A 576,716-nucleotide genomic window follows, 5' to 3' on the forward strand; every position below is an offset into this window, starting at 1 on the left:
TTGCAGAATACTGCAGTATATTGTAGTGACTATATAATGAGCATTCAAAGGTGATTATCAAAGTGGAAGACAGAAATGCCTGGCGTGCTCTGGTCCATGGGGTCACAAAGAGACGGACACGACTAAACGACTAAACAACAACAACTATATGTAAAATTTAGTTTATTTGGTCTACAGATCAAATACAGTATGTGGTCCTTAAGACAACTACAGCAGAGAAAAAGCACAAGACATGTGAAAACAAATTGAGCCTTTTAAAATAAAAGTATAACAATATCCATTATCAGATATATTCACTCCTTCATGCCACAGGCACCAAAATGTCTTAGACTGAACAAGTTTCCAGAGTGTGTTTTTTTTAAACTGCTATCCAAAATAACCATCAGGAACCAGCCAGATCTGATTGTTCCTTCTGGAGTTTTACACACAATGTATATTTCATTCTTTAGAGTGGAGCACCACTGTGTGGCCTTTGTGAAATGAAAATGAATTCTGTATAACTTGAAGGCATGTCCACATTTCCATTCTCTACTGCACAGGTTCCCCATCCATCTGCCACACTCTCCGTCCTTCTGGGAATGGGGGGGGGGGGCGTAGTTATGCTTGTAGGTGTCCTGGGACCCATCCTTCAACTTTAAATTTTTTAAGCTGAAAGTTTTACAGTGAATTGAGGGAAATAAGAAAACAAAAGGAGAAGAAACAAAAGAAAACAGGATAACAACACGAGCACCAAGGAGGAGTTAAGAGACAGGGGGAAATGGGCTAACCGAAAAACCATTATATGGGCAAATGCACACTCCCAGGCAAATCACCATGTAATTGGTTCTGAAACCTTACCACATTACTGCTGGTGAGTGAAAAGTCAGATTTTAGCCATGCAAAAACAGGCATCACATCCAGTCAGTGTAAGCATCATATGCTTCATCCGGGGGGGGGGGGTGAGGGTGGAAGTGAAAAATGAGGCAGTGGGTGTCCTTTTGGGGCCCCTTCCACAAATGCTTTCACCACTCCGAGTTAAGGAAGGAGAGGGCAATGTGTTTGGGGGTTGGAAAGGAGTTATGGGCTGACAACATCTTTCTGAGGCCTCAAATTGCCTTAGGAATTATTTTCCCAGTTTTCCTGTCTTCCTATCAGCTTCTCTGTGTGAACCAGCTGCAGTCTCCCAGGTAACATAGACGCTGTTAGGCAGTTGAATGTGCATGCGTACTCCATCCATTTCCTTCCCTCCCACTCACCCCTTCCACGTGGCCCTGGGCACTGGCAGTCCCTGCTACGCCACTGGTTTAACTATACACTGTGTGAAGAAGGCCTACCTTTTGTTTTTCCTGCAACTTCATTCACCTTCATTTGATGACGCCACTGGGTTCCACCATCTCCCCAAGGAACTCCGTCTGGCATCAACCTTGCCACCTTTTAGGTGCCAGGCAAAGATGTTTCTGTTCTCCCAGGGTTTGGGATCTTAAGGTGGAAGTGACCTTTGACCAGTTTTGCTGTTTATCTTTAAGGGTGATGCGGCATGGAATCTCCCATGTTATTATTGGATAAACACTATGTTTTATAGTTCTATCTATTTTATTATATGTTTATATTTTAGAAAGTTACTTTGCATTGTACGTATTTTTGTAAGTTGCTTTGAGATTGATTTAATTGATGAACAGATTTAGAAAAATAATAATAGCAGCAGTATTTCCAGGGGGAAGAATATTCTCTATCCACATTTGTATTCCTTTCTTTATCGAGTGCAATGGAATAGCAGATTGTCCACCAGGTGGCACCAAAGGTCAATTTAGCTCACTGTAATCTGTGGCCTGGGACAATCGGGGAAGAAGGAATTGGCAACAGCAACCAGAACCAGAATCTTACTTTTGATGATACGTGCAGCACACAACCTTGTTATTACCAACACACTCTTTTGACAGAAAAATAAATTTAAAACTTCATGGAGGCATAGAATCATAGAATCATAGAATCATAGAGTTGGAAGAGACCACAAGGGCCATCGAGTCCAACCCCCTGCCAAGCAGGAAACACCATCAGAGCACTCCTGACATATGGTTGTCAAGCCTCTGCTTAAAGACCTCCAAAGAAGGAGACTCCACCACACTCCTTGGCAGCAAATTCCACTGTCAAACAGCTCTTACTGTCAGGAAGTTCTTCCTAATGTTTAGGTGGAATCTTCTTTCTTGTAGTTTGGATCCATTGCTCCGTGTCCGCTTCTCTGGAGCAGCAGAAAACAACCTTTCTCCCTCCTCTATGTGACATCCTTTTATATATTTGAACATGGCTATCATATCACCCCTTAACCTCCTCTTCTCCAGGCTAAACATGCCCAGCTCCCTTAGCCCTTCCTCATAAGGCATCGTTTCCAGGCCTTTGACCATTTTGGTTGCCCTCCTCTGGACACGTTCCAGTTTCTCAGTGTCCTTCTTGAACTGTGGTGCCCAGAACTGGACACAGTACTCCAGGTGAGGTCTGACCAGAGCAGAATACAGTGGCACTATTACTTCCCTTGATCTAGATGCTATACTCCTATTGATGCAGCCCAGAATTGCATTGGCTTTTTTAGCTGCCGCGTCACACTGTTGGCTCATGTCAAGTTTGTGGTCAACCAAGACTCCTAGATCCTTTTCACATGTACTGCTCTCAAGCCAGGTGTCACCCATCTTGTATTTGTGCCTCTCATTTTTTTTGCCCAAGTGCAATACTTTACATTTCTCCCTGTTAAAATTCATCTTGTTTGTTTTGGCCCAGTTCTCTAATCTGTCAAGGTCGTTTTGAAGTGTGATCCTGTCCTCTGGGGTGTTAGCCACCCCTCCCAGTTTGGTGTCATCTGCAAATTTGATCAGGATGCCCTTGAGTCCATCATCCAAGTCGTTGATAAAGATGTTGAATAAGACTGGGCCCAAGACAGAACCCTGTGGCACCCCACTAGTCACTCTTCGACCAGGATGAAGAGGAAGCATCCTCGGTCCAACCACTGGCACCTCTTAGACTATGTAATTGTCCGTGCTAAAGATTGCCGTGATGTGCACCTTACCAGAGCTATGACAAGCACCGACAACTGCTGGGCAGATCACCAACTAATACTCTCCACGATGGCTATCAAGATTATACCTCAATGCAGGCTTCAAGGAAGGAAACCAAGGCGCAAAAACCAAGGCTTCAAGGACCAAAAACCAAAGTTCAAAATGAGCACTCAAGCCCTTCAAGATCCGATTAAACGGGACTGCTTCCAAACGACTCTTAAGGACCATCTGTTTCAGAATTCCCTGGTAACATCTAGGAACACTGGACCAAGCTAAAAATATCCATTATTGCAGCCTGTGAACAAATTATTGGATACCAAACCAAGAAACACCAGGACTGGTTTGAAGAGAATGACAGTGAGATTGAACGCATGATTGACAAGGAAAGGAAGACCTTTCAGATCTGGCAAAGAGGTAGAAACTGCACCACTAAGAAAAAAACCTATGCCAACGCTAAGGCTGAGGTTCAAAGAAGAACCAGAGAACTAAAAAATACCTGGTGGATAAAAAAAGCTCAAGAGATCTAGCACTTAGCCGACACTCATGATGCACAGAGTTTCTTTAAAGCCACAAAGACCATCTATGGGCCAATAAATCATGACATATGCCCCCCTACGCTCAGCAGACGGTACCACACTTCTAAAAGATAAAAAAGCTATTGCACTGCACTGGAAAGAACATTACCAACATCTCCTTAACCGCAACTCCCCTGTAGCTGCTAAGGTCCTCTCTCAAATTCCACAAAACCAAGTTAGAGATCACCTTGCCATATCTCCAAATCTGGGAGAGCTGTGTACAGCTACTAACCAAATGAAAAACAACAAAGCCAGCGGACCTGATGGGATACCTGCAGAAATCTTCAAAATGGGTGGAATCGAAAAAATCCCGGAGAGAGAATAGATCCCAGCAGACTTTAGAGATGCCAAAATCATCAATCTCTTTTAAAAAGGTGACAGAACTGATTGCGGAAACTATCAAGGCATCTCTCTATTAGCTGCGGCCGGCAAAATTCTTGCAAGGATCTTAGCAAACCGTCTCGTAACAATTTCCAAGGTCACCCTTCCTGAATCCCAAAATGGTTTTTGACCTTCTAGGGGACAGCGGACATGATTTTCACTGCTTGACAGCTTCAAGAAAAATGCAGAGAGCAAAACCAACCCCTGTATATGGTGTTTATTAACCTGACTAAGGCTTTCGACACCGTAAATCGTAATGCCCTGTGGACTGTCCTTCTGAAAATTGGCTGCCCAGATAAATTTGTAAACATAATTCGGCTCCTCCATGATAATATGACAGCAACAATCACAGATAACAATGGCTCTCAAATTGAACAGGTGGGATCAGGTGCTAAACAGGGTTGTGTTATTGCCCCACCTCTATTCATTACTTTCATTGCCATGATCCTACACTTTGTCGAAGGGAAACTCCCCACCGGAGTAGAAATCATGTACCGAACAGATGGAAAGCTCTTCAATCTGCGCAGGCTGAAAGCAAAGAGTAAGGTTACCGTAACTTCCGTCATAGAGCTTCAGTATGCTGATGACAATGTAGTGTGTGCACCCTCAGAGGATGACCTCCAAACCATCCTAAATATCTTTGCAGAAGCTTACGAAAAGCTTGACCTATCACTCAACATCCAAAAAACCAAAGTTGGCTGCACCAACAAGTACAAAATAACCCCTCTGCAGTGCCACAAATCCAACTCAATGGTGTAACACTGGAAAATGTTAATCACTTCTCCTACCTAGGCCATTATCTTTCCACAAGGGTCAACATTGATGCCGAAATCCAGCATCGCCTGAGCTCTGCGAGTGCGGCTTTCTCCCAATTGAAGTGCAGAGTGTTTGAGGACTGGAACATTCGCAGGGAAACCAAAATGCTTGTTTCCAAAGCTACCAACCTTACTGTATGCTTGTGAAACATGGACCACTTATCGATGCCATCTCCAACTCCTCGAAAGATTCCATCAACAGTGTCTCTGAAAATTTGTACACATCACTTGGGAAGACAGGCAAACCAATACCAGTGTACTGGAAGAAGCAAAGATCACCAGTGTTGAAGCAATGATTCTTCAACATCAACTTCGTTGGACTGGTCATGTTGTGCGGATGCCTGATTATAGTCTTCCAAAGCAACTACTCTATTCTGAACTTAAAAATGGAAAGCGTAATGCTGGTGGTCAACAAAAGAGGTTTAACGACTTTCTCAAGGCAAATCTTTAAAAATGTAGTACAAACACCAACAATTGGGAAACACTTGCCTGCGAGCGCTCCAATTGGAGAACAGCCTTGACCAAAGGTGTCATGGGCTTTGAAGACACTCAAGCTCAGGGCACAAGGGAGAAACATGCTAGGAGGAAGGCATGCTTGGCAAAGCCACACCGTGATCAACTCCCATCCGCAAACCAATGTCCCCACTGTGGGAGGACGTGTGAATCCAGAATTGGCCTCCTGAGTCACTTACAGACTCGTTGTTAAAACCGTGTTTATGGAAGACAATCTTACTCAGCTACGAGGGATCGCCAAAGAAGACTTTTCTGTAAAATGAATAAAGCCAAGAAAGATTCACATCCTTCTTTAAAAACATACTGAGCTGGATACAAGAAGATACTTGCACAAACAACATTTTTGATAGTGCAAGGAGAACCAGTGACTTACAATTATGCCCCCTCTATTTGCAGACCCCCTGCCCTGATCTTACCACACCATTTATTCCCAATGATAACTCAGAGGAGAACAGGAGGCTGCAAGAGGGAGGGCAGAGCAAGGGAGTAAAATGCTGCTCACACTTATTAGGATCCAGCCCATGACCTCTAGGACTGGCCACAGGCCGTCAGGCACCTTTCAAAAAGGGGCTTGTCAATATTAATTGACTGCCCCTTTCTCCTCAGCAGGGACGCAGGTGGCGCTGTGGGTTAAAGCCTCAGCGCCTAGGACTTGCCGATCGAAAGGTCGGCGGTTCGAATCCCTGTGGTGGGGTGCGCTCCCGCTGCTTGGTCCCAGCGCCTGCCAACCTAGCAGTTCGAAAGCACCTCCGGGTGCAAGTAGATAAATAGGGACCGCTTACCAGCGGGAAGGTAAACGGTGTTTCCGTGTGCGGCTCTGGCTCGCCAGAGCAGCGATGTCACGCTGGCCACGTGACCCGGAAGTGTCTCCGGACAGCGCTGGCCCCTGGCCTCTTGAGTGAGATGGGCGCACAACCCCAGAGTCTGTCAAGACTGGCCCGTACGGGCAGGGGTACCTTTACCTTTTACTTCTCCTCAGCAGTTAAAAGGTTGGAATGTGAACATTTTGGCTCCAATCCTACATACATTTAGGGTGACATCCTACATTGTGTATGGCACAGGGATAGCACCCAAAAGTGCAGGTTCTATTATCACATATTCAGTATGATGCCATATTACTCTGTACAGCCAGGCTCCCCATCGCCACGTGCCTTTGGGTTAGACTGTGGAAGGAGAGAGAGGTGAGGAAATGAAGACTGTGATACAAAAAACCAAAGGATGGAGTACCCTATGCAGTTTGAGGGTGAGCTTGACACTTTTGACGACACCCCCATATTCTCAACAAGACAGGTGCCACCATGGAACCCAGTGCAAGTCTGGCTGAGACCACGAAAGGTCAGATTAACACTAGATGTCACTATACCCTAATTTTACAACTACTACTATTTGCACACACTGTATCTTTTTGGGTCACTTTGCATGATATAGCAGTAAAGACACCCAGCTGCAGAATTCACACATATTGCAGCAGGTGGGAAAGCTTTATATTAATACATAATACTTGAGATCACTCCCCTTCAAAATACTGACAGTAGATGGCCTGATCCTGTCCCCAGCTGCTCTTTGTACACATTTTAAAGGAGCAAGCTGAATTGCAACGCATTTGTCCTTTTCCGCCTAAGTATCAGCATCTCTTGCTTTCCTGGATGAACATGAGAACATAAGGATGTAAAAAGAGCCCACTGGATCCAGCCCATCTAGTCCAGCATCCTGGTCTCCTGGTGGCCAGCCAGGTGCCTACGGGAAACCAGTGAGCAGGATTCGAGCCCAAGAGCATTTTGTGGTTTCCAGCAAGTGGTATTCAGAAGCATCACTGCTTCTAACTGTGGAGGCAGAGAAGAGCCAATAAGGTTAGCAGCCCTCAATAGCCCTCTCCTGCATGAATTTGTCTACTATTTTAAAGTCATCCAAGGAAGTGGCCATCACTGCTTCCTGTGGGAACGAGTTCTCTAGTTCTACTATGTGCTGAATGAATCTCACTGCTTGGTCTTTATACTCTCCAGGTTCCACCATTATGTCATGTAGTCAATGTGAGCACCCTGTGCCATTCCATCCTGGGGCCCAAGGAAACACTTGGGACAGCCCAGGGCTGGCCAACCTATGAGACAAGGTGAGGCAGCCATCTCAGGCAGCAGGGTCCATCTGGCGCTCCTCAGCAGCCACCCCCCCCCCGCCCAAATGCCTCCTCCACAGCAGTCTCTTGGCAGATAGGAGCCAAAGCTGGTCTCCTCCTACCCTTGTTTCCAATGTGAATCTTTATCCCCTTGTTCCTGGTGTGGATCTTCACTCACCCCTTCCTCCCTTGGTTTGCCTCAGGTGCAACAATTTATTGGGCCAGCCCTTGCACATGGCTTAGCAGCAGAGATATCTTGACAGCTGCGTCTTGCAGCTTTCAACCCCGTTCTGAAGCTGCTTCCTGCACAGCCGAACAGCTTTTGTTCCAACAGAGAAACTTTAATCTCTCTGCTGAAAATGTCCAGGCCCTCAGGCGTGGCAGCTCTTGCTCAGTCACACCTGCACGGTGCCTCCGACAGGTAAACCGAAAGCTGGTCTACTTACTACCCATTCTGCCACTACCCTGTAAAAAGAAGCATTTGCTTAGCTCATTCCTTTTTAAATTATTTTGCATTTCCACAGTGTATCTGGCACCCTCACAAATGCTATTTTGATAAGGACAGGGTAGAATCCAAACCAATGGATTCAAATGGCAAGAAAGAAGATTCCAGCTAAAGTTTAGGAAGAATCTTCTGGTGATGAGAGGGGAATGGACTCCCTCGGAAGGTGGTGGTCTCTTCTTCCTTGGAGGTTTTTAAGCAGAGGTTGGATGGTCATCTGCCAGGGATGCTTTAGTTGTGATTACTGCATTTCAGGGGGTTGGGCTAGATGACCCTCGGGATCCCTGCCCATAAACATTAGGGGAAATTGTGCATGAAAAATCATATATTTGGTGAAAATAACACCTAACAGTACATATTTTTGTGAAAGTAACCTATAAGAATGCATTGTACTCCTAACATGAATGTTAGGAGAAACATTCTAAGCAGTAACTGGGAGACCAAGAGGTTGGCACATTCGCCCTTTCCTACGCACAAGGTTCAAGGCTGTTGCCTAAATCATCCACCTCCCTTCTGTTAGCATTAAGAGGCTTTGCTAACAGGTTTGGAATGGGAAAGAAAGTCTCAATGATTATGTCAAGAAAGGAATGGCATTGCCAGCTGTAAAAGAAGAACAAAAAGAGGCTTGTCGTGGCACCATCCCACAATCCAATCCAACTGAGCTTTCTAAAAGGATTATGGTGTAGGACATTGTACAAGGCATGAGACACAATTATCCATGAGCCACAGTGAAAGCACAATAAAAAAGGAGATCCTGCAGAACTCGATAGGAAGGGCTGGCTGCTGTAAGTGGCACTGGACAACTCTAAATACACATGGCTCCTTTGATAGCCTAATTGTGCAATGGACATTCTCACCTTACCTCTTTGAATTGCTGAAAGCAGGGGGAGGGGTTGAATAATTCATCATCACCACCCTGTTTGCAAGTGAAGATACAAGAAAAAGGAGATGGACTATCACTATGTTTAAAAAAAAAAGGTATAGAAAAGAAGAATTTTAGCAGAAAGAGTAACCCAAGACACAGTTCCCACAGAGGCAGAACTAGGCTTTATTTCACCCGGCTCAAAGACCCAGTTTGGCACACATACACCCCGTGCATTTGTGCGCACACACACACAGGCTGGGAGCCTCAGTGGCGCCCCTCTGGAGGCTTCTTCCGGGGCAAAATACCAGGCTAGCCCTCACCTCCTATAGCTACCGTTCTAGTTCCCATTCCTTCTGTTTTGCAGCAATTCAAGCTAAGTGAGATTATGATGCTGGGTGCAAATGTTTCCACCATTGTGCTTATTTCCTTCCTACTTTTAGAAAGACATCTTTTCATATAATCCTTTTAATTGGAGTGACCAGGGATTGAATCCGGAACCTTCTGGAGTCAATGCAGGTGTTCTCCTACCAAGACCCATCACAAAGCAGTAATGTGCATTAAAACGTCAATGAAAGATTAAAGCGTATTATGCATCAGTGCATCACTTGATATTGTAATGCTTTGTAAAAAAAGGGGGGGGGATCCTAGATGTGAAAGCACTAAGCAAAAGAAACAGCTAAAACAAGAAAGAGGGTCTTCTTTCTCTCTCTTTTTTTGAAACTGGCTCTCTCTCGCTCTGGTGAATCTGAGGCTGGAGGAGGAATTCAATACAAACCTACCAATCCACTTTCTGAAACAATATGTGAACTGAAGCACAGCCGCACTTCTCCTGTATTTTACAATAAGGTTCTCCTGCTAAGGAAAGTGTAACCAACAACTGATTGATTGTTTTGGCAGGCATAAAATGCAAGAACATATCAGCTGGCAAATAACAGCCACTACGCATCATCTGTGAAATGCTGTTGGATACAAAATATAGTCAAATATTAAATACCATGCTGTCAGATCCATTGCATTCCAGCTATCAAATCCTGGCAAATAATATCAAATATTGACATCAGGATTTCTCAAAATGTCAAGTAACTGGAGAATATCCAGCGAAATATTCAAAGGATTACTGACATCAGCGTTCAAAGGAGAGTGCAGGGAGGCAAATTAATTTAGTTGCTATGAAGTTCTAAACACTCTGGAATACAGATTAGTTACATGCCAATTTTGCTTCTGAGGTTTATTGAACATTAGGTCATTTGAATGGAAGTACAAGTTCGGCTAATCAACTAGCAGTAATCTGTACATTCTTACATGACAGCTCCTTTAATTTTTAATCTCATCACTCTCCTGTTTTGATCAGAACCTGCCTAAAAGAGATTCCCACTGTCATGCGCAGAGATAGAGCATTAGCTGATGAACAAGAAGAACACAGGAAGCTGCCAGATACCAGACCAGAAAACTGGTCCATACAGTCTAGCATTGTCCGCTCTGACGGGCAACAGCTCTCCAGGATCTCAGGCAGGGAAAGAGGCTTCCCCTCACTGTTCCTAGATCCCATTTCAAATGAAGATGCTGCCAAGGGGCTCCCGCAGGGGCTGCACCGCTGAGCCATGGTCCCTCCTGGCCATTCATTCCTTCAAAGCATTTGTTGCCCTCCTTTCCTCAGCAGGGCTCAAGGTAGCTCAGGAGAATGACATTAAAACAATACAATGACAAGTAAGTAGCAGGAAGAAAAAGTGTCTTAAGACCAATGTCATAAAGATAGCTTCCAGCAGGTGGAAAGCAAGTCATCCAAACTACTTATGGCACATAAGTCAGGCAAAACCTGACTTTCTGCAGGCAAATAGCATGAATAATATTAAGCTGCCACAAGATACATAAATATGGTTCTAGCTATTATAGTATGGTGGCACTAAGAACGTTGATGGAGAGATGTGGCTGAGGGGGGCGGGGGGGGGGATCTCCATGGATGAGGTTCCTGTAAGAGAGAGATGTCTGAAGCAGCTCTTGCCCGTCCTCCTTGGTCTCCCAGTGGAGTCCTATGCATCATGGATGACGATGCTGTGACCTTCAAGACTCCAACCCCCATCAGCCATAGGCAGCACAGCCATGGCCAGAGAGGATGGGAGTTGTAGTCCAGCCATATCTGTAGGGCCATAAGTTTGTCTTCCCCACTATTTGTTCATTCATTCATTTCAGATGTTATAAACTGATTTAAGATTTGTGGTCAAAAACAGAATATAAAGCATAATACAAATAAATAAATAAATAAATAAATAAATATAATAAATAAAAATAGAATGTTGACTTTTGTTTTAATGAGTTTCAGCTTATAGTTGATTTTAATTATTTTTTGAAAGTTTCACATAGTTATCCATATTTTTATGGATAATTTCACCGTTTTATTCTTTTGAGGGCTTCTGTTAGCTTTTTTAACAATCAAGATGCATATAATTTTTATTAAATAATTTAAATTAAAACAAAAAATAAAATAAAATAATTCAGGACGGCTTGGGGAAAAGGAAACCTTTCAACAAATGTCAAGAACATAACCATACTGGGACTTGCTTGACTTGTAAGAGAGGAGATTTCCAAGAAGCTGTCTCATAATGTGGCAAGCACATGCCTGAGAGCGCCTGGCTGCAGGGGCACATGCCGCACCATCCGGAGATCTTCACCCATTGATCTCAATGGCCGGTGTGGATGCTGGAGGGGAGGCAGGTTTTTCACACGTTTGCATTACAATCCTATGAATGTCCACTCTGAAGGATGCTCCATGGACTTCAATGGTGCTTACTCTCAGATTATCAAGTGTGAGATGACTGCCATACTGCCATCCTCTGCATTTGTGTCCCCATCTCCCTTCTCCAAAAAAACCACCCAGAGAGTGGCAAAGCAGTTGAGCTTCAGGCACTCAGGATCAGAAGAGCCTTTGGCTTTAGATCAAGAGATCGCTTGGTGAATAATCTGACCTTAAAAACACACCTGCCGTCCACAATAAGGTTACCAGATTTTTTCCCCCAATGAATCCGGGGACACTTTTCAACTTCCTACTAAATAGATGGATTTTGTCAGGGGACTGATATGTAAATCCGTGGACTGTCCCTGGGAAATGGGGACGTCTGGTAACCTTAATCTACAAGAAAATGCAACACTTCCAACTATGCTACAAACAAAGCCCAAGAAGATGCGCAAGGTTGTCTGAATATGGACAAACATGGAGAGAGAGGAGAAAGATAAAGAGGAAAGGTTGTCTTTGTCTCTGTGACAAGTCCCCTGGCATGGCAAACAATATATTTTAAAACCAAACATTCATTCTCCCCATGCACATACTTTGCTGGTGGGCTTTTTAGTTTAGTTTTGATTTTGAGAAATCAGCACGTAGAAATGGCGCATAAAGACAAAGGAAACCCTCTCCAGGTGGGCATCATTCCTACCTTGCACTGCCCAGACACGCAGACGGAGGTTGCATTTTGGTCACACGGCGTCCCGTCAATGACCTTCTCCGCTTGTCTCACGTAGAACCGATAACCTACTGCTCGACAATTAAGTTCGCATTTCTGACTGCCCTTAACTGAAAGAAAGAGAGAGCGAGAAGGCCATGAGTATGGATAGGGCTTGGTTATACCACCACAGCACAAACAGAAAGCTTGAGTGGAAAGAAGCTAATGGCGGGCTGGAGCTCCCCAACCCAGCCTTCACTACTTCTGCCACGGGTGCGCTTGGGGACACCGTTGGCCCTGGGTTCTATAGGCAAGAAGGCCCCTCTCCCCGCATGGGCTTCCCGCCTAGGGATGGAGGAGAAAATTCATGGGGTCACATTTTAATGCATGCTCACCAGATTTTCACTTCCCAAACAATACAGCTCCACCAACTGCCCTCAGCCCCAGCCAGCAAGGCCAATTGTCAGGGGTGATGGGGGCCATCATAGAGCAATGTCTGGATGGCCAGAGATTTCCCACTCTTGCAGCGCATGAAGCATTACAAAGCTCTTCTTTGAAATTCACCCTTCTTTGAATTTTGCAATACAGTTATCAAGCCAAAGAATTGAAAATATCCTGGAAGAAGTGGCAGGAGAGAGTGAGAAGGGCAGGCAAAGCCCACGTCCACCATCACTGGACCACCCACTACCAACTGCCCAGAGGGAAGGATTCCAAGGGAAAGGGAGGCAGTCAAAGTTGGCCCAGACCTCTGCTCTTGCTCTAGCTGGGCTCATGACGTTTTGTTTCCTTGTGTTTTCACATATTCTTTAATGCACATGTGTATTTTGCAAGTTTGAGGGTGCCAGTCAAAAGGCAGGATAGGAAGAGCTTTTGACATGGATGTTAGCTGCAGAGAGGATTTCAATGACCCTGCAATGGAAAAGCTTGTAAAATGTGTATCTGATTGTATGGTATAAGACAGGGCTGTCCAACTTCCAAGAGACTGTGATCTACAACCACCACACACAAAAAACTGGCAGTGATCTACCCACTCCATTGACCAGAGTTGTTGAGCCTTTAGGGAAGCCAAAGTTGTTGCGGAGGATCCAGCGACTGACCACAATTGACCAGGGGCATCCCGGAATCGACTGGTAAATCATGATCGACAGCCCTGGTATAAGACTTACAGACTTTAGCTATGATGGCAGGACACACACACACACACACACACACACACACTGCATGTTTCAAGGGTGATGAGAGGCTCCAGAACATGTTTATTGTTGGGATACTGCCAGGGAGACGGAGGCATCAGGCAGGCCTCCAAGTCGCCTCCAGACGATCACCGGTCTCCCATAGAACAGCATCAGGCAATTAGCGACACGAGCCTCAGAGACATTTCAAGACTCGTGCACACCCTTTTCAGCAGTCTCCACAATGGAAGATTCAGACAGGAGAGCATATTTACAGCTTTATTCAACGTAGATCAGAACAAAGGAAAAACATGACAAAGGAAAAACATGTTTTCCATATCCAGGAAAAGAGCCAGAAACAAAAGCTATATACAAAACAGAAGTTCCCAGCGAGTGCTGGGAGTAAACAGGCATGTGACACACAACAATCATGCCTGACTCTTTTAAGGTGGAACGGAACTATATTCTAACATCTATGTCATCTGGTGGGACATTATTTCCTATGCTTCAGACTTTAGATGCTCAACGTTCACCACCCATGCCAGCCTGGGAAATATTGATGCCTTTATTCATATTGGTGTGTCACCATGTTTTCCTCTTATTTATTTGTTTGCTTTGTATATGCTTTGATGTAACACCCTGCTACCCCACTTTAGGGCTGCTAATAATGTTGATAAAGGTACCCCACAAAAAGCAGTGTTTAATCTAATCAACCAACCATGCTTATTTCTGTGCAATGAAATACTATGCCTACTAATTTCTGCAGATAACAGTGCTATTCAAAATGCACTGGAACAGGCCAAGTCTTCCCTCTTCCCTCCCCCCACCAGAAAAATGGCATCTTCAGGTACAGATGCATCCCATCCTCCTTTGCTCCTGGCCACCCAGTGACTTTGTATCAGGATCTGGCAACACTTAAGAGATAAATGCTCACTCAGGTGCCTCTCCACCTGTACTGTTTGAGGTGGGCAAGCACAGGACAGGGGCAGATTATCCTGATCTACATACAAGCAGCTGCAAAGTCTGAACTGGGGGGGGGGGGGTCCAGTCCCCTTTCTCCCACTCCCCATCTCCTGCAACACACACTTGAAAAGAAAAAGTAGTAGATTCATGTTTTCCCAGGATCACTTCCTGCAGCACCAGTAATCCCTCTCGGCATTTGATGGGGCCATTACTGATTGCTAGCTCAGGAGATCACAGAACTAACAGGGAAAGCAGAGAAATCTGGTCCTCCTCAGAGCTTGCTCAGAAGAAGCTGGGTTACATTTTGTCCAAATCCCCTTCACAGTTCTGTATGGTGGCCAAAGTCTTAACGATGCGAGAAAATAAATGGGAGGTGAGTAGGAGAGGTGATGCAATTATTATTAAATTGCAACTTTTAAAAAGTGTTTCCACATCACCACCAGAAAATATCTGCAGCCTGTTCTTTTTCACATAATGTTGCTATTAACAGTTTTGGTGAGTTTTAACAGGAGACTGATCAAAGTATTGCAATGCAATTTGGAACAAATAGCAAAGCAGTATTTTGTGCACATGAATACACTTTTTCCCATGCTTTTCAATGTGTTCATTAGCAAAAGACACATTTTACATGCATCTTTTATGTAAAATACATATTTTTCTATGTCCATTTTGATGGAAGTTTGGGCGCAATTCAGCTTGCTGAGTGGGGTTGCATGGGTTAAGACAGATGGAGTGGGGGGTTCTCTGACTGTCCCTATAAATTTATCTTTGTGCTGACTACCTCTTCAATGTTTAGAGTAATAAATCCTAGGATGCATGCTGTTTACCACTTCCTACTCCTCAGACACTTTCTCTGGACCCCGAGGTGAGAGGACATGTTAAGTCTATCTTCTGAAAGCAAAGGAACAAGTATGGCCTCTTTGTTCCTCCAACTAGATAGTTAGCTAGGACTATGGAAACTTTCATATCAGGTATCTACTTCATTTATTATTTATTATTTTTACACCAAGTGTCAAACTGAATACTTTTCAACTAAAGGTGTGGTCCAAGCAAGGATTTAGTTCACTAAAGATAACTTCTGCTGCAGCACGGAAACTCTCTATACTAATACTTTTTGTGGACCAAAAATGCATTTGAAAATCTGGAAAAGTGCACAATCGAACTGAATGGCTTCAATTCAATGTGCACGCAAGTCTGGGGTGTGTTGAATTGGGTTGGTCCCCAGTGAACCACCAAGGTAAACCACAAAATCTGGAACACAGGCTTCCATAAGGATTAAGTAATTCACTTATTGCTCCATCTGCACAAGCTTCCATGAAGAAAGAAAGAAAGAAAGAAAGAAAGAAAGAAAGAAAGAAAGAAAAGCTTTAAATTTCATTTTTCTAACAACTGAATCCTCCTTGAAAGGGCCGGCTTAGCATTTGCAATGTGCAGAAATCAGTTCACTATTTACTGTATTTTGTGACACTCCTGCTGATCTGGTACAGGAGCTTTTCTGAATTAGTGGAATCATTGAGAAAGTTGCAGGAAAGGCACTTCCAGGGAAGTTAATGGAGTTTTGAATCAAAATGGCTTAAATTTGATTAAAAGCAGCATTAAAATAATTTTCTTCTTAGGATTTCACAAAAGAATTGCAAGGGGGAGGTCATGGAAAAACAGTTACAAAGCTTCAGCTTTCATTGTTATTATTTGTAAATATGGGAGAAAAAAGTTCAGGTGATATTAACAAAAATATGTCTTCCACCCTGACTTGAACATATATAAAGGTAAAGGTACCCCTGCCCGTACGGGCCAGTCTTGACAGACTCTGGGGTTGTGCGCCCATCTCACTTAAGAGGCCAGGGGCCAGCGCTGTCCGGAGACACTTCCGGGTCACGTGGCCAGCGTGACATCGCTGCTCTGGCCAGAGCCAGAGCCGCACACGGAAACGCCGTTTACCTTCCCGCTGGTAAGCGGTCCCTATTTATCTACTTGCACCCGGAGGTGCTTTCGAACTGCTAGGTTGGCAGGCGCTGGGACCGAGCAGCGGGAGCGCACCCCGCCGCAGGGATTCGAACCGCCGACCTTTCGATTGGCAAGCCCTAGGCGCTGAGGCTTTAACCCACAGCGCCACCTGCGTCCCTGAACATATATAGGCAGTCCCTATATTCAAACAGATATCTAAACAAGACTGATGATTGTCACTGTGTTTAAAGGGCTTAAAGTGCTTAAATGGTGCACTTTTGTTGTCCATCTGCCCCATAATGCACACAAATATGAGCTGCTGTGGTTCATTTCTGAGCCGAGGAACAAATTACAAGCGGCTTCTTGAAATACCCTCTTCCAATGTCATTAATAAAAATGGAAGCTCTGGCAGATGTCTCCTCCGAGGCCCTTCAGCTGACAGAGCACAGGGGAGAGACCAGCTACAGTGAATGAGGGGAGAACTCTAGGTATGCCTCAGTTCACAGGGAGAAGGACAACTGAAAAGCCTCTCTCGAAAATGAGAATAAGCCACTGAGCAAAGCCAGCCTTGGTGGACTGCCAGTGCTTGCTCAGTTCTAAGCACAGCAAAAACCAGTTGCCGGCCCAAGCTGCAAAGCACTGATAGCCATGTTATCAAGCCTGCTTGCGCCCTGATCCAATTGTCAACTTGCAAAATAATTTGTTTTGCTTGGATTACAAACATTATTATTTTTTGCCTTTTCTTAGCCAAGCAGCTTGTAACATAGTAGCTATTGTGGGTAATTAGAAACTTCCTTCTCCTTTGGCTCAGGGCTTTCTTTGCTTCCTGCTGGGCTGGAAATGAAAGCCTTATGACAGCAGGGCTAAACAAGGAGGGGGAGCTGGGACGGATGCCCTCCCACCCCCCACCCACAGAAACACTTTGTCCTGAAAGCGCCAGACTAGCTCAGCAGGGGCCTTGTCAAAACAGCACTGGTGTCATTTCCATGGAGTCATAGCTGTTGAGGACCCAACCTTCTCCCTTGAGCCCCGCCTCCCTTTCCCCAGCCACCTTCCTCTCTTGACCATTTTTATGGACTGTAACCTCCTTCAAGCAGGGACCCATTCTCTCAATCCTTATAAAGTGCCATGGACATGGATGACACAATCTAAACAAAAAATAAAAACAAACAACAGATAAAAGGATAAAACATATTTTTTTATTTTTAATTAAATTTGTATACCACCATCCATTGATCTCAGTGCAGTTTACAATAAAAATGTGAGATAAAAACAAATAAAACATAACAAAAACAAGAACAAAAAACCCCACAAACCAATATCCCCTCCACCCCCTCACACAAAGAGATTTCAAAGGGTACAGGATGTTAATCAGCCAAAGGCCTGGGAGAAGAGGAACGTTTTGCCTGGCACCTAAAAACATACAATGAAGGTGCCAGCCAAACCTCCCTGGGGAGAGCATTCCACAAGCAGAAAAGGCCTGCTCTCATGTTGCCACCCTCCAGACAATATAATAGTTAAAAGGTAATTGAACTATAACAGGATTAAAATTATGTCAAAACTAATCTGTTAAAATGCAGAAACGTCACAGCGCTATTAAAAACACTTTTGTTAAAAAAAAATCCAGTTCCCGAAGACCTCTTGGAATAGAACAGTCTTCACCTGCTGGCAGATGGACAGCAAGGAGGGAGCCAGTCGAGTCTCTCTAGGGAGGGCGTTCCAGAGTCTGGGAGCAACCACCAAGAAAGCCCTTTCCCACATCCCAACTTTCTCCCAATAAATGTGTTTTGTATTTCTCAAGCATTTTCTCCTCATCTGATGCATTTTTGTACATTATTCTCACTAGTATATTCATTTTGATGCACATTTCCCACTAATATATACATTTTTGTAAATATTGCTGGGAGAACATCATCACAAAATTTGGATGTGTGAATTTGAAGAATCTGAAGAAGTGTGCATGCACACGAAAGCTCATACCAATAACAAACTTAGTTGGTCTCTAAGGAAGGATTTTTTTTGTTTTGACTACGGCAGACCAACATGGCTACCTACCTGAATTTTGAAGGATGGCCATGTTTCTATTCATCTTGTTTTAGAAAGCACAAATTTGATCAATTCTTCTTTTAATGTGAACTGAATTGAATTTCTCCCCCTTCCCAACCCAGAGCAACCTATGAGATCCCTAAGGCATAAGTGGGGGAATCCAGCAATGTGCAAACTCAGGAGCAGAATCAAACACAATCCCCACCTGGATCAGGACAGGACAGATGGGGCGATTTGCTCTCCATGCCATCCCTAGTATATAAATGCTGTAATGATCTCAGGCAGGCGAGCAACCCCCAATTAAGAAGTAATGACTCTCTGGCAGTTTTATGTATGTTTATTTACCAACCCCCCCCCCCCAAAAAAAAACAAGAAAAACACACATCCAGAGCATGGCTTCTCACCTGCTCGCATTGACAATAGTTGGTGAGTCTGAAGCTTCACTCCTCCCACAGCAGGAAGGATACCAAATTCCCGCCGTTCCCCTCTTGCCTTTTCGTTGTCCTTTGATCTAGAACGACCACCCTCCTCACTTTCACTTAACTCAGTCTCAGTCCTCTGCTTATCTGCTGATTGCCTAGCAATGCTCTGGCTGCCTCCTAAGTCTCCCGCTTCTTGAGAGCTAACAGGGAAGGGGAGGTCAAACTGCTCCTTCTTGGCTCTGTTAGTCAGCTCTCATCTACAGAGTCTCTCTCTCTCTCTCAGCTCAATTTCTGAGTCTAATTCTTCCCTGCGCTCTGGTGAGCTTCGTTCCTGACAAATGCCTTTAAAAGATAAATAACCTCAATCAATTTTATATAAATGTGGCAGTTCACCAGCTGCGGGCAGCCACACAATCCTGACTCATACCACCTCCGGAATCTTAATTAAGCAGATAGATAATTTTTTTCCCATATTTCTTTAAAGATTGTTTTTGCCACACATTAAGCACAACAGTCTGCTCCCAGGACCTCATTTTTGACCTGAGAGATTCTTCAGCCATTTTCTACAGTGGAGGAAAGAAACAGGAATCCAGACAAAACACATGGCAGTGTTCCAACCACCCTCTCCGAAAGTTGCCTTAGTTAGTTAATTATGTACAGTTACTGCTCTTTCTTTGTTTTAATGTGTGTGTGTGTGGAGAGAGAGAGAGAGAGAGAGAGAGAACAGAACTCTCTCCCATGCAATGGGGTTATGGTGTGGTGGAAATCACCAATGAGAAAGAACAACTTAGTTCTTTGTGGTAGAGCAGGAGACCGAGAAAGATGACTGCATCAAGGAAGGCTCACAACCAACCATTACAGTGCCAAGTGCTTCTCAGGGTTCCAGCCAGTCATGCCCTTCCCCACTGCTCTCCATTGTACCACTTCACCCCATGTTTTCTACCCCTCCCTCAACCGTCAGCCAGCATTCCATGCCTACTGAACATGCTCCGTCCCCAATGGCCTCTTTGGGCCTTCCCTGCCCTTAGGGTTCTTTCCCCGAAACTATTCCCCCAAGCCAGCTGATTCCCGCCCCCCATCTTGTGTTTGGTTCTTGGTAAAGATGAGGAAGAGAGAGTTTATAAGTAGGTGCCAAAAAGTCAGGAGGCCTGATAGTGGGGGGCTCTGAAGGACAGACAAGGAGAGCTGTGAGAAAGTACACAGAATGACTTCTCTCCCAGTCTTGTCTAGACTCTTAGAGCTGGAAGGGACCCCAAGGGTCATCTAGTCCAATCCTCTGCCTAGTTCTGGGCACCACATTTTAAGACAGAGATTATTATTAATTATTACAATTATTACTATTATTATATTTGTATACTGCCCTATACCTGCAGGTCTCGGGTTGGATCACAGGATATTGGCACACTGGAGCATATTGAGAAGGGGAAACTAGGAAGACTAGGCTGGTAAAGGGTCTGAAAACCAAATCCGTGAGGGAGCTCTCAGAAGAGCTGGATATGCTTAGCCCAGACAAGATTAACGGGTGACATAGTAGATGAAAAGACCAGCATTCCCATTAGCTTGCATTTTTCAGCTTCATTATCGGGTTTATACTTAACAGCATTTACAAACAACACGATAAAATACAATGTAATGAAAACCAACTAGTTAAAAACCAATAATTAAATGAGCAATTAAAATACAGTTTGCCCTGGCAGCAGACCAGCCTCGCCTGCACCTTAGTTTCCAAAAGCCCGTCTGAAGAGGAAGGTCTTAGCTTCCTGGCACAAGGAGAGCAAGGAAGAAGGTGGTCTGGCTCTCTCACAGGTCAGCACCAGCTCTGCTTCTGATGTTGATGGAACCAAGAGAATCTTCGCTGCACAGCTAGGAGGGTGCATATGGGGAGATAGGATTTTTCAGGTACCATGGGCCCAAGCCATGTCATAACCCACACTTTGAATAGTGCCCAGAAACAGACTGGTAACCAGTGAAGTTGTTTTAACAAGGGAGTTACATGCTCCCTGTAACTGACCCCAGTCAGCAGTCTGGCCACAACATTTTGGGTCAGCAGAAGCTTCCACACACTTTTTAAAGGCAGCCCCACATACAGTATGTTAGTGTAGCCCAGCTGGGATGTAACCAAGGCATGTGTCACCATGGCCAGATGCGACATTTCAAGCAAGGGGTGAAGCTGGGAGGTGGGCAAGTGTGGTGCTTTTCTTTCTATAAACATTTCTCCAGCCCTCTGCCACCTCCTTGACTTCCTGACCTGAAGAAGCCTCATGGAAGGAGGCTTAAGCAGGCAGTGTGCCCGTTACTGGCGAGATGTTTCACAAAATGAAAGATTTACACACATACCCCCACCTTGAAAGTAAGTGCATCAAAAACCCTGCAACCTACCCACAAAAATGTATTTTCTCTTCCCGCTGCAGGAGAGCAAGGTCTTTGGTAATTTCCATCAATATCTGAAGCTGTTTAGAAAATAACTGGAAGTTCCCAGCTGGACCACCATTTTAAAGAAGCATATTTGAGAAGGCAAAGGCATCACCCTCGTGGTTCATCCTATCTATGCAGCAAGGGGTTACAGTTTACATTTGCTTTAAAATAAAACAAGCAAACAAGCAAGCAAACACATTCTTTCTTTTCTCTTACGCAATCTGTTTGCATGTCTTAAGAAAAATGTGTTCACCCAAGGGAAGAGAAAAGAGGTAAAAAGTGGCTTTTTAAACTTTTAAATGCAATAGAATTTGGAAGGGCAGCAATGAACTGATTATACTCTGGGCACCTTCACCAAATCAATCAGCATCTAAGTCACAAAGAAAAGGCAATCCAATAGGCAGACTTGAAAAGGGGAACTGCAACTTGTAAAGTCCCTCTTTAAAAATGGGGAGAGGAGAGGATTTGTATTCCACAGGCTCTATGAAGAACCCTATGAGATCACCTCTATTGTGAGAGTCAGGATATGTTGCTGGTTCCCAGAAACCAGAGCCAAACAGCACTTGATGGCTCTTGCCTTCCTAAACCGAATGTCCACAGCAAGATTACTGTAAGTTGCGAGTTACTGAACCAGGTTCGTTTTTCATCTTCCCAACCCAATTTTTGAAGCTACGTCTCTGTTCAGTTCTGCAGGCCTGCTTTGCACCCATTTGCACATTTACCCTCATGTCCACACCTCCCCTCCCTCTCCTTTTGTGCAACCCCCCCCCCCTTGCACAGAGACCACCCCCATGGAAACTGCCTACATCTTCCTCCTCCCCCACATTGCAACTACTAAGGACCCTTTTCACCTTCTGCCTCCTAGTCTCCAGACTCCTTTCAAGCCCCTGCTTTCATATTCAGAACCATTCCCATGCTGCCTCCTTCTCCCTCTTTGCAACCCCCCTTTGCACCCGTCACTTCCTTGTCTCCTCCACTCTCCTGCTTACTTTCATCCTCTCTCCCTTGCACACAGACCAACCCCATCTCCATGCCTCTCTCCTATTCCACATCCTCCTTCATGGACACCCCTCATGTCACTGGATCTGTAAGGTGCCCAGAATCTTAACAGCATGTCTGTCCACTTGTTCAGTCTGAGAAAGTTTAGTTCAGCTGCTGATGGTTGTAAATGTATGGCTATTTGCTTCTCCTAAATTACTACATCAAATTGGGAACTTCATGTTGAAGACAGCACATGGTATCAAGAGTGAAATACATTGTAGGAAGGTGCTGTGGAATATTTGGGGGCTCTGCATCCTATATCTTTTTCATGTGAAGCAACTGAGAAATGGAACAGGGAGAAGTTTAATAGTCAGGGCTCACCCACCCACCCACTTTTAGTGTCCATCCTTTCTTGCTATACTAAAACAATGGCAGAAGATTGAGTAAAGTGTTTTGTTAGCTTTATGATGTTAGCATCTTGGTTGTACCCATCTCTGTTATTTCTCCTTGTTGAAACTGGTTTGTTTGTTTGTTTGTTTGTTTGTTTGTTTGTTTGTTTGTTTTGGAAAAACCCTGTGTTCCATTCTTGCTTGGTTCCATTCTGGGCAACTGAATGGCATCGCTCCATCATTCAACCATCACTTCTTCCATTAACATACCAATTCTTGAGAATTGTATTTCTCCACTGGGTAACCCTATTAAAAGTTTGTGGGAATGACCCTGATGGAATGCCATTTGTTTACTCCAAGAAACTGTTCTGCTTCAAGAGTGTTCCACTAATAAAATGTACACATTAACCTCGCCACCCCCCCCAAAAAACCCTAGATGTTCAAACCAGTCACATAACTAAGCTTGAATATTTCACTGGAATAACTTGTTTAACTCTATTTTTATTACATTATGTTGAGATATTTTCTCCTTATTAGGCCTCAAGATGAATCTTATCTGCTTAGAGAACAACATTTGTAATGAGTGGTTCTGCTCCTTGGTTTCATTTCATTTTTCTTCTGGCAAACGTTGCCGTATGGTTTTCCTTGCATTAAGTGGTTGCTGAGTGTTCATATGTCAAACGTCCATAATAAACTGTTTAAAGCCTTGACATAATCAGAAGATAAGCACTGGCTATTTAGAAGGTAGCTTACTGATCAAGCAGAACCCTTATCATTTTCCATTGTCTAAAATCTGTTTTCCTCTACAGTCAACTTCTGTAAAACAGTGGCATTCAGCCCTGTTCTGTGAGAGTAATAAAGTACACAGTTCTCTCTCTCTCTCTCTCTCTCTCTCTCATTCTCTCTCTCTCTCTCTATATATATATATAAAGTGAAAATTCTAGAGACACAGTAATATAAAATCTCTTTTTCCATGCCATGATCAAAAAGGGGAAAAGAGAGGACCCAAATAATTACCGCCCAGTCAGTCTGACATCAATACCAGGGAAGATTCTGGAGCAGATCATTAAGCAAACAGTCTGTGAGCACCTAGAAAGGAATGCTGTGATCACCAATAGTCAGCATGGATTTCTGAAAAATAAGTCATGTCATGTCATGTCGTTTTTTGACAGAATTACAAGCCTGGTAGATGAAGGGAACGCAGTGGATGTAGCCTACCTTGATTTCAGCAAGGCATTTGACAAGGTGCCCCATGATATTCTTGTAAAGAAGCTGGTAAAATGTGGACTTGACTATGCTACCACTCAGTGGATTTGTAACTGGCTGACTGACCGAAGACAAAGGGTGCTCATCAATGGTTCCTCTTCATCCTGGAGAAGAGTGACTAGTGGGGTGCCACAGGGTTCTGTCTTGGGCCCGCTCTTATTCAACATCTTTATCAATGACTTGGATGATGGACTCAAGGGCATCCTGATCAAATTTGCAGATGACACCAAACTGGGAGGGGTGGCTAACACCCCAGAGGACAGGATCACACTTCAAAACGACCTTGACAGATTAGAGAACTGGGCCAAAACAAACAAGATGAATTTTAATAGGGAGAGATGTAAAATATTGCACTTGGGCAAAAAAAAAATGAGAGGCACAAATACAAGATGGGTGACACCTGGCTTGAGAGCAGTACATGTGAAAAGGATCTAGGAGTCTTGGTTGACCACAAACTTGACATGAGCCAACAGTGTGACGCAGCAGCTAAAAAAGCCAATGCAATTCTGGGCTGCATCAATAGGAGTATAGCATCTAGATCAAGGGAAGTAATAGTGCCACTGTATTCTGCTCTGGTCAGACCTCACCTGGAGTACTGTGTCCAGTTCTGGGCACCACAGTTCAAGAAGGACAATGACAAACTGGAACGTGTCCAGAGGAGGGCAACCAAAATGGTCAAAGGCCTGGAAACGATGCCTTATGAGGAACGGCTAAGGGAGCTGGGCATGTTTAGCCTGGAGAAGAGGAGGTTAAGGGGTGATATGATAGCCATGTTCAAATATATAAAAGGATGTCACATAGAGGAGGGAGAAAGGTTGTTTTCTGCTGCTCCAGAGAAGCGGACACGGAGCAATGGATCCAAACTACAAGAAAGAAGATTCCACCTAAACATTAGGAAGAACTTCCTGACAGTAAGAGCTGTTTGACAGTGGAATTTGCTGCCAAGGAGTGTGGTGGAGTCTCCTTCTTTGGAGGTCTTTAAGCAGAGGCTTGACAACCATATGTCAGGAGTGCTCTGATGGTGTTTCCTGCTTGGCAGGGGGTTGGACTCGATGGCCCTTGTGGACTCTTCCAACTCTATGATTCTATGATCACAGCTCAAAAGATTTCACACATAGGAGTATGTCCCCATAGAGCACTCTTTGGCCACATTCGCATCATATACCGTATTTTTCGCTCTATAAGATGTACCCGACCATAAGATGCACCAAGTTTTTAGAGGAGGAAAACAAGAAAAAAAATATTCTGAATCAAATGTTGTTGTAGCGGCTATCCCTGAAGCCAGAACAGCAAGAGGGATTGCTGTGCAGCAACCCCTCTTGCTGTTCTGGTTTCAGCGATAGCTGCGCAGCCTTCATTCGCTCCATAAGATGCACAAACATTTCCCCTTACTTTTTAGGAGGTAAAAAAGTGAGTCTTATAGAGCGAAAAATACGGTACTTTAAGCAATCATGCTTTCCCAAAAAAATTATGGGAAGTGTAATTTATGAAGGGTGCTGAGAGTTGTTAGGAGACTGCTATTCCCCTCCCAGAGCCAGAATTCTCAGTGTGTTTTAACAATCCATCTCTTTTCATAGGCAACTCTGGCAACTGAGGACTCCAGCAACACTCGGCACCTTTAACAAACTACGGTCCCAGAATGCCTTGGGGGAGAAGCCATGACTATCTGAAGTGTTTTAATAGCTTTCAATGAATGGTGTGAGCGTGGCCATGGTCTCCCCCTTTCCCTTGACCCTTTTTGAGTAAAGAATGCCACTGATATTGGGTGACGTATTTGTCATTTGAATCACAGAATTGAAGGGGTCCCTTGAAGGCCGCACAGTCCAACCGATGCTTCTCCTGCCTCTGCTCCAACTCCTCCACACAAGGCGATCCCACCACCCCTCCGGCTTACGGGTTCCACTTCCAAACTGCTCTTTCTGGGGTTGTGTAATTGCTCCAGCAAGATGCCAAGCTGAATTGCACCAAATGGACTCACAGCGAACTCAGGCTGTCAAGGAGGGGGGCAGGGTGGATGGGAGCAAGGAGAGGAAGAAGAAGTAAATGGCGATACCTTTCTCTCCCCCCCCCAAAAAAAAAACCCCTGCATGTTTAAAATCCCGATTAAACTCGTGGTCAGGAGCAAGGAAGAGGAGAAGAGGCAAGCAGGCTGCCTGTGTCTCCTCTCCACCCAGCACCCATCCCAGCAGAGAGGGTGGGAATGGAAGGGCAGTGCAGCTCTGTAAGGGGGCTGGTTCTCAAAGAGGCAATGATCTCTCAGGAAGTAAAGGATGAAGGGGACTGTTCTCATGAGGAGCACCCCAGGCAGAACATTGCTTTTTGAGCGCTGCTCATGGAAGGGTACAGCTAATCTTGCAAAATCTGTGCACCCCTAACAGACACAGGAGAGCACATTTGCATAATCCTCCATGATCAATGTAGTTCACACTCTTCCTCCTTTGGTTGAAAGTAATCAAAATAAATGGTATTAAAAGTAACAGATACACAAATAAATGTCAGTTCTTTAAAGATGTTACGTTAAATTAATCAAGCTGCTCCCTGGAAGAACAGTTTTAGGATGAAAGAGCAAGGACACTTGGGAAATATAAATGCTAAATTCTTTTGCAAATATTTTAGATATCTGGGATGCCGCCAATGAGCCAATGAGCCTGGTTTTAGAAAGTTGAGGAGATGTGGGGTAGAGAAGTCTGGTGATACATTTTGCAAACCCTGAGAGAGATGCTGATAATATCATTATAAAGGCGCAATAAAATGAGACCTCTATAAACACGGACGCCTGTTTCTGATAATGGCATGACATAAAGCTATGAATATGTTTTCAAAGCATGATGCCCTTGTTGGCTGGTATCTGTATTCCATGCCATTAGCTCAACAAGGGGCTCATTAGATGTCCTCTTGTGCCATGTTTCTAGGCAGAGTTTTGTGCTTAAAGCTCCATGTCCCAGCACTTTCTTTTCTCCCAGCACTTTCCCCACAAAAACCTACTCCTTACTGCTGAAAACCATTCCATGGAAAACTCAAATTGCTGTTTCCTCCAATTCAGCATTAATAAGTGGGTTTTCCTGGGGGAACTGGCAAGGCAGAAAGAAAGGGCTCAGCCTCAGAGCTTTAAACCACGGGTCAAAGGTAAGTGTGGCTGAGCCCTCAGTTCACTCTCGGCAGCACCAACCAGGGCTTCTAACAGGCACTGTACGGAAGCAAGCCCTGCCTCACAAACCCCTGCTAGGCAGGTTCCCCTGGGGCTTTCTCATCCCTCTTTGACAGGAGAAGGCCTGAGCGGCTCTCATGAGGTGATCTGGATTCAACCTCAAGCCATAGTCCTAACTGACAGAGCACCCCAACACAACAGACCAGCTAACACTCTATTGCAGGGCTCTTCTCACTGGCAGTCCCAAATGTCCTTCCCTCAATATTTCTGGAGGGAATATAACTTTAAAATACCCTACCACGAGCGCAAGTGCCCTTGCAACTCTGCAGAGGTGATTTAACCATCAGTCCCTCTTCCCAGCTCTGAAAGGGGAATGGGGGCCTCCTAACAACTCTCAGCACCCTTAACAAACTATAGCTTTCACAAAACTGCTTAAAGAGATATCATAGTGTTTTGAATATACAGCACAAATGTGGCCTAAGAGAGGCAGGTTAGGTAAAGGAAAAGGAGCAGGACCTCTAGCACAAAACCTTAGCAAGAACAGATTTTGCTTTGAGAGGAATCATCCACAAGGTGTCTCCACTGCTCCACACTGAGGCAATGACAAGGCAGATACAAATTCCCTAAGTTTCCTTGTAATTTTCTATATTTGCATAACTTTCTTTGCCCAATAGTTTACGGAAAGGAAAAGCTTCAATATGGAACTAACCATCTTGTTGTTGTTGTTGTTGTCGTCATTTATAAGCCACCCACCTGACTGGGTTGCCCCAGCCACTCTGGGCAGCTCCCAACAGAATCTTAAAAACACAACAAAACATCAAACATTTAAAAACTTCCCTGAACAGAGCTGCCTTCAGATATCTTCTAAAAGTCAGATAGTTGTTTATTTCCTTGACATCTGATGGGAGGGTGTTGCACAGGGCGGGCGCCACTACTCTGCCTGGTTCTCTATAAACTCTCTTCTCACAGTGAGGGAACTGCCAGAAGGCCCTCAGAGGAGGACCTCAGTGTCCGGGCTGGACAATGGAGGTGGAGACGCTCCTTCAGGTCCGAAGCCATTCAGGGCTTTAAAGGTCAACACCAAAACTGATTTGTGTCTGGAAATGTACTGGGAGCCAGTGGACATCCTTTAGGACCAGTGATATAGGTCCCAACAGCAGCTCCCAGTCACCAGTCTAGCTGCCGCATGTATGTTTCTCAAGATACTAGCTCCTCATGGTGCATATGCTGAACAACTAGCTCTGATGAAGAGTCCAGGCCAGAGCACCTGCCATTTAATTAGAAAGCATCCACATCTATTGAGGAAAAACACATTTTGCCCATGTTGTCCATAATGAGAGCAATAAAACTATAGCTCAAACACATCTTACACAAAATACAACATAAATGCCTTAGACCAGCAGTCCCTTCACAAATTGCTACTTAATGGATCATCAGTCTCTCTGTGTATTATTTATTAAAGTATTTTTGGATCCTGCCTTTTAAAAACAGTTGCAACAAGAAGTGAGCCAGTCACTTATGGAACAGTTGTCTATCTGAAGAAATTGTTCTATCGTCTCTCTGTCTATCTATCTATCTATCTATCTATCTATCTACTATCTATCTATCTATCTATCTATCTATCTATCATCTATTTATTTAACTTGCTGTGCTGATTTTATCCTTTTTAGAACTTGTGTTTGTATACTTGCTTCTGTTTTTATCTTGTATGACACTCTGATGACTTGAAGGCTATGAAACAATCTTTGTTTGTTAAACCAAACCAAGTCCTCTCAGAAATTTAAAACAGATTAACTGCAATTAAAAAAACAACTTTTAAACAACAGAATACACATTAATAAACCAAACAAAAAAACTTAAGTCATCAGCAAAGATTAAAAGGCATTATCAAAATGTCGTTAAAAGGGAGGAATGAATTAAACTGTTTTTTCCTGACATCTAAAACTTGTAAAAGTGGATAAATGACAAACATCCTGAGAGCTCTGCTCTCTGAAGATTTCTCGTCAAGTTGCATTTTGGTCCTCCTGCCAGACACTTTAACTAGCACCTGGGAAACCCATGCCGTCCAACCGTCCCTAGTTTCTGGTCCCTGGTCAATCCTTTCTTAAAATGTTGTTACTGTGAGCTGCTAATCATTCATCAGTGTTCAGCTACCTCCTCCTCCCCAGTCTCTCTAGATGTTACATATCTGAGAGATGAGGAATAAATTTTGCCTCAAATGCACAGTTATGAACACCAAAAAGCACCATAGTTTGATGTCCCATGCAGTGCAGAGGCTCATGTATGTACTGAGCTCATGATAACAGATTGTAATCTGATTAATGGGGCGGGGGCTGCCAAGCATATCTTCAGCTGAAATCATCCTTCTGGCTTTCAAATCAATGGAAGAAAAGCTATTGCAAAATAAATGAGTACACCATAAACCAGGTGGCAGAGAGTCTTCAGGAATGCATATGGGGGGGGGGTCCTTCAGGGTTTTACAAGCATGTAAAGTGACCACCTGCCCTTCTTTACAGAGGAGAGTCTTGTTGAAGGGCAGTTGGCATTCTTTCCTTTGAAGAGCAGAGGCCTTGACACTGACTTTCAACTGTTTGCACCTGGGGAGAAGACTGAGAAGCACACCTGTTTGCATCAGGGGTTGCCAACGTGGAGCCCTGTGGATGCTGTGGAGTAGAGCTCCCATCAGCCCCAGGCAGTGTGGCAAGAGGCAGGAATTATGGGAGTTGAAGTCCACAACATCTGGAGAGCACCTTGTTGGCAACCCCTGAATTAGATTATAGTAATTCTTTCTAAATTTCTTCTAGATGCATAAATTAGCATATGCAAAACAGTAGCATCTTCTGACCTCTTTTTCAATGTGTCAGTGAGCATTCTTACAAGCTTCCCCTGTGCTCATGTGTGACATCTTGAGAAGGATACGGAAACATGTAATTGCAATAAGAAAAGACCCAGAAACAAAAGGAGGAGGAGGAGGAAGTAAATCATATAAAATAAAGGCCTTTGAGGATAATTTGATAAAAACTACTGAAAATCTGGCAAAAAGCATACCAAAAATATTAGAAAGAATTTCTGAATACAGGAAGGTGGCAGGATTTAAAATAAATTTAAATAAAACTATACTGTTGGCAAAAAATATGTATGCATACACAAGAGAAAGAAGAACTGCAAATAATTTCAGGTCTGATAATAGTTAATGAGGTCAAATACTTGGGAATCTGTTTACAAATAAAAACAGCAATCCTTTTAATGCTAATTATATAAAGATGTGTAAAGAAATCAAAAAGGATTTAAAAATATGGAACTGGCTGAACCTGTCGCTCTGGGAGAAAGTATCTGCAGTAAAAATGAGTGTGCTCCCTAAGATGATGTTTACATTTCAGTAACTGGGGGGGGGGGGGCAGAATGTTTCAAGTCTTGGCAGAAAGACTTATCAAGGTTTCTTTGGCAGTATAAAAAACCTAGAATAAAACACAAATTATTAATCGACAGCAAGAACAGAGGGGGACTCACACTGCCAGACCTGAAACTTTATTACAAATTGGCCTGCTTATGTTGGGTAAAGGATTGGATGACACTGCAGACTCAGATTTACTAGATTTGGAAAGTTTTGATAGCCGTTTTGGGTGGCATGCATACCTGGGATATGAGAAAGTTAAAATTCATAGAGGCTTCCTGAAACATGTTATAAAGAAACCACTATATAAGGTATGGGAAAAATATAAAGATATATTGGAACCCAAAACTCCCTGGTGGCTATCCCCTTTGGAGGCCATAGCAGTGAAAAGAATAAATATGGGGGGGGGGGGACGGGACTGGGCCACTTATTAGAAGAAGAAAATAACAAATTTAAAGTGGGGGGGGGGGAGATTGAGGAAATAAAACATCACCTAACAGGATAGCTTCAATATTATCAACTAAACAAGGTGTTTAAGATAGACAAGAAAAATGGTTTTGCAATGGAAAAAGACAAAGAATTACTACCGTGCAAGTAGATTAATAGGTACCGCTCCGGCAGGAAGGTAAACAGCATTTCCATGCGCTGCTCTGGTTCGCCATGCTGGCCACATGACCCAGAAAAACTGTCTGTGGGGTGGACAACTGCCAGCTCCCTTGGCCTGTAAAACGAGATGAGCGCCACAACCCCAGAGTCGTTCTTGACTGGACTTAACTGTCAGGGGTCCCTTTACCTTTACCTTTAACAAAAGAGTAATATCTAGAATGTATAGGCTTCTTCTAGAATGGTAGGTGAAAGATGAAGAGGTTAAAGAAGTAATGATTGAGTGGATGAAAGATTTCGATAAAAATATCCAACTATCGGCATGGGAAAGATTATGGAATAAAGAATGGCAATTTACGCCCTGTTATACACTAAAGGAAAATCTTTTGAAGATGTTTTGCAGGTTGTATATAACTCCCAGCAAACTATCCAAAATGTATAAAATGAGATCTAATACGTGCTGGAAGTGTAAACAGGCAGAAGGGACACTGTTTCATATATGGTGGGATTGCAAAAATATTAAGAATTTTTTGGATATTACCATATATATGGGGAATTGAAAAATATGTTTAAGTAAACTTTCATAAAGAAACCAGAAGCCTTCCTCTTAGGCATTTTAGATTAAGATATTCCAAATGAAAAAAGAGAATATTCTTATATGCTACAACAGCAGCAAGAATATTAATTGCCAGAAATTGGAAAGGAGAGTTAATGCCAACAAAAGAGGAATGGCAGGATAAATTATTTGAATATCTCGAACTGGCAAAAATGATGGAGACAATTAGGAAACAGCCAAACCAAAAGTTCAAAAAAGAGTGGGAAATTTATAAAGAATATTTTAAACAGCAGTGCCCTCAAGTTAAAACCCATGCTTTGATTAATTTTCGCAAACCACAATTTGGATTATAAGAATAGTATTCAGATAACAAAAGAAATGGCAAAATGGTTAAAGAAGCAGTTTAACAAATAGATAAGACAGACCCACTTTAAGGAAGACGGAAGTCTATTGGGGAAGATAAGGTATTGGGAATTAAGAACATGGTGACATAAGTTCTTTTGTAGGAACGTATGGATTTATGGGTGGATGGATGTTTTTGTTTTTGTTTTTGATCATTTTTGTTAATTTCTTGTGTGTGTTTGTTAAGTAAGAAAACTAATAAAAAGCATTTTTTTAAAAAAAGGAAACATGTTTTTCAACCCTACCTCTGTTGTGGTGTCATGGTATGGCTTTTGGAGAGGGTCTGCCACTCATGTTTGTCCACAGAAGATTCCAGATTCAAGCCCTGGCATCTCTGGATCAAAGCCTCTCTGGTAGCATCTATAGCTTTCCTCTAATGTTGCTCCTTAACACCTTGGATTCAGTGTTCAAAACTCTCATTGTTCTAGGCGCATTGTTTTGGGACAGGGAATTTCATTAGTGCAAGCTCTGGGCACAGTACTGAACCTAAGATTTCAGATTAAAACTGCAGAGTGGAAGGAAAGGAGGACCTTTTTCTGCCTCCCCACTTCCAGCTACTCTCTGGAGAAGAGACCCTCAAAGATGGCTAGATCTGATGAAGTGAACATGTGTGATGTTGAGCTTTTTTTAGGATTGAAGTTGATTGAACTTACATTTACACTTAGGTGTTGAGGAGACAGAAAAAACAGTGACTGCGGTAAAACTTCAAAGAAACAAGCTTCTCATTTGCTGGGCTGCTTCAACTCCCGAGACTCTGCAGCAGCCTTTGTCAACCTGGTGCCCCAGATGATGCAGCAGCAACAAGAGCTGCAAGCAGTGCAAATGTAGGCTTTCAGAAATCCATGGGACTTCATGTTCAGGAAGATGGAGTTCTGAAACAAAGACTGTTATCCCAGCATTATCCATCCACCCATCTTTCCATTTTTGTCCCACCTGTCTCCAAGGAGTTCCAGGCAATCTACGTGGTTCTTCTCCCCTGCCCTCACTTTAACTCTCACAACAGCCCTGTGAGGTGGGTTAGGCTGAGGAAAAGTGACTTCCGGCCACAGCAGTGACTTTTGAGGAAGAGTGGCAGTTTGAAGCTGGTTCTCCCCCAGGCCTCTAACCACTACATCACAGTGGCTTTCAAACTTCTGAAAGGAAGGAAGATATGAGTAGGTGTGTGTTATGTGTGTGAACATTTGAATACTATAAATATGCACAGATTGGTCGACCCAAGGAGTGACGCAAGGGAGAGCTCCGTGAGGAGCCCGCAACACCATTTCCCTGGTGAAGAGAAATGGCTTTGGTGGAGCGTTGGCTCCTGGGCAGAGCAAGGTCCAAACTCACAAATTGAACTGTTTGAAAATTGAAATATTTTTTGGTTTCTACAAATTCCTGGGCAACACCAGGCACTCCCCACTAGTAACAAAATAAATGTAATTCCCCATTGGAGAAAAGAGTCACGAGTGTCAAAATGTCATCATGACTTAATGGTGTTTTCATCTTCCATAGGGTTGTAAAATGCTCCTGATCCATCAGGGCATTCACTCTGCAAAAGATGAGGATTCAAGGTTTCAGACTCGCTCCATTAAACTTCTGCCGCCACCTGGCAGAAATCATCTGGGTAGCATGATACCAAAACTTTAATCTATATCTGGAATTTGGCACTCCACTCCTTGCCTAGTGAATGACATGGGTAGCAGGCAATAGGAAGAGACAAAAGACGATGGAGAATTGCATGGAAACTCTTCCCTAGGTACATGGTGCCAAGGGGGCCTCAATTTACTTTCCATTGCAATTTTTAATCTTCCCTGAAAGATCAGCAGATTATGAGCATTTTCTTTTCTCAGCACAATCACTTAGGGCACAGCTTCACAATGACACTGTGTGCCACATCACAAAAAAACAAGAAGGGGGGAGGTGAGGAAGAAGAAAGGAACATCAAGTTTCAGTTCGTACAACTCAAAGCAACATTCCAAGCAATGAAACCCAGCCAGATGGGTGGGGTACAAATAATAAATTATTATTATTATTATTCAAGAAGAATATACAGTGTATGTTCACAAAGTCAAGTGAACATATACAAGTTTCAATTCAGCCGAAACAGGATGGGGAGGTGGGAATGACTCTGCAAGGCAACAGCACAGAAAGCAATCTTTGTCATTAGCATAAAAAACTGAATAATATGTTAAAATATCAATGAATTCATAAAATGCCTTCAAAGCAGATGGCTATAAAGCATAGGCACAAGGCCACCTTTTGTATACCTCTTTTGTGCTACTCAGTTGTTGTCCCAGATTATTCATGAGGCTAGCCATTAAATGACATAATGGATGCTTTTTAAAAAGTAAAGAAATATCCAACTTTTTAAATTCTTGCTAGGCTCCAATTTGGTACAGTTATATTGTGCTGGGTGCAATATGCCTGTAAGACAATGGCATTTCCACAGGCCCTGAGCACTATTAACAGGTGGAATTATTGTTAACATGAGATGGAGGATCTAAAAAACTACAGACTATGAAAACCAAACCAAAAAAGCATGCCCTGTCCCAGTGAGCTTAAAATATAATTAACTCAAAAGCTAAAAAGGAAGTACAGGAAGGTGCCTTATACTGGCTCAGACCAGTTGCCCATCTAGGCTTTAACTGTCTTCTCAATTAATGGCTCCCATGAAGAGGCCTGAGTCCCTGACCCATCAAGAAGGAGATGAGATGCCTAGGGCTCAGTTTGGGTATTTCTGCAGCAAAGGAGAAGAAAGTGTTAAAAAACAATAATAACATCAACCAGGCAGAATAAAGGGCATTTTAAAAGAGATGGAAAGGATCAAATGGGTATCAACAAGTGAAGAATCCCACCTATAACCATTGATAAGAGGAAAGCAGGAAGTCACGAAACAGGAAGTGTAAGAAGGGGTTTAGAAAGCAACAAAGACCAAAAAAATGCAAAGTGGGAAGATGTAGAGAAATGAGAGATGAAAGATAAGCAGGAGCAAAGGATTGACTGCATTTGAAAGTAACAGATTCTTAAACTGGAATGTGAAAAGGAAGAGATAGCTAGCACAGGGATACCAAAAGCAGGGAAACCCAATCATCTCTTTGTGTGTCCTAGAAGGTGGGGAGGATGCGAAGTGACAGGATGAAAGAGAGAGAGAACCAGCATGTGACACAATTCTACTCAGATGCAAGCCCCAGTGAGTTCCATGGGCTTTACTCCCAGGTAAGGGAAGCATGGGATTGCAGCCTTAAGGGAGGAACAGGAGACCAGGTAAGAGAGCACTGTAACAGCATGTGTTAATTTAATGCATGTATTTGCCACCATCAATGCACAATATAAATCCTCAGGGTAGCTGAGAATAAACCAACCAGAACACTATCAGCTCAGTGGCATTGTTATTTTATTTCATCTTTGCATGCTCAAAGCACTTTACATACATAACGAATTTTACAGCAACCCAGGAAGGAAGGTCACTTATTGATTATTGATTATCTTCATGCTCTCAGGTGAGAACTTCCACAAAATTGCAGGGCATTCCTAACCGCTAGCTGTGTTCCCATTCATTGCATAGCTATAGAGTGCAGGGGGGTTGTGCTCTGGAAATGGGGCAAACGGGGAAGGATATCCTTCTTCCTTCCCACCCTCCTGAACCCCCCCCCCAAGCCATAGAGCACAAGGTCACCCAGTGCATATCGTGGCTGAGTGGGGATTTGAACGAGGCTTTCACAACCTGTATTTAAAGTGCTAGAATGCGCAGTCATGGCTTCCCCAAAGAATTCTAGGAGCTATGGTTTGTTAAGGATGATGAGAGTTGTTAGGATACCCCTATTCCCCTCAAGAGCTACAGTTCCCAGAGTTTCCTAGGAAAATTGATTGATTGTTAAACCTTTATGGGAAATGTGCCTCTGGGAAGGGAATAAGGGTCTGACCCTAACAACTCCCAGCACCCTTAGCAAACTACAGTTTCCAGGATCTGTGTGTGTGGCATGACTGTTTAAAGTGGTCTCGCATGTTTAAAATGTATGTGGTGTGAGGGTGGCCTAGGTCTTAGTCCATCACTCTCATCATCACACCCCACTGGATTGTCAAAAGCATGTGTTGTGAGCTGCCTTGAGGGTCAAAATATTCTAAACAAATAATCCGCCAGAGGGATAATTTGATGATAAATGGCATGTCTAATGACAGCTTTTAAATGTGGCCAGCTGCATCTTTTGCAGTCCGTCTTCATGCAACAATTTAACATGTAGCACTTAAAACTATCTTTACCACACCACACAAGGCAATAGGTAGGCAACCAAGTTGCTGAAAGATCATTAATAAAAGTTAAATTGCCTGACTATAATTGCCAACTCTCCACTTGAACGTTCCCCTCAGGCACCGCTGTGGCATATTAATCTTATAATGGAGTTGTTACAAGGTTTTGGCATTTTCTGGCTCACTGTTCCCAAACAATTAACAGGGTGTGTGTTTTTCTCTGTGTGTGCTGGCTTGGGTGATTTTAAAAATTATTTTAATCAGTCTGACCTTTGAGGCCCATAAGAAAATGCCCCTTTGTTTATAATGAGATAACCAAAACCAGGGTTTTTTAAAAAGGCACAGGCCTGCTGCTGTGCCAAGGAAAAAGCTAATTCTTCAAAAGTTTTGTTTCTGCTGCCACATGAAGCTTACTGATCTTGGGCAATCATGGATCACATGAAAATATATGAGGAGGCGGGGTACTCTTTGGGAGCTAGAGGAAAGAGGGCAGCGAGATAGCAGAATTCTTTTCAAATTGGGACTGAGGGCTGTGGAAGCCAGTCTGGAGACAAAGTTATTGTTGCTCCAAAGATTTATTGGTAGCTTTTCTGTGAGGTTGGGAAGAAGAGAGACTTTGACACTACTGGGTTGGTGCGCCAACGAAGAGGCTGTAGCCACAGAGGCTGGTCTGTCAGGGTGACTGGAACACTGTTCCGCCAGCCTCACCTGCCTGCCTTCCAACTCACAGCTCAACCAGGGGGTGGAACTACCTGCCAGCCATCTGCACCTTAGTCTCCGGGTTGCTTTTGTAGAACACAGCTGCAAGGAGGAGGAAAAGGACAGGGACAAAACCAGAACAGGTTGGTTCCATCTGGTACCGCCTCCAGTTGGCCTCCCTTTCTTCTGCCCTGCACACCAGCCACCACAAGGCCCAAGGTAACTTCAGGAAGAATATAGGGCTATTAAGAATCCACAGATGACAGATTCCAAAGCAGACTCACCTGATTTGATCTGGGTGGGAAATGACCCACATTGGATCATGAGACTGCTACAGAATCTGAGGTCCTGCAAGTCCCTTTAGCAAGGCATCCAAAGGTCACAGAGCTGCCTCTTTCTGGTCACATTTTTTATTCCATTTTATGAACCCTTGGACATTCAGTTGCCTACAGCCTAGAGCTACTACAGAGGACTCCTTGCTGCCACTAGAGGGAACCCCCACCCCTACCGAGAGCATAGATAGATAGATAGATAAGTAAAGGTAAAGGTACCCCTGCCCGTACGGGCCAGTCTTGACTCTGGGGTTGTGCGCCCATCTCACTTAAGAGGCCAGGGGCCAGCGCTGTCTGGAGACACTTCCGGGTCACGTGGCCAGCGTGACATCGCTGCTCTGGCCAGAGCCAGAGCCGCACACGGAAACGCCGTTTACCTTCCCGCTGGTAAGCGGTCCCTATTTATCTACTTGCACCCGGGGGTGCTTTTGAACTGCTAGGTTGGCAGGCGCTGGGACCGAGCAGCGGGAGCGCACCCCGCCGCAGGGATTCGAACCGCCGACCTTTCAAGCCCTAGGCGCTGAGGCTTTAACCCACAGCGCCACCTGCGTCCCTAGATAGATAGATAGATGATAGTTTATTTACATTTATTTATTTATTTATTTATTTATTTATTTATTTATTTTCCCACCTTAAGATCTCAGAGCAGTTCACACAATAACAACCAGATGTTCCATTGCTCACAGTGGGAATTCTATGGAAAAAACTGGGATGGACATAACTTAAATGGGCCTGCCCACCCCTCTTGGAAGTGCCATCCTCACAACTGAGTAGTCATCAATAGTATTAGGAAGAGCTAATACCCAGTGTTAGGTGTAGGCACTGACATGGTACTATCCTCTTAATCACGACCTAGGATACATCGTTTTACAAATAGTGTGTGTGTGTGTGTGTGTGTGTGTGTGTGTGTTTGTTGCAGGAGGAGCCTGAGTCAAGAAATAAAGGTTCTGGGGCCATCTTCTGGGAACCCTGGTTCAAGAAACCCTGGTGTTTTACGAGCGAGATCTTCCAGCCAGTCCAGAAAGAGTACCTGGGTGCTCTCATGGATGTTACAACCCCCAAAACTCTTGAAGGTCAATTCTATATATGTGGAAAAGTGGAGGGGAAATGGTGACTTTACCGGTTGCCAAAATTCCAAGAGGAGAAAGAGAAAGAAGCAGGGGGAGATCTTTGGAGAACTCCTATTGCGAAAAAAATAATGCACTCCAAGCTGTAAGCTATAAATTGTTCCTTTTTTCACCAAAGAGCAGCTTTCACAAAACCTGCTGTTATCTATTATGCACTCTGCATTGTAACCATTCCTCATTGGCTCAGGCCCTCGAAAACACAAACACATACACACACACACACAGAGAGAGAGAGAGAGAGAGAGAGAGAGAGAGAGCTCCCTCCAGCCATCTCTCCTGAATTACCAACTATTATTTTGCACACACACAAAAAAAGAGTCAGACAGTAAATGAACTTAAAAGTCACTTGCTGAACTTGATGCCCTTAATATTTAAGGATATGAAGAGGACCAGACCTAAAAAGCAAGTTAGAATCATAGAATAGAATCATAGAATCATAGAATCATAGAGTTGGAAGAGACCACAAGGGCCATCGAGTCCAACCCCCTGCCAAGCAGGAAACACCATCAGAGCACTCCTGACATATGGTTGTCAAGCCTCTGCTTAAAGACCTCCAAAGAAGGAGACTCCACCACACTCCTTGGCAGCAAATTCCACTGTCAAACAGCTCTTACTGTCAGGAAGTTCTTCCTAATGTTTAGGTGGAATCTTCTTTCTTGTAGTTTGGATCCATTGCTCCGTGTCCGCTTCTCTGGAGCAGCAGAAAACAACCTTTCTCCCTCCTCTATGTGACATCCTTTTATATATTTGAACATGGCTATCATATCACCCCTTAACCTCCTCTTCTCCAGGCTAAACATGCCCAGCTCCCTTAGCCCTTCCTCATAAGGCATCGTTTCCAGGCCTTTGACCATTTTGGTTGCCCTCCTCTGGACACGTTCCAGTTTCTCAGTGTCCTTCTTGAACTGTGGTGCCCAGAACTGGACACAGTACTCCAGGTGAGGTCTGACCAGAGCAGAATACAGTGGCACTATTACTTCCCTTGATCTAGATGCTATACTCCTATTGATGCAGCCCAGAATTGCATTGGCTTTTTTAGCTGCCGCGTCACACTGTTGGCTCATGTCAAGTTTGTGGTCAACCAAGACTCCTAGATCCTTTTCACATGTACTGCTCTCAAGCCAGGTGTCACCCATCTTGTTTGTTTTGGCCCAGTTCTCTAATCTGTCAAGGTCGTTTTGAAGTGTGATCCTGTCCTCTGGGGTGTTAGCCACCCCTCCCAGTTTGGTGTCATCTGCAAATTTGATCAGGATGCCCTTGAGTCCATCATCCAAGTCGTTGATAAAGATGTTGAATAAGAGCGGGCCCAAGACAGAACCCTGTGGCACCCCACTAGTCACTCTTCTCCAGGATGAAGAGGAACCATTGATGAGCACCCTTTGGCTTCGGTCAGTCAGCCAGTTACAAATCCACTGAGTGGTAGCATAGTCAAGACTGCATTTTACCAGCTTCTTTAGAAGAATATCATGGGGCACCTTGTCAAATGCCTTGCTGAAATCAAGGTAGGCTACATCCACTGCGTTCCCTTCATCTACCAGGCTTGTAATTCTGTCAAAAAACGAGATCAGGTTAGTCTGACATGACTTATTTTTCAGAAATCCATGCTGACTATTGGTGATCACAGTATTCCTTTCTAGGTGCTCACAGACTGTTTGCTTAATGATCTGCTCCAGAATCTTCCTGGTATTGATGTCAGACTGACTGGGCGGTAATTATTTGGGTCCTCTCTTTTCCCCTTTTTGAAAATAGGGACAACATTTGCCCTCCTCCAGTCTGCCGGGACTTCGCCTGTTCTCCAGGAATTCTCAAAGATGACTGCCAGTGGTTCTGAGATCACATCTGCCAGTTCTTTTAATACTCTTGGATGCAGTTCATCTGGCCCTGGAGACTTGAATACATCTAGACTAGCCAAGTATTCTTGTACTATCTCCTTAGTTATTCTGGGCTGTGTTTCCTCTGCTGAATCATTTGCTCCAAATTCTTCAGGTCGGGCATTGTTTTCTTTATCGGAGAAGACTGAGGCAAAGAAGGCATTGAGGAGTTCAGCCCTTTCTGTGTCCCCTGTTTGCATTTCACCATCTTCTCCTCTGAGTGACCCCACTGTTTCTTTGTTCTTCCTTTTGCTACGAGCATACCCATAAAAGCTTTTTGTTGCTTTTAACCTCTCTAGCAAGCCTGAGTTCATTCTGTGCTTTAGCTTTTCTGACTTTGTGTCTACACGTGCTGGTTTCCCCCTTTTCCATTTTTTGTACACATCCTTTTTTAATCTTAACTCGGTTAAAAGTTCTTTAGATAGCCACCCTGGCTTCTTTAGGCACCTTCCATGTTTCTGTCTCATTGGTATTGCCTGAAGTTGTGCTTTTACTATCTCCCTCTTAACAAACTCCCAGCCATCATGAACTCCCTTTCCTTTTAGTATTACTGTCCATGGGATCTCACCCAGCACTTCCCTAAGTTTCATGAAGTCGGCTTTCTTAAAGTCAAGAAATTGAGTCCTAGTATGCTTGGCTGCTCCTTTCCGCTGTATAGTAAACTTCAGAAGAGCATGATCACTCGCGCCTAATGATCCTTCCACTTCTACCCCACTAACCAGGTCATCAACATTGGTTAGGACCAGATCTAAAATGGCTGTTCCTCTTGTTGCTTCTCCCCCTTTCTGGACAATGAAGTTGTCTGCAAGGCCAGTGAGGAATCTGTTTGACCTTATGCTCTTGGCTGAGTTTGACATCCAACAAATATCCGGGTAATTGAAGTCCCCCATTACTACTATCTCCCTTCCTTTTGGATGCTTGGCCATCTGTTCCAGGAAGGCATCATCTATGTCCTCCGTTTGGCTTGGGGATCTATAGTAAACTCCCACAATGAGGTCACTGTTATTCTTCTCTCCCTTAATTTTGACCCAAATGCTCTCACTTTGGCTTTGAGGTTTTAAATCTTGGATCTCTTCACAGGTATACACATCCCTGACATATAATGCCACTCCTCCTCCTTTCTTGCCTGGTCTGTTTCTCTGAAATAGATTGTATCCCTCCATTATTACATTCCAATCGTGGGACTTATCCCACCAGGTTTCAGTGATGCCTATTATGTCATCTTTAGTTTGCTGTACCAAGAGCTCAAGCTCATCTTGTTTACTACCCATGCTTTGCGCATTAGTGTACAGACATTGAAGTCCATTAATCATTCCCCCGTGTCTCTTATTGAAGGATTTTTTCCTCCCACCACTAGGTCTGCGTGCTGTTTGCTCCATTTGGTCTATGACATTTGGATGATCATCTTCATCAATTGATAGACTCCTAGCTTCAGGAGCACTGTCTCCCTCCCCCACATTAGTCAGTTTAAAGCCCTCCTGATGAGGTTTCTGAGATTTTTGGCAAAAACATTCCTCCCAACCGTTGTGAGGTGCAGCCCATCGCTTGCCAGAAGTCCATCTTCAAGAAACTGCAGTCTGTGATCTAAGAATCCAAACCGTTCCTGTTTACACCATTTGCGAAGCCAGATGTTCACTTCCACTATTTTTCCCTCTCTCCCTGGGCCACGTCGTTCAACTGGGAGGACAGGTGAGATGACAATTTGTGCATTTAATTGCTTCAATTTCCTGCCCAGAGCCTCGTAGTCTCTTTTGATCTTCTGGAGGCTATTGCTTGCAGTGTCATTGGTTCCCACATGAACCAAGAGGAAGGGGTATTTGTCAGTGGGTTTTATGATTCCTTGCAGTCGTTCAGTTACATCTTGGATCTTAGCCCCGGGGAGACAGCACACTTCCCGAGACATCTTGTCAGGCCCACAGATCACTGCTTCTGTTCCCCTCAGTAGGGAATCCCCTATCACCACTACACGCCTCCTCTTAGGTCTGGTCGGGGTTCTTCCGTGAGCTGTCCGTTCCAAGGTCGCCTGCACATTCCCTGAGGACTGACTTTGCTGCTTGTCTTCATATACCTGATTGACTGTAATGAGGGAGAGATCCTCAAATGGAGTCTGCCCTTCGTCTTCCATGCTAGGGGAGAGGACCTCAAAGCGATTGTGTATTTCTAAACAATCAGAGCGAACCCTGGGCCTCCTACTTCTTTGAGTCACGTTTCTCCATATATCTGGCTCCTGTGTTGGTGAACTAGCCTCCTTCTCAGGGGAGTCCCCTGTCTCCTCCTTGGTGGAGACGGTGTGCTCTGTTGCTTCCAAGAAGAGCTCCAGCTCTCTAATTCTTTGGAGCATAGCTACACATTCCTCCAGTTGCTGGACTTTGTCTTCTAAGAGGGCAATCAACATGCAATTGCTGCAGGTTAGGAAGAGGTGTTTTCTTAGAGACCATTCAATGTGTCCAGGCAGGAGAAAAAACATTAAATACTAAGGATCAAATTAATATCTGTGGGTTTCAAGTCCCAAAGAGAAAAACAAACATGCACAGCTACAGATATATGTCCTGAATAAAGCAACAGGTTTCTGAACTGTTATATTGCAGATCCATAATAAAAATAAAACCTAGCAACCTTTTGTGCTGGATGTTGTACAATCAGTTACAGCATCCTGTGTGTGTTTACATGGAAATAATTCCTCTGTGTCCAGGTAATATTTGTTTTATGACATATTGATCCTGCCTATTCTCCAAGCACCTCAAAGGAACAATATACAGTGTGTCTCCCCATTTTACCCTCAGAGGGAGGTCAGGCTGAGAGATAGAGACTTGCGCAAGGTCTCTCAACGAGCTGCATGACCAGGTAGGGATTTAAAACCTGAGTTTCCTCAGTCCTCATCCTGCTCTCCCACACACGCCTAGACTGCAATCCTATACTTACCCAGAATTTAGTGGGGTTTACTTCCAAAGAGGCATGCCAAGAATAAGCACTAAGTTATGGAGCTAGTTGGTTGGAGCTAGTTGGTTGCACTGTTAAACTACAGTTGAGTTGAAGTCCACTCACCCCTCTTGGTGTGATGGCGTTGCAGGACGGTAGAGGCTTCACTGGGGCCCTGACAAGAGAACTGGAACAGTGGTGCCCTTCCTGGTAGGCAGTGGGCGATTAAGCCCCCTCCGCCTATCAGGAACTGGCTGTGCCAGGGGGCGGAACCGACAGAGCAGGTAGGCTTCCCTTGGATCCGCCCCTTGCCCATTTAAGCAGCCTGCACCTGTTTGTTCCTTCGCTGGGTTTTTTCCCTGCCCACCCACCCTCGGTTTAAGCTGATAGTCAATGACTTTGCTGTGGCTATGGTGGTCGCCGTTCTTTAAGGGATCGGGTAGGAATTTGCCCTCTGGGCTAATTGGCACCAAACCGGTGGTTTTGCCTACCTCATAGCAATCATCACAACTGGTTGGGCATTAGGGCAATCCTTCGTTTTGGAGGGAGGGGAGTTTGTAGTCTCCGCCTGCCCCTCCAAATACTGGGGTATCGCATTAAAGGGATCTAGGGGGAGTGGCCATGTCTGTGTGCCCGGGCGGGGCCAGGGCCGAAGGCTGGGGTGATATAAGTCTTAGGAACCCACACCTGGATTGAACACATATCAATTGCCCCATGCCCAAGCCAAATCTCGTTCATCTGTATTCAATAAAGTTGTGGCCTGTTATGACCCAAAAAACCCAGCCTCAATGGTCTCTTATTTGCATGGGTTGGGGTATAGGGAACCCGATGCCTGGTCCTGCAACTCTAGAAACTCACAAATAAATGAAAGAACATTGTTTATTCATCATTCTAGCTAAAGTCCAAACTGGGCATGAATGCAGTGAACATCTACATGGGGGGGGGCGCTAATCTCAGCCACGCAGGGCCCTCATAATAAACATAAAAATATTAAACATAATAAAATATTAAACTTTTTTATTAAAAAAAACAACTTCCCTATACAGTGCTGCCTTCGGACGACTTCTAAAGTCGGTATAGTTTCTTATCTCCTTGGCTCAGGGGTCAGATAACTCCATAACTGCAATATGGATGGAGTGCAACTGTTTGCTCTTCCAAGCAATAGCCCAGCACCAGTTGAAATAGGAAGCAAGTGAGCATTTATGCATTCATTAGATTTTTATATTAGATTTCCATGCTGCTCTGCCCCCTTCCACACACAGAGAGAGGAACAACAAACCATCTAGCCAGATGGCCCACACTTTGGTGAGGCGGAATAATCATCAGCAGCCCAGCACTGCGCATGGCAGGCCCCTTGCCCTGGAAGGTGGGGGGTGCAGTTTCTGTGGGGAAGCAAATCAGATATAAACCAAGATGTCCTAAGTGAAATCTTGCAATGAAAAGCAGAGCACAATGACTAACAGTGATTGTGCTTGAATACTGAATTAAAGCCATACTCCTGCCCTGATCCAGAAACCACAGTGATGTTTTAAAAATGAGAATAGCATCAAATCAAATCCACCAGATTTTCTTTTTCTTTGTACAGTTTGGAGAACATAGATTACTATGATGATCCCAAACATCATTTAATATTTATGTTTAAGGTTATCCAAATTTACCAATAAATATCCTAAATATTGGATTATTCTGAAAGAACATTCACACACAATCATAAAATTGTTGACTATACTCAGAAATATGTCCTGCTTAGTTCAATAAGTTATACTGCCATTCTATACCCAATTATGTGGAAGTAATGAACTCAGTAGGTTTTTCATCAAAGTAGACATGCACAGAATTGAGCTGTTTGAGTTCAATATTAAATATATTTATTTAGAAGTGCCACTGAACTCTATGATGCTTAGTCACACATATGCACTGGACTTTGAGTTTCATTGTATCCAAGAAATAAGATTGCATGCTGCTTTACTCATTCAATCCAATCATGTGTGACTTACCCTCATGTATCTGTGCATAGGACTGCAATCCTATGCCTAAATCTCACTGACCTCATTATTGCTTACTTCTGAGTAGACAATGATAGGATCGCACCAGTCAAACTGCATTTAGGCAGACTTGAACTCACAATGGTGCAAACATAAATTAATAGCGTTATTCATCCAGGTAGCACTCCCAAACGTAAAAGTCACATTCATTATATGGAGCAATTAAGAAACCAATTAAAGCAAAGGTTCCCAAATTCATTTGACCTACCACCAGTGCTGTTTTTGTAGAAAGAGAGGTGCCGGAACTCATCATGAACACCCCCCTTGTTCTCTCAGAATGGCAAAGGTGCCCACCTGAGAGCTGCTGGAACTGAGTTCCGGTGACTTACAGCTAAAAAAAAGCCCTGCCTACCACCCCCTTTTCAGAAAAAAAATATTCAGTGCCTCCCCCCAGAAATCTACCTTCTTTAAGTGAACAGTGGTGGGTTTGGCACCGCAACACGCCTGCCATTGGCCAAATAGGCAGACAAGCTGCAATTTACTTCCCAAACCTGGGTGAAGCCGAAAAGGGTCCACCAAAGCCCAGGAAAACCCCTTGCCTCCAACACGGATACAGGGAAGGCATTGTTGATGTCCTGCAATGGCACCCAGCCTGGCAGGAAGCGTCATTACACAACAGATGAAACATGCACAAACAGTTTTTCAAAATTCTCTTCTCTTCTTTCTTTATGCTTTCACCACCCCCTTATTTTTATTCAATGCCCCCAACTGCACTGCACCCAAGGCTACAGCCGCCCCCCTGGATCATTCCAGTGCCGCCGCCCACCCCCCAGGGTGGTATCGGCCATATTGGGAAACTCTGAATTAAAGCATCAGCTCCTCAGTGCTGTCTTAAAAGGACCTCTCTGCACACAAAAAGTTGCCAGCGTCGTTTCCTTTCTGTAAGGCAGAAATCCCATCAGTCAGTTCTTCCTGCAGCTGTTCAGGCAGAGAGAAAAAGCAAGCCTGAAGTTTCAAGCATTATCAGTGTGCAATCTGACCTTCCTTCAAATTGGAGTTTATCCAGTGTTCCTAACAACGCCCCAAGGGCAACTAAACCAGGAATGACTTTTTAAGCAATCATCCAACAATAGATTCAACATGTTTCAAATATCTTCTCTTATTTCCCAAACATTAATAGACAGTATTTTCATTCTGATAAGCATCTAGGCAAGTCACAAGAAAAACAAAGAAACAAACAACAACAACATCCAGGAATCATACCACTAGCATTTTGCTAGTCCTTGTCCTTTGCATGACAGTTACAAAAAGTATGAGAAATAATTAAGATAGCTTCAAAGACTGGGGTACACCAGCCTCTTCCCTCTCCTGAAAATGGAGGGACTTAAAGGATTTAGAGAGGAGCTGCTCTCTTTTTAGTTTGGCAAAAGCAGATGACCTCTTGGTGTTGGCCAGCTACTGACCACCATTGTTTCCCAAGAATATCCCAGATATAGTGTTGTTTTGGAGCATTTAGGTGGGGAATCATAGAATCATAGAATCATAGAGTTGGAAGAGACCACAAGGGCCATCGAGTCCAACCCCCTGCCAAGCAGGAAACACCATCAGAGCACTCCTGACATATGGTTGTCAAGCCTCTGCTTAAAGACCTCCAAAGAAGGAGACTCCACCACACTCCTTGGCAGCAAATTCCACATTCTTCTCTTATCCCCCACTTTGGAGCTGAGAAACCATCTCTATATATCCTTTCTGCTAAAGAGAAGAATTGGGAGGGAGGATGACACGTCTGAAGTGGCTGTTTAGTTGCCAGAACACTTAATCTAGCCACCACCCTAAATTTTAAAGGGGGCCCCTGGATAATGCCTTGAGGACTTCCCATTAAACTGTCTGTAACAAGCTGGAAACCACTACAGATTCCTGCTTCCTATGACAATTCTTGCCAATGATGGGTTCAAGATATGTGCAACAGTTCCACAGTGTGTGTGTGTGTGTGTGTGTGTGTGTGTGCGTGCGCATACACATTATTAAAAAGAAATAAAACTGCATATCATCAATTCCTCCCAAAGAAAGCCTCAGTCTGCAAAAGAATTTGATCATTCCCATTTCAGCAACAGGGAATTTCAGCATTTCAGAACTATCACCCCGGAATTTCCCTCAACTTTCACTGAAAGAAGGTCTACACTGATACTGGTTTCAAAATTGCCAGGGACTCCAAGACCTACAACATCATTACTCTCTACCATAATCCAAAACATTAAATTTCAGCAACTTGTTGCTGTTTTCTTTTTTAAAAAAATAACAGCAGCAACAACAACATTGAGCATCTGTTTATATTTAGGACAGTCATTTTACTGTATTCAAAGGCAGCAAAAAGAAAGGGTTGGAACTAATGTTTCTCTGCTCTCTCTCCCACTGAAGAAAAATTAAGGAATGAACAGAAAAATGTATGCTTAATGTAAGGAATCAAAGAGCAATTTACAGTGAAAAAATCACATCATCTGCATCAAAATATTAGGGATGGTAAGAGGAGGATGTTTGCTGTATGAAATTCAGAATACTCTTTATCTAGTTTATCAGTGCTCAAATGTATTATGAACTGAGACATTTACACCACAAGTAAATGAAGGATCCTCGGCATACATCCAAAATGTCCTTTAATTTAGGTCAATTGACTTTGCCTATACTATGGGAACTTTGGGTTGGGAACTTGCCCAGATCTTGTTCAGAAAAGCTTAGGGACTGCCCAGTTCCTGCCCCCCCCCCCAGCTTGGGAGCATCCCTGTGTTTGCCCAGTAGTCTTTCCCTGGAGGTGTAGATTAAGGCTTTGGGGAGATTTCCTTAGATCTGTTTGAGCTCACATTGGTATCCAGAAAGGACGCACACACAGAGGCTAAATTTTAAAGCAAACCAATGAAATGCAAATAACAAATAAATAATGCAAAGTTTTATGGGTATAAAACTTTCAGGAGGGAATTGCAGTCTTCTGTATCCGCATGTATATTCCAAAGATGCTCCTGTTCTACTGTCCCAATACTTCTGTGTGTGCAAAGTGTTTTATATCCTTATAACAACCCTGAATGTGTAGACTACTATTTTTATTCCCATATTGCCTGGGGGGTGGGGCTGAGGCTAAGAGGAAGTGGCTTCCCCCAGGCTATCAAAGGAGGTCACAGTTCAGTGATGGAGCACGTGGTTGACATATGCTCCCCAGTTCAATTCCCAGTACCTCCCGTATGAAGGATCATCTAGCATGGTGGGAAAGGCCTCTGCCTGTGAGGCTGCAGGACCAGAGTTCCTCGATTTTGACGACTTCAATCTGACTCTGTATATTGAATGGAAAAGGCAAGATTCTGGACAGAGAAGTTGATCTGGCAAGCTTGTGCATAAGATGCTTGGAAGACGCTTCAGGAGTTGGAGGCAACCTCTACTTCCTCCAGACAGATACAGAAGAAACACACAAGGCTCCCCTGGGTGCATCCATCAGGCTAACAGGGTGTGTGTGTGTGTGTGTGTGTGTTAATAAGAGTTAATAACACGCTAATAAGCCTCTCTCCTTCAGCCCCCTCACTGGGTAACAGTTCCTTGATATACCTGCTGTGAACATTTGGACAAGGGCACTTGCATATAAGGGAGCACCCCACTGAAATTCCTGTGCACACGCTTGGTTCACTATCCAGAACCACATGTGCAAGATCCCATGCTGAAATCCAGCTTTTACATCCACATTTAACTTTGATCCTCTGCATCAGACCTCCTCAGCCTGATGCCCTCCAGATGTTTAGGACTACAGCTCCCATCAGTCCCAGACAGCATGTCTAATGGTCAGTGACAGTGAGGATTGTGGTCCACTATGCCTGCTCCAGATTGGGAAAGGTTGTGATTCACTGAAACCCAAGAAAGTCAGAGTTTGCAATATGCATGCAGAGAGAACAAACCATTTAACTGCTACTTTATTGGTAGTCCTGCCCATTAATAATAATAATAATAATAAATTTTATTTATATCCCGCCCTCCCCAGCCGAAGCCGGGCTCAGGGCGGCTAACAACATTAAAACAGTGTGACATTATAAAACATTACAAAAATGAATTAAAATCAAAATTGATGGCAACCATAAACTAAAGCTTTGTAAAGATTGCCAGAGGAGGGGGTCAGGCTGCGCCCTGACCAAATGCCAGGTGGAACAGCTCTGTCTTGCAGGCCCTGCGGAAAGATGTCAAGTCCTGCAGGGCCCTTGTCTCTTGTGACAGAGCGTTCCACCAGGTTGGAGCCGCAGCCGAAAAAGCCCTGGCTCTAGTTGAGGCCAGCCTAACTAGTTGAGGCCAGTCCATGACTCCTAATATAGTCAAGAGTTTTTTTCTGTTTAATTTGCATCTCCTGCTTATACTCACATGTAAAATATAGGATTCAATGGACCTTTTAAGAGATTAAGTAATGATTTTAACATGTCCTTCAAAACTTTAAAGTTCTTTGTTGGAAACTGCATGTTTGCTATTCAAACATAGAAGGCTAATAAAGTTCTTCATGAAATTACTTTAACAGGTAAACTACTTGTTCAATTTGCAGTAGGAAAAGTTTATTTAATTAATTTCTGTCTGAATGTTCTGGTATTCGAAGGACGATACCCAATGGATTGGGCTAAGAAAACAGAGGATACTGCCCATTGTTTAAAACCAGCTGGGAACAAACAGCATGGATGGTGGGGCTGTGGCTGTACAAAGAGAAAAAAGTTTAATCTTTGTTTAGTTTAAATGTTTTTTAAAAAGCTGATGATGAAGGACCCTGGAATGGGTTTTTAATTGCTATTGCTTTTTTATCTGCATGGGATTTATGCTGGCCTGTGTTAACAGCATTGTTAAAACTGCCAATGTCATAATGCCGTTATACAAATGCAACTGCATTTGGAAGACTGTGTGCAGTTCTGGTCTCCTCACATCCAAAGGGACACTGCAGAGCTGGGAAATGTTCAGAAAAGAGCAACCAAAATGATGAAGGGGACGGAGGGAGCCTCCCCTAGGAGAAGAGCTTGCAGCATTCAGGACTTTTTTGTTCACAGAAAAGGACAGGAAGAGGTGACAGGATAAAAGTTTATACATTTATACATGGCATGGATAAAGTGGATAGAGAAAAGCCCTCCCCCCTCTCTCATAATTCCATATCCTCCAAGTGTCCTGATTTTCCAGGGACAGTCCCGCAATTTGATCCTGGAATTTCCCTATTTCTTCCTCTAGTGCTTGAAATCCTCTGAACTGTTATTCTGGAGTACTGTAGATTGAATCCAGCAGATTTAATGGGAATCCAGAAGATTAGAAATTAATCACATCCATTAGAAATTAATCATCATTAGCAAGGTAGGGTTTAAAAACCTGGGAAATTTGCTTTAGTTTCTTTTTCCCATTCTAGGAAGGAACATATGAAACGGCCTTAATCCAAGGTAGACCATGATTAGTTCATCTAGCTCAGTACTGCCCTCTGGTAACAGCTAGCATTGCAGACAGGATAACCTTGGGTTTGTTAAAGACTGCAAAAGCACCATCCTCTGTAGATTCACTCTGAGGCAAGTCCCCTTCTGTTCAACGCAGCTGATTCTCAGGTAATTGCAGATCGGATTGTGCTGTAATACCTGGGAGTAAGCTTCAGTGAACTTAATCGGACTTACTTCTGAGTAAGCATAGGATTGGTCTGTAGGAGTATTATTAAAAAATAATTTCTTTCTATAGTAACCAAACTGCCGTGTGCATTCCATGGTATAAACAGAATCCCTTTCCCTGAAGCCACAGTTTATTTTGGCAATTAATATTATATATGTTTATACATTCAGTGTTCTCCAAAAGCTTGATCAGCTGTTCCTTAAGTGTAAGCATAATTGCAGATTTCCAGTATCAAATCAAGGCTATATAAGCAGCTAATAAGGGATTTATAGCAGTGTTTATAACGTATCACCTGTATCATTAGGTAGCAAGGACTATGGTTCCAATGTAGTACTGACACCCATAATTTGAGAGGACTTCCCCTTCAGAAAACCAGAGGCCAATAGGGCTGGACATGATTACACTCTTGCCAAAATGTCAACAAATGAGCATGAACTGCTGAGCTTTTTAATCTAATTAAACTGGCTGTTAGTGCTACTGATATATCAAAAAATGCGCTGACAGCAATCTCAATGACTGACTGGAGGAGGGCCGGGGTGAACAACGAGAGGGTAGGAGGAGAACGAGACTGGAGTATCCTGGAAAAAGTCTTGGTTGGCTAGAACCCTGAAGAGTCGGAGCATTCCAGATTGCAACATTTTCTTGCATATTATATTGTAATAGATTGTTAGTGTTAGTTTTTTTTAGGTTTAGTAAATATTAGCTTTTGATTAGAACTTGTATGTTATTACTGGACTATGTTATAAGACAGTCTCAATGTCAGTGTAAGGTGGCTTACAGATAAAAATAAGATCTAAAAAGGGGAAATTGTTAACAAGCAATTAAACACTGATAGAATTAAAACCACACACACAATTTCTTAAACCTATACAAATAATTACAATAAAAACAGAACAGCTGTTTTCATATTTGAAACAGCCCTTTCAAATATTGCTTTTTGTGCATTATCAGCTTTTCTTCCTATGACTGGGGGTGAGTGCTGGTGGGTGGGTATAAATGTGCTGAAATACACTTGTGTTCATCGTATTTATGCAATAACTGCACCTTTGCATTCCACGTCAATTGCAACTACCCAGCAGGTTGCCTTGGTGTCAGAATGCGCAGAGACGAAAAGTCCAAGATGTCAGATGGGCTAGACCCACAGAGCTCACACTAATCTGTAACAAATTTGAGGCACATCTGAATTGCTTGCATTCAGGCTTCTCTCACTTCTATGGAATTTACTTCCCTCACAGGGCTTTTGATACCAAAATAGATTTGCCGGCAGTTGTCTGGGCTGTGGCAAGGTTATCAGGGGAGCCCCAACTTTTCAAAGCAGCATATTTATGTGGTTGTAAGCTGTTTTAAACTGTTTTTAATGTCGTGTTTTAATGTTGTAACCTGCCCTGAGTCCTTAGGGTGAAGGGTGAGTAATAAAATAGGAGTGGGGGAGAGAGAGACGCTGGCGCGACATCTCAAACAGAAAGGTTCAAAACCAAGAGAAAGTCAAAGCTGCATCATTGAGCATATGCTTGGGAGGCAGAACTGTGGCCTTGCATCAGCAGATCCAATACAAGTTTTGCTTTAGCTCTTCCCTCAAAAAATAGTTTGTACAAGCTTGTGCTATCAATGGGATACCATGGCAAAGTAGTTCCCTGGGCAGCAAGTGTGAGTTTGAAGGGGCCCCCCCCCAGGTGGTGTTGGGGGTGTGCCAGGGGGAAGACTTCAGCCTAGATTTCTGCCTGGCTCTATATTTCTCTGTGTATAGTCCGGAATTAGGGGTGGGAGCAGTTGCCCCTTCCCAAGCGTGGGGAGAGGCCAACCACCTGGGGCCGTGCCAGGGCCTCAGGAGACAGAGGGAGTCCCAGGTGAGGAGTCAGATCCCAGGGAGGTTCCAGTGGTGTAGCCCCCCAACGCCTCCCTGCACATCACCCAGATGCTTGGCTCCTGCATCACCTGTCCCTGCCTCTCATCCTCACACTGCTGGAGGCAGCCCATAACCCATCCTCCCAGAAAGAGCCCGCTGCTCAGTCTGATTCAGAGCTGCCACCACCTCCATTATTTAGGTCATGGAGATGCCAGAGCAACCCAAAAAACAGTCCCACTTGCCACACTGAAGTTGTGCCCACCCCTTTCCCATATAAGGGACCCAAGCGGGGTGTCACTTGTTGGCTCAGCGTCTTCGCTTGCCTAGCCATGCAGAGCACCTGCTGAGCCTCTGAACCCCTGCATGAAAGACAGAATCATTCAATGACAGAATGGAAGAGACTCTGGGGGACATCAAGTCCAACCCCCTGCTATACAAGAATCCCAACTAAATCATACATACCAAATGGCCATCTCTGCTTATAAACCTCTAAGGAAAGAGAAAACACTGCCTCACATGCACCTGTTCCACTGTTGAACAGATCTTACTGTCAGAAAGTTCTTTCTGATGTTTAATTGGAATCTCCTTTTTTGAAGCCATTGGTACAGGTCTTAGCCTCCAGAGCAGGAGAAAACAAGCTTGCAGGGAGCAAGAAATTCCATGGGACAAGTCTTTAAATATTCAAGATGGCTCTCATATCTCCTCTCAATCCCCTCTTTTCCAGGTTAGACATACCCAGCTCCTTCAACCGTTCCTCATCGGGCTTGGTTTCCAGACCCTCTATTATCTCAGTTGCCCTCCTCTGCACACATTCCAGCTTGTCAACATCCTACTTAATTTGTGGCATCCAGAACTGGACACAGGATTCCAGGTGTGGTCTGACCAAGGGAAAATAGAGCGGTACAATAACTTTCCTTGATCTGGACACTAGACTTCTGTTGAAGTAGTCTAGAACAGAATTAGCTTTTTTTTTGCTGCTGCTGCATCACACTGTAGACTCATGCTAAGCTTGAAGTCTTCTAAGATCCTAGATCCTTTTCACATGTACTACTGTCAAGCCAGGTGCCCCCCATCTTAAATTTGTGCAGCTGATTCTCCCTGCCTATGTAAGTGTGGAACTTGACATTTGCCCCTATTGAAATTCATTTTGTTAGTTTGGGCCCCGTTCTCCAACCTGTTAAGGTCATCTTGAATCCAATAAAGCTTGCAGTAGAAAGAGATCCAAGTCTGAGTCCTCCCTCTAGAGTCAGGATACCATTCCCAGTCAGGATACCATTCCCAGTCACCTGCCAGTCCAGCTGCCTTCTGTACATGGAATTTGAGGGTGCAGGCTCCTTCTTGGCCTTCACCTACAACAGAAACATGTTTAGGGCCGGCCTCATTGATACTGATGTTTAGATTGCAAACCCCTTGGGACAGGGACCAGCCAAACCTGTCACTTGTTAGTGCTAGATACAGAAATGCAATAGTGATGGTGGTAGTATTAGGAGAAGCCTAAAACAGAAGCACATAGAGAGTAGCCAAAGATGTGCATCTGTAAGATCAACCACAGAATAAAAAAAGGCTGCATCATAGCCAAGATTCGCACATCTGGCAATCATGTTTGGCCCTTTGTACATCCCAAAAGAGGCCCATCTCCAACAATTTCCTGGCCATTTCTCTCCAACGGGTTCCTTAAAAGCACAAGGAGTAAAATGTAACCCTAGAAGAGGCCTTGAGAAGAATGTGGCTTTAAGTAAACACTTGCAGAGTCAGAGAGACCACAAATAAGAGCAAATATTGACACGGAAATAAAAAAAAGAGATGAATAACTGGAAGAATTGTATTTGTAGCCAAGAAAGCAGAGAGGGAGGAACCATCTAGAGTTTGCACTGCAGAGACACCATAAACTTTGCCCTGCCAGCGCTACTATCTACATGACAAGCATCAACACATAACCTGAATTTTTTGCATTCTTCTTCCACCCTGAAACACACACACACACACACACACACACACACACACACACACACCAGCAGATTTCCAAACCATGACTTTATACAAGCAAAACAGTACTTCAGTTTCTAATGTACTACAGAGGCAGAGGGAAGTAGCAACCATTTCTCTGGGTATCTAGTTTCTATAGTTTCAAACTTATTATTCAGACTTATTACTTGCCCTAAGGACCAAGCTGCACTTTTTAAAAGATGAGACGCAGTGGGGAGACCAGATCAGACAATGGTTGCAGCATTGGCAGGGCCAGAATCAGAGGTCAGGATCACTGGCCATTTGCTGAGGGCTGCACCCCAAAAGGAGGCTCGCTGCAAAGCCCTGGGAACCTTCTGGCTGGGTGAGGATGGGGGCAGAAATTAGATGCAGTTCAAATGGGAATGCAAACCTACGGTACCTAATCTGCACTTCCCAAAAACACAACCCGAACAACAGGCATCCTTCACACTCTTCTGAATTTTGCTGAGAACAATATGTACAAAAATGACTATATGACGGGAAAGTGTACATAACAGTGCATATATATACTTGTGAAAATAACATACAGGAATGCATTCAGCTAGGAGAAATTGCTTGCAAAAATATGTCTGTGAGGCAAACATGCATACAAAAGTTTTTACACAAGAATATTGGAATAAAATGAATGAGGACCTTCCAAAAAATATTGAAAACTGATCTGGACACGTGAAAAACTGAATGCAGGATTGGAAAAGTGGAGAACTGAAATGGCCAGGTCCACCCATTCCTAGCTGCTTCTCTTCCTTTCTTTTGGTGCCTGTTCACCTGGCACCTCCACACATCCCACCCCCCAAGCCGCCGTCACCACCGCCTTCTCTCTCTCAGTAGTGATGCTGATTGGGCACAAAGGAATAAGGCAACTGAGTGGGCATGAGCAAAAGTGGGCAAGGAGCAAACGCAGGTCTCACTATGAACATTTTTTGTTTTCCAATAGTTGAAATGCTGAAACAGTGAAGATAATGCATAGCCTAAATTTTGGCCAAAGTATTGGTGCATAAATGCAAAGTGAGTTTGTCCCCTTTCAGGGCACCCTTTGGAAAGCCCCTTGCAACAGTATTTGAAATGTTCTCTCCACTTCTGCATGTGGATCTTCCAATTCCAGTCTCCAGGGCTGCATTTTGCAAAGCATTTATTTTTAACCTAACTATCCACCACCCAGTATCATGACTAGTTTGGTCCCAGCACTGAAATTTCAGAGAGAGCTTCGTTTGCCTCAGCTGTGCTTTCAGATGAGACAGCCCCAGTAACAATAACACCAGTAAAACGTTAATTTAAACAAGTGAAATACAGAAGAATAAATAAGGAAAGACGTTTATCCAGTGGGTGGGTTTGTTTATCTCCCATAACAGCCCACCCACAACGCAGTGGAGTGACAAAATGCATCTTGGTGATTAAAAGAATGAAATAAAATTGAACCTAAAATAGCTAAACCCAAAATGTCAGTAACTGGAAGGAAGTTTATTTCTGCAGCTTGACACACCGAACTATTCCAAAATGTTTTTCTGCATTCCAGAGCAATGCTTCCACTTACCATTTTTAACTCCCTGGTTCTGCTCCTGGATTTACTGCCTCTGTGTTGAATACTTCAGTTCAGCAGCACCCACAAATATCACTGTTCAGACCTTATGACTAGAATGCACAGAGTGGGATTTCACCTGACGGCCCTACTTCCTGCTATCTGTATATTCAGCATAATTTCACCATACAGGCTGTTAACAGATGGGGAATCCTGTAATAACAGGGACTCCACGATGCGTCTAAAGCCTTCGCAACAGCAGTGAGGAACCTCAGACCAAATGAGCCATAGGCCAAATAGAACACTCCAGGCCAAATGAGCTTCAGACCAAATGCACCACCCCAAGCCTTACAATGCACTTCGTCAGATCCTTCCTAGCTTCCACCCCTTCTCCCTAGAACAGACCCCTCACCAGGACTGGCACCAACGATTTTAATGTCAACTTGCTCTTAATATTTGATTTTATAGGTACTTTAATGAATATTTTATATAGCTTTGTGTAATCTGCTTAGATGGTGGCAGGGGGGGGGGGGTTGGTTGGCTAAGTTATATATAGTAAAGTAAAGGTACCCCTGCCCGTACGGGCCAGTCTTGACAGACTCTAGGGTTGTGCGCCCATCTCACTTAAGAGGCCGGGAGCCAGCGCTGTCCGCAGACACTTCCGGGTCACGTGGCCAGCGTGACAAACCTGCTCTGGTGAACCAGCACCAGAGCACACACGGAAACGCCGTTTACCTTCCCGCTATAAAGCAGTACCTATTTATCTACTTGCACTTTAAGGGTGCTTTTGAACTGCTAGGTGGGCAGGAGCTGGGACCGAACGACGGGAGCTCACCCCGCCGCGGGGATTCGAACCGCCGACCATGCGATCGGCAAGTCCTAGGTGCTGAGGTTTTACTGACAGCGCCACCCACATCCCACCCCAGTTATATATAAATCTCGTTAAATATATAAATCAGAAATTTAGAGCCTAGGAGGCTGCCTTATACCAACATGGGCTGACTGTCTTGCTCAATGCACTGACTGGAAGTGGTCCTCCGGAAGTCTGCTTCAGAGACATCTCAAAGATGCCAGGGGAGGGACACAGAATCACCAGTGTGCAAACAGGGGCTCTATTGCTGAGCTACAGCCTCTCCAAGCAGACAAAAGCAGCATCCCTCTCACATAGGAAACATTTGGGGGTTGAGCCAAATGGAATTATAGACTTCCACTCCCTGGTGCCAGTAAATCAACTAGAGGAAGATAGGGGAGAAGAAAATTATGCCAAGCAATACAATGAATTACTGTGTGTGCTTTAATGAGTGCTTTGGAAGGTGGCAGCTATTAAAAAGTAATCTCCACTGATCTTTTATTCAAAAGAACTGAACACAAACTTAACACTTTCTTTTTTCCTTTTGAGATGGTGGTTTAATCAGCTTGGATTCTAGCTCCCATTCTTCTGAAATTATTGCCAGGTTACATAAAGAAACTGCTGGAAACATCTGAGGTCCAGGAAGCCCAATATCAGATTATTTACAATATTGTCAGTAGCCCCAGTACTGAGGAGTCTGCTAAGTCCTGAAGCTACTACATCCTTCTGCCCAACATCTCAGCTTTTTTCTCCCACACCCACCTTGGCTCAATCCACAACGTTGTCGTTTATGTGATTAACATGAATACTTTTAGCGGCTTTGCAAATAAGGCTGCTTTCTTTATATGTGACAAGCGGGTCGCAGTCAGATAATAAGTAGGAGAGTTGCTTCTGGGTTAGCGCCTCTGGCAATGGCGGAATTTCTCTGATCGGGAGGAATTTACTCCGTGGAAACAGGGTCTGGCCGCCATGGCGAAGGCGGAGACCCACTAAAAATCACAGACGGGAGAAGCCTGTGAACCTGGGATTCGGCTGGCACCTTTTGCGCCTCCCCTACTCATGGGGAGACCCGGTTTCGGGGATCCGGAGTGACGTGGGGTGAGCGGGACGGTGCTTCGAATTGATTGCTTCTTTCACGGAGTAAAGCCGCATTGCTGTTGCCGGAGAGCGCTGACTTTTTCCTGTGGACAATTCGATTTTAAACAACTACCCGTGAGTAGAACGGAAATTTGGATCTATAAATGTCTTAATTTGGCACCGAAACGGGAAGGTTTTAAAGAGGAAGTCTGCCTTCCCCTTTTGTAAATAGATTGAAGCAAAGACGCTGCAAGCTAAGGTCTTGGAAAGTCTTCTGCAAAGGATTAAACTTCCATCGATTAAAACTATTAAACCCCCCTTGGAAGCAGGAGAAGAGGGGGGGAATTTTGGGTCGCGCAAGCCTGCAGGAGAGAGTGTTGAAAATTAAATCACCACTGCTCTGAACCTGGAAAGGGTTCTGCCAGTAAGATTGACATTTTGAAGTTCATTGGCTGTGAATAGAATGTATCTTGACAGTTAGCTAAATAAGAGAAATATATTGTTTCCATTGTCCTCTTCTGCGTTTAAAAAGGAGGAAAAGTAACTGAAAATTGAAACTATATTTACTGTTTGAACTGTGCTTAAAAGGATTGACACAAATAGAAACTTTCCCTCTAGAGGGAGCTTTTGAAACAGTTATAAGAGCTGAGCTGGGGGAACCAGCTGCAAGATAAGAGACTGTGAGAATCAGGGATTGACCTTGGACTATTTGAGAATGTCGACAGAAGAAGCTTTAGTGATTGCATTATGCAAGATAAGTCACTCATTGGAACAACTCCACAAGAAGACAGATGTCATGACTACTAAAATTGATAACTTGGGACAAAAAGTGGCTATCAATACAGAAATTACTCAGGATCTGATACAGGAATCTACTTTGACAGGGCAAATTGTTGAGAAGGCAAAGGAGAAAGTTGCTGTTGTTGAACCTAAAGTAATACAAGTGGGAGTCCCAGACTTACAGAGGCAAATTGAGGACTATAAGTTGAGGCCTTTTATGATTGATTTTAGAAAAAGTCAGATTTTGAGGATCGGAGCCCTGCCTGGACTGGAGAAGGAAAGTTGGACAGATCCCTTCATGCAGGGATTTACTGACTTTTGGGATTTGGACTTGGGTTGTGAGGAGATTGGAGCTGTGGGGGCCTTTGGATTTGGAGGAATTTTGAAACATGTCCTGAAATACCTTATGGATTTTAGATTTAACCATGGAGATTTGGTTGACCTGTCGAGAAGGAATAAAAGCATTGCTAGGGTGGAGCTTCCCCGAGATCTGCTATTCAGTATCAAATGAAGGAAAATAAGAACAAGATCAGTAGAAGACAAAGTAAAGTGCATGTATAAATATGAAGAAGACCTACAGAAGGGACTTGGAAAAGAGTTAAGAGCCTCGGACAGAAGATCACCAGGTTGATGGACTATTTGGAATTGACAAATGACTGGCAGTATCCGAGACCAGGGAGAAGAGATGGTGGAAGAAGATTGGAAAAAGCTTTAAAGTTTATTTTCAGAAATAGAAATATTGTAAAATTACTGAGTGTTAGAAAAATGTTGGAATGAAATCTTATGGCTTTAGTAGAAATGTTATAAGGAGTTAAGCATAAATAAGCATTATAGTATTAATGGAAAATAAGGGTAAAAATAAGTTAAGATATTTATATGACAGAAAATAGAGAAAGATGGAAAGGAATTGCTAAAACAATTAATAGAAGTGGAATACAAAAAGGGAGGTGAGAGGAGGTCGATGAAACAAGGGTATGAAAGATAGACTACTGAAATGGTACAATGTATGTTTTTAAATTGTTTTTGTTTTGTTTTGTTTAGGTTAATGTTGTGTTTTGTATTGTTTATATATTGTATTGTATTGTTTTTTCCTTTTCTTGTTGTTTTTCTTTTTGTCTTTTTTCTTCTCTTTCCTTTTTGTAAGTTTTAAAAGTAATAAATATTATTTAAAAAAAAAATAAGTAGGAGAGTCAATGAGCACAAGAATATAAGAAGAGCCAAAGGCCCATCTAGTCCAGCATTCTGGGCTCGACCCTGTGTCCCATGGGAAGCCCAAAGGCAAGCCCTGAGCATAATAATAATAATAATAATAATAATAATAATAATAATAATTTATTATTTGTACCCCGCCCATCTGGCTGGGTTTCCCCAACCACTCTGGGCGGCTTCCAACAAAAATTAAAAATACATTATAATGTCACACATTAAAGACTTCCCTAAACAGGGCTGCCTTCAGATGTCTTCTAAATGTCAGGTAGTTGTACTCCCCGCTTGTGATTCTCAGCAACTGGATTCAGAGGCATACTGTATCCGATAGTGGAAGCAGAACATAGCCATCCTGGCCAATAGTCATTGATAGCCTTATCCTCCACAAATTTGTTAGTCTTTCAAAGCATAATGTTCAGAACATGAGAAGTAACAGTTCTACTATTTTCTGTTCTGTTCAGGTCACCTCTGGAAGCAAGGACATTGGAACTTGTCCAGAGGAGGACACTTAGGATGCTGAGGGTATCTGGAAACCAAGTCCTAGGAGAAATGACTGGAAAAAAGCTTGGTATGTTTTGCCTGGAGACATGACAGCTGTTTTCAAATATCCGAAAAGCTGTCTGATCAAAGATGGAGTAGGATGGCATTCAGTTGCCCCAGAGAGCACGACTAGAATCAGTGGGTGGAAATTGCAAGGAAGCAGATTTCATCTGAATATCGGAAGAAACTTCTAATTGTAAGAGCCATTTAACAGTAGAACTGTCTGCCTCAGGATGCCGTGGGCTCATTTCATTGGAGGTATTTAAGCAGAAGCTGAAGGGCCCACACTGAGCAAGGAGTTGGGCTAGATGACCCCCAAGGTCACAGCACGCTCACATGAAAGGCAATGTGTCTGTTTGCTTTTGGATGTGCTCTTATTTCTCAAGCAGCAGTGACTGCTCCTACCAGCAGCGGCAAGTTGTGCCCAACATCGTAAGGGCCCGTCGTGTGTGCATGATGTCCCACGCAGAACACCCTCTCCCCATCTGCCTGTGATCCTGATGGAAATCACCCTACCCTGCAACTAGAAATAGGAGAAATGCTGCTCTTGACAGTATGGGGGATCCCCCCCCCGGCATGCTAATTGTCAAGATCATGGCCAAAGAGGGAAGGATTAATCCTTCTTTTCCCATGTACTACAATGTGGATGGAAAAATTGGGCTCCCATGCCTAAGATTTAAAAAAATTAATCCCCCAAAGTGAGGAGGAGCCAAAGCTTTAGCCCCATAGAATCAGACAGATTATGGGAGAATGAACAAAGGCAAGCAGGTGTTCTCTGGCCAACAGCGTAATGCTTTGGTTTGGAAGGCAGTGGAGCAGTAGAAGACGAGTCAAGTTTGCACAGCAAATTAGATATCTCATGTCATCATTTGAATCCAACATAACTGCAACCACCCACTACCAGGAACTCAACAAAGCCTTCCCATATCTGCCATCAAAAGAGGCAGTTTCGTTATTTGTTTCCCTCACTGAAAAACATGGGTGGGTGCCCCTACCCATAAGAACACAGGAAGCTGCCTTGTACTAAGCCAGACCCACTGGTCCCCACTGGTTCATATAGCTCAGCACTGTCTTCACGGACCGGCCGCAACTCTGCAGGGTTTCAGACACCAAGTCTCTCCAATCCCTAACCTGGAGGTGCTGGGGACTGAGCCTGCGGCCTTCTGCATGCAAGGCAGATGCAGCCCTTCCCCAGTCAATCTACTGGGCTCTCCAACCCACCAGCATTTCAATGCCACAGGGTGGGCTGCTGGCCAGTGAGCCATTTAGCAACCTTGGATTAAACACTTGGAATTCCTCCACAGATGCCTCATGGACTAGCCTTGTTTAGCTGGAGAGCATCTTAGCGTATTTGCAGTATTGCAATTTATATGCACAGAGCTGCCTCCTTATCAGCAATAACGACACAAATAAATAGAGAGGGTGAAGGGAAACATTCTATATAAAATTTCCAACTCCAATGATGTCACCAGCTTAAAAAAAAGAAATCCTGGCCCAGTGAAAATTGCAGGCCCCAGTCTTTGAGGTCTGTTTTTATACTTGATACCTAAAGAGGCGGCCCAAGCATAGCCAAACAGTTTCTTGTGATCCTTTTCCAGAGCTGTCACATTATTGTTTCACCAGCAATTACATTACAAAAAGATTCTCATAACTTTCCCCCGCTTCTCAAACCCTTTGCATCCTCCTGTCCCACGCAAAAAATGGGCAAAAAAGTGTATGTATGTCCCACAAAGGGCCGGGATAGGCATTTCCATTATTTGCCCCTGGATCTAATCTGGAAAGCAGATTACACAATTAATAAAGCAACAAGCCATTGCAAATGTAGGATTCATAAGACTCTTGGCTCACTTATTTTATTCATTTTTAAACGTTCTTAGCAGGAGTGGCTTAGTAACCTTTCCTAGTATCCAGACGCAGTCTCGAATATTATTTATCATATCCTGAGATGAATCACATCACAATCCTAAACTGAAGATATGATGGCTGAGGATTTGACAGAATGTAACACAGGTAGAGCGAGAAGATATGCCAGTGGGACTCCTCAGAGATGCCAGCAGAACAAGGTGAAATGAGTTGGATGTGACACGGAGACACGGAGCTGTCACAAATCTATCCCTGAGACAAAGAGCATCTATCACATTGATGTCAATGGGAGAAGAGAATTTAAAACAGCTGCCCCTTCAGTTTCAGGGGGGAGTGGATGGATACTAGCATGGAATTAAGAGACAGTGTATTTTCAAGAGGGGTTTTTGAAAGGAAATGGAGACTGGCCCCCATCCCCACCCCATCTCAGAATGAAGCAACATGTTGCCATGGTGTGTTTCCAGAGGCTTTTGGGGGAATCAAAATGGTGTCAAAATTACCAACAAGGGGGTGATGAATAAAGATTCTATCCATGTTTCAGCTCCCCCCCCCCTTTGACCACTAATATCCCCCCCACAAACTGAGCCAACAGCTCAAAACCACAAACCTTCAGTCCTAAGCAAAACCTTTTCATTGCATTGGTGCAAATCTGCCAAAGCGTTGCACATCAGAAGCATGCTAGTTCATAAATTATTTTTATTAGATATTTGTTTGTTTTGCTTTTCTTTTTACAGCTTCTCGGCTTTGGGAAGGACGCAGCAGGGCTCCAGCATCCTGCTAGAGACCTGGCGCCTCCTTCTCAAAGCCCAGGAAACTTCTGCCTGGCTTAGGAAGGGAGGAGCATTACTTGTGTGTACAGCATCAGAACATGGCAACGTCATGTGTGCAACATGCCCCCCATCACCCTTGCAAGCTGGCGCCTCTGGCCCTAACTGTTCCCCTACGAAAAATTTCGTCGCACGCCACTGCCCACCTCTCCTCCAATCAAAAGCACAGGGCTGCTTCACTTAAAACATTAAAGTGTCGTTAAAACAGCTATCTAAAATAAACATAACCATAAAATCACTACATTGCACTAGAAGTACAGCTGCCCAATCTACCCCCCCCCCCCCCGGCCAGGCACAGATCTTGGACCTTCTCTTCCCCTGACAGAGTTACAGGTCCCAGAGTTCCCAGTGAAGAGAGATTCACAGCTAAACCACTTTGGAAATTGCAACTCTGTGAGGACTAGAGGTTCCCTGACAAGTCTCAGCACCCTTAAACTACAGCTCCCATAATTCTCTTCATGCTTTAAATGTATGGCAAGAATGTGGCCCTATGGTTGACCACAGCCCTAAATTCCCCTCTTTGCATTAGCGCACTCGTGCATCAGGTCTGTACACACAGCACTATAATTTAATAGATCCCAGTTCTTAAAGCATCCCTAAGTAGAATTTGCTCAACCAATGTATCATACATTTATGCATATTCAGTCACTCCATATGCATATTCAGTCGAGATAGCTTTATAAGATGCACAGTTCTCTAACCAGTTTCTTCATTTCAACAAGAAATTGCACGAAGTGCTCCCACCCATCACAGGAAAACCAAGCCATGATCCACAGAAAGTTAAAATAACTTCAGCTTATAGTTTCAGAGGGAAATACACACCTGGCTTTTCCTTTTTAAAAAAACAATTTCTCCAGAACGAAATGGCAGAAAGCTCAAAAGATTCACAATACATGGCTGGTTTCTGCACAGATCAGTGAAAACATCTGGAAAATAGAGGAGAGAGGAGGGGACCTAAGTACTCTAGTTGTTTTACCATATGCTAGCATTAACATTTGAGAATTCCTAACAAACAAGGAAGCGATTAAGCCAAAGATGATCTACATGTGTTCTATTCTCACTGTTGAATCCATGGAATCCATTTCAATAAAATTATCCTCTCTACAGCAAAAATGTTCACAAAAGTCACATTACACAGCAGTGCCTTGCTCTGAATGAGCTCTGTTTACCAGTAGTGAGAGCACCCCGTAGCCAAATCTGGGTGCATAATGATATCATAGTTCCAAAGAAGGAGAACTCCTCTGAACAAAGAAAGATGGGGCTGGAGCAAGGAGGAAAATGAGAAGCTGCCTTAAAGGTAAAGGTAAAGGTACCCCTGCCCGTACGGGCCAGTCTTGACAGACTCTGGGGTTGTGCGCCCATCTCACTTAAGAGGCCAGGGGCCAGCGCTGTCCGGAGACACTTCCGGGTCACGTGGCCAGCGTGACATCGCTGCTCTGGCCAGAGCCAGAGCCGCACACGGAAACGCCGTTTACCTTCCCGCTGGTAAGCGGTCCCTATTTATCTACTTGCACCCGGAGGTGCTTTCGAACTGCTAGGTTGGCAGGCGCTGGGACCGAGCAGCGGGAGCGCACCCCGCCGCAGGGATTCGAACCGCCGACCTTTCGATCGGCAAGTCCTAGGCGCTGAGGCTTTAACCCACAGCGCCACCTGCGTCCCTCCAAGCTGCCTTACTCCAGGCCAAAAGATTTCTCCAAAGGACTACTATGATTTATTTCAAACTGGCAGTGAGTGGCATTTTAGTCTCTGGCAGAAGTCACCGACCCACCACCTGCTACCTGACTTTTTTTTAAGGAAGAGAAAAGAAAAATTGAACTTGAAACCTTTTACATGCAGCACTGGCACACCACAGGGATGTGTGCTAAGTCCCTAGCTGTATTCATTGTATACATACGATTGTGTATCATCTGACCCGTCTACTGCAGTTATTAAGTTTGCAGATGACACCACCAAAGTGGGTTTAATAACAGGTGGAGATGAATCAGTGTATAGAGGGGAGGTCCAAAAAAATCTACATGGTGCCTAGGGAACAACTTGCACCTTAATATCAGCAAGACAAAGGAGATGGTGTTGGACTTTTGGAGGAAGAGAGGAGAACTAGCCCTGCTGTACATCGGGGAGGGCTGTGTGTCTCTTCCTTTAAATTCCTAGGAGTTTATATCAGTGAACACCTTACTTGGAAAATCAATACAACCCAGATGGTTAAAAAAGCCCAAGAGAGACTCCATCTCCTCAGAGTATTGCGAAAGAACGATGTCAATCAACATTTGATGATCTCCTTCAACCAGTCCACAATAGAAAGTGTCCTTTCCTACTGCATCATGGTGTGGTGCCTATAGAGGGTGGTGAATGCAGCACAATATATTATGGGCTGTCCTGTGAACCCGCTGGTTGACATCGCGGAAGAACGTTGCCTCAGGAGAGTGAGGAAAATTCTCAGGGATGATTCACACCCTAGCCGGCACTTTCTTGATCTCCTGCCCTCAGGCAGAAGATACAGAAGCATGATTAGTCGCACCAACAGGGTAAAAAACAGCTTCTATCCGTGGGCTGTTAGGCTGCTGAATGAAAAGATAACAACAGGGCAACTGACTTTTGGGTTTGGTGGGCGTGCGTCAGTAAACGAGCGGAATTAAGGCTAAGAGAGCTGAGTTGGGGGGTGCTCGTGAAATCTCACTGTATACAAGTTGTACAAGTGGCAATAAAGTATTTTAATTTCAATTTCAATGTGCTCTGCCTCTTACCTGTGGCCTCTTCCTTACCAGATTCTGGGGCCATTCAGTGAAAATTAAGGACAGACCAAAGAAGGTACACACAGCACAGAGCTAAACTATGAAATTCACTTCCATGAGGTGTAATAATGGCAACCAACTTGGATGACTTTAAAAGGGGATTAAACAAACCCATGGCTGATAAGGCTATCTGTGGCTGCATATCCATTTTCACATATTGTCAGCCACCTTGAAGGCCTGTTATCAGGCAGGTAGGCAGGATATAAATGTTATCTTTATACCAGCAAATAAATAAGTACGGTAAATGAAAGCCTCTGCTCCAATTTCAGATACGGAAAGTGAAGACGTTTCTTGAACATATTGGGTGGGGCCATCACCTCTCCACAGCCACAAAAACCCACACTCACACAAACGATCAGAAAGGAGTCCCTTCAGAGCATCACTTGAAAGGGAGGCCACGCTTCATCGGGGGATGGGAGAGAGAAAGTCTTCACGGCATGAGCCCTCCCTGTTTTGACTCAGCCCTCATGACCTGCACCCTTGATCCTTCATCATCAAACTTCTCACTGTTTGTCCGCCGTCAATGTTTCTTCTGTAAGACATTCACTCACTTGCAATAATTGCCTAGTTGTTTTGTGAAATGCGACTGTCTGTCAGGCAGTGACTTGGCCTCAAGAGGCTTTTGCCTCTACTAGGCTTTTAAAGCCGAGAACTTGGCTTCTAATGCCCAGGGGCAGCAAAGGGCAGAGGATCTGCATTACAGATTTTTGTTGGGTTCTTAAGTATGAGGCTCTGAAAAAGCTGGTTCCAAGAGCTCAATGGAACAGGTTGTTAAGGCTTAAAAACCAGTCTATTGTTTCTATTTTTATAAAGTGATTCGATAGTGTGAAGAGGTGTGCCAGTAAATCTTGGCAGCAGAATAGAGGCAGAGTTAAATTACTTCAAAGAAATAGGGACTGACTCTCTCCTCCTCCTCTCACCTCACTGTGTCCCGACAAATCCCCTCACAGCACAAAATTAATGGATACGTCATTCACATGTTGATGTGCTTCAGGAAAATAGATTGTTTTCCTCCATTTGCCTTGATCTTATCCTTGAAACAAGACCCGTCTCTTATTTTATGTTTCCAACAACTATTTAGCCAACAGCCTCACACATGCAGAATCTCCCAGTCCCTTTCTGCTCTCTCTATGGCATCCATTTTGAGATGCCTCTAAGGCAGGGATGGGAAGCCGGCGGCTCTCTGACCACATATGGTGGAAAGTGGAGGGGCGTATTTAGAATTAGGAGCTTTAGACTCTGGTGCCACCAATCTCTGTCCCAGACATCATTGGCCTTCAACTGGCAAGTTGGAGCACTGCCACCCATCCTAAATTAAGGGAATTGAGTCTGTTTAACCTGGAGAAGAGAAAACTGAGAGGTGTTACAATAGCAATCTTTAAATATCTGATAAGCTGTCACATGGAAGATGGAGCAAGCTTGTTTTCTGCAGCTACATTAACTGATTGTGGTTACATAAATGATGGAGATATTTAAAATATTATGTTTCCTTCAACTTATGAAATGCATGAAGTATGGGGGTTATTTAGAAGGATTTAGATTGGATACGAAGCTGGTACAATCCAGCACAAGTTAAGCACTTTCAAGCCCCATTGATTCCAGTGGGAAAGATTCAAGCATGTGCCTCAAGCTCTTGTTTAAATTAATGAAACATAAGAGTAACTGACTTTGGTTGAACTGTGACCTGTGTGGTTCTGATTAAAGCAGAATCAAAATCTTGAGGAGGCGCCTGAATGTGAAAACAGAGGAAGAGATGGTTGGGTGCCCAGCAGAAGACCATCCCAGCGAAAGAGATCCAGAACTGTGACCTGTGTGGTTCTGATTAAAGCAGAATCAAAATCTTGAGGAGGCGCCTGAATGTGAAACAGAGGAAGAGATGGTTGGGTGCCCAGCAGAAGACCATCCCCGCGAAAGAGATCCAGAAGGGAAAAGGGGCACAGGTGGGCAACAGGAAAAAGTAAAAATAAAGTGTACTAATTGGCATTCGTATAGAGAAAGGTCTGAGAAGGATCATACAGAACATAGCTGGGGAATCAGTGGCCCTCTAGAGGTTCTAACTCCCACCAGCACCAGCCAACTAATTACAGAATCAACAGAGTAAAGGATGTGATGGTAAAATTTCTGTGTTGAAACCCTAATATAGGACAAGCAAAGATTCAAGCCTTTGCAGGTTATTTTTACTGAGTATAAAGTGAGAGGCATCTAAAGAAACTGGTTTGGCTGCCTAAGAAGCTTACAGATGGGCTGAGATTTAAAAGCAGAAATGGAAGAAGGGGCAAATCATGAAAGAAGAGTATAAACAAGTAGCCAATACTTGCAGAGCTGAGGCTTGCAAGAAAGAGTAAATATAACAATAATAAAAATTGGCTATCTTTGAAGCAAGAGGAAGAAGGAGGAAGCAGTATCTCTGTGTGGAGAAAACTGATAAGTGCTATTGGGTGGAACTTCTCAACACCTGCTTCACTCAAAAGGAAAACAGTGCCCATAAGAAAATTGGTTTTCAGGTGGAGAAATCAAAATTGGAAACAGAATTGTTAGATCCTAAAACTAAGAACTTGTCAAGAATGTATAACTTGCTGTTGAAATGGAATACTCAGGATGAAATGGTGAAATCTGCTATGATAAAATGGGCACAAGATGTTGGACATAACATTATGATAGCTGACTGGGAACAGTTATGGACCACAGGTATCAAGTTTACGGCATATAATGCCTTAAGAGAGAATATAATGAAAATAATATACAGGTGGTACATAACACCAGTCGAGCTTGCAAAAATCTATCATTTGCTCGATAATAAATGTTGGAAATGTAAAGAGACTGAAGGTACATTCTTTCACCTTTGGTGGACGTGCCCAAGGATTAAGACCTTCTGGGAGATGATCTATAATGAAATCAAAAAGGTATTTAAATATACCTTTCAGAAGAAACCAGAGGCCTTTCTCCTGGGCATGGTCGGCCAATTGATGCCAAAGAAGGACAGAACTTTTTTTATGTATGCAACAACAGCAGCAAGAATACTCATCGCAAAGTATTGGAAGACACAAGATTTACCCACCCGGGAAGAATGGCAGATGAAGTTGATGGACTATATGGAACTGGCGGAAATGACTGGCAGAATCTGATACCAAGGTGAAGAGTTGGTGGAAGAAGATTGGAAAAAATTTAAAGTTTATTTACAGAAACATTGTAAAATTAAGGAATGTTAGAAGGATGTTGGAATGAAGTAATGTGGTTTTAGCAGAAATGATATAAAGGATTAGGTAAAAATTGATTTTTTAATTGGTGAAAGACAAGAATGTAAAATTACAGTATATTAAGATAAATTATTAGGATAAAAACAAAGCTGGAAAGGATTTGCTGAAATATCTAATATAATAATAATAATTTATTATTTGTACCCCGCCCATCTGGCTGGGTTTCCCCAGCCACTCTGGGCGGCTTCCATAAAAACCAAAAATACACTAAAATATCACATTTTAAAAACTTCCCTGAACTTAAGATGTCTTCTGAATGTCAGGTAGTTATTTATCGCTTTGACATCTGATGGGAGGGCGTTCCACAGGGCAGGCGCCACTACCGAGAAGGCCTTCTGCCTGGTTCCCTGCAGCTTTGCTTCTCGCAATGAGGGAACCGCCAGAAGGCCCTCGGCGCTGGACCTCAGCGTCCGGGCAGAACGATGGGGGTGGAGACACTCCTTCAGGTATACTGGGCCGAGGGCTTTAAAGGTCAACACCAGCACTTTGAATTGTGCTCGGAAACGTACTGGGAGCCAATGTAGGTCTTTCAAGACCGGTGTTATGTGGTCTCAGTGGCCGCTCCCAGTCCCCAGTCTAGCTGCCGCATTCTGGATTAGTTGTAGTTTCCGAGTCACCTTCAAAGGTAGCCCCACGTAGAGCGCATTGCAGTAGTCCAAGCGGGAGATAACTAGAGCATGCACCACTCTGGCGAGACAGTCCGCGGGCAGGTAGGGTCTCAGCCTGCGTACCAGGTGGAGTTGGTAGACAGCTGCCCTGGATACAGAATTGACCTGCGCCTCCATGGACAGCTGTGAGTCCAAAATGACTCCCAGGCTGCGCACCTGGTCCTTCAGGGGCCCAGTTACCCTATTCAGGACCGGGGAGTCCTCCACACCAGCCCGCCCCCTGTCCCCCCAAAACAGTACTTCTGTCTTGTCAGGATTCAACCTCAATCCTTTAGCTGCCATCCATCCTCCAACCGCCTCCAGGCACTCACACAGGACCTTCACCGCCTTCACTGGTTCTGATTTGAAAGAGAGGTAGAGCTGGGTATCATCTGCATATTGATGGACACCCAGTCCAAACCCCCTGATGATCTCTCCCAGCGGCTTCATATAGATGTTAAAAAGCATGGGGGAGAGGACGGAACCCTGAGGCACCCCACAAGTGAGGGCCCAGGGGTCTGAACACTCATCCCCCACCACCACTTTCTGGACATGGCCCAGGAGGAAGGAGCGAAACCACTGTATAACAGTGCCCCCAGCTCCCAGCCCCTCTAGACGGTCCAGAAGGATGTTATGGTCAATTGTATGTTATGGTCGATTGTATCAAAGGCCGCTGAGAGATCCAGCAGAACTAGGAAACAACTAATTGAACTAGAATACAAAAAAGGGAGGTGTGAGGAGGTCAAGGAAATAAGCAAAGGAAAGAAAGTTATGTAAAGGTTTGAGTTGTTGTTTTTTCTAACTGTTTGTATTTTTTCTGTATTTTTTATTTTTTTGTTTTTTTCTAATTTTCTCTTTGTAATTCTTAAAATTTGAATAAATATTATTTTTTTTAAAAAAAGGAAAACAGTGCCCAACTGCATCCAACTTGCAGATGTAATCTCAGAGCCTCTGTCTATAATCTTTTAGAATTCTTAGAGAACAGAGGAGGTCCCTGAAGATTGGAGGTAACACAATGACCCTGCCAATTCTATGATTCTATGATTATTATTGTAAAATATGTACAGTGGTGCCTCGCAAGACGAAATTAATCCGTTCCATGAGGCTCTTCGTGTAGCGGTTTTTTCGTCTTGCGAAGCAAGCCCATTGACAGCTTAACGGATTAGCGCTATTAGCGGTTTAGAGGCTGTTAGCGATCAGCTGTTAAGCGGCTTATCAGCGGATCAGCTGATAAGCGGCTTAGCGGCTTAGGAAAGGGGGGGAGGGGAAAAAAACCCACAGGAACTCGCAAGACATTTTCGTCTTGCGAAGCAAGCCCATAGGGAAATTCGTTTTGCGAAGCGCCTCCAAAACGGAAAACCCTTTCGTCTAGCGGGTTTTCCGTCTTGCGAGGCGTTCGTCTTGTGGGGCACCACTGTAATCTATTGTTTGATATTTTTAAACAATCAAACAGTATATAAATTTAATAAAAATGGTAGATAGATAAATAAATACTTGCAATAACAAATAACATTTTTTTAAACAACATTTGAAGTGAAGAAGAGAAGAGAAATCAGTAAGGATATTACAAATATGTGATATTATAGAAATATTGATCTACCGTAGGTTCATTGCGATGATGCATGTGAATTGCTAACGATTTAAATACTGCTTGCAATTATCCATACATCTGTAAAGGTGGTCATGCCAAAGTCCTGATTTTATGGATGAAACTTATTTCAAGATGAACAATACACTCAGAGCACGACTGCTGATATTTCAGTTTATACACACAGATGCAATGGCTGCACAAAGCAGTGGAGAATTTAAACAGGACTGGCGAATCAAATACACTCGGAGTCGAGAGTGGATTTCATGCTCTTTATTCAGCTCATAGTGGTGAGGAGGAATGGAAGTTCCCACCAAATGTCTGCCTTACATACATTATTTACACAATGGGCCGCACGTGATTGGCTAATTCCGGGAGTCTACTGTAGGCCAACCAGGTTGCGGATTCCCTTCCACCTGGAGCTGGATTGGGTGGCTCCTGTGGACTGCTGCATTCTGAATCCTATTGTTCTAGGACCAATCGGACTGCTGCCTTTTGGATCCTATTCAACACAGTACATAACAAAGCAATATTTTTTTCTCATGTAAAACAGGAACAGCTTGTAAACCTCACTAATGGGCTTGCTACAGTTCACTAGCATATTGGGGGTAGGGACAGAACACCCTGGGCGACACCTTTTGGAGGGTTGCCCCAGAGCCCTGCTCACCTACCAGCAGCCGAGAGGGAAGGGGAGTGCACATCCGCCAGCTGGCCGCAGTTCCAATCCCAGGAGCGGAAGCAGCGGAGAAGCCGCGGCAGCATTGCTGCCCCTCTCTGACGCTGGGATAATGATGATTATAACAGCAACAACAACAATTTATTATTTATACCCTTTCATCTGGCTGGGTTTCCCCAGCCACGCTGGGCAGCTCCCAACAAATTAAAAACAGAATAAAACATCAAACATTAAAAACTTCCCTAAACAGGGCTGCCTTCAGATGTCTTCTAAAAGTCAGATAGTGATTTATTTCCTTGACATCTGATGGGAGGGCGTTCCACAGGGCAGGCGCCACTACCAAGAAGGCCGTCTGCCTGGTTCCCTGTAACATCACTTCTCGCAGGGAGGGAATCACCAGAAGGTCCTCGGAGCTGGACCTCAGTGTCGGGGCTGAACAATGAGGATGGAAGACTTCCGGGTTGGCGCCTCCGGCAATGGCAGAGCTCCTCCGATCGGGAGGAACTTACTCCATGAAAAACAGGGTCTGACCGCCACGGCAAAGGCGGAGACCCATTGAAATCACAAGCGGGAGAAGCTTGTGAACCTGGGATTCGGCTGGCACCTTTTGCGCCTCCCCTACTCGCGGGGAAACCCTGTTTTGGGGATCCGGAGCGATGTGGGGTGAGTGGCGTGGTGCTTTGAATCGACTGCTTCTTTCATGGAGTGAAGCCGCATTGCTATTGCTGGAGAGCGCTGACTTTTTCCTGTGGACAATTGGATTTTAAACAACTACCCGTGAGTAGAACGGAAAATTGGATCTTTAAATACCTTAATTTTGCGCCAAAGCGGGAAGGTCATAAACAGGAAGTCTGCCTTCCGCTTTTGTAAATAGACTGAAGCAAAGACGTTACAAGCTAAAGTCTTTGAAAGCTTTTGACAAAGGATTAAATCTCCATCGGTTAAAAATACAAAACCCCCCTTGGAAGCAGGTGAAGAGGGGGGGAAATTTTGAACTTAGTAAGCCTGCAGGTGTGAGGGGAAAATCAAAGCACCACAGCTCTGAACCTGGGAACGGCTGCCAGATGACGCTTGGCGAAAGTTTACTGACAGAACGGATTTGACAGCTAGCTAAAATAAGAGCAAAATACTGTTTCCATTGTCCTCTTCTGCATTTAAAATGGAGAAAAAGTAACTGAAAATCGAAACAATGATTATTGCCTGAGCTGTGCTTGAAAGAACTGATACAAGTGGAGACTGTTTCCCTCTAGAGGGAGCTTTTGAAACTGCTATAGGAGTGTAACTGGAAGATCTCCAGCTGCAAGATAAGGATTCTGAGAACCAGAGATTGACCTTGGACCATTCAAAATGTTGATAGGAGAAGTTATTGTGACTGCATTATGTAAGATAAACTATTCGCTGGAAGAGCTTCATAAAAAGATGGATGACATGACTTTTAAAATTGATGATGTGGAACAGAAAGTGACTAATTTGAGACAAAAAGCGAGTACCAACATAGAAATAATTCAGGACCTGGCACAGGAACCTACTTTGGCAGAACAAATGGTGGAGGAAAAGAAGAAAGTTATTTTTGAACCTAAAATAACACAAGCGGGATCCTTAGTTTTACAGAAGCAAATTGAGGACTATAAATTGAGGCCTTTTATGATTGAATCTAGAAAAAGTCAGATTTCGAGGATTGGACCCCGGTTTGGACTGAAGAAGGAAAGTTGGAAAGATCCCTCTATCCAGGGATTAATTGACTTTTGGGACATGGACTTGGATTTGGAGGAGATTGAAGTTTTGGGGGCCTTTGGATTTGAAAGAATCTTGAAATACGTCCTGAAACACTTTATAGACCCTAGCTTCAACTATGGAAATCTGGCTGAACTGTCCAGAAGAATAAAAACATTGTTAGGATGGAGTTTTCTCGAGATTTGCTCTCTAGCATTAAAGAATATGAAGAAGATCTGCAGAAGGGACCTGGAAAAGAGTTAAGAGCCTCGGACATAAGATCTCCAGGTTGATGGACTATATGGGATTGACGGAAAGGACTGGCAGAATCCGAAACCAGGGAGAGGAGTTGATGGAAGAAGATTGGAAAATTTAAAGTTTATATATAGAAATATCCCAAAATTAATGAGTGATAGAAAAATGATGGATTGATATTTTATGGATTTAGCAGAAATGTTATTAGGAGTTAAGTATATATAAGTATTTTAGTTTTGATGTTAAAACAAGGTTAAAAAAATATGTTATTTATAATATGATAGAGAATAGAGAAAGATGGAAAGGATTTGCTGAAATAACTAGTAGAAGTGGAATACAAAAAGGGAGGTGAGAGGTGGTCGAGGAAACAAGGGAATGAAAGAGTATCGAAAAGGGGGGATGTATTTTTTAAAAAAAATGTTTTTGTTTTGTTTTGTTTAGGGTTAGGGTCAGGGAGTGGGTTTTGTTTAGTTTAGTTCAATGGGTTTAGGTTGTGTTTTGTACTGTTTATATATTGTATTGTATTGTCTTTTTTGTCTTTTTTTCTCTCTTTTGTTTTTTCTCTTCTGTCTTTTTTCCTTTTAAAAGTAATACATATTATTTAAAAAAAAAAAAGAACAATGAGGATGGAGACGCTCCTTCAGGTATACTGGGCCGATGTTCGGAAACGTACTGGAACCCAATGTAGGTCTTTCAAGATTGGTGTTACATTGTCTTGGCGGCCACTCCCAGTCACCAGATTCTGGATTAGTTGTAGCTGCCGCATTCTGGATTAGTTGTAGTTTCCGAGTTACCTTCAAAGGCAGCCCCACATAGAGTGCGTTGCAGTAGTCCAAGCGGGAGATAACCAGTGCATGCACCATTCTGGCGAGACAGTCTGTGGGCAGGGAGGGTCTCAGCCTGCGTACCAGATGGAGCTGGTAGACAGCTGCCCTGGACACAGAATTGACATGTGCCTCCATGGACAGCTGAGAGTCCAAAATGACTCCCAGGCTGCGCACCTAGTCCTTCAGGGGCACAGTTACCCCATTCAGGACCAGAGAGTCCTCCATACCTGCCTACCCCCTGTCCCTCAAGAACAGTACTTCTGTCTTGTCAGGATTCAACCTCAAACCTGCGGAGGCAGTTTCCTCTCGTGGAACCCCAATGCTTCAAGTCGGCCACAGCACAGAAGTGGTGAGCTCCCGTGCACCACCCAGCTGCGCCCCCAGCCCCAAGCAGCGACCACAGACACTACGCCTCTGCTGCAGTTCAAAAGCTGGCTGCGCCCACAACATTATCACTGCTCAACATGCCTCAGCGTGGAAAAGTGAAAGCACTTTGGGACTGCTAAAAATTGCTTTAGACTTGGATTTCAGTTTGAACTTTTGGTTGCCTTCACTGGAGAATTCTGGTCAGACAGAGCACTTAGTTACACATTAAATACAAGAGCTGCAGCCCCATTCTCAGGGAGGCATTTTCCCCACATTGGGGGATTGGCTGGAGAATTTCTTAGTTAGCAATTTAGTTTTAGCAGTGGAACTGCAGCAGTCTGAGGCTTCTCCTTTTTAAATGTTTAACTGTTCAGATCTTATGTAAACATATTTCTTCCCACAACTTTTCAAAGTACCATTCTTGATCCATAAGTTTTCAAACTGGACCAACCCTACTGTTAGGTAAAGCGAAGTGATTGCCTAAGGGGGCAGGTGCAGGTGGGTGGCAACACCAGCATCCATCACTGCCCTGCTTCCCAATCAGGATAGGACGAGGCTTCAAAAGGAATTCCTTATGAGCAAAAGCAACTAAATGTGGAACACAGCGTATACTTTACCTCATAGTAAATATTTATCCCTTGCCCCACAGTAGTTCTTTGTGTTTTGGGGACCTACACGCATCTCTTGCCATATGGGAAGTGCAGGTAGGTAGAAGAAGCATAACCTATTTGATTCTGTTATCTACTAATCAGAAGTAACACATTCCTTTAAAGCCAATTCTGTTCAGAGATACTAAACCCTCTGAGACTTGGTGGGTTGGGGAGAGACGCTATTCACTGCTCCACCTTAGGTAGCAAAATGTCTTAGGCCAATCCAGCTTTCAGATCATAAGTGCTTCTAAATATCAGCTCTCAATCAGAAGCTGTTGTTTGCGTCTCCACTTGCTTACAAGTCTCATGTATCACACAACACAATGATATAACTGACAGCATCTGGATCCGTTCAGCTAAGTCCTCATTTTCAACCGGCATGAAGTCAGACCTCCAGTATTTCATGGCTGGTTAGCGAAACTTTAAAACTTTATCCCTCCCTTTACATAAACCTACAAATCCCTTACAGAGATTAATGATAATTGGCTGTGCTAATGCATGCCTACATTGCTCTACTGGCAAAAGGCGCTCATTCAGAGCTGGCAAAGTTTGTTTCAAAAGAGGAAGAAAGTGAAGGCATTGTATGGGAAGAGGCAGGGATAGTGTTGACAGGTGGCTGAACTCTTGGATCACAAGTGCCTGAAGTACTTTACGGTGACATTTCTCAGGACCTTCTCCATTAGCTCTGGGATATCGCAAAGAGGTTTTTGTTACTGTCATTGGTGCCATTATCCTAAGTGTTGACAGAGGAAGCTTACTGTATACAAGGAAAGCATGAACAAAGCAGGAGGACGGGCATTGTGGCAGGATTTCTTAACTGGAGCTGCAGAAGGGCTGTGTTCCCTAGGTTTGCACACCTGGTTTGCACACAAGAGGAACCAAGTTTAGTCGCCAGCACCTCCATGCAGGGAAGACTAATCTGAAACCATGAAGAACCACTGCCAGTCCATGTAGACATTACATCACTAGATGCATGGACTCAGCATAAAGTAGCATCTTGTGTTCCTCTCTTTTTCTTGTGGGATAGGACTCTGGTTCAGTGGCAGAGCACATAGTTCAATCCCTAGCATTTCCAGGTACGAATGAGGAAAAACTGTAACCCTGGAGAACCACCACCACTCACATAACTGAGCTTCGCAGACTTGTATTCCTAAATGTGGACCACCCATTTGAGACTAACAAATCACAGAAGTTTGTGGTTTATCAGTCTCTCAGAACTAGCCATTCCTCCAAGAGAAGAGGTAGAAGAGCTTGACATTGTGCCCCTTGGCATCATCCATGTCCTGTTCTTGTCATCTCCCACATAACTTTTCCATTGTTATTTATATATCTGTTCAATTTGTATGCCACCCTTCATCCGTAGAAGTCAGGGCAGTTCACAGCATAAACATTACTTGCCCAATGCTATGGCATAAAAAGATTCCTGATAGATCAAACCAACAGTTCCAGTGAGACAGTGGTCATAACTAACTTTATCTGGATCACGGCCACAGAAGGTAGGACAACCAATAGGCCATAGCAGCTCAATGGAATCTCCATGTTCAAATACAGTATACAGCAGGGTATACACAAACAACAAGGGACAGTTATCAGCTTCATGACGTGCTTGGGGGGGGGGGTCTTTCCAGAAACATCTACTGCCCCACTTTTGGAATCAGAATGCTACACTCCAGAAAGTCAGTCTTGTATTATTACTCACAGCCAGCTCTTATCTGCAAGGCTCAAGTATCTTGCTTTGCTGTATGGAAGAATCAAAGCCAGTAAGCCTGTTAATTTTAATTGATTTCATTTGGTTGCTTCAGCTTTGCAGATGGTATCCCGAGCCACATACTCAAGAATCCCAGATGACAGAAATTGTCTAGGCCTTTGACATCCCATATGTGACATATTTTCCAGAATTATGGAATTAGGAGGAAGTCTGATGTGGCTTAGCATCTTTGCAGTGGGAATATATACAAATGCCTTCACTAGTCACATTTTCCCTTTCACATTCTCAAATTGATCTGCACCTCTGCTTTCCTGTGGCAATGTTCCTGATGACAAAGATAAACTTTAACAAAATGCAAAAGCAAAACAACAAAACAAAGAACAGCACAATGGTCATGCAAAGTGAAGTGACAATCTTTTCTCCAAGGTTTTGTTTTTTTTAACTTAGCTAAAAATTAAATATGCTGCTTTAATGTGTACTCATTGCTAGTAGATTCTTGTGTAATCATCTTGGTGACTGGGAGCAGAAAACACCCCACCTGCTTACCGTATATAGAGACTGGAACGGGTGTACATTGGTGGAGAGGGATGGTTTAATCACTGGCTTTTCACCAACGAGGTATTGCAGATTGCCAATAAAGAGGAGCCCTTTCTATCATGCCTCAAATTAGTGCATTAAATAGTGCATTCCATTCACTTTAATGTTCCCCCTCAGCTATTTTGGAAGGAAGATTTAATGGCATTCCACAAGTGAATCAGTTGCAAAGTTTGTATTTCATGCTACAAAGATTTATATGGTTCTGAAGGGAGTCAAGGCATTCTCTTATCTGGCTCTGGTATCTTTTCTTAATAGAAAATGGAAGTTCAGATTTTATAAGGAATACTGCAATCCAGGCAAGGTTCAGAACATTACAATTCCATTTAATTAAATGACAGAGTTGATTCAGAAACTGCCAGACTGAAAATACACACTTCTCAAAATGGTAGGATCCAGTTCTGGTTATTTAGAAGCTGCCCCAAGGGGACACTGCATATTTCACTAACAACACTGTATTTACAGGTGTTATTTACCATTTCCAAGACAAATGCAGGCACAGCAGATGGCCAGGAAACAGAGGAATTGATTAAGCACCAGGTTCAGGAATTGCCTCATATTTTAAAAGGAGTCTCCCCCACCATGCAAAAAGTTGCAAACTCCCATCTGTTTTCCCTGATGCATCATTCACAAACCAAGAATTAATGCAGCTAAAAGGAGAGGCATGGTTTTCAATAAATAATCATTTGCTTCTTTTGTAGTTGACTAGATTTTGCTTTTGCTGCATTATTTATTACAGCATTGGAAACAATATTATTACTAGCCCATAGCTCTAGATTTAGGCAGTGAAGCTATAATAGCTATATAGTGCCTACAGTCTTTACACAATGAACTTATTGTACCCATTTAGCCAATGCAGCTTAGAATCATAGAATCATAGAGTTGGAAGAGACCACAAGGGCCATCGAGTCCAACCCCCTGCCTTAAAATTCCTGGGAAATGCAGTTTGACAGTGCTAAGAATTTCCTACTGGACATTTCTAAGAACATAAGGAGAGCCCTACGGGATCAGACAAAAGGCCTGCCTGGTTCAGCATCCTTTCTCTCACTGGCCACCCAGCTGCCTCAGAAAGACCCACAGCCAGGATGGCAACAATCCTCTCTACTGTTGTTCTCCAGCAAGTGGCATTCAGAACCACAGGCTGCATTTGATCCTGGTGGCAATATAGTCATCATGACTAGCAGCCCCAGCGTTTCTGACTTTGTGTAATTTATTTTTAAAACCACCCAAACTAGTGGCCAACACTATAACTTAAAAAAAAAAACTAATTCCTTTACTTACAATGGGAAGAGATTATTAGTTTGGAACATGGGGTAGATGAGGCACCACAGGAAAAACATGGAACACTCAGGAGGTGATGGCGATCCAAGATGGAAAGAGACTAACTGGGCAATCACCACTGGGCTTGTTATTTGGACCAGTGGACGCATTTTCAATTTTTCTCATGAAAAGCAGCCCATCAGCTATTTTACCAAAGACTACTTGCTTCCCAGCCATCCAGCCACACTTGGAGCAGGTGATGAAGAATTGGCAGCCATTAGTGCGGAGGCCACTCTTTGCCATGGACAGCAGGCAAATAGTGTTTCAGCTTGAAGTTTTCATCTGTGAAGGGACCCCGGTAGACGCTCGCCACTCCGGTGCCATCTCCATTTACAAAATCGCCTCCATGAAGTCCTTTATGACCCTGTGAAAAGTGCTGCCTTTGCAGCCAATAGGAACACCATCTTTCCTGAATTCACCTGTGCAAAACTGCCTTGATATCAGGAGTTCCCCCACCAAAGAAAGAAAGAAAGAAAGAAAGAAAGAAAGAAAGAAAGAAAGAAAGCTATCAGCCATGTGGGTCCAGAACAGCTTCCCACACACATATGGGCCAAGAGGCATCGCTCTAGGCCTGCAACTCACTTGTGACCCACTGCCATCATCCGCCAACACTATGACTTGTGGCAGCGAACTCAGCATGTTAGCAATGAGCTCTGTGAAGAAGTACATCCTTTTTCTGTCCTGAATCTCTGAGGAATTACAATGTCTCCTGTTGGAACTTAAAACTTTCTCAACCACCCAGCTCCTTTTGGTTTTAGTTTTCCCGCTGCCTTATCTGAGTTTTCAACAGTACTTCATGCAAAAGTGAGAACAACAAAACTGGTTTATGTCATCCTTCTGCAACTGGAAACAATTAAAATGGAAGCTTAAAAAACAGATAATCCCTTCCCTACAAAATGAAACAGGAATAACAAAACTAGCAGGTGGAGTCAGAAAGTGAAGGGGATCTATCGCCATGAGAAAGAGAGCCATAAAGCAGCTGGTACAGTGGAAGTAATAATTTACAGCTGGAAGAAAAGCAGAACAGCTGGATTACTTCTTGAGATAAGCATGCAGATTGTCAAAACATCTGCCAGGCAACCAATTCAAATTAGTTTACTCAAGGTAAATTGCAACTAACGAGATCATTCTTGACTTTGGCTGCAACAGTAAGTAACTGGGATGTTGACATTTTTGCGTAAGTCAGAAAATTAGTATTGATTGCTCCCAAAATGAACATTTGTGGAAGGCATGATCTGGAAGGCCAAGACAACATCGGCTTTTGCTTCAGAGATGGCCCCATCCGAGCCAAGAATTTACAGGCCCACGGGAAGCATCCATCATGGATTACCTTACTGTGTCTTCTCTGCAGATGTGAAGACTTAAACATGCAACAAAGCCAACACACTAGGCCATCCGCAAACATGTCTGCTGCTTCCCGTTCTGAAGAATGAGTGTCTGCGGGTTCAACTGACATCATTTATTCAAATCTGGGCAAAACTTTAAAAGGCATATTTTGCCCTGGGCCTCAGGAAATAACATCGCTCACCCCTCATTCCTCCAATGCAACCTTTCCATCCTACAGTGTCCCACAGTATTCACAATTCATTTGGGGAGAACCCCCTAAATCCTAGAAATTAAGAAATGGTAGGATTTTGATTATTCGGGATGTGAATGGAGAAGTAGAAGAATTCCTGAGCTAACCTATGCAGAACAGCCAGGCCAAGCTAGAGTCATTCAGAAACAATACAGGGTCCTTGAGGCCATTGGCAATGCAAGAAAACAGTCCTTGCCCACCCCTCCTGCCCTGAGGTATGAACAGGGACTGGGGGTTTGGAAGGTTGCCAGGGTAACTGGGTGTGAGGTGACAGGAAAAGAGAGTCTTTAGCAAGGTGTGCTGGGAAGAAAGGGAGAAGAAAGACTGAGGTCCATCTTGGGCAGGCTGGCTGAAGGCTGGCCGGGAGAGATGCTTCTATGCATAAGATTTGCATATGTTGATTTATATGTATAGATATAAATTTAGAAACAATTTCTATGATTTAAACAGAAATACATCTCACCATAATGACAAAGGCTGTAACCAACTGAGTTCTGTGCCAGCTCAGTTTGCTATCCAGTGCTGTTGATGGGCAGGGGCGGAGCTACCTGCCCCGGCATCCATAAAGCAGGACATATGGCCACACAATGCACAATGGTATCATGGAAGGAAAGACCCTGTTATATCAATTCTCTCTCATGTCAAAAAATCCCCAACCATCAATACAAAAAAAACACACAGAAAACTAGAGGTTCTATCCAATGTTAGCTCTACTCAGAGTGAACTCCTTGAAATTAATGCACATAATTAACTTAGGTCCATGAATTTCAGCAGATGTACTCGGAGTGGACGTACGCCCCATTCACACCATTTTAAGCATTGTGATACTACTTCAAGAAGGCTTGACTTTCCCCAAAGAATTCTGGGAGTTACAGTTTATCAAGAGTTGTTAGGAAACCATTCCCGTCTTGGAGCTACAGTTCCCAGACAGGCTTAACAGTCAATCCCACTTCACAAGGAACTCTGTGATATGCAGGTTGCTTTTCTCTCTGCAGGGAGGAAGATGCAGACAACTATAGCATTTCCCCCCCAAGGGAAGGTAGTAATTTTGGTTTGGGCAGGGGGAACAGCCAGAGGGCATGGCATTAGCCTGCACCTCTCTGCACCCCACCACCTGACACAACACACTGTTCCACCGTTTAAACTCTGTGCGAGAGAGAGAGAGAGAGAGAGAGAGAGAGAGAGAGAGAGAGGTACAGATACAGATCCTGGTTTGAATACAACTACTGTATAAAGAAATCAAATAAAATGGGGAAAATTTGTGTTTGAGAATGCAGCACTTTTTCAGATGCAACTCCATATTGTAACTGTACTTACCCGTGATGTACAATGTAAGGTTGCACTGCTGTTACTGTTTTTCCTTTTTAAATTGTTTAAAAAACACACTTTAAAATCAATAAAATATTATACCTCAAAAGTGTGTGCATGTGTTTTAACATCTAGTTTAGTCGTGTCTGGTTTCAGCCTTTTGTCAGGGCTCCAAAGCAGAATGCTTCTGGCCCTCCCTTGAGCCTGTTATCTGCAGCAAGGTCTGGGAATCCCAGTATTAGGGCTAGGAATCCTTTCTCAGGATGATGTCATTGACCATATTTTTGCTGAGCTAGCTAAGGGAAGGGATCAAAGTGTTAGGGAAGGGCTGTAGCTCAATGGTAGAGTATCTGCTTTGCATGCAGAAGGTCCCTGGTTCAGTCCGTAACACCTGCAGGTAGGGAAGACTACAGCCTGAAACCCTGCAGAGCTGCTGCCAGTCAGTGTCAAAGATACTAAGCTAGACAAGCCAATGATCTGACACATGATAAGGCAGCTTCCAATGTGTGCCAAGTCAGTGCCCTTGAGAAAGCTGGGAGGCAGTGATGGCCACCAACTTAGATGGCTTTAAAAGAGGACTGAAAAGGTTCATGGAGGAGAAGGCTATCAAGGGCTGCTAGTCATGATGGCGATGCTCTGCCTCCATGCTCAGAGGCAGCAAACGCTTAGGAATAGCAGTTGCTGGAAAGCACAGGAAGGAAGAGCACTGTTGCCGTGGGATCCTGCTTGTAGGCTACTCACAGGAATCTGGCTGGCCACTGCGGAACAGGATGCTGGACTAGGTGGGCCACTGGCCTGATCCAGGAGGTTCTTTTTATGTTCTTAAAGCTCCTTGACGTCATGAAGAGGCAATCAGCCCAGCCCACTTTGTGCATGCATTGCTCTGCTTGATCCCAGCACCATTGCTACTCTACTGCAGCATTTTTGTTGTGGGACCGATACCAGGCAGAGCAGTGAGCAAGGAGTGGTCAAGTGTGGTTGCCACGCAATGAGCCCACCCAACACCTCCTAAGCTAACCTACTGCTCTCCCGTGTGGCAGAAGACTCAGTCCATCCAGCTTCTGGGGAGGCTACATCTTGTCCTTCACCTTGGGCAGGAAAAGGTCTTGCACTGGCCAGGCAATGGAACTCATGCAGCCAAATGTCCTGAGAAGGAAGCGGGGAGCAGCTATGCCCCAAAGCTTCAATACATCTTTCATTAAGGGGCACAAAGAAAATCATCTCATAATATAATTTTCATTGTTATCAACTTGTACAAGGTGGCAGAGTCAGCCAGCCCCACAGAACTGCCGCCTAAGGCAAAGATCAAGATAATGCCATCCCACATTCCACCAACAGAATCCCACTGGACTGGTACCAGTGGCGCCTGCCCTGTGGAATGCCCTCCCATCAGATGTCAAGGCAATAAGCAACTATCTTACTTTTAAAAGACATCTGAAGGCAGCCCTGTTTAGGGAAGTTTTTAATGTTTAATGCTGTATTGTGTTTTTAATATTTTAATATTTTAAAAGTTGGTTGGAAACCCAGCCAGTTGGGAGGGGTATAAATAATAAATTATTATTATAATCACCATAATCGTTCTTCTGTGCTTGCAAGCTAACTTAGGGAACAGTGAGGGGCCTGCTACCACCCCGGCATCTGCTTCACCCCGTCTAACAGTAGGGCTGGCGCTGTTAAAACATCTGCGCTAACTGCCCATCTACTACCAAGACAGGTTCAAGGTCCTTGAATTAATTTCGAAAGCCCTGAACAACTTAGGTCCAGGGTGCCTCAGGGATTGTCTGAACCTTTCTATCATAGCTCAATCACTCATTCTGCTTCAGTCTCTTCAGCCATATTATTCTCCTCTCTCATTAGCAAAGTGTGAGGTTCCACTACGCCAGCATCCTTCACTGTAGATTCTAAATTGATAGGGTTCTTCATTCCTGAAATATGGCCCCTTTTAATAAATACAAAAGTTTGTATTGGAGCAATAGCAGATAAAACATGGGTTAAAACTGTAGCTGCACCACAGCAAATGAGGGAGAATAAAACTGCATGCCTTACATGGTCACACAGAGATAATTTAGAGGCGGGGAAGGTGGTAAAATTATTTTGAACTCCATCGTTAGGGCTTGGCTGTAAATTGGGTGAGGTGCCCTTCCAAGAGTTCCAGTTCAAACAAGAGGTGTAAAATCCAACCCTTCCTATAAAGGATTGCGTTGTTCAGGAGAGTGAAACAGAAATGGTAGAAGCTATACATTGAAGCCTGCAAGCTTTCTTTCCTGGCACCATAGAGAATGAGTCATGGCTGGTGAATTGTGGGAAGGAGGAGGTCCCCAAAGTAGCACACACAGTGTTATTGCTTCAAGGAGCAGCAGCAGACTCTGCCCACAGTATGGAACCAATTACCATCTCTGTGCAATTACAACATGGCCTAGACGAGCGTTCCCTGGGGCCATCTTGCTCAGCAAAGAAGTTGGCATGCTCACTCACTGTTCCCATGTGCGTACACACAGGCCGTTGAAATACACAGTTGTGAAAATGACTACTTCCCTTAGGCTGCAATCCTAAACCCACTTAAATTGGGGAGTAAATCCCATTGATCTCAGTGGAATTTACTTCCAAGGAGACATGTATAGGGTTACCCTGCAAGACTGCTATGTCCCCTTCTATAACACGTGTGACAGAATTTTGATAATCCCACCAAGAGGAACTGTTAAAGCTAATTTTTAATAATCTTGTGGCATTATCATCATATGCTATCATTATGACAGCTTTGTGTCCTATTCAATCCTGATAGTTTGGGGCAGGGCTCACCAGAACTAGGGTTGCCAAAATTGTTGAAAACTCCAAAGAAATGTAATTTTTTGATTGACTTGCCTAAAATTCAGGACAAAGCGCCACCTTTCGGAAATTCCTCCCAGACATCAATTCCACCTCTGAAATCCCAGTAATGTCAGGCAAAATCAGGACATATGGCAGCCCTACCAGAACTCAGCTCTGGCCCCTCTCAGGTGGGTGCCATTGCCATTCTAAGAGAACAAGGGAGGCAAGTTCACTGGTCAGTTCCGCCACCTCTTTTTTTTAGAAAAATAGCAATGGTTTGGGGGAAGGTTTGGGAAATAACAGCCAAGTTTCTGCAACATGCACTGAGGATTTGTGAATGTTACACAACATTAACTTGAGTGTTAGATGCAGATTTTGCTGAGTGACTTTTTTGTACTGATCCTTAATGGAATATATGGCAATAACAGTTTGAGAACTGACTGCATGAACAACACAGCAAAATTATCAGTTGTGACACAAAGGCCAGGATAAAAAGAAAGGTTCCCACATTGCTTGAATGTGGCCAGTGTGGAGGCCAACCAAACTTTATTCAGGAGGGAGCTCCATAATCTGGGGGACACCACCAAGAATGCCCTGCCCTGCTTCACCAGCCAACTAGCAGTAACTACTGTTGGGACAAACAGGGCATTCCTGGCTGATCTTAACAGTCAGTTGGGGCAATACCCGAGAATGCTCTCCTTAATGTCTTTTAATCCCAAAAATTAGCACCTTGAATTGGACCTCTCAGCTCACTAGCAGCCAGTGTGGAGATTGAAGATCAGGGTAATATGATCCCCACCCCTCGCCATCTGTGAATAACTGAGAAGCGGCATTCTGCACCAGCTGCGGATTCCAGGCTGTCTTCAAGGCTACCCCCACATGGAGTGCAACTGTAGTAGTCTATACAGGAGGCAATTAGTGCCTTTGATCTGAACCAGTAGAATTCTTCTTACGAAAGTATGCGCATGTAGGCTCTCTCTTCAGACATTCAAACCAATATGTATACGTCAAGGGTAGAACATGCTGCCAGCATGCTGCTCCCCACCCCAAAGATGTGCTAGTTTTACACATGTCAAAGTTTCACACAGATCACAGGTGTGACCCACAATGTCCTCCATGTCCTTAAAAGCCCTGACTTGGCACTTGGGTGATTTATGAAAGAGGTCCAGCGGACTGAGAGAACTTGATGGGATGCATTGTTTTCCTCCCTGCCTGAGGTTGACAGATCACAATGGGCCATGCTGTTTTTCTTAAACACATTTCAGCTGTGTTTATAAGAGGACAGGAAGAGAGGCCTTAACAATATGGAAGCATCCTTACATTCAGAAGGGCAATATATATATATTAATCAGGGTTAGGAGCAAATATTTGACAAAAATCCATAGCTGATCTGTTCTCTCTCTGTGTGTGTTCTCTGAAAGCACAGAGGAAGGGGGCCTCTCCTGATCTGGTCTGCTGGTAAGAGGAAAAGTACCATAACTTCCTGCCAATAATAAGAGAGGTAGTTGATTTGTATTTCTTGTCAGCAGGTATCTAATATTAACCTGCAAGTGTTTTTACACATCCTTGGAGGAAACTCTATAAGAATATATTACTGCAGGGGCTTCAGAAATGTACACTCAAGCCCTGCCAATGCTTTGCAAAGAGAAAATAATCAACATCTATATCGTACCTTTTAATTAAATCTGTTTCTAAGCAAATAGGTCAGCCATGAGGCTTTAAAAGCAATCTGAGTCTCAAACACACTGACTTCCAACATTTATTCCTCAAACAGACTGTATTGCATAGCACAGTTTGATTGCACTTTTTGTACAGCGCCTTAAAAAATTGATTTTATAAGGCATTAAATAAATAAATAAATAAACAAACAAACAAACAAACTGATTGTAAAAATGCAGGGACAATATACCTAGCACCTGTTTCACAACTGAGAGTAGTCAATCAGCCAAATCATTGCACACTAGGTTACCAGTATTTGTATCAAAAGAATCATGGAGTTGGGAGGGATCTTATAGGCCATCTTGTCAAAGGTCCCATTTGCACCATACATTTAAAGCACCATGATACCACTTTAAAAAGTTGTGGCTTACCCCAAAGAATCCTGGGAGCTGTAGTTTGTTAAGAGTTCTGGAAGCTGTTTGGAGACCCCTGTTCCCAGGGCCAGCCCATGCATGAGCAGAAGGAGGCAGCTGCCACAGGCAGGGGTATTCAGAGGCTGCCTCTGCCAGAGTGATCCCCCACCACTGCTGGAGAAGTAGCCGTGGCAGCTTCCAGGTTCCAGTGAGATCCTGCAAGTGCCCACAAGATCGCGCAGAGGCCTCACGAGATCTCGCCAGAAGCTGCAGCCGCCTGACCCTGGTAAGCAAGGCTTGGTCAGGGGTGGCAAGGGGGCAGGCAGCACGCACCCAGGGTGGCTCGTTCCCATTTCACCTCACATGGCGAAACAGGATGCCCCCCCCCCCCGCTTGGCTACACTTCTTAGAATGGTTCAACCCCCCTTCCCAGAGCAATCTGGAAACTGTAACTCTGTGATGGGAATGGAGAACTCCTAAAAAGCTCTCAGCTCCCAGAACAAACTACTGTTCCCTGTATTCTTTGGGAGTGCTAAAGTGGTATGAAATGGATGGCTGGGCTTTGGCTCCCCTCCCTGCTTCATGCAGGAAGCCCAGAGCTGGCGTATCCATATCAGATGGTTGCCCAGCTTCTGCTTGAAGGTCTCCAACAAAGAGAGCCCACCATGACCCCTCCAGGATCCCACTGCCAAAGTGATTGTACTGTTGAGACATTTCTCCTGACATTCAGCTGAAATCTCTCCTCCAGTTACTTAAGCCCATCAGATCCAAACTATTGTCATCGGGCAACAGAGAATACGTCTCTTGGCTCTTTCATGAAATAGCCCCTCAATATATTTGAATAGTGATGGGGTGAACACCCTGCATTTGGGCTCAGAAATCCAAAGAGGTCCTATTTTAAGGAGTGACCTCTAAAATATCACACCCATGCTAATCCACTGCACTAAAAAATACCCCAAATGAAGAGTCCTGTTAATCTTGAAGATTAACACATTTGGTGTGGCAGAAGGTTTCATGGGCCTATAAATCAATAAGGACCATGTCAGAATATGTATTTAGGAAGTACAAGAGCTGGTGTTCAACTAAGTTCTGCTCCATTCATTAGTCCAGGTCAGTTTGCATCCAGTTCCTTAGGTAGCCCTATTCAGCAGCTTCAGCCCTTGAAGGTGTCTTGTTGCAGGATGGTGACAGGGATGGGGAACCTCAGGTCTAGGGACCAAATTCAAGCCTCCAGGCTCCTCTGTCCAACCCTCACGACTCCCCCCAGACCACACCTGCTTTCCTCAGGACACACCAATTGCCAGCCTGCTTTGTGCTCTCCTCCCAGTGTGCTTCTGGATGGGATGTGTCCTTAAAGTGTTTCGATACCTCTCCCTTTCCTTGATGGAGAAATTTATATGGTGGAAGGGATGTAAAGCAAGACGCCACAGACTTTTGAGGTGGTGGTATGGCAGCCTGCTGGTATTCATGGTTTCCATTGTTTTGTTTGAACTATTTATTCTGCTTTTATCTTGTGTTTTTATCTTGAGAACCTCCCTGAGAGGTTTTGGTGAAGGGTGGTATATAAATATTATAATAACAACAACAACAACACCAAAAAACCCACATCAGTTGAATATTGTGTGGCAGGACAGTGAAAGCCACACCATGTTGCCCAAAGGTAGAAACTTCCCTTACCTTCCGCAAAAGGTTCCCACTCATAGAATCTTCCCATAAAAGGCTTGTTATTGTAGGAGGAGCACTGCAACTCTCTGATGTTTCTGTTCTCAGGACACGCCTGTCAAATAAGGAAGAATTAGATCAGAAACATGTGCAATTGACATGACTGCTGACATTCTCTCATGCATTAATGATAGATCACATCTGGAAGTATGATCTCCAACAGAGGTGTAATCAATTATTTGTGAGATATCAATTTTGGTGCATCAGAGCCAGGGCTTCTTATACATATGGAAATTACAAACAGGCTACGCTAGTATTATGGGAAGGTTTGCCTATTTATTGGCTTTCAAAAACGTTCTCAGTGTTATTATTGTTATGTGTTTTTATTTATATGGAAAAATCAGTAAAAACATTTTTTTTAATATGTTGGATTTCAAACGTACATATTCAGGAAAAAAACATAATATCTCTTATATGTTTGCATGCAACTCAGTTAAGACAAAGGCAAGTCAAAGAAAATGCATAGTAAGATATGCCACAATATATTTAAGTTATGTACAGATTATGGGGCAATTTATTACAGGTCTTGGTGGCTACTGTGGATTTCTGTGTCTCCCCCCCACCCCCACCTGCAGTTTCTTACTGTCTTGGAAAGCTGTAGTCAGAGGCAAAGGGGTGGTTCGAAGTGGGGTGCTGCTTAACCCTTTCTACTCCTGCTATTTGTTTGTTAAGCCCGCCCACCAGCAGCAGCCATTTTCCCACTTGTAGGTGAAAAGTATTTGACCCTCAGCACATCTCTCAGTCTACCGCTTCTCTTTGAAGTAATTTACTAAAATGCATTTTGAAAACTACCTCTGCAGACCTGTCCATTGTTTGGAGCTTTTTGGCCAAGTGCCCTGAAAATGCCACCACTCTCCCAGACACTTGTGAGTTCAGACTGGTTGGATACCTGCAAATGAGCACAGCTGTTCCAGACCTGTGCTGAGATGTCACACATTTGGAAAAGGAGCCACGTGGGTCACTTTCTAGCCAAAACAACCTCAAAAAGCAATTAGAGCCCTAAGTCCTTGCATGGTCTAGCTTGCATGGCCCTCTAGAATCTGGCAAAAAACGCTCCCACCCCCACCCCACCCCCAGCCACTCTAGCTTTCCTGGATTTCCCCAGGTCAGGCATGGGTTTGCTGGCTTAACACTCATTAGGATTTTTGGAAACTAAATGCAAGGAGTGAAAGGGAGGAAAAAACCAGCTGATGTATCACTCGAGAAAAGTCCATCCTTCTGTGGAAATTATAAATTGGGTGAGGGGGAGGTCTTAGTCTTACTCTTATATTTTCCCCAATAATTTTGCTCAGCTACAACCTGCAGCTGACCAGCTGCATCCTGGCTCATGGAGGACCCCAGTATAAACTAGGTATGGGGGAGGGATTTGATTTGTTTGTACTTTAATAGGAAACTACCCAATTTGCACTTCTTGAACCAGTATGCAAACTGAAACACATCTACCCTTTCATTGCACTTTGCTGAAATTTGCAGTGCAGTTCTCCCAACCAAACTATGTGGACACAAATACATATATTCATGAAAGCAGCAGGCACAAAGGTATTATACTGGGAGGGGGGAGGCCATCTCGGTCAGCTCAGTCAGGGGAGCTGCTGGGCAACAGAGCGGTCGATAGACCAGCAGCATCCCCAACCTGTCCTTGTAGCCTAACATGAGGTGCAGACCTTTGAGGCCCTGAGTTGAATGGGATCCAGAATGCAGCAGTCTGGTCCTAGAACAATAGGATTCAGAATGCAGCAGTCTGATTGGTCCACAGGAGCCACCCAATCCAGCTCCAGGTGGAAGAGAATCCGCAACCTGATTGGCCTACAGGAAAATCCTGGAATTAGCCAATCACGTGGGGCCCATTGTGTAAATAATGTATATAAGGCAGACATTCGGTGGGAACTTCCATTCCTCCTCACCACTATAAGCTGAATAAAGAGCATGAAATGCACTCTCGACACCGAGTATATTTCACCAAGGTAAGAGGTTTTCTGGCAAAGGAAATGGTGCTTTGTGGGCAACAGCACACTGCCAGCACCTGTCAAACCCCAGCCTAGCCTGGTGCTTTACAGAGTAGCCAGGTGGGCACAGCTGTTCAGCAACTCAGACAAATAAATTGTCCATTTCAAAAGCCTCCCTTTTTGCAAGGTTTTGACGCAGCCTCTTTCTCTCAAGGCATCTGCTACCTTTCTATGCTCATAAGATATATTGAGAGATTGTCATTTCCTTCACTGCTTCTTCAAAAACGGATAAAGAAAAACCCTTGGGTCAACCTCATCCAGCCTTGCTGATTGGTATGTGTTAAAAGTTTTCCCAGGTAACTACCTCCAGCCATTACTTTGCTGTTAACCTCCTAGGGTCACCCTCCCCACCACGACTATCACCTGTGAGTTACTGTACATTAAGTTACCAGAATTTCTCAGAGCTAAAACACACTGGACAGAACTGGACTGCTGGCTGTGCTGCAACAATGCAATTAATGCCTAGGAACAAAAGATGGACCTTCGATTCCAACCAGTCAGGAAGGATTGCTGCACACCTGAATTCACCCGACCCATGTGACTTGGATCACTGGAATGAGGCTTTCCACAGGTGCTTGTAGCAGCTGGTAGCTGCTATGCTCATCTAAGCATTGTTGGGATGAATCCATGGGACACAGAACCCCAAATCTCTTCCTAAATGCCCCAAGTGTTTCAAGTAATAAATTTTGAGGCGGGGGACTCTGATCCTCAAGAGGACCTTGATAAGATGGTGTTGTTTAATAAATATAGATATATCTACACACACACTTTTCTTTCTGTTTTTTTTATATCTTGAAATACATTTTTTATATCTTGAAATACAAAGCCTGAGGAATGGAAAAGGATGAGGGGCTAAATTGCTGGCCCTTGGAAGAATGGAAGAAAACCAGTTGGCAGGGGTAAGATGGAGAGATTCCTCTGCTCCCTTCTCAGATGCTCTGGGCATAGGGATTAATCTGGAGTTTGTATCGCTGCCAGGAAGTCTGGGAAATAGAATTCTTAATGTGCCCTGAATCATTTCATTCACTCCATTTTCCAGGCTCTTTGGGAGCTACGAATTCACACAAATGTGTAGGACTTCCTTCATTCCAGTTCTCCCTCCTAACAACCTTACCCCAACTTAAGAATGGTACATTTTAGGAAAAACAGGGGTCACTGGAGCCAGGTTGACCCCACTCCCAAGCCAGGAGGCTTTTGGTTCCTTGTTTTTCAAACAGCCTATGCCACATGATGTCACAATAGTGAAATGATAGAGAAGCAACCATGACTAGCAACCCAAAAAGGATGCTTGGGAAAGGCTTAAATGAAGCTTGATGGAAATCACCTACATCAGGGATGGGGAACCTGCACCCAAACTCTTGACGGAAGGCGCTGGCACTAATTGCGCCCCCACAAGGGATGGGAGTTGGCCCCCCCAATCCCATATCGTCCCGACCCAAAGGACCTCTGTCTTTGAAGGATTTAACTTCAACCGGCTCCCATGTTCCAGACATCTGATTAGTGTGTCTGGGGCCGAGCCGGGATGACTGTCCATCAACAGATAGAGTTGGGTGTCATCAGCATACTGATGGCAACCCAAACCAAAATTCCAGACAAGCTTGGCGAGGGAGCGCATAAAGATGTTGAAAAGCATTGGGGAGAGAATTGCGCCCTGCGGTACTCCACACACCAAGGAGTAGCGTGATGACAGCTCCCACCCCCATCCCCAGCGCCACCCTCTGTCCCCGACCAGAAAGGAACGAGCGAAGCCATTGAAGGACTGTGCCCCAAATCCCCACGTCGGCGAGGCGGTGGTCTAAAAGTTCGTGATCGACCATGTCAAAGGCTGCTGACATATCTAAGAGAATCAACAGCCCCAACCCGCCTCGATCCAGCTGCCTACGGAAATCGTCTGCTAGGGCGACCAGAGCTATCTCGGTCCCATGACCAGAGCGTAAGCTGAACTGGAATGGATCTAGAGCCGATGTATCATCCAGAAATCCACCCACTAGTTCAGCAACCGCTCTCTCAGTCACCTTACCCAGGATCGGAAGATTCGAAACTGGGCATTAATTGGATAGATCTAAAGGATCTAATGATGTTTTCTTTAAGAGCGGACGCACCACTGCCTCCTTCAGTTCCCCTGGGAATGTCCCGGTGCCAAGGGACAAATTGATGATCTCACTGAGGGGGGCCCGCACCTCATCTGATCATGCTCTAATCAGCCAGGACAGGCACGGGTCGAGAGGACAGGTGGTGGGCTTTCCGACATGGAGGAGTCTGTCCACATCGGCTGAGAGTATCCTGTCAAAGTGGTCCAGTAGTGGACCTAAGGACAGTCAAGGGGCCTCCAGTTCCATTATTGTATCCAAATTAGTAGGGATGTCACGGCTGAGCATCAGGACCTTCTCTGCAAAAAAAGCTCACAAATGCCTCACAGCTATGTGCCTGATTCATATTTAAATTTGGCTGTCCCTCTAGGGACATTGGAGAGCTCATTATACTAAAAAGTTGCGCTGGGAGAGAGGTAGCGGATGCAATGGAGGCTGAGAAGTAGGATTTCTTAGCAGCCTTCATGGCCATCTCATAGATTTTCATAAACACTCTATAAGATGTTCTTGAGGCTCTGTCGCAGGCATCCTGCCATACTCGTTCTAGCCGTCTGAGGTCCCACTTCATTTTCCAGAGCTCCTCGGTAAACCAGGGGGCCCAGTTTCTGCAGGGTCACAGAGGGCGCATAGGTGCGATCTCATCGATGGCCGCCAAGAGCCGGGTATTCCAACCCTCAACAAGCTCAGTCAATGAGTCACCAGGGGGAGCAGGATCCATCAGCCTCCACGGGTGAGCCCAAATAGGTTTGTCACCTAAGCAGGGTAGGGGCAGGAAGCCAATCCTGGCTTTCAGAACATAATGATCAGACCATGGCACCTCCATAGTGGGGGACATGATCACATCTATGCCTGCGCCGAAGATCAGGTCCAGCGTGTGGCCTGTTGGATGTGTAGGGCCCAAAACAAACTGGGAGAGCCCTAGTGTCACCATGAAAGACACCAGATCCAGAACCTGCAAGGAGGGGGAGGCTTCAGCATGGGCATTGAAGTCCCCCAATACCAGTAGAGTGGGGAACTCCAAGGCCCAGCCGGTCACCACCTCCAGCAGGTCTGACAAGGTGGCTGTTGGTGCACTAGGTGGCCAGTACACCAGCCAGGCAGCCAAGCTCTCCTCGGAACCCCACACCAGGCCACCACATTCAATGCCGGGGATCGATGGCAATGGCAGAGCCCTGATAGAACAATCTTCCCAGATTAACAATGCCACCCCTCCCCCCTGCCCTTAGTATGCGACTGGTGGAGGACAGAGAAACCCAGAGGCGCCATCTCTCATAAGGTAACTATTTCCCTTTGTGCACCCAGGTCTCCGTCACACAAGCCAGGTCGACCCCCTGCGAGGTAAAGAAATCTTGCAGGGTGGCGGTTTTGTTGCCTATAGAGCTGGCATTGCACAACACCAGTGAGGGAGGTGGGTAGTCCTTGCTCACCCTACCTTTGTCCCTCAGGGTGGGGCGCAGACTGGAAGGGGGTGAGCATATCCATATCTCATACCCCTTTGCCTATAAGATCTGCCCCCACCGCCATACCTCCCTTGCCCTTCCATGGTAGTAATTCCAAGCTCCATGCTTGCCTCCTTTGATAGCATTAGTGTTATTATTAGAGCCTTGTAAGCTGTGGTGGTGAGTATAGGGCCCACCCCCAGGTCCAAGATGGGAAATGGGCTTCAAGGGGGAGCAGTCCTCCCCAATACTCACAGGCAGATCAGCAGCAGCAATCCCCTGAGGCCTTTTTTACACACATACACACACGCAAAAGAGAACTCCACATATATATGGAGTTCTCTTTTGCTGCATCTGTATCTCTTTTGCAGAAGCAGTGACTATTTCCAGAAAAGAGGCAGCCTCAGATGGCCCATTTAACATCACAATTCAGATCCAGGACTATGAAATAAATCAGAGGAGAAGGGTCATGCAAATTCACACCCAGGCTGACCCCCTTCTTAAGTATTCTCCCCAATTAAAATTGCTATGCACACATCAAGCACAGGCAGCTGAACTTGGCCAATCTTCCCAGATCCTCGAAGGCCAATAACAGAAAGCAAATCAGAGGGAATAAATTTGGAAAACAGGAAAAAATGTTCCTGTCATCATTTTTCCAAGTTTCTCTTGGAGCTCAGTTCACAGTGAGATGCAGAAGCAATGACGTCTTTGTCTTGACTATCCCATGGATCTTCTCTGAATGATCCCAGTCAGGCATCAACTTGAGGCCACTGCTATTTCGAGCAAATCCTCTAACTACTTTTACAAACCCATCCAAATATCCCTTGCTTAGAAAGTCATATTTATAGAAAATGTGTGTAATGCAAGAGGCACTTGGTTAAAGGGAATGAAAAGTTATTTCCATTTGACAAAAACTGGCTGATGGTTTGCAGGCTGTCCAAGCTCTAATCACCGTCTGGCTCCTCCATTGGCTGCACCAGGCAAAGGTGCTTAAAAATCAGCATTCCCTAACCAAGTGCCCTACAGATGTTTCTGAACTACCAGTTCCATCATCGCTGACCATTGGCCATGTTGTCTCGGGCTGATACGAGCTGAAGCCCATCAACATCCAGAGGGCACCAAATTTAAACAGGCTGATGTAGTGCCATTCCATTTATTCTGGGAAAATAAATATGGTGGCCCCCAAACAAGAGTGTGCCCTAGCAGCCCCCCCCCCAAAAAAATGGGCAACATACCACCACAAAATATGAAAGAGGAGGCCATTTCACCTCCTCCAGTCCAGGTGTGGATTGGTTTTGCAGCTGACCTGAGAAAATTGAGTGGCATTGTGGAATAATGATCATGTTCCAAGAAACCATTTTGGACTTCAGTAGAGTGAGGATCAAAGCTTTGGGGGTGCAACCAATTTTAAGCAAGGTTTAAACTCCTGTATAATCTTATTTCATTAACAAAATTTGTATGCCACACCATTGTAACTGTGAGAATAGAAAATAGAGTGTGTCGAATTCAGTAATTTGTACATGGGGATGTGGGTGTATGAATGCCACGTCGGCTAGGTAGAATAGGGAAGTAATAGGTAGAATAGGGAAGTAATGAGTAATTCCATAAAAGGGCAGAGTTAGAATAGAGAGTGTAGATTGGCTATTGTATTAGTGCGGTGTCTAATGATGCTAGGTAGATTGTAAGCCAAGCCTCTAACGAGGGGCGGCAGCTATAGGGTATAAATGTTTGTGCTGGAGTATGCTCGGGGCTCTTCGCACCAATTCGGAGCGGAGGGCCCGCCTTTGCAAACGCGTACCAATAAAGAGGAAATCTAGATTCCTGACTTGGTGTCTCCTTGTCCAGTTGTTGAATCCACGTAAGTAATATATAACAATTTTGGCGCCCCACGTGGGGCCCTCGACGATCTGCGTATCGGGGTATTGGAAGGGGATCAGCCGGCACTCCGGTATTTTCGGAGAGATCCGCTATTCAGACCCCGGTAGCGACGGATCCCGAGGGCTTAAAGAACGGAACACCAACTCAGAAAGCCGAACAGGATAGTGTTGGGAAGTGTTGCAGTCAGGGACTGCATCGCCCTGCAGGGACGCCTGCCAGTTTACCAGCCGACCGAGAAGGAGGCGCTAGACTGAGAGGGGTGAGTATATAAAGGAATCCCGGGAAGGGATGGGTGTATGAGTGGTCTCAGTGCGAAAGAGAGGTTCCAAACGGACGCGTGAGTGTGGACTGGGGACCAGGACCCAGCGAGAGGATTAGCTTGCGGTTCCGTATTCCCGCGAGGGGAGCGGCCAGGCGATTCCGCGTGATTGTGTGGATGAGAGTTACAAGCCGAGACATATTTAATTAAAGAATGGGCAAGGGACAGAGTAAATGCAGAAGGGGGCCAAGGATTGAGGACAGGGATCCGATAGATCCAAATAGTCCCCTGGGACAAGTCCTACTAGAATGGGACGAAAAGGAGATCAAGCCCTATAGCCAAGGATTACTGAAGACAGTAATGATTAAACTATGCAGGGTAACCTGGCCAGGATACCCCATAGGTCCGGAAGGAGAGGCTCGGTGGAGGCCGGATGGGGAAACAGATCCATATTGGATAAAACAGATGAAATTGTATCTGTTAAAGACCAAGAGAGAAAAAGAAAAACCTTACATAGACGTTTGGTCCCGTGTAACATTCTTTGGACCAGATCCCCCGCCTTTTAAACAATTTCCCTTAAAAGAAAAAAAGGTGGAATCAGATGAGGAGGATCGGATTAGATGGGAGGAGATTAAGAAAACTTTAATAGCCAGCCCCGCTCTGGCTTTGCCAAATTTGCAATTACCCTTCCACTTATATGTAACAGTGGCTGCCCAGACGGCAGTAGGAGTTCTGGCTCAAAAGAGGGGAGGGCGATATCAGCCAGTGGCCTATCTAAGTTCTACCTTGGAACCAGTGGTCAGAGGGTGGCCAGCGTGTATTCAAGCCGTGGCCGCTGCGGCAGAGCTCGTTTTAGAAAGTCGAAAATTGACTTTTGGAGGGGCTCTGATAGTGCACAGTCCTCACCAGATCGGCGCAGTAATGACAGGGGCTGCGCCCGCCTGGATGACAGACAGGCGTTTGGTACAATATGAAGGTATACTCAGGACAGGTTCTGATATAACTATTGGAACCGACAGAAATTTAAACCCAGCAGAGTTTCTGAGGGGCGAGCGACAGGAATGGGAACCTGGGGAACATGATTGTCTCAAAGACATAGAATTGATGGCCAAGGTCCGGGAAGATTTGAGGGAAGAGCCTCTGAATGAGGGTGAAAGATGGTTTGTAGATGGATCAAGCTATGTTAAGGAGGGGAGGAGAAGATCGGGATATGCGATAGTGCAAGAAGATGGAGAAACCATAGAAAGTGGTGCACTCCCTAGCACTTGGTCGGCCCAGAAATGTGAGGTAATGGCATTAGCCCGGGCATTGGAATTAGCCAGGGGGTTGGATGTGACGATTTGGACGGATTCAAGATATGCATGGGGAGTGGTACATACTTTTGGAAGGACATGGAAAGAGAGGGGATTTATAAAGGCAGATGGAAAGCAAATAGAACATGTAGCTTTGCTTGAACGATTATTGGAAGCTTTGATGGGGCCGCATAAGATCAGTATTGTACATATTCTGGCCCATACCAAAGGACATAGCCCAGAGCAACGAGGAAATGCATGGGCGGATCACCGAGCGCGGGAAGCGGCGGAGGGTGAAATAAAAAAGGAAATAATTAGGCAATGCACCTTGCGAGTGCCTGTAGTAGAGAACCAGGACCTGGAACACCTGATATTTAGTCCAAAAGAGAAGGAATATATGGAAAAAGAAGGATGGAAGAAAAAGGGAAATAATTGGGAGACTCCTGAAGGACAGACAGTGCTCCCAAAATTGGTTATGTTAAATTTATTGGAGAAAGTGCATGAGGGAAGTCATTTCGGTACAGAGGGGATGATAAATTTGATAAAACCATTATATTGGAGTAAGGATATGTGGCCAATGGCGCACGCCATCGCATGGAAATGCCTATTGTGTCAAAAAGTCAATAAGGCTCGGGCCAAGAAAGTAGAGAGAGGAGGAAGACCCTTAGCGGTATGGCCATTTCAAAGAGTGCAGGTGGATTTTACCGAATTGCCAAAAAGAGGGGGGCAAAAATATCTGTTGGTTTTTAAAGATCATCTGACCGGGTGGGTTGAGGCTTTCCCTAGCAGGAGAGCAACAGCCCAAGTGGTCAGCAAAGCCATTTTAGAACACCTTCTCCCTCGCTACGGGATAATAGAAGCAATAGATTCTGATAGAGGGACACATTTTATACAAAAAGCCATGTAAGAGGTGATGAAAGCAATAGGAATCAAATGGGACCTTCATACACCGTGGCACCCTGAGAGCAGTGGGAAAGTGGAACGGGCAAATGGAGAGATAAAGAAACATCTAACTAAATTGTATTTGGAAAATGGGCTACCTTGGACGAAAAACCTCCCGCTGGCGTTGTTAAGAATGAGGGTGGCCCCACGAAAAGACACGGGTCTATCGCCTTTTGAAATGATGATGGGTCATCCCTACTTGGCGGTTGTAGGAACTCCTCAGGTGGAATTTAGGGATCAATTCATCAGAAAATATCTGCATACACTGTCCCAGTCTTTATTGTCTTTTCATAGGCAAGGCATATTAGCACAGCGGCCCCCGCTATTGGAGCAACAGCACACTTTTCAGCCTGGAGATTTGGTCCTGATAAAAGCGTGGCGGACGGAGAAGCTCAGCCCGACTTGGGAAGGCCCATACCAGGTCCTGCTCACAACTGAATCAGCAGTACGGACCAGAGAGCATGGATGGACCCATTATCATCGGGTGAAAAGAGCTCCAACGGAGGATTGGGCGGTGACAACCAGTCCGGATAATCCGCTAAAAATAAGACTTACCAAATCAGGAACCAAGGATAAACAAGCATCACAAGAGTGATGTGTTTTTATTGTGATTGTAAATGTTTATTTGAATGCTGTTGCTGTAGTCATTGCGAGGGGTGTGTGCTATGTGTACATTGCACAGAAAAGTGTAATCTTATATGCATTGAGGAGATTATACTAGAGTTCTGTGAGGTAGAAGAGGGAGGACGGATAACGTGCCTATTAAAAGAAACCCCAACGGTGAAGCAAGCATTAGCCCGTCTAGATCCCGAATATGAAAATTAATTGGCAGATTCTGGGTATAATGATAGGATGCATAGTCATAGGGGGAGAATATAAGGACTCAGGTTCATGTACCGAGTGTATTAAAATCACGAGAACTGGGAGGAAAATTACACAAACATTGATGTATTATAATGTAGCCCCGGAATGCATCCAATATATAGAGCCTTGCATCCACAACCAGACCCAATATTATAGATGTAAAGTAAAGGGAAACAAAACGGAGTGTTATGAACCCCTGGCAGTAGGACCTATCACCTCTAGCATATATGTATATGGATATAAGGGAGGAACTGCCAGCAAAAGGACAGATAGAGAAAAAATGTTTTCCATGGCTCAGACTCGACAGGGGTACATAGCACATAATACAACAAGAGGATGAAGGAGAAAATGTGGCTCATGAACTTTTATGTGAATTCGAGACAAGATACAAAAAGAGGGGGGATTGTGAGAATAGAAAATAGAGTGTGTCGAATTCAGTAATTTGTACATGGGGATGTGGGTGTATGAATGCCACGTCGGCTAGGTAGAATAGGGAAGTAATAGGTAGAATAGGGAAGTAATGAGTAATTCCATAAAAGGGCAGAGTTAGAATAGAGAGTGTAGATTGGCTATTGTATTAGTGCGGTGTCTAATGATGCTAGGTAGATTGTAAGCCAAGCCTCTAACGAGGGGCGGCAGCTATAGGGTATAAATGTTTGTGCTGGAGTATGCTCGGGGCTCTTCGCACCAATTCGGAGCGGAGGGCCCGCCTTTGCAAACGCGTACCAATAAAGAGGAAATCTAGATTCCTGACTTGGTGTCTCCTTGTCCAATTGTTGAATCCACGTAAGTAATATATAACATAACAAAACCTCTAAGCACTCTACAATATTGAAATTATTAATTTTTAAAAAAGTAAAAAATATTAAACAGCATTTAAAAAAATTAAATTACTAAAAAGAATTGAATTAGGAATACTTACTCATGATTGTGGTTCCACCCTCAAAAATGCAACCCAAGCCTGCCCAGAGTTTTCTCTGGGTGGTAACAAGAAGTGCTTATCTTGAGAAAAATTATAATATAAACAAAGGAGGCAAGTGACATGAGGAGAAGAGGAGGAGGATTACACATTCCTTGGCTGAGAAGCTTCGGAGACTCCAAAGCCAGGGACACAGGGAGTTGGCAAGAAGGATCTTGTTGACTTCTTCCTACCTGCAGATAAATCAAGGTCTGGCTTGTTTGGTGACGACGAGAACTACTGTTCCCTCAGCAAGGTCATCAACCTGCAACATGAATGCTACAGAAATGTAAGGAATTTGCGGCTCACTCTCCTGTCATGAGGAGGATAGGCCTGAAAAGTAGAAGCATATGAAGGGGCCCCATGGTTCATCTAGTCCAACCCCAGCAATGCAGGAATCTCGGCTAAAGCATCCATGACAGAAGGTCATCCAGCCTCTCCTTTAAAACCTCTAAGAAAGGAGAGTCCACAACCTCCTGAGGGAGACCGTTCCACTGTTGAACAGCTCTTACTGTCAGAAAGTTCTTCCTGGTGTTTATTTGAAATCTCCTTTTTGTAACTTGAAGCCATGGATTCAAGTCCTACCCCCGGAGCAGGAGAAAACAAGCTTGTTCCTTCTTCCATGTGACAGCCCTTCAGATATTGGAAGATGGCTCCCATATCTCCTCTCAGTCTCCTCTTTTCCAGGCTAAACATACCCAGTTCCTTCAACCATTCCTCATAGATGCCATTGGACTACAACTTCCACCACCTCTGACCATTAGCCACATAGGCTGGGATGGATGGGAGTTGCAGTCTAGCAACATACAATGAGCCAGGTGGCTGTTGAGGGGAAACACCTCTACCTGAGGCCTGGAGAAAGAGAGCTGCCACCAGTCAGCAAAGACCGTACTTTTGCAAAGCACTCTCTATAGGGGCGGCCCTTGAGTCCAGTCCAGGAGCTACAGCTAGTGCAGAAGGCTGCAGCTAAACTGCCGGTGGGGGCAGATGACTGATGGCATGGGAGTCCCATGGGACACCTTTGCTAAAATATCTGCACTCGCAGCTCATATGCTACTGGGCAAGGCTCAAGGCTCTTATGTTATGTTAACATACAACACCCTGAATAACTCAGGTCTGGGGTGCCTTAAGAAACATCTGTCTTAGCCTGATCACTGAGATCATGCAAAGGAGCATTGCTATTTGTCCCCCATGTTACAGAAGCAGTGAAAGCAGATATCTGGAAAACATTCACTATTTGCATTCTGGACGAGTAGAAAGAGTAGCTTTGACTCTTAAAAATTCCTACAAGGACAGTAATGGGGGGGCGGAGGGGGGGGCATCCTGCCAGTAGAAATTTGGTCTGTCCTTCTGTCTGACACACTCTTTTTCTATGTCCAAAAAGCCTCCTCCCACCATGGGAGGAGCATTCAAATAAGCCGTCCCCTGCCTGACACCTGAAATTGTCCAGACTTGTCCCACTTAGTTCTCCTGCAGAGGTGGGGAACTGGCATCCCTCCAGATGCTGTTTGACTCCATCTCCCATCAGCTCCAACCTGAACAGCCAACAGCCAACAGCCAAAATGGTGGGAGCTGCAGACCAGCAACATCTGGGCGGCCACAGGTCCTCACCGTTCTGCTGTTTCTATTAAAAGCCTCTCAGAAAAACTTTTCCTTAAAGATCAGCATTTTGGCATGAGAGATACGCAGTCCTGCTGACTGATATTTCTAATCATAGGCTCCTCTAATGACCCTCCCCCCCCCTTCTGAAAGCCGCATACTGTATATTAATTTGGCACAGACACATATACCCCATTTAAACTTCATTGTCCATTGCATGCCAGCCGTGCAGGACCTAGGGGCTTGTATTCACTGACCACCAGGCAAGGGTTCAGAAAAGACATTTTTCCCCTTCCATGAAAGGGAAAGTAGCATCTTCCAAGGACAAATACTAGCAACACAATAATTGTTGTTGTCCCTCAAGCAAAATCACACTTCCTCCCCAAGCCTGTGGGGCCCATTCAGCCTTGACTCCCAGCCTGTGCTGAAGACGGAGCCACCCTGACCAATGGAGGGAAAGCCTGCCTTGCTATCAGGATTCTTTCAAAGCCACAACTGGGAAGGAAGCATTGGGCAGGGATAAAGAACTGTAACAGGAGGAAAAAGTCCTTGGAAAGGAAGCCACTGGATTCAAACTCCGCTTCTGAGCCACTTAAGAACTGAACCACTTTACTACTTTCCACCCACGTTTATTATTGAAACTCATCTTACAGTATTCATTACTACCTATTTATGGTCTTCTGATTGATTCAGAATGCTAGATGCCACTGTTATGTACTTTGTGAAACCAAAGGACACTGCAGCCTCAAGGGAGGGCTGGGCTTGTTTTTATGCCCAGAAAGCAGACCTGAGTAAAGCCTTTGGCAGAAGTCTGCCTCAGCCCCCTCCCCAGCGCAGCCATGCCCCCAAGCAGACTAGTGATTGGCCCAAACTGTCGACAGACATGGGACCCCAAAACCAGGAGCCAGGAAGCAGCAGGTGGTGGCTGGGCCACAAACACTGTGCCACCCCCAAAGAAGTGTTGAACAGTCATTCCCCATGATGGCAGTTATGGGATTGTTGTCTATCACAATGGTGTATGTTTTGACTCAACCGAGTGGGAAGTGACAGAGACAAGATGTTTGTGTTCCTGTGTTCCGTGAAGTGGGACTATTGTCCTTTGTTCTTTCTCTTTGCTGTCTGATGCTAGAGAGAGAGGGAGCCATGTTGCAGTGCTCCGTGTGTGTTTATATGTAAATACAGTAGATTAGCCCAAATGCTGAGTTGCTGAGTTCTGTTACGCAAGCTGTGAAGACACTGCGGATCCCTAAGTGTGCCGATGTCTGTTGGCATCAGCCCCTGTGATGTTTGGGCAGAAGAAAGCTTTTGAATCTCCCGAATGAACGACCAGGAGGGAGAGAACATGCCAGTCAGGCATGTGTCTCTGCCAGGGTCCTACTCGAGAGTAGGACAAGCTCCTGACAAGAAGATGGCCAGATATTGCCCCAGTCAAGGTGCCTTTTTTGTTATTTTTAATATGTTCTTACCCACTCTGAGCACAGTTTCTGCAATGGAAGGGTGGGGAGGTAAATATTCTTTGTAATATTCTCAGTGCTCACCACTGAAAACATCTTCTCTTGAAAGCAGTCCACATGCAACTTTAATGCCCCTACAACAGGCACTGATCTCAGTGCATGGAGCACTTGCACACTGCTGCTATGCAACTATAAAGAAACTGCAAAGCACATTCTTCATGCGTTTGGCACACCACACATGGAGCTTGGCCAACAAAGTTGGCTAAGACATTTACCACTGATCCAGTGCACTATTTCTAAGCCACAAATCGTTCATTTTCCTTGCAAAATCAAATCCCACAGTCTCAGCCAGCCTGCCTAAGCAGTTTTACAGAAATCACTCACAAGCTAGCAGCAACACTCAAATCTATTTTTTTAGGCTTGCAGCAGGAGTGTGAAGCTTCCAAGTCGTGGAAGCTGAAGTTTGGTTTTCCAACAACCAGGATCAGCTCGTGTCCTCTTCCATCTGTGCTAATTTAATGGGAAGAGCACCTGTTTCCTCATGAGTGTTGCCAGACGCTAGTGTGAACCAAATCAGGGCCGACCAAGTGTACGCAAGACGCAAGATTGCAGGGCAAGATACACAGTACCAGAGCCATAGCGTGGTGATCTTGCGCCTCTGGCAGAACCGTCCAGATTGCGCCCTCTAGCCATGAACATATTAGCTGTTCTTTCCGCCTCTCCTCCAACCCCCCCCCCCCTTCAATTCCTCGCACACTTCAGCTTGTAATGAATTATTTCACAGAAAATCCAATATTAAATTTATAATTTCTTAATAAAAGGTTTCAGCAAAGAAAATGACATTATGATGTGAGTTGACAGGTTTTTTAAATGTAATTCAGTTGTAAAACAATACACAGATAGGCCTAAATGAAACAAACAAACAATATCATAGTGATTTGGTCCACAATGATAACTTTACATTATACAATATGATGTAAAATGGCATTACTTTCACAATATCTGTGTTATTTGGTTGATATAGAGTAAGAAAACTTATTATTATTCACAAGTCACAAGTTACAAGTTCTTATTCACAAGAGTTGTCATTTTTTTAAAAAAAAGTCAAGTTAGGCCAACTCTGACTTTAAGTAGCAATCTCCTCAATGAAGTCTGATGTGGTTACAACTTTATTTTTTTCACTTTAACCAAAGAAAACTTGTTTTGGCAATGATCCACTCAGGTCACAGCAGGATTCAGCTACTGATGCTATGTACTGGAGCTGAGAGGAGGACATTTGTCAGTGTGCTATGTGATTGCTATCAAGTTGGTTGGGTTTTTTGTGTTCTTCCATTTAGTGAGCTTGTAAAACGTAATAAAATTAAAGAAATGGCACAAAGAGTTGACTGGTCACCCAGAAAGCCATGTGAAATAGTACTATTAAGTAAACAAGGCTACAGTTATAAAGAAATCAGAAGAAAAATTGGTGGAAACTTAACCAAAGGTGGCATTTCTAATTTTTTGAAGACGTATCAGGAGACTCAGCCATTACAAAATCAGGAAGGCAGGAAAAGGTGCACAGCAGCAAGTGATGATAGAAGAAATGAGAGACTGTGCCTATGTGACAGAAGAAAATCATCTGGGTGTATACAAGATGACATGGTGCAATGTAATGTGAAGTTGAGTGCAAGGACTGTTCAACACAGACTGCAGGAATATTGTCTAAATGCTAGAATTCCAAGGAAAAGGTCATTGTTATCTCTCAAACAAAGGTTCAAAAGAAGAAATTGGGCATGTTAACTGGACAGCGGAACAATGGGACAGTGCTATTTGGAGTGATGAGACCCAAATCTCCTTGCTTGGTAGCGATGGCATGAAATACGTGAGGAGAAGAATTGGAGAAGATTTACATCCTACTTGCATTACATCTACCGTGAAACACTCAGTTAGCGTTATGATCTGGGGTTGTAGGACAGCAAAAGGTGTGGGCAGAATTTGCGTCATTAATGGGAATGTAAATTACATTATGTTGCAAGCCATCCTGTAAGGGCTTTGTTCTAAAAACAAGATGCAAATATTTTAAAACAAAGAAACAGGTAAACCTGGAAATACATCAGTGGTGGTAGTCATGAGCAAAAGTCATTTACATTTTTAAAAAGGGATAACCTTTTGCACACACAAGAACATCAATAAAACTTTCTGCTCCCTGCTGCACAACATTTCATTACCACATAGATCATCCAACAGCATGCACATTTTTTTACTTTTGAGCAAGGGGTGGGGGGTTTTATGGCATTTGCTTGACTCCAATAATAGACCATTCCCCCAGCAAAAAAGGGGGGGTCTTCCTAAAACCTGCATGCAATTAAAGCAACACAGAGGTTTTCTAACTGAAGTTTCTGCAAATGGAGGGTATTCACGCAACACATCTTATATGAACTGACAAAAGAACCGAAGACGGCTTGGAATGCGTTATCACACTTTCTAAGTGTACATTTCTGCAGTCAGAAAAATGGCTGGTGCTCAGATCTGCAGGGAATTATTAAAGACACATTAAAATATATAAGGAATGCAGCAATCTGGCTTCAGATAAGATATGAGCAGATCCACATGCTCGCTCTCAACCCCACATGGAAGACACATTGGATTGGGGACAATCAATACAAACTAGAATTTGCCACAAGAAGAAAATGGCTCCTGCAAAAAAAGCTCAGCAGTAGAGCATCTGCTGTGCCTGCAGAAGGGGACCCAGGTTCAACCCCTGGCACAGCTGGAGAGACTCGGACTGAAACTTCTGGAGATCCACCAGGTGGATGTGCAGAATAGCTAAGGGCTTTGGGGAGATGATTTATTATGTGTTGGAAAATATATTTAAGGTAACTCTCCCCCAAATACCAGAAGCTTTCTTACTGTGGATAACTGGAGCAGATAACCCCCCCCCCAAAGAAACAGAGAACTCTGTTTCTTTACACAACAATTGCAGCACCAATATTATACACACAAAAATGGCAAAATGAGGTTGTACCTACCAAAGAAGAATGGCAGCTGAAATTGATAGAATATGTAGAATTGGCAATTTTGACATGTAAAATTAGAGATCAGAAAGAGACTGATTTTAAAGAAGATTGGAAAATGTTTACAGAATACTTAAAAACTCAGTGCACATATGTTAAAATGCAAATAGGATTGCAGTAAGAACAGCAGTGGGGGTGAACTTTTTGCTTTTCTTTCGTGATAAGGTGAAGGTATATAATATGCAGCATAAATTGAAATTTTGGGGGAACCATGGAGGGAGGGAGGGGAAATCAAAGGTGGAATAATTGATTGCTAAATTTGGAATGTTGTTGAATTGTTGTTATTATTATTATTGTTGAATAAAATTATATAAAAAGGGCAATACTGAACTAGATGGACCAATGGTGTAAGTCAGGCTTCCTCAACCTCAGCCCTCCAGATGTTTTTGGCCTACAACTCCCATGATCCCTAGCTAGCAGGACCATGTCGGGGATGATGGGAATTGTAGTCTCAAAACGTCTGGAGGGCAGAGGTTGAGGTAGCCTGGTGTAAGTCATAGAAGGCAGCTAAGCTCCTAAAAGAGCACTGAACATAGAAGGCTGGCTCAGACCACGTCAGACCACTGGTCCATCCAGGGCTCCCCACACCAGGGTAGCCAACATCCAAATGCTGCTGGACTATAACTCCCATCATCCCGCATCCAATAATCTATAATAATATGCGGAGGGTTACCTACACTGTCTGGCAGCATTTTCCAGAGTTTCAGGGAGGGCTCTTTCGCTAACTGATCCCTTAGCTGGAGATGTAAGCGCCTGAGCCTGGGGCCTTCTGCATACAAGCAAGGTGTCCTACTAGAGTTACGGCCCTTAAGTTCCAATTAGAGGCCCAGGAGTTTTATCTCACTTCTAAACCGGACCTTTCAGCCTTCTCTTCACATCTTCCCTACTCCCTTCCTCTGCTCTTCCATATCCCTGGGCAAGAGCTTGAGGCGGAAGGGAACTGTGTACACCACCTTAAACTCCTTTGAAGAAAAGTGGATTATTAGATAGATAGATAGATAGATAGATGACTGACAATGATGATGGAGGAGAATCTCGTCCATTTACTACAGAGATATAGATTCACTGCATCAGCATGTAATTCAAATGCAAGCAAAAGGTAAGGCAAACATCTCCACTCTACAAAATAAAACTGCCATCTGATCCCTCTCTCTCTGTTTCTGTGGCAGCTTGGAAGAGAGTTCCACTCCACCACTTTATTCCCTACAATCACAAAGCTCACTAGGGAAAAAATCTTAGAACTCTCCCACGAAAGATCCCAGATGCAATGTGTGCAAATAGCCTCTTATACGCAACATGGATTAGAGCCATTTAGAGGGAATGATTTGTAATTGAAAACCCCTGACTTTGCAAAAGGGCTAGAGAAAGAGGAAGAGGAGGAGTGCCAGAATGCTGACCTGGCCATGAAACTGAAGTTCCTTCACCATATAAGCAGAGGAAAGATTGCGTAAATGATATGTGCATTGAGTTTAAATGACTTTAATCAAGGATGCTAGAGAAATATTTTTGGGCACACCAAATATGAATGCCAAGTGCATCCATACAGTTTGCAAAAGAGAGAGAGAAAATCTTGAAGACATGAAGCAATTTAGATAAAATCCACAGGTGGGGAGGCTGTCAGGCCTGGCAACAAATGGTTCAAAAAGCTAAATGTGTCTGCATTAGCTGAGTGGTAGGCGAGGAAGACGTGGACTAGGCTATAGGTATGAATACCAAGAAAGGGTGAGATGTTACGGATGGAGGAGGGAATTATACCTAGGAGAAATGAGAATAATGAAGTGAAAAACTGAGACACACACAAAAAGAGAGAGAAACTTGGGGTGAAAACTAGGAAAAATGTCTGGGATTTCAATGGAGTTGGTTGGGGGATTCTGAAAAGGGGAGGGGGAAGGATGGAATTTGATCTAGTCACACTTCATTGAGTTTTTAAAAGAACAGACTCTTTGGAGTGCCGTTAGTTTTTAATTTTCATTTCAGGGCAAAGAGAGTGGGGAGGGACACCAGCTGTTAGAGGCAGACATTTGCCACGTTTCAATAGAAACACCTCCCTTTCGGCTAAGGGGGAAACTAAAGGGAAACTTACAACTGGTCATATTTTGAGAACCCGATAGGGACACATTGCACACTTTTGTTTTTTAGGCATAAGGGTTGAACCTGCATGTCTATACAAATCAATACACTCTACATTATTTCAGATGGCGTGGCATTTTATTTTATCCTTGTGAAATTTTGTTTTTATGTGAAATTCTGAGAATGCCTTTTTGGTGTTGTTGATTAAGCAAGCAGCTTCTCAGGTGCAAGGCTGGAAAGGAAGTAGGCAGCATGATGGTGTTCTGGTTCTTCACAGACTATGGGGAATAGGAAGGGAAGCCTTATCAGTACACTATTATTCCTCATAGAGTCTTACTCTTTATTATTTAGAGCACAGTAGTACATCCCTTCTAGAAGTCTGTTCGACTTCTGAAACATTTGACTTCCAAAGCGTGGCTTCTGATTGGCTGCAGGAAGCTCCTGCAGCCAGTCGGAAGCTGTGGAAGCCCCGTCGGACGTTCGGCTTCTGAAAGAATGTTTGAAAACCAGAACACTCACTTCTGGTTTTCGATCGTTCGGGAGCCGGAACATTTGGGAGCTCCTGAGGTGTTCGGGAACCGAGGTAGGACTGTATTTTAAATAAAATAAATAAAAACTATTCCATTTTGCCAAACCTCTGATCCATGCGTTGAATTCACAGCATATTGATCTCTCACTCACTCTCCGAAAGAGATTGTAGTGCATACATTAGTGCAGAGATTCAGGCTCTGGCCTAAGTCCCAACCAAAGTTGTTGGATCTAACTGCCATTAAAATGAATGGAACTTAGGCTGGCCACAAAGATTTCTGAGCACTGGGACCACTATATCCACATTGAAGCCCCATGTTTTCTGGGAAACACTAGAGCAGGGGTCGGCAACGTGCAGCCCAAGGTCCGGATGCGGCCCATGAAGACCGTTTTACTGGCCCATGAGCTGAACCAAGCCGCCCGCTCGGCGAGTCCCCAACATGCTGTGCTAAACTGGCGCAGCACGGCGCGGGGACTTGCCGAGCTGTGCTGCAAATCGTGTCTATGCATGCGCAGATACCAGAAATCGCAACTGCGCATGTCCAGATGCCGGAAATCGTTCTGCGCAGGTGCGATTTTCGGCATCTGGGCATGCGCAGAAGCGATTTTCGGCGCTGCAGACATGAGCAGACACGATTTCCAGCATCGTGCTGTGCCAGTCCAACCCACGGACAATCTCTGTGGGAGTGATCCAGCCCATGGCCGGTAAACCTTGGGATCACTAAATGAAATAGATAGATCAACATCTTATCTCATACTTAGCTATGCAATTCACTCATTCTGCCTTTATCCCTTGCCTTGCCTTGCCTATCGATCACTCAGATCTATTTAGGAGTCTTGGTTAACCACAAACTTGACATGAGCCAACAGTGTGACGCGGCAGCTAAAAAAGCCAATGCAATTCTGGGCTGCATCAATAGGAGTATAGCATCTAGATCAAGGGAAGTAATAGTGCCACTGTATTCTGCTCTGGTCAGACCTCACCTGGAGTACTGTGTCCAGTTCTGGGCACCACAGTTCAAGAAGGACACTGACAAACTGGAACGTGTCCAGAGGAGGGTAACCAAAATGGTCAAAGGCCTGGAAACGATGCCTTATGAGGAACGGCTAAGGGAGCTGGGCATGTTTAGCCTGGAGAAGAGGAGGTTAAGGGATGATATGATAGCCATGTTCAAATATATAAAAGGATGTCACATAGAGGAGGGAGAAAGGTTGTTTTCTGCTGCTCCAGAGAAGCGGACACGGAGCAATGGTTCCAAACTACAAGAAAGAAGATTCCACCTAAACATTAGGAAGAACTTCCTGACAGTAAGAGCTGTTCGACAGTGGAATTTGCTGCCAAGGAGTGTGGTGGAGTCTCCTTCTTTGGAGGTCTTTAAGCAGAGGCTTGACAACCATATGTCAGGAGTGCTCTGATGGTGTTTCCTGCTTGGCAGGGGGTTGGACTCGATGGCCCTTGTGGTCTCTTCCAACTCTATGATTCTATGATTTATTATTATAATATAATATTGTTATTAATGATAATAATACTGATTTTTAAAGATATGAATTGCATTTATATCCCACCTTTCCCTCCTAGGACCTCAAGGTCATATACATGGCTCTACCCCTCCTCACTTAATACCACAACAACCCTGTGGGGTGGCTGAGAGGCAGCAACTGACCCTAGGCCCCCCAGTGGGTGGGGATTTAAATGGTGGTCTCCCAGGTCCTAGTGCAACTACTCTAACCACTACATCACATAGATTCTCATGGCAGCATTCTGTGCATTAAAGAGTCTGGCAGGAACAGGAACCTGAGTTCAAGTTCTTCATCTGGCAGTGAGTTCCAGGACGCTTCACTCCCATGAACATATTCCAAGCTGTATATCTGACTGCTGGCCACACAGTGAACCCAAGGCTCCCATTTCTTTCCCCAGCACAGATGACGGCTTACGTTAGCTGAGATGTTAGCTGAGATGGCTTTAAAAGGGAACCAGGCAAATTAGGAGGACAGACCTTGCAGAGGAGACTGTTCCATTAGGGCAGATGCAGCCCTGTTCCACCCACTGCAGCCCACCTTCTGTCCTGAACCTTCACTGGATGCCCCTGCGTTTTAGTATTATGAGAGATCCACTTTGTCCACATCAGGCATAGTTTTATATAGCTCTGCAACTCCCACAGAATCATAGAATAATACAGCTGGAAGGGACCCTGAGAGTCATCTAGTCCAACCCCCGCAATGCAGGAATCACAACACTGATGACTGGCCATGCTGGCTGGGTCCAGCAGAGCCCCAGGTTCTCCATCTCTGCTCTAGATGTCTTCACATTCTGCTTCTAGGCCTTCCAGAAGCATCCAACTAGCCACAGCTGTATAAACAGGAGAGTGGATTAAGTGGACCCAGCAGGGCTCTTCCCACACAAGCCTGAGAAAGCCCCGCACGAGTCTTGGGTGCTGCGCAAGTGCACTTACACTGCTCATTACAGAGAAGGAAATGCTTCCCCTCTTGAGACCCATCTTTGCCTCTGGCAAGCCTCAACACTTTCCCTCTAAGTTAGCGACTTTTTTATATATAAAAAAGTTTTGTTTGTTTTAATTATCCTCTTCCCTTCTTGTTTCAAATCCTATCGTGTCATGTTTGTAGGTTCTAAGCAATCAGCAAGGACTTACTTGCCCTGGTTTTTCTTTGTAAATTGTACAACACCTAGCACAACTTCAAGCACTTGATCAAAAACACTACAAAATAAGACTTTCTTAACCAACCACCAGTCTCTATTTATTATTAATCACACAAGCTGAAAAATGTAAGCTCAAACTTCACATGCACCAAAGTGTCAGTCACAAGAAAGCAAGTTCTGCCTTAAATGAAAAAACAATAAAAATGTAACGATGAGGAAATGACCTAATGGACCAAAGCAGATTGACTTAATTTGTTATTAATTAATTGCCCCAAGCAGAATCCATAGGGGGAAACGACCCAACACTAGGATTCCAAATAACAGTTCTTTCCCCTTGATAAATTATATTAACCTCATGGAATGTTCCAAATAAAAGAAAAAACTTAGTGTTCTCTGGATGCCAGCGGGGGGCCTCAAAACATTACAGCTAATAAATTAAATTACTGCCCAATTGTATGAACTGGGAGGTCATGTACTATATGGAGAAACACTATAGATTTCCCAGCATCTAAAGCTTGCTCATTTTCCTAGCTTTCTGATTTGGCTTTTGGGAAGTTCCTCTAGGGCTGGCTTCACCATCCTGATGCCCCCCAAAAGTTCTGAACTACAGCTCCCATCAGCCACAGGGAGCAGAGCCAAGCTGCCTAGGGCTGATGGGAGTTGTGGTCCAAAACATCTGGAGTGTGTCAGGCTGGCAAAGTCTGATCAATTGTATTGGTGGGGCAGAAACCAGAAGAATCTAGGAAGAGCCCTGCTGGATGAGGTCAATGGCCCATCGAGTCCAGCATCCCACTCTCACTCTCAAGAAGGATCTTGACTGGCTGGGAGAGATACCTTGGAGTCCAGGGCTGCCCTGCTGTGCGGAACAAGCCCTTCTTGAGATGACCATGTTGTAAGATCCAGACTCTCTCCATCCAAATTCAGGCGAATAAATCATATTTCCTAAAGCTTCAACAGCCCCTGCCGTGTCTTGATTCTCAAAGGCACACAGCCCCTGGGTGAGTGCCTGGACCCCCCTGGAATCTTGCTGCAGCTCAGCAGAGAGCAGGGGTGGCACCCAACTTTTGTAATGAAATTATGTGGGTGGTTCTCACCCAGCCAAGAAATTACTACATTCTTTCAGTAGCTCTTAACAGTCCAATGAATCCCACAAAGATCCTAAAAGCAAAAGCAAAGGGAGCACCACTTACATTTGTGTTGCAGAGTTTGTGCTGCTTATAGGCTCCAGTGCACACGATGGCCGAGGTCCTCTGAGTGGGAGTCTGGCTTTGAACTGCCCTGTGAGCAACAGGAACATGAGAGACCAGCTCTGTGCCATGGAACAAACTCTGAGATGCTGGAAAGGCTTGCAAGTGGGGCCCAGCCTGGGGGTAAACAGAGTCACTTGAAACCTGAGTCCTGGGTGGGGGCCTGGAGTCCTCTTGGTATAAGTTTCCATGGCGAGGCGAAGGGTTAAAAGGGTGAGCAAAAGGGCTCTGAACCGCTGCGGCCCATTGCTGGCTGGCTGCATTCCGGGTTGACTGCCGCTGCCTGCGTGGCTTGTTGGGCTCCTGCCCCGTGTCAGTCTGCAGAGGTAGGATATAGGGCACTTTTCCATAGCCATACTTCCCAGGTCCAATGGGGCTTTTATTTCTGCCTCTGAAGACAAGAGGGGCAGGGTATGAACATGAACAGGTTAGCTCAGCAACAATTGAAAACAAGCATGAATTTATGGATAGTTTCAAGGAGAAGTCCAGGTTAGGGGGATGTCCTAGCATCCTAGCAGGATGTCCTGAGGTTGCCAGCCCTGCTCACTCGCCCAGGTCATTGGCTCAACTCAAAGTGGTGCACCACAGAGGTTTCTGGAAGTCCCATCATCCCCAACTGCTGCACATGTGGGCTGTGTCCGATGGAAACTGTAGTCTGGCAACATCTGGAGGGTACCATTTTGGCTGCCCCCAGCTTTGCTGGTGGAAGCAGCTGCCTATGGGAAGGCATCCACCATCTGGCCTTGTTCAAGGTGCTTGTGAGTAACTCTGTGTTGGGTATTCCAGGGTACTGTGGGGATCAAAATGGCTGGTAGCTTCCCACTGCAAGGAATCAGGTAGGTGGCCAGAAGATTTGCAGAAGAAGGGGGTTTTAGCCTAGGCTCTTGGGTCCAGCACCTGCCCCAGGAGAGCAAATGTTGCCGTCTCTCCAGTGCATTTTGAAACCTTTTAACAGCCTAGATGTCCAAGAAAGGACCAGTGCCCAAAACCCTTCCTGCCTCCACCACTGTTACATATCCCTGAAGACTTTGCTTCAACCATGGGACATTGTATTGCTTTAGGTTGCAATAAATTTCCTCCATGTCAACGGCGGCAGCCAACATGGAGGCCTCCAGATGTTGCTCCAGTTTCCAGCATCGCTGACCTACTGGCCATGCTGTGGAGGACACCATGTGAGCTACTCCTGATTTAGAAGTCAAGAGGCTTTCGTTCTGCATGAAGATATATTTGGAGGGGAAACACTGTTGTACTACCATAAAATAAATAAACAGCAAATCCTACACACTGCTTGATTTCAGCAAAACCTCTAAGTGGTTTACAAGAAATATTAAAATTATCAGCAAAAACAGATTTTAAAAAGTAATTAAAAACATTTAAAATTCAGTTCATAAAAACTTAAAAGCAGCCTGCTGCATCAGGCCAGTGGCCCCTCTAGTCCAGCATCCTGTTCTCACAATGGCCAACAGATGCCTGTGGGAAACCAGCAAGCAGGATCCAAACTCAAGGGCACTCACTTGTCATTCAGCTGGTTTTCAGAATCATTGTTACCTCTGGTTCCCTCCAACTTCCAGTTCTTCAGACTGGAGCAACAAAGAACAAGCAGAGGCTCCATGTTCACAGAAGGGATTATGCAAAGGTTGTGTATGTGATTGTAACACGTAGCTCAGGGGTAGAGCATTTGCCTTGCAAGCAGAAGGTCCCAAGTTCAGTCCCCAGCATCTCTAGGTGGGGCTGGGACAAACGCCTACCTGAGCCCCTGGAGAGCTGCTGCCAGTCAGTGTATGCAGTACTGAGCAAGATGGACCAATGGTCTGGCTCGGTATAAGGGAGCTTCCTATGTTCCTCTTTCACCAGGACTTACTTGACAAATTCTGCTCACTCAGCATACAAAAGGGGTTCAATGGGTAATTAACCCAGCTACTCCCCAAAACCAGCAATTTAAATCCCGCCTTGAAATTGAATGGGAGCCAGAGGAGCTGTCATAGCACAGGTGAAACAAGCGCAAACTTCTTATCCCACAATGCAGCAGAGCTCTTTTTATGCCCTGGGAGGAAACATGCACTTGGAGATGATGCCACCATGGAGCCAAACATGCCTTCTCTCCTGATGCAAGCAGGGTCTTAAGGACTTGAGAGTGCCTCAGCTAGGGTCTCCCTTGTTCAGAGCCAGCCCCCAACCCCAACTCCCTAAAGCAACACCTTCTTCAGCTAAAACAAAAGCATGGGACAAACATTTCTGATATGCATTTTCAGTAGGAAAGGCAAGCTCCAAGCCTCAGTTCAGAGGCTCTTCCCAAATTCCTTGTCCCGGGAGTGTTTCTTTTCTTACTCACCCTCTCCCATTGCCAGTCAGGGTGCTTGTTACACTGACGTCTTTGAGATCATTTACATAACCTTCCAGCATTTGGGGTTTATGATCCATTTCCACCCTTTAAGCATGTATGAACCAGAGTGTTGTTCACCAACCCTAAGAGAAACTGTCACTCAGGACTTGTTCACATGGCTTCGTTTGTTCTTTTGAACAAACTGCAGCAGAGGCACCTTTTTCAATTTTCTGTCATGACATATGGAAGTGCCCTGGGCTTGAAAGAGAGGGAGTTAAAATGACAAGGCAAAAATGGGGAATGATGAAAGAAAGAAAATGGCAACCTATGTGGATCAATGGTTCCCAAACCTTGGGGAGGGGGCCCTGCCTATAAAGTCATCCCCAGCGCCCCTCCCCCAATAAAAAGCATAATTCAGAATAGTGGTTTGCATGACCCTCTAAGGAAGATAATAACACAATAAAGTTCAAAAGAGTAACAATGAATTGCCCATTTATTCAAAAACCAGTTAAAACTATTTAGTTTAATTCATTCAACAAAATGTATGAACTTAATCTAGTGACACCATCTTTTTAAGTCTGGTAGTCAACTGCACAATACTGCCACCTGCTTGGCCCTTCCTGGTACCCCCCCCCCCGGGGGGGGGGCAGTACTGTCCTGTTGGGCTGCTCAGATAGCACACAACCCTTTCACTGGCTGCAAATGAGCGAATTCTTTCGGCAGCTGGATACTTGTGAGTCATGGCCCCACTCCCTGCTTTGTGATGAAATAAGACACATGGACACAAGTTAATGGGCTAAAAAAGGCCACAACTTTATTGGTTACAGAATGTGAGTGGTATTGGCTTAGGCATTGGATCCGAACCAACTATACTTGACTCCTGCCCGCTCTGCAGGGAGTCACACGAGGGTTAACAGCCTGTAGGGGGAGCTTGTTGGTGCAAATCAACTGGAAGCTTTCCCCTAGAGTCACCAGCGGGTCGTGCCATGGTCCTAGCCACCACCTGGGCATCAGACAGGAACCACAACCACCGGATTCCTTTAACGGAACACCCTTCAAAGGGAGGGGTAGGTGATGGCCACAACCTCGCCTCCGACACAACACATTTTTCAATGCCTAACCACCAAACCTTACAATGTTGTGACGATTTGCTACCAGGTAGGCAAAAAACCGAATGGCTGGTGCCAATCTGCCAAGTGGGGGAAAAAATCCTACCAGGCCCCTTGAACAGGAGACCAACCAAGGTCCATAGCAAGGTTAGGTGCAGAAGCGAAACCTAGAGGGAGGGAGGGCAGATGATCTGAGGAAGCCGGAAGAAAACAAGGATGAGCTTGTGGGCCCATGGCCGTTTAAATGCAGCTAAACCACGCCCCCCCCCAGCCAGCCAGATTGCAGAGTGATGCAGGGGGGGCCGGCCACGCCCCCCTGCGAGTGTGGGAAGCAATTTCCGCTCACAACCCCTCCCCTCTGGGAAGAGGAGAGGCTTTCCTGGAAGTTCTCAGACTTCCATTTGGTTTGCAGCCAGCCACCATTTTGTTTTGCCCAGAAATAACAACGAATTCATCTGAGCTGAAATCTTAACTCCAGGGAGGGGGGACTGGAAGCCCTCTAGATGCCACTGGACTGTTATGAGAGGTTTCTGTATCCAACCAAGTGCCATCCAGAAGAAAATCAGAGAAAACAAAATGGAGCAAATTAGGAAAGAGATAAGTACAAATGAGAAAGAACTGTCAAAAAAAAACCATAAACGAGACCACAAAACAAAATATCAAAATGTTGCAAACCAAATTCTCCATATTTTTAAACCATGAAATTGAACATAAATTAAAATGGTTAAAACAAAAGAGTTTCAAATTTGCTAACAAACTGGGTAGAATGCTGGCTTGGCAGTTAAAAAAGAAACAAAAAGAAAAGATAGGAAAACTCATAAAAGGAAGGAAAACAATTGATGAACCTGAGGAAATAAGCAAAAGTTTTACAAAATATTTTAAAGATCTCTACCAAGCAAGAAAGGAAGATGATGAGAAAATAGAAAAATACTTCAGTTAAAGTAAATTTCCAAAAATCACAAATGATAAAATTGAATATTTAAACTCTCCCATAAAAATGATGGAAATTCACCAAGCAATTACAAAGGCAAATCTAGAAAATCTCCCAGAACGGACAGACTCTTGGCAATTTACTAAAAGAAGTTGGAAAATGTGCTTTCATCACCACTTAAGACATAAGATACTAAAGGAGGGGCTGATACCAGAGTCATGGCAAGAAGCATTCATAACGTTGATCCCAAACAAGGGAACGGATTTGACATCAATCAAAAACTATAGACCTATATCACTCTTGTACAATGATTATAAACACTTTGCAGATGTGGTGGCAAACAGCTTAAAGAAAATATTGAAAGACCAATAAATGAAGACCAAGCCAGGTCTCTACTGGGTAAACAAATGAGCAACAACATGAGAATGGTGATCGATATTCTAGACTATTTAGAGATGAGACCCGGCAAGCAAGCAGCATTGATGTTTTTAGATGCTGAAAAAGCATTTGACAATGTTTTATGGAAATTTATGGAAAGAACTATAGAATCAATGGGGTTAGGGGAAATATTCAGAAGGGGAATAAGGCAATTTATAAGAACCAAAAAGCTAAATTGATTATAAATAATGAATTATCAGAAAGCTTCAAAATAAGGAAAAGAACCAGACAAGGTTGCCCACTCTCTCCATTATTGTTTACCACGGTTCTGGAATCACTGGTGACAATAAGAATGGACTCAGAAATAAAAGGAATCACACTAGGAAATAAATCCTTTAAGTTAAAAGCCTTTGGGAACGTTCTTATTATAACAACAGAAAATCCATTAGAAAGCGTACCAAAAACTCTGGAAAGAATGTATGAATTCGGTCAGATGTCAGGATTTAAATTGAACAAAAGCAAAATGAAATTGTTGGTAAAAAAAATATGTGGGGCCAAGAAAAGCAGGAATTACAAACAAAGTCTGGTTTGATGCTAACGGAAAAAACAGAATACCTAGGAATTTGGGTTTCAGCAAAAAACATCAATTTATTTAATGATAACTATAATAAGATATGGAAAGAGATAAAAAAGATTTGGAAGTTTGGAACAGATTAAACCTGTCACTTTGGGAGAGAATCTCAACAATTAAGATGAATGTGCTTCCAAAAATGTTGTTTACATTTCAGATGATACCAAATTGGGGGTGGGGAGGATGACTGGGTGCTTTAGGAATTGGCAGAAGCAGTTAGGAACAGAACAATTGGCTGGAACAGATTAAACCTGTCACTTTGGGGGAGAATCTCAACAAAACCCACTAAGTTTTGTTGCAGAAATAGGTGAAAGCCACATTTCCTTCGTCAGAAAAGCATCTGAAAACAAAGGTGTGTCTTTAATTCTCTAAAGGAGCACAAATCCTAGCCTGGAACCCCCTGGAATCTTGCTACCGCTTGGCTGAGAGTGGCGCCTGGCTTTCATAATAGTATGCTACAGGATGAACAAAACATATTTATTTTTAAATACCTGGCAAACATTTATTTTATATATTAATGATGATAGCAATTTCCAATTGCCTCCTGTGAAATATGCTAAGAGTCATTTATCAGCTTTAAGCGAGTTGATCATAACGCCTTGAGGACAATATCCTGATAATTATATATAAAACAATTTTTTAAAATGTTAACTACATCACAGCACTAATAGTAATATTTTTTTTCCAGAGAATGTGGCTGAAACAACCCACTTTATATTTCGTGTGTGTGTTTTCATTTTCATTCAGTTCATTCTCTTAGCTTTTTCTTGTTCCTTTGTGTTATTTTATGTGCATGTTCTTGCTTAAATGAATAAAAAGATTTTTTAAAAAGTTTTTAAAAACAGTACATCAACTCAGGCAAATTTTAAAGTAGGGCATTAGCTTTGAAGCAATCATTAGAAGGCAAGCTTCTGTTTAACATATCACATGTTTAAAGAGGAGAATGTCATGACATTCAACATCTCCTGAGGCTTTCAGGTTTACTGGACTTATCTAAAGTGGAGGACTATCTCGCTGATAAAATGCAAGGCTGCTGGTATCTTTCCTCTAAGAACCACTTTTGTCCTGCAGTTTAGTTTATTTATTTTCCAATGCTTGATCTCTCAGAGGAGGTGTAACCAGCTGGAAGCAATGAGAACCACCATGATCACCAGAAACCAGATTAAGGCCACGTTCACACCATACATTTAAAGCACCAGGATACATTTTTTTAAAACTGTCAAAGCTTCCCTCAAAGAATTCTGGGACCTGTAGTTTGTTAAGGGTGCTGTGAGTTGTTAGGAGATACCTCCCTCTCCCGTTCCCTCAAAGAGCCACAAGGCCAAGAAACATAAAATCACAGCTGCAGAGTTGGGAAGACCCAACTAGCCCAACTCGTGACGAGGATCTGATTGGCCACTCTGGAACCACTCTGGAAATAGGGACAATGAATGGGGGTCACTTTTGGCAATGGGATATTTCCCATTAGCCACCTCCCCTAGCTCAGATTCCAAACTTTCATTTCTCTTTTTTAAAAGTCTCTATATAAAGCAACAATTATGGTGCTGGAGGAGACTCTTGAGAGTCCCATGGACTGCAAGAAGATCAAACCGATCCATTCTTAAGGAAATCAGCCCTGAGTGCTCACTGGAAGGACAGATCCTGAAGCTGAGGCTGCAATACTTTGGCCACCTCATGAGAAGAGAAGACTCCCTGGAAAAGACCCTGATGTTGGGAAAGATGGAGGGCACAAGGAGAAGGGGACGACAGAGGACGAGATGGTGGGACAGTGTTCTTGAAGCTACCAGCATGAGTTTGACCAAACTGCGGGAGGCAGTGGAAGACAGAAGTGCCTGGCGTGCTCTGATCCAGGGAGTCACGAAGAGTTGGACACGACTGAACGACTAAACAGCAACAACAAATATAAAGCAACCCAAGACATTTTACTGTCTAAGATGAAAGAATAGATCCCTAGCCACCTGAAAGGGACCAAGCAGGCAACTGCATCTTTCTTCAACACCGGTGACAGAGCCACATCTTTTACAGCACCAGAGGGCAGCTCTGTCCTCCAGCTCCACATACACCCAGCCTTTGCTTCCTCATTCAGCCTCTTCTCCAACCTGCTGCCCACCAGAAGTTTTGAATTACAGCTCCCATCAGCCCTAGTCAGAACAGCCCATCACAGTAAGGACTCAGACCTTATTTCATGTTGGGAAAGATTCTAAGTGGGTTGTTTTAGTTTTTAAAATATTTGCACATTTCCCTGCCTGTCCTCATGCAAATGCAGCCCGTTATCTCCTTATTGCCGGTGGGATTGCAATCCATCACCACCCCTAGTAAATTAGGTTCACAGGTGGGAGATACTTGTTGGTCCAGATCTGTCACTTCCCTCAGCCAACAGAGATGGCCTAGCAAAACAACATGCAAAGACCACGACTGGATGTCCCAGGAGCATGCTAACCTGTGCTCCGAAGGCTTGGGGATAGCTGCCTGAAGCCTTCTGAGCACAGCACAAGTTCCTGCTGCACTCCAGAGGCTTCAGGTTCCTTTTCTGAAGCCGGGAGAGTCTTGCTCCGAAGGCTTCAGGCGGCTATCCCTGAAGCCTGGAGAGCGAGAGGGGTCGGTGCGCACCGACCCCTCTCGCTCTCCAGGCTTCGCGTTGCTGTTGCTGAAGCCAAGGAGCCTGCATTCACTCCATAGGACGCACACACGCTGTGACTCGTTTGCAAGGCATTTTGAGGATAAGATCACTTGCATCCACCAAGACCTTGACTCTGCTGTTATAGCAGATGAATCTCATGGGGTGTCCAGAGCACAGTCTAGTGCTGTTGTGCTGGATGAGTTTCAGTTGGTAAGGCTGAAGGATGTGGCCAAGGTGCTCGGATCAGTCAGAGCGACCACTTGCACTCTAGACCCTTGTCCCTCCTGGCTGATAAAAACCAGCAGAGAGGGAACAGCTGGCTGGGTCAGGGAGGTGATCAGTGCCTCTTTACAAGAGGGGGTGGTCCCTGCCTGTTTGAAGAAGGCAGTGGTAAAACCACTCCTTAAGAAACCTCACCTGGATTCAGAAAAACTAACTACTGGCCAGTTGCTAATCTCCCTTTCCTGGGCAAGGTTCTGGAGCGAGTGGTTTCAGACCACATCCACACACTTTTGGAAGAAACTGATTTTCTGAATCCATTTCAATCGGGGTTTAGGCCCGGTTTTGGCACAGAAACTGCTTTGGTTGCCCTGTTATCTGGAGGTTTGGAGTACGTTGTCAGCAGTATGCTGATGACACTCAGCTCTATTTCTCCTTGACACCTGCCGGTGAGGCAGTGGAAGTGCTGGACCAGTCTTGGTAGTGGACTGGATGAGAGCCAAGAAACAGAAGCCCAATCCAGATAAGACTGAGGCTCTGTTGGTGGGGGGTTCCCTAGACCAGATGGGTGGGAGGTCGCCTGCTCTTGATGGGGTTACGTTTCCTCTGAAGGAGCAGGTTCATAGCCTGGGGGTCCTCCTGGATCCTTTGCTGTCGCTCAAGGCTCAGGTGGCCTCACTGGCCCAGAGTGCCTTCCATCAGCTTCAGCCAGTGGCCCATCTACATCCCTATCTGGACAGGGAGAGCTAACTACTGTTGTCTATGCTCTGGTAACCTCAAGGTTAGATTACTGCAGTGTGTTGTATGTAGGGCTGCCTCTGAAGACGGTTCGGAAACTTCAGCTAGTGCAGAATTCAGCGGCCAGGTTGCTCACCGGAGCAAGACGGTTTGAGCATATTACATCGATCCTGGTCCGACTGCACTGGCTACCGATTAGTTTCCGGGTGTCATGGACATGACTGACTACAACCAGGAGGAGCAGGCTTAAGGGGGGGGGGCAGCCAGGCAGAAGTGGAAGAGGGAGACATGCCTTTTTCTCAGACAGTTGAAAGCCGTGGGCTAAAAAACCCCTTCTCAGAAAGGAATGCGCCTTATCAAGGTAGTGAGAGCGGGCTGGAAGAAAGCCAACTCTCTGCTTGGAGGGGGGATTCTTTCTCAGAGGAAGGGGAGGCAGCTAACCCTGTGAGCGCAAGGTCTTGACGAATGGCAAGGGTCAGAGACATGTGTCGACCCCAGAAGCGGAAGGGCAGGAGATTCCGTGTTTCCTGCTTGGGGAGGGACTCAAGTTCAGACGTTTCAATGGAACTATGATATACAGTCGCTAGAGAACGCAGCTCCGAGAATAATTGGCTGTAGACAATAAATCTTCTTGTAATTACTACCACTGCTTGCTGTTTCTCTATGCCGGCAGCCTGCCTACTCCTGATACCAGGCCCAATTAAAAATGATGGTTTTGACCTATAAAGTCTTAAACGGCTCAGGACCACAATACCTCAAGGACCGCTTCTTTACATATGAACCTACCCGGACTCTGAGATCATCTTCTGAGGCCTTTCTTTGTGTGCCTCAGAGACTATGGGAACAATTATGGAAAGTAAATATAAGGTTTACAGCATGCTACACGCTAAGAGTAGGGACACGGGTGGCGCTGTGTGTTAAACCACAGAGCCTAGGACTTGCCGATCAGAAGGTCGGCGGTTTGAATCCTCGTGACGGGGTGAGCTCCCGTTGCTCAGTCCCTGCTCCTGCCAACCTAGCAGTTCGAAAGCACGTCAAACTGCAAGTAGATAAATAGGTACCGCTCCAGTGGGAGGTAAATGGTGTTTCCGTGCGCTGCTCTGGTTCACCAGAAGTGGCTTAGTCATGCTGGCCACATGACCCGGAAGCTGTACGCCCTTGGCCAATAAAGCGAGATGAGCGCCGCAACCCCAGAGTCGGCCACGACTGGACCTAAAGGTCAGGGGTCCCTTTACCTTTACCTTTACCCGCTAAGAGTAAGCTTCACAAAGATGATGCACAGGTGGTATTTGATGCTCAATACTAGCAAAAATGTCAAAATCAACAAAGGGCAACTGTAGGAAATGCAAGGTAGCAGAGGGAACTTTTTACCACAAGTGGTGGTCATGCAGCATAATTAAAATTTATTAGGAAATTATCCATAATAAACTTCTTCTCTTTTTTTGAAGAAAAAAAATCCTTTTCTAAAAATCCAGAAGCATTTTTGCTGGGGTTAATAACAGCAGAAGTTACTAAAAAAGGACTCTGTTCCTATATGCAGCAACTGCCGTACATGTGTCATTAGCGCAAAAATGGAAAAGAGGTAAGGTACCAAGAAAGGAAGAATGGCATATTAAACTATTAGAATATGCAGAGCTAGCAGGGATGACCACTAATAATAATAATAATAATAATAATAATAATTTATTATTTATACCCCGCCCATCTGGCTGGGTTTCCCCAGCCACTCTGGGCGGCTTCCAACAGAGATGAAAAATACACTAAAATATCACATATTAAAAACTTCCCTGAAGAGGGCTGCCTTCAGATGTTTTCTGAATGTCAGGTAGTTGTCCATCGCCTTGACATCCGATGGGAGGGCATTCCACAGGGCGGGCGCCACCACCGAGAAGGCCCTCTGCCTGGTTCCCTGCAACTTGGCCTCTCGCAGTGAGGGAACCGCCAGAAGGCCCTCGGAGCTGGACCTCAGTGTCCGGGCAGACCGATGGGGGAGGAGACGCTCCTTCAGATATACTGGACCGAGGCCATTTAGGGCTTTAAAGGTCAGCACCAACACTTTGAATTGTGCTCGGAAACATACTGGGAGCCAATGTAGGTCTTTCAAGACCGGTGTTATATGGTCTCGGCGGCTGCTCCCAGTCACCAGTCTAGCTGCCGCATTCTGGATTAGTTGTAGTTTCCGAGTCACCTTCAAAGGTAGCCCCACGTAGAGCGCATTGCAGTAGTCCAAGCGGGAGATAACCAGAGCATGCACCACTAGCATAAGAAATCAAAATGATAAAAGATATAAGGAGGACTGGATATTTTGCACTGAACATATGAGGAAGTTTTATAAGCCGAGTGGGAAGCCTGCCAGCAGGACCTGAGACAAGAGCAGCTCTCTCCCCTCCGGGGGTTCCCAGGATCCGGCCTTCACAAGCAGGGCTGCCTCCGACGTGGAGGCAAAGCCTGGGCACTGAAAGCTGCCTCCTCCTCCACGATCCTGTCCCTTTCTCTGTTAAGGCCACCCAGCTTGGTGTCTGCCACGGCCTCCTGTGGGAGCCAGTTCCATCACTGAACTATGCCCAGCAGGACCAAGTCCTTTCTTTTTTCTGTCCCTGAGTGTGAGAGTTACGAGGGAGAGAAAAACTTCTCCCCACCCACCTTCTCCATGCACTGCATGATTTAATTCACTTTGGTCTTAGGGCTATAAAGGGAGGAGGATTAAAAATTGCGGGAAGTTCAGAGATAAATACTGTTAAAAGTAAGGAGTTAAGCTTTGTTTATTGTCTCATTTATTTCCAGTCTTTTCTCCAAGGAGCTCAAGGCAGCATACCTGGCCCCCTCTCCTCTTATTTTAACCTCACAACTTCACCGCCTCTATTGCATCTGCGGAAAACAGCAGCAGGAGACTTTTTCAGGTGGTTCACAATTTAGCGGAACCACCTGCAACATCGGGGCCCAGTATGGGCCACATGATCTCCTGCAAGGATTTTGCAAAGTTTTTTTGCAGATAAAGTCGCTCAGATTCAGAAGGAGGTAGACTCCACCGTGGGAGCAGAGCCGGGGCGGGAGAGTGCTAGAGTCCTGTCTAGTCAAGTTGCAAGGGATCAGTTCCAATCTGTTACCCTCGAGGATGTGGACCAGCTGCTTGGACAAGTGAAACCAACCACTTGTCTCCTTGATCCTTGCCCATCCTGGCTTATAAAAGCTAGCCGGGAAGGACTGGGCGATGGGCTTCGTGGGGTGGTGAATGCTTCCCTCCGTGAGGGAGCTTTCCAGACCCACTGAAAGAGGCGGTTATTAAACCGCTTCTTAAAAAACTATCTTTAGATGCGGCCACAATGGCCAACTATCGCCCAGTCTCAAATCTTCCATTCTTGGGCAAGGTGATTGAGCGAGTGGTTGCTGAACAACTCCAGGCGCGCTTGGAAGAAGCAGACCATTTGGATCCCTTCCAGTTGGGATTCAGGCCTCATCATGGGACTGAAACTGCCTTGGTCGCACTGGTTGATGATCTCCAGCGGGCTAGGGACAAAGGTGAGAGCTGTTTCCTAGTTCTGCTGGATCTCTCAGCGGCGTTTGATACCATCGACCATAACATCCTTCTGGACCATCTAGAGGGGCTGGGAGCTGGGGGCACTGTCATACAGTGGTTCCGCTCCTTCCTCCTGGGCCATGTTCAGAAAGTGGTAGGGGGGATGAGTGTTCAGACCCCTGGGCTCTCACTTGTGGGGTGCCTCAGGGTTCTGTCCTCTCCCCCGTGCTTTTCAACATCTACATGCAGCCGCTGGGAGAGATCATCAGGGGGTTTCGGCTGGGTGTTCATCAGTATGCGGATGATACCCAGCTCTACCTCTCTTTCAAATCAGAACCAGTGAAGGCGGTGAAGGTCCTGTGTGAGTGTCTGGAGGCGGTTGGAGGATGGATGGCGGCTAACAGATTGAGGTTGAATCCTGACAAGACAGAAGTACTGTTTTGGGGGGACAGGAGGCGGGCAGGTGTGGAGGACTCCCTGGTCCTGAATGGGGTAACTGGGCCCCTGAAGGACCAGGTGCGCAGCCTGGGAGCCATTCTGGACTCACAGCTGTCCATAGAGGTGCAGGTCAATTCTGTTTCCAGGGCAGCTGTCTACTAGCTCCATCTGGTAAGCAGGTTGAGACCCTATCTGCCTGCAGACTGCCTCGCCAGAGTGGTGCATGCTCTGGTTATCTCCCGTTTGGACTACTGCAATGCGCTCTACATTGGGCTACCTTTGAAGGTGACCCGGAAACTACAACTAATCCAGAATGCGGCAGCTAGACTGGTGACTGGGAGTGGCCACCGAGACCACATAACACCGGTTTTGAAAGACCTACATTGGCTCCCAGTACGTTTCCGAGCACAATTCAAAGTGTTGGTGCTGACCTTTAAAGCCCTAAACGGCCTCGGTCCAGTATATCTGAAGGAGCGTCCATCGTTCTGCCCGGACACTGTGGTCCAGCACCAAGGGCCTTCTGGCAGTTCCCCCACTGCGAGAAGCCAAGTTACAGAGAACCAGGCAGAGGGCCTTCTCGGTGGTGGTGCCCTCCCTGTGGAACACCCTCCCACCAGATGTCAAAGAGAACAACAACTACCAGACTTTTAGAAGACATCTGAAGGCATTCCTGTTTAGGGAAGCTTTTAATGTTTGATGTATTACAGTATTTTAATATTTTTTTGGAAGCCACCCATAGTTGCTGGGGAAGCCCAGTCAGATGGGCGGGGTATAAATAAATTATTATTATTATTATTATTATTATTATTATTATTATTAATGACAGCACATTCTTCCTTCCTAGAACAGAAACATTTCCAGGGCAAGACAAGACTGTCTTAGTTAAGCACGAAGGATGAGGGGCAGTAGCAGACCTGGTGGCTGGTGGTGTTACACATATAGCATTTCTATACCAGTTTTACTATCTTGGCATCCCACAAAGAAGCCAGGCAAGTACTGGCTGTTTGCAAACACAACATCAAAATAAGAGTATCCATTGATTTTTCTCACGCCAGGTAATCCCAGCATTCTTTCACAATCAAAGTATAAATGGTAGAGATACATTTGAAACAAATTGGATGCTACTCAATCAGTCTGCACTCAACCCTCCCATCTTATTTCAAGATCTTTTAAAATAAGAAAACAACATGTTAGTGCCTCAAAAAACAATTTTTAAAGCTGCTCCAAGGATGGAGTGAGGCGTTTTCCTGATCACACTGGCATTATGCAATCAGTGCTATGTACAACAGGAATCTTGGCGATCCAGTTCTCTTCTGACTTAAATCTGGGTGAGAAACTTACCACTTACACAGAGTGGAGGGTCCCAAGCTAACCAGAATTCTGTTAAGAAATCCCTTGTCTAACATTTTTGAGAGACTGAGTTTTGAAATGTAAGGCAATTTTTCCTCTGCCAGAAGATTTTAATGTTCCAATAAAGAATTGATTTGCTTAGCATACTTTCCCTTTTTTATGAGCGGTAGCCTCCTCAAATTTTAGTAGTTCTTTCCCTCTACAGTAGAAACTCCTAAAGGTCAAAAGAAAAGAAAAGTTCAGTCACATGGCTTGTGCCCAGCTTCCTTGATTCGAGGTTTGTTGGAAAAACTCCCAGGTGTGCATGTCCCAGCCCTTGGATCCACCGCTATGTGGTAGTTGTGGTAGCACCACAGCTGTGAGACTCCCTTCCCGTGGAAGCTCGGCTGGTCCAACCTTGTTTAACTTTTCTGAGACATGTCAGGGTCTTGGTATCACACCCAGCTGATTCTCTGAGGCTTTATGCTGCTGCACTTATGTTTGAGATGTCTTTCTGGGCTTTTAATATAGCTAAATTTTAAAAAACATGGTTACTTTAGTGCCTCATCCCTGCATACCTGAAGGAGCATCTCCACCCCCATTGTTCAGCTCCGGGGTCCAGCTCCGAGGGCCTTCTGGCAGTTCCCACCCTGCGAGAAGTGAGGTTACAGGGAACCAGCTTACAGGGAACCAGGGCTTTCTCGGTAGTGGCACCCTCCCTGTGGAACTCCCTCCTGTCAGATGTCAAGGAAATAAACAACTATCTGACTTTTAGAAGACATCTGAAGGCAGCCCTGTATGAGGAAGTTTTTAATGTTTAATGTTTTATTGTGTTTTTAATATTCTGTTGTGAGCCACCTAGAGTGGCCAGGGCAATCCAGTCAGATAGGTGGCATCTAAATATGAGGATGTTTTCATCAATCAAGCCATCTTAGTGAGGGGTCCAAGCTCACAATTAAGAATGAAAAACACAGAAAATTGTTCTCAAAAGATGCCAGCTAAGAATATTTATCACAGCTCAATGTGTCATGGTTCCTTTTCATGAGGAATCCCAACCTTTTAAATTCCAGAGAATAGCTGAAGCCAGCTTGCACAAATACTGCTTTGTGTTTCACACCAAGAGGTCTCACACTTTCATGGTCCCATCCCAGATGGGGAGCAGCATTTGTGAAAGCTGCTTCAGCAATTCTTCAGAACCTGAATTTGGGCTCAACCACCACTTTTGCTTGACCCATATTTTGATGGTTAGTATGTACTGTATGCTGGTCCAAGAGCTTTTCTTGTTGTTCTGGGACTATGCAATCTTACCCCCTGAATCAGAGAGAGAGATTCACTTGCAATAATTCAATAAAAGCCACATTGTCACTAAGAGAGTTTGTGTACTGGTCCAGTAAACGCTTCCGCTGCGCAACCAGCAACAGTTCTCTTTGCAGAGCATTGATTAAGTCCAGTGCAGAGATTCTTGTTGCAGTACAAGCTTCAGAGTCTCAGCAGCAAGGAAATAACGACACAGGGAAGCCTGCCTTTCCAAAGACAGGTTTATTGCAGAAAGATAACAGAAACACCTCCGGAGCTTTCAGACATTTTTGCTTCACGCCCCACAGGCAGAGAAAACAAACACTCTTTATATACTGAGCAACTTAACAACTTAACGAGCTTGACTACTTAAAGTCACATAACATTGCTAACTTGCCAGCGTCTTAGGTTTCACACCCTAACACCCCCTCTCGCTGGCAATACAAAAACAAAATTACTTCAGACCCATTTCTTCACAAAAGTTTTCATGCCGCTGAAACCCAAGAGGTTTTGTAAAACCATCAGCTTGATTTTCATGACTGGGACAGTAATTTAATTCAACAATTCCTGCTTTTACCGTTTGACAAACATTTTGAAAGCGGATATCCAAATGTTTTGTACGACCTTTAAACTGCCCATTTTGTGCTAACTTAAGACACGGTTGATTATCACCCCATACAGTGATTGGAGTCATGGCCTTTTCATACATCTCTTGTGCCAAGCATTTGTAAAATTCTAGATCTCTACATAACTCAGATAAGGCACAGAACTCAGCTTCTGTTGACGACAAAGCAATCAGGTTCTGTTTCTTGGATCTCCACCCAATCAGAGAGTTACCAAATTTTATTACACAGCCAGACACTGATTTTCTATCCTTTAAATTTCCCCAATCACTATCTGCCCAACAAGTAATCTGTGCTTGTCCTTCAGAAGATAATTCAAGGCAAAAATCTTTAGTGTATTGTAAATATCTTAACACTCTTTGAATTCCTTTCCATGCATTTACACTAGGTTTTGAAGCTTCTCTGCTGAGTAAGTTAACAGCGTAAGCAATGTCTGGTCTACTCCATTGCGAAAGATGAAGTAAGCTTCCCAGTGCTGACTGAAAGATTTCAGCACGCTTGAATTCAGCACTATCCTTGAACTCATTGTCTTTTACAAAACCCATTTCCATTGGTGTTCTAACACCTGCACACTCCGTCATGCCAAACTTTTTCAACATTTGCAATATCTTGCCTTTTTGATTCAGTATAAAACTGCCATTTTTGGTCCTATCTATCTGAACACCAAGATAGACCTTTACATCACCAAGATTCTTAACTTTGAAGTGTTTATTTAACTCTTTGCCTAGTTTTTTTACTTGTTCTTGTGTCTTTGAAGTATAAATCAGGTCATCTACATAAACAAGCAAAGATTCTTGAGCATCTCCTGAACCTCTGAAATATAAGCAATTGTCAGCCTTGCTCCTGCTAAAACCAATGCCTACCAAAACGTCATTCAAACACTCATTCCAATTATGAGCAGATTGCTTGAGTCCATAAATAGATTTATGTAGTTTCCATACCTGATTTGATTTACCAACTTTCAATCCTGGCGGTAGCTCCATATAGAGCTCTTCAGCCAAGTCTGAATGAAGATAAGCTGTAGAGACATCAAATTGATTCACTTTGAACCCTTTCTGAGCAGCAACTGCTAATAGTGCCCGAAGGGTTTCACTCCTTGAAGTGGGTGCATAGACTTCGGAATAATGTAACCCCTTTCTTTGACAAAACAAAAAAAAATTCCTTCCAGTAGCACCTTAAAGACCAACGGAGTCTTTAAGGTGTTGGTCTTTAAGGTGCTACTGGAAGGAATTTTTTTTTGTTTTGACTATGGCAGACCAACACGGCTACCTATCTGTAACCCTTTCTTTGAGTAAAACCTCGAGCTACAAGCCTTGCTTTGTACTCTGGTTTCCCCATCGCTGTTGTCTTTATCCTGTACACCCACCTACAACTTACTGCCTTGGTACCTTCTGGCAGTTTGGTGATGGAAAACACACCCAGTTCTTTCATAGAATTCAACTCCTTTTGCATGGCTTCACGCCACCTACTGGCCTCCTCCTGGGGTAATTGCTCAACCTCTTCAAAACTTTCAGGTTCGCAATTTGCCAAACCAGCCCAAACACTAATAGCTTGGTACCTTTCAGGAGGTATACCTTTGTTGGCACGCTTGGAACGCCTTAACAGTTCCTGCGATGTTCCTTCAGTTTCCCCCTCTGACCAAGAATCACTAGTCGTCACCTGTTTGTCACTAGTAGTTGAAGAACTTTCTGATTCTGACTTTACACGTCTCTCTTGCTGTACGGGTGAACTTTTAGAGCTAGAAGATTCTGACTTTACAGACTTGGGTGAACTAGGCGATTTCTCACCCTCGTCCTCAGACTCAAATTCCTCAGCCTGTTCTGGAACTAATACCTGCCCTGGGGCCTGAGTTTCATTAGTACTGTTCACCACATCAAATAGTATGTCAGGATTTCCATGAATTTTATTCCAACCATCCTGTTCACAAAATTCCGCACTTCTGCTGATTGTGATTTTTGTTTGATTGCCTTCTACATTCACAAATCTCCAACCTTTTGTGTTGGCTTGATAACCACAGAAAAGCATTTCTTTAGATCTAGGATCGCCTTTCCTACATTGTGCCCTAGGCACCAGCACATAAGCACGACATCCAAAAACTCTTAGATGATCAATTTTTGGTTTTTTCCCAAATAGCATGAAGTAAGGAGTGTTGCCTACTGTGCTATTGTACACTCTGTTAAAAGTATAATTCGCATACAGTGCAGCCTCAGCCCAAAACCGCTGTGGAAGTCCAGAATCAAACAGCAAAGCAGCAATGGCTTCCTGTAATGTTCGAAATTTTCTTTCGGCAACTGCATTCTCCTGTGGTGAATAGGGATTGGTAAGTCTATGAACTATACCTTTCCTTTTTAACCACGTCTCCAGCATGTGGTTCACATATTCCCCACCACGATCTGATTGTATTTTACGCACCCTGGTGTCAAATTTACATTCGACTTCTTCAATCCAATCCATCAGGATGGAAGCTGCTTGTGATTTTTCTTTCAGAAAGAAAACCCAACTAGCCCTTGAAAAATCATCCACCAAAATTTGCATAAATCTCGCACCTCCAAGCGATTTGACTGGCATAGGGCCACACACGTCTGTGTGCACAAGTTCAAAGGGTTTCTTGCTTACTCTATCAGATCTAGGATAATTACATGTCTTAACCTTAGCATGTTTACAAGCACAACAATCCAGAAAATTTGGACAGGGTTTAATGTTACACTCCTCAGCTAAATCTGGCATCTTGCTTACATACTTAAAGCATATATGAGCTAACCTTCTGTGTAGCAGATGTGCACAACCTGTATGAGGAGCCTTATTTACACACTTAGCTTGCGCTTCACCTGTTGAACATCTACCTGCTGCTAACTGCTCTTCATCCAAAACAAAAAGCCCATCCTCACAGGGAATTTTAACTAGCTCCTTCCCCTGTTTCGAAATGGTGCACACATCTTTTTCAAACTCAACCTTAAAACCACTTTTTACCAGGCATGACACACTCAAAAGTCCATTCTTCATTCCTGGAAGAACGAAAACAGGAAGGTTAGTTTGCAAACAATTAACATAAATTGTGCCTTTAAGGTTCATTTCTCGTTTACTATTGTCTGCTATAGTCACAGTTTTTGCAACTGGCAATGTCTTGCAGTTCATCAAGCTGCCACTAGATGTCGCTGGAACTAAACTGTGACTTGCTCCACTGTCAATAATCCACTTCAAGGTTTGTTGGCTCCTTTTAGGACTCTGTTGTGCTGCCATTGCAGATAGTCCCTTATCAGCACCTGCTCCCCCTCTGGATCGTTGATTCTTGTAGTTCTCACTTCGTCTTCCCCTGTAGCTCTGGAAACTGACCTTGGACTGTTGAAATTCCTGTTGCTTTTCTGGACACTTTGCTATCAAATGAAACCTGCTGCCACATTGAAAACATGACTTGCTGGCCATAGCAGACACTTGTGAGGCTTCCTTACAGCTCTGCCTGCTAGTTCCCCCACGCTCTATGGTGGCTCTAAGGTGAATTCGCCTAAGAGCTTCCCAAATTTCAAATGCAGACCTTAAATTTTCCACATGAGGTAATTGGGAATCGTCTATTGATACCATCAACATGCATCTAGCTTTAGTGTCCATTTTATCATGTTCCCTGTTCTGAGCATGTGCAGCAGCCTGTTGCTCTGCCGTGGCATCTGCTGCAACTGCCACAAACGGCTTTCGCCTCTGGACATAGTCAGCCCACACTTCTTTGGCTTCTAACCAGACTTGAGCCCTCTTAGACCACTGCACGTAATTAGCAGAGTTCAACTTTGTAAAGGGAACCTGGAAATTTTCCACTGCCATTCTTGGGGTCGGCTGCTACTCCCTCTGTGTGCCCTTGCTTCTCTTTCCCCTTGGGATTTGTTTTACTCACTTTTCAGACGCCTCCAGCCTCCTCTGAAGCCTTTTAAACTTTTTTCTCCGTCTCTTCACTAGCAACCTACCACCGTCCTCTGTTTTTATTAACAAAACAAAAACACAACGGGAGGTCAAGCTAGCCTTTTGCAGCTTAATGAAGCTGTAAATCTTCACTTACGCAGCTCTCTCAACTTTCTGCAGCCTCTCAGTTCCTTTAAGAGCTGGATTTACGACCAAGCCGGTCTTCTCTCATCCGAAAGCTGCTTTCACTTTCTCTGCACACAATACAGCTGTAGAAACGTAGAAAACCCATAACCTAAGAGAGTTTGTGTACTGGTCCAGTAAACGCTTCCGCTGCGCAACCAGCAACAGTTCTCTTTGCAGAGCATTGATTAAGTCCAGTGCAGAGATTCTTGTTGCAGTACAAGCTTCAGAGTCTCAGCAGCAAGGAAATAACGACACAGGGAAGCCTGTCTTTCCAAAGACAGGTTTATTGCAGAAAGATAACAGAAACACCTCCGGAGCTTTCAGACATTTTTGCTTCACGCCCCACAGGCAGAGAAAACAAACACTCTTTATATACTGAGCAACTTAACAACTTAACGAGCTTGACTACTTAAAGTCACATAACATTGCTAACTTGCCAGCGTCTTAGGTTTCACACCCTAACAGTCACAATACCAAATTACAATACAATTTAAAAAGCCGATTATTCAAATACCAAATTAAACCATTTTAGGTGACTTCCCATGTGCTGGATTTCAGGGTGCTAAATTCTTATTTCTTCCTGCTTCCATAATCTTGATTCATCCAATTACAACAGTTCTGATCTTGCTTCTTTGTTTAACAGCCACTGATTTCTTGACTTCCGTTCATGATTGCATATTTAATTAATTTTATTTCTCCAAGAGGAGTTTGTATCCTATAAATTTCCTGTGTGATGTTTTGTTTCTTCATTCTTTGTGTTGTAATCCAGTCAAAGACAGCATCTCTGCTTCCTCTTTTTCGCTTTCTCTCTGCTCTGCTCTCAAGGGCTATAATTTCAGCTGCATCATTCACCATCTTTGTTTGTCAAAGACCACGAAGACTGGCATCCTGCCATAGCCCCAGGCAGGTCTTCAACTTATCTTTCTCATCCAACACTCAGTCGCTAATGATCTGGCATCCCGCCAGAGCTATGGTAGATCTTCAAAGACCATAGTCCTAACTGCGATTCAGTGGAAGATCGGTGCTTTAAATCATATCAACATTCTCACACAGTTCTGTTTTCGTAAAAATCCATAATTATTATCTTGTTCTTGTTAATTTCCTCTTGCCTTTTGTCAATCCATTAGCACTTGAGGTGGTTGCCGAACCGTTAAAGCAGCAAACATAGTATATATAAAGAAAGGGTAAAGGCTCTCCCCCCCAACATACCACACTTTGTTATGAAGAAAATCTTCTCTCCAGTTCAAAATGTTGCTGCTCAGTGGCTGATTTATCATTTATCAGTTTATCTTGTTCCATTAGTCCAGCACACACCTGTAAATTAGATCCGATTCATCCTGATAAACAAAAGAACCTCTGCCCATAATGGCTACGTTGGAGGGATAAAAAGGTAAAGGTACCCCTGCCCGTACGGGCCAGTCTTGACAGACTCTGGGGTTGTGCGCCCATCTCACTTAAGAGGCCAGGGGCCAGCGCTGTCCGGAGACACTTCCGGGTCACGTGGCCAGCATGACATCGCTGCTCTGGCAAGCCAGAGCCGCACACGGAAACGCCGTTTACCTTCCCGCTGGTAAGCGGTCCCTATTTATCTACTTGCACCCGGAGGTGCTTTCAAACTGCTAGGTTGGCAGGCGCTGGGACCGAGCAGCGGGAGCGCACCCCGCCGCAGGGATTCGAACCGCCGACCTTTCGATCGGCAAGTCCTAGGCACTGAGGCTTTAACCCACAGCGCCACCTGTGTCCCGTGAGTTGGAGGAGGGATACTGATAAGCAAAGTGCTTGCACTCAGTGCCTCCTGCCTCTGGAAATGAGAGCCGGGTATCAGGGCCGGCGGGAGGGAGCTTGCAAGGACCATTATACTCAAATCATCCTTGTTTATGCTCCACAAACGATCTCTGCTAATGTGGGAGCTGCCTCCATTATGGCAGAAAGCATCAGAAGCCATCCCCTGAATCAGATCTAATCAGATCTTAACAGATGTACAGAAAATCCAAAGAGAGATTTAGCTCAGCCAAGCTTCAATTCAGCAGGTAAGAAACTGCCCCCTCAAAAACTATTAGAGCCCTGGTGGGAAGCTGGTTAACAACCAAATGAGTGAATAATAGCAAACAAACAGACAACCCACTCAGCAATCTTTGGAAAAGGCCCTGCTTATTTCTTCTTATTTTAGTTATTAATGCATTTTCTTCCTGGTTTAGAAGCAATGATAAAAGTTCCAATCCAGCTGCTGAAAGCTTGGCTAGCAGGGCCAGCTGAAACATTTCTGCAGTGTGGTACTCTGGAGCCTCCTGCGTCTCCCCATCACAGCCACTGATGGCTTCTAAAGGATCCTAGAACAATTGGAGATCTCAATAAATTTAATCCCCACATTCCCCTTCCTCATTCATCTCCACTGCCTCCAGCAGACTCAAATAAAACACCTTTTATTGCCTTGATCAGTGTCTCTCCCTCCCAGATTTCCAGCAGAGTTCAAGTGTCTCATAAAGGTAAAGGTAAAGGTACCCCTGCCCGTACGGGCCAGTCTTGACAGACTCTGGGGTTGTGCGCCCATCTCACTTAAGAGGCCAGGGGCCAGCGCTGTCCGGAGACACTTCCGGGTCACGTGGCCAGCGTGACATCGCCGCTCTGGCGAGCCAGAGCCGCACACGGAAACGCCGTTTACCTTCCCGCTGGTAAGCGGTCCCTATTTATCTACTTGCACCCGGAGGTGCTTTCAAACTGCTAGGTTGGCAGGCGCTGGGACCGAGCAGCGGGAGCGCACCCCGCCGCAGGGATTCGAACCGCTGACCTTTCGATCGGCAAGTCCTAGGCGCTGAGGCTTTAACCCACAGCGCCACCTGCGTCCCTCAAGTGTCTCATACTTTACTGCTTATCATTCTTTTTTTTACAAGATGCTGCCTTCTGTAATTTCAGACGTTTCCTTCTTTTAAAATCTCGAATCACAACTCAAAACATGCATCACAATGAATAAAACTCCAAGACACTGCAGATTAGTTTTTGTTTTTTGTATTTTTAAGACTCTTGGTTGGAGTTGAGTTTAAGGTTCTCCATTACCTCAACCCAAGGGACGAATTTAGACTTTGCATTTCAAGTAGCATTTAAAATGGTTCACTGTGTATGTGTGTGTGTGTGTGTGTGTGTGTGAACAACACGGGCACTGGGCTTATGTTCACTAGTTTGATGCACATCATATGAACCTATTGACACTATCAAGATCAACTGCACAATCAGATTCTCAGGTCCCATGGGCCTTAAAAGGTTAAAAGGAGCACCTTGAATTGAGCCCCAAAGTAGAGCTCATTAAAAAAAAGTCCCATTTTTTAAAAAAATCAAAGACAGGGTTCAGTTCAAAAAACAAGTAAATGCTTCAATAAAACAAGAGGATGCACATTGGCATAATGTCTTCTGTCACGGTGTCCCGTTGTGCCAGAAGCGGTTTAGTCATGCTGGCCACATGACCCGGAAAGCTGTCTGTGGACAAACGCCGGCTCCCTCGGCCTGAAAGCAGAGGTGAGTGCCACATTCCATAGTCAACTGGACTTAACCATCAAGGGGTCCTTTACCTTCACCTTTACCTGTGCTAAATGATACGCAAAGTGCAAGTGCAAATTTAGGTGAGGCTTTCTCATATACTCAAGTTGTCCTGTGAAACCAGGGTTCAATCCCCACTCCGCCATGAAGCTGAATGGGTGGCCCTGGGCCAGTCACTGCCTTTCTGCCTAACCTACCTCACAGGGTAGTTGTGGGGATTGAATGAGGAGGGGGAGAACCATGTAAGCCACCTTGAGTTCCTTGGAGTAAGAAAGGTGGGATATAAATGCAAAGAAGAAAGAAAGGAGGAGGAGGAGGAGGAGGAGGAGGAGGAGAGGAAGAAGAAGAAGAAGAACTGTAGGGGCAACAGGACACTTTTACACATATGGTGGGACTGTGATGTGGTAAACATTTCCCAGCAACTATTACCTGATTCCTTGGTAGTGCTGTCACTTACTGAAACCACCCCCCTCCATGCACCATAAACATTTGGAGGTTGCCCAGAGCTAGGGAACCACAGAGGTGACCCTCTAAATAACACTGGTGGTCAAGGGTTTGGGAAGTTGCCCTTTCTGAACATCCAACATGCCACTACAGAATCATAACAGGCACAGCCAAACTGGATAAATTTGTCAAAATTTGGTTTCCCCTTGTAAGCTTTATTAATAAGGTCCAATGCAAATTATGATTGTCTCCAGCAAAACACACCTCGAAATGGAGTGCCTATTTCATGGAAGGGCTGAAAAAGTCCAGTTCTTATTGAATTATAGCTGGCATTGTTTCTTTTTACAATCTTTGTTTGCAATCACAGATCCTGTGTTTCTTGTTATACCATTTTTGTTTCTGGTTGTTTTTTTAAAAAAGTTTCTTTTTTAAAAAAAGAGAGAGAAATGAGTTCTATAAACTAAATAGAAACAGATCTTAAGCAGAAACAGAATTAAATAGAGATGCAGGTAATCTGGTAGCCTCTCTGCCTGCTTAGTCTGCTGTTCAGGTGCTGAGCAGAGATAAGCCACTTCAAGGCCCCTCCTGATTTCTCTTCTTAGGGTCCTTTATCTTTCAGCTGGACGCAACCCACCTAGCCGGCAAACAGAGGAACATCCTCTGTGAAGAAGGGCCACATGGTCATCCGACCCAGCCCTTGGCCAGTGTGAGGTGGCAGCTGCTGGAGAGAGCAGCTTCAGGCGCCACAAGACCAGCCTGCTGCCTCGGGTGCAGGAGAGGACATTGTCCCATCTCCAGTTTCTAAATTGTTTCATTTTATTGAAATCAAGCCTAAAACAAAATCATCAAATAAAGCAGCTATGAAATATTGAAGCAGACACAAAGAGGTCAGAGACATCAGTAATACATTCCAGACGTTTGGTATAATAGAAACTATAACTATAACTATAAAAATAAAAACTTAGTATTAAATAGAAACTTATTTTCTAGGGGGGGGTGAGCTGCATTTCCAACAAACCTTAGTTTGTGAAGCCCTACAAATATTCCTATTTTATTGTATTGTATTGGGGGGGGTTGATCTTTTATGTTCCACATTATTAACGTAAACAATAAAATAAAATCAAACAAAAAGAAACTTGTCCCTACTTTTTTGACCTCTAGAGATTCTCAGTTTACATGTCTATTTTCCTAGTAAGGCTGCTTCCCATATCTTCGTGTAACAGTAGGGAATAACCATAGCTGTCAACTTTTCCCTTTTCTTGCGAGGAATCCTATTCAGAATAAGGGAATTTCCGTTTAAAAAAGGAAAACATTGACAGCTATGGGGAATATCTGCTCCAGCTAGATCCCTCCAAAATCTGGCTATCATGACTCTGACCACAATGTACATCTTGATAATCAACTCCTTACAGCCTTATCATTTATCATTCTCATCAAACACTCTGTTCCAGTGCTGAAGCAACTACAAATTTCTCCTGTCCTCTTTTAAAGCCACCCAAGTTGGTGGCCATCCCTGCCTGCTGAAGTATGCGCTGTGCCAAGAAGTCCTTTCTTTTATCTGCCCTGAAGACTCATTTTCTGTATGTGGAAAGGGAAGGTGCCATCTTGTTCCTCTGACAGCAAAATGTCCTGGGCCAGTCCTGCCATGACTCAACCCCTGAGTTGGCTGGTATCCTTCTCCACTTTTTGTTTTTTTCTCAGCATTCTCTAAAAATAAATCCACTGTCCGTTGCTCGGCCATTGCTCTAGTCTAGTTGATACTTGGAGGGTTACTTTAATCGGGGGCAGGCTTGGGGCTGTCCAAGTGCTGTGCACCCACTGTGTGCTGAGCTGAGGGGGTGCCATCTCAAAGCCCTGTAGGCAAGTTGCCAGCCTTTGGGAAGGTGGCATGTGGCTCTGACAGGATTCCAGAGTCCTCCTTCGCTTTCCCAGCTTTGAGAAGGAGGGGGAAGGCTCCACGACCCTGCCAGAGCCTTCACGCCTCCTTCCCAAAGCCAGGTGCCTCCTCCCCCATCTTTGGGAAGTCAACTTGAGGGTTGGGGGGACCCAAATTTTGGCCTCACACAGGGCGCCACAGCACCCAAGTCCACCCCTGTTTTAATGAAATCTGGCAAACAGCTGGTGCTTGGAGGGTGATGCTGGAAGAGTGCAAAGCCATCTTCTCACACAGGGGAAAAAGAGCATGATCTGAACAGCCAGGTGAATTTATTGCCTCATCTGAAGCAAAGCTGGCCATATATCACCTTTCGGTAGCATATCACTGCCACCAGGTGTACAGATTAACATTCCAAGAGTTCCCATTTCACTGTGATGCTCTTAAAGCAAATGAAGTGTTTAAGGTTCAAATGCAACCCATTCTAAACAGACAGCCAACAAGGGGAACACCTCTGGCAAACTGAAAGGAAGAACTTTAAAAACATGTATTTAACATTGCACTGCTACAATTTCATTGCTTATTTTGCTATCTAAATGCCCATGCATAATGTCTTACCTGAAGCTCAATCCAAATGAGACTGAGGCACTGTTAGTGGGAGGTGTCCCACTCTTGATGGGGTGGCACCCTTTGAAGCAGCAGGTATGCAGCTTGGGGGTAATTTTGGATTAATCTTTCTCTTTTTTAAAAAAGTGCTTTTATTGAGTTTTGTGACAACACATAAACACTCAAAACGTAAACAAAAACAAAAGAAAAACAAACTAAAAAGAAAACACACACAAAAAGAAATTACAAACATATAACCATAAATCCAAAAGTTCTTACAAACGAACTTATGTTGTCTTCTTTTCTACTCCCAATTCTTATTCTGTTCTTATAGACTTCCTTCCTTCTCAATGCAGTTCTGATTTTCCTTTATTGGTAAACTGCTTCCTTCTCTTTTCATCATTGCTATCTTTTTCCATATAATATGCCTGTAACCCTTATTTTGTTTTGCAAAAATTACTCAAAGCAAGTCCAGGTTTTTATTTGAGGACACTGTTTTTTAAGATACGCTTTATACATTCCCCACTCTTTTTGGGATTTTAACTTGGACTGTCCCCTAACTGTGTCATTTTCACCAGTTTGAGATAATTTAATAATTTATCCTGCCACTCTTTTTTAGTTGGTATTATATCACTTTTCCAAATTTTGGAAATTAATATTTTTTGCTACCGTGGTTGCATATAAGAATATTTTCTTATTTTCATTTATGATATCTGATTCTAGTATGCCCAATAAAAAGGCTTCTGGTCTCGTTACAAAATTTTGTTTAAATATTGGATTCATCTGTCTCTTGAGGCTCAGGGGGTCTTGGTGGTGCAGAGTGGCACCTGGTCTGGGCAGAAACAACCTTTTGTTGTCTACACTCCCCACTGAATTTGGCAAAATGTCCCTCCCTCATTTGGCTGCTTGCAAACAGGATGCAGAATTTCACAGCAACATTTTCACTCGGCACTACCTGCTTGTTTTCACTAAATTGGAATTTGGGTTTTAGTTGCCTAGAAACACATTTTCATGCCCTCACAACAGACAGATTGACAGAGAAAGAGATGCCTGGCCTCTGTTACAAGCTGCAACCAGGAGAAATTTCTTGAGGTGTTATGGCATGGAGAAAGTAAATAAAGAAAAGTTCTTCTTTCTCTCCCATAATGCTAGAATTCATGGACATCCAGTGAAGCTGAATGTTGGAAGACTTGGGGCAAATAAAAGAAAGCCCTTCTTCATGCAGCGCATAGTTAAACTACGGCCCACCCTCCCCCAGGAGGCAGCGATGGCCACCAGCCTGGATGGCTTTAAACAGGACTGGACAGATTCTGGACAGACTGGAGGAAAGGGCTCTCAATGGCTATTCACCATAATGGCTCTGCTCTGCCTCCAGAGCCAGGGCAGCCCTGCTTCTGAATGCCGGGTCCTGGAAACCACAGGAGGGGCGAGGGCTCTTGTGCTTGGGTCCAGGCATCTATCTGGCTGCCCACTGTGAGGACAGGGTGCTGGCCTGATCCAGAAGGCTTTTCTTGCATTCTCGTGGATAAAGCAGCTAAACACAGTTTTTTCCTCCTCTACTGGCACCAAGAGATGGGAAACTTCACTGTAGCAATGTGAGAGGTTGATGGTTTCTTTGTACAAATGCTTCCTCTGACCATTTCCTCCCCTCCCCTTTCCACATATAAAAATAGCTTTGAGAAACTATCACACCCGCTGCTGCCCCATTAATATTTTGACAAAATTGCGGGCAAGGTCAGTGTTTTTGATTACTGGGGGGGAGACGTAATTCCTTTCAACTCACACTGTTTGTTTAAGGCTAGGCTACCCACCCACCTCTTTACCCTCTCATAAATCTAATTGACAATTACATTTCCCCCCTCAGCAAAAGAAAGCGTATAAAGGGTTTGATTCAGACCAGAGCCCACACCAACCTCCATCAGTGGAAAAAAAGACTTGGAGTTCCCATAATTAACCAAAAGCCAATGTACGAGCATCAATGGTTTCTTGCTAAGCAAAGGCCAACAGGAGGTGAAGCTTTTCTTGATGATACCCATTCCAATTCAGGTTCTTCCCAAAAATTGCATTTCCAGACTCAGAGATACAATTCGTGGTGGGCTCAGCTCAAGTACTCAAGTCAATATGACTGCGAGACAAGCATTACAACTCCAGAAGTTCTTCATTAGCTCAGATTTTAATCTAACCCAGAAAGGAATTTGTGGGGAGGCCTCCCACACTGCCAACCTGCCTCGAAATCCCCTTTTAGAAACACGCTCCTCTTTCTTGATGCTCTGTCAGTGGTGAAAATGTGGGAGGGTTCTCTTCCTCCATCCCTTGCTATGAGCCATGAAGCTCACTGGGTGACTTTGGGTCAGTTCTCAGCTTAAGCAACCTCACAGGGCTGTTACGACAATTGCATGGGAGGGGGGAACCACATCAATCTTGGGTCCCCTGAAACACTCAGACTGAAAATTTCCCTGATCAAGCTGAGGAGAAACAGGCAAAATCTGTATGGCTTAACAAATTTTCCTCTCAGAATAAGCACTTATAAATTAATTTTGATACCTTCTTTGAATGAAGAATGGTTATGGGGGCTTTAGCTCATCAACATCCAGAGAGGAAGGACCCTGTCAGCTACCCCTGGTATAGATGAATATCAACAGCCACACAACTTCAACTGGCACTGAAATTACATCAAAGCAAGCACAAAGAAAACTTCCCTGGGCAGAATATTCCACAGAATGTGAGGTACCACCAAAAAGGCCCATGTTCACAGGAGTCACCCACTGTACTTTTGAAGATGGAGGCACCTGAAAACCACCCTCTTAATCTACAGACAGACATGTGTGGACTGTGGAGATCATCTTTATCTACAAATAGAGACAGTGGAGGTTTGTGGGGTTGTCAATAGGACCAATAAGGCAGAAGGCAGAGAGCCCAACAGTAGGTGGAGCCAGAGCAAACAACTCTAATCCATTATAAAGCAGAGCCAGCTAATCGTGTCTTTCCCTGCTCAGTTCTACAAAGGTAGCACAGAAGGCTGCATTATACAGACCATGGGCCCATCTAGCTCAGTCTTGTCTATATGGCTTGGCAGCAACTCTCCAGGTTTTTAGGCAGGTCTCTCTCCCGTCCCCACCTGGAGGTGCTGGAGTTTGAACCTGGGACCTTCTGCAAGCAAGGCTGATGCTCTAACCCTGAGCCATGGCCCTTCCAACATGGCCCCCTCAGCCCCAGTGGACCAGCCCCTCCCTCGTGCCAAGTGGTGAAGGGCTTTGGAAATCAGAAGCAGCACTCACAGAGCTCCTGGCCTGAGACTCCCTCAGAGCCCATCACTTGATTGCATTTGTTAGTCTGTTTCCTGGTGAACTGCCTAGCAGCAGCTTGAAGACATTTCCACTTGTCTCCAAGTGGTACAAATGTTTTATTTTGCATCTTTGAAGGATTTCCACAGCTCTCCAAGGTTGTTTGGTTTGGAGTCTGTCCCATTTCATCTTGAACTACGTTCTCCGGAATGAGTTAATCTCAGTCACAAATCTTTATCCCAACCTTACTGTTTCATAGATGTCTGACATTAGTCGGCAAGGGGGTGGGTATCCCAAAAGCTTTCCATCAGTACAAAGCATTATTGTATTGGAATCACTTCAGATCTTTAAGCATTCCCCATTGCCAACTCATTCTGCAGGCTTTGCCATTCGTCTTTCTATCCAGCTACAGACGATGCCCCTTCCCTTGCATTCTACATTTGACCTCTGGAGCCCATGCAAAAATCTAGAAAACAGATTAGGCTTATCACACTCAGCCACTTCATTTAAAATTTTATCTTCCATTCCCCCATAGATCTGCATTTTGATGTATATTTAAAACAGGGAATTATCAGCAAATGTCAGGAAGATGTGTCCATTTTGCGTGCACACACCTTTTCCTAGACTGTCAGACTCATAGTGTTGTAACCTGCTGAAGAGCAGGTAATAAGTTTATCAGTAAAGTAAATCATCATCAACGATGACAACAACAACTAGTACAGTGGTACCTCGGGTTAAGAACTTAATTCGTTCTGGAGGTCCGTTCTTAATCTGAAACTGTTCTTAACCTGAAGGGGTTAACCTAATGTTCTTAACCTAATGGGGCCTCCCGCTGCTGCCACACCACCGAGGTACTATTTCTGGGTTAGCGGAGTCTGTAACCTGAAGCGTCTGTAACCCGAGGTACACTGTAGTAGTACCAGTTATCATTAAGATAAAGGTATTATTGTTTTAATGTGCAGCCGTCCTACCTTCTTTCGGCTTTGGGGCTGCGCCTCTGGGACTGTGAGGGCCGGCGGCCTCTCAAGGCTCCCCTGCTCAAGTGGCTGACATTGCGCCCTTCGGAGGAGGCTCTGGCCTGGAGTCCTGCTCGCAGCCCACCTTCGTTCCGGTGAAGAGGCACCGACGTACGGATGGCAGAGATGATGTGGCCAGAGAAGGGACTGAGCACGTCTTCGTGTCGGTGCGGAGGCTGGTGGGCAAGAGTCCTCTCAGAGGTCGGGAACTGCCCAGGCCTGCGGTGGCTCCTCTCATAATAGTATCCTGGGAGGCAGGGCCTCGTCTGCTCCATCACGCCGCCACTGCAGCTTCGGGAGCAGGCCGACCAGGGCCCCCAGCTGCCCCATGCCCCCGGGGCTCCTGCGCTGTCGTCTTCCGTGGCAGCACTTTGCTCTCCTATCCTCTGTGGAACCTAAGGACACCAGAGCAAACCAATTAGCAAGAAAGAAACCCCCAGGGTGGCCGGTGCATCTTTGGAGACCAGCCGCTTCACTCCACCATCTCTGAAAGCCGTGCTGCATGTCCTGGGCAAAGCAGAAGGCGGTCCTTGCATTTGAGCACAAACTGCCCTTTGCGCTTCAGGATCCGAAGCCACCGTGGCTGAAGGCAGCATCTGCAGCACTTTCAAGGCAGTGCTATACCTCTTCAGTCAGGCTTCCCCCAAAGAGTCCTGGGAGCTGTTGTTTTTGTTAAGGGTGCTGAAAGTTGCTAGTAGGCCCCTAATTCCCCTCGCTAGAGCTACAGTTTCAGAGTGGTTTAACCATCAGTCCCTCTTCCCAGGGAACTCTGGGAATTGTAGTTCTGTGAGGGGACTTACATTCCCAACAACAAACAACAGTTCCCAGGGAGCTTGCAGGGGGGAGCCATGAGTGCTACATTTTTATAAGAGTGTTTGACATGTATGGTGTGTATTCAAGTGACTTCTACGTCTGCCCAGCGCAGTGTCTGGAAACCTGTCAGCCAGGCTGTGACCACAGTGTCAGTCTCCACACCTGCTGAGGAGAATAGGGTGGAGTTCTTTTCCTCCTTCACCCCTGAAATTATTTTTACAAAATAACACACATATCTATGTGTATATCTAGTTCTCCCCAAAGTAAGTGAACATTGTACATTGTGTGAGAGTCCCTGTGTGTTTGTGGGATAACAACGGCCCCAGACCCTCTTTTCTTGAAATAACCAGCTATATTATGTCCATTACACATTTAATCTCCATTCCCTTGGTTCTATCTCCCCCACCCCCACATAAAAGATCCTTATATGTGGGCTTCATTTTACAGTGGAAAGGAGGGTCTTCTGAGGAAGATAGGACTTGGATTGTATCCTGCAGGGCTGTTAGTGTGTCCCAAAAAGAAAAGGAAAAGTACTTGCAGTAGTACTGAATCCATTGTGTCCTGGAAACCCCAGATCCTACCTGCAACCCACCCCTCCCTCAACCAGGTTGAGAAGGCTGGAGCAATCAATTGTTGGGGTTTAACTGCAGGAAGACGCAGCAAGACGTAGCAGACCTTTCCACCTGTGACCCTCAGCAACAGGTACACAGAGGCATTCTTTAAGCAAGCAATCCATCCCCTCAATTCTACACCACCTCTTCTTCATTGGTAATGTAGGCAGAATTATTTTTATGAAATATACACCAAAGTATTATGAAATATTCCCAAGGCGAAGCACTCAGGAATGAATGAGCTTCAAAATTATGGAAAAGAAGCATTGGCAAAACAGAATGGGCTCAATAATTTGCAGAAAAATTAAGAAAGCAAGGTGGCATCTAAACTACGTCCCTAAATGGGAATTTGTCCAAAGTGTCTGGCAGTGCCCTATACACAACATCACCTCCATGTATCTCCATTCCTATGGATGCATAGGAAGGAATAAGTCACAATGATCTCAGTGAGCCTAACTTCAGAGTAAATGAACATAGGATTCACCTAAAAGAACAGCATCAAATATCCGAGAGAATGCTCATACAATATTTAGTCCTGTTCTACTCTTCCATGTACAAATATGGGGCTTATTTTATGCCTAAATGGCTCAAGGCACATACAGAGATTAATCTTTTACTCACACACAATCATTGCAGGTAACTTTCTTTACCTGACAAGGGCAAAGGAAGTGCAGAGCCTTCTGCTCCTCACAACCCAACACTGTTAAGATTTAGAGCTAAATGCAATGCCTGGAATCGGAGGTTATAACCCAACTCCAAAGCAACCCAGCCAATCAGAATGCATCGCTGAACAGCCAACGGCAAGGAAATTGGAGCCTTTGGTGGAATACAGCTTGCAAAGCATGGCTTTTGAGAGAAGTTGATGGCAACACATAAACTCTATCCAAGCTAGGCTTTGGGGTGGGCTACATACAGCCCACTCTTCAAGGTGCCCCTCATTGTTTCATCTCTAGCCCCCTGTGGTACTGTCCGGGGAGGTCTATGGGGCAGAAGTCCAGGGCCCCACTCAGCAGAATGAACAGAGAGGCTCCCCAGATGTAAGGGGGGGTGCTTACTAGGAACATAAAAGATACCATAAGACACACTTTTTTCCTCCTAAAAGGTAAGGGGAATGTCTGTGCGTCTTATGGAAAGAATGCCTACGGATGGTGGGGGGATCCTGCTGCAGTCGCAAGCAGAGGATCCATGGTCCCCTTCCTTCCCTCCTCCGTGGCTCGCTTTGAAGCAGCAAAGTGGGAGAGGAGCGGCTTACACGGGTGTAAGCGGCTCCTGTCCAGTTGGCTGCTTCAAAGCGAGAGTACTCTCTTTCCCTCCCCGCAAGAAGGAGAGCCCACTCGCTTTAAAGGAGCAAAGCAGGAGAGGAGCTGCTTACACAGGTGTAAGCGGCTCCTGTCCGGTTGGCTCCTTTAAAACAACCGTGCTCTTTCCCTCCCTCCTCCCCGCTCAGCTCGCTGAAAAGCTCCTTCTCCACACACCCCACACGTGCTCCTTGTCCCTTCAGTGTTTTTCCTTCCCTCCCCACTTAAAACGTGGTTACAAAGCATGGATCCACATGGATCCTCAGGATTTTTGCACTGGGCTACTCCAAACTCACTGTCAAATCACATGTCTGTGGCCACAGCATGAACCACAAAAATTATACATCCACTGTTTCGTTCAGAATTTTTTTTTCTTGTTTTCCTCCTCTAAAAACTAGGTGCATCTTATGATGCAAAAAACACGTATTTTATACCTAAGGCAGCTCACTGGTCCATGCCCTCCAACATTTCTCCTATGAAAAGAGGGACGCCCTAAGGGAAAGCGGGACATTCTGGGATCAAATCAGAACCTGAGATGGCTTCTGTAAATCCAGGATTGTCCCTGGAAAATAGGGAGACTTGGAGGGTCTGGTCAACTTAACTTAGTATTGTCTATGCTGACTGGCTGCAGTTCTCCAGTGGCCCTCAAGGTCCCTTCCAACTCTACAATCCTATGACACTATGATTCTCATCCCTACCTGAAGATGCCACTGCATGCAAAGCAGATGCTGAGATATTCCCCTTCCCCTGTACAACATTTTGAAATAAATGGAGTTATACACCTTGCCATCTAAACAGCATGAATGGTGGAGAAATTTGGTTTGCTTCATATTTGGTTTTGCTTCACATTTTAACTTGTGCCTCCCTTACACACTTATTGAAGCAATACACAAACCAAGTCTAGTGTCCAGATCAAGGGAAGGAATAGTCCCACTATTCTGGCTTGTTCAAACCACAACCTGAATTACTGTGTCCAGTTCTGGGCACCACAATTCAGGAAGCATGTTGACAAGCTGGAACATGTGCAGAGGAAGGCAACCAAGAGTCTGGAAACCAAGCCTTATGTGGAACGGTTGAGTGAGTTTAGTATGTTTAGGGATAGGTTTAGCCTGGATAACAGGAGAGTGAGAGGAGATACGATAGCCATCTTCAGATATCTAAAAGACTGTCACATGGAAGATGGAGTAATGTTGTTTTCTCTTGCTCCAGAGGCCAAGACTCGAACCTATGAAATGGAATCAAGTTACAAGAAATGAGATTCCAACTAAACATCGGGAAAGACTTTCTGACAGTAAGAGCTGTTCAACAGTGGAACAGATCCCCTCCGGAGGTGGTAGACTCTCCTTCCTTGGAGGTTTTTAAGAGGTTGGATGGTCATTGTCATGGATGCTTTAGTTGAGATTCCTGCATTGCGGGGTTGGACTAGATGGCCCTCAGGGTTCTCTCCAACTCTACAATTCTATGATTCTACGAAAACACAGCTACCCCTTGAAATCTACAGTGTTCCAGAGTTCGCAATGCAGTTCTCCAACAACGCCTTTTTCTTTAAAGAACGGTCTGCAAAACAGTGCAAGTACATTTGCAAAAGTACTTGTAAAAATTGTGCCTGTTAGGAGAAAGACTGCCCCAAATGCTGACAATTTCCCACAAGGACTTGGGGAGGTAGGAATCACAAACCTACTGCAGCAAACTGAACTGGAGCCTGGAAAAGTGAGAAACCGAGAAAAACCAAAACGGACAGATTCATCCATCGCTACTTCAAGGAGAGGGGGGCCCACAAGACAGCTTGGAGGAAGGGAAGGAAGGCAGCTTTTCAGATAGTTTTACCTGCTCTGCAAATTGCCATGCTGGCTTTTTCAGTTTCTTGGTTCTCACCCCATCAGAGTTCAAGGCAGCTGCTCCTTGCTTTGTTCAGGAAAACAAGCAGCACTCCCTTCTGTGTCTGCCCCATCAGGCCAGAGAAGCTTGTTGAAACAAAATGCCTCCAATTGTTTTCCAGAAAGTGCAAATCATAGTCACCTGCAGTCACAAACATGCGCTTCCCCCTGAGAAGTCCATTTTTATCAGAGCCAGCTTGAATTTCAGTCTGTGGGTCTGCTCTGCCCACATTTTATACCCTCAACAGCACCTTTTGCAAAACCAGAAGACATTCATCAGATTGCCAGCACCTAAAAACCACCACTTAAAATTATTCAGTTATCCAGGGCGGGGGGGGGGGAGGAAACCTGATAAGTGACAAGTGCTGGCCTGCAGCAGAGGCAAAGGAGGTGGGGGCAGGCCCCCTGCAGCTGCTACTGCCTGAAGTCGTCAGGAGCAGGTTTGAGATAAAAAGAATATGCTGGAAGAGCTCCAGGCAAGTCAGAAAAGGTACAGTTTCACACATGTTAATCCCGGAGCTCAAAATTTGCTGGCAAATGACGGCAAGCAGAATCCTAGGTACTGAAATCTAAAGCAGAACATGAGTCGGTCAGGAGAGGGGGGGTTCATTTGTAATGCATAAAGGCTCAATGCAAGAATATAGATGCATCCAGGGATGGAGAACCTGTGGCTCTCCAGCTCTCTCTCTCTCTCTCTCTCTCTCTCTCTCTCTCACACACACACACACACACACACACACACACTGCAAACCATACTCTTAATAATGGCACATGCCCACTTTTTCTCTTGTGAGGCTTGCATGCACCATCCAGGAACAAATGAAGTATGTTTCTCACTTTGGGACTATTTTGTTTACCCACATGCATGATTTAATTGATTTGTGCCCTTTAAATGGATAAGTTGAGTAAAACCTCTGTGGCTAATTGGCAGAGATTTCAAGTGATGGTCCTGATTTCTACCACGCATGGCCAAAACAGCAGAGGCCCTTCGGTGGCTGACTGCAACCCAGCTGTTCCCTGGCCATGCTGGTTGGGCCTGCTGGGTGCAGAATTGTAACTACCCGGTACCTCCACAGCCCTGCTATAAATCTGCAAGGTCTCCATATAAGCACAATCTGGATGGGAGCACAAACAGTTTTATTTCATTTCCTCAGTGTTTTCCTAACTGTTGATTTCTGCATTATACTTTAGCTTTTACATGATGTAAAAAAACTTATGAAAAATTAATGGAATCTAGCACAAGTTCAGCTTCCAACTCACTTCCATGTTGTTTGATTCCAGAAAATCCATTTGTAGCCCCTCAACCCGGAAAACTGCAGGAGCCCAATGATGAAATTTCAAGCAGTATACTGGCATGCAGTCCTTTCCTACTGTTTTCATGCGGAAACAAGTACACAAATGTGGAAAAGGTTTGGGAAGCAGCAACACTATCCATTGAAACTTGCTGTTGTGCCACACTGTGCCCACTGGTGTAGGGTTACCAGGCGTCCGCGGTTCCCGGGGACAGTCCCCGGATTAGCAAATCTGTCTCAGGACAAATTCCGTCCCCGGAATATCCCCAGATTTGCAAATCAGTCCCCAGGAAACGTGGCAGGAGCAGCCTCAGCAGCCCAGAGCCAGCCTGGTAGTGCAGTTGGCTCTGGCTGGCTTCAGGAGCTGCTCACTGCTCGCTGCCATGGTGCCTGCCATTTTTCCTGTGCCACGGCAGCAAGCAGCTGCTGCCACTGCAGAAGGGGAACCGGGGACATCCGGCAGTACAGATCAAAGGGGAAAGGGGGCAGGAGATTGGGGAAGGCTTGGGAGTCACGGGCGGGCGGCGCGCACTTGCCCAGGAGCGGCACAAGGCGCACGGTTACTCTGCCAGGCAAGGTGCAAAGCCCTTCTTTCGCACCCTGTGAAACATAAATGCACAGAGTTTTTAAAAATCTGGGCAATGGCTGCCCACCTGTGACTCCCGAGCCTCCCCCAATCTCCTGCCCCCTCCTTTGTTTTGACTGATTGGGGAAGGCTTGGGAGTTGCAGGCAGGCAGCCGTTGCCCAGTTTTTTTAAAAAAAATTCAGAGCATTTGTTTCACAGGGTGCAAAAGAAGGGCTTTGCATCTTGCCTGGCAGAGAAACCATGCGCCTTGCGCCCCTCCTGAGCAACGGCCGCCTGCCCACGACTCCCGAGGTTCCCCCAATCTGTCAAAACAAAGGGGGAAGGGGGCAGGAGATTGGGGAAGGCTTGGGAGTCATGGGCAGGCGGTGCGCCATTGCCCAGTTTTTTAAAAAAACTCTGTGCATTTATGTTTCACAGGGTGCAAAAGAAGCGCTTTGCACCATTATGCAATATGCATGTGTGCTTGGGCCCAGGGTCTGTTGCCTCACCATCCCCACTACTGACTCCCTGTTGCTACTCAGCTTCCAAAAAAAAAAGTGTCCCCGGATTCATTGAAAAAATCTGGTAACCATACGACTGGTGCAAACAGAATTTAGCATGACATACTGGTAAATTGATCATAATAAGGCACAGTTCCATAACTCAACAGGCACTGCAGTGTAAAAGGGATATTAGAAATATTCAAAGAAAAGGGAGTTCAAGATGCATGGGAGTTTCTTAACGGTGAAATATTGAAGGATCAAAGGCAGAAAAATTCAACAAGAAAGAAAAGTGGGAGGCACCTGAAGAAACCAGTGTGGCTGCATAAGGAGCTTACAAATGAGATGAAATTTAAGAAGGGCATGTACAAGAAATGAAAGAAAGGAAAAATGAAGGAAGGGTGGACACAAGTAGGCAACAGTTGCAGGGACAAGGTCAGAATGAACTCAGGCTTAAAGGTTTCTTCAGCTATATTTGAAGCAAGAGGAAGAACAAGAAAGTATTGTGTGCCCAACCTTGCAACCTAAAATAGGAAAAGAGGTGGTCAGGGAACACCAGGATACTTTAAATGAATTCAGATCTCCAGGGCCTGATGGGCTGCACCCAAGGGTACTAAAGGAGCTTGCAGATGTAATCAGAGCCTCTTTGATAATTTTTGGATAACAAGTGAGGTCCCTGCAGGCAAATATTATCTCCATCTACAAAAGGGGGGGGAGAGAAGATCCAGGTAACTATTGACTGGTGAGCTTAATATTGATTCCAGGAAAGCTCCTAGAACAGATAATTCAACAGCTGGTCTGTTAGCACCTAGAAAAGGATGCTGTGATTACCAAGACCCAGCATGGGTTTCTCAAATCAAGTCATGCCAGAAAAATCTCATTTCTTTTTTTGATGCAGTTAGAAGCTTGGTAGATCAGGGAAATGCTGTGGATGTATCTTGATTTCAGTAAGGCTTTTGACAAAATCCCCCATGATATTCTTGCTTAGAAGTTGGTAAAATGTAGGGTGAATGAGGTAACTATTTGGTAAATTTGTAGCTTATTGATTGACTGATCCCAAAAAATGCTCATTAATGGTTCCTTGTCATCCTGGAAAAAAGTGACAAGTGGGGTGCCACAGGGCTTGTTCATTGTTCTGGGCCCATTGTTGTTCATTGTCTTTATGCATGACTTGGATGAAGGAAATGAGGGGGTGCTCATCAAATTTGCAGATGGCACCAAGCTGGGAGGGGTAGCTAATGTCACAGAAGACAGAATTGGAATTCAATATGATCTTAATAGATTGGAGAACTGGGCCAAAACTCACAAAATGAATTTCAATAGGGACAAATGTAAGATTCTACACTTAGGCAGGAAGAACTAGATGCATAAATTTAAGATGGGGGACTCCCGGATTGGCAGTAGTATATGTGAAAAAGATCTAGGGGTCTTGGTGGACCACAAGCTAGATTCTTGGCAAATCTGTCTGTCTCATAGGGCCAGTTCATGCATGATTGGCAATCCCTTATGAGATTTCCTTGGGAGGTGTCAAGTTGTGTGAATTGGTGGCTCTACAGTGAGGAACCTTAGTATGTGTTTGCATGTCTTATGTCGCGATTAAGATGGGACTTTTTCAAGTCACTGCCGATCGGAGCTCAAATGGTTGTCTTCTGCTTTTCATATTTTGGCATCCTTGCCTCCAAAGTTACTAATTTTCTTGACTTCTGAGTCTCTTCCAGCTTTGGCAGTGGAGCTTGCAAATTCCTTTAAATTGTACAGCTGAGTAACTGACGGTGCATTTAAGAAGTCATTGCATACAAAGCTGAGAGATTAAATTACCAACAGTCTTAAAATCGTCCCCAAATGCTTGTATCTATATAAAGCTTCAATCTTATCGTCTGCTGGCCAGAATGTTGTGCATATCATGTTCCCTTTGAGGGGCTATGGCAATGACATTATCTAATACTCTCAAAGTGATTAACATATTGCCCACTATTACTATTATACTATTTGCATACCACCTTTCATCTGCGGTTCACAGCAAAAAAAATACTATATAAAAACATCACATGCATAATAAAAACAAGAACAAGAACAAACCAAACCAATAACCTCCTCCCCACCCCCCATTCCCACAAACACATTTAGAAGGATTTAAGATGATAGGCAGCCAAAGGCCTGGTTGAAGAGCAACGTTTTCAGTTACAGGAAACCCCCCCCCCCCTTTTATTTAATACTTCGGCTACAGCTACTTATTTATTTATTTATCTATCTATCTATCATCTATCTTATATGTCACCTTTTCCTCTAAGGAGCTCCATGTTAAGTTGTGGGCAAACATAGCAGATGACACAGCGATTTCTCCAGAGCAGCTCTTTACTTGCAAGCTGGACAGAACTGAACAGCAAACAGCTCAGCCGGCTGTCAACATTGTAGCAACAACAACCCAGAGTTTCCCGCCTAAAATAACTGACGTGGACCTGAGTGAAAACTATCTACAGACCTGAGTGAAAACTATCTACAGTATCCCCCTGCTGGCCCAGGGTGAAACTTCACTACATAACACCCCTCCCCACCGAGATAAGGTGTTAGTTACAATCGTAATGGTTTCCTTATATACACCACTACGCGTAATGGTTCAATTAGGCACAAAAGCATATCGGTTACATTTCCCATACTTAGACCAACAGTGATACATGTCCAACAACATAGTCCTTTAAATAAGTTGGGCACTTGGAAACTCTGCCAGACCGCCGGGGACTGGTAGCCAAGTCCGGAGGGCCACACAGTTCTTGCTGAGGCTGTGGTGCGACCCTAGGTGGCGTTGAAACCAAATCCCCTGGATCCGCTGCTGTGGGTGGAGCCTCCGCAAGTGGAGTGGTCTGAGTCTGTGGTAAGTCTGGCAGACCCTCTGCAGCGGCTTGGTTCGGCTCCATGCTGGCAGTTTGCGAGGGAGGTGTAGGTGGAGCCTCGCCATCTGTAAGTGTCTCTTCTGGAGCCACAAGCGCAGTTGGGGGCACCACGGTAGTGTCCAAGTCCCCAACCCTGCACCTAAGCTGGTCTATGTGCCGGCGCCACAAGCGTCCGTCTTCGAGTGCCACCTGGTACGAGCGAGGTCAAGTGACTCCCACTACTGTGGCTGGCACCCAAGGAATGTCCCCCACATAGTTCCGGGCAAAGACCTGGTTTCCTGGGACAAATGACCGTGGCATGTTGGCACAGCCTGGGGGTTCGGCCACGGCAAAGTCCGGGTGCAGCCGGTCGAGCGGTGACCTGAGGCGGCGGCCCATAAGCAGTTCAGCAGGACTCCGCCCTGTGGCCGCATGAGGGGTGATGTGTTGCACGAACAAGTATTTGGCGACCCGCTCGTGCCAGTCTCCCCGGTCCAGGCGCGCCAGTGCCTCTTTTGCCGAGCGCACCATTCTCTCCGCTTGCCCGTTGCTGGATGGATGAAAGGGTGCCGTTAGGGCATGGCGGATGCCCAGTCCCAAAAGATACCGCTCAAACGTGCCTGACGTGAACTGCGGTCCGTTGTCGGAGACAAGGACATCAGGACACCCATGCGTTGCAAACAGGCCTCGCAGCACCCGGATGACGGCCTCGGTATTGGTGGAGGGCATCAGGACCACCTCCAGCCATTTGGAATAGGCGTCCACCACTACCATAAAGGTCCGGCCGTGAAAGGGGCCAGCCAGATCAATGTGCACCCTTGACCAGGGTGTCTTTGGCGTTTCCCAGGTGTGTCCCTTACTTGCCGGTGGTGCAGGCCTCGACTCTTGGCACGCTTGACAGGCGGACACCCAGGCAGTGATGGCATCATCCATATTAGGCCACCAGACGTAACACCGAGCCAACGCCTTCATTTTGACAATTCCCGGGTGGCCAACGTGCAGAGCCTCCAGGACGCACTGACGGAGTCCCTGGGGAATCACGACACGGTCTCCCCACAGCAGACAGCCGCGATGAGCCGAGAGTTCATGTTGTCTGGTTGCGAAGGGCTGGAACTCCGATGCAAAAGTCTCAGAACTCGCAGTGCATTGCAGCCTGTCGCAGGGCGGTAGTGTAGTTGTTGGCTGACTCCCGCTCTGCCTGGTTCTGGTGGTAGAACGCATGGCAGGCAGCAATCTTGGACGGCTTTGGTGCGTAGTGGTTGCGGAGCTTCTCTTGGATCGTGTCCCACGGTGTTGTCTGGACTGCTTCAGGCGCAACCAATGCTCGGGCCGTCTCGAACACCTCAGGCCCACAGAGGCTGAGGAATAGGCCCCGCTTACGTTCCTGTGATACTTGTGTCAGCTCGTTGGCTTGGAGGTAGCAGTCGAACTGAGCGAGGTAGGAGTTCCATGATTCAGAGGCTGGCGCAAACGGCGGTAGAGGCACAAGTGAAGCCATGATTCCGATGCCGGCGTGAAGGGCGATGGATGGAACACCGTGCACTAGCCAGAACAGTCAGCTCTGAATTGGTTCTGTTCAGTGATTTCGCTCAGTGATTCAGCTCAGTGATTCAGCTCAGTGATTCAGCTCTGCTCAGAGGTGGCTGCATCTGGCTGTGCTCTGATGTCCATCTATCCCATCCTCGTCGCCAGTGTTAAGTTGTGGGCGAACATAGCAGACGACACAGCGATCTCTCCAAAGCAGCTCTTTATTTTGTAAGCTGGAATAGAACTGACTAGCAAACAGCTCAGCCGGCCTGCTTTTATAGGCAGCTGGCTGTCAACATTGTAGCAACAACAACCCAGAGTTTCCCGCCTAAAATAACTGACGTGGACCTGAGTGAAAACTATCTACAGACCTGAGTGAAAACTATATACAGTATCCCCCTGCTGGCCCAGGGTGAAACTTCACTACATAACACTCCAGATGTCATACATGGTTCTCTGCCTCCTTATATAATCCACACAACCACCCTGCGAGGTAGGTTACACTGAGAAACAGTGCCTGGCCCAAGGTCACCCAGTAAGCTTCATGGCAGAGTGGGGATTTCAACTCTGGTCTTCCATATCCCAGTCCAGTACTCTGACCACTGCAACACACTGGCTCCCTGAACATCTTGTAGGTTGGCAAGGAACAAAATAAGTATTAAATGAGAATTAATGAGTGTCAATATCCAAGTTTCGGCACATTCTCTCTTTGGTGAGAGAACCCCAGCAGAGATTTTAAATAACAAAATATGTACCAAACTAAAGCATGGAAATTAGGCTGTTAGACCTTTAGATTGTGCCCTTGTGTTCCTCTTCCCCCAGCCTAGAAAAAGACCACACACTTGGTAAATTAAAAATGCACTCCAATCTATGTGTGAATGATTGGAAATCTACAATAACTTGGTTGCTAAGGTGTGGCTCACTTCCTGATCCACCTCCTTTATTCTTGCTCTCTGATTTGAGACATATAAGCTATCTAGATTATTTGGTTCTCCACAGTAGTGTTATAAGTAGAGGATCCTGCCCTGCCCAGTGACTAAAAGGCAACAATGGCTGCTTCACAACCGGAGTGTTTTGGATGGAGCTGCAAAGTCATCTAAGTGTTTCTTTGCTTTTTGTCAAACCCAAATGGGAAATAACAATTTTTCCTTCCCTCATTGGAGAGGCACAGATGAAACAAAATTAAATGCTTAGGCAAGTTGGACTACTCGTTTAAGAATTGGGTGCAGGCTGGGAGGAACCCATATAGACTCTTAGAGCATGGATGAAAATACTAACATTTGAAGTTGAGGACATGACATGGTGGAATGCCGCAGCAGGATTTGCCAGCAGGAGTTTGGGATGGGTACATAAGTTATCACTGAGCACTGCAAATTACCATAACTCAATGCTAAATAAAACCTATCCTAATGCTAGAGTCTGCTGACCGGGCCCTTTCTGCAGCAACAATGATAACCCCTTGTCCAACCATAACAATAGATTCTGCTGCTTGTCTTCTCTGGCTACAGGCTGGAGAGTGCTGGAAAATTGAGGGGATGGAGTGATGCCCCAAGTGGGGAAAGGTTACAGCACTTTGGACTTTTCAGCTTAGAAAAAAGGCAAGTAAGGGGTGAGTGCACCATAAGTCCATAAAATGATGCATGACATGGAGCAGGTGAATGTCAAGCAAGACTAGTTTTCCTCCTTTCTCATAACACTAGAAGATTCAGGATAGATCAAAGAAAGGACTTATTCACAAAGCGCTTACTGAAACGATAGAACCCACTTCCCCAACAAGCAGCAATGCTCACTTAGGGTGGCTAAAGGAGGATTAGAAAAATTCTCAGGGACACAGGTGGCGCTGTGGTCTAAACCACTGAGCCTTGGGCTTGCTGATCGGAAGGTCGGCAGTTCGAATCCCCGTAATGGGTTGAGCTCCCGTTGCTCAGTCCCTGCTCCTGCCAACCTAGCAGTTCGAAAGCACATCAAAGTGCAAGTAGATCAATAGGTACCGCTCCGGTGGGAAGGTAAACGGCGTTTCCATGCGCTGCTCTGGTTTCGCCAGAAGCAGCTTAGTCATGCTGGCCACATGACCCAGAAAAACTGTCTGTGGACAAACGGCCTGTAGAGCGAGATGAGCGTGCAACCCCAGAGTCGTCCGGGACTGGACTTAACTGTCAGGAGTCCTTTACCTAGACAAATTCAGGGAGGACAATAAGGCTCTCCATGGCTCCTAGTCATGATAACTGTGCTCTGACTCCATGGTCAGAGGCAGTACTGCTTCTGAATCCGTGGCTGGAGACCCAGGAGGGGGCAGTTCTTGTGCTCAGCTCCGGCTTGTGGGTTCCCCCTGGGGCATTCGGTTGGCCCCTGTGAGAACAGGATGCTGGACTAGACGGGCCATTGGCCTGATCCAGCAGGCTCTTCTTTTCTGTTAGTTCCTATTGCGGTCTTTGCAATGCATCTTACAATATGTTTTGTTCTGAGATTCTTGTGTACTTTATGGTTTTTATTTCTAGTCTATTGACTGAAATAAAATGATGAATAAAGAGGATATAGTCTTTCTCTCTCTCTCTCTCTCACACACACACACACACAGAGCGCCAGACTTGGATTGGGGCCATAAGTAATCTGGATCTAGAGTAGCCATTGCTCAACAGCTGCTTCCCTTAACTGTTCTTATATTTTCCAGACATCTGAGGTTTTGCGTGCTCTTGTTGGGGTGGAGTAAGGAAATGGAGGTTAAATGTTAAGCAGACCTATGAAATTTGCATTCCTTTTTGGATTTTGGAAAAGGCCACCATTAACTCAACCTTGCCTCCTCATTTGCCAGTACTGTGTGTTACTACTATTAGATGAAAAATCTCTTAATGACAAAAGATTATGTTGATTATCACTCAGAAGTAGCATTCATGGTCTTCCTTTGTACATTTCAGAATTATGCCTGTGGTAGATTGACTTAAGATGTTTGCTAAACAGGGAAGAATAGAGCAATAATTTCTCGAGACACGCATCGATTTCTCCAAACACACACCTTGGCTCTGGAATCCATTCAAATATTTCCACTAAGCACAGCAGTTCATAAGCTATTTAAACTGCTGTTTTAAATTGTAAGAGCACTTCCATCTAGACATAGAGGAAACGGGAGCTATGTCTTGGGACTTGGTCTACTGTTGTTGAAACTTCACTATGCAAGAACACCCCTGAGGAGGAAATATCGCTGGAATTAGAAGCCACAATTATTCCAAAACTAACTGGTTCTACAAGAAACGGAATATATAACAAGGGTTCAGAAATTCTAATTTTCTAACATGGTGCAAGACTTCAGCAAGGCACAGGGACTAGCACATGAATATGTTCACCCAAAGGTTTTGATGCACATTAGCAGTTCAGTGTTTGGACACCACTAACTCTACTGAGGGTGTCGTCATCATTTGGATTGTGATCTAGAGAATATGTGAAGATATATAATACCAGATTTCCACAAGCACTCTTTTTCACACAGTCTACAGTATACAAACGGTTTAAAAAACGGAAAAGGTTGGTCCTCAGCTCAGTGGTTGAGCACCTGCTTTGCATGCAGGTGGTCTCAGATTCAATCCCCAGCATGACCAGATGGGGCTGAGAGAGGCCCTTGCCTGAAACCCTGGAGAGCGGCTGCCAGTCAGTGTGGACAATACTGAGCTAGAGGCACCACTGGTCTGACTCAGTCTAAGGCAGCTTCCAGGGTTCCTAATGCTTCTTCCTACCTTAACTGATCTACATTCCTACTCTTTCTACATTAAAAATACTGGAAACAAGTATCTTGGTGGTCACAGACCTAGTGTGGTGGTCAGCAAGGTCTGGGAAGCACCACTGGTGGCATCTGAAGGGACCTAAGCACTACTGAAACACTTGATAGGGCAAACCATCCTGAACCCATTTCATGCATGCCCTCTTGCCTCCAGAGCTTCCTCAAACCCAGCCTCCCATACCAATAAACAATGTAGGCACTGTGGGTTGGTATCCAAGAGACCGAGTCTTGCATCTCATGTAATTACCGTATTTTTCGCTCCATAAGATGCACTTTTTTCCTCCTAAAAAGTAAGAGGAAATGTCTGTGCGTCTTATGGAGTGAATGTGTGGTCAATCGCTGGCTCCCTTTCTGGCCCCACCCCCTGGCCCAGGCCTCCATTGTTGAATGTTCTGCAGAAGGAGGCTGTTTGTTTCCCCAGCAACATGTGACTGGCGGATTAGATTATCTGTCTGGAAATTGTAGAAACGGCTCCCTTTCCTTTTGCAAAGAAGCTGCAGAACTGTGAGTTGAACCCCATAAAAACAGGATTTTTTCCCTTTGCAAAGTGAGCTCAACAACTTTGAGCAGATCCTCAAAAAAGGGGGACTTTTCCCCTTTGCAAAAGAAGCTGCAGAACTGTGAGCTGATCCTCAAAAAAGGGGCTTTTCCCCTTTCCTCCTCTAAACACTAGGTGTGTCTTATGGAGCGAAAAATACGGTAAACTAGGTGCAGTTTCCTGCATTCCAGCCATTCCTATTTGCTAGTGGAAGTTCCAATTCTGGCGGTTCTTTCTCTAGCAGTGGATGGTGTCCATTGGGACTGGCAGGGCATAAGCCAAGGAGACTAACAGGAGGTGGCACCAAGAGCCCATGGCAGGCAGAGCCAATTATTTTCTTTTTATAATATTTTTTATTAAATTTTCAAATTTTACCAATTCTTTTAGAATAAGTTGACTTCCCACCCATCCTTCCATTGTGTTCTTTTATTCCCATATAAAGATGCTATGTTAGTTATATTTTATCCATTATATATGTTATTCTAAATTATTAAACTGCAAATTATCATTTGTTGCTATACTTCAAATCCTGCATACGCTTTAACATAACCATGATCTTTTTTCAAATATTCCACAAAGTATTTCCATTCATCTATTTTATTTCTCATTTTGTTCTCTCATTCTCACAGTTAGTCTAGCCATCTCAGCATATTCCATCATCTTCATAAGTCAATCTTCTTTCATTGCAACTTCTTCTTTCCATCTTTGTGTGTACTCTTGTTGCTGCTGTTGTATCACACGTAAACAGATTAAACAGTTCCTTCGGAAGCTCTGGTCTAATTATACCTAACAGAAAGGCCTCAGGTTTCTTGGGAATCACCACTTGAAACATAAAAAAACCCAACTCATTATAAATCATTTCCCAATAGACAGGGGGAGCCGATTAATGCTAGTTTTGCCAACGTGCTTCTCACTGCTGAGTTTGACAAGGGCAGCACTGAGACGCAGGAGGGGGGAGCTGGCAGGCAGTTCACCCCCTGGACTGGTTTAAGATGACTCAGAAATTTCAAGTGGCCCAAAATGCAAGGGCTGGATTACTGGCAGGGGTTCTGCTTAGATCCCACATAACCCCTAGTTTAAAACAGTTACACTGGTTGCCGGTTTGTTTCAGGGTCCAATTCAAGGCGCTCACATTTGTGTTGGAAGTCCAACATGACGCAGGCTTCACCTGCCCTTCCCTACAGACCCTCTCAGGTGCTGAGGTCAGCAAAGGGGGCCCTCTTGGTAGTTCCTCTGCCCTCAGAGCCTTGGGGGGCAGCAGCCTGGGAGAGGGCATTATCTGGGCTGGCCTCCACTTGTGATATTCTGCATGCACAGAGGTGTATCTGACACCTTCACCATGCAGCTTTTGGGTGATGCTGAAAACGCCCCTCTTTATCCTAGCTTTTGATACTTGAGGTATATATTTTAGGACCCATCTTAGTATTTGTGATTGTAAATTGTTCTAAACAATGGCTGTACCCCACTCTGGAACCTTAGGGTAAAGAGTGGGTCTTAAATGATGGGGATGAATAAGAAGACAGGCAGGTGACGGCTGGGTGAGGGCAGATTGAGGTCAGTGGGGCAGAGCCCCATTCCCCTTAATGGACTACTCTTCCCAATCTTGCATTTTGCGGAGATTTTATTAAAATGCATTACTGCTAGTTGCCATCCTTCAGGTTTCCGCTCCTTCCCCAGGCTCTCCAGAAGTTCAGCCCTTAAAGCTGGGAGGAAATAATACATCTTGATTAGTAGTCGGGACTCGTCTGCCCATGAGCCGCACTGACAGAGTGGGGCTCTTTGCAAAAGGGCTTTCATGCAGCTCCACACTGTGCTTTAAAGTCCCGAGAGTCGGGCCGATGACGCCTGGTGATGTCATCCCTCCAGGATGGGGAGATAAGGATGTGACCTGCCAGCAACAAAATGTTCCTTGCTCCTGCTCTAAACTGTGCAGTAGTGTGAAGACTTTCTTGTTCAGGAAGGCCTTTGGTTGCTTGTGAACTTTGATTGATTAGTTTTCACTTCTATTATGGCTTTAGCTTCCTGGGTCTTTTTTCTTTTCCATTTATGTAAATGATGGCAGTGGTGCACCTACTCTCACTCAGCTGTCATTCCTGCATTTCGAGAAGCTTGGGCTAGGTGACCTGTGGGTCCTTTTCAGCCCTACACCTCTCTTATTCTGTGATCCATTCATTTCTGGTTACTTGCACAATTTTGGATGGGAGTTTTATAGTAAGAACAACAAGAGCTAGGAGTTTCTTTTCTGTCATTGCACCTGCACTCAAGAATACCCTTTTTCTACCATATGTGAAGTGCTGCCTATAAGTTGCTTCCCCCTGACCCATAATGCTGTGCTCTTCTGCTACTGAATTTCTGTTTTTAATTATGCCCTTTTATCTTTTTTTATGTTGTATTCCTGCATGCCACTTAGGCTCGTCTAAATATTAAGCAGTTTTAAAATGTTATTTAAATAGAATAAGTAGAATTATTTAAAAGGTGCTGCTAAGAGACGCAGAATATCAGAGTTCCTAACCAGACTTCCATTTCGTTCCCTCAGAGCGGCTTTAGAGAAGGGAGGGCTCAACACTTGGCCCTGGACTCTTCTGCTCTTCAGGGTTCATTTTACCTGCTGATCTCTTTTGGTTGTTCATAGTAATTACACATAATGCAGAGATACTATCAATACTAATTAATTCCAATATTTACTAATGCTGCTTTGGGTGTTCATAAAACTGAAAAGACAGGACAGAAATGGTTTTAAAATGTAAATAAAATTAAAACACACCCACAATTAAATTATCCGTAAAGAAGGCTCATAGCTGCATTATAGGTGTCTGGGGAAACAGAACTGGCAAGTCAGTTGATTCCTGTCCAATACGCTGCAGATTTTCTTGTTGTCACTTCATTTTCCAATGAACTTTGCCATAAAGAAATATCGAACTATTTACAAATATCTTAATGGAAAATTCCCTCAACGATCCAAGCCTCGAAGCCTGATTATATTTCCTGTGCTTACCTTCCAGAGCAAAACCAGATGTGTAAGGTGCACGCAGAGGGATCCTAGCATTTCCTTCACCAAAAACTGAACTCTCTGATCCTTCAGAACTTACATACATGCCTTGCTTTAGGCTTAAGGGAAAGCACATGTGCTTGGCGGGGGGGGGGGCAGGCAGTGTGAGAAAGTGAGGCTGGTTTAACTCAAATTCATTCTGCCAAAGCAGCACTGAAGGCTCCGTGGGTCAAGGCTGGTCATTGTTCAGCTTTAAAATACACCTTTAAAAAAATGTTTGCACAGATCAGTTTGTCAGTTAAAATTGTTTCAGTGCTATGATTGCAAGGAATCCCACTGTTGAGGCAGAAGACATTCATTCTGTAGATTGATTTATGTACAAAGCTCTCCCTGTAGCCGGTGGATAGAATTACTGGGGAGGAATGCCAACACTGAGCAACTTAAGCCTAGGGAACCTAACCTTGATCTAGCACTGGTTGGAAGAGCGCATGCTAACCAAAAGTCGATTCCTTCTGCTTCTAAGGGATGGAGGCAAAATTCATTAGGACACTTTTTTATTTTTTTATTTTTTTATTTTTATTAGTTTCAATTCATTATACAACACTAAACATTAAGACAACAGAAAAGACAAAACAAAAAGAGAGGGGGGAAAAGACAAAGAAAAGAGAAGCATTGCATAACATAAAACACCAACAAATTAAACTTACAATAACTAGATCACACAACAATAATTGACTTCCCTTCAACTCAGTTTCGGAATATGTTGCAAAGGGTTTTCTATCTGCAGTTTCATTTTCTCAAGACTCTTTACGTCGCAGACGTTACATCAAGCCTACTGTGATTTTTAAATTTTTTACATCTGTTTCAATATAAGTCATAAATTTATTCCACTCATTATTAAACTTTGATCCTTTTTGGTTTCTTATTTTCTGTGTCATTTTTGCCAATTCTATATAATCAAATAATTTAGATTGCCACTCATTTATGGTTGGGATTTTTGATGTCTTCCAGTTTTGTGCAATTAATGTTCTAGCAGCCACTGTTGCATATTGGAAAAGTGTTTGGTCTTCCTTTTTAATTTCTTCTCCAATTATCCCCAGAAGGAAGGCCTCGGGGTTTTTTGTGAAGGTGTATTTAAATATTTTTTTAAATTCATTCTAAATATTTCCCCAGAACTTTCTAATTACCTCACAAGACCACCACATGTGGTAAAAATTGCCTTCCTTAATCTTGCATTTCCAGCATAATTTGTCTCTGGTTTTGTACATTTTTTCTAATTTTACAGGCGTGATGTACCACCTGTACATCATTTTTTCCATGTTCTCTCTAATTGTTGTACCTGCTGAGAATTTCATACCTTTATTCCAAAGTTTCTTCCACTTATCAAACTCTATGTTGTATCCAAAGTCTATCGCCCATTTCACCATTACTTATTTTATTTCTTCATCTTTGGTGTCCCATTCAAGCAACTGGCTGTACATTTTTGATAGGAGTTTTGATTTGTTTTCTAATATTTCTACCTGGAATCTGGATTTTTTTTCGTTCATCCCACTCTTTTTATCTTCAGCCCATAAAGCATTGATTTGATGAAATTGGATCCAGCCTGTCAGTTTATTCTTTATCTCTTCATATGGCCTAATCTTCCATCCATTTTCTGTTTTTACTAGCAAATCTTTGTAAGTCCATCTTTCTCCTTCAATATTTGTTTTTTTTTTATTGTTAGGATGTCGATTGGTGATAACCACCAGGGGGTGTTTCTTTCCAATAATTTTTTGTTTCTCTCCCATACTTCCAACAGTGGCCCTCTGATAATATGATTAGAAAAACCTTTGTGGACCTTTTCCTTATTACGCCACAGGTAGGCCTGCCAACCGAATCTTATATTGAAGCTTTCTAAATCTAACAGGTCTGTGTTTTTAATAATAATCCAATCTTTAACCCAGAAAAGGCACGAGGCTTCATAATACAGCTTCAAACTTGGAACCGCAAATCCTCCCCTATCTCTTTGAATTTTTTGAATCTAATTCTTGAATTTTTGAATCTAATTCTAATTTGAATCTAATTCTTGGCCTTTTTCCTTGCCAAATAAATTTAGAGAGTACTTTCTGCCAATCTTTAAATCATAGAATCATAGAGTTGGAAGAGACCACAAGGGCCATCGAGTCCAACCCTCTGCCAAGCAGGAAACACCATCAGAGCACTCCTGACATATGGTTGTCAAGCCTCTGCTTGAAGCCCTCCAAAGAAGGAGACTCCACCACACTCCTTGGCAGCAAATTCCACTGTCAAACAGCTCTTACTGTCAGGAAGTTCTTCCTAATGTTTAGGTGGAATCTTCTTTCTTGTAGTTTGGATCCATTGCTCCGTGTCCGCTTCTCTGGAGTAGCAGAAAACAACCTTTCTCCCTCCTCTATGTGACATCCTTTTATATATTTGAACATGGCTATCACATCACCCCTTAACCTCCTCTTCTCCAGGCTAAACATGCCCAGCTCCCTTAGCCGTTCCTCAGAAGGCATCGTTTCCAGGCCTTGGACCATTTTGGTTGCCCTCCTCTGGACACGTTCCAGTTTGTCAGTGTCCTTCTTGAACTGTGGTGCCCAGAACTGGACACAGTACTCCAGGTGAGGTCTGACCAGAGCAGAATACAGTGGCACTATTACTTCCCTTGATCTAGGTGCTATCCTCCTATTGATGCAGCCCAGAATTGCATTGGCTTTTTAGCTGCCGCGTCACACTGTTGGCTCATGTCAAGTTTGTGGTCAACCAAGACTCCTAGATCCTTTTCACATGTACTGCTCTCAAGCCAGGTGTCACCCATCTTGTATTTGTGCCTCTCATTTTTTTTGCCCAAGTGCAATACTTTACATTTCTCCCTGTTAAAATTCATCTTGTTTGTTTTGGCCCAGTTCTCTAATCTGTCAAGGTCATTTTGAAGTGTGATCCTGTCCTCTGGGGTGTTAGCCACCCATCCCAGTTTGGTGACATCTGCAAATTTGATCAGGATGCCCTTGAGTCCATCATCCAAGTCGTTGATAAAGATGTTGAATAAGACCGGGCCCAAGACAGAACCCTGTGGCACCTCACTAGTCACTCTTCTCCAGGATGAAGAGGAACCATTGATGAGCACCCTTTGGGTTCGGTCAGTCAGAACAGCAATTTCGGTAATAGACTCATCTTAATTGCCGCCATTCTTCCCGACCAAGAGAGTTTTATTCTATTCCAGGTATCCAGGTCCTTCTTTATTTCTTTCCATGTGTTTGTATAGTTGTCTTCCATTAAATTTATATTCTTCATCGTTAGCCAAATTCCCAGGTATTTTACTTTTTTGGTTACTTTAATCCCAGTCTGTAATTCAAGATGGTTTTTTAACTCTTCTTTCATATTTTTAGTAATCATTTTAGTTTTTATTCTATTTAATTTAAAGCCCGATAACTTTCCAAATTCTTCTAGCAGATCTATCACTTTACCAACACTTTTTTTTGGATCTTCCAACGACAACATAAGATCATCGGCATATGCTTTCAATTTATTTTCTTTTACTCCAATTCTTATTCCGCGTATCTCTGAAGTTTTCCTTATCTTATTTGTAATTATTTCTAACACCATAATAAACAAAAGAGGTGATAGAGGGCACCTGTCTTGTACCCTTCGAGATTTCAAAAGATTCAGTTAAGTTGTTATTAATTATTAATTTAGCACTTTGTTGCGAGTAAATTGCTTTTATTCTTTCCAGGAATGTGCCCTCTATCCCTGCTGTTTCCAAACATTTTATTAGGAAATACCAAGATACATTGTCGAAAGACTTTTCGGCGTCGATGAACATTAATACCACGGGAATTTCATTTTTACAATCTAAGTATTCAATAAGATTTATTATATGTCTTATGTTGTCTTTTATTTGCCTATTAGGTAAGAATCCGGCTTGGTCCTTATGGATGAAATTGGCTAAACACTTTTTAAGTCGACTCGCCATTACGTTTGCGAAGATCTTATAATCATTATTTAATAATGAAATCAGTCTGTAGTTCTTGATATTAAGTTTATCCGAGTCTGGTTTAGGTATTAGTGTAATGTATGCTTCTTTCCAGGACGCTGGTATTCTTCCACCTCTTAAAATCTCATTCATTACTTCACAAAGCACCGGGGTTAGAAGTTCTTCTAAGACTTTGTAATACTTGGCCGATAAGCCATCTGGCCCCGGAGCTTTCCCCAGTTTCATCTTCTTTATCGCCTCCTGAATTTCCTCTGCTTTTATGGGTTTATTTAATAGGCTTTTTTCCTCCTCTGATAGACTGTTGATTCTGTTTTCTTCTAGGTATTTTCCTATTTCTATTACATCTTCTCCTCTCTTATATAAATTCTCATAGAATTTAAGGAAGCTCTTTTTTATTTCATTAGAACAACTTGTTCTTCTATTTTTACTTTATTGATCACATTTTGTTTTCTCCTTTTTCTTAATTGCCACGCCAGGAATTTTCCAGTTTTATTTGCAGATTCGAAATTTTTTTGTTTCATTAACTTAATTCCCCATTCCACCTCTTGGTTTATTAATATTGAATATTGTGTTTGTAACATCTTATACAATTGTTTATTTCCTTCATCATTCGCTTTCTCTATCATTTTTTTTAAAATAATGTTTATTACCTTTTCCAACAATTTAAACACTACAAAAAATAAAAACAATACAATACAAAAAGAAAAAAACAACAACGCTACATTACACTAACAAAACACTAACATTAAACTAACAAAACAAAACAAACACAATTTAAAACACATCAAATAGTTTCAATGTCTTATCTTTCATTCACTTCTTTCCGTGACCTCCTCGCACCTCCCTTTTTGTATTCCACTTCTGTTAATTTTTCCAGCAATTCCTTTCCATCTTCCTCTATTTTTAATCCTATAATTATCTTAACACATTCTAACCATATTTTCCCTTTAATACTCTATTAATCTGTTTATCCTTGATTCCTCATAACATTTCTACTAAAGCCATATAACTTCATTCCAACATTTTCCTAACATTCATTAATTTTACAGTATTTCCGTAAATAGTCTTTAAAATTTTTCCAGTCTTCTTCCACCGACTCTTCTCCCTGATCTCGGATTCTGCCAGTCATTTCCGCCAATTCCATGTAGTCCATCAACTTCATCTGCCATTCTTCCCGGGTGGGTAAATCTTGTGTCTTCCAATATTTTGCAATGAGAGTTCTTGCTGCTGTTGTTGCATACATAAAAAATGTTCTATCCTTCTTTGGCACCAATTGGCCAACCATGCCCAGGAGAAAGGCCTCTGGTTTCTTCAGGAAGGTATATTTAAATACCTTTTTCATTTCATTATAAATCATCTCCCAGAATGTCTTAATCCTTGGGCATGTCCACCAAAGGTGAAAGAATGTACCTTCAATCTCATTACATTTCCAACATTTATTATCGGGCAAATGGTAAATTTTTGCAAGCTTGACTGGTGTCATGTACCACCTGTAAATCATTTTCATTAAGTTTTCTCTTAGGGCATTACATGCTGTAAATTTCATACCCGTGGTCCATAACTGTTCCCAGTCAGCCATCATTATGTTATGTCCAACATCTTGTGCCCATTTAATCATAACTGATTTCACCATCTCATCCTGAGTATTCCATTTCAGCAACAAGTTATACATTCTTGACAAATGCTTAGTTTTTGGATCAAACAATTCTGTTTCCAATTTTGATTTTTCCACCTGGAAGCCAACTTTTTTGTCCGAATTATATGCCTCCATTATTTGGTAATAATGAAGCCAATCTCGCACTTTATTTTTCTATTTTTCAAAGCTCTTTATTCTGTCTCCATCTTGTTCCAAAATTTCCCAATATTTTGGCCATTTGGCCTCCATATTGAGTTTTTTCTGTGCCTTCGCTTCCATTGGTGACAACCATTTTGGGGTTTTCTTTTCTAACAGATCCTTATATCTTATCCAAACATTAAACAATGCTTTTCTAACAATGTGATTTTTAAACACTTTATGTGCTTTTACCTTATCATACCACAAATATGCATGCCAACCAAATACATTATTAAAACCTTCTAAATCCAACACATCAGTGTTTTCAAGAAGCAGCCATTCTCTCAGCCAGCAAAAAGCAGCTGATTCATAATATAGTTTAAGGTCTGGCAGGGCACATCCACCTCTTTCTTTAGCATCAGTTAATATCTTAAATTTTATTCGAGGCTTCTTGCCCTGCCAAACAAATCTAGAAATATCTTTCTGCCACTTCTTGAAACAATCCATCTTATCCAAAATTTGCAATGTTTGAAACAAAAACAGCATCCTTGGCAGCACATTCATTTTTATCACAGCAATCCGGCCTAACAATGATAACTTCAAATTTGTCCATATTTCTAAATCCTTTTTCACTTCAGTCCAACATTTTTCATAATTATCCTTAAATAAATTCACATTTTTGGCTGTCATATTAACCCCTAAATATTTCACTTTATTAACCAATGTTAATCCTGTCTCCTCCTGAAACTTTTCTCTCTCATTCACAGTTAAATTTTTCTCTAAAACCTTAGTTTTCAGCTTGTTCAACTTAAAACCTGCTACTTGTCCAAATTCTTGAATCAGTTCCAATACCCTTTTAGTACTAGATTCTGGCTCCTGTAAAGTCAGCACTAAGTCATCAGCAAATGCTTTCAGTTTATACTGTTTAACTCCCACTTGTATACCTTTAACCTCTTGGTCCTTTCTAATCATATTTAACAAAACCTCAAGGACCAATATAAAGAGCAATGGAGAGATTGGGCAACCTTGTTGTGTCCCTTTCTCAATCTTGAATTCTTCTGTCACCACATTGTTCACAATTAATTTTGCCTTTTGTTCTGAGTAAATTGCACCTGTACCATTTTCAAAACCTTGGCCTACCCCCATCCCCTGTAGATTCTTCTTCATAAAACTCCATGAGATGTTGTCAAAGGCTTTCTCTGCGTCCACAAATATCAAAACTGCCTTGGTATTGATATTCACTTGTAATTTTTCTAGAATATTAATTATATTCCTCATGTTGTCAGACAAGTGTCTACCCGGGAGAAAGCCCGCTTGGTCTTTATGAATTTCTTCTACTAGAACCTTTTTCAGTCTTTTAGCCAAGATGTCTGCAAAAATTTTGTAATCCACATTAAGCAGCGATATGGGGCGATAGTTCTTAAGCTGTTTCTTTTCAGTCTCTGTTTTTGCTATAAGTGTAATATATGCTTCCTTCCACGACTCTGGTGCCTTTCTCCCTTCCAAAATTCTGTTACAGACTTCCTTCAATGGTTGTATTAACCATTCTTTCAAAGATCTGAAATATTTTGTAGTCAAACCATCTGGTCCTGGAGATTTACCTAATTGCATATTCTGGATGGCCCCTTCCACCTCCTGATCCGTTATTTTATAATTCAACATTAGCTGTTTTTCCTGAGAAATTTAGTGTAGTCCGTTTATTTTCAGAAATTGATCAGCGGCTTCTCTATCAAATTCTTTTCACATTCTCTTAATTGGGTAAGTAACTCTTCTTTTTTTTTTTTTTTGTTCTCTTACCTTTTTTCTATAACTATTTTGTTGTATCAAAAAACCTCTTAACACTGCCTTGCTAGCATCCATATTTATTTCTTTATTAATATTTAAATCAAAATAGTCTTTCAAGGTGGATTTAGCCTTTTCAATCACATCCTCTTTTTCAAATAAATAATCATTCATTCTCCATCTGTACATACCCTGGGTCTCCCATTTTAAATGTAACATTATTGAACTATGATCAGATAGAGTTCTAGGTTGTATCTCACATTTCGACACTCTTATTGTTAATTCTCTTGAGATCCATTTTTAAGTGAGCTGACCGAATTTGCTTCAGTTGGGAGGGTGGGATGGAAATTGTATTTTTTCAGGGCTGGGGGGGATGCATACAGAAATGTGTATTTTATGAAATGCATTGAAAAGTGCAGATTTTCTGGGGAAATGCATACAAAACAGCATGTTTTAGGAGAAAATGCATTGAAAAGAATGCAGAAATATGTATTTTAAAGAAAGAATGTATACATCATAGGTATTTTAGGGGAAAGTGCATCGTTTTAAAAGCTATTTAGGTTTCTCTCTTTTTTTAGCTGCTGTGAGTTCCACCATGGACTTAGCCATGGGGGGCAGGGGGGCAACTGCCCCCCCCAATGAAGTAAATAAATTAAAATACTTAACTTAAAAGCAGAAATTGTAGAAAGATTTTGACAGATTGTTCTGACCACTTGGGGTCAAAAGAAAGTAATTTCAAACAACTGTTATTGAGACATTTCATTCCAAATCTGTTAGACAGAGCCAGACAGAGGATGATGACAGGTGGGTGTCTCCCCCCCCCCAAAAAAAACCATAACTCTGGCTATGCCCATGAGTGCCACAGAATTTGGGTGGAGAAACTTTCAATTATGTGATATCATGATGCAAGATAAGATGCACTTAAAGCATTAAGCAGAAGAACAAGACAGTGGCTCATCAGCAGAGAATTCCAGGGCTCTACACATCAGGATAAAAGGAGGACACCCCACATTTTAAAACAAAATATGCTGCCATTTTGGGGAGAGAAGTTACATATGCTAATCATATTAATACATGCGCTCTTCTTTGTCTTTGTTTTGTTGTTACTACAAGCATGTTGATGCAAACCTTCTATTTTTAATGCCGTGTGCAGACCATCAAACCTGCCTTTTGAGAAACAGAACACTTTAAACTACCATAGTATCCCATCAACACTCAGCTGCTGTCCTCTCCAGCAAACACACCCAGGACTCAGAAATCCACTGATAACATCACAAGACATTTTTCTGCCCAGAGACACTGCCCCCTCACCCCTACTATGGTCAACACCATAGTACACAACAACAACAACAACAACAACAACAACAATTTATTTGTACCCCGCCCATCTGGCTGGGTTTCCCCAGCCCCTCTGGGTGGCTCCCAATGGAATATATAAAAAAGCGACTATTTGGGCTATCTCTATAGATCCAGCCAGTTCAATTCGGATTTTAATGCTAACCTGCCTAATTTACACTTTCTGAAACAATACGTCAGGAGAAACACAGCTATATTTTGAAATTCACCCTTCACTTGTGATGCAGTTCTCCAACCAGGAGAAGCATGCAAAAATGCATGCATTAGGGGAAAGTGCACATAAAATGCATATGTGAAAAGAATGCATGAAATGCACTATATTGTGGGAAATTGCTTGCAAAACTCGGTGCATCGTCCCAAATTACACACAAAAAGACTTGTTTTAAAAGAAATATGCAATAAACTTGCAAACTGATTCTGAAGTGCCGAGAACTGGCAGAATGAGAAACAGAGACAAACCGAAACGGTCAGATTCCTCCGCCAGAAGGCAATAGCACGGAGCAGTCACTCAGAAGGAACTTGCACTTCATGCAAAAAGGGGTCTGCCTTGCCCTTGGGGAGAAGAAGCCACAGCTTTCACTTCCGGTTAGCGCCATCGTTTAATGGCGGGTTTCCCTCGGAGCTCCTGAGGGGAATCGGCTCCGTGGGTTCGGGTCCCGTAGCTACGGCGAAGCGGGGACCCTAAAAAGTCAAAGGCACGAAGCCTGTGAACTGGAGACTCGGTGGGCACCGTTTGCGCCCCCCCGAAGTTGCGAAAAAGCCTTTTTAAAGGCTTTGGAACGGCAGCGGGTATGTGGCGTGGAGCTGAGAGTCGCTCGTACCCAGCCTGCGGAGTGAAGCCGCGTCGCCATTGACGGAGAGCGCTGACTTCTTCTTCTGAATTGGAATAAAAGAATCTACTATCCGTGAGTAGGATAAAATTTAAGGACTAATTGGGAGTCAAAAAATTCTGAATTTGGATACCGAAACGGAAAAGGTCTAAAAGGGAAGTCTACCTTTCCGATCTGCAGCAAGATCAAAGCAAAGAACTACTAAGCTTTAACTTTAAAGTTCTCTTTGAAAACTAAATCATCGATCAAAGACTGGGACCCTTCCCCCCCGAAGGCAGGAGTGGGGGGAAGAGATCGTATTTTAAATTGCTTCAAACTCCCTGCCTGTATAGAAGGGGAAAATTTATACCGCTGCGCTCTGACCCTGGAGCGGACTGCCGGAGAGGGAAGCTGGCTGCGGACTGTTACTACGCTAAGGTTACAGAGTTGCATTAAATTGTATTTTAAAAAGATACACTCTTGCTAGAACTGATGGGACTTTGTTTCAATCTGTCAAAGACCAATATTGTGGCCGTTTGAGAGCTTTTGTGAGACTTTGAAGGCTTTGGGAACTGTTTTGAATGCTTTGGGAATATTTTACATGAAAGAGTGTCTCCATTTTAAAATTGTAAAGAGAAGAATTGTTACATTCGCCCTCTGGAGGAGTTTGGCTTAACTACAGCTATAGAGTGGAATTCAGCTAGCTGCTGGGAAAAGGGAGATATGACTGTGAGAGTGACCTTGACTGTAAGATACGGTTATGGCAAGTGACCAAGACAAAGGAGAGCCTCAAGAAAAAGCTCTGAGGTCTGGTAAACAATACGGAATTGAGCCTTTCATGAAAAGGAGGCCTTCTACATCTGGAGCCTCTGGGGCAGCTGCCACTCCACAAGAAAAGACAAAAGTTATGTCTGAGGAGGCACTCTCGAAACTGCTGGGGAAAATAAATGAATCTTTAGACCAGCTAAAAAAGCAAGGTGCATAATTAAAAAAGCAAGGAGCTGAAACAAGTAAACAAGTTGCTGAATCCAGTAAACAAGTTGCTGAAACAAATAAAACTGTAGCAGAGATCTCAGGAAAAATAGACATTAATACTAAAAGTATAATTGAATTTGGAAATAAAGTGAATTCTAATACAGAATATATTGGAAAGTTACTTGAGGAAACATCCACCATTCGGAAGATAGCAGAGGAAGCAAAAGAGATTGCAACCGCAACTGACGAAAGACTCCCACCGGTCATCAAGAAGTTGGGGGACCATGATCTGGCGCTCTCGATGATTGAGATGCAGAGGAAGGAGAGGAATTTAAGGATCAGAGCAATACCCGAGAGTGAAGGAGACAACCTAGTGGATTATTTAACAAAAGAGTTTTCGGAGTTTTGGCAAAAGGATTTGGAGAAGGAAGAATTTAAGATAGAGAGTGCATTTAGACTTGGTACACGGCAAAGAAGGAATAAACCAAGAGACTGCTTGATAACGTTAAGATCAAAAGAAGAGAGGGACAAAATTTTGGATCTGCACTATCAGAGAACTCTACGAATTGAGGATTCCTTCGTGGAAATTTTTAAGGATATTCCGAAGCAAATTTTGGATGCTAGAAGTCAGTTCCAGAACTTGGTGGTCCTACTGAAAAGGAATTGTATACCATTCAGGTGGGAATTTCCTCAAGGCCTATCTTTTAAATATAAGGGAAAGAAAAGGAAAATAAAGACAGTGGAAGACAAAGACAAGTTCTTACACCAACATGAAGACGATCTCTGCAAGGGGGCGGAATTGGGACAAGACTATCCTGGAGGAGGAACTTTGGACAAAGACAATCTACTACATAGACTGAAACCACCGACAGAAGAAGAAGAAGAACTACTAGGAGCGACAGGAGGAGAAGATAAATAGATTGACCATGGCTCTACAACTTCTAAGTTGGAACTGTAACAGTCTAAACATTCCCCGGAAGAGAAAAAATGTTTTTCACATATTAAAAAAAGAGCAATTGGACTTGATTTGCTTACAAGAAACTCATGTGACGAGGTTACATAGGAAACTACTCATTAATAAAAGATTGGGACAAGAATTTATCTAATCAGACAAAGTTAAAAAAAGAGGAGTGGTAATATACGCAAAGGAAAAATTACAACCGAAATTAAAATTTAAAGATGAACAAGGAAGATATTTGGCAATCGAAATTCAAGATCAAGGAGAGAAATTTTTGATCGTGGGAATTTATGCACCAAACGAGGGGAAAGTTGAATTTTTTAAGAAGCTGCATGAGACACTGATGGATTATACGGACACAAACTTAATATTGATGGGAGATATGAACGGAGTAGTATCGACCAACATGGACAAATCTCAAAGACAGGTAGTCACAAAAGATGGAAGACTGCCAAAAATCTTTTTTGAAATGACTGACAATATGGATCTAGTGGACATTTGGAGAACAACACACCCACTTGAAAGAGAGGGAACTTTCTATTCTGAAGCTAAAATGACATGGACTAGAATTGACCAAATATGGATTACTAGAGGAATGGCACCTAGGATAAAAAAAGTTGAAATCTGCCCAAAGACTTGCTCCGACCACAATGCAGTAAAGATGGTGATGAAGTTAACAACAACTGGTACCTTTAGATGGAGGATGAATGACACCCTATTTAGAGATGAAGAAGTTTGCAAAAAGGCTCAGAAGACTTTAAAGGATTATTTTGAAATTAATATGAGGACCAATATAGAAAAAAGAATTATCTGGGACGCAAGCAAAGCAGTGATGAGAGGATTTTTGATACAACAGAATGCAATTAAAAAGAAAAGCCAGAATGAAAAAAAAGAGAAAATCTTGGAGAAAATAAAAGAGGGGGAAAGGAAATTGAGATCAAAGCCAAAATCACAGGATATCTTGAAAGAAATTAAACTATATCAGACACAATATATGGAGCTGATGAATCAAGAAATAGAGTGGAAAATTAAGCAAATGAGACAGAAGACTTTTGAATCGGCTGATAAATGTGGTAAACTGCTGGCTTGGCAAATAAGGAAGAGACAAAAATTGAATACAGTTACAAATTTAGAAGTGGATGGAAAGAGCATCTATAAACCAACAGAAATTAGGGATTGCTTCCAGAAATACTTCAGACAATTGTATAAACAAGGTCCTCAGAGTGATACGGATATAGAACAGTTTTTGGAGAAAAATGGACTGAAAAAGATCTCTCAGGAAAGTAAAAGGATTTTGAACCAGAAAATAACAGAGCAAGAAATAGAAGGTGCCATTCAAAATATGGCATTGGGCAAATCTCCAGGACCGGATGGATTGACTTCTAAATACTATAAGATTTTGAAAGAGTGGTTAATACAACCTTTGAAAGAAGTTTGCAACGAAATTTTGGAGGGAAAGAAGGCACCAGATACGTGGAAAGAAGCTTTTATCACACTTATACCAAAGACTGAGATAGAAAAGACTCAACTTAAAAACTACCGCCCAATCTCCTTATTAAATGTGGATTACAAAATTTTTGCTGATATTTTAGCGAAAAGGTTGAAAGTAGTCTTGATGGAGGAGATACATAGGGACCAAGCAGGCTTTCTTCCGAGAAGACATCTGTCAGATAATGTAAGGAACATAGTTGATATTTTGGAAAAACTGGAAGTGAATATTAACACTAAAGCCATTTTGATATTTGTGGACGCCGAAAAAGCCTTTGATAATATTTCATGGAGTTTTATGATAAAAAATCTTCGGGGGATGGGGGTAGGCCAAGGGTTTGAAAATGGTATAAGTGCGATATATTCTGAACAAAAAGCAAAACTAATTGTAAATAATGTGGTTACAGAAGAAATTCCTATTGAAAAAGGGACACGTCAGGGATGCCCAATCTCTCCATTACTTTTTATATCGGTCCTGGAGGTCTTGCTGAACATGATCAGAAAGGACCAGTTGGTTAAAGGAATACAGGTCGGAGTTAAATTGAGAGCCTTTGCAGATGATTTAGTACTTACACTGCAAGAGCCTGAATCTAGTACCAAAAGAGTATTAGAACTAATTCAAGAGTTTGGTCAACTAGCAGGATTTAAACTAAACAAGTCTAAAACGAAGGTTTTGGAGAAAAATCTAACAGTATTGGAGAAAGAAAAGTTTCAGAAGGAGACAGGGTTAACTGTGGTTAAGAAAGTGAAATATTTGGGTATAAATATGACATCTAAAAATTTGAATTTATTTAAAGATAATTACGAGAAAACCTGGACGGAAGTAAAAAAAGACTTAGAAATTTGGTCAAATATGAAGTTTTCCTTGTTGGGTCGAATTTCAGTTATAAAAATGAATGTACTGCCTAGAATGTTGTTTTTGTTCCAAACATTGCAAATAGTGGATAAGATGGATTGTTTTAAGAAATGGCAGAAAGATATTTCTAAGTTTGTCTGGCAGGGCAAGAAGCCTAGAATAAAATTTAAGATATTAACTGATGCGAAAGAAAGGGGCGGATTTGCCCTGCCAGACCTTAAATTGTATTATGAATCAGCAGCGTTTTGCTGGTTGAAAGAATGGCTACTTCTAGAGAATACTGATACTTTGGACTTAGAAGGTTATGACAATTTTTTTGGATGGCATGCATACCTGTGGTACGACAAGGTAAAAGTTCACAAGGGTTTCAAAAATCATATTGTCAGGAAAGCATTATATAATGTCTGGATTAGATATAAAGACTTGTTGGAAAGTAAAACTCCAAGGTGGTTGTCGCCAATGGAGGCAAAAGCCGTTAAAAAATTAAATATGGAGGTCAATTGGCCGAGATATTGGGAAATTTTGGAGCAATAAGGAGACAGACTGAAATTGCAAAGTTTTGAGAAGTTAAAAGGGAAAGTGAGAGACTGGCTGCATTATTATCAGATAATGGAAGTCTTTAAACTAGACAGGAAAGTCGGCTTCCAGGTGGAAAAATCAAAATTAGAAACTGAACTGTTAGAACCTAGTACTAAGAACTTGTCAAAAATGTATAACTTGCTGTTGAAATGGAATACACAAGATGAAATGGTTAAATCTGCAATGATTAAATGGGCGCAGGATATTGGTCATGACATAATGTTTGCTGACTGGGAAAAGTTATGGACCACCGGGATGAAATTCACGGCATGTAGTGCCTTGAGAGAAAATATTATGAAAATGATTTATAGGTGGTACATGACCCCAGTCAAGCTTGCGAAAATCTACCATTCGCCCGAGAACAAATGTTGGAAGTGTAAAGAAAGAGAAGGAACATTCTTTCACCTTTGGTGGACGTGCCCAAGGATTAAGGCTTTCTGGGAACTGATCTATAATGAACTGAAAAAGGTACTTAGGTACACCTTTCCTAAGAAACCAGAGGCCTTTCTCCTGGGCATGGTCGGCCAATCGGTTGTAAAGAAGGATAGAACTTTGTTTATGTATGCTACAACAGCAGCAAGAATTCTTATAGCAAAGTACTGGAAGACACAAGACCTACCCACCGTGGAAGAGTGGCAGATGAAAGTGATTGACTAGATGGGCCTGGCAGAGATGATGAGCAGAATCCGAGACCAGGGAAGAGCAACGGCGGAAGAAGATTGGAAAAAATTTAAAGACTATTTAAAGAAATATTCCAAAATTAGTGAATGCTAGATTGATGTTGAATAAGAAAAATAGGGGTTAATAGCGATAACGGTTAAGTGGAAGAAATTGAATGTTTTTATAATTAACTTGAAAGTAAGGGAGGGATTTGTTAATTAATTAATTCGACATGAGAATGCAGAAAGGGGAGGTACGAGGAAGTCGGGAGAGTAAGGAATATGAAATTAAGAGTTGGAAATTATACATGTTGCATGCTCTTTGTTGTTTTGTTTTCTTTGTTATGGAAAAAAAGATATGGAAAATTGAATAAAAATTATTATGAAAAAAAAAAAAGAAGCCACAGCTTTCTTGCCCAGCAGCTGATTGGGGTCCCACAAAGTTTAGCAAGCGTGTGCCTCCTGCCTGAACGCTTAGAACCAGCTTCTATAACATGAATCCCCAGAGAGGCTCTCCAGACTCTCAGAATCTCCCTTGTTCCCAGCAAAATGGGCTGCTTCAAGATGGCTGGCAGCAGCGCTCATGAGCACCTGAAAAAAGGTCCCCTAATGCCAGGCATTTTAAGAGACTTCAGAAGGAGTCTCCGAACTTGTAATTTATTTTGTTTACTACTCCAACATACCCAAAGAGACCATTTACGGTCTTATCACACCACTCTGCAGCTTAGAATGAACTGGCGGGGGGGGGGGGAGTTGCTCTTAGTCTGAGCACTTTCCCCCCTTTTTTCTTAAATGTCTTAATTATGCTATTCTCACCAGTGCTGGCATTGTGGAAGGGCAGGATAAATAACAGACCCAGTACTGACCAGAGAGGCCTGCCCATCTCAGTCCAAACAATGCAATCATTTCAAGAGCAACATGCTCTGAGGGGCCCTGACTAACCAGCTCAACACAAAAGGAAGCAAGTCAGGACCATACACATTCTGAAAATATAAGCTGTTAAAAGTTGCTAGTAACCCTGTTTAACCCGTGCAAAGAACCTGAGCACCTTAGCATGACAACCACATTCTTTAGGAACAATGGAAATGTCAATCCCAATGTGTGTTGGGGGGGCGGGCGGGCGGGCGGGCGTTGCTACCCAAAGGAAATACTACATTTCTCAGAAGTCAGCATATGGTTATTACTAGGCTGTAGGGAGAGGGGGGTTCCTCCTTCAGCAGAGATTGAAGTTGTTGTGGACCTCACCGTGCCTTCGGGACTAAAATGCCACTCACTTAGCCACAATGGGTGAATTCTTAAGGATGAAAAACATACATTCATCTAGGGGGATTAACAACCAGATCAGGGTGTTATTGCAGGGTTGAGCTCAGAGATCAAACTGAAATGGAATTTCTGCTGGGACAGCTTTGCAAGTTGAGCAGTGAGCACCACTTCATTTGAAAGTCAGCATGAATATAGCGTTCTGGGACAGCTGGGTGCAACCTCCCCTTTGTCATAGGCTTGTGGTAGGTCAAATGCTCCTCCTCTGCCCCAGTTCCCCATCTGTGACATGCAAAGCTTACTGGGCCACCCACTGCCATGCTTAGAAAGAACACTTTTGGGTCTGCCTTTGGTACCTGGAAATCCATGATTAGGAACTTTTGTGCTTTTTTGCTCTGCTAAATTAGCAGCCCTATAAGAAAAAGCTCTACAAATACTGTTGTGGGTTGTGGGGGTCAGTCTGGATGATGCTCCGAGTCCCTTCCCATTTTTTGGGTCCTTTGGGAGGATTAGATCTAAATAGAGGATTCCATCGCTGAAGGAGTCAAGTTTCTTTGTAAGACAAGGGCCTTAGCAGGTCACTTAAGTGTCTTCATCCACATCCCAAAAGAATAAGCTAGCCTGCAAGAGCTGCAACTAAGGGAGGCTGTCCTTTAGGCTAGCGGGTGGACCTTTCCTCCACGCCCCCCCCCCACCTGCCTCCTAGGTAGAAGAACAACAGCCAGAATGTAGGCGAGAGAGCGGAAGCGGAAGCCGGCTGGACACTGGAGATGCCAAGAACTGCTTGTTCTGTGCTGGATCCAAACTAATGGAGAAGAAATATCTGTCGGGGTGCTAATGCGGTAAACCCCTCCATCTTATGTTCACATCGTGCATATGTGTAAATAAAACCACATATTCTAAAGACACCCCAGACTCCCCTGACCTTCATCCCAAAAGGGTAAGTGTGCCTGGAACCCCTGAAATCTCTCCCCGCTTGGACATTGGGGTGGTATGTAACAATATATGAAGGAACCTAACATGACACGGGGCAGCTGTTTTGCAGCAACAGCCTCACAATTTTCAGGAGATAAAGTGTAATAGATTGTCCTGAAGTGCTGTGTGGGTCACTTACCTTTCTGTGTTCAATGGAGGGCTGTGGAATGACAAGCTGAAATCCAAGGACCACAATGGAGCTCAGAAGCCTGCAGGACAAAATAGTTTCTGCTGAGTTCCAGGAGTCAAGGAAAACCACAAGCAACAGTTATGGTTTCTTTGGCTTCCACTCAGCTCCCCCCCCCCCACAACGGCACCCCTAAGCAGCCACAGACCACACGACGGGGGTTCCAGGTCAGAGGAAACAACACCTGTTAAAGGTTGAACCATGACATTTTCCTATTTAGAAATTAACCACTGCCCCCCCCCCAATTCCTCCCAGGTAAATTACACCACCGCAACTCAGATCCTTCTGGAACCATCTCAAAGGGGTGTGAATGTCTAAGAGAGAATATACTGTATAAATAAAGAAATATTTATTTAGTGAGGGGGGGGAGAGAAACCAACACAAACTACTAGTATATGGTTTTGCTTTTCCCTCCCTCTTCCAGATGCTGCCCTTCATTCCATTGTTATTGTTGTTATTGTACTTATTTATATCCAACTTTTTCCCAGACTGGAATTCAAGGCAGCTTACACAAATTAAAACAGGCATCTTTAAAATCCAAAAAGCTAAAAAAATATACTATGAAAGACATCAAAAAGCAATTAAACTCAAATTTAAATAAAATATAAAAAACCCAAATCTGTTAAAATGCAGCACAGTGCTATTTAAGCATTTGCTTAAGAAAAGCCAGTCCGTTCCCAAAGGCCTATCAGAATAAAATAGCCTTCTCCTGCTGACAGATTCTGTTTGTTCCGCATTGCAGCCCTCCCTCTGCTGAGAAGTCCAGCTGAGCTGCGCTGCGAACTGGGGGGGGGGTGGAGTTTCTGCGACCCCTGCATGCTGCTGGTGGGCGAGGCAGAGGCAGCAGTGGGTCTTAGCTTTGTATAGATACTCAAAAGCCAGAGATTTCGGCACATGCATACTCCATCCTATGTTGCCACTTTGAACAGCCAGGGCTTCCTGGCTTGTGCTAGCAGATAGAGAAGGTTGGATACAACCCAGAGAGTAGCTGAAAGGGAAATTTGAGACATTTTCCTGGAAGAGATTACCGTATTTTTCGCTCTATAACACGTATCTGACCATAACCCTGTGCCTGGGTTTTTTTCCATTTAACAGTTTGCAGCCTTTTCCTTCCGCTCCTTGTTTTGAGGCAGAATAGATTTGAGCAAGTGAGGAGGACTTGGATTGCAGGGGATTCACCATTAGCTGTGCAAAAGCGCTCCTCCTTGTAGCCTGAGTGATAAGCAGCCACCAGCAGCAATAGAATGGAGCACAAAAAAGTGGTAGGGGCACTAGGACCCAGACAATGCTCGATCCCTCCCAGCGGATCAGCTGAGACGCCGGGATTTGCGAAGTTTTCCCCTCTCCCTCATCCCCAGCCTTTTTTTTTTTAACTTCCTGGTTTTCACTGCGTGGCTCAGAGCTCGAGGTTGGTTTTATTTTGCTGCTGGTTGCTTAAATTTTATCTTTCCTGCCGTCCCTCTGCAGCCTCATTGCTCTGTTTAGAGAGCACACGGACCTTTGCTAGCGTCTGTCCCTCCTCCCGTGTAAGCGGCTGCTGCCCGCTTTGCTGCCATGGCTCTCCTTCCCTCCCTCCGCTCCAGGTCACTTTAAAGCAAGCAAAGCGAGAGCCTCGTAGAGTGTGTAAGCGGCTCCCGCTTTGCTTGACTGACGGCAGCCATGGCTCCGATCCGTGCATTCGCTCCTTAACACGCACAGGCATTTTCCCTTACTTTCTAGGAGCAAAAAAGTGCGTGTTTTGGAGCGAAAACTACGGTAATCTTAGTATTGTTAGATATAGATAGGTAAATTCGCACACTGAATAGACTACAGTGGGCTCCACAATGCCTCCGTTTCCTTGTCACATGTTTGGCTCACACACACTCCCTGCTGGGCATTTTAACCCTGAGCAATGGCCCAGAAGCAGGGCACAGTTAAACATGCCTTAAATCATTTGTGGGAAGCCAACATCCTACTTGGGCTACAGGTTCACCCCTGGTGGGAAGTGAGACTTGGCATGAACATGTAGGGATGTTATAGCATTTACCGTATTTTTCGCACCATAGGACGCACTGGACAATAGGACGCACCTTGTTTTAGAGGGGGGAGAACAAGAAAAAAAAATCTCCCCCTCTCTGCCCAGCGCCCCTTCAGCAAAGCGGCAGGAGGCGCTGCGCAGAGAGGGGGAGAATTTCCCCCCTCTTGTTTTCCCGCTCTAAAACAAGGTGCCGTTCAGGCGGCTACCTTGGAAGCCTGGAGAGCGAGAGGGGTCGGTGTGCACCGACCCCTCTCACTCTCCAGGCTTCAGGTTCCTTTCGACCTGCTCCTTGGGGCTGGCGGGGGAAGCCCACCACCAGCCCCAAAGAGCAGGTCAGGGAGCAGCGGAAAGGCGCAGCAGAGAGGCTCCTGCCATAGCCGCGCGTCACCTCTCCAGCCAGGAGAGGGTCGCGGGGCTATGGCGTCTTCGCTCCATAGGACGCACACACATTTCCCCTTCATTTTTGAAGGGGAAAAAGTGCGTCCTAAAGAGCAAAAAATACGGTATTTATTCATTCATTTATTATTTACTAACACTCCTACAATTGCTTGGTTGTAAAAAAAAAAAAAAATCGAGGCAATTTACAAGAAAGATAAAACAACAGGATTATCTATAAAAGTTAACAACCATAATTTAAACCATTCAAAAGTTTTAAAGTTAACAACAAACGAAAAATGGATAAAAACACACATCAACTGTCGAAGCATTTGAATAGACTTGTCTAAACAAAAATGGTTTTAGGCACCGGAAAAAGTATAGTGAAGGTGCCTGGCTAAGATCACTAGGCAGGGAGTTCCAAAGTGTGGGCGCTGCTGTACTAAGAGACTGATTTATTCCAAATGCAGAATGGGTCCTCTTTGGCACATGGCACAGGGTCAGTTCTGCAGATTGAAGCGGTCAATTGGGCATACATGGTGTCAGACAATCTCACTGGTAAACTGATCCTAAGCTGTTAAGGGCTTTACATACTAAGAGTAACATCTTGAACTCGGTCAGGCAGCAAATTAGTGCAGAGTTCTGAGCAGCAGTATTATATCCTGGCAAGGCTTCACTCCTGTCAGCAATCGTGCTGCAGCATTCTGCACTAACTGCAGCTTCTGGATCAAACCCACCCATGGAGCTCATTGCAACAATCCAGTCTTGAAGTGACCAATGCATGAACTACTACTGTGGTCAGGCTGTGCTGGTCCCAGAATGGCTGTAGATGTTGAACCAACTACATGTGTCCCTTTTGTCCTCTGTGAAGTGTTCCAGTGCATAGAAGGATAGCCCAGTTGGGAAAGCAGGAGACTCTTAATCTTAGGGTTGTGGGTTTGAGCCCCACATTGGGCAAAAGTTTCCTGCATTGCGGGGGCTGAACTAGATGACCCCCATGGTCCCTTCCAATGCTATGATTCTATGAATTGAAGGTGGTGTTCTGCAAATTCGGGGATTAAGCAACTCCACCCCCCGCACCAATGAACAGTTGCTTTTAATTTCTCTGTGCCCTCTTGCGTTCTCTCTCTCTCTCTCTCTCTCTCACACACACACACACACCATTCATTCATAGAAAGCTCAACACTGGTAGGAGGAAAATCGTTCCACAGCTTGCAGTTCAAAGAGAGAGAAAGGCTCAGCAGTTCCTAATCTGCATGTGGAGATGTGCATTTCCATGAATACATTCTGCAAAAAATCCCACATGAGGGGGGCAACCATTTGGGAGTGAGCAGAGCCCTTAATCTTCAAAGCAAATTACTTAACGGATTAAAAGTTCTTTCTCCAGAGCTAAAAATCCTCAGGATTGGGGTGATTATTCTGTGCCAAGCTTATCCCAATCATTTTTCCAAAGAGAACATTATAATCAGGGCCTGTTGGTGGATGGGAATGGAAACCCAATTGGACAATGGAGCTACTTTCTAGCAAGCCCTGGGTGTGCAGTCTGGTAGACTCAAGTTGCAAAGCTGTTATCAACTTTCGGCTTCATGCGCATAGGAAATTTGGCAGGGATCTTCATTTTGATTCAGTGTTTTGTGATTTTTAAAAATATATTGGTATATTTCATGTTCCATCAAATGACGGTTTGCTTTGGCTGTATTAACTGCCTCTTAAATGCTTTGCCATGCTCTATTTTAAAAAGGAAGGAGGCTTCTTTCTTAAAAACAACAACGAAGTCTTCCTAATCCAGAAGGTTTGCTACACACTGGCAGTCTTGAAATGCAAGAATGCCATAAAACAGAGCTAAATAAAACTTGGGGGGGGGGGGATTCCATCCTTGCAGCCCTTTGGAATGGGATCATAGATGTGTCTCACAGCCAAGGAGAAAGATGCTTCCACAAATCACACCAAAAATGTTCTGGGTGTGTCGCTTGTAAATGTTGTTGATACAGGGCAGAAAGCAGGAAAAGACATTCCAAAGGAGACAGCAGTTTCACTTTTAGTCAAAGGGGCCGGCTGCATTCAGTTAACAAAACTGGAAAGTACAAAAACATATACACTGAAGATGCAGTCCTAAAAAATACTTGCCAGGGTGTGAGCCCCCACCGAACACAGTAGCACTGACTTCTGAGTCAACATGGGATTGCACTCCAAGGGCATCTTGTGAACAGGGTTACCAATTGGCCATTGTACAGTGGTACCTCAGGTTAAGAACTTACCGTATTTTACGCCCTATAGGACACACTTTTTCCCCTCCAAAAATAAAGGGGAAACGTGTGTGCGTCCTATGGGGCGAATGCAGGCTTTCGCTGAAGCCTGAAGAGCAAGAGGCGTCGGTGCGCACCGACCCCTCTCGCTCTCCAGGCTTCAGGAAGCTACCCGCAAGCCTTGCGAGCCCGGCAGGAGTTCCCGCAGGCTCGCAAGGCTTGTGGGCAGCAGCCTGCAGCCCGAAGCATGGGGCGCCCTCCAGAGGGAGCCCCGTGCTTTGCGCAGGTGTCCGGAAGCCTTGCATGCCCGGTGGGAGTTGCCGCCGGGCTCACAAAGCTTGCGGATAGCAGCCTGTTCTGGAGGCTGAGGTCGGGGGAAGCTCGGGCTTCCCCCGCCCCAGCCCTGTGGCTGGGGGGGGAAATAATTTTTTTTTTTATTCATTTCCCCCCCCCAAAAAAAAAAAAAAAACACAACAAGGTGCATCCTATAGGCCAGTGCACCCTATAGGGCGAAAAATACGGTAATTCATTCCGGAGGTCTGTTCTTAACCTGAAACTGTTCTTAACCTGAAGTACCACTTTAGCTAATGGGGCCTCCTGCTGCTGCTGCCACGCAATTTCTGTTCTCATCCTTAAGCAAAGTTCTTAACCCGAGGTACTATTTCTGGGTTAGCGGAGTCTGTAACCTGAAGCGTATGTAACCCGAAGTACCACTATATTACTAATCTGACAAGGAATCCGCATTCTGGAGAGAAACTGCCAGGTTCACCATCCTTGGATCCATTGGCAAAGCCCCTCAGGGACCTCCTGAATCTTCTCCCCAGCTCAGTCACTGAGATCACCTTATGAGGAACGGCTAAGGGAGCTGGGCATGTTTAGCCTGGAGAAGAGGAGGTTAAGGGGTGATATGATAGCCATGTTCAAATATATAAAAGGATGTCCCATAGAGGAGGGAGAAAGGTTGTTTTCTGCTGCTCCAGAGAAGCGGACACGGAGCAATGGATCCAAACTACAAGAAAGAAGATTCCACCTAAACATTAGGAAGAACTTCCTGACAGTAAGAGCTGTTCGACAGTGGAATTTGCTGCCAAGGAGTGTGGTGGAGTCTCCTTCTTTGGAGGTCTTTAAGCAGAGGCTTGACAACCATATGTCAGGAGTGCTCTGATGGTGTTTCCTGCTTGGCAGGGGGTTGGACTCGATGGCCCTTGTGGTCTATTCCAACTGGGGAATATTGGAAGCAGAGGCTCTGGCCTGGCTGGGCAGGTGCCTGGGCTCCACCGGCCAGAAAGGGCCACCACTGTCCCTGCCACCATTGGCACCCTGCCTCAGGCCCTGCTGCCATCGGAGCTCCAGCCACCACCAGTCATGCATGCTCTTCACCCCGTCCTCCCCATAGACATGTTTTACCCGGGGATGGGGCTTGTAATGGATGATGAGCCAGTACCTGAATCCTGGAAGCTAGGCTCCCATGCGCCCTTGGCCAGGAGCTGTCTGGGAGCCCCCAAAGCCGGGACAAACCATGCACCAGAAACTCAAAAAGCCCTTCCTTTGCACTCCACCAGCAACTTCCTCCACAGCCATTGGGGGCAGGTTTGCTCTGCTCTGCCTCCTCCTCCTCCTCCTCTTCCTCCCCCTCCCCTGCCAGTCCATCTGCCTCCCTCCCTCCCTCCCTTTTTCCTCTTCCTGCAACTTCTGCCTGTTCTCTCAGTCTTTCTTCCCCAGTTCCTCTCACACTTCTAATCGTGCCACCGGTTGACTGGAGAGAAGGTCCCAGAGGGCTGCTGCAATGGCCCATCCCAGTGGCTGGATTCCTCCTCCCAGAGGAGCCTGCGCACCTCGCCCAGCGCCCAGAGCGTGCGCAGACAGGCAGGCAGACTCCTGGCCCTCCAAGCCAGAGTACAGAGGTGCCACTTTTGCACCCACCCAGTCTGGACCTGGGCCATCAGCAGGCCAGCCTGGCCAGCCCCAAGGAATGCCCTCCATCAAGTCCAAACCCTGCAATGCAGGAAACACAGCAAACCAACTGTGCCAAATTGTCTTCCAAACTGGCTCTGTTCCCCACTGGGCAACCTCCATGTGAGATTCCCCGAGGTACAATGTTCAATGTAAGGCACATGAAGAGGGGAGGGGGTACCAATACTTACCTTAAAGAGCCTTTAAAATTGTCTGCCATGGTTAGTGACTCTTAACGTGATGTGTCCAGTGGGATAAAAAATTCAGGGTGGGTTACAGCAAAATCCTAGGGAAACAACAAAAACAAGATAGATTACTTTTCAGCATTTCATGACAGAAAGCCCACTACCCCTCTAGGTAAGCAGTCCAATTTGGGGGCTGCTCCTACCATCAGCAAGGCATGGTCTTGGTGGTGGTGCCACCAGGAGCTGCCCGGTTGGTACAGACCTGTGACAGGGCCTTTTCAGTGGTGGTTCACTGATGGTGAAATGTCTCCCTCATTATTAACTGTCAGGAGGCATTGGGAAAAAGTCCTGTTTACTCAGGCATTTGGTGGTTAAAGACCATTCCAGGCAACCCTAAGATTATTGGATGGAAGAATGTTTTTATAACTGTGTTTAATTGCTTTTAGAATGCTTTCTTGTATTTAAAAAAAATGTAAGTGATTTTTGGTGCTTTTAATTGTAATGGTTTTTAGAATGTTTTAATCTGTTCTAAAATGTTGGTTTTGGTTTCAAATAGTGCATCTGTTTTTTGCCACAGACTCCTTGGGGTAGAAGAACTGGAAATAAATTAAATCAATCAATCAATAAGACACTTTTCCTAATGTTCCACCCTATGTTGAAAGTGTTCAAAGAGGGACAGATCAGTGTTTCCCCAGCCAACATCAATTTTGCATTCATTCATAAATCTGTTCTGTCCTGTTCCCACATTAAACTGCATAAAAAAGAAATCCATACAATCATCACCATCATCATTATTAATTACTACTTATACCCCACCCATCTGACTGGGTTATCCCAGCCATATATTTAAATATAGAATCATAGAATCATAGATTTGGAAGAGACCACAAGGGCCATCGAGTCCAACCCCCTGCCAGGCAGGAAACACCATCAGAGCACTCCTGACATCATCCATTACAAGCCCCATCCCCGGGTAAAACATGTCTATGGGGAGGACGGGGTGAAGAGCATGCATGACTGGTGGTGGCTGGAGCTCCGATGGCAGCAGGGCCTGAGGCGGGTGCCAATGGTGGCAGGGACAGTGGTGGCCCTTTCTGGCCGGTGGAGCCCAGGCACCTGCCCAGCCAGGCCAGAGCCTCTGCTTCCAATATTCCCCAGGGAGGCAGGCATGAGGCGAGTCAAGGGCTGCTTTCCATCTTAGCCCAGCCTTATGCCAGGGGTGGGTGGCAAAAGGGGCGGATCAACAGATAGGACCCTTACTTTTGAACCGTCAGCAAAAGTTGGTGGTTTACATGCATCCAGCCATTACCCCCCCCCCCCCGCATCCTCCATCCAGGCAAGCAAGAGGTTGGGGACACAGAGAATGGCCAGTGAGGGGGTGTGCCTACAAGGAAGGGGGTGGCCTGAGCAGGGGGCATAGCCTGGGTAGAGCTCAGGAAGCCAAGCAGAGAGACCTGCAGGGCCCCCTTTGCCACTATAGGGTGGGATCTTAGCATGGAGTGTGGAGGACTAAGCTGTGCAGGTATTTTATTTTATTTTATTTTATTTTATTTTATTTTATTTTATTTTATTTTATTTTATATTTAAAAACACACATTTATATACCACTATTTCACAAAAACTCTATTTTTTTTAAAAAATACATATTTATTAAGGTTTTTGAATAAAAATACATAAATAAACAACATTACTTATCTTATAACATAGTTTCATCATTTCTTTGGACTCCCCCACGTCTCCCGCTCGCACTTACATCGTTACAAAAAATAAAAAATTTTCCAAGCAAATTACCCACTTGTTTACAATCTTAAAGGTAAAGGTAAAGGTACCCCTGCCCATACGGGCCAGTCTTGCCAGACTCTGGGATTGTGCGCCCATCTCACTTAAGAGGCCAGGGGCCAGCGCTGTCCGGAGACACTTCCGGGTCACGTGGCCAGCGTGACATCGCTGCTCTGGCCAGAGCCAGAGCCAGAGCCGCACACGGAAACGCCGTTTACCTTCCCGCTGGTAAGCGGTCCCTATTTATCTACTTGCACCCGGAGGTGCTTTCAAACTGCTAGGTTGGCAGGCGCTGGGACCGAGCAGCGGGAGCACACCCCGCCGCAGGGATTCGAACCGCCGACCTTTCGATCGGCAAGCCCTAGGCGCTGAGGCTTTAACCCACAGCGCCACCTGCGTCCCCTGTTTACAATCTTATCTCCGCTCATTTAAATAAAATCTATCAGTTCTCCAATAAATTTATATTTTACTTAATCTCGCTTATCGTCGAAATCAAATCTAATTCAGTGGTGGGCCATTATTTATGATCTAGCATCCTTCTTAACATTCAACCAAATTGCAATATTTTTGTAGGTAAATCTTAAATTTCCTCCAGTCCTCCTCAGTCCTCTCATCTCCCAGGTCTCGGATTCTACCAGTCATCTCGGCCAGTTGCATATAGTCCATCAGCTGCGTCTGCCACTCTTCCAGCGTGGGTAAATCTTGAGTTTTCCAGCTCTTAGCGATAAGTATCCTTGCTGCCGTTGTTGCGTACATAAAAAATGTTCGGTCCTTCTTTAACACCTTCTGGCCGACAATACCCAGAAGGAAGGCCTCTGGTTTCTTAGTGAAGGTATACTTAAATACCCTTTTCAACTCATTATATATCATTTCCCAGAAGGCCTTCACTTTAGGGCAGGTCCACCAGAGGTGAAAGAATGTACCTTCATGTTCTTTACATTTCCAACATTTATTATCAGACAAATGGTATATTTTGGCAAGTTTAACTGGGGTCATGTACCATCTATATATCATTTTCATTACATTTTCCTTCAGAGCATTACATGCAGTGAAGTTCAGCCCAGTGGTCCACAACCTTTCCCAGTCCTCAAACATAATATTATGCCCAATATCCTGAGCCAATTTTATCATAACCGATTTAACCATTTCGTCTTGTGTATTCCATTTTAACAGCAAGTTATACATTCTTGATAATACCTTAGTCTTTGGTTCTAACAATTCTGTTTCCAACTTCGATTTCTCCACCTGGAACCCTACCTTTTTATCATTCTTAAAAACTTCTTTAATATGAGCGTAATGTAACCAGTCTCGCACTTTATCCTTCATTTTCTCCAAACTCTGCAATTTCCAATTATCTTCATCTTTTTCTAATATTTCCCAATATTTTGGCCATTTGGCCTCCATACTGGGTCTTATTTCACAAAAACTCTAAAGCACCAACCCACCAGTGATGCTTCTGCAGGTGATCATAGAATCATAGAACCATAGAATCATAGATTTGGAAGAGACCACAAGGGCCATCGAGTCCAACCCCCTGCCAAGCAGGAAACACCATCAGAGCACTCCTGACATATGGTTGCCAAGCCTCTGCTTAAAGACCTCCAAAGAAGGAGACTCCACCACACTCCTTGGCAGCAAATTCCACTGTCGAACAGCTCTTACTGTCAGGAAGTTCTTCCTAATGTTTAGGTGGAATCTTCTTTCTTGTAGTTTGGATCCATTGCTCCGTGTCCACTTCTCTGGAGCAGCAGAAAACAACCTTTCTCCCTCCTCTATGGGACATCCTTTTATATATTTGAACATGGCTATCATATCACCCCTTAACCTCCTCTTCTCCAGGCTAAACATGCCCAGCTCCCTTAGCCGTTCCTCATGTAGTAAACAGCTTTGGGCAGGATTTGTTTTGTGGAAGAGGAGCATAGAAATACAATTCTGAATGAAATTTAGGAAGGAAGGAACATCTGGAGGTCCCTCGGGAACTCTTCAGCCCTTCCTACAAGAGCTGAGATCTTCCTCTCTATCTGTGTTCAGATGGTATTTGAGATGATTCTTTTAAAAGGAAGCTTTGGTTTTCTTGCTGCTGCTTAATTTATTTAATCAATTAATCAATCTAATCTCCTCTTTTTGTATAAAAGGTAAAGGTAAAGGTACCCCTGCCCGTACGGGCCAGTCTTGACAGACTCTGGGGTTGTGCGCCCATCTCACTTAAGAGGCCAGGGGCCAGCGCTGTCCGGAGACACTTCCGGGTCACGTGGCCAGCGTGACATCGCTGCTCTGGCGAGCCAGAGCCGCACACGGAAACGCCGTTTACCTTCCCACTGGTAAGCGGTCCCTATTTATCTACTTGCACCCGGAGGTGCTTTCGAACTGCTAGGTTGGCAGGCGCTGGGACCGAGCAGCGGGAGCGCACCCCGCCGCAGGGATTCGAACCGCCGACCTTTCGATCGGCAAGCCCTAGGCGCTGAGGCTTTAACCCACAGCGCCACCTGCGTCCCTTGTCTTTTTGTATAGACATAAACATATTATAGACATAATAGATATACACATAATATAGAATATTTTGTTATATATGTCTATTTACATACTTTATTAGTTGCTTTGATAGATTCCTCTGGAGCAGAGACGAGGAATACATTTTTTTACACTGCATTACTACATCCACATCCCACTTTTCCTCCACTTTCCACTTTCCACATCCATATTTCATTTTTTTATACTTGCAACAACCCTGTGAGGTAGGTTAGGCCTAGTGGGGATTTGAACCTAGATCTACCAGACCCAAGTCTCTAACTCTAACTATTGATTTGTTCCTATATTGCACAATGCCCATCAGCATTCACAAAATTTTGAGTGTTTACTGCAGAGCACATACACACACTTGTTGAAAGGGATGGTACTTATTTTCTGTTCCCTGAAAAGCTATTTGCTTGGCCTGGTTGGCCATTGAAGTTAAACAAAAGGAACAGGGTAATAAATCAAAGGGAAATAGTCCTTTGAAAGAAAGAAAAAGCAAGCAAGTCCTGAAGTTTCTTTGCTACTTCCACTAAAATTCTTAGTAGCAGCTGGGAAGGCACACACACTAAGCAGAAAGATGAATACCAAGGGAAATTTGGCTTGGCATGGCAGACATTGAAGTCAGCAAGACAAAGTAGATTACATAGCACAGACCTGCCCTGCAGCTGACCGAGTAGAAGCACAATTGCTGCAGGTGAACAGCTCTTAGCTGAACTCTTTTGATCCATGTTTGCATGTAGAGAGATTAAAAGAGAGGCTGGGGAGGTTGAGGGGTGGCAGTTTAAAGAGCATCCAGTGATACAGGAAGAGTTTTCATGTGTGACTGTCGCCTCTTGGGAGTTTGAAAAAGTGAAAGTGTCTGCTTTCAATAAACAAAGGGTCAAGTCATATAATCCCACAGGAGCTGCCTCAAGGAAATCAAAATTACTAATTAGGAAGTTGGTATTTTCCTTCTCTTACCTTTTGCATTATACTTTACAGGACCTTGTTTATGTTGTGGTTGCAGTGTCCGTGCACAGCGGAATGATGAGGAATACGTGCACATACTCTATATTGCTTTATTTACGTTTCAAAGCTGGTAGATTACAGAAAAACATCTTGCCTCTGCCGGAGCAGAGAAAGCATCCTCTCTCCTCTAAAGCACGGAGAGAAGCACTGTGTGAACAGTGAAAAACAGAAAACCAGTGTACGTCACATCCAGTCTCCTTTCCCGTGAGAAACTCCAACAGCAACTCTGACTGGAATGTAAACATTGCCTCGTGACAAGCACTTCGCTGCACAGTGAAGAGAGCAGAAACCAACAGTTTAAGGCTGTAGCCCCATGGAGCTCAATGAAGCAGATGCCTGAGGAGGCATCCATGGGCAGGATTGTGCTGTTGTGAGTAATTAACGGTGGTGTGTTGTCTCCATTGCTGACCCTCAAAGTTTTCCGTTTTTTGGAATTCAGATCTTACTGGGTTGGATGCAGAAATGCCCTTCTGTAGGCCGGAGTCTTCCATCAATGTTGCACTTCTATGGGTGCAAGGATTCCTTTCCTAAGCAGGAGGGCATATTTTGGATCCAGCCCATTGTATTCCCCCTCTATGATGGATGTAGGTTTGCTGCTATCATGGTGGCAAATCCATCCAACCAAAGAACGTAAATGGACCGATGGCCTCCTCCCTTATCTGCTTTTCTTCCACACACAGATCAGTTTCAGAGATATTGCTCTGTATTCCCTTGCCATTTGGAGTTCAAGAGGCAGGACCTTCTTGGTTGTGGCACCTGGGCTATGGAATACCTTACCTGGGGCTGCACATCTGGCCTCTTCATTATTTAGCATTTCTTCTTCTTCTTCTTGAAATGAAAGTATAAATAGTAATTCTTCCTCTTCCTCCTCCTCCTCTGGTAATACTACTACTAAACAGTTTCCATCACATGGAGGCTCTCTATGTGCTGTGTGAAGAAGTCCTTTATTTTTTTCTGTCCCAAATCTTCCAACATTCAGCTTCATGGGATGTCCACTAGTTCAAGAGTTATGAATTTTGTCTACTTTCTCCAGGCCATGAATAATTTTATAATCTTCTATCCTGTCGCCTCTTACTAGCCTTTTCTCTAAATGAAACAACCACGTTGTTTACACATTAAGGAGGGATCCTGGTTTGGTGCAGTGTTGCCTTCAGAGCTCAGGTCTGTATGACGTATTGGGGCATGCACAAACTTTTGAATTAGTCTTAGATATTGATTTATAATGTTTAGTGTTCAGTGAAAAGAAAACCCATTGACTGGTGATTTAGCCTTGAATGTGCAAATCATGTACAAAACCAGATATTTAACGTGTAGTATATTCCAATAGAAACGCACCAGAAAAGTGTAGGATTTTTTTACCTCTTTGTTTTTACTATCTGTGTTTTGTTTAAGGATGTGTATGTCCCTGTAAAGTTCCATGTGCAATGACTCCCATTCTACATATTCAAGCACACATAAAAACCTCAGGGTCAAGCAAGATCTTGTGTAATTTATGCATGCTTACTAGGAAGAGAATTCCATTTGAACTCACTGATGCTGGCTCTGAATTAAACGGAATACGTTTCAACTTATTCAGAGTTCAGATTTACAATTTCCTTGGCATGGATCTTGGACTTCTCTGAACTGGCACAGGCCTGGCTGCCCCCTTGAGTTAAGAGAGGCTTCAAAAGTTGCTTTGCTTTTTTTTTTTTTTCGCAAAATTACAAGCCACGATTGTCTTGGGCAGATAATTAAAACCAATGTTATCTGGCTGATAATGTCAAAGTTTGTACAATAAACTGGTTGTAAGCTTTGTACTGAGCTGTGCACATGGTCGGTTTGTAAGATAAACCCAGGCTTCCTTTGGCCACCTTGCGGTTATCTGATTGGTTGACAGAAATGGATAACATCTTATCTACAAGGAATGATGCTGTAATGTTTCACTTCATGGCCCTACGCTCTCTTTAAACACTGTGCTAGTTGTGAGCAGCAAAAGGCACCAAAACCCGGCTCTGTAGAAGAAGCAGAGCCTGTCTAAACCTTATTCAGCAGAGAGAGACAGCAAGAACAGTAGAAAAAGGTTTGCCTAGACTTTTCCAGTGACAGAGGAGAATTTTGTTTGGTCTGCATTTTTAAGTGACCTGATCTAATTTGCACCTCCTGGATTAATACAATGCAATTATCCATCAGCTTTTGCACTTCTTTCAATTTTGCCATATGGATGTTGTCTCAAAATGTGTAAAAAAGAAAGAAAGAAAGAGGTGCTTGGGATAAAATACATCTAGAAATGTGTACAATGGGATAAAATATATTTTTAATACATGCCTTGTTTTTAATTATATTTTTATTGAAGTTTTAATAGCACATAATGATAACAAGACAGGCAAGCATAAAGTGTAAAATATTAACTAAACATTTAAGTACATAGACTCAAGGGCATCCTGATCAAATTTGCAGATGACACCAAACTGGGAGGGGTGGCTAACACCCCAGAGGACAGGATCACACTTCAAAACGACCTTGACAGATTAGAGAACTGGGCCAAAACAAACAAGATGAATTTTAACAGGGAGAAATGTAAAGTATTGCACTTGGGCAAAAAAAAATGAGAGGCACAAATACAAGATGGGTGACACCTGGCTTGAGAGCAGTACATGTGAAAAGGATCTAGGAGTCTTGGTTGACCACAAACTTGACATGAGCCAACAGTGTGACGCGGCAGCTAAAAAAGCCAATGCAATTCTGGGCTGAATCAATAGGAGTATAGCATCTAGATCAAGGGAAGTAATAGTGCCACTGTATTCTGCTCTGGTCAGACCTCACCTGGAGTACTGTGTCCAGTTCTGGGCACCACAGTTCAAGAAGGACACTGACAAACTGGAACGTGTCCAGAGGAGGGCAACCAAAATGGTCAAAGGCCTGGAAACGATGCCTTATGAGGAACGGCTAAGGGAGCTGGGCATGTTTAGCCTGGAGAAGAGGAGGTTAAGGGGTGATATGATAGCCATGTTCAAATATATAAAAGGATGTCACATAGAGGAGGGAGAAAGGTTGTTTTCTGCTGCTCCAGAGAAGCGGACACGGAGCAATGGTTCCAAACTACAAGAAAGAAGATTCCACCTAAACATTAGGAAGAACTTCCTGACAGTAAGAGCTGTTCGACAGTGGAATTTGCTGCCAAGGAGTGTGGTGGAGTCTCCTTCTTTGGAGGTCTTTAAGCAGAGGCTTGGCAACCATATGTCAGGAGTGCTCTGATGGTGTTTCCTGCTTGGCAGGGGGTTGGACTCGATGGCCCTTGTGGTCTCTTCCAACTCTATGATTCTATGATTCTATGGCAACAGCAAAAATAACAAGGGAGCTTGGCTGTTTCTCCCTGGCCCTAGAAACTACAGTACAGTGGTACCTCGGTTAAGTACTTAATTCGTTCCGGAGGTCCGTTCTTAACCTGAAACTGTTCGTAACCTGAAGCACCACTTTAGCTAATGGGGCCTCCTGCTGCTGCCACGCCACCGGAGCACGATTTCTGTTCTCATCCTGAAGCAAAGTTCTTAACCCGAGGTAATATTTCTGGGTTAGCGGTGTGTGTAACCTGAAGCGTATGTAACCTGAAGCGTATGTAACCCGAGGTACCACTGTACTGGGTCTTGGCATCTTGCATGCCTCCAGTCACTAGAGGGCAGCACTGAGACTGAGAGTCAACAAAATGCACGGTGTGGTCTCTGGTCTCCTGCCAAACTGCCAAGTTTCTCTTTCTCCCTCCCCCTCCCCTTTCCCCATGTAGGCTTAGAATCCAAAGCCATCCTTATAAGGGATGCCAACTTGAATAAAATATGGGGGGGGGAGGTAAGCCCCGCCCTGCATAATTGATCACATGACATGGCACACGCACACCATTTAAATGGAAATACTCACTGACTTTGGGGGCTTGACCTCCTTGAATACTTTATGGGGGGCTGAAGGGATCTCGGCCCCTAGGAGTTGGCTCCTATGCTTGTAAATAGAGCTCCTATCCATTGTAAACTAGACCACCAAGCCTCAGACCAACCAGATGCCCCAAAATGATATCGCTGTTGACTGTATCAAAAGCTGCTGAGAAATGTCGAATAATAAGCAGGGGCTTATTGTAAGTGGTCATCCACCAGGGCAACAAAGCTACTTTGGGTCCCACATAACAACCAGATTGATACAGGTTAGCACTGTCCAAGACTCGCTCCATTTCAGAAGCAGCTACAAGAGTCTGCAAGGTGACTTTTAGATTCAGCTTGAATCATGGACAGGTACCAGCATGGCAGCAGAAACACTGTTCTTGTTTAGTCGTTTAGTCGTGTCCAACTCTTCATGACCCCCTGGACCAAAGAACGCCAGGCCCTCCTGTCTTCCACTGCCTCCCTCAGTTTGGTCACACTCATGCTGGTAGCTTCGAGAACACTGTCCCACCATCTCGTCCTCTGTCATCCCCTTCTCCTTGTGCCCTCCATCTTTCCCAACATCAGGGTCTTTTCCAGGGAGTCTTCTCTTCTCATGAGGTGGCCAAAGTCTTGGAGCCTCAGCTTCAGGATCCGTCCTTCCAGTGAGCACTCAGGGCTCATTTCCTGAAGAATGGATTGGTTTGATCTTCTTGCAGTCCATGGGACTCTCAAGAGTCTCCTCCAGCACCATAATTCAAAAGCACCCATTCTTCAGTGATCAGCCTTCTTTGTGGTCCAGCTCTCACTTCCATACATCACTACTGGGAAAACCATAGCTTTAACTGTATGGACCTTTTCCGGCAAGGGGATACAGAAACACTATAAAGCCAATAAGTTGTCATTTTCCAACTACAATTTCAGACATTGGCTAAATGTTGGTATATGCATGACAAGATTGCTGGGACAATTATTAAATCCTTGGGAAAATAAATCTTTGCACATCTGTTCAGTAAGAGCGCTGTTTGGGAGTATGCCGACATCCATCCTCAAAATATTGTGAAGAAAAGCAAATAGCCAACTTCCTGTAAAAAGATAGTTTGCGCCCCCAGACTTGCCTATGAAAAGGCCACGTTGAAACTACATTTCAAGAGTGTCTTGCACATTTGAAAAAAAATCTGAAAATTTCAAACTACCCTAGGGGTGACCAAGGGTCATCTCACAACTCCCAGGCTACACACATCTGTACTTTGGGGCAGTCCCATTTTATCTTCACAGCAGTCCTGAAAGGTATGATAGGTTCTACGGGGTGGAGAAAGCCAGTAGGGCAGACATGTCCAAACTCCATTTCGGGGGACTAATCCGGCCCCTGTGGCAGTTTATTTTCTGGGGTAACAGAAGCCTAAAAGAAGCTCAACAACTTTGGGGTAAAATCATAAAAAAGCTCAACAACTTCAATCCTAAAAAAAAAGGCCAACAACTTTGGTTGGCCCTTCGGTCAGCCCTCATGGCCCTTCACTTCATCAAATCTGGCCCTCTTTGGAAAAAGTTTGGACTCCACTGCAGTCGGGGAAAGGTTTTCTCTCTCTCTTGTAACAGTAGAGCTCAGGGACATCCCATGAAGCAAACGTTGGGAAATTCACGACAGAACTTTTTTTGCACAACACATAAATTATGGAGCTCACCTTCCACAAGATGGAGTGGTGGCCATCCACTTGAATGGTTTTCAAAGAGGATCAGAAAAAATCATGGGGAATAAGGCTTAACAATGGCTGCAAGATGGAAATAGAATGAAACTACAGTAAATCTAAATACGGGAATACACTACAATAAATCAATAAAAAGACTAGATAGCATCAACACAGGTGCACCATGAATCATACTTGATGCATTCATGGTGGCTTTTTCCACCTGCCTGGCTCGCCCAAGGAGCCTTCACAAATGAGTCACTTTAAGGGGTATTTTTATCTGATCTATTAGCAAACTGTAGGCATGGCTAAATGGGTAATTGTTGGTTTTTTAGTGTTGTGGTGCACTGATATTATATGTCTTCTTAAGTATTGGGTTTTTTATTAAGTCCTACAAAGTTTCCCTTTAAAATTAATAAAGATGGAAACAGATAAAAGTATTCTTCACCAGTGAGTTCCATCATTACTGAGAATAAAAGTTCTATAGAATCTTAGATGTTGTGACGTGGGGCTTGTGATTTCAGCTCTCTTGACATAATATGCTGGAGACAGTTCTCTAGTAACACTTCTTTATTAAAGCAACAAGACTAAGGCCTGATGGAGGGAAGAGCTACATTTATAGGGACAGGGAACTAGCTAGAAAGGATACATTTTGGAGGGAACAATATCAGGCAATCACAGTCCTGCCTTTTGGAGGAAACCAATAAGACAGAGGATCCAAATACAGCAGCTTAAATGAACCAATAGTAGCTGTACCCTCTGGAACCAAAAGGCAGTTACTTTACCCTAATGCAAATACAGACAATAATAATACAGATATAAAATCCTTTGACTCAATACACAACATTAGATGAGCCAGATATTGGCATATACTGGTAGCACTCTATATTCATATAAGAAATAAAAGCATGCCATCTAGCTAAAAAAGATCCTTTGAGCTCTGTCCTTTGCATACTTTTAGTTCTTATGTATTGTCACTGTAATTCAGCACTGAGACTTTGATTTTTCTGTGAACTGCTTTGAGCACAAATTTACTGTGGAAAATGCATTATGCAAACTACCAGTGACAATGAGCTCATTTGTGCTCTCACCACAACCCAACTGTCCCAGCCATGGACTCCTCCCTTCAAGCAAGGGCAGCTGTGGCCAAGCTCTTACAGGTGCCCCCAAGGTGGGGCTGGCTGGCTCAGCCTTCTGGTGCAGATGCAGCAAGGTCCAGGGAGGCTACATAGCCAGCAATAGCCTTAAGACTGCTACCTGCCCACCTCCGGTTCCAGTTCTCATGGGGGAGCAGTGTGGCAAGAGGGAGGGTCGGATGCTGGGGCCTCCCCAACAATCAAATCCATCTTGGTTTCAAGGCTGAAAATCCTTTGGGGCGCTCGCCCCAAGAATGCCTCATTTCAGGGCCCACTGCCATGCTAGCTCCATGCTCAAATGCAAGCAGGGGAGGAGACTCTGGAGTGGACAGACCCCTCCACCATCAAAGCTCTTCTCCACCATCGGAAAAGCTCCTCCACTCCTCCCTCCCCCTTCCAGCCAGCAAATCTGGGGCTTAGAGTTGCACTGCTAATTCTCAAAGTTTGCTACCAATCAACCAGCCAAAGCTTGAGTCCAATTATCTACCAATTAAAACCAATCAAAGCTTGCAAACTTGAAATATGCCCAAATGCACTAATCTGTAACTACTTCCAAAGATTGCATAGAGACATGTAGAGAAAAAGAAACGCAGCCCTTCCTCCTGTTCTGCTTGCTTGGAACGTCTGAAGCTGAGCGATCCCACCCTTCACCAGCGTGAACTTTTCAGGAACCAGAGAGTGCCAACAGCAACATGATGGTATCCCAAAGCAAATTGCTATTCTCAGAGGATTTGTGGTTCAGCTGCAGTATTAATATTCTAGATGGAACCAAAGCCTAGCTTGCTAGCTTCTCTTAAAAGTTTATGATCCATCTTATTAGCAAGACCTTAGGAAACAATAAATACTTCCACGCGGCTAATTGCAAGCATGTGTACACAGAGATTAAAGTGCAGTGCATGTCAGGATGATGTAGGGCCAACCCAAAACCCAGTGAAAAATTATGTTGCCGTGGTCAAAGATACTTCCGTAAAGTACTGTGGAAAAAGTGTGGCAGGAAACATTATTCTACAACCTCACCCTGTTAATGACAACCACTGTCTGAGATGGGACGAGGAGCTACCTTTTTCTGTTTCTAAAACAAATGTTTTGCATCTATCAGGCTATATTAAAGCTTCCACTCCCTTTCCTGAAACAGGAAAACCCAGCTCTCTAAGCAGAATACCATAAACATTTTTAGTGGCACCTTCAGTCTGAGAAAGGGGAAGACTGACTCCTGGGTTGCAGCCCTTCAAGCACGGCCTTGTTTGGCATGGGTTGAAGGTTGCTATCAAGTGACAAAAGTGAAGCATCTAACTTCCAAGGTGGTCTTCCTCTGGTTTAAGAACACAAGAGGAGTTTGCTGGATCCGGCCAGTGGCCCATCTAGTCCAGCATCCTGTTCTCACAAGGGCCAACCAGATGCCTGCGGGGAACCTGCAAGCAGGAACTGAGCACAAAGCAGTCTCTCCTCCTGTGGTTTCCACACACTGGTAGGGAAGCAGCGCTGTCTTTGATCATAGAGATGACCTACATGCAAAAGGGACGGGTCTGCCGGGACTGTACCACTTCAGCATGCAAGTGCAGGAATCATAGGATTAAATGCTCTCAAACATCAAGAATCCCCTGGCTGTGGAAAGCAAGCATGTCAGGGACCAGGGCACAGGTTATTATTACATGTGCATCCGTTTATCACATATCCATTTGTGTTGCTCTATAATATTGTTGCCACGTTATATTCCTGCCACTCAGTTTTTTTGTTTTTAAAATAAAGGGTGAGGGAATCCCAGGTTTTGCTGAGGTTTCACTGTCTACTTTTCTGCACCTGGCACCTTCACTATATAGCAATTCTTTGCCCTGGCTCTTGACAGTTGAGGGGTGCATTTTTGGGTGTGACTGTAAGCTGCTTTAAGATATATTTAATATTGTGTTTTTATGTTGTAATCCACCCTGGGGCCTTAGGGTGAAGGGGAAGGTAAATAATAACCCTGATGTTTTGGACTACAGTTCCCATCAGCCCTGGTCAATGCGAGTTGTAGTCCCAAACACAGGGTGGTGAAGGCTGGTCTCTGAACTGTAACTCCTCACCCTTGGTAAAATGGCTCACCTCATACATTAAGCTGCGTCAGGTCAACCACACCAGTGAATGCAACATATATTGTGTTCCTTTTTGAAGAGCTTATATGACCTTATTAAAACATCTGGTCACGCACACCATGGAAGCCAGCTCTTAACTGCTAGCAGATTTACTGGCATGGTGAAAAGGCTGGGTGGGTCATTTTCAAGCAGAGAATCGTTTTGATTCATTTGTGGCTACATATCTCACAAAAGGAATCCCTGCTCTTGATGCGCCTCCAAGTTCTTCTTCAGGGAAGGCAGGAAGGATGGAAGAGAAACAATGCCTCCGTCAGGTTGACCTGCTGCTTCATACCCTCCAAGTGTCCCAATTCTCCAGGGACGGTCTCAGAATTACAAAAGCCACTCTGGCTTCTAATCTGATCCTAGGTCTCCCACCAGGGCTGCCATACGTCCAGATTTCCCCAGATATTACCAGGATTTGACATCCGAGGAGAATTGCCCCCCCAACCCACCTTGCAGGGTTGCTGTGAAGATAAAAGGTTAGGGCAGAATCTGCATGCAGTGCCTCAAAGTCCTTGCTATGAATGGGCCCCATTCCCTTGACTTTCAGTGGGGCTTTCTTTGAAGGTGACTCGGAAACTACAACTAATCCAGAATGCGGCAGCTAGACTGGTGACTGGGAGCAGCCGCCAAGACCATATAACACCAGCCTTGAAAGACCTACATTGGCTCCCAGGACGTTTCCGAGCACAATTCAAAGTGACCTTTAAAGCCCTAAACGGCCTCGGCCCAGTATACCTGAAGGAGCGTCTCCACCCCCATCATTCAGCCGAGGGCCTTCTGGCGGTTCCCTCATTGCGAGAAGTGAAGCTACAGGGAACCAGGCAGAGGGCCTTCTCGGTGGTGGCGCCCGCCCTGTGGAACGCCCTCCCATCAGATGTCAAGGAGATAAAGAACTATACAACTTTTAGAACACACTGAAAGGCAGCCCTGTATCGGGAGGTAACACTTGATATTTTATGTTTCTTGATATTTTATGTTTTTAGATATGCTGTAAGCTGCCCTGAGTGGCAGCATATATTATTATTATCCCTGCATCTAATTTTAGACTCCTTGGGCCAGGCACCTGCCATAACTGCACACTCCAAGGCAGGAGTAGCCAGTGTGGTGCCCCCCCCCTCGATGTTGCTGGACTACAATTATTACCAGTGCCTTTTTTCTAGAAAAAGAAGTGGGGTGCTCAGCAGTTGTGGACAATCTCCCTTCAACCTCAGCTGCATCTCCAGTGTACAATACCAGCAGTGGACTGCACCGCAGGGTTGTCGTTAAGCCATTAGTTCTTAGCTACTGCTCCCTAATCTGCAGCATGGGCATGATAACTGTATTATATATTCATTAGCATAACCATTTTTAATCCTTAAAACAAATACATTTTACAAAACCAGACCTGAGTTAGAAACAACATGAACAACTCCTCAGGCATCTGTTCCAATCTCACCTACACTGTTTCCCAATCACAACTACACTGAAATCCTGGGATCCCCTCTGCTGTTGCTTTCCTCTCCAGCAGAAGAGTCTGGGTGGAAGTGTGGAATTGCCCTCAAAAGAATCCAGGAAGCTCTGTCTCTAAACCATGCAATCATCACTCTATTTTTTAAAAATATAGCATCTATGCTGGTGTGTGCTTTCCTCACCTGCCTGCCTGCCTGCCTTGGGCCTGCTGAGCAATGCTCTAGGCTTTGTCCATTTGCCCCCTTGCCCACTCACAATTGACCGAACGGACAGATCAGTTTTCCAGGCAGCAAGCTCAGCTCAGGGAATTGCTTTGCTCCCTGAGAAACCATCCCCAGGGCTTCCCCAGGCAAAAAAGAGGTGCCACTACAAAGTACTGGCACGTACCAGCTAAACCCCAACACCACCACACACTACTTCTTCTTCTCATTATTATTATTAACCAATACAATTCCCATCATTTCTGCCCATTTGTTGTGCTGGATAGAGCAGATAGGAATTGTAGTCCAACATATCCGGAGAGCACCGTGTTGGCCAGTGCTTTTCTAGGGCAGCATGTGCCCTGGTGGCGCTGGTCATTCAGTAGTATGCTCTTCACATTCAGAAGCAAAGCTCTAAGAATGATGCCACATGCAGGATTTATTACTCACTTTCAAGTCACTAGGGACGCAGGTGGCGCTGTGGGTTATACCACAGAGCCTAGGACTTGCCGATCAGAAGGCCGGCAGTTTGAATCCCCACAACAGGGTGAGCTCCCGTTGCTCAGACCCTGCTTCTGCCAACCTAGCAGTTTGAAAGCATGTTAAAGTGCAAGTAGATTAATAGGTACCGCTCCGGCAGGAAGGTAAATGGCATTTCCGTGCGCTGCTGTGGTTCTCCAGAAGCGGCTTAGTCATTGGCTCCCTTGGCCAATAAAGCAAGATGAGTGCCACAACCCCAGAGTCGGCCACAACTGGACTTAACTGTCAGGGGTCCCTTTACCTTTACCTTCAAGTCGCTACTAATTAGATGTCTCTGAGACCAGAGGAACCCAAAGGTTCTCACTTTGCTCAGAAACCAAATCACAGAGAGAGAGAACCCAGGGAACTGTACAAAGCAATGGAGCAAAAGCCAACAGAAACATCCAACTCAATGCAGACGTGCCAGCGTTGATGACATCCCTCATTCAACATGCGCTGCAGGCAGGCAGCAAATCCTACAGCCCAAAATTTTGCTTCTAAGCGCTAACCTGACAAAGACTGGCTCTCTCCTCTGCATGTGGCCCAGGTGGAAGGGAACGTGTATAAAAATGCAAAAAGGAATCTGTCAAGGGACAGTTTTATTCACACATGTGTGTTCAGGAATCATTATTTGCTCCATTATAGGGAGCTGCTTTATACCAAGTCAGACCAGTGGTCCAGATATTGCTAACACTGCCTGGGCCTCCCCTGGTTCAAGCACAGCTGATCAGACTTCGAGGCCTGTGCACAGCATCCATGCCTTTCAGGGATTTCCCCACTTCCCCTAATCCAAAGCCACCAAGCTGCGAGTCTTCAAGTGTTGTTTATCAGCAACTAGTGCAGAGTGCCCAGTGCTGCCCAGGAATTTGTAGAAACCCCAAAATACTGTGTTTTTAACTGCACTGTGCTATTTGTGAGTTTGCATCCATTGTGCCAAAAAAGCAGGCGACCAAAAGTCACATTTGGGTCCACCATCTTGCTTCAGAATGGCACCCAGCACCCAAACATAAATAGCAACTGCTGCCCCCACCTCAGGAACCCTTGTGCCATGTTTGGCGACAACACCTTGAAAGGTAGCCAAACCTATAGAGAACAGGTGGTCAAAACCACATTCCGAAACATATAGTAGACAGTGGTACCCTGCATCGGTTTCCAAACTGGATGGGTGTTTAGAAACCATAACCATTTGCATAAAGTTACATGCAAGCACTTGCCTGCAATAAATTAAATTAAATAATTCCTGCAGCAGAGAGTGGGGGGCAGGATCCTGGTTGGCTGACATTTCTCGGCTGTCATTAGATTTGGCCTATCAGCTGAAACCCCCAGGGAGGGCAAGACAATTGCCTGGGTTGCCTTCACAAAAATAAAGACAGAGATTAGATAAATATTCGAGGAAACTGCTTTCTAAATGGTCGCTATTTCATATTTTAGCCGTTTGCTTAATGATAGAACAATGCGAGGTTTTTCGCCAATGCTGGAATAGTATTTGTAACATGCATACACACATACACTTTATGATGTTTAAACAGGGTTCTGGTCAGTGGAGGCTGGTCCATGAGGGCAAATGGGAAGCTGCTCCGCCAACTTCAGCCTGTCCTGAGCCAGCCAGCCCCCAGCCCCACCCGCTTGCTTTATTCCTACCAGTTCAGGCTCCTGCCTCTTCCTTAGTCCTGCTGTTGCCCCACACAGAACCCAGCAGGCAGGGATGCGAACTTGAATATAATATTGGGGGGCAGGTAAGCCCTGACCCACATAATCAATGACAAGATGCAGCGCATGCACGCTATATGAATGGCAATGCCCGACAACTTTGGGGGACCCAGCCCACTCTTATATCTTATTTGGGGACAAGGGACCTCAGCCCCTAGCAGTTGGCTCCTATGCCAGCAGGGAAGGGGGGGCAAACTAGAATTAGTTGCCTGGTCCTGCCATTGGCTCTGGTGCCGCCTGCTGTGGGACTCTCTGCCTTCCACCCACAGTCCCAAGGGAGCAGCCTCTACTAGTGCTGGTTCCGCAGGGAGGGGCTACAGCCAAATTACCTGCTCTTCAAAATCCGGTTCCCCAAGCACTTCAGAACAGTTTGTTGAAAATCTGTAGCTATTGCATTACCCAATCAAACTACTGATTTGCGTAGTCCAGGAATCCTTCCTATGGTCCAACTCCCTTCTCCCTGACCATTGGCCACAGTGGGCTTCTTGGGGTTCAGAATCTGGCAAGGCTTTGAGGGCCACAAGTTCCCATCCCTGGTCTATGCTGGCTAGCAGTAGCTCCCCAGAATCTCAGGCAGAGAGACGTCTTTCAGCACCTGAAACGGAAGATAGCAGGAACCAAAGAATTTGAGAGGTCCTGAAAACTTGGAGGGGGCTATAGCTCCACGGTAGGGCACACATTTTGCCTTGAGAAAGCCCCAAGTTTGATATACCGTATTTTTCGCCCTAGAGGACGCACTTTTTCCCCTCCAAAAATGAAGGGGAAATCTGGGTGCGCCCTATGGGGCGAATGCAGGCTTTCACTGAAGCTTGGAGAGCGAGAGGGGTCGGTGCGCACCAACCCCTCTCGCTCTCCAGGCTTCAGGAAGACATCCGCAGCCTAGGCAGCCCTGCGGGAGTTCCCAAAGGGCTGTCTAGGCTGCGGATAGCAGCCTGCCGCCCGGGGTGCGGGGCGCCCTGAAGCAGAGCGCCCCGCACGCCAGGCAGACATCCGCAGCGTGGGGAGCCTTGCAGGAGTTCCCTGCAGGGCTCCCCACGCTGCAGATAGCAGCCTGCCGCCCGGCGCGCGGGGCGCCCTGAAGCAGAGCGCCCCTCGCGCTAGGCAGACATTGGCCAGCCCCACAAGCTCGGGGGACAGCAGGGAGGCGCAGCGCCACCATCCCGCTGTTCCTCAACCTTGTTAGGTTTCCCCAACCTGGTTTTGGGGGGGAAATAAAGGGAAAAATTTTTTCCTTTATTTCCCCCCCAAAAAACTAGGTGCGTCCTATGGGACGGAGCGTCCTATGGGACGAAAAATACGGTACTTTGATCCTCCATGAATTTGCCCAATCCTCTTTGAAAGCCATCCAAGGTGGGGGCCATCACTGCCTCCTGTGGCAGTGAGTTCCATAGCTTAACTGTGCTGTGTGAAGTAAAGTAAAGGTAAAGGACCCCTGACAGTTAAGTCCAGTCGCTGCTGCTGCTGCTGCTGCTAAATATTTGAATGAGGAAGCTACATCAGATGAAGGGGCTGTTTCTTTGTTTGTTGCTGCATGAAAAATCCATACCTGGATTTTAGTCTTCAGAAGAGAAAAATTTAAAATAATAATCTTTGTTCGGCAAAGGGATGCTTCTTGGAAAGGAATAAAAAGCCCACTTTGGGCAAAGATTAATTTCCTGAAGTAGCAATGACTTCCAGGAACATTTCTTATGGTTACCAAATTATACTCCATAACATGGTACAATCACAGGTAAAACCATTTAAAAGAAAAAAGAAAAACAAATGGATCTGAGCTGCTGGCATTCACACCTAATATGTAGCTCCATTTAATCATTGATAATGGGGGGCGGGGTGGAGATACAAGCTATCCTCAGAAATAAACACAGGGGATCTGAAACAGAGCAGGGAGCAGATGCCTTCATTGGAGGGGGGGTCTTTCTTAAAGAGCACACCTTTCCCAAAGCTATCTGCAATGGAATCCAGCATCCTGCTTCCTTGAGAGGATCAAGAGAAGTGACTGCATGCTGTCCTGAATGCTGCCTTCACGCAACAGCAAGATTAAAATGCAATTAAACAAAACTAAGTAAACCGGCAAAACATGCACACAGAGTTGTATATTCCATTCATTCTGGTGCAATCTGTGGAGGAAGGAGACAAGTCCTGCCAAATCTGTCCCTGTGCATCTTTCAAGGCAGCCACACAGTTTCACTGGAGACACATTCCTTGGCCCCACAGCTCGTATCTTGCCAGAGTGCAAAAAAACTAGAGTAATTAATGGTGTGCGCTCTTCTTTAAAAGCAGACATTTTGCTTTCATGCTGTCTGGAACCAGCTTCCTCATTATCTCCTTCCATCATGAGAGACTTCAAACTTCAGCTATGGAGCAAAGCCAAGGGGAAGACATGTTCACGCCCCCCCACCCCACCTATCCCCAGTCATTTTAGACACACATATTTATCCCTTGCTGTGACTAGGATACCTCCAATGGCTGGAGCCTGGGGGCAAAGGGGGGGGGGGAGTGATTCTGAAATGATCACTTGCAACAGGAGAAGGTGGGGGATGCAGCCATAATTTGGGAGTGTGCAGATAAAACAGGAAGCCTTTGAAGCAACAGCATGGAATCATATATACAGGGTGAGTCCTTTAAAAGAGGCCCTGTGGATACAGAGTACACATGTTCCACGGAGCCTCTTCTAAAAGACTCACCCTGTATATCGCTTTTCTGAGGGTCAGGGAGCTACACAACAGGTGTGCCACGCCAGATCAATTCCTCCGGCCAAATGAGGACCTGATCCAACTGAAATTGCACACCTTAAGGCTGCAATTCTCCAAGTAAATGCACACATATGAAGGGAAAATGCAATGGGCTTTCTGCATAAGGCTCCTAAGGCTGCAAATCACCTGGATTTCACGGGGAGAGTTAGGAACATGTTTGAAATCAAGAGAGTTCTGGGGCTGCGAGTTGGATCATGACCCATTTACACACAGACAAGCTCCACGCTCCCCTTGGCTCTGCTCATGGGCGCTCAAGCGGCCGCCTGCCCTTCTCCCTAAATCCAACTCCCCCCCCCCCCGCAATGTTGAGCAGAAGGAGGACTGCAAGCCCCGGTCAGAGGAGCCCCGCCGCCGCCGCCGCCGCCGCCGCCGCCCCGCTTCCCAGCGAGAAAGAGGCGAGGGAGGCGGGTAGGCAGGAGCGCGTCCCCTTCCCTTCCTACCTTCCCAGTCTCTCGGGGCTCCCCGGGAGATGCCCCGGCTGAAGGCGCAGGGATGCGGAGTCAGTCCCGGAGCCCGGCGGGAGAAGCCGGGCAGCCGCAGGCGCCTCTCCTCCGCGCTGGCCAGGGAAGAAGCCCGTCTCCTCCGGCCGCGCGCGCCCGGATCCTCCCGCTCGGCCGCCCCGCCCCCTGGTGGCCGCCGCAGGAAGAGCGCCTTCGCGGGGCCTCCGGGCAGGTCAGCGACAGGTGAGGCCTTCCAGCCGCCCAGGATTGTTTCCTTTGCTCGCTTGTTTGCTGTTTGGGGGATTTTCACACCGCACGTCGTGCTTTTCATTTCATCTTCAAGTTCAGGGAACACGTGCATCAACACACACAGGTAAGATGGAACGAATAGGTCTGCTCCTGTCTTCACCTATAAACTGACTCAGTAAATTCACTTCTTAAAGAAATCAAAATAAGCGCTTTCCTTTTGTCACCCCCTCACAACACACATCCCAAGGCAGTTTCTATCAAGCCTTGCCCCCTTTTCAACTAATGGTGTGAAACAGGAAGGAGGAGCCTTTTCCGCCCCAAGAACCACATTCCCTCCCAAGGAAGCTTCCAGGGGCCACATGCCGGTGACTGGGGGGGCCAAAGGCCAAAGTGGACCAAGCAGCAGACATTCCAGCCGTGCCAAAAGTCAGGGAGGTTTTGATCTGCCTCCATCTCGCCCAGGTGAGCAGCCCAGCCAGAGCACTGGGGAGGGGAGGGAGGGGGGCCTCCGGAGGGGCTTGAGAGCCACATTTCATCCTCAGGCCTCTCAGGCCCCACAGAAGAACATTCAAACTTGCATCCTTAAAGGACAATCACCGTAACAGAAGTGAGGCAGACAGAATATGACAGGTAAAAACCCAGTGGAAAGACACTTTGGGTTTTTAAAGATGCATTCACTGAGTTTTCAAAAGCAATATGCAATAAAAGCAATACAAAACAAAGAACAAGGACAGAGGAGAGCACATCACTGCAGCTGGAACAGGACACTGTTGCAGACACAGAGTCATAAAACAGATTCCAAGAAGGGGGACATTTTGGAAGGAAGAGTCAAATTGTACGATAAGGGAGCTTCACCACCTGGCGCAACATAGGAACCAGCTCCTAGGGCCAAGGGGTCTTCAGCCCTCCAATAAAATATTTGAGGGGGCCAACCCTGCCCCCAAAGTTTAAGGGCATTGTCATTCAAATGGTGTGTGTGTGTGCGCGCGCGCACACACACACACACATCATGTGATCAATTATGTGGATTGGGGCATACCTGCTCCGCCCCCAGTATTTTATTCAAGTTGACATTCAGTGGGATGCTGTTTCTCTTTACGAAGCATGTCAGAAGCCAGGCAACATAAAAATGGTCTCATTTTGCATCCTCTCTTAGAACCATCCTGCAGTGGGTTAAACACTTAGACAAAGTAATACCCTACCAGGGCAGGTGTGTGCACATGTGCCGCCACCCCAGGGGAGGACAGAAAACGCTAACCCCTCACTGCTGCTACTGCCAGGTGAGGACCAGATGAGCGGGGGCAGGGTATGGAGGGTGAAGAGCCCTCTTCACTCTTTCCATGTCAGGCACAGGCAGCCCCCTCCCCCGCTGATGGGCGGTGGCTCCCACGCTGAGCAGGGGCGGGGCGTGGGGGGAGCCCCATCAGCTGGGAGCCAAGTGGGCTAGCGCGTGGGGGGGTGCGTGGTTGACCCCCCATGCTACATCACTGTGCCCCACAGGCTCTCAAACTATCCATCCCTAGAGCAACCTGATGCAGACTTCCAGTGTTTGATTATTTTGAGTCCGGTTGCAAGCAGCTAGGACTGACAGAGCTAGGAGCTTCTTGTGAACAAGGGTGGAATTTAAATCACTTCCAATGGCCAGGAGGGCTAATACTTAGTCTGGAGTTGGAGAGTGGCTCATTGTTGCAGAAAGACCTGTGAATATAGACATAGAGGTTTCAAAAAAGCTAAAGGGGGAATTTTTCTGCAGAGAATTCCATAGTCTGCATTGTTCAAATATTATGTATTTTTTAACTTTGTTGTAACAATTGGGGTGGAGTGGGTGGTAAATCTAGCCTTGTAATTAAGTCCATTATAGTTCTAGGCTGAAAATAAGAAAATAAGCAAAACAAAACCAAAGTAGCTTGTGGTAAGAACATGAGAAGAGCCCTGTAGGATCAGGCCCATGACCCATCTAGGCCAATGCCTTCTGTTCTGCTCAATTCACTACGTCACCATTGCAACACCCTGCACTGCTCCTAGGCTTGGTATCTAGGGTGGCGGAATCAGTCTCACTGCCCTGAATCGGCCTCTGTCTCCAGCAAATGGCATTATAGCCACTGTAGCTGGTAGCCACTGGTAGGGCGCTCCTGTCCATGGCATCAGGTGACTGGCATGCAGGTGGCCCTGCCCACCTACCCAAAGTGGTCTGCAGCATGTTCCATTGGCTGCCCCCTGCCCTGCTATAACTAAAGCCAAGTATGTGCAATGGAAATCCGTGCCCAGGAGAGAAACCTACAACAAAATGTTGCAGCATGGAGTGCCTCCAGTCCAGTTTGGGGCTGAAGTCAGCTAGTCAGCCATGCCCCTTTTGCACAGTACTCCATTAGATTCCCTCTCCACCATTTTTCTATCCTTCCCAGCAGAACTGAAACTGAGGCGAGGCGAGGCGAACCCTTGGGCCTCTCATAATCAGTCCAGGTAAGCAAATCACTCATCACCGTCCTTTTGCACAACCTGTTTACTGACAGGGAAAAGCATGCTTGATGCCAGCACAGATTTGTACCCTCCAAGATTCTTTCCCTTGTGAGTGGGCAGAGATGGAATGTGGATTGTACTCCCTCCAGTTATATCACTGTTGAAGCTTAGGTATTTCTATTCATTTACCTGGATTAACCTTGCTGAATGACAGAAGGAGTTGTGTAAACTCGCCTGGGTGATCTCATTAGACTAGGCAGAGGTAGGTTGAATGGTGAGGGTGGCAGAAGAGACAGATTTGACCCTTAAATCCCAAAACAACAATGTCCTCGGGGAACACATGTGAAAACGGGAAGCAGTTTGCCCACAGTGTTTCCCCAACAGACGTTTCTGAGGCACCCAAAGGAAATATAATGTCAAAAATGTCACCTCTTGCGGCAAGTTCTCCTTTCTCATGTTTACCCTGAAAGACTAACAAATTTATCATGCCCTAAGATTTCATGGACTACGGTCTACTTCGCCAGATGCAGTTGTGGCTGCAGTTCACACAAGTTTAGCTAGAGCTACCCATTCCTGGTTCATGTCTCAGAAATCTATAATTCCACACTCTTATGTAGCAACTGCTGAAGGCTCTAATGTTAATGGTCTATTAATTCATCTAATCCTTAAAATAAAAAAAACTGCTATCAAAAGTGGCCAGGGCCTCATCCTGTGGGTAATGATTTCCATAGGTTAATTTGGAACACATGAGCAATCCCAACAGAATCAAAGTTCTTCCTCTGTCAATTTGTGAGCAATTAAGATGTCTCTTTTACCATCATGGCTGAAAAAAATGCTGAAGTTTTTATCTGATGCTTTCCAATATTTTGTCAAAAAATACCTATCCTCTTGCGGCTGGCGATTTGGGATAGACAGTCCTTAGCCTTCTCTATCTGTGTTCTGTGCACTTCTCACCCTCAAAATACGGGGGGGGGGGGTATCCATTATTTGCTTATTTCTTCTTATTTTACTAGTGGCGATTGCCCTGTGCTGCTTGGGAATTTGTAGAGACCATCAAATATTGTGTATTTTAAATGGATAGTGCAATTTGTGAGTTTGGATCTGTCATGCCAAAAATCAGGCAAAGTCATGCCAAAGTCACATTTTGGTCCACCCTCTTGATTCAAAATGGCGCAGGGCATCCAAACATCCATGAATATGGACACTCCCACCTGAGTTTGGCAGCAGTATCTCAAGAGGCAGCCAAAACTATGTCAAAACATGGGTGAAGTCATGCCAATGGCCTGTTTCAGTCTGCTATCTTGAATCAAAATGGTGCCCGGCATCCGAGTGTCAATGAGGACTGCCACCCCCATGTTGGGAACCCTCTTGCCGATTTTGGTGATGGTATCTTGAGAGGTGGCCGAACCTGTGGAGAACAAATGGCAGATAGGCGGAAAAATCACTTTCCAAAATATGGAATATATATTTTAGGTAAAGGTAAAGGGACCCCTCACAATTAGGTCGAGTCTCAGATGACTCTCGGGTTGCAGCGCTCATCTCGCTTTACAGGCCGAGGGAGCCAGCATACAGCTTCTGGGTCATGTGGCCAGCATGACTAAGCCGCTTCTGGTGAACCAGAGCAGCGCACGGAAACGCCATTTACCTTCCCACCGGAGCGGCACTTATTTATCTACCTGCACTTTGACATGCTTTCAAACTGCTAGGTTGGCAGGAGCAGGGACTGAGCAACGGGAGCTCACCCCATCACAGGGATTCTGATTAGCAAGTCCTAGGCTCTGTGGTATAACCCACAATGCCACTCGCGTCCCAATATATCTTTTAAGACATAGCTATTTCCCAAGTTAGGGACGCAGGTGGCGCTGTGGGTTAAAGCCTCAGCGCCTAGGGCTTGCCGATCGAAAGGTCGGCGGTTCGAATCCCTGCGGCGGGGTGCGCTCCCGCTGCTCGGTCCCAGCGCCTGCCAACCTAGCAGTTCGAAAGCACCTCCGGGTGCAAGTAGATAAATAGGGACCGCTTACCAGCGGGAAGGTAAACGGCGTTTCCGTGTGCGGCTCTGGCTCTGGCTCTGGCTCTGGCCAGAGCAGCGATGTCACGCTGGCCACGTGACCCGGAAGTGTCTCCGGACAGCGCTGGCCCCTGGCCTCTTAAGTGAGATGGGCGCACAACCCCAGAGTCTGTCAAGACTGGCCCGTACGGGCAGGGGTACCTTTACCTTTACTTTACCTATTTCCCAAGTTGGTGAGGAATATATATTAATAAACATTCAACACCTCCCTTCCTTCATGATGCACCAGGCCAGTGTGATGTCAAGCAGACAGCTGAACTGCTGCTGAACCGTCACTCTTCTCATGCAGAGGGGCAGGATAGGAATCCTGTCATGGTGTCATTACAAATATAAAATAGATTTTAATTACATGTGGCATCTTACAAAAAGCGTACAGAGAAAACAGATGCAAGCCAGCAACCTTGGGACATGACTTGCCTGCTGTAGGTCTCTGGTTCTGCTGCAGATTAAGACAGACAAGTGAGACAGATGTTCCTGTGACTTAGCCAAAGGAAGATCTGCATTTCTTTTTAAAAAATCCTGATGTTAGTTATGCAAGAGCTTGCTGAGCATGTTATGTAAAGAAATTTGGGGGGTGCCAAGTGACAGGAGGCATGCAGAGGAGGGCGACCAAGATGATAAAGGGTTTGAAGGCAAGCCTTGTGAGGAACAGTTGAAGGCGTTACGTAGGTTTAGTCTGGAGAAGGGAAGGCTAATAGGTGATACCACAGCCCAGTGGCGTAGCATGGGGGGTGCAGGGGGGGCCGGCCGCACCGGGCGCAACATCTGGGGGTTAGGGTTAGGGGACGCAAATCCACGGGTTAGGGGGCGCAAATCCATGGGTTAGGGGGCGCAAATTACTTGCCCACGCTACGCCACTGCCACAGCCATCTTCAAATGGCTGCCTCTTGAGATACTGAAGGACTGATTGTCACATGGAAGATGGAGCAAGATTTTTTCCCCTGGGTTCCATTAAAGTACAAATTCTCACACATTATTATACACATTATTGTGTGCCCTGATTATAAGCTATATTATATGAGTAATATATTATACATGTAATTTATGTGCATATACACTCCAGGTTTCCTAAAATAACCACCACACAAAAATGTGAAAAGGCACAGGACCATAACAACAATGCATCAATGGCGAGAAGACAAGAGAGAAAACATCATTACAGTTACAAAGTGTATATTTCAGTGATGCTTACAAGGAACCATGTAGCACAAAAGAATTACTAGTGTACTGCAGAATGCTGTAAGCAGCTGAGAAGAGATAGGCTTCCACATCATGTTCTGTTTCAGATATCTTTCTCTGAAAGCAACACCACTAGGAGGACACCAGAAATATTTACAGTATCTCTCCAAAAAAGTTACTTGATTCCAAGAGGACAAGGCCTCTGCAAGGTCCACATTATAAACCTGAAGTCTTGAAGTCCTCCCAATCGTGAAAAGACTTTATTTGCGGAGTGAGCAAAGGTTGGAGAAATAGCTGTTTCCTCTGGTTAGGGCTGCTTCTTAGGATCTTCTGGCTGTTTCACATTTACTACAGTGCATCAGTGTGTGAGGTGAAAGTTGGCCTATTTCCAACGACAGAACCAGTGAAAACTTTTCAGGAAATGGCTATGGCACTGAACGCCCCTCCCCTCTCTTTGGGAGCCTGCCCATTTACCCCCGTCTCCAAAGGATTAAACGAAGGACTAATTACTTCATTGGCTGTTCTGACAGAGAAATGTGTCAAAAGTTTCAGGAGGTGGTGAAAATGTAGTTTTATTCGTTTGTCTGACATTTCTCAGTGTTGCAGTCTCCATGATGTGCCCACAGCTGCCAAGCTCAAGGAGGAACTGGCTCATGGCTTTGATCAATGGTGCTTGTAGAGCCTCCAGAAAGGAAGTCCTAACCCCTGGCCTTTGAGGGAAGCGCTGAGGGTTCGTTCCAAAATTCCTCCTCCCACAGATTACAGTTCTTTCGGTGTGGTTAATTAAAGCCCTGTTACAAAGCAGGCAAAGGGGGCAGAGGAGGGGACATTTGACGCCATGAACATTTACCTCATTAAGCAACGTGTGCCAAGCAGACACACATGCACATCTTCAGAGAGGTTGTGCTTCAGCCAAAAGCTACCTATTAAAATGCAAACTACACTAATGAAGTCTTCTTGGCAGTGGGGTTATATTTACAGTTAGGCATGGCAAGAGGGGTTTTACAATGACCGTTTAAAAAACCAACAACCCACCGGGAGTTCTAAAATGTTTGCCAAACTTAGTAGTGCAAGATTTCTCAAGGTCGCTAATGGAAACGAGGACTTGCTTCCATTTCATGGTTAGAGGGTGTGCCTCTGCGACACCTGAGTAACAGATTGCCCAGGCATCTAACTAAAACAATTTAGCCATGCTTCCAAAATTTTCCTCATTTGGATTTCTCACTGGATGTTTAAAGTTTCAAAATGTCTTCCCATCCTGCAAAACAGCAGGACTAATGAATGTGAATTCTCCATTGTTCTAATACCTGTTCTAATAGCTAGTTCAGGTGGGAAGTGCCAACAGAAATGGGTCCAAAGTGAGGCTACTGAGAAAGAAATTATCAGAAGTGCATATGGAACTCTCTCCCACAGGGGCAGAGACGGCCCCTAACTTGGATGGCTTTAAAAAAGGATTAGATCAATTCATGGAGGAATACTAGCCATGATGGCAATGTTCTGCCCTCATGATCAGAGGCAGCCATGCTTCTGATTCCAGGGACTGGAAGCGGGGGAGAGGGCTGCTCTGGTTCTCAAATCCTGCTTTCAAGTTTCCCAATGGTATCTGGATGGCCAATGTCAGAACAGGGTGCTGCACTAGGTGGGTCTGATCCAGAAGGCTCTTTTATCCTCAGAGGAATGCTGACATTTGCAGAAATACTGCATTGGAGGAAAAAATGAGGGACAACCCTCTTCGCCTCCCCTCCCCCTAAAAAAACCCTCAGACAAGGACTAAACATACTCAGTAGCAATGAAGGTTGAGAATCAATTGGAAAAGAAAATTGAAATCTGGGAGGTGGGAGGGAAGACTGTAATGACCTGCTGGAGGAGGGTGCAGCTACTGGGCTAGAACTATGGAAAGGGGGAAGGAGAAGAAGGTGAGGATGTGCTGCAATACTTTGCTGCAGTTCCCACTTGACCTTTTTCTATGTCTGAATTTTGCACACTGGACTTGCACAACACGTACCATGCATTTGAAGGCCTGCATCTTTCTCCCTTCCACTTCCATTGCCCATGTGGATAGCCTTTAATCCCTTGATAGTCCTCATTAGCACACACAGGACACAGCAGGGCTGCCTTCTCAGGACTGATCAGCTCACTCATGGGACTCGTTTTAAAACTTGGGGTGTCTAGGGTGGCATCCCCATAACACATTTTTATCTGTTGCACCTAAATGCTAAAAGTTAGACTCTGTTTTGATGGATAGGACCTTAAACACCAAATCTTTCTCTTGAGCAGAGAAATGTAAACGGAGAAAAGAATTTGAGGGTTCTTGATAGTACTAGGTAAAACCAAGCACTAAAGGTTCTGAACATTCAGTCTTTAGATTTTTGACAATTTTATGACCAGTGGTCTCCGGTAGGAAAAGCAAGGGAAATTTGTTCCCTAGAAATACTTCTTCATACACAAGTTAGTAGTGATAGGTTTAGAGCTGGCCCACAGATGAGGCAGCATGAATGAGCCGACTCAGGCAGTGAAAACCTAAGAGGAGGTGCATTGCCCACCCTCCCACCCCCACCACCGCAGCTCTGCTTTGCCAATGATCTCCCCAATCGGGGGGGGGGGGGGCTCTGCAGGATTCCTCCCTTCGCCAAGTCAGGGAGAGGAGAGATGTTCTGCCACCCAGCGTTGCCACCAGGAGAGGAGGGAGGGGAAAGCCCTTGCAAAGCCTCACAATTTTGCCTCGGGCTAACAACGTCTCAAAATCTAAAAATCTAAAAATCATGCTAAAACCATCCCAATGAAAAGGAAATGCAAGAAAGCAAAGTGGCTGTCCAACGAGGCCTTACAAATAGCGGGGGAGAGAAGGCAAGCAAAATGCGAGGGAGATAGTGAAAGATACAGGAAATTGAATGCAGATTTCCAAAGAATAGCAAGGAGAGACAAGAATGCCTTCTTAAATGAGCAATGCAAAGAAACAGAGGAAAACAATAGAATGGGAAAAACCAGAGATCTGTTCAAGAAAATTGGAGATATGAAAGGAACATTTCGTACAAGATTACCATAATAAAAGACAAAAGTGGATAGGACCTAAAAGAAACAGAAGACATCAAGAAGAGGTGGCAAGAATACACAGAGGAATTATACCAGAAAGAAATGGATGTCTCGTACACCCCAGGTAGTGTGGTTGCTGACCTTGAGCCAGACATCCTGGAGGGTGAAGTCAAATGGGCCTTAGAAAGCACTGCTAATAACAAGGCCAGTGGAAGTGATGATATTCCAGCTGAACTATTTAAAATTTTAAACAATGATGCTGTCAAGGTGCTACACTCAATATGCCAGCAAGTTTAGAAAACTCAGCAGAGGCCAGAGGATTGGAGAAGACCAGTTTACATCCCAATCCCAAAGAAGGGCAGTGCCAAAGAATGCACCAACTACCGCACAATTGCACTCATTTCCCACGCTAGCAAGGTTATGCTTAAAATTCTACAAGGCAGGCTTAAGCAGTATGTGGACCGAGAACTTCCAGAAGTGCAAGCTGGATTTCGAAGGGGCAGAGTAACCAGAGACCAAATTGCAAACATGCGCTGGATTATGGAGAGAGCTAGAGAGTTCCAGAAAGACATCTACTTCTGCTTCATTGACTATGCAAAAGCCTTTGACTGTGTCGACTACAGCAAACGATGGCAAGTTCTTAAAGAAATGGGAGTGCCTGATCACCTCATCTGTCTCCTGAGAAATCTCTGTGGGGGACAAGAAGCTACAGTTAGTACTGGATATGGAACAACTGATTGGTTCAAAATTGGGAAAGGAGTACGGCAAGGCTGTATATTGTCTCCCTGCTTATTTAACTTATATGCAGAATTCATCATGCGAAAGGCTGGGCTGGATGAATCCCAAGCCGGAATTAAGATCACCGGAAGAAATATCAACAACCTCAGATATGCAGATGACACAACCTTGATGGCAGAAAGTGAGGAGGAATTAAAGAACCTTTTAATGAGGGTGAAAGAGGAGAGTGCAAAATATGGTCTGAAGCTCAACATCAAAAAAACAAAGATCATGGCCACTGGTCCCATCACCTCCTGGCAAATAGAAGGGGAAGAAATGGAGGCAGTGAGAGATTTTACTTTCTTGGGCTCCATGATCACTGCAGATGGTGACAGCAGCCACGAAATTAAAAGACGCCTGCTTCCTGGAAGAAAAGCAATGACAAACCTAGACAGCATCTTAAAAAGCAGAGACATCACCTTGCCAACAAAGGTCCGTATAGTTAAAGCCATGGTTTTTCCAGTAGTGATGTATGGAAGTGAGAGCTGGACCATCAAGAAGGCTGATCGCCGAAGAATAGATGCTTTTGAATTATGGTGCTGGAGGAGACTCTTGAGAGTCCCATGGACTGCAAGAAGATCAAACCTCTCCATTCTGAAGGAAATCAGCCCTGAGTGCTCACCGGAAGGACAGATCCTGAAGCTGAGGCTCCAATACTTTGGCCACCTCATGAGAAGAGAAGACTCACTGGAAAAGACCCTGATGTTGGGAAAGATGGAGGGCACAAGGAGAAGGGGACGACAGAGGACGAGATGGTTGGACAGTGTTCTCGAAGCTACAAACATGAGCCTGCCCAAACTGGGGGAGGCAGTGGAAGATAGGAGTGCCTGGCGTGCTCTGGTCCATGGGGTCACGAAGAGTCGGACACGACTAAACGACTAAACAACAACAACAACGTCTCAAGCTGCCCCGGACATCTGTAGAAATGATTCCCTTATCTGAGGATATTAAGACTTTACAATGCAAGGGCCCTGCTGGATTTAAGAGCGTAAGAAGAGCCTGTGGGATCAGGCCAACGGCCCATCTCACCCAGGAACCAGTTCTCAACCTGGCCAACCAGATGCCTCTATTGAGAAGCCAGCAAGCAGGATTCAAGCCACACACTCCTCTCCTGTGTCTCCAGCAACTGGTATTCAGATATTACAACTTGCTTCCCAATGCGGCCAGACAGATGCTTTTTAATAGAAAAACATAGCTGCGCTGGATGAAATGAGGGTCCACCACATCAGGCTTCCCATTTCCCCCAACAGGGTGCCTCTAGGAAGCCCACAAGCAGGGCCTTTCCTGCAGCTGCCCCTCATTGGTTCACTGCCTTTGCACAGTCAATGTTTTATTTATGGGCCACAACATACATTTAAAGCACGACGATGACGCTTTAAATAGTCAGGAATTCTGGGAGCTGCAGTTTGTTAAGGGTGCCAGGAGATGTTAGGAGGCCCCTTATCCCCTCACAGAGCTACAATTCCCAGAGTTCCCTGGGAAGAGGGATTGATTTGTCAACCATTCTGAGAACTGTACCTCTGGGAACCTTCCTTTCTTTAAGCCACCTGCTCTTCAGCTCAAAAACTAAGGCGGAATGTGTCTTTTGAACCCTGATCATGTTCTAAAGATTGATTAAAGAATACAAACAGCTTTGCAGGCTGCTGTTGTCTCTGCTCAAGCCCCTGAGCTTGTACCTGGCTACACCAGGCGTGCACGAAAGGGAATCTTGGAGCAGCCCTCAGCCCCCTCCCCCTGCCGAGGCAGCCAAGCCAGAGACGGTGTTTGTTAAGCCTCTTGCTCATGTCAAACCTTTGGCTTCTGTTTCAGCTTTGGCAAGATGGAGCACGTAGAATTGCCACGCTAATAAATTACAAAAATGAAACACACAGAGAGGGGAAGACTAAATTTAGAAGCTGATTCTGTAAAAGAAAAATGTGAAAATTCTTGACCAATGGGAAAGCAAAGTTATTTCAAGACCAGGCAATTTCTGGGCAATCATGGGTTTGGGGAGGGAGATTAATGTAGGGAGATTTGTTTACAACATTTGCGTCCTCTAAGGAGCTCAAGGTGGAAACATGGTCCTCACTTCCATTGTTTATCCTCACACCAACCCTGTGAGGCAGGTTGGAGTAAGAGCAAGGGATGACAGAGGTATGAACACACATCCCCCAGGACACATCAGAAATACAGCTCTTCTTTGCCTGAGGATACATCTCCCACATTTTGTTCAAGGATTTTCCTTCAAGACATTCTGTGACATTATGGAAATTCAGCCAATGTCCCACCATGTCCCAGCCACCTCCGCCCCATAAAGCCACCCTAAGAGAGCCACCATTAAACACATTAAAACAAATGTCAAGACAAACAGCAGCAGCAGCAGCAGCAGCAATATACCCTTTTGTCAGCAAAAACAGTAAACAGAGTTGGACCTGCATATATCCCTGGGGAAGGAATGCCACAGAGTGGGTTCTACAATGAAGAACATTTGATTCAATGTCCTGGCAGATTTTGCTTATGGAAATGAAAAGATGAGGAGCAAGACCTCTCCAGCTGATCTAACAAAATAGGGAAATATATTCAGGTAGGCCCTAAAATAGTCTGTTCAAGATTTTGAACATTTTGAACATTTTAAAAGTGTGTGCCTAGTGCTTGCTGATCATCCCTGTACCTTCACTAGGCAGAAGATTAGAAGATGCAAAGCAATTTGATTCTTAGAAGTTTATTTTGTGTGCTTGCTAGATCATTTGCTTATTTGTTTTCATTTTTGGACTGTGTGTCTTCCCATAAGATCCCATAGCAGTTCATAACATAATCAGATGAAACACAACATCACAAAACAATATTTAAAACAATAAAAAACCTTCTGGTGCGAACACATTACAAGCATAAGCACTTCCTGTATGGCAGCAGGCTAAAGAATCACTAATGGGCTCCACAGAAGTTTTATCTCTTAAAAGCCTGAAGCAAAAGGTACGTTGTCATTTGACAGGGCTGGCCCAAGGAGAAATGCTGCCCAAGACAGAACAGCAAATGATCCCTGATCCTCTTGTAGGAATGGGAGAAAAAAAATCAGTCTGGTATCATTTAGTAACAATTCACACTTCCCCACTTCCGGGTTAGCGCCTCTGGCAATGGCGGAATTCCTCTGATCAGGAGGAATTTACTCCGTGGAAACAGGGTCTGGCCGCCACGGCGAAGGCGGAGACCCACTAAAAATCACAGGCAGGAGAAGCCTGTGAACCTGGGATTCGGCTGGCACCTTTTGCGCCTCCCCTACTCGCGGGGAGATCCAGTTTCGGAGATCCAGAGCGACGTGGGGTGAGTGGTGCAGTGCTTCGAATTGATTGCTTTTTTCACGGAGTGAAGCCGCATTGCTGTTGCCGGAGAGCGCTGACTTTTTCCTGTGGACAATTTGACTTCAAACAACTACCCGTGAGTAGAACGGAAAATTGGATTTACAAACGTCTTAATTTGGCACCGAAACGGGAAGGTTTTAAACAGGAAGTCCGCCTTCCCCTTTTGTAAATAGATTGAAGCAAAGACGCTGCAAGCTAAGGTCTTGGAAAGTCTTCTGTAAAGGATTAAACTTCCATCGATTAAAACTATTAAACCCCCCCTTGGAAGCAGGAGAAGAGGGGGGAAATTTTGGATCGCGCAAGCCTGCAGGAGAGAGTGTTGAAAATTAAATCACCACTGCTCTGAACCTGGAAAGGGTTCTGCCAGTAAGATTGACGTTTTGAAGTTCATTGGCTGTGAATAGAACGTATCTTGACAGTTAGCTAAATAAGAGAAATATATTGTTTCCATTGTCCTCTTCTGCGTTTAAAAAGGAGGAAAAGTAACTGAAAATTGAAACTATATTTACTGTTTGAACTGTGCTTAAAAGGATTGACAGAAATAGAAACTGTTTCCCTCTAGAGGGAGCTTTTGAAACTGTTATAAGAGCTGAGCTGGGGGAACCAGCTGCAAGATAAGAGACTGTGAGAATCAGGGATTGACCTTGGACTATTTGAGAATGTCGACAGAAGAAGCTTTAGTGATTGCATTATGCAAGATAAGTCACTCGTTGGAACAACTCCACAAGAAGACAGATGTCATGACTACTAAAATTGATAACTTGGGACAAAAAGTGACTAACTTGGGACAAAAAGTGGCCATCAATACTGAAATTATTCAGGATCTGATACAGGAATCTACTTTGACAGGGCAAATTGTCGAGAAGGCGAAGGAGAAAGTTGCTGTTGTTGAACCTAAAATAATACAAGTGGGAGTCCCAGCCTTACAGAGGCAAATTGAGGACTATAAGTTGAGGCCTTTTATGACTGATTTTAGAAAAAGTCAGATTTTGAGGATCGGAGCCCTGCCGGGACTGGAGAAGGAAAGTTGGATAGATCCCTTCATGCAGGGATTTACTGACTTTTGGGATTTGGACTTGGGTTGTGAGGAGATTGGAGCTGTGGGGGCCTTTGGATTTGGAGGAATTTTGAAACATGTCCTGAAATACCTTATGGATTTTAGATTTAAACATGGAGATTTGGTTGACCTGTCGAGAAGGAATAAAAGCATTGCTAGGCTGGAGCTTCCCCGAGATCTGCTATTCAGTATCAAAGGAAGGAAAATATGAACAAGATCAGTAGAAGACAAAGTAAAGTGCATGTATAAATATGAAGAAGACCTACAGAAGGGACTTGGAAAAGAGTTAAGAGCCTCGGACAGAAGATCACCAGGTTGATGGACTATTTGGAATTGACGAATGACTGGCAGTATCCGAGATCAGGGAGAAGAGATGGTGGAAGAAGATTGGAAAAAGTTTTAAAGTTTATTTTTAGAAATAGAAATATTGTAGAATTAGTGAGTGTTAGAAAAATGTTGGAATGAAATCTTATGGCTTTACAGGTAGTTGAAATGTTATAAGGAGTTAAGCATAAATAAGCATTATAGTATTAATGGAAAATAAGGGTAAAAATAAGTTAAGATATTTATATGACAGAAAATAGAGAAAGATGGAAAGGAATTGCTGAAACAATTAATAGAAGTGGAATACAAAAAGGGAGGTGAGAGGAGGTCGATGAAACAAGGGAATGAAAGATAAGGCATTGAAATGGTACAATGTATGTTTTTAAATTGTTTTTGTTTTGTTTTGTTTAGGTTAATGTTGTGTTTTGTATTGTTTATATATTGTATTATATTGTTTTTTCCTTCTCTTGTTTTTTTTCTTTTCTTTTTTTCTTTTTTTTCTCTTTTCTTTTTGTAAGTTTTAAAAGTAATAAATATTATTTTTTTTAAAAAATCACACTTCCCAAAACAATATACAATATAATATCCTTTGAAATTCACGCTTCTCCAGATTTCGTGATGCAGTTCTCCAGACAAAGAGCAGGGACAAAGATATGTATATTAAAAGAAAATGTGCATTAAAATGCATGCATGTGATGGCCTGGGATTCGGACTCGGAGGCTGAACCTGAGGAATCCCAGCCTGCACAGGAGTCCCCGCCTCCAGAACCAGCTGAGCCGGGGCTGGGGCCTGAGCCTGAAGGGTCCTCACCTGTGCTGGATCCTCAGGTGCAGGCACCAGCTGAGTCTGCTCTGGCTCCTGAGGTGATGGAGGACCCATTGCCTGCAGGTGCTCCACTCTCAGCCCCTTCAGAGGAAGCTGAGGTTGCCTCTGGGTCCGGGAACCCTCCAGCCTCTCCTGAGCTGCAGAGGCTCAGGGCAGAGAGGCGGAGGGAAGTAAGTTCTCGCAAGAGGAGTGCTTGCCTCCAGGCCAGGAGAGGCAAGTCACCTGTGGACCGGGGCCGCCCTATGCCTCGGGGCAAATAAAAGCCGGCCAGCCCCAGTCCCAGGTTGCGGGAGCAACATTGTTGGTAGCCTGTTCCTGCCTGCACCCTGTCCTGCTCTTCTACCAGAGTTCCTGACCTCACCCGACTCCCTGCCTTGGACCCTGCTTCAGCTTTGACGGACAGCCTCCATACCGTACCCTTAACCTTGGACTGGAATCGGACCTCGCTGCACGGTTAGCCCTCGGGACCAGCACAATGTATATGTGAAAACAACATGCAGAAATGAATTTTATTAAGGAAATCTGCTTGCAAAAATGTTTATGCTCAGCAAAATTGCATTCAGGAACATGTACATTAGGAGGAACATATGCTAAAATGCTGGTAAATTTTCATGAGGACTTTCTAAAATAAAAAATTAAACATCGGAACCAATGCAGGAATGTGGAGAAATGAACTCAATATCACCTTATTTGTCCAATCTTGAGTTGCTGTTGTTGTTAGGAAAATTCCTAAGCAGATAAAGCTGGGAATGTTCACAAAAGCAATGCACGATCTATTGAGCCCATAGCACCTCCTTTGAAAGTTACTGGCCTTCTGAGTCAGGCCGATGTGCTGGAATAATGTGAGGTGATGGCTCCATCCTTGAGTCCTTGATTAACTTTGCTTTCCATCAAAGCATTGCTTGTCAATGGCCAACACAATAGCTAATAAGGGAGGCCATTGGGGTTAGCTAAATGGCAATAATGCCTCTCTCTATGTGTCCCACCACCTTTTTTATTTTGCAAATAGCAAGTCAGCCTCAGAAAACTTGAAACCTGCATTCAAGTACAGGTATGAGATGCAGATCAAAGGAACTGTTCCATTTGCTGCAACATGGTTTACAGAGCTGGGCCTTATGGCCACAGCCAATCTTTATGGAGAAAGAGAAAGGAGAAGAGGCAGGCAAGAGTGGACAAAAGTCTTTGTCAATTCTTCAAGTAACTCATGGAGAGGAGTTCTAGTAGAGATGTTTCAATTGCACAAAAGCCGAATTCAATTCTGTATGAAGTAGGACACTGGTGAGAGACAACTCAAGACATTTGGGTGTCTCCTGTAACCCCTGCCAGGGAAGAAGGGGTGAGTGAAGATCCGTATCAGGAGCAAGTGAATGATAAAGATCTACATTGGGATCTGCCTCCTGAGGCTGTTGCCTCGTCTTGCCTCCTGGTTGAGCCAGCCCTGGCATTGATCCAATAGAAAACTTAGTTGATTAATTGCATGCATTGCAGTTTATTAACCAAAGGTTTGATTTGGGTAATGATTTTGCTCAAGTACATAGCATACTTTAAGACAATGCATGCATTTCTCATAGAACACAGAGCAAATATTGTGTTGTTTTGTATAATTATGCTTCCAACTTAAGAAAATTTGTTCACCCTAACTACAAGGTTTGACTGGAAAGTTCAGTGAAAGGTCACAGAAATGAGACAGCAAGAAATATTCAAACATACAATTGGCATCAGAAACCCACAAAATGCTCACAATTGTGTACAGAGATGAGGCTGTAACTCGAAAGATAGTGTATGAGTGGTTTAAGCGTTACCGTGAAGGGCTGCAGACCATCAAAGATGACCCTCGTTCTGGCAGACCGTCAACAAGCAGAACAGTTGCAAATGTCGACAGAGTTCGTGAGTTATTGATGCAGGATCAGCCAAATGACGGCAAAAGACTTGCATATTCTGCGTGAAATCATTACTGAGGTTACTGAGTTGTTCCACCCTCCATATTCTCCCAATCTAGCCCCACCGAATTTATTTTTCCCCCAAAACTGAAATCTGCATTGAAAGGGCACAGATTTTCCAACATTTCACATGTCCAAGCTGCTGTGACGAGGGAACTGAAAGCAGTATGAAAAGAGGACTTCTCCAGAAGTTTCCAACAGTTCTGCGAACGTTGTCAATGGTGAATCGTATCAGAGGCGGCCTACTTTGAAGGCCTATAAGGCATGTATGTTCAAATATTTCTCACTGTCCAATTTCTGTGACCATTTACTGAACTTTCTGGTCACACCTTATATTTGTATTGCAAGTTTTATTCTCACTCCACAAGCAAGGAGTTAGTCACTATTCCTCATTTCCACTGGTGGCTCTTTTAACAGTCCTCCAAAGAAACACCATGGGAGTTACAATGGGCAATTGGAGTTTAGAGAAACTTCTGAGTGGTTGCTCCATTTCTAAGATGGGGAAAAGGCAACTGAGGCTGGGCCGGAGAAGCAAAGAGTTTAGTGGGTAAATGCTTGTTTAGGGATTGAATGCTTCAAGGGGGAAGGGTGGAGAGTGAAGATGGAAACATCTTACTATGCATTTCAGAGGTTATCCTCTGCTTCAAGAGGAGCATGTAGACATTCCTGGGTCTCCTGGTTAACCAGTGCAAAAAGTCTTTGGACAAAACCTCTGTGCTCTGGGCCAGACCACACAGAGCAACCCTGCAAGGAGCTGCCGGTGGGAAAGCTGAAATATCAGTGCAAATAAAGGGCTGCATCTGGAGAAAAATATCTGAACTCAGGCAAGCCACTGGCTGCATCTGCCTTCCTGCCAGTGAAAATAGTTTTTTAGCAAAGGTCTGAAGGATAATTGATACTTCACAAAATAAACCACCCTGTTTGAATAGGCATCTGAATCACGTTGATGACTTATAATGTTCACATTTGCTTGGAAATTGTTTACCTGAGACTTGAATGCTTTTTCCAAAAAAAATGTATTGACATTTTACGTCCCTGGTCTGCAGCTCAGTGGCAGTGTGTTGTTTTAATTATTGGTATTATTTGGTTTCTTTTGCAACAAGAGATACAGAGAAAACTAAACCTGAAATCAAGGCAATTCACAAATATTAGAGCATCTGCTTTGCATGCAGGAAGTCCCTGGTTCATTCACCAGCATCTCCAGGTCCTGCCTGAAACCCTGAAGGGCTGCTGCCAGTCAGTGTAGACAATACTGAGCTACATGGACCAAATGGCCCAATTCAGTAAAAGGCAGCAGTGCTCCTGTGTTCATAGCCACAACCTTGAGAGACCTTCTTAAAGCTCAAAAGTGGTGTGGGATAGTTTTATAATTTAAAAAACTGAATGTCTCCTTAAGTTCAGTAGGGCTTTCCTCCTGCTAAAACAATCTGGATGGGATGGATGCTGCAGCCCTAGTGGAGCATGACCTCCCTGATTTCTGTTTGCAGTTGTGGGAGATGTACTCTTAAAAATTCAAAAAGGCAGAGTAGATTATTTATTATTATTACTATTATTATTAATCACTTCATCTTGTCCAAGGTAACCCAAAGTTACTTACAACCAAATGGGTAAGTGGCTCTGTAAGGAAAACAGACTCTGCATGAGGTGAGCGGGGGGGGGGTGCATTCCACAACCCAGAAGGCTCTCACCTGCCTCACCTGATACAGAGGTAGGGATCCTGGAGAAGGAAGGGTCTCCGAGGAGATCCAGATTCATGAGAGGAAAGGTGGCTTATTTTGGTTGCGCTGTAAACTTTGCTTGCCCTTTCTGTGCTCACAAAGGCAGTCTACAGTCAGGGGATTTCTTTCTGGCAATTGAGAGGTTCTTTTTTGGTCAAGGTAAGCCAGATGTTCCAACTTTGCTAGCTCTGTCCTCCCCTGATTTATAGCCCCTGCCACCAAACAATCCTAGGAGTAAAAAGCAGCTCCACATTCCATGTCTGCTTGGCCTAGGAAGAAAAGCACAGGCTAGCGGGGGGGGGGGGGGGGAGATGAGTTTGCCCCTGGGGTTCCATGTAACGGAGTCGTTCAGAAGCCAAGGTGCAGCCTTGAGATAGTTGCAGACCTATACAGAAGGCTATGGAAAACAAGGACAAAGTAGAGCTCAGCCCCTAATGAGGTATGAAGATGCTGCCAGATTTCTGCTGGAAATTGTTTTTAATTGAGCTGAAGTTGATTTTCCACTAAACCACTTAACAAACTGTTCAGGGCCATTAGAACAAAATGCAAAGAGCTCCAAAAAGGATATCTCCAAACGGAAGGAATGGGCAGCAAAGCGGCAAATACAAATCTATATAAACATGCATTAACTGAAGCACAGGGTTGGTTTTTTCTTTCTTTCTTCATTTCACATATATGCTCATAGGAACTAGTAGTGACTGACCAGGAGTGAGACCTTGGGGTCATATTTAATTTTTACTTGTTTCATTGCATTTACATTCCCCCTTTTCCCCAAGAAGCTCCAGGTGGTGTACATGGTTTTCTCTCTCCTCATCTGATCCCCACAACAACCCTGTGAGGTAGGTTAGGCCAAGAAGCAGTGACTGGCCCCAATGGGCTTCATGGCCAAGATTTGGACCCTGGTCTCCCAGGCCCCAGTCCAACACCCAAACCATTGTTGCACACTGGCTCTCAATGAAGATGCTGACTGAGTGCGAGTCAGCTGTAGAAAAAGCAAATTTCCATGCTAGGGGTCATGAGGAAGGAAATGAAAATAAAGCTACCAATATCAATAAAGGTGACAACCTTCTCAGGGGTCCAGATCAGCAGAGCAGACCCTCTGCCACCCTCAGAAGCTCAGGTGATGGTGGTCGTGATGGTGGTGGTGCATTCTCTGCATCAGCCCCAACAAAGGGGTGTTTGGCAACTTCATTATACAGGTTTTTTTGGCAAATACTTTGGCAAATAGTTTGGAAAAATTGAAGAGAGATTTTGCTCAATTCAGCTGGTAAGATCAGTTTTTCACAAGGCACAGCCATGGAATAACGAGAAAAGCTCTCATACCTGGAGGGAATTGATCGGTACACAATCTGGTCAAAATACAGGTCTAGTAAAAGTGCAGATGAGCTCTGCAGTAAATCCTTTCTTTCACAGTACTCAGCAACACAAACGCATACTGAATTCTAATTTGTGTGAGCGATGTCACCATTACATACGTGGCAATGCTTAGCATTCTTGGCCTAAGTCTGGATAAGTCTGTCAATAGTGCATGATGGAAATATAGAACCTCCCTGTACAGATGCAGTCTGAATCCCAGTCGTTGTGGTCAAACAACCAGGGAGGGCTGTTGCCTTCACAGCTTGCACATGGGATTATCATTGGCCTGATCCAGCAGAGCTTTTCTTATGCGAACTTTTCAGGGCAATTGTTCTACAGCCAGACCACTAGACCAACTTGCACCCACCCACCCCACCCCACAGGATGATAGGCTGGCAACAGGTATTTAGTCAAAGTTATGGTCAGTGTGAAAAGTTTACTGCATCCTGTTGACACACACTCAAAATTAACAGATCATGGTGAGTTGCCTTCTGGTTTCTTGGCTGGTTTTATCACAGATAAATATGATGAGCCATTAAGTCTAGAGGGCATACAGATGCCTGCTATGGGGCTACGAAGGCACAAGGGCGAGTGCTCGGACACAGCAACACACACACCAGATAATACACGGCTGGAAAGCCAAGCCTTTCTCAAAACGCTGGCATGACTTGTTTCACCAAATGTAAATTACGTTAATGCCATTAAAGTTTCTCGTATATCCAAATAAGATGTCTAGACGATGGGAGTGTATATAAAGTAATGCAAACACAACATTTCATAGGCCCAGTTTCTTCACCACTGTATTTTGAATTAACTTTACAATCATTTGTCTAACAGTATATTTCAAGCCGATGGAAACCAGATGTGATTCTGGGCGATCCTCCCTTGCACTTAAGTGTTAAAGGCACGAATGGAGACATGCAAGGGGGGGGCTTCTTTCCCCCCTTTCTTATCCTGATTCTTGCATGGGTACAGAATACGCAGTTTCTTGGGAGGTGAAATCTAGCGCCTTCTGTGCATGGTCCCCACTTTAAGCAGAAGGGGGTTTCGCTTCAGTATCCAGATTAAGCCCCCCAACATGTGAGGTGGAATATGAGGTGGAATACATCTTGCTAATGTATGGAGGGGGGTCATCAATCAAGCTAACTAAAAAGGGGACTATTTGGCCTGAACTGAAATAGTATCACTTCCATGGGCACGGCTGCTGAGCGAGCGCCAACAGGACCGATCTGAGCACATTACTCTTTGAAGAGGCTTGGAAGGCAAGCTGACAGGGGGCTCAGAGCTACAATATTCAGAGTGGAAAGGCAACACAGTTTCTTTGTTTTTTAAATACTATCAATAATGGTGGCTGTGGTTCAAACTGCAACATTGCAGGACCACCACCCTCAAAATTCCAATCGGTATATCCCACCTAGGGTTATAAAACCCCATGGGTGTCACCAGAGGGGGCGGGGGGATCCCTCCCCACTTTCTCCCCTGACACATAGATAAACTTCTATCATGAACATGCACTGTTATTTTTCCTTCAAATATCTTAAAATGTAAGCTGCAAGTCACCACCTAGAAAAGCAGAAGCTTACGAAAAGCATGGCCTATTGCTCAACATCCATAAAAAAGTGCTGCACCAACAGGCACAAAGCAACCCCTCTGCAGTGCCACAAATCCAACTCAACAGTGTTATGTTGGAAAGTGTTGATCACTTCTCCTACCTGGGCAGCTATCTTCCCACAATGGCCGACACTGATGCCAAAATCCAGCATCACCCAAGCTCTGCGAGTGCAGCTTTTTCCCGATTGAAGGGCAGAGTGTTTGAGGACCAGGACATTTGCAGGGAAACCAAGATGCTTGTTTACAAAGCTGTTTACTCCCAACTTTACTGTACACTTGTGAAACATGGACCACTTATAAACACCATCTCCCACACCTTGAAAGATTCCATCAATGGTGTCTCCGAAAAATTCTACATATCACTTGGGAAGACAGGCGAATTAATGCCAGTGTACTGGAAGAAGCAAATATCACCAGTGTTGAAGCAATGATTCTTCAACATCAACTTTGTTGGACTGGTCATGTTGTGCAGATGCCTGATTATCATCTACCAAAGCAATTACTCTATTCCAAACTTAAAAATGGAAAGCGTAATGCTGGTGGTCAACAAAAGAGGTTTAAAGACTGTCTCAAGACAAATCTAAAACAATGTAGGATAAACACGGACAACTGGGAAACACTGGCCTGCAGGCGCTCCAGTTGGAGAACAGCGTTTATCAAAGATGTCATGGACTTTGAAGACACTTGAACTCAGGACGAAAGGGAGAAATGTGCAAAGAGGAAGGCACGCTTGGCAAACCTTCACCATGATCAACTCCCGCTTGAAAACCTATGACCCCCCACTGTGGAAGGACGTGTGGATCCAGAATTGGCCTTCAACAGTCACTTACGGACTCACTGTTAAGACCGTGTACATGGAAGACAATCTTACTCGGCTACGAGGGATTGCATTATTATTATTATTATTATTTATACCCCACCCATCTGGCTGGGTTTCCGCAGCCACTCTGGGCTGCTCCCAACAAAGTATTAATGATAATAATAATAAAGTGATAAAACATCAAACATTAAAAACTTCCCTAAACAGGGCTGCCTTCAGATGTCTTCTAAAAGTCAGATAGTTGTTTATTTCCTTGACATCTGGTGGGAGGGCATTCCACAGGGTGGGCGCCACTACCAAGAAGGCCCTCTGCCTGGTTCCCTGTAGCTTCACTTCTCGCAGTGTGGGAACCGCCAGAAGGCCCTCGGCACTGGATCTCAGTGTCCGGGCTGAACGATGGGGGTGGAGACGCTCCTGCCATAATCTTTTTTCTGGTCCACCACCACTGTATATTGGTTTCTGAGTCCAATTCCAGGTGCACCTGAAACTCATTGCTCTATCACTCTCACAGAACTTTGGAAGTGATGGAGCGAGGCAGGAGGAATATGGCTTTCCTAGACATGGCATATCGGGGATGAACAGGGCTGGTGTGCCACGAGGCATGCTGAGGCAGCTGCCTTGAGTAGCAGAAGCCCACAGGCGCCCCACCACCACCAGTGAAGCAGCGTTGACTGTCCCAGCGGTCCCAGAGAGAGCGTGCCAAAATCTCAAGGCAAGGTTGGCTTTGGTGGAGACGGGGGCAGGAGAGCACCTTCCAGTTTTGCCTCAGGCACACCCTCCCTATTTATTTTTTGTTACTACAGTTTATGTTCTGTCATGGTGGAACCAAAGGTCCTGTGACCTTCAGCAAGGAAGACGCATCCTGTGAATCCAGAACCAGGAGAGCAGAGTTGTCCTTTCCATGGAAAAGGAACCCCTGGATCTCTTGGGGCTGGGAAAGAGCCCTTGCAGAAGCCCTGGAGAGTTGCAAAAGTCAGTGTAGACAATACTGACCTCAGCAACCCATAGGTCTGAATTCTAAGGAGGCTTCCTAAGTTTCTGCCACTATAACGGCTGCTGCTATAGAACTGCCATGTGTTTTAGTGCAGCTATACTATGAAATTGTCTTATATTATTATAATTTGGTGTTTTTATATTTTTTGGTAAGCCACTGGAGAAGGGGAGCTGTCCTAGGGATCAAAGATACTGGGTACTGCATGTAGTAAGCTTAATGAAATAAAATATTTGCAAAGGTATAGGCTAACTGCGTAGGTTATATTCACACAACCTCTCAGGGGGGCTGCAGTGAGGGAAAACTGAGATAACCCCATGTAAGCCACACAGAGCTCCTTGGAGAAAGGATGGGATCCTGAGAAACATTGCTAAAAGCTTGCTTTCTCATGCTTAAACTATGAAACTCCCAACCTAGGAGGCAATGTTGGCCACCAGTGTAGGTGGCACTGAAGGAGGACTGGACAAATTCATGGAAGAGGAGAGAGCTATTGATGAGCCACTGGCCACAAGGGCTCTGCTCTGCCTCCAGGCTCAAAGGCGGCAGGGCTTCTAAATACCAACTGCTTTGCAGGTTTCCCACAGGCATCTGGTTGGCCACTGTGGGAACAGGAGGCTAGACTAGATGGGCAGGCAAATACCTGAAAGCAAATGATATGCACTAGAAATCATATAAAAATAGTACAAGCCTTGCTCCACAGGCTGACAATCCTTTTTGGGTGCGGGACACAAAAGTGGAGGTGAGGTAAGGGAAAGGAGAAACTTACACAACAAGGGGAGAAAAAAAGAAGGGGAGTCATAGAATCATAAATTCTAGATTTGGAAGGGACCCCAAGGGTCATCTAGCCCAAACCCCTGCAATGCAGGAATCTTAACTAAAGCATCCATGACAGATCCAACCTCTGCTCAAAAACCTCCGAGGAAGGAGAGTCCATCACCTCCCGAGAAAGACCGTCCCACTGCTGAACAGCTCTTATTGAGTAATTCTGGGTAGGTAATGAATTTAGGGGAAATCAAATCGGAGGGTAGATGATCTGGTTACCAATTAGGGTGTTCATTTGGGAAAATATATTCATATAAATTTAATATTTTCTCTAGATATTATTTTGGGGGTGTTGGCTTTAATTGAATGGAATTAAATTTATCTGGAGTAGGCTATGCTGGAGATCAATTGAGGGAAATGAACTGAAGAGGAACTTGTTTATGGTAAGTCACAAGTTAACTGAAGAATTTCTATGGGATTATCTGGCTGGGAAATCAGTTGGCTCACTTTCTGTGGCATTTAAAGCCTTAATTTGCATATACACATAGGCATTAGCACTGACACATTTTTTTTGCAAATGTAGGCCTAAGGGCCCATGCCCTGCATCTCTGAAGCACTGGAACCCTTGAAGGTTAATATGGTTAGTATTCCAGGAATGGTGGGAAATGGAGAAAAAGCCACAAAGACAGACAAGTATCGACAAGAGGATGAAAAGACTTCAAAGTCTGAACTTACTAGAAAACAATAGAGGAAGCTACTAAGAACTTCCAGGGGTCTAAGTTGCGCCAAACCCGTTTGTTGCCACAAATTACAACAGCAAAGCGAACCTATGGCTAAAATTAGCAAGATCCACCCACTGACTTCTTTTCAAATGGAGAGGCAGGAGGGGGGGGGTGAAATGTACTTATGCTTGTTTGTAAGGAATGAGATACTTAGGGCAAGTATGCATTTGAGACAGGCTGAGCTTCAGGATAGTTTCAATTTGTACTTTCAAAGGCTTGTAATTATTAAGATGATGAAAAGGGGAGATGGCTTATACAAACTTGTGCCAAGGTGGCTCAGAGTTTGATCACAAGATGGAGAAGCTCTTTGGAGATACAGATCTTTATTGGCAAACAAGGCAACTTATCTAACATGGGTTGCATGTGAATGAAAAACCTCCAGTCCACCCCCCACCCCTTTAGTTCTTTTCCCAATGTTGGCAAAGGCACATCATGTTGAATTGCTGCTCCTTTCATGCTACAGAGACTCTCCAGATAAACAAAAGAGCACACACTCACTTTTTCCCTTTAAGATCCTCTTTCCAAAGCAGGAAACGAGATACAGCCTTAGTCATCAAGATCTGGATTCCTACTCTGAACAAGAATGCATAACAAATGGGAAAACATGTCCAACCCGTGAAAGGCTTCAGGACTTGGTACACACCCTTACTGTGCAAGCAGATGCTAACAGAGGGCAGAGGGACAACCATTTCCATGGGGAGAAGAAGCTCTACATACTCCAGGGATAGATGGATCAGTCTATTTATGGCCTGCACTGTCTTATCTCTGCATCCATATAAAAATATGCATCTTATTCAAATATGTATCTTATCTCTATGTTACTTGAGCCAAAAGATGCACAACAAAATTAGTAGAAGTGAGAAACCCAAAGGATAATTATGTTCCTAGTCGTGCATTAGTTCAGGGATGATGCTGGGCGATCACTCAGCTAAGAAACCTAATCTGAAAGAGCAGGTAACCAGGACACCAAGTTCCCCTTGCTGCAAGAATTCTTCCCCTGAGGCGTGCAAATGAACAGATTCACCCCCACATCGGAGCATCACACTCACCTGGATGCAATTGCCTGATACCTCTGAACAAAAATTGAGATCAACAAGGAAGGCATCCTAAGAAAAATCTGACAACAGCTATTAGTTAGTTTGATTCGTAATTGACCTTCCTCCTGCACAAACCTGCCAGAGCCTTGAGGTCAGTCTCAGAAGCCTTTCCCTATGCCCTCTTTTCCCCACCTTCAGAAGTGAGATGCATGGTTAGCAAAGGAAGCTGCCTTACACTGAGTTAGTCCACTGGTCCATCTTGCTCAGTATGTTTACACTGAAGGGCAGCGGCTCTCCAAAGTTTCAGACAAGGGGCATCTCCCAGTCCTCCCTGGAGATGCCACAGAAGGAACTTGGGAGCCTCTGTGTGCAAGGCAGATACTCTGCCACTGAACTATGGCAATGCAGCCATTTCACTGAGGTTGCCCAGCTTTACTACAATAGCACCAAAATAATTCTTTTTAGACAAAAACACTTTTTAAATGGCCAGACCTTTTAGATCCATAACTTGTAGATTTTTGATGAACATGCCTAACTTTGGTACATTCATTTCAGTGAGTCTACTCTGAGTACACCTTGGCTGCATAGAGCCCTTAGGTTTTTTCTGTAGGGAATGCCATCACTTTCTGCCTGGCTCTATTTTGTAATGCTCTTGTTTCTTTTTTTTCTTTTTTAAAATTCTTTTTATTGAGTTTCAGTTACAAAAAAAAAAGAAAAAAAAACCAGAAAAAAGACAAAAAACGAAACAACAGTTTCAGAAAAAAAGAATGGGAAACAGGAAAGAACAAATATCCATACATAACACCAAAAAAACAACAACATCAATTTCTGTTAGGTTCTTTGTCTTATACTTCAAAACTTTATGCCTTTAGGTATTTAGATCTTTCTTCTACCCTCCTGTTGACCTCCTTCCCTCCCGATTTCGGGCTTCTTAAAAAGAAAGAAATTTTCTCTGCAGCTAATAAATTTTTGATGGTTTGCGTGTCGTAAGGTTTATAATAAACCTGCTATAGTTTTTAAATTCCTATAGTTTCCTTCTATATATACAATAAATTTATTCCAATCACTAATGAACTTTGTATTTTTTTGGTTTCTAATTTTTTGCGTCATTTTTGCTAATTCAACATATTCAAATAATTTTGTTTGCCAGTCTTTAACTGTTGGTGTGTTTGAACTTTTCCAATTTTGTGCAATTAGTATTCTGGCCACTGATGTCGAATATTGGAATAGTGTCTTGTCTTCTTTTTTAATTTGATCCCCAATTATTCCTAGTAAGAAGGCCTCTGGTCTTTTAGGGAAGGTATATTTAAATATTTTTTTAGCTCGTTATAAATCATATCCCAAAATTTCTTCATTTCTTCGCAAGTCCACCACATATGGTAGAAATTGCCTTCTATAATTTTACACTTCCAGCAGATCTTATTTCCTTTTTATACATTTTTCCTAATTTTGCTGGTGTGATGTACCATCTATACATCATCTTTTCCAAGTTTTCTCTGAGTGTGACGCTTGCCGTAAATTTCATTCCATTATTCCATAATTTTGACCACTTTTCATATTCAATATTGTGTCCCAAATCCATTGCCCATTTTATCATGACCTCCTTTATTTCGTCGTCTTTGGTATCCCACTCCAATAATATATCATACATTTTGGATAATAGAATCATAGAGTTGGAAGAGACCACAAGGGCCATCGAGTCAAACCCCCAATAGCTTAGTTTTACCCCCAATAGCTTAGTTTTACCTTCAATTATTTCTATCTGAAATTTGGATTTTTTCTCACTTATCCCTACTTTTTTTTATCTTCCATCCATATTGTGTTTATTTGGTGATATTGCAGCCAGCCTGTTAATCTTTCTTTCAGATCTTCATATGTTCTCAATTTTCAGCCGCTTTCTGATCTTATCAGTAGGTCTTCATATGTCAGTCTTTCTCCTTCCATGTTTACCTTCTTAATTATTAAAATGTCAGTTGGTGATAACCACCAGGGTGTTTTCCATTCTAATTTTTTTTTTCTTCTCCCAAACTTCATATAATGGACCTCTAATAATATGGCTTGAAAACCCTTTATGTACCTTTTCTTTGTTTAGCCACAAGTAGGCGTGCCAACCGAACCTATTGTTGAACCCTTCTAGGTCTAACAAGTCAGTGTTTTCCAGAGTTATCCAATCTTTGATCCAGCAAAGGCAGGAGGCCTCGAAGTATAATTTCAGGTTTGGGACCGAGAATCCCCCTCTTTCTTTCCGATCTGTGAGTAGTTCGAATCTGATTCTCGGTCTTTTCCCTTGCCATATAAATTTCGAAAGAGTTTTCTGCCAGTCCTTAAACATTATGGAACCTCTGATCACTGGAATGTTTTGGAACAGGAATAACATTTTTGGGAGTACGTTCATTTTTATTGCCGCCATCCTTCCCATCCATGAGAGTTTGACTCTATTCCATGTATCTAGATCTTTTTTAATTTCCTTCCATGTTGTCAAATAGTTGTCCTGAATTAGATTTATGTTTTTTGTAGTTAACCAAATTCCCAGGTATTTTATTTTTTTAGCCACCTTAATTCCATTCTGTATCTCTAGTTTTTCTCTTTCATCCTTTCCCAGATCTTTAATCATCATTTTTGTCTTTAATTTATTCAATTTAAAACCGGATAGTTTGCCGTACTCTTCTAATATTTCCAGAGCCTTGCTGACTTTTTTGCGGCTCTTCTAAAGATAACATCAAATCGTCTGCATATGCTTTTAATTTATATTCTTTCGTTCCTACTTTGATCCCTCGAATCTCTGATGTTGCTCTTATTTTGTTCGCAATTACTTCTAATACCATAATAAATAAAAGCGGGGATAGAGGGCAGCCCTGTCTTGTTCCTTTTTCAATTCTAAATGGATTTGTTAAGTTGTTGTTTATGATCAATTTAGCAGATTGATTCGAATATACTGCTTTTATTCCTTCCATGAATTCGCCCTCTATCCCTGCTTTCTCCATGCTTTTTAGTAAGAACGACATTATCAAAAGCCTTCTCCGCATCGATGAAAATCAACGCCGCAGGAACTTCATTCTTACACTCCAGATATTCAATAATGTTTATAGTATGTCTTACACTGTCTTTAAGAAACCTATTTGGGAGGAATCCTGCTTGATCTTTATGAATTAGGTTTACCAAACACTTTTTAAGTCTACTTGCCATTACCTCTGCGAAGATTTTGTAATCGTTATTTAATAATGATATAGGCCTATAATTTTTAATGTTTAGTTTATCTGTATCGGGTTTAGGGATCATCGTGATGTGGGCCTCTTTCCATGACTCTGGTATCCTTCCTCCTCTTAATATGTTATTCATGATGTCACAAAGCACTGGCGTTAGTTGGTTTTCTAATACTTTATAATATTTAGCAGACAATCCATCCGGTCCCGGGGCCTTCTCTAATTTCATTTTTCTTATCGCATTCTGGATCTCTTCTATTTTTATAGGTTTGTTTAGTTGAGTTCTTTCTTCCTCTGTTATAGTCTTCCTGCTGCAGTCTTCTAAATATTTTTCTATTTGGGTTATATCTTCATCTTCCTTTTTATACAATTTCTCATAAAATTTGAGGAAATTTTCCTTTATTCCTTTTGGGTCTTCTATCAATTGCTCCTCTGTTTTTATCTTATTTATCACATTTTGTCTTTGCCTTCTTCGCAACTGCCAAGCTAGTAGTTTACCTGTTTTATTAGCTGATTCAAAATATTTTTGCTTCATTAACTTAATTTTCCATTCGATTTCTTGATTTGTCAGCATTGAGTACTGTGTTTGTAGTATTTTTGTTATTTGTATGTTTTGTTTATCTTTCGGATTTGTTATTAATTTGTTCTCACATTCTCTTAGCTGACTAAGAATTTCCTCTTTCTTTTGTTCTCTCATTTTCCTCTTATAGCTATTTTGTTGAATAAAAAAGCCTCTTAGGACCGCCTTACTGGCATCCCAGACTACCTTGATGCTTGTTTCTTTATTAAGGTTCAAATCGAAATAGTATTTTAAGGTGGTTTTAGCCTTTTCAGTAACTTCTTCACTTTCCAATAAATATTCATTCATTCTCCATCTGAACCCACCCTGTGATGCGTCTTGTTTCATTTGAGCTTTGCATTTTAACGTTTTTAGATGTCTACCTGTCACCCTGGCAGTCTTTTTTAAGATCAGGAATGGAGCATCTGGAGCCTTCTAGATGCTTGGTTGTGCTTGTTGTAGCTGGTTCAAGTGTTTATATTGTTTTAGTAAGCTGCTATGAGTCACTTTTGTTCAGTTATAAACAACAGTCTCAACCAGAGACCAGCCTATTTGCTGCTTATGAGAAATAGAGGAGGCAGTGAAGCCCCCTACATCAGCTTAGCAGGGACTGTCCTTTGGCTCCTCTCCCAGAACTGCCTCTATCAGCTGCTTCACAGGAAGAAGAGGAACAATGAGGCCCCTTCCACTGGCCTCGCTGGGACCAACAGTTGTTTAGCTGCTCCTTTTCCAGGACTGCCTCCTGTACTGACCACTCCACCAGGAATCCAAACCATTGCCTGGATAATTTTAAATGCAGATTATGTAACAATGTGAAAGAGTTGGTGGCCTACAGATGCTTATTGCTCCCTTCCCTTCCCTTCCCTTCCCATTATTTTCCTTTTCCTTTTCTATCATAATAGTTCAATACACACACACAAAACCCCACCCTGATCGCTTTGAAAGAATATAAAAAGAATGCACCCAAACATTTAGCTTGTAGGACTGTATTGTATGTTCTCATTTAACTTGGAGCCACTTCATACATTATCCGAAGGCAAACATGCATTTGCTATCAAGTGTATGCTCAAACGGAACTTGACACTAATCCCTAATGAGTGTATTTGTACAAAATGTGAGTTGGATTTGCACATTACACTTAAAACCTCTTTTGGTGTGTGAAGGAGCCCTCAGGCTGACCAATTCCAATTGTTTCTTAATTTTTTAACCAGAAAATTTAAAATAACTAAGGGGACAAGACAAGGCTGTCTCCTGTTACTGTTGCTGCTTATATTGGTTTTACAGGTTCTGACTAAAAGAATTAGATCTGGTAATGAAATCAAAGGGATAACAGTGGGGCAGAGAGCAAATAAGCTCTTATATCAGCATTTGCAGGTGATGCAGTGATATCCTTAGAGGAACCTATGGTCAGTGTACCAAGGGTTTTAGAACAAATTCGGAGGGGTAGCAGGTTTCAAACTTAACAAAAACAAAACACAAATTATGGTGAAAAACATGAATGACCTAATTAAAAATGATCTACAATCATTAACAGGAATAATGATTGAAAGGAAAATTAAATATTTAGGAGTGTGGTTAACACTGAGGAATATAAATATTTTTAAAGATAATTATGTCAGAGCTTGGAGAGAGGTTAAAAAGAGTCTAGAAATTTGTGGAAGGGTGAACTTGTCATTTATGAGAAGAATATCTGTGATAAAAATGAATGTGCTACCAAAAATGTTATTTTTGTTTCAAACAGTATCAGAGATCAACAATATAAGATGCTTTAAAGAATGCAGGGGAAGAAACCAAGAATAAAGTATAAAGTATTGACTGATGCTAAAGGGAGAGGTGGATTCTCCTTACCAATTTGAAATTTTATTTTGAGACGTCTTGTATTTGCTGGCTAAAGGAATGGATATTGGGAAATGGTTCCATATTAGATCTTGAAGGGCATGATAACAGATTTGGTTGGCATGCTTATTTGTGGTATAACAAGGTTAAAGTTCATAAAGCTTTTCTGAACCATGTTATACGGATAAATGTAAAAATTTATTGGAACAAAAAGCACCATGTGGCTCTCTTCACTAGAAGTAATATCGTTGAAAAAAGAGAGTATGAGAAATGATTGGGCAACCTATAAAGAATTGTGAAATGATGTAGATTAGGATTTAAAACTAAAGAGGTTTGAAGATATAAGGGAATTAGTAACAGATTGGTTGCAATATTACCAATTAAATGAAAAGTTGGATAAAAAGAAGGGTTTTTCAAATAAAACCTCCCAGTTTGAAAGGGAACTGTTAGGAAATAAAATTATGTTCATTTCCAAAATGTATAACCTTCTATTAGAGTGGCAAACAAAAGATGAACAGGTCAAATTGGTTATGATCCACTGGGCCAAGCATTTTGGCTATAACATTGAATGAGCAGCGTGGGAGAGACTATGGACAAGAGGATTAAAATTTACAGTGTGTTACACTCTGTTGCATCTACCATGATGGATAGGACTCAGAGATCAAAGGTATCGAATTCTGGCAGACTACCTAAGGCTTTCTTCGACTGACAAATTAACTGACAAATCTGATTTGTCAGACATATGGAGAATAAGAATCCAATGGAAAAAGACTTTACTTTTTTCTCAGATGCTAACCAAGTATTTTCGAGAATAGACTACCTATGGATATCCAGAGACTTGTTTCCTAAAGTAATAAAAATGGAAATTTGCCCTAAAACTTGCTCTGATCATAATGCTCTGATCATAATGCATTCTATGGACTTGAAAATGTTTGTACAGGGTTCCTTTGGATGGAGAATGAATGATGATTTGTTGAGAAGTACTTCAATTGTGAATAAAGCCCCAAAAACCCTAAAGGACTATTTGGAACTTAATATGAATCAGGGAACGGAAACAAGGGTTATTTGGGATGCCAGCAAAGCAGTAATGAGAGGGTTTCTGATACAACAAAGCTCTATTAGGAGAAAGTCACAGAATGAGAGAAAAGATAAAATTATGGAACAATTAAAAGATAAAGAGAAGAAACTTAGAGGAAACCCAAAGAATTTGCAGATTCAAAAAGAAATTAAGGTCCTACAGATTCAATATTCACAGTTAGTTAACCAAGAAATAGAATGGAAGATAAGAAGGATGAGACAAAGAAATTTTGAAACTGCAAATAAATGTGGGAAATTATTAGCCTGGCAGTTAACGAAGAGACAAAAGTAAAGTACTATCACAAATATTGTAACAGAAGGAAAATCTGTAGAGAACCCTGCAGATCTAAGAAAATGTTTTTACAAATATTATAAACAACTGTATAAAAAGGACAAAGAGGATTTGGCAAAAATTGAGCAGTTTATTAAGATTAATGGTTTGCAGCAGATTCCAGATGATAAAAAGATCCTACTAAAAGGGTTAATTACAAGACAGGAAGTTGAACAGGCAATAAATTCAATGCAGCTTAGCAAGACACTGGGACCTGATGGTCTATCAGCGAAATATTATAAGACACTGAAAGATTGGCTTATTTAACCTCTGGTAGAAGTTACCATCATGCGAGGGGGCAAAGCGCCTGAAACCTGGAAGGAAGCTTATATTACTCTGATTCCTAAACAGGGTCAAGATAGATCCAATGTTAAAAACTATAGACCAATCTCCCTACTCAATGTGGATTACAAAATTTTTGCAAATATATTGGCTAACAGGCTAAAGAAGGTTCTATCTAAATATATCCACAAGGACCAGGCAGGATTTCTGCCTAGAAGACACATGAAAGATAATATTAGAAATGTTGTGGATATTTTGGAAAAACTGGAAGCAAGAAAGAATTGTAAAGCAAGGTTAATGTTTATTGATGCAGAGAAGGCCTTTGACATATAACATAAATCTCCAAGATACATTGTTATATAATTTCGAGAGTATGGGGGGTTGGTCAAGATTTTTAAAATGGTATCAAAGCGATCTTTCAGGAACAAAAAGCTAAAATTATTGTAAATAATGTGGTATCGGAAGAAATTAGAATAGAGAAGGGAACCAGGCAAGGCTGCCCACTTTCCCCTCTGCTGTTTATTTCAGTCCTAGAGGTCTTGCTAAGTATGATTAGAAAGGATGAACAAATTAAAGGTATTACAGTAGGATCCAAACACTATAAATTAAAACCCTTTGCGGATGATTTAGTATTGACTTTACAAGGTCCAGACTCCAGTGCAGTTAAAGCTCTGGAGCTGATACAAGAGTTTGGACAGGTAGCAGGATTTAGACTAAACAAGAGCAAAACCAAAGTATTAGAGAAAAATCTGGATGATGAAAGAAAATCATTACAAGAAAAGACGGGCCTGGATTTTGTGAAAAAAGTTAAATACTTAGGGGTGAATCTTTCTGGGAAAAACTTGAATTTATACAAAGATAATTATGAGAAATTATGGAACAAAATTAAGAGAGATCTGGAGATATGGTCAAATTTAAAATTGTCACTAATGGGCCAGATTTCAGTGGTTAAGAAGAATGTGCTGCCAAAGATGCTTTTTTTGTTCCAAGCCCTTCCAATCATAGACAATGCAAAATGTTTTAAAGAATGGCAGAAGGCTTTATCTAGATTCATCTGGTAGGGGAAAAACCCAGAATTAAATATAAATTACTCATGGATTCTAAAGAAAGAGGGGGATTTTCCCTGCCAGATTTAAAAATTTATTTTGAAGCAGCAGCTTTCTGCTGGATTAAAGAGTGGATGCTTTTAGAAGATACAGATCTATTAGATTTGGAGGAATTTGAAAATGTGTTTGGCTGGCATGCATATATATAGTATGACAAGGTAAAGGCCCATAATACATTTAAAAACCATGTACCGTATTTTTCGCTCCATAGGGCGCACCTGACCATAGGGCGCACCTAGTTTTCAGAGGGGGAAATCAAGGAAAAAAATATGATTCTCCCCCAGCTCTGGGAGCAGCGGACAGGCTGCAGGCAGTCTGTGCCCTTCTCCCAGACCTTCTCCCTGCTTTTGCGGGAGGTGGGGGAATTCCCCCATCTCCTGCAAAAGCCCACAGGAGCCACGCGCTCTTTAAAGGGGCTGCGCGGCTTCTGCTGGCTTTTCTAGGAGGTGGGGGAATTCCCCCACCTCCCACAGAAGCCGCGCGCTCTTTAAAGGGTGCATGGCTCATGTGGGCTTTTCTACAAGGTGGGGGAAGGGACTGATGCGGCCAGTCAGTCCCTTCTCCCTCCTGGGGAAAAGCCCGCAAGAACCACATGGAGCTTGTGTGCGGCTCTTGGGGGCTTTCCCCGCCTGCCTCCCCCCTGCATTCGCTCCATAGGACGCACACACATTTTCCCTTGCTTTTTAGGAGGGAAAAAGTGCGTTCTATAGAGCGAAAAATACGGTAATTAGGAAATCATTGTATAATGTATGGATTAAATATAAAGATATTTTAGAAAGAAAGATGCCCAGGTGGCTTTCACCAATGGAGGCAAAGGCCCAGAAAAAGTTAAATATGGATACCAAATGGTTGAGATATTCTGATTTAATATTGGAAGATCAAGAAGGATATAAATTAAAACCATTTAATCAAGTTAAAGATAAGTTAAACTGGCTACATTACTACCAGATTAATGAATTGTACAAACTGGATTTTTAAAAAACGGTTTTGCTTCTGAAAAATCTAAGTTGGAGACGGAGTTGTTGGACACTAAAGGTAAAAATTTGCTTGATGATTGGGAAAGACTGTGGAAGGGGTTAAGTTCACCGCATGTACTGTGTTAAAGGAAAATATAATGAAAATGATGTATAGATGGTATTTGACCCCTGTTAAATTAGCTAAGATTTATCATAACTGTGATAATTTATGTTGGAAATGTAAGGAAAAAGAAGGAACTTTTTATCACATGTGGTGGACCTGCCCCAAGGTGAAAGACTTCTGGGAAAAGATTTATAATGAATTGAAAAAAATGTTGAAATATATATTTATAAAGAAACCCGAGGCCTTTCTTCTTGGAATAATTGGTCGGGAATTGCCCAAGAAATATGTTAAATTATTTTTGTATGCCACAACTGCTGCTAGAATTTTACTAGCTAAAAAGTGGAAAACCCAAGAATTACCAACTGTGGAAGAATGGCAGATGAAGATGATGGATTTTTCGGAGCTAGCTGACCTAACCGGAAGAGTCCGCGACCAGAAGGAGGAGGAGTATCGGGAAGAATGGACAAAATTTAATAATTATTTAGCTAAATTTGTTAAGTTAAATTAATTGGAAACAGCTTGCGGGTATTAGATTGGCTTAGGATTTTTTATAAGTTAAGTGTTGAATTAATATGTTTAATTTCAAATTGAAAAGATATAAGGATGTTAAACGATTAAGTTAAGTTTATAAGAATTCTAACTTGGAAAACCGTTAAAAGGATATACACTGAAATTTAACCAAGGGGAAGCAAGGAAGTTGTTTAACAATGTTAATAAGTATAACTTTAATAAGGTTATGATTTATGTTTGTTTACAATTTTGTGAAAATTAATAACAAAAAATGGGGGGGGGGATATACAGTGTGTTACACTCTGAAGGAGAATTATATGAAATTGATGTTATCGCTGGTATTTAACTTCCAGCAAATTAGCTATGATGTACAAAAAAGAGTCTAAAACATGTTAGAAATGTAAAGAAAAAGAGGGTACTTTTTATCATGTGTGGTGGTCATGTAAGATGATAAAAGATGATAAATGATATATAATGAACTGGAAAAAATGTTGAAGATAACTTTTCCTAATAAACCAGAAGCTTTTCTTTTAGGCATTATAGGACCAGAGATCCCAAAGGACCAGACAAAAATATTTATGTAGGTGCCCATGGCCAGACGGACTCTGTTAGCCCAGCAATGGAAAGAGGGTACAAAACTGACCAAGAGTGACAGTTAAAACTGGTGAACTACGCTGAGATGGCAAAACTTAGAGGAATAATTAGAAACCAGGAAGAGGATGTCTTTAATAAAGAATGGGGAAAGTTTATAGTTTATTTGAAAAGCTACTGTAAACAATTACATACATTTGTAGGATTGACAGAAAACTTGTAGTAAAAATTTGAACTATGGATTGACAAAGGATTTATAAAAAATTGAGTTATGAAAGAGATGCAGAGGGGGAAATCATTACATTAAAATCCATAATGGGGTGGAGAGAAGTCACAAGTGATTATATGTTTACATATTTAATTCATTTGTTTATGCAAAATAGAAAATGCAAAAATAAAATCTATTAAAAAAAAATCCCTGATTTTTTTTAGTATTTGCAGGATCTATTAGTACCTTTTGCTACTGAATCCTTAAGCTTAGCATTGCAGGATGCCATTGGAACCAAATGAAAGCAATTCTCTAAAGATCAAATTTGGGGTTTACAAAAAGAATAATTTATTGATTTTTCAATCCCCCCCAATCCAGTATTTCCATCCAAGAAGTTCTGCCCCAACTCAAACAACAATAGTGCCAAATCAGGAAAACGGCTGAAAGGATGAGGATAAGAGAGTGGGACTTTTTACCTGGTAATTTGAGTGCTCTAGCAAAAAAGAACAGCAGCATCAGCAACAAAAAACAGCCAGTAAACCACAGCACAGATACCAAGTTACCTGCATATTGCTGCTTTAAGCTGGTGTATAGACACACGGGTGTATATTTGAACAAGGAAAAAGAACTCCATCTGAAAATGCAAAAGAGGGAACATTTTACGGTGAAAAGGAGGCTTCTTCAATGGAATATATACACACACACACACACACACTGTCCTAGAATGATGGTAATTTTTACACTATTTTAGGCCTTTGTGGAAAATGTAGGGTGGCCCTGAAGGGCAGAGGAAGCCATCTCCCTACGATTTCTGACTGGCGATCCGTTGCAGGCAGAGCTTCATGTAGGAATCCTTATTGCGAATCTCAATCACTGCGTCTCTGACGAGTTCAATGAACATCTGAGGCCAGAGCTTCTGCAAGGACTCATTCTTCATATTGATGTCAGCCGCTTCCTTCACCAAGTCCTGGATGTAGGAATGGCAGAAGTCCTTCCGGTCCTTCGCTTCCTATGCAAAAGAGCCATTTTCAAGAGTGAAGGTCAGGAAACAAATTCCTCCAGAGCAGCTAAGCTTAATTTAAAAAATGCCATAAGAGTGAAGCGGGCTGAAATGTTGGTCCTCAGTGAACAACAAGGAACACCAAAGGATCTGTTTTGAGAGCAGTGTTTGAGCATTGCCAAGCTCCCTTTGGCAGAAGAGAAAGAAAGCTATTTTTCAACTTATAAAGCAAGCCAAGGTAGGCTAAAAACAAAAATATTCTAGTCACTTCAGACAGCAGCCTGCTGTCAAAGTATTTTCCACTTCAAATGAATATACAACATGTTAGCCCAGTTCAAATGTCAATATCAAAGCAAGGTGTGGCCATTAGTGCCATGTGCTCTCCCTTGCTAGGCAACTGTTTGTTTGTTTATTGTTTGGAATATTTATAAAGCACTAAACACTGCAAAATACCACAGCAGTGTACAATAAACAACATTTCTTTGTACAAAAATACAAACAAATCTGTTTTCTCTTTTTACTTTTCCAATAATAATAATAATAATAATAATAATAATAATATTTGTTGTTGTTTTGTTGTTGTTGTTGTTGTTGTTATTATTATTATTATTATTACTATTATTATTATACCCTGCTCATCCAGTGGGGGTGGCACTGGAAACAGTGAAAAATAATTGCAACAGGAGAAAAAGAATCAAACACCAAAATGCATTTTCAAAATCTGTAGCCAGGGGGACTGTGAGACATGTACATATCAAGCTTGCGTATGCCCTTCCAGACCTTATACCAACATCTCCCTCAGTCCCAATTTCCTTTTCTCTCCATGGTTTTAAGACACAAATAGACAAAAGCAAACTTCCCCAACAGACCTAATGTTAATATCTGGCAAAAATCAATGTGAGCAAAAGGAAATATGGAGCGCCTCTTGTATTTCATTTTGCTTAAACAATAGCAGTGAAGTCCAAAACACATGTACTCTGAAGTAAGTCCTATTGAATTCAGTGAGGCTTTCTCACAGGTAAGTAGGGTAATAATAATTTAAATATTTGTACCCCACTCATCTGACTGGCTTGCCCTAGCCACTCTGGGTTGCTTCCAACACATATAAAAACATAATTCACGCAAAAGCTATAGCTGGGTATTTGGTGGGAAACCCATCCAGCAGGTATTCGAATGCAGCTACCTGGGAATCACATTCCATAATAGGCTTCTATGGTCCTCGCACCGTGCAACGGCGGTGAGCCAGTAAGATGTCTATGCAGGCCACAATGTGTTTCTTTATAACAAGAGGTAATTCACATATCCCCTCTGCCCTCAAGGTCTTCAATGCCAAAGATATAGCTCAGTTGCTCTACGGAATTCCAGTCTGGCTGCCAGGGTTTACCCAGATGGTTGAACAAGTGCAGGCAGCTTTCCATTTTAAGATTTTTGCTGTCCCACGTTGTGTACCCTATGCAGCCTTGTGTCTAGAGGGAGGTCAACACAAGGTAGAGACCATAGCCTGGGTTAAACATCTGCCTCACAACAGATAGAGATCCTCTCCCTAGTGAAGTTTTGCTAGATCCCTTTCTTTCCCCAGGGCTACAACGGTACAGCAACTTGGGCTGTCAGTGGAATCTTTGCGATCAATGTCCCCACCATCTGCCAAGGCTACAATAAAAACTAGGATGTGGGATATTGAATGCCAGGAACTAACAGCAGCAGCAGAGAAAACATGCTCCCCTCTTAACTTTCAACTTTCTTGGGCACATGAAATTAACCACAATTATCTTGAATTTTTGCTTAATCCTCAAGAAAGAAGGGCATTATAATTCAAATCCTTCAAACCTCCTATGGAGAAGGTTCTTGGGAATGGTGGAAGGAGAAGAATTTGCCCATGTGAAGACCATCAGGTGGAAACTCTTACTCATATGGTTCTTAAATGTAAACTATATGTTGATCTCTGCCAGCAGCTCCAAATGGAAACTAGAGTTAGAGGTCATACATTTTCTATTATTGGGGAATAATCAGGAGATCACCAAGGTAGTGGCTAAATATCTTTATCTGGTTTTTTGTCGTCGAAACACATTGCAGACGTCTGATCTCCCTGGAGACCTAGAGATGTAATGTTAGACTGCCTTGCCTCTTTCATTTGACAAATGTTTTGTGTCACTGGGAAGGCGGTAATTCTGTACTGATTTGCTATGGATGTTTGTATGTGATGCCAATAAAAGGTTTGATGATGATGATGATATAAAAACATAATAAAACATCAAACATTAAAAACTTCCCAAAACAGGACTGCCGTCAGATGTCTTCTAAAGGTTATATAATTATATAGCAAGGATTGCAGGCTTTAAAAAGCAACGATGTGTGTTTCTTTTAGTGCCACAGTTGGCAGGAATGTATTTGGATGTAACTATTAACAACACTGGTGTGTATTTCTTGAAGCTGGCAGTCATTAATCATTTGGATGCAGCAACTTCTACTGTCAATACTGTTGGAAGTCTATTGTTATGAAAAAGGTTGTTAGGCAGTGTACTTTAATATTGTGCCATAGAGCACCATTTCCGATTATTATGTATTGAATTTGTATCTCTGAATTCTCTCTCTACACCTACCCACCAGTATTCCTTCTGTGTCGGGAAACATTTTTTGATCAATGAAAATCAAGCAATTTGGCCTCCACTGATGAGCGGGGAGGGGAGAATCTATTGTTGTGACACTGAGGCTTTCTTGTTCAATTATTCTAATCCCCTTCTATCAAGACTTTCCACAAAGCCCTATGACAATTGGCTCTTTGGAAGCTGTCACAATGTTTAATCCAGCTGATTTATAGCCCAGCTGAAAATGTGAGGTCATGACTTGCTCCTGCAAACCACATAGAACTGTTTTTAATGGGTAGTGGAAGAGAGGGAAAATCCCTTCCAGCTGCCTCAATCTGAAAATGTAACATTAACTTGCTGCCCTCAAGGGTGAACTACCCGTCACATTTATGATGATAGTTTGCAGTTGATGACAAGCTGAGCTGGCAGTTACTCTTCTTCTTACTTGTTCCCATAGGATGTTTGGTAAAATCCACAGCAGGGGTGGCCTATGTGGTGCCCTTCAGATGCTGGACTCCAACTCCCATCAGCCCTAGGAACACAGGCAATGGTCAAGGATGATGGGAGTTGGAGTCCAACAATACCTAGAGGGCTCCATGTTGGATACCCCTGATCTACAGGCACATGTGGAACACTGCCTTTCCTAATAACACCCCCCCCCCAAAAAAAAAAAAAATCTGCAATTTACCCAGTTGCGAGATTCCTCAAGGGACCTTATTTTGCTACATAGTCTTTTCTTGAGACGTGATGGAATCATGAAGTGAAGCCTTGTTATTAGCTTGTCTTGCATACTATTTACTGCTTCAAATCCCTGTGTTACACAGCCTCAATTTTCTTGATCTTTATAAGAATTCTGTAAACGTGGCTCTGGGAGTGGGAAAGGGCCTCTGTTCATAATTGACCTTGGCCATAAAAAGCACTAACTGGCCTCAGCTTCAGGCCCACCTATTAATATACAAAAGGTGGTCTCATGTCCTGGCCACATGCAGGCTAGACTACTGCAGTATGTTATGAAGTGGGCTGCCTTTGAAGACTACGCAGATCCTACAAGTGGTGAAGAAAAAGGAATGTAGACTACTGTGTCCTCTTTTGGTGGTGGGTTGTTTTTTTAGAGGAGTTTTTACATAATGTTTTAATCTGTCTTCTATCTTCTACTACTTTTTTGCCTATATCCAGGCAATTCTAAACACAATTGCCTGGATATACGTGCTGTTGCACCCAATGGGATTTAGGACATGTGTAAGACCATACTGTTAACCACTCAGAGGTCTCCCCTAAACAACACACATTTCTCAATGACAAACGAATTAACTGTTCCCCACCAAGGGCCCCTAAGTGCTGCAGTTGGAAAGCAGTTGGGAGTGTCTGGAGGGGCACTAAGCCTGCTGGAAATCTAGAAGGCTACCAAGGCACTTGGTGGAGATAGTAGTAGAAAATACCATACCTCTCTCATACACTTTGGCTGCCCCCCCCCCCCAATTCCACACCACCAACTGATTGAACAGTGAATTTTAAACCTGGGAACTCTCTTTGCTGAAAGGTGGTCAATAAAAATAAATACATCTGTATTTGCTCATTCCCAGCTGCACATCTGTACCAAATATATATCAGCAGCTTTCTGCCCGTGAAACCCTAATCTGTTTATATTCATTTTACAGCAGAACAAAGAAGGAGAAAGAGAATGTCTTTGGGTATGTCCAGCCTGTGCTGAATATCTCCATTTACAACAAATGTGCATATGCCAGCTTTATGAATATTTTTAACAGTGCTACCGCTAGGTTGCAGAGCAGGAGGTATTGGTTATGTTCCAGTTAAATCTCGAAATAAACTGTTTCACTAGATAGAAGTCAACTGTGCTGTTCGAAGCAGAAGAAAATATATGATAAACCCATTAAAAAGTAAATACGCTACTGTAACAAAAACAAACAGTTGGGAATTTTTTTAGTGTCTGCTCCACCTGGAACTCCTTACCTCCAGTTTTTCTGTCTGGGAATCTCTCGTGGTGTAATTCAGCGCCAGCCGACTGGCATTCTCTCCTCCCAGCTTTCGGCGATCATTGCCATCCTCACTGGCAGTCCCCAATTTCTTCCCCTTCGCTTCCAAAAGATAACACAATTGTTTCTTCCTAAGGACAGGCAAGGCAGGAGGGAGAGAGATTTACAGAGCTAAATTATTGTAGCTTGGCTGTTGCCTGAGTAACCTTTCATTTGTGCTTGTCCATTCAAATTCATGGGTTCCTGGTTACTGAATATCTTGCTGCCCGATTCATGCAAGGTATTCCTCTGTTATCTCAGAACTGCAGCCCCTTGATAGATGTGTTTGACAGATACAGTGGTACCTCTGGTTGCGAATGGGATCTGTTCCGGAGGCCCGTTCGCAACATGAAAAGAGCGCATCCTGAAGCGCTGTATCTGCGCAGGTGCGCTGGATGATTTGGAGCTTGTGTGCATGCGCGAAGCACGATTTAGTGCTTGTGCGCATGTGCGAGCGGCGAAATCCAGAAGTAACGGGTACTTCCGGGTTGCCACGGGACACAACCTGACAGAACGTAACATGAAGCAAATGTAACATGAGGTATGACTGTATTGTAAATGAGTCTCAGAGAGAGAGGGAAGTAGGGGTGGGGTTTGGGAAATCTAAACACATTGGCGATGGACCAAAATGAAAACTGAAAAAAGTAGTAGTGAAACTAAATATTTTCTTTATTTAATTTTATATGAATGTTTCTATCTTGCCCTTCTGGTTCCCATGCCATCACGCAGGGCAACCGACAACATTTTAAAATAAAAATACAATAACATATATATTAAAATACAAAGAATAAAAACAACACAAATATAAAAAACACAACAAATCCATTTAAAGAAACATCTGATATCAGCCAGCAAAAAATGTCTGGAAAGGAAGCCACCCATTTAACAGGGCAAGGTTTTCCACAATACTGATGTATCCACTATCAAGGCCGTCTCTCGAGTCGTCATCAACCATGTCTCCACCCGAAGTGGGACCCAAAGAAAGACCCTTCCTAGTGATCTTAGGGAGCTGGAAGAATAGCAGGGGAGGGGACTTCCGGGTTGGTGCCTCCGGTAATGGCGGAATTCCTCTGATCGGGAGGAATTTGCCCCGTGGGAATCTGGGTCTGGCCGCCACGGCAAAGGCAGAGACCCGCAAAAAATCACAGGTGGGAGAAGCCTGTGAGCGTGGGATTCGGCGGGCACCTTTTGCGCCTCCCCTACTCGAGGGGAAACCCGGTTTCGGGGGTCCGGAGCGGGTGAGCGGCGCGGTGCTTCGAATCGTCTGCTTCTCCCACGGAGCGAAGCCGCATAGCTGTTGCCGGAGAGCGCTGACTTTTTCCTGTGGACAATTTGATTTTAAAGTAATTACCCGTGAGTAGAGCTAAAGCGGGAGAATTGGATTTTTTAAAGTTTAATTTGGTATTGTAACAGGGAGGCTCAATACAGGAAGTCCGCCTTCCCCTATTGTAAATAGACTGAAGCAATGAGGCTGCAAGCTGAAGTCTTGGAAAGCCTACTGTAAAGGACTAAATTTCCACTGGTAAAGAACATTAACCCCCCCCCCTTAGAGGCAGGAGAAGAGGGGGGGAAGTTGTGGATTGAGTATACCTGCAGGAGAAATCAAAGAGAGCTAAAATACTGCCGCTCTGACTCTGGAAACGGGCTGCTAGCAGGGCTGACGTCTTTTGGAATGCTCATTGACAGCGTTTAGAACGTTCATTGACAGCTAGCTAAATAAGAGAAATACATTGTTTCTATTGTCTCCGGCTGCTTTTAAAAAGGAGTAAAAGTAACTGAAAATTGAAACTAACTTTGGATTGTTTGAAACTGTATTCAAAAGAGGACATTACTGATTAATATAAGGTATACAAGTGAGAGCTAAACAGTACAAACTGAAAGCATTTGCTGATGACTTAGTATTGACTTTACAGGAGCCAGAATCTAGTACTAAAAGGGTATTGGAACTGATTCAAGAATTTGGACAGGTAGCAGGTTTTAAGTTGAACAAGATGAAAACTAAGGTTTTAGAGAAAAAATTAACTGTGAATGAGAGAGAGAAGTTTCAGGAGGAGACAGGATTAACATTGGTTAAGAAAGTGAAATATTTAGGGGTTAATATGACTGCCAAAAATGTGAATTTATTTAAGGATAATTATGAAAAATGTTGGATTGAAGTGAAAAAGGATTTAGAAATATGGACAAATTTGAAGTTATCATTGTTAGGCCGAATTCCTGTGATAAAAATGAATGTGCTGCCAAGGATGTTGTTTTTGTTTCAAACATTGCAAATTTTGGATAAGATGGATTGTTTCAAGAAGTGGCAGAAAGATATTTCCAGATTTGTTTGGCAGGGCAAGAAGCCTCGAATAAAATTTAAGATATTAATTGATGCCAAAGAAAGAGGTGGATGTGCCCTGCCAGACCTTAAACTGTACTATGAATCAGCTGCTTTTTGCTGGCTGAGAGAATGGCTGCTTCTTGAAAACACCAATGTGTTGGATCTAGAAGGTTTCAATAATGCTTTTGGCTGACATGCATATTTGTGGTATGATAAGGTAAAAGCACACAAAGCTTTTAAAAATCATATTGTTAGAAAAGCATTGTTTAATGTTTGGATAAGATATAAGGATTTGTTAGAAAAGAAAACCCCAAGATGGTTGTCACCAATGGAAGCAAAGGCACAGAAAAAACTCAATATGGAGGCCAAATGGCCGAAATATTGGGAAATTTTGGAACAAGATGGAGACAGAATAAAATTGTAGAGTTTTGAAAAACTGAAAAATAAAGTGCGAGATTGGCTCCATTATTATCAAATAATGGAGGCATATAATTTGGACAAAAAAGTTGGTTTCCAGGTGGAAAAATCAAAATTGGAAACAGAATTGTTAGATTCAAAAATCAAGAATTTGTCAAGAATGTATAACTTGCTGTTGAAATGGAACACTCAGGATGAAATGGTGAAATCTGCTATGATAAAATGGGCACAAGATGTTGGACATAACATAATGATGGCTGACTGGGAACAGTTATGGACCACAGGTATGAAATTTACAGCATGTAATGCCCTAAGAGAAAACTTAATGAAAATGATTTAAAGGTGGTACATGACACCAGTCAAGCTTGCAAAAATTTACCATTTGTGTTGGAAATGTAATGAGATTGAAGGTACATTCTTTCACCTTTGGTGGACATGCCCAAGGGTTAAGACATTCTGGGAGATGATTTATAACGAAATGAAAAAGGTATTCAAATATACCTTCCTGAAGAAACCAGAAGCCTTTCTCCTGGGCATGGTCGGCCAATTGGTGCCAAAGAAGGATAGAACATTTTTCATGTATGCAACAACAGCAGCAAGAATACTCATCGCGAAGTATTGGAAGACACAAGATTTACCCACCCGGGAAGAATGGCAGATGAAGTTGATGGACTATATGGAACTGGCGGAAATGACTGGCAGAATCCGAGACCAGGGAGAAGAGTCGGTGGAAGAAGACTGGAAAAAGTTTAAAGATTATTTACAGAAATACTGTAAAATTAATGAATGTTAGAAAAATGTTGGAATGAAGTTATATGGCTTTAGTAGAAATGTTATAAGGAATTAAGTATAAACAGATTAATAGAGTATTAAAGGAAAAATAAGGTTAGAATGTGCTAAGATAATTATAGGATAGAAAACAGAGGAAGATGGAAAGGAATTGCTGAAACAATTAACAGAAGTGGAATACAAAAAGGGAGGTGTGAGGAGGTCGCGGAAATAAGTGAATGAAAGATAAGATAATGAAATTATTTGATGTGTTTTAAACTGTTTTTGTTTTGTACTTACTTACTTATCAAACCTTTATTAGGCATTATGCAGGTAAAACCATAAAAGGAAAATAACATATAAAAGCCTTGAGATATATATAAAAAGGCAGGAGTTGGCTACATACAAATATAAATATATACATATAGAATCAGTGGTTTTCCTTGTTAACCTGCTCCTTGGAGGACTGCTGCCAAAAACTCGGCTACCCCCGCCGTTACCCTTTGGTCAGCGTCGGATAGGTAGAATCCCACACATTCAGCTTGCTGGGGTTCCAGACCACCCGAAAGGGGGGACAGCACGCGTTGACGGAGCGTACTGTACAATGGGCAATGAAAGAGGATATGCTCTACAGTGTCCGGGACATTCATAGAACATCTGCAGAATCTCTTGCTTCTGGGAATGTTTTGATATCTTCCCCAGACAAATGCTGAGGGAAAAACATTCAAACGGGCCAGCATAAAAGCCCTACGTTGGGTTGGGATTATTAATTTAGAGACGTAATTGGCTCTGCAATCTAAGATATTTAAATCGTAGAATCTGGGGGAGCAAATTTTGTTTACAGCTGCCATAATATTTTGTCTCTCGACATCCTTTAGTCTAGTTAGGATATTATGGAGAATATATTGCTCATTAGAATTGTACAGGAGCTCCAGCTCGATGCCTAAAGATTCAATTTTTTTTTCAAGGTGCTGATACCATCTTGATTTATAAGGGTCTTTGAGCAAATCAGCGAGCAGACTTGATGGAGGGCAGCGAAAATGGCAGCGTAACCAATACTTTATTGAGGTGGACCATGCCCAGTATTCCATTGTGTGTATGCCTATTTCTGCACACATTGTTTCATATTTGATCATAAGAGGGAGTCCAAGAATACGTCTCAAAAAGCTGGAGTGAATCTTTTTTATATCACTGTTATATGCTTGGACCCATAGCGGGATACCATAGAATATCTGGGATTGCACTTTTGCTTGAAATATCTGATTGGCCGCAGGAATAAATTGATTACCTTTCTGATAATAAAAACGGGCAACTGCTGATGAGATGCACTTTGCCTGTTTTATGGCATTTGTGCGATGGGTTGCCCACCCTAAGTTGCTCTGGAATAAGATTCCCAGATATCTATGGATTTTCACTTGTTGGATTTCTTGCCCTCTTATTTTCCATTTCTCTAATTTCCAACCATTCGAGAAGACCAAAATTTTTGTCTTCTCATAATTTATAGAGAGTTTGTTACATTCGCAGTAAAGGATCAGTGAAGATAAAAGACGTTTCAGACCCAAGCTCGTTAGTGATAGTAAGACAGCATCGTCTGCGTATAATAAGAGAGGAACTGGTTTCTGATTGAGTTTAGGGGCATGTGATTCTATTTTTTGAAGGTAATCTGGCAAGTCTGATAAAAATAAATTAAATAGAAAGGGGGCAAGAATACACCCTTGTTTTACCCCTTTCGAGTTTGGGATGTCTGAGGAGAGGTGACCTTTGGTGTTAAGTTTGACTTGACAGGTATTGGAAGAATGTAGATTTTGCATTAGAATCAATAAGCGCTGATCAATTTTTAATTCTGTGAGTTTCCTCCACAACTTTGGGCGGTCAATTGAGTCGAATGCACCACGAAAATCTACAAAAGCAGCGTATATCTTAGATTGCCTTTGGGATCTGTATTTTTCAACCAGATGCATAAGTGTAAGACAGTGGTCTAGAGTAGAGCAACCTTTGGAGAAACCTATTTGTTCTTTCCCTGGTAAATTTAGATTTTTCATCCAGGTAAGAAGTTTAGATAAGAGGTGCTTAGCGTAGATTTTCCCTATCACTGATAGTAGGCTTATCGGTCTATAATTCCTTGGTTCTTTTGGGTCGCCATTTTTAAAGATTGGAATAATTATTGATCTTAACCATATCTCAGGTATGGTCCCATATTTATCTATAAGAGTAAACAATTGAGCTAAGGGTTCTGCCCACCAATCTATATAGGTCTTAAATAGTTCTATTGGTAGACCGTCTGGCCCAGGAGATTTCCCCGATTTGAAGTTTTTAACTATCTCTCTAATTTCCTCTTCCTCTACCCTTGGCCATTCCTGGAGTTTATTAATTTTATTTTTAATGGTTTCATTTCCTTTAAGTTCACCGTGTAGATTGTTAAATACAGATGTAAAGTATTGGGACCATTTGGATTCTGCAATTGGTGGCAGAGTTAGTTGATTTTCGGCTTTCAGTCCTCCGTACACTAGGCTCCAGAACGCTTTGTTGTTTTTACTCTGAATTGAGTCGAATAATTGTAGCCATTTTTGGGTTGCGTATTTCTGTTTCTTTTCGGCCAGAATATAATGGTATTTTCTTTTTTCATCAAGATAAGAGGGCTCTAGTTTAGTGCGATTATTTTTAAATGTTTGGCGCAGTTTTCTTTTTAGCTGGAAACATTCATCATCAAACCAAGGGCTAGCGCTATATTTAAGTTCCCAAACTTTAGGTGGAGTACTAAGCTCTACAAGCATTTGGAAGATTTCATTATAAATTTTAGGAATATCACAGTAGGAATTAGTGGTCTTTAAGTTGAATAATACTTGTTTTCTCAGGTTAGCTGTAAGTTTATGCCCCACTTCTGCACTCATTTCCTGGGACCATTTTAATTGGGTCATTTGTTTGTATTGAGAAGGTTCTATGATATTGTGCTTAGTTATTTTGGTTTCGTCCTTTAAGCTAATAGACAGCAATAATGGCTGATGATCGCTTTCAGTGCGCGTTCCAATTTTGAGGTCCATGATCGAATTTATAATATTATAAGGGACAAGAATATAGTCGATGACACTGCATCCTCGGGGGGAGAAGTATGTAAACTCCCCGCTTCTATCGCCATTTGTTGAACCGTTCACAATCTGCAAATTAAAGTTGTTACATAATTCAAATAGGCGTAAGCCTTCGTTGTTAACAACCCTGTCTCTGGAGAATCGTCCTATTTTCAGGGCATGTGCGATATCATTATCAGTATTCCAATTTAGTTAGCTACATAGTTGTTCATTGTTGGTTCCCACTCTGGCATTAAAATCACCTGCTATTATCAGTGAGGCATTTGGGTATTTATCGGACAGATTTTCTATATAAAAGGTTAGTTGTGACCAATTTTCACTACTGATGTTGTTTTTGGTTGGGGGGATATAGACATTTACAAGTAGCAAAGAGTCTTTTTTTTGGGTTAAAAGTAGAGCTTGTGCAAGTGGTAAACATATTTCTAGTTGCTTGATTTCAAACCCTAAGTTGTCTTTGATCATACAACAGAACCCTGCTTTCGGCCGGCCCTTCGTGTTTGTTTTCAATGCGGGTTTCGTATAGGAGATGAATCCGTTAATTTTAATATCTCTAGTTGACCATGTTTCTTGTAGGAGTATTAGTTCAAAATCCTTAAAGAAGTTCATTAGGTCTGGGTCTCCGTCTTTGTTTCCCCACCCTGCGATATTCCAGGACAACAGGCGTAGGATCCGTTTTTGGGTTGGTGGCTGGTTGACAGCATTTAGTCATTCTAGTTCTGTCATTAAGTCCAGCGAGGAATTTTTTCTTGTGCAGATACAGCCATTTGTCGCTGCTTTCGGTGGGGGACGTAATGGTGGATCTTTTAGATTCTTTTTTAAAGTGCGGGAAATTAGAATTTCCTCCCTTTCTTGATTTTCTTCCTTAACTGTTCCTTGTTCCTGAGAGATTTCTGTGGTTGGTGGGCTATTATGGACAGTAGGACTGTTTTTAGTCTCTACTTTAGTCTCTACTTTAGTCTCTACTTTTTGTTTTGTTAGTTTAATGTGTTAGTGTTATGTAGTGTTTTTGTATTGTATTGTATTGTATTGTTCTTCTTTTTTGTAGTGTTTAAATTGTTGGAAAAGTAATAAATATTATTTTTTTTAAAAAAAAGAAAAGAATAGCAGGGGAGGAGGCCGTCTCTCAGGAACTTTGGGTTCCACCCATTATTGATGACAACACACTGTAAACCCCCAGATCTCAGTGGTTCCACCAAGAAATGTGAGCCTAATTGAAGTTATGAAGCTGCTTTATGTTAACATTAGGATAATAATGCTCGATGAGCACAGCTTTGGAACTTTTGTGTTAAGTGGTTTATTAAATCTTCTAAATAAATAAAGGGAGGGTGGCTGTTTTTAATTCTGCCTTTCTACAGGAGTCATCTGTCAGGGAAGAGTTAGATTTAGAAGTTCCCAGTTTCCCAGATGGAGAAAGCTTTCCCCAAGGGGGGAGGAGAGCAGTGAAGCTAATAGAAGAGAGCAACAGGAACAACAGGGAGGGACAGGATGTTCCCAGGAAAGGCAACGGTTCAGTTCTAGCTCAGATTCGGAGGAGGGGAGATACAGGCCAGCTCTAGCGGGAAAGCGAAAGGAGCAGCGCCTTCGCCATTTTGAGTGTGTCTGGTCACGGAATAAAGTAAGTGAAATAAGTGACTCTGAGGAATAATAGTTAAAGATAAGAACCTAAAAGCAGGAAAGTTGGGGAAAGAACAGTTTGTATTACCTGTGAAAGGGATATCTAAAGGTAAAGGGACCCCTGACTGTTAGGTCCAGTCGCAGACGACTCTGGGGTTGCGGCGCTCATCTCGCTTTATTGGCCGAGGGAGCCGGCGTACAGCTTCCGGGTCATGTGGCCAACACGACTAAGCCGCTTCTGGCGAACCAATGAAGCACGGAAACGCCGTTTACCTTCCCACCAGAGCGGTACCTATTTGTCTACTTGCACTTTGACGTGCTTTCGAACTGCTAGGTTGGCAGGAGCTGGGACCGAGTAACAGAAGCTCACCCAGTCACAGGGATTCGAACCGCCGACCTTCTGATCGGCAAGCCCTAGGCTCTGTGGTTTAACCCACAACGCCACCCGCGTCCCAGGAACATAATTTGCCATCATTATGGGAAGATATTGCCACCTTGTGGTTGTAGGCAAAATCTGAAACTGAAGTCTCCAGGGAAAAGGAATGAAGAAGTCTCCACTGAAGCAGCACAATGCTGGCAGACACATGCGCACTAGATTTCCATGCAAAATTAAAAAAATTAAGTGGAAATTGCTGGTTTGTGTATTTGTCTGTAATCAGGAATGAAAATCATTCAAGCAGATACGAGAGTTATTAATTTATGTTGTGGGCGGGGGCTTTAAGTCCACAAACAATACATAATTAATTAATTATGTTCACATTGTTTGACGTTTCCTTTACACTGAAATGAATGTAATGTATGCTACATTAGCTAGCATACTGTGAGAAAAATAACATAGTATTTGGCAGAAACCATCTGCAGCAGAATGGAAACAGCCATTTGTGATGAATCTCTACTTGAAAGTCAACAGACCAGAACAGCAGAGTTAAAGAAGGAGGAAGCACAACCTTACAGATGGCACAATTCTGAGCAATTGCACCAAAACAGGATGGTCTTCATGGCAGTCAAGGGGAGATGTACCTCTCTAAGGAGGACCTTCCGTTTTGTGGGTATCACAAAAGAAGGTGGTTCTCTGCCAGGGCCCTATTTGTTGTGCATCAGGGGACTTGAAGGGCGATCTCTAGGGTGGAATGGCGTTCTCATGCAGGCTCATGAGGGGGGAGGCAAACTAAACAAAATCAGTCCGCCTGTCCCACTACTGTACTGTCTATTCCAAATGTCTTCAGAGATGCTCTCATAGCCCTCCTTCAGGCAGGGGTGAAGGAAGGCTAACCAGCCCCTGGTGCTGGGTGTCAGGGAGTGGGGCAAACCGCCTGGTGACCACGCATGTGCGCCATACGTATGGCGCATGCACAGCGTCGCTACATGAGCCAACGGGCGGCGGCGGGATCTTCTGCCTGCGGCTGCAGCTCTAAGAGAGCTGGAGCTGCAAAGCCGCGCGCAGACGATGGCTAGCGGGTAGGCTTGTCTTTGCACGCCGCTTTGCAGCTCCTCCCTTTCCCCAGCTCGCTGTAGGCTTGGGAGTCGCCGGGGGGGGGGCAGAATGTCAGCCCCGTCAGGATGGCACCCAGAGTGCGCCACACCCGCCTTGCTCCGCCTCTGCCTCCAGGGACATCTGCAGGAGGCTTCTTTTTGTGCATACAAAGAAGCTGCCCCTCTGTTAAATTGAATGGGGAAGCACAATCCCGGGGGAGCTCTATGTGTATGCAACTAATCACAGCCTTGGCATACAAAGCAAAATGACTCTCATGTGTGTATTTATATTTACCTGCAATCTCCGAGGAATGAAAGCAGGCGGCAGTAGGGTACATCTGAAGATGCTACATATGCTAAGACACCAAAGAGATTTTCGGCCATGACCATGTCATTCTGGGTAACCTGCAGAAGGGGAAAGATGGAGGGGTCAAAGTGGCACCATCTGGGCCATGGTAATACACAATGGGCCAAGGACCTCACTGCTCTGGTTGCATTCAAACATATTTCACACAGGCATCCATTTGGACAGCTGAAGGGCTTGTGTTAACTTACATGTTTAATTTAAGATTCATGTACTGATAGTCACTCTATCCACAATATGAACTGAATGAGGTCTACTCTTATTATTAGAAATCTCTGTTTATTAATGTGTTTTTTCCTCCCTCTTCTTTTCATTTTAATTCATTTTTTCCTTTTCTTGTTAAATTTTCAAACAAAGCAATTAATAAAAAGACACCAAGTGATCCACTTCAAAGTGCTCTCCATTTCACCAGAAAGGTTTTGCACAAGTTTCCAAAAATGACTGGGTTTGGCAGTCATGGTTTCTGGTAGCCAATGAAGGTCAGCACCTCAGTGTCCACACCTGCAAAGGCAAGCAAGCATGTCCCTTCTGTACCCACAGCTGAGTGTGCAGTTTTGCAGGGGGGGAGCAGCTGGTCACCTCTGTGTGTGCCTGTTCCCCCACCTTCCCTCCAGCCCATAACAAGAGCCTAACATCCTGGTGCCATTTTGACAGAGGCCTCCTTGTATTGCTGGTGGCCCTTTCTCCTATAGTAGATTACGTTGGTTAGAGAATTTTACTGCAGAATTTTACACCAAAATTAAAATGAAAGGTTGCCACTGGGTACTGTGTTTGTGGGCTCCCTGGTTTAATAACTCAGTAAAATGTCTCCCACTTGTATAGATGCATTGCAGGGGGTGGGGCTAGTTGACCCTATGGGCCCCTCCCAACTCCACAATTCTATGATTTGAAAACTGCTTTCTTTTGCATGGCCTGTGCCCATTCTTACTTAGCATTAACGAGTCTGTGCTGCAGCATGCACAAGTACTTTGCAAGCTTCCTCCTTTCACAACCGCCATGGCATACAGGGCATAATTACCTCCATTTTACAGACAAAGAACTAAAACTGACTATCATTTTGCCTGACGCCGCACAGCAAGACTGCAACCAAACTGGCAATTATTGCAAATAATAATACATAGTGTTTCAAAGCATTTCACACAATCATTCTTACAACAACCGTAAGGTAGAGTAGAATTTTTATCACCTCCAGATAGAGTGGCAGGGACTTGGGCCTGATTCTATGAGCTCACTGCATTACTCATAGATCCACCTATGGAGCATCCTCCCCCAAAATAAATAAATAAATAAATAAATAAATAAATAAAAATAATTGTTGTTGCTGTTGTTGTTGTTGTTAATTTATTTATACCCCGCCCCTCTGGCTAGGTTTCCCCAGCCACTCTGGGAGGCTTCCAACAAAGGATTAAAAATACATTAAAACATCAGTCATTAAAAACTTCCCTACACAGGGCTGCCTTGAGATGTCCTCTAAACGTCAAGATAGTTGTTTATTGCCTTGGCATCTGATGGGAGGGTGTTCCACAGGGCGGGCACCACTACCGAGAAGGCCCTCTGCCTGGTTCCCTGTAACTTCGCTTCTCGCAGTGAGGGAACCGCCAGAAGGCCCTCGGCGCTGGACCTCAGTGTCCGGGTAGAACGATGGGGGTGGAGACGCTCCTTCATATGGTGCCATAGCCTTTATAATATCTTTCAAAAGCACATTACCTACACACACTCTCTGCAGAGCCATTATTCTCCCCCCTCATATTGCAGACTTAGCTGCAGGGATCCTCCAGCTCACATATTTTCTTCTCCCTCACTTCCATTTTAGATTCACTACAATTTAACCCAACTGCATTTATCCATTGCATGGTTAATCTTAAATCTGAATTGCTGAAACAAGCCAGCTCCATAAGCCAAGGCTTAACACTGGCTTGTTTCCACAGAACAGGGGTAGGGAACCTGGCTGGCTATCCGTATGCTGCTGGGCTACAAAGCAGCCCATCCTTTGGCCCTGCTGCTGACCAGGCTGGACAGTGTGAAGGGTAGATGGAGTCCAGCAACTAAGACAGACTGAAAAGGGAGGCATTCATTTTGCTTGATAGTACAAGATGGCTCTACATGTTCTCATAAATATAAGTTATGCTTAGCTAAGAAAAATGTCCAAACTGAGGTATTAGAAATTTTATGGCATGTTCTGCTTTATAAGGTCCTGAGTTACTATAGGGTAACTATTCCCTGGCTTTCTTTCTCCTCCCTCTGGGAGGTTTCTGTTGAGTTTAGTGATTTCCCCCCCCCCCCCCCACTCCATGGTTAATGCATGCCAGAAAAGAATTGGAAAGTAAATCTTGCCATTTGTACTCCTAGGTATATATTTCATTAGTTATCTAATATAAGCCCAGTTTGTAACAAATTATAAACAATGGTTTCCAATTATCAGTTAATTTAAGGCTTTCCTGTATGACCAATATAACCAATTAAACATACTGAACTTAACAAAAGATAGAATAGTTTTGCAAAACAAAAACAACAAAAAAAATTGCAGCATAGATCCTAATTTGTTTATTTTTTGCTTCCTGACCTCCGGATTTCTTGCTTAGCTTCTACAATGACTTCATTTTTTTCTTTTTTTGCTGTTGGAATGACAGCTGGCTCAACAGACAAATCTGTCACCTTGTGGAACACCAGAAAAATGGCTCAGATAAACAACCAATTCATGTAAGCAATGCAAAAGAGGCAGGAAAAACTCTTGCACGTCCTCTGTAACTGGGGCTCCTTGGAGATGAGACAGCCCTGTTGTGGGACTCCTGCAATCATACTGAGATTGTTTTACACTGTGAGTAGACCTCTCACACAAGCAATTTCTCTTGCAGAAGTGAGTCAGTGATAAGACCAACTGAACCAGCTCTAAGGTGTCTGAATGCCCCCCCCCCTTGAAAATGCTGCCTATTCTTACCTCCATTCCATTTATTTTTTGCAGGTTGAAATGGCCCAGTCTAAACATCACGTAATACTTCCACAGGGTGAAGGTGACAACTGGATTTCCTTGAGCATCAACTGTTAGCTGCTCAAGGCGGCGAAGTTGGGCTAAGGCATTGAACTGTTTCAACACAGCAAGGTTGTTCTCCTTAAATTTCAGGTGCTGTAAAGAAACAAGCAAAACAAGAAGGCAGGCAGCATTAGACATTTAGTGGAAGATACAATGATTGCAAGGGGCTGGGTGGCCATTTTGAGAAATATCAGACAGCACCAGATTGGCTGTGCTAGTCAAAGGTCTCTACTCGCTTTGACATTAGGCCTTTGCACTGAGACCCAGCACAACGTACCTAATAGGGCAATAGCCAAGACCAGCCAACCATTAGCCAGATGCTGAGGGATGTGGAGCAGACATAGCCGGGTACCACACATCCTGACCTGTGCACCAGCCTGCTGCCGTCAAGTGCAATGGGGGATGCTCTCCCATTGCCAGTGGTGAAGATTTAACTGCCAGCCAAGGCAGCTTCTGTATAAGGAGTGGATATGTCATCTTATCCTTTGCCTCAGACAGCAAATCATCTTGAGCCAGACCTGGCAATAAACGAAGGTCCTGGGACTCTTGCAGTGAGTATTCATGAGCTGGACAGGACCTTTATTAGACCCTGGAATCACTCAGCACATGCTGACACCCACATCCAAGCAGGGAGCCCACTAAACGGCCTCTGCCCAGTATACCTGAAGGAGCATCTCCACCCCCATTGCTCAGCCCGGACACTGAGATCCAGCTCCAAGGGCCTTCTGGCGGTTGCCTCACTGTGAGAAGTGAAGCTACAGGGAACCAGGCAGAGGACCTTCTCGGTAGTGGTGCCCGCCCTGTAGAATGCCCTCCCATCAAGAAAAGAAACAACTATCAGACTTTTAGAAGACATCTGAAGGCAGCCGTTTAGGGAAGTTTTTAATGTTTGATGTTTCGTTGCTTTATTATTATTATTATTATTATTATTCTGTTGGGAGCTGCCCAGAGTGGCTGGGAAAACCCAGCCAGATGGACGGGGGAACAAATATATTATTATTATTATTATTATTATTATTATTATTATTATTATCATTATCATTATTACTACTACTACTACTACTGCTCACCCCTGGACCTCCTCCTCCTCTTCTTTGCTGTTTACCTGCTCTCTCCAAGCACACATGTACAAATATGAGCAAGGAGGTAGAGCTTCCTCTACTCACCTTGTCTCTCTCTTCTAGGCATGCAAAAGGAGCAGTGGTGGTACAGACTAGATGGCTAGAAGGCTACAATGGCTTGTTTCTGGATATTTCCATGCTTGTTTGCCCAAGTTAGCGCGCAAACTTCTACTTAAACACACATGACTATGTGCTTGAGGGTGTGTGGGTGTAGTCTGGGTGCCAATTTATCTATGCAGTGATGTAATCTGCTCTTCACTTAATTATTTTCTATGGCCGAGAAGAGCAAACTTCAGTCATTCCATCATAGCAGTCATCAGCAATTGCCAAATTCTGCTTTTACAAGTTTGCCCAATCTTGAGCACAACTACTTGCCACATAATGTCTCAGGAGGCCACCTGAGAACATTCACACATTTTCTGCTACAATGTGAATGTCTGCCATCCATGGGTTGTATGGTAAATTATCTGCTGCATGTGGTATGCCACACAAATAAGAGAGACAGACAAGCTAAGTCAAATGACATCCACAAAAGGTAGAAGGTAAAACTGGTTGGCTGTGGGTTCAGGACAAGCAAAAGAAAAGTACTTTTTGCCTTGCCACAAGACGTGGCACCGGTCATAAATCAGAAAGTTTTAAAGGGGAATTATACTACTTCATGGAGAAGGAGATCTGTTCATCACTGTTAGCCATGATGGCTAAACAGAATTTATCTCTTTATCCCACCTCCAAGGAGCTCTAAGTAGTGTACAGGGTGCTCCCTCCCTCACAGCAAGCCTGTCAGGCTGAGAGAATGTGGCTGGCCAAAGTCACCAAGTGAGCCTCATGGCCATGGGTCTCCTCAGCCTGAGTCAAATGGTCAAACTACTAAACCCTGGTTCCACATTCCACAATTAGAGGCAGATACTGGGGAGTAATGAAGGGAGAGTGTTATTGCCCTCATGTTCTGCTTGTGGGCTTTTCCAGAGGAATCTTGATGTCCACTGTGGGAAACAGAAGGCTGAACTAAATGGAGTCTTGGCCTGATCCAGAAGGGCATCTTGCAGGTTCTTTTCCTGAACCAAATTAGACATTTGGACATCCTGCCTCTTGTCCCAGATTGCTAAAAGATCAAGAACAAAACTTCTTACTAGAGAATTGGGAAATCTGATCCTCAGTTTTGGCAACACTGGAACAATTTCATCAAAGTCTATGAAATTAAAGGAGATTGTGGTGATGCTCCCAGCCGTCTGTACACTCCAATTTCGATCAAGGGATTCCAGAGCTCCAGAGCCATATAGGTACACGGTGTCACCTTCTATCTCTACCAAGTGTGAATCGAGGACAGGCAGCCCTTGCGTGCCTTTGTTCAAAAGTGAATCAAGAGACCTGCAAGGAGAAATAAAACAGTCTTTTAAAGGCAAGCCCTACCAATTGAGGCAGTGGAAGACAGGAGTGCCTGGCGTGCTCTGGTCCATGGGGTCACGAAGAGTCGGACACGACTAAACGCTCTGATTGTTTAGAAATACACAATCGCTTTGAGGTCCTCTCCCCTAGCATGGAAGACGAAGAGCAGACTCCATTTGAGGATCTCTCCCTCATTACAGTCAATCAGGTATATGAAGACGAGCAGCAAAGTCAGTCCTCAGGGAATGTGCAGTCAACCTTGGAACGGACAGATCACGGAAGAACCCCGACCAAACCTAAGAGGAGGCATGTAGTGGTGATAGGGGATTCCCTACTGAGGGGAACAGAAGCAGTGATCTGTGGGCCTGACAAGATGTCTCGGGAAGTGTGCTGTATCCCCGGGGCTAAGATCCAAGATGTAACTGAACGACTGCAAGGAATCATAAAACCCTCTGACAAATACCCCTTCCTCTTGGTTCATGTGGGAACCAATGACACTGCAAGCAATAGCCTCCAGAAGATCAAAAGAGACTACGAGGCTCTGGGCAGGAAATTGAAGCAATTAAATGCACAAATTGTCATCTCATCTGTCCTCCCAGTTGAACGACGTGGCCCAGGGAGAGAGGGAAAAATAGTGGAAGTGAACATCTGGCTTCGCAAATGGTGTAAACAGGAACGGTTTGGATTCTTAGATCACGGACTGCAGTTTCTTGAAGATGGACTTCTGGCAAGCGATGGGCTGCACCTCACAACGGTTGGGAGGAATGTTTTTGCCAAAAATCTCAGAAACCTCATCAGGAGGGCTTTAAATTGACTAATGTGGGGGAGGGAGACAGTGCTCCTGGAGGTAGGAGTCTATCAATTGATGAAGATGATCATCCAAATGTCATAGACCAAATGGAGCAAACAGCACACAGACCTAGTGGTGGGAGGAAAAAATCCTTAAATAAGAGACATGGGGGAATGATTAATGGACTTCAATGTCTGTACACTAATGCGCAAAGCATGGGAAATAAACAAGATGAGCTTGAGCTCTTGGTACAGCAAACTAAATATGACATAATAGGCATCACTGAAACCTGGTGGGATAAGTCCCACGATTGGAATGTAATAATGGAGGGATACAATCTATTTCAGAGAAACAGACCAGACAAGAATGTTGATGACCCGGTTAGTGGGGTAGAAGTGGAAGGATCATTAGGCGCGAGTGATCATGCTCTTCTGAAGTTTACTATACAGCGGAAAGGAGCAGCCAAGCATACTAGGACTCAATTTCTTGACTTTAAGAAAGCCGACTTCATAAAACTTAGGGAAGAGCTGGGTGAGATCCCATGGACAGTAATACTAAAAGGAAAGGGAGTTCATGATGGCTGGGGGTTTGTTAAGAGGGAAATAGTAAAAGCACAACTTCAGGCAATACCAATGAGACAGAAACATGAAAGGTGCCTAAAGAAGCCAGGGTGGCTATCTAAAGAACTTTTAACTGAGTTAAGATTAAAAAAGGATGTGTACAAAAAATAGAAAAGGGGGGAAAGCACCAAAGAGGAATTCAAACAAATAGCCAGCACGTGTAGACACAAAGTCAGAAAAGCTAAAGCACAGAATGAACTCAGGCTTGCTAGAGAGGTTAAAAGCAACAAAAAAGGCTTTGATGGGTATGTTCGTAGCAAAAGGAAGAACAAAGAAACAGTGGGGCCACTCAGAGGAGAAGATGGTGAAATGCAAACAGGGGACACAGAAAGGGCTGAACTCCTCAATGCCTTCTTTGCCTCAGTCTTCTCCAATAAAGAAAACAATGCCCGACCTGAAGAATTTGGAACAAATGATTCAGCAGAGGAAACACAGCCCAGAATAACTAAGGAGATAGTACAAGAATACTTGGCTAGTTTAGATGTATTCAAGTCTCCAGGGCCAGATGAACTGCACCCAAGAGTATTAAAAGAACTGGCAGATGTGATCACAGAACCACTGGCAGTCATCTTTGAGAATTCCTGGGGAACAGGCGAAGTCCCGGCAGACTGGAGGAGGGCAAATGTTGTCCCTATTTTCAAAAAGGGGAAAAGAGAGGACCCAAATAATTACCGCCCAGTCAGTCTGACATCAATACCAGGGAAGATTCTGGAGCAGATCATTAAGCAAACAGTCTGTGAGCACCTAGAAAGGAATGCTGTGATCACTAATAGTCAGCATGGATTTCTGAAAAATAAGTCATGTCAGACTAACCTGACCTCGTTTTTTGACAGAATTACAAGCCTGGTAGATGAAGGGAACGCAGTGGATGTAGCCTACCTTGATTTCAGCAAGGCATTTGACAAGGTGCCCCATGATATTCTTGTAAAGAAGCTGGTAAAATGCGGACTTGACTATGCTACCACTCAGTGGATTTGTAACTGGCTGACTGATGAACCCAAAGGGTGCTCATCAATGGTTCCTCTTCATCCTGGAGAAGAGTGATTAGTGGGGTGCCACAGGGTTCTGTCTTGGGCCCGGTCTTATTCAACATCTTTATCAACGACTTGGATGATGGACTCAAGGGCATCCTGAACAAATTTGCAGATGACACCAAACTGGGAGGGGTGGCTAACACCCCAGAGGACAGGATCACACTTCAAAACGACCTTGACAGATTAGAGAACTGGGCCAAAACAAACAAGATGAATTTTAACAGGGAGAAATGTAAAGTATTGCACTTGGGCAAAAAAAATGAGAGGCACAAATACAAGATGGGTGACACCTGGCTTGAGAGCAGTACATGTGAAAAGGATCTAGGAGTCTTGGTTGACCACAAACTTGACATGAACCAACAGTGTGACGCGGCAGCTAAAAAAGCCAATGCAATTCTGGGCTGCATCAATAGGAGTATAGCATCTAGATCAAGGGAAGTAATAGTGCCACTGTATTCTGCTCTGGTCAGACCTCACCTGGAGTACTGTGTCCAGTTCTGGGCACCACAGTTCAAGAAGGACACTGACAAACTGGAACGTGTCCAGAGGAGGGCAACCAAAATGGTCAAAGGCCTGGAAACGATGCCTTATGAGGAACGGCTAAGGGAGCTGGGCATGTTTAGCCTGGAGAAGAGGAGGTTAAGGGGTGATATGATAGCCATGTTCAAATATATAAAAGGATGTCCCATAGAGGAGGGAGAACGGTTGTTTTCTGCTGCTCCAGAGAAGCGGACACGGAGCAATGGATCCAAACTACAAGAAAGAAGATTCCACCTAAACATTAGGAAGAACTTCCTGACAGTAAGAGCTGTTCGACAGTGGAATTTGCTGCCAAGGAGTGTGGTGGAGTCTCCTTCTTTGGAGGTCTTTAAGCAGAGGCTTGACAACCATATGTCAGGAGTGCTCTGATGGTATTTCCTGCTTGGCAGGGGGTTGGACTCGATGGCCCTTGTGGTCTCTTCCAACTCTATGATTCTATGAAATGACTATACAACAACAACAACCTACCGATTGACAACTAGCACGTGGCTCAGTAACACTTCCAGTCCATGGCATTTAGAATAGATATTTAACATTAAAATTTATTTATTTATACACCACTTAATGCCAAAATGGGCTCCTAAGTGGCTCACAAAGTATAAAACCCCATTACAAAATGTTTAAAATACAAACATCCAAAGCATGCAATAAAACAATTACATTTAGACAACACATCAAGGAATGCCAAGACAGATTATTTTAGCAGTGAGAGAGAGTCAGATCAACTATCTAATTCAGTATTGTCTACATTAGTTGTTCCCAAACTTTTCCAGGCCACTGCCTCCTGGGTTCCATAAACTCATCCCCAGTGCCCCCTACCCTACCCTATAAAAGGCACTGTTCAGAATAACAATTTGCACAACCCACTTTGGAAGATAATACAAAAAAATTCAAAACAATAAAAATTAATTGCACATTAATTCAAAATCCAATTAAAACTATTTGGTTTAATTTATTCAACAAAATGGATTAACTTGATGCTGTGATACCAGCTTTTCAAGTCTGATAGTCGTTTACACCTCCAGCACCCCCTGCCGCCCCCTTATCTCTTAACAATGCAAAGCAAAAGAAGTGAATATAGAAATGTGCTACCTTGGCATTAGGGCGGTATCAACTTGCAATCTATTCTTTGGAAAGCAGTGCCTACAAGCCCTACGCAAGTAGCGTAACTGCTGAGAGAGGAGGTCGTGCTAACCAGGAAGTCTTCTTTTCAAATCTCTCCTCTTCTGACGTAAACTCACTAGGCAATGCACCCTGCCTCAGCCTTCTCGTGGCAAAGGGGCTTGAATAACTCAGAGAAGCTATGAGCTATGCCGTGCAGGGCCACCCAATATGGACAGGTCATAGTGAAGAGTTTTGACTAAACGTAATCCACTTGGAGCAGGAACCGGCAAGCCACTCCAGTATCCCTGCCAAGAAAACTCCATGGACAAAGACAACAGGCATATAAAAGTTATGACACTGGAAGATGAGCCCCTCAGGTCGGAAGGCATCCAACATGCTACTGAGGACAAGTACAAGTAGATGAAGGACAAGTAGATTCAGAGCTGATGAAGCGGCTGGGCCAAAGCCAAAAGGTCACTCAGTTGCGGATATGCCTGGAAGCGAAAGGAAAGGTCCAATGCTGTAAAGAAAAATATTGCATAGGAACCTGGAATGTAAGATCCATGAACCATGGTAAGCTGGATGTGGTCAAAAATGAGATAGCAAGTATAAATACTGTATCCTGGTCATCAGTGAACTAAAATGGACAGGAATGGACAAATTCAGTTTCTTCTATGGGAGTCTTGCCCACAGTAGTAGATATGATGATCATCCAATCATCATATCTACTACTGTGGGCAAGACTCCCATAGAAGAAATGGAGTGTCCCGCATAGTCAACAAAAGAGCGACAAAAGCTGTACTGGGATGCAATCTCAATAATGATGGAATAATCTTGATACGAATCCAAGGCAGACCTTTTAACATCACAGTAATCCAAGTTTATGAACCAAGTTTATGCTGAAGAAACTGAAATTGACCAATTCTATGAAGCCTTACAGGGACGCAGGTGGCGCTGTGGGTAAAAGCCTCAGTGCCTAGGACTTGCCAATCGAAAGGTCGGCGGTTCGAATCCCTGCAGCGGGGTGCGCTCCCGCTGCTCGGTCCCAGCGCCTGCCAACCTAGCAGTTCGAAAGCACCTCCGGGTGCAAGTAGATAAATAGGGACCGCTTACCAGCGGGAAGGTAAACAGCGTTTCCGTGTGTGACTCTGGCTCGCCAGAGCAGCGATGTCACGCTGGCCACGTGACCCGGAAGTGTCTCCGGACAGCGCTGGCCCCTGGCCTCTTAAGTGAGATGGGCGCACAACCTCAGAGTCTGTCAAGACTGGCCCGTACGGGCAGGGGTACCTTTACCTTTACCTTTATGAAGCCTTACAACACCTTCTAGAAATGACACCAAAGAAGGATGTTCTCTCCATTATAGGGGATTGGAATGCTAAAGTAGGGAGTCGAGAGATAAAAGAAATAACTGGCACATTTGGCCTTGGAGTTCAAAACGAAGCAGGGCAAAGGCCTGTCAAGAGAACAAGCTGGTCATCACAAACACTCTTTTCCAACAACACAAGAGACGACCCTACACATGGACATCACCAGATGGGCAGCATCGAAATCAGATTGATTATATTCTCTGCAGCCAAAGATGGAGAAGCTCTATACAGTCAGCAAAAACAAGACCTGGAGCTGACTGTGGCTCAGATCATCAGCTTCTTATAGCAAAATTCAAGCCTAATTTGAAGAAAGTAGAGAAAATCACTGGGCCCGTAAGATACAATCTAAATCAAATCCCTTATGTATAAACAGTGGAAATGAGGAACAGGTTTAAGGATTTAGATTTGGTGGACAGAGTGCCTGAAGAACTATGGATGGAGGCTCGCAACATTATACAGGAGGCAGCAACGAAAACCATCCCAATGAAAAGGAAATGCAAGAAAGCAAAGTGGCAAAATGCGAGACAAGAGCAATGCAAAGATATAGAGGAAAACAATAGAATGGGAAACACCAGATATCTGTTCCAAGAAAATTGGAGATATAAAAGGAACATTTTGTGCAAAGATTACCATAATAAAGGACAAAAAGTGGTAAGGACCTAACAGAAACAGAAGACATCAAGAAGAGGTGGCAAGAATACACAGAAGAATTATACCAGAAAGATATGGATGTCTCATACACCCCAGGTAGTGTGGTTGCTGACCTTGAGCCAGACATCCTGGAGAATGAAGTCAAATGGGCCTTAGAAAGCACTTAGAAAGGCCAGTGTAAGTGATGACATTCCAGCTGAACTATTTAAAATTTTAAAAGATGATGCTGTTAAGGTGCTACACTCAATATGCCAGCAAGTTTGGAAATCTCAGCAGTGGCTAGAGGACTGGAGAAGATCAGTCTACATCCCAATCCCAAAGAAGGGCAGTGCCAAAGAATACTCCAACTACCGCACAATTGCACTCATTTCACACGCTAGCAAGGTTATGCTTAAAATTCTACAAGGCAGGCTTAAGCAGTATGTGGACCGAGAACTCCCAGAAGTGCAAGCTGGATTTCGAAGGGGCAGAGGGGGCAGAGGAACCAGAGAACAAATTGCAAACATGCGCTGGATTATGGAGAAAGCTAGAGAGTTCCAGAAAGACATCTACTTCTGCTTCATTGACTACGCAAAAGCCTTTGACTGTGTCAACCACAGAAAACTATGGCAAGATCTTAAAGAAATGGGAGTGCCTGATCACCTCATCTGTCTCCTGAGAAATCTCTATGGGGGACAAGAAGCTACAGGTAGAACTGGATATGGAACAACTGATTGGTTCAAAATTGGGAAAGGAGTACGACATGGCTGTATATTGTCTCCCTGCTTATTTAACTTATATGACACAACTTTGATGGCAGAAAGTGAGGAGGAATTAAAGAACCTTTTAATGAGGGTAAAAGAGGAGAGCGCAAAATATGGTCTGAAGCTCAACATCAAAAAAAGAAGGTCATGGCCACTGGTCCCATCACTTCCTGGCACGTAGAAGGGGAAGAAATGGAGGCAGTGAGAGATTTTACTTTCTTGGGCTCCATGATCACTGCAGATGGTGACAGCAGCCACGAAATTAAAAGACCCCTGCTTCTTGGGAGAAAAGCAATGACAAACCTAGACAGCATCTTAAAAAGCAGAGATATCACCTTGCCAACAAAGGTCCGTATAGTTAAAGCTATAGTTTTCCCAGTAGTGATGTATGGAAGTGAAAGCTGGACCATAAAGAAGGCTGGTCGCCGAAGAATGGGTGCTTTTGAATTATGGTGCTGGAGGAGACTCTTGAGAGTCCCATGGACTGCAAGAAGATCAAACCTCTCCATTCTGAAGGAAATCAGCCCTGAGTGCTCACTGGAAGGACAGATCCTGAAGCTGAGGCTCCAATACTTTGGCCACCTCATGAGAAGAGAAGACTCCCTGGAAAAGACCCTGATGTTGGGAAAGATGGAGGGCACAAGGAGAAGGGGACGACAGAGGACGAGACGGTTGTGTTCTCGAAGCTACTAGCATGAGTTTGACCAAACTGCGGGAGGCAGTGGAAGACAGAAGTGCCTGGCGTGCTCTGGTCCATGGGGTCACGAAGAGTTGGACACGACTAAATGACTAAACAACAATGATGTATATACAGAAATAATGCATTGAAATGAACTCACTTGCAGGATTTGAGTAAAACACTTACAATGGACAAATATAAATAGAAAACACAAATATGAGGTAAAAATGTTAAGAATAGATTAAGAATACTATTTTAATTTTAGTATATAAGGTATATAAAATTATAAGCAGAACAAACAAATATGTTATAAACCAGAAAGGGAAGCTGGGGGAAGTCTTGGGGGGGGGCAGGTGTGAACTGAAATTGTAAAGAGCAATTTGAATTTTTGAATATGTTAAAACTTGTTGAAAAATCATAATAAATTTTTTTTTTTTTTTTAAATGGATTGGAATCCAGCCCCGAACCCAGTAGGGGGTGGTTTCAGGAAGATGGGAAAGGGGGAGTCATTGTTCATCCTCACCACCACTCCTGTGAACTTACCCCCAAACCGTGAACAGCAATCCAAGTGTCCTGTTCTAGGCTGGATGGAACCCTATGCAGAAACACTTCTGTTAATAGCTGGGGATGCACTTCAACACTTGGTTGTATGCATCTACTTGGAGGTATAATACGGATATATCTTACATGGCTTTTGAGAGAATATATATGAAATACTTCCAACAGCAATATGCTTCACAGATGTTGTATTAGGAATAGTCTTATTAAGCTTGCTCACTACCCAGTTCTGAAGTTCTTGCTTAGTTAACATAAAACATTTTTATCTAATTTCCCCTGTCAAATATTTGGGAGTATCGTAATGTACAATATGTCTAAGCACTTACTGGAAGAATCCAACCTTTGTGCCAACTTTTTAAAAAAAAGACTGGCATCAACATCAATTGGGCATATTTATAGAAATCTAAAGGAATCTAGGCACTACTCAGAGAATGTTCATTGTGCATTAAGTTTACTTTCCTTGTACTGGCTCAGTTCCTCAAATTTATCACGTACAGAGCTTTTTAAAAAGAAGCAATTCCAGAGAACAGTAGAACAATGATATTGAAAATAAGTTTGGTTGTGTTGACTTTTATAATTAAAAAATCAAGCATCGCCTCTCTGAACTTTACCTATTATACCATGACACAGTCTTTGCCAACAGGGGCCCTCCAGATGTTTTAGATTACGGTTTCTATCAGCCCCAACCAGCATGGAGGACACCCCGTTGGCAAAGGCTGCCATCATAAGTGTAAAGTTATGGTGGGGGAGTGACTGAAATTTTATTTTATGTTTCAGTCTGCTGTGCTGCTTAACATATTGGAGGAAAGTGTCGCATGGTCTTTCCTAATCTACGCATGATCCATGTCAACACCTGGGACCTTCTCAGTGTCTTCCCATGAACTACAGACCCTCCCGTGCATCTTGACTCCATTACACTAATGCTACTAAAAATCCGTCTGTTTCTGAATAAATATGAGATTAGACACATGCTTGCTGTATCATAGATTCTAGTTGTTCGCCCCCTTGCCAAAACTCAAGGGATTATCTTTGTTCTTTGGAAAGAATATGGGTACCGAAACTCTCTCTTGGGCACAGCAGGGAGTGAGAATGGTGTCTAGAGGGAGCAGTTATCTCCTACCCCAGTTCCTCAGGGGGAGAGGTGCAAAGTGAAGGCAAGGGCAGATTGTCACGGGGCAGGGAGGGACTTTTATGGTGGACTCCTGTAGGTCCCTCCTTTGGCCAGCAAAAGGTGAGAATCTCTGCTTATCTTCCCTTAGTCCCCGTTTCTGGGGGCCACAACAGGCTCAAATCCTGGCACTTACTTAAAGCAACAGCTTCTACCTGTATGTGCTCAGCAGTTTAATATAAAGGGGATGATCTGTTATTCTATTACCTACATAATTCTGATTTATAGAAATTCTACAGAGATTAAGAAATGTGAGACAACGCCCTGACAAAGGCCTCAAGTTGTGGAGAGGAGACAGGCCCTGACAGCCCCCCCCCCAAAGGTGGTTACTGTAACACAGGCTGCCTTTAATAGTCTTCCTTCAGAGTAAATGGTGCCATGAACTGCAGGCCCACTTACCAAAGAGAGGGAAATATTTTAAAACTCGCTGCCTGGAAAATGCCCAGGATCATTGTAAACTCTGCAAGACTGTAGCCCAGCAAATAGTTCAGCTCATTTTGTAATAAAAGTAGTATTTTTGCCACTTTATTTTGAGAGGGGAAAAGGCAGAGTGATTCTTCCAACATCTTCTCCTATAAAAGAAAATTACAGCTTCCAGAAAGAACGTGGAAACTTATTTTACATGTTACATTTTATTATAGACAGCTTGGCTAAAGAACCACAGCGTTCACAATCAGGAAATTACTAAGAATAAACCAGCTTCACAGCTCGTCCGAAAGTAAGTAAAAGAAAACTTTACACAAAGAACTTTGCTTTAACTGGATAGAGGGGGAAATCTCTTAATACTACACGAATGCAGAGTTCTTGGGGAAAGGAAAGGGGTGAAATTATTAACATTAATAGATGCTACTGTAGGATGCAAAGTTTTTACAAAATAAAACTTCATACAGATGACAGATACTGAAAAAGGCCACTATAAAATATATTCAGGATAATTTGTTCCATTTTGTTGCAAAGTCTAAAGAAACTTACTGTTAGAATTAAATATGCATCTGGGAGGGGGAGTCAAAGCAAGGCATGCTGGGATTTATTCACATTTCTGCCCTGTCACTTCCCCACCTGCCTTTCCTCCCTGAATTCCACTGCTGGAGGCTTCCCCACTTGGGCCAGGCTCACCTCCACTCTGACAGCTGAGCCTGGGGAAAGGGGGGTTGAATCTACCTGAATGCACAAAGTGCTTTTCTTTAAGATACTCATTTGAAACATTTCTAGAGCACCCTTCATCCAACAGATGTTAGAGCAGGGCATAATGGGGAGGATGAATAAAGCTAAGCCAGACAGATACAAAAACAACCAAAAAGTAGAACATCAACTCTCATAATGCCATAGCAAAACGGCATTTTGCCATCTTTCAGAGGCAGGGTGCCACTGAATACCTGCTTGCAGATTTCCTGCCAACATAAAGCTGTGGACCCTGTCAAGTAGGCTGCTGGAAAAGATGCATTCGTGGTCTGATCCTGTGGACGCTTCTTATGTTCTTTTTTATTTATTTGCATTTCTAGCTCACCTTTTCCACCCATGAGCACAAGGTGGCGTACATAGTTCTCCCTCCTTGTTTAATCCCCACAACAACCCTATGAAGTAGGTTAGGCTGAGAGGCGGGGACTGGCCCAAGGTGACCCAGTGGGCTGCATGGCCAAGTGGGGATTGGAACCCCTGTCTCCAAGGTCCGAGTCCGACACTCTCACCACTACCCCGCCCTGCTTCTCTCATGCTCTGCATCAAGGCAGGGCACATCATCAAGACGGGTCCCCCATTTCTCAGCCAGGACTAAGACGGAGGCAGCATTGCATTTGAGCCGTCCCGCAAGGAGGATCTTGCCATTCCCATGTATGAACTTATGGAAAGGAGTTCAGACATTTCTGCCTCACCTTTATGTCAACAAGAATTCCAGTCTCACAAAGTTTCCATTTAAGAATCCTAAAAGAAGCACTGGTGCCATTAATTCAAAGATTTTTTTGTCTCATGATTTTTTCTTTAAAAAAAAGCTTAAATAAATTACAATTATGGGCTTTGGCAGGCATACTCAAAGCTATATGAGAAAAATAACCCAAAATAATTCCAGAAATTATCTTATGAATCATCAACAAAGTAACAGTTAAAGAACAGTTTCTGTTAAAATAACACAGGTGCAGGCGTCAACCAGGGAAGCAGACGGTTCAATTTGTGGAGAGCTGTTCAGAGGAGCCTGTGTTTATGAAGTCTATTCATGCACAAAGAATTAACAGTTTCATTCAGCTGATTTTGCATTATCCGTTTGTTTGATCTTATTAAACTCACTGTATATTTTGAAAACATGCTTCCAATGGGGAAGGGAGAGAGGGGGAAAATCTGGACTTAAATACCAATGAAAAAACAGTATTTCGGAAGACTGAGGGATCATATACTCCTCTAACTATTACAGTGGTACCTCGGGTTAGGAACTTAATTCGTTCTGGAGGTCCAGGTTTCTTAACCTGAAACTGTTCTTAACCTGAGGTACCACTTTAGCTAATGGGGCCTCCCGCTGCTGCCGCGCCGCCGGAGCACAATTTCTGTTCTTATCCTGAAGCCAAGTTCTTAACCTGAAGCACTATTTCAGGGTTAGAGGAGTCGGTAACCTGAAGTGTCTGTAACCCGAGGTACCACTGTAATACTTTTTAAAGCCAAATACTAAAATCACAAATTTAAAATACAGCACACTTACACTCTCTTGCAGCTTCCCTCCAGATGTTGGTGGGCTCACAACCCCCATCACCCCAGGAAGCAACGCCAATGGCCAGGGATGAAGGGAGCTGGAGTCCAGCAACATCCAGGTGGCTGCTGGATGGATCAAGGGAACACTTTCAGCAGAACTTCACTGTTATTTCTGAAGATGAATTCCTACCATCTATGAAAGTATAGAATAAGGGAACTGAAGAGCTGGAAGGGATCCCCAAGGGACATCTAGTCCAGCCCCCTGCAATGCAGGAATTTCAGCTCAAGCATCCATGACAGATGGCCGTCCAACCTCTCCTTCAAAATCTCCAAGGAAGGAAAGTCCACAACCTCCCGAGGGAAACCGTTCCACTGTCAAACAGTCAGAAAGCTCTTCCGAATGTTTAGTCAGAATCCATTGGTTAGGATCCTATCCTCCAGAAAAGGAGAAAACAAGCTTGTTCCCTCTTCTATGTGACAGCCCTTGAGATATTTGAAGATGGCTATCCTATCTCCCCTCAGTCCTCTCTTTTCCAGTGTTGTTGACGAGCAGCAGCTGCTCCATCGGCTGTCACTGCAGAGCTCCCAGGCGGCATGCACCACGCACTGAGGCCCATCGTCCAAGGCCAGGACGGCGGGCAGGCTACGCACATGGAGCGCCAGGCAGCAGCGCTGAGCTGGGCACCAAGCTCTGGCTAAAGCCTCGCAAAGCTCCTGTCACAATGCCCATGGTGCGGCCCAGACCCGCTGCCCACCCGCCAGCCTCTCCACCCATGGCCGTGCCAGGTTTACCTCAGCGCACGGACAAGGAACTTCCTGCAGCCAATCTGAAACCGCACCGGCCTCCCCTCCTGCCCAGAGGCCTCCGTGGCTTTGGATTGGCTGCAGGAGCTTCCTGGAGCCAAACCGAAGCCATGCCAGTGTTGCAGAAGTCAGTCCACGCGCGGCAAGGCGCCTGCGGCTTAGTTTCAAGGAGATGCCACGCCGGTTTAGCTCAGGGCAGGGAGTGACCGAGCAGGCGGCAGGGTCTGGGGACCGGATTTACGAGCCTGGTGGGCCGCATCCAGCCCCCAGGCCGTAGTTTGCCGACTCCTACTCTATGGCATGCAAACTAAACATTTTCTGTTGTAAGTTAACTTTTCTGAAGTGAATTAACCTAATTTGCACAGAGAAATTGTCCAGTTCAACATTTTCTGGAAAACACAAATCTCTGCTTATAGCAGACAGTGCTTTTGAATTGTGTGGATGAATTTGGGGAGCGACTGCAGGTGTGTGGAATGGTGGAAGACTGTGGCAAGTTGGACAGTATAGCCTTCAGCTATTCTCTTAATCACAAGATCATTTTACTCAATTTTATCTTATAATTATAAGCTCCTTTTCCTAGCTGTCATTTGCTGTTCCTATTTTTAGGGTTTTATTGCAGATTTCTTTTGGGGTCTGTGTGTTTATTTTAGTGTAGTTTATAGAGAAGGGGGGGGAGTGAGCCGCCTTAAGGACTTCACACCAGAAGACAATATAACTTTCCCTAAATAAAGAAGATGAAAATTCTTGATACATTACAATAGCTTAACCCTTTAATTCCAATTGCAAATGGAATTTTAAAATGCACAAACATAGAACAGCAAATGAAAAATACCCTAAAATTCCTGGTACTCTGAAGACTTATAGAGAATTCTCTGGCTTACTTTAGCAAAAGACCAAAGGTGTATACTTCTCCTCATACTTTTTGTGGACCTCTGATTATTTAAATTCCGTCACTACCTTTATAAACAACAGAAAGACGGGGATATCCAAAACAAGCTGAATCAAAGAGTCACAAAAAGCCTAAACTCCAATTCCAAAGGATCACTAATACTGGAGAATGCACAAAGACACACATTAATGTTGCCTAAACCTTTGAAAGATGTTTCAAACTGATGAAACAGCCCAAATTACACACACAGAACACCACTCTGTAATATACATCAGTGTAATGGAAACTTTCTGCTGGGGGGCAACTAGTGCTCCCACCCACCCTCTCCACTGCTAACAAATCTCCTCCATTCATTTTAAGAGGAATTTGACCATCCAGTTGCATAATGCCTCAGGCAGTACTTTTATCCCACATTCCATAATTAATGTTGAATGACAAAATTTAGAGGGAGTAATAAGGTATGTGATAATATTGAGAGAGAGAGAGAGAGAGAGAGAGAGAGAGAGAGACGATTACCAAACTTCCTCCAGCCAGGAACCAGAAACCAAGGTTCCAGATGTGGTTCTCTGAGGGCCTCTAGTGGCCAATGGCAGAATCCCATCCCACTTCAGTAATAGAGAAAGACCATCTCCCATGGTAACATGGGGAGGGAAGCATGTGACTCTTGATTCCATCTCCACATGGCAATCTGCAGGAGAGGGGGGCAGGATTAAACTCTAAGCAAGATGCCCCAGGGTTTCACCTCCAATTTTGGGTTGTTTGTTGTCCCCTCTCCCCAGTACAAGATCCCATGCCTCATGCCATCTCCTTTGGAGGTCTTTAAGCAGAGGCTTGACAACCATATGTCAGGAGTGCTCTGATGGTGTTTCCTGCTTGGCAGGGGGTTCGACTCGATGGCCCTTGTGGTCTCTTCCAACTCTATGATTCTATGACTGAGGCTGCTGTTGGGCTGTAGCCTTTCCCACTTCATTGTGGATTTTCTGGATTCTTCCCCCAAGAAGACACTGAAGTCCAGCTGACTGTTTGATTTTGGCTGCTAGAGCCTGAAAAAGGGGAGGAGGCAGTGGGGCAGCGGAAGCAAGAGAATTAAAGTGAAGGATTTTTATTTGTTGATTTCTTTTCTTTTCAGAAGGTGAATATAATAGCAGGGAAGAGAGCAATTCAGAAGCTATGAGTGAGACAAGGGAAAAATCAGACTGTAAAGAGAATGAATAGCAAGCTGTCTGTTTGGGATGGCAGGAAATGAAATTAGGGAAACACAGAGAGGAAGAGGAGGAACTTTCCAGCTGCTCATGGGGACTTCCTGCCTGGGCGGCTCTAAGAGGCTGCGTAGCCCTTGTTGGCCAGGAAAACAAGGCCTCCATACCTGGTTTCCTCGGGAAATACATATGGAGTACTCCTGCTGTTCTGAGAAGATTCGTTGTCTTCGTTGTTTTCTTGGCTGGAAGGCAGGTGGGCAGAGCGGTTCTGTTGGCTCTCCCACTGATGGGCAATATTGCTAATGGTTAATCGTTTCTTTTCCTGAAATGAGATACGAATATACAGTTTGAGAAAAGAGTTTGCTAAAGTAAAACGGCATTCTGGAAACTAAGATCAAAGAAATGGAATTACAGCAATCAGAAATTTATGTTGATTTCAGTTGGCTATCTGTTTGCTCTCAACACCGATTAATCCACATCGGTGGCTTTTAACTAAAATAGACCCCCTACAATCAGAGGCTGCTAGACCCTCAATGACAGTTGCTGGGTAGTTTGTGGGCTCCCCATAAGCCTGTGAGAAGTAGGATGCCATGGCCTGTTCCAGAGAGGCTCTTGTGTTCTTATGCGTAAGACAGTAGGAAGCATGGGCAGACTTGATCAAATACTCTATAGCAGGAGTTCCCAGTTGGCCAAGCTCTGTGGAACCCGTTTTTCAAAAGCCAAGCCATTTTCAAATGTTGATATCTCTGTGGTCAGTTCTGTTATGTGACTGGTTCCGCCATACCCTCCAACATGTCCCAGAGCAAAGCCAGGCCGCGTCTTCCAGGCCATGCTCCCGCATGAGTCACACGACCTGCACAAGGATGTCCCATGCCTTTGACGGGTATGTGCCTGGGTGGGTTATGCGGCCTTCCAAGAGGGAACATAGGAACACTTTATAGGAACATAGGAAGCTGCCTTATATGGAGTCAGATCACTGGTCCATCGAGCTCAGTGCTGGAAGTACCTCTCCAGGATTTCAGACAGGATTCTCTCCCAGCCCAACCTAGAGATGCAGTGGATGGAACCTGGGACCTTCTGCAAGAAGAGCAGGTGCTTTACCACTGATCACTCTCCCCCTGCAATGGAGGATGCCATGTGGTTTGTTTCCAGCAGGGAAGGAGCAGCCATAACAAGGAGACACAGCTACCAGGGGGGTGGGATAAGTGAAGGGAGGGAAGGGCCCGGTTCTCTTCCATTTGCATCACACGAAGGCCACCGCTTGGTACCTTCAGCAAGGTCTGCTTGTGGCTTTCACGCCTCTTCTCTTCCTCTTTTCGTAAGGCAACAGATGCCATGCGCCTTTCTTCTTCCTGGGTTAAAATAAAACAGAACACTTTGCGGTGAGACTCACGATGGTACTAGTCAAACTTTGCAAGGAGTCAGTCCATAGCAGGGTAGGGGATCTAAAGGTAACAGGGAAGTCATACTGGATTTTGTAAAAACACTGAAGTCATGAACAAGTTTTCAAGTTCCACAGAACAGTGTGTCCAGCTGCTATACAAAAAACAAAGAAACAAACCCAAAGTATCCCTACTGGGTAGACTGTGTAATTCAATTAAAAAAAGTCCAAGCATTCCCATATTTTCCAAGTAACAAAGCAATGCTCACAATGAAATCAAATATTAAAAGGTTCTTAATAACAATAATAAAAATATGTATACCCTGCCCATCTGACTGGATTGCCCCAGCCACTCTGGGCAGCTTCCAAAATATATAAAAACATAATAAAACATTAAACATTAAAAACTTCCCTATACATGGCTGCCTTCAGATGCCTTCTAAAGGTTGTATAGTTACTTATCTCCTTGACAACTGATAGGAGGGCATTCCACTGGGAGGGTGCCACTATCTCACTACATAGTGAGGGAACCACCAGAAGGCCCTTGGAGCTGGGCCTCCGTGTCCAGGCTGAGTGATGGGGGTGGAGATGCTCCTTCAGGGATACTGGGCTAAGACCATTTAGGGCTTTAAATGTCAGCACCAATGCTTTGAATGGTGCTAAGAAATGTATTGGGAGCCAGCAAAGATCCTTTAGGACCAGTGTTATATGGTCTAGGCAGCCAATCCCAGGCACCACTCTAGCTGCCGCATTCTGGATTAGTTGTAGTTTCCAGGTCATCTTCAAAGGTAGCCCCACGCAGAGCGCATTGCAGTAGTCCAAGCAAGAGATAACTAGAGCATGCACCACTCTCGCAAGACAGTGCGCAGGCAGGTAGGGTCTTAGCCTGCGTACCAGATGGAGCTGGTAGACAGCTGCCCTCGATATAGAACTGACCTGTGCCTCCATGGGCAACTGTGAGTCCAAAATGACTCCCAGGCTGCGCACCTGGTCCTTCAGTGGCACAGTTACCCCATTCAGGACCAGAGAGTCCCCCACACCTGCCTGCCCCCTGTCCCCCAGAAACAGTACTTCTGTCTTGTCAGGATGCAACCTCAATCCACTGACTGCAACCCAACTTCTAACAGCCTCCAGACGCTCACACAGGATGTTTACTGCCTTAACAGGTTCCGATTTAAATGAAAGGTAGAGCTGGGTATCATCCGTATACAGATGAACACCCAGCCCAAACCCCCTGATGATCTCTCTCAGAGGCTTCATATAGATGTTAAAAAGCAGGGGGCGGCAGGACAGAGTTCTGAGGAACCCCACGTAAGACTCATCCCGCAACACCACTTTCTGGACACAGCCCAGGAGGAAGGAGCGGAACCACGGCATAACATTGCCCCCAGCTGGCTTCCCCAGAAGAATACCATGGTCAATGGTATCAAAAGCCACGGTATCAAAAGAACTGAGAGATCCAGCAGAACTAGGAAACAGCTTTTCCCTCTGTTCCTCGTCTACCAAGAACATCGACCACCTTCCATTATTGGAAAAACTGACACAAAAATTGGAAGTAGCAAGAGGCCAAAAGAAACCTGATAATTTTAATGCAGTCTGGTGTGACAGTTATGGTAGAACAGTACTAATAGTTTACAGCACAGTTGTGCGTGCATGAAGGGCATATTTCAATTTTCCACCTTCCCCCTCCCTATAAATTTTTATAAATTCTAATCGTTATTGATACAAAGTACCTTTTACTTACGGTCACCAATCTAAGCATTAGACAATACTATACATAATTTCATATCTGTAATAATTGTAAGTTTTGGTATATACACTTTGACACAACTTTGTTAATACATTCAGAAATTTATATATCTCAATGCAACCATGAATGAATAAAAATTATGTTACCATAAAATATATTAAAAGGTTCTTCAATGCAAGTATATTGTGACTCTTAATTTTAGATTTATTTTATTCATTTATATACATCTTGGATGTTTAATAAAAAGCCTCAAAATATATTTTTATTAAGAGAAAGTTCTAGAAAGAAGAAAATCTGTATGGCCGGATAGACCCTGCATATTAAATGCAATGAGAGTATTCAGCAGGTGGTTTGTTTAAAAAAGAAAATCCTTGCTGTCAAATTTATTCAGGACATACCTATTCTGACATTTTCATTCTATTTATTTATTTGCAGCAGTTGTAAGGAGAGATGGTAATTATAGTAATGTTGGCATTTCCAACATTTTTAACTAAGCTGTTAAATAGGCTGCTAAAAGAGCCATTGGTTCAAAGTAAAGCCTGTTTAGCTGCATCATACCTTTGGGATGGAGGAATTGTTTGGTGCAAGGTTCATACAAACATCTTTGGAGGGAATGTAAGACAGCTACTAAGTTTCAGAGTCATTTCTTTCACTGTAAAGTTGAACTGGACCTACTATTTCCCTTCTGGGGAGCAAATAAAGCCATCCTCTCCAAATAGTTAATGATCCATCTTCTCACAGCTGAGCAAATGGAGATAACCTTTCTCTGGAAAAGTGATCAACAATCTGCCCCTCCAAAGGTGGTATGACAGGAAGCGTTCTCTGTCAAACTTACCCAATGATGTAGCCTAACCCAAAGTGAAATAAGAAGTGATGGGTTCTAGGAAGACTAGTTCCTTCCTCTTATATTAATTCCAGTCCAGGAGAACAGGCTGTCTCTCTCTCTTAATGCCTTAATGGTGAGGTGTTTATATTCTTGACATGGGAGGGAGGTTTTCTTTCATTCGTTTGTCTCTTTCTGTGGGGGCTCTTTGTATTCTTGTGTCTTTATGCAGTACAATAAGCTCACAATTTAAACAGGGATTGGGTTCAATGGCGGGTGGGATTGCCAACACCATTTCCCCCAGAACTCAGCCCCTTTCTATTTTTTTATATTTATATATTTATATTTTTTGCCATATGTGTTAAGCTGAATGAGCACAAGTTAAATGTGTGTAAGTTGTGGGTTTACTGTACACAAAGGCTGGTTGCAAAAACAGCTTACCATGCAATTGGGACTGCTGCTTGTGCTCATTTATAATATCTGTATGTTATATGTTGGCTTTCTACTTCAGAGTGGCTTTCAACAAAAATACCAGTAAAATAAAAATGCTGAATATAAAATGCAAACTTAACAACAGTGAAGAGAAGATGCATCTTAACTAAAGTTCCCAGTGCTTATTTATGGGAAGGGGATTCCATAATTTGGGAGGGGGAGACCGCTCTCTCCAGCTCTACCTGCCTAAATTCTGAAAGAGCCAAAACCCGAGAAGAGCCTCAGAGAATGATCTTATGGAATGGGAAACTCATACTGACACAGACAGTCCTTCTGCTGTCTTATCCCAAACATAAATTCAATGAGTGTAGACCTCACTCCTTATGGGGTTGTCAATAAGACAAATCAGAGGAGATTGCTAAGCATTTTGTATATAGAAAATAGTAAAAATATTCTTAGTAACTGTAGTAAGTTTTTTAAAAAATAATAAAAAACACAAAACCTGCTGGCACTGTGAATAGTCTGGTTAAATAAAACTCCTTGCTTATTTCAAGGTTTAACCCATCACAGAGTTTTCCCCACAGAGTTTCTCTTACTGTGATCTTCTTCATATCCAGCTGTCGGAGCTGCATCATATGGTGGAGAACAGTATGCTTGTAAAACGCCTCTTGCGCTATCGGGTTGCCATCTAGGGTGATGTCTGAAAGGGATGCAGAATCGGCAAGGCACAAGATGTCATCAAAACTAGGTGAAAAGAAAAAGGAATGGAACACAAGTCACGGATCTCAAACATACAATCATCAATTTCTATGACTATTAACCTTAAAATAACCATTATTGATATCATTCCACTAATTAAAAGCAAGCAGTAACAATACTATTCCCCCCATCAAATAGAGAAAGGTGAATTTTTGCAATAACTGGTCAAGGTTTTTTGACATATTTGGTTTTATGTGACTTTCAAACTTAATGGGATGTTTCAGTTAACTTTCACAATATTCACTGGTTTTTTGTTGTAAAGGTTTGAAATGTGTGAATTGGGTTATATCCAGATCTGTTCCTGAGGGATGTCATATCAGTTACATCTATCACTGTCATGGTTTCAATCACTCAAATGTTTATCATGGCTGAGTGACCAATAAACAAAGCACCAATGCAGTTGGGAATGAAATATGCTCAGGAGAGGGCTGGCTGTTTCAACTGCCCTTTTTTTAAAAAAGGAAATATATCAAAAAGTTTACATGTTTCCTCTGCACCTCTGCTTCTTTCTCCTGGACCTGCAAGCTTGTCTTTCCCATTCTCCCAATGTCAAATTTGCCCAACAACACCAATGCAGCGGCGGGGGGGGGGGGGGGCAGGGGGTAGCATAGGGCTCTCCCATGCAATAGGATCCTGAACTGAACAAAATACAAAGTCTCAACAGTGAACAAGCGCAAGTAAAGGCAGGAGCTCAGATAATGGCAGGAGGGTGCAATGGCCAAAGAGATACGTATGTGAGACCACTGATTCAGAGGGGATTTAACTGCAAATCTTCTGGCCTGTTTGCTGGTCCCACTGTGGCAAGGGAGGGGGACACACCCTCAGGCATGCAGGAATGGTGGCTGTTGTTGATGATTTAAGCGGGAACCCAGAGGTCCTCCAGGTGCAGTGGTTCAGGGGATGAGGCCCAATGCCAAATGGTAAATTGGGGATGAAGTCCATTATTTACTGCTCCCGGGCATCAAATTCCAGTGCAAATCCTCTATCTAATTTCCCCAAACAGATGGCCAGCTGGCAGAGACAAAAATAAGGTATTTAAAACACACATCAGTTTTTAGTTATAGGTTTCTATCTGTTTTTAGTTTATTGTTGATTTTAATTTTCTTGAACTGTTAAAATTATTGTCAGTTCTTTTTACTGATGATTTTATTATTTTTTTGAAAACCGCTTTGAGGGTTGTTGTTTTTACAATCAGTGTATAAAATTTATGAAATATATAGAAGTAACAGTAGAAATGACCTTGTTACTTTTATCAATAATTTATATTAATTGTTGTTGTTGCTGAAATTTGTATGCTGCCCTTCATCTGCCGATCTCAGGGTGGTTCACAACATAAAAATACAATAGCTCTTTAGAAGAAGCACTTTTCTGGATCTCTCTCAGCTACACAAAATATAAATGCTTTTTTCTCCTCTGTTGTGCTAGATTAACTTTTGCAGAGAAATAAAATATTAATCTAATATAAATGAATACACTTGACCTTAAAAGCTAGGGTTGAGTGTATTAAACACCTGCTACATCTTCCCTGAGGGATCTTAGACCTTCCCATGATTTCCCCCCATAAGTGGAGAGAGGGCTGTGACCCCACTCTTGCCTCTGCCCCCCTTCCTCTTCATGCTGATGGGGGAGGAGCCCCCCAGCTCACTTTCTGTTCTTTTTCTACTGCCTCAGTAGGGATTACCTCTTTCACCTGCACTGACACTGTTCTAGCAGCAGCCTGGCTGGCCTCCCCCGGCTTCACCAGGTGAGCAGGAAGAGGCAGGGCTGCCCTCGCAAGGTACCCAAGGCTGGGGCAGAGGGCAGTCACCCTGGTTGTGCCTTCCCAGCAGGTCTGCAACATATCTTTAAAAATGCTGCCATTCTTAGTGCATAATCCCTGCTTTAAAAATACTGCTTTATACACAAAAACAATGGCATAAGTGACAGCAATTGTGCAGCCTGAGGTGGAACCTTCACTACTTCAGGTGCTCTCCTGTGGTACATAGGCTCACAAGTAGGAGGAGAAATAACGCATGAAAGCCTAGAGATACAGAGAGATAGAAACAAAGATAAATGGGGGAAATACCAACGGGGAATACTGAAGAGAGGGCTAGTCACAGAGAAGGAAAGATGGGGGGACAACCTCTGTTGGAAAGAAGATTCCCTGTTTCTGATGTACACATTTACCTGGACAAACTAACCCAGAAGGAGCATGGCCAGAGGTACAACTCCTCTTCCCTCATACACACACCCTCAATTATTACATCTCTATTTGAAGTGTCAAGAACTTAAGCTTCTACTTTAAAGAAAAACATAATATTAATGAACCATCACTTTTTATTTCAGCACTAAGAGTGATAAACATGGCTAAACATGATAAACATCATGGCTATCTCAAAAATGATTCGCCTAGAAAGTACCATATTTTTTGCTCTATAGGACGCACTTTTTCCCCTCCAAAAATTAAGGGGAAATGTGTGTGCGTCCTATGGAGCAAATGCAGGCTCCTTGGCTTCAGCAATAGCAACGCGAAGCTTCCAAAGCACAGAAGGAGCGCTCCCTCCGCGCTCCGGAGACTTTGCGTTGCTTTCGCTGAAGCCTGGAGAGCGAGAGGGGTCAGTGCGCACCGACCCCTCTCGCTCTCCAGGCTTCAGGGATAGCCGCCTGAAGCCTTTGGAGTGCAGCACGAGTTCCCGCTGCATTCCGGAGGCTTCGGGTTCCTTTCGCTGAAGCCGGGAGAGTCTTGCTCTCCTGGCTTCAGCAGAGAGGGAGAGCTGCACAGCGCCCCTTCAGCGAAGCGGGAGGAGAAATGGAAGGGGTTCCGTTTCTCCTGTTGCTTCGCTGAAGGGGCGCTGAGCAGAGAGGGGGAGAATTTTTTTTCCTTGTTCTCCCCCTCTAAAACAAGGTGCGTCCTATGGTTGGGTGCATCCTATAGAGCAAAAAATACGGTAAGTTTTGCATGTGACAACAGAATGGCAAGCAAACAGCAAGAACATAACTTGGGTTACTTCCGTGAACAGAGCTGATGAAACTGTTTCCTGTGAGGTGACTGCATCCCTGCCTTAGAGCATTTGGAAGAGCTAAACCCTCCTGAGTCCAGCGTGACATCACAGGAGAATGACCCCTCCAACTTCACAGCACAAGAAACAGTTAGCAAACTCAGGAAAGGGCCATTTAAGTTCAGCCCCAGTCTAGACATTGCAGTTTTCTTTTTTCTAATTCACAGTCTCCCTTCCCCAAGTACAGAACTACCACCACCACAGCGGAACTTTGCTTGAGAGAAACTGGGACACTGGAAAAATGATGTTCAGTTACACTGAGCAGAAAATAATTCTCACTGACTGCAGGGTTTACATCCTAAAGGCAGAGCAATATACCTCTGCAGTCTTTTAACTGCTGAGCCCAGCCAAACACTCCCCCCCCTCCAAAAAAGTTAAATCGGGGTAGGATTTATGTATCATTCAAAGTGAAACAATCCAAACCATAAAGGAGGGCGGGGCAGATTAAGCTGGAGTGTTGGTAAAATGGCTGTGTTCATGTCTAAATAATGCTGCCAAATCCAATCTATGGAAGGATATGCACTGAATGTGAAGTTTAGGTTCTCAGCACTGTTGCAATACATAAACTCCTAAGTACTGAAAACTCTACCCAGCAAGTGGCACATATCCTTCCACAGTTTAAACTGCAGCCAACAAGCAACATTTTCACAACAAGAGTTACCATTTTCACTTATTTCAATTAGTTCACTTCCCCATTCCACTTCTCCAGAACATAAGCACAATAAAACAAACAGCAGTAGTTCCACGTGGTTAAATTCCACTGAGAGCAATTAAAACCCCTTGCCTGCCTCCCCCACCCTCCCAATGTGTGAGTAATTGCTGCAATCCCAGGCTGAATATCCTGCAGTGAGGAATCGCTGCAACACGTAATTGCCTCTGAGAAAGGATGTTAGACATACTAAATTGTGATCAAGGGGAAAGTGCATCCAGGAAAGAATACATTCGCTAATTTTGAAAACAGGCTTAATTAAATGCTGCAGCCAAAATTATATAAAAACAGAATAAAGGAGGGGGTGGGGAGAATAAGATTCAGAAAATGCAGCTCTTTTTTTAAAAAAATGTGTTTTACTCCTGATTTCATAACTAGGTTGAAGCGTAGCATAGAAAGGAACAAGCTGCATCTTAGTAACTAAAAAAAGGATGCTCAATGACCTGCACAAATGGAAGCCTGTAACTTCAATTAAAGAGACATCAGTTTACATGACAGTCTGGAGCAAATATAACAGGCTGTATAATCTAAACCCAGTTAGGGCATTTTTAAAATAAGGAGAATAATAGTGATTCACAAACTAATTCAGATTAACATTGACTCTGCAGTATCAATATCCGGGCTTTCTACTTAAGTATGGTAATGACATATTTTAAAACAGAAGAGAAACATTTCTTCTCTGTGCACTTAGAAAAAAAGATTAAATGTTTTGCTAAATTTTGGGTTCATAGTTGTTCTCTTTCTCCATATACTGTATCATTTGTCTACCAGTCAGACAAAAGTAACCACTGGCAAATATTTAATTTTAAATGGATAGTGGTAATAAGTGAGGCACTGAGAGAGCAAACGGATTCTCTCCCCGCCCACCAGCAGTTTCTGCTTACCGAGATATATTGTTAAAGCTGAGGAAGAGACGTTGGAGGCAGGGCAAAGTATCCACATCTTTCTAGAAGGAGAGAGAGAAAAAACACCAAATTCAGCATCTGAAGGGCAGCATGCTCTACACGCTCTTGCTTCTCTGGAGGATGAAACATGCCTACTGCAATTTACTGTAACCTTGCTGCAGTGCCAACTGATGTCGAACACGCGGCTCCATCCCTCTGTGGTGCATAGATCCTCTTGGAAAATAAGCTGGACTGCTTGCAACAGAAAGTGTTGAGCAAAAGAGAGGGGAGACGCAGCGGCAGTAGATGCTGGCCTCTTTTTGAGCAGGCTTCTCAAAAAAGGAACTGAGGTGCTGACTCAGGGTTTCAGCTGCAGGGGAAAGCAGACCGCTATGAAACGGCAAGCAAAATAAAATCCAATTTTGTAGTCATGCTGTTGTCTAAAGCATCAAAGTGCTAACTCATGCATGCAGCTGTCCAACCAGCAGCAAGCAATACTGAAATGTGCTCTGCAGACATTTCCCTGCTTCCTCAAGTAGCTTAACGAGTTGGAGTCCCACCACAGACAACACAGAAATGCACTCCAGATCTCACAAAATGGTTATCAGTTTGCAATGCACAGCCTTTGTGGGAACACAGGGAAGGTATATATTATTATTATTATTACAGTGATACCTCGGGTTACATACACTTCAGGTTACATACACTTCAGGTTACAGACTCTGCTAACCCAGAAATATTACCTCGGGTTAAGAACTTTGCTTCAGGATGAGAACAGAAATCGTGCTCCAGCGGCGTGGTGACAGCAGGAGGCCCCATTAGCTAAAGTGGTGCTTCAGGTCAAGAACAGTTTCAGGTTAAGAACAGACCTCCAGAATGAATTAAGTACTTAACCCAAGGTACCACTGTATTATTATTACTATTAACAACAACAACAACAACATCACTTTAACCATCCATCCAATTCTTCCATGAGTCAGAGACGTTTATTTTTGCCATTGCCACCACCAAACTGATTAGTTCAGTGGGTGAGGCAACTCTCCAACTTGCAATGAGTGGATACAAATACACCAAGATAATGTTGATAATGATAACGATGATTTATTAAATTTCTATACCACCCTTCATCCAAGGATCACAGGGCAGTTTACAATATAAAAACACAAAAATGTATAACATAGTAACATACAAAAAGAATAACCAAGGGGTCTCCTTGGCTTTCAGGAGCGGGACAAATATGTGGGTCATGATATGGGCCAGTCCATGGTGTTTCTCACCCACATCATGATAGGCAAGATTGTTGATTTTCTTGAACAAACAAAAACCCCTTCCCTACACAATGTGAAAAGCAAGACTCATTTTGTCATGCAGATGTTTCATTCTCACCACCACAAGGTCTATGCTCAAGATAACAAGGATTAGTTGCTTCTTAAACAATTGTCCTGAGCGCACAGTCTAGATGGCTAATGTAGCAAAAGGTAGATTCTAACAGACAATGCAGCAATTTCAATCTATTTATACCCCCCCAACTCTCTAGCTGGATAAACTCCCAGAGTGTCTTACAAATAAAAAAAGTTCTTGCCCTCAGGCTTATAATCTAAAAAGCTGTGATATTAAAGAGAAAAGGGTCAAAGAGGGGAAGAAGAAAACGGGCAAACTCCAATACCAAATTCTTAATGTTATAAGATCCTCAGGACCAGCTTAGAATACTGTAGTGTAGAGGAAAAACAAACACTGCCAGCAAGGAAAAAACTATCACAACCATGAATGGCCTGGACAATTTTGTCCCTCTCTGATGTGCTGATTTTCTACTCAAATGGACTTCATGGACCACATCTCTCCATATGAACCAATCCAGACCCTGCAATCATCATCTGAGACCCTTCTTCATGTGCCTCCTCCGTGAGAGGTCCAGAGGGTGGCAACACAAGAACAGGCCTTTTCTGTGGTGGCTCCCCACTTGTGGAATGCTCTCCCCAGGGAGGCTTGCCTGGAGCCTTTGCTACATATCTTTAGGTGCCAGGTGAAAACATTCCTCTTCTCCCAGGTCTTTGGCTAATTAAACAATTTTTTAACTATTGGGGGGCGTCTCTCTCTCTCGCCTTTCCCTGCTGTCCAACTCAGACCACCACCCCTTTTCTCTGAGCCATGCTCTTCTGCAATCCTCCTTTCCCAAAACCTCTTCCTTTCCTTGGTGTATGGATATCTAACCTCTGCTTCTCCTCCTTGCTTTCCCTCTTCTTACTCAAGAACAATACAGTTCAGACAATGGCCGTCAGACACCTTCTGTCTGCCCTGACTTTCCATGACCTTAAGATTCCAAGGCTTGCAGCAATTCAAACATCCCTTAGGTATATCACTTTATAGATCTCCTGCAAAATATGTATTCATAGGCTCTCTCTTCAACTGAAGACTATACATGACAATATACATTGATACCCCCAAAAAAATCCACCAAAAGAAACTGAATTTTTTTGAATCAAATTTGTTTTAAAATTCCAAAAGCAATATAGTTCATTCAAATTATAGCATTTTTTTCTAGAGCAAATGGATTCAGTTCACTTACCACAATTCTGATCTGATTATATCTAAGATTAAGTTCCGTCAGTGAATCTAGTCCGTTCAGGTTTTCAATGTATGTTAAGCAATTCCGGGCAAGATTCAGCACTCTGAGGTCACTTAAATGGTGGAGATTTTCTATGATAGCAATCTGTAAAAGAGAAGATGAGGAAGAATGAGGATTGTATCAGTTGAGCCCAACCCTTCTTTTCCCCCTTTAAGAATGACACCATTAAACAAGCAGCTTCTCTTCTAAGCCTGAACTGTGCCTCCGGATCTTATGGAGGTAAAAAAGTGAAATGTTTATGGTCACACCCCTATGCACACTTACATGGGAGTAAGCTCCACTAAGCACTGTAGGACTTACTTCCTAGCAACCATGCAAAGGATAAGTTAATTGTAGAGCACCAACTACCTAAGAAGCAAATAACTGAAATAATAGGGTTAGGAAGCAGTACAGCTGACATCACACAGAAATGGAGAACAGGAACAAGTGGCTAAGAATGAAGACTGGAACTCTCCAAAGATGGCTTCTTGCTAGGAGTCCCTGCAGTGCCTCCTTTCAAAAGAGCAGAAGCATTTATCAGAACAGCAGAAATCTGGGATTCATGAAGAATTCATAGAGATATTATTTATTAACTTCTTCTGTCAGTGTTAATGGAATTCCTTCCTATCACAGCTTTCCTTCTTTCCTTTTTAAAACACACACAAACTATCTATAGATCTACACACAGACACACACACATATATGGTTTTATAAAATTATGTTAACTAAAGTAGAAACAAAGCATTAGATGAAACAGAGCTCAAATATTACAGTACGGTTTGAGCACACACAAGATTAAGCATGATTTTCTCAGCTTATCCTTCTCACTCATCCTTCCCCAACAACTAATACTCAGGATACTCCCCTCTGTACACATGAATTCCTTTTAGTAAAAAGCACCATGAATGTTAATCCCTTTTGAAGCTATCTAAGCCAGTGACCATAAATACAGTTTAAGACAGCAAATTCCATAAATTAATTATGTTTTGTGTGAAGAGGGATCTTCTTCTCTCTACCCTGATCCTACTAGAAATCATCTTCTTTGGCCGGCCTTGTTGTATGATGACACAAGAGAAATCTAATCTTTCCCCATTGTTTTGAGTAAATTGATGGGCAGTTTTGCATGTTTTGGTGGGCTGCCATTTCTGCCAGGTCCAGGGTTCACTGCTGCTCCCAATACTTCCTGGGGAGTGCTCTTGAGCAAGACACCTTCCGTGCTTCGCCTTCACCGTGTCCCTCAGCAAGTGAGCCTGCTTGTTGCAGCAGGTCCAGGAGGGAACTCTTCTCCACCAGCCTCCTATGGGCCCTTAGCAGGTGCTCAACTCTGCTGACCCTTGATGCCAGCCCTGTACATGAACTGACTAACACTTTTTGAGGGTCAGGTGGGTTCTGTTGCAATTTTAATGGCAGACTCTAATCATAAGGTCACAGAAAATATAGTCATGTTCCTCACCATAGCCATCAAAACCAGGTTAGTTACTAAATGGAAAAAGTGGTCAATCAAAATTTTATGTATTTTAAACTATTTCTGACTGTTCACACATTTTATTATTTTAAAAGGCACAATTTGTGTGCACATATATGCATTTTCTCTCTGCTGTGGCTGTCTTGATAACATATGTTTGATGTTCAATGTCTGTAGACCAAATAACCAAAATGACTGATTTAACTGATTCATTTAGTGGATCACAACAATCTTGGCTAAAAAGCACAGAACTGTACAAATATAATGAATCAACATGATAACATTATTAATATGTCACCTACAGGAGAGATCAGTTATTTCATTTATTTGATTCCACTAAATAATCGTTTCTCAAAAAATAACTTGAAGTGATTCCATAGTGAAAATATCAATAAAGGTAATTACAAAAATTCCCTATGTCAAACCAATTTTATATGTCAGAACAGTTTCAAATCCAACACAGTCGCAGATTAGATAGATTTTCCCCTTACAAGGCTTGTTGAAAAGGGAGGGTCTTTGATAGGCACAGAAAAGAGAGATGGCACCTGAAGAGTAATGGAAGGATACTTCGAGGAGAATGTGCCACCACACTAAAGGCCCAGATTCTACAAGGTCGGATGGACGTCCCAATAAGATGGTATCTGATTTTGTAAACATTAGGTGTGCTCCCCCAACCCACTAGATGTCTTTTTCGAAATAAAAAGCCCCCAAACACTTTAACTCTTCAATATAGTGAAGGAGCAGGTGGTTATCTAGTCATCTGACAGCCCTAACGAAATGAATGAGACACTAGACTTCACAGGCTGATGGCATAATTAACTCAATGTAAGATTCTGAAAAACTATGCAAAGTTAAGTTCCTTCAATTTAGCAAGTCTCATGAAAACAAAGGGGAGGTGCAAAGCAGCGCTACACCTAAAAAGCCAGCAACAGGTACCCCATGGTACAAACTGAAAAAGCATTTATCACATTATACCTGATTTCCATGAAGGTCCAAGACATCAAGGCTTACAAGGTTATCCAGGTTTGATATTCTCCTTATTCTGAAACATTCAAGCATTCAAGAAGTATTTTTATTTCAAGGAGGGGAAATTTATTCCCATTTGACCCCTGCCCAGGCTTTAATCTACTATGGGCTTCTGTCCAGCATAACCAACCACCTGAGGATCTAATCCCAGGCAGAATGCCAGTGCATCCCAGAACCTCCAGCATACACAGGTCCCCAATGTGAAGGCAAGGACAGTGGGATTCAACCACAGATCTACCCCTGCTGCTAACGTAAATGGCAAAGCCAACATGCTGAACAGAGGCAGAAAAAAAGGGAAGACCTCCATACACCAGCTTGAAATTGTATGGATTCTGGAAGTGGAGTGCTTAGCAAGAAGGTGGGTACAGGACAAGATGCAACAGCAAACTTGGGAAAACAGCAGCTTCTGAGACTTCTTGCAGTACTAAGCATTCCAATAAAGGAGAGTGAAATTATGAATCTCCTAGCAATCTGTTCCTGACTGGCACCAGGAACTCACCCTCCTCCAATCCAAGGGTGGTTAGAAGTAAATAAAGAAGAAAGCCCCACTTAATTCGTAGTTACTTGTGGTTTGTCCCATATTCAGACTTGCATTAATAGCCGCAACTGAACAACCCCCCCCCCCTCCGAGTTTGAGGCATCTCGAGTGTGTGGAAGAGGATCTTGCATTTCTCCTCCACTCTCACCCGGTTCCCGGTTGAGACCAGCAGGAGTGGTGAGTAAAGCTTGGAAAGAGTCTCAGAGGAAAATGTTGGGATTTGCAGGAGCTGCTCACTCCTAGGGAGGTGGTGTGCCATTCTGCAGTGCTGGGGGGAGGGAGCTCACAGAAGGAGGACGATTTCCTCAGGCTCCCCTCACACAAGACAGGGAAAAGCTGGCAGGGCAAAGTTGGGACTCTTTCTGAGGTTAGCTCCTGCTCCTAGGCTATCCCAGCCCCGATATTCTCAGCTAGTACAGAGTCTTTATCATGTATAGTTTGGCTTGCTCTCTAGCAGAGTGCAAGCTGGTGTAAGATACTCTGTTTTTCTACTTGTTCAATGTTTTATGATGTTTTTATATACAGTGGTACCTCGGTTTAAGAACAGCTCTGTTTACGAACTATTCGGTATACGAATTCTGCAAAATCGGAAGTAGTGTTCTGGTTAGCAAACTTTATCTCGGTCTACGAACAGAAGCCGAATGGTAGAAGGGCACCAGCAGCGGGAGGCCTCATTAGGTAAAGCACGCCTCAGTTTAAGAACGGCTTTGGTTTAAGAACAGACTTCCAGAACGGATTACGTTTGTAAACCGAAGTACCACTGTATTCTATATGCCACCCAGAGGGATATTAATAGTAATAATCTTACTCTTATTATTTTTTATTATTCAAAGCCAATATGTACATTTCTGCCATCAACTGGAAAAAAATTTGCAGAGCTTATTAGGGTCTTGAAATATGCATGCTGTCGATTTCACAATTTTTTTAAAAAATGTATTTTTTTATTAAAGATTTATTGGTTTACAAAAGTATGTGCAATATCTCTTTTTCCAAGGTACATTTTCTACAGATCAGTTTCATTTGTTGAGACATTAGTGTTAAATTAGGAAGAAAGGGGGGAAAGAGGTGGGGGGAACGGTAAGTGGGGTGGGGTCAGGTGGCAATGTTTCTGTTTTACTTAATGTATGTGGGGTTTTGTGTCAGCGTCGCTTGTGCAGGTTCTCTTTACTATTCACTTGTGTTCCTTTGGTGACGAGAGAGGTTGGGGTTGGCCTAGGGTGTGGTTGTTTGTGGTTGGCTGTGGTGGTCGTTGTTTCCATGTGTGAGTGGAGTGGCTGGGTGTTTTTGGATCAGGTTAGCCATATTGATTCATATGCTATTGGTGGATTCTTGTCTTTGTCTTGTTGGGCTGTATATGTGATAAAAGGGAGCCACACCGGGGTGAAGGCATTTTCTTCTGTTTGTCCCCGTGTCAGATTCAGTTTATTGGGTAGTTTTTCTCGTAAGGCTGTTTCCCATACTACTTGGTACCATTGGTCCATGCTTACTCCTGACAGTGTCTGGTTATGATGTTTCTGGCTGCTGAGAGTAGGTGGGTGATGAGTTCTTTGTGATGTGAGTGGGAATTATTGTCTTGGAAGATGTTTAGTAGGGCCAGTTCTGGGGTGATTTCTAATACTTGCTTAGTTATTTTGCATATTACTCATATGGCTGTTGTCCAGAATAGTTGGATTTTGGGGCATTCCCACCACATGTGGAGCTATGTGCCTGTGGAGGTGCACCCTCTCCAGCATTTTGATGAGATTCCTGGGTGTATTAGTGCTAATTTCCTCGGTGCTAGGTACCACCTGTAAGTGAGTTTCAGAGTGAGTTATTTCCTTTTCGTTGATATGGATTTAAAGGGAGGTTTAGACCAAATTCTGGTCCACTGAGTGGGGTTAATCTCATAGCCTATGTCGTCTCCCCATTGTTTTTTGATTACGTCTAGGGGGTTTGTGGGATTTTGGAGTAATATTTTGTATACTGCGGATACCATCCCTTTGCCGTTTCCCTTTGTCGTTAGGAGGAGGTTTTCGAAGGTTGTCAGGGGCCTAGTTGCTGCTGATTTTACTACTGGATTGTTTACAAGGGCATGTAATTGGTGGTGTGTCAGCCAGGGCATTTGGGTGTCTTCTAGTTTGTCTTGTATTTCTTGTGTTGATAAGGGTTTGTTATTTTGATAGAGGTCTGTTAGGCGATATAAGCCTTTGGTTTGCCAGGTTTTTATCTGGAGATTTTGTGCTGTGTGATGGAATAATGGCTGGTGTGCCAAGGGGATTAGTGGGGCTGGGGCTGGGGCTGGGGACAGTTTACCTACTTCTGCTTTCCATGCTTTAAGCATGGTCTGTGTGTACCTGTTTAGTGTTGTGGGAATTTTCCCCGTTTGGGAGGAATGGGTATGCTGTGGTGCAGGTATTTTCAATTGTGTCCCTCTCCAGGTGTATTCATTGTTTTGTCTCATCTTCTAGTATATATGGGATTATGTGACGTACTTGGTTGGCAATATAATATGCTTCTATGTTGGGGATTTCCCATCGTCCTTCTGAGGAGGGGAGGTGCAGGTATTTGGGGCTTATTCTTGGGTTTTTGTGTGAGAAAATAAATAAGTGTAGGTTTTTCTGCCATTTATGGAGTTGGGCTGGGGGAATTCAGGTTGGGAGGGTTTGGAATAGGTAGGTTAGTTTTGGGAGGGTGATCGTTTTGATCATGGCTGTTTTGTCTGAGAGAGTGAAGTTCATGTTGTTCCATCTCTTTAGGTCTTTGTTAATTTGTCGCCACAAGAGGTTGTAGTTGTGGAGCTATAATTTATTGAGGTTTCTGGTTATTTGTACCCCATGGTATCTGAACTTGGTGTGGCAAAGTTTTACCTTGGTGACGTTAGCGCAGGCATAGGCAAACTCGGCCCTCCAGATGTTTTGGGACTACAACTCCCATCATCCCTGACCACGAGTCCTGTTAGATAGGGATGATGGGAGTTGCAGTCCCAAAACATCTGGAAGGCCAAGTTTGACTATGCCTGCGTTAGCAAGTTCTTTTTGGATGTGAGGAGCAGTGCTGAAGCACATAGCTTCCAACTTTGCAAAATTCACCTGTTGGCCCGACACCACTGCAAATGTAATGAGTTCTCTGATTAGGGAGGTTGCTGCGTTTATGGGGTCTGCAAAGAGACCTACCATATTTTTCGCTCTATAGGACGCACTTTTTCCCCTCCAAAAATTAAGGGGAAATGTGTTTGCGTCCTATGGAGCGAATGCGGGCGTTGCTTTTGCTGAAGCCAGGAGAGTCTGGTCTTTGAGGCTGGCGGTGGGGGAAAGCAGTGCTTCCCCCCAGCGCCAGCCCCACAAGCTCGGGGGGCAGCGGGAAGGCATGCGACGCCTTTGCACTGCTCCCTGACCTGGTTTTCAGGCTGGCAGTGGGGGAAAGCAGCACCCACAGGAATTCCCCCACCTCGTAGAAAAGCCCGCAGGAGTCACGCAGCCTTTAAAGAGTGCGCCGCTCTTGGGGGCTTTTCCCCAAGGAGGGAGAAGGGACTGACTGGCCAAGTCAGTCCCTTCTCCCTCCTGTGGGCTTTTGTGGGAGATGGAGGAATTCCCCCACCTCCCGCAATAGCAGGGAGAAGGTCTGGGAGAAGTGCGCAGGCTGCATGCAGCCTGTCCGCTGCTCCCAGAGCTGGGGGGGGGGGGAGAATCATATTTTTTTCCCTTGATTTCCCCCTCTGAAAACTAGGTGCACCCTATGGTCAGGTGCGCCCTATAGAGCGAAAAATTTATAGGTTCAGTTTCACCCATGTTGTCAGTTTACACTTCACTGTACTGTAGAAGTAGCCAAGACTTTTGATAGCACAGATCATGCACTGAATTTGGGCATAGCATGCCTGTGTGCGTATAATTACATAATTTGGCCCAACATTAACGGTCTCTGTCTAATAGCCGACCAATTCTGTCTACTCCATTTGCTTCTACACTCCTTCCCACTGGCAACCCATGTTCCCACTTGCCCTGGGCTTTGTATGCTTCTGAGAAGTTGGAAGGTTAATAAACATACCATAATATTTTGGCAGCTGAGGTAGTGACTTTTGAGGGTTCGTTTCAAGGTACACCTATGGAGATTTCAAAATCTACAATCTGCATTCACCCCAGGTTGTTCTTGCTTGGGGAACAAATTGGCAAAACTGCTATTCTTTTTCTCATATCCACAAATTCTGTACCTTAGTTTGATACCACAGTCACCTCTGTATTGTCACATGTCCAAATTAGTCAGGGCTGGCTTTGACTGCAAGCAGACAGCTAGGTAAGTCGTGATTCCCAAGCAATAAGAAGTAGATTATGTTGCATTCCGTCTCTGCCAACCGCAGGGGGGGCTTATTTGACATTACAGTGAACACACCCTATGCAGGTTTCACAGAGAACACTAGAAAGTGTTATTTTAAGTATGTCAAGGTCCCCTCCCTTTTTTACCTGTTATTTCCTAACAAAAGGACACGGAGGGACCTTAGTGTAGTAAGGCCGCTGATTTCCTCTATCTGATTATCATACAGATCTAAGAAAACAAGATGCTGCAAATTAGAGATATTCTGGATCCGTGTTATGCAGTTATGCTGGAAGCTCAGCAGACGAAGGTGCTCTTCTCCATCAATAATTGGGCAAACAGTCAGCTTTTGTCTAGGAGGGGGAAAGTTTTAAGAAATGTTTAGTACAGGTGACAACAAACACAGGGAATCACTTCTAATAGCAAACTCAAGCCACTGTGATCCACGCAACGGTCACCTCCAGACTGGATTATTGTAACACGCTCTACATGGGGCTGCCCTTGAGACTGACCAAGAAACTCCAGCAGGTGCAGAATGCCGCGGCGAGACTCCTTATGGGGTCTTCGCTGCGAGATCACATTCATCCGGTACTATACCAGCTGCACTGGCTCCCGGTGGAGTACAGGATCAGGTTTAAGGTGCTGGTTTTAACCTTTAAAGCCCTATACGGCCTAGGACCCTCGTACCTACGGGGCCGCCTCTCCTGGTATGCCCCACAGAGGAACCTACGGTCTTCAAATAAAAACATCCTGAAGGTCCCAAGCCACAGAGAGGTTAGGCTGGCCTCAACTAGAGCCAGGGCTTTCTCGGCTGCGGCTCCAATCTGGTGGAACGCTCTGTCACAAGAGACCAGGGCCCTGCAGGACCTGACATCTTTCCGCAGGGCCTGCAAGACAGAGTTGTTCCACCAGGCCTTTGGTTAGGGTGCAGCCTGACTCCCTCCTCTGGCTACCTGCACAGAATTTTGCCTAACGGTTGCCACCAATTTGATTTTAATTAATTTTTATAATGAAATGTTTTTAAAATGTTTGATTATTTGATTGTTTGATTATTTGATTGTTGTTAGCCACCCTGAGCCCGGCTTCGGCTGGGGAGGGCGGGATATAAATAAAATTTATCATTTATGATTTATCAAGTGTTGGCATGACTGAAGCAGTGAGAAAAAAGGTAGAGGTATCAGCATACTCAGGGGAAGTCCAAGGTTTTCAAAACCACAAAAATATCAGGAAGTCAAAAAGATTGCAATGAGGACAGAGCATGCACCGTAGCCATGAGTACCCATTAAAAGAGAAAACCAGAAAACCAGGGGGAAATGGCAATGCAAAGGACCTGATTTCCCAAACAGGTAAACTCCTGTTCTGAGGGAACATTTTGCCCTCAAATATTCCATAGTACTTTATTCAAACTTCTGCTGTTGTTTAAATCCATGATTTTTCGATCAGCTTTCTCCATCCCTGCTTTATTCAACCTTTTACGGTTATTTTAACCACCACTTTTCCCCACCCCTCGATGTTTCTCCCTTCTCACTCCCATGCCCTGTCCACTGCTGTTGTGCAACCTTCCTTCTCTTTTGTTTCCCTCCACCACCCCGACTTCATGGAAATCCAGGATTGTGATATGGCACTACAAATCCTCCTATGGGGGTTGTGCAGCCTTACCTTCTTATGTACATAGGAATAAAACCATTGAAGTTCTTAATATTAGCCACTGCTCATGATTTTCCCAGACAGACTAACAGTGCAATTCTATTCTAGTCAGAAATAAGTACCACTGAATTCAAATGGAGCTTACTCCCAGGTAAATGGGATTATGACTGTGGCCTAAGGCTGCAATCCTATGAGTATGTGTGATATGATATCATAACACCTTCTATGTAAACATGTACATTACTGTGAAAAGCATCACCCACCAATTCTATTTTTACCTTTCAAGGGTCAGCCTGTCAGAATGCTGCATTTTCTCTTCTGCAGTTCGGTGCACTAGGGGAAAAGCAGTGTTCCCATAAGTGATATTATCTAATAGAAAAATAAACATTTAAAGGAATTTAACTTTAAAAAACCACACATATTACCATTTTACTGTCCAATGATGCACATGCCTAACTAGCTCTAGCAACAAACATGAGAGACTTGATGCCAAGGTTGCAATGCCAGAGTTAAGGAAGGGGATGTGCTCCTTATGCGCCAGTCAGAAGCAGTATTGTTGGGAAATGCTTGTAAGTGACATGGCAATATGGCACATGGAAGGAAAGTATGTATATTCTAATTTCATATCTATGCTTATAAGGTCCAAATTAGCCATGACTATACAGGAAAGAGAAGTCAGGGTTATTGTGGAAATATTATTCCTCTTGTTGGGCAGGGCAAACTATGCATCTAAGTGTATAGCTACAATCAGCAAGTAGGCCCTGTTGGTAGTTCTGCCTCTAACTGCTGCCCAGCTCACATGGACCCATGACAGGGCCTTCTTGGTGGTGGTTCCATCTGTGGAATACCCTCCCTGGTGAGGCGCATCTGTCTGTCTCACTCCCCAGGCATTTGAAGGCTTATAGGCACTGGCCAAAGCAACCATGAAATTAATAACTGTGAGGGTATGTATGTTACATTTATGATATGTGGGGTTGTGTTTCCAGTATAACATTAAATAAAAACATTGATGATGATGATGATGATGATGATGATAAAAATAATAATAATGTGAACCAGCATGGTATAACTCCATAGCCTTCCCCAACCTTAGGATGTTTTGCATTATAGTTTCCATTATCCCTGGTCACTGGTGACACTGGCTGGGGCTAATGCAAGCATAGGCAAACTCAACTATCCAGATGTTTTGAGATTACAATTCCCACCATCCCTGACCACTGGTCCTGTTAGCTAGGGACAGTGGGAGTTGTAGTCCCAACACATCTGGAGGGTCAAGTTTGCCTATGCCTGGGGTAATGGGAGTTTGTGCCTTCTTAATGTTTCAGACTACAAGTTAGGGAAGGCTGGATTAAGAGTGCCAGACTGGGGAGCTGCAGGTTCAAATCCCTGCTTGGTCATGAATCTTACTGACCAATCACAATTTATCAGTCTAACCTGCATCATGGGATTGTTCTAAGGATAAAGCATGACTGGGGTGGGGAGAACCATGGAAGACTTGAATATATTACTTAACTATAATAATTAAATATAATACTGATGAATATAAATATTATATGAACTGGAATAAACAAGCATTGGAAGATATGAGAAAGGTGGAAAGGAAGATGCAGTGCCCGTTATGCGAAGAGGAGCAGAGGCACAGAACAGGGCTAAGATCTTTACACAGATGCCCAACGTTCAACCCAGCTTCATACCTAGCATGAAACCTAGCAATAATAATTGTATTATTATTTGTTTGTTTGTTTGTTTGTTTATTCATTCATTCAATTTATCAGAAGATCCAAAGGTAGTGAGATACAACTAATAATTGTACTTATTAGTTACTGCCTCAGATAATGAAGGTAGTACACAGGTATCGTGGCTAGTTACCAATGACAGCCTTACCATCCATGTATTTGTCTAATACCCCTTTAATGCCATCCAAATTGGTCACCCTCACAACGTCTTGCAATAGCAAAACTCCTTCTGTCCAGCCTAAATTTACCACCATTCACTTTCACTGGATGCCCCTACTGGGTTCTAGTTCTATGAAACATAGAAACATTTGTTTCTCCATATCAGCCACATCATGCTCACCTCTATCATGTCCTCCTTTACCTGTCTTTCAACAGACGCCAAATGTTTGGAGGCCTGCTTTATCCACCACATCAGTGCTCATCACTTACCTGAAATATTTGGACTAGCATTATGACAGCCCTGTTGAAGTCTGTATTTTGAAGGGTTAGGAAAGGAGGAATCTCCAAATGTTGCCAGAGAGCCTGCACCATATTTCACCTCCATGCCGGGAATATCTGCAAAATTTGGTGCTACAGGGACATACAACTTTTTACTGCGTGATAAAGGACTTAATCTTCCATCGGCTGGGGGGAAAATATATATATATAAGGGTTATGACAGTGCTGCTCATCAAAATACAGAACTACAGTTGCAGTCCTTTGCACTCCTTGGCACACTAACTTGGGGTGAAGTCCCTTTGAAATCAGCAGGTATGCTATAATTTATCAGCTATACGTGAGAATTTCACAAACTATCATACTTGCTATGACAACAGTCTCCCTCCATGTGTTATAGACTCAACTTCTACATGCAAAGGAGAGAGCCTACATGAGTAGAAAAGGCTCCACAGTATGGAAGTTACCCCTCGAACTCATGGAAAGAAACAGAGACTGCAGTCAGGGGCAGAGCTAGAATGATCATCTCCTATCCCCCTCATCAAGCAGATCATTATTATTATTACAGTTATTCACTGCTTACTACATCCAGTGACTCAAAGCGGCATACATATGTAAAAAGTATATACAAATACAAACGCTTAACACAACACCAAAATAATAAAACACCAGTATTTCCTAGAACATGCATGTCAAATGTGGATGACCTGTGACTTTGGAAGCCCCTGCAAAAGTTTTAAGAACCTGTTTGGACTGGGGCTCCCCAACACATCCCCACTGGGTGTGTCAGCCACCCTTTTATGTGTTTGCTGCAGGCAACATCAATGCAACAGCAGTAAATTCACAGTAACTGTATCTGCCGTGTGGATCTCAAAGTGGTCCTAAACTAGAAAAAAATCTATGGTTTGTCTGCAGACAGCTTTGCTACCTATTTCAAGAAACAGTGAGAAATTAAATTACAAATAATGAAAATATGCTACAGCTGTAAAAACATTTATTCTTTTCATGGTTGGCATGCAAACTTTAAGAAAGAGGAGTCAGTCTCACAATGTTACCTTGTTTTCCTGAATAGTTCTTTTCAAGGTCATGCTGCAAGAATCTGTTATGAAGATACGGCTGCTCTTTGTGTAATCTGAACTCAAGCTGCAACAGAAATTATTACAACAAACCATTATATGTCAATGCAAACAAATGAGAAAGTAAGAAAAACGTGGATCTGCATGTATTGAGACTGCAATAAGGCTGCAATCATACACACATTTTTCTGGAAATAAGTTCCACTTAACTCAGTAGGACTTACTTCTGAACATACAGGTATAGATAGGATTGCACTGTGACCTTGGTTTCAGATGTAGACTGGAAATTTCATATAACAGCCCAATGATATGTTGGTGTGGTTGGGAAGTTCAGTCCAGGCACAGGAAACTGGATACAGAGAACTACTTCCATATGTGGAAGGGCCATCACTCAGCGGTAGAGCTTTGCAGGCAAAATGCCCCAGGTTCAACCCAGGGAGGGGTGGAAAAGTCCCCTGCATGAGATCCTGGAGATCCGCTGGTGGTGGTCTATGTAGACCAGGGGTGGCCAACTCCCAAGAGACTGCAATTTACTCATAGAGTTAAAAACTGGCAGTGATCTACCCCCTTTTGGGGGGTTCAGGTCAAAGTTGTTGAACTTTTCTTAGGGAGGAGGAAAGCCCAGTTTTTTAGGGGTTCAGGTCAAGAATGCTGAGCTTTTTTCAGGGGACCCAAACTTGTTGAGCTTCTTTGGGAGGAGCCACTGATCTACCAGTGATCTACCACAGACGTCCAGTGATCTACCGGTAGATCACGATCTACCTGTTGGACGTGCCTGATGTAGACAATACACACAAAGACAATATAAATGGACCAATCTGTTTCAGTATAAGGCAGCTTCCTATTGTCCTATCAATAGTTCCATTAAGTTGTACCCATTCCCCTCACCACACATATAACCAACCATGTGTATGATGTAGAATACCAATGTACACTTCTATGTCAGTATCACATTTCATAATATTCACAACAGGGGGCAGTCAATGCCTCACTGTGCATGTGGGATTCCCTTACAGTTTGGGACAGAGAAGGAGATGTACAGTAAATCTGCAATTTGCACTCACTTTACATGCGCAATCGCCACATTATCTGGAGGGAATAAATAAGCAACAGAGAGCAGAGTCTCTTCGTTTATTTATTTCCACACACATGTACACCCAGAGGATTTCCCTTGCTTACCATGCTTTGGGGAGATCATGGCAGGGCCCTGGGAAGCTCCCAGAACCCTTGCACCTCCTTCCCAGAGGCCTACTGGGCTTTGGGAAGGAGACGCAAGGGTTCTGGGATGCTGCCAGTTCTGGGGGGCAGTTCCTGGGTTTCCTGAATTTGAGCAATTTTGCAATTCAGCACAGACCCCTAGAATCGAACCCCCACATAAGTTGTGGGCCCACTGTATATTAACCAGCTGCTTTAATGCTATGCCTCATGCTGCTCAGATAGACCATTAGTGCATTGCGTTTGAATGCTTCTTTTTAAAGACATGCAGACAGGATATCTTAATAATATCTATTAAGCTGTTTCCAGATAGGTAACTGAAAGAAAGGAGTGATTTACTGGAGCACACGGTTAATATGAGGCTGTGTACTCATAGATACAGTATACATTTAAAAGACAACCAAGTGGTGCCAGTAAAGAAATTGAAAAAGGAGTTAGCAGCAATGTGCCCTGCCTGGATCACCTACCAAGGCAATAAAAATCAGTAGCCAAGTGAAGTGCTGCTGGCTATTCTCACCAGTGATGTAGCGTATATAGATACGTGTGTTTTCATGTCCTGGATAAGTATTATTATTACTATTACTATTATTATATTTATATGCTGCCCATCTGACTGGACTGCCCCAGCCACTGAGGGTAACTCACAGGGTGACAACAAAATATATAAAACACAATAAAACATCAAACATTTGATCAGCCATTGTCAACCTGGAGCCCTCCAGATGTTTTGGACTACAATACTCATCAGCTCCAATCACTACTGCCAAACTTGCTGGGGCTAATGATTGTTGTAGTCCAAAACATCTGGCGGACACTAGATTGACAAAGGCTACATTAGATCATATGCACAGTTACAAATCATATGGGAAATTTCATTGAAAGCATTGTACTCTATCATTTGATGACACAAAACATCAAATACACTGGACAACTGTGTACAGCTATATTTCAGTAATAAAAAATCAGGTCTCACAGGCTTGGTTCTTTCTGCTGCTGATGTACTCTGGAGAACCAGCTGAAGCCCATAATTGTTGGCCTGGAAATTGAAGAGGTATTAATAACTTGCAGGAATATATAATTTAAATAACAGAAGGTGAAGAATGCTAGAAAATCAGATACACTCTATAATCTAATAATCTGAAATAAATGATGGAAGATCGCTAATGAATCTGCCACCACATCCAGTGACCAGTTTTTGACCACGTGTCATATAACAAACATTCCAATGTATGCTAAAGAAAGATTAAAACCTCATATAGATATAAATGAATTTAAAAGCAATGGAAATAAAAATTGGAACATAAATAATGATCTGTATGTGGTCACTATATGAATTTTACTGTTTAATTGTTTTTAATGATTTTTCAAAAATACGTTTCTATTTTAGTTGTAAGCTGGCTTGAGTCCCTATTAGGAAAAAAGGTGGGATATACTAATAATAATAATACAGTAATAATAATAATTATAATTATAATTACAGATGAAGGTGATAACATACACTAGTGGTCAAAATTGTGGAAACCTTTTGGAAAAAGTGTATTTTCAAGGTTTAATGGCTCATAACACCACATATTTTTGGAGTAATACCATAAAATTATATAATCAATGGAAAGATAATTTAATGAAGAATGTAATGCAACAAAGTTTGTTCAATTTTCTGTATTCTATCAAAAGTTATAGCCAAGTAACCAGAAAAAAGGAAGCACAACTTGCTTAGGTTGATATGCAGTAGCTTTCCTTCATTTGAATGTAGCTAATGAGCAGGAGTGTTTAGAGAGCCAATCAGGTATCATCTTGTTTTGGCAATGATTCAATCAATGTCAGAGTAGGATTCAGCTACTGATGCTATGTACTGGAGATGAGAGGAGGACATTTTCAGTTGGTTGATTCTTTTGTGTTCTTTCATTTAGTGAGCTTGTAAAACGTAATAAAATTAAAGAAATGGCACAAAGAGTTGACTGGTCACCCAGAAAGCGATGTGAAATAGTACTATTAAGTGAACAAGACTACAGTTATGAAGAAATTAGAAGAAAAATTGGTGGAAACTTAACCAAAGGTGGCATTTCTAATTTTTTGAAGAGGTATCAGGAGACTCAGCCACTACAAAATCAGACTGGTAAAGGCAGGAAAAGGTGCACAGCAGCAAGTGATGATAGAAGAAATGAGAGACTGTGCCTATGTGACAGAAGAAAATCATCTGGGTGTATACAAGATGACATGGTGTAAGGTAATGTGAAGTTGAGTGCAAGGACTGTTCAACACAGACTGCAGGAATATTGTCTAAATGCTAGAATTCCAAGGAAAAGGTCATCGTTATCTCTCAAACAAAGATTCAGAAGATGAAACTGGGCATGTTAACTGGACAGCGGAACAATGGGACAGTGCTATTTGGAGTGATGAGACCCAAATCTCCTTGCTTGGTAGCGATGGCATGAAATACGTGAGGAGAAGAATTGGAGAAGATTTACATCCTACTTGCATTACATCTACCGTGAAACACTCAGCGTTATGATCTGGGGTTGTAGGACAGCAAAAGGTGTGGGCAGAATTTGCGTCATTAATGGGAATGTAAATGCCCAGAAATACATGGCCCAGACCTTAACCCAACTGAAAATCTATGGAGCCGACTAAAGAAACTTGTTAGTCAGAAACAACCCAGCAATAAAACCAGCAAAAATACAGGCAATAATTCAATCTTGGTTTAACATTATTACAGCTGCAGAACTAAAAAACTTGATTCACTGCATGGGAAGGCATTGTACGGCTGCAATTAAAGCTAAAGGTTACCAAACTAAATATTAACTGACATGGTGAAAAATTTTGTATATCTCATTTTTTCTATGTGTTTCACATTTCTTTTTTATGACTGCTGTTGTAATAAATAATCCTTCATAAAAGTTATTGCATTACATTCTTCATTAAATTATCTTTCCATTGATATATAATTTTATGGTATTACTCCAAAAATAAGTGGTGTTATATGCCATCAAACCTCGGAAATACACTTTTCCCAAAAGGTTTCCACAATTTTGGCCACTAGTGCACACATAATAAAAATAAATACAGATGTATGTGTATTTATTATTACATTCATTTGCATTATTATTATTATTATTATTATTCTATTTATATCCTCCTTTTTCCAGCACCTTACTTGTTTTTGCATCCATATAAATAAGGCTGAGAAAACGTTACATAGGTAGATGAATATTAAATATATGGCTTCAAAAGCGTGAAATGCACAAATGCAGGAGGGCCCGTGAGGCGAACCCCCCCCTCCCCCCCGGGGAAGGCGCGGCTCTGCCTCTCCCTTTGTGTCTCCTCAGAGCGGGCTCTGGAGAGGGAGGCGCCCCCCCGCCCCCCCCCCCCCCGCTTACCGAGACGGCGTGTCCCGGTCGGGCCCCGGCGACGGCCGGCCGGCACTTGCTGGGCACCATGGCAACGGGGGGCTCCTCCTCCTCTGGCGGCGGCGGCGGCGGCGCCCCAACCCCTCCGCGCGACGGTCGCCTCCTCCCGCTCCCCTGCGGCCGGAAGCCACCCGGCAGTCGCCATAGCAACCGCGGCGCTTCCGGACAAGGCCCCGCCCTCCCGCTCCCTCCTTTCTCTCGAGGCTTCGAAGCGAACTTGCCGGGGCGGGACCTCTCGACTTTCCCGGACTCCAACTCCCATCAGCCCTCAGCACCGGCAGCACTTGGCTGAGGCTGATGGGAGTTGGAGTCCATCAGCATCCTGGCGCGCTACCCGCCGCCTTTAAAGACATCGGCCTTCACGGGGACGCTCTCAGTGGTTTTGTAAAGGCGCCCCGAGAATGATAGACTCGTAGAGTTGGAGGGGACCCCGAGAGTCATCTAGTCCAAGCCCCTGCAATGCAGGAATCAGTACTGACACGTGCCAGTCTCCCATCTAATTCAAAAGCATGCTGCACCCTGCTTAGCTTGGAAAACATGCTAGCAGTTTTGTTGCCCGCTGCAAGAGAAAGAGGCCATTAAACTTAATAAATTGTTGTTGTTGGCATCCATCTGTCTCAGGAAGTAAAGGAGGAGTGCACTTGGAAGGCTACAGCACCAGCTTTGACTGGAGAGACCGATACAGGAGAGACATGTTTTGTTGCAGCTGGGGCAGATGAAGGTATCCGCTTGTGCCGCTGCAGATGCACCAGGGAATTTCTTCTCTCTACACTCCTCTCGGTGGTCATTCCTCCTGTGGTCACTGCTGTGGATACACAACATGTCTGTCTCCAGGTGCTGCCAGGGATTCCCACATGACAGGGTTAATGCTGCCTGCCCTCTTGTCATGTTGGCAGACATCTTTGCCTGAAGCCATCTCCCCTCCCAGAACGGGTCCTTGAGGATCCTGCCATCTTCCATTCCGCGGACATGACCAACCCAGCATAGATGTCTCTGAGACAGAAGTGCGAGCATGCTGGTAACATGAGCTTGGAACAGCACATCTTTGTTTGTAGTTCTGTCCTGCCATGTGATGCCCAGAATCTTCCTGATGTAGCGCATGTGGAAGAGGTCAAGGCATTGCTCCTGCGGCCAAATGTCAGGTGCAACCAGCTAAGTCACAAAGGGAGTGAGGTGACACCTCCTGACTACCCTTTTAGCAACATTCACATGGAAGCTGGAGGTGTGGGTTGCATGAGGCACCTGCCTTGCTCCACCCCTGTGGCGAGGGCTGGGGAACATGTGGCCCACCAGATGTTGCCGGATTCCTATCAGGCCCTGGCCTCAGTGGCCAATACTCAGGGATGGGGGAGCTGGGCTTCAGCAGCATCTGGAGAAGATGCCATTGCGTTATTTAAGGACATCAGAAGAATCTGCTGGATTTAGTTGAGATTCCTGCACTGCAGGAGGTTGAACTAGATGAGCTTTGGAGTCCCTTCCAACTCTACTATTCTATTATCTAGTCCAGCATCCTCTTCTCCCAGTAGCTGACCGGATGCCTGTGGGAAACAACAAGGAGGACGTGAGCACAAGAACTGCTTCCCCTCCTGTAGTTTCCAGCAAGGAGTACTCAGAAGCATTGCTTCCTTCAGTTTTGGAGGCAGAGCACAGCCATCGCTGCTACCAACCATGGATAGACCTCTCCTCCATGAATTGGTCCAGGCTTTCCAAGTTGGTGACCATCACTGCCTTTTCTGGGAGGTAGTTCCATAGTTTAAATATGCACTACATGAAAAAGTACTATCTTTTATCAGTCCTGAATCTTTCAACATTCAACTTAATTGAAAGTCCACAAGTTGTAGGTAAAGGTAAAGGACCCCTGGACAGTTAAGTCTAGTCAAATTTGACTATGGGGTACAGCGCTCATCTCCGGTGTTCGTCTGCAGACAGCTTGCCAAGTCATCAAAACCATGAAGTCTCTTGAGCTTGATGATCCTAAGGTCAGCAATTCAAATCCACACAATGGGGTGAGCTCCTGTGGCTTTGTCCCAACTCCTGCCAGCCTAGCAGTTCAAAAGCATACCATCACGAGTAGATGAGTAGGTGCTGAAGTTGTAGCGCTATGAGAGGCAGAAATACTTTTCTCCATCCCTGTTCTTCCTGCCAGGCATAATTTTATAAACTTCTATCATGTCACCTCTTTCTTGTTTTTTCTCTGAACAAAAATGTCCCACTTGATCATTTTCACTGCCCTTTTCTGAACCAAGTTTGCCAGCTCTACAATATCCAAATGCGACTGTACAATCAACTTGTGTAATAGCATTGCATCAGCAGTTGCATTTTCCGTTCCTTTCCTATGATAGCATAGAATTTGCCTTTCTCACAGCTAGGTCAACATCTTCAGATGTCTACTATGACCCTAAGGGCTCATTCCTGTCAGTTGCTGCCAGTTCAGACCCTTGAGCATTTTTATATGAAGTTGAGGGGCTTTGCCCCGATATGTTATCATTTGACACTGGTTTAGATTGAATCACATCACCATTTTACTGCCTTTTCACTCCATTTGGATAGATCATTTTGGAGTTCTTCACAATATCTTTTTGTTTCAACCTGAACATTTTAGTATTGAAGACTTGGCCACCTCACTGCTCACCCCAACACTCTCTCCATTCCAATATCTGACAAACTGTTCCTGCTTCCTCCAGCTTCTTAACCAATTCCTGATCCGCCAGAGGACCTCTCCTCTTATTCCATGGTTACTGCTAATCTTACTCATCAGGGAAAGCTTACTGAAAGTCCAAGGACACTATGTCAACCAGATCGCAGCTGTCTGTATGCTGGCTGATGCCCTCACACACCTGGACTAGGTTCCTGAGACTTGCTTCAGAGAGACCAGCTGACTATAAAGGAGACCGGCGGGGTTTGGAGGGGGGCTGAATTGTGGGGACCTGACCACCTGCCTGCCCCTAGAGCCACCATTGCTAGCTCCATCGCGGGTCAGCCCGGTGTGGTGTAGGGGTTAGACTCGGACGTGAGAGAGACCCGAGTCGCCTCTCCATCCACTTGGCCCTGAAGCTGCCTCGGGGACCTGGCGGGGAGAGCCCTGGGCTCCAGCCAGGCCAGCGGGACGGCCCTGCGCGGCGGCTGCCTGGGGCGCGCCCGGCTTGGCGCGGCTGGAGGAGGCGGGCGGGCGGCGGCGGCGGCGGCTGGAGGGCGGCTCCTCCGGCGGCGAGGGGGCGGAGGGGGCGGCGGCGCCTCCCGGCTCAGCTGGCGCTGGGGGCCGCGGCGGGCGGAGGCTCCGGGCGCGGCATGGCGGAGGCGGGCGGGCGGCGGGCCGGGGGCCCCGGCCCCGTGGAGATCCGCGTCGCCGCGGCGCCGGATGCCCGGCTGGAGGGCGAGGGCGAGGGCCAGGACGCGCGCCTGAGTCTCTTGCCCGCGGGCAGCGGCAGCGGCAGCGACGACGAGGCCGGGCGGGACGGCGGCGGCTTCGGCGGCGGGAGGTCCAGGTAGGGAGTGAGTCCCGCTTGCCCGGGCCGGGCTTCCCCGGCGCCCTCCGCCCTCCGTCTCCCGCTTGGGGGCTGGCTCCGCTGAACAGGTCCCCGGCTCCCAAGCGGGCTGCCTCGCTCGCTGCCAGGCTGCGATTGGGCAACTGCGTGTGGTGCCGGGCGAGAGTCCGCTCCCGAAGCTGCTCCCGGTCTTTCCCCCTCCAGCCCGGGCCGAGGCGGGGTTCGGCTGGGCTAGAGCAACGCGGCTCTTTGCTTCTTCTTTCGTGAAGCCCTTTAGCGAGGCTTGACTCGCGGGATTTGGTGGATGATCCAAACGGCGCTATTAGTCCGCAATAGTGAACCAGGCTCCCAATCCACCCGCCAAGTCTCCGGCTCCTGCTGGCGGGGTAGGACTCGAAGTCTAGGATTTCTGCATTGGGGGAATGGAGAGGTGTCAGCCCTTGTGAGGGGCTTTTGCAAAAGAAAAAGCCCGATGGCAAAGGGAAAGTCGCAAACTCTCCTTTACAGAAAGTGGGCGAGGAGGCAAAGAAAGATAGAAGTTTTCCCCCCACGAGCTTCCATAGGAAGTTCAGCGGTTTCCATCTATGATGGAGGGGAGCTCGCCCCGGAGAGCAGGCGGGTGAATCGGTGGAGCCGCTGGCTAAGCCTCCAGACCTGTGTTAGCTACAAGGAGGCAGTTTGGATCCAGCTCAGAGTGACCAGGTAACGTGCGCAGTCACCCTTTTAGGCACGCGTGGCCGTGTGTCTGTGATTGCATTTGCTATAATGCACTTCAGCTCATATTCCATCCACACAGTAACTAGCACTAATTCAATGCACAAAGAAGACATTTCTATTTTTGGTATCTTTGGACCAAAGAGATGTGATGCTGAGTGGTATCAGGATTCTTTAAAAAATGGTGGCAGGTGTGTGCGTGTGTGTGTGGTACTCCACCAGGTCCACAGAATATCAAGAGAGCAGGCTTAAGTCTTTCCTCCCCTTCCATGAACCCCCCACCCCCAACTCGAAGTGTCAAAATTTGCTCACCTGCTACTGTCTGTCTATCTATATCTATCTATCTATATCTATCTATCTATCTATCTATCTATCATCATCTATCTATCTACGGTATCTATCCATGACCATAGGAAACTGTCTTATTAAACCAAGTCCCCCTAGCTCCTTACTTAGGGGCTTCAACCCGAGACCTCCTGCATGGAGAGCATGGGCTCTGCCGCTGAACTATGCCCTTCTCCGACAAACTCCACCGTGATTGCTAAAGATGCATTTGGTGTCACATCCAGTTTGGCTCTGCCAAGATGTGAAGAGAATGAGGTCCATAAAAAAACCAAAACCCAGTCCTCCTTATAGCTGCCCTTTGGGCATGGGGGCGCCCTTTCCGTGAAAACGTTTCTACCCCAATTCCCCCCTGTCCTGTCCCCTCACATTTGCCCCTCTCCAATTGCGCAGTCTGGGAACTCCCAGCATTCCCTTTCCTCTGCTGTGCAGAAAACAACTGTTTAGCCAACACTGAAACTGTTCACCTTGGCAAAACTGCTGCCACCTGCCTTCCACCACCAAGGAAGGAACAGAATCTCAGCCCTTAGTTCAGAACCCGTTCTGTCAGCGATGGGGAATCCGTGACTGTCGAGATGTTGCGGGACTCCCCCTCCCATTGACATCCCACCCAGCCTGGCCAATTGTCAGGGGTGGTGGGCAGAGGGCCGCCCCCACAGTTCCGTTGACTCTGCATGCAGTTGGAGAAGCGGTGCGCACGTAGCTTTTGCCACAATCCTTATCCATCCTGGTGCTCTGCTTTGATGTGTTTCCTTCCCAAAGCAGCTTTGATTCGAATTGAGGAAAAGTACGACCTCGCGTTTTAAGCAGGTCATGTGTGCACAGCCTCAGAGTGTTGCAGCATCTGGAAGAGAGAATAACATCCTCCTCCCCCCCCCCCCGCGCCACCCCCGTCGGGCCCGCCTTCCCTTGCCCCCCCCCCTTGCATGATGTTTTGCTATTGCTCCATATTCGCTCCTGCTCTAGATGCTGTTAAAACACCCCCTTCCATAAACAACGCAGATCTCCCCCCGGCAAGGAGCGGGCGGGTGCCCCGCATCCTCAAGGGGATCCTAGCGCAGTAGCTGACGCAGGCGCCGCGTGACGCGACCCAAGAGGCTCCCAAATCCTGCAGGAAGCTGGGCGCAACTGGAGCCGGATGTTGCACCAAGCGGCGCTGGCCCTGTCCTCCTCCTCCTCCTCCTCCTCCTCCGGTCCAGCCCATCCATGCGATGCTGCAAAGTCGCCTTTGGCCGGGAGCCTGGCAGACGAGAGGAAGGGATCTCCTGCTGACCTGGCACTGGGGGGGGGGGAGCTGCGCTGCGCTGCGCTGTAATCTGATGCCCCCGAGGAGGAGAGGAGGAGCAGAAGGAGGTGACCTCCGTTACTTTTCCACCCCGCGAAATCCGCCTGGCTCTGCTCCCTGGTGCGCTGGGAGAGTGTCAGCAAGCCACCTTCGGAAGCGCTTACAAGTTCGGGTGGGCAGCCGGTGGCCCCTCCAGATGGTGCGGGGCTTGAACTCTCCGGTGAGGAGGGTTGATATCCAGCAACATCTGGAGGGCTGCACCTTCGCCAGCCTTATTACCAATGTTGTCCTCCAAGGGGGGGGGGGGCGGTTAATGCCGCCAGCTAAGGATGTGCCAAATGGGTTTTTCTCCACCACCCATAAAGTTTCTGCTTTCATGAAGAACGTGAAGGGGGGGGGGGGCTTGGAGGTCCTTTAGTCCTACCAGCTGCTCAATGCAGGATCCACAGTTACAGCCTCCCTGACAGATGGACCTCCCGCCTCTGCTTAAATACCTCCAGTGAACTATCTGGTTAGATATTCTAAGATAACATAAGTAGAATTATTTGTAAGTACCAAATTGGCCTAGGAGTTAAATATATTAAATTGTATAACATTATGGATAGAGAACACTATGAAGAGAGAGACAGATGTTATTTGAATAAGTTAATTTTATTCGAAATTAGATATTGGAAAACTGCTACAATGAGTTATATGGAAACTCAGCTAGGGAGACTTGAGGAAGTCATCCGATAATAATAATTAAAGTGGGATGTTAACAGTTAGGATATATGTTTGTTCATTTGTCTTTTTAAAGTTGTAATGTTTTTCTTTTATGTTTCTTATAAATTTGGAAAATTTATTTAAAAAATGGGGGGGGGGGAATTAAATACCTCTAGTGAAGGGAGTTTGCCCCACTGTCAAACATCACCACTGAGATGCTCTGCCTCATGTTGAGCCCAAATTTGGTTCCCTGCCTTTCCCATACACTGAACATATCTGTATTGTCTACATAACAGATGTTTGAAGTCAGATGTTTGAAGTCAGCTTATCCTCTGTGCCCTTAATGTTCTCTTCTCCTGGTTACATATACCCATTCCTTGTAAGGCTTTGCTTCCAGGAACCCCTCTGGACCAGGAACCCTGTGGCCCATCTAGTCTAGCCCAGCATCCTGCTTACCATGGTGCCAAACCAAATGCCTCTAGGAAGCCCATAATCGGGCCTCAGAGTGAACCCCTTTGTTACTTCCTAGCACTTTATCTTCCCTTGCTAGATGTGCAGGTTCCACTCCTCCCCAAATTTGCCTGATTCACTTTTAAAGCTATCTAAGCTAATAGCCAGCACCACCGCTTGGAACAGTGAACACAGAAACCTTTTCCTAAGAGAAAGTAGCTTCCTTGATGAAATGTTATGGAAGAAATACAGTAAGATGAATGAATCAAGAAAGGAAAGTCATAGATTTAGGGAAATTGTGTCATAACAAGGTGATCTAAAGTACATAACAAACAGCAGACACAACCACTTCTAATTCTATTGCAAATTCAGTTCAGGGTCATTAATCTTGAGAAGTAAGTTTATGATTCTCCTGTGCAAGAGAGGAATGGGCAGTGGTGCCAGGGCAGGACTTGGGGGCAGATGCACAGTGCCCCATCTGTCCAAATGAGCAGGAGGACTCCCAAGGGCAGTAGGACCAGCTTATCACATTTTGAAGTGGGGGAGGGGAGAGAGAGAGAGACTGAAGCCATTAAGTCCAAATTCTAAAATCACCTAACTGCACCACTGGCGACACCAAGACCTGTCACCTTCCACACCCTTTAACTGGAGATTGCACCGGACTACGCTTTACAAATCCACTTCAGACCATGGGTTCTTTAACTGAAACTCACATCAATGTGGCTATGACTTTCATTTCAGGGAGTGTATGAGTCTCTGCTTGCTATCGCCAAATGACACTTGGAGAATGGGGGAGTTTGGGCTGTGCTGGATGTATGGGTTTGTTGCAGTCTTATGCAGGCACGCATGCACACATATGAACGAGTGACCTGCTGGGCACCTCTTTCCATCAAGACTCTGGAGCAGTGGGCAGGTGGTTGTTTTCATGGTGGAGGAAAAAAGATTAGGGTGGCTGCATCACTCAGAGATTAGTGAAATAGGGCAAGACAGCCTGTTAGGAAGCTGCTGTTAATTAGTGTGATTGGCTTGTTGAAGTCTCCCTCTGGACTGTGACGCACTACTGGCTGCTTGCAAGGAGTCACCTAGAAATAAATGGATCTGGAAGATCCTAGGCATAATCTTGGATTGCCGCTGTCTTAATGAGCTGACGCTGGGCATCCCCCATAGCAGTGGCGTAGAATAGTAGCTCTGCAGCATTCTGTGCCTGTCTCTAGGGTGGCTATCTAAAGAACTTTTAACTGAGTTAAGATTAAAAAAGGATGTGTACAAAAAATGGAAAAGGGGGGAAACCACCAAAGAGGAATTCAAACAAATAGCCAGCACGTGTAGACACAAAGTCAGAAAAGCTAAAGCACAGAATGAACTCAGGCTTGCTAGAGAGGTTAAAAGCAACAAAAAAGGCTTTTATGGGTATGTTCGTAGCAAAAGGAAGAACAAAGAAACAGTGGGGTCACTCAGAGGAGAAGATGGTGAAATGCAAACAGGGGACACAGAAAGGGCTGAACTCCTCAATGCCTTCTTTGCCTCAGTCTTCTCCGATAAAGAAAACAATGCCCGACCTGAAGAATTTGGAGCAAATGATTCAGCAGAGGAAACACAGCCCAGAATAACTAAGGAGATAGTACAAGAATACTTGGCTAGTTTAGATGTATTCAAGTCTCCAGGGCCAGATGAACTGCATCCAAGAGTATTAAAAGAACTGGCAGATGTGATCTCAGAACCACTGGCAGTCATCTTTGAGAATTCCTGGAGAAGAGGCGAAGTCCCAGCAGACTGGAGGAGGGCAAATGTTGTCCCTATTTTCAAAAAGGGGAAAAGAGAGGACCCAAATAATTACCGCCCAGTCAGTCTGACATCAATACCAGGGAAGATTCTGGAGCAGATCATTAAGCAAACAGTCTGTGAGCACCTAGAAAGGAATGCTGTGATCACCAATAGTCAGCATGGATTTCTGAAAAATAAGTCATGTCAGACTAACCTGACCTCGTTTTTTGACAGAATTACAAGCCTGGTAGATGAAGGGAACGCACTGGATGTAGCCTACCTTGATTTCAGCAAGGCATTTGACAAGGTGCCCCATGATATTCTGGTAAAGAAGCTGGTAAAATGCGGACGCAGGTGGCGCTGTGGGTTAAAGCCTCAGCGCCTAGGACTTGCCGATCGAAAGGTCGGCGGTTCGAATCCCTGCGGCGGGGTGCGCTCCCGCTGCTCGGTCCCAGCGCCTGCCAACCTAGCAGTTCGAAAGCACCTCCGGGTGCAAGTAGATAAATAGGGACCGCTTACCAGCGGGAAGGTAAACGGCGTTTCCGTGTGCGGCTCTGGCTCGCCAGAGCTGCGATGTCACGCTGGCCACGTGACCCGGAAGTGTCTCCGGACAGCGCTGGCCCCTGGCCTCTTAAGTGAGATGGGCGCACAACCCCAGAGTCTGTCAAGACTGGCCCGTACGGGCAGGGGTACCTTTACCTTTACCTAAAATGCGGACTTGACTATGCTACCACTCAGTGGATTTGTAACTGGCTGACTGACCGATCCCAAAGGGTGCTCATCAATGGTTCCTCTTCATCCTGGAGAAGAGTGACTAGTGGGGTGCCACAGGGTTCTGTCTTGGGCCCGGTCTTATTCAACATCTTTATCAACGACTTGGATGATGGACTCAAGGGCATCCTGATCAAATTTGCAGATGACACCAAACTGGGAGGGGTGGCTAACACCCCAGAGGACAGGATCACACTTCAAAATGACCTTGACAGATTAGAGAACTGGGCCAAAACAAACAAGATGAATTTTAACAGGAAGAAATGTAAAGTATTGCACGTGGGCAAAAAAAAATGAGAGGCACAAATACAAGATGGGTGACATCTGGCTTGAGAGCAGTACATGTGAAAAGGATCTAGGAGTCTTGGTTGACCACAAACTTGACATGAGCCAACAGTGTGACGCGGCAGCTAAAAAAGCCAATGCAATTCTGGGCTGCATCAATAGGAGTATTGCATCTACATCAAGGGAAGTAATAGTGCCACTGTATTCTGCTCTGGTCAGACCTCACCTGGAGTACTGTGTCCAGTTCTGGGCACCACAGTTCAAGAAGGACAATGACAAACTGGAACGTGTCCAGAGGAGGGCAACCAAAATGGTCAAAGGCCTGGAAACGATGCCTTATGAGGAACGGCTAAGGGAGCTGGGCATGTTTAGCCTGGACAAGAGGAGGTTAAGGGGTGATATGATAGCCATGTTCAAATATATAAAAGGATGTCACATAGAGGAGGGAGAAAGGTTGTTTTCTGCTGCTCCAGAGAAGCGGACACGGAGCAATGGATCCAAACTACAAGAAAGAAGATTCCACCTAAACATTAGGAAGAACTTCCTGACAGTAAGAGCTGTTTGACAGTGGAATTTGCTGCCAAGGAGTGTGGTGGAGTCTCCTTCTTTGGAGGTCTTTAAGCAGAGGCTTGACAACCTATGTCAGGAGTACTCTGATGGTGTTTCCTGCTTGGCAGAGGGTTGGACTCGATGGCCCTTGTGGTCTCTTCCAACTCTATGATTCTATGATTCTCCCTTCTTCCCCTACTACTGGTTTCACTTGACTTTTGAATTGGTTTCAATAATGTATACATTTGGAGGGTGTGTAGCATTGCAGGGGAGGGACAGGGAGAGATCTAAATGAACTCTGGATAATGTTTACCCAGTAATCAGGACTCTGGGGTCCGAAGCAGAATAGCTTTTGCTCAGTAAGTAGGAAGCACATCCAGAAGTCCCACCTGGGCTTGCTAACTTGGCCCAGCATAGAACTGACTGATAGCCGTAACCCAAATCAAAATGGTGTGTGTGACCTGAAAAACTTTCTGGTAGGCTACCGAATTATTGCGAGGGGGTGCCAGAAGAAAGGGTCTCTCTCATTCTTGTCCCACCAGCATCCAAATCATGTTTGGTTAGAAAATAAAGAGGAGCCTCCACACAGTGGCTCTCCCACCCAAGAGAGTCCCTCCTTTTCCATAGTTCAAACCATGTTCAAGGTGGCTTTCAGCATGAAAAATATATATGTAATTACAACATAACAAAAGTAGTCATAAGGAATAAATAAAACATCAACAAAACACACAAACAAATTCAACAATTTACACATACAAAAATTTTATATCAATAAAAGACCCTAAACACTATCCCTGCCCAATGCAGACACCAGCAGAAGACTTTCCCTGTTTTAAGGTGGCTTTTTGCTACACTCTGCTGACTTGCAGACAGCTCTCTGCATTTATAAGAAATAGGTGCTGTTCCCCTGTGACAGTATCCCCTTGCTTGATGAACTTGGACTGCAAGGGGCTTACTTCTGAGTAGACATGCAGAGGGTTGACCTGAAACAGTACCATCTCCTTGTTGGAAAGTATGACTCAGAACAAAGAGATTTTCAGGGGTACTAAGGAGATTATGGCCCGTCTTAGACTCTCCGTACACACATACCCTCCATATCCTTCCTCGTTTCTGGCAAGTGCAAAAATAGCATGCTAACAGGGTGAGATTGGATGCTCCATCGACCTCACCACCCCATGACCACCTTAGTGCCTGCAGGAAACTACACGCAACATTTTCTATCCTGAATTCTGCTTAATTCAGTAAATAAGCTATACTGGTGTATGTTGCATGTGTGTAGAAACTCTTTTACCCTGATCCCTTAAGACCCTCCGGTGTCTCTTTCCACTCTTGGAAGGAAAAAGGAAATGCTTGCGACTTTTACATGTGCTTTGGAGAAGGACATGACACCAGTGTTTCCAGCCCAGTTGAGCAGGGAAGTGTTATACACGTGTGGTCTGCACTTCCCTCTCTTGAAAAGTAAAATAACAGCTGTTTCTAACCTTCTTTACCAAGTCAAGGTGTTGCTCTCCCTTCCGGCTGCCACCCTTGCAGAGCTGTCATTTGCAAAATGCAGCTGTTAATTCCCAAATTATATTTTGGCTGTTTTAGAAATGAGTATGCAACTACTGATAGAAAGTTGAAGTGTGTGTGTGTTTCTCTCTCATTGGCTGAGGCAAACAAAATTGTCTCAAACCCTTTAAACAAAAGTTGAGAAAGAATCCTAGTGACTCAATGGCAGAGCACCAGACAGCTTCTGGTTCAATCTCAAGAAGCTCCGCAACTTGAAAGGGCCAGGCAAACTTCCGGGTTAGCGCCTCCGGCAATGGCGGAGCTCCTCCGATCGGGAGGAACTTGCTCCGTGGAAAGCAGGGTCTAAACCGCCACGGCGAAGACCCTTGGAAATCACAAGCGGAAGAGCCTGTGAACTTGGGATTCGGCTGGCACCTTTTGCGCCCCCCCTACTCGCGGGGAGACCCGGTATCAGGAATCTGGAGCGATGTGGGGTGAGTGGCGCGGTGCTTTGAATCGACCGCTTCTTTCACGGAGTGAAGCCGCATTGCTGCTGTCGGAGAGCGCTGACTTTTTCCTGTGGACAATTGGATTTTAAACAACAACCCGTGAGTAGAATGGAAAATTGGATTTCTAAATACCTTAATTCGGCATCAAACGGGGAAGGCTCAAAACAGGAAGTCCGCCTCCCCTTTTTGTAAATAGACTGAAGCAAAGTATTCGTAAGCTAAGGTTTTGGAAAGCTTCATGTAAAGGATCAAACTTCCATTGATTGAAACTATTAAACCCCCCTTGGAAGCAGGGGAAGAGGGGGAAAATTTTGACCAAGCGTGCCTGCAGGAGAGTGGAAAACTAAATTACCACATCTCTGAACCTGGGAACGGGCTGCAAAAAGAAAAAAAAAAGGAAAAAGTCCATTGACGGTGAACAGTACATATTTGACAGCTAGCTACAAGAGAAAGATACTGTTTCCATTGTCTGCTTCTGCGTTTTAAAAGAAGAAAAAGTAACTGAAAATTGATACTATTTTTTTACCTTTGGAACTGTGTTGGAAAGGACTGAGTTTTTGAAACTGTTACAAGAGTGGAGCGGAGGCATCCAGCTGTAAGATAAGGACTGTGAGAAACCAGAGTTTGACCTTGAACATCCCAAGAATGTCGGTTAGGGAAGATTTAGTGTCTGCATTTTATAAGACAAACTATTTGTTGGAAAAGCTTCATAAACAGATAGATGTTATGGCTACTAAAATTGACATCTTGGGATAAAAGTGGGTATCAACACAGAAGTTGTCAAGGATCCGGCACAGGAATCTATCATGACTGAAAGGGCCAGGCAGCTGGTGATGAGAGAGGGCTGTTTCTTCCTCACCCCCAGGAAAGTCAGCTGTCAATCAGAGTGGAAAATCCCAGGCTAGAAAAACAGTCTAAACTGGCAAGAGGCAACTTCCTAGTGCATAGCGCACAAGTGTCCCGTTTTAGGTGGGACATCCCAGGTGGACAGAAGCCGCCCAATCCTGGATGTCCCATTTTGACTCCTGTGCTCTGGCCACACCAGCGTGTGGGACCCAAAGACAGGCGTTTTTTTGTCCTGCCCTGTGGTCTGAGTCAGTTGGCTCACACCAGAGTGAGGAGGGCGGGAGGGTAGCAGCTTCTCCCTTGGGTGCCAGTTGACGCAACTTTGGTCAAGGCCTTGGAGGAGGAAGAGGAGGCCACAGAGGAGGAGGTTGCAGGTGAAGGTGTGGGGGAAGGAAGGGTGGCGGTGGGGTGGCGGTGGGGTGGCAGTGGTAGCGAAGGAGCAAGTGGGTGAAGGAGCCAGCAGCTGGAGGGGGGCAATGGAAGGGGTGCCCCGATTTGCCCTCCTGAAATGTGGGGGCGGTTATGCTAATGGCACCTCTTTAAGAAACAAGGCAGTGAAGCAGGCCTTGAGAGTCCATGGCATTAAAGGTTTCCATTCTTTTGAAGTCCAGGCGTAACAGCTCACTCAGCTGTTTCTTCACTGGATTGGGCAAGTTATAGATATATGAAAAATAAAAAGAATAGTTGCACCCAGTATAAAATTATAAGTGCACAAGGTAATACAAGACATGAAAAAATAACAATTGTTAAGATACACCCGTGTAAAAAAGATAAAAGAATAAAAATAATTTTTAAAAAGACAAAAGAGGAAAAGAAGAAGAAAACATAAACATTACAAGATCGTTATTTCACTTATCCTAAACCTAACCTAATACAGTGTATAAAAATGATTTCCAAATATCATTGAATTTGTCCATGGCAAGTCTATGTTTGTACGCAACCTGTTCATGTGTTGCAAGTTTATACTGTACATATTTTTTTTTCCATTCGTTGAAGGGAACCTCATTTTTTTCTTCCAGTTCATCAGTACCTGTATTTTTGCCATAGTAAGGGTGCAGAGAGTCCATTCATATTGTCCCTTTGTTAGGTTCCATGTATTTGGTATATAATTCAAAATGATATTTTCTTCTGCAAATCTAAGAGTTTTCCATACAGTCACATTAATCCTTTCTATTACCCTCTGCCAATGTAGAACATTGTAAGAACATATATTTTAAAGAAGCATTGTCCTTGTTACATCTCCAGCAGCTCAGTGTCTTAGATAACACTTTCATGAACAAATGTAATGGAATCTAGTAAATTCTAAATATTATTTTTTTGTTGTATGAGTCTTAGTTTAAGGTCTAGAGACACCCCTGTTAGAGAATACAGTTTCCCATTGCTTGGTTGACATTGAGACTTCAAGTTCTTTCTTACACTTCCTCCCTTTATATCTGTATTTCAAACTGGTTTGCTGCTAAAAAACATTTGTATAAGGTGATAGTGGGGTTTATTTGTTACATAAGAGTTAAACAGCTGTTTTAAGCTACTGGTCCATAAGTGGTAGTTAGCCAATCCTTTATCTGAACATATTGCCATTGAGCATTTAAGGGTAATTCATGGTAATTCATATTACGCTTAACGTAACTCTTAACAAAGAGTATACATAAAATTCATCCTTCTCGTCTATCAATTGGCCTAACGTTAATATGGCCGAATTTATTCAGCTCTTCCATATCCCCATTTATTTCCCTATTTTTAGAGTCTGCTCTCCCCACAAAGTCATTTTAGTGTGGGAGAAAAGGTCAAATTATTTTTTTGGACATGTGTTGCCATATTATTCAAATTGATGAAAATGTTTCAATAGCATCCCAGGTATTATTAATGTGTTTTGATCCAAGTGCTCCCCATCTTTCTAGAGGGTATACATAGCAGTATTCCAAGATAACCTAGTTTGGACAGTTATTATCAGTTACGGGTCTCCGGAATCAAAAGCGAGGATTCCTGTGCTGAATCTCAGTTGGAAGGGACCAGTGCCACCAAATGTCCAGCTTCTAGTTGAAGCCAGCTGGGCCTCTGTAACATGGGGGACAACCTCCAGAAGATCTCCATCATAGAGCTGGGATACAAGGGCTCGGGCAACCCAAGCCCCTCTGTATTCTGCTTCTGCCCAGTGTGGCTGATGGAGCCTCCCTTTTGAAATGGCAGGAATGCATCTGCTATTGAATCCATGTGTGTATGTGAGCAGTGGAGCAGGTGGAGAAGGAGAACCCCCCCCCCAATGCCTCCACAGAGCCTAGCAATCTGCATTTGAATATCCAGTGGGGGGGGGGGTAAGGGAAGAGGAGGGGTGCAAAATTATGGAGACGGCGAAATCCAAAAAAGAAATGATCAAGGAGCCAGAAAAACAACCACATTAGATTGTGACTCATCTGCCTGTGAGTCATCAGACAATCCAAACACAGGCACACGTCAAGGCTAATCCTATGTTCTTTGCCTCTCCAAAGCTGCTGAGGCACAAGAGTATACTGCACTCTTCAGTGTGATATATTCGAAAAACACAATCTATGTTTTTAAATTGGGGGGGGGGGGAGAGCAGTATTCAGCATCTTTGCTCTCTTTTTTTCCAGACCAAGTGACACTTGTAAGACAACAGCACTTGATGAATCATATCTCTGCTGGGCCATCCGTTTATCAAGACCTGGCATAATTCCATCACTTAACAAAGTAGTTTTTACTGCCCTTGAGGACTAGAGAGAGGTGACTAAAACATGTGGTTTTTGTTTGCAGAAGATGTAGTGATGGATAAGGCTGTCAGTGGGTGCTGTTAATATTAGGAAGGGGCTTTTTCTGCACTGTTTTTGATGCCTGCTTAAAAACTTTTATGTTTGGGCAAGCCAACCCAGACATGTAATTCATATATATATATATATATGTATGTATTTGTTTTTAAATGGTTGACTTTGAGACCCTCTCTCTGTCTCTCTCCCTCTCTATATATATATGGGGGGAGACACCTACATGTCTCCTGTTTTAAAAGCACACTTCCATGTATCTGGGGATTTTATCAGTATTTTCTTTGGAATATTTCATATTGTTTTATGTAAAGCACTTAGAGACTTTTGTTGATTAAAAGGTACATAAATAGCCACAAAAAAAGCCACGATGGCCGTCTGCACCCTCCAGTATTGGGCGTGCTTAGGGGCACAAGAGGGGCGGAGGCTGGTCCTCTTAAATCCTGCTTGTGGGCTCTCCAAAGGGAGAGGCTTGTTCACTGTGAGAACAGATGGGCCTGTGGTCTAATCCAGTCCTAGGGCTCTTATTGGGTTCTTATATAGGATTGGTAATTGGTGCCTTAAATTGTTCTACATAAGTTGCAGGATTTGGTGTTTCATGGCTTTGGATTTCTGCAAAGTAAAAATGTGTTTTTCTGGGCCTGACATCAGTAAGTCAAACAAGCTTGTCAACCCTGTGAAGTGCACAGATTTTATTATTATTACCAGTACGTCATCATTCCCAGGGCTGGCAATCATGTCCAGTTCTCCCTCTAATACATGGATTTCACATGCTTTCTTTCCTGCTCTGTCACATTGTGACACGTGAATGAAAACGGACAACCTCATAAGACTTTGGTTACCATCTAGAATTGCTACTGTTCATTAATGTTCTACATACCGTACTTGATTCTTACAGACTTTATTCTTGGCAACCCATTACATTTCACTGATTTTGTTTTCCTTTGGGCCTGATTCATGGCGCCTTGTTTTCTTCTTTTAATTTTAAAATATGGTTGCAGCGCCACTCAAACGGGTGTAGAATAGCAAAGTGCTATTGAAGCTTTTCAGTGCTAGCATTGCCTTTGAATTAGAAGCTTCCACTTGTGGCTTTTAAAAGTACAAAGGTTTAGAAGTACAAAATCAGTCACTTCTAGTTCCCTGCAGGAGAGTCGTAATGGCTGCTCTCCTACTGTAGCACCCTGCTTGTGGTTAACGCTTAGCTGGAATGAAATATTCAACGCAGCAATAGAGAAATTAAAATAATAATTTATTTGTCAGACAAATAAATATGAGGCACAGTGGTATATGGTTACCAAGCTCTGGCCTGGCCTCCTGCCATTCTGGCCAGCACTTATATTTCCTTAATCCAGCCCCCTTGCTCCTCCTGTGGCTGCCTCTGTCCAATCAGCCGGGTTGAAATTCCTATTGGCTGTTTGCTAGAACCAATCACAAAAGATACACCCATTTCCTCATGCCCTTTTTTGGGAAACAAAAAGCTATATATTCTTCTATCTATAAATGACAAATAAGTAGTAATATATCTTACATGTGTCTTAACAAGGAACCTTAATTACCAGCTCACCTCGCCCTATTGCCCTCCAAAACAAATGGTTTAATCTCAAATTTTTATCTTAAACAGATGTCAAGGATCATCATTGAAAGATCTCCTTCCTTTGGAGGTCTCTAAACAAAAGCTTGACAAATGTTCTAATGATGTTTCCTGCTTGGCAGGGGGGGCTGGTGGCTGATGGCCCCTGTGATCTCTTCCAACTATATTAAATAAGAATCTAGCATAAGGATTTAACATTTCTTAGTTTCTAATTCCTTTGCATAATTACATTTAAGCCAATATATTTTATACATAACATAAATAACCTTTTAAAAGGAAAAGAAATCTTAAAAGGATCTCAGTTTAAGAAAGAAACAACTTTAGAAAAAGACTTCCCAAAATACTCTCTTCTCCAGCCAAGCCAGTTGCCTTTTTCACTGCTCTTGACCTTTCAACCTTAGGAAAATATGGCTCAAGTTTAATGGGAGGCACATGGTTTTATTTTACTATTTACCCACTCTTAATTATGTTTATCTCTTTTTTTATCTTCTGTAATATGTAGGGTCAGTGTAACCTTGGCTGTCAGCCTGTAATTCCCTTTTTACGACTTTGAGAATTGTTTTCTGCTATAAATCAGGGGGCCCCCTTGTCTAGGAGTAAAAACATTGCCAAGGTTCTTAGGCAGCTGCTCTTCTGCCTGGCATGAACATCTGAAAATCTTTAAGCTCATTTTAAGATACAGGCCCTGATCAGGCCTTAATAAAAATGCAGGCTTATGATTAGATGCCTCACTACCACTTTTATTTTTTATTTTTTTATTGTGAAATAATTATTTTGGAATAGCAAAAAGACAGTATATCACAGTAAAGATAAAGAAAAACAAAACCAGTAATTAATCTGGATCAGGAACCAACAGGCGAAGGAGCAATTAATCTGTAACAGCACTGTCACACTAAACAGGAAGCAACAGCAAATAGAAGCTACAAATGGGAAAATAATAATTAACATTTCTCAGAACATTGCTTGAACAAGGCTTAATTCTGAGGAAACATCATAGTAGGACCATTGTTGCATAGCTGCACATTAAGTGTCACATGAAACCATCATTTTAGTTTCCTATTCAGGTGATTCCATTAAAAGAAATGCTTCTGTAGGTCAGAGGGACTCTCTTCTGAAAGGAGCCTTGCAAGAAGGATTCCACCTTGCAGCAACATTTCCCTTGGAAGAAGCAGAAATGCAGGTGTAAAATTGTAATAAGACATCAAGGTGTGTTGAGCAACCTCGTCTTCTTTTCTCTCTCTTCCTAGTGGTGGTGAGAATGATGGGGATGACTTTGGCCACAGCTGGAAACCTCCGGAGCAGGAGCTGATCATGAAGCTGGTGGCCCAGATTGAGTATTACTTCTCAGATGAAAACCTTGAAAAAGATGCCTTTCTCCTGAAGCATGTTCGGAGGAACAAGATGGGATACGTCAGTGTCAAGCTCCTGACATCTTTCAAAAAGGTGAGCTTTGTTGCATGGTGGCTGCAAAGTGTTGCTTCAACCAGAGGGGCCAGCAGAGTCCGTTCAGGCTATGCTCCTATATGCATATGGTTTTCCCTTCCTGTCCCTTTTCCCTTGTGTGTCAGCCCAGAACTTGGATACCAGAGGGCATTTCCACGATAAGAAAGCTTTGCTGTCTTTCAATTACATGGGCCATGCAGGCAGCCTAAAGCTGCAGGAGGCAGTCATAGAATCATAGAGCTGGAAGGGACCCCAAGGGTCATCTAGTCCAACCCCCTGCAATGCAAGAATGCAGTCCTGGCTGTCTTGCAGGATATGCAGCTGGCCCAGCCCAGAGCCACGGAGTGTCCTGCTGCTCCCTCCAGCAGCCTGAAGTAGGTTGTGTGCGCCTGTGTCCCTTGGTCTGCCAGGCTAAGGGCAAATTATGCAAGTGAACGAAAGCTTCTCCCATTCACTCATGGCTATGTCATACTATTCTGGTGTTTTGTTTATTTGTTTGTTTGTTTGTTTGTTTGTTTGAATTTCTATAGTACCCTTGACCTGAGGATCACAGGGCTGTTTACAATATAAAACCACAAAAGACATAACATAGAAAGAAACGAAAACAATACCCTCAACAGTTTAAAAGACCATAGATAGTTCAAGTGGGAGAAGAGGAATGTTTTTGCCTTTTCTCTTTTTTAAAAAAATGATATTTATTAAAGTTTAACAATAAAAACATACACAAACAAAAAACAAAAAGAAACAAGTATAATTTCCATCCTTATTTTCTTAAACCTAATTTCCCCGACCTCCTCACACCTCCCCCTTCTGTATTCCAATTTCATTATCTAATCAGCAATTCCATTCCCTTACTTCCCATATTTTTTAATAATTTTATTCTTTTTCCATAATCAACACCCCTGAAAACCACCTAGTTTTTAAACCCATGTCAATTCTAACCTTCATTAATTTTATAATGTTTATTAAGATGGTCGTTAAATTTCTTCCAATCTTCTTCCATTGTCTCTTTCTCCTGGTCTTGGATTCTGCCAATCATCTCTGCCAGTCCCATGTAGTCTGTCATCTTCATCTGCCATTCTTCCAGAGTGGGTAAATCTGGTGTCTTCCAATACTTTGCAATAAGTATCCTTGCTGCTGTTGTAGCATACATAAAAAATGTTCTGTCCTTCTTTAGCACCACATGGCTAACCATAGCCAGGAGAAAGGCCTCTGGTTTCTTCAAGAAGGTATATTTAAATACCTTTTTCATTTCATTATATATCATTTCCCAGAAAGCCTTAATCCTTGGGCATGTCCACCAGAGGTGAAAGAATGTACCTTCATTTTCTTTACATTTCCAACATTTATTATCTGATAAGTGGTAAATTTTTGCAAGCTTGACTGGGGTCATGTACCACCTATAGATCATTTTCATAATATTCTCTCTCAAGGCGTTACACGCCGTAAATTTCATACCGGTGGTCCACAACCTTTCCCAGTCAGCAAACATAATGTTATGTCCAACATCTTGTGCCCACTTAATCATAGCTGATTTAACCGTTTCATCCTGTGTATTCCATTTCAGCAGCAAGTTATACATTTTTGACAAGCTCTTAGTTTTGGATTCTAACAGCTCTGTTTCCAATTTTGACTTTTCCACCTGAAAACCAATTTTCCTGTCCAACTTATAAACCTCCATTATTTGATAATAGTGAAGCCAATCTCGCACTTTATCTTTTAGATTCTCAAAACTCTGCAATTTCCACTTGTTATCCTCCTGTTCCAAAATTTCACAATATTTTGGCCATTTAGACTCCGTATTAAGCTTTTTCAATGCCTTTGCCTCCATTGGTGACAGCCACCTTGGAGTTTTGTTCTCCAACAAATCTTTGTATTTAATCCAAACATTATACAATGCTTTCCTAACAATATGGTTTTTAAAACCTTTATGAGCCTTAACTTTGTCGTACCACAGATATGCATGCCACCCAAAAAAGTTATTAAAACCTTCCAAATCTAAAATGTCTGTGTTCTCAAGAAGCAGCCAATCTTTTAACCAGCAGAAAGCTGCTGATTCATAATAAAGTTTCAAATCTGGCAGGGCGAATCCCCCCCTTTCCTTTGCATCAGTTAAAATCTTAAATTTTATTCTGGACTTTTTGCCCTGCCAGATAAACTTAGAAATGTCTTGCTGCCAACCCTTGAAACATTCCATCTTATCCACAATTTGCAATGTTTGGAACAAAAACAACATTCTAGGCAATACATTCATCTTTATAGCTGCTATTCGACCAGACAAAGAAAGCTTCAAATTTGACCAAATTTCTAAATCTTTTTTCACTTGTTTCCAACATTTCTCATAGTTGTTGTGGTGGGATAATGAGCTGCTTGTGCGTTGAAACTCGATCCCTCAGAGCTCACTCTGTGTAGTGAAACCCTGCCTTGAGAGGAGCCCTTGAGCATGGCTCCCTCAGTCGCTGGTAGAATCTGACAGTGGGCGTTTGCGGAAGCGTTTCCAACATAAAAGCTGTTTCACAGACATGCGCCTCCTGGATTCCCTGCGTGACAGTTTCCGGCGGGGGGTGGGAGTTCTTAAGGGCTGTTCTGATACCTCCTCGCTGTTCCCACTGGAAGTATCCCAGAGCCTCCCCTCCGACTCCCTTTCCTTTGGAGCTCTCGCACTCCCCCTACTGGTTCCCTCTTCTGCTGAAGAAGAGGCTCTCCTATTCTCCTGAAGCCTTCTCACCACCTGTCCTTCCGATGGCAGTTCCCTGACATCCACCTCCCCCCCAGGGCCCCCTTCACCCCCTCCCGCCTCTTTTCTTACTGGCGGCGAGGACGGAAATCCCTGGAAGGAACTCCCCTCATCCTCCGAGGATTCAAACACTTCTAACCACGGCCTACCGCCTCTTTCCCCCTCTTCCTCTTCTTCGTCGGAATCTGTTTCCACCTCCACTTCCGACTCTGGGAACCCTTCAAATTCCCCTTCCTCATCTGTAGTCCCGAAGTGTTCCCTCCTAAACCTTGCCACTGGTTGTGGTTTACTTGGGAAACGCCGATGAAACGTTTCTATTAAAATCTCGTCTTTGACTTCCTCTGCCGGTACCCATGCGTTTTCTGACTCTTCCTCCCCCTCCCATTCTACCAAGTATTCCACCTGATTCCCTTTCCACCTGGAATCAATGATCCCTGCCACATCCATGTTGCGTTCTCTCTCTTCTATGACGGGTGTCCGGGTGACCTCCCTCTCATGTTCCCCCCACTCACACCCCTCTCTGTATGGCGACAGTAATGACCTGTGAAATACTGGATGCAATTTCATGTGACTGGGCAATCGGAGTTTGAATGCTACTGGGTTCACCTGCTGTATGACCTCAAAGGGTCCCAACCGTTTGGGTCTCAATTTCTTACACCCTCCCTTGAACGGCAGTCCTTGGGTGGATAGCCACACCCGGTTACCCACCCTTATGGTTTCGCCTTCCCTCCTATTTCTGTCAGCTTGCTTCTTATATTCTTCTTTGGCTTTCTCTAAGTTGAGTTGGAGCTGACGGTGGATCGCTTCCATCTCTTCAACAAAATTTTCCGCTGCAGGTACACTCCACCTTTCCCCGCCCTCTCCTGGAAACGCCCGAGGATGACACCCATAATTGGCTAGAAAGGGACTCATCCCTGTGGACACGTTCTCCGCGTTGTTGTAGGCAAATTCTGCCAGAGGTAACCAGTCCACCCAATCCGTTTCCCTGTCCTTTACATAACACCTCAGATATTGTTGCAAAACCCCGTTTGCCCTTTCTGCTTGCCCATTTGTTTCTGGGTGTCTGGCGGTGGAAAAACTTACCTCCACATGCAACATGCTCATTAGTTTCCTCCAGAACCTAGAAGTAAATTGTTTTCCTCTGTCGCTCAAAACCCTCAAGGGGGCGCCATGCAACCTAAAAATGTGCTCCACAAACAACCTTGCGGTTTCTTCCGCTGTCACTGCATGTGAACAAGCTATAAAGTGGCACATCTTAGTTAGTAGATCTACCACCACCATGACCGCGGTTTTCCCTTTGGATCTCGGTAGATCGGTCATGAAGTCTATGGATACCATCTCCCATGGCCTTTCTGGGGTGGGTAAGGGTTCTAATAACCCCGCTGGCGCCAACCTCTCTCCCTTTGCTCTTTGGCACCTGTCGCATCCCCTGACATACTCCCGCACGTCCTCCCGCACCTTGGGCCACCAAAACTCCCTGGTAACCAACCACATGGTTTTGTGCTGCCCGAAGTGCCCCGCCGTGGGGCTGTCATGCAACTGCTTAAGCACCCGCCCTCTTAGTTCCCCACCTGGTATGTAGAGCGCCCCTTTGTAATATAGTTTTCCGTTCTTTTCCTCAAACCCCCCTGCGTTCTCACCTGTCTCCCTGAGTTCCCTAAGTTTCTCTTGAGCATATTCATCGTTTTCAATACCCTCTACCAGTTCTCTTTGCCCCACCAATGCCGCCCCACAAACCCAGTGGTCCTCTGAGATGATATGTCTTTCTTCCGCCCCTCCTTCCCCCTCCAAGTACTCAGGTTTTCTGGAGAGAGCGTCCGCCCTGACATTCTCAGCCCCTGGCACGTAGCGAATCTCAAAATTGAACTTGGAGAACTCTTGCGCCCATCTTACTTGTCTCTGGTTCAACACTCGGGCTGTCCTCCAGTATTCTAGATTTTTGTGGTCTGTCCGCACTTGAACCTTGTGTTGCGCTCCAATCAACAGGTGTCTCCATCTCTTGAACGCTTCGTGGACAGCGAGTAATTCTCTGTCGTACACTGTATAATTCCTCTCAGACTTGTTCAATTTCCTCGAGAAGAAGGCACACGGCCTCCATTCAGACGTATTCGCTCCTGGCTGCAGAAGCACGGCCCCCACCGCTCTGTCAGACGCGTCGGTTTCCACCCTCATCGGCTGCTGCAGATCCACGTGTAAGAGTTGTTCTTCCGAAGCAAACGCCCTCTTTAAACTTTCGAAAGCTCGCTGCGCTTCTTCCGTCCAGACAAATTTCTTCTTACTGCTGAGACAATCCGTGATGGGGGCTGTTAAATGGGCGAAGTTCTTGATGAACTTCCGATAGAAGTTTCCGAACCCCAAAAACCTCTGCACATCTTTCTTAGTTTTCGGTGGCCTCCATTCCAGCACCGCTTGCACCTTGCTAGGATCCATGGCCAGCCCCTTGTCCGACAACCGGTACCCAAGGAATTCCACCTCCCTGGTGTGGAACTGACACTTCTCCAGTTTCACCCACAGCTGGTTTTCTTGCAGTTTGCTCAGTACTTCTCGCACATCTCGCACATGCTGCTCTTCATCCTCCGAGTACACCAGTACATCGTCCAAGAACGCAGCGCAGTTCTTGTACAGCAATGGTCCTAGTACGTGATTCATGAATGATTGAAATACTGCGGAACCCGCCTGGAGACCGAAGGGCATAACGCAGTACTCAAATGCCCCCAAGGGGGTGAACATAGTGGTTTTCCACTCATCTCCCTTTCTCATACGTATCAGGTTATACGCCCCCCTCAGGTCCAGCTTGGTAAAAATCTTCCCTTTTCTCACCCGGGTCAGAATGTCATCGATTCTGGGCATAGGGAAGCTCACGGGTTCGGACACTGCGTTTAGGGCCCTGAAATCCACAATTAATCTCGGTTTGTCCGAGTTTTTTTTGTCTACAAAGAACACTGGACTACCCCCCACCGCTCGTGACTCCCTGATGAACCCACGCTTGAGGTTTTTGTCAATAAACTCCCTTAGCTCCTGCATTTCTCTGTCAGACATTGCATACACCTTGCCCACTGGCAATTGCGCCCCTGGAAGTAAGTTGATTTGGCAGTCAAAGGGTCTGTGTGGGGGTAGTTTATCTGCTTCCCTTTCGCTGAAGACGTCGGCAAAATCTGCATATTGTCGTGGTACCCTACCTTGTTCCATTGCTTCTATCTTTGCTAACGTGGCCTGAGTCCCTACTTGGCCCCCTCTTTCTGTGCAGTGTCCCATACAATGTGCTGACCCAAAGGAAACCACTCTCTGGTGCCATCCCACAAGCGGATCATGCAGCGCTAGCCAGCTCATCCCCAAAATGATGGGCGCTCCTCCCAACGTGGCTATATTAAACGCTATCCGTTCTGTGTGTCTTGCCACCCTCATTGTCATGGGGACAGTTTGCTGGTCTACTTCTCCCCCCAACAGCGCCCTCCCATCAATCGTGGTCACCTGCAGGGGATTTTTTAAAGGAATGGTTTGTATCTGATGGGCGGCTGCAAACTCCTTACTCATAAAGTTGCAGGAGCTGCCTGAGTCTAGTAACGCCTTCACTTTTAGTGGGTGTCCGTTTGCCAGCTCCAGCAATACCTCTATTACAAGAGCTGGTCTTGGGGGTTCTGGCGTGGGCACATTTACTGTTCCTTGGCCTGGCTGCTGTGCCCCGTCGGTGGCAGCCAGGCCTTGGCTTTTACTTGCTCCTTAGCTCCTTCTCCCTCCTCCCCAACAGCTCCCGCCATTCCTTGCCATTCCTTTCTTTGCGGACAAACTCTGGCAAAATGACCTGGCTGTTGGCAGAGAAAACATTTCTTGGCGCCTTTTCCCTCCTTCTTCCGCCCTTCACTGGGGTTTGAAATTGCGCGCGCGCGCGCTGTTCCGATTTCCATCGGCTCTGCTGGCAGAGAAGGCTGCTCTGGCATCTCTGGAATGCGGAAATCCCTCCAACGCTCCCCTTTCCCTTCCCGCTTCTCCAAGGCTCTGGCCTCCTGGCGTGAGCCTATGGCCAGCGCTGATTTAGTCAGAAGGTCCATAGACTCCGCCCTGGGCCCCCGGGAAAGTTCGTCTTTCACTGCCGAAGATAGTCCTTCTTCGAACAGCATTTGTATCGGTTCCGCTGACAAATCCCATCCTAATTTATGGATCAACATGGTGAACTCAGTCCAGTACTCACGGACAGATCGGTTCCCTTGTTTACACGCCATTAACTGCCTGCGCGCCACTCCCTGCTCAATCTCGCTGGAAAACATCAGATCCATGGCGCGAAAAAACTTCCTTGTGTCCCTTAGGGCTTCATTATTGGCTGCCATTAGTGGTCTCACCCAATCTCTGGCCGGGCCTTCGAGATGCCCAATCACAAAAGCAACCCTCGAATCCTCATCAGGAAAATCATCAAACTGCAGATTGAGGGCATATTGCATCTCAGTCCTGAAGGCTTGATAATTCCTGGGATCACCCCCAAACTTCTGCACCAGTCCTGGCACTTTCCTCGAGAGCTGGGCGGCTTTCCCCTTTTCTGCATCATGAGCCCTCCTCTCCTCCAACCTCGCCGTTTGCAGAGCTAACTGTACCTCCAACATCCTGTACCTTTCTTCCAGGCTAGGACCGGCTGCAGCTGCTCCCCCATCTCCGGCTCCGGCTGGGTTGCTCATGATGCCTCTCTTTGCACAAGCTGCTTTCAGGGACTGTCAGATTGCTGTGGTGGGATAATGAGCTGCTTGTGCGTTGAAACTCGATCCCTCAGAGCTCACTCTGTGTAGTGAAACCCTGCCTTGAGAGGAGCCCTTGAGCATGGCTCCCTCAGTCGCTGGTAGAATCTGACAGTGGGCGTTTGCGGAAGCGTTTCCAACATAAAAGCTGTTTCACAGACATGCGCCTCCTGGATTCCCTGCGTGACAGTTTCCGGCGGGGGGTGGGAGTTCTTAAGGGCTGTTCTGATACCTCCTCGCTGTTCCCACTGGAAGTATCCCAGAGCCTCCCCTCCGACTCCCTTTCCTTTGGAGCTCTCGCACTCCCCCTACTGGTTCCCTCTTCTGCTGAAGAAGAGGCTCTCCTATTCTCCTGAAGCCTTCTCACCACCTGTCCTTCCGATGGCAGTTCCCTGACAGTTGTCTTTAAATAAATTCATATTTTTAGCTGTCATATTAATCCCCAAGGATTTTACACTCTTAACCACAGTTAAACCTGTCTCATTCTGAAACCTCTCTTTCTCAGTAACTGTTAAATTTTTCTCTAATACCTTAGTTTTTGACTTGTTCAGTTTAAATCCTGCCACTTGACCAAAGTCTTGAATTAATTCCAAAACCCTTTTAGAACTAGATTCCGGCTCTTGTAATGTAAGTACCAAATCATCTGCAAATGCTCTCAGTTTATAATGTTTCGCTCCGACCTGAACCCCTTTAACCAGCTGGTCCTTTCTTATCATGTTCAGCAAAACCTCCAGGACCGAGATAAAAAGTAATGGGGAAATTGGGCACCCCTGACGTGTCCCTTTTTCTATCTTAAGTTCTTCTGTAATCACATTGTTCACTATAAGTTTAGCCTTTTGTTCAGAATATATTGCGCCTATACCGTTTTCAAACCCTTGACCTACCCCTATCCCCTGGAGATTCTTCTTCATAAAAGTCCAAGAAATATTGTCAAAGGCTTTCTCCGTGTCAACAAATATCAAAACAGCTTTTGTATTTATATTAACTTCTAACATTTCCAAAATGTCTATTATGTTCCTTATATTATCTGATAAATGTCTCCTTGGGAGAAAGCCTGCTTGGTCCCTGTGAATCTCCCCCATCAAAACTTTTTTCAATCTTTTAGCTAAAATGTCAGCAAAGATTTTGTAATCCACATTTAGTAAGGAAATTGGGCGGTAGTTCTTAAGTTGGGTCTTTTCAGTCTCTGTCTTCGGTATAAGCGTGATATAAGCCTCTTTCCACGTTTCAGGTGCTTTACCCCCCTCTGTTTTTGCCTTTTCTCAATGAGCTACCTCTCCCTTACAGGTAAAACACTTGACCCGTGACTGGAGAACCACATCTTATGCCCTGAAATATTCTGATGTTTTGGAGCTGAATGAAGACAACAGGAAGGTCCGTCGTAACACTCCTGTCCCCGTCTTCCCTAGCGAGAATCTCCCAAGCAAGATGCTGCTTGTCTATGACATCTGCTTGGTTTCTGATCTCCATCCTCCAGATGGAGGACAAGAGAATGGATGTGTTCAAGAGAAGATAATGGAGCATCTCCTGAAAGCCTTTGTCAGGTTTGGTGTCATCTCGTCGGTTCGCATCCTCAAGCCTGGTCGGGATCTTCCACCAGATATCAAGAGATTCAGCAGCCGATACAGCCAAGTGGGAACCAAAGAATGTGCGATCATCGAGTTTGAAGAGGTAGATGCTGCTATCAAAGCTCACGAGTCTATGTGCATCAGGGACAACGAAACTGCCATGAAGGTTATCCTCATTGGAATGAAGCCTCCAAAAAAGAAGGCCCTCAAAGACAAGAACCGTGAAGAAGACTCCAGCAAGGCTCTCAGCAAAACGCGTTCAGTGAACAAGAGGGTTGAAGAACTTCAGTTCATTGGTGATGAATCTTCAGCCAACAGCTCCTCTGAGCCTGAGAGCAACCCAGCATCACCCATGTCTGGGCGCAGAAGCAACTCTTCCAACAAATTGAGTCTTTCTGCCTACCAGAACAATCATCTTAGCCCAAACGTGTCTCCAAGATCCAGCCCTTGGAGCAGCCCTTCTGCACTGCGTAAAGTGTCCAGGATGTCCCCACTTGCTGGAGAAGGAAGGCTTAGCCTGAGCACCAGCCCTGAGACATCAAGGAGATGCATGGATTATTCATCGGACAGTAGTGTTACTCCTTCCAGCAGCCCGTGGGTCCAGAGGCGGCGGCAAGCTCAGACTCTGACACAAGAGAAAAGTCCTGTAGGCAGCCCAATGCAGAGTCCCAAAATACCGACTGCAATTGGGTTACCTGTTGGCGTTCTGCGTCTGCCCAGGGGCCCTGATGGTACGAAGGGATTCTATAACTGCCACGAAAGGAACAGGCCCACAAAGAACGAAGAAGCTTCGTGTGGTGCATTGAACTGATGGACTGTTCCAGTGTTGTCCTCCTCAAGGACTTGCATTGCTGTAGTATTTTCCTTTTTTTAAAAAAAGCTTTTCTATCTGTGTAGCTTTGTATGTTTATATTCGCACTTAAATCTATATGTTGTCTTCATTTTATTTTATTTTGGCTGAAATCTCAGCTATGCTGCATTTTACTTCTCTTTTTTATACCATGAATAACCAAACATTTTAGGGGGGAAACCTTTTTATTTTGCAAAGTGCAAATATATTTTAGTGTGTGCAATGGTCAGAGTTGTACCCATTATTTTAACAGTATGTCGAAGCCTCTCTTGTATGTAATCTTTGAAAGGAACTCTGGAGTTTCTGATATATTGCTAGCGTTGACTGTCAAAAAGACAATTCTGAGTGTTTTTTTAGACAAAAAGTGTATTGGTATGAATAAAAAGCCACAAACATTAAAAAAATGTTTTATCTCCTGGCTCATCAGGCTTCAAGCCAAGCAGGTGTGGATTGGATTGTGGAATGTATAAAACTGTTTTCAGACATGGGTTTGCTTTGTCTTCTCCTGCCCCGCAGGACCCTTGAGTGTTGCAAAGAATACTGGGTTCAGCAAAACTAATATGAAGTAAATTTTGGGGCCCTGCTATGATGAAAAATATTTACACAAATTCTGAGGGAATCTGTAAACACTTGAACCAAAATTTGCTACATTCATCTAGGTTGGAGGTGGGGGAAGTTATTGGATCACTGTGGCACATTCTAGGGTAGGCCATTAGTTTGTGTGGGGTCACCCGGTTATTTGGACCTAGACATCGCCCACCTGCATAATCTGAGAATGCCTCTGAGTGGGCATGGTTGTGTATTTCAGAGAGAAACCAGCAACAGTGGGGTTGTTTTTATTCAGGTAAGCTGTTCATGATCCTTGATAAGATTTTGTTCTGAGGAATCTAAAGGTTACTGGGAAATACAGTTGGGGAAAGTGATGTGGCAGACTGCAGGACGTGAGGATGCTTATGTGTCAGACTTCGGGGAATTAGATCCCTTCCCCGGTGGCAGTGATTGTAAGATCAAACAAAAGGAGCATTCTTATCAGAGTTTCTTTAATAATTGCAGCAGGAGACAAAGGAATGCATATCTCCCTAAAAAATGGTGTTGCTCCCAGTGAAGGTTCATCCCCCTCCCCCCGTCTCCATTAATCTATGCCACTCCTACGTTGGGTAATCTGAGCTTGCTGCTGTTGCGCTTTTTGTTCTATCACTCTCAAAGCCCGTCTAGTCTTAGGCGAAGGGGGGTCAGGAATGCTGTCCAAGGACACTGAATCTGCCAGCTGTCTCTCTCCTGGTGTTTCCTCTTCTAGCTGCTCCTCACCCACTATTTCCCAGCTTTCCCCCTCTAGACTATGCCCTTCTGGAAACCACTGTTCTGCATCAATACTGTCCTCCTGCCCTTGGGAAGGTTCAGGAGAAGGGGGTGGGGCTCCCACCATTCCTCCTCAGTCCACTCCCTGACACCATGGGGGAAAAACAACTACCCTGCCCCAGTACGGAATGGATGGCAGGGCCAGCCAAGGAAGTTTTGCTGCTAGAGGCAAAGCAGAAAATGCTGCCCCCACTGCTCTTATGTGTGCACCTGCCACCCCCAACTCCTCTACTGCCATGAACCCACTGCCAATGGTTTTTTTCCGGCCGGAACACACTGGATTCGGAACTCAGTTCCGGCACCTCTCTGGTGGGTGCCATTGCCATTCTAAGAGAAAAAGGGAGGGTGTTCATGGGGAATTCCGGCACCTCTTTTTCTAGAAAAATAGCACTGCCCGCTGCCATCAGCGGACAGCAGAGAAGCCAACAAGCAGAGGAGGCTCTCCACAAGGCTGGATGTGCCAGCCGCCTGCAGCAACGGCCTCACCTCACCTCATGAGCAGGTGACCTTTGAGATGCCTTCCCATTCTGATTCTAGAGCAAGGGAGGGGAGCCCTTTTCAGCCCAGGACCACCTTCCCTCATGGGAAGCCTTCTGGGGGCCACATGCCAGGGGCAGCAGGGCCAGAGGCAACAGTGGGCAAAACAACAGATGCAGCTCTTAGCCGTTGGTAAGGCCAGTTGCATTCCAGCTACGTCTGAGGTTTTCCTGTGCCCACCTCTCCATCCAGGCAAGGGAGAGGCAGGGCTGGCGAGGGGGGTGGCCTGGAGGGGGGCTTAGGGAAGATCTGGGGGGGCAGATAGTGAGGTCCTTGTGTCCACAGGCTTCTGTGTTCTGCTGCTTGTGAATAAACAGCTTTTCTTCTGCTCCAGCCTCCTAATACGTCTTGGTACCCCATGGGTCCAGCCTGGCAGTGAAGCCACACAGCACAATGGCCAATCAGCTTCAGGCAGGAGCCATTGTGAGATCATGGGTAATACGTATGTAGGGTAATAGTGGTATTAATAATAATAATAATCAGACCTAGGGCCAGCCAAGTGCTGGGATGAACACAATATGGCTTTCCCCTACAGGTAAGTGTCATCTGCTCAGATGAGGTGCCTTCACACTGAGGACCTCCCTGCTTCTGGGACTGTGATAGAGGATCTCTAAAGCAGGGTGGGGGACCTGCCAGGGTCATCCAGATGTTGCAGGATGACAGCTCCCACCCCTGCTGACCACTGGCCATGCTGGCTGAGGCTCAGGGCCGTCTTACCCATAGGTGCTAGAGGTGCGGGACACCCGGGCGCTGGGCTCTCAGGGGTGCCAGGCCAAGAGTTTGGGGCCCGAGGGTTGAGTCTGGGGAACAACCCGCCCGTTGATCGGAGCGCTGCAGCAGGCTCTTCTACTGTGGGTGGCTCTGCAGGTGGAGGAAACTGCCTTTCTGGATTTCTATTGTAGTAGGTGTAGGATTCATTTGTCAGAAAAGAACAGGAAAGCTAAGCCCTGCTTGTCCTCTGTCATGCCTTTTTCACAGAGCTTACCTGCCTCCCTATGCCATCGCCCCAGAATATGGCATCCACAGGCCCGCCTGCCTCTACGTTCCTAGTCCTGTAAGTATGGATTCCCCTCCCCCTATTTGTTTGTTGTCTTGGCCTTGGTGTAGCTCCAAGCCTAGACAACTGCATTATGAGCTCAATGTAGGGCTGCCCTTGAAGAGTGTTTGGGAGACAATCTGTTTCCTGGCTGAATTGGGTGACCAAAAGTGCACATTGCCGATAGCCAAAAGTCTGGATTATTTCCCTCTGCCATATACAGGGAATGACCATCTTGCTCTCAACCAAAACACGCGAAACTGCTGATGCACACAGCTCTTTTGGCCCCAGAAGGGGGCGGAATGGGCTTACATGGAACTGCTGACACATACGATAACCCAGAACACAACCCCCGTACTGCACTTGACACGGGCAGCTCTATGGTTTGGGGCTCTGAATGTTTAAAGGACTGTCCCTGCCCTGTGCCCCATTTGCAATTTATTTGAACAGCTGAGACTGTCTCCTTGTGTCTACAAGTCTAATGGCTTTGAAATGTTTTTCCTGACTCAGCCGGGACCCAATTTGCAAGACAAGCTTCCAGTGTAGGAACCTCTTGGCATAACTGCAAACTTCAATGTGTGTTTTCCTGAAGATGCGTAATCAACTTGGATATCTTTTATAAGCTTGGTTTGTTCTCTCGCTCTTTCTCTCTCTCTCACCCCAACAAGTACTGATAATTTATTCTGTTTTCCTCAAAGTAAGCTTGTATATAAAGCTGCCATTGATCCACCCACCTCAGTACAGTATTGTCTACTCTGACTGGCAGTGGCTCTCCAGAAATGGGAAGCTATTTAGGTGGTGATGCTGGCGGGGACTGACCCCGACACCTTCTATGTGCAAAGTCAATTGTTACCACTAACGTAGCTATAGGCCATAACCTCCATAATGGAGGTGATTATGACGAACACAGCAGTGCAATTTTTGAAAATTAATTACATGTTAAAAAGAACAACACAAACGATTATTACTGAAGGAGTGTGGGGAAAGCATGTTGGTAATGCAGTTGGGGGCGGCCCGTGGCTCAGGGGCAGAGCTTCCGCCCACCATGCATGCGGAAGTTTCCTGGTTCAATCCCTGGCATTACCATGGAGGCCAAGAGAGAGTCCTGCCTGAAACCCTGGAGAGCTGCTGCCAGCCAGTGTAGACATTAGTGAGCTAGATGGGGAGATGGGGGCAGATGGGCCAACTTGGTACAAGGCAGCTTCCTATATTCCTAATTTTATTTTATTGTCTCCTTGAAGATTGTAGACTACCGTGGATTCATGAGAGAATGCATTAAACACCGGGGAGCCACGATCATTGATCTGAGTGACGCTGCAGGTAAAAGCCTTATTAGGGTTAAGCTGATGTCTTGAAGGTGCCTTCATCCCTCCCTTGTTGCCACCCAAAAGCCATAGAATGCGATTCCCAGGAACGCCTTGCCAAGTTTTCTGCAAACATCTTGTACTTGAGGCATGTTTGTTTGGATTGAAACTGGAAACACAGCTCACTCTCCGCTACAAATTGCCCTGGAGTTTTGAAAACAGGATAACGCACCTTGATATAAGTTCATAGTGTTTTGTGCTAAACAAAGTAATGTATGTTTATTATGCTCTAATAGGAATATGTTCTGTTTTTTAAAACCCTAATTACTGATTTAATTACTCATTTTAAAGAGTAGTGATTTTTAATGATGCAAGTTTATGTGAATTCTGTTAGCTTAAATTTTGTTCTCTCACTTTGTGCTGCTGAGTCTGAAGACCAATGTAATACTTGATTCTGCTCTCCCAGTTTTCAGACACGGAGTCTTTCCAAGCCCAGGGAGGCCAGGGATTGAACCCGAAGCCTTCTGCACACAGGGCATTCTCCCACTGACCTGCAGCCAATTGTTGTTGTTGGCATCGCTCTGTCTCAAGAGACAATGGAGTGCAACTCCGGGGGTGAAGTCATGCTGCTGCATTAGCAGCATTAGTGACCTCCCTGGGGCGCAAGCCTGAGCAGTGTGTAGGGAGGTTCTGGGCTGCCCAGATGACAAGATCCCCTCTTGGCCTCAATGATGTGATCCCAAGGAAAGCAGAACAATGCCTTTGGCACCAGCTTGCGTTGCCAGTGTGATATTTGCTTTGTTGACAAGTATGCAGGCAGTGCATGAGTAGAGGCAGGCAGATGGCAAGGCAGCAGGTCTCCCCAGGTTCTGACCACAGTTTCCACCACATCCAGCAAGAGAGATGAACTGCTTTGGAGGAAGAGCTGCAGCCAAGTAGAAGGTCCCAGGTTCCACCCCTGGCACCTCCAGAGAGGGTTGTGAGAGTCCCCTGCTTGAAATCCTGGAAAGCAGCCCCCTGTCCTGATGGGCAGTGCTGCCCCTGGGTCTCACTTGTATAAGGCAGTCATTTCTGTACTGCTCTGTGCGGGACCCAAAGCTGCGACTAATGGAGAAGCAAGCTGTCCTCAGGTGCTGACTCTGCGAGCCCCTCCATCCTGTGCTCAGGCTGCACATAGGGATAAATAAAACCATCTATCCTAAAGACACTGCGGTCTCTCTTGACCTTCATTCCAAGGAAAGTGAACCCCAAGTAAAGCGCTTGGAACCCTTGGAGTCTCTTGTTGTTTGGAGATTGGGGGGCATGTATTATGAAGATCAGAGTGCAGCACCCTCAATTCATTCCTAAGAAGATTATTTTTTCTTCCATACATGGGAAACTATGCTAAACCCATCACTTTCCTTTCTTCAGGACCTGGCCTTACGTGGGAACAAAAGTGGATCAATTATGTCAATGTTGTCAACTCCGTCAAGCCCTGGAGAGCAGCTGGCAAACCCTTTGGTCAGTGCCTGGGTCTCTCCCTCCTTTCTCACCTTCTTTTCTTTCTTTCAGATGACACAGCGTGTGGTTTTCAATGCTAGCTCTGCCTGCACAAAACAGCCCCCTTCAAGATGTGACTGGCTTGGTTTTATTAATTTCAGCAGAGCTACTTTGAGTAGGATTAGCTGAATACCACCTGCAGGTTCTTGGAGTGGGTTTGGGCCAGTTCACACATGCATGCCCATCACTCAAGCAATGCCACTGCCTGTGCGAATGTGGTCACAGGACTTCCTCTGCGTGAAGGATCATGACTAGCTTGGACTAGGGAGGCCAGGGTTCAAGCACATGAAGGCTCTGCTTTGCCTGCACAGCCAGAGGCAGCAATGCTTCTGAGTATCAGTCCCTGGAGAGCCCAAGAGGAGAGGAGGCTCTTGTGCTCAGAGCTCGCTTGCGGGTTTCCCCCAGGCATCTGGTTGGCCCCTGGACAGCAGGCTCTTCTTAGGTGACTGTGGGCAAGTCATGCGCTCCCCTGACAGGGTTGTTGCAAGGATAAAGAGTGATATAAGCCACATGTGCACCATCTTGAGTTCCTTGCAGGCAGGTGGGATAGAAGTGTGAAAAACAAAGAATGAAATGTGATATATTTCATAGGAACAGAGGGGGCTGCCTTATACGAAATCAGGCTATTTTGGCTGCATAGCCCAGTATTATTGACTCTGACTGGCAGCAGCTTTCCAGAGTCTGAGATAGAGATAGGTCTATCTCCGCTACCTGGTGTTTGGTTACTTTCATTCAGGACTGAATGGTGGGGGGCAGGGGGGGGAGATATGTCCCTGAGAAGGGGAGTGAAGGTGGACAAGGATCTGGAAAGCAAATTCTATCAGTAAAAGCTGTTAGGAATACTATTGCAGGGGTGTTGATGACTTCTAAGGCCCCATCTAGCATGACACCCTTGCAAAGCTTGCAGACCTAAGTCAAGGGCAAGGAAACTGGCAGCTGCATACGTCCTCAGTATGCCCTCCTTGCCCCAATTTTAAGCTCGAACAAAGCCTTTATAAAAGGCTGTTTGAGTGCCTACTGGCAGTGCTGATGGCCATTTCCAGAGAGGCAACAGTGGGCTGGGAGCAGGATCCCTTTCTGGGCACCTGCAACCCTCTGCTGGAAGGATGAAGTCAGGTAAGAAGCCTCCCTAGCTTTTGTCCAGGGATACCTTGCACTGTGAGATGCTCCACCTGCTACATCTGCCACCTGGGAAGGCAAGATGCCCATCTTCTCTTGGGGCTTTGGCTGTGAATTATTTCATACAATTTGCAACTCTCTTTGGTATTTTGTAGTGTGTGACCGATTCTGGCTCTGGACCAGTTAAAAGGCAAGAAAGCAAGATAAGGAAGAAAGAAAAGACCTAGACGGCTTCTAAGCTCTTTGTGCTTTTATTAAACTTGCCAGCACCAAATGAGAATGTTTTGCTGGGGTTAAGCTTGAACCTGCAAGTGGTAAAATGAAAACAAACCAGAGCAAGAGCAGTCATTTGACAAGAGTGGATCAATGTTTACCGTAAACGCAGCCCTCTTAAGCATTCCTGAATGGGCCTTTGCTCTTTGGAATATTCTCTGCTCTGGCATTTACTCATTCCCTTTTCAGGGAGATGTCACTCATAAGGTTATTACAACAAGCTGAGTTTACAAAAGCAAAAGGTTACAATAGGATGGAAAAGACAACCTCTCTGTTTTGAAAAAGCTGTTGCTGCTTCTCCTCCTCCACCCTTTCGACAGAAGGAGGGGCCACCAGGGGAGTGGGATGCCATGAATTTATTTCTCTCCACAAAGGGCAAAGGTGGTCCTTCCATCTGCATATCAATCTGGCTGCTTCCACTGCAGCCTTTAAGATGGTCATTCACAGCTCCCATTATTTCCTTTGGGCCTCACTGTTACACAGCGGGCATTCTTAGCCTGCATTTTAATGCCACCTGCTTAAGCGCCTCTTAGGCGTCTCTCTCTTTGCTGACACTTCTCTTCTTTAGCATCTGGGACTGGGATCTTGCACATTAAGCTCGGAAGAGAGGGGTGGGGGGGACACTCTAGAAATAACAAATTTCCAACCTGACAGAGGCAGCTCACACTTTTAACATGCTTCTGATCTCATTGCCCTCCCTATAGCAGAGAACAGAAAGGAACCTCACCTACCCTCTGCCTGCTTTAAGAACATTCCATCCCAGGATAAGGTCTGCTAAATTTTCCAGTCATGCAAAACTAGCATATCAACTTTCCCCCTGACACATTCATTTTCTACAGGCAGGGAGCTTTAACATCTGGGCCATTCAAAGACATGAGCTGCATACAGACCGGCTTTACCAGCTAATCCTTCTGAATGTATAAACTGACTCAGAAAACACTCTGCACTCTTTGCAGATGACCTAATGGTGTCAACACCAGACCCCATAAACATAGCAACGTCCCTAATCAGAGAACTCATTACATTTGCAACGGTGTCGGGCCAACAGGTGGATTTTGCAAAGTTGGAAGCTATGTGCTTCAGCACCGCTCCTCACATCCAAAAAGAACTCGCTAATGCAGACATAGTCAAACTTGGCTTTCAGAAGTTTTGGGACTACAACTCCCATCATCCCTGGTCAGGGATGATGGGAGTTGTAGTCCCAAAACATCTGGAGGGCCTATGCCTGCGCTAACGTTACCAAGGTAAAACTTTGCCACACCAAGTTCAGATACCTAGGGGTACAAATAACCAGAAACCTCAATAAATTATAGCTCCACAACTACAAGCTCTTGTGGCGACAAATTAACAAAGACCTAAAGAGGTGGAACAACATGAACTTCACTCTCTCAGTCAAAATAGCCATGATCAAAACGATCACCCTCCCAAAACTAACCTACCTATTCCAAACCCTCCCAACCTGAATTCCCCCAGCCCAACTCCATAAATGGCAGAAAAACCTACACTTATTTATTTTCTCACACAAAAACCCAAGAATAAGCCCCAAATACCTGCACCTCCCCTCCTCAGAAGGACGATGGGAAATCCCCAACATAGAAGCATATTATATTGCCAACCAAGTACGTCACATAATCCCATATATACTAGAAGATGAGACAAAACAATGAATACACCTGGAGAGGGACACAATTGAAAATACCTGCACCACAGCATACCCATTCCTCCCAAACGGGGAAAATTCCCACAACACTAAACAGGTACACACAGACCATGCTTAAAGCATGGAAAGCAGAAGTAGGTAAACTGTCCCCAGCCCCAGCCCCAGCCCCACTAATCCCCTTGGCACACCAGCCATTATTCCATCACACAGCACAAAATCTCCAGATAAAAACCTGGCAAACCAAAGGCTTATATCGCCTAACAGACTTCTATCAAAATAACAAACCCTTATCAACACAAGAAATACAAGACAAACTAGAAGACACCCAAATGCCCTGGCTGACACACCACCAATTACATGCCCTTGTAAACAATCCAGTAGTAAAATCAGCAGCAACTAGGCCCCTGTCAAACCACCTCCTAACGACAAAGGGAAACGGCAAAAGGTTGGTATCCGCAGTATACAAAATACTACTCCAAAATCCCACAAACCCCCTAGACGTAATCAAAAAACAATGGGAAGACGACATAGGCTATGAGATTAACCCCACTCAGTGGACCAGAATTTGGTCTAAACCTCCCTTTAAATCCATATCAACGAAAAGGAAAGAACTCACTCTGAAACTCACTTACAGGTGGTACCTAACACCGAGGAAATTAGCACTAATACACCCAGGAATCTCATCAAAATGCTGGAGAGGGTGCACCTCCACAGGCACATAGCTCCACATGTGGTGGGAATGCCCCAAAATCCAACTATTCTGGACAACAGCCATATGAGTAATATGCAAAATAACTAAGCAAGTATTAGAAATCACCCCAGAACTGGCCCTACTAAACATCTTCCAAGACAATAATTCCCACTCACATCACAAAGAACTCATCACCCACCTACTCTCAGCAGCCAGAAACATCATAACCAGACACTGTCAGGAGTAAGCATGGACCAATGGTGCCAAGTAGTATGGGAAACAGCCTTACGAGAAAAATTAACCAATCAACTGAAACTGACACAGGGACAAATAGAAGAAGACGCCTTTTATCACATATACAGCCCAACAAGACAATGACAAGAATCCACCAATAGCATATGAATCAATATGGCTAACCTGATGCAAAAACACCCAGCCACTCCACTCACACATGGAGTTCACCACAGCCAATCACAAACAACCACCCACTAGGCCAACCCCAACTTCTCTCGCCACCAAAGGAACACAAGTGAATAGTAAAGAGGGTGAATGAAACAATCGTTGAGATGGCTAGAGCGCCGGTGGCGGGTAACTCATTCTGAAGCTGACCGGACACGAGTTAGAGCTCAATGTTGAGCCTACCAAGTGGCGGTAGCGACGGCGAAGAATACTTTATTCACCGCCTCTGTTGCACCTGCGGAAAACAGCAGCAGGAGACTTTTTCAGGTGGTTCGCAATTTAGCAGAACCACTTGCTACATCGGGGCCCAGTACGGGCCACAAGATCTCCTGCAAGGATTTTGCAAAGTTTTTTGCAGATAAAGTCACTCAGATTCAGGAAGAGAGAGACTCCACCGTAGGAGCAGGGCCGGGGCGGGAGAGTGCTAGAGTCCTGTCTAGTCAAGTTATGTGGGATCAATTCCAATCTGTTACCTCCGAGGATGTGGACAGGCTGCTTGGACAAGTGAAACCAACCACCTGTCTCTTTGACCCTTGCCCATCCTGGCTTATAAAAGCTAGCCGGGAAGGGCTGGGTGATGGGCTTTGTGGGGTGGTGAATGCTTCCCTCTGTGAGGGAGCCTTCCCAGACCTGCTGAAAGAAGTGGCTATCAAACCGCTTCTTAAAAAACCATTTTTAGATGCAGCCAACTATCGCCCAGTCTCAAATCTTCCATTCTTGGGCAAGGTGATTGAGCGAGTGGTTGCTGAACAACTCCAGGCACGCCTGGAAGAAGCGGACCATTTGGATCCCTTCCAGTCGGGATTCAGGCCTCACCATGGGACTGAAACTGCCTTGGTCGCACTGGTTGATGATCTCCGGCGGGCTAGAGACAAAGGTGAGAGCTGTTTCCTAGTTCTGCTGGATCTCTCAGCGGCTTTTTGACACCATCGACCATAACATCCTTCTGGACCGTCTAGAGGGGCTGGGAGCTGGGGGCACTGTCATACAGTGGTTCCGCTCCTTCCTCCTGGGCCGTGTTCAGAAAGTGGTGGTGGGGGATGAGTGAGTGTTCAGACCCCTGGGCTCTCACTTGTGGGGTGCCTCAGGGTTCTGTCCTCTCCCCCATGCTTTTCAACATCTACATGCAGCCGCTGGGAGAGATCATCAGGGGGTTTGGGTTGGATGTTCATCAGTATGCAGATGATACCCAGCTCTACCTATCTTTCAAATCAAAATCAGTGAAGGTGGTGAAGGTCCTGTGTGAGTGTCTAGAGGCGGTTGGAGGATGGATGGCGGCTAACAGATTGAGGTTGAATCCTGACAAGACAGAAGTACTGTTTTTGGGGCACAGGAGGAGGGCGGTTGTGGAGGACTCCCTGGTCCTGAATGGGGTAACTGGGCCCCTGAAGGACCAGGTGCGCAGCCTGGGAGTCATTTTGGACCATGGAGGTGCAGGTCAATTCTGTGTCCAGGGCAGCTGTCTACCAGCTCCATCTGGTAAGCAGGCTGAGACCCTACCTGTCTGCGGACTGTCTCGCCAAAGTGTTGCATGCTCTGGTTATCTCTCGCTTGGACTACTGCAATGCGCTCTATGTGGGGCTACCTTTGAAGGTGACCCAGAAACTACAACTAATCCAGAATGCGGCAGCTAGACTGGTGACTGGGAGTGGCCGTCTTGAAAGACCTACACTGGATCCCAGTACATTTCTGAGCACAATTCAAAGTGTTGATGTTGACCTTTAAAGCCCTAAACGGCCTCGGTCCAATATACCTGAAGGTGCATCTCCACCTCCATCATTCTGCCCGGACACTGAGGTCTAGCGCCGAGGGCCTTCTGGCGGTTCCCTCGCTACAAGAAGCCAAGTTACAGGGAACCAGGCAGAGGGCCTTCTCGGTAGTGGCACCTGCCCTGTGGAACGCCCTCCCACCAGATGTCAAAGAGAAAAATAACTACCAAACTGTTAGAAGACATCTGAAGGCAGCCCTGTTTAGGGAAGCTTTTAATGTTTAATAGGTTATTGTATTTTAGTGTTCTGTTGGAAGCCGCCCAGAGTGGCTGGGGAAACCCAGCCAGATGGGCGGGGTATAAATAATAAATTATTATTATTATTATTATTATTATTATTATTATTATTATCTGCACAAGCGACGCTGACACAAAACCCCACACATACATTAAGTAAAATACAAACATCGCCACCTGACCCCACCCCACTTACCGTTCCCCCCACCTCTTTCCCCCTTGTCTTCCTAATATAACACTAATGTCTCAACAAATGAAACTGATCTGTAGAAAATGTAACTTGGAAAAAGAGATGTTGCACATACTTTTGTAAATCAAGAAATCTTTAATAAAAAATACATTTTTTTAAAAAAAGAACACACTCTGCGCATGCAGCGTGAGTGCCATAGTTGTTGGTGGTCTGATATGGCTATTCAAGCACAGATGCTTTCAGTTGATGCCACTGCTCCTTCAGTTTCGTCTTTGTATGACTGGAAGCAAAAATGCAGTTGATGGCATTGTAGGAGATTTCCCAGATCTGTGCTTTGGACAGTTGGAATGTGTCCGCAAGCAGCTGGTACTCCTGGCTCAGGTCAGTCGCAAAAACCCCCTTGTCGTCCGTCTGGCAGTAAAAGAAAATGGTAAAAGGGTTAATTTTATAGGCTTTGGGCTCTTAAAGGACTGCATCACAGAATATTTTCCTAGCCAACAATGTAGACTGCCTTCCAAAATTACTTTTTATATAAACTTTCTGTTCCTGATGTCCGTGCTGAGGGCTGTTGCTTGTGAGGCCGGAAGGGCGTGGGGTGTGGGAGGTGCCAGAAAGGCCATGTTGAGATGGCTCAACCAGCAGCCATCCACCACGAGGGGAAGCAGAACTTCCATGCCCAGGGGCAGCAGACCTGGGAATGCTGCTTGCTAGATACAAAGTAGAGGGAAGGCTGTTCATGGACTTCCTGGAGGTAGCATGGTGTAAAGGTTGGAGTCCTGGGCTAGGACCTGGGAGACCAGGGTTCGAATCCCCGCTCGGCCATGAAGCGCACTGGGTGACCTTGGGCCTTTCAGCCTAGCCTAACTCACAGGGTTGTTGTGCGGAGTAAAAATGAGGAGGCCACCTTGAGCTTATTGGAGAGGAAAAGTGGGCTATCAGTGTAATAAATAAATATCATTTGATTGGCTATTGTGGGAAATCAAAATGCTGCAACAGATGGCTCCTCCTGATCTGGCAAGGCTATTACAACATGTCAAGGGGGGGGGGGGGGCTCCTCCCTATGCAGTGGTGTCCAAACTTTTTTTCAAAGAGGGCCAGATTGGATGAAGTGAAGGCCTTGAGCTTTTTTTAGGATTGAAGTTGTTGAGGTTTTTTTACCCCAGGAAATAAACTGCCACAGGGGCCAGATTAAACCGACCGGCAGGCAGATTAGGCCCCCGAAACAGACTTTGGACATGCCTGCCCTATTGTTTTTGAAGAGGTTCTCCACCCTGACATCTTTGTGTGTCTGGATAACGCAGAGTGCCTTACGCAAAGCACGATGGGATGACCCAGGTTGTACCAGAATCCGAAGTGGTGTTGGTCGCTAGAAGGCACCGTCTGGCTTTTGAGGTTTGACGTCAGGCAGAGTTCTGAGGAAGACGAGAGAAGTCTGGTTCAGAAGGGGTCAAACGGGGAGAGCAAACATGGGAAGGCCAGCCAAAGCACTTGCCCTAAAGCGGACGTGGTCACCTCGCACGAGCAAAGCCTCATTCCAACGGAAGTATAGCAGTGAAGACAAAGACGCAGACCCTAGTGTGAAGGCCTTGGCGTTGCTCTGGTTGTGTCTGCGGACTCAACATGAGATGGTGTCAGTAGTGGCATGTGGCACAGCCCACCTCAGACCTCCTGGGAGGAAGCACTGACTTGAGGGGGCTTCCACATGGAAACTGGCCCTGCATTAAAGAAAGGCTTTTCCCAGTGGAAGTGCCCCCAAATCCCTTTGTGAAGCTAGAAACAGAATGTTTGATGTGGACGTTGTGAAGAAGGAAGAAGAGGACCAACGGTGCTCAGCACCAGCCACCTTCCTCCCCTCCTCTCACCAGGGACTGGCCTCCACCGGGCCTGAAAAAATGCTGCCGCAGCCACAGTTATCTTGGTAACCTCAGTTGAGCTCTGCCAACCAACGGCGAAATGGCAAAGGAAAGTGAATCCCAGAAAACAATGCCCGACCTGAAGAATTTAGAGCAAATGATTCAGCAGAGGAAACACAGCCCAGAATAACTAAGGAGATAGTACAAGAATACTTGGCTAGTTTAGATGTATTCAAGTCTCCAGGTCCAGATGAACTGCATCCAAGAGTATTAAAAGAACTGGCAGATGTGATCTTAGAACCACTGGCAGTCATCTTTGAGAATTCCTGGAGAACAGGCGAAGTCCCGGCAGACTGGAGGAGGGCAAATGTTGTCCCTATTTTCAAAAAGGGGAAAAGAGAGGACCCAAATAATTACCGCCCAGTCAGTCTGACATCAATACCAGGGAAGATTCTGGAGCAGATCATTAAGCAAACAGTCTGTGAGCACCTAGAAAGGAATACTGTGATCACCAATAGTCAGCATGGATTTCTGAAAAATAAGTCATGTCAGACTAACCTGATCTCGTTTTTTGACAGAATTACAAGCCTGGTAGATGAAGGGAACGCAGTGGATGTAGCCTACCTTGATTTCAGCAAGGCATTTGACTAGGTGCCCCATGATATTCTTGTAAAGAAGCTGGTAAAATGCGGACTTGATTATGCTACCACTCAGTGGATTTGTAACTGGCCGAACCCAAAGGGTGCTCATCAATGGTTCCTCTTCATCCTGGAGAAGAGTGACTAGTGGGGTGCCACAGGGTTCTGTCTTGGGCCCGGTCTTATTCAACATCTTTATCAACGACTTGGATGATGGACTCAAGGGCATCCTGATCAAATTTGCAGATGACACCAAACTGGGAGGGGTGGCTAACACCCCAGAGGACAGGATCACACTTCAAAATGACCTTGACAGATTAGAGAACTGGGCCAAAACAAACAAGATGAATTTTAACAGGGAGAAATGTAAAGTATTGCACTTGGGCAAAAAAAATGAGAGGCACAGATACAAGATGGGTGACACCTGGCTTGAGAGCAGTACATGTGAAAAGGATCTAGGAGTCTTGGTTGACCACAAACTTGACATGAGCCAACAGTGTGACGCGGCAGCTAAAAAAGCCAATGCAATTCTGGGCTGCATCAATAGGAGTATTGCATCTACATCAAGGGAAGTAATAGTGCCACTGTATTCTGTTCTGGTCAGACCTCACCTGGAGTACTGTGTCCAGTTCTGGGCACCACAGTTCAAGAAGGACACTGACAAACTGGAACGTGTCCAGAGGAGGGCAACCAAAATGGTCAAAGGCCTGGAAACGATGCCTTATGAAGAACGGCTAAGGGAGCTGGGCATGTTTAGCCTGGAGAAGAGGAGGTTAAGGGGTGATATGATAGCCATGTTCAAATATATAAAAGGATGTCACATAGAGGAGGGAGAAAGGTTGTTTTCTGCTGCTCCAGAGAAGCGGACACGGAGCAATGGTTCCAAACTACAAGAAAGAAGATTCCACCTAAACATTAGGAAGAACTTCCTGACAGTAAGAGCTGTTTGACAGTGGAATTTGCTGCCAAGGAGTGTGGTGGAGTCTCCTTCTTTGGAGGTCTTTAAGCAGAGGCTTGACAACCATATGTCAGGAGTGCTCTGATGGTGTTTCCTGCTTGGCAGGGGGTTGGACTCGATGGCCCTTGTGGTCTCTTCCAACTCTATGATTCTATGATTCTATGACCCTCCATCTTTCCTTCAACGCCTTTCCTTACCGAGGGGTGTGCGATTTTGCCGAACCAGCTGCACAAGATCCCCTGAGGCCAATGATGAAGAATGAAGAAATGTGCCGTGTCCAATTCTGTCAGGTGGCAGGCCCAGAAGAAGCCTGGTCTCCTCTTCCTGGTTTGGGATCTGAGAGAAAACACACAGATTAACTATGCACTGTCTTTTGACCATCCTGGACCCACCATTCAGCTTTGCCTGAGGACCCTCTTTGGGTTCCAGCATCACGAGGAAGGAAGAAAACCCCCACCGGGTTGCCCTTCTGCCCACTGTGCATACTCTGATGGGTCTCTGCTCGCCTTCATCCCCCTCAATGCATTTGGTCACCCACTGCGCACCTTTTCAAGTTCTATGAGCTGAAATAACCAGACCAACCAACCAAAACAAGAGCCCCATAAGATCTATTGCAGGTTTTTTGGAAACAGTATGTAGTATATAAATGTTTGTTTTATTAAAACACAAAATCAAGTGTACAACAAAATCATCACAGAAAACATGTGTGAAATGTTGAAGCAGAGATGGGTACAGAGACATCAGTCAATACATTCCAGAGTTTTGGCAAAAGAGAAATTCTAACAAGTCTGTAAGAATCAAAACACCATAAAGATGGAGATCCCTTATTTTCCAGAGGGATAAGGTCCTTTCCAGCAAAGCTCAGTTTGTGAAGCTCTACATGTATTCCTCTATTTCACTGCATTATTCACAGCTATTTATAGGGGAGGCAGGGAAAGCTACGTGCTCTGATCCCAATCCTGATCAATATTGCATCCATCACAATTTTAAAAAGCCTAGACATATTAAATGCAATCGCACACTGAATGCAAATAATTGTTTGTCCCTCTCCAAAATCAATTAGGATCCATCACCTCTCAGTTGAAGGTACACCAGCCCTCTTGGTTAGCCTATTCTGCTAAGTTCCATTTGTCCCTCACCATCTCCCTTTGAACACAGAAATATCAGCAGGGAAATGATAAGGGCGGCGGCGGGGGGGGGGGAGTAGAGACAAAAACTGCAGCTTGAAAAAGGGAGGGGAGGAATGCCTAACTGGAGGTATAGAACAACAAAAAAAAAGACAAATTCTGAAATCAGTTGTGTACAGCTGATGAACATGATTGCGAAAATGTATAAATTATTGTCGAAATTTCAAATGCAAGAAGAACAAATTAAAGTAGGCATGATCAAATGGGTGAGAAATTGTGGGTATAACATAGAAATGGAACAGTGGGAAAATGTGTGGACTAAAGGGTTAAAATATACACTGTGTTCTAAAAGGAAACTTTAATAAAACGATGTACCATTGATATTTAACACCTGAGAAACTATTTAGAATGTATAAAATATCCCCAATACTTGTTGGAAATGTAAAGAACATGAAGGGACAGTCTATCATGCTTGGTGGACAAGTGAAAAAGCCAATAACTTTAGATACACATAAACAATGATATGGAGAATTTTGAAGGCTAACTTTCAATTGAACCCAGAACTCTTCCTGCTGGGACTTATGGATATACAAAAAAGAAAAAGGGAAAAAAAGATTATGGAACGTTGTTCCAATATATGATTAGGACAGTGAAACTTATATACACGAAGATTGAAAGATTAATCATTACCAACAATGGAGGAATGGTTATTAAAATTATTAGACTTAGCTGAGAGGGCAAAACTGACATGCTTAATCAGAGAAAAGTCACTGTTAAGTTATTAAAGATTGGAAAGCTCTCATAGACCTTTTGCATGAAATAATGGCATTTTGGTTTGAAGGCTGAAGATAATGTTGGTTTATAGAAAGTAGTCATGCTGGGGAGTATATTGGAGTGGATGAGTTGAATAATGTTTATATAGTTTGCTGACAGATGAAGAATTGTAAGTTCCTTAGTTTCTTAACTTTAATTTTTTTGTTCTCTCTCTCTTCCTTTCTTTTGTATCTGCGTTTTTATCTAAAGTAATGTTTTAGTCTGGATAAAAAATATATGTGATAATAAACTTTGTATCTCTCTTTTTAAATTCTAATAAAATTTATTCAAACAAGAAGTAGATGATATACCCACAGACAGGTACTCCAGCTTGCCGTTTCAAGCTGCCAGCTTGAAGGAGGAAATATAAAGGTTTGGGAAAAGATCAAGGATCCCTCCACTGCCTCCTCCTCTCCCCTCCACTGTTACCTGGGGGCAGCCACATCCTCAGACCAGGGGTAGGCAAACTAAGGCCTGGGGACCAGATCCGGCCCAATAGCCTTCTAAATCCGGCATGTGGACGGTCTGGGAATCAGCATGTTTTTACATGAATAGAATGTGTGCTTTTATTTAAAATGCATCTCTGGGTGATTTGTGTGGCATAGGAATTCGTTCACCCCCCCCCCCAATATAGTCCACCCCCTCAAGGTCTGAGGGACAGTGGACCGGCCCCCTGCTGAAAAAGTTTGCTGACATTTGAGTATTTATAAACCTTCACCCCGGGACGCGGGTGGCGCTGTGGGTAAAACCTCAGTGCCTAGGACTTGCCGATCGCATGGTCGGCGGTTCGAATCCCCGTGGCGGGGTGAGCTCCCATCGTTCGGTCCCAGCGCCTGCCCACCTAGCAGTTTGAAAGCACCCCCAAGTGCAAGTAGATAAATAGGTACCGCTTTATAGCGGGAAGGTAACGGCGTTTCCGTGTGCTGCGCTGGCTGAGAGCCAACAGAGCAGCTTCGTCACGCTGGCCACGTGACCCGGAAGTGTCTTCGGACAGCACTGGCTCCCGGCCTCTTAAGCGAGATGAGCACGCAACCCCAGAGTCGGACACGACTGACCCGTATGGGCAGGGGTACCTTTACCTTTACCTTAAACCTTCACCCCAAGAGAGACGAATCGTCGCCTTTTACTAATCGCAAGCAAGAATTTAAGAGCTGTGTGGAGTGAATTATTGAAGAGAGGACTGGTAAATATGGAGTGCGGAAGGAAAATTCTATGACGCAGTTGTCTTGCTAAGACAGGCTTGTCGAAGAAAGACGAGGGGAGGAGGACCAGGGTCATTGGAATGTAAATGATGGATTGAATGTGATAACCTGGCAGAGCCCCTTTGTGATATATGTGGCAAGCTTGGGAAAATTAATAGGATGGACCGAGAATAAATTTTTGAAGAAGGGGAGTAATGGCGGCTGTCCTTATGAGATATGACCTTTGGAGTGTGCAAAATCCACGCAGATGTTGTTTGTTCTTAACCTGCTTGCGAAGATTATCAGAGATTGCAAAGAAAGGAATACATGATAACAACAAGAAGATGAAGAAGTAATAAAGAGACTATCTGGACAGAGCTGGATAGAATCGTTTGATAAAAGCAGTAGCAGAAGTGATGTTTTGATTCTCGTTCGGAGCTTGATGTAAGGGTACCCCCAACAAAATTTAAAAATCTGGCTGTATAATTTGGAAGTAATATGATTTGGAAATAATGTGATTGGATTGGCCTGTTAATAAAAATTATGTTTTTTTTAAAAAAAGAAAAAGTTTGCTGATCCCTGCCTCAGACTGTCCCAGTGGGAGAGACAGGAAGCAGGGCTAACTGCATCAGGGGCCTCGTTCCCTGAACCAGGCCGGCTGGCCAATACAGGAACTGCTATGTAGAAACTGGTGCCTCCGCATTGATTTTCCTCTTCCCTCCCTGTCCCTTTCCCCTTGCGTGTTGTGTTTTTTAGATTGTAAGCCTTGTAGTAAGCCACTTACAGGTACTACTAATTTATTTATTGCCCATGCACAGTTCCCATGTGGCCAGTGCAAACTGAACAAGTGGCCCCTACACAGGCGGGACTGTCACACTGCAGCTTTGCACCATGGTGGCTGCCAGTGCTGCGCTGATGGCAAAGACAACCTGCCTTCCAGGTGACGCAGGGAACCCTACATACATCACTTAAAATAAATAAATCCTGGTGCCACATTTAGCCTGAGAAGCTGCTCAGTGAGCAAGTCCCGGCAGCAGAATGTTACCTCTGAAAGATGCAACGCCAGCTTCAGCCCGGCTTTTTTCGCTTCTAAGAGAGGCTCCAGAAAGTCCTTGCCATGTCCTGCCTTGAAGGTAAAGCAAAAATATAGCTTAGGAAAGAAGTTTACATAATTATGCAAGTCGTGGAGAATGTGGAGAGAGAAAAGTCCCCTCCTCCCCCCCTTTGTAAGGCTAGAACTCGTGGGCAGCCAGAGAAACCGAATTTTGGGAGGATTCAGGACAAAACACCTCTTCTAGCAGCACAGAGTTGAACTATGGAAATTAAAGGTAAAGGGGCCCCTGACCATTATGTCCAGTCGCGGCCGACTCTGGGGTTGCGGTGCTCGTCTTGCTTTATTGGCTTCTGTGTCATGTGGCCAGCATGACTAAGCCGATTCTGGTGAACCGGAGCAGCGCACAGAAACGCCATTTACCTTCCCGCTGGAGCGGTACCTATTAATCTACTTGCACTTGACATGCTTTTGAACTGCTAGGTTGGCAGAAGCAGGGACCGAGCAACAGGAGCTCACCCTGTTGCGGGGATTCGAACTGCCGACCTTCCAATTGGCAAGTCCTAGGCTCTGTGGTTTAACCCACAGCGCCACCCGTGTCCCTAAACTATGGAACTTGGGTGGCTTTAAAAAAGGTGTTGGACAAATTCCTGGAGGAGGAGGGGGCTCTGGAGGGCTCCTGGCCATGAGGGCTCTGCTCTGCCTCCAGAGCCAAGAGACAGCCATGCTTCTGAATGCCAGTTCCGGGAGGCGAGTCTTGCGCTCAAATCCTGTTTGCAGGTTTGGCACAGGCACCTGGTTGGCCACTGTGAGAACAGGATGCTGGGCTAAATGGGCCAATGGCCTGATCCTGCAGGCTCTTCTTAGGTTCTTAAGATACAGGTGAACAGAAGCCTTAACACAGCCTCCACCAACCTGGTGCCCTCCAGCTGTTTTGCATTACTACTCTGCTCAGCTTGAGCCAGCACAGTCCCAAGCATCCACTTATTTGTTTATTTCCCGCCATTCACCCGAAGGTCCCAAGGCAGGTCACAACACTAATGGTTTACAGCAGGTTGACGAAGGCTGGCTTGAATCATGACAGAAACATATGATAGTTTGGGTGATGGCAGAGGTGTTTCTTTCTTCTTTTTAAAGGAAGCTTACTGAGGGGTTTCCGCTGAGGTCCAAGCCTACCACCACTCCATCTGTGGAAAGCAGGAAATCTTCGGCCAGTTTGACTGTTTCCTTGGCAGCTGTTTGTCCTCCTCTTCTATCCACAGATAACAGAAACCTAGAATATAGATAGCCATATTATTGCAGAAGTAACAACCATTAGCTCACAAATGAGGACTGTGATGTAGGGACTGGTCCAGGTTGAAAACTGTACAGCGGCAGCCAACTTCTTTTCCTGCTCAAGTGAATGCAATTAGCTCCTCTTGCGGAAAAGGCCAGGGAGACAGGGCAAACACCAGATAAGCTCGGGGAATCCTTTGCTGGAGATTCAGCACTAGAATCAGTGGCATTTAAAACAAAAGGAGTCTGGCTAACAAACTTAAGTAAAGGTAAAGGTACCCCTGACCGTTAGGTCCAGTCGCGGACGACTCTGAGGATGCGCACTCATCTCGTTCTATAGGCTGAGGGAGACGGCGTTTGTCCGCTGACAGCTTCCGGGTCATGTCACCAGAATGACTAAGCCACTTCTGGCGAACCAGAGCAGCGCACGGAAACGCTGGAGCGGTAGCTATTTATCTACTTGCACTTGACGTGCTTTTGAACTGCTAGGTGGGCAGGAGCAGGGACCAAGCAATGGGAGCTCACCCTGTCACGGGGATTCGAACTGCTGACCTTCCAATCGGCAAGCCCAAGGCTCTGTGGTTTAGACCACAGCGCCACCTGTGTATCGCTTGCAAACTTACCTAACATCTATATCCAAGCCATCTTCCTTGCATTGTCTTACACCCTCAAGTACAGCTTCCACATAGGTCCTTTTGGTCATACCTATGAAGAGAAGATCTGCATTCCTTTCAAACAGAAGGTATAAAGTGTTTTTGACACACACACACACACACAAGACCCTAGGGTTTTGTTTCCTGGTATGCCTTGACCTCAGTCATACCCCAATCCATATATCACTAAAGGTCAGGTCACAACTGACCGCCCCCCCCCCCCGGCTTTCGTTTCACAGCACTCAAGTGCAGACATTTGCCAAGCCAGGGTTGCACTACTGCAGAAAGCCACCGGGGTCAAAAAATGGCGGGGCTTTAGCTCCATCCTGAAAGCCAGGAGGTTCCAGGAAAGGGCACGAGATGAGGCTATTCATACCCAGCCCAGTCCAGTCCGGCCCACTGCACCAAAAACTTCTCCATGCCATTTAGTTATTAAGATGTGTGCTCTCGTATAGTTTCATTTCTTCAGCTTGTAAGCTGCCTTGTGTATAGCAATGTAGAAAGCTGGTCTATCCCAATTAAAAAGGGAAATGAAATGAAATAAATAAAATCTATTCCCAATAGTTGTGGACTGCTTTTCACCCTAGAGGAGGAATCTAGGTGGGGAACCTCCACCAGCCCTGGCTTCCCCTTTGGCCCCCAAGGGCTCCCCCCCCCCGCCTTATGTTGTCAGCTGTCGAGCGGGTAAGGGAGGGGCTTCAAGGCAAGAACCTGGAGCTTGAAGTGAGCTGGACCAAGAAGTGCTCCCCCCTGACCTCAGCTGGTGGGGGGGGGGGGACATGCCTTGCTCAAGAAGGGGGGGAGCACTTCTCCCTCACACAGCTGCCTTTTTCAACTGATGTTCTATAATAATTTATTTTATTTGTAGTTTTGCTGAGTGTTTTTTTTAAAATGCAAGCAACCTTGAGTATGTTTTCCGTAAAGTGAAAAATAAATTGTTTCACTGAATGTATGTATGTGGAAAGCAATGCCCCAACTTGGAAGGGAGTGGCTGTTGTGAGGTATTTGGATGTTCCACTCTCCCCAAATCCTGGCGAGGGGAGAGCATTTCTTCTTGGAGGAGAACTTGGGGGCGGGGGTGCTTAGTGGCAAAGAGCAGGCAATTATAAATTGAAAGGGAAATTGTCACCCGTGGCCGGCTCATCTCTGGGCGTGCTCCTTAGCTCTAGGTACTTGACTCCATCAGCAGCAAATTCCTGGACAACATCTTTCATTACCTGAAATTATAGCGGTATTTTGAACCTAAAGGATATTCACAAAGCACACTGCCATCATTTCAAATCTCAAATTCACTCACATACCTGGTTCTATTTTTCAGAAATAATTCTTATATCATCATGAAATATAAATATATGCAAAATCTAGGATATAAAAGTTATGCTTCATATACAATTCATTTACAACCCTAACACTTCAAAAATACTGTAATGTGAATTGTGAAATAGTAAGACATGAGTTTGTATTCATCTCCGCGCCTCTAAAAAGACTCCATCCATTAAGAATTCTTTTTATTGATTGGAATTCAGCTACCTACCACTTCACCAATTTTTAATAATTGCTCCACCTGCCAAACCTTATTTAACCACACCTTACATGCTAATATTTTTCTGTTTCTTCAGTTCTTTGCAATGATCAGCTGTCCATCAGTCTCAAAACAGCACACACAAGTCAGCCTCAAATCCTGTTCAGCCAGTAAGCTCACTGGGTGATCTTTGGCCAGTGATGATCACTGAGTCTAAACCTGCTCTGCTCCAAGGATAACGTCTGAGCTGGGAAGGGCAAGAGATGGCTGCGTGCCCCACTCCGAGCTCCTTAAAGGGAAGGGTGGAAGAAAAGCAGAGATATATGTAAGTAATACACCAAGAATAAAAAACAAAAAACAACCCCATGCTTGGCCAGTGATTGATTCCTTTTTATCATCAGCCAAAGACTAATTCTATTCTATTCTATTCTTTGTATTTACTTTCTGCATTTCTATTCCACCTTCTTTCCTCCAAAGAGCTCACAGTGGTCGGGCTAGTTCTCCCCACCCCATTTCATCCCCCCAACATCCCTGTGCTACGCAAGGCTGAGAGGCAGCAACTGGCCAAAGGTGACACACCAGGCTTCATGGCTGAGTAGAGATTTGAACCCTGGTCCAACACTCGAAGCACCACACCAGGGGTTGGCAACCTAAGGCCCATAGGCCACAAGCGGCCCGTGGGGATCATTTAACTGGCCCATGGATCCCCCCCACCCACTCAGTTGGCTCCTGTGCGCCACGGAGCAGAGCAGGGACCACCTTCTGCGATGCTGGCCGGCTTCCCATTGGCTGCAGGAAGCTCCATGCAATGAGAACACACATTAAAATTAAGTTTGAGTTAGCTTACCATTAATATGTCTTCAGTCCTATTGGTAATCTGATGGATGATATGGAACATCTGAAAACACCTAAAGAAAGAAAAGAGAATTGCAATGAATAGGCATTCATCAAAACAAAGGGAAAAGTGGCACACTCCCCCAAAATCAGCTTTTTGAACTCGTTTCCAGAGATCACCTTTGTTTCAAATAGATTTCTGCATTTATCATGCATCCCTTCCCACACGCATGCACCTCTGAATTAAATGTACACATAAAATGAATATTAAATATATAAATGATATAAATATAAATAAATATAAAATATAAAAAGGAAGACAACTTGTCCTCAGCATTATAACCTAAAAAGACTCAGCACAAAAGAAAAATGGATAGGGAGGGAGGAGGAAAGAAACAAACCTAAAGTTCAAGCTCTTACAAGTTGTTCTAAAGACCAGCTGGGATGAAAGCATTCAAGGAAGAGAGGCATCAAAAGAGCTGGTCCCTTGGATGCTGATGCAGAGGTCCTCATCCCTTCTCTGCTACAGCCTGACGCTGCCAATTAAGAGCATATGGAGGAGTTAATTATGCAGCGCAGGAGGAACAGGAGTGCCAAACAAAGAGTTTGGTTGGGAATTAGGGGGTGAGGAGGCAGCATCAGGTCTGTGCTTCATCTGAAGGTCAGCTGCTGATGCTAAGACATTCAACCATGCACAAGGCCGAAGTTGCAGTAGAGGGATTTCTCCTTGCATCTAAAGAGCAACATACATGCATCTGACCAACAGGTGCAGAGGGTGGGATTGGGATATGTTGTGGGAGGAGGCAGCCAGGCAGATGCTTCACCTAATAAATTCCAGCACGGGCCCTTAAGGCTCAGACTTGAGACATACTCACTCTTCCAGGCTTCTTCTCTTGCCCTTGTCAATCATGGTCATTCCATGAGGAACCTGAAGGTCTGGTTTCTGGGCCATCAATTTCTTCATGGTAGCAGAACTGATGGAGCCATTCAGGTGGGCATGCAGCTCCTAATTCAGAAGCAAATACGTGCTCAACGCTCCCCAAATTTCATTAGAAACGTTTTAAAAACACCCCCTTTCCCCCTGCCAGTTCCCTCTCTTCCTTAACCTTACGCTGTCAGTTCTTATTTCTGGCCGCCTACACAACACAAGAGCAGGGGACTTTTTTTTAGGGCCGCATTCTCCTCTTGACAGCCTTCTGGGGGCCACAAGAAGTAGAAGTGGTTGGATCAACAACAGCTGATAGCTTCAAGATGCTTCACAGGAAGAAATCCCTCAATGGGATATATAAATTCTCTCTCATCATCCATCGGAACTGACTGGCAATAGGTTCATGAAAGACAAAAATAATTCTTTTTTACAGAACAAACCATTCACTTACAGAATTAACTGCATGCAGTGATGGTCACTCCCTCGGGTGGCTAAAAAATGGAGGGCTAGCAAGTGTAAGAAGCTGTCTTACACCAAGACGGGCTCTTGATCCCCCCGGATCAGTGCAGGGACTGGGAAGCCGGGCTCGCCACAGCTCTTTCCAGGCGGGGGACCCGCCCGCCCGCCCGCCCGCCCCGGAACCCGGGACCCGGGACCCTTGGCCCGCCGCAAGACAGGCGCGCTGCCGCCACCCAGGTGCTCTCTGGAAGGCGGCGGGCCCCTCTTGGGCCTTGCCCGTTCTTCCTGGGCACGCCGCCTTTCAAGCCCCCAGCCGGGCAGGGGAGCTCCGGCCTCTCCCTCCCCGCCTCTCGCGCCGCCCAGCTGCCGCTCCCCGGGGCCCGGCGCAGCTCTCCTGCCCGCGGGAGACAAAATAGAGTAACCCGGCTCCCTTGACCAGCCCCTGGCCGTGCGGGGAAGGCCTGGGCCCGGCGCCCCTCTCCCGCCCCGCCCGCTCGCACCACTTTCGGCAGCTCCCGGTAGAAGCCGCGCGCTCCCGGGGGCTCCGCCGCCATCGCCCAGGAGGGGGCCGCCCTGCTCCGGGCGCCGCGAGGGCAGCAGCAGCGCCGCCTCCCGGCCTCGCACGCCCAGTCCCAAGGCAGGCTCGCCAGAGGAGCCGGGGCCTAGAAGCGACCATTCTGCAAAAGGACCCTCTTGCATTTGCATTCTTTTGCAGGGACTGTCAGCTCACATATCATATCCGCTTTGCTGTGCGACTATGGCACCAAAATATGGGTCAGTCCCACAGATGCTCTTGGCCAGAGGTTTGCTGCATCATCACTGCACACAAAAACTGAGAATCCACGTGGCTTTACAGGTTGCCAGGCAGGGCTGCTGCTTTGGTGCTCAGCATGAGAGGAGGAAAGGCCTGCAATCTCTGTCCTCAGCAATGGCTGGGAGAGCTAAGGCCTGTGGAATTTGATACTGGGGTGCAGGGCCCACTCAAGTTTTCAGGCCGAGGGAGCGCCAATGGCTGGGAGAACAGAGCTGCAAGTGCAATTGTGAAAGACATGGGAGTCTTCCGTCCCTTTCTCCCATCAGCCTTAGAAGGTTTTTGCTCCACCAATTCTTATTCTTACAGGATACAGTGGTACCTCAGGTTACATAAGCTTCAGGTTACAGATTCTGCTAACCCAGAAATAGTACCTCGGGTTAAGAACTTTGCTTCAGGATGAGAACAGAAATCGCGCTCCGGCGGCTAAAGTGGTGCTTCAGGTTAAGAACAGTTTCAGGTTAAGTACGGACCTCTGGAACGAATTAAGTTCGTAACCCAAGGTACCACTGTATGGGAGTCATAATGTTAACTTTAGGTCCTCCCAAGTTTTATATCTGAGGACAAAGCAGCAGAAGTCTCTGTGTTAATTTAATGGCTCTAGCCAAGTCTGCTTTTCTATACGGTACTTGCCTCCCAACCACCCTACCTTTGATCAGCATTGCTGTGGCAGGCGTCTGGTGGGCTATAAATACAGGTGAAACTCAAAAAATTAGAATATTGTGGAAAAGTTCATTTATTTCAGTAATTCAACTTAAAAGGTGAAACTAATATATGAGATAGACTCATGACATGCAAAGTGAGATATGTCAAGCCTTTATTTGTTACAATTGTGATGTACGCCATAAGCACCACAATTATAACAAATAAAGGCTTGACATATCTCACTTTGCATGTCATGAGTCTATCCCATATATTAGTTTCACCTTTTAAGTTGAATTACTGAAATAAATGAACTTTTCCACAATATTCTAATTTTTTGAGTTTCACCTGTAAAAGGCTTCACTGTACAGCTTAAGAAGAAGAGTTTGGATTTGATATCCCGCTTTATCACTACCCGAAGGAGTCTCACGGCGGCTAATATTCTCCTTTCCCTTCCTCCCCCACAACAAACACTCTGTGAGGTGAGTGGGGCTGAGAGACTTCAGAGAAGTGTGACTGGCCCAAGGTCACCCAGCAGCTGCAGGTGGTGGAGCGGGGAAGCGAATCCGGTTCACCAGATTACGAGTCCACTGCTCTTCACCACTACACCAGGCTGGCTCTCAGGTCCAGGTGTATGCCCCTCCACTATACAAACGGTGGGTTGAGCAGATGAGACCAATGGCTCCAGTAGTAAAAAAGGTGCCGTACATGGAAGTGAGCCCATTAGGAAAAGGAAAAGCATTCAAGGAAATATGTGTGGTGAAAGAAAATTTTATTACCGTCATTATATTAGAAGACTCAACTTCTAAGGTTATCTAGCAATAACAATGTAACATTCAGTCCTGCAGGAGCCAAAGTATCAAGTTAAAATAACACATACACTGCATGTATCGTTCTTGGAAATAAAAAACTGAATGCAGGAGATAAACACATGTAATAAAAATTTAAAATCTGCTGCTCAATGGATTTACTCAGGGGGTAACAGAAAGATACTTTCTCTCTTTTTCTTCCTCTTCTTTATTTTCTTCCTTTTTTCTTATTTCTCTCCTCTAGATTAGTTTGGCTTTTATTGTATTTTATGTTGAAAACATTTAATAAAAATTGATGATAAAAAGGGAACTTGCTAGACATGTAGTGAATTAGTTTACATCTGTCCAAGGAGCAGAACTGCACAACTTAAAACACCTTTTTTCATAGAAAAAAAATTAAGTGCATTTAAAAAGCCAAAAGGAAACAAACTCCAGAAAAAACCCATCATCCAATGATCCATTCATTTATTTCACCTTAAGTTAAAGGCAGTCTAAGTACAGATGCTGTACATTAAATATATGTGAAATATGGAACAAGTTCTCCTAGGTGTGTTTGTGTGTTTCCAAGTGCAATCCATCTCTGACGTTTCTTGCATTGATGGTTAGATGTAAAGTGAGCCGTCAGCAGGGCCCACATAACCAACGCCTATGAGCAGTACATCTATGAGAGTCCAGATTCCCAGGCCTCCAAAGCTGAAAAGTTTGCCCAGACCTTCTCTCCACTGGCCCAAGTAGAAACGATCAGCTCCAAAACCGCCAAGTGTGATGCTGCAAATACAACACAATTATGTCTGAGAAGCTGTCCAAATCCAGACATCCATTACTGATGCCAGCAGCAAAGCATTTAAATTATTTGTACCTGACAAATAGCATAATGAAGTTGATTAACACTGACTTAAAAAATCATCTACTTTAAATGAGCCTACTAGTGATATAATTTTTTTTTTTAAATGAAAACTTTGCACTTATTTTTACAGTTTAACACAAAATACTGGTAGCATCCCATTCTGCTTTCAAGACTCAGGACAGGCAGCATGCTTCAGAACTGCCTGAAGACAAAATAAAGTAACCAGGCTCCCTTGACCAGCTTAACCAAACATCAAGTCCAAAAAAGAAAGTACCGTATTTTTTGCACCATAACACTCACTTTTTTCCTCCTAGAAAGTAAGGGGATATGTCTGTGCATGTTATGGAGGGAATGCCTATGGGTGGCGGGGGGATCTGCTGCAGTCGTGAGCAGAGGATCCATGGTTCCCCTTCCTTACCTCCGTGGCTCGCTTTGAAACAGCAAAGCGGGAGAAGAGCCGCTGAGTGGGGAGGAGAGAGGGACAGAGAGCCTGCTTCTTTAAAGGAGCAAAGCGGGAGAGGAGAGGAGCCGCTTACACAAGTGTAAGTGGCTCCTGTCTGGTTGGTTCCTTTAAAGCAAGCAGGCTCTCTGTCCCTCTCTCCTCCTCATTCAGCTCGCTAAATAGCAACAAAGTTTTTCAGCTGGCTAAGCCGGGGATGAGCAGGGAGGAGGGAGAAAAGCAGAGCCTGCTTGATTTAAAGGAGCAAAGTGGCAGTGGAGAGGAGCCTTCTCCTCTTATACCCCTCTTCTTCATTATTAGCAGCATCCTTCTCCACACACCCCATGTGTGCTCCTTGTCCCTTGAGTGCTTTTCCTTCCCTCCCCACTTAAAACGTGGTTACAAAGCACGGATCCACATGGATCCTCAGGATTTTTGCACTGGGTCACCCCAAATTCACCATCAGATCACATAGCATGTCCATGGCTACATCTTGCACCAAAAAAATCACGCACCCACTGTTGCCTGGGGCCGCAGTGGTGCAAAAACGTGGTTACAAAGCATGGATCCACATGGATCCTCAGGATTTTTGCATTGGGCTACTCCAAACTCACTGTCAGATCACATGTCTGTGGCCACAGCATGAACCACAAAAATCATACATCCACTGTTTCGTTTAGAATATTTTTTTTCTTGTTTTCCTCCTCTAAAAACTACGTGCGTGTTATGGTCAGGTGCATGTTATAGAGCGAAAAATACGGGTATTTTATTTAGAAAGCAGGTAATCCTATTCCTACCTTAAAGCCAAGGCAGTTGACCATTTATAGCCTCCTGTCCAGTTACAATAAAGCATCTTGAGGAAAGTACGGTTACCTTAAAATAAACAGACATTGAAATCATAAAGCCAAGACCACAAACAGGAATAGTGCTGCAGTGTGTGCTTTGAAATTATCTTAATTGATCTTATTGCAAAAACTGTGACAAATACTTTACAGCCCTGATTTAAGAGTGATATAGGCTGATCTGTTATCAGTGTTGCATCTTTCCCCTTTTAGAGATCTTATCTCTTGTTGAATTTCAAGTGTGGTCAAAGAGGTACTTTCATAACTGATCAATTTTGGTCATAAGGACAAGATCCCGGATCAGAATCCTTTTCATGTTGAGGTGGATGACCCATCATTTTCAACAGCTAGGTAAAGGTAAAGGGACCCCTGACCATTAGGTCCAGTTGTGACTGACTCTGGGGTTGCGGCGTTCATCTCGCTTTATTGGCTGAGGGAGCCAGCGTACAGCTTCTGGGTCATGTGGCCAGCATGACTAAGCCGCTTCTGGCAAACCAGAGCAGCGCACGGAAGCTACTTACACTCAACAGCTACTTACCACTAATTAGATGCCAACACACATAACTGATAAGCTGCGAGGCTTTTCCCTCTGCCTAGTGTCTGCACAAGTTGATTGTGATTATTTATTGCAGTAAGGTCCAGCAATCATCTAATAACCAGAAACTTTTAGGAAGGTTACTACACTGTCTAACACCAAATGACCATCATGGTATCATATTACTATAACTGTGGGCCAATAGGAACCCCCTGGGGTGTGAGAGAGAAAACCTTTACCAGGAAAAATGGGATTGGTGATTTGCATTACAATACCCTCTTGCTCCAAAGTGGTGGGCATGGGCAGGGATGGTTAGAACATCTATGCCTAGACCAATGCATATTACTTCATTTAATAAGCTGGATACCACACAGCTTAGTCATAACCTAAGATCCCAAACTTTTTCTTGGTCCGAACAAGATGCTCTGGAAATAGTGAATAATATTGTTCAGAAAGACGCCTTTCTTCTCCCCACCACATCAAACACCCACACTAAGGCATTGCTTACCCAGACAATGAATATGATCCCGCACCGTGCAATTGGCACTATATCGTTCTCGTGGACAAGAGACCGTTTTGCAGTTTGTAGGATTGGAACAGACATAATCTGATGGAGGGAGCTGCCAGCAAAGCTGGCAAGTCATGTTGATTGTGAAAGTTTCTGGGCGATTGTTTTTCTCATCCTGCATGAGAATCAGAAATCTTAACTCACCCTTCCAGAAATAATACACAGGTTAACCAGAGAGGACTTACTGGAGTGTGACAGAATCACCAAATACACTTGATTTTTTGGAAGCTGCGAGCACCTAAGTTCTAGATACTTTTACTAAATTAAGCAAGCACAAAGTCAAACACATGAGCTGTTATGTGCCAAAAAAGAAAAGTCCTGTGGGAATATACTGAAGCATAAGCTTTCCTGGATTAGACTTCAACAGGTGCATGAAGGTTCACCCTCAACTGGTGTAGCTGCATGCATTATTTGAGGAAACTGATTGTCTAGACTCATTCCAATCTGGGTTAGTGACTGACTCTACCTTGGGTGCCCTAATGGACGACCCTTATTGAGGGAAGGACCTGGCTGCTTCTGCTTGATCTCTCACCTGCTTCTGATACAAGGGAGCATGGCATCTGCCTATACTCTCTGAAAGAAATGAGTATCAGGGGCATTGCTCTGGTCTCCTCTTCAGGGACAGTTCCAGCAGACGGCATTTAATAGTGTTTCTCAGCCCCTAGGCTCTTGAGCTGTGAGGTGCCACAGTGCACTATGTAGTCCCCAATGCTATTTAACATCTATATGAAGCCATTAGGAGTGGTCATTAGGAGATATGGAGCAAGGTGTCATCAGTACACTGATAAACCCAGCTCTCTTTCGCCGTAACATCTGAATCAGCAGAGGCTGTGCAAGCCCTGGGTCAGTGCCTGGGTGCAGTGGTGGGCTGGATAGCAGCCAACAGACTGAGTCTGAATCTTGACAAGACCAATGCACAATTTGTGAACACTTATTGAGTCCGTGTAATTGGTCAATTGCCTGCTTTGGGTAGAGAATGTACTTCCTCTGAAGGAGTGGGCTTCTTGTCCGGGGGTCTCCTGGATCCATCTGTCACTAAGGTGACCTTAGTGGCCAGGAGTGCCTTCTAACAGCTTTGGCCATTTCTAGACTGCGGCAGCTGGACCATCGCAGGTCATGCACCAAGGACCTCCCAATTGGTTTAGACCAGGGGTGGCCAACTCTCAAGAGGCTGCAATCTACTTTCAGAATTAAAAACTACCCCCGTTTTTTTGAGGTTCAGCTCAAAGTTGTTGAGCTATTTTTAGGGAGGAAAGCCCTGCTTTGGGGCTGGGGTTAAAGGCAGGGGACAAAGGGGTAAAGTCACTCACAAAAAGATTGCTATGGATGAAAACAGCAGCACAGAGGAAGCTCCGTCTTCCCTTCCAGAGATCAAACAACAATAGAGGGCGGGGCAAGGCAGGAGTCAGTTTTAGCAACGCTAAGGAAAGGGAGCCAGAGATCTACCAAAACCTCACTGGGATCTACCAGCAGATTGCGATTGATCTGCTGACCTGGTTGAGACCATCTATATAATCTTTTCAGCACTTGTTAACAACCTTCTTCTGCTTTCAACAAAACTTTGAAGTAGAGATTTTTATTCTAGTCTTTATCAGCACTGGATCAGAAACTGTATTTGTTTTGATTGCTGGTGCTTTTACTGTTTATCGCTTTGGGAAGAGTCTGTAAAACAGGATATGTCTTTTGGGAAAAAAATAATCTATAAATGCACATATGAAATGTTATAAGGGGTCATAGCAGCCAAACCCTACTGCTAACCACAAGCTGAGGTCTCTGTAATTAAAGTACAGAATTGAATCTTCCCCCTATCAGATAGAAAGCAAATGTCTAGGCCCAACAGAAAATCCCTTTCATCTATATCCAGCATCTCCGGAGTAAGGTATCTATTCAATTACATATTTTACAAAGTAATTATTCTCCTTCAAACAAGTAAGGTGTAGTATTTCCGCAAGATTCACGTTCATATTACAAATGAACAAGCATTCTACTTACAACACAGTGGACCTGGGATCTGGCTTTACATTCAAAAACAGCAGTTTTGCCATAGATACAAGAGCAATTTGTTTCACAGTCCATACATCCTGGAGGCAGTCGGCTGCACAGTCCATTACTAGGGCATTGGGTCATATACGATGGGGTCGCTGTGGCTTCTGAAGAATTAAAATCTAGTGAGAACAAAAGTTTCAGTATTCCCTAGAAAAAAGCTAGGGAACAAAATATCTGAAATTCCTAGGTTGCTGAACACAAATGCCTAAGCAACTACTTTTTCCTAACCTGCTCAATTTACATTTCACTTATTTTAGTAATGTGCAGCCTATGCATGTTTACTCAGGAGTAAGATCCACTATAAGGCCCAAAGAATTTAATGGGTCTCCCTTATATGTAAGTTATTTTTAGGATTAGAAAGATAAGACTGTCTTAAATTGAGCCAGAACTTTAGACCATCTAGCTCAGTATTGTCTACACTAGAATGCCCTGTGGCCTTCTAAATATAGTTGGAATCCAATCCTGATTAGTCCCAACCAGGAAGCCTAATGTTCAGGGTTGCTGAGAGCTGTACTCCAGCAATATTGGGAGGGTCTACAGTGACAGGTGTCTTTCCCAGCCTTGCATGAAGAAGAAGAAGAAGAAGTGTTTGGATTTGATATCCCACCTTTCACTCCCCTTAAGGAGTCTCAAAGCAGCTAACAATCTCCTTTCCCTTCCTCCACCACAACAAACACTCTGTGAGGTGAGTGGGGCTGAGAGACTTCAAGGAAGTGTGACTGGCCCAAGGTCACCCAGCAGCTGCATGTGGAGGAGCGGAGACGCGAACCCGGTTCCCCAGATTACAAGACTACCGCTCTCAACCACTACACCACACTGGCTCATTCTATATAGCCTGTGAGTCAGTCAATTGCCTTTTCAGTTGAATGTGACCCATAACTTTCCCCATAGAAATGTATCTGAATTGTGAAAAATGCTGGGGTTATGCAAAAGGTCCCCAGTTCTGTGCCCATCAGAGAGCCAGTGTGGTGTAGTGGTTAAGAGCAGTAGTCTCGTAATCTGGTGAACCGGGTTCGCGTCTCCGCTCCTCCACATGCAGCTGCTGGGTGACCTTGGGCCAGTCACACTTCCTTGAAGTCTCTCAGCCCCACTCACCTCACAGAGTGTTTGTTGTGGGGGAGGAAGGGAAAGGAGATTGTTAGCCGCTTTGAGACTCCTTAAAGGGAGTGAAAGGCGGGATATCAAATCCAAATTAAGTATATTAATACTCAAACGAACAAAAAAGTCAGGTAAGCATTGAGAAATATTACTGGATTATCATTTTGAAACACGAAGCGTATTTAAGAACCATAGCTACTACACAAATAGGAGCTGCATCCATGGAGAGGGATGGACTCACACAAGGGAAAGTGAAAAGAGAAAGTACTCTGGCATTTATCAATGCCATATGGTAATAGTATTTGTAATCACATGCATGAGTATTTATTCAGACCTGCTCACAATAATTCATGCTGGTTCTTTTGCTCAATTGGTGGCAACACCTTTCAGTTTCATTAGTGTTCTTTGGCTCTTAGTAGGAGATAATCAACAGCTTCTTTATCTGCAGGGTACAATTGTTTTATTTCCAAATGAAAGACCTCCTTCATTTTTAAGTTCAAGAAAATTATTTTTGTTTCCTTGAGCCACTCAATGGGCTTTATCCACAGAAAAAGCTTTTGCTTCTAGTGTTAGAAATGCCTCCGAGTAAGTGCTTTTGGGAAACAACAACAGGAGTGGTTCCTGCCCTCCTGCCCTCCTTGTGGGCGTCCCAGAGGCATCTGGTTGGTCACTGAGGGAAACAGCATGCTGGACTAGATGAACCCTTGATCAGATCCAGCAGGGCTCTTCTTATGTTTTTGTTTCCTGTACAGGGGACCAAACAGTCCATTTCCCTCCCATTAAGGGCCACATTATATAGTATGCGCAAGTGGAACACGCCCATGTGGAACAGATTGTTGGTGGCAGCTTTGGGCAGTGTTCACAAGAGAGACTCTGAGTTGCAAAATACTATGATCTTAAGGATCAAGATATAACAGAACGCTGTGTCTTCTCTCATTAGCAAATGTAAAGCCCTAATTTCCTAGCTATTTCTTACATTTGAGAATTTGTTTCTAGAAATTAGGGGGGGGGTTTACATGGAGGAAGTGGGATGGAGAGTCCTTCAGAAATAAGCTGTTCTGTAGGCAAATATATCTCACAAACCTCTAAAGATCTGTGCAGAGTAAGGTTTACAAAGACATACATTTTCATTCTAAGAAGTACAAGACGGAATGGGAAAAAAAAAATACATACCTGATACTTTAGACACTGGAATGTGTGTGCTTGTTGGTACTATTGCAACCTTTGCCAGCTGAGCTTGTGGATGAGAGTGTTCTAAGCTCAGTGATCCTGGGGGTGGGGGGAAAGAAACACAAAATACTAACAGGATTCAAAGCAGGTTTAGTTACGACTTGGAAGCAACAGTGTGGTCCAGAGCATCAGACTTGGGTTCAAATCCCTTGTGTGTTCAAAAGAAAGTGGTGCTGGTAAGATAAAGTGGCTTGAATTGCTCAGTACACTCCTCCTCTAGAGGCTAGTTGCCAACGCTGTACTGAGTGACTTTCTCTTCCCAGGGAACTATTACTCTGTAATAGTGCTGTCCCTCAGAATGTATTTCTCATCTTCCTCACCCTAACCCAGGACCTCCAGTCCAAGGAGTAGTACTGTGATCTTTCCACACTTATTTCAATTTGCATTTTAAAAGTGTGGGTAGTTCAGACCCATGAGCCGGTAAGTTAAATTACACAACAGCATCACTACTTTGAATTAAGGTGCTGAATTGCGAAGAAGAGAGAGAAGAAACACTGTCTGGTATTTGCACCTTTGACAACAGGTGTCTCAGATCTTTCAAGGCCTCTTAATGATGCACAGCACAACAACTGAGATGTTTGTCTGTGCTGGACATTACTTGTTTAAAAAAGTCCTACAGTAGCAAGACTGGATAAGACCTTGTGGCGTTCCTCAGACCTTGTGGGGGGGCCGGACTATATTTTGGGCAAAAATAATAATGAACAAATTCCTATGCCCTACGGATAACCCAGAGATGCATTTTAAATAAAAGCACACATTCTACTCATGTAAAAACACCAGGCAGGCCCCACAAATAACCCAGAGATGCATTTTAAATAAAAGCACACATTCTACTCATGTAAAAACACGCTGATTCCTGGACCATCCGCAGGTTGGATTGAGAAGGCAACTGGGCTGCATCCGGCCCCCGGGCCTTAGGTTGCCTACCCCTGTCCTAAAGCAACACTGCCAATCACAGCAAAGGATAGCAGTGAGAAGCCCCAAAGACTGACTTGAATATAATAGGTTTGCAGTTCCACATAACCAGATTCGGGAATAAGGTAAGAAGAGCCCTGACGGGTCACAAGAAAGACCCATCTGGTCCAGCGTCCTGTTCTTGGAGTGGTGAACCAGATGCCTATGGGAAGCCTGGAAACAGGATCTGAGCACAGCATTCTCCCCAACCGCAGTTCCCAGCAAGGGGTATTCAGAGGCATATCCTTTAATCTAGCTTTGTATATTAGCCCCCTCACTCCCTGCATGCAATTCCTGGTCAACTATGGCGACCAGGTAATAATACTCAAACACAAGAAAGACTGCGTCTGCCTCCATATCCTGAAGTAACAAAACCCAGGTATATATTAACAAAATAAAAACATTACTCCCCCCCCACTTCATTTCGCTCTCCTCTCTTGGTTGTTTCTCCGCCCCACTCCCATCATCCCAATGCCAGTTTCTCCAGTGTAAGCCTGTGGGGGCAGAGACCTGTTTTCTCACACAGCCCCAGGCACGAGGCTGGAAGAGGCTGTTCTGCCCCGGGGAAGCGATCCAGCGCAGCAGAGCCCGGGACCATCCCCCGGAGAGAGAGAGAGACCCGGGGCCAGGCCTCCGTCCCGGCGAGGGAGGCCGCCCCCTGAGCGCGTGCAGAGGGCCAGGGCCCCGCCACCCCGGAGCCCCAGCGCCTCTTCGGCGTGAAGCGGCCCGGCCTGGCACTCACCCCGCCCGGAGAGGACGTAGAGCTGCGAGAGGAAGAGGGCGACGCGGCACAGCCTCTCCAGCGCCCGCAGCGCCGCCACCGCCGCCGCCGCCGCCATCTTGGCCTCATCCGGGGACTCCGCTCGGCTCCGCCCCCCAACGCCCCGCCTTCGCTGCGCTCTACGCAGGCGCGAGCCCCAAGAGCCCGCGGGGCAGGCCGGGCCGTGCTCTCTGCTGCCACCACGAGGCCGGGAGCAGCGTGGCCTGTCTTAGCAGCAGGCGCCAGAGCGCCAGACCAGGAGGAGAGAAGGCAAGGACTGGAGAGTTGGAAGAGACCCCTGGGGTCATCTAGTCCGACCCCATGCAATGCCCAACGTGGGGCTCCAACCCATGACTCTGAGACTGAGAGATGCTCTACACACCCAGAAGACACATCCAGGCACCCAGTTATCATTGACAGTATAGCCCTCCTGTCCTCTAAGGAGCAGGGGAGAAATCCCTTAGAAACCTCCTGTCTGCGTCTCAAAGGCAGGAGAAGGAAAGGACAAAGGCCTTGATAGAGAGGAAAGCTTTTGCCTGGAGCCTGTAAATATAATGATGGCGCCTGGCGAGGCTTCCTGAGGAGCGCATCCCACACATGGAGGCACCCCCACTCTCCCCCACCCCCTTCCTTCTTCTTGTCCTGCAGGGACCCTGTGAGACAGACGGGGAGGGCAGGAAGGAAGCCCACCAAGGAGGCGTTGGAAGGCAACAGGGACTGGGGGGAATGGAAGGCGGCTCTGGCACAGGCCGGGCTGCTCCCTTAGTCTGTGGAGAACATCAACCAGGCTGGGAGAGACCAGCCTGGCCCCATCCGTTGGTAAAAGAAACAAGTCGCCAATTAAGTGCCTTTTCAAGCAAGGGCAGCGTCAAGGGGAGATTGGCCTGGCCAGAACTGGACATAAATATCCCCTTATAGCTCCCCACTTTGTTCTGGGCCTGTGGAACTGATACCCCACCTCCTCTACCTTTCCTCTCCCCTTGTGCGTATTGTCCTTTTAGTTTGAAAGTCAGACCTGATTCAAGCAGGACCCTTTTTTTAAAAAAAACATGAGCCACTTGGGGAGACAACTGCTTGAGAAACATGATAAAAATCTAGGAAACAGGCACTTCACCTCCTCTTGCTCCCAAGTGTACTGATTTGAACTTCATGAATTCCATTTAAGCCAACATGACTAGCAACCATGGGAACTCCTCTTCCCATGTTTTGTCTGATCCTCTAAAGCCATTTAAATTAGGATGTTTACCACATCTTGATGCAGCAGATTCAGTAAGTAATTGGGCATGTTGTGTGAAATAGTACTGTTGTCTTTCTGGACACTGTCCACTAATTGAAAACCTCGAGGAGTTCAGGGACTTCCGGGTTAGCGCCATCGGCAATGGCGGAATTCCTCTGATCCAGAGGAACCCGCTCCGCGAAAATTGGGTCTTGCGAAGGCGGAGACCCTCTAAAAATCCCAGGCGGAGGAAGCCTGGGAACGTGGGATTCGGCTGACACCAGGAGCGCCCCCCCTACACGCAAGGAAACCCCTTTTCGGGGATCCGAAGCGACGTGGGGTGAGCGGCGTGGTGTTTTGAATCGACCACTATTTTTACGGAGTGAAGCCGCACAGCCGTTGCCGGAGAGTGCTGACTTTTTCCTGTGGACAATTGGACTCTAAACAAGTACCTGTGAGTAGAACAGAAAATTGGACTAAGAAACATCTTAATTTGGCATCAAAGCGGGAAGGTTCTAAACAGGAAGTCCGCCTTCCGCTTTTGTAAATAGGCTGAAGCAAAAATTGTGCAAGCTAAAGTCTGGAAAGTCGTATATAAAGGTCTAAATTTCCTTCAGTTTTAACCACCAAAATCCCTCTTGGAAGCAGGAGAAAAGAGGGGGGAATTTTGACTGTTCAAACCTGCAGGAGAGAGAGTAAAGAAAGATAAATTTCCACTGTCTCAAACCTGGGAACGGGGTGTCAGAGACAGAAATTTCTGGGGAAGTTCATTGACTGTGAATGGAACGTCTTTTGACAGATAGTTAAAGAAGAGAAACAAATTAATCCCAATGTTGCCTTTTGCATTTAAAAGAAACAAAAAAATTGAAAAATGAAAGTAACTTTTTTTGTTTTGTTGGACTTGCTTTTAAAAGATGGATACAAATAGAAATTGTCTCCTCTAGAGGGAGCCTGTTAAATTGTTGCTGGAGTTGATCTGGGGATTTCACAGCTGTGAAGATTAGGATCGTGGGACCAGACTCTGACCTTGAACAAAAATGTGTGTTGCTCTTTGCAAGACAAGTGCTTTGCTGGAGCAGTTGCACGAGAAGATGGATTTGCTGACTGTTGCAGTCATAAATTTTGGACAAACAGCGAATACTCTTACAGAAACTATTCAGGAACCAACCCAGGAACCTGTTTTGATAGGGCAAGCGCAAATGCAGAAGATAATGGAGGAGGTTGTTGCTCAACCTCAAGCAACACAAATGGAGAGACCCGAGGCCCTGCAGGAGCATAAGCCGCTGTTTTTGAAGATTGAATCTGGAGCAGGCCAGGGGGGGTCTGGAGTTGTGGGGGCCCTTAATTCTGGAGGGACTTTGAAACATGCTTTTAAATACTTTTTGGATTACATTGCTGAATGTGGGGAATGGGACTGTGGGGAATGGGCTGATTTGCTGAGGGGAGATGGGGTTGTTTTTGGGTTGGAGTTTCCCCGAGACCTACTCCTCAATGAGAAAGGAAAGAAATTAAGAAAAAGATCAACAAAAGATAAGGTCAAGTGCAGGTATAAACAAGAAGATCTGCAGAAGGGACATGGAAGAGACTTAAGAGCCTCGGACATAAAATTACCGGGTTGATGGACTAGAAGGAATGGACAGTAAGGACTGACATAACCCGAGACCAGGAAAAAGAGACGCTGGATGAAGACTGGAAGAAAATTTTTAAAGATTTATTTGGGAATTAGTGTAAAATTAATGAGTATTAGGAAAAATGTTGCAATGAAACTATTTGGCTTTAGCAGAAATGAGATAAGGAGTTATGTATAAATAAGTATTAAGTTTTAAGCTTTAAGGTATTTTATGGTAAGATAAGGTTAAAATAAATTAAGGCAAACTGAATGACAGAATATAGTTAAAGATGGAAAGGATTTGTTGAGTTAATTAATAGGTTAGACTGTTAAGATAAATTACCCAATAAAAATTGAGAAAGATGGAAAGAATTTGCTGAAACAAATAATTAAACTAGAATACAAAAAGGGAGGTGTGAGGAGGTCGATGAAACAAGTAATTGGAAGATTAAGATATGGAATATTGGTTGTGGTTTTTTTCCTGTTTTTTATTGTTATCGTTGTATTGGTTTTTTCCCTTCCCCCCCTTCTTTTATGTATTGTAATGTATGTTTTGTTAAATTTCTGTTGTTTTCTTCTTTTTTCTGTAATTTTAAAACTTTTAATAAATATCTTTAAAAAAAAGAAAAGAAAACCTCGAGGAGTTCAAGCACTGAGGGGAGCAGAAGGCCCTAACTGCTTTTTTGTACTATGCATAATAGTACAAACTTCAGTTAATTAGGTTTTTCACCCCAGGCATCAAAGACCAGCCCACACTGGTTCAGGGGCTGCACATAAAGAAACACTTCAATAATTTGTCTAGAGGAATTGTGTCTTTGTAAAGTGCCACCATTTTAAAAGCCAAGCAAACAAACACGTCCATATTTTAAAAGATGTAGCAATCAAGATTATCATTTTCTCAAATATGAATCATGAAGTGCTGGTTTTCCTTTTGCCCCTGTGCAAGGCACTGACATATCAAATCAGTATTGTAGCTTTCTCTATGCAGGAACACTGCACATTTTAATAATAATAATAATAATAATAATAATGATGATGATGTATACTTTAAGGTACAATAGTGATAATTCTGACTTGAATGCATTATTTCAAATAAGAAAGTTACTTATAGAAAAAAGAGGCAACTCATGCTGATTATAATGTAATTTTATTCAAAAGCTTCTATGTGGGCTTATTCATTGCTCTAAAGTGGGGGAAGCAACTCTAATTTGTCAGTTTGCTTTTAAAAAAATAAGAACACGTTATAAGGCTCAGTCCATCAGGAAGGTGCACACCCAATGAAATGGACCAAACAACCTGTTCCGTTTCAATGAGGCTCCAGCAGGACTTCCTGATGGATTGTGCCTGCAAAGCGACAATGCTACGTAAATATGGAGATCTCCCATTTGTGCTACACAGAACTGTAGCATAACCTTACATATAAGCCAGTTCTCGGCACAATGTAGAACTTGACACCAGTGAAAGACTATTCGAGTTCCACACTTGGGAGTCACTCTTCACTTGACTGATGCATCATGGAGTCTTTTCCTTTCAACCCAGATGCTATTATTTTGCAACATGACCTCTAAACATAAAGGCAACTTCAACATATTCATGAGAGAATCTAATATGAACAGGTGAGGTTGCCACAAATAAGATTGCTCAGACAGGCTCAAAATAACTTGCACACTAGCTCACAAAAAGTTGCATTTTGAGGATATGTTACTCTCCTCACAAAGCAGTAGCAGTAACAGAACTTCTGTATGAACCTCCCCAGGCCTTTCATTCTATGAAAGGGAGATTTGCTGTGTAATTTCGAAGTGTTTTTTTAAAGCAAGATGCCTGTGGTATCTAATAATGCTTCTTCTTCTTTTTACAGCTTTTTACACCTTTATACAACAGCTTCAAGGAGTTTTGTGTCACCTTAAAGATTAACAAATTTATTATGCTATAAACTTTCATAGACTACCATCAACTTCTGCAGATGCAAGAAGCTGACCTGAGTAACAGGTGTTGAGGTATGGTTCAACTTGTGCCTAAATAAATAAATAAATAAATAAATAAATCTGTTAGGGATGCATTCAACTAAATTATATTCAGAGGAGACCCCTTGAAATTAATTGGCCTGTTAGTTTGTGCATTATTTTCACTGCATCTACTATGAGTATTTACAGCATTTATATACTGTCTTTTTGTCAGTTTACAATTTTAAAGCACTAAAACAAATAATATAAAATGTAAACTGTGGAGAAGGCTCTGAAGTTGTCTTTGCCTGCTCCCATCACATGATTCTTCCTTCCTGTAAGACTAACCCTGAACACAACCCTAAGTCTTTAAGGTAACAGTCTTGGTTGTCTTTGCTACCCATCTGGAAATTGTTTCAAAAGAACCTGCATCACCTACATGTTTAGTTTTCTGAATGTCATGATGTACTATAGCATCAAACTACTGCCTTGATGGAGGGCTGCAGTCCTAAATGTACTTGCCAGGAAGTAAAGCCCACCAAGCATAGTGGAGCTAAATTCAAGGAGAACACATTTATGACAGAGCCAATATTTCACCTTTCAGTACACTCTCCATTAGCAATAACTAGAATTCCTCTTCTGCATGTAAAGTGTGTGATGCTTTCAATGCCTTTAGCTTTTCAATGGCAGATGTGACTGAAACTTCTCCATGGACCTTGTTGTCTCTTGTTCGCACATTCACAGCATTATTAGTTTTCTCCTTTTCTCCAACCACTGCAAGAAACAACGCAGAGCAATGTTACTTGCCACACAGCCACAATGCCTTGTACTGCGACAATGCTACACACTTACTCAATAAGATGTCCTACTGGATTCAGTAGGGTAATTTCTGAGCAATGCTGTGGCTCACACTAAGATTTATGAGGCCCATGAAAATCCACAGATGTACTTTTTCAGAATATATCCTGTGGCTATAATTTATTTACTCACATGAACTATCAATTCATGTACTTCTCTCTCAAACATATATAATTTATACACACAGTGTGTACTGCCTTCTATTGTGATGATGCTATGGTCTCCCTTTTCTACTCTCGCCAATCAACAAAGGCCTTGTGCACTGACAGATTGTTACACTGCTCAATGGTTCAATTGTTACGAACATTCTATATCACCACTGGAGCTCAACAAATGCCTAGCAAGTTCTTATATCAAGCTACTAAACTCAGAGAACTTACAGCCAATAGTGGTTTCTACTGGCCAGTACTTACTCTGGAGAAAAAATTAGTAAAGCCACTGTTTTCCTACAAATTTACATGTTTCTGTGCCAGTGTGGTGTAGTGATTAAGAGCGGTAGTCTCGTAATCTGGTGAACCGGGTTCGCTTTCCCGCTCCTCCACATGCAGCTGCTGGGTGACCTTGGGCCAGTCACACTTCTTGGAAGTCTCTCAGCCCCACTCACCTCACAGAGTGTTTGTTGTAGGGGAGGAAGGGAAAGGAGACTGTTAGCCGCTTTGAGACTCCTTAAAGGGAGTGAAAGGCGGGATATCAAATCCAAACTCTTTAATTAAAATCTCTGACCAAAAAAAGGAAAGCTAAATTCACAAGAAAACATTCAGATTCAAGAAGCATTTGTTAGTGCAGTTTTTCCCTAGGCTATGTGCTTTGCTCTTATATGTTTAGAAGCGCACCTTGCAAATAAACTATTAAGTAGCCCAATGAAGTCAGAGAAGAGCTAAATAGCCCCTGAACCTATTAAGACTTAGTATGTTATCCAAACATGAAAACTGGGACAAGCTACCCTGAAACTGGCAGTAAATGAGGGACAGAACTTTTCCCTCTACCCAACAAGAACAACATTCTCTACTTGTGTCAACCATATTGGGTTTTTCATTCTGAGTAAGGTGGGAGGCAAGAATGATGAACGAAAAGTCATAGATACCAAAAATAAAATTATACTGAGCCAGTTGTGCGTTCCTTATCTTCTTGTTTAAGGTGCAGCTTTGATCTAGATCAACATCAGCCATGAATCCAGCTGCAAAAAAGTCACTGCAAATCTAAAAAAAAAAAAAAAAAAAAAGACAATGTAAAAATGTGTTACATTTTACAATTTGGTAACATTTCTGTGCCAAATGATATATTCTGACATATCTTGAGAAGCAGACTTTTCAAAGCTCCAAGGCTAGAGAAGCCTTTTCATGGCAATCTGTACACTGAGAAACCTCTGCGTGTCGGCCACAAAAACCCCTGCATTGCAAGGTATATTTCTGGGGGTTGTGTTCTAAATGGGCCCTCTCCATTCAAAGAGGGCACCTACCACGTTATGTTGGGCCACATCATTGGCCTAGGTCTAGTGAGAGTACATTTGAGCAGCCTCCCTGTGGTGGTTCGTTGGCAGGGAAACTCTAAAGGCAAAGAAGCTGACCTTCTGGGAAGCTTGGCCATTATGACCAAACATCTCAGTGCAGAAGGGTCATCAGCCCCCAAAGAATCCCAGAGTTCCTTGCAACACAGTTTAAAAACAGCTGCTGGGTAACACGCTTAGGTCCAAGTAACATCACTTACAGGCTTATGCTGACTCAGACCACTGACCCACCTAGCTCAGTGCTGTCTACCCAGAGTAACAACAGCTCTCCAGACAAGGGTCTTTCCCAGAGCTACACAGTGATGCTGCTGATTTAACCGGGGACCTTCTGCAAGCAAAGCACATGCTCTGGCAGAAGGAAATTCCACAGAGTTCAAGGCAGAAGCATGCTGAGGGTTGTATACATGCAGCCTCTATTCCTGAAGTTCTAAACATCACAACAGTGAACAATTATCTCCTTTACATAATATACTTTAAAAATTTCTATTTAAAACAAAAACAACAACAAAATACATGTAGGAAACAAAGTACAATTGCACAGCAGAGAGGCTGGAAACAGTAGGAGGGATAAAAATACTAGCAGCAAAGATTCCCAAGCCATATTCAAGTCTTCCGAAATGTCATTAAAGTTTAGCAGAGTGAACACTCTGGCAGATCTGAACCAACTTTTAAAAAGGGTACAACTCAGCTGAAAATTACGGTAATTCAGGATTTTATAACTATATATAACTACACTTGACCTTAGCCAAAATGCTGAGAATCTCAGTAGTAGAGGATCTGCCTTGCAAGCAGAAGGTCCCAGATTCAATTTCCAGCATCTTCAGATAAGATTGGGAGAGACGAAGGCCTGAAAGGCTGGAGAGCTGCTGCCAGCCAGTGTAGAGAATACTGAGCTAGATGGACTAATGGTTTGATTAAATACAAGGCAGCTTCCTATGTTATACCTGAACAAAACCAAAACACTTCAGTTGTTGTGCAGTTGACACTTCTGCTCTTACCTGTTGAGCATATTCTTCACAGGTGTGACCGACAGGAACTACCATGACCTGCCGAGGAGAAAGCCAAAAGGGCCTGGCCAAAATAAGAACCTCAGTGAATATGCAGCTATTATAAACTTTTTTTCCACACAGCGTTAATCACAGTTGCTTATACGTCACACACATACATGCAGACGTACTTTGCATTATGGAAACGTTAAGTTCATATTGTGTCGTGTGCTCATGTTTGCACTACAAACTTTGTAGTGTGTTTCTCAGACTCAGTTTATATAAAATGCAGATCACAGGTAAGTAATTACTTGTGCAAGTAGTCTATACGCCCCCAACCATCTTGCATAAAAAATGCTTACCCTCTATGCCAACCCATGCTCATGCAGCACTCGCTTGCCAGCAGCCAGTGTTCTGGCAGAGTGTGCTGCTGGCGTGCAAACATCCACTGTGACAAAAGCATTTCACGGGGGGGGGGGGGAATGCTCACACAGATGGATGTTTTACTGCTGGCTAACACCATAGGAACATTGGGCCTTACTGTTTTATGTTTGGAGTAGCTGAAATGCTGCTCAGGAGCTTCTGCTCTATCATCCAGCAAGGAAGCCTTCCCCAGCCGGGCACTTGGGGGGGGGGTTAGACTACAACTCCCACCAACTCCAGGAAGGGAGGGAGCTGTAGTACAAAGCATCTGGAGGGCACCAGAGTAGCAAAGGCCGCATTGTGACAGGATGAAATTGTTCTAAAAACGGTATTTCTGCGAAAATTAAACTTTGTGTTCAAGACCACAGGGTGCTTTCTACTCTCTGCAACTTTCAAAACTGCTTCCAGTTACTGCTACACACCATTTTCCACCATAGTTTTCTGCCAGAATGGCAATCATTCGCTCCACCGAGCCCAAAATAGCTCTATGGATTATCACTGGCCTCTTCTTGTCATCTCCATCTTTTCTGTGAAAGAATGGAAGTTAAAAAGTGGAAAAATTTAATACAAGCTTATCTTGATTTGAATCTGGTTTCACCCCTCTTTTAACCAGAGTTAATTCTAGCACATTAAAAGGCATGGCTTCTAATTACATTACATTACTGAATTACAACTTCTCACAAGGAAGGAGTTGGGAAGAGTGCCATTTCAACAAGTTGCATTCCACTGACAGATCATACAACACTTTGCATCACCAATCTATTCTGAAAACCTTGAGGCTCTCTTGAGCCTGCTGAAAACTCTTCCCTTGTTCATGATTAGTTCTGTTTTGGCGAAAGAAGGATTGGCACTCAGATCATTTAGTTTACTGTTAGTACATATTATATTACTTTAAGGTATTCACAGGCCTTTATTTATGTACTTCAGATTGTTGCAATCCTTACAACAATCCTCTGAAATAAGAGAGCAATTTTATCTCCTTATAGCACATGTGGTAGTCAGTGCTGATGTGGCTCACCTCAAATCAGACTTTGAGCTCATCCACACGGGCCCTTGTCCTGTGCTTTCTAGCCATGGGCCTGAAAGGTTGTGCCTCAGCCCCATCACTTTCCCCCAGAAAACCCGCACTTTGGTGATAAATCAGAACAAAGAGCAACCTCTGGAAAACATGATTCAGCGTTAAACCATGGGTTTTTCTGGGGGAAAGCAGTGGGGCAAACGGAAGTGTGGATGAGCCCTTACTGTGCTCAGTTACTATGCCACACCAATGCTCCAGGCATTTAAGCATTTCTTCAGCTTGTCACCTAGTACCTCCAAGTCCATTTACAGCCTCCTCTGATCCCTTGTTTCCTTGTTTTAGGCTCTACATATTTAAGCAGATCAGCTCAAGTCCTAAAAGACTCTTATGCAAACTTACCCCACATAAGTAAGATTAAATCTGATAGGTAGCTGGAAGTCAAGCTGGATAGTAGCACACTGATGGTACCGACCAATAGCATCTCTGATGTTAATATCAATCTGCAAAGGACAACAATGGCAAAATTATAGTTTGGGCTTTGCCATTTATCCTCCACCTGTAGGCTTCAGTAAGAGCATGAGTACAAAAGCATGAATATTTACTAACCTTGGGACCATAAAATGCTCCGTCTCCCAGATTTAGCTTCCAGGGCTCCCCCAAGTCATCCAGGCTGTTCTGGAGTTGCTAAGAATAAATCAGAAGAGCAGTTCTTCATTTACATTATCTTGTTGTATTCCTTACAACGATCCTCCAAAATAAATTAGTATTATTATCCCCCTATTGCAGATGGGAAGCGGATAGTACTGATTGCGGCTCACCTGAAGTTAGACTTCTTACAGCTTAGCCCCCATGGCACACCAATGCTTAAAACATCTAACCATCCTCCGATCCATGTGTCCTCATGCTCTTCCTTGCTAGTTTAAATGCCAGAAATATAAGAACTGTTGCTATGACTGCTTCCGCTTCTACTTCTTATTTCTTACCTGTCCTTTACCATAAGGTCCCAAGCCAGGTTAAAGCAATTTAACAGTTCAAAACAAATTAGTCGGTCATTCACACACACACACACACACACACACACACACAGAGAGAGAGGGGGGGGGCATTGGCCAATTTGTGCAGGGGTTATGTCCTTCACCCCTGTCTCTGCCCCCCTTTCCGACCATTTCCGAGTCACCATGATCATGTATCCATCAGATATTCATAAATACGTAAAAACACACACACACACACACACACAGAGAGAGAGAGAGAGAGAGAGAGAGAGAGATGTCTTATGGAAACTGCATAATAAAGGTGCCACACAAAGTCGCTGTGTTCTCTTTTTTAGCAGAATTAAATTACCCTCTCTGCCTGGTCCCAGATCTCCTTTTCCCCTAGAAAGTTGACGGGCCTTGTGGAAAGATGTAGCTGGAAGGTAAAACCGAAGACAGCATATACAGACTGCAAGAAGTTCAAGCAGCCTTTCATCTCTTCTTCAATCTGAAATTTAAAATGCAAATAAATTTACAGTGGAGATGTGTGTGGGATGGGATTTAATGGGTAGGAGATGATGTAGTAATTGCAATCTATCCCTCCAGGTGCCCACATGTGTGGGCTGAACAGAGTTTTAAAATCCCATCCTTGGCAGCAAAATTAAAAGCATAGGAATTAGGCTGAAAAACCTTGATTTGAGCAAGTTCAGCTATGAAGTAAGGAGGGCTCCTCCTTTTTACCCTGCTTAAGAATGTATTATGCTACAACTCGTAAAAGTAGTTTAAAAATATTATTTACTTACTTTGTATGCACTGGTTTACAGTAAAGGCAGCAGTTAAAACTCTGCAGGCACTTTTATTTACAGTATAACCAGCTAGCTTTGGGTATGTGCATAACCAGCTTTAGAGCTAGAGTGAGCCGAGGCATGGCTGCATCTATCACCGGTCAAAGGAAGAGAAGGGGTGGAACAGGGAGTACTACGTGCTCCTTCCTCTCCAGCAAAGGAGGGGAAATGACACCACACAGAGCCATCTCTGCTCATTGTAGTTCTATGGTCTGAATGTCTACCTATCAGCCTGTGGCTGATAAAAGTCTGTGGATTTAGTCCCTTCTCATGCTAACAAGCAAGAACATGCACAGGTTTGGTTTGGTTAGGAAGCCCTTTCACAACAGCTGCTCTCTATTTAGCACTCAGACCACACAGGGACTAGTTTATCATGAACTCTTTTCTCATTAAAAAAACAGTGAAGGCATTCCTCTACTGTGGCAACCCCAACATAAGTGCACTACCTGCTCCATTGTGCAAAAGATATGGGCGTCGTCCTGTTGGAAGCGCCTGACCCGAGTCAACCCGCTTAGGGTCCCTGAAAGCTCATTTCGGTGAAGAACTCCAAAGTCAGCAAGTCTTAAAGGCATCTCCCTCCAGGACCGGGGACGATGGGCAAACATCAAGCTAGAGACATGAAATAGTTATTAGATCCAAGCATGGTTACTTGACCTATTTATTCACATGCCTCCTTTGTGTCCTGCCCTTTGTCCAGATGGGTTTCCCCACATTTTATCCTCACAATAATCTTGTGAGAAGGGCAAGCCAAGAGATGGTGATTGTCTCAGGGTCACCCAGTGGGTTTCATGCCATAGGGTCAAAATACCTACGATATGGAGATATGCAATCAGTTCTCCTGACCTTTTTAATTTTTTTATTACAGTTGCTAAACCAAACAATCCACTAGAAGACTTTTTGTGTGTAAAGCAAGAGTAAAAGACTCCAGATTTGACTGACCTAGTGGTGAAGGGAGAGGTTTGGTGGGATTTAAAAAAAAAATGCTTCTCCCGTGCCATTTCCCCCACCTAAATCCTGCGCCCACCTGTCATTAAACCTTGCAGGCATGTATGTTTTCTCCATTGCAGAGTAATACGGGGGGGGGGGGGGGGGAGAGAGGAAGGCACACCAATGAAAGGTCAACCCCTGTAACAACATGGCCAGTCTGAAGAAAAGTCCACCGCCGCTACTTCTGTTTTAATACAGAAGTGAATATGTTGATATGATGATACTTCCGAGTAAAGGGTTGGTGACCTTCTGGCAGCCTGCTGCCGTCCATTACCCAAAGAATGGCTCTGGCCCCCACTTGCATTATCTGGGTGGAATTCAATGTCACTCCAACAGGATTGTTCTGTCAGCATGAGCATATCTGCTAGCCAGATGAAACAAGTTTGCCTCTCCTCCCTCTGTACACTGGGGTTTGGTGGTTCTTCCAACCCTCCAGAGCAGTGCTAGATACAGAGATATGAAAGCTAGGAGCTAAATGGCACCTTAAACCTAGTTATGGGCCCCACAATGGAGTATCAAGGTGTGCTTTTTTATAACAAGAATACAAAGCTAAAAATGAATGAACTGCAGCTAAAAACTTATGTTCATTTATTACATAGTCTAGTCCTCATCTGAAGACTGCAAAAAACAAAGCCATACTTCCCATGCCCACCCCCCCTTATATTCTTATGAGGGTCCCTTCTTCAGTCTTCAGAGAGTGGCTAGAAGTGGGGAGGCAGAAAAAGGTCCTCCTTTTCTTCCAGGAGTGGTGGTTTTAATCTGAAATCTTAGGTTCAATACTGCACCCAAAGCTCAGAAACTGCTTGAATTAATGAAATTCCATCACAAAACACGCCTACAGCAAGGGAAGTTTCGAACGCTACTCCACAGCAAATCTGGGGAGAAGCAGGGGTACTGACTAGAGGGAGCCAGCAGTAAATCACATTGAGCCAGTTGGAGTTAACTCTTTATTAGGAAAAACAGGATCTGCCTAGGAGTGTCAGGCCTAATGAGCACAGCAATTCAAGCATGGCAGGTCTTACCCCCATGCAGCAATTGCTGAGACTGAAGGTCCCTGCCTCCCTACAGCTGTCTGTCCCCTCTTCCAGGGTTTCCCCCAAGTAATCTAAGTGCCTACATGAAGCTAACTTCTCTGCCACCCTCTTCATGCCTCTCCTGGTTCTTGGAGACCAGGGGGAAGAGGAGCTGGTCGTAGCAGAAGGGAGACACCCGTGCCTCTTCACCAGCCTGACTCCTCTCTGCCTCTTGGCCTCCCTCCTCTCCAGCTTCAGCTTCTGCCTCGGATTCTGGACTTCTTCTCACAAACTCCCCCCCCCACTCACTAAGCCTCTTAGAAGCCTCTTTTGCTTCTAACACCTCCTCCCAGTCTTCTCCCTCTGACCACCCATCATTGTCCCACCACCCCTTTCCGGGCTCTGAACCTTCTTCCCTTGGGGGTTCCCCTGCTGGCACCTCCCACCATCCCTCTGCATCCAGCCAGTCTGTAACAGGTATGCGGGGGGGGGGGGGAGCCCTGTTGTGCTAGTGGGAAGCCTGGCACTGGCTTCCGCTAGCACATCTGGTTTGTTGAAAATGGCCCTCTAAAAAACCAAGATGCTGGAGAGCTGGAGCCTCACCCACAGCCTGTCTTGAAGTGCACTCAGCCAAGCAGAAAAGGGGGGGGGGTGTAGGGTGATCTGGGTGTAATGCGGGGGAATTAGAAAGGGGGACAGCTAGCAAGGAGACAGAAGAAAGCAAGAGGGCACAGGAGCCAGAGGAGAGAGAAGGCACACCCTCATAGAAGTTTGGCCCAGCAAGAGATCTTCTTGAACAGAGGTGGAGAGTATTTTCAGCCCAAGGGGTCACATTCTCTTCTGGGGGCCACATAACAGTGGTGGGTGTGGCCAGAGTAATATGTAAAAGTTACATTTGCACAGTAGTTCCTGCGTATGTGTGCACACACACACCTATCCTACAGGGGAGCCAAAGTGTTTATTAGAGTTCAAGGGCCCAATCCAGGCAGGAAAAAACACTCAAGCAGGGTGTGAAGCAGGGCCTGTAGCGGATGTGGCTGAGGAAGGGCTGTGGCCTGAGGAAGAGTCCCAAAGGCCAGAGAGACTTGGAGGGGCCTCACCCCTGCTCTTGAATGCACATGTCCCCCCCCCCATTACGACTTATTTTTATTTAATCCAAACTAAAATAAATTTCCAATAGTTCAAAATAATTGGGAGTAATAATGAAAAGAACCACAAACCAGTGTCCAGGGCAGTTCATTGGCTTAAGGGCAAACATTTCCTTCTCAGCCTCAAAAGAGAACATGTTGTCGCTGTAGTGCTGCCAGTGGCCAGAAGCCTCCCAGAGTTTACTGTTGTAGATATTAGGAGACACAACCTCTGTGAAGTTACGCCGGTGATACGCTTCCTGCACAAGGAAACCAAACTCTTAATAAGCAGTAGGCAAGCACACACAAACCAATTCTTGCTCTTTAAAGTATTTGCATTATTAATGATTTGATTTATTCCCAGCCTTCACCCTAAGGTCCCAAGTCAGGTCACAATTTAAAGTACAGTACTAAAAACGCTACTAAGAAACTAAATGAAAAACTAAAATGGTACTAAAAAACCACATCAAATGCCAGGCAAAGAGGTACATCCTTGTCACCTTAATTTATACCACACTTGCAAACAGGAATAGGCTTGCTGATCAGACCATTTAATAAGCATGTCGATACTTCTACACTCAAAGCTCATACCTGCTTAGAATTTATAACTCTTTTATCCTACCCTTCCTCAAAAAGTGTTGAGAGGGTGGTGTACACACACTCCAAATTTCATCCTCACAGTAACCCTGTGAGGTAGGTTAGGTGAACAGATGGTGACTGAGCCAGTATTACACACTAAGCTTCATGGCAGAGTGGGAATTTAAAGCTGGGCCACTCTAATCCCTACCCAGCACTTGCTCTTCAGTGGCACCACCTACAAAATGTCACGGTTTGTAGAGTTCCTGCTCTGGGCTCCAGCCCATCAGCCATGCCACTTTCTAGAATACTCCATTCCGCACCCCAACAGCCAGCCTTGTAGCCTCTGAGCCTGCTCAGACCTCACTGGGCTGTCCTTTGGAGTCCCCCTCTTTAGGGTTTCTTTTCTCCTATAGGTTGTTTTGTACTTCTGAAAGCCTCAAGCCAGCTGGTATTTGCTTCTTCCAGGTGGGCAACACTGTTTGGGTTAAATAAAGATCCAGGCCATAACAACCATATAATTAAATAAATAAGTAGCAACCAATGTCCATTTCTCTGCAGGGAAAAAAACATTTTATAACAATTTCAAATTAGTAAATGTCACTTACTTTGATAAAATCCATGAGTATATTATAAATAAAGGCACCTCTGGGCAGAAAGAAACAACTTCCTGGACTCAGTTCATGGAAGAAGAAGAGTTCTTGTTCCTGTATCCACACAATCAAACATCAGAAGTTAAAAGAAGACAGAAATGAGGCTTCTGGTCTCTGCAAGATGGCAAACGGAGCACAGATCTGATCGCTCTGACAGATCTGAGCCCCATGGAGAGTCAGGGGGAAATGCCAAGGCGAGGCGTACCCCCCCAAAAAAAGTCTTGAGAGGGTCCTCAAGACGTCGAGGGGTCCAGCAGATTGCAAAGAGCTCTCCTGCAATTCCCAGGCCCCTGCGCCAAAAGGCTCGGGAGAGTGGGGGAAAGAGGCGGGACTGAGTGCAGCCTTGGCAGCAATGCATCTCCGCGGGAGCAAAGCCTTAACGCTTCGGCCACCAGCAGAGATTTTCCATAACCAACATTCAAGCCGATGGAAATGTAAGAAGATTCACTATTGAAATTAATTAAGCTTAATTCGGTGCCAGACAAAGGATTAAAAAGGAAGTCCGTTCTTCATCTTCTGGGTAATTAACTGTACATGGAAAAAATTGCAAGTGGAAAACTTTATCTTATTTGATATTTACGGTGTGGGCCTGCTGATGGGAGAATTCAAAGCAACTGAAACCCATTCTTTATTGTTTGACATTGCTACGGGATTTTAAAGACTTGGTATTTGTGTATGGAAAAGGGAAGGGAGTGCCAGGACTCTGACAACACCTGAGAGCCCTTACGCAGCCCTTCCAAAGCTTTTCCTCAGTTGCAGGGAGGAAAGGTTAAGGCAACTGAAATCCACTCTTCTTGGCTTGTTATCGATACTGGAGTATAAAAGAGGAAACTGGATTTTGGACTGCAGCTGCCATTAAAACTGAACTCAGCAGAGGAAATTTGGATTAAGACAATTAAAGTACTCTGTTGGGGGAATATAAGATAGACATATCTTGGCTGGAGGGATTTACAGAGCACTGAACTCGGTTTCCTGTATATAAATTGGAATTTTAAGGAGAAAAAAAGAAACTGGCAAGGGAGGTTGATATGCCTATTTATAAGGATCTTCAAGTGCTGCAACTCTACATTCTACCCTGAGACATTTTAGAAAATTGGATTCTGAGTTTAGTACTCTCTCTCCTGGACAATTAAGTGGTAATTCTTACGGATATATTGTTTCAGTCTCTTCTTTAAGGTAGATATTTGCAATATATGAATATCAACTTTAAATTTAGTTTTAATGTTAAATTGCATATGTGTATAAACGGGTCTAAAGAAGGGGGGTAGTGGGAAAGCACAGAAACTGTTTACTGTTTATTGGGAACTTACACTGAATGGCCTTGAAACTGCTAAGGTGGTGGTGAAAACTGGATGTTTTGAGAACAACAGAAAGACAAAAATATGACAGTGATTAAACAGAGTTGAGTCTGAACAGAAGGGCCCAAGTACAGGACCCGGGGGATAAACCTCAATCTGAATTGGAAAAAGATTTCATGAAAGAGATGAGGGAAATTATGGCTAAAATAACAGAGGAGTTTACAACCTGAATGGATCAAAGCATTAAAAGGGTGACAGAAGCGATTGAAACAATAGAGTCTTGGACAGGGAGAATTGAGGAAGGGGATATTCCTAGGCAAAAGTTGGAAAGGAAGCCTGAACACTGGGAAAAGATGACTGATATGAAGTCCAAAAGAACAGGGTAGATTTGGAAGTTTTGTGGTTTAGGCAGAAAACCCTTGAGGAGGCCTTGGTGAAAGTACAACCTCTGAGACTGAGAGAAGTTTGGAGGAAAGGCGAGCTGGAACTTGCCTCAATTGAGAGATGTTTTCTGATGAAATTTAAGTACGCCAAACTTAGGAAAAAGAATGGGAAATGGTCTTGGAAAAAGTTATTGTTTATGTGCAAAATATTGTAGATATTGGTACATTACCAGGCTTTGATTAAACGCTTGCAATTAGTAGAGATGGGGATAAAATTAGAAGGAAAAAAAAATAGTTAAACACAGATGTGGAATGCAGAAAGTTGTTTTAAATGAAACTCTAGATGCTTAAATAACATCTGTGTTAATGATTTGAAGTGTAAATGATTTGAAGTGTTAGTAAGTTTTGATTAACTACAGGTAATTATTAGAAAATTGGATAAATGGAAATGGAAATGTAAGAGAATTTTGTTTATATAAAGAACCAGAAGAGGGGGTGGAGGGAAGTCCAGAGATTCCTGGAATCTCAGAAAAAAGGTTTTGAAAAGATACTGCTGTACATGGGGATGGGGGGGGGTAAAAATGTTCTTTTTTACTAATGTTAATGTGGAATTAAATTGTGAAAAAGAATAAAAAATTATTTAACAAAAAGAAGACGACGACAAATAATCATTATTCTGTGCAGTCATGCAATGCAAACATGTCATTCAGCTGACTTATTTTTCTACAGTGAAATCAAGCTGGCATGGAGGTGGATTTCCACTCTCTGCTGTCAAAAACTTTCCCTTTCAGCAGCACCTTGGAAGGTGCTTTCAAATCCCTACTTCAAGACTTCAATATATATTGCATATGGGGTCAAATTTGGCCCTCAAGACAGATCTGGATAAGAGAGCCAAAAAGGTTCCTCCACCTTGCTTCTCTTTTAACCCTCATGTCAGAAAGCTGCTTCACACTTGAACACAGCTGCACAATGCTGGACTGCCCATTGTTTCAGTCTTGAGTCAACCCCCGCTCCTGAAAACACAGCAACTGTTCTGCAGTGTACACTTTTAACAGTTCTAGGGAGCCAAAACAATAAAAGGACTTGTATGTCACATTAAAAACCAACATTTATTGCTGCATTTGTTGCATATGTATTGCACCTAACAAAGAAACTAGTCCACAAAGGCTTCTGCCGCAATAAATCTGTTAGTCTTAGATAAAAAAGGTTTCAAAGCCAAGAGAATGCATACAAACCATACTTTGCCAATTTTCCTGTGATCACGATTTTTGGCTTCCTCCTGGACCTTCTCCCACTCTTTCATCATTTTGTTTTCCGGAAAAGATATTCCATAAATTCTCTGCAGTGTTTCCATGTCAGCCTTTCCCTCCCAATAAGTGGAGGAATTCTGTTGTTGAAAGAGTTACCACAAATGTAAGTACATTGCAAGAAAAAAATGTAATCTGAGCCATTTGTGAGAAATAAACCATCTCAGATTGCCCAGTAATTCTTTATGAAACTAAGCCTGCAATCCTGTGCATTATTTACTTCTGCTTAAACCCCACTGAATGCAGTCTGACAGTGATATTCATTCCTTTAGGTCTCCTGCTGCCCCCATATGCTTGGAACTTCCTCTGAAAGCACCTGTGAGATGCACCCCCTCTCCCTCCAAACCCACCTTTTCTGCAGGGAAGCTCAAAGAAGCGCTAGGAGCGACCAAGTCACCAGGGATCCCATCTGCCCAAATAAATTAGTGGCTCCCAGCTACTGAGGTGACAGATGTCCCAAAGGTTACAATAATACCTAGAAGAAACCTTCTGCAGCAGACACTAGCTAAAGGTTTACAAAGAAATTTGTCACTTGAAGCTTTTAGGGTTAGATCTTTTCTCTCGGCTCACAAGTTGATGTGAACTCAATTCAGTAAATAATCATTTAAAAGGTTTGATTTCTTTATTACATGAAATGTTAATAAATATTTCATTTCAGTCTGCTCAGAATCAGAGTCTCTGGTGAGAACTCACTCGAGATACTCCAGTGGAAGAGGAGTGGTGGAAAGAATTTTGGCTTAAACCATCTTCTGTCTGCTCAAACAAGAGAAATCTCACTGAAGCCAGTTCATGGCTGGTACTTTATGCCTAGGCAGCTTTCATTTACCTTGTGTGGCCAGCAGCTCACCCATGTGCTGGAGGGGTGTTAAATTACTGGCACCTATAGAGACATGTGGGACGCAGGTGGCGCTGTGGGTTAAACCAGAGAGCCTAGGACTTGCCAATCAGAAGGTTGGCGGTTCGAATCCCCACGACAGGGTGAGCTCCCGTTGCTCGGTCCCTGCTCCTGCCAACCTAGCAGTTTGAAAGCACGTCAAAGTGCAAGTAGATAAATAGGTCCTGCTCCAGTGGGAAGGTAAACGGCGTTTCCGTGCGCTGTTCTGGTTCACCAGAAAGCGGCTTAGTCATGCTGGCCACATGACTCGGAAGCGGTACGCCGGCTCCCTCAGCCAATAAAACGAGATGAACACCGCAACCCCAGAGTCGGTCATGACTGGACCTAATGGTCAGGGGTCCCTTTACCTTTATAGAGACATGTGGCGGGACTGCCCTAAGGTTGCAGAATTTTGGTGTAAATTCTTCAGTGACCATTTCTTTAATTACAAAAGACAGTAACTCCATCGCCTTATTTATATTATTGAATCACAGAGAAGGAAGCAGATTTACAAAGTAAAGAGCTTACATTTATTAACACTACACAGGCAGCTTTCGCAAAATTTTGGAAGACATTTGGTTTGCCTACTTTAGAATACTGGTTTACAAAAGTATGGCAGACAGTCCTCCTCAAAAAGATTTCTCATTAAACTAAAAGTACCCAGAGGACCAATTACAAATAACTTTTCTTTTGCCAAATGGTATCATTTTATTTCATATACAAATTAGGAAGCTCGTGGCCAGATGGTTCTTTTGGCATATGTCAAGATATGGATCTTGTGATTCCAAGAACAGAAAGTGAGGTTCTTATATTTGTTTTTCATAACAAGCCAGCAAACATAATGATAAATGTATATATATCATAACTCTGCTATGACCAACCGTTTATACAAATATACACTGCAAGTTTCCCCCCTCCTGTTTGTGAAGGTACTGGTTATTATTTGCTTCTCTCCCCCCCCCCCCCCCGTTTCTCTTTGACCCTGTATCTTGTTTCTTTCTATTTTCCTTAAAAAAATCAACAAAAGTATTTTGAAAATAACAAAAATTCAGTGGTTTACACATCAACCACCACATTCAATTCTATCAATACGAAAAGTCCCCACCTCAAAAAAACAATGTTTAATATACAGTGGTACCTCGGGTTAAGAACTTAATTCGTTCTGGAGGTCGATTCTTAACCTGAACCTGTTCTTAACCTGAAGCACCACTTTAGCTAATGGGGCCTCCCGCTGCTGCTGCGCCACCAGAGCACAATTTCTGTTCTCACCCTGAAGCAAAGTTCTTAACCCAAGGTACTATTTCTGGGTTAGCGGATTCTGTAACCTGAAGCGTCTATAACCTGAAGCGTCTCTAACCCGAGGTACCACTGTGGTTATAGGGATTGCAAAGCAGAGGCAATATTATTATTTGTTTGTTCTGAAATAGAAAAAAGTGTTTAAACAGCCAAGCAATACAACAGCCTTTGGAAGATGAGTGGACCGTCACAGAGTACCATACAAACTGCATTCCATATTATTTGATGTACAGTCCAAGTTTACTACGAAGCAACCCCATTTCAACACAAGGGAGCTTACTCCCTGCTATAAGGGTGTTTCACTCTTGAAAATCCTAATCTTTAAAGGGCTTGCTTACCTTAAAGATCTTTAAGGCCTTAATTTTCCCAGTATGCCTCACGTGAGGGCCTCTGCATAAGTCAATCAGCGGACCACACCTATCAGAAGATTATAAAGGTTAAGATGCAATTAGAAAAAATCAGATTCCCAGTTCATTTAAGTCTATAGCCAATCAAAAGGTAATCCACTCTGAACTTTGTCACACATGCAGTTGTGTTAATCTGAACTTCTTGCACTTAAAATGAACCTGAGGCATCACACCAAGCCATGGTTTGTGCTTCCAAAAATGTAACTGGGAACCAGGCTTTGTGGCTGCTTGTTTGCTTTTGCTTTGCATCCTTGCAGTGCTTGTTCTCAGATGTGCCCCTCTCCATGGTGCAGCAGTTTCTTAGGTGGAGCAACAGCTTATAACTACAGCTTTTCAATTCAGACATTCCAAAATACAGCTCAAAACCACTGTCTACAAAATCCACCTCAAACCATAGCTTCCATTTCTGATTGCATTGCACAAACTGTTGACATAGGGATCATAATGAATCTTTGTTATGCTTCCCTTTAGCATGATGTATGAACCTGTATGTGTATATTGTATATTACAGATTATATGTTTAATTGAAACAAAAGAACTTCACGAAACTGCATTTACAGTGGTACCTTGGGTTAAGTATTTAATTCATTCCGGAGGTCCGTTCTTAACCTGAAACTGTTCTTAACCTGAAGCACCACTTTAGTTAATGGGGCCTCCCCGCTGCCACCGCACGATTTCTGTTCTCATCTTGAAGCAAAGTTCTTAACCTGAGGTAATATTTCTGGGTTAGCAGAGTCTGTAACCTGAAGCGTCTGTAACCTGAAGCATACGTAACCCGAGGTACCACTGTACTGATCCTTGCCTCACTTGAACCTCCTTTTGTAGAGTTTAGATTGTCAGATCTGTGCAGCAGCAACCTGCCTTTTGCTTACCATAATGCACCATGTACACTGATTGTGTGATCAAAGAACTATTACAGAATTGTAGAGTTGGAAGGGACCTTTGGGGTCATCTAGTCCAACCCCCTGTGATGTGGGAATCTGAGTCAAAGCATCCATGTCAGATGGCCATTCTGCTTAAAAACCTCCAAGGAAGGGGAGTCCACAACATCCTGAAGGAGACTGTTCAACTGCCAAACAGCTCTTACTGTCAGAAAGTTTTCCCTGATGTTTAGTTGGAATCACCTTTCATGTAACTTGAAGCCACTGGTTTGGGTACGGTTCTACCCTCCAGATCAGGAGAAAACAAGCTTGTTCCCTCCTCCATGATGTATGTTATAAGCAATAATAATAAAGCAACTATGTTCTCATTATATATACAGTATATATTTTTTTCTAAATTTGAGCATACAATTTTCTCTCAAAATTTAAAATTACATACATCTTACAAATGCCTTCTTCCTAAGAATTTAAAAAAATAGCACATTTGAAAGTTTGAGTCAAAACTGCGCATCCTTTTACCTGTACACTGTAGTTGTTGGTGTGTCAACCTTGTCATTCAAAATTCGGCATTTAAACTGGTTATACTATGCAGAAGAGGAGCAAAAAGGTAAGGGAGGAAACAAAATGAGAATTTGAATTTTCTTGAACAAGCATGAAGCCATATACTAGCCTTCTGCAACTTGGTGCCCTGGAGATGTCATACAACTCTTATCATCTCTACTGAGTGTGGCCATTGGTCAGGCATGATGGGAGTTGCAGTCTGGGCTGCCTTGTTCTGGCAGACCACTGGCCTACCTCACTTCCTATTCTGACAAGCAGCAGCTCCAGGGTGTTACTGTTTAATCTTTGTGAGCATCTTTTCAAACTCACAAGGTGTCCTGCATGTTCCTCTGCGTGCTCCACTCTGAAAGTTGTCAAGCCTTTTGCGGAGACAATCACTGATGCAATAAACTCACTTCATGCCCATGGTTCAGGCAGTAAGGTTTATTGCCCACTTACAGCTTAATGGTTCTGTACATCATTGGCCCATAAATCAGTCACTAGCATGCTGCTAGGACGGTCTGCATCTGGAGATGGTTCTCCCCCTCCCAGCAGGGAGAAGAGGAGAGAGAGAGAGAAATGAACAAACTCAGCTCTTTATCTCAGTCTCTGTATCTAGGCCCAAAGAGACACTGTGCAGAACCTCATGCTTCTGACCCTGAAGCCACCTGCTTCTAGATTGTTTACATTGCACTGTGCAGATAAGGAATGGCTACTAGTTTCCGTTTCACATATACCTACAGTTACTCCATATCCTTTTGTAATTGAAAATGCCAGAGATTGAGCCTAGGACCTTCTGCCTCTAGAGTACGGTCCCTCCTACAGTCTTAATTAAAATGGGCACAGCAGCCGCCTTATTGTGCAGCCCTTGGAAGATTTCTGGATGCCTTGCTAAGAGCTTCTGGACTCCTTTCTTCAGACATAGCCTGGGAAGATTGACATTCCTACCAGCCAGAGAGTATGTTACGAAACATGCAGGGGAAGCTAGACAGGGAAGAGATGGTTTGGCTGCATATTAGCTATATTAAGCACGGCTTCTTTCAGGACACAATTTCATCATGAATTAAAGAAGATGGTGAGGTCGCCAGGGCCAAAGTAACTGCAGGCTAAAGCAGTCTCCTGCTTCTCAAACCAAGAACTGCTAACAGAAGCTTCTGCTCTGAAATAACTACAGGCTTAAGCTACACACAGCCACTCACGGTGACTTTCTCTTCCTGCCCCAAGCAACATTTCAGGGGAAAAAGAGACTTTGTAGGACAGGGCTAGGGAAGAGTACTGTGGGCATGTACCTGATAGGCAGAGCAAGGAGCATAAAAAATGGTTTGCAGCCTGTTGGGCAGGGAAGAGGAAACAGACAACTGAGAAGAAAACACTATTATCCCTAGAGTGGGATGGGGAACCTGTGGCCCTCCATAAGTTGTTGGGCTCAAACTCCCACCATCTCTGCCCACTGACTATGCTGGGAGGAGGGGGGGTTATGTAAGCTGGAAGTCCAACAACGCTGGAAGAGCCCCAGGTTCCCTATCTGTTAAGAAAGGAGAAAAGCAGCATTGAAAATATTTTCCCCTTTCCTGCCTGCTGTCTCCCTTGCACCCCTGACTGTGGAAAGTCAATGGTTTTGAGGGAGTATCTGCATTTACATGCTGTGGAAACAGCCAGCATGAGCAAGTACTAGTCTTCAGATTCCAAAGTTCAGAGCAACGTTTGCAGTGGATGATTTTGAACATTAGAAAACCCAGAGACTTACCTTAAACATATCCAGCAGGATTTCTTTGCGAACTTCTAGCCTTTCAAAAGGCTGCTTCTCTTTTATGATGTTTTTACACAGATTCTCCAGGGTTGGAAATTCTGTACTAGATACACCTCTAGAAAAAAGAAAGGCCAATGATCTTAAAGTAAAAGAGCATGCAGAGCAGCATGAAAGTTTATCACCCTCCATTACAAGCTGAAAATCCTATGCAGTTCTTTTTTTCACCATTGTATGGCAGTTTAAAGAAGATGGTCTTATTTATGACTAAAGTTCCTTTAAATTATAAACATGCAGCACAGCCCTAACCATGTCTACTCAGAAGTAAGCACTACTGAATGCAATGGGGCTTCCTCCCAGATAACTGGCGTTAAGGTGGCAGCCTTAGTTTCTATACATTTAAATATATAAATAATGATGCATTTAAAGGGCAAACATTTTAATGAGCAATATAGACTTTTATTATTGATTTAATCATCTTGGATTTTTGGGACAGTGGCAAGGTTTATGTTTAGACACCAGGAAAAAAATTGTTTATTTCCACATCTGTATGACCATTTAGCTCGCTTAGCTTTACTCTGCACACCTTACTGTGGCATGTTGTATTTTTGTTCTGGAGTGCCTTTGATCACTGTAAACCACCTTGGATACTATTGTTGGAAAAGCAAGGTATAAGGATTTTAATAAATAAAATACATTTTAAAATGTATGCAATCAAGACATTCAAGTGGCAAAGCTTTGCCTGGGCTATCATCTGAGCCTGCAGGTGGGGAGATTTTGCATGCGTCAATTTTCCCTGAAAATAAAAATAAAAATAGCTCCCAACACACAGGAAAAAATAGCATGTCAGCAAAGAGTATAAGCTGGACCCTTTACTTTCCTTTTTAAAAATGGTGCCACATGGTTGGACAGAGTATGCAACTATTCCAACATCCCACCTCCAGCCTCAACTGATACTCTCCACATCTGTACCACTTGATTTTGCTAAGTAAAGCTAATATTGTCTAAGATTTGCTATATAAAAATATTGGGTTCAGCCAGCTTTGGAGTATGAAATTCTATAACCAATGGTTCTTTCATTAAGAATAGTCATATTTTGCCTCTACATTTCCACTGGTGAAAGGAAATGCAGGCACAAACACCTCCTTTGCAGAACACATTACTGCTACTGAGTACTGATGCTATGGTGAAGATAGTAAATATTCTAACGTAGTTTTAAGGAAGAGGTTACATTAAAACCCAAGTTTATACTTCATTTGTGCTATACCAACTCCAAAATGCCAACACTTGTTGACAAAACAATACCTGTTTTCAATGTACATGTCATAATAAAAACCATTCTCAATGGGAGGTCCATAGCACAAACATCCACCATAATAATTTTCCATTGCTTCTCCAAGAACGTGAGCACTAGAATGCCAATAAACCTGCATGCAAAGATAAAAAATAGATCATGAGGCAATTAATTATTAGTAAGTTCCCTATTCCCCTCACAGATAGATTAGAGCTGAGCAACACACAATCAAATATTTACGTTTTCCAATATGAAACCTTTGCCTGTACCATGCCCCATGTATCAGAGATGGGCAGATTTCACAATCTGTTCCCCCACCTCGAACCCTAAGGTCCATCAACCAGAGCCAGATGAAAAATGTTCACTCACAGAGTAGAGCCAATCACCTACTTGCCACCTTGAGCCAACTACTGGGATAACATGTAGATTTGTATATCTGAGTTGCTTCAGATCAGGGGTTCAAACACAGAATTAGCTAGCAAAAATACCTGATCAAAAGCAATCTCTTAGCATTCAAGTGTTGTAGGTAAAGAACAACAAGGTTGAGATAGAAAATTATCACAGCAGATTATTATTTTTTGGTTACTTTCAATTTTACTTGCTAAAGTATTAGGGATCAAAAACTCCAATCAGCTGCACATCACTCAGAGCTCTATTAGTTGGTCCTGGTCTACCTGATCCATGCCATACATGATCACCTGTACATGGTTAGATAAGGCTGGCTCCCATCCTAGTCTACAATATATAACCTTTTACTTCCATCATCCCTTCTCTATTTCCACACTGCTGCTATGTGCCATCACCATACTAAATTCCACAGAGGGGACCTGGCTGCCACTGGCTGCTGGCATCTGGGTGAGGAGAGGAGCGGGCAGTATGTGGACTGTGCCTGCTGTTGTCCCCTGGCAAGCCCCAGCTCAGCATCTCAGTGCCAGCCCCAGTCTGGGCAGCATCGCCTCTGAAGCTCGGCTGCCTGGGTCTCAAAAGCACCAGGCGAGGGAGGGAGGTGGTGCAGCCTCTGATGGGCCACAGGCTCTCATCCTGGGCTGTCCTCGATTGACTCTGGCTTCCTTCTCACTGCCCACCCTCCTGGGGACATACCAGTGAGGGGCAGCCTCCCCCAATATTTTACTGAAGTTGGTGCCATTGCCAGGCAGCCAGTGGGAAAGCCGGGGGGGGGGGGTGCTGGCCTGCAATGGCACCCACCTCGTTTCGGCTGAAAAAAAGCCCTGCCTGTACAAGGATTTCCTTTGCTGGATCAGGACTTTTGTTTTCAAATTATTTTACAAAGAGAGAGATGGAAAAAAAAGTTTACGTACAGCTTGAGCTTCTTCACTATCAAAGGTGAGCAGCTCCAAGGAAGAGTCTCTTTCCATCGGCCGATCTAAATCCCACAGTTCCCCATTCACTTTGGCTATGATGGCATTATCAGCAAGTCCACGGCTAAAGAGAGCAAAGGCATGCTAAAAATGTTACCTCTAAAAAAGCTGCCAGAGATGTCCTCCTTTTGAGGCCATCAAACTTTTAATTCTATAGTTGCTGAGAGATGAGCTTGATGGTAGGTCAGAGAGAAAGGTACAGATGTTAACGCTTAATTGTACATAAAATAGATGTGCAAAAAAGATAGTTTAAGCTTTAACTTGCACACAAAGTATTTTTAGCATTTCCCCCTCTCTAATCACAGCTATTATATATTTCTCTCTACGTGCTTTTTTCTGTGTGTACATGCATACATAAAATCATTAATCCAACCCCCTGCAACACAGGAATCCTGCCCACCACCACCCCTGGGTGGGCTCAAAACACTATCCTTCTGGTTAACAGCCAGGCACACTGACCCACTGCGCCATCTGAGGATGACAAAAACCCTGACTGCAAGGAAAATTACCTAATTCGTAGAGCTAGCTGATGTGGAGTTGTTTTCCAGGATTCTCCCTCCATCTTCCTCCCATCAACAAGAGTGATTTTGATAGGTCTGCTTTGGCTGGATGCTCTGGAATCAAGGAGAGCATCGTGCTCTTTCTTCAGTGCTTCATATAACTTCAGCCTTTCTTTGATGAAGCTTGGTTCCTGCTGTAGCTGTTAAAAAGTGTGCAGGGCAGAATGTCAGTGCAGGCCTTCAACACAAATAGGGCATGGAGAACGCATGTGAAATATTAATATTAATATTATTATTAATAATAATATCTATATGTCACCCATCTGACTGGGTTGCACCAGTTACTCTGGGCGGCTTCCAGCAAACTATAAAAACAAACTAAAACATCAATCATTAATAACTTCCCTATACAGGGTAGTTCCAATGGGAGCTGCACAGTTGCATGGAAGCTCCCATTCACTGCAAATTCCCACCACCAATCACTTTCACACCTTTTCTAGACTGTATCAATAGTAGCTGTAAACACAGAATCGTGAACAGCTTGGACTTCATTTGACATTTCCAAATGACATTTTCAAACTGCTGTAGTTGAAAAGGAAAGTCATTATTTAGTCTAAAAGTGGCTTATATTGTTCCCTGTCAAATGGAAATGGCAAAGGCAAAAATACAAATGTGAGTTCCAGCCGTACATGCAGCTCCCATCCTCCTATATGTGTAGCTCCTCCGGACCATGATATAGAATCTCCTATAACTCTCATCCTAGCTAAGTGATAACTCATGCCTTCTTTTTAGCTAGCTGGTCCTTATATTGAACAGCACTGGACATTCGTAAAGCTCATATGTTTTAGGGTTAAGTTCCACAGAATAGAGCAAATGCCATTTATTGCTGCTCATCTTCAAGACTACTTACTGAAAACTGGGAATCTGCAGATAATCATAGTCCACCTCTTGAAATCACATTTTGTATTGTAGTGGTATGTATACCTGTGCCTGGGTTCCAACCACCTCAGGCTGTGCACGGAAACCACTCCAAGCAAAAGATCCAAGACTGGGGAAGAGGGTTTGATCCTTTCCTCCCAGCACTGTTTTCCTGATGACTTCTACCCACCCAGCAGTTATTCTTGAATCCTAAAATTGTAGAACTGGAAAGAACCACAAGGACCATTGCATCCAACCCTCTGCAGTGTCAGAATCCTTTTGCCCAACTTGGTGCTTGAACACACAACCTGAGATTAAGAGCCTCATGAGCTAAAAAGAGGAAAGTTAAGGTCAAGGATCCCCACTGTCTCATCTAGTCAGGCACTACAGAGACAAAGACAATACCAAGAGTGGCTACCTGGACACCCTAAAAAGTTCACATACCTCACTTCTACATCCATCAGCAGCTTGACTTTCCTTCTTCTCCCTTTTATGTTTACTCTGGTGAACAGCACGGTTTGCATTGGGAGGATCCTAAGTAAAGAAAAGGTAGAACTACATTATATAAAAAATTTTGCCAATCCAAATGCCAGAATTAAAGTCAAAGCAAAAAAAGTGGTCAGGATTAGTAATTAAAAACACAAAGAGGGAGTCAAGGAAATTAATTTCCAAAGCTCAAATCTCTGAACTGTAATGCCAATTACATTACTAAAGTACCATGTATTCTAGACATACTGTCCTTCAGATCAGTCATTAACCGTGACAGGGCCTTCTGTGCCTGTAGAGATCAATATGGAAGAGACATGTTATTGCAGCTGGGGAAGATGAAGGGGTGGATATGTATATAATGTTATAGGTTTGGGGGGGGGGGCTAAACCCTAGAAATTAATAAATGGTAGAATTTTGATTAATTGGGATGTGGATGAAAGTACAAGCTGCAGAACACTGCCAGACAAGGAATCCCTGGGCTGGCCTAGCAAAGAGAAAATCTGTTAACAGGACAAGATGGCCCAGGGAGACAGAAGTTGCCAAGGTGTGTTGGAGATGACAGGAAAAGAGAGGTTTTGAGCAAAGTGTTCTGGGAAGAAGGAGAAGGAGGAATAAAGAGTGGGATCCATCTTGGGCAGGCTGGGGGATGCCTTGGTCTCCAGGGCTGCCCTGCTGTGGGGGTCAAGCGCCTCTTGAGAGGACCATGCTGTAAGATCGGGACTCCCTCCACGCAAACCATCCTTCTGAAAGCCATGACAGTCTCCGCCCTGTCTCAATTCTCCAAAGGACTGCAGACCCCCCGGGAGCGCCCAGGAATCTTGCCGCGGCTCGGCAGGGGTGGGGGTGGGGGTGGGGGGTGGCACCCCACTTTTGTAGCAATAATACTGTCACTGTTGGTATGGGATTGCAGCTTTGCACGCCCTTCCCGTGGAAGCAAGTGCGCGCGTCCCGGCCCAGCTGAAGCAGCAGAAGGGAAGCGCCGCGACGCCGCCCTCCTCTCCCCGATGCCCCCGCCCAGACGCCGGCCTCGCCGGGGCCCCCTTCCCGGCAGGCCCTCCGAAGGGAGCCCCGGCCCGGCGGAGCCAGGGCGCGCTTGACCCGAAGGGGGCTCCGCTCTCGCCCCTGTCCGCCCCCCGCCAGGCCGCCTTCTCCTCCCCGACCCACCTGCGCGCCCGCCCGAGGCGGCTCTGGCCGGGGCTCCGGCGGAGGCCTGGTCCCGGCGCGGGCCAGCTCTGCTCCCAGGCTCCGCCGCAGGTGCCCCAGGCGGTAGCGGAGCTTCTCGTTCTCGGCGCGCAGCGCCTGCAGCCCCGGGCTCGCCTCCGGCAGCGAAGGCCCGGCCAGGCCGCCCTCGGGCCAGCGCTCCGGCTCCTTCAGGCGCGCGATCTCGGCCGCCAAGCAGCGGACCTCCTGCTCCTGCCGCGCCAGGCGGGACGCGGCGCCCTCGGCCCAGGCGGGCGCCGCCATCGCCCTCGCCCTCGCCCTCGCCCTCGCCCTGGCCCTCGCCCGCTCCGCGCTCCGGCCTGGCAGGGAGGAGGAGGAGGAGGAGAGGAGGCGGCGAGAAGGGGCGGCCGCTTCGTCCTCCACGTGGGGCTAAGAAATTCAGGACGAAAAGCAGAGAGAGATGGGAGTTCGTTGGGCAATTCTAATACATAGGATTATTATTATTAATATTATTAATATTAAAGAATACATTCATTATTTGAGGCTGATACCTGTTTCTCCCAGGAACACAGGGACACCCTAAGGAAAAGGGGGACATTCCGGGTTCAAATCAGAAACTGGGGTGTCGTCTGTAAATCTGGGACTGTCCCTGGAAAATAGGGACCTATGGAGGGTCTGGAAACTTCAGCTGGTGCAAAAGGCAATGGCCAGCTTGCTCACCAGAACAAGACGGTTGGAGCACCATCACACACACCAGTCCTGCCCAATTCAAAGGGCTGCCTCAGGGGGCTGAGGACCTCCATGCCTTAAGAGCCGCCTCTCCCCAAACAGACCCCCGGACCTGCGCTTGTCCTCGGAGGCCCTTCTCTATGTCTCCCCTGCTGAGACGTTGGGAGGGCGGCAACAAGAGGACGGGCCTTTTCTGTGGTGGCTCCCCAATTGTGGAACGCTCTGCCCAGAGAGGCTCGCCTGGCGCCATCATTACTTGTCTTTAGGTGCCAGGCAAAACCATTCCTCTTTAGCCAGGCCTATGGCCATTAAATAATCTGTGGCCTGCAAAAGTATGGGAGAGTGGACTGTTAAGATGATTATTTTACAATTAGACTATTTGTCAGTATGCTTATCACTGATGTTATGTGATGTGTTTTTAATGTTGTACACCACTGAGATCTTTTGATAAAGGGCGGTATATAAATTGAATTAATAATAATAATAATAATAATTAATTGGAAGGTTGGCAGAGTTCTATGAAGCAAACAAACAACTTTGGTCCATATAGAGGCATGTAATAGCAGCCACCAAGCACAAGATGGCGGAATTCTTGAACGTTTGGGTTTTTTAAAAATAACACCAGCCCATAGTTGCTCAGCAATAGCAATGAACATACCTTTCTTGAACCAGTTATCTAGGGAATAGCATGAAGTCTCATCCCAGCCCTAAACAATCAGTAATAGAGCACTGCCAGGAGATATACTGTAAAAATCAACTGTTTATGTATAAGATCCTTACCTTTATAAAAAAATAGACCGAAGATCACATTTTTACCTATTGTGTACTGATTTCTCTGATTTCCAAAATTTATGAACTTTGGCACAACTCCACATCTGCCAGTAAGATCCTCACTCCTTGCAGCCCCACTTGATCTTGTAACATGAGCCACACATACCAGGATAATATACCACCAATTAGTAACATTTAAAGAGTTCTCCCTTATGCTGACAGAAACCAGTCTAAAGGGTTGGGTGGACCAGATCTTTGTGCATGGAGAGGCACCAAGATGTTCCTCAAGAACTGATTCCTTTTCCAATTTAAGTAAATCCTGGGGCAAAAATTGTAACTGCAAAAGTAGGGAGCATATGATTGATATCATTCCCCTCCGGACGCACTGCTTAGTTTTCAGCAGGCATTTAAAAGCTGAAACAGAAGGCACCAGCTGAATCTCACTGCCGGGAATCTTCAGCCAGAGTCTGCTGCCATCCCGACCAATCAGACTGAATTTTCCTGGTCCAGGCCCCACCTAAGGAAATCTTAAGCATCAGTCAGTCTCTCTCCCTCTCCCTCTTCCCTTGTCAGAACCTGTCACCATGAATGACTGCTATGTAGGCTAGGCTTGTACTCATTTACAAAGCCCTGAGCAACTTAGGCTCAGGGAACCTCTGGGACCTCATTCGCTCAACGGCTGAGATCACCTGCAGGAGCATTGTTGGTAGTCCTTTGAGTTGGCGAGGCTTATTTGACAACAAGAAAATGAGCCTTTGGTGTCATTGGCCCAGTATGGTGGAACACTGCTAATTCAGCACACACTTTCTGTGCCAACTTTTAAACACCTGCTGCAAACTTTTCCACCAGGCCTGTGCAGGCAATTAAGAACACATCTTTCCATAATACCGTACTTGGCTGATTTCTGATTTTAACCTTTTCATGTTTCTGGTTTTCTGGACAATTGTTGTAAACCGCTCTGATTTATTTTTTTATCACGAATAGCAGTATAAATATTTTTAGAAATAAAATATAAATATTGTAACATGACAAGGCCTCATGGCTCTGTCAAAGAGGTCACAGAACATTTTATTTTCATTCCAAATACAAACCTTTATACATCATGTCTTCACACATCTCAACAGTTATATGCACTGAGATCATTCTGTTCACATTAGACTCTGTTTCCAAGGGACAGAGCTATCCCAGCACCCTGGCATGACGTTCCAAGCAAGATCAGAAGACATGGGAACCTGTAGGCCAGTCTTCACCAACCTGGTGCCCTCCAGAGTGTGCTGGTGCTGATGGGAGTTGTAGCCTCAAATTTCTGGAGGACAGCAGGTTGCTGAAGTCTGCTGCAGGCTGTATCTCTGCAAGTTATAAATGTGATAGTAACAGCATATGCAGTGGGAAATGGCAGAAATATATGTGAAAGTATATCTTGTGCTGGGGGCTGAAGGTGACAGTCTGATGATGATTGAGGAAGGGAGTTGCCCTGGGCAATAGCGGCAGCACGAATGTCTCAGAAATCCTGGAGAAAGCAAGCAGATCAAAAAACAAAACAACACTGCTGCAGATTGCAGGAATTTACACGTTAAGAGGGGATGTTATACAAGCCTGATCCACAGTGAATAATTACTGCTGGCAGCACACCTACATTGGAGCTGTAAGAATCTCTCTTAATCCTAATTCATTAAGTAGACACTATTTATGAGAGTTTTTTGTATTTTATTTTATTATGGGAGTTGACCTAGTAACCAGCACACATGATAGACATGCTCAGTCATGAAAGTTACGAATATCAGGCTTCAGGGAGAAAACAAATTCTTATCATAGGTCTTTCTGTTCATAAATGTGTTGCATGGAACATATTTCCTATGAAATACTACTTAAAAGGAGCCATCACCAATCAATCATACTGTGATTTGGATGACAGTCCTCCCAGGGTCAAACTTGGTATAACCCTGAAGACACATCCTCTTGTCTTAACACCATTTTGTCATGGGTGATTCATCTGATATTTTGTCTTCTTGAAAAAAGCATCCTTTTCATCTTAAAAAGAGGGTCTTTTAAAGATTGGTTACAGAATTAAAAAGTAACATTAGCCCAGCTATTTTCCCATCTCCTTCACTATGGTTGCAGAGATGCTTATTAACGCTTGTAAAGGGATAATTAGTGTAAAGTAATCCTCTTAGGGGACTGAAAGCCCTGGGCGTGGGCTCCCCCCCTCCCTTTTATCATTTCGACATAGGCCTTTTCTATTCCAGCTGAATTGCAATAACCATAGGCAGGCAATACACACTTGCACTCCCTCTATCCTTGCATTATGCGGCCATCGCCTGCTAAAGACTGCACAGCCCAGGCGGAGTTGGAATATCTGCATTTATTTTTAGCTTAAATGCAAACATGTTTGGATGGTCGGCTCGCTCTTGGTTTTATAACTGTACAAAACTGACAAAAAAAGATAGCAGAGAGAAGAACCGCTGGCTTGCTGATATCCTAAGCAACCACAGGGAGAGAATCGAAGCAGAGCTGGATGTGCAGAAAGTGCTGTCATATCTGGTTTATGAGAGAGTTTTTTCCTTGGAGGAGTACAAAGACATTTTGTCCCAGGAGTGCTGTGAGAAGCAAGCTGCCTATCTTTTTGAGAAACTGACTTGCAAGGGCCCCGGCGCCTTGTCCACTTTCTGCTCTGTGCTGGAGGAGGTCTGCCCTCAGTTGCTACTTTCCATTCTCCTTGACTATCAAGGTAAGGTCATAGGTCCTGCTCTGAAATGTTCCAAGTGTGTTATTGGCAGTGCCCTCAAATCTTTCCACCCTGATAGTCTATAATTAGAGGCTACTTTCTCTGGTGCTAGGTGTTTGCTCCCTTTATAGCGCTTTGTTAAAGGGAAACCCAGGAGGAGAGAGAAAACTGAGATGCAGAAAGAGAATGTGATATAGATGTAATATAAAGCAGTGTTTGTAACAGAAATAGAAGAAATAGAATTAAGAATAGAAATTCTTAAATGATTTACCTATTTATTATTACATTTATATCCCACCTTTTATCCAAGAAGCTGAAGAGGGCATGCACCATTCTTCCTTTCTCCATTTTATTCTAATTAAATTGAGATGATCACTGATGCTGAATAACCCATCAGTTGATGAGAAACTTTCTCAAATTAAAAAAGGAAAAGAAAAAAATCAATGATTCATCTGATTATATAGTGGCCACTTTGTTCTATATGTTTAAGTGAGTGTAATTTGCAGTGTAATATTGCCTATGAGACAGGTAGACAGATGGATTGTCAAGTTACATTCATGATAGGTTCTACCACATTTTTTTTATTTATTGCGTTTATATCTCACCTTTGGCTTCAATGAGCTCAAGGAGGCTTACATGGTCCTACCCCTCCTCATTTAACCTTCACAACAGCCCTGTGAGGCAGGTTAGGCTGAGTGAGGGCTATTGGCTGGCCCAAGGTCACTCACGGCTGAATGGGCATGAAAACCATGGTCTCCCCATTCCTAGTCTGATACCCTAACTGCTATGCCACACCGGCTTTGAGTCATAGGATCATTACATGAAACTACCCTTGGTTGAGTCTTTACATGAAACCATCCTGACAGCTATTATTGAAAAAGGGAATGGTCAGCAGACAGTGGAAGAAGAACTGCTAAAAGCAGGCTGCCAGCTACAAGTAAATGCAACACAGCATCAGGGACAGCTCTATTACATATCATAAAGAGATTTTGCAGGTCAACCCACAACACCTAAATCAGAATAACTGGATTGCTGCATTTGACTGAAGTCTTAATCCCATTTTCATCAGGGAAACTGGATCAGTTTCTCCTGTGCATCTTTACTCAGAAGCATGTCCCATTGTATTCAGTGGTCTACTTCTAAATGTGCTTCGAGTGCAGCCTATTTTAGCTCAAGCAGGCTGGGGACATGTGGATTTTGGTTTCATGGCACTCATGTGGCTTGCGGTTGGGAGGCTGATTTATCCCAAAATCGTACATAGCCTGTGAGTTTATTGTATTGATTGCACACATCTCAAACAGAAACTTAAACGACTCAAAAGGCTTTCTATAGTAACAGCTACATTTCAGTAACCAAATGCACACCAAGGTGTGCTGATTAAAAAATAACGCACCAACATTAACTTCACTTCTGAAATAGCCACTGCTTGCTCTGCCATTATTTCACACTTGTAAACTTAATTACCTTTAAAATTGACAGTTGCAAATCCAATTATGCAATAAGGTGACGGGCCGTTTACCATAATTTATCTATGAACAGACCACTATGCATCTCTCTGTGTTTCCTTCTTATGATTTACTGGACAGTTTTATGATGCTGACAAGGATGCAAATGCAAGAAATTGTGTTTCCCAAATATCCAAGTGAATTCTCACAGGTGCTGATACAGTATGTTCCATGTTGCCCCTGGGGACAGAGTAGGGAATCACATTAAGGAGCAAACAGGGGTGGGGGCCTCTAGAGCAACGCTCGAATAGTTTGCAGATCATGTTTCTATCCTTCATTCACTATTTCCTCACCATTGCCATTTTGCCTTCTAAATTTTGTCCAACCTTTGAATGAAGGCACTTTTTTGTGAGGGCATCTAGATAAAAATATTATTGCGAATTCTTCACTTCCCTGAGCAGTGTGAGAAGTTCCAGGGTAGAGCTGCTCAGCGGAAGTTTACTTTGGGTGAGAGAGCCTTGGACACTTCCTGTGCCTGGACCAGCGTCCCATTCCCACAGCGGTCAGCCAGATCCTCTTGAAAGCCCACAAGCGGCGCAGGAGGACAACAGCACTCCCGCTTGTGTTCCAGCTAATGGTATTCAGAGGCATACTGTTTCCAATACGGGTGATAATGTACAGTCATCATTTCAAATAGCCATTGATAACCACATCAGTGGAACCTACACGCAGGTAAACAGGGCACTTCTACAGTGTTGGATATATTCTACACTGCTACACATGAGGTCCCCCAATCCCAGCGCCTTACATCTCTCTGGGTGTCCTTATCTCTCCTAACCTGTTATTTCTTCACACACACCCCTTAGGAGTGCATCATCCTCTGCCCCTTAGCTGTTTCTGTGTTTATGTCTGTGTTTATGATGGCAGGAGAGAGACCCCCCCCTCCCAGTGTTGGATGGTTATTCCATAGGCCATAGCTTAGTGTTGGTGTGCTGCTTTGCATGCAGGAGAATCCAGGATCATCCCATGACATCTCCAGGTAAAAATATCAGGTAGTAGAATGTGGGAAGCGCCTCTGTATTTCTCTGCCTCTGTCTACCTGAGACCCTGGATAACTGGTGTCAGAGGAGACAATATAGGGCTAGACAGCTCTTTGTTTCTCATTGCACTTCTCTGCTTGTTATTGGTATTGTTAAACAGAGCTGAAAAGTGTGTGAAAAACTGCATAATCGTCTAACAAATCTGTCATAACAAATCTACATGACTGGTTTTCCATTGAACTAGAGTGACTTTGAATCCAGCACCAGTAATCAAAGGAACTCTTTGTTCTAATCCAGGTTTGCTGACCAGGAGTTTCGCAGGCACATATTTCAATAATACAAAACTGAGGACAGTGCCAGATATGGACATTCATGAACCCAGCGAAGCCAGTGACCAGGAAGGAAACCCTTTGCCTGAGGATCACATAAATTTTTCCTTTGACAAACACAGGTAAAAAGTTCTACACTTGTTTCATTTTGTTCTGCTTTAGTCAATCACAGAATGCTTTCTTGCTGACCTCTGAATATTCATTGGATAGGAGGAGTTTCTTACTCTTTTCCTCCCTACAATATGTCTAAGTAAAGGAAGATGCGGAAAAAAGCAGCCTTGCATTGTGTGCATGCCTGTGTGCATTATGCCAAGATACTGGATCTAAGAGACAGCTGTATCGCTTCTAGAGGGCCAGGTTGCCACTGTGTCCAGAAATGTCCTTCAACAGCTTTGGCTGGTGCATGGTCTGTAACCTTGAAAAAGCAGGTCAGGCCCACAGGGCTGGGGGCTGGGGGCTGGGGGTAGCTTTGAATAGTTGGTTGGTTGGGAGCACAGGACAAGGCCTTCCTTGTGATGGTGCCAACCCAATGCACCAGAAGGCTTGTCTCTCTACCCATGAGGTCTGCACCACTGAGAAGACATCTCTTTATAAACACACCGCTGAGATCTAACTGATTCCCTGTTTAAATGATTATTAGTCTCTGGTTGCTGTTTCAGTTCATTATGAATGTTTTATTTTACGTGATTGATTTGATCTTGTTCTTAATACACTGCTATTGATTGTAATATGCTTTGAGGTCCTTGAGCATGGTGAAAAAGGGGAATGACTGAATGTCATTACAAGCACACCCACCCACCCACACCCTTAGGGCCCAGATCCCCAGTAAATCATTTACACTAAGTCAGGGATGGTGCTGTCTGAGCCTCCAGACTGCAGGGGGCGGCATAGTGAGGCTGTGTTGCTCACCCAACCTCTGTCTGACTGAGTCTGTGTAGTATCCTGAACTGCAGAAGGCGAGGGGCATGACAGCAGAGAGGCTGGCGCAGTGCAAACCCACCAGCGGAGCCAATCCATTGCTCCTGCCAATACATTTGCACTGTGCCCACCTCACCACCATGTCCTTTCCCGTCTCCATCCCAGGATGCAACAGCAGTTCGGCCAGATGCAGCCCCACTACACTGTCCACTTTTGCCTCCCATCAGCCCCAGTCACTGCAGCCAATGACCAAACATGATAGTCCTGGGTAGCTGCTGCCTGGAGTGCCACAGGTTACCCATCCCTCCCTTGACCGACCTGTGAATTCCCTTCTGTTTCAAGGTGGATTTGTGGATGTTCATATACAGTCATACCTCGGGTTACAAACGTTGCAGGTTGTGCGTTTTCGGGTTGTGGACTGTGCCAAACATGGAAGTACTGGAATGGGTTACTTCCGGGTTTCGGCGCTCACCCATGCGCAGAAACACAAAATGACATCACACACATGCACAGAAGCACCAAATTGTGACACGCACGTGCGCAGATGCGGCGCTTCAGGCTTTGAACACTGCGGGTTGCAAACGTGCCTCCCACACGGATCACGTTCGCAACCCATTGTATGACTATATTCAAGTACTCTATTTTTGAGTCTCTACTCAAGCCAGGGTTATTTTCATGCTTTAGTTGGTGATTAAAAAAAAGAAATAATTGAATTTGGCAATTTTGCATCTATACACATAAATATTCAATTTATATATTGTATTTTTTAAATAAATAAAAATCTATTCTCTTTTTTGCCACTGTATACAGCCATCCTATAAACCATTGTTTTAAAAAAGAAATTATATAGTGTGCTAGGCAAAATGTAGTGACTTGTGTGTATAAAGAACAATATCTCCAACCAGTATCTGATCTGAACAGTCTCTGTTGTTGAAATTCTAACCTTTTGCTCACTGTGTTTAATTTCTTGTTCTTCATGTTGTGTGCAGCTGAGATGAAGACATATTTACTCTACAGGGCTGTGCTTATTATATCACAATGTAAGGTCACTTACAGAAGCAAACTAATTATAAAATGCCCAAATGCTTTCTTTAAAAGAAAAGAAATGGATAAATTGGGAGTCAACTGTCAAACTGATGTACGGTGGGAATGCTTAGTAGCACTAAAATAAATAAATTAAATTAAGCTACCACAACATACATTAGGCTGTGATCCAACCTTGCTTTTCAATTGAGTTTGTGTTTCCATTGCATAGGGGTTTAATTGGAGGGTACACAATCTTGGTGTCCTTCTGTGATGGCCTGGGAATCTGATTCAGAGGCTGAACCGGAGGAACCCCAGCCTGCACAGGAGTCCCCGCCTCCAGGGCCGCCTGAGCCGGGGCAGGGCCTTGAATCTGAAGGGCCCTCACCTGTGCCGGATCCTCAGGAGCAGACACCAGATGAATCCACTCTGGCTCCTGGGGTGATTGAGGACCCATTGCCTGCAGGTGCTCCTCTCCCAGCCCTGTCAGGGGAAGGTGAGCCTCCCCCTGGGTCCAGTAACCCTCCAGCCTCTCCTGAGCTGCAAAGGCTCAGGGCAGAGAGGCGGAGGGAACTGGGTTTTCTCAGGAGGAGTGCTCGCCTTAAGGCCAGGAGAGACGGATCACCTGTGGGACGGGACCGCCCCTGGCCTCAGAGAAAATAAAGGCCAGTCAGCCCAGTCCCAGGTTGCAGGAGCAACGTAGTTGGAAAACTGTTTCTGCCAGCACCCAGACCTGTTCTTCCAGAGTTCCTGACCTTGCCCGACTCCTCGCTTTGGACCCCGCTTCGCCCTTGGTGGACAGTCTTCAGACCCTCGACCCAGAACCGGACTCTGACCACGCCTCACGGTAACCTCCCCCCGGGGCCAGCACACCTTCTTTCGTCTATGGGGCCCTGGTTCAGATATTTGTGTAGGGAGACATGCTCCTTCCACCACTTGCCCATTTGCAAGAGGCTTGTTAAAATTCAAAAGTACTTTGACGGTTAAAATGGGGGATGCAAAACTGATGAAACAATATTGTTAGGCATTCCCCACTTTTCCAAACAGTGAGATATTCCAGGGGTAGTGCTACTGGGTTCAGTTTCCTTTTGAGATGGCCTTGGAGCCTTGGGCTATCTTTGCAATATTTGTTTTATTTACAAATAAATAAGTAGAACACAAGTGGAGGCAAAGAGACCTGTCTACTACAGGCAGAAGGTCTCCCAGAGAGTAATTTGGGTAATACCATCCTCAGACTGCACTCCCTAAGCTGGAGTGATGCCACTTCCAAACACCATTCCAAACTGCCCCCCTCAAAACTCACTGAGAGACTTCCAAATATCAGAATATCCTGATCCACTGAAATGCCCACCACTATGGATAGCTGAAGGAAGTGGGTCGGGCAGGATTCTAGGTATGCGAGAAGGCAAGGCAAAATCAGCACATTGGAGAGGGACCTAGTAGTTAAGGCAGAACATAGAAGTTGTCTCAGTGGCATCCTGGTCTCAGTGCGTTCCCCTGCGGTGTCCAGTGTGCCCCCCGCCTTTGGATTCTTCTAAGCACTGCAGTTTCAGGCTGTGGGAATACCTCCCCAGTGCTGTCCTGATCCTCTGAGGAGGGTGTGTTCCATCATCCAAGTCTGGTGACAGAAGTGTCTCGGGGGGGGGGGTTATGGGAGGATAAACAGACTCCAGTGACTGTGTCTCCACATGGGATGGACTGGGGAGTAGATCCACTTCCTCCTTGGGGTTGCCATCATCATAAGACTTTGCTTCTAAGAATTCCTGGTCTGAGGCCATAACGCCAGACACCAATAGCTATTATTTCCCTCCTATTGATAATACAGCACCCAGCTGACCTGAATATAAACCAGCAATCTGCGTAACACATAGCTGATTTTTTCTGGTCTTGTTTTCAAGCTTCCTAAACGCATGACCATTTCCAGGTCTTGTATTGCGTATACTTTGTTTTGTCTGACCCAAAGCTACAGCTTATCAATTTAATTGTGTGTTTCCAAATTTTTAGCTGGGGGATGGGACATTCCAAAAATAATTATTAAAGCAAGCTTGTGAATTTAAACTATTCCAGTGACCACCTGTGAGTAAACTTTTCTCCCAGTAACCATGCAAGCCAGCTTTTCTAAACTAAGAGAGGGTTGGTTTGTCTCCTTCGTCTATATTTTACGGAAAACCTTGAAGGCTAGTAACTTTGTAGGTTTTATTTGCAAGGCTAGGTTAAAGCATATCCCAGGACGACTCAATCCTTATATAATTAATTGTAAGCATACCTTCGGAATTCTATCATACAGTACCTGCTTTGCAATTCATCTTTATTGGTTTCTTTTGACAAACATTCATGAAATCACGTTGTAACATTTCAATTCTTCTATAACTAAACATGTGATTCTAAAACATAATAAAGAAAACAAAAAATATATCATTATTCATTTGATTCATTTGTACTCCATTTACACTTGACTTCTCTCCCTTTCTTACTTGGGTCCTCTATTTTACTTAGCTGAATGCCCCTCATAACAAATCTATATATTTGGTAACCTACTTTTCCACTATATTTTAATGTTTTTCCTTACAAGAGTTATTCTAAACCAGACCATTCTCCATACAGTGGTACCTCAGGTTACATATGCTTCAGGTTACATACACTTCAGGTTACAGACTCCGCTAACCCAGAAATAGTCCCTCGGGTTAAGAACTTTGCTTCAGGATGAGAACAGAAATTGTGCTCCGGCGGCGCGGCGGCAGCAGGAGGCCCCATTAGCTAAGTGCTTCAGGTTAAGAACAGTTTCAGGTTAAGAACGAACCTCCGGAATGAATTAAGTACTTAACCCTAGGTATGACTGTAATGGTCTTTCAGATATTGTTTAAGTATATTCCAAGCATTTTTGAATTTTTGTTTTGTTTGATCTCTTATCTGCCCTGTCAGCTTATCCATCTCAGCGTACTCCATCAATTTAATCAGCCAATCTTTCTTTGTCGGTAAGATCTCCTTTTCCCAAAGGGAACAGAGTCAACAGTTGTTAAAAATTACAGACCCATCTCATTACTTAACAATGATTATAAAATCTTTGCAGACATCTTAGCGAGTAGACGGAAATGGACTCTGAAGAACCATCAGAGCTTGTAGAGCAGCGGCTGAAGAAGGAGCAAAAAGGGTTTTCTCCTGTGTGTGTTTCTTGTGGCTGATTAGCTGTTCTCCCTGTGCAAAGGTCAGAGGGGGCAGGGTTTCTGTTGAGGTAGGTGATTAGCTGTGGGAGGAGCTTATCAGAGCTTGTAGGGCAGCGGCGCGCGCCTGGCGGTGCGCACAATTTGATCTATCTTTAGATTTAGGGGAGCTAGTCTCAAACGTTTGTTGGGGGAGACCTAGGGTTTTTTGGGGGGGGAGTTACTTGTCCTGCCTGCACGCTTCTTATGATGGAGGACCACTGTAGCCAGCCCCAACGACACGTTCTCAAGATGGAGAGTGAGGGAACAGCTGCAGTCGCCTGCGGTTCCTGCACAATGTTTGCCATCTTGCCAAAGGTTGCAGGCAGCTTTACCTGCAGCAATTGCATGTTGATTGCCCTCTTAAAAGACAAAGTCCAGCAACTGGAGGAATGTGTGGCTACGCTCCAAAGAATTAGAGAGCTGGAGCTCTTCTTGGAAGCAACAGAGCACACCGTCTCCACCAAGGAGGAGACAGGGGACTCCCCTGAGAAGGAGGCTAGTTCACCAACACAGGAGCCAGATATATGGAGAAACGTGACTCAAAGAAGTAGGAGGCCCAGGGTTCGCTCTGATTGTTTAGAAATACACAATCGCTTTGAGGTCCTCTCCCCTAGAGTGGAAGACAAAGAGCAGACTCCATTTGGGGATCTCTCCCTCGTTATAGTCGATCAGGTATATGAAGACGAGCAGCAAAGTCAGTCCTCAGGGAATGTGCAGGCGACCTTGGAACGGACAGATCACGGAAGAACCCCGACCAAACCTAAGAGGAGGCGTGTAGTGGTGATAGGGGATTCCCTACTGAGGGGAACAGAAGCAGTGATCTGTGGGCCTGACAAGATGTCTCGGGAAGTGTGCTGTCTCCCCGGGGCTAAGATCCAAGATGTAACTGAACAACTACAAGGAATCATAAAACCCACTGACAAATACCCCTTCCTCTTGGTTCATGTGGGAACCAATGACACTGCAAGCAATAGCCTCCAGAAGATCAAAAGAGACTATGAGGCTCTGGGCAGGAAATTGAAGCAATTAAATGCACAAATTGTCATCTCACCTGTCCTCCCAGTTGAACGACGTGGCCCAGGGAGAGAGAGAAAAATAGTGGAAGTGAACAGCTGGCTTCGCAAATGGTGTAAACAGGAACGGTTTGGATTCTTAGATCACAGACTGCAGTTTCTTGAAGATGGACTTCTGGCAAGCGATGGGCTGCACCTCACAACGGTTGGGAGGAATGTTTTTGCCAAAAATCTCAGAAACCTCATCAGGAGGGCTTTAAATTGACTAATGTGGGGGAGGAAGACAGTGCTCCTGAAGGTAGGAGTCTATCAATTGATGAACATGATCATCCAAATGTCATAGACCAAATGGAGCAAACAGCACGCAGACCTAGTGGTGGGAGGAAAAAATCCTTAAATAAGAGACACGGAGGAATGATTAATGGACTTCAATGTCTGTACACTAATGTGCAAAGCATGGGTAATAAACAAGATGAGCTTGAGCTCTTGGTACAGCAAACTAAATATGACATAATAGGCATCACTGAAACCTGGTGGGATAAGTCCTACGATTGGAATGTAATAATGGAGGGATACATTCTATTTCAGAGAAACAGAGCAGACAAGAAAGGAGGAGGAGTGGCGTTATATGTCAGGGATGTGTATACCTGTGAAGAGATCCAAGATTTAGAACCTCAAAGCCAAAGTGAGAGCATTTGGGTCAAAATTAAGGGAGAGATGAATAACAGGGACCCCATTGTGGGAGTTTACTATAGATCCCCAAGCCAAACGGAGGACATAGATGATGCCTTCCTGGAACAGATGGCCAAGCATGCAAAAGGAAGGGAGATAATAGTAATGGGGGACTTCAATTACCCGGATATTTGCTGGATGTCAAACTCAGCCAAGAGCATAAGGTCAAACAGATTCCTCACTGGCCTTGCAGACAACTTCATTGTCCAGAAAGTGGGAGAAGCAACAAGAGGAACAGCCATTTTAGATCTGGTCCTAACCAATGTTGATGACCTGGTTAGTGGGGTAGAAGTGGAAGGATCATTAGGCGTGAGTGATCATGCTCTTCTGAAGTTTACTATACAGCGGAAAGGAGCAGCCAAGCATACTAGGACTCAATTTCTTGACTTTAAGAAAGCCGACTTCATAAAACTTAGGGAAGTGCTGGGTGAGATCCCATGGACAGTAATACTAAAAGGAAAGGGAGTTCATGATGGCTGGGAGTTTGTTAAGAGGGAGATAGTAAAAGCACAACTTCAGGCAATACCAATGAGACGGAAACATGGAAGGTGCCTAAAGAAGCCAGGGTGGCTATCTAAAGAACTTTTAACTGAGTTAAGATTAAAAAAGGATGTGTAAAAAAATTGAAAAGGGGGGATACCACCAAAGAGGAATTCAAACAAATAGCCAGCACGTGTAGACACAAAGTCAGAAAAGCTAAAGCACAGAATGAACTCAGGCTTGCTAGAGAGGTTAAAAGCAACAAAAAAAGGCTTTTATGGGTATGTTCGTAGCAAAAGGAAGAACAAAGAAACAGTGGGATCACTCAGAGGAGAAGATGGTGAAATGCAAACAGGGGACACAGAAAGGGCTGAACTCCTCAATGCCTTCTTTGCCTCAGTCTTCTCCGATAAAGAAAACAATGCCCGACCTGAAGAATTTGGAGCAAATGATTCAGCAGAGGAAACACAGCCCAGAATAACTAAGGAGATAGTACAAGAATACTTGGCTAGTTTAGATGTATTCAAGTCTCCAGGGCCAGATGAACTGCATCCAAGAGTATTAAAAGAACTGGCAGATGTGATCTCAGAACCACAGGCAGTCATCTTTGAGAATTCCTGGAGAACAGGCGAAGTCCCGGCAGACTGGAGGAGGGCAAATGTTGTCCCTATTTTCAAAAAGGGGAAAAGAGAGGACCCAAATAATTACCGCCCAGTCAGTCTGACATCAATACCAGGGAAGATTCTGGAGCAGATCATTAAGCAAACAGTCTGTGAGCACCTAGAAAGGAACACTGTGATCACCAATAGTCAGCATGGATTTCTGAAAAATAAGTCGTGTCAGACTAACCTGATCTCGTTTTTTGACAGAATTACAAGCCTGGTAGATGAAGGGAACGCAGTGGATGTAGCCTACCTTGATTTCAGCAAGGCATTTGACAAGGTGCCCCATGAGTCACAGCCGATTCTGAGAGAAATTAAACTTTATCAAGCACAATACTCTAAATTGATAAACCAGGAAATAGAGTGGAAGATCAAATTAATGAAACAAAAAACTTTTGAATCGGCGAATAAATGTGGAAAATTGCTAGCTTGGCAATTGAAGAAGAGACAAAAACTAAATACAGTTACAAATTTAGAGATTGAAGGAAGAAATATTCAGAACCCTGTGGATATTAGAAAGTGCTTCCAGAGATACTTCAAAAAATTATATACTCAAGGGCCGCAAGACGAGGTTGAGATTAAACAATTTTTGGGGGAAAATGGACTACCTAAATTGTCACAAGAAAATAGATCAATCCTGAATTGCAAAATAACACGACAAGAGATTGAACAAGCCATTCAGGACATGCAATTGCGCAAATCCCCAGGGCCAGATGGGCTGACCTCCAAGTATTATAAGACATTAAACGACTATCTGATACAACCACTGATGGAGGTTAGCAATGAAATTATGGAGGGGAAGAGGGCGCCGGAATCGTGGAAGGAAGCTTTTATCACATTGATACCAAAATCGGAAGCTGAAAAGACACAACTTAAGAACTATCGTCCCATCTCTCTTTTAAACGTGGATTACAAAATATTTGCAGACATTTTGGCAAGTAGATTTAAAAAAGTATTAAATGAAGTAATTCACAAGGACCAGGCAGGCTTTCTCCCAGGTAGACACCTGTTTGCTAATACAAGGAACATCATTGACATTTTGGAACTTTTGCAAACAGATATAAATACAAAAGCAGTGTTAATTTTTATAGATGCGGAGAAGGCCTTTGACAATATTTCCTGGAAATTTATGAAGGGAAATTTAAAAGAAATGGGAGTGGGACGGGGTTTTGAGAATGGGATTGATGCAATATATTCAGAACAAAAGGCTAAACTGATAGTTAACAATGTGGTTACAGAAGAGTTTAAAATTGAAAAAGGAACACGACAAGGCTGCCCTATTTCCCCTCTGCTATTTATTTCGGTTCTGGAGGTGCTCTTGAATATGATTAGAGGGGACCGGTTGGTGGAAGGAATTCAGGTCGGAGCGAAACAATATAAACTTAAAGCTTTTGCAGATGACCTAGTTTTGACCTTGCAGGAGCCAGAATCTAGTACGAAAAGAGTATTACAATTGATTCAAGACTTTGGTCGGGTGGCGGGATTTAAATTAAACAAACAGAAAACCAAGGTATTGGGAAAAAATTTGACAGATACAGAGTCAGAACGGCTTCAGAGAGAGACAGAATTAAATGTGGTTAAAAAAGTAAAGTACCTAGGGGTAAACATAACAGCAAAAAATCTGAATCTATTTAAGGACAATTATGGAAAATGTTGGTCAGAAATTAAGAGAGACTTAGACAGTTGGACAAAATTGAAACTTTCTTTGTTAGGCCGAATTGCTGCTATCAAGATGAATGTATTGCCAAAAATGTTTTTGTTCCAAACACTACAGATTGTGGACAAGACGGAGTGCTTCCGGAAGTGGCAGAGAGATATATCTAAGTTTGTCTGGCAGGGCAAAAAGCCCAGAATTAAGTTTAAGATACTAACTGATGCGAAAGAAAGAGGGGGCTTTGCCCTGCCAGACCTAAAGTTGTACTATGAGGCTGCAGCTTTCTGCTGGCTAAAAGACTGGCTACTTCTCGAAGACACTGACGTACTGGATCTGGAAGGTTTCAACAATGCTTTTGGTTGGCATGCATACTTATGGTATGACAAGGTTAAGATCAATAAGGCCTTTAAGAACCATATTGTCAGAAAAGCAGTGTTTAATGTCTGGACAAAATATAAAGACTTATTGGAAAATAAAACTCCAAGGTGGCTATCACCTCTGGAAGCTAAGGCCCGAAAAAGACCCAATATGGAGGCCAAATGGCCAAAATATGGGGAAATACTAGAAAAAGATGGAGACAATTGGAAATTGCAGAGTTTGGAGAAAATGAAGGATAAAGTGCGAGACTGGTTACACTACGCTCAGATTAAAGAAGTCTTTAAAAATGACAAAAAGTTAGGGTTCCAGGTGGAGAAATTGAAATTGGAAACAGAACTGTTAGAACCTAAGACCAAGGTACTTTCAAGAATGTATAACTTGCTGTTAAAATGGAACACACAAGATGAAATGGTTAAATCGGCTATGATAAAGTGGGCACAGGATATTGGGTATAACATTATGTTTGAGGACTGGGAAAGGTTGTGGACCACTGGGTTGAACTTCACTGCATGTAATGCTTTGAAGGAAAATGTAATGAAAATGATATATAGATGGTACATGACCCCAGTTAAACTTGCCAAAATATACCATTTGTCTGATAACAAATGCTGGAAATGTAAAGGAAATGAAGGAACATTCTTTCACCTCTGGTGGACGTGCCCTAGAGTGAAGGCCTTCTGGGAAATGATATATAATGAGTTGAAAAAGGTATTTAAGTATACTTTCCCCAAGAAACCAGAGGCCTTCCTCCTGGGTATGGTCAGCCAGAGGGTGATAAAGAAGGACAGAACTTTTTTCCTGTATGCAACAACGGCAGCAAGGATACTCATCGCTAAGCATTGGAAAACCCAAGATCTACCCACACTGGAAGAATGGCAGATGCAACTGATAGACTATATGGAATTGGCTGAGATGACCGGCAGAATCTGAGACCTGGGAGAGGAGAGAGCTGAAGAAGATTGGAAGAAATTTAAGATTTATTTACAAAAATACTGTAATTTGGTTGAATGTTAAGGAGGATGCTAGATCATAAATAATTGAGCACCACCAAATTAGGCGGAATTAGGACGATAAGTGAGATTGAGGAAAATATAAACCTTTTGGAGAATTATTAGATTATATTCAAATGAATGGGATACAAGAATCTAAACAAGATGATAAATTGCTGGCAAAATTTACAATGATGTAAGTGGGAGCGGGAGACGCGAGGGAGTCCAAAGAAGTTATGAAACTATGTTATGATATATGTTAGACTGTTTATTATTTCTGTATTTGTATTTAAAAATCTTAATAAATATATTTATATATATAAAAAAAAGACAGGGTGCCCCATGATATTCTTGTAAAGAAGCTGGTAAAATGCGGTCTTGACTATGCTACCTGGCTGACTGTAACTGGCTGACTGACCGAACCCAAAGGGTGCTCATCAATGGTTCCTCTTCATCCTGGAGAAGAGTGACTAGTGGGGTGCCACAGGGTTCTGTCCTGGGCCCGGTCTTATTCAACATCTTTATCAACGACTTGGATGATGGACTCAAGGGCATCCTGATCAAATTTGCAGATGACACCAAACTGGGAGGGGTGGCTAACACCCCAGAGGACAGGATCACACTTCAAAATGACCTTGACAGATTAGAGAACTGGGCCAAAACAAACAAGATGAATTTTAATAGGGAGAAATGTAAAGTATTGCACTTGGGCAAAAAAAATGAGAGGCACAAATACAAGATGGGTGACACCTGGCTTGAGAGCAGTACATGTGAAAAGGATCTAGGAGTCTTGGTTGACCACAAACTTGACATGAGCCAACAGTGTGACGCGGCAGCTAAAAAAGCCAATGCAATTCTGGGCTGCATCAATAGGAGTATTGCATCTAGATCAAGGGAAGTAATAGTGCCACTGTATTCTGCTCTGGTCAGACCTCACCTGGAGTACTGTGTCCAGTTCTGGGCACCACAGTTCAAGAAGGACACTGACAAACTGGAACGTGTCCAGAGGAGGGCAACCAAAATGGTCAAAGGCCTGGAAACGATGCCTTATGAAGAACGGCTAAGGGAGCTGGGCATGTTTAGCCTGGAGAAGAGGAAGTTAAGGGGTGATATGATAGCCATGTTCAAATATATAAAAGGATGTCACATAGAGGAGGGAGAAAGGTTGTTTTCTGCTGCTCCAGAGAAGCGGACACAAAGCAATGGTTCCAAACTACAAGAAAGAAGATTCCACCTAAACATCAGGAAGAACTTCCTGACAGTAAGAGCTGTTCGACAGTGGAATTTGCTGCCAAGGAGTGTGGTGGAGTCTCCTTCTTTGGAGGTCTTTAAGCAGAGGCTTGACAACCATATGTCAGGAGTGCTCTGATGGTGTTTCCTGCTTGGCAGGGGGTTGGACTCGATGGCCCTTGTGGTCTCTTCCAACTCTATGATTCTATGATTCTATGATTCTATGATTCTATATCCATGAGGACGAAGCAGGATTTCTCCCAGGCAGCCATATGTGACAGATATCTTAGAGTATCTAGAAGCAAGAAATGATAAACAGGCGACACTGCTGTTCATCAATGCAGAAAAGGCCTTCAATAATGTTTCTTGGGGATTTATGAAGAAAACTTAAAAATTATAGGAGCAAGAGAAAATTTCTGCAAGGCATAAATGCAATAAACGTGCAGCAAAGAACCAAATTAAATACAGTCAAACCTCGTTCTGCGTCCGCTTTGGCGAACATCTGTGGCAAACCTGGAAGTACCGGGAGGGGTTACTTCCGGGTTTGCCGCTTGCACATGCACAGAAGCGCTAAATTGTGCCGCGTGCGTACACAGGCACGCTTCGGCATGCGTCATTTTTGGCTTGCAGACGGGCCTACGGAACGGATCCTGTAAAAGCATTTGCTGATGACTTGATAATAGCAATGAAGAACCCAAGAGAAAGTGTGCCAACAGTTATGAAGATTAACGAATTTGGGTCAGTTGCAGGCTTCAAATTAAATAAACATAAAACCAAAATGTTAGTCAAAAACATGAAAGAAGAGGATAAAAGAGAATTATAATAGTTTACAGGCCTTACGATTAGCAAGAAAATCAAATATTTAGGTATATGGATAACAGCTAAAAATATAAATTTGTACAAAGATAACTATATACCAATCTGGAAAGAGATAAAAAGAAATTTGGAAATATGGGACAGGTTAAAATTATCATTCTGGGGTAGGATCTCCACAATAAAAATGAATGTGTTGCCCAAAATACTATCCCCTCCAAGCCATTCCAGTAGTAGGAAGCACAAGACATTTTAAAACCTGGCAGAAGGAAAATTTATTTGGCAGGGCAAAAGACCTAGAATTGGTTATAAACTCCTGACGGATAGCAGAGAATCAGGAGGCTTTGCCCTGCCAAATCTTGAGCTGTATTATGAGGTTGCATGTCTATGTTGGATTAAGGAGTGGCTGATCTTAAAAAACACAGATACAGTGGTACCTTGGGCTAAGAACTTAATTCGTTCCAGAGGTCCATTCTTAACCTGAAACCGTTATTAACCTGAGGTACCACTTTAGCTAATGGGGCCTGCCACCGCCGCACCATCCGAGCGTGATTTCTGTTCTCATCCTGAAGCAAAGTTCTTAACCCGAGGTACTATTTTTAGGTTAGCGGAGTCTGTAACCTGAAGCGTCTGTAACCCGAGGTACCACTGTATATTAGATCTAGAGGACTTCAACAACAGTTTTGGCTGGCATGCCTATCTCTGTTATGAGAAAGCAAGGGTTTATGCAGTCTGGGTAAAAAAATAAGGGTATTTTGGAGCAAAAAACACCATGGTGGTTGTCACCAACGGAGGCCATGACTGTATAAAAGGTTAACATGAGGAACGATCGGGTAACATATAAAGAAATTCTCTGGGAGGAAGATAATAAATTAAAACTTAAATTTTTTGATGAGATAGAAAATAAAGTGACAGGCTGGCTAGAGTACCATCAAATATTTGATCTATTTAAACAAGATAAAAAGAAGGGATTCAGTAAAGAGCTTTCAAGATTTGAGAAAGACCTGATATACAATGACCAGAAAACTCTATCGAAAATGTACAAAATTTTACTAGAATGGTCAGTAAAGGACGAGGAGGTAAAGTCAGCTACGGTGAAGTGGGCAGTGGACTTGGGTCATACTATGCAGTTGTCAGAGTGGGTGAAATCAGTCATATTTGCTTCATCTGTTAAGAAAAGCTTTCACATATCTACTTATAAAATGACAAACTCCAGATGGAATGATATCTTCAATAATATGTAGCCATTTACATATAGAAAGCCAATAATATGTAGCCATTTACTATAGAAAGATGTCTTTTGAAGAAAATGTAACTCAGAGCCAAGCACATATGCCACCCCATCAGCCCTGCATAAATTTAAACAGTGTGGAAAACCAAGGTAACTGTTTCTCCTGCCAACCAGGCAACCAATTGGAAGCTACCAATCTTGTCTATAAATATAACTATAAGGTGACTATGGCATCAATAAAAATATGAGGAAATCTTGATGAAATTGCAACCTTATTTGAAAAAAAAAAAGCAAGTAACTGCTAATAACTTGTCTCTGTCTATTTTTATGAGGGAAACAACTAATATTCTGGTCTTCATTGGTGAAAAATAACTTACCATCTTGCGTCTATTACTCCCCTCCCCCCTTTTTTTTGGAGATGTGGAGGCTCATTTTGAACAGTTGATAGAATCTTCAGGTTGGATCCAACGTAGCACTGAGTTAGACTTACTTAGCAACATATTCGTTCCACTGGGGAAATCTTTGGGGCTGGCAGAGCAAGAGTAGTGCAAGAGAATGCTCAAGCAGGTTGGTGGTAATTTTGTTGCATAATAGATTGTGCAATCTGTTGCGCAGCTACTTTCCGCTAGTGCAGCTCTTGCATTGGATCCCTTTGTTGCACAACAAGAGCCCTTGCGCTAGAAGACGGAGAGCGTTGAATGCAGCCCATGGAGTTGGAAGGGTCCCTGAAAGCCAGCTAGTCCAACCCCACTTGTCAGCAATGCATAACAGGGAGTTTGGGCAATAATCTTTGATTTGAGGTGAAGAGTGTCACAAGTGTATTGTTATCAGGGCCAGCCAGCCCAAGAGTGAAGCCTCGGGCTGCGGAATCCCGGGCACCTCACCCACCCACGCGACTGCTGTCAGGTTTGTGCGGCCGGGCTGCCATCTCATGGGAGTTCCACAGCATCTCGCAGAACTCACTCAGAGTGACCATTATGGCTGTGTGACCTCAGTAAGCGAGGCAGTGGTGGTGGGGAGATGGCACCGGCGAGTTTCACCTCAGGTGGCAAATCCCTTATGAATACACAGTCAAATCCCTTATGAATACACAGTGGAAGTGAGGAACAGGTTTAAGGATTTAGATTTGGTGGACAGAGTGCCTGAAGAACTATGGCTGGAGGCTCGCAACATTATACAGGAGGCAGCAACGAAAACCATCCCAATGAAAAGGAAATGCAAGAAAGCAAAGTGGCTGTCCAACGAGGCCTTACAAATAGCGGGGGAGAGAAGGCAAGCAAAATGCAAGGGAGATCGTGAAACATACAGGAAATTGAATGCAGATTTCCAAAAAATAGCAAGGAGAGACAAGAAGGCCTTCTTAAACGAGCAATGCAAAGAAATAGAGGAAAACAACAGAATGGGAAGAACCAGAGATCTGTTCAAGAAAATTGGAGATATGAAAGGGACATTTCGTACAAAGATTACCATAATAAAGGACAAAAGTGAAAAGGACCTAACAGAAGCAGAAGACATCAAGAAGAGGTGGCAAGAATACACAGAGGAACTATACCAGAAAGATATGGATGTCTCGTACACCCAAGGTAGTGTGGTTGCTGATCTTGAGCCAGACATCCTGGAGAGTGAAGTTAAATGGGCCTTAGAAAGCACTGCAGATAACAAGGCCAGTGAAAGTGATGACATTCCAGCTGAACTATTTAAAATTTTAAAAGATGATGCTGTTAAGGTGCTACACTCAATATGCCAGCAAGTTTGGAAATCTCAGCAGTGGCTAGAGGAATGGAGAAGATCAGTCTACATCCCAATCCCAAAGAAGGGCAGTGCCAAATAATGCTCCAACTACCGCACAATTGCACTCATTTCACACGCTAGCAAGGTTATGCTTAAAATTCTACAAGGAAGGCTCAAGCAGTATATGGACCGAGAACTCCCAGAAGTGCAAGCTGGATTTAGAAGAGGCAGAGGAACCAGAGACCAAATTGCAAACATGCGCTGGATTATGGAGAAAGCTAGAGAGTCCCAGAAAGACATCTACTTCTGCTTCATTGACTATGCAAAAGCCTTTGATTGTGTTGACCACAGCAAACTATGGCAAGTTCTTAAAGAAATGGGAGTGCCTGATCACCTCATCTGTCTCCTGAGAAATCTCTATGTGGGACAAGAAGCTACAGTTAGAACTGGATATGGAACGACTGATTGGTTCAAAATTGGGAAAGGAGTACGACAAGGCTGCATATTGTCTCCCTGCTTATTTAACTTATGAGGGTGAAAGAGGAGAGCGCAAAATATGGTCTGAAGCTCAAACATCAAAAAACGAAGATCATGGCCACTGGGTCCATCACCTCCTGGCAAATAGAAGGGGAAGAAATGGAGGCAGTGAGAGATTTTACTTTCTTGGGCTCCATGATCACTGCAGATGGTGACAGCAGTCACGAAATTAAAAGATGCCTGCTCCTTGGGAGAAAGGCGATGGCAAACCTAGACAGCGTCTTAAAAAGCAGAGACATCACCTTGCCAACAAAGGTCCGTATAGTTAAAGCCATGGTTTTCCCAGTAGTGATGTATGGAAGTGAGAGCTGGACCATAAAGAAGGCTGATTGCCGAAGAATTGATGCTTTTGAATTATGGTGCTGGAGGAGACTCTTGAGAGTCCCATGGACTGCAAGAAGATAAAACCTCTCCATTCTTAAGGAAATTAGCCCTGAGTGCTCACTGGAAGGACAGATTGTGAAGCTGAGGCTCCAATACTTTGGCCACCTCATGAGAAGAGAAGACTCCCTGGAAAAGACCCTGATGTTGGGAAAGATTGAGGACACAAGGAGAAGGGGACGACAGAGGATGAGATGGTTAGACAGTGTTCTCGAAGCTACAAACATGAGTCTGACCAAACTGCGGGAGACAGTGGAAGACAGAAGTGCCTGGCGTGCTCTGGTCCATGGGGTCACGAAGAGTTGGACACGACTAAACGACTAAACAACAACAACAACAACAATTTTCCATTTTGTCTTTATATTCAGATACGGTTCAAGCCTTGAAATAAAATTATTTGTCAGCATAACTTTTGTGAAAATTATTTTTATACTTACTTATTTATAAGACTTCAGTTATCCCCAGGGTAAAAAAAAAAAGGGGGGGGGCACATTATCTACCTGGCCCGGGCCTCAGCCTGGCTCTGCAAGGCCCATATATATTTCAAGAATCTCAAAGTTTGCGAGTCCGTAGCACAGATTTCCCCCCACTTTTAACAGAGGTTAAGACCCTAAAGGAATAAATTGAGTTCACAAAAGTAGGAGGAGGGCAACCAAAATGGTCAAAGGCCTGGAAACGATGCCTTATGAGGAACGGCTATGGGAGCTGGGCATGTTTAGCCTGGAGAAGAGGAGGTTAAGGGGTGATATGATAGCCATGTTCAAATATATAAAAGGATGTCACATAGAGGAGGGAGAAAGGTTGTTTTCTGCTGCTCCAGAGAAGCGGACACGGAGCAATGGCTCCAAACTACAAGAAAGAAGATTCCACCTAAACATTAGGAAGAACTTCCTGACAGTAAGAGCTGTTTGACAGTGGAATTTGCTGCCAAGGAGTGTGGTGGAGTCTCCTTCTTTGGAGGTCTTTAAGCAGAGGCTTGACAACCATATGTCAGGAGTGCTCTGATGGTGTTTCCTGCTTGGCAGGGGGTTGGACTCAATGGCCCTTGTGGTCTCTTCCAACTCTATGATTCTATAATTCTATTCTAAGTACTTAAAGGGAAAAGTGATGTGATGAAAATTATCAATGTCAAAAAAACTATTTTGTAATGACAAGTTTGTCTACACCTACAGTTGAAACAAGTCAAGCAAACACCATTGAAACCAGTGATAGAGCTCCCACAGTTTGTGCACTTTCTAGCAATATTCAACTCACTGTTAATACTTTTGATACAGATGATGATCACAGTGGTCAACATGAAAGTTTCGTGGAACGAGCAGAGACAGAGCAGAAACATGAAACTGGAAGCAAAGTCAGTGATTTCAAAGAATGCAGTGACCTCGGACACTGGCCCAAAATAGTTGATAACAGTTCCATACAGAATTGTTTGATGCAGCTCCTGACAACACTCTCCAAGGCATGGATGATGCTGCTGCCTGATCTGCCACTTTGCACAATCTCTACCACTAAAGCTGCAAGAGAGTGCATGAATGCAAACAGATTTGGGGCAGGTATTCTTTTGGGGTGGCCGTGTGGCACACTCTGAATCTACCTGCAGGATGAAGCAGGCAGTGTTCACTTCGGTGAGCATCCCTGTTCAACATCTTGTGACATCCCTACTGGCAAGGGAGTCGCTAATTGGGAGATAATCTACCATGCAAGGGGAAGTTACACTGAACCCTTATGTGGAGCCTCTGTTTGTGCAGGAGGGGGTCATTCACCCACAAGACTAGCCTTGATTCAAAGCAAGAGGAAGAAGAGCAATGTGGCAGGCTTGCTGCTCTCTGTCAGGAAGGGAATAATCAAATGCAGAATTATGTAAACTGCATTAGGTTACTATGGCAATTGGTAACTCATGAACATATCTCACGCTTAAAAAAGAAACAACCGGACTCCATCCCTGCTCCCTCCAACATTCTTCATCTTTGTTTTTAACCACCACACAGTTTCCTACTTCTATTGCTTGGATTCAGTCTTCAAAGTATTTTTTTGAAAAGCTTTATTACGTACCTTACAACATTTCACAGGTGAACATAAGGCTCATGGGTGCCATCCTGTCCATCTTGGGTGGCCCTGCATGGCATAGCTCATAGCTTCTCCGAGTTATTCAAGCCCCTTCGCCACGGCAAGGCAGTGATCCATGAAGGGGAAAATGGAAAATATAGATATACAATAGTGCTTTTTAAAAATACATAGGGAAAAGGATTATTTTAAGTATTTACATTTAAAAATGCTTTCTTGGCTTTCTTTTCTTTCTTCTCCAGGCTTTATGGAAAATTCATGAAAACCAAGAAAGCGCTCTTCAATTTCAAAACTTTTAGCTTCCCTCCTCACATATCTGCTGATGAATGATAACTGTTCTTGGTGAGAGCAATCAGGGGTTGCATCAACAGCCATCGCAAAATACTTAGCTTCTTGTATTTCTTGAATGATATTCCTCTGGACGAATGATCCACAAATTTCAATAAACTCATTTTGAATTCTACTTGACAGGTAGTGTACTTGGAGTCTTACACCATTCTTCTGTGCATTTTGTCCTTGTGCAACATGTTCCTCTAATAATGAATCGTATTTACTGAGGAGCTCAACTAAACCCAAAAAGTTACCATTATGAATATCACCAAGTCATTCGGAAGAATCAAGGAAAGGGAGAGAAAAACAGGATAATGTCAAGGATGCATTGAAGTATTTTCTTCCATTTAGTGCTTTCAGCATTGAGCTGGTCAACAACATAATTGTCGAGGACTTCCGGGTTAGCGCGATCGGCTAATGGCGGATTCCCTCCGAGCTCCGGAGGGAATCAGCTCTACTGGAGACGGGTCCTACCGCGACGGCGACGCGGGGACCCTCAGAAACCACAGGCGCGGAAGCCTGCGGACCTGGTGACTCGGTGGGCACCTTAAGCGCCCACCGACCCATGAAGAGCCTTTTTAAAGGCTACGGAGAGTGGCGTGGTGCTGTGAGTAGACCGCTACTGCAGTGGAGCGAAGCCGCGAGCCATGGCCGGAGAGCGCTGACTTTTTTCCCTGAAATTCGGACTTGGAATAACCCGTGAGTAGAATGGAATTTGGACTTTAAAACTTTTACCTTTGAATTCGGTACGACCGGGGGATGTGCTAAAGGGAAGTCCGCACCCCCCCCTACCTACAAAAGATTTAAAGCAAGGATTGGAGAACTAAGGTGGAGAGATCTTTTCTTTTCGGTGTGATTTAAAAGATAATATTTCCATGAATTTGACAGAAGAAGATTTGTGCTGGAGAGTAAGAGTGGAACTTTAGAAGTTTTTGTCTAACCCCCCCCCCCTGGACCCGGGAGCGTCCTGTGTGTGAGCTGGAGGAAAAGGAACAAGGAGTTTGACAGCTGTCAAAGGAGCTGTCAAACGGGTAGTTAAAGTTAAAAATCTTATTATTTAACATCTCTCTGGACTAAATTTGTTACATTTGAATCAAAGTGGTTGGGAACAAAGTAGTTATAAATAACAAAGTAACAGACTGTTGGGAAAGGACTATTAAGTAACCAGAATCCCCCTAGGGGGAACTCTGAAACATTACAATGGCTGCAGATGGAAAATTATAGGCAGAAATAGAAAGAATGTTTTTTCTCGTGGGAATACTGCAAGAGCAGAGCATGGCTATGAACAAACAACTTATAACCTTGAACTCTAAAACAAGCAACTCTGCTGAATGCACAAAGGATCTGACTGGAAAAAAATCTGCAGCTGAATCAGAAGAGACATCTTTGGAACTGGAGGAGAGGGAAGAAGGAGTGGAGAAAGTACAGGTGGAGAGTACCAACCAGAAACCTATATTGCTAGAACATAAAGAAGAAGATCTTTGGATTACAAATCTGCGAAAGATGCGAAAGAGGAAGGAGGAAGCCCCTGGAACACTTGGAACACTGGAATTTAAAAGAAATAAGAAATATGATTGGGGCTTCCTCTTTGAGCATGGGAGATCAGTGGACCTTTTGCAGCAGCTGCTATCAAGTATTTCGGATGGAAGAAAATCTGATGAGACTGTGCCAGAGCTCCTTCGAGACCTGACGACCAACAAAGAGGGTTACCAACAAAACCGGCAGAGAGAGACTGACAGAGACTTGAAGGCCTCAGATGTGAGGAATCCAGGCTAAAAACTGTTTTGTGGACACATATTCGGGAAGGGACAGAAACCGGGGTAGGGAGGGAGGGGAGAACAGAATTTTAACCTTTGTGTTTTGCTATTATGACCTATATTTAATATAAAAAGGGGGAAATTTGTGGAAGGGAGTTTGGGTCGACCTTAGAAAAGGATTTAATATTTATAAGATAATTGGATAAGTAAAATTTGGCCAAGTAATAAGAACTAACTTTAAAAAAAAAATAACAATAATATGTAAAGGATGAGAGATAAGAACTTGCTGAGCTAATTATTTGAATTAGGATGTATGAAGGGGGGGTGGGGGGAAGTCAGGAAGTGGGGTTAAGAAAGCAAGGATATGAAATTATACATGTTTTGTCTTTGTCTTTTCTTTTTTTTGTGTGTGTGTTTATAAAATGTGAAAATCCAATAATTTTTTTTTAAAAAAAAAAACATAATTGTCAACTGCAGAACCACATAGAGCAGCTCTACTTGACATTTTCCACGTAATATAGTTTTCTTTATGTAAGTTAGAATTTTCATGGCTAGGAATGCGATCCTTTAATTTTCTCCATCCTTTCTGTATACTCCATCCTGGATGATCTGTTAATGCACTCACATTAGTCATAACTCCCCCTTAGAGAACAACAACAACAAAAAGTGAAAAGGATCTAGGAGTCTTGGTTGACCACAAACTTGACATGAGCCAACAGTGTGACGCGGCAGCTAAAAAAGCCAATGCAATTCTGGGCTGCATCAATAGGAGTATAGCATCTAGATTAAGGGAAGTAATAGTGCCACTGTATTCTGCTCTGGTCAGACCTCACCTGGAGTACTGTGTCCAGTTCTGGGCACCACAGTTCAAGAAGGACACGGACAAACTGGAACGTGTCCAGAGGAGGGCAACCAAAATGGTCAAAGGCCTGGAAACGATGCCTTATGAGGAACAGCTAAGGGAGCTGGGCATGTTTAGCCTGGAGAAGAGGAGGTTAAGGGGTGATATGATAGCCATGTTCAAATATATAAAAGGATGTCACATAGAGGAGGGAGAAAGGTTGTTTTCTGCTGCTCCAGAGAAGCGGACACGGAGCAATGGATCCAAACTACGAGAAAGAAGATTCCACCTAAACATTAGGAAGAACTTCCTGACAGTAAGAGCTGTTCGACAGTAGAATTTGCTGCCAAATCCTTTGCCGCCCGCCTCTGCCTTTGCGCCTCCGCGTTCGCCCCAGTGCATCCCCTGCGGTTGTGAATATGCTGACCGAGGCCCCCTTTGGAATGGGGGGCCCGGGCCAAGTGGCCCATATGGTCCCCCCTGTCTGGGCCTGTATATAATGTATATATTAAAAATCAGCTTGAGTTGCGTGACTCAAACTGGGCGTACTAGACCCATTTTTTTAAAGCAATGTGGACTAAAGTCATTTCTGGGGCCCTTCTGGGATCAGGGGTCCCGAAGCTTTCATAGTTGATTCCCGCCCCCACCTGTGTTTTCATTTGTTCAAACTAAACTTGTTCAAAGTGAGCATTAATAAAAGTTATTCAAGTTAATAAACGAAACAAATAACATTTCTTCCATTCCAGAAGAATAGAAGTATAGAAATTTATCTTGTTCTTCAATCTGAAGAGCAGAAATTCGCCCAGACAAGCAAACTTTCCCCTCTTTCTTTAGTATTATGAAGAGGAAAGCAAGCACTGGAGAACTTGCTTCTTCTCTGGTTGATGGATACGTTTAGTCTGGTCTCTTCCATGCACCTGTGAAAAGCGGGGGTTGCATTTTTAACAACAGAACCAACACATAACCACCAGTTTCTGTTTAAGATGCTTATTAGCTCATTATTATCAAGAGTGGTATCAGTTTTGTTTGATGATTTGACCACTAGATGGTACTATATTAATATAATTAAGTAACTTGGATACTGTAATAGTCATTCAAAGCATATCTTCAACACTCAGGGCTGGATCGAGGGAAGGAGGGCACCACATAAATTTTCCATTGGCAGATTTTTAACATCAATGGTCACAAATTGCTCAGCTGAACATTCATTTTCTCATTTGAAATATATTAAAAATCCCAACAGAACAACTATGCAGCAAGGAAGGCTGGATGCCTTATCTCTACTATGTGTAGAAGCAAATGCATTACATAAGATTAGTTTTGAGGATCTGATCAAGCACTTTGCAATTAGAAAAGTTGCAGAAAAAGTTTAAAATATAAATAAAGTGGAAGTATACAAAAATAAACATTATTTTCCATCTTACTGTAGGTTTTATTTATTGTGGTTTATTATTGCTAATAAGTTGAATTAGATATATATGTGGGCACCGAAATCATTTAAGTGCTTAGGGCCTCTAAAGGTCGTAATCCAGCCCTGTTAACATTTGTTTTCTGCAAAAAAACTTTTTTTTATTCTCTGCTATGCTCCCATGTGACTTCCATCAGTGTGTTTAAACAGATTCTAAAGACTGGAGCACTGAGGAAGAGTGAGTGATATGTGCTTTTCCTTCCACTGCTTCTACTTTTCTTCCTGCATCACAGTGGGTTGGACTAGTTGACTCTCAGGGTCCCCTCCAACTGTACAGTTCTATGGTTCTATGATCACGTACAGGACAGGAGGAAGGGTGTGGATGTCTCAACCGAGGGAGGTGCATGTTCTGTCACTGTGTCAGGGGAAAGTACATTGCCTTGTGGGGCTGATATGACACCCCCCCCCCAATGCTCTCTCCATTCAATACACAGTAGGAAGGAATAGGGAGTGATGGGAAAGGAAGTGTTACTCGTGCTCCTTAGAAAAGGATGGGAACCTTTTCCAGTCCAAGGGGCTGCGTTCCCTCATGGGCCATCTTCCAAGGACTGCATGCCAGTGTTGGGCTGATCGAGCCAAAGTGGGTGGCTCTAGAGGACAAAGCGGGCAGAGCAATGGGTACGACTCTCATTTTTGTATAGGAGGCTACATTCTAACCAAGCAAAAATCAAAGGTTTCTACTCACACCCACATCTCTTCATCCTTCCTCCAGGCAAGAAAGAGGCATTATCACACTTCTATCTTTATTTTGGAGGACAGAGTGTTAATAATGGAGAAGAAATTGCCATTTCTCACTTAAGGCAGGTTCTCTGTGTGCCCATTTGGTCATATCACTTGGCTTTTAAATGATGCAACTTGGACACATACATTAGGTGTACCTCTAATTTGCACTCCTCTAAAGCAAACAACAGGGGCAGGAGTACTTGCAAAAAAAGGGAAAAAGTCAAGCCTTGTCTTTCTGTCCAGAATGCATGGATGTATTTCTATGAGGATATCCTTGCAGTCTGTTCCTCGTCAAGATCCCTCGTGTGGGGTATCTCCCCACCCCACAGATAATATTCCAAGCCAATGTCATTCAGAATGGAAGAAGGTAGAAAAGCCTCTTCCTTGCCAAAAGCTAATAAAATACATTTTCTGCCTTTCTCTAAACAACTCCATCTCTATATGACCCATCTCTTCTGCCAGAGCAAACATTGCACAATTACCAACATCCCTGATCTGTCCTGTTATTTGGGGGTTTAAATGCTGTGTGGTTCCTAGTGCAAAGTCAGCAGTTAAGATCAGCAGCTGGCAAGCCTGTAAGTGGTTTCTGGGGGGAAATTTGCATCTTCATTTTAGCTCCGTAAATATGCAATGACTGATGGCTGTAACACTGATCTGGAGTATAGTAGTTTCCTTTCATAGCCTGAGACACGTGATTCGCTTGCAGCAACAACGAAGGCTGTCCTTGCATTACCCAGGATGGATGTTGCTCTGGGGACGGCTCTGGCTTCTGGTTTCACCCATGGTTAGGTCAAGGTGAGTCGCCGAAAGAGGAAGGCATTTGTCTCTGTTTGCTACCTTGAACAGCTGTGCCAAGATTATGCTCAGCACTACAGAGGCAAAGAGGAGGGAGGAGCTGGTAATCCTATCAGGATGTATATCCTTCCCTGGATCTCTCCTGAAAGGAATACTCATCCTATCCTTTTGGGTTTCCTTCTAGATGCCATGGATAGACAAAACTGCTGCTATTTCATACTGCCTTCCCACATTTAAAAAAGTTTTCTTTAAATATTGTTTTCAACTACTGTAATTGTATTTAACAACAATTTTTAGAAAGGGATAGCTTAATTATACCTTATAGTGTCCCCTGAATTCAACTGGGCTCATGCCCATGTAAGTGTGTTTAATACTGTAGCCTTTCTTTCTTTCTTTCTTTCTTTCTTTCTTTCTTTCTTTCTTTCTTTCTTTCCCATCCTTCAACCTCAGGTCCCAGACCAGGTTACAAGATTAAAACACAGTATTAAAAATGGTTTAAAACAATCACAGAAATAAGATGGATCCTAAAAAATCATTTAATTCATTTTTATACCACTTTTCAAGAGAAAGCCTTTCCAAGGTGTCTAGCAATATTATTTTCTTTACCACTCCCACACCCACCCACCCTTTATTTATTTTTATTTGTTACATTTGTATCCTATTCTTTTCTCTAAGGAGTTCAAGGTGGCCTACATGGTTCTCCCCCCCCCCACACATTTAATCCTGGTGCGCTAGGTTAGGCTGAGATTGGCCCAAGGTCACCCAGTGAGATTCATGGTCAAGCAGGAATTTGAGCCCTGGTCTCCTAGGTATTAATATGACACTCTAACCACTACACTACACTGTCTCTCATGTGATAATTGTGTGATTGTGGCCTGTTACAACACAATTTAAAGCAATTCCAAGCAATAAAGAGTGGTTGAGAAGAAACATACTGCACTGAAGATCACTCATAAAAACACTGATGGAGCACCCCTTAACGTCCAATTGCGGTGGCAGCTACCACCTCAGAAGTACCAAGGCAAACAGATAGGTCTTTTGCTGGAACTGAAATGCCAAAAAAGTGCCTCCAGTTGGATGGCATTTCACAGTCATGGCACCACCACAGAGAAGGCACCATTTATGCCACTACCCAGTATATCTCCTCCGGTGATGAGGCATTGAAAAGAGCCTCCCTCTGAGGACTTGGGCAGGTGGCCACACACAGAGGTCTTTCCAGGTCAACACCAGCACCTTAAATGCAGCCAATGTAGATATGAGTGATAAATGTGCAAGTAATAAATAGTTAAAATAGCAAAAAGGAAGGTAGTAAAATACACCATCATAAAACCTCTTAAGCAGAAATGACGAACCAGCTTGGAAGCAATAATTCCGACTCTTTGGTGAATGCAAAATAGATATTGCATGCTTTTAACCAGGTTCCCTGTCCTCCCGCACACTTGCAACCACTGTCACACTGACAGATCTGTAAACATCATGGATCTGCTGCTTCCCAGTAGTGCATAAACATGGAGCCGGGGCATGAATCATTATGGATCGTCCTAATTTTTACAAGAGAACCTCTCCAAACCACTATCAAAACCAGCAATGCCTCCATGTTTCCAGATGTAGTCTCTGTTTTTTTTATAACCTTAGTTTTAAAAAATCTTACATAGAAATCATGAAGATCTATGAGGACATGTGCCTTGTATCGTGTTTGTGTGATTTTCACTATATAGGCAATCACTGGGAGCTTGAATTTGATGGTGGTTTGGGGGGGGTCCATGTAATTTTTTTTAAAATAATTTTATTATTAAAATAATTCAACATTAATACATACATGTTACGAATATACAAACATACATTTCATACAATCCTTAAGAATATTCAGACATACCCACACTCAGTCCCACAAGTGCTTCCTTTTCCCACAACCATCCCTCACCCCTCACCCCACCCTTGGATAAACTTCCAATCTACTCAATTGCAATTTATTTCCACTTCTTTTACTTTCTTTCACATACTTTTAAACCAATTTTCTGCTTCTTTTTCTGTTTCACATTGTTATCCACCTTATTTAGTATTTCAGTATTTATAACGGAACTTGTTTATTCTAATAGGAGTTCTGATTTTTCAATATAATTTTGCAAGTATCCTTTAAACACCTTCCAGTCCTTGTCTGTTTTCTCTTTTGATATCCTTCCAATTTCTCCCATTGTTTTGGATATATTGTAATACTCCAATAATTTGGCAAGCCACTCTGTTTTTGTCGGTATAATACCACTTTTCCAATTTTTTGCAACCAATAGCCTTGTGGCTACTGTTGCGTATAAATATAATGTCTTGTCTTCTTTCTTTAGACTTCCTGGTACTATTCCCAATAGAAAGCCTTCTGATGTTTTCCTAAATGAATATCTAAACATTTTTTTCATTTCATTGTGTATTCTTACCCAAAATTGTTTGATTTTTAAACAATTGCACCATATATGCATCATAGTACCTTTTTCAGTGTTGCATCGCCAGCAGACATCGCTACAATTTTTATTCATTTTTGCTATTCTTTCAGGTGTTAAATACCATCTATGTTGTATTTTAAGGTAATTTTCTTTCAATAAATAACACATAGTGAATTTTGTATCTTCTTTCCACAATTTTCCCCATTGTTCGAGCATAATATTTTCCCTAATATCTTGCGCCCATTTAATCATGGATGCTTTAACCAGTTCATCCTTGGTTTCCCACTCTAAGATCAGATTATATAATTTAGATTTTTTTTATTTTTCTTGTGTTAAATATTTATTGAATTTTGATATTTCTTTTTCAAATCCTATCTTTTTGTCTTTCGCTAATCTATACTTAATTTGAATATATTGGAACCAATCACTAATATGAGCTTTAATTTCTGTGTAATCCTTTAATTCCAATTCTCCGTTTTCTTCCTTTAATACAATTTTATAAGTAGCCCAATTTTCTTTCATATTTAATTTTTTCACTGCGACAATTTCTGCCAGCGATGCCCACCAAGGAGTTTTCGGTTCTAGGAGTCTTTTCTATTTCTCCCATATTTTGTATATAGACTTTCTGACTATATGCCCTAGGAAGGCTTTATGTACTTTGACTTTTTCATCTATTAGATAGGCATGCCATCCAAATCTCGTCTCTACTCCCTCTAAATACAATACATCCGAATTGTCTAATTTAATCCATTCTTTTAGATTAAATCCATGTAAAATAATCCAAATTAAAGATTTCACACTGGATCTAACTTTTACCCAAGCCCCTTGGAAGAACAAGGGCTGTGTCTGAGTGCCTACTTTCTCTCTCTTTGTCAGGGATGGGTGGGACCTACCAGGTGGGGTAGTGTCCACAACATTCTTTCAAAATCCCCCAAAGAATGGACTACAGTGAGGATGTAGATTTATTCCCATTCCCCCTGATTCCCATGCCCAATTGCAACTTGCCCTCTAGCCAAGTCTGAGAATCCATAACAGAAACAATCACCTATAGTTTTTGTGATTTTTGTTGTTGTTATAGCACCCTTCAAGTGGAAGTCCCAGGATGGGTTACACCAATTAGAATACAATGTCAAGATTAAAACACCTTCCAATCACAGAACCAAGGTGGGTCCTGAAAATACACCTTTTGGGTGTTAAAAGCCAGTGTAAAGAGGTGCATCTGCAGCATTTGCAGAAACTGTACAATAAAGATGTTGGAAGCAGCTCTGCTGGGAGCAAGTTCTGCAAATTAGGGCTGAGCACATGTTTTCTCCGGGGCATCACCACCCCTGAGTTTCTGAGGGCAGTGGGACAACTAGTAGCCTCCCCTCTGCCAATCTCAACACCGAGAGGAGGTCGTCAGGGAAGGAAGTGGTCTTCCCAGAACTGGGGACCGGAGTCTATTAGGCTGGCTTTTCCCTGGCTCCCCTCCCTCTGTCCCTCACCCCACCCCATGCTGAATTTGAGATTGTAAACTCCTCAGGGCAGGGGCCTGCCCTCTTGTATTCTATGCAAACAAACAAATCCAAGATCTCCAAGTCCACAAACAGATTACGCAAGGTATTAAATTTTGAAATGCTATATAATCCTTTTAAACATAATGTTTTAAATCTTTTTAAACAGGATGCATTAACCCTGCTTTCCCCTGCACATACTCCTCTCTAGGCATTACATGTAAGTGGGGTGTCAGATGAGGGGAGGGGGGAGAGAAGTGTTTATGTTCTAAATTAGTTCATTCTTATTGGGCTTTAACAAAGCCAGAGGGCAAAAGAAGTGGGATATATAACTAGTTCATTTGAAAAGCAAGGTGTGTGTGTGTCCCTGCGGATGCCTGTGCATTAGTGGTGAAGATTTAACATCCTTAACTGAATGCTAATACCTGTCAGTTCTCAAGAGAAATGTAACATTTCTTAAGCAGACCCAGCACTGGTTTGCATCAGAAATGCCATGCTATTCAAAAGTGACCTAAATAAATTTTCACCACCCAGCCTCCCTGTTACCATCTTCTCCTGGTAGACTTTCCTTTGTCTACCGTTTGTCACAGATGGTGAATGTCAAGGTTCAAGCCATGCCAGGAGAGGGGGGCTGAGGGGGAAAAGGGCTGCCAGCAACCACAGTGTAAATGCAGACGCTGAAAAGGCTCTGAGCACAAGGCAGGGTGAGGGGAGGAATCATACGCTAATCTATATTTATAGCTACAGATTGAAATCTCTGAGCAAATTAAGACAGTGGATGCATGGCTGGGGCCTCACTTGCTCTGTACTTTTGCAGAATGCCCAGCAGCTGTCAGCAAAGTGATAACCAAAATGAACCCTAGATTTAACAGAGATACAAGAGACATGAGGCCTAGTGGCTAGAGCAGGCATAGGCAACCTTCGGCCCTCCAGATGTTTTGAACTACAATTCCCATCATCCCTGATCACTGGTCCTGTTAGCTAGAGATCATGGGAGTTGTAGGCCAAAACTTCTGGAGGACTGAAGGTTGCCTGTGCCTGGGCTAGAGTGAAATAAAAGGTCTGCCTGTGGTGTGTGGCGCTGTGGGTTAAACGCTGTGGGACGCGGGTGGCGCTGTGGGTTAAACCACAGAGCTTAGGACTTGTTGATTAGAAGGTTGGTGGTTCGAATCCCCGCAACGGGGTGAGCTCCCGTTGCTCGGTCCCTGCTCCTGCCAACCTAGCAGTTTGAAAGCACATCAAAGTGCAAGTAGATAAATAGGTACCGCTCCGGTGGAAAGGTAAACGGCCTTTCCGTGCACTGCTTTGGTTTTCCAGAAGCAGCTTAGTCACGCTGGCCACATGAAGCTGTATGCCGGCTCCCTCAACCAGTAAAGCGAGATGAGCGACCCAGAGTTGGCCACGACTGGACCTAATGGTCAGGGGTCCCTTGACCTTTACCTGTGGTGTGTGATGCATAATGGCCCCTGTTTCACACATGTGAGTCATCTCTGAGCTGCTTCTCAGAATACCTATGTGGTGCCACATCTTCCTTCAATTTGCTCCTCAAAATTCACTGTTGATTAAACCTTTGGCACAACCCCCAGATGCCATCCTGGACTGTAACTCAGCCTATGAAGGAACCACATCTTGCTTCCATTATCATATATACTAATTTCAAATGCATTCACAGAGTGCCCACCCCATAGCCCAGTGATGGCGAACCTTTTAGAGACCGAGTGCCCAAACTGCAACCCAAAACCCACTTATTTATTGCAAAGTGCCAACGCGGCAATTAAAGCTGAATACTGACATTTTAGTTTAGAAAAAGCAACTCATACATTAACATCTTTTGTCTTAAAAGAAAAACACAACAATAGAGCTTTCAATGATGCAAACAACTTTTTACTGAAAGGTAAAAGTTTGCATTTGGCATGCTTTTGAACAATTAATGTGATTTTTGCTGTTGTACGCATGCTGATAGTGTAGCACCCTGCTTGTGGTTAACGCTTAGCTGGAATGAAATATTCAACGCAGCAATAGAGAAATTAAAATAATAATTTATTTGTCAGACAAATAAATGGTTACCAAGTATATGGTATATACAGTGGTATATGGTGGTATATGGTTACCAAGCTCTGGCCTGGCCTCCTGCCATTCTGGCCAGCACTTATATTTCCTTAATCCAGCCCCCTTGCTCCTCCTGTGGCTGCCTCTGTCCAATCAGCCTGGTTGAAATTCCTATTGGCTGTTTGCTAGAACCAATCACAAAAGATACACCCATTTCCTTCTGTCCTTTTATGGGAAACAAAAAGCTATATATTCTTCTATCTATAAATGACAAATAAGTAGTAATATATCTTACATGTGTCTCAACAAGGAACCTTAATTACCAGCTCACCTCGCCCTATTGCCCTCCAAAACAGATGGTTAATCTTAAATTTTTATCTTAAACAGATGTCAAGGATCATCATTGAAAGATCTCCTTCCTTGAAGGTCTTTAAAACAAAGGCCTGACAACCATATGTGCTCTAATGATGTTTCCTGCTTGGCAGGGGGGGCTGGGCTGGTGGCTGATGGCCCCTGTGATCTCTTCCAACCATATGAAATAAGAATCTAGCATAAGGATTTAACATTTCTTAGTTTCTAATTCCTTTGCATAATTACATTTAAGCCAATATATTTAATACATAACATAAATAACCTTTTAAAAGGAAAAGAAATCTTAAAAGGATCTCAGTTTAAGAAAGAAACAACTTTAGAAAAAGACTTCCCAAAATATTCTCTTCCTTTCTGCCAGCTAGATGCTTTTCCATTGCTCTTGACCTTTCAACCTTAGGAAAATATGGCTCAAGTTTAATGGGAGGCACATGGTTTTATTTTACTATTTACCCACTCTTAATTATGTTTATCTCTTTTTTTTATCTTCTGTAATATGTAGGGTCAGTGTAACCTTGGCTGTCAGCCTGTAATTCCCTTTTTACGACTTTGAGAATTGTTTTCTGCTATAAATCAGGGGGCCCCCTTATCCAGGAGAATAAACATCTTGCCAAGGTTCTTAGGCAGCTGGTCTTCTGCCTAGCATGAACATTTGAAAATCTTTAAGCTCATTTTAAAATACAGGCCCTGATCAAAATATAAGCTTGATAAAAATGCAGGCTTATGATTAGATGCCTCAATAGTTTGTCTAACCTTGCTGAACTCAAGGCGGCTTACTCCCGAGTAGGAACAACAGACTGGTGGGAGGCCCTGGCGCATCAAAAGTTGATGCCTGCTCAGCCCCTCGCTCGCCCACCAGGGTTACTAGGGCTCTCAGTGCGCCCGAGAGCAGAGAAGGCGGGTCAGGCACAACCAGGCATGATGGTGGGGAGGCAGAGCCAGCCCAGAGGCAGCCGTCAGGCTTGGTGGCAGGTGGACTTGAGTAGTGGAGGCGCAGGCTTTGGGCGGAGTGGCAGTTTCCTGGCACAAGCCCTCCTCTTATCCCCCCCCCGGCGCGGCCCTGAGGGTGAAAACGGTGCCCTAGCAGCGCTGGCACCATGCTGGAAGCGGCCAGGAGCCTCCTGCAGTGCTGGAGCGCCAGTTTCACCCCCTGGCTACGGCCCTGCTGGGGAGACAGCACATGTGCCCACAGAGAGGCCTCTGAGTGCCCCCTGGCACACATGCCACAGGTTCGCCACCACTGCTATAGCCCAAATCACTGTGGTATCAAACCTGTCCTTTAATTTCTCAGACGTTTTCTTCATCCACAACAGAGACTTCTGTTTTTCTGCCTCATTTGTAGGCCTCTTTATAATTTATTTGTAATTTTGATGGGTGCCAGGTTGGTCTTACCTTGGTACTCTTGTGAGGTGTCTTTGTTTGTGTTTTCTTTCCAATAATCATTTCTTCTGAAATCTGCAGCTTCCCTGCCTGCCTCTGTGCTTCTGATTTGAAAAACAAGCCCCTCGTGGGAGGCACTACTTGGTAATATCTTTCCATGTGCTTCAGTTGAAGCAGAGGGAACAGGAGAAGTTGCATGCAAAATGGCTGAGATGGGGGCAGTCACCAACCTGCCTGGACTGCCCTGTGTCCCTCACCTTATATTGTCTGTCAAACCTAGTGTGTTATGCTGACATAAAGTGTGATGGGTGGGGGAAGAAGGGGATTAGAGTTAGAACTGGGCTGAGGAACGGGGGATAGATTACAGAAAGTAGCCTATATAGGTATTTGTTTGGGGTAACATGGACCATTTGGTTCCTAGCCAGTTAGTTCTGGTCTCAGCTGGCCGGGGGGGGGGGTGCTTGTTTAAAAATAGGCCGTTCCTTCTGTCACTTGCGATAAGGGAGGGTCAGTGAGACAGTGTCAAGCGCCTTTCTGCCGCTTGTGTTGGGGTGTAATCATATAAGGTCTATAAACAATGTTGTCAGTATTATTAACAACATTATTGGCTTGGTGGAGTGTTAGGCTAGGGGTGTGGGTGTTGGTATGTTCTGGCACCACCTTTATGTTCGTAAGAACAAGTCTTGCTGAAACTTAACTGGCATGGCTTTTACTAGGGTACAACTCGTCTCCCTAACCTTTGGAGTTCTCTGAAATTTCTCTACAAGATTATACATAAAGGTCATCCAGTTGATATTGTATACTCAGACTTTCAAAACGCTTTTGATACAACCTCACCAAGGACGTCTGAGTAGTAAGCTTAGCACTCATGGAAGGAGATAGAAAGGCCTCTTATGGACCAGTATCTGGTTAAGAACAGAGAGCAGAGAGCAGGAATAAATGGACAGTCCTCCCAATGGAAGGATGTGGAAAGTGGACTCCCCAAGGATAAGTATTAGGACCTGAGATTTTTAACTTCTTTTTTAACATTTTTAAAATTCATTTTCACTTTTAACATTTACCATCATACATAAATCACAATTATTTAAAACAGGATTCTCAGAATCCTGGAACTCCCCCCCCCCATGGTTTCCCCAGATATTCTTTTCAAACGGCATCGTATCATATTCTCCATATTTTCTTAAAACTCATTTTCTTATCATAGTTCTCGCTTCATTGCAAGTGTTTTCAAAATCCTGCCAATGTTTTCAGTTGTTTACAGAGTTCTTTCAAATAACTTAGAAAATTTCCCCATTCTTTGTTAAATTTATTGTCCTCTTGATCTCTGGTTTTCTGGGTCATTTTCGCCAGTTCGGCATAGTCCATCATCTTTATCTGCCATTCTTCTTTTGTAGGTAGATTGTCCTTCCATCTTTGGGCAAGCAGCATCTGTGCAGCTGTTGTAGCATACATAAATAGTCTCTTCTGATCATTAGGTATTTCTGGACCAAAAATACCGAGTAAGAAAGCTTCAGGGTTTTAAGTAATTTTAAACATTTTTTTACAAAGGTAATTTTAAACTCATTATAAATAATTTCCCAATATACCCTTTTTTTGGCATGTCCACCACATGTGGTAAAATGTGCCTTCTTTCTCTGTGATTATTAACTTTTTCATAGATGATCTAGAGATGGGGTGAGCAGTGAAGCAGCTAAGTTTGCTGATGATACCAAATTGTTCAGAGTGGTTAAAACAAGTAGAAATTGTGAGGAGTTCCAAAAGGACTTCTCCAAACTGGGTGAATGGGCACTAAAATGGCAAATATAATGCAAGCAAGTGTAATGTTGTGCATTGGGAAACAAATCCTAATTTCACATATATATGGAAATGAAATCAGAACGGGTGGTTACTATTCAGGCATGAGACTGATGGGTTATCTTACTGAAGATATTGACCTAGCTGAGAAAAAAGGTGAATTCCATGTTAGGAATCATTATTAAAGGGGGATTAAAAAATAAAACTGCCAATATCATAATGCCATTATACAAATCTGTGGTATGACCACGTATGGAATAGTATGTACAGTTTTGGTTGCCTTTCCTCAAAAAGGGTCCAGTGGTACCTCGGGTTGCAGATGCTTCAGGTTACAGACGCTTCAGGTTACAGACTCCACTAACCCAGAAATAGTACCTCGGGTTAAGAACTTTGCTTCAGGATGAGAACAGAAATCATGCTCCGGTGGCGTGGCAGCAGTGGGAGGCCCCATTAGCTAAAGTGGTGTTTCAGGTTAAGAACAGTTTCAGGTTAAGAACGGACCTCTGGAACGAATTAAGTTCTAAACCCGAGGTACCACTGTATTGTAGAGTTGGAAAAGGTTCAGAAAAGGCCAACGGAAATGATCAAGAGGCTGGAGCAATGCTCTTGTGAAGAAAGGTTACAACATTTGGGACTTTTTAGATATGGGGAGGACGCAATATGGGTGTACAAGAACATGTATGATGTGGCAAAAGTGGACATGGAGAAAGGTTAATTCCTCTCTCATAATCCTAGAACTGTGGCCATCCCATGAAGCTGCATGTTGGAAGAGAAAAGGCAGGGCAGATCAAAGAGCATCTCCTTCACAAGTGCATAGTTAAACTATGGAATCTGCTCTCACAGGTTGCAGTACTTGCCAGCAACGGGGATGTTTTAAAGGGGATTTAGGTAAATTCATAGCAGGCCTTTGTTCTAGCTGATGACAAGAGTTGTGCGCTGGATGGCTGACCTGCATTCTTATTTCAACATGAAAATAAAATATTGTGGTAGTAATGCACAAAATCAAATGCATGTTAACAGCAAGCACATTGCAGAAACAGTGCATGAACTGGATCCCGTCTGGTGGGCTGGAACAAGAGAGCTGAGTCAACATTTGAAAGCTTTGCTTGCCTCGGCGCCTATAGCTAATGCTTGTTTGCCAATGAGCAGCTTTTCTCTCCCCCTCTGTGTCGCAAGCTGACCCAAAGAACTCCCCTGGCTCACTAGGTGTCAATTTAGTAAAGTGGAAGTACCAAGAATACCTAGAGTAAGATGTCAGCTGCTTTTGCACTTCCTCAAGATATTTTTGGTATATGATCCTGCAGCGAATATTTGGCACTTTTCCTTGCATTTTTTAAAAAAAACTTGCATTCTATTCTTCTGCAAGTTACATTTGTTAGGTTTTTCCATGAGGTGTGAGATAATGGTCCCTCTGCTGGCACCAGCCTTCCCCAACCTGGTGCCCTCCAAATGTTACTGGGCTCCAACTCCCATCAGCCCCAGGCAAGATGGAAGTTGTAGTCCAGCATTTGGAAGGTACTCAGCTGGGGGAGGCTGATTTATGCCTATACAAATATTGGAAGCTTATGGCGGCCAGCCTTTGGTTCACTTCTGCATAGAACTGGGCAATGACCTTACACTGAGCTTTCAGGGAGGGGGGAAAGATGAAATTACTGATTAAATATTAATAAGAATAAAATCTGCGGAGCAGGCTTACATGCAGGGTTTCTGTTTTATCTACTCTGGCTGCATACATGTTACACTTGGGGGGGGGACCATGTACTGTACGAGTGTCTTCTTTCTTGTCTTGAAATGGAAACCACAAACAGTTTCCAGATGCATGCATTGAACTGCAGAAAGACACCTTCACAGCTGAACCTAGCTTCAGGAATAAGCATTCTACCTTTGTTTCAAATGGTGGTAGAGTAGTGGCCCCGTGTTAGCTTTAATCATAATGATGGTTCGTAACAGTAAACCTTGGTTAACAGATACAGAGAAATGTGGGGGAGGGATTTGTGCACAAGGGAGCAGCAGGTGGAGAGAGAGGCAGTTTGCAAGATTAGGAACCTAGGAAGCTGCATTGTATCAGATCACACTATTTGCGCATCTAGCCCAGGGCCGTTCTCTCTCTCTGCCAGCAGCTCTTCAGGGTCTCTGGCAGAGGTACTGCCCACTACCTGCATCAGGGTCCTTTAGACGAGCTGCTGGGGGCTTAGCTATAAAGCTGGCATCCCTGCCTGCGAAGCAAGTGTGCTACAGCTGAGCTGAGCCCCTCCTTTCCTCTCAGCTTCTGACAAAGCCAAGCCAGCCATTGCTGAAGGCAAAATTCATGGTACTTTTACCACTCAGCTACAGTTCCTGTTTATAGGTCTGCAGCCTATTGTTAACCCTTTCAAAACGACCCTTTCAGAGCCTCATTCTGGTGTAAACACCAAGTCGGAGAGTAGCTGTGCAGAGATATTCTCCACCCCAGCCTTTTCCACATTCATGATAATGTCTGCAGAGAGTCCAGCTGCAGTGCTTTCTTCAGAACACATGGCTGTTCTCCTTCAGGTTGAATATGTAAAAAGAACCTTTGATGGTGGGTGTCAAGGGCCATCTCAGCACTGACTTGCCATCTCCTATTTGTTCTTTTTTACTCTGAAGAAGTCCCATTGTGTTCAGTGGTGCCTATTCTTTTCTTCATAAGGAAGCCATTCCATAACTCTGACTGTCATCCATTTTGTTAGTTTCCCACTCGTTCATGCAATCCCCCTTTTCAAAACAAACATATCAGACTAGATTTCAGTTTATCTCCACAGGTGCAGTGCACCCAGGGAGTGCCATTTTAAGCATCTGACGTAAAAAAGACCTTAGTTTTGTGGATTTTAAAATCAACTTTTGAGTCTTTAAGATAATAGTCAATATTGACCCTTCTCCCTTTTACCCTAACGTTACTGAATAATAGCTTTTATTATGATTTAAATACCACCAAATATCTTAAATATGTTTTCTGATAGATCTGGGGCAGTAAATCCCTTCTGGACATCTATCTCTGGAATTACATTGAGAGGAATAAACAGCTGTCGGGAATATAAATGCTAAATCATCAGAATGCTGACTCAGTGCTGCAGAAATCACAATATGTTCGTACAGTGCGGAGGTAACATGTCAGATAGCGGCTACTCAAATTTCCCTGCTTTGGACAGCTGTAAACACCAAATAAAAAGCTGGAACCTGAGCATGGAATTAAAAGCAAACAGTGAAGTAAGCTTTTTAAAACTTTAGCTTCTGCTAAATGCAAATATAAATGGCTGACATGAATAATCATTCAATTTCCATAGCAATTCTACACTACATGTTAAATGTATTACAAGATTATATCATGGTTCCTCCTTCATCCCACATCATGGGAATTGTAGTTTGGTGAGGCTGCTGAGAATTCTCTGGGTATATTCATACCTACAAATACCTTCCATTTCAGCACCAGTATTTTACTCCTCCAGAAGTAAAATACTTCATGTCAGGAGGTGAAGGCACACTAAAATAACAGTAGTTGTTTATTTTCCACTGCACTGGTACTGCAGAGCACACAAGAGAAATATTGTACTGCTGCTGGATTTTTTTAAATAAAAAAACCTGTTGTCTGAGAGGCTAGGTGCAAATGCATCCTGGTGTGAGCCACCCAAGATGAGCCATGAACTGGGAACCAGTAATTGCACCAGGGGATTAAATGTGAGATGAAGACAGAAGTCAGGGCCAGAGAGCAGGTTGGGAATGATGGGCAAAATAGGAGGCTGGACCCAAAGTACAACTCAAGGATACAGGAACACATCAAAGCAGAAGAAGCCTGTGTTGCTTTTGCAAGGCTTTTTTTTTTAAAAAAAATATTTTTTTATTAAGTTTTCAATTTTACATTTCAAACTAAACATTTTACAAACTTTAAAATATCCAATGACTTCCCTTCTTCTCCTTCCATGGTTCATTTTATGTATCATACATTCCTGCATATTTTACTATAACCATTCAAATCAGTTTTCCACTTTTACATCCATCAAAAAAATTTTACTCTGTTGAATTTATCTTAATGTTGTGGATGACAGCCGTCTTATGAATCACTGACCTGGCATTGCACAGCAGCACCTTCAGGTCATGTGGGTTTCCCTTGCTGATTCTTGTTTCCTTCCGGTCAAGACCCGGAGACAGGGATAGTCTTCAAACAACGACTAAACCTGCCTCCTCAGTAATGGCATGGTCTGGTCTTAGCGTAACTCCTCCTTCTCCCCGTGATCACTGAGATCGGTTGTCCCAGTGCACCCCCCCCAGTGGAACCTGCCCCAGCCATTCTGTTGGCTGGAGCCCACTCCTTAAAATGCTTGAAGACAAGTTTAGAGTTCTGTGTGACCCTTGACATGAGAGCTGACAAAAGCAAGCCAAGATGCAAGGTGAGCAGATGAGTGGAAGGAAACAAATGTCTGTGAACATTGACATGGTTGGTCAAACATGGATCAAACCATGGCAAACAAAAACCACCAAACCCTTGACCTGAACCCCCCTCCCCCAGAATGACTCTGCTTGAACCTCTCTTCAAGACCAGACAGCCACAGACACGACTTCTGGCATTTTAAAATGTGTCCCTCAACAGAAAAAAATGCCTAGCCCACCCCTGCCCTATGGAGTCATGTCTCACTCAAACTATTCCTCTCTATAGCTACAAAAGATGTATTGGGCAACGTCCTGATATGGCCTTAAAGTTTGACCAAAGTTAGTGCTGGGGGTGCTGCACACTGAAGCGAGTGCCAGTTTGTGAACCAAATCAGCTTCCCCTTAAAGTCATTCATCAAACAACTTTTCCAAAGTCTCTTTGCATCCTCAAAACTGTTTTGCAAAGAAGGAACTGCTGATCTCTCCCTTCTGCATGTCTCGTCTCTGATCTCTGGGTAATTATTTGTGTAATATAGCTCCCTTGGGGACAGCAATCCAAACCTTGTCGAGGGGATGCTCGCTCGGCCTTTGAGATGAGGTGCTGCTGTCTATGCCCTCAGCCCTTTGGCCTCGATGAAAAGGGAAGATGAGCCTGTATGTTTAGAACATTTGGCTTTGGGCATGTACTGAGCAAGGCTGGAAATGTAAAGGAGATCAGTTTTGTTTGTTTGTTTACAGGGACACACTCAGAATTAGGTAAGCTCTCTCTTTGCAAAATGGTAAAAATTCTGCTAGAAATTAGAAGTGCTGGTTTGCTGGTTTCAGGAAGTCAGTGGGTCTGGAAATGAAAGATTAAAGAACACAATTTAGTGGCATAAAGAAGTTTTCTTCAATTGAGAGAGGGCTGAAGGGTATTATAGGGATGGCCCAGGGGGCCTGAGCCCCTGTTCTTTTGCCCCTTCTTCCACTGCTTTTATTTTTTTAACTAACTTTGCTTATGAAGTGGCATTCCCTTGCAAGTCATCCTGAATTTGCACCTACAAGTATAAATCAGCCTATGAACCTGCTATGCAAATCTGTATCTACCCAGAGCCTTTTAAAGGACTAAGCAGTGTCCCTGGAGAGGACTGACACATGGAGCTTGCTTTGGCCATCTTATCTCCAAGCACAATTCCCCTCATCACTGGAACACCCCCAGCAACCTGTGTTCTGCTCCGGAGGCCTGATGTTTCCTTTTTCTTTGGGCTTCATTGATCCTGTGGTATCTTTGGCATGACTAAGCTGCCCTGGAAATCAGCAAAGGAGCTGGGAGATCTTCACATTTTAATCCAGAGGCAGTGTGGAACTCACTCTGAGAAAGGGTCATCTCCTTTTGTTAGCTGTCAGAAATAGCCCTTACCCTGTTGTGCCAGAGTCTCCCGGCTTCAAGCCATTCAGCCATTATTAATTCACAATGTAGTTCCTGCCATCTCTGTGGCCAGCAAACCTTTGCTATGTTATTGCACCTCAAAGTAGAATGGATTTAATTTGATAGTCTTTGCTTCACAGCAGGGAACCCTGGAAACTGTAGTTTCTATGGAGGTGGATGCTGATCTCTTCTCTGCATCCTCACCCAGCTACAGTTCTCAGAAGTTTTTCGGGAACCCATGACAGGTGAACTGAAATAAAACCAATATAGGTTTATGGTGCAAATTGCACAGCCCTGTGACCAGCTGTAGAGTTAAGGCAACTGGCTGTGACAGCACTGTATTCTTACATAGCCTGAGATTTTTCTTCATCATACATTCATGGACATTTTTGTCCTGGTAGCTTGAAATTTGGCATGAATCTGTCTGAAGAAGGGTATAAGATGATAGATTTCAGAACACTCTGATGAAAGTTGCCTGAGTTGTAACAGTTTAAACATTTCCCCCCAAGTACTGATGGCATTTGTGTACCCCCCCCCTCTGTGTGTGTGTGTGTGTATGTATGTGTGTGCGTGCGCGTGTGCATCTGTTCAAAACAGGCCTTAAATTTCTCCTTTTGCAGTTTAGAATATGCCAAAAATTAAAGGTTATTACAAAGGTCTCCCTTTTGCTTTTTTGGTGAAAATCCAGAGTTTATTCCCAACATTACCAAGTTTCAAAGTACCTATTTTAATCCAGCACCAAATTAAGGGCAAGTTAAATAGCACATGCATATCTGGCAAACTGAAGCTTGCCTGGTGGAGCCTTCATCCTGAAAGAATAATTTCCATTGCTAGCGTTGTCAAGCTGCAGTAGCAAAAGCCATTAGGTGGAGAAACAGGAGCTGTTCCCTTTGTGTGGGTGTGGGTGCTGCTGCTGCCTGTCTCTGCAATGGCTTGTGTAGGGCTGCTATGTGTGTTTGCAGATGTGTTGCTCAGCACTTACAAGATTCTAGACACAGGCCTTCAGCACAAAACTTTTTCTCCATATGTAATTTATTTGCATAGGTTTTCATATGCAGATTTAGGCTTTTGAGCAAATTAAGGTAATAGATAGTTGGCATCTCACTAGCTCTGCCCTTTGTAGCATACTCAGCTATCCTGTTAGCAACTTGCCTTTATTTTTTTACATGTATAGGAGGGAGAGAAGATCCGCTGCCCAGGACAAAAGACTTATGCTTTTGTGTGTTTGTGTGACATGCTTCATCTCTGGTTGCAATGCACACCTCCTGTTCTCTGCTCTCGCACGAATTTTCATGGATGGCTCAAAAGGCCTTAGAGACTCTCAAGGCTTTTCTGTTATAATGGTGTGGCCACTGCTTATTAAAGCAAGATAAAAAGCAGAAGAGAACCACTTTAAAACCAAATGTGTGTGTGTCAAGTGTGTGTTTTAATTTAACTCTCCTCCCTCCCAATTTTATTGACAAGACGGAAATGCGGGAATCTTGTGCAATGTGTTGAGTAGGTAACTGTGTCCAGGCTTTGACATCTGGCACTGGGATCAGCAGGATCCTGTGTGATTGAAATAATTTAACCTCTTGCCCTAATCTCAGTTTGTGCTGAGAAGCCTTTGTAGCTGCTGCAGTGCCTCAGAATTAGCCAAGGATTTCTTATGTGATGGTCACACTAATCCTTCCAGCCAGGGACATACCTTCCTGGAGATCAAGGGAATGTTCTAAATACAGAGAGTTCTTTCCCTCCCTCTCTCCTTGTAGTCCTTCCTAAGTCAAAAGATGTTTTCCCTTTTTGCTGTCATGACCCCACTGGCGTCTCGCAGTGACCAGGACATGGAGTGAGAAGCACAGTGTTGCCAGCTAAGGAGCCAGAACAGGTTCTTGGCTCTAAGGTGCGTGCTGGTGATCAGGGGACCACCAAACCCTAGACAGAAAAAAGATCCCACAGCGCCAGGGCTAGTCAGTAGGATTCTCTCGTGACCTCCATCCCCACCAATGAGTAATTCATCACCAGCTCCCTCAAACCTGGCGCCAACCCAACCCCAATGCAATGCACCTCTTCATCCCTTCTGAGAGCTGGACAAGATCACATAGGGTTTGTGTTCATTACACTAACACAAACACAATAATTTCCAAGTGAGAGCAGGAGTGTGCCTGTGGCATGTAGGTTGAGCTAGTAAGTCATTTTCTGTGCTAATAAGTCATTTTCTGTTTTGCAGTCTTATTGTGTTCTCCACATTTCCACATCAGTTTGTGAGCAAAAGAAAAATCCTCATGAAAATTCACTAATATGTTAGTGAAAATTTCTCTCAATATATATATTTTAATGCATTTTTTCTTATTAAAACACATTTTTGCAAAGCAATTCCCCTCAAATGTAATGCCTTTTGTATGTTACTTTCATAAACATATGAATTTATATGCACACTTTAGAATATGAATTTTTGTATTACTTGTCTGGAGAACAGCCCTCCAAAATTTGAAAAGTGTAAAGTTTGAAAGATGCTTGTGTTCAGAAAGTGTGAAGTCAGTAAGTTTGCCTTTGAATGTGAACTGAGTTGAATTTCCACCCCATTCCTAGTGGAAGATGGCTACAAGACCAGGACTACATCAGGACCAAGTCCTCTCACTGTGATTCTAGGGCCATTCCCTCAACTTTCAGTCCTCTTTTAAAAAGAAAAGTAAACTTCTAGCCCTTTTTATTTCTGGGTGTAGCGGATCGCACCACTACTACCAATTGAGGTGGATCCTCCTCCCTATAATTCGATATTCTACTCTATAACCACCATGGTTTTTAACCATCTTGTGGTTTTTGTGTGAAGTAAAACTTTGATACTTGGAGACTCAGGCAGAAGTTGAACAAATAAGAAAGATTTATTTTACAGAACAAAGTTGGTAGAACAAAAGATTTGTCAGGTAATAAAATTGTTCCAGGAAACAGTTTAACTCTTTTATAATTATACTAAATTTAGTGAATGTTACAGGCCTCTTGGGATGTGGGTGGCACTGTGGCACTGTGGGTTAAACCACAGAGCCTAGGGCTTGCCGAATAGAAGGTTGGCGGTTCGAATCCCCACTACGGGGTGAGCTCCCGTTGCTCGGTCCCTGCTCCTGCCAACCTAGCAGTTCAAAAGCACGAAGTGCAAGTCGATAAATAGGTGCAAGTCGATAAATAGGCTCTGGTGGGAAGGTAAACAGCGTTTCCATCGGCTGGGTGAGGACTGCAGGGCCTGCTCCCTTCCAGGGCCTTTTCCAGCTGGCCCAGGGGGCGTGGCCCAGGCCCTCTCTCCCGGCTACAAAGGGACTCCTGCTGCGGTGAGGCCTCGGACCATCGGCCGGGTGAGGACTGCAGGGCCTGCTCCCTTCCAGGGCCTTTTCCAACTGGCCCAGGGGGCGTGGCCCAGGCCCTTATTTGGAACAAACTTTTTGGGAAGGGTGGGAAGTGTTCTGCCATTGCTTCCCTGTTCCAGGTGGTTAATGTGCTTTAAAATGTCCTCAAGCAGTCGGTGGCAATTTAAATTTTTATTTCTTTATTTCTTTTTTCCCATTGTTGGGGGTGGGTGGGATGGATATTTGGTTGGGGATTAATTTTAGTATAATTGTTCTGTTCCTTTTTGTTGTTGTTGCTGCTGTTTTATTAGTTCTGTATAGTTTGTGTTTTGTTGGCTGGGACATGATGGCTGGGACAAGTTCCACAGGGGGGGAAGCACTGGGACATCCGATCTCGGTGATCATGGGCAGGAGGCGGAGTTACGCTAAGATCAGACCATGTCATTACCGAGGAGGCAGGTTTAGTCGTTGTTTGAAGACTATCCCTGCCTCTGGGTCTAGCCTTGACCGGATGGATACTGGAATCAACAGGGGTAACCTACATGACCTGAAGGTGTTGCTGTGTAATGCCAGGTCAATGATGAATAAGACCACTGCCATCCACGACCTGATTGTGGATGGAGGATTTGACCTGGCATGTGTGACAGAGACCTGGTTGGAGGAAGCAGATGGGCCTGTCCTTGCCGCTGCTTGTCCACCAGGTTTCTCTTACGCACAGCAACCCAGGTCATGTGGGCGGGGAGGGGGGGTTGCAGTGATTTTTAGGAAGTCACTAGCTTGCACCAGGCGTCCTACTGGGAAGATCCAGTTTTCTGAGTGCATGTTCTGGAAGTTGGGCAATAGGGGCAGTACAGGATTCCTTTTGGTGTACCGACCTCCCCACTGCACCAAGGATTCCCTGTCTGAGCTGCTTCAGGTCATGGCGGATTTTCTCCTGGAGACACCTAGTTTGGTCGTCCTAGGGGATTTTAACATCCATGCCGACACGACCTTACAAGGGGCTGTCCCTGAATAAGTTTGGCCCAACTCATAGTCATGGACATGCCTTAGACCTGGTGTTCACCTCTAGTGACGTGGGTGATCTGACACTAAGTAAAAGTGAAACAAAAGAAGTGCCATGGTCAGATCACTTCCTGGTGCAACTGGACTTCTCCGCGACCCTTCCCCTCTGCAGGGAGGTGGGACCAATTCGGATGGTCCGCCCCCGCCACTTAATGGATCCAAATGGTTTCCAGAGAGTGGTAGGGGATGCTTTATCCCATGTTGATGGCCTTTCAGCTGATTCCCTGGTGGCCCGCTGGAATGTGGAGTTAACCAGGGCTATCGACTGTCTGGCTCTGAAGCGCCCTCTCCGATTGCATGGAGCCCGGACAGCTCCGTGGTTTTCTTCGGAGCTGAGGGCGATGAAACAATCGCTGAGACGGCTAGAGCGTCGGTGGCAAAAAACTCACTCCGAATCTGACCGGACACAGGTTAGAGCTCAACGTCGAGCCTACCAAGTGGCGATAGCGACGGCGAAGAAGACTTTCTTCACCGCCTCTATTGCATCTGCAGAAAATAGTAGCAGGAGACTCTTTCAGGTGGTTCATAATTTAACGGAACCACCTTTACCACCGGGGCCTTGTAAAGACCCCAAGATCTCCTGCAACGATTTTGCAAAGTTTTTTGCAGATAAAATCACTCATATTCGGAAGGAGCTAGACACCACCGTGGGAGCAGGGCTGGGGCGGGAGAGTGCTAGAGCTCTGTCTGGTCAAGTTGCATGGAATCAGTTTCAATCTGTTACCCCCGAGGATGTGGACAGGCTGCTTGGACGCGTGAAACCAACCACCTGTCTCCTGGATCCTTGCCCATCCTGGCTAATAAAAGCAAGCCGGGAAGGGCTGGGCGATGGGCTCTGCAGGGTGGTGAATGCTTCCCTCTGCGAGGGAACATTCCCGGATCCGTTGAAAGAGGCGGTCATTAAACCGCTTCTTAAAAAACCATCTTTAGACCCGGCCAGTATGGCCAACTATCACCCAGTCTCAAATCTTCCATTCTTGGGCAAGGTGATTGAGCGCGTGGTTGCTGTACAACTCCAGGCACGCCTGGAGGATGCGGACCATTTGAATCCCTTCCAATCGGGATTCAGGCCTCATCATAGGACTGAAACTGCCTTGGTCGCGCTGGTTGATGATCTCCGGCAAGCTAGGGACAAAGGTGAGAGTTGTTTCCTAGTTCTGCTGGATCTCTCAGCGGCCTTTGATACAATCAACCATAACATCCTTCTGGACCGTCTAGAGGGGCTGGGAGCTGGGGGCACTGTTATACAGTGGTTTCGCTCCTTCCTCCTGGGCCATGTTCAGAAAGTGGTGGTGGGGGATGAGTGTTCAGACCCCTGGGCCCTCACTTGTGGGGTGCCTCAGGGTTCCGTCCTCTCCCCCATGCTTTTTAACATCTATATGAAGCCGCTGGGAGAGATCATCAGGGGGTTTGGACTGGGTGTCCATCAATATGCAGATGATACCCAGCTCTACCTCTCTTTCAAATCAGAACCAGTGAAGGCGGTGAAGGTCCTGTGTGAGTGCGCACCTGGGCCTTCAGGGGCACAGTTACCCTATTCAGGACCAGAAGTACTGTTTTTGGGGGACAGGGGGTGGGCTGGTGTGGAGGACTCCCTGGTCCTGAATAGGGTAACTGTGCCCCTGAAGGACCAGGTGCGCAGCCTGGGAGTCATTTTGGACTCACAGTTGTCCATGGAGGCGCAGGTCAATTCTGTATCCAGGGCAGCTGTCTACCAACCCCACCTGGTACGCAGACTGAGACCCTATCTGCCCGCGGACTGTCTCGCCAGAGTGGTGCATGCTCTAGTTATCTCCCGCTTGGACTACTGCAATGCACTCTACGTGGGGCTTCCTTTGAAGGTGACTCGGAAACTACAACTAATCCAGAATGCGGCAGCTAGACTGGTGACTGGGGGCAGCCGCCGAGACCACATAACACCGGTCTTGAAAGACCTACATTGGCTCCCAGTACATTTCCGAGCACAGTTCAAAGTGCTGGTGTTGACCTTTAAAGCCCTAAACGGCATCGGCCCAGTATACCTGAAGGAGTGTCTCCACCCCCATCGTTCTGCCCGGACGCTGAGGTCCAGCTCCGAGGGCCTTCTGGCGGCTCCCTCATTGCGAGAAGCAAAGCTACAGGGAACCAGGCAGAGGGCCTTCTCGGTAGTGGCGCCTGCCCTGTGGAACGCCCTCCCATCAGATGTCAAAGCGATAAATAACTACCTGACATTCAGAAGACATCTTAAGGCAGCCCTGTTCAGGGAAGTTTTTAATCTGTGATATTTTAGTGTATTTTTGGTTTCTATGGAAGCTGCCCAGAGTGGCTGGGGAAACCCAGCCAGATGGGCGGGGTACAAATAATAAATTATTATTATTATTATTATTATTATTATTATTATTATTATTATTATTATTATTATTCTGTGTGCTGCTCTGGTTTTGCCAGAAGCAGCTTAGTCATGCTGGCCACATGACCCAGAAAAACTGTCTGCGGACCAACAGCAGCTCCCTTGGCCAGTAAAGCGAGATGAGCACTGCAACCCCAGAGTCATCCATGACTGGACTTAATGGTCAGGGGTCCCTTTACCTTTTCTTACAGGCCTCTAAACGAAGTAGTAAACACACAGCTTTTTTTAAACCTCAGTTGCTTATGTTCAGTTATTACTCTTCTTCAGTTAGATGTTACAGGTTTCTAGACTAGCTTAGTTTATTTCGAGTTACTTCACTTCTGTTCCTTAATTTAGTTCTTACATAAGTGTCACAGCTTAATACTTTTGACAAGCCCACTCCTGAGGTACTTCAAATAGCACAGCAGAGCCAGGGGGTCAACCACACCCTTCCTAACTGGTCTGGGAGTCTCATTTTTCTGGAAGATCTCTCCCCTCCTGACTGGAAGGAGAACCAAGGAGACACATTGTCAGGGAACTGCCATCGGAGCTGTCAGGGGCTCAGGAGCAAAGGCACAGGGAAGAGAGGAGATGGAGAGCGAAGGGGAAGAATCCGAGGGGAGCGTAGGAGAAGAGGACAGTGGACCGAGGGATTCCATGAGCCTCTCCAGCGAATCGGAAGATTCACAGAAGGGAGCGCCAGTGGCCAGGGGTAGGGGGTTCCCAAGGGGAACGCCCCAGGAGCAAGGGGGCAGCAGGGACTCCCAGAGCAGTAGTTGGAAATCAGGACCAGCTTCCCCACCAGAGCAGAGTGGGGGGGAAGAGTCCCAAGGATCGGGGCCAGTGCATTCCCCACCAGGGAGAGAAGATGAGGCAGGGCTGACCACGCCTCCATCAGAAAGTCGGACAACGGAGGGGAGGTCAGATCCGGCCAGTATCCCGGAAGAGGGAAGCAGAGACCGAAGTAGTGTAATGGTTAGGAGAAAGGTCACTGGGTTGGCGCGAGAGGCAAGTTCAAATGTACAGGAGCGCGGGACAGCAGAGAATGAGGATTGGGAACTGGGTCCTAAAGCCCGCAGGAGGCAGGGGGAGGAGCTAAGCGACTCAGCGTCGGAAGAGTCCAGAAAGGGCAATGCCCCAGCGGGCAGGAGGACCCAGAAGAGGAGAGAGCAGCGGAAAAGGTGGAGCAGGGCTAGGATCTTAAACTGGTGTCAGAGGGGAGGAGACTCAGACGGGACTTCGCCAATCTAGGGTTTAAGATGTAGGGCTGCGCGCTGCGGCTTTGAAATGGAAATTGAACTTCAATAAAGACTTTTGTACATTACGACAGCCTAGCGTTGGTCCTCTGTGAGCTGGGACCTAGAGGCAGCTCTGACAGGAGCTTAAGGTGGTGGAGAGGCTCTCGGATGCTGGGAGACCCTCTGATGTTGAGGAGGGAACCAGCAGTGGGAGAAGGAGAGCTTCCGCGGAAGCAGGAGGGGAGGCGAAGGAGACGGAGGTGAGGCTCAGAGACGCTTCCAGCGAGACCAGTGGGGAGAGCTCAGGACCTCCCCTTGGAACGCCTACTCTGCGCAGAAAGCTGTCACGTAGGGAATCAAGGAGGAGACTTTCTGTCAAAGAACTTTTATGCTGGAAGAAATTCAGGAAACGCCCACTGACGGATTCTGCCAGCGATTAAGGCAGCCATGCACTGATGGCTGCGCAGAGAGGGAGAGTTTTAAAACTAACTACAAAACTGTGAGAGTCTTAGCGCTCACGCACAAGCAGCCCCTTATCCCATTACACACATGTCCACAGCTTCTGCCCTCCTGGCACTGGACTGCGTGGGAGGATTTCGAACTCTCTGCCTTGGTGCAATTCCTACTGCAGATCATTCTGCTGGTGGTGGCAAAATCTCGGAAGGTCCTTGGCAGGTCATTTAAATAGGTTTGGGGGCTGGACCCAGCCGATGAGCTGGCAGTTCATCATCACCCTTGGTTAAAAAGTTCACTGCCACAATCCAGGCAGAAAGTCTGGTGAGGACGACTGGGCAAGCACCCCAAAAGCTATCATCAAGCATTTGAGCTAACTTCTAGGGGCCAAGGTCCCTTTGGCCCTGCCAGTGAAATATTTGAGGGGGCTGCTCCCAAGTTTACAGGCATTCAGATGATATCTGTGTGCTGTGTCATGTGATCAGTTACGAGGGGTGGGGCATACTTGCCCCCCAAATATTTTATTCAAGTTGGCACCCCTGTCATCCAGCACGGCTGTCTGTTAACCAAGATCACATGTGATCATAAGAAGGTGGTTTCTGAAGCACGTAAAGCCCAAACTATTTCTGCCACAAATACTGAAAACATTTTTGAATGCCAGTGCTGCAGATTATTATTTTTTAAAAAAAGATTGGCAGAGAGACATTTGCTGCTGTAGAGAAATTGTAGGCTGTTGCATTAACTAATAACAATAGGTGAATAAATCAGTTTGCTTGCTTCCTTTCCTGGCTGCCAGTCTGATAAACCTGCAATCAAGTTGGCAGCAGCTGGCTATGGCTACATTTTTGTTTTCATCCTCCATTTTGACATCTCTGCATTTGCTCCCCGCCATAAAAATCCATGCTCAGTTCTAAGTTCTCTTTGCTGTTCCCCTATAAACTATATCCACATTCATAATTCACAGACTCATCTGGGAAAAGGATCTCTTCTTTATCTGTCCCCCTCTGCTTTTAAAGAAAATTGAATCATATTTTCAAAAACCAGCTGCACCCAGATTCTAATGCTCTGCTTGTTTGTAAAACTCACTTCCAGGAAACAGATCAATAAAGGGGTTTTGCTTCTACTGTCTTGGCAGGTGGATGGAGGCAGTGGGGGAGGAGCCTGTGGGCGGCAGGCTCTGTTCACCCTCCATGTGTGCTCCCCCATTGCGCGCCTCCATACCAGCTGCCTAGTCTACTGGGAGGGCACAAGCCCTTGCCCTGCCTTGGGTGCCTGCAACCTGTGCTATGCCACTGTGTGTGGTATTTCTGATGCGTGTGAGCATGTCTGTGAATGGGATGTTTTAGCCCTGACCACTGCCAGTATGCAGACCCCCCACTACTCCCCCCACATGGCAGTTGGCTTGGTGTGTGTGTGTGTCATTCTCCTTCCCTGCTTTAGCCCAGTATAGGCTGCTTTGGCTGACAGTAATTCTCTGAGGTGTCTCTTTGCCTTGCTACCTTTTAAATGGGAAATGCTGGAGAATTGACCTGTTTTGGCCTTGTAAATAAGCAAAGCATGATTCCCTGTGCTGTCTCTGTCCTCCGCTCCTCAGCGGGCTCACTGTGGTTGCATCCAAAAGGCTACAATCTGCTACACAACTGAATGCACATAAGTTCCATTGATTTCACTAGGAAATAAGCATGCATAACCATACACTGGATTGCAGCCAAGTTCTGAAAGGCTGGAGACAGAAATGTTGTCTTTAATGGCAAGAATGTGAAGAGCTAATGGAAAACTTCAAGGTCTCCTTAATAAAACCCCACACAACTCTCACACACATATACACAGCATCCAAATTAAAATGTAGAAAATAAATGTTTGGATTTTCCCCCGCCCCCAATAAATGCCAACAGGGATCAAAAGTTTTAAAAATCTGATTACTAGAATAAAGTTTGCTAATGAGATTCAGAGAGACAGAAAGAGTATAAAGGCGCTAAGTGTATGTAGTGTGGATTAGAAGAGAAAAAAGAATAGAAAAGTTAAAAAGTGAAGTTAAATTCTGTTCCAGGAGAAAAAACATTTTGAGAACCTTACAAGGTTCATTGAGCACCAGCAAATACTTCACATATCTTTTGTAATTTTTGATTTGCATTTTTAATTGATTGACCAATTCATTAAATTTGTACCCAGCCATTCCACCAAATATTGCTCAAGGTGTCCAACAATAACATACCAAGTAAAATGCCAAAAACCAAAACAGATGGGTAGGTCATCAATAAAACCAATCAAAACAACCACCAATGAGATAATATTTCTCATTTATTCATACTCAGATCATGTGATTGTGCTGTGTGTCATGCAGTCTACAATGTCAGGCACCAGTTCTTTGCACCCCCAGGGAATATGGACACATCAGGCCAGAATCCACCTGTCCACTGTAAGCCAGTCCTGTGCCATTGTCAGGTACATGGTCTGCTGAGTTTTCTCAGTCTGTGTAAAATGTTGCTGAGAGAAGGCATACCCTCCAACATTTCTCCATTGAAAATTGAAATGTCAATAATAATAATAATAATAATAATAATAATAATAATAATAATATAATATATACCCTGCCCAACTGACTAGGTTGCCCCAGCCACTCTGAGTGGCTTCCAACATACAATATATAAGAACATAATAAAATATTAAACATTTTAAAACTTCCCTATAGAGGGCTGCCCTCAGGGGTCACATAACTCCATACCCTCCAACATTTCCCTGATGAAAATAGGGTTGTCCTAAGGATCTGGGAGTGGGGAAAGAAAGAGGCTGGCATCATGGGTTGCCACAGCTGCATGTCTGCCAAGGGAGTTGATCCCCCCCATACAGGGGGACCACTAAGGAGAGCCTTCCAGACTTGCCGCAGGGAAGAGGTGGATTTATGAAGGAGAGGGGCTGCTGCAGAGGGAGCCTTGCCAAAGGACCTAGATGCAGTACTGTGGGGAAGGGAGAGACGGAGGAGTGGGCTCAACATAGGAAGACTCCAAGGAGCAGTGGAGGATCAGGCATCATTTATTTTAAGGTGTTTGAAAATTGTGCTGATTGTAATATACATAATTGTCTGGCATATTAACTGGAAAAGCAGGATATAAATATTTTAAAGAAAGGAAACAAATACAAATACTAAAAAATATTTTTACAATGAAAAGAACTGGCTCATCACAACGGTTAAGTAACAGCTTGCTCCTATGCAAGCCCATTGATTTCAGGGGTGGGGGGCGCCCTCTGCCTAGCTGGGGCTGCAGGAGAGATTTTAACCTCCTGACTTTTCTCCACTCTGCAGAACTATATACTCAAACACTACTCCTTTATCTATGCCACCTTAAAAATCTCTGCATTTAATTGGATGCCAGGATTGGACACGCAGCCTCCTATCTGTTCCGAACAGGGAAGAACTTCCTTCTGTGAGTAGGTAGTGGCTGATGTTGAGGCTTCTCCCCACATTGATGGTGGGGCAGGGGAGGGGGGCAAAACCAGTCCATTCTGTGGCATTGCCTCTTTTTCTTCTATTAGGTATGGCAACCATTTTTTGGTTTTGTGCTATGGCCTGTGGGAGCAGTCTTGCTAAAGGCTCCCATGACTCTTTCTCAAAATTGCAAATGTGTCCACTGATCCAAAAATAATAAATAAATAAATGCGCCAAATGTTTTTTTAAAAAAATAGTTTGTGCTTCATGTAGTAAGAACAGCATGGCTCTTGTTCATCTCTTGTTCCTCCCTAGGAGTTTCCAAGAGATCATACCCTCAGCCATCTTTTGCTAATATTAAGGCAATTCCTCTCTTGCTCCTGATTATAACAAATCCTATTACATTAATGTTCATTGTAACTTTAATCTGATTAACTGTGGGACTCTTAACAGTCTACTGTTTTTAATGGAAGTGCTTTTCCGTACAATTTACAAGGTTTTTCAAGATGAATCAAGCATGCAAAACCAGAATCTGACCTATCAGTGACCTGCAAATAGGATTTGGAAGTGGTTCTTTTTTCTCTGTGTTCAAATGGCATCAAAAACCACACTCTAGGTATTATAGAAAACTAGTAAAATCTACAACAAAATGTTGCTGTGTGGAAGATTCCTTCCATTCTCCCTCCCTTCAGTTTTCCATCTCTTGCCATTCCATGACCGCTGAGCACACCCAGCTCTCATGGGGTAGTTTTTGAAGGATTCCCACTCCAAACCTTTTTGTTTTCTTCTTGCACTCCTGCAAACCTTGCCAATACCCCCCCTCTCTCTGTGTGTGTGTTGTGTTGTGTCCTTTCATTTGTATAAACAATAGCACTCTCCCCCGAATTAGTATATGCCGTCATGGGGTGTGAATCACCTTTCCATTAGAATTCAGTATGCAATATTGTTGATACAAACAATATTGTTGTTGGTATCCGTCAGTCTGAAGAGACAATGGAGTGTGCCTCCAGGGGTGAAGCTGAATCACTGCTTTGTAGCACCAAAGTGATCTCCCTGGGGCACAAGCCTGGGCAGCATATATGGATGTCCTGGGCTGCCCAAATGACAGGACCTCTTGGCCTCCTCTTGGCCTCCTCTTGGCCTCACTGATGGAGTCTAAAGCAGGGCAAGACATTGGGCAAACGCTTGGCTGCAGGAGTTGCTGGAAGGAGGTGTTCAAGCCGCCATCCAAACATCTTAGGGACTCCACTCCAGATTTGTATAGGATTTACTCCTTAGCTTTTTCTTCTTCCGAAGATATCCTGCAAGGCAGCGGAAGTTCAGGATCAGAGTTTTTCTCCTCCTCCTCAAAGAGCTCCCTTCCCAGGTTGACAAGCCGCATCTGCCCCTCACTTCCCTCTACAGCACGTTCAGAAACTGCCTTCCTGACCATTGGGCCCACCATTGGTCTGGTCGACTCAAACTGCTGGAGCCTGTCTTCACATGCAGGGGAAGCCCCTAACTCACTGAGGGTTTGAGACCCATCAGCTCCCCTCCCCTGTTTTAGCCGGCCCATTGAAGCCTTTCCTGGGGTGTATGGAGTGTTAGGGGAAGGGTGGGGGACACGTCCTGCTCCTTCCGGGGTAGTTTTCTACCTTTGGTTCCTTCCCTGCACTCAGCTCTCCCCTGTGGCTCCTAGGAGCTGTCATCATGCGACAGCAGCCACACACCAAGAGCTTGGTGTGGACAGAAAATAACTGAACACATTGAATCATATACTGTAGTTGGTGGAGTTTTGGGAGACCATATAGCCTAACACCCTGCTCAGTGCAGGAAATCCATAGCCAGAACAATCCCAGGAGGTGGCTGACACACTAGGGATGTGTATAGACGCTAGGAGAGGAGATATTTATTAGATATTAGCTTCCCTTCTTCACATTTGTGAGTTCAGCAGAGTGCACCCCTTTGCAGCTTAAAAGGGAAGCTTTCATGGGCTAGTTTTAACCTTTTTTTCTGAAGCAGTGAATCTTCAGAAAAGAAGAAGCCTTTTCACTCAGATCAGAACTCACCCACCTCTTCAAGGGTGGCTAAATACTGAGGTTCCACATGTAAAACTCGCTGGGAACTAATGGTAACAAACTTACAATTTTGCACTATGGTTCTCTGTTTTGCTTTGTTCAGTAACATTTTATACACTTCCACACAGCTCCTTGCTTTGAGTACTGGTCACTAACCATAATAAAAGGAATAGATTGACAGACAGATGATTATGATTTGTTATTTATGAAATGCCTCCCACACATATGTGTCAAGGCAATGTATAATGACGACAACAGCAAATGAATTTTAAAAGTAGCCACCCATGGCAGAGACCCGTTCACGTAGCTGGGAGAGCTACATACGCCGAAGTGTTGTTTGGTTCCATATTCAGGTTATAGCTGCAAAGCACAGGTGATCGTAGTGGCAGTGGAAGGATTACAATAATATGGGGCTATTCTCAGCGCTAATGAGATTTGGAGTGCTGAGGACAGAGACCCAGAGGGGAAAGGGCAGCGCCAGGCCTCAAAGGATGGCAGTGGCAAAGGTAGCTGCTCCCTCTGGTTCCTGGCACGGCTGTGGGACAGAGCTGCAGCATGGCTCTTCGCTAGCAGCAGCAGCAGCAGCAGCAGCAGGAGAGCCCCAGCCTCATGGGACGGGGCCAAGGGAAGAGCCCAGCAGCCCCCTGCTGAGCGGGGGCAAAGGAGCACAGGTCCCAGGTAATGGGGGAGGGGGCAGCAGCTGTAAGGGTAGTGGGGACTTGGAAAGTTAGAGGGAGGGTGGCTGGGGTGGGGGTGGGGAGCAGAGCTGGAGGAGCTCCAGGCAGGCGCAGGGCAAGAAGAGGACACACGGAGGACCAGCTCCTAGGGAAGCAATGGCAGAGCCGTGTGTGTCTCTGTGTGCCTGCGTGCTTCAGAGAGCAGAGGAGAGAGAAATCCTGGGCACATAGGAGAAGGCTGCTGGAAGGGACTCTCCTGAAAGGACCTGCGTGTGTAAGGTTCAGACCAAGGTCATGCTGAGATCTGTGGGGAAAGGTGTGTGTAGAAAACAAGCAGCCCTTGGGTAGCCTTCATGTGACCACCGGGGGGGGCAGTGAGAGGAGAGCTTTGTTTCTGAACAGTGTGTGTGGGTTGTGTGGATGGGCAGTGCAGTTGAAGGTAAGAGTTAAATGCCTGCATGAAAACACGGCTGGCCTGAGGCAGAGTCAGGCGGCTGCATAAGGCAGCCAATTTGGGGCTTAATGAAAGAGCAGCAAGCAGCGGGTTATTTTTACTAAGTTCTACTCCAGGGTGAGATTTTCTGGCCACATTCACACGATACATGAAACGCCCTGCGGTGCCACCTTATACAGTCATGGCTTCCTCCAAAGAATCCTGGGAGCTATAGTTTGTTAAGGGTGCTGAGAGGGGTCTGGAGATTCCCGTTCCCCTCCCAGAGCTACAGGTTGCAGAATCATAGATCATAGAATGACAGAGTTGGAAGGGACCCTGGGGAAATCTAGTCCAGCCCCCGGCAATGCAGGAATCTTTCGCCCAACATGGGGCTGGAACCCACAGCCCTGAGACCAAGAGTCTCATGCTGTACAGAATGATCAATCCCTCTTCCCAGGGAACTCTGGTTACTGTGGCTCTGGGAGTGGAATGGGGGGGGGGGTCTCCTAGGAACTCTCAGCTCCCTTAACACACTATTATTCCCAGACCTATTTGTGGGAAGCCAAGGCTGTTTAAAGTGATATCATAGTGCTTTAAGTGTATGTTGTGAATGTGGCCTCAGTTTCAGGTGACAAAAATCACTTGGCCAGTCTTGGGTGTTATATACTTTGACTTGGGGAGCGGGACACTCTTTGATATTCCGCCTCAGCCCTAAATTTATGCCTAGAGCTCCTGCTATCCATGTACAGATGTGTGGGGCGTATGTTAGACTGTATTATTGCATTTTTATACCCCCTTTTCTCTAAGGACCTTAAAGTATGTGGTCCTCTCCCACAATTTATCCATACAACAACCCTATGAAAATGGTTAGGCTGAGAGCTATAGCGACTGGCCTAAGGTTATTCATTAAGACTTTCATGGCCGAATGAAGATTGAACCTGAGTCACACACCCACACACCCGCTCAGGCTCTTGCTGTCCTCCTCCACCAGACCCACCCTCTGCCCACACAGTTTTGAAAAGCAGCAGCAGCAGCAGCAGGAGGAGGAACTCGAATACATGAAAAAAGGCATCCTGTTTGAAGTCTAAACAGGACAGGGTCACTTTTCTCCAAAAAAGGACAACCATGTTTTTTTAGGGATGGATGGCAGCCCTAGACTTATGCAGACAATTAAGAAAACATTTTCAGAAGCAAGAAGGTGATCTGTGATTTTAATCTGACTAAACATGCATAGGATTGTACTCTGTATGTTTGTGGGGGGTCCTGTGTACACACCATAGATTTAGAGCACCCCCACGGAATATTGGGAACTGTAGTTTATGGAGGGTGTTAGGAATTGTAGCTCTGTGGGGCTAAATTACAGTCCCCATGATTCTTTGGGAGTTGTGTGTCTTAAATGTGCTTTAAATATATGGTGTGTACACAGCCTATGTCAGCAATTGGTTTTGGAGGGCAGAAGGAGATGCTACAAATGCAAAAGCAATGCAGGAGACAAGTTTGAGTTATGGAGGGAAACAAGAGGACAAGAATAATTTTTTGAAAGGGAGTTTCTCTGAACAGGAACCATTCTTGAATTAGGGGTTGGGGTGTTTGAAGAACCCTTCATGAGTTGATGTGTATGAGTACATGTGTGTTTGGATGTGTGTAGATATGTATATAGATATAGGAACCTTTAGTAAAATCCATAAACCTCACCTCTGGACTGTTAACAAAATCAAGCTGCCTCCTCCTCAATTTCCCTGTAATTTGAGCACAGAATCCCTTGGAATCTCTTCTCCTATTTTTTATATATTTTTGTTTATTTAAACAAGAGCATACAGTTCACTAACACAACAATAACAAAAGATAGAAAGAAAAAAGAAACACAGAAAAGAAAAGAAAAGAAAAGAAAAACAACAAAACTGAATGCAAACAAAAAATAAACATACATATGTAATACAAATGTTGGTTGTTTCAGGCACATTCCAGTTGGGGTTATTATTATTGGTGTTGCTAGTAACATTTTAAAAAAGATTTGTTTTATTTATAAATATTAGGATATTGTCCTTGAGGTCTCATGATAGTCTCACATAACTTGCTCCAGGCTCTGAGATGGTTCCCACATACAGTGGTACCTCGGATTACAGACATGTCAGGTTACAGACTCCGCTAACCCAGAAATAGTGCTTCAGGTTAAGAACTTTGCTTCAGGATGGGAACAGAAATCGTGCAGCGGCAGCGCGGCAGCAGCAGGAGGCCCCATTAGCTAAAGTGGTGCTTCAGGTTAAGAACAGTTTCAGGTTAAGAACGGACCTCCGGAACAAATTAAGTACTTAACCTGAGGTACCACTGTATATGACTTTCACCTGCTTATTGCACACTCTTTGACTGGCAACTGTGTTAAATAGCACTGGACACAATAGGAAAATTCCACCAGGGTCTGCGTCTGCAACAGTGGCCCATGCTTGTCATGCATTGGTGATGCTCTAATTGAACAATGAGCATGTATTAGTGATCCGCAGCTAAAATGTCTGAACAAGTCCCCAGTTGTGTTGGAGGTGATGGGAGCCGATACAAAAGTGTGCTCTCTCTCTCTCTCTCTCTCTGTCTGTCTCTCTGTAGTGGTTTACCTGTATCTGCTCATTTACATGTACAAAGAACCACTAAGACCACAGCCTTAATTACCTGGGAAGAAACAGGTGAGGTCCCTACAGACAGGCAAATGTTGTCTCCATCTTCAAAAAGGGGGGAAAAGAAGACCCAGGTAACTACAGACCGGTGAGCTTCACATCAATACCAGCAAAGGTCCTAGAACAGATAATTCAACCGTCGGTTTGTGAGCACTTAGAAAAGGATGCTGTGATTACTAAGACTAAGCCTGTGTTTCTGAAAAACAAGTCATGCCAGACCAATCTGATTTATTTTTTGCTGGAATTACAAACTTCATGGATCAGTAAGGCTTTTGACAAAGTCCCCCATGATATTCTCGCAAGGAAACTGAAAAATGTGGGATGAACAAGGTAGATTTAGGTGGATTTGTAGCTGGTTGACTGACCAAACCCAAAAATGGTTCCTCATCATCCTGGAAAAAAGTGACAAGTGGGGTGCTGCAGGGTTGCGTCCTGGGTCCGTTGTTGTTCAACGTCTTTATAAATGATTTGGATGAAGGAATTGAGGAGATGCTCATCAAATTTGCAGATGACATCGCACTTGGAGGAGCAGCTAATGCCACAGAAGACAGAATCAGGATTCAAAATGTCCTTAACTGATTGGAGAACTGGGCGCAAGCTAACAAAATGAATTTCAATAGGGACAAATGTAAGGTCCTGCACTTAGGCAGGAAGAACCAGCTGCAAAAATATAGGATGGATGGAGGACACCTGGCTTACTAGCAGTACATGTGAAAAGGATCTAGGGGTCTTGGTGGACCACAAGTTGATGCAGTGTGATGCAGCGGGGGGGGGGGGGGCTAATGCTATTCTAGGCTGCATCAAGATCAAGGGAAGTCACAGTCCCACTCTCTTCTGCCTTAGTCAGACCACACCTGGAATACTGTGTCCAATTCTGGGCACAGAATTCGAGGAGGGAGACCAAAGTGATCAAGGGTCTGCAAACTAAGCCTTATGAGGACAGCTTGAAGGAGCTGGAAAAGAGGAGACTGTGAGGAGATATGATAGCCACCTGCAAATATCTCAAGGGCTGTCACAGGGAAGAGGGAACAAGCTTGTTTTCTCCTGCTCTGGAAGGGAGAACTCGAACCAATGGCTTCAAGTTACAAGAAAGGAGATTCTCACTAAACATTCAGAAAAACTTTTTGACGATTAGAGCTGTTCTGCAGTGGAACGGTCTCCCGCAGGAGGGGGGTGGACTCTCCTTCCTTGGAGGTTTTTAAAACAGAGATTGGATGGTCATTTGTCATGGATGTTTCAGCTGAGATTCCTGCATTGCCGGGGGCTGGACTGGATGACCCTTGGAGTCCCTTCCAACTCTACAGTTCTATGATTCCATGCCTCTAAGAGGGGCTTTTCCCACATCAACACACAGATGTAAGAACGTAAGAAGAGCCTGCTGGACAAGACCAGTGGCGTGTTCTGTACTCGCAGGGTCCACCTAGGTGCCCATAGGAAACCTGCAAGCAGGACCTAAGAACAAGAGCACTCGCCCCTCCTGCAGTTCCCAGTAACTGGTATTCAGTAATGGAGGTGGAGCATGGCCCTCAGGGTTAGGGGCCACTGATTCATTCATCTACAACCATACTTTAAACACACCCACACAGTAGTGGTGCCTTGGGTTACAGACGCTTCAGGTTACAGACGCTTCAGGTTACAGACTCTGCTAACCCAGAAATAGTACCTCGGGTTAAGAACTTTGCTTCAGGTTGAGAACAGAAATCGTGCGGCGGCAGCAGGAGGCCCCATTAGCTAAAGTGGTGCTTCAGGTTAAGAACAGTTTCAGATTAAGAACAGACCTCCAGAACGAATTAAGATCTTAACTCGAGGTACCACTGTACTTCTGAATAACCGTGCCTAGGATTGCCCTGCAGATGTGTAAGGAGCCCCTTCAATATGTTATTGCTGAAATGCCTCAACGCATTGTGTTGCCATTCAGTGATATAAAAGTTTAGTGTTGATGGTGGTGAATCTGAGAGGGCCCATTCACATGTGCAAATAATCACAACGATGGATTGATGACCATGTGAGTGGCCTGTTCACAAATGCAAATAATCCCTCATTTTGCAACTTTAAACTTATTCAAGAACAAGCAAGCCTCTTTGAACTCCAACCTACTTCTTTGAAATGGTGTTCATTGTATGTGGTGCAATTATGGAGCATTGCATGTGTGAATCAGCCTTTCCACTGCTGGCACCCAAAAAGCTCCAAAGCATCACACAGGAGGAGATATTAATGTCATCTCCCTCTTTGTACTTGCACGTGTGTGTGTGTGTGTGTGAGAGAGAGAGAGAGAGAGAGAGAGAGAGAATGCACTCCCATGGCCTGTTCACATGCAAAACCATTACTAAACCACCTTATGAAGGCATTGATGTGCCTATGTGTGTGAATCAGCACTTCTGCCCCTTAAATGATCCAAAAGCGTTGCACTGGAGACCACACCAATATTTTCTTCCTTTCTTTGAGTTTGTGTGTGTGTGTTGTAGCTGGGTTGGCCCATTCCAACGTGCAATCGGGCTAATCATGACGCGATAGGTACGCACGTGTGAATGAACCCGGAGGGGGGGGGGGCGGAACAGGAGCAGGGATCGTAAAGGTGGGCAAGAGTGAAGGGGCGAGGAGGAGGAGGAGAAAGAGGAGCTCCTGTGAGCTGAGGGAGAGCGAGAGAGAGAGAGAAAGGAAGAGCGAGCGAGCGAGCGAGGCAGGAGCAGGAGGAGGAGAAAGGAAGAGGCGCGCGCGAGCGGGGAGGCGAGGGAGCTGCAGGAGGAGGCGGGGGCGGGGGCGGGGGCGGGGGGGGGGCTGCCCGGCGCGAGGGAGCGCGGGAGCGCGGCAGGAGCAGGAGCAGGAGGAGGAGGAGGAGGAGGCGAAGGAGGGAAGAAGCGCGACGCAGGGACGGCAGATGCCTGGAAATAAAAATTTGATGATTGCATGCAGCGGCTGGAGAGACTCTGTCGGTGGCGGCGGCGGCGGGGACGCAGCAGGGACCGGGGGGGCGACGGCAAAATGAAGTATCAGAAATACCTGACTGTCTTGCAGATGGCCATCGGGGTGACCGCCTCCAACCGGGGCAGCCTCATGCCCTTAAAGAGGAAGCTCTGGTGAGTAGCAGCGGGCGCCGCGCTGCGGGTTCGGGGCGCCGCGCCGGCCGGGATGGGGCGCCTGCCCACGCGCGCCCCCCGGGCCAGGGAAGCTCTTCCACGGCCACGCAGCTCGGCTCCGCGGGGCCAGCAGTGGTGCTGCATTAATTCAAATGCCAGCCGTGGCAAATCGGCAGAATCGCCCGCTTTCTTTGCAGTGAAATCCTCCCTCTCTGTCATCTGGATGCTGGAAAGACACCAGCGCACCGGGGGGGGGTGTCCATGAATTATTTGCGGCAAAACAGCCCCCCTTCCCCGCAGAGTCAGACCTTGGTGCTGTGCTTAGTAGTTTTCTTTTTTCTTTTCTTTTCGCAAAAGCCGGCCAGTGTGTGTGTGTGTGTGTGTGTGTGTGCGCGGGGTGGGGGTGGGGGTGGGGGTGGGGGTGGAGGAAGAGAGGCTTCGTTGCCATAACCAATTGGAAGCTGTTTTAGAGTTCAAAAGTGTCATGCTTTGCACTATCAAGGTCCCAATCTATTTCTTTTTTAACTGAGGATGTTGGTTAAATTTGCTCTGAGATCAGGGATGCTCTTCCAGAGAGATTCAGAGGGGGAGTGATAAGGGAGGGCCTTTATGGATTTCAGAACATGGAACATAGTCTTTGATCTGCTTGGTAACAGCATTTTGATTTTTTATAAAACCCTGGATGAATAAAGTGTGTCTTATCCTTGCCAAATAATTGGTGTTTATGATAGTTACTGGAGGGGGGGGGATGTGTGAGAGTGTGTGTGTAATGCATTGTGAGAATTTGACCTTAGCTGTTTGATTCAGAATTATATAGTGCATGTGTGCTTTTCTCTGTTTCCTTCAATGGCTTTTGCTCAGCTCCTCTGTGTGCACACACACACCCGGCATGTTGAGGGGGCAGACTGTCATATTGTGATTATGTACTGTGGGTGAGTAGGGTGCAAAGATGCATTGCAATAACTGGTGACTTGTGAAGGATCAGTTTGACTTCAAGCAGTAGGACACGGGTAGTTTTTAGAAGGAAAAACCTGAAGGAGAATAAAATCTAAAATCAAACTGAATAGGCTGACATGGGGGAGAAACAGAGCATAGCAGAATTGCCTCAACTATTTGGTTTAACAATATAGCACTACAAGTTTCCATGGGGGAGGGGAATGGCAGAACCAAAATCCATTTCCAAAATCATATGCAATTCTTTATCTTTTGTATATGTGATTTTCTTTTTGATGTGCAAAATGAAATGTAGATACATAATGGATACATCTTTCTCTCTCTTGCCCTGCCTGTCTCTGGCCAACAAGAGAGACATTCATCATATTGCTTAAACTGTGTTATCATATTTGAAGGTCCAATCATGTACACAAGCTTAAAAAGCCACATCTGAGCAGTAACTTGCTCTCCTCCTGACCCTCGGTCGCAGTGAGAGAGTGTAAAATGTCAGAGGGGAAAAGTGCTGATGGCATAGAAGGTAGCTGGAGCATCTTAGAACCACCAGCTAATAGTCTGCTCCTGTTTCCTGCACTTGATATGATTGAGTCTCTCTCCATTCAGATAGATTAGCAGAATATATGACATGAGAAAGAGAATACAGTGGTTACTACTCTGCTCACCTGAAGCCTCATAGTGAGTAAGGAATACTGCCTTGACTATATGTGAAATGCACTTTGCTCATTCTGTCCCTTTATTCCCTCTGGCAGATATTTTTTACAAGCTTGTTTTTATCTGCTTAGAACCAATTTAGCTGGTTTCAGGATCACAAAATAAATATCATAATATTTAAGGAATATGCAAACACCTTGTATGCCTTTTCTAAAGAACTTCATATATCATATCAACTTAACTTACCATAACTTAACTTGAAAAATCATTGCCAAGCCTTTTATGTTACAGTAAAGAAGAGTTGAAACTTTTATTTAAAAACCAGTTGTTTGCAGGGGTTCCTATGGTCATGTTCTCATTTGTCTGGGACACATAAAATGATAATTTAGCTCACTCTCAGCAGAATCATCTCTCTTCATTTTGCTGATAGTGCATGTGAGTCATTGAGGTGTATACAAATGCTAATGAGAAAACATTATTTGTCAGGAACAAAACTGAGCATTAAATAGGTTCTATTTTTATACTGTTTTGTGTGCTCTCTTCTAAGTACTCTCTGATCATTGTACAACCTTGCTGTAGAAGTTGGGGGAAAATCATTTATAGCTCCCAGTTATCAGGCATGAGTGTATTGTACATAAGTTTCTCAATGATTGTTATGAAGGATCAAAACAAGGTTGCTCTGTGAGTGTGAAGTCTAATGGACACTTATAGACAAATTTGTTGTTAGGCTGCAGGATATGCTTAAGTTCCTTCTGTCATTATGTTTGCCTTGTGGCTTTAACATCCTTTTACATGACTATGTTTTATAAGAGCATCCTTAACCTGAATGACAGTACAACATAAAATCCAAAAGTAAGCAGATGTTCTTTTAAAAAAGATTAGCTGTGTTTTTGCCAAAGGGTAAGAATTCATCAGCATAAAAATTCTGGTCTTTGATTAAATAAATTTTATTATGTTGTTATTATTATAATTTTAAAAAATATTTTATTAGTATTAGAATGATGTGTGATTTTCATGTACACCATCCTGGAGTCCATAGTTTGGATGAAGGTGCTGTTGAAAAAATTACAAAATAATAAATGAATAAAAACTGACCTAAGAAATGTTTTTTGCCTACTTAGTAACAAGAAAAGTATACATTTGACTATGTTACATTGGAAGTGCAGGTCACAACCCTTTTACAAACAGACAAACAATGCACTGCATGTGAAAGAAAATGAGTCAATCTGATTTTTAATTAGATATTTCAGCTTTTATGAATTCAAGTATCATGCTTTGAAAAAAAGATTGAAAATCAGGTTTTACATATTCTGGTTTGCTCTCAGGTCAATAACGTCTGTGATATATGTTACATACAGTTACTGCAAGCAAAATAGACCGTTTAATAAAAACGGTTTAAAATACTCTTATCTTTTGCTGGGGGAGATAATCCACCTGAATCCCACTGAATGAAAAAATGCAAAGGTAGTGGCGACTGTTTGCTTCCTTCATGGAACATCTGCCACTCTAATTTCTTCCATAATAAAAGGTCTTGTCCTATGGAACATTAAAAGCACAGCTTCATTACTATACGGCTTGTTTTTTTCTCGTGTTTCATCATCACACAGTGTTGGAGAATTTAATTTCTAGGGGCTAATTCAATTTCTAGGGCTCCAAGTGTCAAAACAGTGGGCTGTACAGAAGCCATTTAGAGTCATTAAGAAAATGAATGGGGTGGTCTCAAGATCGATTCTCGGGGACAGTCATCCAGATCACCAAAATCACTCTCCTGCTTGGCAACAGTCTGGCAGAGAGGCAACTAAGTGACTAAATTCTACTGTGATCTTCCAGCCACGTCAGATGTCATGCAGCACCAACCTGCCAACCAGTGTAAATTCAAAAGGAAAGGGTAGAGGCTTGCCCCACACTGACTTTGACAGTTGCCAGCCCCATAGAAGTTGCCATACATCCTGGTACAAATTCCAATAACATTAGCCTAGGTGTTTAAATATTTACCAGCACCACAGGAAAGAACTGTAGCTCAATGGTCAGGCCTGCGCAGGCAAGGCTGGAAGGAATCCCAGAGTTGCTGGCTGTCAGTGGAGACCACCCTGAGCTGCGTGGGCCAATGGTCTGACTTGGTGTCAGGCTCTGGGTTCCTAAGGGTTTATTCCATGTCTTGCTTTAAATGATAGAGCAGCCTTTCCCAAGCTGGTGCTCCCCAAATGTTGGACTGCCATCGGCCCTGCCAAGCTAACAGGGCCTATAGTCAGGGATGATGGGAGAGGAAGCCCAAAACACATGGAGGGCGCCAGATTGGGGGGAGTTGGTTTAGAGGCTCAGTGGGTTAAAAACCCCATACATTGGTACCCTATGCATGTAGCGTTTGTAGGGTTTATGTAGGGTTGTAGCCAACTAAGTTCTACTCAGAGTAGCCCCATTAAAATTGCAGAACCTAAATTAGTCAGATCTATTAATAGATCTTTCCTTCCTTGGTGGTTTTTAAGTGGAAGTCAGGTGACCACCTGTCATGGATGCTTTAGCTGAGATTCCTGCATTGCAGGGGGCTGGACTAGATGACCCTTGGGGTCCCTTCCAACTCTAAAGGTAAAGGTAAAGGTACCCCTGCCCGTACGGGCCAGTCTTGACAGACTCTGGGGTTGTGCGCCCATCTCACTCAAGAGGCCAGGGGCCAGCGCTGTCCGGAGACACTTCCGGGTCACGTGTCCAGCGTGACATCGCTGCTCTGGCGAGCCAGAGCCGCACACGGAAACGCCGTTTACCTTCCCGCTGGTAAGCGGTCCCTATTTATCTACTTGCACCCGGAGGTGCTTTCGAACTGCTAGGTTGGCAGGCGCTGGGACCGAGCAGCGGGAGCGCACCCCGCCGCAGGGATTCGAACCGCCGACCTTTCGATCGGCAAGCCCTAGGCGCTGAGGCTTTAACCCACAGCGCCACCTGCGTTCCAACTCTACAGTTCTATTATTCTAATGGCTGTACTCTGAGTAGGAATAACATGGGATACAACCCACTGACTTGCCTGTTCTCTGCAGCCAGTTGGAGAGGCTCTGCTAGATGTCCCTCTACCAGATGAGGTGTTGCTGGTGGAAACAAGGGACAAGACCTTCTTTGTAGCAATGCCCAGGGTGTGGAACTCGCTGTAATTGGGTCTTCAGTCACCAGTCCCAAGTTTGGGGGGCTTGTCTCCCTGTGCTATTTTAAAAGCAAGCCTGTCACTTAGCTTGTTCAGTCAGAGATGGTTCAGTCCAGTTGATGAATCTTGTGGGTGGGTGTTCTCTTGTTAATAAAATACCCATTCTAAATTACTACATTGAATCTGAAACTACATGTTGAAGACAAGACATATTACCCCAATGCAAGACATCATGTGAGTCTATGGAATATTTGAGGGCTCTGTATCTTTCTTCTCTCTTGTATGAGGCAGCTGAGTAATGGATGAGGGAGAAGTTTCAGGATAGCAAGAAAGGAGTGCCAATGAGGGAACCCGTGGTTTTAAACAATAGCAGAGGTTTGACGAGAGCAAGCCAAGGTGGGAGACACTGAGAAAAAGAGGTGGCTTAAAACAAGGTTTCAATACAGCAAAAAAGGAATTGGGAAGGGTTCTGTTGTGTTAGCTTTAGGTGTTAGTTTCTATTTTGTTCCCATCTCTGCCATTTCTCTTTCCTGGTTAAAACACCTTTTTAAAAATACAACAGCCCTCCTTTCCCAATCCATTCAGACCTCTCGCATGACTTTTGTCCTCAGTGTCTTTCCCCCCCAGTGCCTGTGCCATGGCTGCTGCTGTGGTGCAACCTGCCTTCTTGTTTGTTCCCCACCCTGACTTCATGCAAAACCAGGATTCTGATGAGGCATTACAAATCCTTCCATCGGGGGTGCATGACGACAGCCTTGCATTTTTATGTATATCGGAATATACATGAATAGGAAGCTGCTTTGAGTGTTTTCTGCTGAAGAGAGAAGGTTTTTTAAAAAATAAATAATAATCCTGTAAATAGATAAAATTAATATGTGTAGACAAAGTGATACAGAATAACTTCTGCCAATGTGTAGGCTATGTGTGAGAGAAAATGGGAACTAATTTGTCCTGGAGTGCTGTTTGTGGATGCAATTCTGATATTTAACAAGTTGACTGACTACCAACTATTAATTCTTGGCATTCATGATTCTCATATGGTATTTCTATGAAGAATGAGTTGGTCCATGTTGGTCCACATATGCTTGTGGTTTCTCAAATTTTGTGTGGAGCAGTTCATAATATGTGTCAAGGGAGAATGTACAACTGTTTTTGGCAGGGGTGGCAGTCTTTTTTCTGTCAAGGGCCACATTCCCTCGGATTAATTTCCTGGGGTCCATATGCTGCAGGTGGGCAGGGCTTGAGCACAAAGTGTTTGGGACTGAAGCCACAATTGAGTAGGGCACCTTCCTCCCCCTCTCATGCCCTCCTTCATTCTGTTTCCACTTCTCTTTGCCAGCCACCAACTACCTCTACTTGTTCCTTTCTTTTACACCACTATTCATAAAAAAGTTCCAGAGCGGTTTACAAAAATTATATGTAAAATCATACAAAATAACAATATCAAAATGTTAAAATCAGAAATGAGGTAATTGTTATGGAAATGTGTTTTCCTAATTGCCCGTATAAACCTGAAAGAATTGAAAAACTCACAGTGGGCTTAAAAGTTTAAAAGGCCCTTGCTCCATCTCTAGTGTCAGGGTGTTCCACAGGACTGGGCTGATGACACTGAAGGCTTGGGTTCTTGTTGTAGCCAAATGAGCCTCACTAACTCGGGGAATGACCAACAAGACTCCTGCAGATGATCTCCGTGACTGAGCTGAGATAGAAGGGTTCAGGCAATCCCTGAGGTCCCCAGGATCTGAGTGGTTCAGAGCTTTGTAACAAACAAGAACCTTGAACCTGGCTCAGTAGCAGATAGGGAGTCACACGTAGTTGGCCGGATGCCTCCTTCAGCAGTCTGGCTACCTCCTTCTGCACCAGCTGGAGCTTCAAACTAGGCCCAAGGGCAGCCCCACAGAGAGTGCACTGCAGTAACCCAGCCTCAAGGTTACCAGCACAAGGACTACATATATGGAAACATATTCCACATGTTTGAAATGTGTTCTGATGTGGCATAAAATATAATATAAACCAGGTCTGCACATCTTACGTCTCACTCAGTTAAAAGTAGAGTCGGAGAATAACAGAGTTGGAAGGGGACTTCAAAGGTCATTCAATTCAACCACTTGTCAATGCAGGAAATTAATTTCTACAAGATCCCATATAGGTGGCTATCTGGCTTCTGAGGCAGGGACGGAAGGATTAGCTCAGGGAGGGGAACTTTCTTCAGCCCAGGACCACATTCTGTCATGGGCAACGTTCCTGGTGCTGCTTTTCAGTGTGGACAAAGTCAGTGGCAAAAGTAGGTGGAGCAAAGAATGTGACTTTTTTGTGCAGCAAGTTACATTCCAGGTTACAAAGCACATATACACATGAGTACTTCTGAATACCATCTCCTGGGGTCAAACAGCAGAAGTAACCTTCAAGCCCTGCTTGCAGACATCCTGGCAAGCAGCTTGCATTCTCTCCTCTGAAGACAGAGCATCCAGCATGGCTAACAGCCACTGAGGTCTCTCCTGCTCACACTGCCAGATGAAGTGAGCTAGGGACAAGGCCTTTTGGGTAGTGGCTCCCTGATTATGGAATAGCCTTCCCAGACACGTTTTCCTGGCACTGTGTTTTCAGTGCTCAGTGAAGATATTTCTATTTATCCAGGCTTTTTAAATAACTTAAGTTTTACAGTCTGGGCCTTTCCATTCCTTACATGGTGTTTAATTGTGCATTGCTGTTTTGTTTTTAATAAATGTTGTAGTTTTTACTGTTTTATAGACTTACATTCAGACTTACATTCTAAAAAGACATGTCACAAAATGAAAATGGCATCTTCAGTGAGAAGGTTCCAGCAGCAGATGGATTGGAAGCGCCCTTCTTTGTCTGCTGAGACCTGGAGAGCTACAACTGATCATAGCAGACAAAATTGGACTAGGTATATTCTTGGTCTGATTTGCTATGCGACAGCTTCATTAGCGGAGTCTGACATGGCATAAGGCAGCTTCCTAGTATAGGCTGCGGGCAGGAACTCTTGGGAAATGAGGTCAGAAAGACAGTGCTGCATGCTGAGGAAGAGCTTGAAAGGGTGAGGGGCAGCAGAAAGGGTTAGGATGTGCACAGAATTCAGGTTCTGCAGGCCTGGATTCTAATTTTGATTGCTTTGTTTTAAAGGTTTTTAAAAAGAAAATGGAGAAGCAGATAAGAGAGGAGTGTGGGACCTGGGGAGTCCTACAGGTGTTGCTGGACTCTCATCCTGCTTGACCATTGGCCATATTGGCTGGAGATGATGGGAGAGTCCAGCAACATCTGTAGAGACACAGGCGCTCCCCATCCCTGACATGTAGAATCAGGAGGACAGGACGGATCGTTACTTCTGTTACTGAACAGTTTGGAAAGTGCCTGATTATCCCTTTGATTTTGTGGAACTTAACTCCTATTGAATATGTTAAAATTGCTGTTAGCTAAGAGAAGATTCATGCATAGAATCTAAATGCTCTCTCTCTTTAGTTCTTTCACACTTATGCCAAGAGGATTGTAAACCTCTTTCGGCAAAAATCCACGAATGAATAATATTGCCTGTGCTATTGTCCACTTTGGGAATATGAGAAGTTGAAAAAGAGATGTTTGCTGACAAGCAGACCAAGACAAAGTCCCATTCCAGGCACCTGGTTTGCCTCTGATTTAGCTCTGTCCCTCCCTGATGGATGCATGTGTCTTGCTGATGTGAACTGAAGTGCAGCAGGATCAGGAGGGCCCAACTCTGGCATAGTGAAAAAGCAGCCACTGAAAGAGAGCACCCCAGAAAAATAAGGATAAAACTTTATGCATCTGATGACTCTAGTCCACGAAAGCTTGTGCCCTGATAGATTTCAGTACCTGTTGTATTTGCAGAAAGATTATTTTGCTACTGACCCCTGAGTCAGTATATCATCATAGTCTACACTGGAAATGTTTGCAGACGCACCACTTCTCTCTAACCTGTGTTGTTACTCATTATTTTAATGAACATCACAATGTTCTCTTCATAGTAATTAAAATGAATGAATATAAATACGGAAACGGTTCTTTGGTCAGTCAGCTGGAAAGGGATCAGCTTCTCTTCCTCCTTGTGCATGTTGGTGAGATGCACTGATCATGTTCAGCTGAGTCCTACTGACCTCATCACTTTTGCTTTAGCATTTGATGTGATGTTATTTGGGAGAGCATGCTGGATGGCGGGAGTGGGGAGACAATCAGGGAGATGAAATAAAGCGAAAGCACCGAGCTCAGAGCTGAGTAGCAAACTCTCAGTAGCTGTGTCTGAGAAATGATAGAAGTAATTTTGCTGCAAGCACCAAACCCACCATGTTAACTCTTGGCTGTGATAAAGCAACAAAGGCAAAACTACAAGGGGGGGGGAAAGCTTTTTGAAAGTTAATTTGTCCTCCCCTTTGGGCAAGGTGGATTCTGAGGAGACCTGTGATGGCACAGTTGACAGAGGGAGAGGGCACATGAGCTGAAACTCTGGAAGCAAGATGTTCGGCAGCTTTCCAGGTATTTGAAATTTCAATTCTGCTCCTGTAGCCAAATCCACTGTCTCGGATCAGATCTCCAGAGAGAAGCAACTTCCCAAACAGCAGAAGCAGCTTAATTGTACAGTGCAATTTAAAAGTGTATATTAACAACTTTGCTTAGTATAGTGTGAATCCAATAGAAAACAGCTTCTTCTTTTCCATACCTTTATGAGCACAGTTATTGTGAGATGTGATTGCTCTCATTTCCTCCTCATTGCAGGATCTGTTAATTGCCTGTTCTGAAAACAGGTATTTTTGAGATGTTCATCGCAAATTGTCAATGTCAAAGATTGTTTGTTTGCTTTTGAACATCTGATTTGTCTAATGTTGTATCTTACATTATCATTTTGCTGTTAGGTTAACCGGTTTGTCAATAGTTGATTTGTAAGAAGGCTTGGGAAAGTATTGAGTGTTTCACTTAAATAAGGAGGGTGGCAGCTTTACATTGTGTACAATAGCTTGTAATTGTCACGGGGCAGTTAATGAAGAAGAGGTTTTTTATGGCTTTTCTAAAACCATGAGTTGGAGGGTAAGGCTATGAATGGCAACTAGCCATGATGGCTCGGCTTTGCCTCCACGGTCAGAGGCAGTAATGCTTCTGAACACCAGTTGCTGGAAGCGAAAGGAGAGGTCCTGATTTTAGATGCCACAGACATCTTGTTGGCCACTGATGCTGATCCAGCTGGCTCTTCTTATGATCCTAAGTTGGTTCGTAAAGCATAGCATCTGGCACTAGTATACAATTAACCTATGAAATTCATATTTGCAAGATGTAGGGAAGACCGCTGGCTTAAATGTTTTTAACAGGTGAGGCAAATTCTTCCAGGATCCAGAGGCAAAGTGCATCTGACTACCAGTTGCTAGAGGGCAGTGGGAGAGAACTACCCTTGTGTCCTGCTTGTGGTCTTCCCCGAGGCATCTGGTGGCCACTGTGGGAAAGGGTATCAGATCTCATGGAACTCGCTCTATGTTCTTATGGTCCAGTTCTCGTGCAAGATGGCATCTGGAGACATCTGGGTGACTCTGGCTGACCATGGAATGACCTGACATGGCCTCTTGTTGGCCTTAGATGTCCTAGTAGAGCACAAAAAGGCTTGTGAGTCATCTTTTAGCTCTTGAACTAAATGTAGGGTCAGAAGGTTTGCCTGCTTGTTTGTTTAAAGGGTTTTTACCCAACTCGCCCTTAACCTCAGTGCTCAGCAAAATGTTGCTTGGCAGCAGCAGAACATTGAATGCCTATTAATATGCATTTGGCAAAGGAGAGAGTTACAGCAGTACATTGTTGCAGGGTGCTGATTTGAGGATTACCCCTTAGGAAGGCATTTCTGGTTTCCAGTAGAGCAACAATAAAACATTTTGGGCACTTGGAGAATAGCTTCCCCTTTGGCTCATCCCCCACCCCCTTTCCCCCATTAATATGGTCTTGTAATGCAAATGATGGCATTAGGAAGGTAACTTTCATATACAGGTCAGACCAGTAGAAGATACGTGGAGTGTCTCCAGCAGTGGCTAATAATAGTTAGAGAAGAGGCAAGTGTAAAAGAGGTCGGCAAGTATCTCAGTCATTTCCTTTTCTCTTGCCAAAGGTTCGTAGGCAGCGTGGCCATGAGGTTGCACCGATTTGCTGTTTGTACATGAAGAGGGAACTTTGAGTTCTCATGAGGTTTCTGACCATGTGGAACTAGAAAGAGATTCCAGGGTATATTGGAGGTGGCCACCGCCTTGCTGAAGCTGTGCAGGTCTGGGTCTGGTCTGAGTCAGGGAACCCCAAGTGGGCCACCTTGAGTTCTATAATGGAAGGAAGGCAGAATATAAATATAGCAAAATATGTACATGAATGCAGCTCTGTCCCCTCCTCCTATTCAACTTGTGTATGAAACAAGTGCTTAGAAATCAGGTCTAAAAATTTATTAAAAATGAAGTTTTGTTTATTTGTTTTTGCCTACACAACATAATTATTAATGTGGCTTTTGCTATCTTGCTGCAGGAATCTCACTGCAATCAGAAGGTTAACACAAATCTAAAAATGGAATAATTTGCTCATTTATAAATTTCTTCCAATGAAGGCAAGAAGAGGTTAAGATTTTTCTTAAAAAAATAAAAATAAAACACTGAATTAATTCCTCTCAGGATGGCATTAAAATTATTTGGCTCAAAGAGGCAGTAAATCTTGGCTTCTACAATACATGTTTGTTGATGAATGCCCATGCAAATGCTCCATTCAGTCCTGAATGGAACCTCATATAGGTTTGGTGAAGCCACCCAGGCAAAAATCAGGATGCAAGAAGAGTCGTGCTGGATCAGACCAAAGGCTTGTCTAGGCCAGCATGCTGTTCTCACAGTAGCTAACTAGATACATGCAGGAAGCCTACAAATTGGACCTGAGTCATCTCCCCACTACTTATTCCCAGCAACTGGTATTTAGAAGTTGCATGCAGCTGTCATGGCTACTGGCCATTCATAACCCTGTCCTCCATTAATTTTTCTAATTCTCTTTGAGAGTCAAAAGTCTTCATTGAAACTTATGAAATTGCCTTATATTAAGTCATCCTCTCTAATCTCTTGTCTGCTGTCTCTGGCAGTCGGTCTCTGTGGAATCAGTCGCAGAAAGGTCTTTGGCCTTACCAGCTATAATAATAATAATAATAATAATAATAATAATAATATAACAACAACAACAACAATAATAATTTATTTATATGCCACCCACTCTGGGTGGTACCCAACAGAATATTAAAAATGTGATAAAACATCAAACATTAAAAACTTCCTTAAACAGGGAAGGGCAGCCTTCAGATGTCTTCTAAAAGTCAGGTAGTTGTTTATTTCCTTGACATCTGACGGGGAGGGCATTCCACAGGATGAGTGCCACTACTGAGAAGCCCCTCTGCCTGGTTCCCTGTAGCTTCACTTCTCGCAGGGAGGGAACCGCCAGAAGGCCCTCAGAGCTGGACCTCAGTGTCTGGGCTGAACGTGGAGACGCTCCTTCAGGTATACTGGGCTGAGGCTGTTTAGGGCTTTCAAGGTCAGCACCAACACTTTGAATTGTGCTCGGAAACGTGCTGGGAGCCAATGTAGGTCTTTCAGGACCAGTGTTATGTGGTCTAAGCGGCCGCTCCGAGTCACCAGTCTGGCTGCTGCATTCTGGATTAGTTGTAGTTTCTGGGTCACCTTCAAAGGTAGCCCCACGTAGAGCACATTGCAGTAGTCCAAGCGGGAGATAACTAGAGCATGCACCACTCTGGCGAGACAGTGCACAGGCAGGTAGGGTTTCAGCCAGTGTACCAGATGGAGCTGGTAGACAGCTGCCCTGGACACAGAATTGACCTGTGCCTCCATGGACAACTGTGAGTCCAAAATGACTACCAGACTGCACACCTGGTCCTTCAGGGGCACAGTTGTCCCATTCAGGACCAGGGAGTCCCCCACACCTGCCCACCCCACCCTCAAAAACAGTATTTATGTCTTGTCAGGATTCAATCTCAATTTGTTAGCCACCATCCATCCTCCAGCCATCTCCAGACACACAGGACCATCACTGCCTTCACTGGTTCTGATTTAAAAGAGAGGTAGAGCTGAGTATCATCCTCATACTGATGAACACCCAGCACAAACCTCCTGATGATCCCTCCCAGTGGCTTCGTGTAGATGTTAAAAAGCATGGGGGAGAGGACGGAACCCTGAGGCACCCCACAAGTGAGAGCCATGGAGTCTGAACACTCATCCCCCACCACCAATTCTGGACACGGCCCAGGAGGAAGCAGCAGAACCACTGTATAACCGTGCCCTCAGCTCCCAGCCCCTCTAGATGCTCCAGAAGGATGTTGTGGTCGATGGCATCAAAGGCCGCTGAGAGATCCAGCAGAACTAGGAAACAGCTCTCACCTTTGTTCATAGCCTCCCAGAGATCAAGGCAGTTTCAGTCCCATGATGAGGCCTGAATCCCGATCGGAAGGGATCCAAATGGTGTGCATCCTCCAAGCATGCCAGGAGTTGTTCAGCAGCCACCCACTGAATTTAAGACTGGGTGATAGTTGGCTATATTGGCCAGGTCCAAATATGCGTTTTTTAAAAAAATCAGTTTAATAACCACCTCTTTCAGTGGGTCTGGGAAGGCTCCCTCACAAAGGGAAGCATTCATCACCCCACAGAGTCCATCGCCCAGCCCTTCCCGGCTCGCTTTTATGAGCCAGGATGGGCAAGGATCAAGGAGACAGGTGGTTGGTTTCACTCGTCCAAGCAGCCTGTCCACATCCTCGAAGGTAATAGATTGGAACTGATCCCACACAACTTGACTACACAGGACTCTAGCACTCCTCTGCCCTGACCCTGCTCCCATGGTGGAGTCACCCTCTGATTGTTTTAGCTGGAGAGTTTGGGGATTGAATCTGGGACCTTCTGCATGAAAGCATAAGCTCTGTGGTTGAGTTGCAGCATAATTATGGCAGGGATAGTCCAGCTAAGCCAGCTTTACAGGGTTGTTGTACGATAATGCACGAAGTACTTGCAGCATGCTATAGAAAGGTTAAGCATTATTCCTGTGGCTGTTACTGATGCTGAAGCATAGGTAAACCTTATCCACGTTGCTATTTAAAAACAGATTAAAGTCCTTGTCTTGTTACCAAAGGGTTCCGGTTCTTGAAGCTGTAGAGTCTTTTGCATGCTGATAAAATGGGCATTCTTAAGTGCTTACCTTTGAAGCCCTACAAACAGTGGTCCCTGAATGAATGCTTGCTCTCATATCAACCTGCCATTACAGAATCACAGAATTGGCGGAAGGAACCTTGGAGGTCATATTGTCCAACCTCCTGCTCTGTGCAAGTATCTGGAAATGACAGCATTTGTGATAGATGGTTCTATTTAGGCTACCTCCAGCAAAGGAAAGCCCTCCACTTCCCCAGGCACTGTAGAAGTTCCTCCTAATGTTTAGCCAAAATCTGCTTCATTGCATTAGTCTTGGTCCTGCCTTCTGGAGCCCTGGCTGTCTTCCAAGGCCCAGGTGCTCCCTGGACGGGTTTCAGGGATAGTCAAAATGGTGCACTTCCTTCCTTGCTTATTTATTCATTCCTGTGGTAACTTGTCGTTTGTTATATAGTACCATCAATGTGCAGAGTACTTTATAAAGTATAAGAGGACAGGACAATTATACTCCATGATTTGACATGGGGAAAACAGAGGACGGGGATGGAAACTGAGACAATGGAAAGAGTATGCGTTTATTTCCGTGATAGGCCAAATCGGCTGCTCCAGCACCCCTCGTAGGTGGCAGTCTAGGCTCTGCTTAAAATCTCTGATGAAGAAGTGCACCATCTTCTGAAGCATCCTGCTCCACTGTCAAATAGCTCCTCCTCTCTGCGTTCCTCCTGACATTCAGTCAAAATCCCACTTGTATTTTGGACCCATCAGTCTGGGCTGTGCCCTTGGGAACTGGATTGGGGAACCTCTGACCTGAAGGTGGAGCGAAGCCCCAAGGCCTCTCCCTCTGGCCCTCCGAACTGCCCTCAGGCCATACCCTCACTGGCCTGCTGCGCACCCTCCTTGGCTCCTTTTGCAGAGCTGAAATGTGTCCTTGAGCTGTGATAGCATCTGCTGCTTGTCTGCATGAAGGATGGAGAAAGGTGCCTGTGTTTGTGTGTATAGGAACACCCTGGTTTTGCCTGGCTGAAATAGAGCCCACTGCCCAAAGATGGAAGTCCGGCTCACTGCTCTGCCCGCTTTTGCTTCTGGCCTCTGGCAGTGGCCACCTCTGTTCTGCAGACCCTGAAAGGCTGCCCATGACAAAGGGTGGTCATTGGACAGAAAAAGGTTCTGCTTAGCAGCAGCAGCAGAAAACAAGTTCAGAAAATGTACCTAGGCTTGGTTAGTGCAGGGTATGAGGACAAAGGATTTAGGCCTGTGTGGTGTTCAGAACAGGGTTTCTTCCTTTTAAAAATGCTGTCATTTCTCTCCAACAGGGTAACGCCATCCTCTGAAAATCCCACTGGCTCTAATTGTAGTATAAGCCAAGGAAAGCCTTCTCTAAGAAGAATAAAAGGGAGAATACATAGAAGCAAAAGCCTCGATAGCCTTGATTTCTGTGAGTTCAATGTAAGTACATGATTTGTCCTACCTTCCTTTTGCTTGATGTTCCTGAGAATCTCCCCTTAATCAGACAATATGAAAAAGGTTTTCACCTCATTTTCATTCATTCACAGCATATATCTATCCATATGGTTAAATCAGTGGCTGGTTGTGCATTACGCTTGGTGAATGTGCTTGTGAAAAGTCCCAGCCTTCCAGAGCAGACCTCTTGAGGTTCATGCAAACAGCAGATGAGAAGCTGAAACTGTTTCTGGACTGTACCACTCTAGACTTCAGGAAGGGGGAGCCACATGACTGATTGCTGGTCTGTGGGAGAAAAATATATGACTGACATGCATACATTTACATATAAAAGCATTCACTCATTGGGTACCTCCTTGCAGCGATCTGAAGTGATGAAATCCAGAAGCATTATTGGCTCCTCCTTTGCCATAATATATGCCAGAGCTGCATGCAGGATGTTGCTTCTTGCTCCACTGAGGCAAAAAAGCACCTGCTCAGGTGGAGCTCCCCATCTGAGTTGGAGTTGCTTTGTGTTCTCTGACATCTTTGGACAATGCTGTATAATTGCTTACTGATACACAATTTGCAAATTATGTTTTGGTTCCTATGAAACACAGTGACCGTTATAACTGAAATAACATTTGTTTCAATGCTCTTTACATGCATTGAAAGAAAGCAATACCAGGCTTTTTCTTGAAACTTTGTGGTTGTTAATTAGCAAAATTTAACAACCCTTTAGGTTACAGTGACATGCCTAGACATTGTCCTCAGCAGAAAAATGCTCAGTTTGGTCACAAATATTTTAATAATGCCTGTTGGCTATCATTGCAGTCAATTTCATCAGAAAAGTTTGTTTTGATTTGGAAAGCACATGCTTAACATCACATAGCCAAAGTTAGCAGCAAATACATATTTGTTATTTTTCTCCGCTGAAGTTTTCTAGGTGTGAAAATAGAGCTTCCTTTTCAGTTTTCAGTTTAGAGGCAAGTAAGAGGTGACCTGTGATCCTCGGATGAAGTGTAGTGTAGAAATGTAATGAATAAAATAAAATGTATTATATTATGCATGGGGTAGAGAAAGTGGATAGAGAGAAGTTTTTCTTCTTTGCTCCTAATGCTTGAACTCATAGACATCCAAGGAAGGTAAATGTTGGAAGATGCAGGACAGATAAAAGAAATGACTTCTTCATGCGGCGTGTAGCTGAACTCTGGAACTTGCTCCCTTTGGGGGCTGTGATGGCTTTATCTAAGGATGGGACAAATTCATGGAGGAGAAGCCTAGCAGTGGCTACTAGCCAGGATGGCCACTTTCTACCTCCACTATCAGGCAGTAATGTTTCTAAAAAGCAGGAGGGGCGAGTGCTGCTTGGGGCTTCCCTGGCTGACCCCTGTGGGAACAGGCTGCTGGACCACGTGGGCCATGGGCCTGATCCAGGAGGCTCTTCATGCTCTAGGTTTAACCCCAGCAACTGAATCAGGGACCAAAGACCTCTGCAATACATCATTCAGATACAAGTTTAGGTAATGGCCCAAAGAGTGGGAAAATCCTATGGAAGGCAAAGAGCAGCTTGGGGGAAACACAATTTTCACTGGGAAAACAGGGGCAACAGGTTAAAACATAAACAAAAAAACAGTCTTGATCCAAACCTCTTTCTGACCCTATTTGACTCATTTTCTTTCAGATGGGGGTTCCAATCTCAGATATCCCTCATCTTGTCTAGTATATTCAACAGAACAAACTAGGATGATACAAGAGCAGGCAAGGGCCAAACTATATGTCATTAGGAACAATTTTCAGCTGCAAAATTATGTGCATTCTAATACACACACACACACAAACACACACACACACACACGTGTGTAACATGTAGTTTGGTCCTCAATCTCAGTGGTAAGAGGTTGTCCAGGGGTAAAGACAGTCTATTTCAATACTGAACTGGAATCCAAAGACCTGAGAATCGTATGTGAGCTATCCATTAAAGTTTAAAGGGAGCCAGGAAAGAAACACTTAAATGTAGATAAGTGAGGAGGCAATGGATCTGATTTTCATTTTTCTTGGACAATTTTTGCTCCTTCCTGGTGATGTACAAGACTCCTTTTAGGTGGACCCAAAGATAGGAGTTCCCTCCCCACCTTGTCTCTTCTGAGATTTGAATCAGGCAACTTGGATGAAGAACTTTAATTTGCATACAGTGAAAAGGTGATGAAAGCTGCAGATGTGGTTCAGCGTCAAACTCAGGTGAATTGCATTTGTGCTATAAAAAAACGGATTGCTTGTGACAGACGAGAAGGAATACAGAATCTCAGGGCTTGCAAATTGCTTAAAATCAAACTGTGTTGTTGTTATCAGGGAGGAGAGGAGGATAACCAAACTGATCCTGCCTGAATGTTCATGGACCAAGGAAAAAAGAGGGTTTCTACAGGCAGACGTGCTGCATTTGCCAGACATCATGGAAACCCACCCCAACATTTCCACCCCCAAGCAGACGTGCATTCATGTGCATGCGCACTTTCCCCCAAAAACGCAGGCATACCCATCTCACACACAGAAGCACTTCCACACATTCACATGCCACATTTGTACACATATCCCAAGGAGACACACACACACACACAATGTGGGGAGGGGAAGGGAACCTTATGCTTGTCTTCCTCCACTCCAGGGAAACTTGCACCATAAAATTTGGGGACTTGGCTTGATCCAAGGGAAGCAAACAGCCAATCACTTGATTCCTTTTGAGTCCAACTTTTTTGTGGTGATGGAAACCCACTCCATCTCCCCACCCAATATGTCTTTCTCTCCCACGCCCCATGTATACTCTTCAGTTTCCTGGTACTGGCAGGCATGGGCACATGTCTTAGTTGCTGGCCATTGAGAGGATTTCATTAGTAGGAGTGGGAGGTGTCAGGTGAATCTGTCACTCTGCTTCTTGGCTCACCTGAATATTTAGTGCTATGTGCCCTTTTAAGTTGTGTGTGAGGTGGTATGTGGTATGTGGTGCAAACAGATATTCGAGTTACCTTCCTGTGTTGCCGGTTTGGCTGCAAAACATAGTCTGTCTTACCCGTCTTGAAACCGGATCTTTCAACTTGGCTTATGTATGCTGAATTTTGAAGTGCTGTGCTTTGGGTGTGACAACCCTAACCCTAACCAGCTTCTAACTGAGTGAAAATGTGTTTCCATAGGTTAAAGCAAAGGGACTACAGTGGACGCTTGGGTTGCGAACATGATCCATGCGGGATGCACATTCACAACCCGCAGTGTTCGCAACCCGCGTCTGCGCAAGCGCGGGTTGCAATTTAGCGCTTCTGCACATGTGTGACCACTGAAACCTGGAAGTAATCTGTTCCAGTACTTCCGGGTTTCGGTGGTCCCGAAAAAGCGCAACCTGAAGCAGCTGTAACCCGAGGTACTTTGAAGCAGTTCCATTAAAATTTGGGAACAGAGCACTGTGTTAGATCAATAGAAATGCCTTGCTCACTACTACTCAGTGGCGTAGCGTGGGTTATCAGCACCCAGGGCAAGGCAAGTAATTTGCGCCCCCTAACCCATGGATTTCCCTAACCCCCAGATGTTGCGCCCAGTGCGGCCGGCCCCCCCTGCACCCCCCACGCTACGCCACTGCTACTACTCCAGATTCCCTGTTGTGTGCTTGTGTGCAATGTTAGAAACTCAGATATATATATGCAAGGTGCCAAATGGCTCCTTAAACCAGGGTTACAGATGGCAAAATGGAATGCCTAGTTGCCATTTTTCGGCCAAACACATTTTCAATATGACTTTTTGGTTCCTGAAATTCATTCTCATTGTGCAGATAAAATATGACAGACAGAATTCTACAGGATGTGTTGTTAGTGTGTGAATACAGGCAAGATCCAAGGATCCACAGGCAGGCACCTCCAGATGGTGGAGACGTCAGGCACCATCCTGGCAAATGGGCATTTTCACTCGGTCGCAAGTGGCCAATGACCAGGTGCAAAATACACCTGGCACATTTTGAACTCTGCTTGTGTGTGATGCATGCCTCTGCAAACCCTTGCTGCTTGTGTGGTGATCTGCCTCTGATGAAATATTTGAAGCACCTTGCTGTACCAAAAGATTGCAATATTTTTAAGAACCCTATTTTTCTGGGGTTAATGTTCTCATGAAATTTTCCTCTAAGATACATGGTGTCCCCCCCCCCCCCACTTCTTCGGCACAAAGGACTCAGAAAGCCCAGTTTCACCATTGTATCCAGCTCAGGGGTTCTCCTTCTCCATCAGAGCTTGCCTGTCAGAGCAAAGGGTGAACAGAGAGTGGAAAGCAGGTCAGGTGGGATAGGAAGCGCGATGTGCAGCACATCAAAAGTGCTACCTGTGTGCCAGCAACTTTATGTAACACAAACCATCAGCTTGAACAATTGTATTTGACATCATGGACTTCTTTCTTTTTTGCTGTGAGTTTATATATTGGCTTCATCCCTGTTCCTAAAATTTGACTGTGCTTCAAAGCTGTGTCACTAAGCTCTGTGCTGTGAAAGAGTTTTGCAAGGCAATGGTGACCCTGTTTTGCTGCCTATTCTAGTTAGGTTGAGGCTGTGTGTTGTTATCTTGATAGTGGTTAACACCTTGTTTGCTTGATGTCTCCTGGTGTTATTTACCTGAGGAATGTGAGATTTTGTTCTAGGAGTTTTTTGTGGGGTGGAGCAGACATTTGGTGTTAATCTCTAGGGCTGGAAAACTTAACATGTAGAGCATCCCTAGGACTGCTTCTGTATTTGAAATCCTTCTAGTCTGCAAAGAGACTGTCTCCTTTCCCAGCTTCCTTCTCAACAGCCACACACATGCTAGTGGTCCTGTTCCCCAGGGGTGGCCATCATTTTCTGGTACCTCTCTCTTTTCCAGCTCCCTGTCAGTGGAGTATCCTTCCACCTGACATCCAGCTCTCTTCTTAAGGCACCTCTGCTCACCCTGCCTCAACCCAGAGAAGTTCCTTCCCTTTTCCTATCCATTCATTTCCTCCTCAATGTGTCTCTCTCTTCACCTTTAGATTCTAGACCTGTAAATATGGCCCATTATTTCTGACCTTCATACAGTGCTTACTCATGTCTTAGGGTCCTCAACCAAGTGTGGTCTGGTGGGCTGGAGGATCCCACATTCAAATCCCCCCTCTGCCAGGAAGCTTACTGGGTGAAGGATCATAGAAGTGTAGAGCTGTAAGGGACCCAAGGGGCATCTAGTCCAATTCCCTGCAATCCAGGAATCTCAGTTAAAGCACCCATGGCAGATGGCCATCCAACCTCTGCTTAAAAACCTCCCATGAAGGAGCATTCACCACCTCCCAAGGGTGACTCTTCCACTGTCGAACCGCTCTTCCTGTCAGAATGTTTTTCCGTATGTCTAGTCTCCTTTCTTGCACCTTGAAGCCATTGATTCAAGTCCTACCCTCCAGAGTGGAGAAAAGAAGCTTGCTCCATCTTCCATGTGACAGATATTTGCAGGTGGCTATCATATCTCCTCTCATTCCTCTCTTTCCCAGGCTAAACATACCCAGCTCCTTCAACCACTCCTCATAAGTCTTGGTTTCCAGGCTCTTGGCCATCTTGGTTGACCTCCTTAAAAAAATTATTATTTTCACATAATAGCCATTACGTACAACTGAAATGTGCAATAGCAGGGTGTTCCATATACAAAGCAAGCAAACAGTAAATAACAAGAGAAAGAAATATTTCCCAAGCTTGTGTGGACGGATGGTGAATGTTGAGCCTCTAAGTCCAACACGTGGGAAATAAAACCCCACCAGATGACATAAAAGCATTCTGGATCCTTCATCACTTTGGAGACACACAGTTTAACTGTTATTTTTCCCTCAGCAGCCAAAGTCTGTAAGTTCTTATACTGCAAAGATAAATGTAGACTTTTTTCCAAGGTTTTCCATTGCTGGGCTATTGAAATCCTAGCTGCAGCTAACATCTGTTCTTTAGAGTGACAGATAATTGTGTTATTAGGGATGGGTGAATTTATCAATTTTGGTGCCTCATAGTTTCATACATTGAGTTTAGTTAGTTAATATGTCAATTTCAGTTTTTCTCAGTTTTTCATTTTTCCAGTTTCCAGTTCAATTCTCCACATTTCCACATCAGGTTTAAAAAAACAAAAACAAAAAACCACTGGCATTTTAGTGAAAGTTTCTCCCAGTATACAAGTTTCTGCATGCAAATTTTCCTGTTGTATACATTTTGCAAAGCAATTTCCCCTCATGTAATGCACATTTGTGTATTATTTTAATAAATGTCTGCATTTATATGCACATTTTATCCTGGTATATACATTTTTGTTCACATTACTTGACTGGAAAACAGAACTGCAAAATTTGGAGCAGTGTGAATTTCAAAGAATGGCTGGTTTTTGGTTCATGTAACATTTTGGAATGTGTGAATTCAGTTAGTCTGTCTTCAAGTGCAAACAACTGAATTTTTCTCCTGTCCCTAGTTGTGATTCATGTAATAATCCAGATAGCGCAAATTGGATTGGTTGACTGTGATCTACTCCCACAATAAATAAATGAAAACCTGCCAGTTCTTGAGCTTTTTTTGGGAGAGGACGACCAAAACCTGAGGAGGCTTCAGCAAAGTTGATCGAACACGGACGCACCGTTATCAACCGCTGATGCCTAGATCTATCTTTCATTTCAATTGGAACCAGTGAAGGCAGTGAATGTCTTGTTTAAGTGTCTGGAGGCAGTTGGAGGTTGGATGGTGGTCAGTGGATTGAGGTTGAATCCCAACAAGACAGAAGTACTGTTTCTGGGGGACAGGAGGCAGGCAGGTGTGGGGTTCTGAATGAGGTTCTGAATGAGGTCACCTTGCTCCTAAAACACCAGGTGTGCAGCCTTGGGCTCATTTTGGACTCACAGCTGTCCATGGAAGTGCAGATCAATTCTGTGTGTAGGTATGGAGGCTGCGACCCTACCTGCCCACAGACTGTCTCGCCAGAGTGGTGCATGCACTGGTTATCTCTTGCTTGGACTACTGCAATGCGCTCTACGTGGGGCTACCTTTGAAGGTGACCTGGAAACTACAATGAATCCAGAATGTGGTAGCTAGACTGGTGACTGGGGGCGGCCGCCAGGACCATATAACACTGGTCCTGAAAGACCTACATTTGCTCCCAGTACGTTTCCGAGCACAATTCAAAGTGTTGGTGCTGACCTTGAAAGCCCTAAACGGCCTCAGCCCAGTATACCTGGAGGAGCGTCTCCATGCTCATTGTTCAGCCCTGACACTGAGGTCCAGCTCTGAGGGCCTTCTGGCGGTTCCTTCCCTGCGAGAAGTGAAGCTACAGGGAACCAGGCAGAGGCCCTTCTGGGTGATGGTGCCTGCCCTGTGGAATGCCCTCCCATCAGATGTCAAGGAAATAAACAACTATATGACTTTTATATGTTTTTTAAAAAATAATATTTATTAGTTTTCCAACAATTTAAACACTACAAACAACGAAAGAGAAAAGAAAAGAGAAAAAAAATGAACAATACAATACAAAAACACTACATAACACAAACACATTAAACTAACAAAACAAAACAAAAACAGTTTAAAACACATCAAACAATTTCAATATCTTATCTTTCATTCACTTATTTCCACGACCTCCTCACACCTCCCTTTTTGTATTCCACTTCTATTAATTATTTCAGCAATTCCTTTCTATCTTCCTCTGTTTTCTATCCTATAATTATCTTAACACATTCTAACCTTATTTTTCCTTTGATACTCTATTAATCTGTTTCTGTTTGATTCCTTATAACATTTCTACTAAAGCCATATAACTTCAATCTAACATTTTTCTAACATTCATTAATTTTACAGTATTTCTGTAAATAGTCTTTAAACTTTTTCCAGTCTTCTTCCACCGACTCTTCTCCCTGGTCTCGGATTCTGCCAGTCATTTCCGCCAGTTCCATATAGTCCATCAACTTCATCTGCCATTCTTCCCGGGTGGGTAAATCTTGTGTCTTCCAATACTTCGCAATGAGCATTCTTGCTGCTGTTGTTGCATACATAAAGAAAGTTCTATCCTTCTTTGGCACCAATTGGCCAACCATGCCCAGGAGAAAGGCCTCTGGTTTCTTCAGGAAGGTATATTTGCATACCTTTTATAAGACATCTGAAGGCAGCCCTGTTTAGGGAAGTTTTTAATGTTTGATGTTTTATTGTGTTTAATATTCTATTTGGAGCTGCCCAGAGTGGCTGAGGAAACCCAGTCAGATGGGTGGGGTACAAATAATAAAACATATTATTATTATCATTATTATCATTACTATCATTATTATTAAAAAAATTATCCCACCATTCCTCCCAAAGAAACCCCAGGGTGGCAAGCAGCAAAATGTTTAAACAGTACAGTTTAAAATCAATTTTTAAGTACTTCTTTATTTTTTTAAAAACATCTAAAAACATTTAAACCATCTAAAGTATTTCTTAAAATTCAGGCTGAAGGTGTCCTCTAGCATGTCTGAGGCCCATAGGCAGCCTTCCCCAACTTGGTGCCCTCCACATGTTTTGGATTTCCATCAGCCTCTTTCCAGCCAGCCCAGCTTTGTAGCCCCAAACATCTAGAGAACGCCAGGTCAGAGAAAGGTTTTACTAGAGCATCGCCTAATAGTCTGCTAGTCCACACATTTCATTCAGCTTCATATAGAAGCTGCCTTACACCAACTCAGGCCATTGGTCTGGCCATCATTGTCTGCCCTGACTGGCAGCAGCTCTCTGGGGTTTCAGGAAGGGAACTTTCTCAGTCCTACTGTGACTTGAACCTGGGACCTTCTGCATTCAAAGCAGCTGCTCTGCCATGGAGCCACGGCCCTTCCTTCGCATCAGCTGGTCAAGGGAGCAGAAAGTGATATGGCAAAGTTCAGAGGGAGAGCACAAGACCACCTTCTTGGCATGCAGAGGATCTGAAGGAGACGTGAGTGATATGGGCACAGTGGAGATCTTGGGGAAGGTAACTGATTTTGTGTGTGCTGTTCATAGGCAAGGGAAAGAACAGCCCTGAAAATCAGGGTTCATTTAATAAAAATCAATCTAACCTAATGCATAGAATTGTGTGTTTAAACATCTTAGCAGTGAGAAACATTGGCCTCCAGTCCTTTGGGAAGAGATACATAAATAAGATCAAAGCCAAGCAGAAAGTGGCTCAGAATTAAAAGGTTTAAAAAAACCTTAAACGACAAGAGACATGCTCACTTTCCCTCTTAATCTGCAAATTTTAATTATCTGTAAGTTTTAACTACAAGTGTTTGGTACTTTGCTGTTAATTAGGATTCAGTGGTACATTCTAAAAGCCTAAAAATAGCATTTTACTGTTAGAAAGGGAGAAAGAGGAGCTTTTTACCTTGACAACTGCATGTACAAAAATGTTATTGTAAATGATAAACCTGCGCAATCTATTTTCAGCACCATCTGCCACTGATTGTGCTTATGAATCTGATTTAATTAAGGGCTTTAGTCTCTTGCTGGAGACTTCTGCTCCAATTTGCTTTCCTGTCGTTGGGAAGTGACAGATAGAGAAGTGATGAGTTTTACTGGGCCCTTGGCTGCTCAGAGTTTGGTAAGCTTTAGGTTTTCACAGAGCTCTTGGTTGGAAAATGGGAGCTCTTATAGGCTAGCACATAGGCCTAACATTCTTCCCTTGTAGATTTCCACCCGCATTGCTCCTCTTCTCCTCAGCAAGGGCTCACAGGATTAAGAAGGCCCAGAAAGTTATGAAGGACTATTTTGAGATAAATATGAACACTACGGTGGAAAAAAGAATTATTTGGGACGCAAGTAAAGCTGTGATGAGGGGGTTCTTGATACAACAGAATGCTGTAAGGAAGAGGATACAAAACGATAGAAAAGATAAGATTTTGGAGAAAATAAAAGAACTAGAGAAGAAGTTAAGATTAAACCCGAAGTCACAGCCGATCTTGAGAGAAATCAAATTCCATCAAGCACAATATTCTAAACTGATAAATCAGGAAATAGAGTGGAAGATTAAATTAATGAAACAAAAAACTTTTGAATCGGCAAATAAATGTGGGAAACTGCTAGCTTGGCAGTTGAAGAAGAGACAAAAATTAAATACAGTTACAAATTTGGAAATTGAAGGAAGAAACATTCAGAACCCCATGGAGATTAGAAAGTGTTTTCAGAAATATTTCAAAAAATTATATACTCAAGGGCCGCAGGACGAGGTTGAGATTAAACAATTTTTGGAGAAAAATGGACTTAAAAAACTGTCACAAGAAAATAGATCACTCCTGAACAGTAAAATAACATGCCAAGAGATTGAAAAAGCCATTCAGAACATGAAATTGGGCAAATCTCCAGGGCCAGATGGGCTAACCTCCAAGTATTATAAGACATTAAAAGACTACTTGATACAACTACTGATGGAGGTTAGCAATGAAATTATGGAGGGGAGGAGGGCGCCGGATTTGTGGAAGGAAGCATTCATCACATTGATACCTAAATCGGATTCTGAAAAGACACAACTCAAGAACTACCGTCCCATCTCCCTTTTAAATGTGGATTACAAAATATTTGCAGATGTCCTGGCAAGCAGATTTAAAAAAGTTTTAAATGAAGTAATTCACAAAGACCAGGCAGGCTTTCTCCCAGGTAGACACATGTTTGCTAATACAAGGAACATTATTGACATCTTGGAACTTTTGCAAACAGACATAAATACAAAAGCAGTGCTAATTTTCATAGATGCGGAGAAAGCCTTTGATAATATCTCTTGGAAATTTATGAAGGGAAATTTAAAAGAAATGGGGGTGGGTCAGGGTTTTGAGAATGGGATTGATGCAATATATTCAGAACAAAAGGCTAAATTGATAGTAAACAATGTGGTTACAGAAGAGTTCAAAATTGAAAAAGGAACACGACAAGGCTGCCCCATTTCCCCTTTGTTATTTATTTCGGTTCTGGAGGTGCTCTTGAATATGATTAGAGGGGACTGGTTGGTGGAAGGGATTCAGGTCGGAGCGAAACAATATAAACTTAAAGCTTTTGCAGATGACCTAGTTCTGACTTTGCAGGAGCCAGAATCTAGTACAATAAGAGTATTACAATTGATTCAAGATTTTGGTCGGGTGGCGGGATTCAAACTAAATAAACAGAAAACTAAGGTGCTGGGAAAAAATCTGACAGATACAGAGTCGGAACGGTTTCAGAGAGAAACAGAACTAACTGTGGTTAAAAAAGTAAAGTACCTAGGGGTAAATATAACAGCAAAGAATCTGAGTCTATTTAAGGATAACTATGAAAAATGTTGGTCTGAAATTAAGAGAGACTTGGATAGTTGGACAAAATTGAAGCTTTCCTTGTTAGGCCGAATTGCTGCTGTTAAGATGAATGTATTGCCAAGGATGTTGTTTTTGTTCCAAACATTGCAGATTGTGGACAAGACGGAGTGCTTCCGGAAGTGGCAGAGAGATATATCTAAATTTGTCTGGCAGGGCAAAAAGCCCAGAATTAAGTTTAAGATACTAACTGATGCGAAAGAAAGAGGTGGCTTTGCCCTGCCGGACTTAAAGCTGTACTATGAAGCCGCAGCTTTCTGCTGGCTAAAAGACTGGCTACTTCTCGAAGACACTGATGTACTGGACCTGGAAGGTTTTAACAATGCTTTTGGTTGGCATGCATATTTATGGTATGACAAGGTTAAGATCAATAAGGTCTTTAAGAACCATATTGTCAGGAAAGCAGTATTTAATGTCTGGACAAAATACAAAGACTTATTGGAAAACAAAACTCCGAGGTGGCTTTCACCTCTGGAAGCTAAGGTCCGAAAAAGACCCAATATGGAGGCCAAATGGCCAAAATATTGGGAAATACTAGAAAAAGATGGAGACAATTGGAAATTGCAGAGTTTGGAGAAAATGAAGGATAAAGTGCGAGACTGGTTACATTACGCTCAGATTAAAGAAGTCTTTAAAAATGATAAAAAGATAGGGTTCCAGGTGGAGAAATCGAAGTTGGAAACAGAATTGTTAGAGCCAAAGACTAAGGTATTATCAGGAATGTATAACTTGCTGTTAAAATGGAATACACAAGATGAAATGGTTAAATCGGTTATGATAAAGTGGGCTCAGGACATTGGGTATAATATTATGTTTGAGGACTGGGAAAGGTTGTGGACCACTGGGCTGAACTTCACTGCATGTAATGCTCTGAAGGAAAATGTAATGAAAATGATATATAGATGGTACATGACCCCAGTTAAACTTGCCAAAATATACCATTTGTCTGATAATAAATGTTGGAAATGTAAAGAACACGAAGGAACATTCTTTCACCTCTGGTGGACCTGCCCTAAAGTGAAGGCCTTCTGGGAAATGATATATAATGAGTTGAAAAAGGTATTTAAGTATACCTTCACTAAGAAACCAGAGGCCTTCCTTCTGGGTATTGTCGGCCAGAAGGTGTTAAAGGAGGACTGAACATTTTTTATGTATGCAACAACAGCAGCAAGGATACTCATCGCTAAGAGCTGGAAAACTCAAGATCTACCCACACTGGAAGAGTGGCAGAAGCAGCTGATGGACTATATGCAACTGGCCGAGATGACTGGTAGAATCCGAGACCTGGGACAGGAGAGGGTTGAGGAAGACTGGAGGAAATTCAAGATTTATTTACAAAAATATTGTAATTTGGTTGAATGTTAAGAAGGATGCTAGATCATAAATAATTGCCCACCACTGAATTAGATCTGAATTTGACGAGAAGTGAGATTAAGGAAAATACAAACTTTTTGGAGAATTGCTAGGTTTTTATTTAAATGAGCAGAGATAAGATTGCAAATAAGAGGGTAATTTGCTTGGAAAAATTTCTTTTGTAACGATGTAAGTGCGAGCGGGAGACGTGAGGGAGTCCAAAGAAGCGACGAAAATATGTTATGATATAAGTAATGTTGTTTATTATTTATGCATTTGTATTCAAAAAACCTTAATAAATATGTATAAAAAAAGCAAAAAAAAAAGCAAGGGCTCACAGGGAAGTTACGTTGGTTAGCAAATAATAATAATAATAATAATAATAATAATAATAATAATTTATACCCCGCCCTCCCCAGCCAAGGCCGGGCTCAGAGCGGCTTACAAGCAATAATAAAAACAAGTTAAATGATTACAACTTAAAAACAAAATTAAAAATACAATATTAAAATATTGAAACATTAAAATATTAAAATGTAGCCTCATCGCAGGAGGAGAAGGAAAAGAAAAAAGAAAGACAGGGAGGGAATCAAATTGGCTCCAAGCCAAAGGCCAGGCGGAACAACTCTGTCTTACAGGCCCTGCGGAAAGAAATCAGATCCTGCAGGGCCCTGGTCTCATGAAGCAGAGCGTTCCACCAGGCCGGAGCCAGAGTTGAAAAGGCCCTGGCTCTGGTCGAAGCTAATCTAACTTCCTTAGGGCCCGGGACCACTAGGGTGTTGCTATTTATAGACCTTGAGGCTCTCCGTGGGGCATACCAGGAGAGGCAGTCCCGTAGGTACGAGGGTCCTAAGCCATGAAGGGCTTTAAAGGTCAAAATCAGCACCTTAAATCTGACCCTGTACTCCACCGGGAGCCAGTGCAGCTGGAAAAGCACTGGGTGAATATGCTCCCATGGCAGAGACCCCGTGAGGAGCCTCGCTGCAGCATTCTGCACCCGCTGGAGTTTCTGGGACAGCTTCAAGGGCAGCCCCGCGTAGAGCGAATTACGGTAGTCAAGCCTGGAGATGACCGTCACATAGATCACTGTGGCCAGGTCGGGGCGTGAAAGGTAAGGGACCAACTGCTTGATGCGGCGAAGGTGGAAAAATGTTGCCTTGGCTGTTGCTGTAACTTGTGCATCCATGGAAAGGGAGGTGTCAAGGATTACACCCAAACTCTTAACGGAAGGCAATGGCACTAATTGGGCCTCCGCAAGAGAAGGGAGTTGGTCCCTCATCCCCGTGCCATCCCGACCCTGCCATAGGACCTCTGTCTTTGAAGGATTTAGTTTCAATTGGCTCCCACGAAAACATTCCAGCCACAGCTTCCAAGCATCTCATCAGTGTGTTCGGGGCTGAGTCGGTGTGGCCATCCATCAGCAGATAGAGCTGAGTGTCATCAGCATATTGGTGACAACCCAGCTCAAAGCTCCGGATAATCTGGGCAAGGGGGCGCATAAAGATGTTAAAAAGCATTGGGGAGAGGATTGCGCCCTGCGGCACTCCACACACCAAGGAGTGGCGCGACGACATTTCCCTCCCTAGTGCCACCCTCTGTCCCCGACCAGAGATAAAAGAGCACAGCCAGTTACGGGCTATGCCCTGTATCCCCACGTCTGCGAGGCGGTGGTCCAGAAGATCATGATCGACCATGTCAAAGGCTGCTGACAAATCTAAAAGGATCACCAGTCCTGCCCCGCCTTGATCCAGCTGTCTACGGAGATCGTCTGTTAAGGCAACCAGAGCCGTCTCGGTCCCAAAACCAGGACGGAAACCAGACCGAAATGGATCTAAAGCCGATGTTTCGTCCAGAAACCTACCAAGCTGTTCAGCAACCGCTCTCTCAATTACCTTACCCAGATATGGAAGATTTGAAACTGGGCGGTAATTGGATAGGTCTAAGGGATCTAATGAAGTGTTCTTTAAGAGTGGACATACCACTGCTTCCTTCAATTCCCCTGGGAATGTCCCTGTGTCAAGGGACAAATTGATAATTTCAACCAGGGGGGTCCGCGCAACATCTGGACACTCCCTAATCAGCTGAGATGGGCACGGATCAAGGAGGCAGGTGGTGGGCCTACCAACTTGGAGGAATCTATCCACATCAGCAGGGAGTATTCGATCAAAATGGTCCAACACTGGACCTGAAGTCAGTCGAGGGGCCTCCAGTTCAGTAACTGTATCTAAATTGGCAGGGAGGTCACGCCGGAGCAACAGGACTTTCTCCGCAAAAAAAGCTCGAGAATGCCTCACAGCTGTGGGTCGAATTTGTGCTTAAATTTGGTTGTCCTCCTAAGGACATTATTGATCTAATTATTCTAAAAAGTTGTGCTGGGCGAGAGCTAGCAGATGCAATGGAAGCTGCAAAGTAAGATTTCTTAGCAGCTTTCATAGCCATCTCATAGGCTTTCATAAGCGTCCTTCTTGAGGCTCCGTCACGAGTCCGTCGCCATACTCGCTCTAGCCATCTGAGATCCCGCTTCATTTTCCGGAGCTCCTCAGTAAACCAAGGGGCCCGGTTTCGATGGGGTCGCAGAGGGCGCTTAGGCGCGATCTCATCAATGGCTGCCAAGAACCGGTTATTCCAGTCCTCAACAAGGTCATCTAATGAGTCGCCAGGAGGAGCAGGGTCCCGCAAGGCTTGTTGGAATCTATCAGGATCCATCAGTTTTCGCGGACGAGCCCAAATAGGTTCGCCACCCGAGCCGGGGAGGAGCGGGAAGTCAATCTTGGCTTTCAGAGCGTAGTGATCAGACCATGGCACTTCCACAGGGGGGAGCATGATCACATCTATGCCAGCCCCAAAGATCAGATCCAGCATGTGGCCTGCTTGATGAATGGGGCCCAAAACAAACTAGGAGAGCCCTAGTGTTGCCATGGAAGTCACTAGGTCCAGAGCCTGTGAGGAGGGAGCGGCATCGACATGGACGTTGAAGTCTCCCAAAACCAGTAGGTTTGGGAACTCCAAGGCCCAGTTCACCACCACCTCCAGCAGGTCTGACAGGGTGGCTGCTGGTGTGCTGGGTGGTCGGTACACCAGCCAGACAGCCAAGCTCTCCTTGGTGCCCCACACGAGACCAACACATTCAATGCCGGAGATGGCAGAGCTCTGAAAGAGCAATCCTCCCGGATTAACAACGCTACTCCTCCCCCCCGACCCACAGTCCGTGATTGATGGAGGACAGAGAAACCTGGGGGTGTTATCTCATGTAGGGAGACTACTTCGCCTTCCCGTACCCAGGTCTCCGTCACGCAAGCCAGGTCAATCCCCTGTGAGACAAAAAAGTCACGCATGGTGGCAGTTTTGTTGCCTATGGACCTGGCATTGCACAGCACCAATGATGGAGGTGGGTAATCCTTGCTCGCCCTACCCTCATCCCTTGGGATGGGGCATAGATTGGAAGGGGTTTGAGGATCACTGCATCTCAAAACCCTTCGCCGATAGAGATATCTAGCCCCACTGCCATTCCTCCCTAGCCCTTCAATAGTGGAAATCCCAGACCCCATACTAGCCTCCCCAACAGAGGGGTAACATCCCCTCAATAACAAATCATCCTTGGGCCAGGACTCCTGGGTCAAAATGGTATGGGGAAGAGGTGGAGGTTTGATAGGGTAAGTATCCCTAGAAGATAAAACCCAACCAACCGCACCCCAAGTGGGGGGGACAGTCCCATGGTGTTTCGTTAACTGTCAATCCTCCTCTCCCTCCTGGGTTGATTGGAGGATTGTAGGTTCTATCTGTGGCTGTGGGAGTATTAATGAGGTATGTGCTATAAAATGTGGATCACTGGCTAACAAAGAGCCAGCTTTGAATACGGAAGATCTGTCCATCCTGTCTCGCCAGGAGTACAGTAGAGAAGGCTGATCATTCTGATAAGTTTTTGGAACATTAGGCAAAGGTCCAGATGTAGATTTGGTGCTGGATATCTCTAGATTGTCAGCAACATAGAGTTCTTTAGGTGTTGTTGCCATAGAAATGTCAGAGGCGCCAAATTCCTCATCTAATTCGGTGTTGTCTGAAAAGGGAACAGGGAGTTGCACTGATGTCTTTCTATGGGATAAAGAGCTGTTGGACGTCTTTAAATATTGTGCTCTAGGCTCTACTGTCCTTATATTTTGGGTAGAAATCTCAGTCTTTATACTCATTAGCCTCTTCTTCAGGTCTTGTAATTCTAGGCTTACAGGGTTCTTTTCTTCCTTCGGGCAATTGGTGTTTCTAGTGTTGAGCTTGGTTTCCCTTATCCGCATTAGCTTTGACTCTATGCAAGGGACCAATTGCCTCCTTGTTTTGTCCTTAAATACCCTCACTGGGCGGAGAGAATGGAACCACCATAGAGTATCCTTAATCTCCATGAGTCGAGATGGGAGGGCTGATGACCTAAAGGTCATAAATAGGCGCGTGGTGTTTCTCAAGGTAGGCAGGAAGTGGAAATTTTCTACATCTACATTTCGGTAATGGTAATTCAGGAGCTGAGACAAGGACATAGTAATTTGTCTGCGGTTCATCCACCTATGAGTGTATCGGTGAATCTCAAGCATTATCTGGTTCATTTGCAAGACTTGACAGGACCTCACTTCATCCATAGTTTGAGTTGGTGAGTTGTTAACAGAGTCATTTCTTATCATCCTTTTAAGCCCTTGGGCATTTAAAGGGGAGGAACTAGCATCCAATTGTTTCTCAATGTTAACTATTTTGGTGAGGATTTCATTCAGTCTTTGGAGAACCAGAACCATAGTTTCTGCAGACAACATGCAAATCTCTTGGTAGGGGAGCGTATCCGGAATCGGTTGAAAGCAGGCTCCTCTGATATCTTGTTCTAGAGGCATGGGTGGGTCAGTGTTAGGAGTGGGAGGAATCCCTCCTGCTCCTGCTCCTGCCCTCTTGGACGGATTAGCTTTTTCTGGGAGGAGGGGGGTCGGGTCATTGTCATCCTCCTTAAGGGGGGGGGTGAGGTTTCCCCAATGTTGTTACTCGCTGTTTGTTCTATTTGCTCCATTTTCTTGGCTTCCTCAACCCGCTCTGTTTCTGAGCCAGGGGAGATGGCGTTGGCTCTCTGTCGATTCTTTGTTTTAGAGGAATTTTGAGTCCCAATAATGCTCTTCTGGCTCTTTGCACCTCGTTTTCTCCTTCCGGCAGGCATTCTCAATAAATGGCATCAGCAACCCTCTTTCCCAAGGAGTCAGGCATTTCAGGGTCAGGGCTGCTAAGTTCAGGCTGCTTTGGGCGAGAGAACCCTGGAGACGTCCAGTGTCTTTGTAATATCTCTTTTATTTACAAATGTGGAAATGGAGGATCTGGGGAGGGAAAATCATTCCTACAAGAGGCAACACAACTACAGACCCCACATCTGATTCCCAGAGAAAACAACTGCTCAGACCACATGCCCCATGATCCTTCCCTGACTGCCTGAAGTCTAAACTCAAATGAAAAACTCTCAGCTTCTGTATTTGTTTCTGCCCAAACCACATGTTATCAGAGGCCACGAGAGGCCGGGCACAAGCCCATCACTGCTGATGCTCCTGAAGTCTTGCGGTGATAAGGCGGGTTCTTGAGCTGGGGTTCCAATGTGGCAGATCACTCCACTGCCTTTCATCTCCATTCCTTTTTTTCCCCTTCTCTTTTTTTAAAAAAATAATATTTATTAAGAGTTTAAAGATTACAAAAAGAAAGAAAAAAATTAAACAAAACAATATAATACAATACCGAAAACAAAAACAAAAACACTACATAGAACATTAAATTAACAAAACAAAACAAGAACAATTAAAAAAAAACATCCAATATTTTCAATCTTATCTTTCAATCACTTGTTTCATCGACTTCCTCACGCCTCCCTTTTTGTATTCCACTTCAATTAACTGTTTCAGCAATTCCTTTCCATCTTCCTCTGTTTTCTGTCCTGTAATTTATCTTAACATATTCTAACCTTTCATCCCCATTCCTTTTGCTGGCTGGAGCCCTTTTAACTGTCTTTCAGTCTTCGTGGAAGAGAATCACCTTGCAACATGTTGTTACCGTGCAGCAGTAAAGTACTGCTATTTACCCTATCCATAGGGACAAGTGGGTGGGCCCTTTCTCACCTCACCTGGCAATAAGCCACAACATCCTTAGATGGAGAACAGCCAGCCAAGGGAGGCTATGTAGGTGAGGTGTGTCACAGAAGCATGTCTTAATTTGTTCTGGACTTATGAGTTTGCCTGGAACCCAAATGGAAAAGCATGTTTTACTAGAGTGTAAAAATTGTGACTCCCTCCATCCTATGCTCAGGAAGGAACCCAAACCTATAACAATATTAAAAACAAATCCCATAGCTCACATTCAGAGCAATCCTATAGTGCATGCAATGGGTTTGTTTATGTGGCATCAGAAGGACCCCTTTGTGCAAAAATGACCACTACAATCTTAATTAAGGAGCTCAAGAGCAAGGCTACTTTCTTTTGTGATTGTTGCCCAGTTAATGAAAGAACTCTGTCATTCTCACTTGTGCTAATTGTTCTGCTGCAGTCAGGAACTGTGGAACCTCACCCAGGATGCAGATGCCCCTGCATGTATTATGACAGGGGTCAGCAACCTTTTTCAGCCGTGGGCTGGTCCACTGTCCTTCAGACCATGTGGGGAGCCAGACTATATTGGGGGGGGGGGGGTTGAACAAATTCCTCTGCCCCACAAATAACCCAGAGATGCATTTTAAATAAAAAGGCACATTCTGCTCATGTAAAAATATGCTAATTCCCGGACCATGCGCAGGCCAGATTTAGAAGGTGATTGGGCCGGATCTGGCCCCTGGACCTTAGTTTGCCTACCCATGTATTATGCTTTGCTGCTTCCAGAATTATGAGTTTCACTCCTTTGCCATTGCAGCACAGGGCTCTTCTTTTGATTTGTGTTTTAAGGCCGTTTTTCTTATTAACTTTTCTTGAAGGCATGTGATGACAACCTTATGTCTGTGTCTAATCTCTCAGTAGGATGCTATTTAAATTTAGAATGTGCCCTGAAGAATCACCTCCTTTTTCCCCTTCTTCTTTGCCAGTGCATGGTCCCCAACCCACGGGGGCTGCTGTAGCTGTAATTAAAATCAGCCCTGGAAAAAACAGGCAAATGAAACAAACAGCAGCCTGTGTGCCTTATGCCATGCATCCCATAATGGGCTGCTGAACTAGGGGATATTTTTATTGAAGGGAGATGGCTCTATAGCAGCTTTTATTTCATAAGAAGTTTCCCATCCAAGTTTTTATCTTTGCTTTGAGTCTTTTCATGGGCCTTTTAAATTATTATGACTTAATAATCAAATAATTAAATAGCTTTCCCCCTTCAGTCTGACCCTCATAGTTTGGAAAACTAGTGTTTGAATTGTGTTTGTTTCATTCTTCATAGGTTTTTCATAGGTTTTTACTGTTATTTATTGTATTTTAATTGCTGCCGTTGTTTTGTGGTTGTGGGGAGGCTATCAAGTTAACAAGTAAATAAGCAATACAATAAAAATATTACATACAGTGTTTGTTTTAAAAAGTAGTAATCCCCTCCTGTCCATTTCTGTCCAACAATCCCCAGAAGTCAGCCATGCTATGTGTAATTTTGCAGGAATAGGTTTTGATAAAATTTTCTACTCTATATCAGTGTAAGCTTTTATACAATAGGAGCTAAGCCTGGGTTATGGGCGCCACAAACAGAATGTCTAGGCATGCTTTTTTATAACAAGAATACAAAGCTGAAAATGAATGAACTGCAGCTAAAATCGTATGTTTGTTTTTCACATGGTCTAGTCCTCATCTGAAGACTGCAAAAAACAAAACCATGCTTCACCTGCCCACCCCCCTTAATATTTTTAAGAGGGTCCCTTCTCCAGTCTTTAGAGAGTGGCTAGAAGTGGGGAGGCAGAAAAAGGTCCTCCTTTCCTTCCACTCTGCAGACAAGCTCTGGATTCTCCCTACATCCCCCTTCCTTCATATAAATATATATTTTTGGCACCACAATTAACACATATTACAGGCCTATACAACTGATGGCAGAAACACCCACCTTGAGTGTCCAGTTCACAAACCTAAGACTTCAATGTCTTTCAGCGATCCTACTCCAACGTTTGTTTTGATGAGGTAGATAACACTTTAAGATGTACTACTTAAACCTAACCTATTTAAGCCAATCCAAGGCCACAGAGAGCAACACACTGCCTTTCTGTAAGGCCAGCTGAGAGGTGGAATCTATCAGCTTGCCTGATGCTGCAGTGATCTCTTGGAAGTCCAGTGGGGAGGAATTTCTCCTCCCATGCCCTCAGCGCCAGCATTGGCAGTTTTAATCTGAAATCTTAGGCACAGTATTGCACCCAGAGCTCAGAAACTGCTTGCTCTAATGAAATTCCCTGTCTCAAAATGTGCCTAGAACAATGGGAGTTTTGAACGCTGGACTTGGCGTATCCCAGTTCACCATCCATTTTATTCAATTCAAGCCCATTATTTATTATTATTTAAATTTGTTTTTTTAAAAAAATAATATTTATTACTTTTAAAGCTTACAAAAAAGAAAGAAAGAAAAAAGACAGGAGAAAGAAAACAAAAAAGAGAAAAAACAATACAGTACAATATATAAACAATACAAAACACAACCTTAACACATTAAACTAAACACAATAAACAAAACAAAACAAAACAAAAACAATTTAAAAACATACATCATACCTTTTCCATACTCTATCTTTCATTCCCTTGTTTCATCGACCTCCTCTCACCTCCCTTTTTGTATTCCACTTCTATTAATTGTTTCAGCAATTCCTTTCCATCTTTCTCTATTTTCTGTCATATAAATGTTTTAACGTATTTTTAATTTTATTTCCATTAAAACTAATATACATATTTAAGCTTAACTCCTTATAACATTTCTACTAAGGCCATAAAATTTCATTCCAACATTTTTCTATCACTCATTAATTTTACAGTATTTCTATATACAGACTTTAAATTTTCCAATCCTCTTCCACCATCTCCTCTCCCCGGTCTCAGACTCTGCCAGTCACTTCCGTCAACTCCATACAGTCCATCAACCTGGAGATCTTATGTCCAAGGCTCTTAACTCTTTTCCAAGTCCCTTCTGCAGGTCTTCTTCATATTCTTTGATGCTATAGAGCAGATCTCGGGAAAACTCCGACCCAACAATATTTTTATTCCTCCTCGACAGGTCAGCCAGATTTCCATAGTTAAAGCTAAGATCTATAAAGTATTTCAGGACATGTTTCAAGATTCCTCCAAATCCAAAGGCCCCCAGAACTCCAGTCTCCTCCTGACCCAAGTCCATGTCCCAAAATTCAGTTAATCCCTGCATGGAGGGATCTTTCCAGCTTTCCTTCTCCAGTCCAGGCCGGGCTCCGATCCTCAAAATCTGACTTTTTTTAGATTCAATCATAAAAAGCCTCAACTTATAGTCCTCAATTTGCCTCTGTAAGGCTGAGGCTCCCACTTGTATTACTTTAGGTTTGACAACAACAACTTTCTCCTTCTCCTTCTCCTTCTCCACAATTTGTTCTGCTGAAATAGATTCCTGTACCAAATCCTGAATAATTTCTGTATTGGTGCGCACTTTTTGTCCCAAATTAATCGCTTTTTGTCCCAAGTTATCAATTTTAGTAGTCATAACATCGGTCTTCTTGTGAAGCTGTTCCAACAAATAGTTTATCTTACATAATGCAGTCACTAAGGCTTCTCCTGTCAACATTCTTAAATGGTCCAAGGTCAATCCCTGATTCTCACAGTTCTTATCCTGCAGCTGGAGATTCCCCAGCTCCACTCTTGTAACAGTTTCCAAAGTTCCCTCTTGAGGGAAACAGTCTCCACTTGTATCAATCCTTTCAAGCACAGTTCAAAAAGTAAAGTTAGTTTCAATTTTCAGTTACTTTTCCTCCTTTTTAAACGCAGAATAGGACAATGGAAACAATATATTTCTCTTATTTAACTAACTGTCACAGTCAATGAACTCTCCCAAGACGTCAATCTACTGGCAGCCCGTTTCCAGGTTCAGAGCAGTGGTAATTTAATTTTTATCACTCTCTCCTGCAGGCTACACAATCCAAAATTTTCCCCCTCTTCTCCTGCTTCCAAGGGGGGTTTAATGACTTCAGTCGATGGAAGTTTAATCCTTTACATAAGGCTTTCCAAGACCTTAGCTTGCAGCTTCTTTGCTTCAATCTATTTACAAAAGGGGAAGGCAGACTTCCTGTTTGAGGCCTTCCTGTTTCAGTACCAAATTAAGACGTTTGTAAACCCAATTTTCCGTTCTACTCACGGGTAGTTGTTTGAAGTCAAATTGTCCACAGGAAAAAGTCAGCGCTCTCTGGCAACAGCAATGCGGCTTCACTCCGTGAAAAAAAGCAGTCAATTCGAAGCACCGCGCCACTCACCCCACGTCGCTCCGGATCCCCGAAACCAGGTCTCCCCGCAAGTAGGGGAGGCGCAAAGGATGCCAGCCGAATCCCAGGTTCACAGGCTTCTCCTGCCTGTGATTTTAGTGGGTCTCCACCTTCGCCGTGGCAGTCAGACCCTGATTTCCACGGAGCAAATTCCTCCCGATCAGAGGAACTCCGCCATTGCCGGAGGCGCCAACCCGGAAGTCCTATTATTATTTAAATTTGTATGCCGTGTTTCCATATAAATATGCTCACAGCAGCTCACAACAAAAGAAAAATGCAGATCAATACTTCATTACAATATCAATCAAAACACTTTAATTAAGTGAACAATGTAACATTTTAAAGTCATCATAAAGCAAACTGTCAATCATTAAAACATATCAATTAACATATCAGTAAAACGTTTTGATTAATGACAGGTGTTATAACTGTTCCAATGCAATTGCATATCAACGATAATATAGGCAACAGCCACTATGTGGCACTAATATGCAAAATGATATGAAAAATTAGTAGTGTATAAAATGTTTCATGGTGGCTAAAAATGGAAAGTGTATATATATAATTATATAAGAGCTACCACCCATCTAGCTCTAAGAGGCAGCTCACCCTTTTCTAGCCAAGGGTCACACAGATTTAAGAGCCGCATGGCAGGGCGTTTGTGTCATGAAGCAGCTCAGGCATCTTCAGAGCTGCTCTTGGCAAAATAACAATGAGACTGAGCTATACTCCTTCATTATAGAACTTAATAGTAAAACTTCTCAGATCATAACTAGTCTTTGCATTTCCCCCTTGCTAGCTCTGTATTACAAAAAAGATGGAACATGTGAATGATTTGCGTGTGAGAAGCAGTGACCCCAGATGGCTTGCTGGGGGTCCATGTGCCAAAGGCCACGGCAGCGGAGGCTTCCTTTCTCCACTTTGGTCTCAGTGCTGCTCAGCAGCAGGAAGATGGGGACAAAACTAGAATTGGCTCTGCCTGTCATTGGCTCTAGCGCCACCTACTGTAGGTCTTCCTGCCTTCTGCCCTACAATTCCCAATGAGCGCTAGCAACTGATGGGCACAGCAGGTGGAGATGAAAGGTCAGCACCTGTGTGCAGAAACTAGGGAAGAAGAGATTCAATGAGGATTTTGCTTGGTAAGAAAAAAGCATATCAGCTAAGGATCCTATTTTGGGAGGAGGTCAGAACCTTTGGATTGGACAGGCAGTCTGAATAGTTAGACCAGCCTTCTCCAGTCTGGAGCCTTCCTGATTTTTCAAACTATGATTTCAATGCCATGTCCAGTAGTCAGGGATGAGTGGAGTTGTAGTCCAGCAACATCTGAAGGGTCACAGGTTCCCCAACCACAAGCAAGTGACTTAAGGCGTCTCTTGCTGCCTAGAAGTCGCTGGTGCAATGGCCTCTGTAGACCTGTGCCTGGTCTCACTTCTGGAGAGCTCCTTTCCTGCCCAGCTGTTAAGAGCAGAGACAGCTGCCGCTGCTGGACAGCTCCCTGGCCTGGCTGGGAAGGCTGCCGTCTGACAAGGAGTGAAAAATCAGATCTCTGGGAAGGGAAACTAACACAATCCTCTGAGGGAATGAAGGATTTGAAAGTGGTAGCAGAGGGTAGGGGATGTTTAGACCCTAAAACCTGTATTTGAGGTGCCCTGTGACCAAGAGCCATGACCTTGTGTATTCAGACATGGGATGTCCCCCTGCACCACCCTCTTCATCAGTTCAGTTTGAGGCAAACCAAAGGTTTCCATTTTGTCTGAAGCAGCAAACTATGGCTTATTTTGCTCTGCAAATCAGGTTTGGGAACCAGGAGGGAAGAATGGAGGGAGAAAGGAAGTGGGAGAATGTCTGTGAGCGACTTGGGCATGGAACAGAATATTCAAAGTAAAAATAAATAAATCTGAAATAGGTGGAAGGGGCTAAGTTTTTCCCCAGGGCTTGTTTTTAAGCAAACAAGTTACCAGCATGCTTGTAAGCAGTTCAGAGGCCTTGAAATTGAGTGACCTATAAAAGCAGATTTTCTTTTTGAAAAAAACAACAGCCAAAAAACCCCGGAAGATGTAATATTCCCACCTCCAATTGTTTAAGTGACAAATCTGCTCTCTCTCACGTTCAGTCTCATGTATAAAGATCAATAAATAAATTACAGTTTTCATGACCAGGCTGCTAAAAATACAACTTAATCTCTTTTATGTTGAACCAGAATGCTGATTCATACATTACGTCGGATAATATAGCAAATGTTATTTAAAAGAATAGGGTGTTATCGGACACACCTAACATTGCAGAGAAAGCACTTATCTGTGCAGTTCTACATACAGCCCTTTAAGGTTTTCTAAGTTTTGTTGCATTTTATTGATTCCTTTCAGCATTTGACAGTTTTGCATAAAATGCCCTATTTTAGCCAGCCCCAACCTCTCTCACCACCAAAGGAACACAAGTGAATAGTAAAGAGAACCTGCACAAGCGACTCTGACACAAAACCCCGCACATACATTAAGTAAAACAGAAACATCGCCACCTGACCCCACCCCACTTACCGTTCCCCCCACCTCTTTCCCCCTTCTCTTCCTAATGTAACACTAATGTCTCAACAAATGAAACTGATCTGTAGAAAATCTACCTTGGAAAAAGAGAATCATAGAATCATAGAGTTGGAAGAGAGCACAAGGGCCATCGAGTCCAACCCCCTGCCAAGCAGGAAACACCATCAGAGCACTCCTGACATATGGTTGTCAAGCCTCTGCTTAAAGACCTCCAAAGAAGGAGACTCCACCACACTCCTTGGCAGCAAATTCCACTGTCGAACAGCTCTTACTGTCAGGAAGTTCTTCCTAATGTTTAGGTGGAATCTTCTTTCTTGTAGTTTGGAGCCATTGCTCTGTGTCCGCTTCTCTGGAGCAGCAGAAAACAACCTTTCTCCCTCCTCTATGTGACATCCTTTTATATATTTGAACATGGCTATCATATCACCCCTTAACCTCCTCTTCTGCACATACTTTTGTAAACCATGAAATCTTTAATAAAAATATGTTGAAAATAAATAAATGCCCTATTTTACAGATAAATTGTGTGGTTTCAGTGTACGAGTCACAACATACCACCAACTCCCAAGTCCTACATTTAGAGATATACATTCATAGAAGAATAGAATTGTAGGATTGGAAGGGACCCGAAGGGTCATGTAATCCAACCTTCTTCCCTGAAATGCAGGACTCTCAGCTACAGAACCCCTAACTTCTGTTTAAAATCTCCAATGAAGGAGAGTCCACCACTGTTGAATAGCTCTTCCCATCAGAAAATTCTTCCTGATCTTTAGTCAGAATCTTCTTTCTTGTCATTTGAATTCACTGGTTCATGTTCTACCCTCCGGAGTAGCTGAAAACAAGCTTCTCCCATCTTCTGTGTGGCAGTAGGGCATTTCATTTTAGTGGATGATACTTAATTTTTGCAAAATTCTTCAGTGAGGGGTCTTAAAAATATGTTTTGGAGTTTGAGGAATTCAAATCTGCAATTATGTTTGTGATTGGACAACTTTTAGCTTGCTGTGTCTATACTTAATGAAGAAGCACATAAACTGCTTTCAGAAAACCAAACAATTTTACTTTTGCCTTCAGGAAATGCTAAATAATAAATAAATGAAACTAGTAAAATATAATATAACTGCAAGTACTTGGCAATCGTTTTTAATGATTTCTATATGTAGGGGACGTGGGTGGCGCTGTGGGTTAAACCACAGAGCCTAGGACTTGCTGATCAGAAGGTCGGCGGTTCGAATCCCCTCAACGGGGTAAGCTCTCAATGCTCGGTCCCTGCTCCTGCCAACCTAGCAGTTCGAAAGCATATCAAAGTGCAAGTAGATAAATAGGTACCGCTCCGGCGGGAAGGTAAACGGCGTTTCCGTGCACTGCTCTGGAAGCAGCTTAGTCATGCTGGCCACATGACCCGGAAGCTGTATGCCGGCTCCCTTGGCCAATAAAGCGAGATGAGCGCCGCAACCCCAGAGTCAGTCACGACTGGACCTAATGGTCAGGGGTCCCTTTACCTTTACTATGCAGTTTTACAAACATTTTATTTACCAAGCAAAACTCAATTATATTAATTTAACCAAAATGTCTTTTGAACTCCCAAGTCATGTTACAACTTTTCAGCACCCCTCATTTTTGGAATTTGAAAAATTCAGCACACCCAAATGTGACAGCCTTCAGATATCTGACAATGGCTACCCTCTCTCCTCTCAGTCTCCTCTTTTCCAGGCTAAACAGACCCAACTCCCTCAATTGTTCCTCATAAGGTTTCCTTTCCAGACCCTTGGTCATCTTGGTTGTCCTCCCTCTGCACATGGTCCAGCTTGAAAGTTTGTCCAGTGTGTGTGTAAAAATGTATTTTCTGGGTTTGGGTTTTTTTGGTCATCCTCCCAATCTCTCCCTATTTTTTCCAATTATTTGCTTGCCTCTTCTCCTGGCTGGAGGCAAACAACAAATTGCCCTTTTGTCTGAAGTAGCAAACTATTTTGCCGTGCAAACGAGAGAGAGTGCACGGACAAAACATTCATGAAACAAGAATGATTTTTTTTTAAAAAAAGTTCCTAAAAAATAGTATAAAAAATTAATAATTTCCAATTTGTTTGAGAAGGACCCTCTGTTATGTGATGTATTCTACCATTTGAGTGTCATTTTAAAAATTCTGAATGTGAACTGTTAAAGGGGGGGAAATAGAGCTCTCTCCATCTTGGCTGCAAGTTTCATGCGCCTGGATATTGGAGGCATCCTCCTGGCTCCATGACGGCTGCTTGGGGATTGCTGACTTAAAAGCTCAGACAGGAAAGCCAACGACACCCCCCACCACTCCACAAGGCACAAAAGCAGCCATAATAAAAATAAAAATAAAAATAAAAATAAAAATAAAAATAAAAATAATAAAAATAATAAATAGTAACGAAGAAAGATTATAGTGTCACTAGTATTGCCGTGCCATGTTCTGACATCATTATTAATGCTATCTTGATGCTTTTAAAATGGCTTTTCCTTAAATCCTTTAATACTGTAAATGGGATTAGTTTGGGCTTTATTTATTTATTTAGGGTGCCCAAAGCATTTAGAGGAAATCTGCTGAGGTTGGCTTCTTGTGCAGCTGACGGTTTTTCCACTTATTCAGCGCCTTACCTTGCCCTCCTGAAGGAGAGGCTTCAACAAGCCCAGCCAACAGTGGTCCCAGGTTTTGCCAGCTGGCTTGGGCTTCACTTAAATCGACCAGGATCCTTGTGAAATATGGTCACCCACATCTCTCCCAAGTGACTCTTGTGATGCCAATGATAAAAAAATGATACATACCAAATAAGTCAAGGTTGAGTTTCTGTACTCTCCTTTGTGTCCTGTGGTTGGTTGTGCAAGCAGAATAGGGGTGAAGAAAGATGCCATCCCATCTGAAGTCAGGGCTTGGCTCCTTTGTGGGTCATAATTTACCAGCAGAGGAGCAGGGCTGAAAAATTCTCCTGCTGCTGTATAGTTTGGATTTCCGATTTTGCCAGCAACACCAAGGATTTGTGCCTGGCAAAGTTTCCAAAGCAGCAACATAGCACAAAGAATTGCACAAAACACCAATATTTTATACCAGCAATAACCAGACAAGAAGGCAAGGACTCTGTACCAGTCTTCCTGCCCCACATCTTCCAGGGGCATCAGGGGCTTTGATCTGGGATTTCATAATTCTTCTTCTTGGGCAGGTTTTAGTGATTCAGAGACCTGTGTTGCCAGACAGGCACTGTGCTTTCTAGCTAATCCAGAGGCTTCATACTGCCATCCAGTTACAAAGGTTGGTGTTGTGCACCTTTACTATCTTCTGAGCTTGAGAAGGGCTCCTTGGTCTGAAGCCACACAGTCCCTGCCTGATCAGTAGCCGTGGTCCCAAATATGGCCCATGGGACTTCTGGTTCAATCAAAGTGAAAGTTGCTTTTGTGAGATGCCTGGGAAACAGTACAAGGATTTTTCATGACTTTGAGGCCAAATTAACCATAAGAAAAGACTGCATATTCTGCTGACTCAATCATTCTTTGGAGAGTAACAAAGATATAGGAGGCAGAGTTCAAAAATTCACTGAGCTAATCTTTCCAATTATGCACACAATAATAATGCTAATAGTGTACAGGAAAGACATGATCTAGAAGAGGCCTGGAGAAAGATGCTCCATTCTGAATTCACAAACTGAGTAATGCTTTTATTTTGTTTTGATAGCAGCAGTGACACAATGGTTTGAGAAGTTGTTGTCCAGTCCAGCTAGCTTTTTCCGTGGTTGGCATGTTTTCCCCAACCACAAATATTGCCAAAACTGGAAGGAAATTTAAAAACCCCCACATATATTATAAAGAATAAAGTTTTGTTTTGAAACCGGCTTTTCCAGATCCCCTCCCCCTCCCTCTCTTGCCTGACCAAAGAAGCAGTGGCTTCCCTCTCCTGCACTTCATGACTTCTGGGATCCTGGACTGGAGAATACACACTCCAAAACTGGATCCTGATTTAGTCACTCACAATTGTGATGTGGCATTAGCAGTTGTTAAGAGCAGGGATGGGAAACTTGGTGCCCTTCAGACATTGTGGAACTCCAACTCCTGCTAGCTTCAGCCAGCATGACCAACAACCAGGTGTGATGAGAGTTGTAGACCAGCAGTATTTGGAGGTTCCTCATCACTAGTTTAGAGAGGACAGGGATTGTTCCACTTGGATCAGGAAGGATGGAGGAGAAATGAGCAGTGATGGTTCATCTGGTTAACTGCTATAAACAAATTCAGCAAGTTATGTTTCCTTTGTGGTTCTCAGCGTCTAGGAAGAGAGAAGTAGCGAGTGTTTTCTCTCCAAGTGGGATGTGCTTTCCTGCATCTTGCCACTGCCGCCCAGTGTCATGAATGCAGCTCTCATGCTCTTTTTTGAGTTGATGTTGATTGTTCCTGATCTTTGTCCTTCTAGAGAGAAATGCCTATCAAACTTTGAGATACTGTCAACTGTCATAAAATTCATTGACTTGCACATGTCATTGATGGGGGGAAAACTGATTAGGTCATCCAGCTCATCCTCGGCCAATGCAAGATTGCTCCCCGTAGCATATTTCCTGTGGTGTTTTGCCCTATCCGGACTAGCTGATGGCACTCCTGGGAAGCCTAGTGGCTGTTGTACTGCTCACAGGGCCACCATATTCCTCTGTGAACTATGACCCAGAAACAATCAAAATCATGACTAATTAGTGATGCAGGCAATGAAGATGGCCTTGGTATCTCATCTCCAAAAGGCATGGATGAATCCTGGCACAGCAGGGGGAAATATCCACCAGCAGTATCCAGAAGGACAGGATGACTGAACAGACTTATCTTGCTGTTTCTGAACCGGCAGGCACTCCTTGCCAAGGAGATGAACATCAATGACTAAATCTATTAGTTCAATATAACCACAATTGTCTATTCAAGTTAAGAAAACTTCTGGGAAATTTTTGAGATAACAGAACTCAACCCCCCCCCCCCCCCCGTTATCTAACATGCAACTCATTGAACTGTTGCATCTGTTGCTGAAAATATTGTTATGGGTAAAACCACACACAGCATACGCACCATTGTTTCTATGGCACCCCATAGGTTTTCTGGGCACTGTAGATTCCCATTCCCCCTCCCACCCAGCTGTCAGCTTTTTCCACTCTCAACATTCCATGCGCTTGAGTTCTTCTTACAAGACGGTTTTGGGGTTCCTTCCTACTTTTAGAGGTTTCCCCCTAAATATTTTTTTTTCTTTTTGCAAACCTCAGCATCCCCTCACGTCTGCCAGTACCTTTGGTATGGGGGTGCTGCTATGCTGTCTACATAAGAGTGGGCACTCTCTACTGAAGCTTAGAAAAAGAATATGACAGCCCTCTCCTCTGGCATGACCAGCCCATAGGGGAAGGCTCTTCTCTCTGTCCCAGGATGGAAAGGGGCTTGGCTGGTGGGTGTGCTGGAGAAGCCCTTCTTTATATGGGTATCTGTACTCCACAGCACCTTGATCTGGGAGATTTCTGACTGGTTGGTTGGATGGATGGATGGATGGATGGCTGCCTCCCTGCTCCACTTAGATAACAGGCAAAGACTTTTATTGTGGTGGATCTACGTTTTGTGTAAAATTCTTTTTAACGATCGGCTGTTTTATTGTGTGCATGTATGTTTGTTCACTTGTTTAATGACTTTATTGTTATGCAGAAAGGAACAATGGCATTACAGAAGTGAAAATAAAACGTAAAGTTGAACATTAACATTGAAATGAGTATCCAGCTGGATATAAAACCCTCCCCCATTATCTATTCATATGCTTTATAATACATGCATTTTTATCAAAACACCATTATTATTTTATCATACACCATTATACTATCTTTGGTAGCTGCAATGATTTCCACAATGGAAGAGTTCTTGCACTAGCAGATGGGTGAGAGCCAGTGTGATGTAGTGGTTCAGAGCGGTAGACTTGTAATCTGGTGAACCGGGTTCGCGTCTCCGCTCCTCCACCTGCAGCTGCTGGGTGACCTTGGCTAGTCTCACTTCTCTGAAGTCTCTCAGCCCCACTTACCCCACAGAGTGTTTATTGTGGGGGAGGAAGGGAAAGGAGAATGTTACCGCTTTGAGACTCCTTAGGGTAGTGATAAAGCAGGATATCAAATCCAAACTCCTCCTCTTCTTTTAAAGTTGTGCAGCAGAGAGCTCTAACACTACACTTGCTTTAGCGCAAATGCATTGCACTACAGATCATGAAATCTCTTGTGCAAGAGCAGCACCTGGCTTATGCATTCTCTTGGGCACCAATGTTCCACTACTTTAACTTAGCTCTACACTGATACAATCTACATTTTTTTGCCAAGATAAATAAGGTTAGCAGTTCCAAGTTGTCACTTCAGACAAGCACTTTTAAGGTAATCCAGATGGTACCACTTTTTGGAGAACTGTGGATTTTATGTCCAGATATATGTGAGCATTCAGGGTTTCTGGCCAAAGCCCTTGTGTAACTTGACAAGTTGTCTAGAACATGTGAAAGATGTCAGCATTCACGGCTTTGACACTCATTGTGTTACTGTATGCGTTTGTGGTTTGTTTGTTTTTTAAAAAATGTGTTTTTACATTATGTTGATCGTAATACAACTGCCTTGCATGTTAACTGTCAGTGATGGAAAAGTAAGACACATATATGGGGATAAGAAACCCAGAATTCATAAAAGAAGATGGTATAAACCCCAGAAAATAGGTGTGTCTTCCCAACATAAAGTTATATTATATAGCAAACAAGTTAAGATATATTATAGACGGGATAACAGAACAAGGAGAGTTAGAATGGTTAGAGAGTGGTACACAGGAAATGAGGGAGAAGTTAGTGAATATATTTTTTATCAAACCAAATAGGCAATTGTGGCAGAATATTGAAAATCCCTTATTAAGAAGCATCATTGAGATACGAGTGAAATATAAAGGAAAATTGATACCAGTAAATTCCCCACTAACTCCGGTGGTGATTTAAAGAAGGAAATTGAAAAAGAAGCAAAAGAGAAGAAAATACTTTAAAAAGATTGGGTGGAGAGAATAAGAAGCAAAGAACAAGTAAGAGAAGCTCTAACAGGAAGTGAAATAACTTGGTTTAACTGTATACAACTGGAGCAATGGACAATGAAGTGGTTAAGGGAAAACAAGAAATGCAAAGAATACACAAAATTTGAAAAAAAAAAATATAAAAAGGGGAGATGAAGAAAATATAGTTATAAAAGCAGTGAAATTTATAAAATAGTAGAAATGGAGGGTCAACAAGGTCAGTTAAAAGAGGTATGGGAAAAGGACACAGCAGGGCAGATAAAGCTGGGGGAAAATATGGGAGAAACACACTCTGAAAATGTTGTCTAACAGGATAAAAGAACATTACTACAAGTTAGGATGAAGATGGTACTTAACACCAGTAAGACTAAGTCAAATAAACAAGGAGGAGATGCCAGGAAACTGGAACTTATGTTCACATGTGTAAATACAGTGGTACCTCGGGTTATAGACGCTTCAGGTTACAGACTCCGCTAACCTAGAAATAGTACCTCAGGTTAAGAACTTTGCTTCAGGATGAGAACAGAAATTGTGCAGCAGCGGCGCAGCGGCAACAGGAGGCCCCATTAGCCAAAGTGGTGCTTCAGGTTAAGAACAGTTTCAGGTTAAGAACGGACCTCCGGAACGAATTAAGTTCTTAACCCGAGGTACCACTGTACATACAAACTTTTTGGGAAAGGGTGTTTAAGGAGAGAACAAAAATCACTGAGTTAAAGCTGACCGAAAGTACAGAGGTAGGTAGCATTGTGATCAATTTATGATGGGGTGGAAGGTTCACAGGCTATAAAGGATTTTCTCACAAATTTATTGACAGCTGAGGAAGTGGATAATTTATTATAGCTAGGAAGTGGAAGGGGCAAGGTGAATAGAGAATGGAAGAATGGTATAAAGAGGTGTGGGATATAGTTATTAATGGTAAATTAGCATGTACTGTTAAGGTAAGACGGGGAATACGCAGGAGAAATGATTTTGAGGAGATATGGAAGGTGTGTTTGTAGAATTTGTAGTTAAAATGGAAAGGGGTCAGACCTTCGCAAGAGGTGTTGAAACTTTGGGAGGTTGGATAGTTATAATGGAATGGTCTCAGGGATGAACATTTTTATTTCTAGTTATTTATTTATTTATTTATTTAAATAAATACATAAAAAGAAAAGCAAAATATAACTATTATAAGGAAAGAAAACAAATAAATACAAATATGAAAATAACTGTACTATAGAAAGGACTGGTTTGTTCCAATGGTTAAGTAACAGCTTGGACCTGTGCAAGTCCTTTGATTTCAGGGTGCCTCCTCTGCCTAGATGGGGCTGCAAGAGAGATTTTCAGCTCCTGCCTCTTTTCTCCATTTTGCAAACTCTGCAGACCTATATTCTCATACATGCTGCGCCTTCATCCAGCTGGGCAAAGATGGAAAACCGAGAATCTATGATACAGGACAAAGAAGCAATTTCTCAAAGGGTGATAGATTGCATGGAAGCTCATGAAATATAGATGGATTGTCAAATTTAACTCACATCAGAAGTATTTACCTTCCATTAACTATCATAAATCATGCAGTAATTTTATTTTAAATAACTTTTTGCAATGCGGACCTGAAGAATACCATGAATTGAGATTCCCACCCTTCACTTCTTATTTGTGCTTTGGGCCTCAAGAGTCACACGGCCACACTAGAGAGCAGCTGTGGGGAACCTTTGGCCCTCCAGATGTTGCTCAACTGCAGCTCAAATCATCCCTGCCAGTGGACCAGGCTTGCAGAGGCTGCTGGGATTTGTAGTTCAGCCCAATTTGGAGTGCCAATGGTCATACCTGCTATAGAGGAAAAGTTCAGAAGAATGTAACTCAAGAGCAAAGACCCAGAAGCAGGGCTTAAGAGCAGCAGCACTGTTGCCTGTAATTCAGAGGGGCAGATTTGCTCCTGGTAGCACAATATATAGCAAGCATCATAGCTGCTGATAGACGTCTCCTCTGTTAATTTGTCTAATTCCTTTCCTATCTTTGAGTAGAAACTGTGCTCTACAGGGAGCAGTCAGGAGCATCTCTGAGCATTCAGGAAAGAGGAAGAAGCATCCTGATCTGCCTGGCATTCCCTTCTTGCTTCCTGAGTTCTCCCCCACCCCTCCCTCCTGGCAATCTCCACTTGCAAAGTTGCCTTTTTGCTCCTGCTGCAGATGAGTGGGTGTTTTGGGGGCAAAAAATAAAGGTTTGGGTGGGGGTCTGCTCTGGTCGGTGGATTAAACCATTTACCTCAGAATTTGCCCTTTTGAAAAGATCCTCAGTTGTCTAACCGGATCTACGAACAGAAGTGTGGTTCCTCTTGCTTGCCTTGCAGTCTTCATTCAGACATTGTCGTGACAGTCACGGTGGGCTGGAAAAAGTTTTGGGCAGGTGTTGGGCATGTGGTGCTTAAGGGGGTGGACAAACTTGGGAGAATTACAATGACAGTATCTATTAATAATCCACATAATACCAGATCATTCCTTCCTGTGCTTAACAAAGCTTCAAAGCAGTAACCCTGATATTAACTTAATGAGTACATAGCAAATCATTTAGTTTGTTTAAGAATAACAGAGTGCCTTGTTCAAAGGGGGCTTCCAGAGGGGGGCAGAATCCATTGATGCTGTTTGAAAAGAACCCTTCAGAGGTTTGCTCAAAGGAATCAAGTTGATATTTGCTCTAAATATAGATATTTTGGAACTTCTGTGGTTCTGCTGGAAGACCCCCTTGGGGTGTCTTTGTTACACCCAGTTTGAGTTGTTGCATGTTAATTAAAAGGCGAGTGTTAAATTCTAAACTGTAACATCCTTTCTTCAAATTGTGAAATTATCACCAGGGTTTAAAAGGCGTTAAATAAAAAGAAAGTAACATAAATTCAAAAAGAGCCAGAAATGTTGACTTTGGCCAGGCACTAGTCAGATGTTATATGAAGGAAAATTTAATTTATAGAGAGTAAAGCAGACAACATTTCAACATTGACTGTGGTGGGTGGGGCCAAACCACACATATGCCCCATTCTCTCTCTCGCACACATTCTCCCCTTTTCCCATTTGCCTTCCTTGCTGAAGTTAATGAACAGAGAGGACATGCACCAGGCTGGCCATGTGTGAATAGAGCTCTCTCTACCTGTGTGGCCAGTTTGCTGCAGGTGGGAGGCAGTGGGTGTGGCCTAGGAGAAAGTGGTCTTTGGGAGAGTGCTGGAAGCAAATATTTTCAAAGCACATTTCTTCTCCAGAGTTGCTGAAAATGAGAACAATGAACATTTTTTATAATATAATACTAGTAAGAGACTTACACAGGGGTAAAACCAGTGCCATTCAATAGAAGTGAGCAATGGTATTTAAGGGTGAAAAATATTGTTGGAACAAGGATAGTGTTGTGCAAAATGAAACCTTAGCTGTGTAGCCAAAGCAGAATCTGTCAGAGAGTTGATGGGATGCTTGATTATATAAAAACAAGCCTTTCGTTTTGGCTCTTATTGGGCCTTGGTGGCATGTTTGGATGGTACTATTGAGCCTTCTGAGCCTTCTGCTCTGCTCTGAGACTTGTTCCCCTTCCCTTTCCCTTCTCTGTCTCTTCTCTGTTCTCCTGTCAGTTCCTTCCAGGTGTGGGGACTTGGGACCTCCACCCTTCATTAGCTTCCCAGCTGTTCAGCCCCAGCAGGTGAGCTTCTGTGACTCTGTCTTGCGCTCTGCTGTGACTTGGCCAGAGGCTGCTTGGCTTTCTTCAGTGCCACTGGCCCTGTCACATCTGATTAAAAAGCTCTAATGGGAGAGGAAGCCATTGAAAGCATATTTGTAGAATGCTTTTTGCTCTGTTATGTGAAGCAAATGCCTTGTTTTAGGAGTGGGGGGGGGGAGGGGTTGGCAGACTATTGACAGACTGCCTGACTCCTGTCTTTGCTTTGTTCCCCCCTTTCCTCATCCTCCACACTTCCGGTCTCCAGTACACCCCAGCTCTTCCCCTCCTCTGGGGTGTATCCAGTTGTCCACCACCAAGATCCTGGCTTTAAATCTTCTCCTGTGCTTTCCTGGAGGGCTCTTGGTCAGGTGGTTTCCAGCACTCCTCCTCATCTAGCCAGTTCCTGACCTCGCAGTCTCAAGGCAATATACACATAAGAACAGTTTTTTTAAAAAAAAACCCAGCCAATATATTTAAAATAAGATTCAAACCCTAACAAGTGGACACTCATTTATCCAGCTGGGAAAGCCTATTGAAACAAAAAGCATCTTCAGCCTTTTCCAGAAAGTGCAGATAGTGAGCACTTCTCGTATCTCAAAAGGGATGCTATTCCACAGAACAGGGACAGCCACACTAAAAACCCTGCTCCAGGTTACTGTGGAGTGGACTTCTGAGATCTCTGGAACTTGTAGGAAAGACTGTCTTGCAGAGCACAGTGATCTACTGGGTGCATAGCAGATAGGATCAGCTCAAGCAACAAGTACTTACAACCTGCCCAGGGGGTCCCACTGCCTTTCTGCTTCTTTCACCTCACTGTCAGAGCCGCCTTTGCAGAACTTCACATGGAGGTGGGGACTAGAATTAGATGGCTCTGCCTGCCATTGTCTCTCTGCCTTCCACCATACCAGTGGGCACCAGCTGTCCCTGCTCCCTGCAAGACTTAGAACCATGGTTGTATTTAGAACCCTGGTTCTAAAGCAGGCTTTGCTTTTCAGATGGTTGGTGGTAGGGGTGGTGCCTGAAAAGTTCTCAAGAGACTCCATGGCATTTTGAAGTTCTTTGTGGCCTTGTTTCTTGAGCTGTACAGAGCCATAAAACGAGATACCAAAATTATTATCTGATTGGCAGTGATTGGGTTCCCCTCTTGCCCCCTGCTTTGGTTTTCACTGTAGTTCCACACAACTTGGTGTTTGGCCAACAGCTAATTATTTCACTAATTTGGGAGAGCACTTTGATTACCAGTGGGTATATTGATTAAACAAGCGTGCTGAGAGAAAGAGAGACTGCTGTTCAAAGGATGGGCTTTTTTGGCATTCCCTGAAAAAGGAACACCACAAAAATGCAATGAAGATCAGCTAGAGCCGTTCATTCCAAGAACAGGGAGAAGGATGTTGGGCTCAGTCCCGCTGAGGGAGCTTAGCTTGCTCATTGAAACTGTAGGACTTAAAAAACACAAAACCTCAAATGAGCATCCTGACAGTGCAACCGTTTCTGCTTGCTGAATGAAATGACTTCCCCTCTTCCTGCCGGCTGTTGGAGGTGGGAGACAGAGCTACTTCACTGAATCTAGCCCTTTGGCCGCATTTCAAACATCACATTTCTCAATCCTCCAAACCACCCTTTTCAACCAGGTGACCTCCTAATGTTTCAAGTGTACAGCTTCCATTGTCCTCAGCCAGTACAGGAATTGCAGTCCAAAATGTTTGAAGGGCACCTGTTAAGGACTCGTGGACGGTTAAGTCCAGTCAAAGATGACTATGGGGTGCAGTGCTCATCTCTGCTTTCAGGCTGAGGGAGCCGGTGTTTGTCCACAGACAGCTTACTGGGTCATGTGGCCGGCATGACTAAACCACTTCTGGTGCAACGGGACACCATGACAAGTGCTAGAGCACACAGAAATGCAGTTTACTTTCCTGCCACAGCAGTACCTATTTATCTACTCATGGGGGTATGCTTTCGAACTACTAGGTTGGCGGAAGCTGGGACAGAGCAACGGGAGCTCACCCCATGGCGCAGATTTGAACAACTGACCTTCTGATCAGCAAGCTCAAGAGGCTCAGTGGTTTAGACCACAGCACCACCCGTGTCCCTGGTACCTGGTAGCAGAAGGCTTCTCCAGACCACACACCATGCTTCTGTGCTCCCCTCTCACAAGTAGCATAATACTTTACTTCCTACTTTGACCAAACTCTTATGACTGAATTGTCAAACTATGATTTGAATGAGCTCTTCAAACCAGGATTGCAGGTCATAGCTTGCAATGATATTTTCAAGTTTGGAGCAAATATGGTGCATTCAAACCAGGAAGTAATAATATGTGCACAAGGAGAGGAGAAATCACAGGACTTGTCCCTGATCCCTCAAAGCACAGTTTGTGGGGAATTTGACCTATGGTATCTGAATGTGGCCTTTGGCCTGGCCCTGACTATTTTGCAGTGACGTTTCTAGTCCCAGTTTCTGCTTTAGCCAGCCATTTACAGCCAGCCAAGGAGGTTTAAAATGAGTCCATAGTTTGATCACACCACAGATGTTGTTGGATTCTCATCATCGCTGGCCACTGTCCATAGGCTTAAAGGCAAGACACAAAACAACTAAAGATAGGCTTTAAAACAAAACAAATAAATACCCAAGGCAGAGACATAAATAAAGTAAAACCAAGAAACAGACTAATCACAGCAGAGCAGGTGGAGCAAAACAAAGATGAGGTAGAGCTGCATGGATCCCCAGGAGACCTGTGGCTTCTCATGGTTAGCACAAGGCCATGGGCAGAAGCCTCTGCTTGGAGGAGATGTTGCAGCTCCAGGTCCAGGCAGGCAGCTGTTGAAGCTGTAAGCTTGGGCCATGATGAAGCGGCAGCAGGAAGTGTAGCAGGGACAAAATCCTGTTCCATTGACCAAGAAAGGAACTATTACCAAGCTGCCAAGCTTTACAAAATGTTGCTCCTGCTCAGGGTGCTAGGAAGCCAGGCAGCTATGCCCACCTCCAGGATCAGAGCTGCCAACTTACACCAAAGATTGAAGGGACTGGCATCGCGCATGAGATGTCAGGAGGAGGCTGAACGCGGTGCGGCTTCCATGGCCGGAAGCTCCTCTCTCGCGCTCAGCCTCTTTCCATGACAGGTGGAGGAGCCGCCAGCCACTGAAGTCATGCCACCTTCAGCTCCGCCCTCAGCCTCCTCTGCCCCCTCAACATTGGGAGCCCCCAGCCCTCTCCCAAAGGATATTGTGGGGACCCAAAACAGCTCGGCTGCCACAAGCTGGCGGCCCTGTCTGGGCTATGCTGTTCTGTGCTCCCAGTTCCCATGTTGCTTTTCCAGTGGACACTCATCATTCTGCGGCTGCTGAGTATGCTCAGTCCTCATTGGACTATTTGGTGGAGGTGGCAGGGGGTGCCTCCTTAGGTGGTCTTTGCAGAACATGGTTCTCTCTCCTTGCCCAGTTTAAACATCACAGCAACCTCATGAGGTCTCCCTGAGCTTGCTGATACCTTCCCCTTGTTTCTCACTAGGCCTGTTTGGCTCAGTTTCCATCAGCACCTCTCCCCACACCCCAGATCTGCCATGAGAGGGAATGACTTGGCCGCTGCTGAAGCCTCCTGAGGGCTACTGCCACTGGTCTGGTGCTGCACTTCCGTAATTCCCTTCTGGCCCTGAAGAGGGTGCTCTGAGACTTGTTTGTGCCGCTTCAGCTTTTCCGGATCACATAAAATAAGACTTAAAATAAGGCTGTTCTGCAATAATAGAGTTGGAAAGGGACCTCATCTAGTCCAGCCGCCTGCCAGTGCAAGAAGCGCACTAGCTGTTACAGCATCCCTGAGAGGCAGCATTGCTTGGAAACCTGCCGTGAAAGAGAGTCTGCCACCTGCCCTGGGAATTTCTCCCACCACTGAAGAGGGTCTCCTGTCAGGATGCGCTTTCTAAATCCATTTTTTTGTAATTTGAACCTGTTGGATCAGGTCCTACCCTCAGAAACAACAGAAAGCAAATTTGCTTCATCATCTATGTGGTAGCCCTTCGGATATTTGAAGAGAGCTATCAATCATATCACCTCTCAATCGTATATAATAATGATGGGCCCCATTAACTATGAACCCCAAAAATTGGGATCCTCTCCAAACCTGTGCAAAAGTTTTGCAGTTGTTTTCCCAGAGTTTTGCAGTGAAAGCCTCACATTTTGCAGCACCCCAAAAGCTGAGCCATTGCTGCTTAAACCTAGGGTCATAGGTATCACCCCAAAACCCAACATTGTCTGATTCACTCTGAATCAATGCCAAAGTTTGGCAACAGTTTTGCAGCATTTTGCAGTGAAACCCCCACATTTTGTAGTACTCCACCAACTGAGTTTAAAGCACACAGAATATGCCCCAAAGAGCCCTTCAGGATTGCCTTCAGAGTAGTCAGACATAGGATTTCATTATGATATGTCAAGACATAACTCTGCCCCTTTGGAAACAGAACTTGCAAGTCAATAATTTCATATATGGAGTTGTTTTTTCAAAGTCCCTTTTTATAGCATTAAAACAAAAACAAAAAGCTGTTTCTTGCTATTCCAGTTCCACTGCCAACGTTTTACAATTGTTTGCAGTGTTTTGCAGTGTATAATCATTTTTGCAGCATCCCTTGAACAGTGACCTACTCAGGGTATGGTCTTTCTGGTCTCTTCAAATCCAGTCTTGTCCAATTGCCTCCAAAGTTATTGTTTTTTAGGCATCATCTCCCATGGAGTTATTTCTTAATATGTGTTTTTATGTAAGATAAGATGTTGGATTCAACCTGATAATAAAAATATACATTGTAATAGTAATAATGTTTTGCTGAAACTTTAAAAACTCTTCAAGAAGAAAAGGTACAGAAAGAAATATACACACATCAATGTAAACATGTACAGAAGCATTAGATGCAGATATCCATATACACATACACAGGTCAATTTTTGATAAAAGTATTTTCAGCAGTTAAAGTTTGATTCGAAAGGACTTGGAACGAATTGCAGAAGCATAATGTGTGATGAGTGAATGAAAATAGAACAGTCTGTAGACTGTATGAGCATATTTTTAAATCTTTAAGATTAAAACAGCATTTATAAATTGTAACGTGTGGTAAAAGACAGCAATTCAGAACTTCTATGGTTTCCTTACCAGAGTTACCTCCCCAATTCTCTCCTCAACCATATTGCAAATTAGGGGTGTAAGAACATGGTCCTATTGAACAATGGCTAGAACTGGCCCTGTCCCATTGAACATAATGAATATGCTTGGAAATTGCACTAGAAGGGGTCAAACTTTTTGTTACTACTTCATTTACCTCCACTCTGCATCTTGTTACAGTGGAGTTTTTGTTTTGTTTTGCATTAATTTTGCCTATTTTAACAATGCAGGACAATGAATTTTGACTGAGGCAGTTGCATGATAAATTGACCAAGCTGAACTGAGGCTACCACAAGTATAACAATACTTCTAATGAAAACCCTCTTTTCATCCATGTTTTAGCTTCTTATCCTGATGGATTAAATTAAAGGCCTCTCTCAGCAACCAGCACAGCAATAAATTTTAAACCATTCTTTGTGCTTGACTACTTTTTTTAGATGGCAAAAAGCCTATGTAAGTAGTTAAGCGCATTTGATCGATAGGGGAATCCGGCTGTTTTGATCTCAGCGGATGGCTTCATCGATTTAACTCAACTCAACATAAATGCCCAGATCTTGGCTAAGGCTTTGGCGGTGGTGAGCAGCAAACCATGTGTCTCAAAACCTGGAAAATCTGCAACCTGCCAAGCTGAACACAGACTGTAGCCACGTACGGCTTGATTTTGTGTGTGTGTGTTTAATTTTCATTTATCCAAGAGAAAAACAATACAATGTCTGTGAGCAATACCTGCCACTGCAGTTGAGTGAAAGAGCCTTAGGGGATGTGGGAGCTGGGCAGAAGAGCTCACATCCAGCTCCTCCTCTTCCTAGACCCCTGCTGGGTCATCACTTACAGGTGGACTCCTGGCAATAGAGGCTGCTCACTTGGCTGTCAAAGAGAGAATCAGGGCTCAGTCAGAGGAATTGGGCTGGAGGGAGGTTAAAGTCAAGACTTCATGAGACATGCCACCTTCTTGCACATTCTTCCAGGCCCTTAGTTGTAGCAGGGTTCTCAACAGGGCATCTTGGTTGTTTCTTAGAGGTCTTTCTGGGGTCTGGGTGAAGTGGGAAGTTTGTGTGAGAAACCATTTTTGAGAAACAGTCTAGACTTCTCAAGGGAGACATTTTCTTTTCGTTCTTTTAAAAACAGCCTTCCAAGCACAATTTCAAAGGATCTCCCTGCCTTCCATGTATATGTAATAAGGCTCCAGATTTTAATCCACGTCAAATTCCTGAGGAAATTCTTTCAATGTTCCTGATCTTTAGAGTAAAGAACATGGAGGTGACCTCCTCTGAACTGATTAGGACAAGCCTGTCCAGCTTTTGATTAATGGGGAGGGAGAATTCAGTTCGGTCCACATTTCATACTGGAACAATACATGAACAGAAAGGCAGCTATACTTTGAAATTCACACTTCTCTGGTTTTTCATAGAATCATAGAATCGTAGAGTCAGAAGGGTCCCCAAGGGTTATTTCATCCAACCCCCTGCAATGGTGGTTCCATTTGATTTGATGGGTGAATCTGCCAATTTTGGTTACTCCTAATTTCTTATTATTTCAATTCTTAGGTTAAGTTTACCTTATTTCTGGATCAGTTTGTGATTATGATTTTAAAAATCTGTAGAACTCATCAGTGTGCACACATTTCTATACGCACATTTCTATACACATTTCTATTTCATTTAATGCATTTTTGTATATTATATTCACTAATATCTGCATCAGAGTCTGAACTGCTCCTGTCATGGGTTCCTCCTGCTCACTAAACCCTGTTGTCCCTTCGGTATTCAGCACCTCCTCCCAGTTGTCTCCCTCTGACCTCTCCTCACCAAACCCCTGGCTCGGAGCCTTCCTCCTCTGGGGGTTCCCTTGGGGGTTCCCCAGCTGGTGCCCCCAGCACTCAAGCACATGAGCACACACAACCATTCCAGCAGTAAAATGACAAGCCCAGCTTGGATTCATGTCTTTGGCTGTCTGGCTTGCAGTTTGATAAGAAAGATCATAATTTCTGTCATCCTCTCATGCAGGAAAAGAAGACGATGGCTCTGGCACACGCACAAATGACCAAGAAAGCACAAAACACACCAAATTGAGCTCTGTCATTCCCCATCTTTTGTTCTTCACACCAGTCACACGTCTGTGTTCTGTGATTTTCTTCCAGCCACCTTAACATATAAACATCTGCTTAGCTCCAAACCACCTGCTATTTCTGTAATGATGGGGTTGAGGTCTGCATGCAGCACAAATAATGGTAATTATTATATAGCTTTCCTGGGAAGAGTAATTTCATTCTTGCTTTGGGGTGACTTTTTGGGGAAGGGGATTTGGCATAGGAGTCTCCTTTAATTCCAAGTATACTAAGCCATTCTTAATTTTACAGCCGGTGTTGTTTAAAATTAAACATGTTTAAAGGCTTCATAATGTATTAATAAAACATGTCCTGAATCTTCTTCCAGATAGTTAGACCAGAGACAGATGTAATTCAGAGGCTGCAGAAGAGCCCCCAATACTTGTGTGACACATATGCACTCTTCTGGCTCGGCCTGGGCTCAGTGACACCCTTTTTTCCATTTGTCTGACTAGCTGGACCGTGCACCAGTTATACTGCAGAGGAGCCAGGGTGGTGTAGTGGTTAGAGTCAGATTAGGACCTGGGAGCCCAAGATTCAAATCCCCATTCAGCTCCCTGGGTGACCATGGGTCAGTCGCTGACTCTCAGCCTCACCTACCTCAGAGGGTTGTCGTGGGGAGGAGGAAAACTATTGCGCCACCTTGAGGGATACAAATGCAATCAATAATAAATTAATGAACTATCTCACCCTCCTCTAAGCAGCTCAGGATGGTGCCTGCTCTCCTTCCCTCTCACCAGTTTTATCAGCACAGCAGCTCTGCAAGACAACTTTCCCTTTCTCAGTTCAAGGCTCCTCATGGTATAGATTGGCTGGCTTTTGTATGTCAGAAAGCCCCTCAACCCAATTTCAAAGTCCAAAAGAGAAAAAGAGAGGAGGGGTGGGTGGGTTCCTGCACCTGTGTGAAGGAGGGGAAGCCTTGAAACAGTAAAGAAGCTAACTTTTAATCAGATAATCCTGCCATCTAATTTTGTGTACGGCATATTGGAAAAAGTAATCCTGAATCAAAGAGTCTTCTTTTTGTCCCTTTCCCAGTCCTTTGTTCTCACTTTTGACACCAGAGCAAGGCACATGGGTTGGTGCAGGAACAAGGCTGCACCTTGTAGGACTGCCCCCTCCCCAAACCCTCCCCTGCCTTTCCTACATGCGTCTCTCTGGCCTCAGAAAGTCATCTTGGTTCTCTTCTGGGTGAAGGAGCAGCTCAGCTTCCAGCCTGCAATCTTCCAGCCCGTGGAGATTCTTCACAAGATGACACATTAGATTTTGTTTCAAAAGGAGGTCTGGAGCTTTTGAAATGATCCTAGAGCACTTCTCAGCTTCCTTCTCCTTCTGAAGTTAAAAAAAGGTGACACACTGCATGCAATAGTCTTTGGCATTCTAAATTTGGTTTCTGTAAAGTCTGGCGATGCATCAGGAGAATGGCTGAAGCCCATTGGCAAGGCAGGTACTTTGCATGCAGGAGCATCCCAGGTCCAGCTGTTGGCATTTCTAGTTGAAAGGAAGAGGTAGCAGGTGGTGGAAACAGAATTCCTGCCTGAGATCCCACAAAGCTGCTGCCTGTAGAGGAGATGGACCAATGCTTCTTAGGAGAAAGCAGTGCTATTTTTCTAGGAAAAAGAGGTGCCGGAACTCGCCATGAACACCTCCCTCGTTCTCTTGGAGTGGCAACGTTGCCCACCTGAGTTCCAGCTGGAAAAAAGCCCTGGGAGAGACTGTAATTCAATTAATGCTTTATATGCAGAAGGACCCAAGTTCAATCCCTCGTAGCATCTTCAGGCAAAAGGATTCCAGGCAGCAGAAACAATGAGGAAGGGACCTCTGCCCAATATTTTCAGAGCCTTTTATTATTTTCTTTATTTCAGGTGTTGCTCTTCCAGCTCTCCTAATCCACCGCGAATGGCCTTGCTGGCTGAGGCCAAAAGCATTTGGAGGTCATCACATTGGCTGACCTGGAACAGAACTAGATGGGAATGTATTATTAATAATAATCATCATCATATTTATTTTATTTAATATATTTATCACCTGTCTTTCTCCCAAGTTGGGCTTCAAGGTGGCTTACAATGTTTCAAAACATCAATTATGAGGTACAGAATAATAAAAACAATCTGGTTAAAAACAGTAATTAAAATACATCACAACATATCTAAAGAAAGCAATTAAAATTTAACTTGCCCTGACAGCAGCAAAGTGGAGCTAATGCTTCACTTTATCCTAATAACGCTCTTAAAGGCTCATTTCCTGAATGCCTCAGCTTTGCTCCTGTTTGAACACCTTCCATCCTTTTGCTGTCATTTATTTTCAGCTGAAGTGCTGCAACCAACAAAGCTGACAATTTGTTATTATTATTTATTTTAAAGATGTGTACCCCAGTTCCCCCTCTACAAAGGAGTCGCAAAGAGGAAGAAAGAAGCAGCAAACATAAATGCACAGATATTCTGACCTTTAAAACACAGATAAGCTACAGATTGCAATAAAAACACAAAAGAGCTGCACTAAACCATCACTGCATGAAGGAGCAGCAGAACTGAAAGCGTGGCTTACCATGCATGAGCTCCAACTTGGACCTGCTTTGCTCCAGTGCTGTTTTTCTAGAAAAAGAGCTGCCAGAACTCACCATGAACGCCTCTCTTGTGCTTTTAGAATGGCCATGGCCCCCACCTGAGAGGCGCCAGAGCTGAGTCCCAGGGGGTTGCGACTGAAAAAGCCCTGCTTTGCTCCTCCTTGAAATAGTGTTACACCTGAACCAATGCAGCTAGTAGGTGGGGTGCCCCTGAAGTGGCACCCCCAGTCTTTTCTGTGAACCGCCCAGAGACCTCCAGGTATGGGGCAGTATATAAATTCAAATACTACTACTAATGCTACTACTAATAATAATAATAGGCGCCCCACCTGCCCTCCCGCTTCTGCCAGCAATGGAAAATGGGATGTACCGTCCCTGACCTGAACCAAGGACCGAGGTTTGCTTCCCTCTCAACATTTGGTAGGCAGAGCTTGCTCTTGGCTTACTGTTGGTGGTTTGTTTGGAGCAAAATAAGCCATTACCCCTGGCTCAGAGGTCATGCTGAGCCGGGGAGCAGGAGCAGGGAAGGTAGCTTCGAAAAGCATGACCAACTGTCAACAATGGCTTGCCATAATGTGCAAACTGGGGGAAAGGGGGCTGAATTTGCAAACGGGTCTTTGCTGTTCTTTGTTTCTGGGAGTACTCAAGGGTACACAATACTGGCAATTTCCCCCCCGAATGTAAAATGTGGGTAATAATAATAATAATAATAATAATAATAATAATATATTATTTATACCCTGCCCATCTGGCTGGGTTTCCCCAGCCACTCTGTGCAGCTTCCAACAGAATATTAAAATACAATAGTCTATTAAACATTAAAAGCTTCCCTGAACAGGGCTGCCTTAAGATGTCTTCTAAAAGTCTGGTAGTTGTTTTTCTTTTGGCCATCTGGTGGGAGGGCGTTCCACAGGGCGGGCGCCACTACCGAGAAGGCCCTCTGCCTGGTTCCCTGTAGCTTTGCTTCTCACAATGAGGGAACCGCCAGAAGGCCCTCGACGCTGGACCTCAGTGTCCGGGCAGAACGATGGGGGTGGAGGTGCTCCTTCAGGTATACTGGACCGAGGCCGTTTAGGGCTTTCAAGGTCAGCACCAACACTTTGAATTGTGCTCGGAAACGTACTGCAACAACTTCATGGTAAGTACTGGTACCTCTTTTTCTTTTTAAAAAAGTGCTGGTCATTGGTAACAGTTTTTTTATCAGATTCCCCCCATAAAGGGTGTTTTCAGATTCAATTAGAGGGTGCCAGAATAGGGGCCTGTTATTTTGATGCCAGCAGTGTCCTCATGAGGACACTGGGGGAAAACCTTGCTTGCCCAAGAGGCAGCGATCCCCTGGAAGCACCCAGGCTTGGTCCCAAGACTTGAGCAATGGAGGTAATGAGGTGATTGGCAGGGAGGAGGAGCAGAAGCCACCGTGAAATGGCAAGATGGGGGCCATTAAAATGCTAATGCTACTTTTGTCTTAATAACTAGTATGAAGTTTGCTGTATAAAAAGCAAGCACGGGCAAGAAGCATTTAATATGGTCCCTGCTAAAGGGTGTAAATCCCTCAGCTCATAAAACCCGGGAGAGTTTAGACCACTTGAGACTTACAGCTGTTATATTATATTGCAATTTGTGAAGGATGATAAAGGGGGATTTGCTGCGGCACAGATCCTCACCCTCTTTGCAAATGTGACACGAGGGATAAATGTAGGCAAGAACCCTGTCAGAAGAAATTATCTGGTGTCTAGCCCTGAAATTGCAGCGGCCTTCACCTTTTAAAGATGTGCTGGAGCAGGCACATCACATTTCAAGGAGCTTTTCTGCAAAGGACATTTTGGGGAAAATCCTCCAGATGGCAGAATTTCTGCTTAAATAGATCAGACGTGGTGGAAAGAGGCAGAGTCACTTTTCCACATTCCCACACGGAGGATTATCATTGTTATAATGACTGGTGCTTTGAAGTTTTCCTTCCAAACGGACTGTTGAAATAGAGGCTCTGGGGAAGAGCTTTAACACCGATGATATTCAGGGATCATGAAGAGATCCCTGCAAAATCTCACAGCCCTGGCTTTCTCCCTTTCTTTCTGTAACTATAATTCAGAGTATTACAGACTAGCAATAGAGAAGGGATTAATGTATATGGCAGGTCACACACCAACATTTTGCAAATGTTATAACATTGCCACAGTCAGAATGTATTGCCCAACTTTCACACGTTTATGCAGATGTTATTTTATTATTTAGTTTGATATATCTATACATTGCAATGGATCAAGGCTTCTGGGAAGGGAACCATAGAACATGAAGAAAATTACTTTCCATTAATAATCATATAATCGGATTTCACTTCCTATATGTCAAATTCAAATACACAAAACTGTCTTTACCAAATCTCAAAATTTAGCTTTCATGGTGTGTTTTGCTGCTTTTATTTTTCTACATTAACTGCTCTATTATTTGGAAAATACAGCCTCTGTACTGCTCCTGTGTTTTGTAACTGAGCTCTTTCCTGTTCGTTGGATGTACACAGCTTGAAAGAATAAGAATAAGAATAAGAATAAGAATAAGAATAAGAATAAGAATAATATTCTGCTCATCTGACTGGGTTGCCCCAGTCACCCTGGGTGGCTCTCAAAAGAATATTAAAAGTATTAGAAATGCAATAAAAACCATAGTTTATTTATTTATTTATTAACAATATTTAAATACAGGTATTCATTTTAACTCCTGCCCACCTAGCAGTTCGAAAGCACGTCAAAGTGCAAGTAGATAAATAGGTACCGCTCCAGCGGGAAGGTAAACAGCGTTTCCGTGCTTTGCTCTGGTTCGCCAGAAGCGGCTTAGTCATGCTGGCCACATGACCCGGAAGCTGTACGCCGGCTCCCATGGCCAATAAAGTGAGATGAGCGCCGCAACCCCAGAGTCGGTCACTACTGGACCTGATGGTCAGGGGTCCCTTTACCTTTACCTATTCATTTTTAAAAATCAGAGTTGTTTACATGTGTACACAATGACACAATAAAAAACACAGAGAAAAAACTTAAACTCAGACTTCAACAATTGTGAAGATATGCCTGCCTAAACCTGATGGAATAGAAGTTTCCAGGAGGCATGTAATAGTTGGCACAGAAAGCAGTGGAACTTCATGCTCCAGCACTGGGGGGTGAAGAGCAGGCAGGGGCAGGGCTGGTACGCGTCCTGGGGGTATGGCACCCAGCGTGGGCAGGGTAGCAGCCGCGATGGCACCCCACTGGGATTGCGCTGCCAAGGGTGGTGCATTCCCCCCGCACTCCTCTTCCTCCGCAGTGACAGAAAGTGTCTGCTGAAACTCTAGTGGCAGAGCGTTCCACAAGACTGGGGTCATGACACAAAAGGCTTGGTTCCTTGATGACAAATGAACCTCACTAACTTGGGGAATGACCAGTGGTGTTCCTGCAGATGATCTCAGCAATTGTGCTGGGATATAAGGGTTCAGGGGATCCTGAGGTACCCTGGACCTAAGTTGTTCAGGGCTTTGTAAATATATTCAAGGACCCTGAATATACAGTATAATAGTATAATATTGTTAATAAATTTTGTGGGCTTCCAAAAGATGTTTAGAGCTCGAAATCAATATTTGTAGTCCCACAGGCAACAAACCTCCCATTTGTGACACTCTCCATCTGAAGACTGCTGCCATACTGATAGCCACAGACAGATTTGCCACAAGTCCCGCTGCACTGATAAGAATCCCAACACGTTATCCACCTGCCCCCTGCAAACAGTCAGCAGAATAATTTGTGGGAGGTGAATGATTTAGATGTGTGCCATTTCCGTTTTTAAGAAACGAGGGTGGGGGGAGAGGCAACCTTGAGGGAAATGAGGAAGGTGTAGGCCCAGATCCCTGTCCCATCCAAATGCACTACTTGCTCTTGCTGCTAGAGAGTCCGTGTATGTCATTTGCAGCAGCAAGGGGCCCTAGCTAGGCCACTGGAGTTGTAGGCAAACAGACGCCACAGTGATAAGGCACAGCGGGGCAATGCTGTCCCAGCACCCCAGAGACTGGCACTGAGATTTGCTGACTGCATGGTGACCGGCACTCCCCTGTGATTGCTGCATCGGCTGTGACATGACAAATCAGGTGAATAGTGAGATGGGAAGTCAGGCATGCAATCAGGGAAGGGAGGGGGAGAGAAGCCCTGACCCCTTTGCAGCTGATCTGTGTCCTTGCCATGTCTCCTTTGCTTCACTCCCATTGAGCAGATGCAGAGCACTCAGGGAAGGCCAAGCTGCCTAGTTATTACAGGCTGTACCCTAAACCCCTGCAACTCTAAACCCCTGAAAAAATAGCCATCCCTCTCACACCTCTATGTATGCCGGACAGCCAGAGCAGAGAAAGAGGTTGCAATCCTCTTCCTCCTTACCTGGGAATAAGTCCTGTAGAACTGTGCTTGGCCACTGTGAGAACAAATGCTGGCCTAGATGGACCATTGGCCTGATCCAGTAGGTTCTTCTCATGTTCTTACTAGAATTCAGCAGGATCCACTTCTGTGCAGACATGTATAGAGCATAGGAGCCAACTCCTAGGGACCAAGGTCCCTTCACCCCCCCCCCCATAAAATATTTGCTCCCGTGGCAGGGACCCTTTCCTGCACGCCCAGCAACCACAGCTAATGGCCTGAAGGGCTGGGCCCTTTTTAGGTATCCAGCTACCCTTGGTCAGCCTTCCCAAACCTTGAGCCACAGATGTTGTTGAACTGCAGCCCCCATCATCCCCGAGCATAGGCCATGCTGGCCAGGAGTGGTGGGGTTCTCTGAGGAAGCCCCTAAGTTGTGGAACTCCCACCCCATAGAGGAGCGTCTGGTACCTTCATTGCACAGATTTTGGCAGATGCTGAAGACACACCTCTTTACCCAGGCCTTTTGGCACCTGAGATGTATGTTTTCACAACCCATCTTATTTCTGCAATTCTCAACTGTTTTTAATACTATATTTTAATTGTTGTGACCCATCTTGAACTCTTAGGGTTAAAGGAGGACAACAATAATAATAATACAGTCTAGCTGCATCTAAGGACCTCAGCTGCATCCTCAGTAAACCCAAGTTAATCATGTCCATTAATTTCCAGGGTCTGCTCTAAGTAGCATTTAGTTGTTGTTGTTGTTTAGTCGTTTAGTCGTGTCCGACTCTTCGTGACCCCATGGACCAGAGAACGCCAGGCACTCCTGTCCTCCACTGCCCCCCGCAGCTTGGTCAGACTCATGCTGGTAACCTCGAAAACACTATCCAACCATCTCGTCCTCTGTCGCCCCCTTCTCCTTGTGTCCTCCATCTTTCCCAACATCAGGGTCTTCTCCAGGGAGTCTTCTCTTCTCATGAGGTGGCCAAAGTCTTGGAGCCTCAGCTTCAGGATCTGTCCTTCCAGTGATCACTCAGGGTTGATTTCCTTAAGAATGGAGAGGTTTGATCTTCTTGCAGTCCATGGGACTCTCAAGAGTCTCCTCCAGCACCATAATTCAAAAGCATCAATTCTTCGGCGATCAGCCTTCTTGATGGTCCAGCTCTCACTTCCATACATCACTACTGTACATCACTACATCATTTAGTAGGTATAGCCTACGTTTTGGGAAGACTGTTTAAAAGAAATGTGAACTAGCACAGCCTAAAACATCCTGCAGGTTCAAGCGTGGAGGTGCTGAACTGGGACTTCCCCAGATTTTGAAATTGGGGGCACCTGGATGCACCCCTAAGGACTGGACTGCAACATAACAATGGATCCACGTCATCTCAAGGGCTGTCACATGGGAGAGGGAACAAGCTTGTTTTCTCCTGCTCTGGAAGGTAGGACTTGAACCCATGGCTTCAGGTTATAAGAAAAGAGATTCTAACTCAACATCAGGAAAAGCTTTCTGACAGTAAGAGCTGTTCAACAGTGGAATGGTCTCCCTCGGAAAGTGGTGGACTCTCCTTCTTTGGAGGTTTTAAAGCAGAGGTTGGATGACCATCTGTCATGGATGCTTTAGGTCTCTTCCAACTCTAGGATTCTATGATTTTATGATTCTCTAAAGCAGCCCCAGAGTCTCTCTCAGTAAGAGTCTCTCTCAGTAAGAGACTTGCTTGTGGATTGCTGCTCCCTAAGCTTTCCAAAGATGAATAAGGTGGTTTCAGCTCAGTCTCTCCTTTCTAATGTGGGCTTTCCCCCTCTTTCCTTCTCGTTTATTTCTGCTGATCCAAGAAGAAGCTCATTCCCTCTTCACCTATTTTAATTGTCTGGGACGGCTGCCATCTGCCATCTAGCTCACAGCCACCACCTCCCTAATTGGACCACCCAAATGGCAGAGGCCAGTCTCCCTAATCGCCACAGAGACAGCCTTTGAACACCTGATCAGCTCAAACCTCCCTAGCAGCTTGGCTGGTATTTGCTCTGGGTTTTGTATTTGTAGCAAATAAAAGAGGCAGTTAATGCCTAGTCACATATAAAAAGGTAGTGCAGTTGCCTCCTGCCTCCCTCAAGACACAGTTCCAGAAACATATCTCTGTGGATACGTTGGATGACAAAATGCTGGATTTCTGTAGAAGCCAAGGACTGTAACAAATTTTAATTATTAGAAGCCTTTTTTCTTCTCACTAGTTTTTACCCCACCACACACCTCCTTTCCAAAATTAGTTATGGATCTAATTTTAGTCATCAATCAACCTTCTCTTACATTTCTGTTTGTTGTTGTTGTTGTTTTATAAAAATCTTACTAAATTTCTTGTTCTCAAGTATAAAGAAAAAGCTGAGAAAAGGTTGAGATGGGCATAGGGAAAAAGTTAAGCATATCCACCACCCCACTAATGCTTCCCCCAAAAAACTTGCTCTCCCCACTGCCGCTTTGCAGAGTAAACATAGAGTAGTATGCAACTAAGTTTTATTCAGGGTGGAGCAGCTGAAATCAATGAACATGATTAAGTTGGGTCCATTAATTTCAACAGGTCTACCATGAGTAAAATTTAGTTTAATTGTGTTCAGACACCCCAGACCATTGTTTGCCACCCAAAGTACAAGATCAGCCTCTAGTTTCATGTATCTTAGCTAGAGAGATACTGAAGTTGCAAGATCTTGCACCAAGCAAGGGGTTAGGTTAGGTTTCCTCTAGATTTGCCTTCCAACATTCTGTTATTTACACAGTTCTGTGCATCCTGTAAGCCCGGCTTCTGCGTTCATAGCTAAATGTTCATCAAGAGTGTTACAGAAGGAACAAGAGCTATTTAGAGAATTTTCACTTCATGCTGTGCTGATCCAGTGAACTGAATGCGGTCCCTTGGGGTTTCAGCTCCTCTCCACCTGCTAAACATATTTATAAAATTCTCAGAAGGGGGGGGGGGCGTTTTCCACATTTTCAGACAGCAGTTTCCAAATGCTCTTCCTTTCCATGGAGCCCAGGAAGCATTTCCAAATGAAAACTGTTGTTGACCCTAATGAAACTACTGGGTTGTCAGCACATTAAAACTGATTAAGATCAATCTAACACACTCTGGATAAATCGTATCCTTCTAACATGTGAGAGAAAACACATTTTGGCCCAGGGGGGCATGTGACCCTGTGCCAGCTAGTTTTAACAACTGACATACAAGCAACTGCTGAAATTAGCATTTTAATGAAAATATTGACCAGCTATGAATAGCATCAAGTATGATACCTAATGTGTGAAAACACTGCACCGTCCAACCTTCTTGGGCAACTAAATACTTTACCAAAAGTTTGGCTATTGAGATACTGATTAAAGTGACATGATTCTCTTTGTTCATTTACTTAAAATCCTGCACCATGCACATGGTGTGGACATTTAAAGGGAGCATTTCCAAAGCTGTACATACTTTATTAGCTGGTGTTGCTTGTATAATGGAAGCCAGGATGGCACAGTGGTTAGGATACTGGACTTACAGTGCAGTCTTGTACGTGTCTAACTCAACTGAAAGCTCAACTGAGTTCCTGGGTAAAGGATTGAAACCTTAGACCAGGAAGAACCAAGTTCAAATCCCTACACACACACAAGCTCAGTGGACCAGTCACCATCTCTTAGCCTAACTTACCTTTGATCTTTAACAGAGCACTGTGAGGATAAAAGGGGCAAAACATGGTTATTAGCGGGTGGTTCAGGGTCTTTTGCAACAGGTAGTTAATTAATGGCCTTGATGTCTGATGGTTACACACTCCTGTGTACAAACACACAGAGACACATTTTGCTGATACCTTTGCAATCAAACATGTCAAGTTGCAGGAATGAGTTTGGGTTCTTGGCTTGTTTCGTGCCTCACTTGAAGTTAGAAGGGAGGGAGGAGCAAAGTGTATTTCCGCATAAAACCACAGTTTATTTTAATGCTGAATGTGAACCGGGCCACTGTGGTGTATCAGTGTTCTAGTTTTAATGTTTGCTTTCATTTGACAAAAATTTTACTTGTAAGTTTTCCTGGGAGCATGTTGAAGAGTGAAGCGTGTACAAACAAATACATGAAAAGCATGGCATGGTCACGAATGGGAGCAGTACTCGGAGGAGCTGGAGTGAGTGCCGGTTACAAGGCTTGGTTCAACTGCACCTGAAAGAGATTTTAAAGGTATTATGTGGCACTTAAAACAAATAAAACGCAAAGTGCCCAATTGATTCCAGGTTTCTAATCTATATCAAGAAAATATAACCAAGATTCCCCCTGCAGAAAATGGGTGAAAACGCTGACAAAAAAACAGGCAAATATTTGGAAAGCCGAGGAGTATCAAGGAGTGGCAGAGCAGCACAGGAAAACATGGCCTTGTGTACTTTAGCAAAATGCCAAGTGGTTTGGAAAAGATTCAATAATTGTGATTTGGTCTCGGGTGGGGGAGGCCTGTGAATGCAGATCTGTTTTAGCGTCAATAGGAACCGGCTTGGCCTTTGCTAAGAGAAGAAGTGCAGCTGATCAGGTCATTGCTTCTTCCAGGGGACAAAAACCAACCAAACGCTTTGCAATCAACACGCTTGCCATCATTCTGATACAAGGATAAAGGCAGCACTTTGGAGCTCCTGTAATCAGCAAGGCAGCACAACAAAATCTACAGAGGGGGCAGAGGCAAATATTCAGCAGAGGCTCCCGTGTATTTTGGATCACAAATGACTAGTCTATAACTGAAGATGAAAACAGGACCACCAGTCTCTCCTTATTTTTATTTTGCTCCAGAAGCAGTTTAGACATGCTGGCCACATGACCAGGAAAGCTGTTTGCAGACAAATGCTGGCTGCCTTGGCCTGAAGCAAGATGAGCGCCACACCCCATAGTCGCCTTTGACTAGACTTAACTGTCCAGCACATTGAACTGGGCCTGTGAACTATCGTATTTTTAGCTCTATAGGACGAACGTTTCCCCCTCCAAAAATGAAGGGGAAAAGTGTGTGCGTCCTATGGAGCGAATGCAGGGGGGAGGCAGGCAGGAAAAGCCCCCAAAAGCCGCACACAAGCGCCATGCGGCTCTTGTGGGCTTTTCCTCAGGAGGGAGAAGGGACTGACGCGGCCAGTCAGTCCCTTCTCCCTCCTCATAGAAAAGCCCACAGGAGCCACCCACTCCTTAAAGGGTGCACGGCTCCTGTGCTCTTTGGCGGAAGGTGGGGGTATTGCCATAGCCGTGCACAGTCTCTCCCTGCCGGAGAGGTTGCGCGGGGCTAAAGAAGCCAAGACAGCGAGCAGGATGCGTCCCACTCACTGGCTTGGCTTCTTTGCTATTTGGGGCTGGGGAGATTCCCCGGCAGCCCCAAGAAGCTCGCGGAGCAGCGGGAAGGCTGTGTGCCTTTCCGCTGCTCCCTGACCTGCTCTTTGGGGCTGGTGGGGGGCTTCTTCCCGCCAGCCCCAAAGAGCAGGTCGAAAGGAACCCAAAGCCTCTGGAGCGCAGCGGGAACTCCCGCAGCACTCCAGAGGCTTCGGGTTGCCTTCACTGAAGCCTGGAGAGCGAGAGGGGTCAGTGTGCACCGACCCCTCTCGCTCTCCAGGCTTCCAAGGTAGCCGCCTGAAGGCAACTGAATGCACCTTGAACAGCACCTTGTTTTAGAGGGGGAGAACAAGGGAAAAAAAATTTTCCCCTCTCCGCGCAGCGCCTCCTGCTGCTTCGCTGAAGGGGTGCTGGGCAGAGAGGGGGAGAAATTTTTTTTCTTGTTCTCCCCGTCTAAAACAAGGTGCGTCCTATAGAGCGAAAAATACGGTATTTAGTAGCCAGTGCGGTCAAGCCAGGATCAGTGCTGTATGCTCAGACTGCCTTGCCCCACTGAGCAACCTGGCTGCTGAATTCTGCCCCAGCTGCAGTTTCCAAACGGCCTTCAAAGGCAGCCCCACATCTAACACATTGCAGTAATAATAACACATTGTATTGCCTTGCTTGGCATTGTCAAGACTTGATCTCTCCCCACCACTCACTTTAGTTAATATGACTAGGGTGGCAATATGTCCTCTGTAACAGAGGACTGTCCACTATTTGAAGAGCTGAATGGTCTGAAGACAAAGAGTCATCAGAGGTAAGAGCAGGGCGCTTGGAAGTTACCTGGAGGGCACAGAGGGCGCCTGCTCAGTCTTTCCCACTATGGTGAGATGTATGCAAAATTTATGCACACATTTTTTTGGGGGTGACATATTTCCCCCTTTTTGGCAGTGTGTGAGTGACCAACCTAAATATGACATTGAACCAGGTGACCTTTGGTGTGATCCAGCTGGGATCCTCTTACGCAATATATTCAGTGTCAACAGTATGCAGAACAAACACACACAGCCACTCCCTAGACAGCTTGCAGACCACACTGAAAGGGCAAAAGAAGAAGGCAGGGTAGCGACAGGTCAAGACTACCTGAGAAGGCTGGGTGTGGGCATGAGGGAGAAATGCTGCAGTGCTGGAAAAGTGAAGCTGGAATGATTCTGAAAAGGCTTGACTAAGAATGTTGTTGTTATGATGGCTGACTGGGAACAGTTATGGACCACAGGTATGAAATTTACGGCATGTAATGCCCTAAGAGAGAATTTAATGAAAATGATTTATAGGTGGTACATGACACCAGTCAAGCTTGCAAAAATTTACCATTTGCCCGAAAATAAATGTTGGAAATGTAATGAGATTGAAGGTACATTATTTCACCTTTGGTGGACATGCCCAAGGATTAAGACATTCTGGGAGATGATTTATAATGAAATGAAAAAGGTATTCAAATATACCTTCCTGAAGAAACCAGAGGCCTTTCTCCTGGGCATGGTCGGCCAATTGGTGTTAAAGAAGGACAGAACTTTCTTTATGTATGTGACAACAGCAGCAAGAAGTATTGGAAGACACAAGATTTACCCACCCGGGAAGAATGGCAGATGAAGTTGATGGACTATATGGAACTGGCGGAAATGACTGGCAGAATCCGAGACCAGGGAGAAGAGTCGGTGGAACAAGACTGGAAAAAGTTTAAAGATTATTTACAGAAATATTGTAAAATTAATGAATGTTAGGAAAATGATGGAATGAAATTATATGGCTTTAGCAGAAATGTTATAAGGAATTAGGTACAGACAGATTGTAAATGTATTAAAGGGAAAAAACAAGGTTAGAATATGTTAAGATAAATTATAGGACAGAAAACAGAGGAAGATGGAAAGGAATTGCTGAAACAATTAACAGAAGTGGAATACAAAAAGGGAGGTGTGAGGAAGTCGCTGAAACAAGTGAAAGAAAGTTATGATATTGAAATTATTGGATGTGTTTTAAAATTGTTTTTGTTTTGTTTGGTTGATTCAATGTCTTAGGGTTTCGGTTGTGTGGTGTTTTTGTTTTTGTTTTTGTATTGTATTGTATAATTCTTCTTCTTTTCTTTTGTAATCTTTAAACTGTTAATAAATATTATTTTTTAAAAAAAGACTAAGAATGTTGTTGTTGTTTAGTTGTTTAGTCGTGCCCGCCTCTTCGTGACCCCATGGACCAGAGCACGCCAGGCAATCCTGTCTTCCACTGCCTCCCGCAGTTTGGTCAAACTCATCCTGGTAGCTTCGAGAACACTGTCCAACCATCTCGTCCTCTATCGTCCCCTTCTCCTTGTGCCCTCCATCTTTCCCAGCATCAGGGTCTTTTCCAGGGAGTCTTCTCTTCTCATGAGGTGGCCAAAGTCTTGGAGCCTCAGCTTCAGGATCTGTCCTTCCAGTGATCACTCAGGGTTGATTTCCTTAAGAATGGAGAGGTTTGATCTTCTTGCAGTCCATGGGACTCTCAAGAGTCTCCTCCAGCACCATAATTCAAAAGCATCAATTCTTCGGCAATCAGCCTTCTTGATGGTCCAGCTCTCACTTCCATACATCACTACTGGCAAACCATAGCTTTAACTATACGGACCTTTGTTGGCAAGGTGATGTTGTTGGCAAGATGCTGTCTAGGTTTGTAATTGCTTTTCTAAGGTCTTCATAATGCATTTCAAAGCACCCCATGTTAAGAACATCAGAAGAGCTTGCTGGATCAGGCCAAAGTTCCATCTATTCGAGCATCCTGTTCTCACATTGGCCAGGCAGAGCATAGCCATTGTGGCTTGTAGCCATCGAGTGAACTTTCCTCTATTTTATTTGTTTTTAATATTGTTTTTAATATTGTTTTTAATATTGTTTTTAATATTGTTTTTAATATTGTTTTAAAATTGCTGAAACCCACCCTGGGACCTCAGGTGAAGAGCAGGTGAGAAATCAAATTGAACAATAATAGTAACGACAATGCTAATGCTAATACTACTAACGAAAATATCCATGGTCACCCTCCTATCTTAAGTTGTTTCGTTATAATCAATTACATGGGCAATGGGGCGCTTCAACCTGGCCACACTCCCTGCCGCGCACACTTGCCCCCGGAAGGGGGGCCCTGATGTTCCATTGCTGAGTGCTCCCTCGCACTTGCTGCAGAGGTTCTGCGTAGTGGAACAAGACTGAACAAGGATCGATAAAGAAATACAGCCCAAGTCTCTGCAGCATGTGCTGGGGCAATTTGTTACGGGAGCCGTTCTGCCCTGTTTACACAGGAGGAGGCTCGATCTGACAGGTTTTGCCATTCAGCAGCTTCAGAAGAAATGTATATAAATCTTCAGCTGCTTTGGCTACATATTCAGGCTTTGGAGTGTGTAGAGCTCTCTTCATACAAATTACATTGCTAGATGAATATAAGTAAGAAAAACGTCCAAGTGGCATGCCTTGAGTGCTATTGATTAAAAACAGGATCAAATGTTGAGAAATAAAATACCGTTAAGCTGCAAATAATTCCAGCTATTACCTTACCAGGAAGTATCTTATACCCAGGTAGAGGTTACATGCCATTTTAAAAACAAATTATAGCAAAAGACAAAGGTGAACATAACCCTTGACACCTTTATAAATTAATATGAATAATGCTTAATGTTTTCCCTCAGTAAAGTTTACAGCAACCCTGATGAAGTAAGCCTCTTAGTTTAAATTAAACGTGGGTTTTAATTAGTAAACACAGAGGGAAACTTTCAGGATTTTCATGCTGTTGCTGTATATTTGTTTTTGACTAAATAAAAAAATGTTCTACTCTATTTATTAGCAGGCTCTCTCTTGTTCACACTTGAAGAGTATGCTCTCAACACCAGGTTATGTTTATATATAATAGTATTGAATTTGTTTGGGTGTTTGCATTTCAAAATTTTGGACCAAACTATGACAATTAAATTTCACTTCCCTTGTAAGAGATCTTAGGAGAGATTTGGAGACCTGGCCAAAGGCAAATATGTCATGGATAGGCAGGGTGTTGGCTGTAAATGGTGGTGTAGTCAAAATTCATCTTTTTGTTCCAAGTTCTGCCTATTTGCATCCCCTTAGAGCTTTTGAACAAATGACAAAATATGATTGTGAATTTTGTCCATCAAGGCAAAAGTTCCAAACTGGGATTTTGCCATCTTAGCTTTGTCCTTTTCCATCTCTGGAACCTCCTGCTTTTATTTTTTTTAACAAATGTGTCTGATGTGAGCCAAGCCATTAAAGCAGCGCTGATTCCTTTCCATTTCATCTCCAAAATAGGTACGGAATGGAATGGCCGATCTAAAGTTTAAGTCATCATACAATGTTAGAGAGAGAGTGTGCGCACACACACACACACACAGAGAGAGAGAGAGAGAGAGAGAGAGAGAGTATTCTGCAGAGTATCTGATTCCTCGGGCTGCCCTTCTCATTCCACCTGGAGCAGCAATAACTCCAAGAGTGAAATCACACTCAGTGCACTTGTTGCCTCTGCTGCTTAATGGGATGCGTGTTTCTTGAATATGAGCCCAGCGAGAGCAGTAAATAACTGCTGGAATGGCTTTGGAGGAGGGCTCATTTGAGGGCAATCAGGCTGAGTAAGGTGTCAGGCAGCTGTAGAGGAAACACTCCAAGAAAAGTGTTGCGTAGCAGCAGCAAATGCAAAAAGAGCAGGAAGTGAGAGGGCAACCCTGGGTTGGCGGGCAAGATCAAGAGGATTGCCCCAGGTGGGACAGTTCATGTTCTCTTGGTCACAGAAGAGGATGACCCCCAAGAACAAAGCAGCCTAATCTGCACTGAGGAAAGCAAGTGCTGTGTGGCTCTTGTTGTGTAAGGCTTGGTTTCCAGACCCTTGATCATCTTGGTCTCCCTCCTCTGCACACGTTCTGGCTTGTCAATATCCTTCTTAAATTGTGGTGCCCACAATTGGACACAGTATTCCAGGTGTGGTCTGAACAAGGCAGAAGAGAGTGGGACTATTACTTCTCTTGATCTGGACACTACACTTCTGCGGATACAGCCTTGAACAGCATTACATTTTGTTGTTGTTGCTGCATCACATTGTTGATTCATGTTCAGTTTGTGGTCCACCAAGGCCCCTAGATACTTGTGCATCTGATTCTTCCTGTCTAAGTATAGAACCTGACATTTGTCCCTACTGAAATTCATCTTGTTAGTTTGGGCCCAGTTCTCCAATCTCTTAAGATCTTCTTGAATCCTGATTCTGTCTTCTGTTGCATTAGCTACCCCTCCAAGTGTGATGTCATCTGCAAATGTGATGAGCATCCCCTCAGAGGGAGATAGTAAAAGCACAACTTCAGGCAATACCAATGAGATGGAAACATGGAAGGTGCCTAAAGAAGCCAGGGTGGCTATCTAAAGAAATTTTAACTGAGTTAAGATTAAAAAAGGATGTGTACAAAAAATGGAAAAGGGGGGGAAACCACCAAAGAGGAATTCAAACAAATAGCCAGCACGTGTAGACACAAAGTCAGAAAAGCTAAAGCACAGAATGAACTCAGGCTTGCTAGAGAGGTTAAAAGCAACAAAAAAGGCTTTTATGGGTATGTTCGTAGCAAAAGGAAGAACAAAAAAACAGTGGGGTCACTCAGAGGAGAAGATGGTGAGATGCAAACAGGGGACACAGAAAGGGCTGAACTCCTCAATGCCTTCTTTGCCTCAGTCTTCTCCGATAAAGAAAACAATGCCCGACCTGAAGAATTTGGAGCAAATGATTCAGCAGAGGAAACACAGCCCAGAATAACTAAGAAGATAGTACAAGAATACTTGGCTAGTTTAGATGTATTCAAGTCTCCAGGGCCAGATGAACTGCATCCAAGAGTATTAAAAGAACTGGCAGATGTGATCTCAGAACCACTGGCAGTCATCTTTGAGAATTCCTGGAGAACAGGCGAAGTCCCGGCAGACTGGAGGAGGGCAAATGTTGTCCCTATTTTCAAAAAGGGGAAAAGAGAGGACCCAAATAATTACCTCCCAGTCAGTCTGACATCAATACCAGGGAAGATTCTGGAGCAGATCATTAAGCAAACAGTCTGTGAGCACCTAGAAAGGAATGCTGTGATCACCAATAGTCAGCATGGATTTCTGAAAAATAAGTCATGTCAGACTAACCTGATCTCGTTTTTTGACAGAATTACAAGCCTGGTAGATTAAGGGAACGCAGTGGATGTAGCCTACCTTGATTTCAGCAAGGCATTTGACAAGGTGCCCCATGATATTCTTGTAAAGAAGCTGGTAAAATGCGGTCTTCACTATGCTACCACTCAGTGGATTTGTAACTGGCTGACTGACCGAACCCAAAGGGTGCTCATCAATGGTTCCTCTTCATCCTGGAGAAGAGTGACTAGTGGGGTGCCACAGGGTTCTGTCTTGGCCCCCGTCTTATTCAACATCTTTATCAATGACTTGGATGATAGACTCAAGGGCATCCTGATCAAATTTGCAGATGACACCAAACTGGGAGGGGTGGCTAACACCCCAGAGGACAGGATCACACTTCAAAATGACCTTGACAGATTAGAGAACTGGGCCAAAACAAACAAGATGAATTTTAATAGGGAGAAATGTAAAGTATTGCACTTGGGCAAAAAAAATGAGAGGCACAAATACAAGATGGGTGACACCTGGCTTGAGAGCAGTACATGTGAAAAGGATCTAGGAATCTTGGTTGACCACAAACTTGACATGAGCCAACAGTGTGACGCGACAGCTAAAAAAGCCAATGCAATTCTGGGCTGCATCAATAGGAGTATAGCATCTAGATCAAGGGAAGTAATAGTGCCACTGTATTCTGCTCTGGTCAGACCTCACCTGGAGTACTGTGTCCAGTTCTGGGCACCACAGTTCAAGAAGGACACTGACAAACTGGAACGTGTCCAGAGGAGGGCAACCAAAATGGTCAAAGGCTTGGAAATGATGCCTTATGAGGAACGGCTAAGGGAGCTGGGCATGTTTAGCCTGGAGAAGAGGAGGTTAAGGGGTGATATGATAGCCATGTTCAAATATATAAAAGGATGTCACATAGAGGAGGGAGAAAGGTTGATTTCTGCTGCTCCAGAGAAGCGGACACGCAGCAATGGATCCAAACTACAAGAAAGAAGATTCCACCTAAACATTAGGAAGAACTTCCTGACAGTAAGAGCTGTTTGACAGTGGAATTTGCTGCCAAGGAGTGTGGTGGAGTCTCCTTCTTTGGAGGTCTTTAAGCAGAGGCTTGACAACCATATGTCAGGAGTGCTCTGATGGTGTTTCCTGCTTGGCAGGGGGTTGGACTCGATGGCCCTTGTGGTCTCTTCCAGCTCTATGATTCTATGCTACAATTCTATGCTACAAAAATGCACCCTCAATTCCTTCATCCAAGTCATTTATAAAGACACTGAACAACAACGGACCCAGGATAGAACTGTGCATCCCCCCTTCCAATTTTTTCCAGTAGTACAAGAAACCATTAATGAGCACTCTTTGTTTTTGTTTTAAATTATTTTTATTAAGATTTTACGACAAGTTTTAGTATAATCAAAAAATTCAAATTACATTTTCCATTTTCAGTTAACCCCCCCCTCCCCGACTTCCCCTAACTTCCCTCTCTGGTTTATAGCATATTTATTTCTTCTGCTTATAATTTTATATGCTTTACGTACTAAAATTAAAGTTGTACCTTATCAATCAGTTATTAACATTTTAACCTCATTTTTATATTTTATATTTATATTTGTCCATTGTAAGTGTATTATTCGAATCCTGCAAGTGAGTTCATTTCAGTGCATTGTTTCTGTATATACTGTACATCATAAAAGATTCCCAATCTTTTTTTAAAAAAATAATATTTATTCAAATTTTCAAGATACAAAAATATTTAAAGCATATACAAACAAAAACAGAAAAACGGCGAAAGAAAAAAGAAAAAAAAGATTTTAAAAAATATACAAAATTCAAAATAACTTCATTTCTTTATCTTGTGTCTTAGACCTCCTCATACCTCCCTTTTTTGTATTCCAATTTAATCATTATTTCAGCAAATTCTTCCCATATTTGTAAAAAAAAAGAATAATTTATCTTAACAATCTATTTCAAATTTATCAATATTACCTTTAACTTTATCTTTACTTTCAAAACCATATACCTTTAATTTTAGACTTTAAATTATATTTGTACTTAGTATCTTCAAATCTTTCTACTAAAGCCAATTATTTCCTTTCCGCCACAATCTATTATTTCCCAAATATTACTGAGAAATAACCAAATATATAATAAACAGGTTCTCTTCTAGTTTAATCCATCGTCCCTTTCTTCCTGGTTTTGGGTTGCGTCCGCCCTTTCTTCCTTTTAATCTTAATTTTCAATCCGGTGTTCTAATGTCTGAGGCTCTCAAGTCACTTCCATGCCACCTCTGCAGATTTTCTTGCTCCTGGTTGTGATACGACGCTTTCTTGTCCCTTGTTGAAGTCTTTCGTACTTTCTTCCCCTTCTCCTTGGGGAGTGGATCTCTGGGAAGTTCCATACAGTCATAGTCTCCATTTTCATTTGTCAAGTTGTTCCATTCCCCCCAGTTCCACTCCCCATTATTGAATTTGTAATCCAAACGGTAGTTGCTCCAAAAATACTTGTTCTCTTGTTTCACAGCCCCACTAGAGCTAAGAATCCCCTTAACTCCAGAAATTTGCAGACACCCTTTGGATTCAACAACATTAGATCTCTCATTTTGTAGCTTTTGAGGCATATTAACAGTCTCTTCCATCTCCCACTGCCCTTGGGTTTGCTTTAAGTCAGTTTCCTGGGTCAATTGTTTTTAGCTACAGCAGTCATGGCATCCAGTTTCTCATCTACCAAGTTCATATCCTCCTGCAGCTGCTGCAGCATAGCATCCACTTTAATAAGGGCAGCAAGAAAAACTTCGTCCCTGTTCATTTTTGGTCAAGGTCAAATATCTGGTCTCACGCTGATTTCCACAGCTGTTATGTCTCTTTGTGAACTGCAACAAAGAAACTAACAAACTCCCTCTAGAGGGCCAGACTTCTGTTAACCTCCATCTTTAAAATGTATCAAACAAAGGAGAGTTTACTTTCAGTTTTCCAATACTTTGTTTCCTTGCAACAAACACAAGCAGAAAGCGACATTAAAGTCTATTTGTTTCTCTTTTGTTTCTATCTGTCCAAGTCCGTTTCCTTCAAAGAATCTGTCCTGACGTCCCGTCCAAGTTGGGGGCAATGGAAATTTATTCCTTTACTTTCTATCTGCAGGATTAGATAATCAAAGTTCTTTTACCCCCTTTCCTCCTGCCGTCAAGGGGGTTTTAATGGTCATAAGTGCCAGAAATTTCAATCTTTAAATCAAATTCAAGGCTAATTAGTTTGTACAATCTTTGCTTCAGTCTGTTTACAAAAAGCGGGAGGCAGACTTCCTTTTTATACCTTCCTGCTTCGTGCCTAATTCAAAAAAAAATTCCCTTAGTCCAATCCTCCGTTTTAACTCACAGGTACTTGTTTAGAGTCCAAATGTCATCAGGAAAAAGTCAGCGCTCTCCGTCGATGGCTGTGCGGCTTCCCTCCGTGAAAGTAGCAGTCGGTTCGATTGCACCACGCTGCTCACCCCACTTCGCTCCGGAGCCCCAAAAAGGGGTTTCCCGGCGAGTAGGGGAGGCGCTCTCGGTGCTCCGCCGAACCCCATGTCCCCAGGCTTCTCCGCCTGGGGTTTCTAGCGGGTCCCCACCTTCGCCGCGGTGGGAAGACCCGATTTCCACGGAGCCCGTTCCTCTGGTCGGAGGAACTCTGCCATTCGACGATGGCGCCAACCCGGAAGTCCTCAGATTCCCAATCTTTTTTGAAGTCATTGTTGTCCTTATCTTTGAGTCTCTCAGTTAACTTTGCCATTTCCGCATATTCCATCAACTTTTCTTGCCATTGTTCTTTCGTTGGTATTTCATCGCTTTTCCATCTTTGAGCTAATAGAATTCTGGCTGCTGTTGTCGCATACATAAATAGATTCTTCTGGTCTTTTAACAAAGGTTATCTTGAACATTATTTTCATTTCATTATAAATCATATCCCAGTAATTTCTGATTATTTTACAATTCCACCACATATGAAAAAAGGTACCTTCCTTTTCTTTACATTTCCAGCACTTATTGGAACTTGTTCTATACATTTTTGCCATTTTCACCAATATAATATACCATCTGTACATCATTTTCATGTAATTCTCTTTCAGCAATATACAATTCGTAAATTTTAAATTACTTTTCTGTAATCTTTCTCAATCTTCCATTTGTATATTATGTCCTGTATCTTGTGCCCATTTAATCATTACTGATTTCACCTCCTCATCTTTTTTCTCCCATTCTAACAATAAGCTGTAAGTTTTCTTTAGTAATTTACTATTCTCTTCTATTATTTCTCTTTGGAATCTAGATATGGTATAACTAAATCCTTTCTTATTATCTTCCTTAAAAATCTCGTTTAATTGTCGATGTTGCAGCCAATCATAGACCAAGTCTTTTATTTCATCATAATCTTTAAGTCTTAATTTCCCTTCTCTGTCTGCCAATATATCTCTATATATATCTCTCTATATATTTTGCCTCCATATTTGTTCTTTTGGTTGACATTGCCTCTGTTAGGGCCACCCACCTGGGGTTTTTTTGCTCTAATAGATTTTTATATTTTCCCCATACTTTTATCAATGCTTTCCTAATTATATTATTATGAAATCATTTATGTATCTCCCCTTTGTTATACCATAAATATGCATGCCAACCAAACCTATTATCATGTCCTTCCAGATCTAATAAATCAGTATTTTCTAATTTGATCCAATCCCGGATCCAAGTAATGCAGCTTGCCTCATAATACAAATTTAAATCTGGAAGAGAGAAGCCTCCTCTATCCTTCACATCTGTTAATATTTTATATTTTATTCTTGGGTTCTTCCCTTTCCAAATAAATTTAAATGTATCTTTTTGCCATTTCTTAAAGGAAACTGTGTCACCGAACTGTATTGTTTGGAATAAAAACAACATTTTTGGCAATACATTCATCTTGATTGCTGCAATTCTTCCTATTAAGGGGAGATTCATTCTTCCCCATATTTCTAGATTCCTTTTCATCTCATTCCAGCATTTTTCATAATTTCTAAATACTTTACTTTTTAGGGGTTTCTGTTTCTGTAATTTGAGTTTTATCCACTCCTTTCAAATTTTTAACTAATAATTTGGTCTTGTTTTTATTTAGTTTAAATCCTGCAACTTTCCCAAACTCCTGAGTCTTTTAGGATCTTCTACTGTTATTACCAGATCATCTGCATAGGCTTTCAATTTATATGACTTTTGCCCTATTTTTATTCCTTTTTATATTTTCATCTGCCCTGATATTTCTCGCAAGGACTTCTAATACCAATATAAATAATAAAGGTGATAACGGACATCCTTGTCTTGTACCTTTTTGTATTCTACATTCCTCTGTTACCACCTGATTAACAATTAATTTTGCTTTTTGGCTTGAATATATGGCTTGAATTCCTTTTTTAAATTTATCTCCAAAATTCATTTCTTGCAGAGTTCCCCCCCATAAATTCCCAAGAGACATTGTCAAAGGCTTTTTCAGCATCTATAAACTTCAATGCTGCTTGTTTTTTATTTCTCATTTCCAGATACTCTATAATGTCAATAATATTTCTAATATTATCTTTCATTTGTCTGCCTGGGAAGAATCACACCTGGTTCTGATGTATGTAATCTTTCAATACTGATTTCATTCAGTTGGCGATTATGTTAGCAAATAATTTATAATCATTATTTAATAATGAAATTGGTCTATAATTATTAACTGCTAACACATCGGCCTCTTGTTTTGGAAATGAAGTTATATATGCTTCTTTCCATGTCTCTGGGACTTTCCCTGAAGTTAAGATTTCATTCATTATCTCCTGTAATAACCAATTGGTTATTTAGTTTCTTACAATATTTTGATGGTAATCCATCTGGTCTTGGCGATTTCCCTGTTTTTGCCAACTTAATTGCATCTAATATTTCCTATGTTGTTATATAGGCATTTAAAATTGCTAATTTATCTTCTGTTATCCTTGGCAGGTTACTAGCCTTCAAATATTGGTCTATCTCTTTGCTTTTTTTCTCTTCCTTTCCTAAGTTCCTTCGGGTTATCTATAATTTTTTCATTTAATTTAATTTTATTTATGATGGTTTTTTGCCCTGGTTTTATTGCATATTCAAAATGTTTTTGTTTCATTCTTTTTATTTTCCACTCTAATTCTTGATTAATAATAATTGAATATTGTGTTTATAATAGTTTTATTGCTTGCTTTAAAGGTAAAGGTACCCCTGCCCGTACAGGCCAGTCGTGTCTGACTCTAGGGTTGTGCGCCCATCTCACTTAAGAGGCCGGGGGCCAGCGCTGTCCGGAGACACTTCCGGGTCACGTGGCCAGCGTGACAAAGCTGCTCTGGTGAGCCAGCACCAACGCAGCACATGGAAACACCATTTCCCTTCCCACTATAAAGTGGTTCCTATTTATCTACTTGCACTTAGGGGTGCTATCGAACTGCTAGGTGGGCAGGAGCTGGGACCGAAAGACGGGAGCTCACCCCACCGCAGGGATTCGAACCGCTGACCATACGATCGACAAGTCCTAGGCACTTTTACCCACAGCGCCACCCGCGTCCCTTGCTTTATGGACTCTTTATTTGGTTTATCTATTAACTTTTTTTCATTTTTCATTAATGCCTCTAGTATCTCTCTTTTCTCTCTGTTTCCTTCTATGTGTATTTTGTTGAAGACCTCTCATGACTGCTTGGCTGGCATCCCATACTACCAGTGTTTTGGTACCCTTATTAAGATTTAATTCAAAATAATCTTCCAAGATTTTTTGTGCTTTTTCTAAAAAAAAATTTGATCTTCTCACAAATCGTCATTTAATCTCCACCTGAAGGTGGGTTGAATTTCATTTTGCATTTCTAAAAACACAGGGTTATGGTCTGATATTATTCTTGGCACTCCATTCAAATCGCCCATCAAAATCATTTTCTGACCTGCAAAATCCATTAGGTCATACTCTAATATATATATATGTGTGTGTGTGTGTATGTGTATATATATATATATATATATATATATATTCTATTTTTTCCCATTTGGGGCATAAATTCCTATGAATAAATTTTTTTCGCCTTGCACCACGATCTGTATCACTATAACTCTCCCTTGATCATCCTTTAATATTTGTTTGGGCTCCAATTTTGATTTAATGCAGAAGCCCACTCCACGTTTTTATTTATTTATCTGCTATTATAAATTCAGTTCCAAACTTTTTGTTACTAAGGACTCTTTGGTGTGTTTTTTGCTATATGTGCTTCTTGGAGACACGCTATGTCTAAATTTTGCTTGAGAATTACCGTATTTTTTGCACCATAACACTCACTTTTTTCCTCCTAGAAAGTAAGGGGAAATGTCTGTGCGTGTTATGGAGGAAATGCCTACGGGTGGCATGCCTACGGATTTTCCTCCTCTAAAAACTACATGTGTGTTATGGTCGGGTGTGTGTTACAGAGCGAAAAATACGGTATATGATGTATTTTATTCCTTTTTGTTTTACTATTTAAGCCATTTACATTCCAACTTAATAACTTTAGGCTTGCCATTCTGTTTTCTTACTTGTTTTGACCTAAAAGTTGTTTAAGCTTCTCCTTTTTCCTGATTATTTAAAATATCTGTATGCCCACCTGTTGCTCCGCCTTCCCCTCTTTCTGCTCCCATTGGTAATTTATCTCCCTGTCCTGGTGAGCCCAAAGGGCCTGGTCCTGGAAATGGGTTGTCAAATTCAAAGCCCTTGCCATATTTGAGCCAGAATTCCTGTGCTTGGTCTTCATTTGCCAATCTATGATTTTTACCATTAGATTTAAAGGAAAGTCCTTCCGGAAATTCCCATCTGAATCTTATGTTGGCTTTATTCAGACCATTTTTTATAAAGCGAATCTCTGGCATCGTTGTCTTATAATTGAAGGGATTTCTTTATACATGGTCACCTGAGTTCCGTCAACCTGGAGGCTGCTTTCATAGCTTTTTTGAAGGATCGCACCTTTCTTAGAAGTAAATGTTACCAGTCTCCAGCTTGCTTTGTGTCTCTTGACCTTTTGGAGTGAATTCGGTAACAACTTTCTATTGATTCCTATAGAAATTCCTGACTCTCCCCCATCCAATCAGCAAGCGTCTTGGCTATACATGTCGTCAAATCCTGTCCCCCCTCCTTCTCTGGCAAATCTCTTATTCTAAGGACGTTGGATTTTTGTCTCATCTCAAGCAAAGCAAGCTGTAAATCAAATTGATCCTGTCTACCCGATAAACCTCTCATGTCTGTCTTGATAACGTCCTGTTCTTCCTGTAACTCCTGGGCAGCTTTTTCTGGTTTTTTGAGTTCTGGATTCTAATTTTTTTACCATTATTTCCATAGTATCTAATTTATCTGTTTTTGCATTTTTTCCCAAATCCCCCCTTATATCTTGCTTACAACTATCCAACTGCGTTCCATCATACCTCTCCTCCCTTTCGACTGTTGCCCATAGACTGGCCTTCACCAAAGCGAGGTTCAACGTTTTTCCCTCCAACGTCCTGAGACATAGATTCTCAAAGGGCCAAGCCCCCGCCATGTGCAAATGTGATAAGGAGACACCGGAGTCGCTCCAGCACATTATGTTCACTTGCCCCCTGTTTAATGTGCCACGGGCAAATTTGTTGGGATCAATCATACAGAAACTAGAGGGCACCCCATCAAAATTCCACCTTGCCCAAATCTTGCAGGATAAGGATACTCATACGACCCTGAAAGTGGCAAGGTTCCTGGTCGCTGTCCTTACCCAAAAGCGACGCCAAGGAGCACTACAAGCTAACTAAGGCGTAGTATGCCATTCTATTCTATAGTATTTTCTTGTTATAGTGGTGCTTTAGTGGCTGTTTTCCCCACGTGCACAAGTTGTTATTTATGTGTCGTTTTTACCTGTATGGGCCTATGGCCGTAAATAAATTACTATCCAACTGTAATTGCATTTGAGCCAGCATTTCCTTATGAAAATTTCCCATTATGGATGATACCTCTGAAGCAACACTTCTCTCCGGAACTGAGTCCCTTCGGCCTGTAAGGCCTTTGCTTTTGGTTGATGATGCCATTCCTTTGTCCATCTTTTATTTACTTACAGTTTCCTGTTTATTCTCAAAACACTGGCAATGCAGTAACTTCTCAACGTCCCTTATCAGTTGTTCAAGGCCACCTCTAAAGTCTATTTCAGTTCTCAGGCTAATATCAATAGCAGACAGGGTCAGAACCTAAACAGCAGGATATTCACCAAGACAAAAAATCAGCATTTAAACACAATAGAAAACAAATCTTGAAACTTATAAAAATTTAAACCTTGAAGAGTTCTACGCTAATATAACGAAAAAGAAGTAAAATAATTACAAACAAAACTATTATTGTTACAATGGCTGTATATAAAAAACAGAAAATAGCACTAAAAAGATAATACCAAAAGTGTTACAAAACTCCTTATGTCTGTGCTCCTCTTCTCTTCTCTTCGTCTTTACACTTAGATTATGCCATTGTAATTGGTTCTAAAGTCAAAATGGTTAATTGTAGATCCAAAATGTGAAATGATAGCAGTTAATTATAAATCCAAGATAATTGTAAATCCAAATTAGTACCACAAATCTTTACACTGGTCTTCACCAATATTCCTCTTACTTCTCTCAATAAATGTCCTCCAGCTATTCCAGGCACTCACCCTTCTCAGGAACACCCCCCCCCCCCGAGTTGGATGAGTGTTACCCTGCTTAGCTTTGGGTTGAATTGTGAAAATCCAGGTATTGTAAATCCAAAACAAAGACCAGAAAGCCAGTATTCCTTTCTCTGGCTCCTGGGTAAAGTATATCCATGTAGTTTGGGACCAATCAGATACACAAGTTCTATACTCTTATACTCCAAGTTTAAGATCAGAGGTCGGCAAACTAAGGTCCACGGGCTGGATCAGGCCCAATTGCCTTCTGGATCCGGCCCGTGGACAGTCTGGGAATCGCGGTGTGGATCTGTTCGGGCTGCGCCATTCCCCCTCCCTTCCTCACACACACCATGGCGACACCTCCTCCCTCCCGCCTCCTGGCTTCTCCCCGCCCGCTGGCCTCTCTGTCCATAGTCATGCTATGGGCATCATGATGGGCATGTTGCAGGGCTTCAGCCAGAGCTTGTTGTGCCTACTGGCTGAGCGCCTGGCGCCCAGGAAAGCTGGCCCAGAAAGGAGAGGTGCCGCGGATCTCTCGGTCGCTTCTGTTCCTGTTGCCCTGTGATTGCTTGTTCCTCACCTCCTTCCACGTAGCGCCAGCCCTTGCATCAGGAGCACCAGGCATTGCTCTCTCGAGAGTAATATGGACGGCAAGATCGTGCGCTGCCATGCCGATTGAAAGGTTTTTCTGGTAGGTTGGAGTTGGGGGAGCGAGTGAGTGTGTGCGATCAAAGCAGTGTGTGGTTGGTGTTTCAGGGGGCATTTTCAAGGTTTGTTGTTTGTCTGCTGGGGAGCAGGCGGAGTGAATGGAAAAGTTTGTGCATTCAGCATTGGAGCTTTGAGCTGCTGCAATGGGGATTTGAGCGCTTTTGCATTATCAGTCACAGCCTTCCCTTTGTTTGGGAATGGGTGCTATTGGACAGCCTTTGGCCGTTTTCCCTTTTGTGCCCATCCCCCCATTGTTGCCCTCCCTGTAGGTAAGCATAGTCATAGTCATAGTTTACGCCATAGTCAAATTGCTTCTGTTTCAAGCAGGGACTTAAGCAGCAATTGGCGAACTTAGAGTGCAATTGGAGGGAGCCTTCTTACAACGGCCTGGGTTTATTTAAGTGAATTTTCGCCTCCAGATATGTATATATAAGAGTGTGTGTGTGTGTGTGCGCGCGCGCGTGTGTAGTCCGGTCAGCCACAAGGTCTGAGGGACAGTGAACTGGCCCCCTGCTAAAAAAGTTTGTTGACCCCTGTTTAAGATCAAGGTCAGTGCTTTTAAATAATCTTCCCCATGCAGTTGGCTGTCTGCCAGAAAAAGGAGGTTGACTCCCTTTTTAGTTTCCGTTTTCGCCGAATTATTTAATTAGAACAAAATAGATTTTAAAAGCAGCCTACTGCCCATCCAGCTCCAAATGTTATTCAGAAAATACTCTGTTTTCAGTGGCAACCTGTGACTTCAGCCAGCGGAGCCGCATTTTAGCCAGGAACGCTCTCAACCGCTTCTCCCTCCCCCTCCCCCTTCAGCTTGGGTTTTGGGCAAAAAGCAGGAGAACATCACTTCTGCCGGACCTCTCGACACCTCACAGACCTTCATGAGGCTTTCTGGGCACTAGTCCTGGCACTCTCCCCTCTTGCTCCTGCCAGCTTTGGAAGGATTGCTTTGATCAGAGCGATCCATTCCGCGCTGCCATTTTACGAGCGGCAGAGGACTGAGCACTCTTTGGATTTGGTCAGTCAAAGTTTTGTTTGGGTTGTTTTGCTTTAAACCCTCCCTACAAATAAAAGCTAGCCTATTGGGGAGAAAGAGTGACTAGGTGAGTATGTTCCCTACTTTGCTGAAATTTCTGTTGATGCAAGAGAACATTCAAAAAATGGGACAGTCCCACTTCCACCCACATCATACAGTCCACTTGTGCCAACCAGGCCTGCTGTGTAGAAAACTAAAAGTCCAGTGCTGATTTGGACCAGTAAAAAGAGCTGGCCGGGTTCACTGTAAAGAGCAACTACTGGTTAGTTTGGCTTTTCCTTCTCTCTCCCTTTCTCCCTCCAAGGCTGCAGTTCTTCATGCAACCTGCTCAAAATCCTCTTCAACTCAACCGCCTAGCCGTTCCAAGCCCCTCTCTCACACAGATAAGGGCAGTTCATCTTAATCAAATGGCCTGCACTCCATGTTTTATGGTGCCGCACTGCCGTACTCTTATTAAAGCTGTTATTATGCCAGAATAACTGCAACAATAATTTCAAATGACATTAGAGGATAGCCTTCCACCACCACAGCTGGGGACGGGCCACAGCTCAGCGACAGAACATCTGCCTTGCAAGCAGAAGGTCTCTGGTTCAGTCCCTCGCAACCCCAGTTAGGACTGGGAGAGACCCCTGCCTGAAACTCTGAAGAGATGCTGCCAGTCAGTGTGGACAATACTAAGTTAGATGGACTAATGGTCTGAGTTGGTAAAATACAACTTCCTATGTTCCCGTGCACACGCATGTAAAGATGCATCTTTAGGTTTTGGTCTGAGCTTGGCACGTGGACTCCTCAGGCAGGGTGTCCCTGCCCACCTGGACCCCTCTTAGATTCCTCCCCCCCCCATCAGTGTCAAACAACCCAGTGCCCCCAACATAGCACTGATCTAAAAAATGGTAAGAAATGGATGCGGTGCTCGTGATGCCTGAAGTCCTTTGAGCATGATATATAACTGCCAAGTTTTATTATTTGACCATATGGGCTGTGATTTCCTCTTCCCCTTTGTGTACTAGGTCAGGCAAAAGGAGGGTCTCCTCCAGGATCCCTGCCGTGCAGGCGGTTGGACTAGTTGACTCTTGGGTCTATGATTCTCAGAGACACTTGCTCTTCCACAACTATAGATTGCTTCATCCATAGCAAGTTTCCTCAGAAACAAATCCTGTCAAGTTCCATAGGATTTATTTTCTAATAGGTATGCAAAAGATTGCAAGTCTAAACTCATGCTATAAAAATAAGAAGAGTCCCACTAGATTTAATTTCATTCCTATTATTTGTATCCCACCTTTCTTCTCCACGGAGCTCAATGTGGTATACCGGCTTCTCCCCCTCCTCATTTAATCCCCACAACAATGAGGATGAGAGGCAATGACTGGCCAAAGTCACCCAGTGAGCTTCATAGCTGAGTGGGGATTTCAACCCTGGTTTCACAGGTCTTAGTCCAGCACTCTGACCACTACACCACACTGGCTCCACACAGCATTAGGCCAAATACCCATCTAGTCAGCATCCTGCTCCTCACAGTGGCCTGCCAGGTGCCTCTGGGAGCCCTGCTGAAGCAGCACATGAAGGCAATGGTCCTCACCTCTTGTTGCTGCAACAGAAAGTGCAATCCTCTGCATTCCTTCTCAGAAGTAAGCCCCATTTAGTTCAATGGGACTTACTCCCAGGAAAGTGTGCACAGCCACAGTGCCACTGAACATGTAACAAATCTTTCCAATCAGCTATCTAATACCCTTTTTAAATCCACCCAAGTTAGCAACTATCAACATACCCTGTGTCAGAAAATCCTGTGGATCAATTTTGCACTGTGTTGCTTTCTTTTATCTGTCCTGAGGGTTTTTACATGAGTAGATGAGGGTTCATTGGATCAGCCCTGAGTGCTAGCATTACCTGAGGGAGAGGTAAGGAGAGGGAGAGAAAAGTCTCCCTGCCTGCTTTCTCCACACAGTGCATCATTTTAGAAACTTTAAATACATGGATGAGGAACAAGTGGACCCCCAGATGTGGCTGGGCTCTGGCTCCCTGCAGCCTCTGCCAGCATGGTTAATCATCACGATTCTGGGAGCTGCAGTCCAACAAAATTGGGGAGTGGTGGGCACAGGCTCCCCATCCCTGCTTGCTATGTCTCCAGTCATTTGGGTAAATGGAAAGGCCATAAATGAGAGCCTTTTCTCTTTTTCAGGGATGTTTTTGGTGTGATTCCTGCATTGCAGGGGGGTTGGACTAGATGACCCTTGGGACCCTTCCAACTCTATCTACCATTCTGTGATTCTTTATGAAGTGTGCTAGAATACACACCCACACCCCAGAGCTGAATCCAGGTTTGCCAGACCATTTGTCAGGGTGGTCTTTGGCATTAGTAGTTTCGGAGGTGAGTGAAGCACACCATGAAGCAGACTTTTGTTCCATCACACATCTCCAGTGAAAACCTTTCCCGGCTGGGCCCACTTCCTCCCACTTAGCCTGTCCATTATTATCCAGCCAAGAGGGACCACAGCTGGCCACAGCTGGCCATAGCATCTGTGCATGTATCTTCTCTTTCTACTTTGACTTCCTCCCATTTTACTTCTGTCAACACCAGCAAAAACAATAGCAACCGGAAGCAGCTCCAGACTGACTGGTCTTTGGAAGCCCAGTGAATGAGGCTGCCTTGCTGGGATTTGTATTTTGGACGTTGGAGTTGAGAGGAGGAGGATGATAACGACGACGACTTGCATTCCACCCATCAGCCTCGGTTGCCCCAGCCACTCTGGGTGATGCAAGAGTTGGAAGAACTCTGTGGTTCTGATCTGGATCTCTGGTTCTTCTAGAGCAGGGCTCAGCAAACTTTTTTAGCAGGGGGCCGGTCTACTGTCCCTCAGACCTTGCGGGGGGGCGGACTATATTTTTTTTTGGGGGGGGGATGAACGAATTCCTATCCCCTGCAAATAACCCAGAGATACATTTTAAATAAAAGGACACATTCTACTTAATTAAAAACATGCTGATTCCTGGACTGTCCGCGGGCTGGATTTAGAAGGTGATTGGGCCGGCCCGGCCCCCGGGCCTTAGTTTGCCCACCCATGTTCTAGAGCCACAGGTCCCTCCCAAACTGGATTCTTTGCTTGGTGTGTTCTGCAGTGTGTCAAACCCACCCCAGAGCATTTGTGGTGTATGGCAAGCTCCTTAAAAGAAGCTTTCCTATTATTATTTCCTAAAGGGAATAATGATCAGTCTGTTCTCTTGGACATTTGATTTCCCTCTAACCTCAATGTTTACAATTACTCCCCCACCCTCAAAACCCACTGTTTGTATCCTGGAACTCAGGAGAACACTTCATGCACCTGATGGTCCACTCAAAACTTGATCGGTAATAAATTTGGTAGCATGGTAAGATTACAAATTCATGAGTCCTGATACAACTCACACAATTCAGCAACTCAGGGTACAATTCTGTACATGTTTATCTGGGCATAAAACTCTGTTGAGTTTACTTTTGAGTAGATACGCATAGGATTGCACTGTGAGATAAATTTACCAGGCAATCATATCCTAATTTCACCTGTGGGTGCAGGGAGAGCACAAGGAGAGGGAGAGATGCACAATGGATCTTGTGCAGACTGGGTAGAGCAGTAATCTTAAAGAATCTGGAGCCATGCCAGAACTATTGTGTGTTGTGAGCAACTGGTGCTCTGAATCTGAGCATTGGTCATTTGTAGTCCAGATGTTCAGGGCGTGCCAAAGCCCTGCAAGAGCAAGGGCTTGCGTGAGATATTTTCTTTTTTGGCTTCCTGGTTCAGCACCACCATTGCTATTGGGAAACCCTTAAAAAGGGTTTCTTGTCTCTATTAATAGGTATAGTGCCAAATTTTCTCACTGTGGGCCAGCTGCTGACATGAATTCATTTAGAGTTTCTAATGCTTATTTCTATGGCAGAAAGCCAGAAGTGCAGAGTCAGCTGAAATCAGCAGGATTAATTCTTAAGGTGAGCAACATTTTTGGGTGCACACAGGAAGGCACCTTTATGCATTTGCACCACAGGTGAGCAACCTGCTGTCTTGAGGCTGCATGTGGTCCCCACTTTATTTTATGCACCTAGTGCACCTGGAAGCTGCTCCAAACTCCCATTACAGCTCTTTGCTTCTTGTTCCTTTCCTCATTTCCACTGGCTTTTTCAAGAGCTTCCCTCCGCGAGCAATATTTTATTTGATAACTGTACATGTATGTGGTGTTGCTTCCTTCAGATGTCAAGGAGATAAAGAACTGTTCAACTTTTAGAAGACATCTGAAAACAGCCCTGTATCAGGAAGTTTTAAATGTTTGATTCTTTATTAAGTTTTATATATTCTGTAAGCTGCCCAGAGTGGCTGAGGAAACCCAGCTAGATGGGCAGGGTATAAATAATAAAATGATTATTATTATTAGTTTTTGAACCATTTTTAAGGAAATTCGCCAAAATCGACACTTCCAACATGGGTTGCCATATGTCTGGATCTTCCTGGACATTTAAGCAATTTCCGCCCAGACACTGTTTCTGATGGTCAAATCCCAGCTATGTGTGGGAAATTCCAGGTGTATGGCAACCCTACTTTTTAAAAATGCAGGTTAGGAAAACTTCTTAGGTTGTAACCTCTTCAATCCAGTGGGACTAACTTCTGAGTAGACCTGTACAATGGTACCTCGGGTTAAGAACTTATTTTGTTCCGGAGGTCCGTTCTTAACCTGAAACTGTTCTTAACCTGAAGCACCACTTTAGCTAATGGGGCCTCCTGCTGCCGCCGTGCCACCGGAGCACAATTTCTGTTCTCATCCTGAAGCAAAGTTCTTAACCCGAGGTACTATTTCTGGGTTAGCGGAGTCTGTAACCTGAAGCGTATGTAACCTGAAGCGTCTGTAACCCAAGTACCACTGTACAGGCTTCAGAACAGAGGTCTGAGACAGCCATGGTGAAAATAGGAGCAGAGCAGCCTGGGTAAGTCTTTGGCTCCACCTGCCATTGACTCTGGCTTTACCCGCTGCCCACTGGAGCACTTTTGTAATAAGGTGGCCTAGAGATCTAGTAAGTTAATGAACAGAGATGCAGGGAGAAGCAGAATTCAGTTTTTTTAAATAAGGCAACCCCCAAAAAAGGGGGGGGACAAAATAATGGTGTATCGAGGAAAGGATGAGCAAATAGGGGTTGTCCTTGGTAAACAGAAACAGCTAGAGTGCAAGAGAATCTCCTGGAGTACCATGCTGCCTCTCCTGTTTCCAGCATCCGTTGCTGCATTCATTAATGGCTTGTGGAAGCCATTGATTTCCTTGCCGCTGGATGCTAATTAATAAAAAAAGAAATGGCTTTTTAATAAAGTGACTTTGATGAAGAAAAATAACCACCAAGTACCATATTTCCCTATGTTGTTGCTGCTGCTGTTATTTTCTGGAGGACAGAAATAATTAGGCCTGTGAGTCTAAAGAGAAATGAAAGCTGTAATTAAGAGGTTTGTCTCTAAGCAAAGCTCCTGGTTTTCTTTTTCATTGAATCAACCCCTCTCTGGTTCTTCTCTGCTCACTGAGCAAAGTCCCCATCTCTTGCTATTGGAACTTGAAATTTGTCTGCTTTGCTACTTGATTTGAGGATTACCCCACTGGCAAAGGCAGAGAATGATCCAGAACTTTGAGGAAATCATACGGATATGCAAAAACACAGGCAGAAATTCTTGTGCAACAGAAACCCCAAATTCCCACAAAGGGTTCTGGTCTGTTGATCACAGATATAATAAATCATGGACTTGCTGAAGTTCTGCTGCATTTGCTAATAGATAGCATCTTTGTCGGGGGTTGACATCCCATTAATCTTACTCTGGTTTCTCAACATAAAGGTTTCCTTTGGCTTTGCAGACCTGGCTCCGCTGCTCCCGCAGTATTGAGGGAGTGGATGTCCAATATCACAGGCTAGTGTGGTCTTTCTATTGAAGGCTTCTCCTATGCTTCTCTTGACCAGGTATGGGGTTTGTGTGTTGCTTTGCCCCTCTAAGCACTAGTGAAATGGGCCATGAGTCAGCTTTTGGAATCATTGGACTCCCATGATAAAGTCTTTCTTAGACCAGCCTTGGCCAAGCTGGGCCCCTCCAAAACTTTTTGACTACCTATCAGCTGCAACCAGCACATATGTCATTTAGGGCTGGGCGATAACTGATTTTCAGCATTGCAGTATTGAAACATTGTGTTAGATTGCAATGTTCAGCTGGTGATATTGTGAGGTTTAGCTGCTGATAACATTGCAACATTTAGCTGGTGAGTTATCATGATGTTGAAAACCAGATATCGCCTAGCCCATACACACATTGTGATTTGCAATATATTGCCAGTTCAAATATTATGAAACAATTATCACGATGTGAACTTCAAACCGGTGTTGAACGATATATGAATCTATTGCCCAGCCCTCCTGTCAATGGCCTTTCCTGGCTGTTCGCTCGTTGCTTCTTGGCGTGGTCTCTTGGCCTGAACCCTGGCCAGGCTCCCCCTTGACGACTCCTGATGGCTCAGCCCTGACAGAGGCTGCCTGGTGCTGCTGCTTCCTAGCAAGAGGCACACTCAGGACCTGAACTAATGCAGAACAAGAGATGTAGCTTCTCTGAGGCATAGGCTGTAAATCGGGGACCTCCATCTGTCACAGGGAGCCTTCTGGGGGCCATGTCCCAGCAGTGGGCAGAGACCAAAGTGGGTGGAGTAATGGATGTGGCTCTTGCCTTTGCAAAATGGACTACCATCCATGCAAAAGACAGAGGTTTACACACACACTTCTCTTGCCTCTTTCCAGGCAAGCAGGACACATTATCACAGTTCAGAGACACATGTCAGCCAGGCAAAAGTATTTGAGGACATGGAGCAGAGCCAGCGGGAGCAGTGGCGGAGCTTCATGCGCCAGCACCGGGGGGCGGAGAGCAGGCGGGGGGAGGGCTGGCATGTGTCCTGGGGGAGGGGCACGCTGCCTGCGGGGGCATGGCGCCCAGCGTGGACAGGGGGCGATGCGCTCCCCCCCCCATAGCTGTCAACTTTTCCCTTTTCTTGCAAGGAATCCTATTCACAATAAGGGAATTTCCCTTTTAAAAAGGGAAACGTTGACAGCTATGCTCCCCCCGCACTCCTCTTCCTCCGCCAGTGAGTGGGAGGTGTGACCTGGCAGGGGAGACGCATGTTCTAGGGACAGTCCTGCTGGCTGCATTTGGCCCCTGGTCCAGGGGATACCCACCCTGCTGCTGCTGAAAATGAACTTTTTGGGAAGCAGGGGCAAGAGCAAAGCGCCCCTTGATCCAACTTTGGGTGGGGAAGGGAGCAGGGTTCTTCTTGGATGCAATGACTTTCCAGGATTTGGGATCATGGGCAACTGGGCTCCCGAACCAGCCCCATTAGGAAGCCTCTGACTGAGGTAAACTAGGTTAGCCAATTGACTCCTTAATTGTTTAACTGTCACTTGCCTCAGCCTTGTAGACGTTTCGGATTAAGGCCAAGCTGTAAATGGCATTGGTGCTGATAAGTCCCATTACCCTTGGTGGACTTATCCTCAGTCTGGACGGTCCCACAGTCTCCCTATTTTATCTGCAGCCAGGAGGGGCGGAGGAGGGGCGGAGGCCTGGCGGGGCCTGGGCCAGCCGGGCCAGCCACCATGGGCAGCCATTAGGGGAGCCACAGTGGGGCCTGGAAAGCCTTTGGGTGGCTGCCACCTCCAGAGCCAAAGAAAGCAAGGCCCCCAGAAGTCCTTTGGCCAGCCAGCCGGGCTGGACCCTAAATCTCTGCGGAACAAGGACTCTTTGCATTGCCAAGAGAGAAGTGATGTGTTGTCCCAGCCTCCAGTTGCTTTAAGAATTATTAATCTTTCCGGTAAGGTTTTATGTCTTCCTTTCCTTCCTTCACCCTTTTCCTCCCAGCGAGTCATCCGATTTTCTGATACTATGCTTAAGGCTAACCTTTAAATGGTGTGTTATATTATTCCTTGTTGATGCCCCCCCCCCGTCCCTCTTCTTTCAGTCAATGTGCAAGTGTTGTATTTATTGCTGCATCTTTTTAAGCCTGTTTAAAATCGAGGCAGTTATTTTTAGCCGACTCCACATAGCTGTTAGCAGAAGCTGTGGGCATTCAGCGAGGATCATGGGTTCTTGTGCATTTTTTGGTGACTTGGAGAATTAATGCAAGATGTTCCAAGTATCTCTGGAGCCTGGGAGAAGGCAGAAAATAGAAAATGCCTGCAAGTGATCTCCGTCAGGGTTTTTGATTTGTGTGGAGTCGTCCGTTCCCCCCCCACACACACTTTTCCTTGCTAAAACAACCTGAAGTGTTGCTGTTTGTTGCCTTTTAAAAGTTTGACTGCTTTTGCATCAGCTTCTGCTGAGCTGTTCACTGTGGTTTTGGCCACAAGAAGAGCACATATGTGATTTTGCGGGCATGCCACAGCAGTGTGCTCAGCAGGGCGCAAATACATATTAGTTTCAATATTATCAAAGATATTATTAAAGCCAGTAAAATATACATTGCCATTTCATTGTTGTGTGCTATGAAAATTAAGGTGGGGAAAACCTCTTGAAATAGTTGAGCAGGTTCTGCGGGGCACTTTTATTGAGGGACTCATGCATAAAGTCTTCTGGAAAGGGTTGCTGCTGGGTGGGGAAAGAAGCCTCCGTCTCTGACTCGGCCACCACCACCCCTGCGGACACCACCTTGCCTTTTCAGGTCTCTGCAAGGGCCGTGCTCCATGTGGTCCCAAACAGGCAGCAGGCAGGTTCCAGGGAAGGAAGGGAGGGTTGAGGGGCCAAAGGCATGCATAGTTAAAACCAGGCAGTGGACAAGGGTGAGAACAGCAGCCAAGGAGCATGAGTTAGGCAGATGGCATAACTGAGGTACAAGTTATGAGGCTGAGGTTTTATAGAGTCTGGTGGGCAGGGAGGGATTGGCCCTTGTGGTGGGAAAGTGATCCTTATGGGTCCCTGCGCTGTAGGGCTCTTGACGTCAGGGTCTGTGTCTCAGTTTCATCCTTCTGTGGCCTTGGCTGTTGGCCCTTTTGATGTTGTCCGTCCCTCTTCATCTTGCCCTGGGACAGAGCTACCCACCTGGTGTGGTTCAATGTGTTGCTAATTTCTTAGAGGGATGTTGCATGGCAAAGATGCAGTTGAAGTATGGGAGTCCCATGTGGACATGGTCCCAAGGTATGAACTGAAAGCAGATGAAGCCACCACCTTGCTGAAGCTCAGCAAGACTTGGTCTGGTCACTTCCTGCATGGGTGACCACCTGCGAACCCCAGAGGAGGCATCATTGCATGATAACAAATAACTGTCCCTATCTTAGCTGTTCTAGGAAGAAGTTTTATTTTCTTTGGATATATTTTTGCATACCCTTTGCCCAATGCTGTTTTAGTTGCTGTTTTGTTCATACTGTAGTGATTTATAGATTATAATTGTTTAATTGATGATTTGTTAATTATTTTACATGATTTATACTGTATGTTCTATTATGTTATTGTTATTTATTGTTAGTAAGCCGCTTTGAGATTCTTTTGAATGAAAAGAGGCATAGAAATACAATAAGTCAAATAAAATCTGACGGTTGGCCTAAATTTGCATCTTTACACATAAATTTGCACACGTTATACAGATTTCTCTCCTAGAGCCTGTGCCTAGCAAGGCCCTTGAGTCCAAGCCTGTGGGGCGAATTGGCAGGCCTCCGTCACCTGAGGCTGGGCTCTTCCCATCTTTATGGTCTTCCTGCAGCCTCCGTTTTGTAAGGCAGGCTTCATGGCTGAATAGGAATTTGAACCTGGTCTCCTCACTCCAAATATGTTACACTGTCCCAAGAGTGGGGGACCTTTTTCAGTCTGAGGGACACATTTTGTTCTGGTCAACCTTCCAGGGGCCACTTGACTGTGCTGGGTGGGGCCAGAGGCAAAAGGAGGTGAAGCAATGAAGGGAAATCTTATGTTTGTACAGTTGGCTAGTTTCTGCAAACATTCTCACTCCTCTCTAGGTCTTTGATCCAAGCAAGTTAAGAATCATTATCAGAAATTCAAGGGCACATTCCAGTCAGGCAAAAACACTCAAGTGGGGTGCATGGCCTGGGGGAGGCCAGGGCCAGATAGAGAGGCCTGAGGTTGTCTATCACCTGCTCTCAGCCATCCCTTTTCCTTAATAAAAAAGCAAGTGCCCTTTTTCCGGCTTAATTTTTGGTTGTTTTGAAGTTTTCCCTGGTGTCTTGGCAATCTCTTATGTATTTCAGTCACGTTGAAAAAGCTGTGTAAGCTTTCTTACTAGAGGGTACGTCTTTAATATTTGTGTTATCCGTGCATAATGCAAGTTGACAGGATCTATATTTGAGGGGGGCAAGTCACATGAAGTGTGGATCCAAGGGTTTTCATTTTGTCAGGCAGAGGACAGGTTAGAAGTGCTGTATGAAGAAGCATATGAAGTTTCAGCCAACTCAGATTCAGCTAGTTGCTAGAGGCAGCAGGATGGCAGCTGGTGTTGCTGGTTCTGAACCGGGTGGCAAAGGAGTGATCTTTCCTCAGAAGGAGCACCTTTCCTAGGAGGAAATGCAAGAGCATTTGGGGGGCCTTTTCAGTTAGGGATAAAGGACAACTATTGGGGAGAATGCCACCCCTTTACATCCATTTCAGTTGTGGGCAGGTCTCAGTCATTACTTAGGTCTACACTGGGATGTCCATAACCAAATGAGCTTTTACTGGAGCCACATCTATTGCTCAAGGAGCTGTCCAATGTTCTGGAGGCCTTTCCACACCTGGGTCTCTGTTTGCTCATTACCCACTTACTGCACCACATAATCCCAACAATTCAGGATCTGCAACAGGTTTCCACTTGCTGCCAGTCACCTCCACAATCGTTACGAAGTCTTGCCCGATGTCCAGTGTTTCTCTTCCACCTTTTCACTGGGTGAGCTCATATTCTCCATGTTCCTGGGCTCGACATTTTTACTGTGTTTGGAAGGAACGCACATGCTTTCAAATGCAGTATGCAAGAATGCAGCCAGAAGCAGTGGCTTTGTAATCAAATCTGCTAGAATGAGAGCACATCTTTCTCTCCTCTCAGGGCCAGCCCTACCATGTTACAAGCAGATCCTGCAAGTGGGGAGAAGTGGGGAGCTGTTTGAGATCAGCAGTGTGGGGTGTTGTGTCACCTGCCCTGTGCCCCATAAGGCAGCCTGTGGGAATATGCTGCCTTACCTCCATGTAGAAGTTAGATTCACCTGCCAGGCTGGGCAGCTTCTGTCCATGGAAAGAGAGTGGGAGCCATGTTTCCCTTCTTATCAGACAGCAAAATGTTTTGAGCTGCCCCATGCAAGAAAAAAAATCTAGTGAGAACTAGTAGAGGGGTTCTAAGTTGTAATATCCTAGCCTTTGTGGAAGGGCTTTAGCTCAGCGGCAAAGCATCTGCCTTGCGTGCAGAAGTTCCCAGGCTCAGTCCTCCAGCATCCCCAGCTGTTGTGCTTGGATCCTGCTTATGGGCTTCGCATCCTATTGAGAACAACCAGCCAGATCCAGCAGGCTCTTCTTATGTTCTTATCTCGGGGTCTGGAACTCTGGAGAGCTGCTGCCTGTCATTGTGGACAATACTGAACTAGAGAGACCATTGGTCTGAATCAGTTAGGAAACAGGGGCCACCAGGTGGCGCGTTGGAAGATGGCCGACAATAACATCTCTCTGACCCATACGAGGTAATTAAGGGGCTGCTATAGGAAGTAGGCAGCCTTCCCTTCCCCCCAGGATGTGGTGGGACCCTGTCTTGCCAGCGGTGTTCACAATGCACCCCCTGATCCAAGAGATGGGGGTGCCGAACACTTGGCACGAGCCCTCGGTGAAGTCAGCTCTTCCTGACGCCGATTCCAATTAGCACGTGCTGGTTGCTTCAGCGCAGAATTATAATTGGAAACATACGATTGGAATGGAAGCTGAAGCACATACATCAAGTAAAGCTCGAGATAAGGCTGCTGATTAATGGATCTCTGTGACCGGGAGTGACGGACGGATAAGTAAATCTTCTGATGAATCTCCACTAGGAGACTGTATGTTTGGAACGAAGGGGGGGGGGTGGAGGAAAAAACCTCTTTTTTCTTTACACAATGTGATATTAATAACCCTTCACCCCAGAAAGAAATAAGATCATCGCGTTTTTATCAATCATAAGCAGGATTTTAAGAACTGTGTGGGGATGGATTACAACAGGAGAGAAGACTGGTGAACGGTGAGAAAGAGGAAAATTTTTATGATGCAGTTAAAAAATGGCGTCTCGCCAAGACAGGCTTGCCGGAGAAAGAAGGACGGGGGAGGAGAATCAGGATCGTTCAAAAGAGAAGGAGTGCTGGAATGCAAGTTTGACCTGACAGAGCCCCCTGATCTGTTTGATATATTGTTTGATATATCTGGCTAGCCTGTGGAAAAATAAAGGACAGACCAAAGGTTAACTTTGTTTAACAGAGGCTGTCCTGGAGAGAGATAGTTTTTGAAGAGTACAAAACCCACACAGAGATGCCAGTTTTCAGTCTGCTTGTGAGAACCATCAGAGATCGCAAAGAAAGGAATATATGATAACAGCAAGATGAGAAAGAAAGTAATAAAGGACTATCTGGATCGAACTGGATAGAACTGTCTAATTAAAGCAGTAAAATATG

The 576,716-nt window shown here is 44.2% G+C and overlaps 7 protein-coding genes and 1 long non-coding RNA gene across 34 annotated transcripts in view; 3 read left to right on the forward strand and 5 right to left on the reverse strand.

Annotated features, from left to right (window-relative positions):
• Positions 1-86,299: 86,299 nt before the first annotated feature.
• On the reverse strand, positions 86,300-208,847 carry LOC307202957 (thrombospondin type-1 domain-containing protein 4-like). Of its 2 annotated transcripts, none has more exons than XM_079953423.1 (7): positions 208,728-208,847; positions 187,537-187,631; positions 180,707-180,776; positions 144,402-144,841; positions 113,410-113,857; positions 89,084-89,183; positions 86,300-86,817 (listed from the first exon to the last, which is right to left on the reverse strand). In XM_079953423.1, exons 2-7 carry the CDS (start codon positions 187,563-187,565, stop codon positions 86,657-86,659), a joined length of 1,248 nt encoding a protein of 415 aa, XP_079809549.1. In that variant the 5' UTR covers positions 187,566-187,631; positions 208,728-208,847; the 3' UTR covers positions 86,300-86,656. The 2 variants fall into 2 exon arrangements, with proteins under 2 accessions (XP_079809549.1, XP_079809550.1); XM_079953424.1 differs by lacking the exon at positions 86,300-86,817 and adding an exon at positions 88,124-88,426.
• Positions 195,298-311,189, reverse strand: LRRC49 (leucine rich repeat containing 49). Of its 8 annotated transcripts, none has more exons than XM_079953246.1 (17): positions 311,041-311,189; positions 308,637-308,699; positions 306,428-306,515; positions 305,367-305,507; positions 303,480-303,570; positions 301,704-301,907; positions 296,679-296,745; positions 294,200-294,343; positions 291,634-291,695; positions 286,840-286,987; positions 283,126-283,209; positions 282,025-282,179; positions 266,780-267,017; positions 264,436-264,621; positions 261,429-261,538; positions 251,394-251,547; positions 246,162-246,846 (listed from the first exon to the last, which is right to left on the reverse strand). In XM_079953246.1, the coding sequence occupies exons 1-17, from the start codon at positions 311,098-311,100 to the stop codon at positions 246,640-246,642; spliced, it is 2,202 nt and encodes a 733-aa protein (XP_079809372.1). In that variant the 5' UTR covers positions 311,101-311,189; the 3' UTR covers positions 246,162-246,639. The 8 variants fall into 8 exon arrangements, with proteins under 8 accessions (XP_079809376.1, XP_079809372.1, XP_079809371.1 ...); XM_079953245.1 differs by having other exon boundaries at positions 303,480-303,534; positions 305,367-305,561; XM_079953247.1 differs by having other exon boundaries at positions 246,162-246,471; positions 305,367-305,561.
• A 3,224-nt stretch (positions 311,190-314,413) lies between these two features.
• On the forward strand, positions 314,414-340,384 carry LARP6 (La ribonucleoprotein 6, translational regulator). Of its 4 annotated transcripts, none has more exons than XM_079953320.1 (3): positions 314,414-314,555; positions 329,876-330,071; positions 338,820-340,384. In XM_079953320.1, exons 2-3 carry the CDS (start codon positions 329,940-329,942, stop codon positions 339,909-339,911), a joined length of 1,224 nt encoding a protein of 407 aa, XP_079809446.1. In that variant the 5' UTR covers positions 314,414-314,555; positions 329,876-329,939; the 3' UTR covers positions 339,912-340,384. The 4 variants fall into 4 exon arrangements, with proteins under 4 accessions (XP_079809446.1, XP_079809443.1, XP_079809445.1 ...); XM_079953317.1 differs by lacking the exon at positions 314,414-314,555 and adding an exon at positions 315,013-315,257; XM_079953319.1 differs by lacking the exon at positions 314,414-314,555 and adding an exon at positions 316,931-316,964.
• A 1,879-nt stretch (positions 340,385-342,263) lies between these two features.
• On the forward strand, positions 342,264-347,118 carry LOC307203391. The gene is made up of 5 exons (XR_013833211.1): positions 342,264-342,381; positions 342,825-342,900; positions 344,124-344,202; positions 345,597-345,686; positions 347,000-347,118. It is a non-coding gene; the product is annotated as an uncharacterized lncRNA (long non-coding RNA).
• Positions 347,119-352,282: 5,164 nt separating this feature from the next.
• On the reverse strand, positions 352,283-365,991 carry MAPDA (N6-Methyl-AMP deaminase). Of its 5 annotated transcripts, none has more exons than XM_079952881.1 (10): positions 365,915-365,991; positions 364,903-365,033; positions 364,041-364,101; positions 362,801-362,888; positions 361,642-361,723; positions 360,920-361,016; positions 359,738-359,818; positions 355,769-355,907; positions 353,434-353,534; positions 352,283-352,533 (listed from the first exon to the last, which is right to left on the reverse strand). In XM_079952881.1, the coding sequence occupies exons 1-10, from the start codon at positions 365,966-365,968 to the stop codon at positions 352,342-352,344; spliced, it is 1,026 nt and encodes a 341-aa protein (XP_079809007.1). In that variant the 5' UTR covers positions 365,969-365,991; the 3' UTR covers positions 352,283-352,341. The 5 variants fall into 5 exon arrangements, with proteins under 5 accessions (XP_079809007.1, XP_079809006.1, XP_079809009.1 ...); XM_079952880.1 differs by having other exon boundaries at positions 360,890-361,016; XM_079952883.1 differs by lacking the exon at positions 365,915-365,991 and adding an exon at positions 365,407-365,544 and having other exon boundaries at positions 360,890-361,016.
• Positions 365,992-367,622: 1,631 nt separating this feature from the next.
• Positions 367,623-377,074, reverse strand: TM2D3 (TM2 domain containing 3; the record flags this gene model as incomplete). 4 transcript variants are annotated; one of them, XM_079953477.1, is made up of 6 exons in its annotated part: positions 367,623-368,444; positions 369,760-369,835; positions 370,848-371,022; positions 372,900-373,057; positions 375,225-375,320; positions 376,978-377,074. In XM_079953477.1, 6 exons carry the CDS (start codon positions 377,072-377,074, stop codon positions 368,279-368,281), a joined length of 768 nt encoding a protein of 255 aa, XP_079809603.1. In that variant the 3' UTR covers positions 367,623-368,278. The 4 variants fall into 4 exon arrangements, with proteins under 4 accessions (XP_079809603.1, XP_079809602.1, XP_079809601.1 ...); XM_079953476.1 differs by having other exon boundaries at positions 372,900-373,072; XM_079953475.1 differs by having other exon boundaries at positions 375,225-375,350.
• Positions 377,075-380,948: 3,874 nt separating this feature from the next.
• Positions 380,949-407,522, reverse strand: TARS3 (threonyl-tRNA synthetase 3). 2 transcript variants are annotated; one of them, XM_079953610.1, is made up of 19 exons: positions 407,208-407,522; positions 405,999-406,088; positions 404,646-404,836; positions 404,077-404,200; positions 402,769-402,890; positions 401,464-401,581; positions 399,696-399,760; positions 398,227-398,305; positions 395,652-395,798; positions 392,686-392,784; positions 391,595-391,761; positions 388,821-388,983; positions 387,900-388,037; positions 387,162-387,239; positions 386,955-387,055; positions 385,960-386,064; positions 385,127-385,199; positions 383,706-383,820; positions 380,949-382,537 (listed from the first exon to the last, which is right to left on the reverse strand). In XM_079953610.1, the coding sequence occupies exons 1-19, from the start codon at positions 407,505-407,507 to the stop codon at positions 382,389-382,391; spliced, it is 2,424 nt and encodes an 807-aa protein (XP_079809736.1). In that variant the 5' UTR covers positions 407,508-407,522; the 3' UTR covers positions 380,949-382,388. The 2 variants fall into 2 exon arrangements, with proteins under 2 accessions (XP_079809736.1, XP_079809737.1); XM_079953611.1 differs by lacking the exon at positions 407,208-407,522 and adding an exon at positions 406,272-406,290.
• Positions 407,523-411,074: 3,552 nt separating this feature from the next.
• The window catches only part of TJP1 (tight junction protein 1), a 344,676-nt gene continuing 179,034 nt past the window's right edge, over positions 411,075-576,716 (forward strand). For 5 of the 8 annotated variants that reach the window (XM_079953112.1, XM_079953117.1, XM_079953118.1 and 2 more), the window contains exons 1-3: positions 411,075-411,432; positions 414,212-414,365; positions 490,501-490,633. In XM_079953112.1, coding sequence (XP_079809238.1) covers positions 411,090-411,432; positions 414,212-414,365; positions 490,501-490,633 — 630 coding nt within the window. In that variant the 5' untranslated portion in view covers positions 411,075-411,089. Of the gene's footprint in view, positions 411,433-414,211; positions 414,366-475,057; positions 475,286-482,788; positions 482,929-490,500; positions 490,634-576,716 lie in introns of those variants that run through there. The other 3 variants (XM_079953115.1, XM_079953120.1, XM_079953122.1) reach the window with 3 other exon arrangements.

This window comes from Podarcis cretensis (assembly GCF_951804945.1).
Source record: "Podarcis cretensis genome assembly, chromosome: 14".
NCBI lineage: Eukaryota > Metazoa > Chordata > Lepidosauria > Squamata > Lacertidae > Podarcis > Podarcis cretensis.

Excerpts from the sequence above, each read along its gene's own strand:
- LOC307202957 (XM_079953423.1), bottom strand. The coding sequence starts at position 187,565 with ATGGCAGACAATTTTAAAGGCTCTTTAAG. Across the intron at positions 144,842-180,706 it reads CCTCCATTGAACACAGAAAG|GTTCCACAGAGGATAGGAGA; the intron begins GTAAGTGACCCA and ends TGGTGTCCTTAG. Across the intron at positions 113,858-144,401 it reads AGCCCCAAAGCCGAAAGAAG|AGGCAGAAATAAAAGCCCCA; the intron begins GTAGGACGGCTG and ends TCTTGTCTTCAG.
- LRRC49 (XM_079953244.1), bottom strand. The coding sequence starts at position 311,100 with ATGGTGCCCAGCAAGTGCCGGCCGGCCGTCGCCGGGGCCCGACCGGGA. Across the intron at positions 306,516-308,636 it reads CAGCAGAAAGAACCAAGCCT|CTTGAGTTCAGATTACACAA; the intron begins GTGAGACCTGAT and ends TTTCTGTTGCAG. Across the intron at positions 246,847-251,393 it reads CCCAGACAGAAAAACTGGAG|GAAGCGAAGGACCGGAAGGA; the intron begins GTAAGGAGTTCC and ends TCTTTTGCATAG.
- LARP6 (XM_079953317.1), top strand. The coding sequence starts at position 315,028 with ATGGCAAAGGGAAAGTCGCAAACTCTCCTTTACAGAAAGTGGGCGAGG. Across the intron at positions 315,258-329,875 it reads ATCCAGCTCAGAGTGACCAG|TGGTGGTGAGAATGATGGGG; the intron begins GTAACGTGCGCA and ends CTCTCTTCCTAG. Across the intron at positions 330,072-338,819 it reads TCCTGACATCTTTCAAAAAG|GTAAAACACTTGACCCGTGA; the intron begins GTGAGCTTTGTT and ends TCTCCCTTACAG.
- MAPDA (XM_079952880.1), bottom strand. The coding sequence starts at position 365,968 with ATGGCGGCGGAGCCCCCGGGAGCGCGCGGCTTCTACCGGGAGCTGCCG. Across the intron at positions 365,034-365,914 it reads ACCGGGAGCTGCCGAAAGTG|GAGCTGCATGCCCACCTGAA; the intron begins GTGCGAGCGGGC and ends CTTCTGAATTAG. Across the intron at positions 359,819-360,889 it reads ACCTCAGCGGAAACCCCTCA|GCAGGACATGGCAAGGACTT; the intron begins GTAAGCTTCCTT and ends TTTACCTTCAAG.
- TARS3 (XM_079953610.1), bottom strand. The coding sequence starts at position 407,507 with ATGGCGGCGCCCGCCTGGGCCGAGGGCGCCGCGTCCCGCCTGGCGCGG. Across the intron at positions 388,038-388,820 it reads TCTTTTGCACAATGGAGCAG|ATTGAAGAAGAGATGAAAGG; the intron begins GTAGTGCACTTA and ends TTTAAATTTCAG. Across the intron at positions 385,200-385,959 it reads GAAAACTATGGTGGAAAATG|GCCCTTTTGGCTTTCTCCTC; the intron begins GTGTGTAGCAGT and ends TATTTTGGCCAG.